The 507,705-nt window shown below is 38.8% G+C and overlaps 5 protein-coding genes, 2 long non-coding RNA genes, 1 other non-coding gene and 1 pseudogene across 11 annotated transcripts; 4 read left to right on the top strand and 5 right to left on the bottom strand.

The window, feature by feature from the left end:
- Positions 1-1,968: 1,968 nt before the first annotated feature.
- Positions 1,969-26,921, top strand: DPPA2 (developmental pluripotency associated 2). Its single transcript, XM_014344327.3, has 9 exons — positions 1,969-4,483; positions 6,204-6,249; positions 8,065-8,212; positions 11,428-11,588; positions 11,679-11,732; positions 12,463-12,724; positions 16,083-16,278; positions 20,651-20,715; positions 26,712-26,921. Exons 2-8 carry the CDS (start codon positions 6,217-6,219, stop codon positions 20,691-20,693), a joined length of 897 nt encoding a protein of 298 aa, XP_014199813.1. The 5' UTR covers positions 1,969-4,483; positions 6,204-6,216; the 3' UTR covers positions 20,694-20,715; positions 26,712-26,921.
- A 68,819-nt stretch (positions 26,922-95,740) lies between these two features.
- On the bottom strand, positions 95,741-95,839 carry LOC112439409 (U6 spliceosomal RNA; annotated as a pseudogene).
- A 33,810-nt stretch (positions 95,840-129,649) lies between these two features.
- LOC130541409 (uncharacterized) lies at positions 129,650-136,743 on the bottom strand. The gene is made up of 3 exons (XR_008955460.1): positions 136,613-136,743; positions 136,340-136,491; positions 129,650-131,892 (listed from the first exon to the last, which is right to left on the bottom strand). It is a non-coding gene; the product is annotated as an uncharacterized LOC130541409 (long non-coding RNA).
- A 25,750-nt stretch (positions 136,744-162,493) lies between these two features.
- On the bottom strand, positions 162,494-178,287 carry C2H3orf85 (chromosome 2 C3orf85 homolog). Its single transcript, XM_055110863.2, has 3 exons — positions 177,948-178,287; positions 166,481-166,614; positions 162,494-165,065 (listed from the first exon to the last, which is right to left on the bottom strand). Exons 1-3 carry the CDS (start codon positions 177,994-177,996, stop codon positions 164,976-164,978), a joined length of 273 nt encoding a protein of 90 aa, XP_054966838.2. The 5' UTR covers positions 177,997-178,287; the 3' UTR covers positions 162,494-164,975.
- Positions 178,288-194,562: 16,275 nt separating this feature from the next.
- Positions 194,563-354,413, top strand: MORC1 (MORC family CW-type zinc finger 1). 3 transcript variants are annotated; one of them, XM_055110262.1, is made up of 29 exons: positions 194,655-194,947; positions 198,489-198,542; positions 202,140-202,174; positions 208,986-209,054; positions 212,401-212,491; positions 213,444-213,552; positions 217,847-218,006; positions 219,372-219,477; positions 243,090-243,215; positions 249,603-249,682; positions 250,781-250,851; positions 252,969-253,033; positions 255,336-255,479; positions 257,940-258,094; positions 263,653-263,742; positions 277,252-277,380; positions 279,898-280,003; positions 284,833-284,971; positions 305,605-305,667; positions 307,378-307,623; positions 307,804-307,875; positions 312,035-312,136; positions 325,726-325,795; positions 327,892-327,958; positions 332,988-333,140; positions 341,260-341,332; positions 342,932-342,985; positions 349,053-349,247; positions 353,537-354,413. In XM_055110262.1, exons 1-29 carry the CDS (start codon positions 194,883-194,885, stop codon positions 353,690-353,692), a joined length of 3,045 nt encoding a protein of 1,014 aa, XP_054966237.1. In that variant the 5' UTR covers positions 194,655-194,882; the 3' UTR covers positions 353,693-354,413. The 3 variants fall into 3 exon arrangements, with proteins under 3 accessions (XP_003825115.2, XP_054966237.1, XP_054966238.1); XM_003825067.4 differs by lacking the exon at positions 263,653-263,742 and having other exon boundaries at positions 194,563-194,947; XM_055110263.1 differs by lacking the exons at positions 194,655-194,947; positions 198,489-198,542; positions 202,140-202,174; ... (3 more) ...; positions 217,847-218,006; positions 219,372-219,477 and adding an exon at positions 241,191-241,720.
- LOC130541342 (uncharacterized) lies at positions 202,583-213,727 on the bottom strand. The gene is made up of 3 exons (XR_008955386.1): positions 211,268-213,727; positions 203,074-203,159; positions 202,583-202,954 (listed from the first exon to the last, which is right to left on the bottom strand). It is a non-coding gene; the product is annotated as an uncharacterized LOC130541342 (long non-coding RNA).
- On the top strand, positions 293,598-293,805 carry LOC112439536 (small nucleolar RNA U3). Its single transcript, XR_004670918.1, has one exon. It is a non-coding gene; the product is annotated as a small nucleolar RNA U3 (small nucleolar RNA).
- Positions 354,414-358,624: 4,211 nt separating the features above from the next.
- On the top strand, positions 358,625-417,704 carry GUCA1C (guanylate cyclase activator 1C). 2 transcript variants are annotated; one of them, XM_034957060.3, is made up of 4 exons: positions 358,625-359,031; positions 399,600-399,749; positions 403,971-404,098; positions 411,964-412,072. In XM_034957060.3, exons 1-4 carry the CDS (start codon positions 358,828-358,830, stop codon positions 412,070-412,072), a joined length of 591 nt encoding a protein of 196 aa, XP_034812951.1. In that variant the 5' UTR covers positions 358,625-358,827. The 2 variants fall into 2 exon arrangements, with proteins under 2 accessions (XP_034812951.1, XP_003825114.1); XM_003825066.5 differs by having other exon boundaries at positions 358,638-359,031; positions 403,971-404,058; positions 411,964-417,704.
- A 46,925-nt stretch (positions 417,705-464,629) lies between these two features.
- On the bottom strand, positions 464,630-497,426 carry LOC100990994 (T-cell receptor-associated transmembrane adapter 1). The gene is made up of 6 exons (XM_003825064.4): positions 497,278-497,426; positions 489,443-489,553; positions 481,265-481,298; positions 473,127-473,188; positions 471,003-471,091; positions 464,630-466,629 (listed from the first exon to the last, which is right to left on the bottom strand). Exons 1-6 carry the CDS (start codon positions 497,282-497,284, stop codon positions 466,372-466,374), a joined length of 561 nt encoding a protein of 186 aa, XP_003825112.1. The 5' UTR covers positions 497,285-497,426; the 3' UTR covers positions 464,630-466,371.
- Positions 497,427-507,705: the final 10,279 nt, after the last annotated feature.

The following is a 507,705-nucleotide window of genomic DNA, read 5'->3' as shown; positions in this document are numbered from 1 at the left end:
TGGTGAAACCCGGTCTCTACTAAAATACAAAAACTAGCTGGGCATCATGGCGGGTGCCTGTAATCCCAGCTACTCGGGAGGCTGAGATGGGAGAGTCTCTTGAACCTGGGAGATGGTGGTTGCAGTGAGCTGAGATGGCGCCACTGCACTCCAGCCTGGGCAGCTGAGTGAGACTCCTTCTCAAAAAATAAAAATTAAAAAAAAAAAAAAGTAATGCATTTTTATTTCAGGACTATTGTCTATTATTGGAATAAATAAGAGAAAAAAAGTATTCAGAAAAGATTTTTTTTTTTTTTTTGAGACAGTCTCGCTCTGTCCCCCAGGCTGGAGTGCAGTGGCGCGATCTCGACTCACTGCAAGCTCCGCTTGCTGGGTTCACACCATTCTCCTGCCTCAGCCTCCTGAGTAGCTGGGACTACAGGCGCCCACCACCACACCCAGCTAATTTTTTGTATTTTTAGTAGAGACAGGGTTTCACCTTGTTAGCCAGGATGGTCTGGATCTCCTGACCTCGTGATCCGCCTGCCTCAGACTCCCAAAGTGCTGGGATTACAGGCGTGAGCCACCGTGCCCGGCCGAAAATATTTTTTTGAAGGTTGTTTTTAATAGTTCAGCCCCCTGTTAGTGGCTACTTTTAAGCTTTGAAGTATACGTACACTAATTCCCAAACTAAAATTGGTGCTATCTGTTTTAGAGTTATTTTAGGGGCCTAATTAAGAGCCTTCTATGAACTGGACACTCTACTGAGCCCCATGGGAATAAGGATGTGTCTGAGAACTTCAGAGTGCCACAGTCTGGTAGAAATAGTCACATCAGTCTGTGATAAGTATTTACACCAAATCCTTTACCAGCAGCAAAGAAACAGACATCTGCTATACAACAGAGTTGGGTGGGAAGGGGTAGAAATGTGGAGGTTCAGGCAATATTAATAACCCTAGCATTGGCCGGATGTGGTGGCTCACACCTGTGATCCCAGCACTTTGGGAGGCCGAGGCAGGCGGATCACCTGAGGTCGGGAGTACGAGACCAGCCTAGCCAGCATGGTGAAACCCCATCTCTACTAAAAATACAAAAATTAGTTGGGTGTGGTGGCAGGCACCTGTAATCCCAGCTACTCGGGAAGCTGAGGCAGGAGAATCGCTTGAACCCGGGAGGCAGAGGTTGCAGTGAGCGAAGATCACACCATTGCACTCCAGCCTGGGCAACAGAGCGAGACTCCGTCTCAAAAAAAAAAAAAAAAAAAAAAAATAGGCCAGGTGCAGTGGCTCAGGCTTGTAATCCCAGCACTTTGTGGGGCCGAGGTGGGAGGATGACGAGGTCAGGAGTTCGAGGCCAGCCTGGCCAACACAGTGAAACCCCATCTCTACCAAAAATACAAAAATTATCTGGGCATGGTGGCAGGCACCTGTAACCCCAGCTATTCGGGAGGCTGAGGCATGAGAATCACTTGAACCCGGGAGGTGGAGTTTGCAGTGAGCCGAGATCGTGCCACTGCACTCCACCCTGGGCGACAGAGCTAGACTCAGTCTTGAGAAAACAACAACAACAAAAACCTCTAGTATTGATTGAGCTTCTCTTCTGAACCAGAGTGCAAGGCTCTGAAAGGTGACTGAAACCTACCTGGCCATTGCTGTCATAGAACCTGCTAATTGAGGAGATGAAATTACCGTAAGATTCCAAATACATACAGAATTACAGATTCAAATGATTTTTTTTTGAAGGACTAGAATGACAGAATGACAAGAGGAATCTCTTTTAGGGTTACTCTTAAGAAATGCATTTAAGCTTAAAGAACGAGGCGTCAGATGAGTGAAGAGGGACAGAAATAATATTTTTCTTAAAAACTTAAAAGAGCAGGCTCAGTGTGGTGGCTCACACCTGTAATCCTTACACTTTGGGAGACCAACGCGGGAGACTGCTTGAGTCCAGGAGAGACCAGCTTGGGCAACATAGTGCGACCCCGTCTGTACAAAAAAATAAATTTAGACAGACACGGTGGCACATGCCTGTAGCCATGGCTACTCAAAAGGCTGAGGTGGGAGGATCTCTTGAGCCCAGCAGGTAAAGGCTGTAGTGAGCTGTGGTCGCACCACTGTACTCCAGCCTGGGCAACAGAAGCTAGAACAGACTGAAGGGTAAAACAAGAACTGGCAAAATTCAAATAGGAAACTATAGGAAATTCACACAATTATTTCAACAATAACAACAACAACGAATTGTAAGACGTAAGAAGTGGAAGCTGCGTGTGATGGCATGTGCCTGTTATCCCAGCTACTCAGGAGGCTGAGGCAGGAGGATTGCTTGAGCCCAGGAGTTCAAGCCCAGCCTGTGTAACATAGTGAGATCCTAAAATAAATAACTAAAAACAGATGGAGATAACTTAGGGTAAAGAAAAATTTAAGGCCTATTTCAATTTATCACAGACCTTGATTGGACGCTGATTCAAACAGATTGTTAAAAAAAAGAAAATGAGGGAAGAGAAAAATATATAAGATAAATGGAGTTTTTTTTTTTTTTTTGAGATCCACCACCTGGGTTCAAGCAATTCTCCTGCCTCAGCCCCCACCAGTAGCTGGAACTACAGGTGCGTGCCACCATGCCTGGCTAATTTTTGTATTTTTAGTACAGACAGGGTTTCTCCATGTTGGCCGGCTGGTCTCAAACTCCTGACATCAGGTAATCCACCTGCCTTGGCCTCCCAAAGTGCTGGGATTACAGGCGTGAGCCACGGTGCCCGGCCAGATAATTGGAGTTTTGAATACTGCTGGATATTTGAACATAACATATATTTGAATACTTTGATAATATTAAATAATGATTTTTTAAATTATGTTTAGATGTAAAAAGGATATCGTAGTTATAATAGGAACAAAGTATTTCCCCCCCCTGGATTTATTTATTTATTTATTGAGACAGCCTCACTGCAGCCTCGGGCTCCTGGGCTGAAGGGATCCTCTGACCTCAGCCCCCTGAGTAGCTAGGACCACAGGCATGTCTCACCACACCCACACGCCCAGTTATTTTATTTTTATTTTCATTTTAATTTTTTTGGTAACAATGAGATCTCACTATGTTGCTGAGGCTGGTCTCATACTCTTGGGCTCAAGTGTTCCTGCCACCTTGGCCTCCTGATGTGCTGAGATTACAGGTGTGAGCCATGGCACCGGCCTTTTCCCTGAATTTATGAACGAAATCATAGGCGATCTGGCACTTGTTTCAAAATAACCCATGGAGGATGAATGGACGGCAATTTAGATGAAACCAGACTGGCTGTAAGTAAATTACTATGACAAAAAGTAGACATACTTTTGTACATGTTTGAACCTTCCCATAATAAAACATTCTCAAAAAGCTGGGGAAAAAACCCCAGGAAAACAAATAAGATGTTTTTTTTTTTTTTTTTTTTTTTTTGGGGGGGGACAGAGTCTCTCTCTGTCGCCCAGGCTAGAGTGCAGTGGCGTGATCTTGGCTCACTGCAACCTCCACCTCCTGGGTTCAAGCGATTCTCGTGCCTCAGACTCCCGAGTAGCTAGGGAGTCTGTTCCCTGTTTGTATTGACTACTTCCACAACTGGTAAGCTCCTCCTCAAAAAGTGTAATCTTCTCTTGTTTCCCTAAGCTATTCCAATATAGATTCTTCCCATATATTTTCATAGATTTTCTTACTCTTTTTTTTTTTTTTTTTTGAGACGGAGTTTCGCTCTTGTTGCCCAGGCTGGAGTGCAATGGCGCAATCTCGGCTCACCGCAACCTCCGCCTCCCGGGTTCAAGCGATTGTTCTGCCTCAGTCTCCCTAGTAGCTGGGATTACACGCATGTGCCACCATGTCCGGCGAATTTTTGTATTTTTAGTAGAGACGGGGTTTCGCCATGTTAGCCAGACTGGTCTTGAACTCCTGACCTCAGGTGATCCGCCCGCCTCGGCCTCCCAAAGTGCTGGGATTACAGACGTGAGCCACCGCGCCCGGCCTAAGATGATTATATTGTAAAAAATGCAATGAAGAAAAGAAAACATGGTAATGAAATGGTCTTCCCACTCGAAATCCTGCCCCTACCTAAGGCATTAGGATCAACTCAGGCCATTAGGTCAGCTTTCCTCTAAATTGCCCATTAAAAGCACCAGGGGCCACACCCAACCGGGTAGGCGGAGTGCTTTCCTGGCTGCATCTTAGAGGGCTGCATTCAGGTTCCATCCTGGAAGGGAGGAGCCGGAATTCCGATCATTATCTGCCGCGGACTGCCTGTCTCCAAAGCCCTTTGTTTATGTCCTGATCTAGCTAAGGCTTCTAGACTTCAGGAGCTTAAGAATCGTCCGGAGGGCTGGGCGTGGCGGTGCAGGCCTGTAGTCCCACCCACTCCGAAGGCTGCGGAGGGAGGATCAACTTGAGTCTGGGAACTCAGCCAGGAATTCAAGACCAGCCTGGGCAACACAGTGAGGCCCCCTACCCACATCCTCTCCGTCCCCGCAATCCCCTTCCATCCCAGGTCTCATCTCTACAAAGAATTTAAATATTAGCGGGGCGTGGTGGCGCGGGCCTGTAATCCCAACTACTGGAGTGTGGGGGGAGGGGCGGGGGTGGGACGGCATGGGCTGTAGTGGGAAGATCGCTTGAGTCCAGGAGGTCGAGGCTGCAGTGAGCTATGATCGCGCCACCGCACTCCAGCCTGGGCGTCAGAGCCTGTCTTAAAAAAATAAAAAAAGAAAAAATTACCTGGAGGGCTCGTGGAAGCACAGATTCCTCAGTCCCTCAGCCTCACCCTCCAGGATCTGATTCAGGATGTCTTGGGTGGTGGGGTGGGGCCTCATAATTTATTTTTCCAATCAGTTCCTCAATAAACTGAAGCTGAGCTTTTTCAGACTACATTTTTTCTTTTGTAAATTTATTTATTTATTCATAGAGATGAGGTCTCACTATATTGCCCAGGCTGGTCTCGAACTTCTGGACTCAAGTGGTCCTCCTTCCTCGGCCTCCCAAAGGCCTCCCAAAGGATTACAGACATGAGCCACCGTGCCAGGTCCAGACAATATTTTGAATGTGTTAAATATACTAGTAACTTAAATGGATCATGGTCACCCTGGGTCCTGAGATTAATGGACCAAATCATTTTCCCAGGGACAGAAAAAGCCCATTGTAAAGGTACTTGGTTGTCCAGTGCTGCCATATTATTTGTGAATGAAATTTCCTTTAGTTGCTCTGGCTTCTTAGAGTGACTTATGAGAACATCTGCTTCATATTTTGCCACATTCCGTGTCCAACATTAGGCTCCAGCAATTCCTAAGTGCATCCGTTTCTTCTGCCTTCGTTACTCCACCACTTGCCTTGGTGTTTTGGCTCTTGTTGCTATTCTGAACAGCCAAATCCTTCTCCTCCAACCAGCTCAATATTATTGCAGGCTTAATATTTGTATTTAGAACTAGATCGAAGAGAGATTATGTTATCCAACCCCCACAATTTAAATCTGGAATCTTTCAGTGAGTAACATACCCACGTGCATAAATCAGGTATAAAATACCTGCGTAAAATGCTCTGAATCTTTTTTCCATTCCCTCCGTAATAAGTAATTTGTTACCAATATCGTCTTATAACTGTTTTAAAACATTCTGTTCATTCCATTGGAACTTGTCAACAAGCGTTTGTCATTTTCAGTTTTCTTTCAAGTTTCACCTATTTTTTTTTCTTCTTTCTTTCCTTCTTTCACTTGTTGAGACAGAGTCTCGCGAAGCTGGAGTGCAGTGGCGCGATCTCGGATCGCTGTAGCCTGCGCCTCGTGGGCTCAAGCAGTCCTCCCACCACCCCCTCCCGAGTAGGTGGGATTACAGGCGATCGCCGCAACGCCCGCCTAATTTTTGTGTTTTTTCGTAGAAATGGGGGTCTCGCCATGTTTCCCAGGCTGATCTCGAACTCCTGGACTCAATCGATCCGCCCCCCTGGGCCTCCCAAAGTGCTGGGATTACAGGCATGAGCCGTCGCACCCAGCCTAATTTTTTAAAAAACATTGTCATTGAATGGACAAGACAGGGTATAAAATTGATAAAATTATCCCATTACCAGAAAATGAGGGAGGGCAAAAAGAGGAGGAAAGGAAAACAAGAGCTCATCTGGGTAACAGGAAGTAGAAGGAGACATTTGCTTATAAAAGGAGAAAGCAGGTTAAGAGAAGTAAACTACCATATCCTTAACATTGCTGTCCTTGCCTTCCCCAGGGTGTTGCTGAAAATGTCAGATGCAAATTTGGATAGCAGCAAGAAGGTAAGTTTCATTCTAATAGAATTACTTTTCTCACAGTCGCTTTTCAGAGTCTTTCTAGGTCTCCCTTATGTTTCTCTTTTACCACAAATCTTCATTCCTGGATGTAAGAAATCTCCATCTTGAAACCTCCTCCTCTTTGCAAATAGATTGTTAGTTTTCTTTCATGTGATTGTGCTTTTATGTGCATTTGGGTGAGAGTAAAAAGAAGTAAAATTTTCTCCTCTTAGTCCAAAGGAAAATATTTCTTTGGTAGGAAAGATGAGAAGTGCTATAGCTGGACAAGATAAAAATGGTAAAAATAAATAAATAAAAATGGCATGGAGAATAATAATATTAGAGAAAAGATAATTAAAAATTAAAAATAATTTTTTTTTTTTTAAAGCAAAGGTAAAAAGAAAGTGAAGGCGGTAATGTGGATAAAGTCATAAAGTAAAGTGACCAATTGGTTACTTTCTTTCGGAGTAGGAAATATCTACTCCCAGTGGCCTTGGTATCAAATGAGTTTCAAGATTAGGCTTGGGTAGTCCTGGCTCTATGAGAAACTAGAGGAGGTGTCATAGTGTATTTACAGGCGTCACTGTACCCGTCCTCTGACTAAAGGACTGAATTGGCCAATATTAGCTATGTGATTATGGGGAAGTCACATAGCTGCTTTGAGCCCCTACTTTTCTCTGTAATAGAGTAGTATTCCCTAAATAATGTCAGTATTATTTTGAGGTAAACTAAGAGTAATGGGAAACTACTGAAGAGGTTAAATAGGAGACAGGAGTGTGGCATCAGCACTAGAAGAGAATATTGCAATAGGACTGGAATGGAGTTTATTCACCCTTGGATTTGAGAAGAAAAGCTAACTTCAGAACCATACCCAAGCCTGTGTTACTCTATGGCATTGCTCATTTAGTTTCCTCATTTGTAAAGCAGGAAAATTAATAAATTACTACAAGTATACTATGAGAATTAAATTAGAGAAATAACACCTAGCATAGTGCCTGTGTACTGTAGAGAACCAGTTAATGTTAGTTTCTTTCTATCTACCTGCTTTCCTACTTTATCTTTTATTCATCAGATCATAAAAACAACATTGAATGCCTACTCTGTGTAGACTGCTGTGTTTCTGTGAAAGCAACAGAGAGTAAAACAGATACACTCTCCTCAGGTCTTGGAGCTGAAATGAGCCCAGTGTGGCTGGAGCTCAGAAAGCTCAGAGGTCATGAGCTGGAGAGGCAGGCAGGGACCAGACTGTTGGAGAATTTGTAAGCTACACAGCTCTGTGAGCTAATTTGAGTTTTGTCATTAACCAGAATAACAATGACAAGCCATTGAATAATTTTCGACAAGCATGGAACAATCGGTGCAGAAATAGCAGAGTTACAGTGGATTTGGGGATAACAGGAGGTTATTGCTTGTGCTGTGAAATTTGATATGGGAATTGGGAATCTTGGGAATCATGTGATAGAAGATGGAAAGGCAGGAACACACTCCATACAGATTTAGGAGACTTAATGAAAGTATTTTGTGTTTTGGCTGATGAGGAGGAAGGCCCTGAGGGAAATAATTCTCTAAACCCGAGCCCTACCCTTCTGTTTTCTCTTTCATTAACACCTACATGTAAATTGGCTTTTGCCCGTTTTTTTCCATGTTTCCTTTATTTGATAAAGGGTCTGCTAATCAACATCACATTCTAGGAATCCCAGTAATTCTTTTCTCCATCCACCTACTGTCTTCTCAGTTCCTTATTCATGACTTTTGCCTTGAAAGCAAGCGGTTTAGTTGTACCGCATCAAATGAAAATCAGTGACTGACTTCTCTTTCCAGAATTTCTTGGAGGGGGAAGTAGATGATGAGGAAAGTGTGATTTTGACACTGGTGCCAGTTAAAGATGACGCAAATATGGAACAAATGGAACCAAGCGTTTCTTCAACTTCTGATGTCAAACTGGAGAAGCCTAAGAAATACAATCCAGGTATGAGGACAGGGATTGCTCAGTTAGTTACTCCTACAACTCTGGGAAGCCCAGGAAAAAGTAAGATTTGTCTTTCCTATTCTCTGACTATACAACACCCAGCTTAAATCTCACCTTGTTAATCTGTGTTAAGAAATTTTGCAAACTCTGATACTTCTCGCTTGCTAAGCCCAATGTACTGCCATACTTTGATTAATTAATTTATTTTTTGGAGATGGAGTCTCACTGTGTCACCCAGGTTGGAGTGCAGTGGCACAGTCTTGGCTCACTGCAACCTCCGCCTTCTGAGCTCAAGCGATTCTCCTGCCTCAGCCTTCCGAGTCGCAGGGATTACAGGCATGGGCCACCAAGCCTGGCTAATTTTTGTATTTTTAGTAGAGATGGGCTTTCACCATGTTGGCCAGGCTGGTCTCGAACTCCTGACCTCAAGTGATGTGCCTGCCTCAGTCTCCCAAAGTACAGGCATTAGCCACCACGCCTGGCCTGTACTGCCTTACTTTTAAGACACAAAATAAGCATGGGGAGTGCTTTGGACAGAGAGTGCTCTTCTGGACCAGCTCCACATGAGTTCAAATTCCCAACACATAAAGCTCAATCTCCTCTTCTATAAAAACGAGATGAATACATATTTGCCTCCTACGAAGATTAAATAATTTTGAAAAACATCTGGTATTTTGCTTAGCAAGTAATTACGAATAGCAGCTCTTAAAATCATGACCCTTTGTATCTGTGCTCAGTGTCTTAGTGCTTCCTAAAAAGCATCAAATAAGAGTTTTTTTTCTTTTTTTTTTAAATTTTTCTGGAGACGGAGTTTTGTTCTCGTTGCAAAGGCTGGAGTGCAATGGTGCAGTCTTGGCTCACTGCAACCTCCGCCTCCTGGGTTCAAGCGATTCTCCTGCCTCAGCCTCCCCAGTACCTGTAATTACAGGTGCCCACCACCACGCCCAGCTAATGTTTGTATTTTTAATAGAGATGGAGTTTTGCCACGCTGTCCAGGCTGGCCTCAAACTTCTGACCTCAGGTGATCCACCCAACTTGGCCTCCCAAAGTGCTGGGATTACAGGCGTAAGCCACTGCGACCGGCCCAAATAAGTATTTTCAGAAGGATTTTATCTTCTAGGCCAATAATGAGGATTTCAAGATGAAGTAAATAATGATGGGTTAGAGCTAAGCAGACTGAGGTGAAATGGGGAGCTGTAGAGAAAAATTATTCAGGCTGACAGAATGATGTGGACCATTGTTGATTGGGGATAGACAATGTGGTGGTTTCTTTGATTTCTATAGGAAGAGCTGATATTTTGTGGTCCAAAATCTAGACATTTTGGAGGATAAATCCAACATAATGTTCTATTCAGTTGGTTGTTGAGGGCAACAGAAAATAACAGGCTGCTATATGTAGCATAAAAGAAACGTGGATTTTAGAATCCAAACATAGGTTTGAGGCCGGACATGATGGCTTACACCTACAATCCCAGTGCTTTGGGAGGCCAAGGAGGGCTGATCACTTGAGGCCAGGGGTTCAAGACCAACCTGGCCAACATGGAGAAACCCTGTCTCTACAAAAAATACAAACATTATCCAGGCATGGTGGCACAAGCCTGTAGTCCCGGCTACTGAGGAGGCTGAGGCATGATAATCACTTGAACCTGGAAGGTGGAGGTTGCAGTGAGCCGAGATCACACCACTGCACTCCAGCCTAGGTGACAGAGCAAGACCCTGTCTCAAAACAAAACAAAGCAAGCTGGGTGCAGTGGTTCATGCCTGTAATCCCAGCACTTTGGGAGGCCAAGGAGGGCAGATCACAAGGTCAGGCGTTCGAGACCAGCCTGGCCAACATAGTGAAACACCGTCTCTACTTAAAATACAAAAATTAGCTGGGCATGGTGGCGCGTGCCTGTAGTCCCACCTACTCGGGAGGCTGAGGCAGGAGAATTGCTTGAACCCAGGAGGCGGAGGTTGCAGTGAGCTGAGATCGCGCCACTGCACTCCAGCCTGGGCAACAGAGCGAAACTCCGTCTCAAAAAAAAACAACAAAAAAAACCTACATAGGTTTGAGTCCCAGGTCTGCTATTATAATGGGCAAGTCTTTAAATACCTGAATCTCTTACCTCCTTTTTTTTTTTTTTTTTTTTTTTTTTGAGATAGAGTCTCACTGTATTGCCCAGGCTGGAGTGCTGTGGCGTGATCTCAGCTTACTGCCGCCTCTGCCTCCTGGGTTCAAGCAATTCTCCTGCCTCAGCCTCCTGAGTAGCTGGAGCTGAGATTGCAGGTGTGCACCCCCATGCCCAGGTAATTTTTCTTTTTTTTTTTTTTTTTTTGAGACGGAGTTTCACTCTTGTTGCCCAGGCTGGAGTGCAATGGCGCGATCTTGGCTCACCGCAACCTCCGCCTCCCGGGTTCAAGCGATTCTCCTGCCTCAGCCTCCCTAGTAGCTGGGATTACAGGCATGTGCCACCATGCCTGGCTAATTTTGAATTTTTTTTTTAGTAGAGACGGGGTTTCTCCATATTGGTCAGGCTGGTCTCAAACTCCCAGGTGATCCACCCACCTCGGCCTCCCAAAGTGCTGGGATTACAGGCATGAGCCACCATGCCTGGCCATATGCCCAGGTAATTTTTCTATTTTTAGTAGAGACGGGGTTTTACCATGTTGGCCGGGCTGGTCTCGATCTCCTGACCTCAAGTGATTTGGGCGAATTTGCCTCAGCCTCCCAAAGTTCTGGGATTATAGGTGTGAGCCACCGTGCCCGGCCTTGTTACCTCATTTTTAATATGAGAAATAAAAATTGATATGTGTATATGCAAATTGGGTTGTGAGAAATGTGAAAAGATCTTTGTAAAAATTTTTTTTTGAGACGAGACGGAGTCTTGTTCTGTCGCCCAGGCTGGAGTGCAGTGGCATGATCTCGGCTCACTGCAAACCCCACCTCCCGGGTTCATGCCATTCTCCTGCCTCAGCCTCCCAAGTAGCTGGGACTACAGGCGCCCGCCAGCACGCCCGGCTAAGTTTTTTGTATTTTTTTAGTAGAGACGGGGTTTCACCATGTTAGCCAGGATGGTCTCGATCTCTTGACCTCGTGATCTGCCTGCCTTGGCCTCCCAAAGTGCTGGGATTACAGGCGTGAGCCACCGTGCCCGGCCCTAGATCTTTGTAAAATTTTAAAATAATCTTGCCAACTTTAAATTATTACTACTTTGGTTCCATTCTTGTCTTAGGTCATCTACTTCAAACAAATGAGCAATTTACAGCTCCACAAAAAGCTAGATGCGAAATACCAGCCCTTCCCTTGCCGACCATTTTGCCTCCCATTAATAAGGTGTGTCGGGACACTTTGCGGGACTGGTGTCAACAACTCGGTTTGAGTACTAATGGCAAGGTTAGTACACTTGGGTGAATATCTGCTGCTGGGAATTATTATGGGAGTCTTTGTCAACTTTTAACTTAATCTCTCTCTTCATTTCCTAAGAAAATCGAAGTTTATCTGAGGCTTCATAGGCATGCTTACCCTGAACAACGGCAAGTGAGTAATGAGTGTGTTGATGGTGTGAAGGTGGGTTCTGATCATGATTCGTCTGGTCCCTACCGTCGCACCGTATCTATGTGTTGTACCTCTAAGGCAGGGTTTCTTCACTGTGGCATTATTGATATTTCGAAACAAATAATTTTTTGTTTGTTTTGGGGCCTGCCCTGTACATTGTAGGATGTTTTGCAGCATCCCCAGCCTCTACCAGCTGGATGTCAGTTGCAACCTTTCCTCCCCCCGCAGTTTCAACAACCCAAAATTTCTCCCAGTGGAGAATTTACAGTTTATGGGAACTAATATTCCGAAACCCTTCCCACATTGACATACATGTTCAGGTCAGTACAAAGTATAATAAAATTGGCCGGGTGTGGTGGCTCACGCCTGTAATCCCAGCACTTTGGGAGGCCGAGGTGGGTGGATTACCTGAGGTCGGGAGTTCGAGACCAGCCTGACCAACATGGAGAAACCCTGTCTTTACTAAAAATGCAAAATTAGCCGGACATGGTGGCACATGCCTATAATCCCAGCTACTAGGGAGGCTGAGGCAGGAGAATAGCTTGAACCTGGGAGGCGGAGGTTGTGGTGAGCCGAGATCGTGCCATTGCACTCCAGCCTGGGCAACAAGAGCGAGACTCCATCTCAAAAAAAAAAATAATAATAAAATTGACCCAAAATTCCTTACAGCCCTAGCGGTTTACTGAATACTCATCATGAATTTCACTTGCAGGATATGCCTGAAATGTCACAAGAGACTAGATTACAGCGATGTTCGAGGAAACGCAAGGCAGTGACCAAGAGAGCAAGGCTTCAGAGAAGTTATGAGATGAACGAGAGAGCAGAAGAGACCAATACAGTTGAAGTGATAACTTCAGCACCGGGAGCCATGTTGGCATCATGGGCAAGAATTGCTGCAAGAGCTGTTCAGCCTAAGGCTTTGAATTCATGTTCCATTCCTGTTTCTGTTGAGGCCTTTTTGATGCAAGCCTCTGGTAAGATCAACCTTAAAGTGTGAGTCCCACTCCAGAGGACAAGGTTAACTTTTATTAGTCCAAGACTGAAGCGTGGTCAAAGGGAAGGCATTTGCTAAAATATCTGAAGATTAGAAATTGGATTCACATGGGACATCTCTCTTCTATCTGTCATATTGATGGATAGTCATGTTGTGTCTGGATGGGTCTCTAAATCAGGTGACTGAGTAGTGGCCCTTTTCCATCACTAAGCATAACCTGATAATCTTGGACCACAGTCTGAGGTCTTCCCCTTTTCTTTCTCTCTTCCTTAAGGCATGTATGACATAGTGAATAAGAGGAATGTGTTGGTTCAAATTCTTGCTTTACCATTTCCTGGATATGTGACATTGGCAAGTTACTTACTTTAAGCCTTAGTATCCTGTTCTTTTTTTTTTTTTTTTTTTGAGATGGAGTTTCGCTCTTGTTGCCCAGGCTGGAGTGTAATGGCGTGATCTTGGCTCACTGCAACCTCTGCCTCCCAGGTTCAAGCAATTCTCCTGCCTCAGCCTCCTGAGTAGCTGGAATTACAGGCACCCACCACCACGCCCAGCTAATTTTTTGTATTTTTAGTAGAGACGGGGTTTCACTATGTTGGCCAGGCTAGTCTCGAACCCCTGACCTCAGACCATCCACCCACCTCGGCCTCCCAAAATGTTGGGATTACAGGCGTGAGCCACTGCTCCCGGCCAAGTATACTGTTATATAAAATGAAGATTTACATGTTTCATAGAATAGTAGTGGCTGAGCTTGGTGGCTCATGCCTGTATGCCTAGCACTTTGGGAGGCCGAGGTGGGAGGATTCTAGAGCTCCTGAGTTAGAGACCAGCCTGGGTAACATGGTGAAATACCCTGTCTACAAAAAATATGAAAAAAAGCCGGGCATGGTGGTGTGTGCCTGTAGTCCCAGCTACTCAGGAGGCTGGGGTGGGAGAGTGGCTTGAGCCCAGAAGGTAGAGGTTGCAGTGAGCTGAGATTGTGCTATGGCACTCTGGCCTGACAGACAGATCCAGACTCTGTCTTTAAAAAAAAAATCTTGGCCGGGCACAGTGGCTCACGCTTTTAATCCCAGCACTTTGAGAGGCCAAGGCACGTGAATCACCTGAGGTCACAGGTTCAAGCAATTCTCTTGCCTCAGTCTCCCGAGTAGCTGGGATTACAGTCATGCGCCACCATGCCTGGCTAATTTTGTATTTTTTTTTTTTAGTAGAGGCGAGATTTCTCCATGTTGGTCAGGCTGGTCTCGAACTCCCAACCTCAGGTGATCCACCTGCCTTGGCCTCCTAAAGTGCTGGGATTACAGGCGTGAGCTACCGCACCTGGGGCCCTCTAAGAAATCTTGAGGATAACTTAACTCCACTTTTCTCCAACTCCTGCTCTTCTTTTCTTGCTATTGCCTTTATTTCCAGGGTCTGCTATCTCAAGTCACCTTCCTTTTTGGCTTGAATCCTTTTTTTACTCCCCCATTTTCCCATTTCCAGAAGTATTCTAGATCCTATTTTATTCCAGCTAACTAGTATGGTAGGACACATTATTCATCATACAAGGAAACCAGGCAGAAGGAAGACCTGAAGTTGAAATTGGCATATCCTCTGCTCTTCAAGCTACATTCCTTTATGTGGGGACAGTGGGCACCTTTTAATAATTTGTGCAAAGGCATTGTCCAGCCATAAAGCTGTGTGCCTGGGGGCACTGCCTTCCCAAAGAGGACACCTCTTTCTAATTTTTAATAATATGCTGTATGAGTTACTATTATCCCACAGTGACTTATCATTTTATATTTCTCTTCATTCTGCAATTGTTAAGCATCTGCTGTGGTCCAGAGGTATGTCTAGCTGCTGGGTATATACTGTGCTAAACACACACATCTTCTCTTGTTTCACAGTCTAATCGGGGAGCTATCACACTACATGTACTGCTTATTTACAGATATGTAAATTCACTGTGACTGCTCCTTTCCCTCAATTTCAGACGTTCCATAAGTGTACCACTTATTTTCTTGCAAATATCCCGTCTCCTTAATTAAATTGTTCCTTACACTTTTAAACAGACGCTTGTCTGTTTCCTATAGCTGAGGCAGTACAATGTAGTGGTTAGGTAAATGGGCTGTAGGTCTTTCAGAATACTGACTTTCTCTCAATTTCAGACGTTCCATAAGTGTACTGCTTGTTTTCTTGCAAATATCACATCTCCCTACTTAAATTGTTCCTTACACCTTTTTTTTTTTTTTTTTTTTTTGAGACGGAGTTTCACTCTTGTTGCCCAGGCTGGAGTGCAATGGCATGATCTCAGCTCACTGCAACCTCTGCCTCCCAGGTTCAGGCGATTCTCCTGCCTCAGCCTCCTGAGTAGCTGGGATTACAGGCGCGTGCCACCACACCCAGCTAATTTTGTATTTTTAGTAGAGATAGGGTTTTGCCATGTTGGTCAGGCTGGTCTCGAACTCCTGACCTCAGGTGATCCACCCACCTAGGCCTCCCAAAGTGCTGGGATTACAGGCGTAAGCCACCACGCCCAGCCTGTTCCTTACACTTTTAAACAGACGCTTGTCTGTTTCCTATAGCTGAGGCAGTACAATGTAGTGGTTAGGTAAATGGACTGTAAGTCAGTCAGAATACCTGGATCCATGACTTGGCTCTGAGTAACTTATGATATTTAACACCATAAGCTTCGTTTATCTCACCTGTGAATAAGAAATAATAAGAAAAGCAAATAGAAGGTAAATATTAATAGTGTACTTAAGAGTAAATGTATTAATACACATAAATCACCTAGCAAAATATTGGACACAAAACAAGCATTTCAAAATGGCAACCATTATTTTTTATTTTATTTTATTTTATTATTATTAGTATTATTATTTTTTGAGACGGAGTTTTGCTCTTGTCACCCAGGCTGGAGTGCAGTGGTGTGATCTCAGCTCACCACAACCTCTGCCTTCCGGGTTCAAGCGATTCTCTTGCCTCAGCCTCCCGAGTAGCTGGGATTACAGGCATGCGCCGCCATGCCCAGCTAATTTTGCATTTTTAGTAGAGATGAGGTTTCTCCACATTGGTCAGGCTGGTCTCAAACTCCCCATCTTAGATGATCCTCCCGCCTCAACCTCCCAAAGTGCTGGGATTACAGGCGTGAGCCACCGCGCCTAGCCGGCAAATTACTATACTTTGTGTTATGTAACTTGTGAAATTAGATCATAGTGTCATGTGGTCTACGTTTTCATGCATCTCATTCAATTGATTTGTGAGCAGAATACAAGAGCAAATTCAAGAGTGACTTGCTGAGAGGTTGTGTTGGGGTGCTATCTTGATTTTTGCTGTCTATATTTGTTTTTCCTTTCCAGGCGTCAGGTGGTGTGTGGTCCATGGCAGACTTCTCTCGGCAGACACAAAGGGTTGGGTACGCCTGCAGTTTCATGCAGGTCAGGCCTGGGTGCCTACCACTCACAGGAGGATGATTTCTCTCTTCTTGTTACCTGCCTGCATTTTCCCATCCCCAGGCATCGAAGATAATATGTTATGCCCTGACTGTGCTAAGAGGTAACTCTTATGTATCTTGTTAAGCATGGCACACAGAAAAGTAGGTGTATAGATGGCTTTCTAAATAATTTAACAGTAGAAAGCAGAGGGCGAACATGCTGTCTTCTTTTTTTTTTTTTTTTTTTTTTTTTTTTGAGACGGAGTCTCGCTCTGTCGCCCAGGCTGGAGTGCAGTGGCGCGATCTCGGCTCACTGCAAGCTCCGCCTCCCGGGTTCACGCCATTCTCCTGCCTCAGCCTCCCGAGTAGCTGGGACTACAGGCGCCCGCTACCACGCCCGGCTAATTTTTTGTATTTTTAGTAGAGACGGGGTTTCACTGTGTTAGCCAGGATGGTCTCGATCTCCTGACCTCGTGATCCGCCCGCCTCGGCCTCCCAAAGTGCTGGGATTACAGGCGTGAGCCACCGCGCCCGGCCCTACATGCTGTCTTCTTAATTTGCCACATAGATCAGGCAAAAATAGGATGCAAGAAGAACTCACTAGTGAATTACAACTCAATAAATGTGGCTAGTTCTTTTTTGTTTTTGAGATGGAGTTTTGCTCTTCTCGCCCAGGCTGCAGTGCAGTGGCACGATCTCGGCTCACTGCAACCTCTGCCTCCTGGGTTCAAGCGATTCTCCTGCCTCAGCCTCCCGAGTCTCAGCTGGGATTACAGGCATGCACCACCACGCCCAGCTAATTTTTGTATTTTTAGTAGAGAAAGGGTTTCACCATGTTGGTCAGGCTGGTTTCAAACTCCTGACCTCATGATCCGCCCGCCTCGGCCTCCCAAAGTGCTGGGATAACAGGTGTGAGCCACCGTGCCCGGCTAATTTCTGTATTTTTAGTAGAGACAGGGTTTCAGTATGTTGGCCAGGCTGGTCTCAAGCTCCTGACCTCAGGACATCCACCCAACTCGGCCTCCCAAAGTACTGGTATTACGGGCATGAGCCACCGCGCTGTGCCTAAATGTGGCTAGTTCTTAGCCTTAACAAAGCATCTGACAAGTCAGGACCTGATTTCTGCCTTAATTTTAGAGACTTGTTCTAAAGGAAAAAAACACACATTTGAGTTTTTACTACATGTCAGATACTCACTTTGGAATGCAAAAACAAAATCCATCTAGCCTACTCAACTAAAAATGAGTAAGAAGGCCGGGCGCGGTGGCTCATGCCTGTAATCCCAGCAGTTTGGGAGGCCGAGGCGGGCGGATCACCTGAGGTTGGGAGTTCGAGACCAGCCTGACCAATATGGAGAAACCCCGTCTTTACTAAAAAATACAAAATTAGCTGAGCGTGTTGGCACATGCCTGTAATCCCAGCTACTCGGGAGACTGAGGCAGAAGAATCGCTGAACCCGGGAGGCAGAGGTTGCGGTGAGCCAAGATTGCGCCATTGCACTCCAGCCTGGGCAACAAGAGTGAAACTCCGTCTCAAAAAAAAAAAAAAAAAGAAAGAAAAGCTATGAAAATATATGGGAAGAATCTATACTGGAATAGCTTAGGGAAACTTAAGAGAAGATTACACGTTCTGAGGAAGAGCTTACCAGTTGTGGAAGTCGTCAGTACAAACACACGGAAATAAAGAATATGATGGCCAGCTGCAGTGGCTCACGCCTGTATTCCCAGCACTTGGGGAGGCTAAGGTGGACAGATCATCTGAGGTTAGGACTTCAAGACCAGCCTGGCCAACATGGTGAAACCCTGTCTCTACTAAAAACAAATAAAGAATATAATATACTTAGAAACTGCCAGTTAGTCAATGTGATTGAAGCTTATATTGACAAATGAGTTTGGGGAGTGGAGGAGCAAACCATGAAAGATTTTATGTCTACATTATCCTGTAAGTCATTATCTCCCAGTAACTTTTGGGACACAGACTTGTTTGAGAATATAATGATAACTATGTGCTCTCCAGGAAAATATACATGCACATAAACACTGCTTTAGACTATAGAATTCCCGATGTCCATCCATGAGTAAAAATTTCAGCTTTTGGTGATAAAATTGGGTGGAAGTGAGGTGAGAGAGGTGTGGAGATAAATTAAAGGCTTTTTTTTTTTTTGTAAGTGGGCTAAATCGGCTTACACCTGTAATCCCAGCACTTTGGGAGGCCGAGGCGGGCGGATCACGAGATCAGGAGTTTGAGACCAGCCTGACCAATATGATGAAACCCCGTCTCTAGTAAAAACACAAAAATTAGCTGGGCGTAGTGGCATGTGCCTGTAATCCCAGCTACTTGGGAGGCTGAGGCAGGAGAATCGTTTGAATACGGGAGGCGGAGGTTGCAGTGAGGCAAGATCGCACCACTGCTCTCCAGCTTGGGCAACAGGAGCGAAACTCCGTCTCAAAAACAAAAGAAAAAGAAAAGAAAGTGGGCTAAATCTTAGATGGGAGTATAAATAAGAGATTAGTAATTCAGGAAAGAGATAATTCATTACACTGACAAAGCATTTAAGGAGGAATGAGACAAATGTAAGATGTAGGAGTAAAGAGAGCAAGATGCTGTCTTAGAAGTGGAGGAAACATAGAAGTCCAATTCGGTGGAGAAGAATCTATGGTGTTTGGGACAAGTTCTAGAGTTCTGAGAGAAGTATGAGTTAGAGCTAAACATCTTTGGGAGTCATCAGCACATACATTGTGGATAAGAGTATGTAGGAAGGAACTGAGGGAGGAACCCTAAAGATAATCAGCGTATCAGTGGAAGGTGGACAGTGAAGACAGAACACAGTTAGAGGTTAGCAGATGAGTGAGTAAAGGGAGCAATGGACAGAGTCTTAGAAGGAAGAAATGGTTGGCAGCGAGATGGCCATGTAAGGTAATGATGAATGTGGTGCTCTTGGGACTGGCTGTTTAGGACACTGCTGATGGCCTTTTTGAAAGTAGATTGAGAGGATCAGTAGAAGCCAAAATATGATTTCAGTAACTTAGAGTAGAACATGTGCAGAACTAGAAGCAGGACATGTTGATCACCTTCATTAGCTGAGCCTGGCAGGAAGAGAGAGCAGTTAGTTGAGGCAGTAACCTCAAGGGAGGTTCCTTTCTTTTCGTCTCTCTCTCTGTCTGTCTCTTTCTCTTTTTTCCCTCCCTCATTGACTCTCGTCATTCTTCCCTTCTTCCCGTTTTTCTTCTTTCTTTCTCTCTTTTCCTTTTTAAAATTTTTTTTTTTTTAATTTGAGATGGAGTCTGGCTCTGTCACCCAGGCTGGAGTATAGTGGCATGATCTCTGCTCACTGCAACCTCTGCCTTCCAGGTTCAAGTGACTCTCCTGCCTCAGCCTCCGGAGTAGCTGGGATTACAGGCACGCACCACCACACCCAGCTAATTTTTGTATTTTTAGTGGAGATGGGGTTTCACCATGTTGGCCAGGCTGGTCTGGAACGCCTGACCTCAAGTGAACCACTCGCCTTGGCCTCCCAAAGTGCTAGGATTACAGGAGTGAGCCACCACACCCGGCCTTAAGTTTTTTTTTAATGAAAAAACCATAAGCATTTATGAATGGGGAGGAGCTGCATGAAGAGAGGGGAATGGAGAGTATAAAGATGAAGGAAGCCGGGCATGGTGGCTCACAACTGCAATCCTAGCACTTTGGGAGGCCAAGGTGGGCAGATGACTTGAGCTTAGGAGTTCAAGACTGGCCTGAGAAACATAGTGAAACCCTGTCTCTATAAAAAAAATTAGCCAGGTGTGGTGGCATGCACCTGTGGTCCCAACTACTGGGGAGGCTGAGGTGGGAGGATCACCTCAGCCCTGGAAGTCAAGGCTGCAGTGAACTGTGATAGTGCCCCTGCACTCCAGCCTGGGCAGCAGAGTGAGAACCTGTCTTAAAAAAAAAAAAAAAAAAGGATGTGAGATCCATTGCAGTATGTGGCATGTAAGCCCTGAGAGTAAGTGAACAACCCTTTTCCTTTATTTACTACATAAAGTCTTTTTGTGCACCATTCCTAGGTTTTAGGGCAAATGACTCAGGAACTCCAGAAGTGCATTCTTTTTTTTTTTTTTTTTTTTTTGAGACTGAGTCTCACTCTGTCACCCAGGCTGAAGTTCAGTGGCTTGATCTCGGCTCACTGCAACCTCTGCCTCCCATGCTCAAACAATTATCCGGTCTCAGCCTCCTGAGTAGCTGGGACTACAGGCCTGTGCCACCACGACCGGCTAATTTTTGTAATTTTAGCAGAGACAGGGTTTCACCATATTGGTCAGGCTGGTCTCAAACTCCTGACCTCAGGTGATCTGCCCTCCTCAGCCTCCCACAGTGCTAGGATTACAGGCGTGAGCCACCACACCCGGCCCAGAAGTGCATGCTTTATTTTATTGGTCATTTTAAAGGGATTGGTAAGGGATGGTTTGTCTTGCTGTAGCAATTTTTCACAGTTCTTTTCTACTTGCCTTACAGGAATAAGAAGATGATGAAAAGATTAATGACAGTAGAGAAGTAGCAGCAACCTGTTTGAATACAATGTAAGAGATCAGAATATGCCACCTCAAAATAAGTATTATTTTGATTTGAAGGCAATTGAAAAGAGTCACATACAAGAGAAACTCTCTGCCTTCCCACTATTTACTAAAAAACAGGACATAAATGTATCAAAGTCTCTTGTCTGCTGTCTACCAGGAAGTACAAATGGTGGCACGCCTGTAGATAACTTGCATCCCAATCATTGCTGTGCTGTGTCCTGACCATCTTTGGTATCTCCTGATGCCTTGAGTACTGACTTACTAAATAGTTAGCTGTACAGAATACAATTTGGTTTTGTTTTAATTAATGGACTCTTTTTTGAAAATGAAAACTTGAGTGAAAAGTATAGGGTTCCCATGTATTCCCATGTACACGGTGCTTCACACCCCCTCCATTTTCCTCTGTTAGTAACTTGCATTAGTGTGCTACATTTTTTACAATTGATGAGGCAGGGCTGGGCATGGTGGTAGTCACCTGTAGTCCCAGCTACCGGGGAGGCTAAGTCAGGAGGATCACTTGCACCCAAGAGGAGTTCAAGGTTGTAGTTCTCTGTGATCACACCTGTGAATTGCCACTGCACTCCAGCCTGGGCAACATAGTCTCTCAAAAAAAAAAAAACTAATGAGTCAATATTGATAATTATTCTTTTTTCTTTTTCTTTTTCTTTCTTTTTTTTTTTTTTTGAGATGGGGTCTCATTCTTGTCGCCCAGGCTGGAGTACAATGATGAGATCTCAGCTCACTGCAACTCCTGCCTCCCAGGTTCAAGCAATTCTCCTGCCTCCGCCTCCCAAGTAGCTGGGATTACAGGTGCACACCACCACGCACAGCTAAATTTTTATTTTATTTTTTTTGAGACAGAGTCTCACTCTGTTGCCCAGGCTGGAGTGCAGTGGCGTGATCTCAGCTCACTGCAACCTCCGCCTCCCACCTCCCGGGTTCAAGCAACTCTCCTGCTTCAGCCTCCCGAGTAGCTGGAATTACAGGCATGTGCCACCACACCCGGCTAATTTTTTTGTATTAGTAGAAACGGGGTTTTACCATATTGGCCAGGCTTGTCTCGAACTCCTAATCTTGGGATCCACCCGCTTCAGTTTCCCAGCTAATTTTTTTTAATTTTTGGTAGAGGACGGGTTTCACCGTGTTGCTCAGGTGAACAACCTGGTTCAAGACCGTTGAACTCCTGAGCTCAAGCAATCCACTCGCTTAGTCTTCCAAAGTGCAGGGATTACAGGCGTGAGCCACTGTGCCTGGCTATTTTATTATTATTATTATTATTATTATTTTTAGACAGAGTCATACTTTATCACCAGGCTGGAGTGCAGTGACACCGATCTCAGCTCACTGGAACCTCCGCCTCCCAGGTTCAAGCGATTCTCCTGCCTCAGCCTTTCGAGTAGCTGGGATTACAGGCACCCGCCACTATGCCCAGCTAATTTTTTGTATTTCTTTAGTAGAGATGGGGTTTCACCATGTTGGCCAGGCTGGTCTTGAGCTCCTGACCTCGTGATTCGCCCACCTTGGGCTCCCAAAGGGCTGGGATTACAGGTGTGAGCCACCGTGCCCGGCTATTTTATTATTTTTTTATAGAGATGGGGTCTCACCATGTTTCCCAGGCTAGTCAAACTTCTGGGCTCCAGCAGTCCTCCCACCTCAGGCTCCCTGAGTTCAGGGATTACAGGTGTGAGCCTCTACACCCAGCAGATACCTTATTATTAACTAAACTCTGTAGTTCATATTAGGTTTTATTATTCGTGTTGTACATTCTATGGTTTTGACAAATGTAAAATGACATTTATCCAACATAGTGTCATACAGAATAGTTTCACTACCTTAGAAATCCCTTGTGTTGCACCAATTCATCCCTCCCCGCAAGCCCATACACTGGAAACCATAGATCTTTTTGCTCAGTCACCCAGGCTGGAGTGCAATGGTGCAGTCATAGCTCATTGCAGCCTTGAACTCCTAGGCTCAAGGGATTCTCCTGGCCCAGCCTTCTGAGACACTGGGACTACAGGTATGTGCCACCGTACCCAGCTAGTTTTGTTTTTTAATTTTTAGTGGAGACGGGTCTCACTGTGTTGGCGAGATTGGTCTCAAACTTCTGGCCTCAAGCTGTCCTTCTGCCTTAGCCTCCCAAAGTGCTGGGATTACAGGCATAAGCCAGTGTGCCTGGCCCATGATAGCTTTGCCATTTCCAGAATGTTGTGTATACTTGGAATTATACAGTGTGTAGCCTTTTCATATCGGCTTTCAGATAGCAATATGTAGTGAAGATTCCTCCATGTGTTGTCATGGCCTGATAGCTCATTTCTGCCAAACTGTCTTTAAAAGTGGCTGTAGCATTTTGCATTCCTACCAGCAATGAATGAGAGTTCTTGTTGCACCATATCTTTCTTAGTATTTCATATTGTTTGGATTTTAGCCATTCTAATAGGCGTGGCACAGTATTTCAGTGCTTTTTTTTTTTTTGAGACAGACTCTCTCAGAGAGTGCAGTCACCCAGGCTGGAGTGCAGTGGCGTGATCTCAGTTCACTGCAACCTTTGCCTCCTGGGTTCAAGTGATGATCCTGCTTCTGCCTCCTGAGTAGCTGGGACCACAGACGCATGCTACCATGCCTGGCTAATTTTTGTATTTTTAGTAGAGATGAGGTCTCGCCATGTTGGCCAGACTGATCTAAAACTCCTGACCTCAGGTGATCTGCCCACCTTGGCCTCTGAAAGTGCTGGGATTACAGGCATGAGCCACTGTGCCCAGCCAGTATCACATTTTTTTAAATTTGGAATTCCTTAATGATATGAAGTAGAGCATTTTTTATATGTTTATTTCTCATCTGTGTATCTTCTTTGGTGTAGTGTCTTTTCAGGTCTTCTGCACAATTTTTATTTTTTAACTTACTATTTATTTTTTATTGAGAGAAGGTCTTGCTCTTTCACCCAGGCTGGAGTGCAGTGGTGCGATCATGGCTCACTGCAGCCTCGACCTTCTGGGCTCAAGCGAGATTCTCCCACCTCAGGCTCCTACTGGGACTACAGGTGCACATTACCATGCCTGGCTAATTTTTCTATTTTTTTTTTTGTAGAGATGGGGTTTTGCCATGTTGTCCAGGCCGGTCTCGAACTCCTGGCTCAAGTGATCCATCAGCCTCAGCCTCTCAAAGTGCTAGGATTTTGCTTGGCCTTTTTGCACATTTTTTAATTGGGTTGTTTTATTATTGAGTTTTAAGAGACCTTTGTATATTTTGAATAACAGTCCTCTATCAGATATATCTTTTGCAGATAATTTTCTCATTTCTTTCCTTCCTTTTTTTTTTTTTTTTTTTTTTGAGACAGAGATTTTGCTCTTGTTTTCCCGGCTGGAGTACAATGGCGCGATCTTGGCTCTCTGCAACCTCCACCTCCCGGGTTCAAACAATTCTCCTGTCTCAGCCTCCCAAGCAGCTGGGATTACAGGCATGTGCCACCACATCCAGCTAATTTTTGTATTTTTAGTAGAGACAGTGTTTCTCCATGTTGGTCAGGCTGGTCTCAAACTCCTGACCTCAGGTGATCCATCTGCCTCAGCCTCCCAAAGTTTTGGGATTAGAGGCGTGAGCCACCACGCCCAGCTTTGTTTCCTTCTTTTTAAATATCACTTTACTCTCTTCTTGTTTGTAAGGCTTACGAAGAGAAGTCCAATGTAATTCTTACCTTTGTTCCTTTACAGTTAAGATGTTTTTTTCTCTTACTTTAAGATTTTCTATTTGTCTTTGTTTTTCTGCAGTTTGAGTATGATATCCCTAGGTGTTGAATTTTTGGTGTTTATCCTACTTCCTGTCTCTGAGCTTCCTGGATCTCTGGTTTTGTATGTCATTAATTTTGGGATATTTTCAGTCATTGCTTCACAACTTTCTATTCTTTTCTCTCTTCTGGTATTTTCATTACATGTTGAAACCTTTTTGTAATTGCCTCGCAATTCTTGGATATTCAGTTCTTTTTAAAAAGATTTTTGATTTTGCTTTTCGGTTTTGGAGGTTTCTATTGACATTTCTTTAAGACCTCTGATTCTTTTGTTGGCAGTCCAGCTATAGATGAGTCCATGAAGGCAGTTTTCATTTCTGTTAGTATTTTCTTCTAATTTCTATCATTTTATTTTGATTCTTGGAATTTCCATCTTCCCACTTGCATTACTCGTCTGTTTTGTATCTTGTCCACTTTTTCTGTTAGAGCCCTTAGCATATTAATCAACACTGTTTTAAACTCTTGGTCTGGTAATTTCAACATCTCTGCCATATCTTAGTCTTGATCTGATGCTTCCTTTGTCTACAAATCATGCTTTTTGTCTCTTTCTGTATATATATGCTATTTGTCTCTCTATATATCTATATATAAATATAGATATTATATCTGTGTATATAGATATATACATATAAGTATATATTTATAAATCAGACTTGTATTGTATAAAAGAAAACCAGGGGCCTGGCGTGATGGCTTGCATCTGTAATCCCGGCACTTTGAGAGGCCAAGGTGGGTGGATCATTTGAGGTCAGGAGTTTGAGACCAGCCTGGCCAACATGGTGAAACCCCACCTCTACTAAAAATACAAAAATTAGCCTGGCATGGTGGCAGTCACCTGTATTTTTAGTAGAGATGATTGTACTTTTAGTAGAGACAAGGTTTCTCCATGTTGGCCAGGCTGGTCTCGAACTCCTGACCTCAGGCGATCTGCCTGCCTCAGCCTCCCAAAGTGCTGGGATTACAGGTGTGAGCCACCACACCTGGCCAATAATTTGTTCTTATTCCAAAAAGAAAATTATACAAATACCAAATGGAAACAATCTTAATTTTGTTACTTAAAATATTAATGTGAACAATTATTTAATTATTACAACAGATCAAATAATGGAGTTCTCAATTTGAATTGAATTTGGCAATAGCTTTCAAAACCTGACATTTGTATCAAAACTAATAAACAGTTTTTTGTTTTTTTGTTTGTTTTGAGATGGAGTTTCGCTCTTGTTGTCCAGGGTGGAGTACAGTGGTGCAATCTCGGCTCACAGCAACCTCCACTTCCTGGCTTCAAGCGATTCTCCGGCCTCAGCCTCTTAAGTAGCTGGGATTACAGGCACCCGCCACCATGCCTGACTAATTTTGTATTTTTAGTAGAGACAGGGTTTCACCGTATTGGCCAGGCTGCTCTTGAACTCCTGACCTCGTGATCCACCCACCTTGGCTTCCCAAAGTGCTGAGATTACAGGCATGAGCCGCCGCGCCCAGCTAATAAACAGTTTTTCTACAGAACCTTCTCAATGAAGGCTAATTTAGTAATTTATCCTCTTAGTTCTCAGCTCTGTGCAGAAAGGGAAGAAGGGCAGTTAAGGAAGATGTTATGGTCCAAGTAAGCACTTCAGCTCACCCTTTACACTTAACTGCTTAAATTTAGAACTCTGCGAGCTTGAGAATATGTGTGCTTGTGACTTGCAGTATATTCTGTGGAATTAAAACAAGGCTCTCCTGAACTCAGCCTATTGATGGCTAATGGCACAGTTGTCCATTAGGCAGACTGTTTTAGAATGAGCCCAAACTTACATGGAGAATAGAACAGAAAAATTTCCACATTATACGTCACATGGAAGCCATCCCAGTTGAGTGCTTAGTCAGGCTCTCAAAATGCTATAGCATCTGCCTTCTGAAAGTATCATTAATCAATGGTCTTCTAGTATAAACATGTCTTGCCTAAAGACTAGCCTGAAGACCAACACAGGATTGGAAAACATGGTGTCATTAGTCTTTGAAATAACTAAGAAGGGGTCCAATTCAGTAACCCAAAGGAAACCAATTCTGACTATACACTATTGTCTAGTATTTCCATCTGCCATTCTTTCTCTATTAAAAGTTACATTTGTTCCATTTCTTTTCCTATTGTAGTGCACAAAACACCCTAACTCTCTTGACCCCAAACTCTGGGTATAGCTCAAAGCGGCTCTTAAATATACCATTTCAAATTTGCTTCTAGGTACTAAAGGAGGGATGTACTTTCAGACCATGTAACCTATTACGAAGGAGTGGAAGAGGAGACAATTTGAATGAATCCTCATGATCTACAAAACAAAATCATAGTGACTAGGACTCCACAGTGAAGATGGTTGACTAGTGACACAGCCCCATCTAAAGAATCCCTTTCTGTATGTCTGAAAACCCATTAAAATAAAGTCACTGCAATTGGCCTTGTATTCATTCAGTGTGTGCTAAAGATCCGTCAGGAAATCTCTGATGTTACAAACTGACTGTGGTTGGGGACACAGACAAATGGGAAGCACTGCAGACAGGACAGATAAGGGAGAGGTGCCTGACTCGAGCAAGGAAGGGACAAGAGTAAATGGGTCTGTCTAGACATAACCCTAGAGACCAGGGTGAGAAGAAAAATGGTCTACATCTGTTAATGGTTTCTATGTGCCAGGGGCTGGGTTAGAAGTTGGTGAAAGAAAAATAGACATGGCCCCCACCCTTATATAATGTAAAGGATGGTAAGGAAGACTGATACTGTACGATGTACCTATGGAGATCCAAGATTTACAAAGAGACAAGGAGCCAACAAGAAGCAGTACTAGAGGGGTGCTTCTATCATTGTGTGGTAAGGGAAAGGCTTTTTTAAATAAAGTCACATCTGAACTCGAAAAAGGAGCCATTCAGAAAACAGATTCGGGGAGACTAACAATTTGCCTAAGCAAAGAGAACTAATACTTTCAGAATCCAGAATTTAAATCAAGTTGTCCTGATTCCAAAAAATCATAATTTGTCTTTAATTGTTCAATAGTTCCTAGAAAGCAAATTTCTTGAAGCCAGAGGCTATATATATAGAGAGAGAGAGAGACATGGATCTTGCTCCGTTGCCCAGGCTGGAGTGCAGTGACGCAGTCTCGGCTCACTGCAACTTCCGTCTCCCAGGTTCAAGCAATTCTCCTGTCTCAGCCTCCCGAGTAGCTGGGACTACGGGTGCCCACCACCACGCCCAGCTAATTTTTGTATTTTTAGTAGAAATGGGATTTCACCTTGTTGGTCAGGCTGGTCTCAAACTCCTGACCTCAAGTGATCCACCTGCCTTGGCCTCCCAAGATGTTGGGATTACAGGTGTGAGCCACCACGTCCAGGCCAGAGGCTATATTTTTACCACTCTATCTTAAATCTAACACATAGTAAGACATTTAATCAATTATTATTGAATTGATGTATTTGAAATATTTAGCTTTTTATAGATTAAAAAGTAGAACATTAAAGGCTATATAACAACTATGTTCTAGAAGAGATCTGCTTTCAAATCTTTGATGAACATACTAGACAATTTGGGTTAGGAAGAAAACGAATGAGGGTACAGGTAAGAGAATTAGAGATAAATTTTACATCATTAGGGTTACGTTGGAGATAATATATTACATAAAATAACAAACATTGAAAGAAAATCAAAATATGAGAACATTTTTCATGTTTTTTCGAAGATTGGGTGTATATGTGCATAATAAAATAATCTAATTCAAAATTCATGGGTTGTAGAAATGGTATACTGTTTCTCCTTGTCTCCTTCCTTCACGATATGAGGATTTAAGGTTTTTTTGTGTGTATCCCATCAAAGTATATGCATGTTTAGGAAAATTTATTTCAATCTTTCATTCTTATGAAAATGATGCAGTAAATAATATTGTATTTTTGCACTACCATGAGTCTATTTTTTTTTGAGACGGAGTTTCTCTCTTGTTCCCCAAGTTGGAGTGCGATGGCGTGATCTTGGCTCACCGTAACCTCTGCCTCCCGGGTTCAAGTGATTCTCCTGCCTCACCCTCCTGAGTAGCTGGGATTATAAGCATGCATCACTATGCCCAGCTAATTTTTGTATTTTTAGTAGAGACAGGGTCTCTCCATGTTAGTCAGGCTGGTCTCGAACACCTGACCTCAGGTGATCCACCTGCCTCGGCCTCCTAAAGTGCTGGGATTACAGGCATGAGCCACCGTGCCTGGCTGAGTCTATTCTTATTATAAATTCCTAGAAATGAAATTGCTAAGCAAAATATGGATATTAGTCATTGAAACTTTTTATGGCTAGGTGTGGTGGCTCACGCCTGTAATCCCAACATTTTGAGAGGCTGAGGTTGGAGGATTGCTTGAGGCCAAGGGTTCAATACCAGCCTGGGTAATGTAGCAAGACCCCAATCTCTACAAAAAATAAAAAAAATTAGCTGAGCATGGTAGTGTGTGCGCGTAGTCCCAGCTACTTGGGGGACTGAGGCAGGAAGATCACTTGTGCCCAGGAGATCAATGCTGCAGTGAGCCATGATCGCACCACTGCACTCCAACCTGAGCAACAGAGAGAAAAATTTTTGCCAAATTGCCCTCCATAGAGATTAGTTCAGTGTGTATTCCTATGCATCCCATGATGATTAAGAAGGCCTGTTTCTAGCCGGGTACTGTGGCTCATGCCTGTAATCCCAGCACTTTGGGAGGCTGAGGTGGGTGGATCACGAGGTCAGGAGTTCAAGAGCAGCCCGACCAACGTCGTGAAACCCCGTCTTTACTAAAAATACAAAAATTAGCCAGGCGTGGTGGTGCGCACCTGTAATCCCAGCTACTCAGGAGGCTGAGGCAGGAGAATCGCTTGAAACCAGGACGCGGAGGTTGCGGTGAGCCGAGAACGCGCCATTGCACTCCAGCCTGGGCAACAAAAGCGAAACTCTGTCTCAAAATAATAATAATAACAATAATTAATTTTAGTATCTAATAGGACTATTTTGCTTTACTGCTCCATTAAAAAAATATCTGGCCAGGCACGGTGGCTCACGCCTGTAATCCCAGCACTTTGGGAGGCCTAGGCGGGCGGATCACGAGGTCAGGGGATCGAGACCATCCTGGCTAACAAGGTGAAAGCCCGTCTCAACTAAAAATACAAAAAATTAGCCGGGCGAGATGGCGGGCGCCTGTAGTCTCAGCTACTTGGGAGGCTGAGGCAGGAGAATGGCATGAACCTCGGGGGGCGGAGCCTGCAGTGAGCTGAGATCACGCCACTGCACTCTAGCCTGGGGGACAGCGAGACTCGGTCTCAAAAAAAAAAAAAAAAAAAAAAAAAAAATCTTCCCCAGCTATTACTTAGTCCATTTTTACATATAAACTTTAAAATCAAATTGTTTACCCTCCCAGGAGAAAAAAAATTCTTTGGGAGTTCTTACTGGATCAACATCAAATTAATAGATAAACTTGGAGAGATTTGACATTTTTAGGTCTTGGAGTCTTCCTTCCAAGAATATGTTATACCTTCCCATGTTTTTCCAATTGTCATTTATGATTTTTAGAATTATTCTATGAATGTATTTATGTAAATTGTTACATTAAAAATTTTTTGCAGTATGTAGATATGTATATGTATGTATGTAAATATATATGCACACATATACATAGATATTTTTTCTTTTATAACTGGTTATTTTATTTCTTTTTTTTTTTTTCTTTTTGAGATGGAGTCTCGCTCTGTCACTCAGGCTGGAGTGCAGTGGCGCAATCTCGGCTCACTGCAACCTCTGCCTACTGGGTTCAAGCAATTCTCCTGACTCAGCCTCCTGAGTAGCTGGGATTACAGGCATGCACCATCATGCCTGGCTAATTTTTGTACTTTTAGTAGTGACGGGGTTTCACCATGTTGGTCAGGCTGGTCTTGAACTCCCGACCTCAGATGATCTGCCTGCCTCGGCCTCCCAAAGTGCTGCGATTACAGGCGTGAGCCACCGCGCCAGGCCTATTTCATTTTTTAGAGATGGGGTCTGGCTCTGTCACCCCCGCTGGAGTGCAATGGTGCAATCATAGCTCACTGTAGCCTGAACTCCTGGGCTCAAACAATCCTCCTGTCCCAGCCTCCCAAGTAGCTAGGACTACAGGAATACACCACTACACCCAGCTAATTTTTGTATTTTTCTTATACTGACGGGTTCTCACTTGTGTTTCCAAGGCTGGTCTCAGACTCCTTGCCTCAAATTCTTCTCAAAAGCAGAATCTGGTCTTGTCATTCTCCATCCCAATCCACCCCTCGCTAAAATCCTTCAAAGCTTTTCCATTTTTCTCAGCCAATGGGAACCCCCCTTTACAAGGCCCTTAAGGGCCTGGTCTTCATCTCCTGTATCTCCAGTATCTCATCCTGTTTCTTCTTTGCTCTCTAGCCTTCAGCTAAACTGGCTTTCTTTTTATTCCTTTGTATTAACCAGCCTTCTCTTTACTTCCAGTGGCTGAGTTAATGTAAAGGAATCTTTATATTAGGAAAAGGGTTAGGAAAGGAATCTTCCTAACCTTTTTGCTTAGTTAAAAGTTACTCATAGTTTAGATCTTAAACATCAGTTTCTCAGTGAAAGGATCACAGTCCACCAATTTTCTTAATCCATCCTTAGTGCTCTCCTGCCTCCCTCAAGAGGGTGAATAATAGATTGTTATTAATTAGAAAAAAGTAGATGACTGTTTGATTGAATTACTAATCACTTAAGTGGCTACTGAGTTTAGACTTTTTTTTGTTTTTTTGTGTTTTTTTTTTGAGACAGAGTCTCACTCTGTCGCCCAGGCTGGAGTGCAATGCCAGGATCTCGGCTCACTTCAACCTTGACCTCCGGAGTTCAAGCAATTTTTGTGCCTCAGCCTCCTGAGTAGCTGGGATTACAGGTGTGCACCACCACACCTAGCTAATTTTTGTATTTTTAGTAGAGACAGTGTTTCAGCATGTTGGCCAGGCTGGTCTCGAACTCCTGACCTCAGGTGATCCACCCACCTTGGCCTTCCAAAGTGCTGGGATTACAGGCATGAGCTACCACACTTCTCTAAGTTTAGGCTTAAAGTAAATAACTGACGTGGGTCAAAAGTTTAGCCACATTTAGCTTCAGAGAAAAATTCTCCCAGACCAAGATTGTTTACTTATTCTAAACTTAGTATTCTAGTTGGTTCTAGAAGAAAAAGATTATTAAGCATATTAATTTCTTTTACTACTGATGCCACAAACGTAGCAACTTAAAACAGATTTATTTTACAGTTCTAGAGGACAAAAGTTAGTTTTTTTTTTTTTAGACAGAGTCTTGCCCTGTCACCCAGGTTGGAGTGCAGTGGCATGATCTGGGCTCACTGCAACCTCTGCCGCCCAGGTTCAAGCAATTCTCGGCCTCAGCCTCCCGAGTAGCTGGGATTACAGGCGCCCACCACCACGTCTGGTTAATTTATTTTTATTTTTATTTTTATTTTTAGTAGAGACGGGGTTTCACCATGTTGGCCAGGCTGGTCTTGAACTCATGACCTCGTGATCCACCTGCCTCAGCCTTCCAAAGTGCTGGGATTACAGGCGGAGGACAAAAGTTCTAAATTTAAGGCATCAACAGGCTTCTTGAGGCTCTAAGGGAGCATGTGTTCTTGTGCCTTTTCAAGCTTCTAGAAACTGCCTTAATTCCTTGGTTTATGACCCCTTCCTTGCCTCACTCCAACTGCTGTTAGTCACATTGGCAAAGTTTATTTTGCCATGCAAGGCAACATATGCACAGGTCCAGAGATTAAGACATGAGACATCTTTGGGAGGCTATTATTTTGTCTTTCACACCAAAATAAAATCCTTGTCTTCAGACAACTCAAAGTCTGGGAGGATTTATACAGTTGAGCCTTCCTATTCCAAAAACATGAAATCTGAAATTCTTCCAAAATATGAAACTTTTGGGGCACCAACAATAATATTGAAAAGAAATGTTCAGCCACACGCGGTGGCTCACGCCTGTAATCCCAGCAATTTGGGAGGCCGAGGCGGGCGGATCACCTGAGGTCGGGAGTTTGAGACCAGCCTGACCAACATGGAGAATCCCCGTCTCTACTAAAAATACAAAAAAATTAGCCAGGCATGGTGGCACATACTAGTAATCTCAGCTAATTGGGAGGCTGAGGCAGGAGAATGGCTTGAACCCAGGAGGTGGAGGTTGCGGTGAGCCAAAATCGTGCCATTGCACTCCAGCCTGGGCAACAAGAGCGAAACTCGGTCTCAAAAAGAAAAGAAAAGAAATGTTCATTGGAGCATTTTGGATTAATATTTTTGGATTCAGGATGCTCAACCAGTAAGTATATAATGCGAATATTCCAAAATCAGAAAAAAAAATCCGAAATCAGAAACATTAATGGTCCTAAGTATTTCAAGTAAGGGATATTCAACTTGTATAATATGACAGCCATAGGTGATATGAGAATCCGCTGAAGGTATCAGGGTGTTTTTCGGGTACCAAAGTAAGAACGGAAATACCGCAGATGGGACATCCTGGAACCAAGTAGTGTTTTGGATGAGAAATTGAGGGTATTTTGTTACAGGGAACTGTGCACGCAAAGCATAAAAATGAGAGAGATGTGTTTGGCCAGGCGCGGTGGCTCACGCCTCTAATCCCGGCACTTTGGGAGGCAGAGGCGGGCGGATCATCTGAGGTCAGGAGTTCAAAATCAGCCTGGCCAACGTGCAGAAACCACGTCTTTACTAAAAATACAAAATTTAGCCAGGCGTTGTGGCAGGTGCCTGTAGTCCCAGCTACTCCTAGGCTGAGGCAGGAGAATTGCTTGAACCCAGGAGGTGGAGCTTGCATTGAGCCGAGATCGGCCACTGCACTCCAGCCTGGGGGACAGAGCGAAATTCCATCTCAAAAAAAAAAAAAAAAAAAGAGAGAGAGAGAAATGTGTTTATTTAAGTTCATTTCAGCAACTTTAATAAGACTAGAACCTGATATATAATGGTAATGGAAGAGTTAAAAAGATAATAATTTTTTTTTTTTTGAAGACTTTCACTGTTGTTGCCCAGGCTGGAGTGCAATGGTACGATCTTAGCTCACCACAACCTCCGCCTACTGGGTTCAAGCGATTCTCCTGCCTCAGCCTCTGGAGTAGCTGGGATTACAGGCATGCGCCACCATGCCCGGCTAATTTTGTGTTTTTAGTAGAGATGGGGTTTCTCCATGTTGGTCAGGCTGGTCTTGAACTCCCGACCTCAGGTGATCCACCCACCTTGGCCTCCCAAAGTGCTGGGATTACAGGTGTGAGCCACCGCGCCCAGCAAAAGATCATAATTTTTATGTGTGTGCTGATTTTTAAATTATTTCTGAGACCTAAACCATTTTGATAATCTGTTGAACTTTATACACCCTCTTGCCAGTTAAATGCAAATACATACTCTTGTATAAAATTTCAGGGGTCCACTGAGTTTTTGAAGAACTGCTATGTATGCATGACGATGAAATTTGGCTACAAGTGCTGCAGGGTTCGGTGATTACAAGGAGTGGACTTATTTGGTTTATATCCGAGAAGTAGACTAGGAGAAGATGAAAGAAAATCACTTAGGAGGTTATGTCGGAAATCCAAGTGAGGAATAATTTCGGGACTAAACTAAGGCGGTAGTAGAGGAGATAAAAATGTGACAAACAAGAGAACTTGAGAAGACAAAAAAAAAATCACTGGACTTCTGAAATATTGGATATGTAGTTGGAGGCGAATGTGGCCTTATTCTAGGCTTTTCTGGCTTAAGTGATGTAGGAAGTTGGTGTTACCACTCAGGAGATAGGAAATAGAGGCAGAAAGTCAGATTTGGTGAGAAAGTTACTGATTTAAGTTCAGATCTATTTGACGCAATTTGGTCTGGGACTCAAGAGAAAAATTCTGTTAGAGAACCTTCTGCATACACCAGCAAGTACTGGTAGCTGATACCTTTGTAATGGATGAGGTTACTTAGAGGGAACATACAGAGAAAAGGTTTTATTTTAAGACAAAAGTCCTAAAGATCCTTGTATTTTAGCTATTTTAGCTGGGCACAGTGGCTCATGCCTATAATCCTAGCACTTTGGGAAGCTGAGGCGGGCGGATCACCTGAGGTCAGGAGTTGGAGACCAGTCTGGCCAACATGGTGAAATCCTGTGTCTACTAAAAATACAAAAATTAGGCAGGCATGGTGGCGCACGCCTGCAATCCCAGCTACTCGGGAAGCTGAGAGGCAGGAGAACCGCTTGAACCTGGGAGTCAGAGGTTGCAGTGAGCTGAGATCGCACCACTGTACTCTAGCCTGCACAGCAACAGAGTGAGACTCTGTCCAAAAAAAAAATCCTGTATTTTAGAAGCAGGGGAGCATAGGAGACTGAAAATTATCACTTAGAAATAAGAAGTTGGAATTATGATCAATTGAAAATAGGTTTGCCGTAATCTTTTCAAGTGACTATAACAAAGTACTGTAGTCTGGGTGGCTTATAAACAACAGAAATTTATTTCTCACAGTTCCAGAGGCTGGAAGTTTGAGATCAGGGCCCCAGCATGGGGTCAGGGCCCTTTTCCAGGTTGCAGACAGCCAGCTTCTTTTATCTTCACATAGTAGAAAGAGAGTGAGCTAGCTCTCCAGTCTCTTCTTATAAGGGCACTAATCCCAATCATGAGGGCTTCACCCTCATGGCCTAATTACCTCCCAAAGGCCCCACCTCCAGATTGAGGATTAGATCTGGAGGTGGGGCTTCCATCACATTGGGGATTAGATTTCAGCATATGAACTTTGGAGGGACACAAACATTCAGTCCATATAGGTTGTTGAAGATGTAGAAAAGGGCACCATTTACAGGGTGGTGTGGAATGAGTTGCCTGAGTGAAGACTAAGAGAGGAATTCCTTCCCTTATTACATTGACTCTTCCTTCCCCACCCTCCACTCTCAGGTGGAGCTACACTGCTCAGAACTCTCAAGAGGGTTTCTTTATTTAACTGCCACTTTCAAGAAAAAGGGTTTCATGAAATAAACTCTCTAACTCTACTCTTTTTTTTTTTTTTTTTTTTTTTGAGACGGAGTCTTGTTCTTGTTGCCCAGGCTGGAGTGCAGTGGCACAATCTCAGCTCATCGCAACCTCTGCCTCCTGGGTTCAAGCGATTCTCCTGCCTCAGCCTCCCAAGTAGCTGGGATTACAGGCATGTGCCACCACACCCAGCTAATTTTGTACCTTTAGTAGAGACGGGGGTTTCTCCATGTTGGTCAGGCTGGTCTCGAACTCCCGACCTCAGGTGATCTGCCTGCCTCAGCCTCCCAAATTGCTGGGATTACAGGCGTGAGCCACTGCGCCTGGCCAACTCTACTCTTCCTTAGCAAAATTTTTAGCAAAATTGTCTCATAGGCCTCTGAGGTTGATGAAAAACCTCCAGTCAAGCAGATAAGCAAAAAACAGAATTGGTATAAACAGCCAAGAGCATTCCCTGATTGGTAAACCTTCCACTAAATAAACTCTAGGTCTGTTTGACCACAGTTGGGTCCCCAGTGACGGCTATGTCTTTGTCCTCACATACTCCTCTTCACAATCTTCCATTGTGCAGAGACCAAAGGAGAAAAGTAAATGATCTGTATAGGATTCTGAACTTCAGGATCCACCAGAAAATGTTGCTACTTTGAGAGTTGGTTTAAAGTCTCCAGAAGAGACTTTAAAAGAAAATGATTCAGAATACTTGATTTTCTCCACATGTCATTTTAAAAAGATGTAACTCCTATGCTTTTTGGCTCTGAAGTAAAAATAAATCAGCAGTCCCTCAAATTAAAATTTTCTTGCACATAGTGTTACATGAGGGGGCAAACAGAAGTTTTCTTCTATGCTGCTTCATTTCCTTTTTTCTTAGAAGAGATGAATTTAGGAGCTATCTCCTGTGAAGTGACACATGGCCTCATGACTATGAAGCTGAATTTCTAGAAGTAGAGAAACATGTTAGAAGAGAAAAAAATTCTAAAAATTTATATTTACACATTCTCTGGCACCGTCTGATCAAACAAAGTTTAAGCTACCTCTCAGTGGCCACGAAACAGGCCCCTTTAAGTTGGGCAGCTACACTTTATTTAATTTTATGTAAGATATAAGACATAATGCTTAACTGTCATACAAATAAACAGGATATATGTCTCCTTAACATAAGGCAAGATTGGAATTAAGGAAAATTTCTCTTTCCTTTAACCTATAAATTCTGTTCAGAACTGATAAACTTACATCCTCAGTTGAAGAAATAATGACATGTAGATGAATCATTTGTTCTTTCTTGTTTAACAAACAAGGAAATAAATTGATGACATTGGTGTGGGTGGATGTTTCATGTGGAAATAGCTTTTTTAGGTTCTATAGCTATCATAAGGCTCAGTGCCCAAAATTTGGCTATTTGATTGAATCCTCAATATTGAAGTTGAATCTTGAATGTATGTCTATTTTGGAAATGATAGGAGCAATTTTGGAGTGAAAAAGGGCCTGGTACAATGGAAGGCTGTAAGAGGAAACAAACTTGAATAAGTCAACTTAAGAGCTAGGGCTTTGAAGAAATATGGAGAATATATTGCTTGTAAATGTGATCCAGAAATTCAGACATAGCTGAGCCTACTGGGGAGCTGGCAATGAGCTAATCATTGTTAGTGCTCCTTATTCTCCTGGAAAGGAACTTAATAGAAGATGCTTGTGGTTTAAGGGAAATTTAACGCAGTATTATTCCTCTTAAATTATAAAACCAAAATACATCAAGTAGTGAATGTTAAATCACGTTACCACGGAATATAATGAGACCATTTAAAAAACTGAGATAATTCTACAGATATGAAAGCTATCTGGCACATATTAAGTGAAAGAGAAACTTTTAAAATATTTATAAGATTTACTTAGCTGTATTTTCTAAATGAATCTTTATGCACATTGCAGACTTTATTAGTTTGCTTTTGCTACCCAATGAACCACCCCAAAACAGAGCTATTTAAAACAGTCCCTGAATAGTTATCTTAGTCTTGGCTGTTTAGGATGGGGTTGGGTCATCCAGGATGGCCTCACTCATATGCTGGAGATGACAGGCTAGGTGGTCAAGGGGGAACCTCATTTGTAAATACAAAGGTTGGTTCCATGTCAGCTAGGCAATGGCCACATAAGTTTCATGACCCAGCAGACTAGCCCAAGCTCTTTCCCATGGTGGCCAGAGTTCCCTGAAGCAAGATAAGTCAAGTCTCAATGCACGTGCACTTTTCAACCCTCTACTTAAGTCACAATGTATATTGTCCAACTGACCAAAGCTAGTCACACAGCCAAGCACAGAGTCAGAGAGGGAGGTGGCTACCCAAGGGAGGGAGTTAGAGAGATGTGAACAAATTGACATTATCATTATAATCTACCACACAGAACTCATGTGCACTAATATCCAGTACAATGTTGAAAATGTCCTTTTCTTTGCTTTCATTGGTTAAACTCTGGATGTTTATTTATTTATATAAACTACAATTATTTTGTGTAATCAAAATGAGACTGCTGAGTCTAGACAAAGGAATCTTCATGCTACTTTTCTTTTTTTTTTTTTTTTTGAAACGGAGTCTTGCTCTTGTCTCCCAGGCTGGAGTGCATTGGCACGATCTCGGCTCACTGCAACCTCCGCCTCCCGGGTTCAAGTGATTTTCCTGCCTCAGCCTCGTGAGTAGCTGGGATTACAGGCACCCGCTACCACACCCAGCTAAGTTTTGTATTTTTAATAGAGACAGGGTTTCTCCATGTTGGCCAGGCTGGTCTTGAACTCCTGACTTTGTGATCCTCCCGCCTCAGCCTCCCAAAGTGCTGGGATTACAGGCGTGAGCCACCGCACCTGGCCCATGCTACTGTTATCCAAAGTCAAAGGCTGTTTGATATGGTTTGGATGTTTTTTTCCTCCCTCCAGATCTCATGTTGAAATGTGAACTCCAGTGTTGGAGGTGGTCCTAGTGGGAGGTATTTGGGTCATGGGGGCGTAGCCCCCACGAAGGGATTGGTGCTATCCTTGAAGTAATGAGTGAGTTCTCACTCTATGAGTCCACACAAGATCTAATTGTTTAAAAGAGGCTGGAACCTCCTCCCTCTCTCTCTTGCTGCCGCTCTCCATGGGATACTCTGGCTCACCATTTGCCTTCCACCATGATTGTAAGCTTCCCCTGGTGAGGCCACACCAGAAACTGAGCAGATGCTGGTGTCATGCTTGTACAGCCTGCAGAACTGTAAACTAAATAAACCTCAATTTTTTTTTTTCTTGGAGATGGAGTTTTGCTCTTGTTGCCCAGGCTGGAGTGCAATGGTGTGCTCTTGGCTCACCGCAACCTCTGCCTCCCAGGTTCAAGCGATTCTCCTCCTCAGCCTCCTGAGTAGCTGGAATTACAGGCAAGCACCACCATGCCCAGCTAATTTTTTGTACTTTTAGTAAAGGCGGGGTTTCTCCATGTTGGTCAGGCTGGTTGTGAACTCCTGACCTCAGGTAACCCACCTGCCTCGGCCTCCCAAAGTGCTGGGATTACAGGCGTGAGTCACCGTGCCCGACCTAACCTCATTTCTTTAGAAATTATCCAGTCTCAGATATTCCTTTATAGCAATGCAAAATGAACTAATACACTGTTTACCAGAAGACTAATGTGGAACTGAGAATAGGTACAACAAATATGATTTATCTTTATTTTTATTTTTTGAGTAAATGATTCATTCACACAGATCAAAACTTAAGTTACCAAAGGGTGAAAAACCTCCCACCTATATCTTATCCACCTGGTCTCTTCCTCCAAGAGAATCAATGTTAAGAGTCTCCCACATGGCCTTCTAGAGATGTTTTATGCATATGCATGCAAATATGTTTATGCATCCCCTTTCAAATATGACTTAGATCCCTTCCCAGTGTAGTTTCAACTCAGGATCTCCTGGAAATCAGGAGAAAGACGGCAAAGTGCCATGTGGTCTGTTTTTTGAAAAGTGTTACAAATGAACTAACAGGTAATTAAAAAAATTTTATTGACCCACAGATAAGTATGGTATCAGAGTTGTGATATTACTAATCTGTAATACTAAGTGGCTGGACACAGTGGCTCATGCCTGTAATCCTAGCACTTTGGGAGACTGAGGCGGGAGGATCACCTGAGGTCAGGAGTCTGAGACAAGCCTGGCCAACATGGCGAAACCCTGTCTCTACTAAAAATACAAAAATTAACTGGGTGGTGGCTCATGCCTGTAATCCCAGCTACTCAGGAGGCTGAGGCAGGAGAATCACTTGAACGCAGGTGGCAGAGGTCGCAGTGAGCTGAGACCGTGCCACTGCACTCCAGGCTGGGCTGCAGAGCAAGACTCCATCTTAAAAATAAATAAATAAATAAATAAATAAATAAATAAATAAATAAATACTAAGCATGCACTAATCAGAGAAGGAGATTAACAACTTGGAAATATACTGACCTTCTGCTATTTATTGTCTATTGTATGGGGGCAGATTAGTGACTATATGGCCAATACTATAAATTGTAGAACATTTCTTTTTTTTTTTTTTAAGAGATGGGATCTTGCTATGTTGACCAGGCTGGTCTGAAACTCCTGGCCTCAAGTGATCCTCCCATCTTGGCCTCCCAAAGTGCTGGGATTACAGGCATGAGCCACCACACCTGGCTATAAATTTTATAACATTTCTTGAAAGTGATTTTAGATATTTTTTTAAAGGAGGCTTTCTAAAAAATCCTCAGACACTTTTATGTTAGTAAAATGTATTTTCTGAATCTGTAACTATACCCACTATTCCATAAAGTTAAGGTTTATTCCTATATTTTAAAGTTGGAATTGTCTTTCAAGTGAAACAATGGTAGATGAGGTAAAAAAAAAAAAAAACACGGTTGTCTACTTGCTGCATTATATCTATTTATTCATTTTTATCACTGCATTTAAATGTGTTTTATTGGGACATCTCAAGAGCCTTTTCCAGCTTTGCTATTGGATTAAGATTGAGCGCGCTTAGCAGATAGTAGATATTCAGTCAACATTTCTTCAATGAAAGAATAAATAGCTTACACATAAAAAGCATGAGTGGTGTTTAAGAGGGGCTAGATTTCTCAGTCTTATTTTTTTCCCCACAGATATGACTAACAGTGAAAGAAGGAGGTATCATGAAGCTGAGCAATGAAATGTAGTGGTTCATAGAATTCCCACAGCTTACTAAATTTCAAAAAGACAAAACTCTTATTCCTTTTTTTCTTCAGCCTCTCTTATTTTATTTTTGAATGTTATTTATTTATGTATTTATGTTTTTGGGGACGGAGTTTCACTCTTGTTGATGAGGGTGGAGTGCAATGGCGCGATCTCGGCTCACTGCAACCACCACCTCCGGGGTTCAAGCGATTCTCCTGCCTCAGCCTCCTGAGTAGCTGGGATTACAGGTGCCCACAACCACACCGGGCTAATTTTTTGTATTTTTAGTAGAGACGGGGTTTCACCGTGTTGGCCAGGCTGGTCTCGAACTCCTGACGTCAGGTGATTCGCCTGCCTCAGCCTCCCAAAGTGCTGGGATTACAGGCGTGAGCCACTGACCCCGGTCTCAGCCTCCCTTATTTTAAAGGTATAGTGAAGAGAATACTGATGTTGCAGTTAAACAGAGCCATCGTCAAGTCCTGGCTTTATCACTTACCAGCTATGAGAAAGCAGGGGCGCTCCTCACGCTCCCTCAGCCTGTTTCCTCAACAGTGGTGTTTCTTATCAGATTGGGCCGTTGTTTTGTGAGAGAATGTCTATAAAACTTGCAGAAAACAGATCCTTAATAAATGGCAGCTATTATTGTGATTCTCAGTAGTTCTCAGTAAAACATGTAGAAAAGGAAAGACAAACTACACCAATGTAAGGCAGGAACCTTGAAAAGTTAGGAAGCGCTGATGGCAGGAACTGAGACAGTACTTTGTCTCATCTCTCCAGTAGTAATTTCCTCCAAAATGTCCTGACTGTCAAATAAATAATCTTCAGCATTTACCTCATTTAACTCTTCTACTTGAAACCTCTTTACCTCTTTCTGACAATGTCTTAATAGGAAGTTCATGTCTGTTCTTAATGTGATGCTATTCTTTTTTTCAGATTTCCCAATGCAAAATCTCTGCCCCCGCTGACACTGGTGAACTTGTTCTCATTCACATCTAGGCTTTACTTCCAGCTGTTCTTCCCACCTTGCCCTGTCCTCTCACTCACCTTTCCCTGCCCCATATCCCATAAAAGGATCAAATGGCAAAGCCCTCCCACAGAAGAGTTGAGAGCTACACTTCTTGTTTTCTGAATTATCGTATATGCCTTTTGTCGCAATTTAACTTTACATTAGAAGTATCACTTGTCTTTTCAATAAGAGTGTTTCAGCCGGGCACAGTGGTCACTCCTGTAATCCTAGCACTTTGGGAGGCCAAGGCGGGTGGATCACCTGACGTCAGGAGTTCAAGACCAGCCTGCCAACATGGTGAAACCCTGTCTCTACTAAAAGTACAAAAATTAGCTGGGCATGGTGGCGGGCACCTGTAATCCCAGTTACTGGGGAGGCTGAGGCAGGAGAATCACTTGAACTTGGGGGGCGGAAGTTGCAGTGAGCTGAGATCGTACTGTTGCAGTGAGCCGAGATCGTACCATTGCATTCTAGCCTGAACAACAAGAGTGAGACTCTGTCTCAAAAAAAAAAAAAAAAAAAAAAAAAGAGTGTTTCCTCAAGGCTGTATTTGTACTGTTATATTTCTTGGCATCCAACCAAGATGCTAGTATCTTTAATTCATGTTCCTTAGTGAATTCTACAAAAGGAATCTGTGGGTCCAATTACCCCTTCACTGATAATTTTAATAATGCATCTAAGGAATTAGGGCTTTCTTTTCCAAAAACCACATGGGTCTGTGGTTCCCTCAGCTATTTCCACCTTAAAGTACAATTTTCTCCACCATAAATAATTCTATTTTAGGAACACCCCCTGAAAGTAGGGCAAGTGGCTTTCAGTTATGTAAGCTACCTGAAATTTAGGGATAACATACTTTTTATATTCCAAATTTCCATCTACAAGCAAGGACAGGTTGCTTAAAGCAATGGTACAACCCCAATGTAAATTAATCGTGTTTTTTTCCCTTCCTAATCCTACGACCTGATGTCTCTTGACTTTTTAAGTAGAACTATTCAGACACATGGATTCCTATCCTTGTTTACTTTTTTTGGCTTGAAAAATTGGCTCAAGTAAAGCCAAGATTCCATTCTTACACTTCATTCTCTTAGTCCCCTAGGACTGTGTAGTCAATTAAGCTATGCTTCCAAGGATGCTAAATACTCATTAACATTATTAATCATTTCTAAAGTACTAGTGGTCTGATTTCCTCTGGGAAATGCTGTGTACTGCTTTCGAGTGTTTCTCATATCTGGTCTACTACAAAAGCCTTTCCTAGGGCCATATTCTTCAGCTCTGTTGTGAAATATGCCAAGGATAAAACTTTCTTGTTGATGGAATGACTTTGGGTTTTAGGTTCAGTCGTGTGGCTTCATAAATCACTAGAGACTTAATATCTGGATAAGGTTTCCTTTCAAGTGAAATTATTTAAATCACAACTGAACATTAAAATGTTCAATGACAAGAACTGGATTAAGTTTGAAAATGAGATACATATAATAAAAAAGATACACCATTGCCAATAGCAACAAACACTCATAGTCCTTCATATACATTAACTCATTTGATAGTCACAACCACTCTATGAGATAGGTATTATTATAACTTCTATTTTACTGAAAAGGAAGAGGAAGCTCAGAAAAGTTAAGTAATTTACCCCACGTCACCCAGCTATAAATGGCAGACCCACAATTCAAACACCCAGGCAACGTGGACCCGGAGTTATTTCTCTTAAACGCTATGCTACTATAAAGTGAGAATATCTGTGTGAGAGAAGTTGCTGAAATTAAGATACCTCTGCAACTTACGTGTGTACTATACGAAGGTAACATTGAGGCTATGGGCACGGCCCCATCTTTTGAGGAGACACTTTCAGTAGTTACCCATGAAACTGATTTAATTAGAAATCTGTTTTGTTAATGGCCCTGTCTGTGAAATCTCTGCCAATAAACACATTTGCATATGCCAGTTGAAATGCCATCTTACACTGTGTTAGGTGTAAGTTTCCAGTACTTACATTTAACTAGATGAGGCTGAATGATTATATGACTCCTACCGCTCCTCCACACTCAACATCAAATTAGCCCAAGTCTTCCCACTTCTCCCTTTAGAGCTCTAATTCAGGGCATGCAGACTTTTCTAGATAATTTGTTTTTGACACATCTAATTTATGTATTTGTCTTTTATATTAGTTTAGGAGACTATGGTAACTATACTAGCTTTTTGTAATTCATTGTCCCTTCTGTAGGGGAGTGTTTTAAGAATTATATTACACTATTATAATACCATGCAGCCATTTAAAAAGATTAAGGTAGATATAGACAACTAACTACGAGTGCTATTGCTACAACTGTTACCATTACCTTGCTGCTGCTAACACCTCCGCCTCCAATACTATTATTGTTACTAACAGCGGACACTTGTATGGCCTTTGCCTTGAGTTAGGGGATGTTCTAAACACTTCATGCTTATTAATTAATAGCTATCTCTGCAAGGATATGCAAGAAATGATCATTGTGGTTCCTCTGGAAAGGAAATCTTGGGCAACTGAAGTCTGGCCTAGGAACTTAGTTTTCATCGTATCCCTTTATATTTGTTTGAAATGAGCACACACATTGTATTGAATTTAATACTAAAATAATTTTAATGTAATAATTATTTTATTAATTTTAAAATAATATGACCATAAACGTTGAAGTAGGTAAATGGAAAATAAACAGCAAACAGTACATGAATACATGTGCACGGTGGCTGTAAATTTAACAGAAAAAAAAATATCATGGCTAATACTAAAATACACACTTCAAGTCTCCCTTCAAGAAAAGATTCACTAGTTTTTATTTCCACCAACAGTGTACCAGCATCCCCTTCCTCCACATCCTCCCCAGCATATGTTATTTTTTTGTCTGTTTGATGATAGCCATTTCAACTGGGGTGAGATGATATCTAATTGTGGTTTTGATTTGCATTTTCCTGATTAGTGATGTTGAGTATTTTTAATCTACCTGTTGGCCATTTGTATGTCTTCTTTTGAGAAATGTCGGGTGTGGGGGATGAGGAGAGGTAGGTCAATGCGTATAAAAATACAGTTAGAAGGAATAAGTTATAGGTTTGATAGCATGGAAGGGTGACAATAGTTAACAATAATTTATTGTATATTGTGAAATAGCTAGAAGATTTGGAATGTTTCCAACACAAAGGAATGATACATGTTTAAGGTGGTGGATATCTTAATTACCACCTTAATTTGATCATTCCACAGTTCATACATACATCAAAATATCACATGTACCACATAAATATGTACAATTATTTTGTATCAATTTTTAAAAAGGAAGAAAGAAAGGAATGGCTGCCCAGCTTCCAGAAGTGGTGAGTTGATAGCCTCCAGCGAGATATTCAAACCAAGGTCCTTCTCTTTTCCAAAAGTCTGAGCTAGGTGGTGGAACAATGGCCTGCCCAATCCCTTCCAGTGTGAAATTCCTTTAATCTTTGCTCCAGAACTCCGCACCGTGCTGGGGAGTTTGTCAGTTCCGCGTGGCAGTCTGACAGCTCCCCCTGCTGTTATGTGCTTGCGTTTTCTTTTCTTTTCTTTTCTTTTTTCTTTTCTCCTCTCTTCTTTTCTTTTTCCTTTCCTTTCCTTTCCTTTCCTTTCCTTTCCTTTCCTTTCCTTTCCTTTCCTTTCCTTTCCTTTCCTTTTCTTTTCTTTTTTTTTTCTTTTCTTTTCTTTTTTTTTTTCTTTTGAGACAGAGTCTCACTCTGTTGCTCAGGCTGGAGTGCAGCGGTGAAATCTCAACTCACTGCAACCTCCGCCTCCCGGGTTCAAGGGATTCTCCTGCCTCAGTCTCCCGAGTAGCTGGTACTACAGGCGTGCACCACCATGCTCGGCTAATTTTTGTATTTTTAGTAGAGACAGGGTTTCACCATGTTGGCCAGGCTGGTCTCAGACTCCTGACCCCAAGTGATCAGCCCACCTTGGCCTTCGCAAAGTGCTGGAATTACAGGCATGAGCCACCGCACCCAGCCTCAATATTTTAAATATCACTGCATATTAGGTTATTATTTAATATTTATGTTACTATGACTATGAAAATGCCATTTACAACACCACCATGTAGACAATTGTAGATATTTTTCCTTTCTTACACAAATTTCTGCTTTTCCTGAAGTTAAATTTTTCTTCTTTTTCTTAATTGGCAACATTTCTATGCCCGTGGGAAGTCAGTATAAAATGATGGTTTCAGGAAAGTCTCTGTTGATACCTGTGGAAATGGAGAGAAAAATATGAAAATAAAAATAAAAAGTTTCTGCAGTCAGATTGCCTGGCTTTGAGCCCTGTGATGCTTCTTAGTAGCTGTGTGATCTTGGGCTATCTAGTTAATCTGCCGTGCTTTTCTTTCCTTTTCTGTAAAATAGGTACAATAAATACATCTATTGCATAAGTTTCCTATGCAAAGTGTCTTAGAAGAGTATCTGCCTACATAATAGCACACCATAAATGTCAACCTCAAGCCTTCTGTCAGTTTGCCTGAGCCTCTAAATATGCTCACTCAACTGAGGGAGTCTGTCAATATGATCTTTGCAGAAGTATCTCCCAGAGTCTTCCAACGTGCCCCACACAGGAGTGTTTGTCCTCTCCTTTCTTTTTCTTTTCCTATCTTTTCTTTTTCTTTTCTTTCTTTCTTTTTTTTTTTGAGATAGGGTCTTGCTCTGTTGCCCAGGTGGGAGTAGAGTGGTAAGATCATGGTTCCCTGAAGCCTAGATCACCCGGGCTCAAGCAGTACCCCTGCCTCAAGCTCCCAAGTCGCTGGGACTACAGGCAAGCACCACCATGCCCAGCTAACATTTTTTGTTTTTGTTTTTTTGTGCAGATGGGGTTTTGCCACATTGCCTAGGCTGGTCTTGAACTCCTGGCCTCAAGTGATCCTCCTGCCTTGGCCTCCCAAAGAGCTGGGATTACAGGCGTGAACCACTGTGCCCGGCCTTGCCCTCTCCTCTTATCCAGGATTTCTCTTTATCTTTATCTTCCCTTGCTCCTGGTTTTGATCCCCTGACTTTTGGTACTACATGTCTTCCTCTTTCTCGGTTCATAACTGTATTTTAATCAAGCATATCTATAGCTTTTTGAAAAACAGCTTTCTGAGAAGTAATTTTTTTTTTAGAAATTGCATGTCTGAAAATATCTATATTCTATCCTCACACTGATTAATAATTTGGTTGGATATCGAATTCTGAAATAAAAATAATTTGTCTTCAGAATAATGAAGGCATTCTTTCATTGTGTTCTTGCTTCTATATTGCTGTAAAGAGGTCTAAAGGTGTTCTAATTCCTGATCCTTAACTATGACTTCCTCTCTTTGACCTCAATATTCTAAAATTTCTTTCTTTCTTCCTTTCCTTCTTTCTTTTTCTTTCTCCTTTCTTTCCTTCTTTCCCTCTCTCCTTCCCTTCCCTCCCCCTCCCCTCCTTTCCCCTCCCCTCCCCTTCACTTCCCTTTCCTTCCTTCTTCCTTACTTACTTCTCTCTCTCTCTTTCTTTTTTTGAGACAGGGTCACTCTGTCACCCAGGCTGGAGTACAGTGGTGCAATCATGGCTCACTGTAGCCTTGACCTCCTAGACTCAGGTGATCCTCCCACCTCAGCCTCCCTAGTAGTTGGGACTACAGGAATGCACCACCACGCCCAGCTAATTTTTGTATTTTTTTTGTAGAGATATGGTTTTGTTATGTCACCCAGGCTGGAATAATAAAATTTTATGATGATGTGTATTTACATTTAAAATGCGTTGTGGGTTTCTTTCTTCCAAAAATTATAACTCATTTTATGCAGCGTTCTGCTTCTTGCTTTTTTTTTTCTAAGTGTATCTTCAGATCTTAGCTTATCAGCTGGCCTCCTGGAAGATCTGCCTCACGAAGCACAATATGCAGAAATGGCAATGCACGTGTAGGACAAGCTCATCATAAATTATGGTGTTTTAAAAAAACTTTAAATAATAAAGTAATTAAACATATATTTAGTAAAAAAATGATAAAGATCTTCATTTGGGTATAAGTACATATTTCAAATAAACTTTTTGGTCATTTTAGGATTTTTGGCTGACATCAGGTTAGGCTTGATTTGATTGTCATTGTTTTTGTCTGGAATGTGACCAATAAAGAGCCTGCTTAAGGACTATGACTGGCCAGGTGTGGTGGCTCATTCCTGTATCCCAGCACCTTGGGAGGCTGAGTCAGGAGGATCGCTTGAACTCAGGAGTTCAAGACCAGCCTGGGCAACATAGTGAAACTTCATTTCTTCAAAAAATACAACAATTAGCTGGGTGTGGTGGTCTCAGCTACTTAAGGGGCTGATGTGGGAGGATCACTTGAGCCCAGGAGGAGGAGGTTACAGTGAGCTGAGACTTTGCCACTGCACTCCAGCCTGGGCGACAGAGCGAGACCCTGTCTCAAAAAAAAAAAAAAAAAAAGATTATAACTGCCCACTTTGCCTTTTGTGTTACTGGTCTCCTCTCCTTATATTTAAATTAACTTTTTTTTTTTTTTTTTTTGAGATGGAGACTTGCTCTGTTGCCCAGGCTAAAGTGCAATGGCACAATCTCTGCTCATTGCAACCTCTGCTTCCCGGCCTCAAGTGATTCTCCTGCCTCAGCCTCCTGAGTAGCTGGGATTATAGGCACCCGCCATCATGCCTGGCTAATTTTTGTAGAGACGGGGCTTCACCATGTTGGCCAGGCCGGTCTTGAACACTTGACCTCAGGTGATCTGCCAGCCTCGGCCTCCCAAAGTGCTGGGATTACAGGCGTGAACCACCATGCCTGGGCCTATTTGAATTATTTTAAATCTGCATTTCCCTTGAAGGAATCTTCTGAAGTCATTTGTCCACTTAGTTGCATTCATTTAACAAGACACACATAAACTAGAGAAAATTTCAATAATCTGAGAGTGCTGCTATTAATCTCATGAACTATTTTACATATGGATTGAGTATAGGTACCAATGTCAATCTGAATACTAAACTATTAGCATAGCTCCTTTAAAAAATAAAAATGTAAAGAAAAATTTTAATATGTTCACCTTATGTACCATTGAATTGTTTTTTATACCTCTAGGGGCAAACATCTCACTTTGAAAGCAGATACTTGGCCGGGCACAGTGGCTCATGCCTTTAATCTCTCCACTTTAGGAGGCCACTTTAGGAGAGTTGCTTGGGGCCAGGAGTTCAAGAGCAGCCTGGGCAACACTTAAAGACTCCATTTCTAAAAAAAAAAAAAAAAATTAGCTGGGTGTGGTGGCACATACCTGTAGTCCCAGCTACTTGGGAGGCTGAAGGAGGAAGATTGCTTGAGCCTAGGAGGTTGAGGCTGCTGTGAGACAGGGCGACAGAATGAGACCTAGTGTCAAAAAAAGAAAAAAGAAAAAAAAGAAAGAAAAAGAAAAAAGAGAGTAGATGCTCTAGAACATCTATTCTTTTGGCATGTCGTTATGATGGATTAAAAAAACCCACAATATCTTTGATAGGTACATGTTGTTATAGTGCGCCTGCTTTTTATCTTTTTATCTCAGACTGTTATATCTCTCAGATCTACAGACCTAACCAATTTATAGTTTATTATGCCTTTGTTTTTCTAGGGTAATTAAATACATGTAGTGAGTCTTATGGTACATAAGGCACTATGCTAGTACTATAGATGCATGTTTCTTAAACTTTCACATATATTCAAATCACTTGAGGATTTTGTTTTGTTTTGTTTTGAGCCAGAATCTCACTCTGTCACCCAGGCTGGAGTGCAGTGCCGTGATCTCAGCTCACTGCAACCTCCACCTCCCAGGTTCAAGGGATTCTTCTGCCTCCAGCCTCCCATGTAGCTGAGACTACAGGTGCCCACCACCACGCCCAGCTAATTTTTGTATTTTGATAGAGACGGGATTTCACCATGTTGACCAGGCTGGTCTTGAACTCCTGACCCCAAGTGATCGGCCCACCTTGGCCTCCCAAAGTGCTGGGATTACAGGTGTGAGACGCTGAGCCTGGCCTGAAGATTTTGTTTTTGAAATGGAGTCTTGCTCTGTCCCCAGGCTGGAGTGCAGTAGCATGATCTCGGCTCACTGCAAGCTCTGCCTCCTGGGTTCATGCCATTCTCCTGCCTCAGCCTCCGGAGTAGCTGGGACTACGGGTGCCCGCCACCACGCCCAGCTAATTTTTTGTATTTTTAGTAGAGAAGGGGTTTCACCGTGTTAGCCAGGATGGTCTGATCTGCCTGCCTCGGTTTCCCAAAGTGCTGAGATTACAGACGTGTGCCACCGTGCCCAGCCTGAAGATATTTTTTAATGCAGATCCTGATTCAGTATGGGAGGGGTGGGGCCTGTGATGCTGCATTTCTCATAAGCTCCTAGATGATGATGATGATGATGATGATGATGATGTTGGCCTATAAAGATGCTTTGAGTTGCACAGTTGGGGCACAAAGACATGCACAATCTGGTCTCTGCACATAAAGGATTTATCCTATACTCAGGGATGAGCATGAACATAAGTAAGAACCCCAGATTTATGAAATTGGGATATAGCTCTCCTTTTTTAGTGTCTATGCTCCCATTCTCCTCAAGGCCACCAAATTTTACCTACCCACTTGGACAGTTGCAACATGTGCTATATGTTTCAAAACTCCTTTTTACTCCCTGAGCATACTTTTCCTGAGGCCTTTGCTCTTTGAGAATTAATAGATTAATCTATTGTTTTAAAACATATTACTGTCTATCAATGTCTAATCCATTTCAGGTGTTATACTGAAATTTGTACCAGATGTCATTTAACAATGCAAGCCAAAGAGTCTCTCTTTTTCGTACATGCTGGAAAGAGGGTAGCAAGTTAGCCTTAGGATCTGGGACTCATCTACCATGCAGTTCCATGATTAAATACTCAGGAGATACATACCTAGCATAGCCCCGGAAAGTAAACATTTTTCTGAATGAGTAGGACTCTGGGCCTGATACACAAAGGAAAAATAAATCCAGAAAAGAACCTTGTTACCCCTGAAATGGACTCCTGAAAGGATTAACAATCAATGATAAATGTTCACTGTCCCCAAAGAGCTGAATATGTTGGGCTATTTTGAGCAAATCGTATTCATCACTGTTGACCCATAATAGCTATCCATCTATTATACTGACTGGTAAGGATCCGCACTGAGGAGGTCAGCTTTATAGCTTGCTTGGCTCCAAGTTACCACAGTGGCTGTTACACCTGTCGCTTTCACCAAGCAACTGTGTCTTCACCATAACTGCCAATGCACACGGACTCACCTCTTCTTCTTTTCAGCAGAAAAGAGAATACTGTGTAGTAACATGGTACTTCCTGTCCAGGTCTGCCTGTCACATTTAATAGAGTGATTAAAATATAGGCTTCTAACTCTAATTAATTATTGAACATTGATTGAGTAATGACTTTGTAAATGCACTCTGTTTGGCCTTCTGGGGAATCAAAGATGCCTAAGAGCTGGTTCCCACCTTCACAGAGCTCGTATTACAGTTGTTCTGAGAATACAAAATTTTTTGAAAAGTTCACTATGAGCCATTAAGCAAGTCTTCTTCCCCTTTTTGTTTCTGGTAGCTAGGAGAAGTGACTGGCATATAGTAGGTGACCGAAATGTGTTTGTAAAAGTGACTATGAAACAAGAAAGTAAGCAATAGTTTAGGCAATAATGAGCACTCACAAGACATAAAAAACTAATTTTAAAATGAACCCTGCAGACAATGATGCAGGAACAATGTTTCTCAAACTGGGGCCATAGGTTTCTTTCAAGAATATTTTTGATTTTATAAATGTATGAGATTCACATTTGAGGAATTTATCTCTGGTTTCATGTTTGTATGTATTTAGTCAACAATATAATTAAAATAATTTAATATTAGGGAATCCTCAGAAATATTGTCCTTTTAATAGAAAATTATTCAATGGCATATGAATTCTGTTTGAATTCTGTTTCAAACTAATTGAAAAATAGTTTAAAAATTATATTTGAATAAGAGTAATTTAAACAATTACTGAATATTTACTCTTAAGACAATAATTGATAATTTAAAGAAATTATTATTATTATTTTGAGACAAGGTCTCACGCTGTCACCCAGACTGAAGTGAAGTGGTGCGATCTCGGCTCACTGCAACCTCCACCTCCTGGGCTCAAGGGTTCCTCTCGCCTCAGCCCTCCAAGTAGCTGGGCCTACAGGCATGCATCATCACACCAGGCTAAGTTTTGTATTTTTTATAGAGATGGGGGTCTCACCAAGTTGCCCAGGCTGGTCTTGAACTCCTGAGGTCAAGCGATCCACTCGCCTTGGCCTCCCAAAGTGCTAGAGATTACAGGTGTAGCCACTGCACCTGGCCAAGAAATTATTACTGATTTTTTTAGGTGTGATTGTTGTCTTTTTAAAATAATTTTTATCTTTTTTTTTTTCAAGATGGGGTCTCCCTCTGTTGCTCGAGCTGGAGTGCAGGGGCACTATCAAAGCTCACTGGACCCTTGAACTTCTGAGCTCAAGCAACCCTCCCACTTAACTCCAAGTATTTGGGACTACAGGTGCTTGCCCCATGCCTGGCTAGTAGAATCCTTATTTAAAAAAAAAAAAAACATACTGAAATAGGTCTGAATGAGATGATATGATGTCAGCGATTTGTTCTGAAGTAAGATGTCTGCAATTCATTCTCAAGTAACAAGGAGTGTGTTATTAGTATGTGGAGATACAGATTGTGGTAGGCAGAATAGTGGCTCCCCAGAGATGTACATGCCCTAATCCCCAGAAATTAAAGTAGCAGATGGAATTAAGGGTGCTAATCACCTGACCTTAAAATTATGAGATTATCCTAGATTATCCAGGTGGGCACAATGTAATCACCAAAGTCCTTATATGTGGAAAAGGGTGGAAGAGTCAGAATCACAGTGATGCAATGTGAGAATGACTTCACTGGCTTTTGCTGCCTATGAAGATGGAAGAAAGCCACAAGCCAAGGAATGTGGGCAGCCTCTAGAATCTGGAATAGATGAGTAAATGGAATCCTCTCTTGAGCCTCAAGGAAGGAACTCAGTACTGCAGACACCTTGATTTTAGCCCGCTGAAACCCACTTACTAGAAATCATCAGTGAAACCAACTTGGCTTAGAGGGATTTTTTGGTTTGTTTTGGTAGAATATTTTTTAGTCCAAATTCAATTTATTTAATAGACAAAAGATCATTCAAATTTTATTTCTATTTCACTTTTATTAAGTTGTATTTTTCAGTAAATTTGTACCTTTTATATATGTTGTTAAATGTATTGGTACAAAGCTGATCATTACATTCTCTCATTATTTGTTTGATATTTATAGCCCCTCTTTTTATTCATAATATTGCCAATATGTATTTTTTTCTTATTTTAAGTCTGTCTTTAGGGATTTTTCTATTGTATTACTCTTTCTAAAGATTCAACTTTTATTGAGTTAATTTTCCTTATTGTCTATTTAATATTTTACTTGTTTCTGCTCTTATGACCGTCTATTTTCGGTTTAATTTGCTCTTCTTTCCATAGCTTCTTAACATAGAAACGTGGTCATTTTAAAAGCTTCTTTTCTAATACAAGATTTAAAACTTTAAGTTTTCCTCTAAACACTGCTTAGCTGTATCCTATAAATTTTGTTGTATTTTCATTATCTGTCTGCCTAGAACATAACATTTTCAAATTTCCTTTGTGTTTTTTTTGTCATTTGTTTATTTATAAATTTGGTGTTTAATTTCAAAATTTGGGGAGCTTTCTTAGTTAATTTATTGTAATTTATGTACAATTTAATTACGTTGTGTTCAGAGAAACTACTGTGTAATATTTCAATCTTTAAAAATGTGTTAACATTTACTATATGCAGAATCCATCATATGGTCTATTTTTGTGAAAATCTCATGTATTCTTTAAAATAATGTGTATCCTGAGGTTATTATAATGTTCTATATTATATATAATGTTCTATAAAACCACCTTGATCCATTAGGTCAAAGTGATTGAGATTGAAATCCAAATCTCTGAATTCTTACTGGACTTTTATTTAAATTATTCCATAAATTACTGGGACATGAGTTAAAATCTCTAGCTATTACTATAGATTTATTTCTCTCATCTGTTAATTTTGTTTCTTGTATTTTGAAGCTATGTAAATTTAAATGCATATGTATTTATGTGAATTATGCTTCCTGATGAATTGCCCCTATTATCATTATGAAATGTAACTTTTAATTCTGGAAATAGTCTTTGTCATGAAGTTTACTTTATATATCGATGTATATACTATTTTTAACATCATTTTAAATATGATTCCTCTGTTTGCTTTTAAAATACTTTTATTTTCAGTAGTTACTTAGTTATGCATACATAACATCACAGTCTTTCTGTAACTAATACATAACTCATACTAACTTACATATAATATAAAAACTATATAGCACTATATTTTCACTTACCCCATTAATTCTTCGTAGTATTACTGTCATATATATGTATGTGTATATATATATACACAAGTATATATGTGTGTGTGTATATATATATGTGTGTATATATATATATATATTTTGAGATGGAGTCTCGCTCTGCTGCCCAAGCTGGAGTGCAGTGGTGTGATCTCGACTCACTGCAGCCTCCTTCACCTCCCCGGTCAAGCAAGTCTCCTGCCTCAGCCTCCCTAGTAGCTGGGACTACAGGCACGCACCACCACAGCCAGCTAATTTTTTTGTATTTTTAGTAGAGATGGGGTTTTGCCATGTTGGCCAGACTGGTCTCAAACGCCTGACCTCAAGTGATCTACCTGCCTTGACCTTTGTCATATATTTTAAATATACATACATTATAATCCCTAAAATATAGTATTCTTATAAGTACATTAACAATATATTTTTGAAAAACAGCATTTACAGTACTCTTTTTATTATGAAACTAAGTTTCCATCTGGTGTCATTGCCCTTCAGTCTGACAAACTTCCATTAGTGTTTCTTGTAGGGCAGATATGCTTGTGATGAATTCTCTCAGTTTTGATGCTGTTTTCTTTGCTTGTTTTGCTATTGTGAATTCTCCAAATACATACTGAGCCCTAAATCTACTTAGACTTTGTGATTTAAAATTATACCAGTTTTTTTTTTCTTTTTTGAAACAGGGGTCTCACTCTGTGGCCCAGGCTGAATTACAGTGGCACAGTTCTAGCTCACTGCAACCTTAAACTCCTAGGGTCAAGAGAGCCTCCTCCTTCAGCTTCACAAGTAGCTGGGATCACAGGCACAAGCCACCATGCCTGGCTAATTTTTTTTATCATTTGTTGAGATGCGGCCTCACTCTGCCAAGGCAGGTCTCAAACTCCTGGGCTCGAGTGATTCTCCTACCTCAGCCTCCTGAAGTGCTTGGATCACAGGCGTGAGTGACTGTGCCTGGCCAACACAGTGATTTTCAAAAGGAATCAGTAAATAGCTATTGGTTTACGGCTAAAATGGCAGTAGGATTGGTTCGATGTTTTCATAATTTTGAAATTCCTCAAACAGGTTCATGTAAATAAGAGATAAGAAGAAACTTCAAATTGTGTGTATGCATATGTGTATGTTTGAGACAGAAAGAGGAAGAAAGAGAGAGAGACTATTTCTCAAATATGGATAGGTCAAAAAATATCCCAACAGCACCCTGTTAGCACTTTGTTTCTAGGTTAAGAAGGTTTTTTTTTTAATGACTAGATTTTTACAAATGTTTGGCTTTTGTTCCCTACTAGTCACTGTAGAAAATGTGCAAGGATGTAAGAGTCATAGCAATCACTATCAATGTTTTTGGCCTGATTAGTTCTTTTTTTAAGGCAGAAAGCCAAACCTGACACTATTTACTACTTTATCTTGACAGATATATTCCAGTTTGGGGTGAAATGCAAAAGGTTTATGATGTAGTTTTATGATACATCATCCCAAGCAAGCTGGCTGCTTGCCACTATAGAGAATTCTAGTTATGAGGAGTGACTGGTCTAAAATTATGGCCAATGAAATTATAGCCTAGATTTATCAGCATCCGATAATGATAGACACATATTTGTTTGTTTGTTTATAACAGTCTGCAATTTTAGAAGTATCTTGTATCTTTGACATTTCTTTTTTTTTTTTTTTTTTGAGACAGAATCTCACTCCGTCGCCCAGGCTGGAGTGCAGTGGCACTGTCACCTCATTGCAACCTCTGCCTCCTGGGTTCAAGCGATTCTCATGCCTCAGCCTTTCAAGCGGCTGGGATTACAGATGCCTGCCACCACACCTGGCTAATTTTTGTATTTTTAGTGGAAGTGAAGTTTCACCATGTGGGCCAGGCTATTATCGAACTCCTGACCTCAAGTGATCCACCTGCCTCAGCCTCCTAGAGTGCTGGGATTACAGGCGTGAGCCACTGGTATCTTGAATATTTTTTTCTCTTCATTTTTATGATCTTTGAATTATTTATTTTATTATTCTTTTTGGAGCAAATATGTTGAAACTCTGATTTAATTTTTAGATGATCCCGAGTGTTCAAATGGATGTGCCCTCTGACCTATGTATAAATTATATTACATGGTGACTAAAAATAGAACTAACTCCAAAAGTGACCTAAGATCTTATTTTTTTCCAGAGGTGGTTGTTTCTTCTCCTTCTCCTTCTCCTCCTCCTCCTCCTTCTTCTCCTCCTTCTCCTCCTTCTTCTCCTCCTCCTCCTTCTTCTCCTTCTTCTCCTCCTTCTCCTTCTTCTCCTCCTTCTCCTCCTTCTTCTCCTTCTTCTCCTTCTCCTCCTTCTTCTCCTTCCTTCCCTTCCTTCCCTTCCTTCCTCCTCTCCTCCTCCTCCTCCTTCTTCTTTTTTGTAATAACTCAGTCCTGAGGATTTTGGGATAAACCAAAACTGACTGGGTGAAGGAGGTGACAATTTTGTACTAAATAAATTCTACAGTATCCAGGGCAGATCAGTTGTTAGCAGGAACTTCTGAAAACTCAGATCATGTTTGTCAAACAACACATACTTAAGAGCATCTCCTTTTGCCTAACTCTGTGTCAAATGTCATAGAAATATAAAAATATCTGTAAGAAAAAGAGAGGACATACAATTATGCTGGAGAAAAAATACAACTGGTAAGAACAACTAAGTGCTAAATTTTATAGTAATATGCAAATTGTAGAGTTTCAATAAAGACTGTGGATTGGGATAATTGATGGGGTTTCACCAGTGGGAATGGGGAATCAACTGAAGGGCTTTTTAACTTTGGTTCTATTCTGGATGGGGTGACTATGAAGCAAGACAAACAAACAAACAACCAGATTTATTGGTAGAAATAATTTAGACAATCTAAGGAATGATCTAAGTAGGGTCAGCTTAAGCCTTCCAGGCCAAGACCAATATAGTTACAGGATAAATTTCAAGTTCTCATTTCTATTTTATTGTGACAAAAAAAGAAGGTGTCCAACAGGTTAAATTCTGGTCTACGCTGAGCTATTGTATTAGTTTTCTTTCTTTTTTTTTGAGACGGAGTCTTGCTCTGTCACCCAGGCTGGAGTGCAGTGGCGTGATCTCGGCTCACTGCAAACTCCGCCTCCTGGGTTCACGCCATTCTCCTGCCTCAGCCTCCCGAGTAGCTGGGACTACAGGCGCCCGCCACTACGCCCGGCTAATTTTTTTGTATTTTTAGTAGAGACAGGGTTTCACCGCGTTAACCAGGATGGTCTTGATCTCCTGACCTCGTGATCCGCCCGCCTCGGCCTCCCTAAGTGCTGGGATTACAGGCTTGAGCCACCGCGCCCGTCGTGTATTAGTTTTCTATTGCTATGTAACAGATTACTGCAAATTTGGCACCATAAGACAACATATATTCCACAGTTTCTCTGGGTCAGGAGCCTGGGCCCAGCTTAACTGGGTCCTCTGCTGAGTGTTTCAAAAAGCTGCAGTCAACATGTTGGCTAAACCACTGTCTTATCTGGAGGCTCAACTAGGAAATGATCTGCTTCTGAGCTCATTTAGGTTGTTGGCAGAATTCTGATCTTTGTGGCTGTATGACTGAGGCCCCAGGTTTTATTGGCTGTCAGACCCTAGAGGCCACTCATAATTTCCCACTACATGAACCTTTACATAGGCAGTTGCAATATGGGAGTTTGTTTCTTCAAGGTTAGAAGGTCTCAACTTTGGCCTGCTAGCAGTCATACATATATGACCTTATATATACTTCAGGTATGCTAAGCTATAGATAGATCTAGATAGACACTTAGAGTAACCTAATCATGGGAGTGTCATTGCATCACCTTTAGCATATTCTATTAATGAAAACTAAGTCACAGATTCTGCCTGCCCTCAAGGAAAGGAGATTAACTTATTAAGATGTCACCTTGGGCTTTGTCCACCTATCTACCAAATATTAAATTATGTATTTCTACCTTTTTTTTTTTGTACTAGTTAAGAATTCAGCACTTTAGTTGGTGATCTTAAATAATCTCTTTCTCCTCACTAGACCTCAGTGTTGGGAGACAATTCTCTATGTGTCTCTCATATTTTTGGGCATCTGGGCAAGAGGCTTTCACATCTTTGTTCTGTTTATATGCCTAATATCTCCTTCCAGGTCAGGTGACAGATTTGTTTCCTGACCAGGATGATAAATATAATTTTTTCCTTCCTGAGAAATATTAGGCAGGTTTGCTAGCATTCTCCCTATAAGATTGAGGGTTTCCTAAGCTGAGGGTATCTCAACTACTGTAACACAATTCTACTGCATGTGCAGTATCTATGTAGGCCCACATCCTCATCACCATATGGTACTTGGAAACAGAGGATATCAATATGAACATGAAGCTCATGTTGCCTGCTGTGGCCTGGGTAGTAAAGTCTTTTGTTTCTGACCCCGTGGTCTCATGTCTTCTACCAGCGCATACGAAACTGTAGACAGGGTAATGCATTAGCTTGCAGGCAGGGTAAAATCTCAGACCCTTCAAAATTCTTGACATTCAATTTTTGTCTACATAATTTAAGAGATTAAGGTGAGATGATTTCTCAGGTTCTTTTCATGTTTAATCTTTGATATTCTAACTGGCTCTGTCATTTTCATCATTGTTGCAGAAGAACTCAACCATTTTTGTACTTGACCTCCTTAAAAGATCTTTGACTAAACACTCCACAATAGTCTGATTATAGTCAAGATTATTTAAAACCACCTTTTACAAATGAGGAAACGAAATTTATTTTAATTTGCTGGTACTGCTAATATAATGTATTGGCCATTTGGGAAACAAATCTGTTAGCACACTGATTTAACTGGGAGTTAGGTGCTTATCCCTCAGCTCATGTTTTTGTTATAGTTTTTTGTGTGTATCGCAGCGTTATAAAATCCCATCCTCTGCATTTCTTTAAGTTGTGATTATATATAAGTGACTGAAATGTATATATGTATCTTTTGTTCAAACTTTTCCATTTTCACATTTTATCTTATCTTATTTTATTTTATTTTTGAGGCAGTCTCGCTCTGTGGCCCAGGCTGGAGTGCAGTGGTGCAATTTCTGTCTCCTGGATTCAAGTGATTCTTGTGCCTCAGCCTCCTGAGTAGCTGGGGTTACAGGCACGCACCACCACACTGGGCTAATTTTTGTATTTTTTTTTTTTTTTTGAGACAGAGTCTTACTCTGCCACCAGGCTGGAGTGCTATGGCACGATCTTGGCTCACTGCAACATCTGACTCCCTGGTTCAAGGGATTCTCTTGCCTCAGCCTCCTGAGTAGCTGGGATTACAGAGCTGGGATTACAGGCACGAGCCACCATGCCCGGCTAATTTTTTTTGTATTTTAGTAGAGATGGAGTTTCACTATGTTGGCCAGGATGGTCTCGATCTGACCTCGTGATCTGCCCGCCTTGGCCTCCCAAAGTGCTGGGATTACAGGCGTGAGCAACCGTGCCTGGCCCAATTTTTGTGTTTTTAGTAGAGACGAGGTTTCACCACATTGGCAAGGATGGTCTCAATCTTGAACTCCTGGCCTCAAGTGATCCACCCACCCTGGCATCCCAAAGTGCTGGGATTACACGCGTGAGCCACCGTGCCTGGCTCATTCTCACATTTTAAAACATTAAATCTTCTATTGTTAGTTACTATTTGTTAATTGACGTTTTTCATTGTATTATGAAAAAATAAAGTGATTTGGCAGGAGACAGAATTTCAGTAAACAGGGTTGGAAGCCTGAGAGAGCATCCTGAAATAAACTTATAAGGCAGGTAAAGTGGACAGATATGACAAGTAGGTTTTTCAAAGAGTTAGCAAAAGACCACACAACTGCCTGGTTTTGCTATTTTGCTGTTTTCTTGAGCTACAGTTGAAGGCAATAAACTCAAAAGTAATTTTATTTCATATACAAAATTTATAGAGACTTCAGACTTTATATTTTTCACAGAAAATTATATTTGGCTTAATCCTTTAAAACTCCAACATGGAAAAATTTGAACATTCTAACATCAGAATTGGTGCCACACATGAGCATTCCATTTGTGTGTGTGTGTGATAGGTCAAACAAAAGTGAAAATGTGCCCCTACCTCCACCTAAGGGGACAGGTTTTAGGCAAAATGTTATTTATTTGCAGCCACCCGTTCTCCTCCCTTCTCAGCCTCAAATGACAATGATGACAATTAAGAAGAGAGAGTTGATTGATGGTGACAACAATAGCCACAGCAACAGCTAATATTTATTGAGTCTTTAATGTGTATCAGGCATTGTTATACGTGCTTTACTAGTGAGGCTGGAGTGCAGTGGTGCAATCTTGGCTCACTGCAATCTCTGTCTCCTGGACTCAAGCACTCCCCCCACCTCGGCCCCAAAAGTAGCTGGGACTACAGGCATGAGCCTCTACGCCTGGCTAATTTTTGTATTTTTTTTTGTAGAGACAAGGTTTCACCATGTTGCCCAGGCTGGTCTCAAACTCCTGAGCTTAAGTGATCCACTTTGCCTCCATCTCCCAAAGTGCTAGGATTACAGATATGAGCCACCATGCCCGGCCTACTAGTGTGTCATTTAAGTCTTCAAACAGTTTATGGTTAAGTGTTACTATTAAGCCTATTTTAATGAAACTGTAGCAAACTTAGTTATGTCACTTGCCCAAGCTCAGATCATTTTTAAGTAGGGCCAGAACTTTATCCCAGGGATAAATAATATTTCAGTGGACTGAGAAGTTGAATTAGGAAAAATGAACCTAATTTTGATTTTGAGAAATCTATTGAATGTTCCACTCATAATTAATTTATAACAATGAACAAAATAAGGGAAAAAATCATCACTTAAAAGACAGATATATAGGGTTGAACAGAGAGTGACAAAGAGTGAGAGCTAGAAGATTCTTTGGGGGCCCCTCTTTCCTACATCTCAGCCTCTCCGGTTCTATCAGATGAGTCCTAGCAGCATTTTCCATGCTGCACTTTTTTGTGTGTATGATTTAACCACACATTCTTCATCAAATACCACGTCACTTCTCTGCTCCCTTTGCCAGACAATTCTCCAAAGAGCTACCTATGTTTTCTATCTCTGCTTCCCTGATTTCTTCTTTCAGCTCGCTTCAGTGAAGTTTCCTGCCCAATACGCCAAAGAAATTGCTTTTACCAAAGTCATCAATGATGTCTGTGTTGTTACCTTAAGTGCATACTTCTGGTTTTTATCTTACTATACCTCTCAATATCATCTAACAAAGTCGATTATCTTTTTCTTCACAAAACACTCCTCCATTTTTTGTAACATCACACTTGTCTGATTGGCCCTTTGTCACTGGCCCCTTTCTCAGTCTCTTTTACTGGCTTCTCTTGCATGAACAAACTCAAATCTAGTGTGATTTCTTCAACTTTGTCCCTAGCCAGTGCCTGGCCTTTGAGAGTATTCAATAAATATTTGCTGGATGTATGAATGAATCAATGGGTAGATGAATAAGTAAATTTGTGAATGAATGAAATTATATAGAAGCACATAGGTGATAAAGCTTAACTTTGCCAACAGCAATCAGAAAAGTTTTCCTTGAGAAGGTAAGAACTGACCTATCTTGAGACATGAGTCAAGATTTGTCTGGAGGCTAGGCATAGAGGCTCAGATTTATAACCCCAGCACTTTGGGAGGCCTGAGGGGGAGGAATGTTTGAGACCAGGAGTTCAAGACCTGCTGGGGCAACATAGTGAGATTCCTTCTGTAGAAAAAATTTTAAAAAATTCCCCAGGCATAACCAAGTGCTGTGGCTCACGCCTGTAATCCCAGCACTTTGGGAGGCCGAGGTGGGCAGATTACGAGGTCAGGAGATTGAGACCATCCCGGCTAACATAGTGAAACCCCGTCTCTACTAAAAATACAAAAAATTAGCTGGGCGTGGTGACACACGCCTGTAGTCCCAGCTACTCGGGAGGTTGAGGCAGGAGAATCGCTTGAACCTGGGAGGTGGAGGTTGCAGTGAACCAAGATTGCGCCACTCACTGCACTCTAGCCTGGGGTGACAGAGCGAGACTCTCTCTCAGAAAAAAAAAAAAAAAAAAAAAAAAAAAAAAAAAAAAAAAAATTACCCAGGCATGGTGGTGCCCATCCATAGTCCTAGCTACTAAAGAGGTTGAGGCAGTAGGATCGCTTGGGCCCAGGAATTGTGAGCCGTGATTATGCCATTGTACCCCAGCCTGGGTGACAGAGTCAGACCCTGTCTCTAAAATAAAAAAAAAAAAAAGATTTGTTTGGTGAACAAATAAGGCATTCCAGAAATGAATATTCTTAGAAAATTAACTTACAGCCTACCATTTCTTAGGAAGCTATGGGAGAATGTACCATTCCAGAAGGAGAAAACTGAGAAAGAGAAGAATGAGCTTCAGGATACCCAACACAAGTGAGAGAAAAGGGAATATCATGGAAGAATGATAGAGGGATGCTGTGATGATGGCTAGGCAGCAGGCCTAGAGTTGAGTAGTCCAGTTTTGGTGGGAAAGTCAGAGCACCACAAGGAAATGAAATTAGTATAATGCACTTCTACCAGTGACATTAAGTCTGCTAGATACCCAGAAACCCAGGTAATGTAGGTACATATTAAGTAAACTAAAAAGTTATACAAAAAGAAAAAAAGCATCATGGCTTAGGTTCGAAAGTATTTAACATAGTCATTATGATGCAATACTGAATATTTTATTAAAATTAAGTTTTATCTTTATAAGAAGGATGAAAGAAAGAGAAAAATCTGTACTTTGGGGAGGGATAAGCATGAAAGGAAGCTAAGTTCTCATGTTCTGCAGAGGAAATTTAATAAATGACTAAAATTTAAAAATTATCAATTAGCATTATAAATATATTAATTACAGATAAGGAGTTAAATCTTAAAATTAAAAGCCAGAATAGTTGGAAGTGGTTGCCCCTATGGAAGAGAAAGAAAAGGGGAGGGATCAATTGATTACTGCATTTCAGAATAAACCATGTAGAAATATTTTGCTTTAAAATATATGTTAAAAAGAATAAAATTAGGCAGAAGAGAGATAAAACAACATAATTAAACAATTCAGTTTTCAACATTCATTTCTGAGTGTGGTGCCAAAACTCTTGTTTCAATGTGGGAGAGTTTTAAAAAGGATTGGTGAAGAAGTTGAGGGCTTTGTATTTAATTCAACTTCATAAAAATAATCCTCTGTCAATTGATGTAATCTCAGAATTCCTTCTTAGAAGGTGAGGATGGGACCACAGGCAGACCTAACTGGCTGCCTATTATCTTTTAAGGAAATTACTTTCTAAGCTCCTATGCTCCTGAACAAGAAACAGCACACAAACCAGCGCTAGAGCAAAGGACAAAATTCCATGAACACTATGTTTTCTCCAGTCCAGAGCATGGGTCGCTATGCAACCGTTGACATTTCCTGACCACAACTAGACTTCTGGTATAATTCAGGAAGCTGGGTCATTATCCTAACCTTCAGAATGAGTAATAAAACATCTAATTTTCTAAATATGACATTGTTAGTCTTGGGTAAAGCTGGTTTCTCTGGCTTCTTGGTCTATTTTTAGTACTTTTTCTAAATTCAGAAAATGTGAAACTCTTCAAGACAAAAACTTTTGTCTGTGACACTGTAAATTATTTTATTAACAGATTCTGGGCAAATCCTATAATAATTCTAAAAATAACACTGAAAAATGTTACAAATAATTTTTGTACATATTTTACTTCACAGATGTAGATTCTTGCCCTTGGACTCCATTATTCTTTAAGTATTTTCCATGTTTCTAGACAACGTTTATGGTCCTTTGAACTCTTCTAAAGTAGAAATTTGTTTACAGCAAGAATAGAGTAGTATAAAAACAGGTTGCAATGTATTGCTTTCACAAGTGATACACTTATCAGGATGCTGCTCCAGCATCACAAAAGCTTATCAAAATGATTGTAAAATGTAATTTTAAATAATGTTTTGAACAACGTTGACCATATGTGATGGTTAATATTGAGTGTCAACCTGATTGGAGTGAGGATGCAAAGTATTGTTCCTGGGTGTGTGTGTGAGGGTGTTGCCAAAGGAGATTATCACTTTAGTCAGTGGACTAGGAGAGGCAGACCCACCCTCATTCTGGGTGGGCACCATCTAGTCAGCTGCCAGTGCAGCTAGGATAAACGTAGGCAGAGGAACATGGAAGGACTAGACTGGCTGAGTCTTCTGGCCTCCATCTTTCTCCTGTGCTGGATGCTTCCTGTCTTTGAAATTAGACTCCAAGTTCTTCAGCTTTTGGAATCTTGGACCTACACCAGTGGTTTATCAGGGGCTCTTGGGCCTTCGGCCACAGACTGAAGGCTGCACTGTTGGCTTCCCTACTTTTGAGGTTTTGGGACTTGGACTGGCTTCCTTGCTCCTCAACTTGCAGACGGCCTATTGTGGGACTTCACCTTGTGGACGTGTGAGTCAGTACTCCCTTTTTTGAGACGGAGTCTCCCTCTATTGCCCAGCCTGGAGTGCAGTGGCACAATCTCAGCTCACTGCAACCTCCGCCTCCTGGGTTCAAGCGATTCTCCTGCCTCAGCCTCCCGAGTAGCTGGGACTACAGGTGTGCACCACCACGCCCGGCTAGTTTTTTTGGTATTTTTAGTAGAGATGGGGTTTCACCATGTTGGCCAGCTGGTCAGTACTCCTTAATAAACTCCTTTCATATACACATCTATCCCATTAGTCCTCTCCCTCTAGAGAACCTGATTAATACATCACACCATTTAACAATTGCTCCCTGATTCTGTTTTAAAATATGAGCTGTGGATTTTGTTTTCTTTCTTTCTTTTCTTTTGGCTGGGGTTGGGGAGAGATGTTGGATGAGCTGTAGATTTTCTTATAAGATACTACTCAATATATATTTTTCAGTATAATGAGGTATTTGTTGTACTAGTTCCCTGACGCAGAGCCTGCAGATAAAAAGCTGTATCTGTAGCTGTCTGAGCAGCATGTGACTTAGTACCCAGTTTCAAAATGCCTGGGTTCAAATCCCATCTCTAATACTTGTAAACTCTGTGACCTCAGGCAAATTTCTTAACCTCTCTGTGACTCAGTTTTATCATTGTAAAATGGAGGGATTAAAAGTACTAATGTCATTATGCTGTTATGAGGATAAAAATTGGAACCGCAGCTGGCACATCGTAAGAATCATATGAATTTTAGCTTTATAAATTTAGTCATTATTATTGGAAAGTGGGGTTGATTTGTAGACATCTTTGACTCCCTTAGTCTCAGCTGTTGGGGGGAAGCAAAAGCTACCTCCCATGCTTCAACTTGCAAACATGCTGTAAGCTGCCAGTTTCTGCCTCAGTATATGCTCAGGCTTCTTTAGAATGTAGTTTCCTATGCAGCCCTCTGAAGGGAAAGCTGAGAAAATGTACACAGGAAAAGGGAAGTAGTAATCACTTTGACAAATTAATTAAAGTCAAATGTTAAAGAAAACCAAACACGTCGAGGCACGGTGGCTTACACCTGTAATCCTAGCACTTTGGGAGGCCAAGGCGGGTGGATCACCTGAGGTCAGGAGCTTGAGACCAGCCTGGCCAACATGGCAAAACCCCATCTCTACTAAAATTACAAAAATTAACTGGGCATGGTGGCGGGTGTCTGTAATCACAGCTACTCAAGAGGCTGAGGCAGGAGAATCACTTGAAGCTAGGGGGCAGAGAGTGTAGTGAGCCAAGATTGCGTTATTGCCCTCCAGACTGGGCAATAGAGCGAGACTCCCTCTCAAAAAAAAAAAAAAAAAAGAAGGAAACCAAGTACTTGATTCTTGCCTTCAAATTTGGAGACAAAAGATTTAGACACCCATATCATTCAGCTGCAAACATCAGAACACACAGCTAACGGTGGTTTAAGCAATAACGATCTTTGTTATCTTGTTTAATCAGCAGTCAGGAGGCAGGTAGTTCCCGGTTATGGGCAAAGGCTGAATGAACTCAACAACAAGATACAGGATGTTCTCTCTTTTGGCTTTGGCAAGTTTAATTATTCTGCAACACGGCTCCTGTAGCTTTAAGCATCATATCCCCAACCTTGGCATTCCAAGCAGGAATAAGGGGACAAGTTGGAGGAAAAAGGAGTTTCTTTCTTACTTGGGAGGAAAAGTTTTCCTAGAAACCTTCCGGTAAATTCTGTTTTAAATTTAATTGCAAGAAAAGGGTCCCATGGCCATGGCTAGCTTCATTGAAAATTGGGAAAGTAAATAGAAAAATGCAGTGGAATTGACATGATTGGCTTATTAGCAGTCAGGATTGATTAGGTGTGTCTGAACTCATCATCATCCCTAATAAAACTGGTGTTCTGCAGGTAAGGAGGGCAACAGCTGTCATGTGGGCAAATGACCTTTCTGTCACAGAGCCTGGAACAATTAGGGAACTATACACAGAAATTACACTGAAGTAGATATTCAATTGATAAAATGGGGAATAACCTTTAGGCAGCTGTATTAGTCTATTCTTGCATTGCTATAAAGAACTACCTGAGGCTGGGTAATTTATAAAGAAAAGGGTTTAATTGGCTCACAGTTCTGCAGGCTGTATAGGAGGCATGGCTGGGGAGGCCTCTGGAAATTTACAATCATGGCAAAAGGCAAAAAGGAAGGAGGCACGTCTTATATGGCCAGAGCAGGAGGAAGCAAGAGAAGCGGGAGTTACTACACACTTTTAAACGACCAGATCTCATGGGAACTCACTCAGTATCATGAGAACAGCAAGGGCGAAATCTGTCCCATGATCTAGTCACCTCCCATCAGGGCCCTGCTCCAACACTGGAGATTACAATTCGGCAGGAGATTTGGGTGGGGACCCAAATCCAAACCGTATCAGCAGCGTAGGAAACACAAAGGCAAACAGAATATTGTGGAATCACATGGAAGACAACGTGGAGCAAATAAGACTTGCATTTAGTCTTAAATAATTAAACTAGGCTACTGCTAGAGGATCCGGTCAAGCCTCAAATGTCCCTGTGCCTTCTGAACATTTGGATATGGTATTCTGTATTCTCAGTGAATGCTGCATCTTTCCACGCAGTAGAGTAAACCAGAATTCTGTGGTCATCCTTGACTGCTCCTTCATCTCCCACATCCAGTCAGTACCTACCTTCTCTCTCTCTCTCTTTTTGTTATTTTTTTAGAAGGGGTCCTGCAGTGTCACCCAGGCTGAGTGTAGTCATGCATTCGCAGCCTACTGCAGCCTCAACTTTCGGGTCTCAGGACATCCTTTCACCTCAATGTCCTGAGTAGCTGGGATCACAGGCACATGGCACCATACCCAGCTAATTAAAAAAATCTTTTGTAGAGGTGGTGGGTCTCACTATGTTGCCCAGGTTGGTCTCGAACTCCTAGGCTCAAGCAGTTCTCCCACCTTGGCCTCCCAAAATGCTGGGATTGTAGGCATGAGCCATTGTACCTAGCTGAGTACCTACCTTAAAAAAAGAGGCTTATGGCCGGGTGCGGTGGCTCACACCTGTAATCCCAGCACTCTGGAAGGCCGAGGCGGGCAGATCACAAGGTCAGGAGGTCGAGACCATCCCGGCTAACGTGGTGAAACCCCGTCCCTACTAAAAATAGAAAAAATTAGCCAGGCGTGGTGGTGGGTGCCTGTAGTCCCAGCTACTTGGGAGGCTGAGGCAGGAGAATTGTGTGAACCTATGAGGCGGAGCTTGCAGTGAGCCGAGATCGTGCCACTGGGCTCCAGCCTGGGCTACAGAGCAAGACTCCATCTCAAAAAAAAAAAAAAAAAAAAAAGGCTTATATCTTGTTTGCATTATAAGCTTCCCTGTTTGCACTGTTTTCCTCTTCAATATAACCTCCACGCTGCAGCCAGTGATACAACATAGTGATCATCCCCACTTACCTTCTTTCGACCATTCCTCAGGATCTCTCAGAGAAGGCCCAATACTTATGATCTTACCCTGTCTCATCTCTTTCTCCATCACCATTTATTCAGTCATACTAATCTACTAGCAGTTGCCCTGATGTCACAAGTGCTCTCACACTCCACCCTAGCTCATGCTGCTCTCTCTCTACACTGAATGTAGTTTATGATGAACTCCTATTTATTCAAGATTTATGTCATGTGTCATCTAATCCTTTAGATTGGGTTAGGCCTCTTTATTCCTTGCTTCCCTATTTCCAACCATAACTCTTAGCAAAATCCTTTATTAAAAAAGAGTTTTGTTGGCCGGGCACAGTGGCTCACCCCTGTAATCCCAGCATTTTGGGAGGCTGAGGCGTGTGGATCACCTGAGGTCAGGAGTTTGAGACCAGCCTGGCCAACATACTGAAACCCCATCTCTACTAAAAATACAAAAAATTAGCTGAGCATTGTGGTGGGCACCTGTAATCCCAGCTACTCAGGAGGCTGAGGCAGGAGAATCGCTTGAACCCGGGAGGCGGAGGTTGCAGTAAGCCGAGATTGTGCCATTTTACTCCAGCCTGGGCAACAAGAGTGAAACTCCATCTCAAAAAAAAAAAAAGTGTTATATGGACAATTTACTATGTTTCAGATATTAAATTAGATCTAATTAGTCTAATTAGATTCCATGCAACCTCTGACTTGAGAGGAGACTTTTATAGGCTATCTCATTTAATCTACATCACATTGCGCTGAAGAATTTTACAGACAAATTGTATGTAGCATGGGATGATTGCATTTGACACAAAAAGGCTAACTGGACTGTCAGAGATCCCTACAGCAAAAGGCCATGGGAATGTTTTTCCTGATACCATACACAGGCAACCACCATTTACTTTTCAAATCAAAAGTTGTGACATTCCTGCAGGCATAATTTCTGCAGGCTACTATACAAACAATTGTTGGTCACTCCCTACAAGGCTGTTTTTAGTTGATCTTTATATTTCAAAAGACCTCCCCTAACCCCTGATTGACTGCTGAACTTTACCATTAGTTATCTCTACCAGTAGTTGGAAGGTGCTCACTTACCATAAAACGTATATTTTAACACTCATTGTGCAACTCTGCCATAGTGTCCTGCAGCATCTCCAACATATCAATTTGCTTGCTGCTCACCATCCATTAAAAGTTCAAACTGCTCAAAAAAACATGGAATAATAATAATAATGGCAAAAAGAATGATCATGACAGAGTAAGCAAATAAATTGGCTGGGAACACATGATGTCACTTACTCTATGTGCTGGTTGATGGGTCACGAGAAAAATATATATAAATTTTACTGCTCAGTGGAGTAATAAATAGATTCTTCTCTCAAAAACATTACTTTTGAAACAAACAGCCTATAACAAACCAGCACTATATGCAACAGAACTAAATATTGTGCTTACAGGAGATATAACTGAGTCAAAGAGATTGGGAACTGACCCAAGGCCAATTTCCTAGGAATCTGTAGAGCCAGAATTTAACCCCAGGTCTGCCTTGCTCTGCAGTAGATGTTCTTTTGATTATACCACACTATCTTGATATAGCACGTAACACATGCTGTTGTAATTATTACTTTTTTTTTTAACCCTTTCTTCCCTTTGGAGTTGGATTGAGGAAATTTTAAATGTTAGTAACCATATGGAAACCCAAAGGTGCATTCTTTAACATCTGATCACTCTTGTTAAAATATATCTTAATATACATCATTATTACACCATATTTATGTTTTATTGCTATAGAATTAGAAAGACTATCTGGAGCTAGTCCAGGAAGTAGGACCATAGACAACAAGAGCAGAGGAGAGTTTCTGTGCAGGCCTGATAAAAAGGCTTAGTATTTTGGGCTACTTGACACCCGAGTTGTCAGTTATATCTTTCAGTTGTAATTGGCATATTGAACTGAACCAACTTACAGGATGTAATCCTAATTTATCTTCAATTAATTTATTAATTTACCTTCAATTGTCCCGTTAGATCCCTTTCCATGAATGAAATTTTGGTTGCATTACAATATTTCTGGCCACTTGCAGGTAATCCAGTTCAGAAATTAAATGTCTATTTCTATTTAACAGTACTCATTCCGAACTTCGTTTAAAATGAGGGTTCTCCTGTCTCTAGCTAGTTTGTTGTAGGCAGGAAGGCTAATGTCGGAAAGAGATACATTGTTGTCTGATTTTATCTTTTCTTATGTAATATCTCTACTCTTCCATTACTCAGCTACATAACTGGGGTTTTAGACCCCAGGTGGAGGGTGCTGAAGCAGGGTGAGGAAAGAAACAGCAGTAAAGAAAACAGAAAAGTTTTCATTACTGATTAATACTCTCAAAGCTTCAAGGCTAACCGTATGAATTTCTGGGATGAGTAGTTTTTGTTTTCGTCTTTTAAGTATTTTTGTATGTAACATACCATAAAATGTATCGTTTTAGGTATATAATTCAATGGTTTTTATGTTCATAGAGTTGTGCATCACTCCTATTTAATTCCAGAACATTCTCATCTTCCCCCAAAATAAACTCCATATGTGTTAGCAGCCATTCCTCATTATCCCCTCTCACAGCTCCAGGCAGCCATTCCTCTACTTTCTGTCTATGGATTTGCCTATTCTAGACATTTCATATAGATGGAATCATCCAGTATTTGTCTTTTTGTGTCTGGCTTCTTTCACTTAGCATAATGTTTTCAAGGTTTCAAGGTTTATCTATATCTAAGGCATGTATCAGAACATTCCTTTGTATTGCTGAATAATATTTCATTGTATGGATTTGCCACAGTGTTTATTCATTCATTCACTGATGGACATTCGGATTGTTTCCACTTTTGGGTTCTTATGAATAACAGGGCTATGAACATTTGTGTGCAAGTTTTTGTGTGGACATATATTTTCACTTCTGTTGGATATACTTCTTAATGTGGAATTGCTGGGTCATATGGTAACTTTGTGTTTAACTTTTTTTTTTTGAGATGGAGTCTTGCTCTGTTGCCAGGCTGGAGTGCAGTGGTGCGATTTTGGCTCACTGCAACCTCCACCTCCTGGGTTCGAGCGATTCTCATGCCTCAGCCTCCCGAGTAGATGGGATTACAAGCACACACCACCACACCCAGCTAATTTGTGTATTTTTAGTAGAGATGGGGTTTCACCATGTTGGCCAGGCTGGTCTCGAACTCCTGACCTCGTGATCCACCCACCTTGGCCTCCCAAAGTGCTGGGATTATAGGCGTGAGCCACCGCACCCAGCCTATGTTTAACATTTTGAAGAACTATCAGTCTGTGTGTAAATTCCATAAGCAATTACAATTTCATTAACAATTACAATTTTATTAGCAATGCATTAAAATTTTCATTTATTTACATCCTCACCAGTACTTGTCATTATATATGTATCAATATATATTTATTCATTTATTTTAGCCATCCTAGTGGATGTGAAATAGTTTTGATCTGCATTTCCGAAATGACTACTAATGTTGAGCATCATTTCACATGGTTGTTGGCCATTCATCTACCTTCTTTAGAGGACTGTCTATTCAGATCCTTTGCCTACTTTGAAATCAGATTGTCTTCTTCTTCTTGAGTTGTAAGAGTTCTTTATATACACTGAATACAAGTCCTTTATCAGGGATATGAGTTACAAATATTTTCTTCTATTTCTCCTCAAAGTTTTATTATGAAAAAATGCCAAACATTCCCAAAAAGTTGAAAAAATATTACAATAAACATCCACATACCCACCACCTAGGTTCCACAATGCTTGACATTTGCCATTTGCTTTTACTTCTTGTCTATTTGAAAGTGAAATGTGGACATTATGACACCTCATTGCTGCAGATTTCAGTGTGATTCTCCTAAAAAAAAGATTTTTTTTTTTTTGATGGAGTCTCACTCTGTTGCCCAGGCTGGAGTGCAGTGGTGTGATCTCAGCTCACTGCAAACTCCGCCTCCAGGGTTCAAATGATTCTTCTGCCTTAGCCTCCCAAGTAGTTGGGACTACAGGTGGGCACCACCATGCCCGGCTAATTTTTTCAATTTTTAGTAGAGACAGAGTTTCACCATATTGGCCAGGCTGATGTCAAACTCCTGACCTTGACCCTGTGATCTGCCCACCTCGGCCTCCCAAAGTGCTGGGATTACAGGCATGAGCCACCGCACCCGGCCAAAATAAGACGTTTTCTTTTTTATTTGTTAATTTTTTTTGAGATGGAGTTTCGCTCTTGTGCCCAGGCTGAAGTGCAATGGTGCGATCTTGGTTCACTGCAATCTCTGTCTCTCCGGTTCAAGTGATTCTCCTGCTTCAGCCTCCCGAGTACCGAGTAGCTGGGATTACAGGCACGTGCCACCACCCCAGCTAATTTTGTATTTTTAGTAGAGAAGGGGTTTCTCCATGTCAATCAGGCTGGTCTTGAACTCCCAACCTCAGGTGATTCATCCACCTTGGCCTCCCAAAGTGCTGGGATTACAGGCATGAGCCACCATGCCCAGCCAAGATGTTTTCTTACATAACTTTAATATAATGATCAAACATAAAAATTGAATATAAAGTTCAATCTATATTTATATTGCACAATTATTTCCAAAATGATTTTATTCTGAACCAGAACTCAATCAAGTTTCAGACATTGCACTTGGCGTTTATATCTATTTAATCTCTTTTAATCCAAGAATAGTCCCTTGTCATTTTTCTTGATATTAAATTTTCAAAAAGACTAGACCAGTTGTCTTCTAAAATTCCCCACAGTCTGGATTTGGCCAATTCTTTTCTTGTGTCATTTAACATCATCCTCTATTTCTTGAATTGGCTGTAAATTTGAAGTTAGTTCTGAAGGCTTTATTAAATTTTGGATAAACATTCTGAGCAAGAAGAGTTCATAAGTGATTGCTGAGTAATATGGCTTGGCTGTGTCCCCACTCAAATCTTGACTTGAATTGTATCTCCCAGAATTCCCACATGTTGTGGGAGGGACCCAGGGGGATGTAATTGCATCTTGGGGCCTGTCTTTCTTGTGCTGTTCTCATGATAGTGAATAAGTCTCACGATATCTGATGGGTTTATCAGGAGTTTCCACTTTTGCTTCTTTCTCATTTCCTCTTGCTGCTGCAATGTAAGAAGTGCCTTTCGCCTCCTGCCATGATTCTGAGGCCTCCCCAGCCGTGTGGAACTGTAAGTCCAATTAAACCTCTTTTTCTTCCCAGTCTTGGGTATTTTTTTTTTTGAGACGGAGTCTTGCTCTGTCACCCAGGCTGGAGTGCTGTGGTGTGACCTTGGCTCACTGCAACCTCCACTGCCCAGGTTCAAATGATTCTCCTGCCTCAGCCTCCTTAGTAGTTCAGATTACAGGTGTGTGCCACCACACCCAGCTAATTTTTGTATTTTTAGTAGAGACAAGATTTCACCACGTTGGCCAGGCTGGTCTTAAAGTCCTGACCTCAGGTGATCTGCCTGCCTTGGCCTCCCAAAGTGCTGGAATTACAGGTGTAAGCCACCACGCCCAGCCTTGGGTGTATCTTTATCAGCAGCGTAAACATGGACTAATACAGTAAATTTGTACCAGGCGTAGGGTGTTTCTGAAAAGATACCCACAAATGTGGAAGCAACTTTGGAACTGGATAACAGGCAGTGGTTGGAACAGTTTGGAGGGCTTAGAAGAAGACAAGAAAATGTGGGAAAGTTTGGAACCTCCTAGAGATTTGTTGAGTGGCTTTGACCAAAATACTGATAGTGATATGAACAATAAGGGCCAGGCTGAGGTGATCGCAGATGGAGATGAGGAACTTGTTGGAAACTGGAGCAAAGGTGACTCTTGTTATGTTTTAGCAAAGAGACTGGTGGCATTTTGCCCTTGCCTCAGAGATTTGTGGAACTTTGAACTTGAAAGAGATGATTTAGGGAATCTGGCTGAAGAAATTTCTAAGCAGAAAAGCATTCAAGAGGTGATTTGGATACTGTTAAAAGTGTTCTGTTGTAAAAGGGAAACAGTATAAAAGTTCAGAAAATTTGCAGCCTGATGATGTAGTAGAATAGAAAACCCAATTTTTTTGAGGAAAATTCAAGCTGGCTGCAGAAATTTGCATAAGTAGCAAAGAGCCTAATGTTAACCCCCAAAACCATGGGGAAAATGTCTCCAGGCATTCAGAGGGTCAGAAGACCTTCACAGCAGCCCCTCCCATCACAGACCCAGAGGCCCAGGAGGATAAAGTGGTTTCGTGGGCTGGACCCAGGGTCCCCATGCTGTGTGCAGCTAGGGACTTAGTGCCCTGTGTATCAGCCACTCCAGCCATGGCTGAAAGGAGCCAATGTACAGCTTAGGCTGTGGCTTCAGACGGTGGAAGCCCCAAGCCTTGGCATCTTCCATGTGGTGTTGAACCTGTGGGTACACAGAAGTCAAGAATTGAGGTTTAGGAAACTCTGCCTAGATTTCAGAAGATGTATGGAAATGCCTGGATACCCAGGCAAAAGTTCATGGCAGGGGTGGGGCCCTCATGGAGAACCTCTGACAGGGTAGCGTGGAAGGGAAATGTGGGGTCGGAGCCCCCACACAGAGTCCGTACTGGGGCACTGCCTAGCCACCTTCCTCCAGACCCCAGAATGGTAGATCCACTGACAGCTTGCACCATGAACCTGGAAAAGCCACACACACTTAACACCAGCCTGTGAAAGCAGCTGGGAGGGAGGCTGTACTCTGCAAAGCCATAGGGGCAGAGCTGCCCAAGATCATGGGAACCCACCTCTTGCATTAGTGTGACCTGGATGTAAGACCTGGAGTCAAAGGAGGTCATTTTGGAGCTTTAAAATTTGACAGCCCCGCTGGATTTCAGACTTGCATGGGTCCTGTAGCCCCTTTATTTTGGCCAATTTCTCCCATTTGGAAGAGCTGTATTTACCAAATGCCTATACCCCCATTGTATCCATGAAGTAACTGGCTTGCTTTTGATTTTACAGGCTCATAGGCAGAAGGGACTTGCCTTGTCTCAGATGAGACTTTGGACTGTGGACTTTTGGGTTAATGCTGAAACGAGTTAAGACTTTGGGGGACTGTTGGGAAGGCATGATTGGTTTTGAAATGTGAAGACATGAGATTCGAAGGGCCAGGGGTGGAATGATATGGTTTGGCTGTGTCCCCATTCCAATCTCAACCTGAACTGTATCTCCCAGAATTCCCATGTGTTGTGAGAGGGATCCAGGGGGAGGTGATTGAATCATGGGAGCCAGTCTTTCCTGTGCCAGTCTCATGATAGTGAATAAGTGTCTCATGATCTGATGGGTTTATCAGGAGTTCCCGCTTTTGCTTCTTTCTCATTTTCTTTTGCTACTGCAATGTAAGAAGTGCTTTTCACCTCCTGCCATGATTCTGAGGCCTCCCCAGCCATGTGGAACTGTAAGTCCAATTAAACCTCTTTTTCTTCCCAGTCTTGGGTATGTCTGATAATCAGCAGCATGAAGAGGGGACTAATACACTGAATATTTTATATTTCAACCCCTCAGAAATACATATTATTAGATGATGCTAAATTTAATCACTTGATTAAGGTAGTGATCTCTTCATTATAAAGGTGAATTTTTTCATTTTAATAGGCAAATAATCTGCAGGGTGCTGTATAAGTATACTGTTACCCAAAACCATTTTCCCTAAAGATTTTGGCAGTTATTAATGATTATTGCATGTATCAATTATTTTATGGTGAGTTACAGATTGAGGATTTTTTACTTTTTTTTTTTTTTTGAGATGGTGTCTTGCTTTGTCGCCCATGCCGGAGTGCAGTGGTGTGATCTCGGCTCACTACAACCTCCACCTCCCGGGTTCAAGTGATTCTCCCACCTCCGCCTCCCGAGTAGCTGGGATTACAGGCACCCACCATCACGCCTGGCTAATTTTTGTATTTTTGTAGAAATGGTGTTTTACCATGTTGGCCAGGCTGATCTTGAACTCCTGACCTCAGGTAACCTTGGCCTACCAAAGTGCTGGGATTATAGGCGTGAGCCACCGTGCCCAGACAACGATTTTTCTACTTTTATAATTATTCTACACTTCTTAGTTAGTAGTCTTCTGTAAAAAAGCGTTTTCCTTACACTTAAAAAGTCAGAGTGTGGGCCAGGCATGGTGGCTCAGACCTGTAATCCCAGTACTTTGGGAGGCCAAGGTGGGGGGATCACAAGGTCAGGAGTTTGAGACCAGTGTGGCCAACATAGATAGTGAAACCTGTCTCTACTAAAAATACAAAAATTAGCCAGGCATGGTGGCATGTGCCTGTAGTCCCAGCTACTCAGGAGGCTGAGGCAGGAGAATCGCTTGAACCTGGGAGGTGGAGGTTGCAGTGAGCCAAGACCACGCCATTGTACCCTAGACTGGTGACAGAGAGAGACTCCATCTCAAAAAAAAAAAAGGCAGGATGAATATCTAATTATTTTGGTTTAACTTTGAACTTTCAGAAAGAATGAGTTGGCAAAGTACTAAAGTAGATCTGCCATTCAATTCAGCAGTCCCACTACTTGACATCTACCCAAACGAAAAATAGTCATTATATCAAAAAGACACTTACATGTGTATGCTTATCACAGCACAATTCACAATTGCAAAGATATGCAACCAACCTAAGTGCCCATCACCTGATGGGTGGATAAAGAAAATGCGGTATATATATACTATGGTATACTACCCAGCCATAAAAAAGAATGAAATAATGTCTTTTGCAGCAACTTGGATAGAGCTGGACGCCATTATTCTAAGTGAGGTAACTCAGGATTGGAAAACCAAATACCACATGTGTTCACTTATAAGTGGAAGCTAAACTATGGGTAAGCAAAGGCACACAGAGTGATATAATAAATTTTAGGGACTCGGGAGAGGTGGAAGGGAGTGAGGGATAAAAAAGTACACATGTGTACAATGTACACTACTTGGGTGATAGGTACAGTAAAATCGCAGAGTACACCTCTATACAATTCATGCATATAACAAAAAACCACTTCTACCCCAAAAACTATTGAAATAAAAAATATACAAAATAAAAGAAAAAGAAAAAAATAGTTGGTATAATAATCACCACCAGTGGTTATAATTGAACTTCTCTCTTCTTCCTCTCTCTTTTTCTTTCTTTTTTAAAAATTTTTATATAGAGAAAGGGTCTCACTATGTCGCCCAGGCTGATTTTGAACTCCTGGGCTCAATCAATCCTCCTGCTTTGGCCTCCCAGAATGCTGGGTTTACAGGCATGAGCAACCACACCCGACCTTACTCTCTCTTTTTTTTCCTGCAATTAATTTCACCTATGCTTACTTATAGGTGAAATTATAGGCTCAAAATTTCCCAAATTTGGTATATAAGCCCTTCTCAAGCTGTATTCTTTTGAAATGAACTCATTGATATTTAAAGCCTCCTTTGTCTCTGGCATAAAATATCCAAGACTGATTTTATATGCTTCCTGCTCCAGACTTGAAATCCATTAATCTTGAAGAAGACCAGGTTCTTTTTAATGAGGAGTAACAGGTAGAAACCAATATTTGGGCATCAGTTGCTTTAGTTGTTACTAGGATGTCATTGCTTCCTAACTTTTTCATGTGCGTGTGTTTTTTTCTCCACAATCCAACATTCAGTATGATTACTTAATATCTGCCCAATCTTCGGAACACTCAAATCAATTGTTCCATACTCTAACTAAAAATACAGTTTAAAAATATTTACTGTCTCCTGTAAGGATTTTCTAAATTAAGAAAGGAAAAAAATGTACATTGTATATAATAAAATGCAATTAGTTTCAAATATGATTACATTTCTAGTTAGCAAAATGAATCTTTTTAATTGTTTCAGTACTTCTGTTAAAGCTACAAAGTTGTATTCAGTGTTGGAGGAAAGAATGGAAATCCTCATTGCTTTTTTAACTCCATACATGCTTATAATTTGGAGTTGTACAATTTTTCAGACTGTTGGTCACTTGTTCAGCAAGATACATGGCTCTGTAAGAGGCCATCGGAGACAGATAATGTTGAGAGCAGGCCTGGTGCTCAGATGCTCTGAGTCTCCTGGAGCTCACTGACTAATTTGGTGGTTTCATCAAGTTTCCTTCAGCTGAATACTTGAGCATGTTTAGTCAAAACTTTCACCTGGAGTGCTATTATTCCACTGCACTCCGTGCCATGAACCTGTCTTGATTATTCAGAGTCTAAACAACCTGGATCAATTTTGATAACCTCCATGTCTTTTGCTATGTCACATGTCCTATTCTGGCCTTCATCTTTAAGTGATGGCTTCTCCAACTCTTGGAAAATTCTAGAATGCCTTTTGCTTAGAACATTCACTAAATTATTTATACAGCATATGGGTAATCTTGGCATGTGGTCAAATATCATGGATACTAAGAGCACTTGAAAGAATGTTTTCTCTCATAAATCCAGAAGACTATGTCAAAATTACTCTTGTTGAGATTTGCAAAGATGGCATCAGTATGTGCTTTATAAAAACAGAATATCACTAGATTATCACTTTTTTTCCTGCTATCTTCTTGCACGTTATTCACTCCAGACTGAAATCCTTCAGTTTTCATTTCCTATCTTCACAGAGCAGTAGCCTCGTTCTCCCACTGCAAGATTAACAGAACAGAAAAGTCCCATCTGGTTCTTTTCCTTCAAACTCTTAAGTTTTCTGGCCGGTTTTCCTCCAAATTCCTTAACGATGTGTTCAATCTGCTCCTATTATTTTTCTAAATTATTGCTTCTAAATTTATCTTCAAGAATATCTTTGTCATTTTACATTAAATTAAATTAAATTAAATTTGCTTAGTTTGTTTTCCTTACTACAATTTTTAAAGGTATTGACATCAGTATCTTTATTATCTTGTATCCTCCCTGGTCTGCTGAGTGTTCTTTTATGTTTCTGCTTTTGAGTTCTTTGCAAGTTTGCCATGAAGTCTACCCTCTGCTTCAGGCTCTATATTCTTTGGCTAAGAGCTTTTATCTCTGTTTGCAATAGCATCTTGCAGCTTTATAATAAATGTTCTCTGATTTGTTGTAAACCAAACATTTAGTACACATTAATTTGAAGTTATCCTTTAGTTCTTCTGTAAGTCATTCTTGATCGTCTCTTGTTTGGTACTAAAATCCAGAGGGTATTTAATAATTATGGTGTAATTAGGAACAATAAAATCAGTCACAGGAAACGAACAGAAATAAACAGAAAATAGGGTCCTTTCTTTGCAATGTACTCATCTGTTAATTCAAAGCTTCTAGAAAGGGTTCTGTTCTCATTTCTCTGCGGAGGAGCTCCCAAGAGGTTTCTCAGGAGCATCAAGTCTCACAGGAGCCTGACACAAAAGGTCTCTCCAGGCTCGTTATGCACACACGCTTGTTCTCCTTTCTTTTTATGCCCCTGTGCTTCTCTCCACTCCTCCCCCACCCCTCTTCTTCCCCTGGAACTTGTTTTTTAGTTTTTTCTTTTTCATTCACCAGTATATTTGCAATTTTTTAATTAAATAGATAAATTTAATTTTACTTTGAAGCACTTCTTTTCTTTTCTTTTTCTTTTTTGTTTTTTGAGATGGAGTCCCACTCTGTCAACCAGGCTGAAGTGCGAAGGCACAGTCTCAGCTCACTGCAACCTCCAACTCCCGGGTTCAAGCAATTCTCTTGCTTCAGCCTCCCGAGTAGCTGGGATTACAGGTGACCGCTGCCATGCCCGGCTAATTTTTTTGTATTTTTAGTAGAGATGGGGTTTCGCCATGTTGGTCAGGCTGGTCTTGAACTCCTGACCTCAGGTGATCCATCTGCCTTGGCCTCCCAAAGTGCTGGGATTACAGGCGTAAGCCACCACGCCCGGCCTTCTTCTTTTTTTTTTTTTTTTTTAATTTATTTTTTACTTTAAGTACTGGGATACATATGCAAAACGTGCAGGTTTGTTACATAGGTATACGTGAGCCATGGTGGTTTGCTGCACCTATCAACCCATCACCTAGGTTTTAAGCTCTGCATGCATTAGGATTTGTTCTGATATGCTCCCTCCCCTCCCACTGCTGACAGGCCCTGGTGTGTGTTTTTCCCCTCCCTGTGTCCATATGTTCTCATTGTTCAACTCCCACTTATGAGTGAGAACTTGCAGTGTTTGGTTTTCTGTTCCTGTGTTAGTTTGTTGAGGATGATGGCTTCCAGCTTTATCCACGTCTCTGCAAAGGACATGATCTCATTCCTTTTTGTGGCTGCATAGTATTCCATGGTGTATATGTACCACATTTTCCTTATCCAGTCTATCATTGATGGGCATTTTATCATTGATGGGTTGGTTCCATGTCTTTGCTATTGTGAACAGTGCTGCAGTAAATATGTGTGCATGTATCTTTATAATAGAATGATTTATATTTCTTGGGGTATATATCCAGTAATGAGATTGCTGGGTCAAGTGGTATTTCTGGTTCTAGATCCTTAAGAAATTGCCACACTGTCTTCCACAATGGTTGAACTAATTTACATTCCCGCCAACAACGTAAAAGTGTACCTATTTCTGCAGCCTCACGAGCATCTGTTGTTTCTTGGCTGTTTAATAATTGCCATTCTGAGTGGTATGAGATGGTATCTCATTGTGGTTTTGATTCGAATTTCTGTAATGATTAGTGATGTTGAGCTTTTTTCATGTGTTTGTTGGCTGCATAAATGTCTTCTTTTGAGAAGTGTCTGTTCATATCCTTTGCCTACTTTTTGATGTTTTTTTTTTTTCTGTAAATTTGTTTAAGTTCCTTGTAAATTCTGGATATTAGGCTTTTGTCAGATGGGTAGATTGCAAAAATTTTCTCCCATTCTGTAGGTTGCCTGTTCACTCTGATGATAGTTTCTTTTGCTGTGCAGAAGCTCTTCAGTTTAATTAGATCCCATTCATCAATTTTAGCTTTTGTTGCAATTGCTTTTGGCAATTTTTTTTTTTTTTTTTTTTTTTTTTTGAGATGGAGTCTTGCTCTGTCCCCAGGCTTGAGTGCAGTGGCACGATCTCGGCTCACTGCAAGCTCCGCCTCCCGGGTTCATGCCGTTCTCCTGCCTCAGCCTCCCGAGTAGCTGGGACTGCAGGCGCCCGCCACCAAGCTCAGCTAATTTTTTGTATTTTTAGTAGAGATGGGGTTTCACTGTGTTAGCCAGGATGGTCTCAATCTCCTGACCTCATGAGCCACCCACTTCGGCCTCCCAAAGTGCTGGGATTATAGGCATGAGCCACCACACCCAGCCTGCTTTTGGCAATTTCATCATAAAATCTATGACCATGCCCATGTCTTGAACAGTATTGCCTAGATTTTCTTCTAGGGTTGTTATGGTTTTGGGTTTTACATTTAAGTCTTTAATCCACCTTGAGTTAATTTTTATATAAGGTGTAAGGAAGGGGTCCAGTTTCAGTTTTCTGCATATGACTAGCCAGTTTTCCCAGCACCATTTATTAAACAGGGACTCCTTTCCCCGTTGCTTGTTCTTGTCAGGTTTGTTGAAGAGCAGGTGGTTCTAGATGTGTGATCATATTCCTGAGGTCTCTGTTCCGTTTCATTGGTCTATATGTCTGTTTTTGTACCAGTACTATGCTGTTTTGGTTACTGTAGCCTTGTAGCATAGTTTGAAGTCAGGTAGTGTGACGCCAGCTTTGTTCTTTTTGCTTAGTATTGTCTTGGCTATGTGGGCTCTTTTTTGTTTCCATATGAATTTTAAAGCAGTTTTTTTTTCTAATTCTGTGAAGAATGTCAATGGTAGTTTGATGGGAATAGCATTGAATCTATAGACTACTTTGGTCAGTATGGCCATTTTCACAATATTGATTCCTCCTATCTATGAGTATGGAATCTTTTTCCATTTGTTTGTGTCCTCTCTTATTTCCTTGAGCGGTGGTTTGTAGTTCTCCTTGAAGAGGTCCTTCACATTCCTTGTTAGTTGTATTCCTAGGTATTTTATTATCTTTGCAGCAATTGTGAATGGGAATTCATTTATGATTTGGCTCTCTGCTTGCTTGTCTATTGTTGGTGTATAGGAATGCTTGTGAATTTTGCACATTGGTTTTGTATCCTGAAACTCTGCTGAAGTTGCTTATCAGCTTAAGGAGTTTTTGGGCTGAGACAATGGGGTTTTCTAAATATACAATCATGTCATCTGCAAACAGAGACAATTTGACTTCCTGTCTTTTTATTTGAATACCCTTTATTTCTTTCTCTTGCCTGATTGCCCTGGCCAGAACTTCCAATACTATGTTGAATAGGAGTGGTGAGAGAGGGCATCCTTGTTTTGTGCTGGTTTTCAAAGGGAATGCATCCAGCTTTTGCCCATTCAGTATGATATTGTCTGTGGTTTTGTCATAAATAGCTCTTATTATTTTGAAATATGTTCCATCAATACCTAGTATATTGAGACTTTTTAACATGAAGTGCTGTTGAATTTTTTTTTTTGAGATGGAGTCTTGCTCTGTTGCTAGAGTGCAGTGGCATGATCTCTGCTCACTGCAACCTCTGCCTCCCAAATTCAAGCGATCCCAGCCTCCCGAGTAGCTGGGATTACAGGCACCTGCCACCGTGCCTGGCTAATTTTTGTATTTTTAGTAGTTTCTAAACTAAATTAAACAAGGGGTTTCACCATCTTGGCCAGGCTGGTCTTGAACTCCTGACCTTGTGATCCACCTGCCTCAGCCTCCCAAAGTGCTGGGGTTACAGGCATGAGCCACTGTGCCTGGCCAGGGATGTTGAATTTTTCAAAGGCCTTTTCTGCATCTATTGAGATAATCATGTAGTTTTTGTCATTGGTTATATTTATGTGATGGATTACGCTTATTGATTTGCGTTATGTTGAACCAGCTTTGTATCCTGTGCTGCTGGATTCGGTTTGCCAGTATTTTGAGGATTTTTGCATTGATGTTCCTCAGGGATATTGGCCTGAAGTTTTCTTTTTTTGTTGTGTTCTGCCAGATTTTGGTATCAGGATAGTGTTGGCCTCATAAAATGAGTTAGAGAGGAGTCCCTTCTTTTCAATTGTTTGGAATAGTTTCTGAAGGAATGGTACCAGCTCCTCTTTGTACCTCTGGTAGAATTCGGCTGTGAATCCGTCTGGTCCTAGGCTTTTTTGGTTGGTAGGCTATTACTGCCTCAATTTCAGAACTTATTATTGGTCTATTCAGGAATTCAACTTCTTCCTGGTTTAGTTTTGGGAGGATGTACATGTCCAGGAGTGTATCCATTTGTTCTAGATTTTCTAGTTTCTATTTCTATTTGTGTAGAGGTGTTTACAGCATTCTCTGATGGTAGTTTGTGTTTCTGTGGGGTCAGTGGTGACATGCCCATTATCATTTCTTATTGGGTCTATTTGATTCTTCTCTCTTTTCTCTATTAGTCTAGCTAGTGGTCTATTTTATTAATTTTTTCAAAAATCCAGCTGCTTGATTCATTGATTTTTTTGGAAGATTTTTTTTGTCTCTATATCTTTCAGTTCTGCTCTGATCTTAGTTATTTCTTGTCTTCTCCTAGCTTTTGGATTTTTTCTTTTTTTTTTTTTGTTGCTCTTGCTCCTCAAGTTCTTTTAATTGTGATGCTAGGGTGTTGATTTGAGATCTTTCTAGCTTTCTGATGTGGGCATTTAGTGCTATAAGTTTCCCTCTTAACACTGCTTTAGCTGTGTTCCAGAGATTCTGATATATTGTCTCTTTGTTCTTATTGGTTTCAAAGAACTTCTTGATTTCTGCTTTAATTTCATTATTTACCCAGGAGTCATTCAGGAGCAGGTTGTTCAATTTCCATGTAGTTGTGTGGTTTTGAATGAGTTTCTTAATCCTGAGTTCTGATTTGATTGCATTGTGGTCTGAGAGACTGTTTGTTATGATTTCAGTTCTTTAGCATTTGCTGAGGAGTGTTGTACTTCCAATTATGTGGCCAATTTTAGAGGAAGTGCCATGTGGCACTGAGAAGAATGTATATTCTGTTGTTTTGGGGTGGAGAGTTCTGTAGATATCTATTAGGTCCATTTGATCCAGAGCTGAGTTCAAGTCCTGAATATCCTTATTAATTTTCTGTCTCATTGATCTGTCTAATAAATATTGACAGTGGGGTGTTAAAGTCTCCTACTATTATTGTGTGGGAGGTGAAGTCTCTACAGATCTCTAAGAACTTGTTTTATGAATCTAGGTGCTCCTATATTGGTTGCACATATATTTAGGATAGTTAGTTCTTCTTGTTGAATTGATCCCATTACCATTTTGTAATGCCCTTCTTTGTCTTTTTTGATCATTATTGGTTTAAAGTCTGTTTTGTCGGAGACTAGGTTTGCAACCCCTGCTTTTTTCTGCTTTACATTTGCTTGGTAAATTTTCCTCCATTCCTTTATTTTGAGCCTGTATGTGTTTTTGCATGTGAGATGGGTCTCTTGAATACAGCACACTGATAAGTCTCAACTCTATCCAACTGGCCAGTCTGTGTCTTTTAATTGGGGCATTTAGCCCATTTACATTTAAGGTTAATATTGTTATGTGTGAATTCGTTACTGTCATCATGATGCTAGCTGTTTATTTTGCACACTAGTTGATGCCGTTTCTTCATAGTGTCATTGGTCTTTATATTTTCATGTGTTTTGCAGTGACTAGTACCAGTTTTTCCTTTCCATATTTATTGCTTCCTTCAGGGGCTCTTGCAAGGCAGGAATGGTGGTGACAAATTCCCTTAGTATTTGCTTGTCTGAAAATGATTTTTTTTTTTTTTTTTTTGAGACAGAGTTTCGCTCTTGTTGCCCAGGCTGGAGTGCAATGGTGTGATCTCAGCTCACTGCAACCTCCGCCTCCTGGGTTCAAGCAATTCTCTTGCCTCAGCCTCCCAGGTAGCTGGGATTACAGGCATGAGTCACCATGCCCGGACACGAAAAAGATTTTATTTTGCCTTCACTTATGAAGCTTAGTTTGGGCAGATATGAAATTCTGGGTTGAAAATTCTTTTCTTTAAGAATGTTGAATATTGGCCCTCACTCTCTTCTGACTTGTAGGGTTTCTGCCAAGAGATCTGCTGTTAGTCTGATGGGCTTCATTTTGTAGGTGACCTGGCCTTTCTCTCTTTGTGCCCTTAACATTTTTTCCTTCATTTTGACCTTGGAGAATCTGATGATTGTGTCTTGGGGTTGATCTTCTCGTGGAGTATCTTAGTGGGTTCTCTGTATTTCCTGAATTTGAATGTTGGCCTGTCTTGCTAGCTTGGGGAAATTCTCCTGCATAATATCTTGAAGTGTGTTTTCCAACTTCGTTCCATTCTCCCCATCTCTTTCAGGTACTCCAATCAGATGTAGGTTCAGTCTTTTTACATAGTCCCTTATTTCTCAGAGGTTTTGTTCATTTCTTTTCATTCTTTTTTCTCTAATCTTATCTGCCTGCCTTATTTCAGCATGATAGTCTCCTATATCTGATATTCTTTCTTCCACTTGATCGATTCGGCTATTGATGCTTGTATATGCTTCATGAAGTTCTCGTGCTGCGTTTCTCAGCTCCATCAGGTCATTTATGTTCCTCTATAAACTGGTTATTCTAGTTATCATCTCCTCTAATGTTTTATTGAGGTTCTTATCTTCTTTGCATTGGGTTAGAACATACTCCTTTACCTCAGCAAAATTTGTTTTACTCACCTTTTGAAGCCTACTTCCGTCAATTTGTCCATCTCATCCTCTGTCCAATTCTGCGCTCTTGCTGGAGAGGTGTTGCGATCATTTGGAGAAGAGGCACTCTGGCCTTTTGGGTTTTCAGCGTTTTTTTTGATTGATTCTTTTTCATCTTCATGAGTTTTTCTAGTTTTGATCTTTGAGACTGCTGACCCTTGGATGCAGTTTTTGTGGGGACTATTTTTCTTGTTGATGCTGTTCTTGTTGCTTTCAGTTTGTTTGTTTGTTTTTCTTTCAGTAGTCAGTTCCCTCTTCTGTGGGGCTGCTGCAGTTTGCTGACGGTTCACTTTGGGCCCTATTCATCTGATTCGCTCCTCCCTCTGGAAATGTCACTCAAGGAGGCTGGAGAACAGCAAAGATGGGTGCCTGCTCCTTCCTCTGGGATCCCTGACCTCGAGGGGCACTGACCTGATGCCAATAGGAATGCTCTTGTATAGGATATCTGACAGCTCCTGTTGGGGGGTCTCACCCAGTTGGGTGGCATGGGAAGCAAGACCTGGTTAAGGAGGCACTTTGGCTATCCCTTGGTGGAGGAGGTGTACTGTGCCGGGGAGGGAGTGGGGGGAACCCGCTTGTCTGGGCTGACTGGATTACTTTTTGTAAGTCTGCTCGTCTGTGGAGACTTAAGCCACCCCTCCTCCTTAGGGGTTCAGGCCTAGGGAGTTCAGAGTTCTGTCCCTGAGCCCCTGGGTAGAATTGGAGTTCCTGCAGGGAGGCCCTGCAGCAGCAGTGCTGGCTGCCGCCCCTCCCCTAAGGAGCTCAGATGGCTTAGACTACAGACAGCTGCAGCAGTGGTCATGGCTGCCCCTCCCACTGTGAACTCAGCAGGCTTACTTAGGTCGATTTTAACCCAATGGCTGTTGAGAATCTGCATGCTTCCATTGAGACTCAAGGCCCTGGTGGCCTGGGCTCCCGAGTGGGATCTTCCGATCTGTGGGTTGCAGTTTTCTGGAAAAAAAAGGGTTTCCCAGGCAGGCTAGCGTGCTTACCCATTGCTTCCCTTGGCTGGGGGAGCCCCTGACCCGTGTGGCTCTCAGGTAAGTCGCTGCACCATACTGTTCTTCCTTCCTCTCCGTGGGTCACGCCAGCTGCCTAGTCAGTCCTAATGACAGAACCTGGGTACCTCAGTTGCAGGTGCAGAATCCGCATGCTGTTTCAGATCTTTTGGATGGCAGCCTCCGATTCCCGCTGCTTCTATTCAGCCATCTTGAACCCACCCCTGAAGCATTTATTTTCCTTTTTTTTTTTTTTTGTCCTATCCGGGTGTGTGTCATGATTACTTTTTGTCATTAAAAAATTGAATCATGTCCTGAGCCGCCAATGTGTCTTCTTTTTCTCAAGAGTTCAGCAACCCCCTCACCCCCATGTTCCAAGACAGAGGGATATATATTTTAATTATGACCTCCTGGCTGGGTGCAGTGGCTCACGTCTGTAATCCCAGCCCTTTGGGAGGCCGAGGCAGGTGGATCACTTGAAGCCAGGAGTTTGAGACCAGCCTGGCCAACATGGCGAAACCCTGTCTCTACTGAAAATACAAAAATTAGCGGGGCGTGGTGGCACACGCCTGTAATCCCAGCTACTCAGGAGGCTGAGGCAGGAGAATTGCTTGAACCTGAGAGGCAGAGGTTGCAGTGAGCTGAGATCTCGCCACTGCACTCCAGCCTGGGTGACAGAGTGAGACTCTGTCTCAAAACAAAATAAAACAAACAAAAATTATGACCTCATGGCAACATTTCCAATTCTAATTTACTAATACAGATTTTTTCCTTAACTTGCTTAATTTTATAGTTGTATACCCTTTTCTCTTACATTGTAAAGCTTAATTTCTAATTACATGAACAAATTTTATTATTTGCTCTATCTTTCAAAATATAGAACGTTGTTTCAAAATTGCAATACCAGTATTCCTACCAGTAACAAATCTGTTGAGTGAAGTTGAAGGTTTATTTCCTTACTTCATCTTTAGGCTATATCCTTGGGATGAAATGTCAGAGCACCCACCCCCCTATTTTTTTTCAAAATGACTTGGGATAATTATTTCTCTTTGTGGTTAGTTCACCAATTTGACATAATTAGATGCATTCACTTTACTTTATTTTCAATTGTAGGATGTGCTTTTTAACTGTGATTGATCTTGTGAATATATAAAATCTTCACATATGTAAAAAATCAGAAATATAGTAAAAGGTATTCTCAGAAAAGTCTTATTTTCATCCTTATCTTCTACACTTCAATCTCCACATCCTTTTTTGTAAGCATTTTTAGTTTGGATTATTTGTCTAACACTTGCTTTTTGTTCCCTTCAAAATTGGGCAAATAGTATGGATTCTTATTCTCTTTTCTTTCTTACACCAACAAAATGGCATTATATACATTGCTTTGCATCTTTAGCAAAGATGTAAAACTTACTCTTTGTTTTTCTTCTAAATTTTATTTGGACAATTTCAATCATATATAGAAGTAGAATAGCTTTATGAGCCTCAATGTGCTTTTCATTCAGCTTCAAGCATTATCAATTAATGGCCAGTTTCGTTTTTTTCAATCTCCCCAAACTCATCCCCATATTCTTTTAAAGCCCAAGGCAACCACTATTCTACTTTCTGTCTCTAACTACCTAATGTAAGTGCAATTATACAGTATTTGTCTTTTTGTGACTGGCTTATTTCATTTAGTGTAATGTTGTCAAGGTTAATTTATGTTATAACACATGTCAAAATTTCCTCCTTTTTAAGGCTGAATAATACTCCACTGTATGTACATACCACATTTTGCTTATCGATTCATCTCACAGTATTCACTTTGGTTGTTCCATTATTTTAGATATTTTGAATAATGCTACTATGAACATGGGTATACAAATACTCCTGTGAAACCTTGCTTTCAATTCTTTTGCATATATACCCAGACGTGGAATTGCCACATCATATGGTAATTTTATTTTTAATCTTTTCAAGAACCACCATGTTTTCCACAGTTGCTGTACCATTTTATATTGAAATGGGATAGGTCCCTTGACCCTTTCATGGGACTCATGAAAGGGTTGGCTCGTTTACTCAGCCCACAGCTCTCAAGCCCTTGTGGGAAGGGGAGCATGCAGATGAGTGAGCGCAGAGGCCAGGACAAGCACTCTGGGCAACCTGCTGGAGCAGAACTCTGTGCGGGCCCGAGGCAGCATCTAGGGGTTGCCCATGACTCCTGGAGCCCCAGAGAGCATGAGTTACAGTGTGCTCTCTTAGTTTTGCCATCCATGGATGGCTTTGAATGTTAGACAACTCAGTGGAGGGTGGAGAGTCAGTATGACAGCCTCTTGCACCTGCACCCAGGTCCTTGTCTGGTATCTAGGAGGAATCAGATTACATGAACAAATTGAAGATGATAAATGCAGAGAATTTTACTGAGCAGTGGAAGTGGCTCTCAGCAGGATGGGGAGCTGGAAAGTGGGTGGAGCAGGAAGGTGGTCTTCCCCTGGAGTTCAGCTGTCTGCCGCCAAACTTTTCTCTGAGGCCCACCATCAAGCTGCTTCTCACCAATGTCAAGCTGCTTCTTCTCTTCTCTACTTCCCTGCCATGTTGCTCTGCCACTCCACCGGTGGGGCGTGGGGTTTTTATGGGTACAGGATGCGGGATGGGGCAGGCCAAGGTGGTTTTGGAAAAGGCAACATTCATTTGGGAAAACAGGAATGCACGTTCTCACTTTGGGCCAAGGGTCCAGGCTTGAGGGTAGAGCCCTCACCAGGGATCCCATCCTTTTCTACCTGGTATTTCCCTGCCTCTTGTCCGTATCAGTATTACCACCAACTGTGTACAGGTATCCCATTTTTTCCACATCCAGCCAACATTTATTTTCTACTTTTTGCTTTTGGAAAGTAGTCAACATAATGAACATGAAGTGGCATTTTATTGTAATTTTGAATTGTATTTATCTAACGATTAGTGATGCTAAGCATCTTTTAATGTGCTCATTGGCTTTCTAAAAATTTTTTATTTTTATCTTTTTAGACAGAGTCTCACTCAGTCTGTTGCCACAAGGCTGGAGGGCAGTGGTGTGATCTCTGCTCACTGCAACCTCCATCTCTCGGGTTTAATCGATTCTCCCACCTCAGCCTCCTGAGTAGTTGGGACCACAGGCACCCACCAAAACGCCCATCTAATTTTTGTATTTTTAGTAGAGATGGTGTTTCACTATGCTGGCCAGGCTGGTCTTGAACTCCTGACCTCAAGTGATCCACCCACCTCGGCCTCCCAAAGTGCTGGGATTACAGGCATGAGCCACTATGCCCAGCTTCACTGGGCACATTGATAGGCATTTGTATGTCTTTGGAAAAATGCCTATTCAAGTCCTTTGTCTATTTTTGAATTAGATTGGTTGTTTTATTGTTGTTGAGTTTTAGGGGTTCACCGTATATTCTGGATATCAGTACCTTATCAGGCACCTGAGTTGCAAATATTTTCTGTCATCCTATGGGTTGTCTATTTATTCTGTTGGTAGTATCTTCTGATGCACAAATTTAAAAAAATTTCATGAGGTGCAGTTTGTCTATTTTTTCTTTTGTTGCCTGTGCAAGAAAATAAACTGCCAAATCCACTGTTGTGAAGCTTTGCCCTACGCTCCAGCCCCATATTATTTTATTTTATTGTTTTGAGAGGGAGTCTTGCTGTGTCACCCAAGCTGGAGTGCAATGGTGCTATCTCAGCTCACTGCAAACTCCGCCTCCTGGATTCAAGAGATTCTCCTGCCTCAGCCTCCTGAATAGCTGAAATTACAGGTGACTGCCACCATGCCCAACTAATTTTTGTATTTTAGTAGTGATCTGCCCACCTTGGCCTCCTAAAGTGCTGGGATTACAGGCATGAGCCACTGCATCCACCTCCCATATTTTTTTTTGAAGTAAATCTCATATGTATCATTTCTATTTCATTTATAAATAGGTCAGCAAAACTCTAAAATTTAAGAATTCCTTTTCAATATTTAATGTTTATCTATCTATCCATCTATCTACCATCTATCTACCTAAAAACCACAATACCTTTATCAAACTTAGACATTAATCATTTCTTAATATGATAAAACCTCTAGCAAACATTCAAATGTCTAATTATACAGCTGACTCTGTTTGGGTACTTTAGAGTCCCTGTCACTGAAGCTCTCTCAACTGCAGTCCTTAAAATAGGGAAATACATCTGTGCTTTGATGGTGGATTCCTCCTTCCTCCAGCAACATGGAATCTGGTGAAGCCCTTAGTATCTCTTTGCTGAGGTCTGTTAGCCCCATGAGAGACCTCACTAACAGATTCTAAGATAATCCCACACTGGCTTTTGTACACACAACCAACATCAAGTCCATAGGGAACACCCATGGACCCTTTGCTCTGGAAATTCTGAGATTTTAGGCTATCCAATGTCATATTCCCTCCTTTGGCTTCTCCTCTAGACAGTGCCTCTCTCACCCCTCAGATTTCTTGGGTGACAGCATTATTCCCTAGGGCCCCCCATACTGTAGGGACACATTATATGCTCTCCAAGTGGTTCCTATGAGCCCTCTCACTAGGCTTGAAATGAGAGTACCAGTTTATGCCTTTTATGTAAGTGAGAGGTATAGAAATATCTGCACAGACCTTATTCTGAGTTGTAGAGATGGCCTGTTTCACAGCTGTCTCTGCTGTCTGATGGCTCTTGGCTTCGTCCTCAGAAGAGATTTCCATTTTAACATCCTTTTACATACTCAACCACCCATTTGGGCAATTCAAATCTTGTTTGAGTTGAATGAACTGATATCTTTATTTTTCACAGTGGCACACAAAGGTGGCCAAATCTGAAGACTGATAAGTGTTACATTTTCTTAAATATTGCATTCTTCAACTTCTGGTTTGTGAATCCTATGAATTTGCAAATCAAGCACTTAGCATGCATTAAAGTATCTGTTAGGTGGTTTGACACTTCATTTTGCAATTCCAGCCAACTTCTCTCTTTCAAGGGAGCCTGGAGCCTGGCTGCAGTTTGTCCAGGCTTGTGGAAACTTCAGTTCTCCCATCATGTGCCTCATTCTTACACATGGAGTTTCTGATCTCAGTTTGATAGCGTTTTATGTTTGATGGAGAGGAGCACTTCCATATTTTGCCTTCTTGCATCTAAATATAAATATTTTATTTTATAAGATTATGATTACTTTCTGCAAAAATGGCTCCCAAGTGCATTGGTTACTGTTATTTCTAGGTAATTTGTGAGGTCTCCACATGGACAGGTCAAGTCACTGGTTAGTTTTACATTCTTGTGGTATAAAGTTTAGTTTCCACAGTATATTTCTACAAGTGCTTACTAGCATTATCATCAGCTTTCTTTTCCATTCATAGAAACACTCTGAAATGTGCATTTTCTGTAATGAGAATTAGTGGTTGCTTAGAAGAATTTTTGCCTTCAGGCAAAAGCTTTTAACAGATAACCCATATGGCAAGAAAGTGCATGAAAAGAGAACTGGATTAGGACTCAGGAGACCTGAGCTAAAGTTAAAGAATGCTTATAAGAAACTATAAAGCAATGCTATTATTCTAATTTTTAATGCTATTTTTAAGAGTTAAAAATATTTTCTGCATAAGCATATTCTTTTCCAGAGTGCTCCAATGTATGTATTATTGATAATTAGTACAAAGAAATAATCCCATAATTTGCCTAAGGCTTTGTAGTTTCAAAGTACTTTCATAGCTATAAAAGCCTAGAAAGTTAAAAAGTCTAATCTTTTTTTAAGAGAAAAAATGTTTATAGATCACATCAACTTAGTGGAACATTCTCCTTTTTTAAAGAATGAAAAAATAGCTAGTCATGGTGGCACTCTTCTGTAATCCCGGCTACTTAGGAGGCTGAGGCAAGAGGATTGCTTGAGCCCAGGAGTTCAAGACTAGCTCGGGCAATATACCAAGATCTCATTTAAAAGAAAAAAGTCCAATACAATATTATAGAGATATACTACATAAAAATGAAAATTATCTGTAGCTATTTTATTAACCATTGCTTATAATTTGGTATTAATTTCCACAGTATTTATTTTTCCAAACATGTATTTGTAGTGTTTTTCTCTTTTTTAAACTAAGAAAGAACCATATTATCCAAGCTGTTTTACACCTTTTGTTCCATATATCAATTGGTCTTGAATGTCTTCCCATGTTTACATTATGTCAAATTGACTTCATCTTGTAAATTCCTGTACAATATGTCATTCAGTCAATCATTTGTTGATAGATTTTTAGATTGTTCCCAATATGTCCATAATATGAATAATACTGCAAGAATATTACCAGACACATATCTTTGGATCTTCTGCATGTACATCTGAAAAATAAATTCCTGTTTAGGATAGCTGTGTCAAAAACTAAGAACATTTTCAACTTTAAGATGTATTTCCAAATTGTCTTCCAAAAAAGGATGTATCAGTTTTCCTTTCACCAACAATGAATAAACAGAGTTAGACAAACTAATGTTCTTAACATCTATTTCCACATGGGTAAAATGAGTGGGCTGGGCTCTATGCATTTATATTCTAATTTCTTGATTGTTTCCTAAGGGCAGGTACTATGATTTGCTCAACATTAAATTCTTAGTGGGCAGAACATGGCTGGGCACATAGTAGGTCACCAATAAATATCTGCTAAATGAACTTATCTGTAAATTATTCCCAATCTCATATAGGGATATGCATCAATGGTAATGGTAATGTCAATGAAATCTCTTAGTTTTCTTTCATGGATTGCTAAATCTGAAGTAGCATGAACTGCTGGCAATTGGTAATCAGGATAGCTCCTAATTTTCTAAATTTCTTGTTTAGTCTTTTTCAATTTGATAATATAGTAGGTCGAAAATAAAACTGTGCCCTAATTCTTTCATAAAGGTAGGCAAGTGATCAAGAAACTCCTTTTCTGCACTATAGTGAAGAGGTAAATAAATTCCTTATTCCAGAAGATCTTCAGGCTGCCGCACCTCCCTCTCATTAAACATTTTTCCAGACACTTATTACAACTTTTTTTTTTTTTTGGAGACAGGGTTTCACTCAGTCACCCAGGCTGGAGTGCCGTGGCATGACCATGGCTCACTGCAGCCTTGACTTCCTGGGCTCAGGTGATTCTCCCACTTCAGCCTCCTCAGTAGCTGGGCCCACAGGGGTGCACCACCAAGCCTGGCTAATTTTTGTATTTTTTATAGAGATGGGGTTTCACCATGTTGCTCAGGCTGGTCTTGAACTTCTGGCTTCAAGCAATCCTCTCATCTTGGCTTCCCAAAGTGCTGGCATTACAGGGGTGAGCCACAGCACCTGGCCACTTATTACAAAGATTTTAATAGAATGTCCTCTGTTCTTAGTGACAGTTTTACGTTTTCATACCTATTCCTCTCCAAAGTAACTATAATGTCTTGGCTTTTCCTGAGAATTTCTAAGAGTATATGGTAGAAATACAAGCCAGCAATTATATTTTCTTAGCTGAACATGGGAAAAATTGTAAGAAGGGAACGTTGTGCTGAATTGCTAGGTCAGATCAGTAATGGTAAAAAGATTTTATGAGTTGGAGCTAAATATAAAGTATTTTCTTCCACTTTCAACTTTTCTCCTACCAGTGGATAAAATACAGTACATTGGGAAATGTATGACACCGGGATCAGGTAGGCTTGGGTTCAAAATATTGGTTCTGCCACTCAGCAGCTCTGAGTCAGAGTATGTCCATTTCCTCACCTATAAAATGGAGAAAATTATGCTACCTACTAATGAAGATTTTTATGAAAATCCATCCTGTTCCTCCTTGAGATCTCAATGTAGTCATCATCTCCTCTAAGAAAGTATTCTTGACTCCTTTCTCCCACAAGGTAAAGTAAAATGTCTTTTGTCTGTGCAAATTGCCACCACTCCCCACCTACTTCCCACTCCACATCAGAATTCTATGCTATCACTGCATTTCTTATTGTATTAAAATTGCATCTGTATATGCCTGTCACTCCTACTAGACTGTGAGAAATTTATAACGCATATCTCTAACACTTAATAGGGAACCTGCCTATCAAAAGTATAGTCTTAGTAAATGTTTGTTGAGTGAATGAATGACATATTTCAAGTGATTGCACCATACTTAAAACATTGGAAACATCAAACAATGTGTTCTTTTTTGACTTCTATCATAAATAGGGGCCTGAAAGTTTTAGTAAAAACATTTATCTCTTGCCCATGATGCTGTAGCTAAGAAATATAAGGTTAGAACTGTTTTTTTGATTCATTCTAGGTAATTAGATACACTGATGGGCATGGTTCATGGAAGAAGTTAAGATTTAACAAACGATGAATAATGGGATGAAAATTTCTTCGAACCTTTAGCCATAGCTTATGCACATGCATCCAGAAGGAAAATTAATTGTTTGACCCTTTGTTCATATTTTTTTGTAAATATAAAACTTGGCAGTGTTGATTTAGATCATCAAAGCAATGTATTGGTGATCTTTCGCATTTGTCTCAGCTGCCTTTTTTCATTGCATTACAAATGATGTTAATTCTGTGCTTAATTATGCTCAACATAGTTTATAGGCAATCCAGTGTTTATCAGTTGGACACAGCAAAAATTCTGTTGTTTTCTTTCCATCTTCCTTCTGCTTATCATTTGTTGATTTTTGAAAGCAGCTGAAGTTGTTCCATGTGAATGGAAACAATTATAAGGCTGTACAATCTTCTCTACAGAGAAATGCATTTCTCTCTAGAAACCATCTTATCAACTACAATCTTTGCTTTTTAAATAATTGATATATATTCTCATGCAAACTTTTAACCTGATCTTTGCTGTCCTCTCAGATCAAAAGAAATCTCCACTCAGATTATAGAAAAAAAACCCTTTCCACCTACTCAGGATTTTCCAAAAGCCTGTGTATTTCATCCACTGAAATAGAGCCTCCATCTATCCAAATTGACTACTATAGCCAGTCAGACATGTATTGATGTTTTAAGGAAATGATAAATGTTTGAGATGAGGGATATGCTAATTACCCTGATCTGATCACTATACATCATATCATTATGTATAAGTATTGTCAATTAAAAATTTTTTTTGTTTTATTTATTTTTACTGTTTTTTTAAATGGAATGTTTCATGAATCTCCATGTCATCCTTGTGTAGGGGCCATGATAATCTCTGTATTGTTCTGAGAGTGACAGAAGGCAGCCAAATGCCTAGGCAGAAAGGGGAGGGTCCCCAGTGAAACCCCACCTCCAAGCTGAAGACAGCTTAAAGCCTGAAAGCCAAGCTACAAGTTAAATCCTCAGACTGGATTGAGAACTTGTCTTCCTGTTTGGCATGCTTTCCTCTGATTGATCCCCACCCTTCACCTATTTAATGTATATCTACCCTTTCCTAATTGGTTTTCTACACTGTCATGCCCATCTTTGAGTGGTGTCTTTGCTTTAACCTTTTTTGCATACTCACAAACCAATCAGCATGCACTTCCCATCCTCTGCCTATAAAGACCCCAGACTCAGTTGGTAGAGGAGAAGACAGCCTAACTTCAGAGAAGAGACAATCTAACTTTGGGAACCACGACCCACCGTTTTCATCCCCTATCCGGCTCCCCTCTCTGCTGAGAGTTGTTTTCATTGCTCAGTAAAATTCTCCGCCTTCACCATCCTCTAAAAATCCATGTGACCTCATGCTTCTTGGACTCTGGACAAGAACTTGGGACCCACCGAGTATGGGCACCCAGAAAGGCTGTCATACTGGCCCTTTGCCCTCGCCAGCAGAGGGCAGCCATCCTCCGCAGTGAGGCAAGTGGCCAAATGAGCTGCTAAGACACAGCTGTTGTTGGACTGTGGATGGTGGAACTAAAAGAGCGCTGTAACACCTCCTCTGGGACTTCAGGGTTGAAAGCACCTTCACCTGGGTGCCTGCATTCCCCTTGAGGCAACACGCTTAGTCTGGCCGCGGGTTCCACACAGAGCTTGCTCCTGTGTCAGCACCCAGAGCAGCCGGCCAGATCCCACACTCACTCGCTTACGTGCTCCCTTCTGCAAGGGGCTGAGCGTGGTGGGCCAAATACAGGGGAATGTCCCTGCCGTGAGTCTAAGGAAGGGGTCAAGAAAAATCCTGCATCAGTTCCAATTTTAGTGTATGTGCTGCCGAAGTGAGCAAGAGAAAAAGTTGTTTAAAAAGTTCATGTTAATATAATGATTGGATATTTGTATCTTAGGTTCTCATATTTTCTTTTTTCTTTTTTTCAGATGGAGTTTCACTTTGTCACCCAGGCTGGAGTGCAGTGGCGTGATCTTGGCTCACTGTGACCTCTGCCTCGCAGGTTCAAGCGATTCTCCTGCCTCAGCCTCCTTAGTAGCTGGGATTACAGGCGCCCGCCACCATGCCCAGCTAATTTTTGTATTTTTAGTGGAGTTAGGGTTTCACCATGTTGGCCAGTCTGGTCTCAAACTCCTGACCTCAGGTTATCTGCCTGCCTCGGCCTCCCAAAGTGCTGGGATTACAGGGATGAGCCACAGCGCCCAGCCAGGTTCTTGTATTTTCAATTATTATGTGTATCTTAGAAGTTGAAAAGGGAGTACTTTTGTTTAATATTTACTTTATTATTTGATTTTTTAATTGTCATTTTAAATTTAAATTCAGGGGGTATATGTACAGGTTTGTTACAGGGTATATTGTGCAGTGCTGAGGTTTGGTCTTTTACTGATTCCATCACCCAGATAGTGAACATAGAACCCAAAAGGAAGTTTTTCAGCCCACCCCCCTCCTCCTTTTGGAGTCTTCATTGTTTATTGTTCTTATCTTTATGTCTGTGTGAACCCAAGATTTAGCTCCCACTTGTAAGTAAGAACATGTGATATTTGGTTTTCTGTTTCTGCATTAGTTCGCTTAGGATAATGGCCTCCAGCTGCATCCATGTTGCTGCAAAGGACATTATTCAATTTTTTTATGGCTGTATAGTAGTCCATGGTGTATATGTACCACATTTTTAAAATCCAATCCTAGGTTAATTCCATGTCTTTGCTCTTGCAAATAGTGCTGCAATGAACATATGATAGCATTTGTCTTTTGGGTAGAATGATTTATCTTCCTTTGGTATATACCCAGTAATGGAATTGCTGAGTGGAAATGGTAGTTCTATTTTTAGTTCTTTGAGAAATCTCCAGACTGCTTTCCAGAGTGGCTGAACTAATTTACATTCCCACTAAGCATTCCCTTTTCTGCACAACCTTGTCAACATCTGTTGTTTTTGGACTTTTTTTTTCTCTGTACATAGGGATGACTTTTTAATAATAGCCCTTCTGACTGGTGTAAGATGGTATGTCATTGTGCTTTTAATTTGCATCTCTCTATTATTAGTGATGATGAACATATTTTCATGTTTGTTGGCTGCTAGTTGTCTTTTTTTGAGAAGTGTCTGTTTATGTCCTTTGCCCACGTTTTAATGGGATTGTTTGCTTTTTTCTTGTTGATTTAAGTTCCTTATAGATTCTGAATATTAGATCATATTTGGATGCATAGTTTGCAAATATTTTCTCCCATTCCCTAGATTGTCTGTTTGTTCTGTTGATCATTTCTTTTTGCTGTGCAGAAGCTCTTTAGTTTAATTAAGTCCCATTTGTCTATTTTTGATTTTGATGCATTTGCTTTTGGGTTCCTCATCATAAATTTTTTGCCTAGGCCAGTGTCTAGAAGAATATTTCCTAGATTTTCCTCTAGAACTTTTGTAGTTTGAGGTCTTACATTTAAGTCGTTAATGCATCTTGAGTTAATTTTTGTATATGGTAATAGGTAGGGGTCCAATTTCATTCTTCTGCATATGGTTAACCAGTTTTCCCAACAACATTTATTGAATAAAGTGTACTTTCCTCATGGTTCATTTTTGTCAACTTTGTTGAAGATGAGCTGGTGTAGGTGTGCAGCTTTATTTCAGGGGTCTCTAAAATGTTTCATTGGTCTATGAGCTTTTGGTTAGTATTCACTTTAAAAGGATCATTTCAGTGGGCTTGACCATAAGAGATAAATGCATTAAAAAAAATTTTTTTTTTCAGTGTAGGATCAAAACTACAATTGGAATATAAGTGTAAGTATTGAAAAGCAATGAAGTTATGTGATTTTCTTTCTAAGAGTTCTAAGATCAAAATATTTATGAAAAACATTTTTGGTGGCTATCACGAGTTTTTAAAGATTAACATAATTTCTGAGAGTAGTTTTGCAGGTAAAATTTAGGTCATTATAAAACATGAGTTATGCTCTAAAATTAATAGTTATATTTATCAAGTGACAATTCTGTGTCAATTGTTTTACGTACATTACAATTATCTCATTTATTCCTTAGAGAAAAAACAAACATTTAAAAGTTGAGTGCAGTGGCTCATGCCTGTAATCCCAGCACTTTGGAAGGCCAAAGTAGGTGGATTGCTTGAACTCAGGAGCTCAAGACCAGCATGGGCAACACGATGAAACCCCATCACTACCAAAAATACAAAAAATTAGCCAGGCATGGTGGCATGTGCCTGTGTTCCCAGCTACTCAGGAGGCTGAGGTGGGAGGACTGCTTGAGCCCAGGAGGCGGAGGTTGCAGCGAGCCAAGATTGTGCCACTGCATTCCAGCCTGGGTGACAGAGTGAGACGCCATCTCAAAAAAAAAAAAGAAAAAAGATGACCTGAAAGTTTGTAATTTCGTTTAGATTTAGTAGGTGGAAGGTGCAGGATTGGAAGCCGTGAAAAAATGCTCATCACTGGTCATCATGCCACATTTTAAAGGTTGCAAAATCTCTAACCAGAAAATTATAACCAGAAGTTTATAAAATCTGTCCTCTAACCCCTTAACACCACCTCCCCCAAGTCCTTAAAGACAGTCCAGTCCTCAAAAACCAGATTCTTTCAATTTCTCTAGGGTTAAAATTGCTTTTTTTCTGTAGACAAAGGAAGCAGGATCAGGAGGGAGGACCAGATGAGAAGAGAGTTTGGGCACTTAATTGTTACCACTTTGAGCAACATACTTTGAACTCTCTGAATCCTCAGTTGCTCATCTGTAGAGTGTGTATTTAATGGTATGTAGGCTCACGGGATCTGTGGCAAGGCCTAAATGAGGTCTTGGCTTGGTTCCATAAACACATATGGAACCTTTAGCAGACTCCCTGGCATGTAGTAAGTGCTCAATAAATGGCAGTTATTACTACTCTTCAGGGTCTGGGGCTCCTCCTTGAAATAATTTCTAATAATAACAATAATAATCATGGTTAGTATTTACTGAGCACTGACTGTGTACCAGAGGCTCTTCCAAACACTTTTTTTAAACTAGAAATCAACTTTATTATTTATTTATTTATTTATTATTATTATACTTTAAGTTCTAGGGTACATGTGCACAACGTGCAAGTTTGTTACATATGTATACATGTGCCATGTTGGTTTGCTGCACCCATTAACTCGTCATTTACATTAGGTATTTCTCCTAATGCTATCCCTCCCCTTGCCCCCCACCCCATGACAGGCCCCCATGTGTGATGTTCCCCGCCCTGTGTCCAAGTGTTCTCATTGTTCAATTCCCACCTGTGAGTGAGAACATGTGGTGTTTGATTTTCCATCCTTGTGATAGTTTGTTCAGAATGGTGGTTTCTAGCTTCATCCATGTCCCTGCAAAGGACATGAACTCATCCTTTTTTTATGGCTGCAGTGTATTCCATGGTGTATATGTGCCACATTTTCTTTATCTAGTCTATCACTGACAGACATTTGGGTTGATTCCAAGTTTTTGCTATTGTGAATAGTGCCGCAATAAACATACGTGTGCATGTGTCTTTATAGGATTTTATTTCTCCTTCACTTATGAAGCTTAGTTTGGCTGGATATGAAATTCTGGGTTGAAAATTCTTTTCTTTAAGAATGTTGGATATTGGCCCCCACTCTCTTCTGGCTTGTAGAGTTTCTGCTGAGAGATCCGCTGTTGGTCTGATGGGCTTCCCTTTGTGGGTAACCCAACCTTTCTCTCTGGCTGCCCTTAACATTTTTTCCTTCATTTCAACCTTGATGAATCTGACAATTATATGTCTTGGGGTTGCTTTTCTCGAGGAGTATTTTTGTGGTGTTCTCTGTATTTCCTGAATTTGAATGTTGGCCTGCCTTGCTAGGTTGGGGAAGTTCTCCTGGATAATATCCTGAAGAGTGTTTTCCAACTTGGTTCCATTCTCCCCATCACTTTCAGGTATACCAATCAAATGTAGATTTGGTCTTTTCATGTAGTCCCATATTTCTTGGAGGCTTTGTTCATTTCTTTTTACTCTTTTTTCTCTGAACTTGTCTCCTCATTTTATTTCATTCATGTGATCTTCAATCACTGATACCCTTTCTTCCACTTGATCAAATTGGCTATTGAATTTTGTGCATGTGTCACATAGTTCTCGTGCCATGATTTTCAGCTCCATCAGGTCATTTAAAGTCTTCTCTACACTGTTTATTCTAGTTAGCCATTCGTCTAATCTTTTTTCAAGGTTTTTAGCTTCCTTGCGATGGGTTCAAACATCCTCCTTTAGCTCGGAGAAGTATGTTATTACCGACTTTCTGAAGCCTACTTCTGTGAACTCATCAAAGTCATTCTCCATCCAGCTTTGTTCCATTGCTGGCAAGGAGATGCAATCCTTTGGAGGAGAAGAGGTGCTCTGGTTTTTAGAATTTTCAGCTTTTCTGCTCTGGTTTCTCCCCATCTTTGTGGTTTTATTTATCTTTGGTCTTTAATGCTGGTGACCTACAGGTGGTTTTGGTGTGGATGTCCTTTTTGTTGATGTTGATTCTATTCCTTTCTGTTTGTTAGTTCTCCTTCTGAGAGTCAGGTCCCTCAGCTGCAGGTCTGTTGGAGTTTGCTGGAGGTCCATTCCAGACCCCTGTTTGCCTGGGTATCACCAGCAGATGCTGCAGAACAGCAAATATTGCAGAACAGCATATATTGCTGCCTGATCCTTCCTCTGGAAGCTTTGTCTCAGAGGGGCATCTGCCTGTATGAGGTGTCGGCCCCTACTGGGAGGTGTCTCCCAATTAGGCTACATGGGGGTCAGGGACTCACTTGAGGAGGCAGTCTGTCTGTTCCCAGAGCTCAAACGCCATGCTGGGAGAACCACTGCTTTCTTCAGAGATGTCAGACAGGAAGGTTTAAGTCTGCAGAAGTTTCTGCTGCCTTTTGTTCAGCTATGCCCTGCCCTGAGAGGTGGGGTCTACAGAGGCAGCAGACCTTGCAGAGCTGTGGTGGGCTCCACCCAGTTCAGGCTTCACCAGCCGCTTTGTTTACCTACTCAAGCCTCAGCAATGGCAGACACCCCTCCCCCTGCCAGGCTGCTGTCTCACAGGTTGATCTCAGACTGCTGCACTAGCAGTGAGCAAGCCTCCATGGGCGTGGGACCTGCTGAGCCAGGTGCGGGATATAATCTCCTGGTGTGCCATTTGCTAAGACTGTTGGAAAAGTGCAGTATTTGGGCGGGAGTGTCCTGATTTTCCAGGTGCAGTCTGTCACAGCTTCCTTTGGCTAGGAAAGGGCAATCCCCCAACCCCTTGCCCTTCCTGGGTGAGGTGATGCCCTGCCCTGCTTCAGCTCACCCTCCATGGGCTGCACCCACTCTCCAACCAGTCCCATTGAGATGAACCAGGTACCTCAGTTGGAAATGCGGAAATCACCATCTTCTGTGTTGATCACGCTGGGAGCTGCAGACTGGAGCTCTTCCTATTAGGCCATCTCTAATTGTTTCAAAATGGAAGCATATGGTTGGGCTGGTTGTTGAGTCTCAAATAAATAGTTTCTTTTAGCCCAAACACTTTCTAAAAAAATTTTATATATTTTTTGAGACAGAGTCTTTCTCTTTCACCCAGGCTGGAGTGCAGTGATGCAATCTTGACTCGCTGCCACCTCGCTTAGTTCCTTAGCTAAGGAGCTAAGACTCACTCCTTAGCCTCTTGAGTAACTGGGACCACAGGTGTGCACCACCTCATCCAGCCTAATCTTTGTATTTTTAGTAGAGATGGGGTTTTGCCATGTTGGCCAGGCTGGTCTCAAACTCCTGGCCTCATGTGATCTGCCTGCCTCGGCCTCCCAAAGTGCTACAATTACAGGTGTGAGCCACCATGCCTAGTCTCTTCCAAACACTTTAAATGCATGTGTTTGCTTAATCCTTGAAACAACCCAAGTGGTAGTTTGTGTTTATCATCTCTCTTTTGTAAGTGACAAGATTGATATCCCGGATATGCTTACCCAAGAGCATCCCTTTACTAAGTAGAAAAGATGAGATTCAAGCTCAGAAAGTTTGGCTTCGAAACACATGCTTTTACCCTTTCCATTGTCCCAATGCTGTTTTAACCTTCCCTGGAACACTTCTGTCCTTTTTTAAAAAATTTTCTTTTCTGTGAACTCTGCAGAGAAGTATTTTGTCCTTTTTTGGCATCCATTCAACACCAAGCCCATTGCTGGACTCAATATTGACTGCAGAGAACACCGGATCATTTAATGATTATTTGATGTGATAATTGGTTGGTTGATTAATAATTTCCAATATAGTGAGTGATCAACAAACACTGGATAAGCAGTTATGAGATGCTAGCCATGTGGCCCAGCATTGCAGCAACAAAGATAAGGTTAACAGACAATTACAGTACCGTGTGATGAGCCCATAGACAGACATGTTCTGAGGGCAATATAAGTACTTAACTATGCCTCTGGAAGGAGACTGCCAGGTACTTGTACCAAAGTTAGTCTGTTTATACTTGCCCTTTCTCTGATGGCTGGACAGATGCAGAACATGCAAGGTAATGGTAATCAGGAAATAAGCAGCTACTATGAAAGCCAGGCAAGTAGAAAGCACTCTGCATGGATGAGCTGGAACATAGTATAGGGATCCCCAGGAACTGTTGAGGACATGGCAGGCCTGACAGGCCAACCTTAGGTACAAAGATTCTAAAAAGATTTTAATTTAAGCCACCTGAGGCAGTCTTATAATTTGTTTGTTTTTTCTTTATCCAACAAGTACTTATTAAATATCTACCATATTCCAGTCCCAGCCAAACATTGTGCTAGGGATACAATGATAAGCAAAAAATAAACATGACTCCATCTCCAATGGATTTTAGTCTAGCCAAAAGACAGATATTAATCAAATAATTATGTAACAGTGAATGCCAAGTCTCAATAACAATTTGATACTAAGAACGGTTTCTTTACTCATTCAGTATGCAAAAGATGTGAGTTCATGTATTGCTAATATTTATGCACCAGGCTCCATCCAATGTGCCCAGTGTACAAAGACGTCGAACATGGATTGTTATGTTAAGGCAGTTCTTCCCTCTTTTTCAAATCATGGTATGCTTAGCGGATGTGTTTTTGCACAATGGGATAAATGGATGAATGTGCTTGTGGTCAGAGGCATCTGATTCACTGTCTGGCTACCCCAGGAGCTGAGAATAAATGAGAGAAATCAATATCCTTCCATGCCTACATTTAATTGTAGCTCATTAGTTAAGGGTCTCTTAATGTGTTCCATAATCTAGTGGGAGGAGGAAGATATACAGACGAATCACTATGGAGTAAGTAAATGCTATAGCAGATATACCAAAAAAATACTGTGAGGACACAAAGAAGAGAGAAATGATTCCTAACTTGGAGATGTCAAGAAAGTCTTCAGAGAAGAAGGGACATTGAAGCTGGATTCTGACAGTTTTTGTCAGTCACAGAGGATCAAAAGGCGTTCCAGGGCAAGAGACCGGCATGCACAAAGATGTGGAGTTATAAAAGACATTACATGTTCAAGCAGCTGCTATGCTCTGTAAATTCAGTATCTGAGGAATGGAATGTGATAGGAAGAGAATGGTAACAAGATATAGGTAGAATCCATATTTTGAAGCTCCTTTTATGCATATGTTTTTAAAGGGCTTCATCTTCTCTTTCCTAATGTCTCTTTCATTTATTCATTCATTTCTTTTCTTCAGACAAATATTTATCGAGTGATTGTTATGTGCTAAACACTATTCTTGCAGCTAGTATTAGAATAAATACCTTGAAAAACATTAGTGCACTACTCTGTTATATTATCCAGCAAGAAATAATGTGAATCTCAAAGAGTGTATTACTGATCCAAGATCACATGGACCGCTGGTTGGAAGTCATTGTTCTGAAGCTCAGGTTTTTTGACTTCCAGTGCTTTATTGACTCATGTGTCGGCTGCAGAAATGTGCCGCTCAAATTTCCTTTAAGAGAAGCTGCTATGAGGAGCGTAGTTGATGACAGCCTCTGGATGCCACCCTTTTAGATCCACTTGGTGTTCATGAAAAAACCACACTTTCTTCCCCTGCTTTGCGCCCCGAGACAATGACTGACCATTGGTGAGGATAATAGTATTGGCTTATTCCAGGAATGGGGAAATTGATTCAACATTAGCAACTCTGTTGATATAATTCACCTATGAGAAGAACAAATAAGAGAAATAATATAATCATATATCTAATATAATATAAATCATAATATAACAAGCACTGAAAAAAACTCAATCAATTAAAGACTTTATGGACACATTTTAAACTAATAGTCACTTTTTAAAAGCCAGCATTATGTTTAATTAAAACACACTGGGAGCACATTAAATATGATGCTAGCTTTTAGATGGTGACTATTAGCTTAAAATGGGTTTATGTTGTTCCATTAATGTCAAGAAAAAGCCAGAGTGTCTACTATCTCTACTATTTTATTAACATAGTCCTGACTATACTTGCCAATGCAATTAGAAAAAAGAAATGAGTTATATATATGCTTGAAAAAGGAAAGTAAAATTGTTTTTGCAAATGTTATACTTGCTTACATGGAATACACAAAAGAATAAACTAAAAAATTATAGCAAACAGTAGGGGAATTCATAACTACTTGAATACAATAATAAAGAGTAATCAACAGCTTTCATAGGTACAGACAATAACCGATTAGAAGATATAATGAAAAAAATCATCACATTTACAATAGCAACAAAAATTAATTTCTAGAAATAAATGTAACAAGAAGTGTATGAAATCTACACAAATGAATGGAAAACATACATTTTCTTAAATACAGAGATTCAATATTATAAACATGTCAGTTCTTCCTAATTTAAGTAATAAGCTTAATTCTCTTACTGTACCAATAAATACAGTAAGAGTATTTATTGTTTATCTATGCATTTGTTTTTGGAACTGGAAGTGTTGATTCATACAGAAAATTTTAAAACATCAAGAAAATTCTTGAAAAAGAGGAGTAGCAAGTTAATTACCCACCCAAATGTTAAAATATAGCACTACTGTAATTACATTAATATAATAACAATTACATTAATTTTTGCATGAATTGACAGGCAGATAAATGGAATAAACAAGAAAGTCTGTAAGTAGATCCAAATGTGTATCAGATGTTAATATATGGCAAGAATGGGATAGAAAGTCAGGGGGTAAGCAATGTAATGGCAATTACTCTTGCACCAAACTAATAATAAATGGTATTGGGACAACTGGATAGCTATCTGGAAAATAAAATTAATTTTGGATCCTTACCTCATTACTTACAACAAAATTCCATATTTTTCCAAGATGTACAAAGAAAACTTAAAATATAAGTATACTAGGAAAATACTATATATGTATACACATAGGTGTGTGGGTATGTGTGTGTTCGTATGTGTGTGTATTGGGAAGACTTTTCTAAGGTTAATCCAAAACGAAGAAATCATAAATGAAAAAGTTGATTAATTTGGCCACATATAATTACAATAAAATTGTCATGGCATTAAAATACCTTAAGCAAAGACAAATTAGACATGACAAACCAGGAAAATATATTTGTTTGCACCTCATGACATAGAACAAAGGGTATGTTCCTCAGCATATACAAATAAATATGTAAGAAAAAGACCAATAATCCAATAAAAAATGAACACAGTATAAAATAGTTTGCATTAAAGTAAATATAGATGGGTCTGAACATAAGCAAAGGTATTTACTTTATACATAATAAAAATTAAAACTATACTGAGGTGCCATTTTCCCTTGTCAATTTGGCAAAGAAAAAAGAAATTTGATAGCATACTGCATTGAAAGAGTGTAAGGAAATAGCATCTTATACACTGCCTTTGGGGATACAATTTGGTGTAAACTCTGTAAGAGGCTATCTAACAATATTTATCATAATTACAAATGCACATACCCATTGATCTTGCAATTCTACTACAGGAGTTTACCTACTTATATACTCAACACACCTTAAATGACAAACTTAAAAGTATATTCATCATAGCATTGCTTGGAGTAGCAAAAAGATTGAAGGCAGCAGAAATATTAATATTAGAGAACTGGTTAAATAAAAAAAGAAAAATAAATAAATAATGTACAGGCATGGCATGAGAAACTATGCAACCTTCATAAAGAATAAAGCTACTCTATATGTATTGATTTGGGACAATATCCAATATGCAATGTTAAAAGAGTAAAGAATATTGTATATAATACTCTTTTTTTTGTTCTACACACACATAATTTCATATGCATAGAATATCTATAAAGTGGTAAAGGTGGTTACTTTAGGGAAGGAAACTAGGAAACTAAAGACAGGAGAGATTAAAAAAACTAAATTTTGAATCTACAAATTTTTATTTTTATTTATCACTGTGATATATTACATATATACAATTCTCACTACAACACTAAGAATGCCGTTCAGTTCAGCTCATATTTTCTTTGTAAAAAGACTTTCTCAATGAAGGAAGCAGTATGTTCATTCACATCTGGCACAGCTCCTTATCCTGTCACAGATTGCTAACAGTTTGCTGACTGGCTGCTTTCAGTAGTGGTAGTGAGGCTGTTTCTGAAGCAGGGAATATATGCCTATACTTATGGGACTCTGGTGACTTGACCTGTATTTGTGATGCTGGGGTGAAAAACTAGAGTAATAGGAGTGTGAGAGTAGGAATTGTGGTAGGTGGTGGGCACAGCTGGTAGACTTTGTGGAAAGGTAAAACTTGCTAGCAACTTTTAACCTTTTTACTTAGCTTGGATGAAGAAAGGCATTCTGAATGTCACTTTGTATTCTGCAGAAGTATAAAATCATAACAGAAAGTTAACCAGAGCTTAGAGTTCTCTCTGAGGAAGCAAAATGGCTAAGAAAACACAGCAGTAATTTAATGTTTATAAAGACTGGACTGAAATAACTACAGTATATCAAAAGCAAATAACTGCTGAGGAAATTGGCATATTTTAATTTGGTTCAGACTGTATTTTACATGTTCTGGGCGTACTGTGATGTATGAGTTTGTATGTAGAGCTTAAATGTATAATTAATATGGCTTTAAAGCTAGTTCTATCCACATGATTAAAATTTATCATGGTATTAGCTTTCAGACAGAGACTTTTTCACAAGTTATAGTCAATGCTATAAATTAGATCTTTTCTGATGAACTCTGAACAAAGGACTATAATTTATCTCAATGGTATTTTGTTATAGGCATTTTAATTGCTGTGGCAGGTGAAAAACACCATTCAATATTTTGACCAAACTTTTTTTAATGAAATTATTTGCTTCCAGTACCATTGGTTTAAAGAATATTCTGTTTTATTGAAGATGAACTAAAAGTCTTTATTTATACATATGACTCAACCTCACCTTGAATACTAGGCAAATCTACTTAGTGGGGAGTTTATTCCATAAAGAAGACCAGGAATCTTTTAACATTTGTAAAGGGGTTGACAGGTTGGTCCTTGCAAGTGTAAATCAAAAAGGAGAAATTCCCAATTTCTTTTTCAGTGGTCTATAAGTGAAGAACTGGGAATTGATTGCTGGCAAATAAATTATGGGTGTGGCACATTTCTTACTTTCCAATTCTTTTTTTCTGATCACATAAGTAATATATGCTTTAAAAAATCAAGTTATAGAAATGTGCAATTTCAAAAAGAAACTTTAACAATAATTTCTCTAAGAGATAACTACTATTAACAATTTGGCATACATTCTTCCAGAAATTTTCTACACAAAATACTTTTTTTCCCTCTTAAGACTGTGGGTCTGATGCCAACAATGTCTGAATTTTTCCTCCTCTGCCTGCTGTATTTTATCACATTTGCCCACCCCCCACAGTTTCAATTACTTTGTTGGAATGATATATTATGCAAATGTATCCAAAAGTCCCAGTTCCTGGGCCTACGGACAGATTTCATGCCAATGCATCTGTGCCTAAGAGCGGATTTTAGATTTGTGCCTGTGCCCAAGTAAGGACTGGGTGCCAGCTTGTCAAAGCTTAGCTGAGTACAGACCACCATGCCATGAGTTAGGCTGCTTCTGGTGGTTCCATTTCCTCCAACCCAGACGGAAGTATCTGGTTGAGTACAGTGCTGGAGGGCGGTGTCTTTATTACACTTCCCCACATTTGGTTCAGTGGATTAAGCAAGGTTTCTTACTTCGATTTCACCCTTGTCAAAATGATTATCAAGCTTATTCCATCTTGGGTTGTATGTTTCCCAGCTTCTAATGGATGATTTTTATGGTTTAGTATTTGACCACCAATTCAGTAGACACTAGTGAGAGGCTTTAAAAAATGTCTTAGAAAACAATCTTTATTCAATGTGATAGGTCATTTGGAGTAAATACCCATGTATAGAGGGACTGAAATTAACAGTCTAAATGCCCAGCTGCATTTAGTGTGTGATTGAGTTTTAACACATCAAATAGATTTACAAAAGCCTAATAAAAAATTCCACGGATATTAGAATACTAATTCTGAGAAACCCTGGGTTAGAATGCATCAGAAGCTCTTAAATACCTTATTGAATTTTGTCAACTTGCTCACTCTTCTTAGTATACCATATTCACAGTAGAAAAACAGTGTGTGCATAGTCAAAGAGGCCAAATCTATCCTTCTAAATTATCTTTCAAAGCCGTCTAATATTTCTTCTTCAGAAAGGATTGAGACAGGAAGTTTAAAAAGCCAGCTTTCGGCTAGGTGTGGTGGCTCATGCCTGTAATCCCAGCACTTTGGGAAGCCAAGGCAGGTGGATCACTTGAGGCCATGAATTCAAGACCAGCCTGGCCAGCATGGTGAAACCTCGTGTCTACTACAAAGACAAAAAATTAGCTGGGAGTGGTGGGGCATGCCTGTAATGCCAGCTACTGGGGAGGCTGAGGCAGGAGAATTGCCTGAACCCGGGAGGTGGAGGTTGCACTGAGCCAAGATTGTGCCACTGCACTCCAGCCTGGGCGACAGAGCAAGACTCCGTCTCAAAAAATAAAAATAAAAAAAAAAAGCCAGCTTTTCCTATTTTCATGTTGGAAACATCTCGGGTGTCAAAGACAATGTGAAATTTGGTGTATATCTATATGCATACATATAGAAAACTTACATAGATATACTACCATTTATGAGAGACTTATTTTGCAACAAACACTTTGTTAAGTGTTCATGTGGATTATATTGTAAACTATAAGCACCTCTTAAGCTCATCAGTATTCACAAAGTAATGGTGAAGCTCATATAACATCCCCATTTTCAAAAAGAAATAAGCAAAAGAATATCTCTGTTTTTTTCAAACAGAATAGAGGCAGGAAGATGACATAACATGTTGTGATGAATTTCTGAAAAATCTCTGTATCGCTTCCAAGACTAAACTTGCTATGAAGCTTCCAGAAGCAGAGTCTAGATTTGCGTCTGAACCTCCTGCCTGTCATTGAAATATTTGCCTGATGACACTTTCAGGGGTCTTGAAATTTAGAGCTGGAAAGAACTTAAAAATTATTGTCCTTCTTATTTTACTAATGAGGAAATAGAAGATGTGAGTCACTTGCTCATTTACTTATTTATTCTTTCTATTGCCAGTCACTAAAAACAGGCTACGGGCTTGATTCTTTATTATGTCTTGTGATTAAAAGCAAATAAGGTGACTTAGTCTAGTGCCCAGAATTTTAGAGTTGTTTATTTTAGTTGGAAAGGGCATGGAAGAAGCACTGGATCTATTGTCATAGGATTAGTGTGAACCCTGACTCCACTTATGAGTATAATCCATTAATTCACCATTAATTTTTTGAGCCCCTACTATGCATCAGGCATAAAGACACAGTAAATAAGGCCTCTGATCTTACCCAGTTTGCAGACCACTGGGAGAGACATTTGAAAAGGAAGCAAGCAAAAGAAATGAACGTTCCAAATGAAATGAAAATTACAAACTGTGGTAACAAACAGGGTTAGGTGAGAGAAGGCTAGAGGGTGGGTTCCAGTGAGAAGGTTTCTCTGAGAAGATGTCACTGAAGAATGCAGAGACAAAATGATGAGAAGGGGCAAGATAAGACTGGAATAGGAACTGGTGTCCAGGGTGTGACTGTGAAAAGTACAGTGACCGGCGCAGGCAGAGCAAAAGGCCACGGCAAGGAGTTGAAATTATATATACATTATACAAAAAATAAAATTATATATTACATAAAATTATATATTTTATATATATTTATATTTGAAACAGAGTCTCTCTCTGCACCTAGACTGGAGTGCAGTGACTTGATGATCTTGACTCACTGCAACCCAGGTTCAAGCGATTCTCCTTCCTTGGCCTCCCAAGCAGCTGAGATTACAGGTGCCTGCCACCATGCCCAGCTAATTTTTGTATTTTTAGTGGAGATGGGGGTTTCACCATGTTGGCCAGGCTGGTCTCGAACTCCTGGCCTCAAATGTGCACCTTGATCTCCCAAAATGCTGGGACTACAGGCATGAGCCACCATGCCCTGCTTGAAATTATATTTGAAAAGCAGTGAGAAACCATTAAGGGGTGCTTAGCAATGGAAGTAACATTATGAATTTTTAAAAAGACTTCTAAAGTGACATTATGAATTTTAATTTTTTTTTAATGGAGTCTGGCTCTGTCGCCCAGGCTGGAGTGCAGTGGTGCAATCTCAGCTCACTGCAACCTCTGCCTCCTGGGTTCAAGCGATTCTCCTGCCTCAGCCTCCCGAGTAGCTGGGATTACAGGTGCCCACCACCATACCCGGCTAATTTTTGTATTTTTAGTAAAGATCGGGTTTTGCCAAGTTGGCCAGGCTGGTCTCAAACTCCTGACCTCAGGTGATCCACCTGCCTCAACCTCCCAAAGTGCTGGGATTACAGGTGTGAGCCACTGGAATTTTTAAAATTTTTATGTTGATTAAAGAATGTATTAGAAGGGAGCAAGTGAAAAAGTGGAACGTGCAGTAAGCAGGTTCTTTGCAGTAGTCCAGGTGAGAGATTACAAGTGGGTAACTGTGGCAGTGGTAAAGAGCAGCCTATGGACTGAGCTATTTTGGGGAACCATACACCAAGACTTGCTCACGGATTGAATGTGGGAAATTGGAGAGGTTATCATGAATGATAACCAGGTATCTGGCTTTAAAACTGAATGGATGAGAGTGCCGATGTATTTACTGATAGGTTGAAAACTAAGGGAGGATGGAGACTGATTAGCCTCTGTAGAAGTCTTATGCATTAAAAACATTGCATTGCCTCCTTTCTTTAAAAATAAGATGAAATGAAAACAATACTAAATTATAATGTAAACATAAAGATGTCTAATCAAGTCCTACTTGATTACTTATGACTACTTATGTGGTGTTATTTTAAAACATTAAATATTATTTCCTTAAAAAATTATTAGAAGATGAGTTTCCCCTATTTTGTTGTGCTTTATGCCCAAGTTTGGCCTTCTCATTCAATTTTCCCAAGTCCTGGGAAAAGCCAATAGTTGTATTTTGGTATGTTGTGTTTGAGATGCATGTAAAACTGCTAAGAAATGTCAAGGTGGACCGTAGGGGCACAGAAGGTGGAATAGATATATTAAGTAGGGAAATGTGAACAAATAGATGGTTTTAAAAGCTACATAAATGGATGTGATCATCCAAAGAAAATGGGTGAAGAGCCAGGTAGAATGTAACATTCAGATGAAGAAGAGAAAAAGGAGAGTGAAATGGAGTGGCCAGACTAGGAGAAGATGATGTCAGGGAAGCTAAGGGGAGAATAATTCAAGAATAGGATAGTGTACAGCTGTGCCAGTGCTTCCGTGTGGTCAATTCAGATGATGTCAGAGAACTGGATGTCGTTATTGACCTTAGGATGACAGAGTTTCAGGTTATGGTTGAGACTGAAGTTGACTGAGAGTTAATGGGAGATGAAGAAATTGAAATGATGTATATAGAAACATTTTGAAAACTGGTTGTAAAGGAGAAAAGAGAATTGGGTTAATAAGTGGAAGGGATTGTTGGGTCAGAGGGTGTTTTATTTGATTTTATTTTTAAGGATGAATGGTAATGGTGCATATTTGCATAAGAGGAAAGACCCAATAGGAAAGAAAGTTTGGTTGATGCAGAAGAGAAAAGGCATAACTTCAGGAGTAAAGTTCTTGAAAAGGTGAGAAGGAATGTGATTCAGAGCAGAAAGGTCAAAGAAGATGAGGAAATTCCTGTCTGATGCTTAAGTATAGGGAGAACATGTATCTTTAAAACATTCATCTTTGTACTCACCTGAGCCAACCTCCTGGTATGAAAACTTTTTCTTAATCAGAACATACAGATTGCCTTGAGAAATCATAATTTTATAGTATGAATAAAATACTGGCAAGTAGTAAAGTATTCAAAGGGAAGACTTGAAGAAAAAGGATACAGAATTTATGCCAGAAAGATGCACCTGGAAAGTCGATGATGTGCCTGATCTACTCCATCTTCCTGGGGGAAGCCAGGAAAGTACTGAAGCCTGAGAGGAGGTCTGAGGGTAAGAGACCAAAGAGAAGACCTCAGAGAATCACACAGAAGAGGGGCAGGTTAGCATTAGGAGACTGCTGAACGCCCTCTAGTAGCCAGCATCAAAGAGTTTTGTGGAAGCTTAGACAATACCTACTTACAACAATAGCTCACAGTTATTTAACACTTGCAGGCATTTGTTTACATGCTCTTCACAAAATAATCAATTCAGGTTGTTTAATTCCAAAAACCATTTGCAATAGAAAGTTATTTCTCCATTATTTGGATGAGGAAACTGAAGTATAGTATTTAGGTAACTTTCCCAAAGTCATGCAGCTATAAAGTGGGGTCAGATATTCAAGTTTAAGCAGTCCGGCTCCAGAGCCTCATGCTAATCACTATGGCAAATGGCTAGAGAATAGTTTTCAACAGTAGGGGTAATCACTGCATGGCTGGAGAGTTGTTGCTGGCTGCTGACTGGCAGCTCAGTTGGAAGCTGTTCAACCAGGAGCCTCGGTTCCTGCTCACATAGGTCTCCTGGGAATACTGGTGCTTCCTCACAGCATTGTGGATGGGTTACAAGAGCGAGTGTTCCAAGAGGCCTAAGTGAAAGTATATAACAAGCTTCTTGTGACCCAGTCTCACTTCTGCCATAGCAAATTTGTCAAGTGATTGAAGCCAGTCCACATTCAAGGAAAGTGGAACTAGACTTCACCTCTCAATGGGATGAGTAGCAAAGAAATCATGGCTGTCTTTATTTTGCCACAGCCAGCTTTTTGAATTTTGTAATGTGCTGTTATTTTTTTCTAATTTTAATTAAATAGTCTCCTTCACATCTAATTTTGCATATGTAATTTTGTATTATTTCTCTTATAGAAAGCCCTCAAATTATATAAGGTTGAAGCTCTAATGGGAAATGTTGATGTCATCTCACAAGTCAGAGGTAAACAGCTTTGAGCCTGCATGACTTAAGTTCAGAGAATTACTCTTGCTTTTATTAATTTTTTAAATTTTAGACTTGAATTTTTCCCCGTGGCTCTGGGATCATTTAGGAGATAGATAATCTAGTATTGTATGCACTGTTCTGGGAGGCCTGTGGAGTGTGTCATTACTTAGGAGAATAAATTCCAATCTTTTAGAAAGGCAAGCCAGTGGTGTTAGCAGCAGGCAGACCTCGCATTTTTTTTTTTAAATGGAATCTTGCTCTGTCACCCAGGCTGAAGTGCAGTGGCACCATCTCGGCTCACTGCAACCTCCGCCTCCTGGGTTCAAGCAATTCTCCTGGCTCAGCCTCCTGAGTAGCTGGGATTACAGGCGCCTGCCACCATGCCCAGCTAATTTTTGTATTTGTAGTACAGACAGGGTTTCACCATGTTGACCAGGCTGGTCTCAAATTCCTGACCTCGTGATCTGCCCGCCTCGGCCTCCCAAAGTGCTGGGATTACAGGCATGAGCCACCACGCCTGGCCAACCTTGCATATTTAGATGTGTTTTTCTACTCATGTTTATTTTCTGCTACCTAAAAAAAGAGAATGGACACATTGGCCAAACAGAGACATATGACATACCCTTGATTTTCTAAACAGAGTTGCATCCATGGTATCTACCAAATTAAAGCAAAATGTTTGGATTTTGATTTCTCAGTACCCAACAAGGGGAAGGAGAGACTAGGAGAACAACTTTTAAGATACGAACAATTTTTCTCCTTCCTTGAATGAAAACTATATTATGTTCAGATTGACAACAAAGAACAGAACTAAAATGATCCACACACTTTCCAGGAGCATTCTAGATAGGTTGTAAGGTCAAAAACGAAATACATATGAGAGCATATTAAGGAGTCATTAGCATCATTATACCCAAATTCTAGAGCCTTAGGTATGGCCCATCATAGTGGTATAAAAACAATCTGGCAAACTATCATTACATGGACTATTGCATTCTGAATACGCGCACCAAAATGGACTAGCAACCTGTCCCAGAAGTTCAAGCCATCTTGGACTGACTGCCAAGGAGACATTGGAAATCACTTCTGGACTTGAGGAGTAAGAATGATTAAACATATACGGCTAAAGGAGATCAAGAAAAAAATTGACTTCATCTGCCCTGTATGTGAGAAAGGGGTGGAATATTAATTTGAAAAACTGCCCAAACATATTTCCAGGGCCTCTGCCAGTTTTCAGTGTTTAATGGAGAAGGTAATTGGGGGATATGAATTACCTAGAGGCATTTATCTATTTAGATGACATAATCATTTTTGGCAGGATTCTGGGAAAGCCAGAGCAAAGACTTAAAGTTAGCAAGGGCAGGGTTGATGATGTCCCTTGGTAAGTACAAATGCTGACAAACCTTCATGAACTATGATATAAAGACACAGCGCAGAATAAATACTGTTTCTGGAAAAAAAAACCTGTTAGCCCAAATGACACCAACTTTAAAAGCTTCTCTGAGGTGAGTGATGAACAGAGTGGAGTATGAAGGGTATTCTCTAAAAGCTAAGCCATTAACAACTTCACAGATTGCCTTATCAAGAGAGGACTAAGGCCAGCAAGGGCACAAGACACCAGCTGAGGGCCATGTGGCCTCTCCAACTTTTCAGGGATTGCTGCTTGAAAGCCTGAAACCAGGCAGTGAAAGGCAGTTGGGGAAACTTAACTTGGCCTTCACAAACCCTGCTATGCCTTTGTTACCCGTATGGATGTCAAAATCGAGGTCTGGGAGCTGTTATGTCCAGTCAAAGAAGGGAAACAAGCCAGTGGTATTCACCAGCCATTGTCTGTTGGATTGCAACCTCATATACTACTCACACCTTGGTAATTTCACCTAAGACAAACCATTACTGACAAATTTCAGGGACATGTAAATGAGGTGGCTTTGAGGTATGAATGAATAGCAATATACTTAAATTCATGCTCATCCAGACCTAACCAGACACCATGGTGAGTGGTTGACCTAGCTGACATATTTAGTGTTTATTATAAATCAGGCCTCAGCATCAACATATGTGGCTGCACATCCCTAAAGATTCTTTATATATGACGGTAAGAGCATTGCTCAAAAGGAGTCAAAGCAATTTATGATTCGTAAGTCCTCTTGAAGGACTTATGGCCAAAATTTTGGTGTTCCTTGTAATACAAATGGTATATTTTCCTGGTTTTCATTTACTTGCTCTTTAAAAATATGTTTATTATTACAGATATAGTATGTGTGTGATGTAGAAAACTAATATAGGCAGGAGAAAAATAAAACTTTACATTCCCTCCACCTGGATATCCTCTTTGTAATACCTTAGTGCCTTTCCTTTTAGAGCTTTCTCTATGCACGTAATATGTACATATATAGACTCATACATATGTGTAATATATATATACAAAATACTCTTATACTGTTAGTACCTGCTTTATATATATGTGTAGAAATAATTTCAAACTTACAGAAAAGTTGCAAAAATAAAAATAGTACAAATAACACTCATATACCTTTTTCCCAGATTCATCAATTATTAACATTTAACTCCATTTGCTTTATCATTTGTGATATCTGTCTAGATTTTTTTCCCTCGAAACCATTCAAGGGTAAACTTTATATATCATGGCACTTTGCCCTTCTTTTTTAATGTTTTAATTTTTTATTAAAAAAAATTTTTGTAGAGACTGGGTCTCACTATACTGTCCAGGCTGGTCTTGAACTCCTGGCTTCAAGCAATCCTCCTGTCTCAGCCTCCAAAAGTGTTCGGATTACAGGCGTGAGCCACTGCATTCAGCCCCTTAAATACTTCCACTGCATGGCTAGGTTTTCTTCTAGGGTTTTTATCCATTGTGGAAGACAGTGTGGCAATTCCTCAAGGATCTAGAACCAGAAATATCATTTGACCCAGCAATCTCATTACTGGGTATATACCCAAAGGATTATAAATCATTCTGTTATAAAGACACATGCACACGTATGTTTATTGCAGCACTATTTACAGTAGCAAAGACTTGGAACCAACCCAAATGCCCATGAATGATAGATTGGATTAAGAAAATGTGGTACATGTAAACCATGGAATACTATACAGCCATAAAAAAGATGAGTTCATGTCCTTTGCAGGGACATGGATGAAGCTGGAAACCATCATTCTCAGCAAACTAACACAGGAACGGAAAACCAAACACTGCATGTTCTCACTCATAAGTGGGAGTTGAACAATGAGAACACATGGACACAGGGAGAGGAACAACACACACCAGGGCCTGTCAGGGGGTGGGGGCTAGGGGAGGGAGAACATTAGGACAAATACCTAATGTAGATGATGGTTGATGGGTGCAGCACACCACCATGGCACGTGTAAAGTTATGTAACAAACCTGCATGTTCTGCACTGTATCCCAGAACTTAAAGTATATATATATATAATATATATACAATAATATGTATATATACATACATATATAAATTATTATATATAATAATATATATACATACATATATAAAACTTCCACTGTGTTCAGCTCCTTAAATACTTCTGAGGGTACTTTCTAAGACTCCCTGTTTTTAAGAGGCCTAGATAGTAGGTAACTTGGATTACCGGAGGAAGGAAAATACTTTAGATTTCATCTAGAATTGAGATAAGATGCTAGATGACATTAAGTTCAAAAGTAAGCCTTGCATTCACTGCATCCAGCAAAAAGCCTGCCTCTGCTGACTGCTTCCTTGGTCTACTCAAAGCAGGGTAGTCCATGGAAACTGTTGTGCATGGATTTTTCTGACCTTGGATGCTGGTACTTATAATCTGATCTAGTTACCTGGGTTTTTTTTTTTTTTTTAACCTGCTATTTTATCTGAGAAAAGATGTTATAAACATGAGTATTTAAAGTCCAGGGGGTTCCAACTTCCCTTCTTAAAAACTAAATTATTTTCCAGCCTCTAGACAAGGTGTGATCTAGAAAGCTTGCTTGAAAATAAAGAGGAAAGGCAGATTTACTTTGGGCGGTGAAAGAAGGAAAAAAGAGGAGAAAGGAAGGAAGAAAGAGGAGTAAGAAAGGGAGGAAGGTCATGAGATACAAAGCATATACAGTACATATAATTTCTAATTTTTCTGGAATGAACAGCGTGCTTTATACTCTAATTTCAAATGGTGTGACTTCCCAAAAAGGCAGTTTCACAAAAGTAAATTAATAATTCTTGAGCCAAATGGAAATGGCTTTGATTACTGTGCTCCTTCTCATTTCTGATAGTGCCAATAATCAGAAGCTACAGAATAAAAGAAGGCTTAGATTCTCCAGCTATAGACAATAAGGGTGAGGACAATGCCACACATCAATTAAGATCTCATGGTAAATCAATAATAAAACTAGGAATTAAACATTCATGTTCTAACTTCCAGTGTTAGAGTCACTAATTTACACTGTTCTGCTTCTACTGAGCACTGATTATTTTAAATATAGAGAAGTTCTACTCTTTTACAATGCTAAGCACACTACTTATTGTGTTGTATTCATGGTATCGCTGGTGGTAGAAATGAAAAAGCCCAATTAGGTCATCTTGTCCTCTTCCTGGGGACGGGACTATGTCTATTCAATTGCAATGACTCAGCTGATGAAAATTTCATTGTGGGCTGAGAACTCATTGCAGAACTCAGCCTGCAGTAGAAATCAGGCTGAATGGGATGATGGGTTTATTAAAAAAAAAAAAAAATCAAAGCAGAATAAGATGGAGACCAGGAAAGCAGCAGAGGGGTAGGTGACTTGCAGCATCACAGCGCTGTGAGTGACTGTTAGAGCTCATCATTCACTGTGGACAAACCTAATGAATTTAGTCTAAGCACACCTGGAAAATATTGCATATCTTCCTTAGAAAGGCTTTTTAACAGCTGAGTTCCTGACCTTCCCTGAAGTCAGTTTTCTTTAGTTTTATTCTCATAGCTAAATTTAAAATCAGTACAGAAATAAAAAAGTCTGGTAGAGAATGGGTTTTTCTTTAAAACATGGGACATTTTAGCTCCCTGATATCTCAGCAGCTTTCCATGACTTCATCTTCTGCTTTGTAACTTGGCAAATCATTAGAAACGACTTTATTATTGTCCCATCCAATCTGATGGAGACCCCTTAGGCTTCACATCTCAGCTTCTTATTTTGTTACCTCTTTAACTCTCTCAACTCCCCTGTCCACTCCCTTCTCTCTGTGGCAACTACATTGGCCTGCTTCCTGTTTTTCAAACGGCCTACGGAATTTCCTGCCCCAGTGCCTTTGTACCGGCTTGGATTGCTCTTCCTCAAATATAGGCCTCACATCCTTAGGCCACTTCTTTCAGGTCCTTACTCATCTTCTTGGTGAGGCCCTTCTGGAAACCTTATTTAAAGTTTTAATCTTCCTCTTTAATATGCACAATCAGGAGCACTCATTCTATTTTACAGAAGAAGGTGTTGCCCCATAAAAAAGATAATTAAAAAATATCTAATATATACAATCCCTTTTTCCTGTGCTATTTTTCTCTCCTTAGTACTTACCACATTCCAACCCAGAATTTACATTTAAATTATTACCCATTTCTGCTCCTCTGTGCTAGACTATAACAAGCTCCATGAGGGTAGAAATATTTATCTTTCTACTTTCTGTTCCTTTTTTGGGATCCATAAGACTGGCTGACATTCAATAAATATTAAATAAAGGAATGTATGGGTAAAGTTAGCTTTTGAGGAGAGGAGTATATCAGGGCTCCCATAGCTTGAAGGACTTTTTTAACATCAACTCAATGAATTCCCATACCTCACCTTCACCACTCTCTTATTATACTTAAGATGAGAAAACCCTTGCGGAGCAATTCAATTTGAAATCTCAAGCTTTAACAACAACAACAAAAATGCTACCTAAAAGAACAAATTCTTATTGAGGATGCTAGGACCTTGATTTGGGGGCATGGGTATGGTAAAAGAGGCAGTTCAACTCCCAAAATTTGGGCAAAAGAAAAAGTAATCTCTACAATCTGAGATTTTATAACTAGAAACCTTTCTAGATATTTATTTCAGATTCTAATAATTGGCACAGTGATGTAAGTATGAGGATAATCTATTAATTTTCCTGACATCTATTTACATAGTGTAATTTTCACCCAGCCACGTTGACTGAGTTAATTCATATTCTTTCCTAGGAGCTTCAGGCTCTGGAAAATAGACCGAATGTATCTGTCGGCCTCTTTTCCCTTCAAGTTGTATGAATCCATTGCCTATTTACTAAAATAAAAAGGAAATGTATAGACTTTTAACAAAAGGAGAGGATCAAGTATAAATTTGTTGAATAGTTCCTCAGATGTTTTATGTGAGAGCTTGCGTCCTGGTACGTGGAGTTGAATCAACAGCTTCTGTTCCTTGAGATGTCACCACACAGAACCATGGGAATTTAACTGTTTTGTGAAATGGATATATATATATATATAAAATAAATATATAATATAATATACTATATACTATATATGGATATATAATACAATATGTATTATAATTTGTACACTTATATATTTATAAATTTATACTTATAAATTATAATTTATATATTGTATATATTTATAAAATATATAATATAATACATATATTTATATATTATATAATATGTTTATATTTTATAAATATACATTTATATAATATATATATTTTACTTTTTTATTATTATACTTTAAGTTTTAGGGTACATGTGCACAACGTGCAGGTTAGTTACATATGTACACATGTGCCATGTTGGTGTGCTGCACCCAGTAACTCGTCATTTAACATTAGGTATATCTCCTAATGCTATCCCTCCCCCCACTCCCACCCCGCAACAGGCCCCAGTTATAATATATATTATATATGTTTTATATTTTATAAATATATATATTTATAAAAGAGGTAGGGACTTCTGAGTTCAACTTTTCCTATTTACCACTACTACAAGTGAGACTCATGGGGGTTAAGTGACTTGTGTAAGGTCACAAGATAAATAGTTAATTGTAGGACTTCACTAGAACCTGCCTCCTGACCCATTTCTCCAACCGTGTCTTTGTTTTAGCTAATGCTATGACCATCCGCCCAAGCTGGAATCATGAACTCCATCCTCCTTATCCACTGGGAGGTCAGTTCTGCCCTAGAACTGTTACCGAATAGAGTTGCCCAGGTTCTCGGCCTGTTGAACAAATAATTGAACAAAATGCACAACGTAACAAAAGAATGAAGCAACCAAAGCCAACGCAGCAGAAGAAGGGAGTAATGAAAGCACAGATGTATTGAAGACAACTCACTGACTGGGACTGGCCTCCAGCAAGCTGCACAAGAGCCTCTCCAGTTAGGATTTTTATAAAGCCAAAAGAACTTGGCAACACCCCTAGGTGCCCTTTAGAGGCCTCCAATTGGTTACACCCTATGAAGGATTGGCCTGCAACCAATCAGAGGCTGAAGTAGAAATATCTGTCTTGTCACAGGATTGAAGATATGGCCTGTACGCGGCCCAGTCTTGCCTAGAACTGGCTGCACCTGCTGTTCCTTTGCTTATGACCCAACCTTTGGCTACCCTAATTCCTTATTCTCCTGCCTCAGAACTATCTTCTGATCTGTCCATGTCTTTTACTCCTTTGTCATTTTTTGGTTGGACTCTAGCAACAATCTACTGAATGATTTCCTTGCTCCATGTTTCTCTTATTTCTAACCCACTCTCCTTCTATACAGTTTCCAAAGAAACAATAATGATCACATCCCTTTTGTTTGTAAAGACATCCAAATCCTTCAATATGGATCCAAAACCCTAATTAATCTCCTTTCAGAATACCTATTCATCTTTATTTTTACCATACTCCTTGTCCAACCCCAATCTAATATTATGAGCTTTATGTCATTCTTCAAACATGTCATGCTGTTTAAGTCTCTGTGTCATTAGATTTCTTTCTTTCTTTTTTATTTTTTCTTTTGTGAGATGGAGTCTCACTCTGTCACCCAGGCTGGAGTGCAGTGGTGTGACCTCAACCCACTGCAACCTCCGCCTCCCAGGTTCAAGCAATTCTCCTGCCTCAGCCTCCCAAGTTGCTGGGACTACAAGTATCTGCCACCACACCCGGCTAATTTTTGTATTATTAGTAGAGACGGGTTTCAACATGTTGGCCATGCTGGTCTCAAACTCCTGACCTCAGGTGATCCGCCTGCCTTGGCCTCCCAAAGTGCTGGGATTACAGACGTGAGCCACCGCGCCCAACCAAGCCACTGCGCCCGGCATCTATGTCATTAGATTTCGATTTTCTTTTTTTTGTTGTTGTTGGTTTGTTTTTGTTTGTTTGTTTGTTTTGAGACGGAGTTTCGTTCTTGTAGCCCAGGCTGGAGTGCAATGGCATGATCTCAGCTAACTGCAACCTCCGCCTCCCAGGTTCAAGCGATTCTCCTGCCTCAGCCTCCTGAGTAGCTGGAATTACAGGCATGGGCCACCACACCCGGCTAATTTTGTATTTTTAGTAGAGATGGGGTTTCTGCATGTTGGTCAGCTGGTCTCGAACTCCCGACATCAGGTGATCCGCTAGCCTTGGCCTCCCAAAGTGCTGGGATTACAGGCGTGAACCACTGCGACCGGCCTCGATTTGTATATATATGTAATGAAAAAAGTTACCTGTGTCTCATACAAGATACAAATTTAAATTTCTCTTACATAAAAAAAGCCAAGAATGAGGCAGTCCAAGGATGGTGTGGCAGCCCCACAGGTATCAAGGCCCCAGACTCCTATTTCTCTGTTTTACCACCCCCAGCACATGACTTAAGTACACCCCATAATTTAAGTACACCTCATAATTCAAGGTGGCTTCTAGGACTTCAGCCATCACATTTGAGTTCCAGGCTGAAAGCAAAAATAAGAAAAATATTCATTCCTTCCCCTTTAAGAAGACTTCTTGGAAGTCTCACATATTTACTCACATCTCACTGGCCAGAAATTAGTCACATTATTATTAGTCAGAATGTAGATTTTTAACTGGGTATGCTGTCCCCCTTCCCCCAAAATAGGGTTTTTGATAGAAAGAAGTCTTACTCACAGTTTTAAGGGCCAGCTCAAATGCTTTCATGCTTTTCTAACTTTTCCATGCAGAGGAGGTTCCCCTCATGCTTACCAAACATTTAGTTTTCATTATCGATGGATGGATGGATGGATGTATAGATAGGTAGATAGATGATAGATAATCAATAATCAACAGATAAATTCAGGTACAAACACACACACATGCACACACACATACACACACACATATATATATATATAAACACTTCAGTTTTCCTTATCAAAGGAGGAGCTCCTTATAAATAGAGATCATGGCTTACTCAACTTTTTATCTTGGCACTGAGCATGGAATAGGCCTTCATAAATGTTTGTTGAATAAATGCATTGATGCTTAAATAAATAAACCAGCCAGGCGCAGTGGCTCACACCTGTAAACCCAGCACTTTGGGAGGCCGAGGCGGGTGGATCACGAGGTCAGGAGTTCAAGGTCAGCCTGGCCAAGATCGTGAAACCCCGTCTCTACTAAAACTACAAAAATTAGCTAGGGGTGGTGGCGGGGGCCTGTAATCCCAGCTACTCCGGAGGCTGAGGCAGGAGAATAGCTTGAACCTGGGTGGCAGAGGTTGCAGTGAGCCGAGATCACACCACTGTACTCCAGCCTGGGCGACAGAGCAAGACTCTGTCTCAAAATAAATAAATAAATAAATAAATAAAAATAAATAAATAAATAAATAAACTATGGGTTTTGAGACCCTTTAATGAATTGCAGTTTACGTACATGATAAAATTTGGGCTTTATTTTTGTGTTAGTGGTGAAGACCTTGTTAACCCAAAATATCAGAGACAGGTCTCAGGCAATTTAGGAAGTTTATTTTGCCAAAGTTAAGGATGCACGCCTGTGACACAGCCTCAAGAGGTCCTAAGGACATGTGCCCAAGGTGGTCAGGGCACAGCTTGCTTTTATACATTTTAGGGAGACATGAGACATCAATCAATATATGTACGATGTACATTGGTTCTGTCTAGAAAGGCGGGACAACTTGAAGTGGGAGAGGGGTTTCCAGGTCATAGGTGAGAGACAGATCGTTGCATTCTTTTGAGTTTCTGAGTAGCCTTTCAGGCAATCAGACATGCATTTATCTCAGTGAGTAGAAGGATGACTTTGAATAGAATGGGAGGCAGGTTTGCCTTAAGCAGTTCCCAGCTTGATTTTTCCCTTTAGTGTAGTGATTTTGGTGTCCCAAGATTTATTTTCCTTTCACAACCTGAAGTAGGCTAAATCCTCCAGTCAGTGTCTCTGCAGGCTATTGTTCTGGCGGTTCCCTGCTTTAACACAACCAAAGGGGTGACCGAGGTCCAAAATTCAGCCCTTGCTCTACCCTACATGTCCTATTCCTTGGAGAGGGGCTGCGTCGGTCTGGAGAGCACACTTTTTCTATTTGCCCAGAGTCATTTGCGGCACTTGCCCGCGGTGGTATCTAAAAGGCTGCTGAGGTTCTTAACCAGGGAGTGATGGTCTGCCTGACTGAACGGTGGGCTACAGAGCTGCAGGAAAGCACAGAAAATGCAGACAGCACACTGACCTTCAGAAGCAGGAGACTTAGTTGATTATCCCACCTTTTCCTCTCTTTTTCCCTTTTGCCTTCGCTCACCCACCCCTTTGTTGATATTTCAACTTCCAGAACACAGAGTCTCCCAAACGTTTAAGAACTGGAGTTTAGGCCGGGCATGGTGGCTCACGCCTGTAATCCCAGCACTTTGGGAGGCCGTGGCGGGTGGATTGCTTGAGGTCATGAGTTTGAGACCAGCCTGGCCAACATGGCAAAACCCCGTCTCTACTAAAACACAAACATTAGCTGGGTGTGGTGGCAGGTTCTTGTAATCCCAGCAACTTGGGAGCCTGAGGCAGGAGAATCATTTGAACCCGGGAGGCTGAGGTTGCAATGAGCCGGGATCGTGCCATTGCACTCCAGCCTGGGTAACAGAGCAAGACTCCGTCTCAAAAAAAAAAAAAAAAAGAACTGGGGTTTATAATCTTCATTTGGAGAAGCCAGAAATTTAAGTCAAAAAGGAATGCATCTGAAGATACATGGAGTAACTGAACTTAGGCTACAAATGATTCCTTACAGAACTGATACTTAACTCAGGGGCATAGAGGACATCTGGAGAACTTGGGACAGAGAGGCAAATGCAGAGGAATGGAGGATCTCATACAGTGGCATGTTGTTCTGCCTGCACTCCTGAGAGAAGAAAGGGCTTTCTGCATTATTCTATGCCTGCGTGGGTGGCATTCACACCACTGTGAGTCCTGTTGTATTAGTGGGGTTGTTGAGTCCTGTGGGCTCCTGATCCCAGAAAGCTGCCCCCTCCAGTAAGGGTATTGTGTGTATCCTATTAGCTATGATGCTTGGGATTGTTTTCTCATCAACACCTGAAGAGCTTCCACAGCCCTTCCCTGGGCCCTGAATGTGCAAAATGTGACAATCAGAGTTATTTATTACCAGCACCTTCCTCTCCAGGCGGCGGATCAATTTTCTTTTCTCCAGATGGCTGTCATAGGCCAGCCAGAGAGAGGACTGGGCTGGCCATCTGCTTCCTGTTGCCTTTTCAAGCTGGCTAGCCACTCAGTGAGGCTGGCAAAGCCCAAGGCACCAGCTGTCAGTCTAGGCTGCCCCTGCTTGGCCTTGCACCTTGTCACACTAGGCACCGTAGCACAGGGGCCATGCTGAAATCAGTGTTTGACACTCACGAGGCAGGATGCTTTCCTTCCAAACCATGCCAGCCAGCTTCTCTGATGGCAAACAGAAAAGATGCCTGCCCTGGAACTTCCTCTAAGAATGAGCTTCCACTGACTTAATATTTGACTAAGTGGGATGACTCTGGGGAGGGGAAAGGCAGTGCTTGTGGTCAACAGACAGAACAGAATGTGACATAATTCCGAATTCCATACAAGTAAAATGATTTAATCAGAATTTCCAATTCACTCTCCCATTGTGTTTTTTTCTATTCTTTCTAATTAGATGTTTATTTACTTACAATGACAAATTAACTATGTGCATATTGAAGAAAATCTGTAAATTTTTTAAAATCACCTATAATTCCATTACCCATAGAGATAACTGCTATTTATTTTTTTTCAAATATCTCTTCAGTCTTTTTTTCCTCCTAAAAAAGTTGAGATCATACTATTTTGATTTTGTGGCTTAATATTGCAATACAAAATATTTTAAGCTTTAGCAAATAAAAATAATAAATTTCTATAAAATATTTTTGATGACTAATATTACAATGCATGGTATCTTAATTCACTTAACTATTTGCTAATTGTTGGACATTAAGGATTTTTTTTTACAACTTTTTACTATTTCACATCATTCTATAATGAACATCTGTGCATAAAACTTATTTAGATCATGTCCTTAGAGTCATTTTCCTAATGTAGAATGACTGCACAGATTTTAAAAACAATTTACTATTTCGCCAAATTGCTCAAAAAAAAATCAGGAGTGCCAATTTCATAGTTCCTTCAACAATGAGTCCTTCCTTCCTCTTTCAATCCCTCCCTCCCTTCCTCCATCCTTCCTTCCTTCCCTTCTTCCTTCCTCTCTCCCTTCCTGTCTTTCCTTCTTTTCTTTTTGAAATTTCTGTAGATTTGGTGCATTTTCCCATCTCAAAAGCACAAAAGCTAAAGGGTACATGTGGGGATAGGCACTAAGCCGGGTACCCTATACTAGACATTTGTTTCTGCCAAGGTCCAAGCAACGGATCCAGGAGTATAATCTGAGCACTGATTCAGCAGTAGGGATGTGTGATGATGAATCTCTGTGTTCCTGAAAGGGATCCACTGTGCTCAGAGCCCCAGAGCATGCTCCCCTTTGAATAATGCTCATCTCCATTAACCAACTCTATGGGGAGTCACTGATGGCCCTAGGTCTTTAATGGCTTCTTCCGGAGGCCAGGTGGTCCCACCTACAGAGAACAGCACAAGTGCTCTACAGAGTGGTGAGGCTGCAAGCGCCAAGTTGGGTATGGCAGTTGGCTCTCAGAATAGAGCTTCAGCAGGAGAGCCTGGAGTCCTGCTAGGAGGCTGGGCTGCTTCCACAGGCTCTGTGGTGAGAGGCCAGCACAACGCCTTCCGTGCACTTGAGTTAGTGGTCTGAAGCACCCAGTGGTGGTGATGTATAATCATGTTATAGCCTTGTTATACCATCCATCACAGCCTCAGTTCTTTTTCTTTAGTTGTACCATTGCTGAGCCCTCACAGTTTCCCACTGATTAGTATAGCTTTTCCACCAACAACCCTCTCTTCCCCTCCTCTTTGACAAATCAAATCATGCCAAATTCTTGGGCCACCTCCAACCTCCACTCCTTCAAGTAATGTATCCCAGCATTTCTGGACTGCATTTGTCTCTCTCTTTTCTATATTTCCATAGTTTAAAAATTATTACTGATGCAAAACATTTTGGTATTTGATCACTTACCACATTGTATTTTCTCCAAATTTGTCTATATAGGCAAATCTTGTGGCCTCAACAATGTCACAGTTTTTTAAAAGAGAGATTTGAGTCTTTGTATTATAACTCTAGTCTGTATCTTTCCCTTGAGTTCCAGACTCATGACAAACTATCTAGTTGATATCACTCCATGGGCATTACACAACTCAAATTTTGACCTACTCAAACTTGGATCTGTTACAGTATTCCCTATTCAGACTGACATCCTTATTACCTCCCTACATCTCCACCAATTACTAATCTAAAATTTATATTTATTAGATGTGTCCTGATCTAACTGGTCCATTCATATCCATTTTGGATCTCATCCAGTTCTATACTACAACTAAAGTGACCTTGACAAAATCTAAATTTGATCATGTCATGTTCTACTCCCCTACACAGCGTATTTTAAATTTGTTAATGGCTTCTCTTCTTTTGAAAAAATTTTATTGTAGTAAAATATATATAACATAAAACTTGTCAATTTAACAATTTTTAAGTGTATAATATAGTGGCATTAAGTACATTTATATTGTGCAGCCTTCACCACTATCTAATTCCAAAACTTTTTCATTATCCCAAACGGGAGCTCTATAAATATTAAGCAATATCTTCTTATTTCCCCCTCCTCCCTATCCTCTGCTAACCTCTAGTCTACTCTCTGTCTCTTTTAATCTGCCTATTCTAGGTTTGGTATTTAAATCATACATTTGTCCTTTTTTTTTTTTGGTCTGGCTTCTTTCCCTTAGCATAATGTTTCCAAAGTTTATATGTTGTAACATGTATTAGAACTTCATTTCTTTTTATGTCTGAATAATATTTCATTAGATGAACATACCACATTTTACTTCTCTTTTATTTACTATTAAAAAGCAAACTTTCTTTTGTTTGTTTTTTTGAGACAGAATTTCACTCTCGTCGCCCAGGCTGGAGTGCAATGGTGTGATCACAGCTCACTGTAACCTCTGCCTCCCAGGTTCAAGTGATTCTCCTGTTTCAGCCTCCCAAGTAGCTGGGATTACCAGCGCCTGCCACCATGTCTGGCTAATTTTTGTATTTTTAGTAGAGACGGAGTTTCACCATGTTGGCCAGGCTGGTCTCAAACTCCTAACCTCCGGTGATCTGCCCACCTTGGCCTCCCAAAGTGCTGGGATTACAGGTGTGAGCCACCGCGCCTGGCCACAAACTTCTTAAATTGGCCTATACGTTTCTGCATGGTCTGGCCCCTTCACCTCTCATTCCCAGCATCCTCTGCTCCCTGAGCCCTCGCTCTCTCTTCTTTGGAGACTTCATGCTTACATGGTTCCTTCCTGCATCAATGCCTTGGCACAGGCTGTTTTAATTGCCAGTGACCCTCTCCCCTCCTGCATTTCACCAGTTAACTCGTTAACTCTTCCCACCCTTCAGATCTTCACTTAAGTGTTTTTTTTCTCAAGGAAGCCTTTTCTGACCTCCCTGAGTTCTTGCTCTTATTATAGGATCTCAAAACAACACATATTTATACTTAGTTGTTCTTATAAAAGTTCACATTGACATGTATTTGTCTTCTCCAGAAGATTTTAAGTTACAAGTAGACAGGTTTATGATTTGGTGTTTTGTTTTGTCTTGATTTGTTTTTTAAAGACAGGATCTCATTATGTTGCCCACACTAGAGTGTAGAGGCTATTTACAAGCATGATCATAGTCCACTGCAGCCTCATACTCCTGGGCTCAAGTAATCCTCCTGCTTCAGCTTCCTGAAGAGCTGAAATTACAGACTTACATGACCATGCCTGGCCAATGAGGGATTAATGTGAGTGGCACTTGGTGGATGCTCAATGAGGGTTTATTAAAGCTATAGAGACTGTTCATAGGAATATATTTTTTTCCCTGTATCCATCATAGATCTTATAATAGTCCTTGGCATATATCATAGATTCATTAAAATGTGTTCACCTCAAGCTTCAAATTAGCCAAGTTCCATTTTATGCTGAAATAACAGTATGTTGAATTTCAAAACAAGAAAAACACAAAGTTTTTAGAATGTAAGAGGCAATAACAACCCCAAAATCTTGAGAGACAGTTGTGACTTCATATCCACTGTGTGAAATATCCTGTGTAGTGATTAAGACCATGTGTTGCTCAAGAGGTTAAATACCAAGTTACTGTATGACCCAGCAATTCCATTCCTAGTTATATACCCAAAAGCAATGAAAGCCTGTACATGAATGTTCACAGAAGCATTATTTATAACAGGAAAAGGTGAAAACAATGCAAATGTTCTTCAACTGATTAATGGGTAAATAAAATGTGGTGTATCCAGACAACCAAATATCATTTGATAAAAAAGAAATGGAATGCTGATACATGCTACAACATGGATGAATCAAAGACCACATATTGTATAATTCCATTCATCTGAAAGGTTCAGAAGAGCTAATTCAATAGAGATAGAAAGTAGATTAGTTGTTTCTTGGGTTTGGGGAGCTGAAGAAAAATGGAGAGTGATTGACAATGGGTATGGAGCTTATTTTGGAGTGATGAAAATGTTCTAAAATTGTAGTGATGGTCGCACAACTTCACAAATATGCTAAAAATAATTAAATTATACACTTTAAAATGCATATTATAGTGTATACGACAGGGTTTTGTTTTGTTTTATTTTAAAAAAACTGATGATGAGCTCCAAAGCCAGATTGTCTGGGTTCATCTCAAGACCCCTTCATTTCCTAATTATGTGGCCTTGAGCAGGTTACTTAATCTCGCTGCCTTTCAGATAATAATGATGCCTACCCGGTAAGGTTATGGTGAGAATTAAACTCGTCAATATGCATAAAAGGTTTAGGTAACCACTTAACAAAAAGTTCAATAAATATAAACTTTTATTAATGTTGTTTTCTTGTTCTAGAGGGATTCATCTGCAGGTTCCTAGATCTTCCAACACGTGCATCTGTTTTGACCTACAGTGCCTTGGGGGATGGTTCATACGCTAGTGATCGCTTTTCTATAGTTTATCTTGTTGATAGCCAGTCTACTGTTCTCCCCTCTCTTAGCAGAAATTTCTCCTTTCTTCTGATTTTAATCTGTAAAATAGATTTCTCCTATTGCTACTACCCTCATCTATGAAGGTGTAGACTGCTGAAGGAAATTTCTCTTTTCTCAGGGCTGGTTCTCTTTACACAAGAGTGCCCAGCAACCCAAGTGATGGGTATCCAGAGATAACCCTAAGGGCTGAATCGTGTGCATGGAGAGAAGGGATGGACAACGATTAGGAAACTGCTGTCTAATCATGAAATAAGTATCCCTGAGTCAGAGTATGTTCCACCTGCATCCAACCTTTGCTAGTCTCTTGGCCATCCAGGACAAGTTGGGTAAAGACTGAATAAACTTAGATGAAGATCCACTATTATGCCCATGATGCTATTAGCTAGACATTTTCAGACATGAAACACTCTCTCTCTTTAGAACTTACTTATTACAAGATGCAATCTGTCGTATTCATTTTCTTGTACTATTTAAACATCTTTTTTTTCTGGGAAAAATTTAAGCTTGATCACAATTCTTAATGAGCACCCCTAGATTCAATTCTTCTGTTATAAACGTAGATTGTCTTGCTTGTCCTTTTTGTTGTTGTTGTTGTTGTTTTTCTGGTCATATGCTCTTTCCTTTCTTCTTTCATTCAGTGAATGAATATTAATTGAGTGCTTCTTACATGCCAGATACTGTTTTAAGACAAATTCCTTGTCAGCTTGAAGTTTACGTAATAGTTGGGAGAAGTCAGGGAATAAGTATAGGCTGGGCATGGTGGCTCATGCCTGTAGTCCCAGAACTTTGGGAGGCCGAGGCAGGTGGATCACCTTAGGTCAGGAGTTCAAGGCCAGCCTGGTGAACATGGTGAAACCCCATCTCTACTAAAAATTCAAATATTATCTGGGCGTGGTGGTGGGTGCCTGTAATCCCATCTATTCAGGAGGCTGAGGTGGGAGAATCACTTGAACCTGGGAGGCAGACGTTGCAGTGAGCCGAGATCACACCACTGTACTCCAGCCTGGGCGACAGAACAAGACTCTGTCTCAAAAAAAAAAAAAAAAAAAAAAAAAAAAAGAGTAAGTACATAAGCAAGTATATTGGTGTTATGTCAAATGGAAATACATGCTATGAGGGAAAAAAAAAAAAAACTAAAACAAGCCAGGAGAATTGGGAGTGCTGGTGAATATTATTTAATGTACAAATTTCAGGAAAGGACTCATGGATAAGGTGACATTTGAGCAGAGACGTGGAGGAAGCGAGGGAGGCAGCCTCTTGGGTACCTGATGAGAGAGAGGCTGAGTTGGGGGTGTGCTTGGCATGTTTGAAGAGCAGCAAGGGGGTTGCTGTGGCTGGAGCCCACTAAGCAAGCAGGAGAGAGGTAGAAGAGAGAGGTCAGAGAACTAACAGAACCAGATCATGCAGGGCCTTGAAGGAAACTGCGTAAAGGTTAGATTTTACTCTAAAGGGAAGGAAAGCCATGAGAGAATTTTGAAGAGCGTATTGAGACATTCAACTTAGATTTTTTTTTTTTTTGAGTCTCACTCTTGTCTCCCAGGCTGTAGTGCAACGGCGTGATCTTGGCTCGGTGAAACCTCCGCCTCCTGGGTTCATGCAATGCTCCCACCTCAGCCATCCAAATAGATGGGATTACAGGCACCCGCCACTATGCCTGGATAATTTTGTATTTTTAGCAGAGATGGGGTTTCATCATGTTGGCCAGGCTGGTCTCAAACTCCTGACCTCAGGTGATCTGCCTGCCTCAGTCTCCCAACGTGCTAGGATTACAGGTGTGAGCCACTGCACCCAGCCAATCTAATTTCAATTTCTAAAAGGCTCTTTACAGCTATTTTGTTGACAGGGAGACAAGGGTGAGAATCAAGGAGCCCAGTTTTTGTAATCCTGGAACATCCCAATTTTAATAACAGTGTAGGTGACAGAAAGTACTTAGGTTCTGGATATGTTTGGAGTGTAAAGCTAGCAGAATTTGCTGATAGATTTGAAGTGCAATGTGTGAGAAAGAGGAGTCAAGAATGACTTAAATGAAAAATAAAAACAAAACTACCAAACTACGTCTCTATTTCCAGAGTGGCTGTATCATTTTGCATGTGCACCAGCAATGTATGAATGATCCACTTTCTTCACATTCTTGCCAGCATTTTGTGTTATCACTATTTTTTATTTTAGCTATTCTGATAGGTATGTAGTAATATTTCACTGTGGTTTTAATTAGCATTTTCCTAAGAAAAGAAACTAGAGCAAACAAACAGCAAGAAAAAAAGAATGACTGAACCAAGGATTCTTTTCAGGTTGATGAAAATCTTCTGCAATCAGATAGTGGTGATGGTTGCACAAAACCCACTGAATTGTATACTTAAAAAGAGTGAATTTTGTGGCATGTGAATTTTATCTCAATTAAAAAGTAATGAATACTGCACTGTCTTTGTTTTGAAGAGCTGGAAAAATCTATTGGCAATTACCAACGTGGGAAAAATGGGTGGAAGGAAGCAGGTTTTTGTGGAATGGGGGAAGAGAACAGGAATAGTGAATATATTACTTTTGAGATGCCTAACAGATAACCATGTGAAAATGTTTAGTGTGAGTTGGATATAAGAGTCCCAAAACCCAGAGAAATCTCCAATTTGGAGAAAGAAATTTAGACATTGTCAGAATATAGATAATATTTAAAGCTACAGGCCAGGCTAAAGTCACCTGAGAGAGAATGTAAACAGAGAAGAGAAGCACTTAGCTTGAGCACGGCAACATTTAGCGGTCAGAAAGATTTGAAAATCAGCAAAAGATACTGAAAATGAGGAGCCAGTGAGGTGGGAAGAGAACTTGATGTCCCAAATATCAAGTAAAGAACATATTTTATGAAGCAGAAGTGGCCAATTCTGCCTAATGCTGCTGATGAGTCAAGTAAAATAAGAATCGAGAACTGACCACTGGATTTTACAAATTGTTGATCATGACAAGAACAGTTTTGGTGGTATTGGGGGCAAAAAAAAAAAAAAAAAAAAAAATTGGAGCGTTCATAAATAAATGGGAGGCGAGGATGAGAATTAATGGGTGCAGAGAAATAGCGGAGGGAGAGGGAGAAGAATGTGAGACCAAGAGAAGGTTCTTTTCCTTTTCTTTTGAGGTGGGAGAAATATAGCACATTTATAGGCTGATGAGAAACAAGTAGAGGGAGTGAAAATTGATGATGCAGAAGTGAAAGGAGAGAATGGCTGTAGTGATATTCTTTTTTTTTTATAGCGATATTCTTTTTTTTTTTTTGAGACGGAGTCTTGCTCTGTCACCCAGGCTGGAGTGCAGTGGCACCATCTTGGCTCACTGCAAGCTCCGCCTCCCGGGTTCACGCCATTCTCCTGCCTCAGCCTCCTGAGTAGCTGGGACTACAGGTGCCCACCACCACGCCCGGCTAATTTTTTGTATTTTAAGTAGAGACGGGGTTTCACCATGTTAGCCAGGATGGCCTCGATCTCCTGATCTCGTGATCTGCCCACCTGGGCCTCCCAAAGTGCTGGCACTACAGGCATGAGCCACCGCGCCAGGCCTTTATAGCGATATTCTTGAATACACATGAAGAGGATGGAATCCAGTGATAAGTGGAGGGCTGTCCTCAGATAGGAGTCCAGGTAGTTTATATCTTGAATAACTGGCGGAATGTGAGTATATAGGAGCATGGGTACAAGTAGGGTAGCAGATATGATTGAGAGTATGTAGTTTTCTTCTTATCATTTTATTTTTTTTTAGGGAAATAGGAACCAAAGCCACTGGCCAAGAATGAGGGTGGAGGAGGAGATATTGAAAGTTTGTCAAAGGAGAAGATATTAAATGCTCGCCTAAAGAAATGAAAGAAGGAGATTCTGGAAATGTAGTGGCCTTTCCTTGGCAGTGCCGTGGGCCCATGTGAGAGATTTCTGGTCATGAATTTACAGTGAGATCTGTCAGCATAGCTGTGTTTTGCTTTTTTCCCCAACCATAGCACAGGTGCAGGCATAGAGTAAACAGAGAGCTGGAGTAATCAGAATTGAGGATTTTTTTCAGACAAGTTAGAGGAAGAAAGTGTGTGTTGGGAGGGAGTTGTAGGTGTCTACAAGGAAGTGTTACAACAATGGACCATGACTTCTAAGCCCCGTAAAGACGGAAGAAAGGACCTGAGGGGAGTGAAGAACAGTGAGTAACGATGAAGGCACTGGATTGTAGAACCAGGTGGAGTCCATGAATTTTCGGAATTGGAGTGCTAGAGGTAGTGAGCCAGAAAAACAAGGAAGCACAAGTCTGCAATGTATAATAGCACGCCAACTCTGCTTCATGCAAAGATGTTTAAATCCAGCAGTACAGAATGGCTTGGTAAAAACTCAAGGCATGTTAAAATATCATTCACATGAACTCAAGTGGTGATAGTCAAAGTTGTGAATAAAAAAATCCTTTCACACATTTTATAAAAACAGGTAACAACAATTGAATGTATGTTGTCATTGCTCTGGGGCAAGAAAACAGCAGTCGTCTGTTTATGACTAAAATTGTCAGTGCTCAAAATGTTCCAAGAGTCAATATTTAATTAATAAATTGCCACACTCATTTAACAGATGTAACATATGAGAGAATGAGGTATAGAATGAAGAATTAATGAACCCCTATTTAGGAAAACATGGGAATTAATACACACACCCACACCCAACCAACCACACACACATACACACCCTGGTAATCAAAACTATAAACTGAAGAAATTAAGAAGATTGAAGAGCAGTCACTAAAAATATGCCTGTGTCAGAGTATCCAAAGAACACAGCTTACATAGAGCACTGGACTTTCCTGTGGTTTAAATCTTGAGTACAAAAAAATGTTTGACACCTAGTAAGTATTAAACAAATATTTGTTTGATTAAATTAAATGAATGAATAAATAAATGAATGATGATGATTTGTCATCTCTCTATCATGACATTTGTGTATAACAAAATCTTTTCCATTTTGTCCCACGCAGGTTCAATTTCTGGTTGGTAATTGGCAATGATGGAATGACTGTCCAGAGTAAAGAAGCCTCTCTTTGTTCTTGTGCCATGATTTCTCAGCCAGGCAGTGCTTGCAGTTCACTGGACTGATCATTTTCTTTCACACTCTGTGCCTTTGCAAATATTATTCTTTTGTCTGAAAATTGCCTGCTCCCAACCCTTCATTATCATCCCTACTAACTCTCACCCACCCTCCCCAGCTTGTTGACTTGGAAACTCCTTCTTTTTTTACCAGCTGCAATTCAAGCAACACCTCCTCTGGGAAGCCTTTTCAACTCTGCCTTAGTCTTTTTTGGCCCTAGTTTTTGCATCTCTCCAGATTCACTGGGCTTTATCTGCTTTCTGGGTCACTTGTTCAGTGAAGAACCCCTACCCCATCACCACCACAACTCTTAACCCTACCACCCTTCTTAGCCCTTTCCAGATGAGGGCTGTGCTTTAGCATGGCTCCTTCATACTCACCATGATGGGACTGCAAAGACCCTGGTGTCTGGGGCCTGAACCCACTGGGCCCCTGAAGTTCAGCTTCCTGCAGCATTCCCAGAATCTGAGGAAGCACCGTGAACTGAGGTCTGGGCTCTGACTTCCCTGATCCTGGAGCCAGGTCATCCAATCTGTAAATGTAAAGGATGGAATTATTTTTACCAATGAGGAACAGGTAGACTCTTATGCCTTTCTCCTCATGCCCTATCCCCACCCTTTACAGACTGTGGAAGCACACAGATTTCTACTTACAGACTGTTCTGAAGCACATAGATTTCTACACGACTGACTGGAGACATCTAGAGTGATCAACACCTCAGCTGTGTTTTGTAATCAATGTGCCACCTTTGCTTCCCCCTGTACTCTCATTCTTGCTGCTCAATAACACCAGAACTCTGCTCCAGGTTCTCATTTCTATGCAAGTGTAGAAATCCTCTACAATCTCCTAGCAACACAGGCATACCCCTACCCTAGCTTGAAATAACCTGAGTCATGATTGTTGGTTTACTTTAACAGAGATTCTTGATTGCAGAGGAACTTTTTTTCAGTGGTCTCATTACTTAGCACCATGTTGGGAACATAGTAGGTGACTCAATCAACAGTTTTTAATTAATTAATGGCTTTAACATTAAATAATTATAGAACACATTTAAAACAAAAAGAGCTCTTAGACATTTTTGCCTTAATTCTCTGTGTGATATGGAGAAACAGCCTGAGGCCAGGAGAATTAAGGTACTTTCCAGAGTCATGCAGCTATTGAGTAGCCAGACTGGAGATGGCATATTGGTTTCCTGATCACACAGCACTATTCTCTTTTAGAAAACTGTTATTTCCATTTATGTGAGTGGAAAACAACATCAGGATCAATCTGGCAAACCCCTGGGAACTGTGTTTCTCCAGGCCATCTTTAAGCCTTTAGATTAAAATATAAAATTGGGTAACACTAACAATAGAAGACAGTGTTCCTTTGCTTCTGTCCCCATCCTCTACAAAATCCCTGCTGCCTTTTTTCCTGGATGTCTCCAGGTGGTGTCTCACAGGTGATTGCAAACACAGTCCTGCCAGCTCCCATATGGCACCTGTCATGACATTCCTTTTCTTCTTCAATTTCTAGCTCAGTGCCCACAGCCAGAGCTTCCCAGGCTGCCTGTCCACGGGTGTGGCACATCTGCAGAGCCTCAGGTGGCTCCTGCTACTGCTCACCCCACAAGCCCTGACTGCTAATATCAGCCCAGGGCCCTGTTTCCTTCCCTAGTATTCCTGTGGGCTGGTTAGCTTGTTACTCAAGAGCCACCGTGTGGAGTCCATGCTCCTATAGTAGCCTAAAATGAGGAAACTGCCCTTCATTAACCCAACTCTAGCTTGTTCCAAAACATGGAGCACAGAACATCGCTGCCTGTAACCCCTGGAATGGCACAAGGTTATCTATTTATTTATCCTTTAATCACAGCTGGAGGCCTCAGATATGAATATTCAGGATTGGTGAAAGAACTCAACAATTTGACTGAGTGTCATAATTGTGGCACAGGGAGGAAGGAAGGACAGCATACCAAGCCCTTAATCACACGCTACCCAGATACCAGCATAAGGCCCGACATTCTAGAACAGGAGTCAGCTCATGGCCTACTTTTCTTTGGCCGGTAAGCTAAGAATGGTTTTTACATCTTTAAATAGTTGTGAAAACAAAACGAAAAACAAAGAAAATGCCAGAGACCTATGTGACATGCAAGCCTAAAATACTTACTGTCAGGCCTCTGAGCCCAAGCTAAGCCATCATATCCCCTGTGACCTGCAGGTAAACATCCAGATGGCCGGTTTCTGCCTTAACTGATGACATTCCGCCACAAAAGAAGTGAAAATGGCCTGTTCCTGCCTTAACTGATGACATTATCTTGTGAAATTCTTTCTCCTGGCTCAAAAGCTCCCCTACTGAGCACCTTGTGACCCCCCACTCCTGCCCCCCCAGAGAACAACCCCCCTTTTCCCTTTACCTACCCAAATCCTATAAAACAGCCCCACCCCTATCTCCCTTCGCTGACTCTCTTTTCAGACTCAGCCCACCTGCACCCAGGTGATTAAAAGCTTTATTGCTCACACAAAGCCTGTTTGGTGGTCTCTTCACACGGACGCACATAAAACTTACTATCAAATTCTTTAGAAAAAGAGCTTGTATTCTCATTGTTCAATTCCCACCTATGAGTGAGAACATATGGTGTTTGGTTTTTTGCCCTTGCGATAGTTTGCTGAGAATGATGGTTTCCAGCTCCATCCATGTCCCTACAAAGGACATGAACCCATCATTTTTTATGGCTGCATAGTATTCCATAGTGTATATGTGACACAGGAAGGGGAACATCACACACTGGGGCCTGTTGTAAGGTGGGGGGAGGGGGAAGGGTTAGCATTTGGAGATATACCTAATGTTAAATGACGAGTTAATGGGTGCAGCACACCAACATGGCACATGTATACATATGTAACTAACCTGCACATTGTGCACATGTACCCTAAAACTTAAAGTATAATTAAAAAAAAAAAAAAAAGAAAAAGAGCTTGTGTACTCTTGTCCTAGAGGGCAAACAAAATGCCTCTATTGGAAATGTGACAATGCGTAATACGAACCATGTAATTGTAAATTATAAATGAGTTCCATTGGCTTTGCACCTGTATTAAAATCTTGAATTTTTCATCATGATGGGCACCAAGAGCACAGAGAAGTGAGTGCACTTTCTTGATGACTTGTCACTTCCGTGTCAGACAGCAGTTCTGCCTTCAGACATCGTGGCCTTGTGCCACCTCTGGTCTTAGTGCCTGACCCTGCACCAGAGAAAGAGTCCGTCCTCTCACATCTGTCTCATTATTCCCATTCTTCTAGACAATTGGGAGCACTTCATATGAGTCTTCCTTTAGGAATTTTCCTTTAGGATAAGGAGCGCCCTCCTCCCAGAATACAGATCCACAGGCTTGTCTATAAATAGACTCCTGGGAGTCTTGGGCCACCAGTTCTGCAGCTATGCCAAGAAATGAGTGAATCTTAAGATGAACACAGCTCAGACACAAACTGAGGCCCCCACCACACATAAAATTCAATTTGATTTCTGATTAACTTGATCTTGATTTGGTTTAGAGTAAACCAAAAGTATAAATATTTGCCTCCTATTCGATGCAAACAGATTTTCTTCCAGCCCTGATGTAAATGTAAATTTCAATAATAATTTGTTAGAAATGGGAGAATGATTACTTTTAGTTTATATTTTCTTTTCCTTTGAAATATAAATTTCTGTGCCATTTTCAGCTGGTTGTCTTCTAGCTCATCATTGGCAGATAAAGGTTTCATATGCCAGTAAAAAATCTAGGGTGCCAGAAATACAACAAAAATTTTACTATGTGCTATTGGTTTTTTTTTTTATTAATTTGAGCTTCTCATTCCATTTCTGTTTTCCAAGTATCAATTAAAAACAACAACAAAGTAATATCTACTTTTAACTTAGAAGGAAAAAGCAGCTTCAGCATTAATTCAAACTCCTCTTTTTGATTGATACTAGTATTTTATTGGTACTAGATTAAACTAGATTAAATGAATTATGAAACTAATGTCAAAATATGCTTAAATTTATTTACGTATTCACTTCCCTTTCCTTTTTTGTAAGTAGAATGGGAAAAGGGGTTTCCACAAAAAGTGGCACCTGACTCCTGTCTGTTAGTTAACACCTGTGGAATAGTCTTTAATTAGCCAATTTCCTCTCTAAGCCTCAGTTTCTTTTCTTGTACAGCATCAGTTTATTATTTATTGATTCCTTCCACAGATGTTCTGAAGGGAGAATGAGATAATGTCTACAGGGTGTTTTATGTTTCTTGGATGAAAGGTTCTTTGTAGCATTTAAGGACAAGTTTCCCGGAAGAATACAAGGATTCACCTGAGATCGTACTGGAACTGCTGCTGAGAATGCAGACTAGGAAAATGAACCTGCCTAAGTGGTTGATGACTGTAAACAACCCAAAGCTTTGTACTATTTGATTTTTGGTTCAGACATCTCTGTAGCTATTCTTCAACCATCAACCTATTTTAAATCTTAGGTGAAAGAGGAGATTTGATTTTTTAAAATAGAATACTGTTTTAATCAGTTGTCAAGTATCCATACAATGGAATAGTGTATAAATTTTTTTTCCTGTTTTAAATTTGTCAACATATATTTTAACTTCTAGGGTACCTGTGTGGGATGTGCTGGTTTGTTACATAGATAAACGTGTGTCATGGTGGTTTGCTGCACAGATCAACCCATCAGCTATGTATTAAGCCCAGCACCCATTAGCTGTTCTTCCTGATGCTCTCTCTCTCCATCTCCACCCGACAGGCCCCAGTGTGTGTTGTTCCTCACCATGTGTCTGTAAGTTCTCTTCATTCAGCTCCCATTTATAAGTGAGAACATGTGGTGTTTGGTTTTCTGTTCATGCATTAGTTCACTGAGGATAATGGCTTCCAGCTCCATCCATGTCCCTGCAAAGGACACGACCTTGTACCTTTTTATGGCTGCATAGTATTCCATGGTATACTATGCGCCACATTTTCTTTATCCAGTTCTATCATTAATGGGCAATTGGGTTGATTCCATGTCTTTGCTATTGTGAATAGCGCTGCAATGAACAGACACATGCATGTGTCTTTATAATAGAAGGATTTATATTCCTTTGGGTATATATTCAGTAATGGGATTGCTGGGTCAAATGGTATTTCTGTTTCTAGATCTTTGAGGAATCACCACACTGTCTTCCACAATGTTGAACTAATTTACATTCCCACCAACAGTGTAAAAGTGTGAGGAGATTTGATTTGCTAGAACCTCGATACCACATATTTAGAATCAAAACATTTGGCAAAAACAGTACCAGTATCTTCCTGCCAGCTTCTCAGAGACTTACTTTCAACTCTTTTCCATTCTGGCCTGTGGTGGAGCTACTCTTATTTAAGCACAATTAAATCTAAATAAATCAAACAAAAGAGAATGAGAATGATAGGGTGTTTTCAGAAACAAGCAAGCAAACAAAACCTATAGTAGAAGTTCTGTGGAATGACTCTCTGGATTAACCAACGTTCACATTCATATGTAAGATTTTCCAAATGATGCCCATGGCCTGCTGAATACTCGCTGCTGTCTAATATGCTGCCATACTTTTTCCTCCAACTGAGCAGTATGTTTACCAAGATTCTGTTGTGTTTACCCTCAAACGGGATTAGGCTAGTGGTACCTGTTATTACAGTGATCTAATTTAATTATATTTTGCCGACACTTATTAAAATATGTTTGAAAGAAAATTATTCTTTCTAATAAAAATTATGAGCCCTCAGGAAAGGAATATGCAAGTGTTAGATTCGATGTGAGTGAGGTAACTATAAAAGATTGGGGTAAAATCACCAAAATTTGGGGAGAATTTTGCACTCAAATTGCTGAAGAATATCTTTGAATTCTTGCTCTATTTTAGAAAAAACTAAAATGATAGAGCTAAATTATAGGTATGTTTTGAGAAAAAAATAATACAAAACTCCAATCAATCAAACCATAATTAAAGGAAATACCAGTAAAGGAATAAGGAAAGATATAAGTCATTAGAGGTAGACAGTGTAATGTGATTGTATCATAAAAACATGATGCTGAATGAAAAAGACTAAGAAATTGAATAAGAATTTTAACACCATACCATGTGTATGTTTACATTTATATACACAAAACAAAAAATACACATTTTTAAGAACTCAAACAAAACCATGCACATTAAACATTGTCTTTGGAGAAGAAAAGGGTTGGGAGTGGAAAAAAGATAAAAGATAAATCGACATATAAACAAATAAACAAGAGGTGGCCCTTCCCTGTTGATATGTCATGATTGGAGAAGTGTGACTAACTCATCCTTCTTTAACAGGTTCTTCTCCCACCCCTCCCAAAGAGGGTATAAGAGCCTAAGAACCTAGATAAGTAATGACAGCATTCAAGGGAAGGAACAAAACTTAACAACTGGGTAAGCAGATGCATCAGTGGTAATCACCTTAATCAATCAGAAAAAATTGAAACATCAGTGCTTGTAATGGGGGAAAAATAAGAAGTAAGCTGATTCTTACTGCCAAACTCCCACAGACAAGGAACACTAGATACATCTGGAGGCATGTGTGCATGTATGACTGGAAATGGGATTGACTGAAGTTCTGCTCAAGAAATAGTTAAAACTTTGGATGCCCTCTCCTAACCCATGCAGTCAGGCAGCCTACCCATCTCACTGTTAAAAGAGCTGGAGTGGGCCGGGTGCGGTGGCTCATGCCTGTAATCCCAGCACTTTGGGAGGCCAAGGCAGGTGGATCACAAGGTCAAGAGATTGAGACCATTCTGGCCAACATGGTGAAACCCTGTCTCTACTAAAAATACAAAAATTAGCTGGGCATGGTGGCAGGCGCCTGTAGTCCCAGGTACTCGGGAGGCTAAGGCAGGAGAATCACTTGAACTCGAGAGCCGGAGGTTGCAGTGAGCCAAGATTGCGCCACTGCACCCCAGCCTGGTGACAGAGCAAGATTCTGTCTCAAAAAAAAAAAAAAAGAGCTGGAGTCGGGGACCAGATGATGATTGATTGGAGTGGGAAAAGGAAATCCTCAAAAACAGTGAACAGCAAAACCAGTACATATTGAATGGTGCGACTCTTCAGCTCCTCCTTCCCACTTGTATCCCAGAATGGTATCAACTAGGTCTATACCTATCCCTCGCCTCCCGATGTGGGACATTTGAGAATCTGCCAAGCCAAGAGAAAAGACTTCTGGATAGTGACACCTGGGAATCTCTCAGAGAAATGACTGATGCCCTGCTCTATCACCTACAGTGAGCAAGCCCTTCCAGAAACAAAGAGCTTTCAGCTACCTTCCTGGCAGCTCATTAGTGCATGTGAATGGGCAGTTAAGGATCACAGAAACAAGAAGTCACTTTTGAACAGTAATTTTGCATTATAAGAATTGATTCCAGATTATTTGCTGTTTTGAATAATTCATGCCTTTGTCCTTTTTCAGTTGTCTAAGATTTTGTCTATCATCCTTAGGTGAACAAGGACCTAAGCAAATCTTTATCACATTCCCTAATATTACAATGTCCTACATCCAGCTGGCTAAAAAGATCTCACAAGTGTTCTCTCCAAGAGTGCTCCCAGAACTTACATGTGGAGACAAAATGGATTTTCCTGACTGCAGATCTGCAGCCGTTGGCCTGCATTAATCACATTGCCATCAGCTGGGTACCTTGTGTAGTAATGTGGGACTTTAGTTGGACTGAAAGGAAAAGAAGGAACAGTTCTATTTGGCTCAGGCATGTCTTGACTGGGATATAAGTCAGAGTATCTGTCATCTGCTGTTCTGAGTGTGTATGCCTGTGTGTGCATGACTCTGTGTGTGTGTGTGTCCGTACCTATGTATGTGTGCACACATACCCATGCTCCACCACAAACCGGGAATGCTTGTTAAGCTTTTTCGAAGACATGCATCAGGCTGCTAAGACACTTTGCCTTTTCTCCCTGAGAAATCAGGAATTTGGCAAGGCAGTCGAAACCCTAGAGGAGATGCCCTGTTTGCTGAAATCAGAGCCATCTATGTGACTGTCCAGCAGGAGACTACCAGTTTTGTCATCAGTGAACATTTTGGTTGATGAATTAAAGCCTGGGTACAATATCTAGAGAGCATCTCTAGCTCTACTACAGGAGAACAAGAGAGATTCGGGTGTGTGTCGGGGGAGAAATGCTTGAAGAAGAACTTTCTTACCGTTGCTTTGGCTTCTCCCATTAATCTTCCTTCGTGCCCAAGATGCCCTTGTGCACTGTTATCGCTGAGAGTGGAAGCTGGAAGTCCATCTGCAGGATGATTGAATTATCACATTTTCCTCTCCTTGCCTCCTATGGAAAGTACAAAGACAAATGTTCCTTCTACAGACTAAGACAAAAGTACTCCTGAGATTCATTAACCATGTCTTTTATTTTCCAAGTTCTGATGCTTTGATAGCTGGAGCCTTGCTAACCCCAGAGGGACTCCCCTCCCAGGGCTAGCGAATTCCTAGAGAGAGTAAATACTGGAGATAGTAAATAACTTGGCCTGAGCATGGCTTTCAAATGCAAACCAACTAATCCAGAGCTCATACTTCCAGCTACCTCTCTTATTGGCGTCTCATACTCCAGGCCGCTCTCCACATGCCCTTATTATCCCAGGGCCAGGTATCAGACAACTAGGCACAGCCTCTATGCCCCAGAGCCAGCTAAAATCATTCATGCTAGCCAATCCTAAGCCTGCTTACTCCTTCCCCATTCCTCCTCATGAAAACCACATTAAAGGCTCTTGCCTTTGGGTTCCCCTCTCACTCTGCCTCCTAACTGACCCTGGTGCTTCTCCATTCATAGTCCCATAGCATAGCGTGCCTCCCCATCTTGGGAATTACAATGTACAAACAACCTTTTCAAATGGCAATCATGTCTTGCTATGTTGGCCTTACCATGCCTATATAATGATGAAACCAATGAAAACAGGGAAAGCCTGTTACAGTGACTGGAAAATCACAAGAGGTGAGGGTTTTATGGGTGGATAGAATCTATACGAGTAGAGAGAGAACAAAAGAGAGTTCCAGAGAGGAAGAATGTTGTGGACCAGGTTACTGGCAGAAGTGACTGCTAGGGTTGTTATGAAACACAGGTAGAGCAATTTTGTTGGCGTACGGGCACCACAGAAGCAAGATTGAAAAATAAGGATGGAGAGGTTCAGACTGCACTTGGGTACAAGTTTGGGACTAATAACTTTGGACATTGAATGATCCATTTGAGCAAGAGAAGTTATTAAGGCAATGTTTCCAAATGAATCTTAAGTAGTAGTTAGATATTTTGGAGGAAGAAGGAATTGGAATGAGTTGCATTTTGAAGTAGGGCATTGCTGTGACTGAACACACTCAAGTGTAGGCTGCATTACCACTTAGTTGGAGATGGTGTATTGCAGGTAAGCAAATCACTTGGGAGATCTTGTTAAAATACAGAGTCTGATTCAGCAGGTTTGAGATGAGGCCTGAGCTCATTTCAAACAAGCTGATGCTGCTGGTCCTCAACTACACCGTAAGTTGCAAGAAAATAGATGACCTCTATATTCACTTACAACCTGCATTTCCTTGATTTTACTACCTAGCATGCTGAGAAAACAGCTGAAAATTTTCACTTCATATCAGCTTGAGCCATTCTGCTTGTTCCCACTGGTGAAACTGTAAATTTTAAAATGCCAAGTCAAACCATGCGAAAGGGATTACACACAGCTCCTTGCCTTGCAATTACCCCATCACACACTGAGTTAATGTGGGCAAAGAGAAAATATGCGTAAGATTCTGAAAAGGTTGGAACTCAACTTAAGTTAGGGATAAAAAAGAAAACTTTGGGGCTGGGCGCAGTGACTCATGCCAGTAATTCCAACATTTTGGGAGACTGAAGCAGGCAGATTGCTTGAGCCCAGGAGTTTGAGACCAGCCTGGCCAACACAGCAAGACCTTGTCTCTGTAAAAAAAGAAAAAAAAACAAACAAAAAACTTTGGAATCTCTAGAAAGATATAAAGGAAAGGATTGTGGAAAGAATTATGAGTTAGTTGTATTTTATTCAAGAATATAGTTTGGCTTTCTCAGTAAATATAAAACTTGATCTCACCATATATTTTCTAGTTCCCATGAAGCTGCATGCGAACAAAATTTTATCTCAAATCAGTTTTTTTCTTTTTCTTTTTCCTTTTCCTTTTTTCTTTTTCTTTTTTTTTTTTTTTGAGATGAGGTCTTGCCCTGTCACCTAGGCTGGAGTGCAGTGGTGCAATCTCAGCTCACTGCAACCTCTTCCTCCCGGGTTCAAGCGATTATCCTGCCTCAGCCTCCTGAATAGCTGGGATTACAGGTGTGCTCCATGACGCTTGGATAATTTTTGTATTTTTAGTAGAGATGGGGTTTCACCATGTTGGCCAGGCTGGTCCCGAACTCCTGACCTCAGGTGATCTGCCCACCTCAGCCTCCCAAAGTTCTGGGATTACAGGCATGAGCCACTGAGTCCAGCCTCAAATCAGTTTTTTTCTAACAGCTTCTTTTAGACCCTAAAGATATGGCCATACAGAAAATACTTCACCAGAAGGAACTTAAAAATATTCAAGAATCTTAAACTTTCCCTCTAAGGAGTTTTCTGCCTAGGTAGCTTTTTGTGTGCTTTTAATTCTTTGACATGATCTTTTTTTTAAAGTTAGTTAAAAAGTTTTGTTTTAATTTTCATTTGAACCACTCATCAAAAGCACTTATATGTTGTTTTATCTGTCGGAAAGGTATAAAGTTGATCTTATAGAGAAACTGAGATGAAAGCTGATGGGGAACAGGGTTACTTTAAATATGAAATATTAGAAAAGGGTAATAATAAGCTAAAACATGGTGAAGCTGACTTGTTTCAAAATAAAAGTGACATTGAATTTTAAGAATAGGAGTAGGTCCTGAGATTTTTGTTTATAAAAATTACTTTTTTTTAACAGAATAATGGAATCTAATAAATGGAAATGGACAATATTCTTTGAAATCATGTATTCCATTACCTTCATTTTATAAATGAGGAAACCAAGGCTCAGAATGTCTAGGTCTGTCCTTCCTTCCTTCATCCCTCCCTCCTTCCTTCCTTCCTTCCTCCATCCCTCCCTCCTTCCCTCCCTGTCTCTCCCTCCCTCCCTCTCTCCCTCCCTCCCTCCTTCCCTCCCTCCCTCTCTCCCTCTCTCCCTCTCTCTCTGTCTTTTTTTTTTTTTTTTTTTGAGACAGAGTCTTGCTCTGTTGCCCAGGCTGGAGTGCAGTGCCACCATCACAGCTCACTGCAGCCTTGACCTCCTGGGCTCAAGTGATCCTCCTACCTGAGCTTCCCGAGTAGCTGGGACTACAGGTGCATACCACCACACCTGGCTAATTTTTGTAGAGACAAATGAGGTTTTGTCATGTTGCCCAGGCTCATCTTGAATTCCAAGGCTTAAAAGATAAGCCCATTTCAGCCTCCCAAAGTGCTGGAATTATAGGTGTGAGCTACCGCACCCAGCCTTAGGTGATTTTCTTATGACAACTTAGTACACTAATGGCAGGGTTAGGGATGCAGTGCTCTCTATGTAGTCCTAAGCTATTTCAATAACACCAACAACACCATACTAACACATTTTGGGTAATAATAACATTACCATTTCTGAGATTAGATATTATTCCTCAATATGTCCTATCATTTTACAGGAGATACATGAGTGATAGCTTCGTGTGTTCAGAAAAGATAGGGAGGAAGAAGCACTTTAGTTTTTCCACAAAGAATTAGATAGCAAATGAGTAGGCAGAAGGATGTAGTAGAGCACATTAGGACCCAGAGGTGACACTGTTAGCTAAAGCATGAAGGCAGAAGTAGCAGGAAATAATCCTGGGACCTGGGAATATTGACTAGCTGGGAGTATTAGACAACAAAATAGAGGAGAGGATGGGCCAGCTATTAAAGATGTAGGAGAGCAAGTCAGATATTTCAACTTGGCGCTACCAAAATAGAGGGCCAGAAACAGATGTGCTGGGAAACAGCTTAAATCAGCTTGTGAGAGCCAATTACAGTATGTTCTTCTCGTCCCAACTTGGAGTTCAGTAATATTACATTGGTAATTGAAACTGCCCATGGTAGCAGCATTTACTCCATGGAAATCAGCAAATACCACAAACTGAAGATTTTTTTGCTTTCTGGACAGCCAATTTACCAGCATATCCAAATAAAGTGATCTATGTTCCTCCAGTAGCTAGACTAGACATACAGGAGGATGGAGAAATTGAGAGAAGGGTTGGGGAGATGCGAACGTCTACCACCCCATCCAATGAGAAGTTTTAAAGGAATGTTCTCACATCCAATTTTCACAGCAAATCCTTAGTACATGTCCTGGTTCCTTAATTTGTAAAATCCAAAGTTTCTGACTTCCAACTCCTTCAGTCTGAAACCACACATAACACTTTTGAATTTTTCAGACCCAAACTCAATCTACAATGCTTTAGGTAAGAAGAGAACGAGCATCTCCATTAGAAAAGGAGTAAGCCAAGAGGAAGAGAGTCGAAACACTTAACATAATTTTGTTACATTAAAGTCTAACTTACATCTGCAGCCTAAAGCAAGGTAAGATTTGCATCTGAAAATCACCGTTATTTACTCCAGTCTTGTAGAAGGCTATCAGCATACTTCCTACCGTGATTTTCATTACTACCATCCGCACATCACCACACCAGCAGCAATAGCAATGTCATTTATCGAGCAGTTATCCTAAGCCAGGCCCTATGCTTGTCATTCAATCATGTTTACTATATGGTTTACTAATAACGCTTACTATGTGTCAGGCTTGTGCTTAATTAGTGGTACTTAGGTTTCTTGGTCGTGAGATCCCTTTACATTCTTAGACATTATTTAAGGAGTCAGTGAGTTTTGATTGATTGACTGATTGGTTTAAGTGACAGGGTCTTGCTCTGTAGCTCAGGCTGGAGTGCAGTGGCATGATTATAGCTCACTACAACCTTAAACTCTTGGGATCAACTGATTCTCTCACCTCAGCCTCCTGAGTGGCTGGGATTACAGGCACTTGCCAGCATGCCGGGCTCCAGCATGATTATGGGGGTTACAGCCACTGATATGTATTGTATTAGAAATTGAAAACGACTTTTTTTTTTTTTTTTTTTGAGACTGAGTCTCACTCTGTTGCCCAGGCTGGAGTGCAGTGGTATGATCTTGGCTTGCTGCAACTTCCACCTCCCAGGTTCAAGCGATTCTCCTGCCTCAGGCTTCTGAGTAGCTGGGACCACAGGTGCACGCCACCATGCCTGGCTAATTTTTGTATTTTTAGTAAAGAGGGGGTTTCACCATGTTAACCAGGGTGGTCTCGAACTCCTGACCTCAAATGATCGCCTGCCTCGGCCTCCCAAAGTGCTGAGGCATGAACCACCACACCAAGCCAAAAGCGGTTATTTTAAAAAAGTATTTATTAATTCATTCAATGATAATATAAAACCATTACATGTTAATATAATTAACATTTTTCATGTAACTGAAATATATTTTCCAAAACAAAAGAAAATAGAATTATGACATAGTTTTACAATCTGGCAAATCTCTTTATGGTCTACTTTAATAGAAAGCCCCTGGATTCCCTTATGTGCTTCTGCATGTATCTGTTGCAAGCAGTTTTTGGAAAACTCTACACTCATGAGAAAGAGTGAAAAAGGCAAATAACATCTTGGTATTTTTACCAAAATAGTTTTGACCTGACGGAACCCCTTTCAGCATCTTGTGGGTCTCCAGGAGCCTCCAGACCATACTTTATTTATTTATTTATTTATTTCTTCTAAAGCATTATTTTTTTATTTGGATAAACTACAGAAAATAAAGACTATTAAAATTTTTTTAATATGAAAAAAGAGTAAGAGAAAAGATAGGAAAAGAAAAGAAAGACTGTCCAGGATCCCTTCCCATTTATTTTGTTATTATTATTATTATTATTTTATTTTATTATTATGATACTTTAAGTTTTAGGGTACCTGTGCACAATGTGCAGGTTAGTTACATATGTATACATGTGCCATGCTGGTGTGCTGCACCCATTAACTCGTCATTTAGCATTAGGTATATCTCCTAATGCTATCCCTCCCCCATCCCCCCACCCCACAACAGTCCCCAAAGTGTGATGTTCCCCTTCCTGTGTCCATGTGTTCTCATTGTTCAATTCCCACCTATGAGTGAGAACATGTGGTGTTTGGTTTTTTGTCCTGGCGATAGTTTACTGAGAATGATGATTTCCAGTTTCATCCATGTCCCTACAAAGGACATGAACTCATCATTTTTTATGGCTGCATAGTATTTCATGGTTATATGTGCCACATTTTCTTAATCCAGTCTATCATTGTTGGACACTTGGGTTGGTTCCAAGTCTTTGCTATTGTGAATAGTGCTGCAATAAACATACGTGAGCATGTGCCTTTATAGCAGCATGATTTATAGTCCTTTGGGTATATACCCAGTAATGGGATGGCTGGGTCAAATGGTATTTCTAGTTCTAGATCCCTGAGGAATCGCCACACTGACTTCCACAATGGTTGAACTAGTTTACAGTCCCACCAACAGTGTAAAAGTGTTCCTATTTCTCCACATCCTCTCCAGCACCTGTTGTTTCCTGACTTTTTAATGATTGCCATTCTAACTGGGGTGAGATGGTATCTCATTGTGGTTTTGATTTGCATTTCTCTGATGGCCAGTGATGGTGAGCATTTTTTTCATGTGTTTTTTGGCTGCATAAATGTCTTCTTTTGAGAAGTGTCTGTTCATATCCTTTGCCCACTTTTTGATGGGTTTGTTTGTTTTTTTCTTGTAAATTTGTTTGAGTTCATTGTAGATTCTGGATATTAGCCCTTTGTCAGATGAGTAGGTTGCGAAAATTTTCTCCCATTTTGTAGGTTGCCTGTTGACTCTGATGGTAGTTTCTTTTGCTGTGCAGAAGCTCTTTCGTTTAATTAGATCCCTATTTGTCAATTTTGGCTTTTGTTGCCATTGCTTGTGGTGTTTTAGACATGAAGTTCTTGCCCATGCCTATGTCCTGAATGGTAATGCCTAGGTTTTCTTCTAGGGTTTTTATGGTTTTAGGTCTAACATTTAAGTCTTTAATCCATCTTGAATTAATTTTTGTATAAGGTGTAAGGAAGGGATCCAGTTTCAGCTTTCTACATATGGCTAGCCAGTTTTCCCAGCACCATTTACTAAATAGGGAATCCTTTCCCCATTGCTTGTTTTTCTCAGGTTTCAGACCATACTTTAATAAGCTACATATTTAGGCGTGAAATCAATCTCTCCTATCCTCACAGAACTGACCTTGTCAGACTGTCTTTTACATGCCTTATGTCATTCCAGGCCACCACAACCCTATGAGATAGGTACTTTTATTGCCTCCATTTTCCACATAAGGAAACTGTGGAACAGAGAGGAACAAAGAACTATAGAACACAGAGGTATTATTGGCAGAACTCAGTGGTGAAGCTGAGGCTCAATCCAGGTGTGTCTGATGATAGAGATGATGCATATAAAGTACCACACAAAAAATAAAGTTTGTAATGAACTTTTTTTTTTTGAAATGGGGTCTGACTGTGTTGCCCAGGCTGGAGTGCAGTGGCATGATCTCAGCTCACTGCAACTTCTGCCTCCTGGGCTCAAGTGAACCTCCCCGCTCAGTCCCTCAAGTAGCTGAAACTACAGGGGTGAGCCACCATGCCAGCTAATTTTTGTAATTTTTGTAGAGACAGGGTTTCACTATGTTGCCCAGGCTGGTCTTGAACTCCTGAGGACAAGCCATCCACCCAACTGGGCCTCCCAAAGTGCTGGGATTACAGGCATGAGCCACTGTGCCTGGCCCATTACCTACTTTTTAAAGTTCCACTGAGACAGAAAAGTTTGATCATCTTTTGAAGAGGTCCTTTATGAAACAACTTCTAATCCAGCTGCTACTACTGTTCTTCTGCCACAACTGAAATGATCCCATCCCAAGGCAGGCCTCACTGTTTTGGAATGATGGCAAATGGTAGGGATGGCGGATGCACTGTGAGAATTTCGGAGTGAAAGAGAAAAATGTGTATGGAAGATCTGGCCAGGATATTGCAGTCTTTGATACGAGTCCAAAAGTGTTGGGGGAGGAAAAGTAAAAGGTTAGTTGGTGTTAACCTGGGAGGCGGAGCTTGCAGTGAGCCGAGATTGAGCCACTGCACTCCAGCCTGGGCAACAGAGCGTGACTCCATCTCAGAAAAAAAAAAAAAAAAGGTTGGTTGGTGTTTCCAGTCAGCCAGAAATGTGAGCTGCTGCCACAGCCTGCAGGATTTGCTGCTTCCCCAAAGACTCCCTCCTCCCTGCACAGATGTAGTGGCACAAATTAATAGCTTTTCTCTGATATGCTGAGATCAGCCAGCAGATCTGAGGGCTACCTATCACTGTACTTATGGGAGATAATGGATTACAGCTATCATTATTATCAGATCATCCAGGGATAGAACAGACATTAACTGTGACATCATCATAATTTATTGAAGAAAAATTTCTCAGAGGTTCTTTTTTTTTTTTTTTTTTTTTTTTTGAGACGGATTCTCGCTCTGTGGCACAGGTTGGAGTGCAGTGGCGCGGTCTCGGCTTACTGCAAACTCCATCTCCTGGGTTCACGCCATTCTCCTACCTCAGCCTCCAGAGTAGCTGGGACTACAGGCACCTGCCACCACGCCTGGCTAATTTTTTTTGTATTTTAGTAGAGAAGGGGTTTTACCACGTTAGCCAGGATGGTCTCGATCTCCTGACCTCATGATCCACCCACCTCGGCCTCCCAAAGTGCTCAGAGTTTTGTAAATAAAACTCTTTATATATAATCTTTACTTTCTACTACCTTGTACCATGTATATGAGCTTCTTAGTATAGCTGCTATAGAATTCTTTCAAAAATTACAGCATCTTGAAAGATATCCAAAGATCACCTGGCTTTTTTCCAGAATTGAAATACTACAGTAAAAAGAGCATGAGCTTTGGAGTCATAGAGATCAAGGTTTAAGTGGTGGTTCTGCCAGTGATGAATTGTATGGTCTCAGGTAAATGACTATCCTTTCTGAGCTTCAGTTTTCCCATTTGGAAATTGAAGAAGACAAAGTTGTCCTCATAGGAACATTATGAGGCTTAGATGAGACTCTTAAAAAAAAAGGGCACAGTCAAAGACATACGTTAAAAAGATTTTACTTCTCTTTTCCCCTCTATGTACAGTGACCATGCAATTTATCACTGGGAATGGAAGACTTCTGAGAACAAAGGGAGGCTCAGTTAATAATTACACCTGGACAACAGACATAAACTGGATCATCCTGGGCAAATCAAGTGCATGATCATGTTATCTCTGAGTAAAACATTCTGGTAGGCAAGCGGTGCTGGCACTGCTATAGTTATGTAATGTCAAAGTGTTGCTTTCTCTCTGTCATTAAAAAAATAAGACTTTACTTTTATAAGTTTTAAATTTACAGAAAAATTGAGCAGAGTTCTCATATGACATTATTCCTACAAACATAGCTTCTCCTATTAACATTTTGCATTAGTGTAATACATTGGTAACAATTAATGAACCAATGCAGATATGTTATTAACTAAAGTCTTTTTCACATGAAAATCTTCAGTTAGGAAGTAAGTCCATAACTTCCCAAATACAATGTCTGTGTTTGTGCATAATGTTTTCTGAATAGGAAATGGGATGAAGGGAGGATAGAACACGAAATCAAGTGCTTAAAACCAAACACGTCATCTCTAGACTTTGAGAGTCTATCAGATTTTCCTGCTGCCATCTCTCTTTTCAAAACCCTCATTACTCACGTCACCCACACTTGAAAGTTTGATGGCGTCTTTTACTTTCTTACTGCTTAAGTATAAGCCGTCATCACGTAGCAATGTTTTGTTTTGTTTATACCGTTGTAAAATTAGAGCAAGAGAGAAAAAGACTGCTTGAATATCTTTCCAAATGTAACTTTGTATGACACTGCCAGACTGGAACATATACAACTGAATCTTTAAGTTTCTAAAGAAATTATTCGGCCAGGCTTGGTGTCTCACGCCTGTAATCCCAGCACTTTGGGAGGCCGAGGCGGGTGGATCACAAGATCAGGAGTTGGAGACCATCCTGGCTAACACAGTGAAACCCCATCTCTACTAAAAAAACACAAAAAATTAGCCAGGCATGGTGGCGGGCACCTGCAGTCCCAGCTACCCGGGAGGCTGAGGCAGGAGAATGGCGTGAACCCGGGAGGCGGAGCTTGCAGTGGGCTGAGATCGTGCTGCTGCACACCAGCCTGGGCAAAAGAGCAAGACTCCGTCTCAAAAAAAAAAAAAAGAAAAAAAAAAGAAAAAGAAAAGAAATTATTATAGCAGTGGACTTTATGTAACTTGTGCTTCAAGAGTGAAAAAAAAAAAAAAAACTCTTAAGAAGGCTGCTTGGTATGTTGCCAAAAGTCTTCCCCACTTGCTAGAGGAAAGAATATTATCTCCAGTGTCAACTACTATAATACACATTACCTAGATAAAGAGATGGATTTTCTATTAGCAATTTTCTATAAATGATTTGGCATTCATTAGTTCATCGGATTAACCAGCTAAAACCTTGGAAGATAGAAAAAAAACTTGCTTCCCAGCCTCCCACTTGGCCTCCCTCCAAGCAATCTTCTTTGACAATGACACCAGCGATATAGAGTATTTAGACTGCAAAGCTAATCAAGTTACTTCTCCATGTAAAATCATTCAACATTTCTTGTTATGTATTTCTTATTATTTCTAAACAGTTGTTAGTGATTTGGCTCCAACTCACTTTTTTCAGCCTCTCACATCCTTGGCCTCCTCCAAGAGCACCATCGTATCATCATTCTGTGGTGACCCTGCTCTCTATTGCACATGCTGGAAAGTCTCTCTGATTGTCACCCAATAATTTTCTTACTTATCTTCAAGCAACTTAAGCTGTGCCTCCTCTCTAAAGCTTATACCAGTTATAAAAATTTAGTTTATTTATTTATTTATTTAACAATAATTTCTACCAGCAGTCACTCTAGGGGCTGGGGATGCTACTGTGATCAACGTAGCTCAAGTTCTGATTCTCAAGAAGATTACAGAGTAGCACAGGGGAAATGAGGTGGAAGGGAGGCTTTTCATGGACTAGATATGTAAAAGTAAGTAAATTATCAATTAATAAACAAGAGAATTTCCTATAGTGCTATACAAAATAACAAGAAACAAAAAAGCAGCCCAGCACAGTGGCTCATGTCTGTAATCCAGAACTTCGAGTGCCCAAGGTGGGAGGCCAGAAGTTTGAGACCAGCCTGGGCAACACAATGAGACCCTGTCTTTACAAAAAATAAATAAAATTAGCTGAGGCTGCTGTGAGCTGTGATTGCGGTACTGCACTCGAGCCTGGGTGACAGAGTGAGACGCTGTCTCAAAGGAAAATGAAAGAAATTTAAAAATGGCAACATAATAGAGAGAAAGTAGGGGAAGGTTAAGGATGATAGGGAGAATAACAGCCCCCAAAGATGTCCACATCCTAATCCCAGAAACCTGTGAATATGTTCCGTTATATGGCAAAAAGGATTTTGCCGATATGATTAAAGTGAAGAAGCTTAAAATAGGCAGATTATGCTAGATTATTCAGGTGGGTTTAACCTAATCACAAGTCCTTTAAAATGGAGAACTTTTCCTAGCTTTTGTCAGAGAGAGAGGAGTCGGGAGAGAAAGAGAGAATGGTGGTGATGGAAGAGGCAGAGAAGATGATGGGAAGGGGCCACAAGCCAAGGAATGCAGTGTCTTAGAAATGTCACCCCAAAATATGCCTCCTTGTTATAAAAATTATTGCTGAGCTAAAGGCAATTAAGAAGCAGCAGTGGAGGAATTCTCCTCTCTCTTTCCTCCCCCTTTTCTGCTTACAGGATATAAATTCTCCTTTACTAGAGACAATGCTTATTAGAGGGGACCAGAGGAATCAACAAACCTTACTCCATTAGTGTCTTCCCATACATTTATGTTGCCATGGTTTCCACCTTTGGAAGCCTAAAACCACTTTCCTTTATCCTGTCTTTTCTCTATAGATTTATTTTTCTTTGTTAAAGATGCCAAATAAGCCAGAGTTCTAAGCCACTGCCTTGAGTTACAGTAGTTTCTCCTTATCCACAGTTTTGCTTTTCATGGTTTCAGTTACCTGCTGTCAACTGTAATGAAAAAATAACTGACTATAGACCAGGCGTGGTGGCTCACGCCTGTAATCTCAACACTTTGGGAGGCCGAGGCTGGCAGATCACTTAAGGCCAGGGTTTCGAGACCAGCCTGGCCAACATGGTGAAATCCCACCTCTACTAAAATTACCAAAATTAGCCGGGTGTGGTAGTGTGTGCCTGTAATCTCAGCTACTCAGGCAGCTGAGATAGGAGAATCACTTGAACCTGGGAGGCAGAGGTTGCAGTGACCCGAGATTGTGCCATTGCACTCCAGCCTGAGCAAAAGGGTGTGGTCTCAAAAAAAAAAAAAAAAACCAAAAAGGCTGAGTGTGGTAGTACAATAAGATATTTTGAGAGAGAGAGAGACAGAGATTGAGATCACAGTCATATAACTTTTATTAGGATATATTATTATAATTGTCTTATTTTATTATTAGTTATTGGTGTTAATCTCTTACTCTTCCCTAATGTACTATTATAGGTATATATGTATAGGAAAGAACAGCATATGCAGGTGACATGATTTGGCTCTGTGTCCTCACCCAAATCTCATGCTGAATTGTAATCTCTAATGTTGAGGTAGGGACCTGGTGAGAGGTGATTGGATCATGGGGATGGATTTCCCCTCTACTGTTCTCATAATAGTGAGTTCTCACAAGATCTGGTTGTTCAAAAGTATGTAGCACTTCCCCCCTCACTCTCTGTCTTCTGCTGCCATGTGAAGAGGTGTTTGCCTCCCCTTCACCTTCTGCCATGATTGTAAGTTCCCTGAGGCCTCCCCAGCCATGCTTCCTGTACAGCTGGTGGAACTGTGAGGCAATTAAACCTCTTTTCTTTATAAATTATGCAGTCTCAAGTAGTTCTTTATAGCAGTGTGAGAATGCACTAATACAGTAGGTATTTGCTACACTAATTCACTACACTAATTCAGTACTGATAGTACACTAATTCAGTACTATCCACAGTTTGAGGCATCTAGAGGGGGTCTTGGAACATATCACTTGCAGATAAGAAAGGACCACTGTACTTTTCATTGAGGTTTGTCCTGTGTGATATGCCCTGTATTTTAAAATAAATTGTTTTTCTCTTGATGATGTCTCTTTTATTATAAGGGTCTGTCCCAACTACAAACTTTTGAGGGATGAAGAAAATTATATTTTCTTCCTGACACTGAAAAAGGCAAGGAAACTGATTTCTCTCAAGATTGTCTAGAAAGAAACACAGTCCCACTGACACCTTGATCCTAACCCAGTGAGGCTAATGTCAGCCTTATAACCTAAAGGTCTATACAATTATAAATTAAGGGCCAGGCATGGTGGCTCATGTTTGTAATCCTAGCACTTCATGAGATGGAGGTGGAGGACTGCTTGAGGCCAGGAGTTCAAGACAAATCTGGCCAACACAGCAAGATCACGTCCCTAAAATAAAAAAAAGTTTTAAAAAAGGATTATAAATTCAAGTTGTTGTGGGCCACTGAACTTGAGGTAATTTGTTAGAGCAGCAAGAATAAAGTGATACAGTAAGCTACTTAATACCAGATAGTAAGGATGCTATCCTTGAAGAGGAATACTTGAGCTGAGACCTGGATGATGGAGAGAAATCAACCTTTTAAATTTCACAGGGAAGAAGAGTCCAGGAAGAGGGAAGCGTCAGTTGCTGACAGTGGAGCAGCCTTGATGTGCTGTAAAATCATAGTGGAGGCCAATGCTCTGGAACATGTCAGTGAGTGAGAGAGAGGGGAGAAGACTGCAGGATGAGATCAGAGCTCCAGGCAGGCACCCAGCCATCGAGAACGCTTTGCGGACAGGACTTCTGTTGTGGCACTTTACCTCGTTGTAGTGTGCACAGACAGTAGCTCCTCACTTCACTGCATATCTGGAGATCCTTACCAGCAGGAACTGGTCTCATTCATCTTTGATGCCCTGCACAAAGCAGCTGTAGCGCCTCAAACATAGCAAGCCCACAAATGTACAACTGGTGGGGATGATGTGTGAGATTCTTTAGAAAAACAGAACAATAGCAAGACTAATCTCGGTTGCTTTGGGATTATTGACTACTGGGAGCTCCTTGAATTTTAAAATGTAAATGTTCATCATTTGGGTAATTATTTTACGGCACATTCAGGGGAAATGATCTGTGATAGTATGTGAATCAGAGAAATTGAGGTGATCAAAAAAATTGTTAGCCATGAGTGTGGTGGCTCATGCTTCTAATACCAGGGTTTTGGGAGGCCAAGGAAGGGGGATCGCTTGAGCTCAGGAGTCTGAGACCAGTCTGGGCAACATAGCAAGACCTTGTCTCTACAAAATAGAAATAAAAAAATCAGGTGGGTGTGGTGGCATGCGACTGTAGTCCCAGCTACACAGAAAGCTGAGGCGGGAGGAAGGCTTGAGCCCAGGAGTTTGAGGCTTGTGGTGAACTGCGATCACGCTACTGCTCTCCAGCCTGGGTGATGGGGTGAGATCCTGTTTCTAAAAAAACAAAAAATTAAAAAAAAATTTAAAAAAATTGTTGACTGGGGTCCCCAGTAGGAATTTCCTCAACACTGCTACCATAATCATGTACAGATGTAACTTTAACAATAGCAGCCCTTAGGTGTTTATAAGACCTAAACAGACTTCTGCCTCCAGAGGCTACATTCTTAAATACCAGGCTATACTCCCTCCATATTCTTTCCCCAAGTGGGGCACAACCCAAAGTTAAACATTAAAACTCTCAGGAAAAATGCCAGAGAATTCCTGTCTGGTCTTTAAAGGTAGTTAAAAGTTCAACTATACTACAGGTCTGGCTACTTTTTTCTCTGTATAGTTACTGCCTGGATTAAAGATCACCAGAGTACCTCTTCAAAAATATACTTTTAATGGGGCAAAAGAATGGAGCTAAGAAGGCATATCTTTCCTCAACTTGTCTGTTAAAAAATAGCTAGCTTGTTTTCTACTGTTATGATCAGAAAGAGAAAGTGCAGCTGCTTTTGTCACTGATGGATGGAGTAAAATATTTTAAATTTAAATAACTTATTTCATTTTTACATTTGAACTGCCTTCTAAGACAGTTCCAATTTGTGATGTAATCTCCAAATATTTATTTTTTGTCTCTAATTTGAAGTAGTCCGGCACTATCTCTGATTTAGATGGGTAGTTTGTATATCTAACCAGTCAATGCTAAATTACTTTCAATAAAATTCATTCAGACTGCCACTGTCATTGAAGATAACAGTGTGAGATATATATTTTTTCTGCCTGATTCAATTGCCTGAGATATTTGAGATCAATCTGAAGAAAGTAAATGGAATAAGTAAAATCCACACAGGAAAATAAATACCTTCATTTTTAATTTGTTATGTGTACAGTGGTTCTCATCCATTAGTTATTCTATTTAAATTATAATGAATTGGCACAAAAGTGGATATCTTTTGAGACTGGCTCTGCTGTGTGGATGAAACTGAAGAAGCAGAAATGAAAAAATACTATTGAGTTCTTATTCAGTTCTCTTACTGACTCACTGGACAGCAATGTGGATAAATTACATCACATCGTATTTGTTTGTCCTGTCACTGACATAAAAGGGTAAGAGCAAAATCTTGTGACTATGGCTTCCTGATAGGCACCATCCTCATCAGTACCCATTTATTCATCAAACACTTACTGCACACCAAACATTGTCCTAGATATCGTTGGAGTTGCAAATATAAATCTCAGTTAAATGCTAACCTTAAAACTGTTCCTTGCTATCCACAGAGGATTGCAAGGACCCCCACCCCCGCCACAGACACCAAAATCTGCAGATGTGTTCAAGTCCCTTATATAAAATGGCATAGTATTTGCATATAATGTATGCACATCCTCCTGTATACTTTAAATCATCTCTAGATTACTTATAATACCTAATACAATGGAAATGCTATGTAAATAGGTGTTATAGGGTACGGGTTTTAACATTCGTATTATTTTTAGTTGTCTTATTGTTATTTTTAAAAATATTTTTGATCCACAGTTGGTTGAATTGGTGGATGCAGAACCTGCCAATATGGAAGGCCAACTGCACTGCAATAATATAATGGTATACTTTTTTTTTTTTTTTTTTTTGAGATGGAGTCTTGCCTTGTCACCCAGGCTGGAGTGCAGTGGCATGATCTCGGCTCACTGCAAGCTCCGCCTCCTGGGTTCATGCCATTCTCCTGCCTCAGCCTCCCGATAATGGTATACTTATATACAACAGTGATAGTGATGAATGTAGGTAAGTGCACTGTAAACTTCTATAAATAAAAGTTGTAATTATAGCAATTTTATATGCTATAATTACATATGCATATGTTACTCTTCTGCATTCTTTGAAACCTAAATCTAAATCCACCTCCTCAGTGAAACCTTCCCTGAATCCCCCAGGCTGAGTAAGTTGTCTATCCTCTGTGTACATATAAATTTGTAACTTGAATCAATGTAGCTTTCCTCTGTATAAATGCAGTGGATATTTTTCTCTCTTACTAAATTAGAAGCTCTACGGAGAAGAAACTGTGTCTTAGTCCTCTTTGTACCTTCACCATACGTAGGCAAAGGAAAGATGGCAGTCGTGTTTGTTAAATGAGTGGATAAATGAATCAATAAATGATACAAGGTAGAAAGAGTATTTGAGGGGAGTAGATGAAATAATTTAAAAAGGCCAGGTTTGGGGGAGCTTTGAGTTATGGATAACAGAATTCTGGAATACATTGCGAAAAACCAAAAAGAGCATAGACTTTTATGTGACCTTAGGAAAGCTAATAGTAACAGCTAACTTTTATTGAGTGCTTAGTTCCATGCCAGGCACTGTTCTACCTCATCTTATTTATTCCTCACAATAAGTAGATCCAATTATTCCTATATTATTCAAGACGAAGCTGAGCACAGAGAAGTGTCAATAAGACTCCGCAGCCAGCCAAAGTGAAACCATGATTGAAGTCTAGACATCTCTTTTTGAGAAAGAGCCTCACTCTATCGCCCAAGCTGGAAGCAGTGGTGCTATCTCAGCTCACTGCAACCACCACCTCCCAGGTTCAAGCGATTCTCATGCCTCAGCCACCCAAGTAGCTGGAATTACGGGTGCAGTCCACCATGTCTGGCTCATTTTTTTTTTTATTTTTAGCAGAGATGGGGTTTTACCATGTTGGCCACGCTGGTCTCGAACTCCTGGCCTCAAGTGATCCACCCACCTTTGCCTCTGAAAGTGCTGGGATTACAGGAGTGAGCCACTGTGCCTGGCCAGAAGTCTAGACATTCTTAATTGCTGTTACAGAGCTGCCTCCAATTAGCTCTATTTAGACAATTTAAGCTTTAATTTTCATCGCCCTAAAATGGGATCTGTAGGACCTACCTTATCAGATTGTTATAATTCAATGGTAAAGGGTATAACGGTTTCGTATAGTGCACAGCAGAATATATATCTCAATAAATGTTTACTTCCTCTTTTTTAATCAGTCGAAGGTTTTGAAAAGTGGTTGAATAGGATACATAACAAGATTAGCACCATGCTTTTCATATCATCAAAGGAAGACTTGGAATTGTTTCCCCGTATTAATATGGCATTGAAATGTCCACTGGGAAAGCATGTGAATCAACATTACATGAATTCTAGAGGGTAGGATGTTCAAGAGACGTAAAAAGGGTCAGCCTGATCCTTGGCATATATGTTGACTTGTTCTACAGAAAATGCAGGAAAGCTTAGGCAGAAGAGTGCTTATGTAGGGTCAGACCAGTGAGCCTCAAATTTGGACAGAAGCCTCTGGGAGTCTGGATTTAGTAGGATTATCCTTACCTGTCATTTCCAGTTACATAGTGGGCCTCTGTATTAAGCAGGTGAAGAAGGCAAACCAAAAGAGTTCCCTTTAAACTTCACAATGAAAACCTGCTTCAGAAGAGTTCAGAGTCACCACAGTATTTACATTTGTAATCCTCCAGTACAATATGTAAACATGGTCGAATATTAAATGAATGCTTCTGTGAGGGTATTTTTGGATAAGATTTATATTAAATTGGTTGGCTTTGGGTTAAGGAGATTACCCTGTATAATAGGAATGAGACTTATTTAATCAGTTGAAGTCTTGGAAGGAACAAAGGACTGACCTATCGTAAGGAAGAGGGAATTCTTCCAGCAGACTGCGTTAGGTGTTAAATGCAGCATGGGCTCTTCCCCAGTCTAAAGTCTGCCTGCCCACCCTGAAGACTTTGGACTTGCCTGCCTCCATAATCACGAGCCAATCCCTAAAATAAATCTCTTTCTCTTTACAGTCAGTCCTCTATTTACTATGGTTCAACTTACAATTTTTCAACTTAATTATGGTGCGAAAGTGATACACATTCAATAGAAACCATACTTTGAATTTAGATCTTTTCCCAGGCTAGCAATATGTGGTACAGCACTCTCTCCTGATGCTGGGTAGCAGCAGCCAGCCATGACTCCCAATCAGCCACACAAACACAGTACTCTATAGTAGACCGTGTTGCCAGATGATTTTGCCCAACTGTAAGCCCAGGTAAGTGCACTGAGTATGTTTAAGCATGTTTGGTATGTTTTCACACTGCAATAAAGAGACTGGATAATTTATAAAGAAAAGAGGTTTAATTGACTGGCTTCCACAGGTTGTACAGAAAGCACGGCTGGGAAGTTCCCAGGAAACTTACAATCATGGCAGAAGGGTGAAGAGGAAGCAGGCAAATCTTCACACGGTGGCAGGAGAGAGCGAGGTAAGGGGAGATGCTACATACTTTTAAATAACCAGATCTTGTGAGAACTCTGTCACAAGACAGCACTAGGGAAATAGCACTAAACCATTAGAAACCACCCCCATGATCACCACACCTCCCACCAGGCCCTGCCACCAACACTGGGAATTACAATTTTTTTTATTTTTATTTTTGAGACGGAGTTTCGCTCTTGTTGCCCAGGCTGGAGTGCAATGGCACAATCTTGGCTCACCACAACCTCTGCCTTCCGGGTTCAAGTAATTCTTCTGCCTCAGCCTCCCAAGTAGCTGGGATTACAGGCATGTGCCACTACGCCCGGCTAATTTTGTATTTTTAGTAGAGACAGGGTTTCTCCATGTTGGTCAGGCTGGTCTCGAACTCCCGACCTCAGGTGATTTGCCTGCCTCAGCCTCTCAAAGTGCTGGGATTACAGGTGTGAGCCACCATGCCCGGCCATGGGAATTACAATTTAACATGAGATTTGGGTGGGAACACAGAGCCAAACCACATCAGTGGGCTAGGCAAAGCTATGAGGTTGGGTAGGTCAGGTATATTAAATGCACTTTTGACTTATGATATTTTCAGCGTGTGACGGGTTTATTGGGATGTAACGCCATCGTAAGTTGAGGAGCATCTCTATATATACATATCCTATTGGTTCTGTTTCTCTGGAGAACCCTAATACAGAGACATTCTCAATTTTTTATTAAATAATTAAAGAATGAAACTTTGTGTTAGTAAAACGTATATTATTGTTAAAACACTGAAGATATATTTATGTACACTCTCAAACTTATTTCCCACTGCAAAACTAAATGATTCATCATCTTTGTTTTGTTTGTTCAGATGTAATTTAAAAATCTATGTTCATATTTATTGGAAATGGATAGCAGTTAACTTAATAAGTTATAAATTAGCCTTAAATTTCTCACTGAAAACACCTCTAGGCCATAGGATGGGAAATGTGGAATACTGAGCAGCTGTCAGTGTCCTTTTGGAGAAGAAATTGCTGAGACCAAAGTCCTTCCAGTCAACTTCTTGGCATTTGGTTTTTCTGATTTACTTGCCACTCAAAAAGTGCTTAAGATTGTTTTAAGACCACATAAGATCAACTAAGGTCTTAGGGAAATGTTTCCATTTACCTTAAAAGGTAAAAATAAATTGTTTGAGAGAACAACTAAAATAGAGAATAGAGAATGGAGATAAATAGACTTCTGAGGACAAAAATTCCATTTACCTGTGATTTTGGGGGGCAATCTTGGCAATTAGTTGTATCATCTCAATGCTTCTCAAACTGAGGTGGTAATCCATGAATATTAGGAAAGTTATAGGATAAATGCAGTCCACTTTTCCCTATGGCCAATTTTTCAGTTTTAATTGAAAAAATTATAAAATGTGCCTGGCCAGTGAGTCAAAACTGTTATTTCACATTAAAACAAACATCAATAAATTGTGGAACAGAATGCAAAGCTTACAAAAATTTTACAAAACTTAGAAGAAATTTGCACTTACAAGTGAATGACTTCCATTGAGTTCCTAGCCACTATCTACTTGTTATATTAAAGTAAGGCTGTATTCTCCACTCAGCAGTACACTTTTGATGAAAAACGTTTCAAAATCATGGTTTTAAAATCGACTGACTTAAGAATGCGACAAGCACTGAAGAAGAGAGAAGAGGATCAGCTCTATTTGAGAGCTCCCTGTCCTTCTTTGAATTAAAAAACTCTCTCAAAGAAGAGGCAATAGAGAGTAAAAGCTATGAACAGAGTGGTTTAATGAAACTACTTTTTTTTTGTTTTTGTTTTTGCTTTCCTTTTCCCATAAATGCCATCATTTTGGTAAATGTTATTACTACAGCCTTTTTTTTTTTTAGTTCTTTTTTTGAGAACTACCATTTATTGAGAATGTCTTATTCCAGGTTTCTACATGGGTTTTCATAACTACTGTTTTCAACAACTTTGAGACAGGCATAATAAATAATGTAGTAAACAGCATGGATATACCCTCAGATCTCTAAAACCCATGGTTTTGGCACAATGCCATTCCAACCTCCGCCATCTTCATCCTCCTGCTTCAACCAGGAAAACATATTTACTGGGCAGTAGACATGTCAAAGGTGAAGGTATTCATATCCAAATAATACTGTGCTGTTGTTTTCAAAGCAATCCATGTTTCACGAGCCTTCAAGAAAAGGAAACACAAGTCATGATCTCTGAGTGTGTAGAACACATCTTGCATCAGTTATTCTGATTATCATACAGATATTCCTAAAAGATGAGAAAAATATAATGGAAGAATTATACCAAATAGACTTTGGTTTTCATACTTTTAATTATCTGTTTATTTCAATACTCAGATATTTTACAGTATTTGTGGGGCCACAGTATAAACCAATGTAGCAGAGTCTTGCTACATTACATAGTGTCTGTCAGTTGGTACAAATCTGGTCTACAAGTAGAGGCAGGAGTGTACCTGAAAATGTCAACATTCTATAAAGAAGACACAGTCTACCAGCCTACTTAATCACTTAATTGACCAAATAAACAAATGTCTTGTTTTAATAATGCTAAATAATGCCTATTGGACAAAAACAGCCATAAAACTGGATGCATTATTCAGTTAGTAGTTTTCATCAGCAAGTGCAAAACAAGCAGATCCTGGTAGACCGGTTAAGACCCAGTCATGTGGAGTACGGACAAGATCAAGGCCCCATGAAAACAAGGACATTCAACTTTTTATGACTTTATACAATCCTCATGCCTGATGATAAACAGATCCTGAGACATGTGGAAAGAAAGAAAGAATAAGTGAAAGAATTCATTCATTCATTATACAACTTTGTTTCCTAAATTGCTAAATTGTAAGAGGGAGATCATGAATAATTGAAATCCTCAGATAATTCAGCAATTTCATTTGGCCTGGAGTTTTAATGTCTTCTATCAGAAAAGTAAATATAGAATAAAAAAGGCCAATGCAAGTTTCTTCTTTGTTTCTTTTGCAGCGAGAATGCAAATGAATAGGAAAATGTACAAAAGGCAAGCAAAAGGAGGAACAACATTAAAGCCTTGAATAATTATCACCGGGGATATTTAGCTACTGAACAACTGAAAGTGAACTAAAGTCCGACCACTATCCATTCATCAATCTACACATACATGTAATAATTTATTAAGCTTTGACTATATAACAATCATTTTGCTAGTTCCCGAGAATAATTACCTTGAAGGATAAGATACAGACCCTACCTTTATAGTCTAGGTAGGTAGGTTGGGTACACAAAACAAGTAATTCCAATTGACATTTTGAGAGCTATTTACTTGTGAAAGAGCATGCAAAAAGGGAGAGAAGGAAAGACAAATGTCGCCCTGAGAAGAAGGGAAAGGCTTCAGAGGGACATTTGAGTCTAGTCTTTAAGCAAGAGGCAGAGTTTACTAGGCAAAAACCACTTCATGGGGAAGAAAAAGCAGATATAGTTCAGAGTGTCTAAAGATGAATAATCAGGGCTAGGCTAGTCATGTGTTAATTAGTGGTCAGCTAATGCAATGACTATTTAAAAAGATAAATGGTGAAGGACCATTTGTTTCTAATACAAATACCTGCTTAGCCAGTGTGTTTCCCCACACATCTGAACTGTGATCTGGGTCCCAGTAATCCTGCAAATTTACATGTCTTTTGAGACGTAGGAACTGGTTTGCAGGGTCCTCCAACAAAAATGGCGCTCCCAATGCTCCTGCAATTTAGAGTCCAAGAGCACAGCATCTTTTAGAGCAATAGTTTACATCTTAATGTTTCCTCTTCAAGAGACCCAGCTGTGATCTTTGGTAGGCTGGGGGCCTGAGGAGGAAACTCTGGAAAAGCTAAGCTGTGAGTGAGACAGCTACTCCTTGGCCCTTTGTCACCACTGTATGCTAACCACTCAGTTTGACCTGTATTTACTTCACCTTGAAAGCCAGTGCTATGTGGTGGATGGAGCAGGATATCAGAGCTTCCATACATGCATGTGGGCCTCCACACCTGGATTCGAATTCCAGCCCTATCACTTTTCGGGGAAAGTTGCTTGATTTCTTTGCACTTTAGTTTTCTTGCATGTTAAGGGGTATAATAATGCACACACACTTGCTGTAAGGACTGGATAAATTGATGACTATAAACTATCTGGCTCAAACTAGGCAGTCAACAATCTTATTCTTCCTTTCCTAGCCCTCCAAAATAGAACTGATCTTTCCGTTTGAACTAGGCTGCTCCCAAACCTGACACTGTGGTTTAAATTGTTGGCATTGATCAATTCACCATCAAATTTTGCAACTCCTTCCTTGTTGCAACTTGGAAACTTCCTTGTTTGCACCTTGTATTTTGCAACTCCTTCCTACTCCAGGATTAAGAAGAAAAAAGAGATGATAATTTTTAAAAATCCAGACTTTTTAAAGATCTTGAGATTTTAACAGTCTGTGTTGTATTTTCATTCTCAAGTAAAACACAATTGCTTTCAGAATTATAACTTGAACCAATACAAAGGAAGAACACATTCTCTCCTGACCTATATGTGACAACAATACAATCTGTTCATTGTGATAAAGAAGCATTTATTACAACATCTAATTGTGAGTAATGTTACATTAGGCACTTAACAACCTCATTATTAGCAGTCCTCTGTTGACAACCTTCTGTATAAACCTGGGTTATAGCAAGCTATACGGTATAAAAATTCCCTTCTATGGGGCTCTCTGTTTATTTGGGATCCAGGGTCAAAGATAAAAGACAAGACGAGGCAACACAAGATTTGATTGCACTAAAGGAATTTAGAAGATGTTGTTATTGAGCACTAAGACACTGGGGTACAAGTAGGCGTTTCCTCAGTCAAGGAAGTTGTTTCACCTGCTCCTTGAGGGAAAAATTGGATTTAGCAGGATGAGAGAAGGAGAAACATTTAAAAAAAAATTTAAGCCAGAGGAATGATGTGTTTCAGTATCTTAAAACAATAGTCAGAGTTGGCTAGATAGAAGAGTTTTATATAAAAAAAAATTAGTTAACATTTAAACTTAGGAGGTGTTAGTGACAGATGCCAGAATTAATACTGTTCTGCTGCTAGCTAATCCAATTTAGTATAATCCAACCAGCAAGTTTGTGGAAACCATCTTTTAAGGTGGCTCCCAAAAATTACTACTTCTTGTTATTCATATTCTTGTATAGTAGTCCCCTCTTTTATTTAATAGGGCTGACGTACATAACCATAAGCTACTGTGGAATGACTGTGTGCAATTTTTGTGGCTAGGATATAAAAGACGTTACAGCTTCTGCCTTGCCCCTCTTTTGGACCACTTGCTCTAAGAAAAGTCAGCTGCCATGTTGTGAGGGCACTCAAGCAGCCCTGAGGGAGAAGACCACATGACAAGGAAATGATGCCTCCCACTAATAGCCAGGTAAGCGAGCCATCTGGGAACCTGACGTTTTTGCTCCAGTCAAGCCTTCAGATGACTGCAGCCCCCATTGACATCTTTACTGCATCATCATAATAAATTCAGAGCCACAACCACTGAGCCAAGCCACTCCCAGATTCATGACCCTGCAACTACAATAATATGTTAGTTGTTTTAAGCTGTTAAGGTTTGGAAAAATTAGTTATGCAGTAGTAGATAACTTATAGAATGCATTATACACACTTATTGATGTCAAGGTAAATAGCTAATCACAAGGGTTGAGACTAAGTTGAGGCAAGTGAGACACCTAGGATAAAAGGAACTCACTTTCAGGGTCATACAAATTTTGTACCATAAGTTCCTCACTTCTCTCACCCTAGTCCTTGCTCTGATTATCATCATTGCATGGAAAGATAAACAAAAATAACTCTTGCTAATCACTACTGCATGCAAAGATAGACAACAAATAACCCTTACCATTAAAGAATTCACATTATAGTCAGAGTTCATATATAATTAGAAGAAGACATATTTGATCAGACCATCCATAGTTGGAGCAATTTTGATACTGTCATGGACACCTCACAGAGAAATTTGTTTTGAGTTGAGCTTCAAAGATTTGTTACACTTCAACAATGAGGATGAAGGGAGTAGAAGCAAAGCGCATGTATTCTAGGCTGAAGGAGACTGGAGAGTTAAAGAATGGAGGAGCAAAGGAAGATTCAGGGTTGGTGACTTTCATTTTACCAATATGATTGAAAGGTAGGGTTGTGGTATAGATGTGGTCAGAGATAACACTGGAAAGGTAAGTTGGAGCTCGATTCTGAATGATTTTAACTGTCATACCAAAGGGTTTGGGCTTTACTCTAAATAATTAATAATCATTTCTGAATAAGAAAATGATAGGAAGGACCAGATTTACTTTTTAAAAAAATTGTTTGTATTATGGTAAAATATGCATAACATAAAACATACCACTTGAACCAGTTCTGAGTGTTCAATTCAGTGGTATTAAGTACATCTACATTGTTTTGTAACCATCACCACTATCCATCTCCAGGACTATTTCATTGTCTCAAACAGAAACTCTTACTCTTTAAACAACTCCCCATTAATCCCTCCCCAACCCCTGGTAACTACTATTCTACTTTCTTTTCCTATGAATTTGCCTGTTCTAGGCACCACATGTAAGTGGAATCATAGAGTATTTGTTCTTTTCTGTCTGGCTTATTTCACATGGCATAATACCATCAAAGTTCTTCCACATTGTGACATCAGTATTTCATTCCTTTTTTAAGACTGAGTAATACTTTATGTATTTAATATATATGTATATATACCACATTTTATTTATTCATTCACAGATTTACTCTGAAAGATCCTTTTGTCAGTGGTGTAAGGACAGATAATAAAAGGAAGAGAAGAGTGAGGGACACGAGATCAGAGGCTATTCAATAGTCCAGATGAGAGATAAGAAGGGCCTGAATCTGGTGAATGTGGGATGGGAAAACAGGATTGATTTGAGGAAGACAGGAGGAAGGAACCCGCATTCATTTGGGCTGACCAGTGTGGACTAACCAGCTTTGATTTTTTCCTTTTAGATGAAATGCACTAATGGGTCACTTTTCAGATTTCTGATTATTCTCTTTGAAGAAAAGGTGTGTGTTACAGTGTTACATATTTTATGTGCTATTATTCTGTTAATAAATAGGTGTTTTTTTCAAAACAAAATTAGTGGCTGTGCAAAATAGATCCAATTCCATCAATAAACAATAAATAGCTCTAAGTAAATGATGCTTAGGATATGACTTATAGCTACATAGTGAATCTGTAGTAATTGCTTAAGATAGTGTTACTCGGAATTATATAAAAGTAAAACCAGAATTCTGTACCATAGTCATCCTGGTGCATTATACAATCACTAAGAAAAAAATGCTATTGCATAAATCTTGGCAGAGAAGCATGCTTTAAAATATATACAATAGCTATTTTAAGCTCTAATAATTCTGTCTTTTGTAAGTCTTTTACCTTTTTGTTCATGGAAAATGTTTTACCGATACAATCTCCTTCTCCTCCCTAGGACAAACCACCTACCTCAGCATTATAAGCCCGACAGGCATCCAATAAATCTTAATTGATGATGATGATAACACCACCCATGAGAGAGACAGAAACTAGTATTTATTATCCTACTTTACAAATTGAGAAAATTGACATGCAGAGATGAAATGACTCACTCAAGGTCATATAGTAAGTCAGTGGCAGGGCTGGAAATAAAAATGCAAGTAATATAGAAGGGCAGGCTATTATCCTCTCTGCTTGAGAAATTTCTCCTCCCTTTTTCATTCTGCGTGATCAACCTTGAAAGTTAGTGAGAGCAAGACCAGGGTTTTGTGTTTGTGAACCTATCTAATATTGCTGGGGTTTGAAAACTGAACCCTGAGTTTTATTGCTTTGTTGAGTTTTAAATGAGTTTTTTAAAAAAATGTAGGCAATATCAACCAGGTTAATGCCTTTCTTAAACTTCATGATCATCAGCTATGAAAAATATCCTTCTCTCTTTATTTACAACTCCCTACACATGCCCCTTTTTTCACCCACATCATAGTCAGCTTTAATAGGATCTGTAAATGTTTTGTCTAAACATTTCTTAAATATCCTCTGCAGAAAATTCTGTAAGGTAGAAACAAGGCAAACACTTCAGAGTATAAAGCAAACACTATTTGGGATCACAGCTCTCCTTACACAAGCCAAGAAGGATCAGAGACCCAGAGTCTTTTCTTGGCCTCGCCAGTGACCAGCTAGGTCATTGAGCCACTTCTTATTCCTGCACTTCCATTTTTTGTTCTGTGAAACAAGTCTGGATTACACAACCACTAAGGTCTTTTCCAGCTCTAATATTTTGATCTGGAATGTATTAATAACAAATAGGTCATTAATCAAAAACTACTTTCTATGCATGGTATCGTGTTATCGGAAGCACAGAGAATATGCTAAGTGGGCACAGTTCCTACTACTTTCAAGGAACTTACTGAAAAATTTAGCACTGCGACAGTCAGAAATAAGTGAAAGAAAGATCAAAGTAGACTTACCCAATAATTAAAACAAAACAGATAAAAATGTATTCATATTATGAACAAAGTGGGGAGTACCCATCGCAGGCTAATGAGCAGTATGAGCATAATGAAAACTGCATCATTAGAAATGAAAGTCTCTATGTTACTAGCACCCACAGAAAGCTGAAAAAAACTCTTTAAACATAATGGTGGGGAAAAGACAATATTCTATACCCTATACACATAACCTTGAAATGATACTTGTGGTAGGAACCTATATATCTAAAAGATCAGAAAGCCTAAGGTAAAATAAGATACAGAATTAAAGGACAGAGTCTGCTGGCAGATTTCTCTTTTCCCTGATGTAGAGGAAGCTCATTTAGGGTAAGCCTAGGCCCCTCTTCACCCCTATGTGTGCTCTGCTCCTGGGAAGGGGCAGTGCTTCAGTTAATTTGTAAATCCAAGAAGTTTAACTTGACCATGTCCAGCTTAGCTCTTTCTTCTTCTCTTGAGAGTAAACTGCCCTCCTAGGGCATGCTTCCTGTTCTGGTTCTGCAACCTGCAATTGGTTATAATTTGCCAAATTTGGGAGTCCAGTCATCAGGCCCTTTATGTACTTATACTAAGCTACATTTTCCAAATTAGCCCTTCTCAGGAATAAAGGAAATCGATTGCCTTCCATAATCTTATTTCTTTATTTCTCAACTTGATCAAAACTGGACAAAGAAGAAGGGTGCTATTTGTTGGAGGGTGGTGAAGAAAGAGTAGCTTAACCCAATAGTCTGTTGCTCAAAGCCTCACTAAAAAAGGAGGGAGAAAAAAAAAAAAACACAGCACATGCCAGGGCACTCCGGTGGGAGCTTGTCATTCCCAGATAGGCACAACCGAATTATTTCCCACATGTAACCTTCAATGTCTGTATGTTTTTGAAATAAATGCAATGAGATTCAGTGGGGTCAGAAGACATAAAATATCTGGGCAGATCCATAGGAGAGGTCTACTGCTAGCTATTTCCCTTAGGGTCTAGGTAATACTGATATCTGGGGTATTACCTGATACCTGCTACTAGAGATGGACAGTAAGCAGTGCAGTCTTGCTTAAAGTTCAAAGATATTTACGTATGGGATGGTGAAAGTAAAGCACTTAGCACTCAGCATAAGTACCTAATAATATTTATTGTTTACTATTTTTATTGAACTGCTGAGTCTCAGTCCTTGCCTTTAAAATATTTATTTTTAAAGAAAAGATGAAATAACTGCCCAGAAAATTATGGACACACACAAATTAAGTACTGAAATAAAGTATAAATGGTCACTAGGAGTAAAGTACAAAAGAGGATCTGGAGAAAAGGATATATAAATGTCTTAGTAATTGTGTAAAAATTTCAAAGATTTCTGTAAATGTAGGAGGAGTTACACGATTTAGTGAGAGACTAAAATACTCATGTTTACGTTCATATTTTCTAAAACTTGAATATTCTCTTTGTTAAGTAATTTTTTTTTCTTTTTGAGTGTAGTCTTGCTTTGTTGCCCAGACTAGAGTGCAGTGGCACGATCTTGGCTCACTGCAACCTCTGCCTCTGGGGTTGAAGTGATTCTTGTGCCTCAGCATCCCGAGTAGCTGGGATTACAGGCATGCACCACCACGCCCGGCTAATTTTTGTATTTTTAGTAGAGATGGGGTTTGCCATGCTGGCCAGGCTGGTCTTGAACTCCTGACCTCAAGTGATCTGCCTGCCTCTGCCTCCGAAAGTGCTAGGATTACAGGCATGAGCCACCACGCCCCACTAAGTAAGTAATTTTTATACACAATGGCATAGCTATTTTATTTCTTTCCCCATTACCTTTGGTCACTGACCCAAAAATGTGTAGTGGAAGACAGAAGAGTTGTGTTTAGTAGAACATATTCCCTCACTTTGCTTGAACTTGGATAAAAATTGGTGAGAAAAGGAGAGAGAGAGACAGATAATGGAAGAGAAGCAATTTGGGTTATGAGAGAAAAATGTGAAGAAGAAAAAGAGGAGAATAGAAGAAAAGAGATGGAGAGAGAAATCAAGAAAAAAATCAAAGGAAAGATAGAAAAATGAAGCGGGTTTACAAAAGACAAAAGGTGAAAAGCCACAGGGCAGATAAAGGAAGTAACACAACAGAAGGCAAAGAGGGTGAAAGGAAACTGGAAAAAATGGAGAGGGGTGCTGAATTGCTGACCGGCTCTCATATCCTAGTGTCCTGTTCAGAGGTCTAACAGGGGCCGGGTGGGGTGGCTCACACCTATAATCCCAGCACTTTGGGAAGCCAAGGTAGGTGGATCACCTGAGGTCAGGAGTTTGAGACCAGAATGGGCAACATGGTGAAACCCCGTTTCTACTAAAAATACAAAAATTAGCCAGGCATGGTGGTGCATGCCTGTAATCCCAGCTACTCAGGAGGCTGAGCCAGGAGAATCGCTTGCACCTGAGAGGTAGAGGTTGCAGTGAACTGAGATCACACCACTCCACTCCAGCCTGAGCGACAGAGAGAGACTCCGTCTCAAAAAACAAAAACAAAAACAAAACAAACAAACAACAGCAACAAAAAAACAAAAGTCTAACAGGATGCTTTTTAACTGACCTTTTAACTCAGTAACTTCCACTTTACTGGCATTACAATTGCTGACATATTGAGTATTTTGGAAAGTAAACAGGAAGTGGTGTCACTTGGGTTTAACTTAAATCTGTTCTAACCTGCTCTTAACACACATACACAATGTTGGCACTCACTCTTATGGCCACAGAATTTCCTTGGACATGTTTTTGGAGCTGGTGGTTCTTTTATTACTTTTAATCTTGTAGACATGGAAATTCATAATTCATGAAAGGCAGCATTGTATTTGATTCAATAGTGACTCTTTCTGGGTCATTGCCTACATGTGTTGATGGGATCCCCATCTCCATATACATATGACAGATGATGCCATATGTGTAGGAAAACAGTTTTTCTACAGCACCCAGACTGCTCAATGAATCTAGTCATAAGCAATGACATTGAGACAACCGAGTATAAAGGGGTCCCGGGAGAACCTCCGACCAGCCTGGTCACTGGGAGAAGGGGTGGACCCACGGAAGCTCAGGCCGTTTGCAGCGGGGAGGGGCCTGGCCCTTCCTATTCCTGTGTAGGAACCTGGGATTCAATCTGTGAAATGAGGGCCTGTTAACAGGAACCATTCTCCCACTTTGCTGTGTTGTTTTACCGTTTTCCTTTTCGTCCAATAAATTCCGTCCCCTTCACCCTTCAAAGTGTCTGCAAACCTAATCTTTCCTGGTCACATGACAAGAACCTGGATTTTCCTACAACAACATTTTTTTTTCCAACCAAATTATTTTCCAGTTTATTCTCATTATGTGTCTTCTTGAGAGTATCAATCAGTCATAAGCCCAAGTGAGTAGGTAAAATTAAGAACAAAATCTTTTAAAATAAACCAAAACTGTGTCAGAGAATACAGAATCTCTAAGGAATTGGAGGGCTGCAGGGATGACTGAAAAGGGCTAGTCTTCCTATGGTAGAGAAGAAAGCAAAAAGAAAGGGATTGGGGATGCTGACAGGGTTGTGTGTTAGAATATGTGAGCTTAAAAGCTCTTGTCAAAAAACAAAGCAAATCAAAAATCTTTCAAGACAAACTGGCATTGGTTACTAACTGTGGAGTGAAAAATAAGAGGTGGAACTACCAGAGGAAAAACAGACCAAAGGCAGCTTATTATTATCCCTGTCTAAAACCAGAAGACATACTTGCACTTTATGGACAGATCTGATCACAGGTCAACAATATGGGCATGGACCCCCAAATCGTTTCGTGTATGGGTCAACTCCAGCTGCCAAATCCAATCAGGAGAACATGATTGCTGAGGGAAAATAAATCTATTTTTCATTTTAGCAGAACAATGAAAGCAATCCTTTAAAAAAATACAGAAATGAGAAACAACAAAAAAAACCCAGTATAAATCTTAATAGCATTCAAAAGTTGGTTCACTTAGAAAAACACTTTTCAAATATGTTTTTTTTCCATATTTCCATATTTCCTTTGTATGTGATATAAAGCTGTTTGGTTTTAATAAATGCCCTGTTGCTACTCTTCACCATTAGTACAACTAGGAACTGTCACTGAAAGTCATTGGTGGTGTCCTGGTTCTGCTCAATTTTGTCAGGTAAGGTCACCCAGCTTCTTAACTCCTGGTCGTTTCTTGTGGAAGCAACGGCTATGATACTGCCTCCACCACTTTTTCAAGAGGAGGTCTTGCTCTGTGAGCTGCTGCTAGCCCATGTCAGTCACTGCAGTGCCAGAGGGGAGAGTTTGTGTAGCAGAAAGAAGAGTTTTGTTCTCATAAGTGGTAGATGTAGGATTAGGACATGAATGCAGCTTCTACCATTGATTGACTGTGTAGCTTGGTCACTTGAATTCCCTAAGCCCTCAGTTCCCTCTTTCTGTAAAATGAGTTCAGAGTGGTCATGAGAACTGACTAAGATAGCTTATGCAAAGCCCCTGACACATAAAAGGAATTTAAATTAGTAGCATTAATATTTGCTGATTTCATTATAGAAGAAGGCAATTAAAAAATTTTTTCTTTATCTCTCCTTCATTTCTGAAAGAAGGCAATTCTTGACCTAAATGTTCAAGACAGGTTTATATGCTTATTTTTTAAATCAAGTCACAACACTTGAACTTCTAATTCTCTGACTAGAGAATCAGCTCCAATGCGTATAAGTTACTGTTTTGAAAATAATCAATAACTTGTCAACTCTGCCCATAAATTTAATTACTTGGATAAGACCTTTCATTGTTTTTGGCCTCAGCATTCCCATCAGGAAAATAGATAAATGAGACCTTCTCCCTACCTCCCTTAAATCAAATTCTAAAGAAAAGTAATTTGTTGGACGACTAAGCTATAATAGAGAAAACTTAAAAAACATGAAAATAAACTTTAAAAAAATAGTGGTTTTCTTATAATAAGCAGAAGGGCTTCAGAGAAGTACAGATGAATAGGCTGTATTCTTAAAAGAAAATGTGGAGGAAAAGAAGCAAAGAAAGTTCATTCAAGCTACTACTTTCTTCTGTAGAGCTACATGATGTAGAAACTGTCAGCTAAACCAGTTATTGTAATGAATGAATCCAGTTCTGAAGACGTCAGTCTCCTCAATCTGCAAGCAGTGAAGCCTTCTTTCCTGAGATCTGAAGGGCTAATCCAGCAGTGTGCATACACCTCTGTCCTTAGTTTCTAGGTCTCAACTTGCTATTTCATAAACTTCAACTAGATAACTTTATTATTTTTTTTTAGAGTCAAGTCAATCAAACCAGTTGTCTTTATAGGTAGACATATTTGTATCTCAGTTGGAGTTGAAGTAAATTCAAACTTGTTTCTTAAGAAAGTCTTTGAAGCCTCTTTAAAAATTTTGCAGAACCATTTCCTTTGTCAAATATTTTTGACCCTGCAGCATTCATAGGTGAATGTGGACCAGCCGGCATTGCTTTAGCCTTGCAGGCATCCACCACCGCTACCCCCTCTAAAGTCAACTGCACGGATCAGTGGTCAAAGCAAAGCATTACACCGGTGAGTTATAACCAGCTAATGTCTTTAAATTACAATGTGCTCTGAGACACTCACTTAAACTGAGCCAGCCTCACTTTCTTCATCTGGCAATGTGGGCTGTAATTGTGTATGATTGTATATGCTTTGGTTATAACTGCTTAATAATAACTTGGCTAAAAATGTTTCAATCACATATTTAAACATGACCCAACAGCAAATTGCAATATTTATGATTAAAACTCATTATTAAAATTATTTCTATGTTTAGGAATTGAAGGCTTATTTTATACATATATATATATATACACACACACACATATATACATCTATCTAGCTGTGTGTGGGAAGGGCTTCAGGAAAAATATAATTTTTGTGCATGAGTCTCAAGATTTTCATAGAAGCAAAAGTTTATTCTAATTTAAGCATCTGCATCAGAAATATTTATAAATTATAGAGATTTAACTGTGAAGATAATTTATATCTTTGTAAGTATTTTCAGTTTTTGTTACAAGCAAAACAAATGACCTCTCAGTTCAATTTTGATAGAAGCCACTGAGTTACCGGGTCAGTTTGGCAGCAAATCGCCTGGCCTCTGGTGCCTTCCTTGATCTGCCTTTAAAGCACCACTTTGAGCTACAGCTTGCCCTAAAGGTTAATAAATTCATGTTCCCAAAGTACTTTGAGGTCTTCATATAATGGTACTATGTAAGTATTATACTTCTGAAAGATATTTTAAAATTTTCTTTGTTCAAGGACACAACAGCACTTCTTTGGAGGCAGCAATTAGACTTCTTAGCAACAGTATCATGTTAATATATAATTAGAAATAAAATGATCACACACACACACACACACAGTTAACATTAACATGTTCAAAACCACAGCCTTCTACAATAGTTTGGTTTCCCCAGTGCTATAGAATAGGCCTATGGATAAAAACGTGTTTGTTCATTTCTTTAAGAAGACAAAAGGTATTATCAACCTGATGGCTGTAGGAGACATGATCAATAAAAAAGAAATAGGCTCTTACCGATAAGCAATGTTGAACACAGGACTACTTGAAGCGTTTTATAGGCCATGATCCTATTTTGGGAAAAAAAAAAAAGATTTATTTACTTTAATTTAGCTGGAAAAAGCTTTAGGGTATATCAGGTACTTTTCAGAAGTATAAAGCATTTGTTGCATACCTGGAAGCCCTGTGAGCTGAGACACAGAGAGAGGCTGAGGTGGCTTTTTTATACACCTCTTGCCTTTTTACCCTTTGGACTTTTTGAACTGGCTTTTTACAGGCTGTTCTTATGTGGGTAATTTATTTATTTACTAATTTTACCGTCTACATAGATTAACGTAATGTTAAAAAAAGGTAGAAAAACTGGATCACTCACATATTGCTGGTGGAAATGTAAAATTTTCCAGTCACTTTGTAAAACAGTTTGGTGGTTTCTTAAAAATTCAAGCTTGCAATTACTGTCCAACCCAGCAATTACACTACTGGGCCTTTGTTTCAGAGAAATAAAAACTTAACGTTAAGAAATAATCTGTAGAAGAATGTTCATAACAGCTTTATTAGCAACAGGCAAAGACTAAAAACAAGCCAGATGTCATTCAACAACTGAATGTTAAAGAGTGATGTATCTATACCGTGGATTACTACCAGCAGTCATAATAATAACTATTAAAAATAATAATTATTGGCTGGGTGTGGTGGCTTACACCTATAATCCCAGCACTTTGGGAGGCCAAGGTGGATCACCTGAGGTCAGGAGTTCGAGACTGGCCTGGCCAACATGGTGAAACCTGGTCTCTACTAAAAATACAAAAATTAGCCAGATGTGGTGGCATGCGCCTGTAGTCCCAGCTACTTGGGAGGCTGAGGCTGGAGAATAGCTTGAACCTGGGAGGCAGAGGATGCGGTGAGCTGAGATCATGCCACTGCACTACAGCCTGGGCGACAGAGCGAGACTCCATCTCAAAAAAAAAAAAAGTTTAATTAAAAACAAGGAATGTTTTACTGCATTGTAAAATGTGTTTGTTTCCAAAAACAGTACATAATCAATACAACCAGAACAGTACTTTCATTTTTCAAACAATTGCCCTTTTCAGTGCCTTGATTAATCGACTGAGTTCATCATCATACAATTTATTCTTAATGACAAATTATGCCTGTGTGCCAGTTTCATTAAGATTATGCAATCTGTAATGAATTGGTATGGATCTATAAAAGTGGTAGAAAACAACTTTGTTGATGACTATCTTTAAATTGTAAACGGTGTTTAGAAACCTACCTGGGAGTTATGCCTCCATTTAATGATAAATGAAAGGTTTTAGAAGACAGCTAACTAGAAACACACACTGCAAAATCTTGGAAGCTTAAGCCATGTGTCCACCTATACAAGGTTTTGGAGATGCAATAGCTGTTGCCACAATTCTGTAAGTCTCCATTATTTTTTACTTTGTAAAGAGGTATAAATTTTTAGTTGTGTGATAAACTAGAATAATATCAAGAAAATAATAGGAAAATACTTTTTTTTCTTTTTTCTTTTCTTTTTTTTTTTTTAATTTTGCTTTAAGTTCTGGGACACATGTGCAGAACATGCAGGTTTGTTACATAGGTATACATGTGCCATGGTGGTTTGCTGTACCCATCAACCCATCATCCAGGTTTTAAGCCCCGCATGCATTATTAGGTATTTGTCCTAATGCTCTCCCTTCCTTTTCCCCCCGACCCGCTGACAGGCTCTGGTGTGTGTATTCCCCTCCCTATGTCCATGTGTTTTCATTGTTCAACTTCCACTTATGAGTGAGAACAAATACTTTTGTTTTTCAAACTGCGAGATCATGGCACCAAAAGAGAAATTTATCTTTCTTTTCTCTACTTTTATCATTCTTCAACCTATAGGCCTAAAGTGAAGTTTGTCTGGAGGAGGAATGGGAGAGGGGCTTTGCTTCCTATCTCTTTTACCTTATTTCTCTCAATGGGTCATCAGTCAATTATTTTGGATGGGTTAGATAATGCAAGTGTAAAATAATAACAGCTATTCCATAAATTTTTACATACATTTTCTCATTTAATACAGCAATTCTATGGAGACAGTATTATCAAGTTTCATAATTTGTCCAAGGTGTGTTCAGAAATAACAGGGTAAAGCTTTACAGCAGAAGTAGAGATGTGGTTCACACACAAGAGCATGAGCCAGTAAAATGAGACAAATTAGGTAAGTGTGGCCCCAACTGGGCCCAGAGGTGAATGTGGCCTGGGCAACTCAGTTTTATCGGGAAGGTGAAGATATAATACAATATCCTTCATGGGCCAGAAACTGTTATCCTTCCTGGTGAATGAAGCCTTCTCAGATCCCCCAATTCAGATTTGGCTGCTTTTTCTTACATCTGCATACCTTTAATCGTTAGGCCATGTTTTCCCACACGATGGTTATGTAGGTACATTTCAGTATTTCCGGGTAGATTATGTGTTTCCTGAAGGCTGGTACTACCTTTTACTCCTGTTTGTGTGCCTTCAGTGCCTAGCACAGTGCTGGTCATATAATAGTTCTCAGTAAACATTACTGAACTTAATTGAATTAACTGATTCAAATTAAATTGAATTAATTGGAGTCAGTATTTTCCTGCACTGGCCTATCAGTTTACAGTCTTTTCTAACTGGCTACAGAAAACAAATAGAATATTGTAGTTTTGTTTTGATGTTGATGCTTGGGTTTTCAATAGTTTTCCCCAGAACTTGTCTCTTCTTATGATCTATGAAAGAAAAAAGCTGAAATCCATGAAAATTGGCAATCTTAATTATAAAGATATAGAAATGCTCTTTGAAATCAAATTGGAATATCTTTGAAAAATAGAAAGATCAAGTGGGAAGAATTAATGAAGCTTGTCAACGGAGTCTGTTTACAACTCTGATGCTTTATACTTAGAAATCATTACTTTAATATGATATGACAGACCTTGGTAAGCTCCCATATTACATATCAACGAAAAATAAATGTTAGAAGACAAACATGTGAAATCAGATCTGCTATCATTTAAAAAATTTTAAAGAAGAAAAAAGAAAGGTTAAAAAAAAAACAAAAACCTTTTGGCCGGGCACGGTGGCTTATGCCTATAATCCTAGCACTTTGGGAGGCTGAGGCAGGTGGGTCACTTGAAGTCAGGAGTATGAGACCAGCCTGGCCAACATGGTGAAACCCTGTTTCTACTAAAAATACAAAAATTAGCCGGGCATGGTGGCACGCACCTGTAGTCCCAGCTACTCAGGAGGCTGAGACAGGAGAATTGCTTGAACTAGGGAGGCGGAGGTTGCAGTGAGCCGAGATTGCGCCACTGCACTACAGCCTGGGTGACAGAGCAAGACTCCGTCTCCAAAAAAAAAAAAAAAAAAAAAAAAAAGAAAAAGAAAAAGAAAAACTAAAAAAAAAACCCAAACAAAAAAACCTTTACACTATCAAGAAGCAAGCCGAACTTAGTTTCTGTTCTGAGTCATGCCAGCAAGGCAATCCAACTCTACAAACCACAAAGCTTTGGAAAATGTAATGCTCATTTACAAAATTCTGATAAGAAGGAATGAGGGCATAGTACAGCTTGGTATGATTCAATGTCATCACTGGCATCAGTAAAAGGTGGAGAGCCAGCCAATGTGTTGGGGGAGGAGAAGATATTAACTCTTAACTAAACATTGAAATGAACTTTCAACTACAGTCAACTTATTGGAAGTGAGCAGGTGATAGCACTTATTTATATGAAGTTATTTGAGACTCTCAAATAATTGCTACATGAGAACAAAGTTTTACTATAGTACCTGTTAAGGGAATCATTTTTAACTGATTTGACAGGTTTACTATAATTTGTATTGTTAGTATAATGTGTCATCATTATCAGGTCAAACCTCTCAGGGGGGCCATTTGTTTCCTAGGACTGAGAGAATATCCTGGTATTTAAGCAGAGAATGACCTAGCAACCACATCCTAAGAATGAATGACGGTTTCTGTAAAGTCTTGAGCTACCCGCAGAAAATAGCTCTTTAGCAAGGCACAAGATAACAAGATTCAGACCTAGTTGGTGTAATTAAAAACTCCTTTTCAATTATTGTGTAGAATATGGTTCTGTCTTGGAAGCTGAAACATTTGTTTTCATTTTTTTCTCAATTTAAGAATAAAATCAGGCCTTGCTGAGGACACAGATGAAGTATATTCCCTATTTAATCTTTCCACTCAACTCAAGTACACTATACTTCTTCTCGTATCTACTGAGGCTTTAATGCTGCTGTCATCAGGACATGAGGGCATATATTCACCATATATTAACAGTAGGAGCCAAATTAACTTGGAGAAATTAGCTAAAAGGTTAGAGAAATGTATTCTGCCCTTGTATTCATTTTAATGTGGTTACTGCAGGCTTTAAAATTTGGTACAGCCTAGCCTGGGCGACAGAGTGAGACTCCATCTGAAAAAAAAAAAATTTGCTACAGCCTGAGATAACTTAGGCTTAATGTTTGGAAATGTAGCTTAAGGACTTGAATAAGTAGTTGTAGGTAGCTCAGGATCTTTCAAAGACTGACTGATCCTACCTGCATTGAGGAAGAGGAGAGCTCCCCATTATATGGGGCTTAATTTTCGTCTTAAGATCAAAGGTCATATTGGATCTTGGATCTTAAAATGACCAATCTTGGATCTTCAGATGATCCAATATGAACTTGGATCTGAAGATGACAATTAAGCTCATGTTGTCCAAGGTCTCTTTCTTTTCACTCTTTTCCATTTATTTCCTAATTTGTATATGCACCAAAGAGCAACGTTAAAAGACAGAAAATTGAGAATTTAGTTTTATCCTTCAGTTGTTATTCATTTATTCAACAACTATTTATCAGACACTTTCTAGGCTCTAAGTACATTTCAAAATCCATGTATTTGAACATATTCCATGTGCACTGTTCCAAGTACTAGCATTACAAACAGACATCAAAATTGTTCCTTGTGTGGGAGAAGATAGTTTCAGGGAATGTTTCCCAGTGAGGTGAGTTGGATTTTCCCATGAGGACAAATTGAGTGGGGGGAGGAAGAAAAATCCAGGAAAACAGAGCCTGAGGAAAGGTCAGGGGACTTGAATGGACACTATGCATCAGCAAGGCATCATTTGGGGCCATCACAGTACATTTATGAATACTCTTCAGGCCTACTTTAAAAACTTTCTGTTACTGATGTTCAATAATTTCAGTGGTTTCTGTTGGTTGTCACTATAAACAAGTTGGAGTCATTTAAAGATGTGTCATTAATACAAATGTATACAGTCTAGCAATTTAAGTAAAACGCCAATCTGCTATATGGTATGGTATTAGAGTCACACAGCTTCGTGATTAAGCTTTGCGGTAATGCATGCCAAGGCATTTTTCTCATTACACTCTGAATAATTGATAGTTGACAATATGTGACATTTATTGAGCATCAGCAATGTGCTAGCTCGCTTACAGAGCACAGAACTATCAAGGGACCTTGCCCAATTGGCTCACTATCAAAACACAGTCTGTCATTTCCTAAGTCTTCCATGCTTCACTAAACTAAAAGAAAAAAAAAAGCGTTTCTGGAGATTCACTGTAGAATTGAACAAGGCCAGATTTTCTCTGCAGGTAGCTCTGTGGACATTAATATTAGTTCCATAGGGATTCAATCTGTTCCCATGGTTCTGGTAATCACAGAAGATAAACTTGATAATCTAGCGTAGATTTGAGGTAAAGGCTGTTCTAGGATTTATGATACTTTTTCTGCTGCAACCTGTAATTGAGCCCTCAGCAGTGTGACTTTCTCAGGATCAAAACTAAGTACATGTGTTTCAGTCCAGCACATGTAAAACCAACAGTTGGATTCACCAGGGAAAGGCTTAGCTTTGAAGGATTTAAAGTATTCCTTGAAATTCCTGGGTCCTTGAGGAAAAAATCAGAGACTTGATACAGCAAAGGGATATGGAGGAAGGTGTATGGCAATTAAATGCCATGAGTGGGTAGGGGAATAGGAGAGAGTAAACAGAATTCTGAGTCCTGGCTTGGAAGGTGTAAGAGGTTAAAAGGAGAACATGAGGGATGCCACAATGGATGAATAAGAATAGCAGAAATTACTTCTTATGCATGATTGTTGGGTAGCTGTATTAGTTTTCTAGGGCTGCCGTAACTAAATGCTACTGCCTGGGTGGTTTAAGTAATGGAAATTTATTTCTTACAGTTCTAGAGATTGGAAGTCCAAGAAGGTGTTGGCAGTTTGAATTCCTCTGAAGTCTCCATTTTGGCTCTTTTCCGGCCACTCTCTTGCTACCTCCTCACATGGTCATCCTTCTGTGCACATACGTATCTCTGGTGTCTGTGTCTTAATCTCCTTTTCTTAGAAAGACACCAGTCCAGATTGGATTAGCACCCATCCCAACAACCTTATTTTTAATTAATTACCTCAGTAAAAGCCTTATCTCCAACTACAGTCACAATCTGAGGTACTGAGGGTTAGGGCTTTAACATATGAATTTCGGGGGAGGCAACACAATTCAGTCCATGACAGTAGCAAAGACAAAACCCTTCAAATGTGGGCAGTTTTGTTACTACCAACTTCTGATTTTCCATAAAGAAAAGGACTTTTTTTTTTTTTTTTTTTTTCCTGAGATGGAGTCTCAGCTCTGTCGCCCAGGCTAGAATCCAGTGGCGCAATCTCAGCTCACCTGGGTTCAAACGATTCTTCCGCCTCAGCCTCCTGAGTAGCTGGCATTACAGGCGCACGCCATCATGCCCGGCTAATTTTTGTAGAGATGGGGTTTCACCATTTTGGCCATGCTGGTCTTGAACCCCTGACCTCATGTGATCCACTCGCCTCGGCCTCCCAAAGTGCTGGGATTACAGGTGTGAGCCACTGTGCCCAGACAAAAAAAGAGTTTTTGGAAAGCTGATAGAGAATATCAGAAGGAACAGCCCCAGTAGAACGGGTCCACTGATGAATTGTTTTTTCTTTCTTTTCCTTCTTGAATAGAAGAGAGGTTTGAGAAAGACAAGAAATGCTATTCTACAATCTTCCCTCTCCATCTCCCGATTCCATTTCCTTCCTAGTAATTCAAAATTGTTAAATTATTTGTATCTCTGGGCCAACATGTTAAAGCTAATGTGAAATTTTAGTTCTCACTCCCACTGAGGTCACCCAACAGGTTGATGGGTTAATTTCTTTTTCATGGAAAGAAGATGTACCAGAGCAGATGGAAATGGGCAAGAGTGAGTTGGGGAGATTGCCAGGGGCTTCCTATATCCATGGCAGGCCTTGGCTCCATTTTTTGGAGGTTCCTCAGGTAGAATTAATGACTTTCTCATGAGTCTTAAATCCAGATTATTTAATTTATTCTGGTCATGTAATAGGCATTAAATGACTTAGCATAATCATTTTTCTTTGTTATCAGTTGTAATATATGTTTCTCAAGCAAGCCTGAGAATATTATCCTTTGGAACTAGAAAATCAAATTTAGTGCATGTTCCAAGTATCTCAAAACTATTATTATCCCCATACCAAGGGTTCCTAGGAGGAATTTTGTAGAAATTCCACTTTTAATAGAGGTATAATGGTTACAGAGTCTGGCCTTTTTGATGTTCCAGTATTAGTAGGATGCTGTATTTTCCACTGTTACCATCAGATTTTCTTCTCAAGAGTAGTAAGCCCATATGGTTTGGCTGTGTCCTCACCCAAATCTCATCTTGAATTGTAGCTCCCATAATCCCCACCTGTCATGGGAGGGGCTTGGTGAGAGGTAATTGAATCACGGGAGTGGGTTTTTCTCAGGTTGCTCTCATGATAGGGAATAAGTTTCATGAAATCTGATGGTTTTATAAAAGGCAGTTCCCCCGAACACACTCTCTCTTCCCTGCTGCCATATAAGATGTGCCTTTGCTCCTCCTTGGCCTCCTCCCATGATTGTGAGATCTTCCCAACCATGTGGAACTGTGAGTCCATTAAACCTCTTTCCTTTATGAATTACCCAATCTTGGGTATTTCTTCATAGCAGTATAAGAACGGACTAGTACCTAAGCCTTTGGTTACTCTAGATGAGAACTATGATGCTATAAAGACAAGAGCTTTGGGTGAAGAGTATAGACATATAGTCCTGAAAAGGAAAATGAAAAAAAGGAAAAGAAACTACAAACCTAGAAAGAATAAACGACATTAGCACCCAATCTTAGATAATTAAACAAAAATATTTAATGATCTGATTGAGATACAGGTATAAAGATGAGACTATGGCAGAGGTTGGGGTATGTCTGTGCACCAGAGGCAGGTGAAAGACACAAGAGGGGGTAGGTATATGACCAACTATATACAATTTTGTCATACACCTAGCTGTCTTGAATAAAGTTTGTAATGTTTCAAACAGTCCCATGAACTCCTTGGCATATGGTATGCATCTTTCTGGGAGAAAATTTTGCCAGTGGGAAATTAATTATAATAAATATTCATTATCTCTGGTATTTTTGAAGACTTTTATCTGTAAGGGTTGGATATATGAAAAAAGAAAATATCACTTTTGGAGTGGTTGCTTTCGGAGTGATGATATCCACTCCAACTATCACTCTTCATTAGTGACAGGCTACCTAGAGATGGGGGCCCCCTTAGAAGATGAGGTGATTCACTTTGGCAGGGAGTGACATTCTAAATAGAGACAACCCATCTACTAGTTTGATAGTAACTGATTAGAGGGTAGAGAGTGCTTCTTCCAGGAGTAGGGGAAGGACAAGTGAGTGATTTCAAGACAAATAGATACTCCCATGCTTCCCCCACCAAAAAAAAAAAAGAGAGACTGAAAGATGCTTGTTACAGAGAATGATGCAAAGGCAGGAAGCCACTGTGGAAGGGATTCAGACTCAGAACGAACAACTCACTCTCCTTCCCAACCTCTCTACACAAAAAGGTGTGGAATTTGGAAACCTGAGAGATGTCATGGAGTTTCAATCCCCATATACACATGGCATATCAAAGCCGGTTGGCATTTTTTATTGATTCAATGTTTTCCAGTGGCATTTCACATTATCAGTCAGAAGACCCACAAAGATGCTCCATCATTAACCTTCATACCAGGATAAAGTCTAAGAGTCAGTCCCCTTATCTGAACAGGAATTCAGTCCCCATTCAAGCTAGGAATATCCAGCAAATGCCTCTCAGCCAGAAGAGCAGGATAATATCAGTGTTTCACAATTTGGAACCTTGAAACTAGTGCTTTTACAATCAGCCAGCATTCAGCAATTCTCCTCCACCACACCCTATCATTTTTTCCCAGGGCTATCTGTACAATGAAAGGTATTATGCCTTGTTGAAGAAATTTCAGGCTACAAATAAAGGGATGGCGGAGTACTGGGCTGATGGTAGAGAGTCCCTGACATCACATTATAGGCTTATTTCTTTTAACAGGTTGGGCTTTTTAAAAATTATTACTTTATGGTCATATAATTATTATGGTGAAACAAAAATAATGAACATCCAATGATAAAATAAATAAAACAAAAAATTATTCTAAAAGTGTGCAGTTTTGGTTATACACAAATGCTGTGCCTATTTTAAAATGCTTTTATTACAACTGTGAAAGTTGTCAGAATTAAAATAGTCACTAGTGTTAAAACAAAAACAAAAAACCTGACAAAATTGCCGGGGAAGGCCAGGCAGAGAGGGTTCTCATGCTTGTATGTCTGATAACAAAACTATCATAGAAGACTTTGCAAAAATCATAACCTTGTATAAAGGCCATCGTGACCTCACACAAAAAATACTTTTGCAAGAACGTCTGCCCAGCAACTGCTCCTCTAACCTTGGACGGGAATCACCTTTGCGTTGTTGATCTTTGTAGCCAAGGATAATTATTTCAAAACAATTATGTTATCCTTTTCATTTTTTCTTTAAAAAATCTTTGACTTCCTTTACCTCCCTGAATATGCACATAGTTTACTATGGCATGCATATTCCTATTGCAATGCTCTATTCCCTAATAGATATCTTTTTCTTTTAGAGGGCCTCTCTCTGTTATTTAGGTTGACACGACTTTTTTTTTTTTTTGTTGAGATGAAGTCTCGCTCTATCACCCAGGGTGGAGTGCAACGGTGTGATCTCGGCTCACTGCAACCTCCGCCTCCTGGGTTCAAGCGATTCTCCTGCCTCAGCCTCCCGAGTAGCTGGGACTACAGGTGCGTCCCACCATGCCTGGCTAATTTTTGTATTTTTAGTAGAGACGGGGTTTCACCATATTGGCCAGGCTGGTCTCAAACTCCTGACCTTGTGATCCACCCACCTCAACCTCCCAAAGTTCTGGGATTACAGGCGTGAGCCACCGTGCCCAGCAGAGATGCCATTTTAAAGCTTACTTCAAATGACAGAAGTCTGGCAATTTGATGTGGGAGGGATATGACACTAGTACAAGGAAAATCAGACAGTCAACAAATTGTCAATTAGAAACAAAAAGTTTTGAGTGTCTAAAATATACCAGGCATTTTCTGCATGTTGTTTTTGTATGATATGAGAGGAAGATAATATAATGATCAGTAAGTAAGTTCCTCAGACTGACATTTGTCTATTGGAGAAAATACAAGACAATTTGATTCACTTCAAAAGTCTGCAATTTGAGTTAGATAAGAAATTTTAAGAGGCAGTTCTTTTTGCGACAGCAGGAAAAGTGTGCTTACCTCTTCCTTTGAATTACCAGTGATTCATTGCATGTCTGTAAGTGCTGTGCTCAAAGGTCAAGGTACAAGTCTTCCTTACATGTGTGAGGTTTTTTTCCACCTTTGAACTTCTTAAAAGGCTTTTATTACAGCGCGCCCCAAAGATCAATGTGTCTTGTTTTATCACTTTGCATTCTAATAATGCACCAAAGTTGGCTATTTGCCAGGGTTTTTTTTAAAAGGTTTTGCTGAAAGAAGATAAAACAAGTTTGAGAGGAATTTCTATGTGCTACTTTCTCTTCATTTTCCATGGACAAATCCCAGCAAATACAATTATAGAAAACCCTGTCTTGTCTTTTCAGATTGAGACTGGTGTGTAATTCTTGGAAGCCAACTGAGTTGACAGCTTTAATTCAGAAATTGGACAATAGCATCTAAATGGGGGTTCTGTGCAGAAAATTTTCTTTATACATTTTTTTGGTCAGTCTTAAAAGGTATTAAGTAATACCTATAGACTTTGCATGTCCCCTTCTGTTTACCTATGTGTGTTTCTCTCCTTCCTGGTATTTTTAACTGGCTCCTTTTATCCCCATGAGCTAGCTCCTCAGACTCTGATTTTAGAGGCACACAAGTTTCACAAACTTCACCAGTTATTTTCCATAACAAAAAGTGTATTTTATTGAAAAAATGACAACCCATTGTTAGCTAATTCCATTGAAGATAGGAAAACCATATATTTATTTAAACTTCATTGACAATTTTTCTCTACTTTGATATGCTATTTAGTGCTAAATCCTACTTTGACAAAAATGAACTCATTTTCTTCCACCTCTCAACCTGGTAATTTTTTGTGACTTGCCCAGTACTATCAACAACAATGCCATCGGCCCAGGATTTAAGACTTAAAAGCATGAACTGACTTTTGGCCCCTATTTCTTTTCTGCTTTTCTCAGATACCAGAAGTAGTAAATTAAGCCACCAAAACATATTTTCTCCATGCATTTCCTATCTGTTGATCTCATTTAGAAAAGCCTGCTCCTAAGTTTTCCTAATCAAGACCTTACATTCACACCACTCTAGTTCTTATCTCCATTATCTCTTCTTCACTTTACTTCAAGTCGTTTAGGGATGACCTTTCCAGCTAAATAAGTTATCAGGGCATCCGATTCACTTTTTCTTTGTTTAATATCAAGATTCTCCCCAGCTCAAGAGTTCTGTTTCTTACTTTCTATTGCAACACTCTTCTAACTGGCTTCTCTGCTTCTAGTCTTGAACTCCTCCAGTCTAGTCTCCACATGCATCCAGAATGATCCTTATGAGGACTAAATTCATTCATGGTACTCCACTGCTGGAGGCTTGGGTCTGGTTTCCCAAGCCTCATTTCAAGATACATTTCAAGATACATTTCAAATTTTTCTGCATGTCATTCAGGACTCACCATGATCTGAGTTCCACTTCCTTTCAAGTTCCATCTAAACTTCCATTTCCTCTTCTCCTGCCCCACTTTGCACAAAACACTCCAGACATAATGAGCTACTTACTGAATGCCCAGGCAGCTTCATACTTTTTCTTTTTTAAACTGGGCAGTCTACATAGAATGCCAATCCTGATTCTTTTTCCTGGCAAATGTAAGTTCATCTTTCAAGGCATTGTTCAAATTTCATTGCTTCTTTGAGATCTTTCCTAACCCGCCTCCCTCCTTGGAGACCAGCCTTCTCTCAGAGAACCTCTAAGACCTTACTGCTCTAATTGATGCCTTAAAAGCCTATTAATGCAGTAGAAATTCCCTCTGTCTCTGTGTACTTTCTCTTCAGTCTGTTTTGTAAGAGAGGATGAAAAACTAGAAACTACATTTAGATGTTTTAGCAACCAAGGCTCTGGTTGTGAAAAAGGATTCTACCAACTAGACTATGTTCTATAAATCAGAAGTCAGATGCTTTTCTTCCTCTCTTTCTCTCTCTCTCTGTCTCTCTGTCTCCCTGTCTCTGTCTCTGTCTCTTTTTTAATACTTTGCTGCTAGCATGCAGAACATGGGATGTGAGGGTTTAGAGACAATGGCCAGGCGCAGCATTCTACCATCTGGAAGCCATCCCCATAGGTAACTGGAGACAACAAAGCCGTGGCATCAGCAGATGCTGCCCTATGCTCTGCAGCTTTACGAAGTTTGCCTGAATTCAATTGTCCAGTGGTGAGCCCCTGATTTTGGCCCTTCTATTCCTCCCAGAAGTTTTATAAATATCCATTTCCCTATATTATATTTCGTTGTGCTTGAAGTACCTGGAATGGTTTCTGTTTCCTAGATTGAAACCTGATACATTTGCCTCTATTAAACTATAACTTTTTTGAATGCAAGAACAGGTGTTTTTCTTTCTACCCTCTTGGGATGACCACAGAGCTGGCTTTCGCCAAATAGATGGCTGATTCACTAGATGAGCCAATAATGACTCTAAATGATGTATCACAGTAAACATAAACCTGTTTACTGACACGCAAATCCCTGAAACACAAACCCATCTTTCACGGCTCTCCTTCTTTACCTGGCCAACCTTGTCCCTTCTTGTGCTTCAGTCTAGTGATTCTAGTTATTATATTCCATACACGTATGTCCTGCCCCTTCCTCTATCTTTTTGTTCCAATGGCTGCTCCCGTCTGCAGTGTCTTCCTTCCTTTCTGCCAATTCACATTTACCACTTCTGTCAAGAAAAAACATAAATATCACTCTTTATAATAAATATTCTTTTGCTGATGCCCAACCATGAAAAGAATGTTTACTTCTGGTGCTTTCTGGCATTATGCTTTGCTACTCTATACCAGTTAAAATAGCTTTGGTTCCAAGTAAAAGAAAAGCTAACTCTAATTACTTAAACAAATAAGGATTAAACTTCAGTTTTGTTTTGCAACAAAAAATCCGGAGGTGAGAGATTGCTGGTTTTGGTTTAGTAATTCGAGAAGGTTTGTAGCAGCTTCAAGTGATTTTCTTGACTTTTTCCTCAAGGATGCCAATGACACCCAAAGATCCAGGTATCGTGCTTGTATTCAAGGCAGACACACAGGAGGGAGATAGAGCCAGGCCTGCCCGTGCCTTTTAATAGGAAAGCAAAAGCCTTTCTAGAAACCACTTAGCATACTTTTACATCTATCTTATTTCTGAAGACTGGGTCAAATGGTCATCCCTCACTACAGAAGAGTACAGGAAAGCAAGCTTTCAGCTGTGAGATGGAAATAAGACAGTTGGAAATGGCTATTGGGTTACCCAAACCAAAGTGACTACCCTATTTACTAAATCTTCTAATACCATCACTACTATTTGGGCAAATTCATGACCTCGTATTTTTCTACAATTTTCAGACGTGCTTACCACTGTGCTGCATACCTGGGCATAAAGATTTCCAGTAATATAAATAACTTAGATTAATGCAATGAAAACTCTACCATTGTCTAACATGGAGTAGATTGAGAGAGATAAAAACACACTAATCAGATTGTCTCACATGAATGCAATAAAATAAGAAGAGTGTCTTAGTTCACTTTACGTTGCTAATAACAGAATACCTAAAACTGAGTAATTTATAAAGAAAAGCAATTTATTTCTTATAGTTATAGAGGCTCACAAGTTCAAAGTCAAGGGGACATATCTTGTAGGGGTCTTCTTACTGGTGGAAACTCTCTGCAGCGTCCCCAGGTGGCCCAGGACATCACATAATGAGAGGGGGCTGAATGTGCTAGTTTAGGTCCCTCTTCATCTTCTCATAAAGCCACCAGTCCCACTCACATGATAACTCATTAATCTATGAATGAATTAATCCATTCATGAGGGCAGAGCTCTCATGACCCGATCACCTCTTAAAGGTCCCACCTCTCAAAACTACCACATTGAAGATTAAATTTTGACATGAGTTTTGGAGGAGACAAATATGGAAGCCAAAGCAAAGAGTGTGAGAAGTTTTCAGATGTATTTTCCTATTGCCAATTGAGGGTCCTTGGCCTCTTTTAATATCATCAATTTAATAGCATTTGCTTTCTGTGTTTATTATAGTATGCCAATGTCACTTCTAAATTCTAGTTCTTAAGAAATGGCAAACCATTGTGGATGGTCGGTAGGTTCAAAACATCAGTTTTTTATCCTTATGAAATTTGTCTTGAGTTCAATATGTTTGTGAAGAGCAATGAAACGCTGGTTCACATAATAGCTGTTTAAATGAGAGGGAAAGTGTAGTCTGAAAGATTTGAGCCATTATTTGTGACTACAATATGAATTTTACAAATCTGAAATGTTAAGTTAGGAAGAGCTGAAGAGTCTTTTATCCCAAACAGGCTTTCCTTAATATCAGTACCAATCATTAGATGATCAAATGGCATTCTCATTTTAAATTTCCCCTCCCTGCCACTCCCCCAGTATTTTTTTTTTACCATGAAATAATGTTAAAATGAATCTTCAGGCAGGGTTGAGGGATATGGCTGAAATAAGCAATCACAAAAGTACTCCTTGTGGAGAAACAAGGTTTGCCTTTATGATGGCAGAGTGGCTAAACAGTGTTGAAATGGGGAGGCGGGGAATGGCTTTTGGTGGATTCTGTGCAGTGACTTTCAGGCCTCTTTTTAAGCACAATCTAATGGGTTCTCTCTGTCCCTGTCATCCAGGCTAACCAGTACTTTCTGGTGCTTTGGGGCTGGCCACTTACTGTAGGAAGTCTCTGCTCAGATTATAAGAAAGAGTGCTTCTGCAATAATCACACCCTTCCCTCTGATAAAAATTAGATATTACAGCCTTTACTAATTATAGGCTGGTGGCTCCGGTGCCCTTCCGATAGTAAATTGCTTTGAGATAGCAGCTGGAAATTGGGTAGTAAAATAAATCCAGGAGAGACTTGTCAAGCTTTTCTTGCTCATAAAATGAAAATAAAATGTCGTATTTGTGAAGTTCTATAGAAGGAAAAATTGGAAAGATCGCTCAAGTTGCTTAGTAAAGAGAATTTTGCTGTCAAAACATCACCACATCAGCCACTGTTAAAACAAAAATGCAATCAGGAAAATTACTTGAAATGTTTATGTTTACTTCCAGTTTTGAAATTAGAACATCATGTTCCTTCGGGTTGCCATTCAAATTCTCTCTTCCTCTCCTGATTCCCATAAATGTAGTAGTTGATAAACTCCTCTCTTTGGAAGTAGAATGACTACTCCAAAACTATTTTTTTTTTCTTTTCTGAGAGCTTCACTGCCTGTATGATGCCTGGAAATTACAAACACATCTAGTTCAAGTTCTTTATTTAATAGATGTTTGTTTCTGACTTTATGACTATCATGTAAAATCTTTGCTGAGTATTATTGAACTACCTTGGTTTCCAAGTCAAAAGACATTGAATCAGCTTGGGTTTTGGTGACTTAAGAACTCAGGGCTTTGTGAGTAGAGAAACACCATTTATTTACACAGCTGTTCTACCCATCTGCGCAGTTCTTCCTCATATTTATCTACCCGCCCCAACCCCGCACCCCGACCTTCTACCTGCCTAGTTCTATCTTTTGGAGCAATACCGAATATCTAGGCATTGAGCCAGGCCAGCAAGTGCAATAGTCGCATGTCAGCTGACAGGTAAAAAAGGTTAGTGATCCATTCAGGTGGGGGCAGCTATTCTCACCTAGGGACAAGCCACTATATTAAAGTCCAAATTCTGTTCTGATTGCCTTTAGTTATTCCTTTTGTTTTCTCTCTGGCTTGTCACTTTTGTTTTTCATTTTTTCCTCCAAATAGAAAAAACATGATCAACTCAAGAGACACAGGAAGGTAAGTGCTAGGATTACAGGACAGAGTACTCTTACCTCTGGTTCTATGTAACACAATGGACAAGCAAAGAGAACTACCCACTCACCTTCCCCGCACTGTCCTGCCTTGCCGCCCACGTTCCCCCACCATCTTGTGTGAATGTGTAATCATTTCGAATCAAATTTTAATCCCAGTTTTGGGCTCCATTTTCCAGCTGGGGAGTGATTGAGAGGAGCAGGGTGGGGAACAACCGTCTGAAAAAGTTACATAAACCTCAATTCCAGGAGACTCTAGCTCAGATGCGTCATTCTCAAATTGTGGCTCCAAGACCAAGCAACAAACCTCGCGAGACTACTGAGTCGACGACGCAGGGGGAGCTTCGCGGTCCCGCCGCAAGGGGGAGCACGTGTTTGCTGAACCCGCCCTCTGCGCGTGAGCGTGGGCGTGGGCGTGGGCGCGGGCGCGGGCGCGGGCGCAGGCGAACGGCTGCCGGTCAGGTGTCCTTGTCCCCTTGAGTTGCGCGCGTCGTGTTCGAGGGCATGGACGACAGGTACCCTGCGCTTCAGCGGGCCCAGCTGCGCCTGGATTTCATCCACGCCAACTCGTGAGTGCCGAGGTGGGGTCGGGGTCGGGGAGGGTCTCTGCGCCCGCCATGAAGAAAGGTTTTGCCCGTCCCCTGAGGAATACTCAGCAAGTGAACTTGATTTATGGATTTATTTATTTATTTGAGCTGTATAGGCTTTTTTAAAACGATGAAAGCATAATAAAGATATATTCTGGGCCAGGCTGAACCCTTTAGGTGCTCTTCAGTGAACACCAAGTGGTTGGAAGGCCCTGCATTTATCATTTAACACAACTGTTTAATTGTTGGTCAGCAGAACTGTGATTCTACCAATCCTGCCTAACCTTGGTCTGCCTAACACACTGACAATTTAAACATGAAAGTTGCCCTTCAAACAGAGTAATTTGCATATATTGATTTCAAACTCTATGGCCTCCTGAGTCTTTTCAAAAATGTAACCTCTCTAAGGATAGGAATCTCACCTCTTAGTTATTTGGTCATTTCTTCTTCTCTGCCATGGCTGTCTGCCTTTTAGAGCTTCTCAGGTGTCATTTCAGATAGTCAGATTGCAGAGGGGAATGACAGAGGTTTTTTTCTCTCATCTGCCATTTCCCATACAGCAAATTATAGCAGTTAGTGCTATTTAATTCACAGTGGAACGTCCGGGTTTTTCTTTATGTTTCTTTTTTTTTTTTTTGACATCTTTTGGTAATTTGGATTTACTAAATATAGGAACAGATATCAGGGATGTACCAAATTTGAAACCACAGAAATGGAGGTATAAAGAAAGCCAGGGAAGGCCACCTTGCTCTGTGGGACAGACTGTATAATTTTAACATAGCAGAGTTAAACAGGCAATATTCAGCAGATACTCAGTTTTCATCTCTCTTTAGAGAATGATGTCAAGCTGGAAAAGGTGGAACAAAAAGTTAAAAGGTAGCTGAGGTGGAAGGCAAATGAAGAAATAATAGTTTCGAGTGAGTTTAAGAAAAATGCTCAGGGCAGTGCTGGAAGGACTGTGAATTTTATCTCAGAAAAATTCCTCAGCCTCAGTTTTATATGGATTTTGTGGCTACTGCTTCACAACCTCCATTCCCCCAAACCACCCTGTGGTAGCCACTTCCCCAGTCCCATTTTCAACTGGTGGTGTAGTAACTTAACAAGTGACAGTGACATGGAGTAACAACAAAATTAGATACAAATGGAAGACTTCTCAGCTCCTCCAGCTAGATTGGTTGGTTGGATTTGGAGACAGGGTCTTGCTCTGTGGCCCAGGCTGGGATGCAGTGATATGATCATAGTTCTCTGTAGCCTTGAACTCCAGGGCTCAAGTGATCCTCCAGCCTCAGCCTTCCGAGTAGCTGGGACTACACGCATGCACCCCTATGCCCGGCTAATTCTTTTTTTAAAAAAATTTTTAGTAGAGATGGGGTCTGGCTATGTTGCTCAGGCTGGCCTTGAACTCCTGAGCTCAAGTGATCCTCCCACTTTGGCCTCCCGGAGTGCTGGGATTACAGTCATGAGCCACTGAGCTCAGCCCAGGTAGATTTTGTTTGAGACTTCCTACTGCAAAAGGAGTGATTTTTAAATTTCTCCCTTTACCTCTATGTCCAATCCAGAGTGCATGCTTTCTCTAAATATGTTTCAAATCATCCATTTCTCTCTGTCTCCACTGCCACTGACTTTAGTCCAAGCCACCACTGTCCCTTGTCCAGACTACTCCAGACAGCCTCTTAACTGGGTTCTTTGCTTCCCATTCTGGCTGCTAGATGGTCCATTTTCCTGGAAAGCTGCCAGAGTGAGCTTTTTAAAATGTAAACCAACTTACGCCCCTTTTCTTAAAACACTACAGTGGTTTCCAGTTGTATGTCAGCCAAGTACAAGCTCTTCTCTGTGGGCTAGGAAGCCCTGCATGACCCAGCCATGCCCTCATTTCAACCTGTTCTCCCCATTTTACCGTAAGCGGAGCTCACTGGTCTCCTTAGCTCTTTTTCTGCTTCGAGGGTCTTTGTATCTCTTGCTCTTGGTAAAAAGTTTCTACCGTACTCTGCAAGGGAGTGAATTCTCTCATCCTTCAGGACTCAGTTTAAATACCTTTTACCAAGAGGTGCTTTCCCTACCACCATGCCCCTCCTCACCAGTTACTCTTTCCCATCACTACTACGAAGTTAGCACTCAGTCAAAATCTGTAATATCATCTTCATAAGTTTGTTTACTTGTGTGTTTTCCGTGTACCCCACCAGCTTGAGCTCCAGGACATCCAAGACCCTGCCTGTACACATTGGCACATGGTAGGCAGTCAGTGACAATCTCTTGAATGAGCTAGTGCAGAAATTCATATGACATTTTTGGTCAGAATTACTGCAGTTGCTTTTCTAAAGGATTGTTTATGTATTGAATTTTTGTATATTGAATCATGTACTTTAAATTTCCTAGAAGGGCTTGTGATTTAAAGTCCTGATTTTGTAAAGCATATCGTATTTCTCTTTTACACTATTTTACATTTTTATAATGGCTTTCTTTTGGGTGAAGGACATCTTTTTGTAACAATAACATTTTAGTAGTTTTTTTTCTTAATTACAAAATTTAAAGCTTACTTGACTCATGAGACTTTTAATCATCCTCTGTGTTTGAAACTCCAAAATGTGGGGATATATTCTCTCTCTCTCTCTCTGTGTGTGTGTGTGTGTGTTTTAAAAATACATTTTAAACTAAAGTGTTGTCCTGTGGCCTGAGGTTGCAGATGATGCTTTCTCTTGTATAGAAGAGCAGATGTATTTTTGATAAATGAGGCTCTCTTGCTTCTGTTACCTGTTTACTAAATATAGAAAGAAAATTGCATGCTGAATATTCCCTTAATGCTGTGATAAGGTTGCTGATTGAAATACGCCTCATCAGGACATGAGAAGCAAGCATGGGAGCCTTAAGCTAGTGTGATTCCACCCTCAGATAACTGTGCAACCTCCAAACTGTTGTAAATACTGAAGGCTGTCTGGAGCATTCTGTTACCGAGGACCTGGCATTCGAGGGTACAGGAGAAAGTGACCTGAGGCCATTTTTAAGGTTATGTAAGGAGCAGGCTTTTCAGCGGTGGAAAGATTCCGCGGAAAAATACAGATTGGTGAGGCACGCAAGGGCTTCCTGCCAGTTCCTTTGCCTGCACATGGAGCCTTATGGCCTTTTAGTAGGCAAGGATTTTGATCAGTATTCTTCAGAAATATCTTGTCTTTAAATAATACAATTTTAATGAAAAATCCTCTGGGAAAAACCTCACTTGAAAACATGCTTATAAAGTAATATTAGAAGGTCAAAGTTTATTTCAATGATAGATACTAAGGCCCTTAAATTTTTATTTTATTAGAAGTGGACAGGATATTTTGGCAAAAGTGTTTTTAACCCTCGCTTCATAATGGAGGGTATCTAGTTCCGAATCTTGACCGTGCTGAGAGAGTTGTTTCTAGAGTAACTTCTTAATTCACTAGATGTCTGGAACTGGAGAACGTTTGTCTGCAAGAATCTTAAAGCTTTTACATTGATTACACACCTTGTTTAACTGTTTGTTTTCTCTTTATTTCTTCATCAGCACCACTCACAGTTTCCTTTTTGGAGCACTGGCTGAATTGCTGGACAATGCAAGGTAAGGTTTATCAGTGAACAACAGTTACTGAGGGAATTTCATGACATAACTCTTGTCTAATTACATGGGAAGATAAAAAGATCATGTCATATTTTCCCATCTGGAATGTTTTGTGACTTGATTTCCTATAAAATCAAGGTGTTCTAGGAAAAAGGATAGTTGAGAGAAATAATTATTCACCTTTATTTAATTTTAATTTATGATCAAACTTGAAGTCTGTTTTTATGTTAATAACCATTTAATAGTACATATTCATTTAGATATTTTTTGAATTATATGTCAGTGTATACTTGTCTTGAGAATTTACACATGTATTTGGGCATTTATTGAAGTCTGCGTAGAAGCAAATTGTATAGTTAAGAAAATAGCTAACTTGTTGATCTCTTACTATATATCAGACATACATAAACACTTTATATATGAGCATTATGTCATGCATCCTTATATCTACACTCTGAGATGGGAATTAATATCCTAGTTCTACATGTGTGGAAATTGATGCATAGAGAGATTAGATGATTTATTCAAAGTCACATAATTCATATTTGGCAGAGCTGGCATTCAAATTTGGGCAGTCTGGCTGCAGAACCTCACTGTCGTATTTTACTGTCTCTAATAAATGTATTAATGATTAAGGAACCCGTTAGACAGTTTAAGTTCTGCTCAGTAGTGTATTTGTGGGAGCTTGTGAGGGGCTTCATTTTTTTTTTTTCCAGTTAAATTGAATAAAGCATTTGACATGTTTTATATTGGTATTCCCTATAACAGAAGATTTTTTCCTACCTTTTGCTTAGAAAGCAAAATCCATCCAGGAAGTAATATGCAGTTGTTAGATCAAGGATCTCAGTAGGAGCCTAAATTCCCTGCCACTGGTTGATAACAGTATTTTAGCTTTTTTTTGCATTTGTTCCCCATTTTTTGCCTTAGATGGGAGATGACCCTTCTGAGAGTGTGACCACAAAGTGTAGTCAATTAACCAGCCATCCAGAAATTCCTGCCCGGCACTAAGTAGAAAGTCGTTATCTCCTCCTTTTAGGAAACTCTCTCTGTTGAGCTAATGGAATCATAAAAAGGGAGGGAAGTAGAGAAAAAGAATAAAGTCTTGTTCAGAGCCATGAACTCAGCTTGGAAGGAGCTAATAAGGATGAAGCCAAGAAAGATAAACACTTTTGATTAGCTTCCCTAAAGGAGCTTAGGGTTGCTACTGTTGCTGCTGCTCAAAGCTTGGAAGCAAGGCTCCTCCTATGTCATCGGTCCTGCCTCCTACTGAATGGGCCCACTTTCAGCAACTTGACATCTGCAAGTCTGAAAGAACACATTTGTCTATTTTTCCAACTGTCTTTTCTCCTTTGAAGTTGTTTCTTTCATTCATTCAACAAAGGAGGACAAGTAAAATCAGAATGTGGAAGAAGTAGAAAAAAAGAAACATTTTATGTAGTAGAGGTTGATTGGGAAAGAAAGATTGACTTCAGACTCAGGGGACTGAGAGAAATGTGATCGATAAACTAATTCTTAGAGCAGCATTTGTAAGCTGGCAGCCCCTTGACCAGGTCCAGCCTGTCTTATGTGTGTTTGGCTCATAGTGAAAGTTTGCACAGTGTTTATAAAGAAAAGGAAGGGAGAAAAAAGGAATTGTTTATAAGGTTTAAGATATTGGAGATACCAAATAAAAAATTTGGGCCCTCTGCCTTCCTTGAAAGATTAGGAGAAGTAGCAACCTCAAGGCCACATTCCTCCACGGGATCAGGGGCTGGAGGTGAGTAGCAGGTGCTCTCTTGGGACCAGCCCGTGCCTTCAGCTTTGCCTCATTTCCAGTTTTCCCCCGTGGACAGCCTCAACCCTTCAGTCCCTCTTTCTTCATGGACGTTTGAGTTTTCCACCATTGCTTAGATGCTAGTATTTGACATCAAAAGAAGCTATTTAACAGACTTAAGATACTCAGTTGATCTTATGAAGGAGAACTTTATAAAGTCCCCATGTTATTCTAAGAAATTCTTTTATATCATTGTATTCAATATTTTAATGATTTCCTGTAGTTTTAAAAATTAGAACTGAAAGATATTAAAAGAATATTGTAGAGAGAGAAGAAGAATATGTGGTGATATAGGAAGGATTTGTTAGGGTCCTCTTCCTAATACAATAGCTCTTCAGAAAGGAAGTATCCTGGGCTAAAGAACAAAGATTATTATAAAATGTCTTAATATATGATAAAGGTGAATTATTTTATGCCTTAATCCGTGGAAGTGCTGCATGAAAAAACTACCTCTTTAAAAACTTACATTTCAGTACAGTGGCATTTATTAAACATTTATTGTGTACATGGTACTTTGTATAATGCATGATTATATAATGGAGATATTGATACCTATGTGTTATGGAACTATGGTAAGGATCGGAAGAGAATTTTCAAAAATACACCATTCAGTGCTTACTTGATACATGGGAGGTGCTCAAGAAATGGCAGTGGTAACTCCAGAGTGTCTATATAGGGAGGGCTGAGAAGCAGCAATTGGCTAGAGGAAGGAGCTATATGGAACTAACTTCTAGGCCTGTGGAGCAAGTACAGTGTACCTACTCAGATTTGTCTGGGAGTTTTGGGTTTAGAACTGATGGAACTTTTGAGAGACGCTCAGGTTTCCCCACCAGAGTTACGTAGTTGCTGTTGTTGCACTGAGCTTCCTTTTAGACTCCTCCCTGCCTTAACTTACCTTCTTCCTCATCAGCTAAGTTTTCCTTGCCTATGCCTTCCTCCTTTCTCTCACACCCTCGATATTGAAGCCAGAGTCTTCTGGCCCTTTCTTCTTTTATATTAAAAATTTTACTTCTAAAAATAATTGTAAAAAAATACAAAAATAATATCTGTGAATTTTAGAAAATGGAGAATTTTTTTTAAAACAGTCTTCATCAGTACTCTCATCATCTAGAAGAGGAGTCAGCATCCTTTTCTGTAAAAGACCAGATGGCAAATATTTTCACCTCTGTGGGATATGGGGTCTCCTTTGAAACTACTCAACTCTGCCACTGTAGTGCTGAGGCAACCTTAGATACTATGTAATGAATGGGCATGATTGTGTTCCAATAACACTTTATTTACAAACAGTTGATGGGCCATTTTGGTCCGTGGCTATAGTTTTCCAACCTCTAACAAAGAGAAAACTCCTATTAACATTTTGATTTCTTTCCTTCCATGTATGTTCTTTAAAATGTCTTCTTATAGTACACTATTACCTAGTAATTTGATTTTTCTTTTTTTTTTGAACTAAAATATGAAAAACATTCCATGACTTCTGGATTATTTGCCAGCCAGCTTTTTTTGTTGTTTTTTTTTTAAAATTATATCCATTTTGTTAGTTTTTTGTGTAATTCCCACTAAATTCCATCTCTTCTTTCACATTTCTGAGTTGCAGTCTTTTTCATATTCTCAAATTATGACTAATCATAGGTCTTATGATATAATAGCACAGTGAAACGTTTTAGAAATTGATTTTGAAGCAATTTAAGTGGATTTTTGTATTGTTTGATATCTGACAATAGGTTATACCTTATGTAAGCAATTCATTTCATATTGAAGAAATAATATTTTTGTATTGTTTCCAGAGATGCAGGGGCTGAAAGACTTGATGTCTTTTCAGGTGAGCAGATTTGCTTTCTTCTTTTATTTTCTTCTAATGGAAAGACTGTAGTTACTTTGCTTGTATTTTATTTCATGAAATAAAACCACATTCTATAGAATTTTAATGTAATCTAAGTGCTTTGTGGGTACAGTGACCCTGTGGGGAGCCAGGGTGAGGAGAGTATACTCTGAGAGTCAAATTGTGTGCTAAAGGACCCATTTACAAAATTAGGTCTTCCAGAGTTTTGTGAATGTATCAGAGTGATTTGGAGCACTCAATTTGCCTGCCATGAGAAACAGTTTTATTTTTAAAAAGTATATTAAATTAACGGTTATTCATAATTAAGCATACATCATTCCCAACTTAGTAGTTTCAAAGTGTGTACGTGAATGTGCGGTATGAGGGCTAGAAAATCCAAACCAAATCTGTTTTCTTTGCTGACTTTATTCGTAGTCATCAAGTATTTATTGCACTCACTAGTTATCTCATTAGACTATGATGCTAATGAAGTTAGGTTCTGTGATCCAGCTCTGTAGAGTAATGCCCAGGTAGTCACGCGGCATCCCTACCACATTTCTGTCAGCTGTTCTGCAATATTGGCTACTGGTCACGGGTGAGAGGATATGCTCCATGATCTAAATCCATATCTCTGTTTAAAAAGCACCTCAGTTAACTGAGTGTTCTGAGTCAGAGGAGTGCTTACGCTTCATGAGAGAGATAGACGTGGACCTCTTGAGATAACTGAGGAAACAATAAATGACACTGTTCATCTCCTTCTCCTCTCCAGGTCCTGAAAAACTTGAGAAATAGAAAAAGAGTCAGCCTTTATTGCTGATAAATGTTAGGCTGGAGTATGTAGCTTAGTGTGAGAGAGCAAATGGACTTGCAGGTCAGACCCCGGGATCACGTGGACTCACCCGCCCCGTGGAGTTGGGCTTCCTCTGAAACTCTTCTGCCCTGGGACAAGGGATCAGGACTCACGCTCTCTGCAGGCAGCTCTCTCCTAGGAGGAAAATGCAGGGTCAGAACTGAGCCTCCCCAGTTTATTCTTCCCTAAGTGACCAGTAGGTGAGTGAGCTAACCTCCACAGGGGAAAAGTGAGTGAAGGCACAGAATAGGGCCTTTCTAGTGAGAAAAAGTCATCTTCCCTTCCATATCCAATAGAGTAAAATAAGATGAACACTCTTGCGTAGGAGAGACTCAGAGTATGGTGGGAACACAGAGAAAGAAGAAATTATGCCTCATATTAAGGGGCTAGAGCTTGAAATATGAATGTGATTTTTGTCAGATACTCCAGGAAGAAAAGAATATTCTTGTCTAGGTAATAATTATGAGAAAACAAATGGAGATAGGCTAGTTCACAGATTCATTAATTTATTCAGTAATAATTTGTTGTCTGTTATTCTAGGTACTGGGGATAGTGCACTGAGAAAAATGTTGAGGTCTGTGTTCCCCTGGAACATATATCCTAATGGGGAGAGATAGACAATACAGAAATGAACAAATATGTAATATACAAGGCAATGATAAGTGCTAAAAGGGAAAAAAATAAAGCAGGATAAGAGAACAGAGAGCCATAGAAGGGGTATACAGCTTTTCATGGGTGGTCTAAGAGGGTTTCTTTAAATAGCTAACACACAAGCAAAGACCTGAATGATGAAAGGGAGGGAGCCACACAGATGTCTGGTGAAAAAGCACTCAGGGAACAATGCTGAGGCTCGGTTGACTCGCACTAAGTGTCAGAACCAAATGAATGAGCATCTTCAATACCATACCAAGGTTTTTTCTGCAGTCGGTGGACCACTGAAGAACTTTGAGCAGTGTCAGTTTTCTAAGTAGACATGTGGTCTTTTTTTTTTTTTTTTTTTTTTTTTTTTTGAGACGGAGTCTCGCTCTGTCGCCCAGGCTGGAGTGCAGTGGCGCGAGCTCGGCTCACTGCAAGCTCTGCCTCCCGGGTTCACACCATTCTCCTGCCTCAGCCTACCGAGTAGCTGGGACTACACGTGCCCGCCACATGCCCGGCTAATTTTTTTTTGTATTTTTAGTAGAGCCGGGGTTTCACCATGTTAGCCAGGATGGTCTTGATCTCCTGACCTTGTGATCCGCCTGCCTCGGCCTCGCAAAGTGCTGGGATTACAGGCTTGAGCCACCGCGCCTGGCTGAGCTCTTTTCTTTTTTAAAGAAAGATACTCATTCCAGAAATACCTTACAAGAGAGTCTGGAGAAGTATGAAAGCAAGGATAGCAGGGAGGTATGGCTATGGGAATTACCTAGGCAAGATTTCATGAGAATTATAATAGGGCAGTAGTACTAGAAATGGAGGAGGAGAGACAGATGTAAGCTGCATTTCATTCAGACCACATGCACAATTGATGGAGGATTGAGAAGACTTATCCATAGTCACAAAATATAACAAATGTAATCAGAATCCATGCATTATGTTCTTTGGGGTTTGTGACTGGAGACCAGCAGGGAATGAGAGTGTTTATTTCACCCTACTTTAAGTACTCAGTTTATCTTCATAAACAAACAAAATAAGATCTTGACCAAGTTGAGATTAAAGTGGCACTTCTTCTTTTTTTTCGAGATGGAGTCTCACTCTGTTGCCCAGGCTGGAGTGCAGTGGCACCATCTCGGCTCATTGCAACCTCCGCTTCCCAGGTTCAAGCAATTCTCCTGCCTCTGCCTTTCCAGTAGCTGGGATTACAGGCACACACCCGGCTAAGTTTTGTATTTTTAGTAGAGACGGGATTTCATCATGTTGGCCAGGCTGGTCTCAAACTCCTGACCTCAAGTGATTCCCTCTGCCTCAGCCTCCCAAAGTGCTGGGATTACTGGCATGAGCCACCAGGCATGGCTGGCACTTACTTCTTTTTTGTGTTTATGTATATTTTGTGAAAAACTGAACTTATAGTTCAGTTTAGCTTAAAATTACCTATTCATGTTTTTATTGATTTACCTGTTCATTTTTTTATTGAGGCAAGCCATCTTATGGCTATCAACCTAGCAAACTGATTTTCTTAAAAGAATGGATAAAAAAAGCAGGGACAATGCTTATGCATCAATACATAGGATTATTCTGGGGATACAAAGTTAATCTAAGATTGGACTAGTTTTCAGATTATTTACTGTGGCCTTGAATTATTGTCAATCTTAAATTTCTATCAACTAATTAATTTGAAGGCTATAAAATTCAAATGAAATATGTTTCCCGTGGTGTTTTATACGTTTGTGTGTATTAGTTCCAGTAAACATGGACATGCATTCGGTACTTTTTTTTAGTGCTTACTAAATGCCAGGCACTGGGCTAGGTGCTGCGTTTACACTCTTAAGAAATTGGCATTTTAGTGTGGAGCCCATGAAAAATGTAGTATGTAGCTGTACTTTGGTGGGTAGAGGGTCCATAGCTTTCCTTATATCTCTGAGGTAACTGTGTTCCAAAAAAGTGTAGGAACCATTGGTCCAAAAGACAAATAGATACACGAACAGGTATTTTAATATACTACAAAGGTACAAAAACAGAGATAAAGGGGTCATTAATTATGGGCACTAATGACATGGAAGGATTAGGAAAGGCTTCCTAAAAGAAGTCTGATATGAACTAATTGAAAGAGAAAATAGGCTTTTGCCTGGTGAGTGAAGCGTGGAAAGGGTGGAAGGGCATTATGTGCAGCAACTGGAATATGGAGAGAATGTAGAAAAAATGTTTGAGATGTTTAAGATTTGTTCAAGGGGAGTGTTTGTGCAGGAGTGGAAGGTGGCAGTATGGGCAGGTGAGGGAAAGACAAGAAATGAGCTTGGAGAGTTATCCAGATGGCCCGGTCATGGAGGGCAAACAAGATTTGTTAGGTGGTTGGATTTTATCCTGAGAGCATTGGGAAGCTATGGAGAGGTTTTAAGCAGGAGAGCAGTGAAATGCACGACTGACGGAAGACTGGCTGCACCCCGTGACTGTAGGGAGAGCAAGAAGGTAGGGCGCTGTTGTGATCCAGAAAGGAGATGGTGTCTGTATCCCCAGGCAGTATACTGGGGATAGAGAAAGTGGTCAAATGGGAGTCATTAAGGCAGTGAAATTGAGAGGACTAGATGGTTGCCCGTGTGAGGGGTGAGGAGATGGAGAACATAATGATGATCCGAGGTTTTGACTTGCGCAGCTGAAGCCTAGGGGCAGGGTGATGCCATTTATTGAACAGGAAACAAGGAGGAGGAGAAAGTCTAACGTGAGAGGAGGTGTTTGTTTTGTTTTGGACACGCGTAATTAACAGGTGATAAAATATACCTGAAATTCATAGTTTTAAGGAATTGAAATAAACAAGGCCAGGTTTCAGAGTGGATAATGGGGGATTATTAAATTTTGAGGCTATACTTGTTTGTCTCTAATTCCTAATATGGATTTACAAAAAAAGGAGATACTGTAGTATATGTGTACTGGGAATCTTTGGTCTTTCCCAGCCGTTTACTGAAGGAATACCCTTCTTTCTGCAAGCTCCTTCCAGGAGAAATATTTACAAAGAAGTGCAAATCAGCTGTGGCTACCATGCAGAGCTGCCCGAGGCTGAACCTGGTTTTGCATCAGGTGATTCCCAATCCTGGATGAACATTAGAATAACTGAGGGAAATTTTACGAGAAAATACCAATTTCTGAACCCTATCCAAGACCAGTTACATTAGAATATCTCTAGTTGATTTCAATGTGCAACCAAGATTGAGAGCTACTGCCTTATGCAGAGAACTCAACAGAGTTGGATTCCCCTCATTAAACAGTGAGGAAATATCAGCCTTCGAGGGAGGACTAAACAGAACAAGTACCTTAAAGGGGGAGAGGAGGAATGTCCTGACACAGAAGTTGAGGTAAGCAGACCATAGGACTAGGTAGAGAGAAGGAACTGGGAAAATGAAATGGTAGTCCGGATCCTAAAAGTTTACAGACAAAGAAGTAAATTGGAGAGAAGGGGGGAATAGAAGTGGGCACATCACCATGAAATTATAAACCCAGAAAGATTAAGTATGTATTCATGGGCTATCTTGAAACTTACTTACTTTTTAAAATATTAATTCTAGGTGACTTTTTTTTTTTTTTGAGACAGGGTCTCTCTCTGTTGCCCAGGCTGGAGTGCAGTGGTGTGATCATAGCTTACTGCAAACTTGAAGTCCTAGGCTCAAGTGATCCTCCTGTTCCAGCCTCCCAAGTGGCCAAGACTAGAGGCATGTACCACCATGCCTGGCTATTTTTTTTTGAGATGGAGTTTCGCTCTGTCGCCCAGGCTGGAGTGCAGTGGTGCGATCTGGGCTCACTGCAACCTCCGCCTCCCGGGTTCAAGAGATTCTCCTGCCTTAGCCTCCAGAGTAGCTGGGACTACAGGCACGCGCCACCACACCCAGCTAATTTTTGTATTTTTAGTAGAGACAGGGTTTCACCATGTTGGCCAGGATGGTCTCAATCTCTCGACCTCGTGATCCGCCCACCTTGGCCTCCCGAAGTGCTGGGATTACAGGCATGAGCCACCGTGCCCAGCCTATTTTTTTATTTTTAATTTTTAGTGGCCATAAGGTCTCACTATGTTGGCCAGGCTGGTCTTGAACTCCTGGGCTCAAGCCATCTCCCTCCTTGGCCTCCCAAAGTGCTGGGATTACAGGCGTGAGCTACCACATCCAGTCTCTAAGTGACTTTTGAACAGAGAAGTTGACTTAATAAATGTGCTGGAAATGAATCTATGGGGACAGAAAGCATATCAGTGATTGCTTGAGGGTAAGGTGAGGGTGATGGGACATGGAAGGGTCCTAAGGGAGGATTTACAAAGGGTCAGGAGGAAACATTTGAGGTGTGGATATGTTCGCTGCTGTGACTGTGGTTATGATTTCATACGTGTGTGTGTGTGTGTTAAAATTTGTCAAATTGTGCACTTTAAACATGTGCAGTTTATTGTGCATAAATTATTCCTGAATAACACCGTCATTTAAGAAAGAGAAATGTGCTAGAACTCCTATGTCCAACTACTGAAATTATTTTCAGGGCCAGTTTACAAACTGGGCCCTAAAATTAGTCTCATTAGTTTTAGTTACAGCTTTAACTTTATTTATTTATTTTAGAGACAGTCTTACTACCTTGGGCAGGCTGGTCTTGAACCCCTGGCCTCAAGTGATCCTCTTGCCTTAGCCTCCCAAAGTTCTGCGATTACAGGCATGAGTCACCACACCCAGCCTACCTCCAACATTTTTGTAAACCAAAGATTATGTTATGTAATTTAATGATATCTTCAAATCATCAAAATTGATTTCAAATAACTTAGCCATTTTCAAAAATTAAGTGCGTCTTGAAGAGGTAAGTATTTGCTCCCATGAAGACGCACTCACAAATGGCTCTTATGAGAATTAACTACTTAGAAGGGAGCCTGATGGATTTAATAATAATGGCCTAGATTTATTTTATAATTGTGCTTTGGTGGAAGGGCACAAAGGTTGGTCAGTTTGAGCAAAGGATCCTGGGGTCACTTCACCATTTACCTTTTTCCCTCCCCACAGAGAGGAAATGCCTGACATTTAAAGGACTAGTCCAGTTGCAGAGCAGAACATGTCCTGCTGTATACATAATTTTTTCACATGTAGATGTTTTGTGTTAATTTAAAGCCTTTATGTTGCATGATTATTTTTCCCCTGCAGTTTCTTGTGAAGCTGTAGCCAAGACTCCACTCTAGGCTCCATCTTTGTGCCATAACTCTGTCACTCTGTGGCTGCATTGGAGGAAGACGAATAATTATTCTAGCAGCATGACTTTCTGACTAACAAATTAAGCCCGGTATTTATTAGTAATAACTGCTTTCTCTTACAGTGGATAATGAAAAACTGCAGGGGGGATTCATGTTGTGTTTCCTGGATGATGGATGTGGCATGAGCCCTGGTAAGTTAATTATCTAGATACGTAACTGGCTGTTAAAGGAAACAGTCTGAAAACCTACAAAATAAATAAAAATAAATTGAGCTATCTATGCAAAAACAGGTATGGAGCTATTAAGGAAAATAAGCCCCAGACTTTTTGTTGAACTTTTTAGGTTTAAGTATCCCAGCTGGCAGAGTAAATTTATTGTAACCATCTAAACCAAGACAAAAAGTAAATGTATATTAATATTGTCAGAAAAATGAAAGGCAAATGTTACTGATTGTAAGAAATAAGCATCTGGGAATGAATGGAAAACAAATAGTCACTGAATAGACTCTGAGATTGTTTTTAGCTCATCCTTTAGGTATTGCTTGTGAGAGCCCCAGGCAGTTTCCTGTGCCTGTAGGCTATTTTTAATTTTGCTTAACCTTGAGGTAGAGGTTTCCTCTCCTTGTTTTTAGCCTTGTTTTTTCCTCTGCATTTTGAAAGCTTTACTTGCTTCAAATGAATGTTCCCATCATAAAGAATGCATCTACAATATATTTCATGACTTATCTTTGTGTATTCAAGGTTAGCACAAAGCCAGCACATTATGGGTATACAGTGTCTGCGTGCTGTGAAATTGAAATGTGATTCCATCTGAGGGCATTGGGTTGTTTTAGATATTGTATTTCTGAATTCTTTAAACATGGTGTGTTCCACAAGCCAGGGTTTTTGACCACTAGATTTAAAAAATGGTGAGAGTTCAAGTAATATGGAACTGCCATGGTCAGTTCCACAATTGAGGAAAGGATGCATCAGTATGCTCAAATATTGATTTGCTGATAGAAGCTGAAGATATGAGTTATGGCAAATATCTTATTTCAGCTCTGAAGTTTCCCCTTGGTCTGAATAGTTGAAGAGTATTAGCAAGTTTAGAAAGACTGTTTCACCCAGTTTTGTTCTGACTTCGGATAATTTTGATTTTTCCAGGTCATTTTGATTAAAAGTATTCTTGGTCTTTTATTGTTTAAATGAGAAAGAAGAGTTTGTAACAACAACAGAAAAAACCCATGCTGAAAAAAGTAATTTTTCACTTCTAGCCTGAATATTAAGTTCATTTTTTTGAATTCCTAAAATAAATGACAGAATATATGTGATATATTCTAAGGGAATTCCTTATGAAAAGAAGCAACTCTTTTTATATGGGTCATGAACAAAATGTTTGAAACACAGACAAGTGACGGATATTCAGACCTTCAGAAGGAACTCACACTTCAGTTACATAGTAGCATCAAGTAGTAATAAAGTAGAAGGAAGATGACTAAAAGTAGAATCTATCCATTGTTCAAACGGAGCTAGATCAATCTTGACCCATAGAAAATGACTACAGTACTTTCCGGGTTTTTAAAAAATTCTCTAGTCTTGCCCCTTTATAGTCCATTCCCCACACAGCATCCTGAGTGATTTTCTTTCTTTTAATGTACATTTTCCTGCTGAAAATGTACATTAATATCATTTTCCTGCTGAAAACCCTCAGTGGTTTTCCATTACTTAATACAATTTGTACTCTCAGCATCTCTTCCAAGACCTTACATTATTTGGCCCTATGCACCTCTTTGGCCTTTTCTTGTTCTTCCCACTTCCTCCCTTAGAACACTCCACCCACACATGGCTGACCCCTCATCATTTGAATCCATCTCATGTTAACCATCTGCCAGTGGCCTTCCCTGATCATTCTGTCTGCAGGCCACATTCCTGTTAATTCTCTATCGCATTACCCTGGTTTTGTTTTCTTCACTTAATACTCAGTCAGAAATGATCTTATTTATTAGTTTACTTTCAATCTGTTTCTCCTACCATGACATAATGTTGTCCAAGGCAGGAGCCATGCCTGGCCTGTTCAGTGGTTTATTCCCATGCTCAGAACCTGGTAACCATGCATGTGAGTTTATGTAGTGTGTAATAAACACGTGGGATTTGGTTCAGAGCTATACCATGTCTGTACCAAGACTTAGAACTTTGGGTTATAATCCTAGCTGTACCCTCTATCAGCTCTGTGACCTTGGGCAGGTTTTTAAAACTCCTTAGACTTACATTTGCTCATCTGTGACATGCAGGTCATAGTAATAATACCTTTCTTGTTTTGTTATAAATATTAAATAAGCTGTGCGTGTAAGTATACAACATAGTACCTAGCATATACTAAACAATCAATAAGTGTTAGCTAAGATTGTCATTATGGATATCCTTACCTAATGCCTAACCCCTCATAGGAACACATCATAGGAGGTCCAGTTAGTTTCAGAGAAGCAGAATGTTTGGTGGCTTTTACACACCTCATACCATGTGCCACTGAACTATAGCATGTCTGTACCCAGACTGACACAGGGTCCTCAGGACAATTCTTCAGCATGTATTCAGGTAGGCCAACAAGAAGAACATTCTTGGTTCTGGAGGTTGGTATTAATATATTCTGAAGTCCGGAGGATTACTGTCTAGAATTCCAGAATACCTGGAGAGGTCGGGAGAATGACTTGGAACGTCTGAAATGATTAGCCTTCGTTCCCAGGTAGTATCAGAGCAGAGGTCATCCTGCCCCTCTTAGTCTCACATGGGCCTGGTTAAGGGCTAAATTCGTGGGGAAATTACTAGTGGTACAAGTAATTATAACACTTGTAATTTGGTAACACCCACCAAGTGCCAAGTTTTGTGTTCAGGATTTCACAAATACATCATCTCATTTCATTTGTTTCATTTATCTTCATCAGCAACACTGTGATATAAGTATTACGTAGTTCCCTCTTACAGCACATGGAAATTAAGGCTCAGACTTTTAAACTCTACCTAAGGCCACATGGTTAGGTCTGTCTCATCTCTTTCAGTATACAGTTGTTTCTTAGTATCTGTAGGGAATGGATTCCAGGACCTTTCTAGGATACCAAAAGCTGTGGAAAGAAGATGGCACGGTATTTCCGTATAACCTATATATATCCTCCTGTATACTTTAAATCTTTTCCAGGTTCCTTATAATACCCAATGCAGTGTAAATGCTATTAAATAGTTGTTATACTTTGTTGTTTAGAGACTAATGACCAAAAAAAAAAGTCTGTACGTGGTCAGTCCAGACGCAATTTTTTTTTTCTGAATATTTTCAGTCCAAGATTAGTTGAGTCCATGAATGTGGAGCCTGCCGTACCTTGGGCTGACTGTAATACCATTAAGACCCTTGTCAGAGACTATGGATTCTGATGAAAATCCTTGTCTCTGGGCTGACCCAAGAGCTATGGGTTTGTCCTGATGTTCTGAGGAATGTGAGATCCTGACAGCTGGGCCTCAGGCCAGTGTCAGTCTTCTTAACCACCTTAAAAGTCACTGTCAATTACAGAGGAAGCTTCAGACATCATTTACTTTGGACGATCCAAAAAACGGCTGTCAACCTTGAAGTTCATAGGGCAATACGGCAATGGTCTTAAAAGGTGAGAATTTTTTTTCCCTTAAGACATATATTATTGATACTGGGAACACTGTTTATAAAGCAATTTACACAGAATGATGCAGGCATGTAAAGCTTTAAAAAATATATAAACTTGAGGCAGGGGTGACCTACTTTGTGTTGGAATCTCCATATACAAAACTGACTTTTTTTTTTTGAGACAGATTCTCACTCTGTCACCCTGGCTGGAGTGCAGTGGTGCGATCTTGGCTCACTGCAACCTCCGCCTCCTGGGTTCAAGTGATTCTCCTGCCTCAGCCTCCTGGGCAGCTGGGATTACAGGCATGAGCCACCATGCTCAGCTAATTTTTGTATTTTTGTAGGGACAGAGTTTCACCATGTTGGCCAGGCTAGTCTCGAACTCCTGACCTCAAGTAATCAGCCCGCCTCGGCCTCCCAAAGTGCTGGAATTACAGGCATGAGCCACCACGCCCGGCCCATAACTGACTTTTATCTTTACGACATTTTAAGTTAATTCTCCCAAATAATAAAATTAATCCTCTTTCAAAGATTCCTGAAGCGGTACGCCTGTACTTTAGTGCTTTGTTGCATCTCTACGTTCTGTTGTTTCCCAAAGCATATTTTAACCTAGGTGCTGTGTCTGCAGCTCTTTGTTTTAGTATGCTGCATTGAAAGGTCAGGACATGAGGCTCACTTGTACGGCTCCTACCTGAGACAGATGATTGTTCTTTTGAGCCCTGAGTGGACCCTTTCCCCTGCAGCCAAACCTCAAGCAAGAGTGTGGAGCTGGCTTAGTTCAAATTCTTCTGCTTTACTTTGAAAAAAAAAAAAAATTGTGCCCTCTTGATGACGGGTCAGCAGAACAGAGTGTTGGAAAGAACATCCTGTTACAGTACACAGTGATAACAGCCTGCCTGTTTCTTCCTTTTTAGTATTTGAGGTGTAAAACATGATGTTCTTCATTTTTAATATAGTGGGTCCATGAGAATTGGAAAAGACTTTATCCTTTTTACGAAGAAGGAAGAAACGATGACCTGTGTGTTTTTTTCTCAGACATTCTGTGAAGAAGAAAGTCTTAGTGAGGTAAGAGTTGAAGTTTTCCTTCTGTTCCCATAGCAATGATGTTGCTTTCATTTACTCTCTCAGGAGGTGAAGTCTTGTCATGGGTTCTTTCTGATATGATTTAGAAACTTAGGAATATGTTTGGGAAATGGAGAGAAGGTATCAAGACATTCTGGGGACATCAAAGACCTGTCCTCTTGACCCTTTCCTGAGAACTTCATTTTCATTATCCATGTGCTCAAATCTCCCAAAGTAAGAGGCTCCCTTAGACATGATGAGCTTTTTAGAAGAAACCTGCAAAATCTTTCCACCATATATGCCATAAATTGATTATCATTTTAAAAATAAATAAAATATTGGAGTCAAAGACTTGGAATACAAAATGTAAAGAAATTAATGCAAAATAGACTTAAAACTGTAACTCTGGTGACCATAATTTCAACTCCATTTGCTGATCCAGAGGCATTTTATTAATTACCAGTGCCTGAGTTTTATTATTATGGCTATCAGTTATAATTCAATATAACAAATACATGTTGAGGAACTACTCTCTGCCTAGTACTGGATAGACTCTATGAAGGTAGAAAAGAAGCAGAAGGTCACATGGCCATCTAAGAGTCTTCAGCTTTATCACAAAATAAGGTAGACACATATGAATTGGATAAAAAAGTGAGGGTATTTAAAAAGAATGCTCCTCAATGAGTCTGTGTGGCTACTGTTACCAGATTATCAAAAGCAATGATATGGATGGAGAGATAGAGGGCCTTGAGTGCCCAATGAGGGTTTTATGGAGAGAGTACAACTTGCAGCCGGAAAAGCTGGTACTGGAGATTAATGGCCTCAGCAAGTCTCAGACCTGGAGATGCATATGGAGTTTGGATGGACGGTGTAGGACTGTGAGACTGCCAGTGGGTGGAGCTGGGTGACAGGAGCAGTCTGCAGGTAAAAAGGAGTAAGCCGTGTGGGAGCCTGACCTGAGGAAAAGTGATGCTGTAAGCATTTATGTTGCATGTTATGTGTGTAAAGGGCATGGAAAATTGGGCTAACCCTTAATTATAGCTTTCTTAAAATGGGCCATTCCCTTTTTTAAAAAAAACTAAAAACAGCAACCACTTCCCATTTCTACTTCCACAGAGACAACCTCTTACAACAATATTAACAAGTTCTAGCTGGGCACGGTGGAGTGCATCTGTAGTCCCAGCTACTCAGGAGGCTGAAGAGGGAGGATCACTTGAGCCCAGTAGTTTGAGGCCAGCCTGAGCAACATAGTGAGACCCTGTCTCAAAAAAATAAAATAAAAATAAAAATAAAAATAAATGGCCTGTTCTTTTGATATTTACCTATGTATCTCTAAATAGCATGCCTGTATTGCTACTTCTTGATTTTATCTAGGCATTATCTATTAACCTCCCACTATAAAAGAGGATTTACCTACCTTTTTTCTCTGCTTCTATCATATAATCATAGTCTTCTCATCCCCCACCCTCAACATAGCTTTATTGTAATTTTAGCTATGACAATATTCAGTGTTTACTTTATAAGACTTTATAAACACTGTTCAAATTATACCAAGTCATCAACTATTATTTTTCCTTTTCATGTACAACTTATTTCCCCTAAAATTAATCATTGACTGCTTAGTTTTTTATGTGTATTACTGTCACTGAATATTTGCTTGGTTTTCTGTGTTCGTGTCACTGTGTTAACCCCAGTCTCAAAGTGCTGTCCTCTCAGTCCCATCTTCCTGATGAAGTCTGCTCAGGGCTTTCTCCTGTGCTGCAGCTCACACTCCTGCTTCCATGGTGGTGTTCAGCTGCCATCCTGGGATCTGCCTTTGCCCTCGTCTTGGTGATTCCCTTCCCCTCTCTTCTGTGTCATCTCTGAGATCCTAGATCTCACGTCTTCTTCCATAGCTTGCTCTCTCTCCTTGGTACAGCATGTTCTCCAGTGACTTCTTGAGCAAAGGAACATAGGGGGGCAAAATATCTGGAGACCTCACATGCATTAAAAGGTTTTTATTCCACCCTAACACTTAATGGTAGTTGGGCTTGATACTATTTCTAGGTTGGAATTTATTTTCTTTCAGGATTTCGAAGGTTTTGCTTCATTATCTAGTTTCTAGTGTTGTTATTGAGCAGTCTCAAGCCATTTAATTACTTAATCTTATATGTGACCCATTCGTTTTTTGTTTGTTTGTTTGCTTGCCTTTACTCTTTGAAGGTCAAAAGAATCTTCTTTGTCTCAGTATTCTGATTTCAGTGTTTTGCCTTTGCGTGGTCTATTTACACCCATTGTGCTGGTCACTTGTTGGGTCTTTTTGATTTGGAAACTCATATTCTTCAATTCTGGGATAGTTTCTTGTAATAGCTGATGATTTTCTTCTATTCATATTCTCTTTTCTATCCTTTTGTAACTCCTGTTTTTTAGCTATTGTATTCTGGAAGTGGTTCTCTAATTTTCTTAGCCTTTCCTTCCTGTTTTCTGAGTTTTACATTTTTGCTTTATTTTCTGGGAGATGTTCTAATATTTATTTTTGAACCCTTTTGTTACCAGAAAGGGGTCTGATCCCAGACCCTGAGAGAGAGTTCTTGGACCTCGTGCAAGAAGGAATTCAGGGCGAGTTCATAGAGTGAAGTGAAAGCAGTTTATTAAGAAAAAAGTAGAGGAATAAGAGAATGATTACTCCATAGGCAGAGCAGTGGCCTGGGCTGTTCAACTGAGTATACTTATAGTTACTTCTTGATTATATATGCTAAACTAGGGGTTGATTATTCATGAGTTTTCCAGGAATAGGGTGGGCAATTCCAGGAAGTGAGGTTTCCTCCCATTTTTAGACCATATAGGGCAACTTCCTGACATTCCCATGGCACTTGTAAACTGTCATGGCACTGGTAGGGGTGCCTTTTAGCGTGCTGATACATTATAATTAGCATATAATGAGCAGTGAGGATGACCAGAGGTCACCATCTTGGTTTTGGTGGGATTTGGCCAGCTTCTTAGTGAAGCTGGGTCAGCAGGGTCTTTGTGACCTGTATCTTGTGCCCACCTCCTATCCCATCCTGTGACTAAGAATGCCTAACATGAACATGCAGCCCAGTAGGTCTCAGCCTTATTTGACCCAGCCCCTGTTCAAGATGGAGTCACTCTGATTCAAACACCTCTGACACTTTCACTGAATTTTTTTCTGTAATCATATTCTTAATTTCCAAGAAGTCTTTCTTATTCTCTGAATGTTTCTTTTTCAAAAAATCTCGTTCTTGTTTCATGGATACAGTATTTTCTCTTATAACTCTGAAGACATTAACAATAATTGATTTTTGCCTTGTTGAAATTTTCATCTTTTTATGGTTTCTGTTTTCACTGAGTTACTTTGTTTATAATTATTTGTTCTCTATTATCATATTAGAGGCTTTTCTTAGATGGCCGTTACTCCTAAATACTTTAAAGATAAGTCCAGTAAAATGACGAGTGCAAGCTCTGAGACTGTGAGTGGGGCCTGGCTGCTATGATTGTCACGATAATGTGATCTAACTGAGCTTTTTTTTTTTATTGGGGAATCCTTAATGTAATTGTCTTTGTGTCTTTCCTTCTGGGTTGGTCAGATTTTTCAAGGAAGACTCCTAGTCTTCTGCCTACAGACCTACCTGTCAGCTTCTGGGAGACAAATGGGAACGAGATCTGAAGATCTCAGCATCTGCTAAGTATACTTTCACTCGGTCTATCTAATCTTAGTAAGGTGCCCCCAAGAGCAGTGCCTGGTATGTCTTCCAGTCTAGAAATCCATTGTTCTACTCTTTCCAGAGGGTAAATATCCAGACCCTGGGGGTTGAGGAGGAGCTGTTGCTGATGGGGATCTAAATGCTACTTATAGTTCTCTTCTCCCCCTACCCCAACTCTAGAGTTAACTCCTGCCATCAGTCCCTGAGAATTACAGTGTAGGAATTCTGAATTGCAAATCAGGCTGGCTCTTCTTTCTGGCTTGGGCTTTAGGTTGCTTTTCTTGCGTGTGCTGTCATCTGCTTTTCAACTTTTAAAATGCTGATTCTGTTTTTCCTCTGCCATTCTACCCTTCAAGAGGGAGTTGAAGTACACTCCATCTGTTCCCATATTCCATAATGGAGTATTTTAAAATACAATCCTGTCTATACACATTTGTTATTTGTCTCTTATACAACTAGATTATAGGAGGAAAATGAACTTTTAACTTAGTGTTTTGTAATTTGTCTAGATGAAGAGTGGAATGAAATAGATAAGACAAAAGAATAATGTTTTTTTGTGTATTTCATAATAAATTGATGTGTTTTTTTTTAAATAGGTTGTAGTTCCAATGCCCTCGTGGTTAATAAGAACCAGAGAATCTGTCACAGATGATCCCCAGAAATTTGCAATGGAATTATCTATAATTTATAAATACTCCCCATTTAAAACTGAAGCAGAATTGATGCAGCAGTTTGATGTGATCTATGGAAAATGTGGTAAGATCATCAAAACTCTGACAATTTGATGGAAGTATTTGTTTTCAGTGTCTTATCAAAGACACTGTACATGTTTTCATTTTTTTTGTTCTTATAATCTCATGTGGATTCACACTGGGGACAGTCATTTATTTTATCCATATGAGCTTTGTCTTAAGAGCATCCAAACAAATTACTGTAAATCCCTGACACTGGGAGAAGGATGTGTACTTGCATGAGCTTGGTGAAACTGGGTAAGAAGAGGATGATACAGGCTATGACCACAGGGACTCCACAGTCGCTGCACTAGATAGCAAAGTTAGGAGACACTTATTGCATCATTTGAGATAGAGTGATAACAGGTATGTAAGAGAGTTAGCAACTTATAAAATAACGAATTAATGTCTCTGTGGCAAAGAGTTAGCAAAAGCATTGCAGACATTCTTCTCCAGATTAACAGATCTTTTCCCCATTCTTTCCACCTCCACCAACTTTCTGTTCAACACGTCGAATGCACTGTGTCTACTGACACAGTTGATCCAGGATTTAGACACAGCCATTTAGCCCATGTTCTTAGCTACTATACTATTCTCCCTTGTGTTTAAGAACTACCAAAAAGTATAATTAGTTGTCCTCTTAATTTCTCTAATGATCCTGTTTGACTTTGTATCATAATCAACTGGAAATAATTTGGACTTTTTTTGTTAATCATGCCTTGGAGCAGGGGTCAGCAAATTATGGTCTCGGGTCAAATGTGGCCCCATAACTGTTCTTGTAAATAAAGATTTATTGGAACGCAACCACACTCATTCATTTATGTATTCTCCATTGCTGCTTTCATGCTTCAGTGGCAGAGCTGCATTGTGAATAGTAGCAACAGAGACCGTATGGCCTGCAAAGCCTAAAATATTTACTATCTGGCCCTTTATGGAAAAAATTTACCAACACCTGCTATAGTGTATGAAAACAATATTTCTTATTTGTACAATGTTTAAAAACCCTTCTTTGTTTTTATGTGTGTTAAATTCAGTACTACCAATGAGAGCTTTACCTATAACACAAGCTTGGCTCAGGCTCTCAACAAATTTCATAATGCAAATTATGAAAAGAGTGCCAAAGTTTAAAAATCCACATTGAAAGACTTGTAATGAATTGAATAGTAATAAGAGGCACCATACTGTAGAAACTCAGCACTCTTTGGCAGGGAGTGAAACTTGCTAGAAGACATATCTTGGCTTAGCCAAAGAGTTAGCCAAACATACTATTTACTGAAGTACAAAAGAAAATTTTATAGCAGACTCAGTTCCATAGATGAAATGATAGCACAATGACTAGCATTTAGTGTATTTAAAATACTGACAAGTCAAACATCTATTTTTCTACCAGGTACTTTGCTGGTTATTTATAACTTGAAGCTTCTGCTTAATGGAGAACCAGAGTTGGATGTTAAAACTGACAAAGAAGATATACTGATGGCTGGAGCTCTGGAGGAGTATGTGTGTGTTTGACAGAATGTTTTTCAACAATGGTGGTGAGCTAGAGTTAGGAGCCCTGCATCCTGCCTCCAGGTCTGAGGTCACTGGGCTTTAGCACTGGGAAAATTCATCTTACCCTAGTTACCAGTAAAGTTGGGCTAGGTCAGTGGTTTCCAAACTTTAAGCTTCAGAGTGCCCTGGGATGTTTCTTGAGAAGTACAGGGTCTGGGGCCTCATCTTGACCTACTGAGTCAGAATGTCCAGATACCAAGCCTAGGAATCAGTCTTTTTCAAATGTTCCCCAGATGATTCAGAGGTGCCAGCATATTTAGGGACCACTGGAATATAAGACTTCTAAAGCTTTCTAATACCTTGACTCCTAATTTGTAGATATTAAAACTGAAAAAAACCTGCAGAGTTTATTATTCATTACAGATCATTAAAAATGGACAGACATCAGGATAGTGTGAAGCAAAAAGGAATATGACCAAGTGGCAATTTAATCATTATTTTCTGTATGAAAAAGAGTGGAGAAAGAATGAAATAGCGACAAAAGCTAGGTTTCTCTAAAATAACAGTGTTACTTACAACTTAGCTCGAGCCTGCAGTTTTTTAGTCTCAGAATACTACAGCTAGAAGAGATTGTAAAGGTAATTTAATCCAGTGCGATTTATTTTGTATTTCAGTGTTGTACAATAGAAATATAATGAGAGCCACAACGAGGGACATATTTAATCTTAAATTTTCTAGTAGCCATGTTAAGAAAAGTAAAAAGAATAGGTGAAATTAATTTTAATAATGATTTTAATCCAATATATCTAAAATATTGTCATTTAAATTTCAATATGAAAAATATTGATGATATTTTGTATTCTTTTTTTTAATCCAAAGTCTTTGAATCCAGTGTGTGTGTTGCAACATACAGCACATATGAATTTGGACTAATGCCCAATAGCCACAGGTGGCCAGTAGCTACCATATGTTTTTAGACTAAGGTGTTAAGACCCAAGTAGACGTGTCAGGTTACAGAGAACTTCTTTTGCTTTTCCCAATGAGGTGAAATTTAGAAATTTCTTTCCACAGTTAGCAAATAACTATTTGATAACACACTTTTAGATTACCTTCTCTCCTTATTGCTGATGTATGTTTTTTCTCATATTCCAACATGTGGAATTCCTAATATACACATAAATGGAGGGATTTTTTTTCTTTTGGAAAAAAATATTCAGCCTAATGGCTGTTACACAAATGCTGGGAACCCCTGTGCCAGCATTAATATGCCAGTGTCAGAAAGGAGTCCCAGAATTTTCAGCATCTCTATTACTATCTTCCCCTTTTCCTGCTGCCTCTGCCCTTCTAGTTGCCAGCTGGTTCCAAAACCGATATTTCATGCTATTTAAAAGCATTTTGAAACAGTTATCTGTCAGAGTGCCTTGGCATTTCCACACTGGCATTAGAAAACAATACATTGTTAGAGGGATAATTTGACAGCTACGTCTTTGGAAAGATGTTCTTGCTGTTCCCAGATTGTGTAATGAAGCCAGAGCTTCTCTAGCCGTTTAGGCAGTTAATTACAAAATAAAGAAAATGAATCAGACCTAAAACATGTACACTTTCACTTTGGCACATAGATCACACTGGATTTTCTAATTTGTTTTTCAGCAAAAAATTTTTTTTAGTTTAATCACAAGAAAAGCCTTTAAAGACAGGGCTAGGATTTTATAAGGAAGAATCACTGTAAAGAGGATTCATAGTTTCTGAACTGAGGACGCGATACATTTCATGGCCTCTGACACGAGTACTGTGATGGTGCCAAGAAGGGATAGCATCACCACCTCCTCGGGGATAGCAGTGCCTCTGTAGTTTTTTTCTGTAAAAGATTTGCCCTTAATTCCACTTCATTGTTGATTTTGACCTACTGTCTCCTCCCCATCACTCCCAAGCTCCCTTTAAACTTAGAACATACTTTTTATTTATTTATTTATTTATTTATTTTTTTAGATGGAGTCTCACCCTGTTGCCCAGGCTGGAGTGCAGTGGTGCCATCTTGGCTCACTGCAACCTCTGCCTTCTGGGTTCAAGCGATTCTCATCCCTCAGCCTCCCAAGTAGCTGGGATTACAGGCATGTGCCACCTTGCCCAGCTAATTTTTTGTATTTTTAGTAGAGACGGAGTTTCACCATGTTGGCCAGGCTGGTCTTGAACTCCTGACTTCAGGTGATCTGCCCCCCCAGCCTGCCAAAGTGCTGGGATTACAGGCATGAGCCACTGCACCTGGCCAACATACATGTATTTTTAACTTGTTAAAAAATGGTACATAGTTTACCACACAAGGTTATGGATAATGGTGTGGTCCCATGGGTTCTAACATTAATATCCAATTACTCTTCAGTAAGAGACTAGAAAAGACATAAATTCTTAGTCCTAAAGGATTAGTTCTGGTCCAAGGTGGGTCTTTTTTCTGAGTCCTCTTTCATTTATGGCTTCTGATATTTGAACCTCTAATCTGGTGCAGTTTATAATATAACACATTTTTTACCATTTCTTTTCCTGGTGATTATTGTATCCCCTTATCTCTACTGGGTAGGATTGTACAGCTGTCCAAAACAATTTTCAAATCTTGAAACTATGTAATTTTCAGGTTTGGTCTTAGATATTAGAGTCCTGCTGATTCTGAAAATAATTTAATTTTCTGTATAGGAATGTGAAAATTCAAACTTTCAAGCTGTATTGGCCTCAGGGAAGAGGTGTTTTGGCATTATTTATTTAACATAGTTCTTGTGAACATTTGACATCGTGTTTTTTTTTTTTTTTTTTGAGACGGAGTTTTGCTCTTGTTGCCCAGGCTGGAGTTCAGTGGTGCAGTCTCGGCTCACTGCAACTTCTGCCTCCTGGGTTCAAACGATTCTCCCACCCCAGCCTCCCAAGTAGCTGGGATTACAGGCATGTGCCACCACTCCAGGCTAATTGTTTTGTATTTTTAGTAGAGATGGGGTTTCACCATGTTGGTTAGGCTGGTCTTGAACTCCTAACCTCAGGTGATCCACCCACCTCGGCCTCCCAAAGTGCTGAGATTACAGGTGTGAGTCACTGCGCCCGGCTTTGACAACAGTTTTAAACATAGGATTCAAAACCTTTTATCATTCTGCTTTGGGCTGAGGCACTAACAGCAGTAATCAGACCAGTGGCAGGGTTTTCTTTCAAGATGACAATCACGTCAAGAGAATTTCAGTAGAAGTGATGTTCAAGCACATGAACAGTGGTGGCCTGTGGTTTGGCAATATCAGTTTAAAGGTAACCTGTTTCCACTTAAATTAAAAAAAAATTTCCAATAGATAGCAGTCATCAGAATTTCAGAATGCACATGATACACAAGTCTGCGTTTTATTTGTGAAATATTAAATTGAATTTTGAAATTGTGAATATGACTTACAGAGAGTGCCAGGGAATCATACATAGGTTCCAGGGCTATATGCAGAAAGTGAGTTGAATTTGCAGGGTAAGAATTATCTTAAATTTATATGTCGCTGTAAACTTAGGCAGTGTTTTCTGAAAGGGAAGAAGATACAAAAAATAACTTTGTAAAAAATCAAAAGAAAATCAAGAGTTTGAAACAAAGGGTAGGGGTAATGACAAGAATACTGAACAGTGAAGCAAATGAAAGTGGGCTAATGACAGAAAACAAGATGTTTCTTCAGGGCTGGGCTAGGTGTGTTTACTAATTTATGTTGTGGTAATTTTTTGGAACTCTGGACCCAAATCCCACATCTCAAACTTTTGTAGATGTTTTCTTCCATTAAATTGCATTTTTTCTCTTTAAATAGTCCATTTGTGCAAAACAAAATCCTTAGTTAATTCTTTCCCTCTGTCTTATTGGTGGCTTTTAGTAAGCTTCATTTACAGTCATACAGATGATTAAAGTTTAGAGTCATTTTCAGAAGTCCTTCATTGAGTGGGTACAGAAGTTAACAGGCTAGTGGAGAGTTTTAAAATGAGTCACTGCCCATCATGACCTCCTATGTGGTTAGTATGGATTCTCATCTGTGAAATCTACAGGACTGTAATTCTACTTTGGCATTCCTTACATAGAGATCTTATTTCATTCATAGGACATAGACCTCTTTATGTGGATACCAGGATGGAATCTTAATATGGATTTTAAAATTACGTGTAAGATATGCCACTGAATTGGATCCAAGCATTACTTTTCTTTTAGACTTTTATTTTAGGTTCAGGGGTACACACGTAGGTTTGTTATGTAGGTAAACTCATGTCACAGAGGTTTGTTTTACAGATTATTTCATCACTCAGATATTAAGCCCAATAGCCAACAGTTACCTTTTCTGCTCCTTTCCCTCCTCCCACCCTCCACGCTCAAGACCCCAGTGTCTATTGTTTCCTTCAGTGTGTCCATGTGTTCTCATTATTTAGCTTGCACTTGTAAGTGAGAACCTGCAGTATTTAGTTTTCTGTTCCTGTGTTAGTTTGCTAAAAATAACAGCCTCCAGCTCTATCCATATTCCTGCAAAAGACATGATCTCGTTCTTTTATATGGCAGCATAGTATTCCATGGTATATGTACCACATTTTCTTTATCCAATCTGTCATTTATGGACATTTAGGTTCCATATCTTTGCTATTGTGATACAGTAAATAGTGCTACAGTGAGCATTTGCATGCATGTGTCTTCATGACAGAATGCTTTATATTATTCTGGGTATATACCCAGTAATGGGGTTCCTGGGTTGAACGGTAGTTCTACTTTTTAGCTGTTTGAGGAATTGCCATAGTACTTTCCACAATGGTTGAACTAGTACACTCCCACTAACAGTGTATAAGTATTCCCTTTTCTCTGTAGCCTCTCCAACATTTGTAATTTTTCAACATTTTAATAATCGCCATTCTGACTGGTGTGAGATGGTAGGTTTTGATTTGCATTTCTCTAATGATCAGTGATATTGAGGTTTTTAAAATATGCTTGTTGGCTGTATGTATGTTTTCTTTTGAAAAATATCTGTTCATGTCCTTTGCCCATTTTTTAATGGGTTGTTTCTTTTTCTCTTGTAAGTTTAAGTTTCTTACAGATGCTCGATATTAGACCTTTGTCAGATGCATAGTTTGCAAATACTTTCTCCCATCCTGTAGGTTGTCTCTTTACTTTGTTGATAGTTTCTTTTGCTGTGCAGAAGCTCTTAAGTTTAATTAGATCCCACTTGTCAATTTTTGCTTTTGTTGTAATAGCTTTTGGTATCTTGTCATGAAATCTGTGCCTGTTCCTATGTCCAGGATGGTATTACCTAGGTTGTCTTCCAGGGTTTTTATAGTTTTGGGTTTTACATTTAAGTCTTTAATTCGTCCTGAGTTAATTTTTGTATGTGGTATAAGGAAGGGGTCCCGCTTCAATCTTCTGCATATGGCTAGCCAGTTATCCCAGCACCATTTATTGAAGAGGGAGTCTTTTCCCATTGCTTCTTTTTGTCAGCTTTGTTGATGATCAGATGGTTGTAGGTGTGCAGCCTTATTTCTGGGCTCTCTTTTCTGTTTCATTGATCTATGTGTCTGTTTTTGTACCAGTACCATGCTGTTTTGGTTACTGTACCCCTTTAGTATAATTTGAAGTCGGGTAATGTGATGCCTCCAGCTTTGTTCTTTTTGCTTAGGATTGCTTTGGCTAGTCAGGCTCTTTTTTTGGTTCTGTATGAATTTTAAGATAATTTTTTCTAGTTCTGTGAAGAATGTCATTGGTAGTTTGACAGGAATAGCATTGAATCTGTAAATTGCTTTGGGCAGTAAGGTCGTTTTAATGATATTGATTCTTCCTATACAGGAGCATGTGATGTTTTTCCATTTGTTTGTGTCTTCTCTGATTTATTTGAGCAGTGTTTTGTAATTCTCCTTGTGGAAATCTTTCACCTCCCTGTTTAGGCATATTTCTAGGTATTTTATTATTTTTGTGGCAATTGTGAATGAGATTGCCTTCCTGATTTGGCTCTTGGCTTGGCTGTTGTTAATGTATAGGAATATTAGTGACTTTTGTACATTGATTTTGTATCTGCAACTTTGCTAAAGTTGTTTATTAGCCGAAGGAGCTTTTGGGCTGAGACTGTGGGGTTTTCTAGATATAGAGTCATGTCGTTTGCAAACACACGTAGTTTGGCTTCCTCTCTTCTATTTGGATGCCTCTTATTTCTTTCTCTTGCCTGATTGCCAAGCAATAGTTTTCTTTACTTCTCATATACCTCACTGTCCCTTGTTGTTTGCCAGGTGGTTCAGCACCTGTTCAAGAGGCATTAATTTGGGGGGCAGAGGATGGAGTGGGAATGAAGGGAGGAGCTTCAATTAGTATTACAAATATTAACTCATTGAAAAATATTTAAACTTTCATAAACAGGTAAAGCAATGTAAAAGTGCGTCCTTATTCTCCACCTCAGCTCCCCCAGTCTCTCTTCTACTGTAGAAATTATTTTGCTACTTGGGATTTAAATCTATCTTCTAGATATTTATTATCTGTCACTTTATATTAGATTTAACTTACCATTTTTAAAATTTTGAAATAATTTGACTTTTCAAAGTTTTAAAGATAATACAGAAAATTCCCATGTATCTTTCATCCAGATTTCCCAAATGTTGATATTTTACCAACATCTGAAAAATTAGAAATTTGAAACATGTCTGTCCCAAGCATTTCAGATAAGGGATGGTCCACCTGTACATCAGTACTTCTCTGTTGATGGGCATTCAGGTTGATTTTAATTTTTCACTTTTGGGAACAATGTCAGTCTTTGTACTTAAATTGTTAGACATTTAGACAAGTATTTATTTACTGTTGATTCTCAGAAATACTATTACTGGGTTAAGTGGTTGTAATTTCCTCAATGGTGGCATTTTGCAAAACCAAGGTACAATATGATAACCAGGACGTGAACCAGGGCATTAACACAATCCATCAGGTTTGATAGAAATCCACCAATGCATCTCTACAAATATCCCCTATATTACCCTTTATAATTATACACACCTCCTTCTTTCTCCATCAACTCGACTTAAAAAATAACTTTAAAAGAGTATATTGGTAAATAATAGATATACATATTTTCAGGGTATATGATACATTCATATAATGTGTAAAGTTAAAATAGAGGTAATTGGGATATTCATCCCCTTAAATATTTCTTTTCTTTATGCTGCAAACATTCTAATTATTCTCTTCTAGCTATTTTGAATAGTACCACAGATGATTGTTAACTATAGTTACCCTATTGATCTGTTGAACAGTAGGTCTTATTTCTTCTATTTAACTGTGTATTTCATCCCATTAAATCAACCTTTCTTCATCCCCATCCTATTACCTTGCCTCTGGTAACTACCAGTCTACTCTCTATCTTAATGAGATCCACTTTTTAAGCTCCTACATATGAATGAGAACATGTTGTATTAGTCATTCTGTGCTTGGCTTATTTCACTTAACGTAATGACCTCCAATTCCATCCATGTTGCTACAGTGACAGGATTTCATACTTTTTTATGGCTGAGTAGTATTCTGTTGTGTATATGTACAACATTTCTTTATGCATTCATCCACTATGGGCACTTAGGTTGATTCCGTATTTTGGCTATGTTGAATAGTGCTGCAGTAAACATGGGAATACAGATATCTCTTTGATAGATTCAGTTTCTTTCCAGTAATGGAATTGCTGGATCATATAGTAGTTCTATTTTTAGTTTTTTGAGGAGGCTTCATACCATTCTCCAAAATGGCTGTACTAACTTACATTCCTACCAACAGCATCCGAGGGTTCCCCTTTCTCCACATCCTCACCAGTATCCGTTATTCCCTGTCTTTGGATAAAAGCCATTTTAATTGGGGTGAGATGATATCTCATTGTGGTTTTGGTTTACATTTCTGTGATGATTAGTGATGTTGAGCATTTTTCCATATACCTTTGGCTATTTGTATGTTGTCTTTTGAGAAATGTCTATTCGGGTCTTTTGCCCATTTTAAAATAAGATTATTTGGTATTTTGCCATTGAGTTGTTTGAGCTTCTTATATATTCTGGATATTAATCTTCTGTCAGGTGGATAGTTTGCAAATATTTTCTCCTATTCTGCAGGTTGTCTCATCACTTTGTTGACTATCTTCTTTGCTTTGCAGAAACTTTTTAGCTTGATGTAATGCCATTTGTCTATTTTTGTTTTAATTACCTTTGCTTTTGAGTTCTTACACACACACAGACACATAGACAGACAGACACACACACACAGACACATACACAGACAGACAGACAGACAGATAGACACACACACACCCCTTTGCCCAGATCAATTTCCTGGAGAGTTTCCCCAATGTTTTCTAGCTAGCTTTCTAGTAGTTTCATAGTTTTTGGTCTTACATTTAAGTCTTTAATTCATTTTGATTTGATGTTTGTATATGGTGAGAGATAGGGGTCTAGTTTCATTCTTCTGCATATGTATATTCAATGTTCTCAGCACCGTTTGTTGAAGAAACTGTCCTTTCCCCTTTGCACATTTTTGATGGTTTTGTCAAAAATGAGTTGGCTATAAATGCGTGGATTTATATCTGGGTTGTGTCTTCTTCTGTTCCATTGTTCTGTGTCTGTTTTTGTGCCAGTACCATGCTGATTTGGTTACTATAATTTCGTAGTGTATTTTGGAGTCATGTAGTGTGACGTTCTTTGTTTTTTTTTGATCAGGATTGCTTTGGCTATTCAGTGTCTTCTGTGGTTCCATATAAATTTTAGGATTGTTCTTCTATTTCTGTGAAGAATACCACTGGTATTTTGATATTCTGTTGAATGTGTAAATTGCTTTGGGTGGTATTTAATATTCAACAACATTAATTCTTCCAATTCATGAGTGAGGAATATCTCCATTATGTTTCGAATTCTCTTCAGTTTCTTTCATCAGTATTTTATAATTTTCTTTGTATAGATCTTTCACTTCTTTGGTTAAATTGACTTCTAGGTGTTTTATATTCTTTGTAGCTATTATAAATGGGATTGCTTTCTTGATTTCTTTTTTAGATTGTTTGCTGGTGGCATATAGAAATGCTACTAATTGTATGCAGCTTTTGTATTCTTCCACTTTACTGAATTAATTTATCAGTTCTAACAGTTTGCTGGTGGTGTCTTTAGTTTTTTGTAAATATAAGGTCACATCATTCTGAAACAAGGCTATTTTGACTTCTTTCTTTCTGGTTTGAATGCCCCATATTTCTTTCTCTTGGCTAATTGCTATGGCCAGAACTTTCAGTATTATGAATAAAAGTGGTGACAGTGGGTGTCCCTGTCTTATTTCAGATCTTAGAGGAAAGGCTGTCAATTTCTCCTCATTCAGTATAATGTTAACTATGTGTTTATCATACATAGTTTTTATTATTTTGAGGTATATTACTTCTTTACACAGTTTATTAAGGGTTTTTATCATAAAGGGATGTGGAATTTTCTTGAATGATTTTTCATCATCAATTGAAATGATCCTAGGGTTTTCTCCTTGATTCTGTTAATGTGATGTTTCATGTTTATTTATTTGCATATGTTCAAGCATCCTTCCATCCCTGGGATGAATCTCATTTGATAAAGATGAATAATCTTTTTAATGTGTTGATGAATTCGATTTGCTTGTATTTTGTTGAGGATTTTTACATCTGTGTTCGTCGGTGACATTGGCCTGTAGTTTTCCTTTTTGGTTGTATTTGTCTGGTTTTGGTATCAGGGCAATGCTGGCCTTGTGGAATGAGTTTGAAAGAATTCCTTCCTCTTCAGTTTTTTTGAAGAGTTTGAGTAGAATTGGTATTAGTTCTTCTTTAAATGTTTGGTACAATTCAGCAGTGAAGACATCAGGTCCTGGGATTTTCTTTGATGGGCACCTTCTTATTACAGGCGTGAGCCACTGTGCCCAGCACTATATGACTATCTCTTAACAGGTTGCTGTAGATATTATTGTTTTTGATAGATTTGTCTTTTGGGTTTCATACTAGCATAATGAGTAGATTGTGCACCACAATTATAGTATTCTGGGTTTGTTCATGTAATTAATTTTACCAGTGGATCTTGTATCTCGAAAAGGTTTTTTTTTTTTTCTTTACCTTAGTATTTTGTTTTTTTCAGATTGAAAAAATACCTTTAGCATTTCTTGTAAGATGGGTCTGGTGGTGATGAATTTTGTTTGTCTAGGAAATGCTTTATCTGTCTTTTATATTTGAAGGATAGCTTTGCTGGATGCAGTATTCTTGAATAGCAGCATTTTTTTCAGCACTTTGAAAATATTGTTTCACTGTCTACTGTCCTGTATGGTTTCCATTGAAAAGTATATTGCTAGACGAATTGGAGCTCCTTTATGTGTTACTTGCTTCTTTCCTCTTGCTGCTTTTAGGATTCTCTCTTTGTCTTTGACTGTTGAGAGTTTGATTCTTATATGCGTTGGGGTAGTCTTATTTGGGTTGGATCTGTTTGGTGTTTTCTGAGCTTCCATACCTGGATATTTGTCTCTTTCTCAAGTTTGGGAAAATTTTCTGTTATTATTTCTTTGAGTAAGCTTTCTACCCCTTGCTCTTGCTTTATTCCCTCTTGAACACCAGTAATTCTTAGATTGGTCTTTTGAGGTAATTTTCTGTATCTTGTAGGCAATCTTTGTTTCTTTCATTTTTTTTTACTTTTTGCTCCTCTGTGTATTTTCAAATAAACTATCTTTGAGCTCACAGATTATTTCCTCTACTTGATCTATTCTGTTGTGCAGAGCCTTGAATTAATTTTTTAGTTCAGTAAGTATATTTCTCAGTTCCAAGATTTGTTTGATTTTTAAGTTATTTCAATCACTTTATTAAATTTCTTTAGTTACTGAATTACTTTTTTGTGTTACTTTGGAGACCACTGAGTTTCCTTAAAACTATTATTTTTAATTCTTTATCCGAGAGCTCACATATTGCTTTTTCACTAGGGTTAGTCACTGATTCCTTGCTTTGTTTGGGCAGGTCCTGCTTCTCTGTTTGCTGTTGTTTCTTGTGGATGTACATCTATGTCTTTGCACTGAAGGATTAATGACCTCTCCCAGTCTTCTCTGTCTGGTTTTTGTTTTGTTTTGTTTTCACTGGGTATGTTTACTTGAAGATTATTCATAATTTACCTGTTTTTTTTTTTTTTTAATTGTTCTCCTAGGTTGCTGCCTTCTTTTCGGCACTAGGTGGTGCTATAACCCAGGTTGGCCTTGGCTCTAGTAAATCATCAGAGCACTGCCCTGTCCTAAATAGGGAAGGTCCTAAGGGGGATTTCCCAGCAGTGTGGGAAGGTTGGCTGGGGGTTTGTGCCCAAGGGACCTGTGGAACATACTTCCTGCAGTGTGATGCTGCTGAACGGCCACTTGATTTGTCTGAGTTACCTAGCACAGTTTCCAGGGCTGAGGACCGTAGTTTCCTACTGTCCTCAAGGATGTATCTCCCTCCAGACACTTGTGAGGCTTCTCGTGGATTGAAGCAGGGACAGATCTCCTGTTGGGGAACCCAGGATAGTGGGGAAGCTGGTTGTTCACCTTGCTCTCACTTTTTCTGGTATAGAAACTGTGAGTCAGGAGGAAATTTTCTGCGTATTAGAAGATGGGCAGATTGGGGGAAAGATCATCATGGGTATGAAAGTTCAATTCTTGGCTGGGCGCAGTGGCTCACGCCTGTAATCCCAGCACTTTGGGAGGCCGAGGCAGGCAGATCACGAGGTCAGGAGTTCGAGACCAGCCTGGCCAACATACTGAAACCCTGTCTCTAGTAAATATACAAAACTTAGCCGGGCGTGGTGGCACATGCCTGTAGTCCTAGCTATTCAGAGGCTGAGGTGGGAGAATCACTTGAACCTGGGAGGTGGAGGTTGCAGTGAGCCAAGTCCGTGCCACTGCACTCCAGCCTGGGTGACAGAGTGAGACTCTGTCTCAAAAAAAAAAAAAAAAAAAAAAAAGGTTTAATTCTTGTACCATCTGCTAAGAATTTTTTCATTTCACTATGCTCTGGAAACTTTCCCATCCTGATATTTGAGTTCTGTGGTATTGCTGGTATTAATTTTGGCACTGTCTATTTGTTTTTGGTTTTCTGTTGTGGGGAATGTGAAGCCAGCTTGCTTCTACTTCTGCACCACCATTTTGGAAGCAGAAGTCTCTCAACTTGACTTTCAGCATTGTTATTTGTCTTATAAAATTTTTCAATTTTTTTGAGCTTGTATCTGTCAACATTTTTCTTTGTTTTTCTTATTTTGTAATTTTCAGCTCAAAAATGCTTTCCTTAACCATGATTTAGATGTATTCTCTTATAATTTACTCTAAGAATCTTAGTTTATTTCTTTATAGTCTTTTAATCTATCTTGATTGTTTTTGAATATGGTGCAAAGTGTGTGTACATGGAGGGTGAAGGATTAATTTAATATTGTTCTAATCTATATTTATGAAATAGTTCAGCCTTTTCCACTTATGTGAAATAAATCAGTACTATAAACTAAATTTTTATCATACATGGTTCTGTTTCTGGATGAACTATTCCTTTTCGCTGGTATATTTTTAACTTCCTGCCCCATTAGAACTTAATTGCTACGGCCTTTATAATGTATTTTAATATTTAGAAGGGCAAATACCAAGCCTTTCTTTCACTGTTCTTTTAAAAATCATTATTTGCTATTCTTGCAAATATTCTTTATCTGAATTTTAAAAATCAGCTTTTCAAGTTTTATTATAAAAATGCTCTTGGGATTTTGATTGGTAGTTCCTTGAATTTATAATTAAATGGGAGAGAACTGGCACACTTATACGTTGGTTCTTATTCCAATCTTCTTTTATATAATTGAGTGGAGTTTTATAACATCATAGTATATCATAGTAATTAAATACAAGAGTTTGAAGGACTGTCTGTGTTCAGTTTATAGTTCTATAAGCTGTATTATTATGGTGATAGTTTGGCTGTGACCCCACCCAGATCTCATCTTGAAATCCCATATGTTGTGGGAGGAACCTGGTGGGAGGTAATTGAATTATGGGGGCAAGTCTTTGCTGTGGTGTTCTTGTGATAGTGAGTAAGTCCAACGAGATGTGATGGTTTTAAAAAGAGGAATTCCCCTGCATAAACTCTCTCTCTCTTTACCTGCTGCCATCCATGTAAGACGTGACTTGCTCCTCCTTGCCTTCTGCCATGATTGTGAGGCTTCCCCAGCCATGTGGAACTGTAAGTCCAATTAAACCTCTTTCTTTTGTAAATTGCCCAGTCTCAGGTATGTCTTTATCAGCAGTGTGAAAATGGACTAATACATGATATGGGAAAGGAATTCAGCCTCACAGGACCTCAGCTTATTTATCTGAAAATAATGATGATAAAAATAATAGTATTATATCCAGGGGTTGTTGAGAAGATTAAGTGATTTATGACATGAAAAGTGCTTAGGACACTACCTGACACATAATATGTACTCAATGATTGTTAGCTGTTATTACTTCTTCATATAGTTCTAGTATATTTCTTGTTAGGTATATTTTTGGGTATTTTATGACTCTTCTTGGTATTCATATAAGATTTTTTTCCTCCATTGCTTTTCTAATTATTCATTTGTTAAAAACCATTGATGTTTGCCTGTTGATTTTATATCTGACCACTTACTGAACTCTTTTATTCTAATAGTTTTCATTAGATTTTCTGTATAGTCTTATCATCTGCAAATAAGGACAGCTTTGTGATTTTGTGTCTTCCATTGCTCATCCTTTTTCTTTTTTCTTAATTTGGTTGGCTAGTTAAATAGAAGTGGTAATAGCAGGTATGCTTCTTTGCTTTGTTTTTGTCTTAATGGCATTTTTTATGTTTGACTATTATATGTGATATTTATTCTAGTTACTATTCTTTTTAATCAATGGCTTTTGTGAAATTGAGAAATGTATTTTCAGTTTATAGAGTACATTTTATTTATTTTTTGTGTGAGGAAATGTGATTCTTATTCTTTTCTGCATAATAGCTGTATTCTACAGGTTTCAATTTTAATGCTTTTTGACATCTGTTGAAGTGATTTAGTTTTGTTTTTCTCCTTTAAAGTAGTGTTTTATTATAATAGAGTTTATGATGCTGAGTGATATTTGCATTCCTCAGATAAACCCAACAAGATCATGATGTATTATTCTTTTACATGACTGTGTTCATTTTGTTGATCCTTTAAATTTTTTGCTTTTATGTTTGCACATGAGACTGGCTGTAACTGTGCTTTTATTATCATTTCCTTATTTAGTATTGATTGGTATATAGATTATGGTAGCCTCATAGAATGAGTTGGGAATTTCTTCCCCCATTTCTATTATTTGGAAGAGTTTATGTAAAGTGAGTCTTTTGTCTGCCCATAGATTTTTTAGAACTTCCTTGAAAATCTGGTTGCCTTATTACTTTATTTCTTTTATTACTTTTTAATGGTGCTAAGACTGTTATTCTATTCAGATTTTGGAATTTTGGGGCTTAAATTTGTCATTTATAATTTCTTATAAAAACATTCATTTTATTTATATTTTCCAGTTTGTTGACATGGAGTTTTTATAAAACTTATGTTTTCCTCTGATAGATTTTGTTCACTTTTTCTTCTTATATCATGTATTCTGCCATCTCTCTTTCTTGGCCAAAGAAATTTATTTCAATTGACTTTAAAAATAAAACAGTTTTGGATTTTTAAAATTAAGTCTGCTGGGATTACTTTTATTTTACATTTCTTTATTTTCTTATATCTTTTTTGGATTTGTTTATTTTTCTTTTTCTACTTCCTTGAGGTATGTGTTTTATTCATTGACTTTAAATTCCATTTTCTAATCTAAACAATAAGGTTCTTATTTCTCCTCTGCATTATATAATAGCTGTATTCTACAGGTTTCAAAATATAGAACTCTTACTGTTGTTTATTTCTGAATAGCTTATAATTTTATTTTGATTTCCTCTTATTCAAGAGTTGCTTTTTAAAAATGTTTTAAATCTACTAGTGCATATGTTTGCTTTTTGGAGAGAGGAGTCAGATATCTTTTTATTGTTGCTCTAATTGTATGGTGGTCAGAGAATCTAGCCTGTATTATATCTGCTCTTTGAAATCTGTTCAGATTTTCTTATGGGCTTATGTCTTAAACATTTTTTTAAAAGTGAATCTCTGATAGGGACAGAGCTGTATCCATTTCATTTGCATACATATTTTAATTAAGTATTCAAATCTTCCATGTCTTTTTTTCTTCTTCATTGCTTGGTTTCTGAGAGCAGTATGTTAGAATCTTCTACAATATTTATTGCTATGTACATACATTTTGTATTTCTACTAGTTTTTGTTATCTGTTTTCTGAGTCATTAGATTGTGACTTATGTGTAATCTTAAGTGAAGCTCTTATTAATACATAATGCCTGTCTGTGTCTGTTATTTCCCCCACTTCGTTTCTTTTTTGTCTAATATTAATCTCTCTATACTTGCTTTTTCTTGGTTAACATTTTCCTACTGTGTATTTTGCCACCACTTTCTTTCCAGCAGTGATATTTTGATTTTGATTTGTCTGTTACAAACAGCATATAACTAGATCTTTTTTTGCTTATTCTAACTGCTTCTGTCTTTTAGCTAATTCACGCTTACTGTGACATCTGCTATGGCTGGACTTGCTCTGCCTGCTTATACGTTGTATTTGCCTTGCTTCTTTTGTTGTTATTTAAGCTTTCTTATTTTTAAATTTATTTTATTCTGCTTTATTTTTTCTCTCCCCACTTTTTAATAATAATTGAGTTGTGGTTTTTTTCCCAAAAGGAAAAGTTTATTTTTTTTCTATTCTAATGATTTGCAAATTAGTTCCTCCATTATATACTTTCAGTGGATTAGTTTTACATTTTTAATAAACATGTCTAAACTTATGATTTTATTATCAAACTGTAGAGTTAATTAGTATGTATTTCATTTCACAAATAAGGTATGGTCTTAGTATGTATTTATCTTTCTTCCTTTCCAGTTCCACCTTTTAAAATTATTTTTTGTAGGATTTTAATTACACATTTTTATTACATCAGACATGAAGAATTATTTAGACTAAATTAGAAGATTTGTTTTTTGTGTGTTTGTTTACTACTATATCTTCCATCCTGTATCTTTTTTCTTGGATTTATTAGTCAATTTGCTTTATTATATCCCGAAATGATTCTTTCAGAGTCTGTTGGAAGCTTTGTATCTCTACAAGTGTCTTTATTTTTCCCTTCCACTTCAATATTTGTTTAAATGGTTATAGAAATATTGGTTCAAAAATAGTTTCCCTTAGAACTATTTGCTTCTTTGACTTCTTGAATACATGTTGTTGATCAGAAGTCTGATAGAAATGTGATTACCAAATTATTGTAAATTACTTATTTTTTTCCTCTGGAGAACTTTCAGGATTTTCTCTTAACTTTTTTCTTTTTTTAATACTTTAAGTTCTGGGATACATGTGCAGAACTTGCAGGTTTGTTACATAGGTATACACATGCCATGGTGGTTTGCTGCACCCATCAACCTGTCATCTACATTACGTATTTCTCCTAATGCTATCCCTCCCCTAGCCCCCGATCCCCCGCCAGGCCCTGGTGTGTGATGTTCCCCTCCCTGTGTCCATGCGTTCTCATTGTCCAACTCCCACTTATGAGTGAGAACATGTGGTATTTGGTTTTCTGTTCCTGTGTTAGTTTGCTGAGGATGATGGTTTCCAGCTTCATCCATGTCCCTGCAAAGGACATGAACTCATGCTTTCTTATGGCTGCATAGTATTCCATGGTGTATATGTGCCACATTTTCTTTATCCAGTCTGTCACTGATAAGCATTTGGGTTTGTTCCAAGTCTTTGCTGTTGTGAATAGTGCTGCAATAAACATATGTGTGCACGTGTCTTTATAGTAGTATAATTTATAATTATTTGGGTGTATACCCAGTAATGGGATTGCTGGGTCAAATGGTATCTCTGGTTCTAGATTCTTGAGGAATTGCCACACTGTCTTCCACAATGGTTGAACTAATTTACACTCTCACCAACAGTGTAAAAGTGTTCCTATTTCTCCCCATCCCCTCCAGTATCTGTTTCCTGACTTTTTAATGATTGCCATTTTACCTGGCGTGAGATGGTATCTCTTTGTGGTTTTGATTTGCATTTCTCTAATGACCAGTGATGATGAGCTTTTTTTCATACGTTTGTTGGCCACATAAATGTCTTCTTTTGAGAAGTGTCTGTTCATATCTTTTGCCCACTTTTTGATGGGGTTGTTTTTTTCTTGTAAATTTGTTTCAGTTCCTTGTAGATTCTGGATAGTAGCCCTTTGTCAGATGGATAGATTGCAAAAATTTCCCCCCATTCTGTAGGTTGCCTGTTCACTCTGATGATAGTTTCTTTTGCTGTGCAGAAAATCTTTAGTTTAATTAGATCCCATTTGTCAATTTTGGCTTTTGTCGCCATTGCTTTTGGTGTTTTCATTCCATGCTCATGGATAGGAAGAATCAATATCATGAAAATGGCCATACTGCCCAATGTAATTTATAGATTCAGTGCTATCCCCATCAAGCTACCATTGACTTTCTTCACAGAATAAAAAAAAACTATTTTAAATTCCATGTGGAACTAAAAAAAGAGCCCATATAGCCAAGACAATCCTAAGCAAAAAGAACAATGGAGGCATCATGCTACCTGACTTCAAACTATACTACAAGGCTACAGTAACCAAAACAGCATGGTGCTGGTACCAAAACAGATATATAGACCAGTGGAACAGAACAGAGGCCTCAGGAATAATGTCACACATCTACAACCATCTGATCTTTGACAAACCTGACAAAAATAGGCAATGTGGAAAGGATTCCCTATTTAATAAATGGTGTTGGGAAAATTGGCTAGCCATATGCAGAAAACTGAAACTGGACCCCTTTCTTACACCTTATACAAAAAGTAAGATGGATTAAAGACTTAAACATAAGACCTAAAACCATAAAAACTCTAGAGGAAAACCTAGGCAATACCATTCAGGACGTAGGCATGGGCAAATATTTTCTCTTAACTTTTAATAATTCCCATTGTGTGTCTGTCAGTGGGTCATATAGTTTTCTTATTCTTCACACTATTAATAGTCTTCCTTGAATTTCAGCAGGAGAATAATATGTATTCTTAGTCTACTAGCATGATTCTGTAAATGTCTTCATTTTTCCAAAAGGATATTCTTTTACATAATGGCATGATCTATCAGCAGAGACATTAGGTGTAATTGAATGGCTGGGAGATATTGATTGTCTACTGCCATATGACTTATTTTGTACAGTGACGTATGTATAGAACTAGAAAACATGGACATCAGATCTTTGAATTCAGTTCTGTAGGAGCAAATTGAAGAGACCAGAACTCAAGGTTGATATGCCATCGAGTGACTTGAGTTCTGTTGGGAGAGCTTTAATTCTAGTGGCAAGTTATCTTCAGTCTCCAAAATTCTGTGTTCCCATCTATAAAATAAGGCTATAACATCATCTACTTCATATGGAAGCTGTTTAAATAGAACAGGCACAGTACCAGGCACATGGAAAAATCTCTGTACATTTTAGTAATCCCCACAATTCCCCTCATTCTACTTTTTCCTACAACACCTCTTTCTAGCTTACTATCATGCTGTGGAAAGTAAGTCAGTGTCTGGTACATAGCAAATAAAAAATGAATTACATTCAAGTAAATTGATTTGAATGTCAATGTCTAGATAATTTTCTAAGGACATGACAAATGCTTTCACTGTAAGGTGTTTAGACTCTCGATGTCAGTTCCATTGTCCTTCATCCTTGAAGATCATTGGAGATCTTCATTAGGGTGAGAGAGGGAATTTAAAATATTTTGTAAAGTACTTCTGTTACCTTTGAAATCTCTTTCAAGTTCTAAACTGTGAAGGCCAGATCACCCCTTATATCATCTTTCTTGATTCCTTTTTTGGAGGTCAGGACCATGTGTCCATTTCACCCTGTCTCTTTTGCATATTATTTTTGTGTGCTCATGTTGCTTTCAGTGACTTAACTATCTTCAAAACGTTACAAATATTAATAACTCAACTTTGTAAGAAACTAGAAAAAAGCACACCCCTAGTAAAAAAGGCATGCCATGCAATTGGCTGTCATCAAAGGGGCTTGCCACATCCCTGAAATCCGCCATGGCTCGGGATCGATCTCAGGCAGCTAGAAAAACCCATCCAAAAAACAGCTCTGAGAGTGATGATATAATACAGAGTAATGCAGTTGAAATTTTGTGCTAGGTAATGTTTTAAAATTAGGTGCCACGTTGCCAGCATGTTTCTAAATTGACAGTCATTGGGCAGCATTCCATGTCTCTACTTTTTATGTCTTAACTGAGCTGCCCAGGAACACATCAAAAGTTATAGCTTCAAATTGTTCTAATATGCTGCTTGCCATACTGGGGTTGTCACAAAAGAAACACTTTCATTACTTTGTGTAGCTTATAACTTTTTTTAAAAAATTACCTCTTCGAGTTGACATTTCTCATAGGTTTAATCTACCCTAATATTGAATTTGGTTACCCCCTTCAAAGTTCAGAATTTAAACTAGTTAAAAATCTTTATGCACTTGTTTATATTCAAGATAATACAAACTCTGTTAATTTCAACTTCAAAAAGTCTTCAGAGATTTTGTAAGGACTTGAGTAATTTAGAAAACAATTTTGGTTATGTAATATTTTCATGAATAAAAATATGGCACTTCTGAGATATTGCAAAAGGGACCTAATTTAGTCTGCAGTTTAGAGTCATTTTCTCAATCCAGGAAAAGTAGCCCAGTTGTTGGGCTAGATAGGGGTCTGTTGTCTGTGTGTCCAGTGTGAATAATGGAGGAGTTGTATTTCTCAGCTCGTGTCTAGGTCCAAACACCTGTGAGAGACTGTTCTCCTCCCCTCTTTGTGGCAACCTGCCTTACATACTACCCTGTCCGCTAGGTCAGGTAGGCAGTGGTGTCCAAACCTGGCAGAATCAAAGGAATCACCTGGGTAGCTTTAAAAACCTCACGTTTCCAGACTCCAGCCACAGAGAATCTGAATCAGCAGATAAGGAGCTATGGCCTTGGCCACAGAACATTAGTTTCTGGCTCCTTCACTGCCCTTAACACAGTTTGATGACTGCAACACATTGATCCACCCATGATGCATGGCACATGGAGCAGCATTTAAAACAGCAGCAGAATACTGTGGACAGATTGGGAGAAGAAAGAGGCCACACAGAAAGCACAGCCACAGGTAGGGGCTAAATTAGAGACTGTTAAGAATACCCAGTGCTGAGCAGGGGACAAAAGCATTGATTCTACTCCATGCCCTCCTATTATATCCACAGACTATGAAGCCAGTTTCTGCCTTGAAATACTCTCCTCTTTCCCCACATCTGTCCTGTGACTGTGTTTGTGTGTGTGTGTGTGTGTGTGTGTGTGTGTGTGTGTTGAGGGAGATTGTTCTGTCTCTTCCGTTCTTCAGTTTCTTATCGTAGCCAGTTACATAGAAAATGAGAGAGAAAGATAGAGATATGGACACTTCTGACAAAGTGTAAGGAGACAGGAAACAAAGGTATTTAGAAGGAAACAGGAAGAAATACTCTTGAAGAATACATGGAAACAGTTCCTGGTGAGTGTGGAGTAATAGTATTTTTTCCTTTCATCTTCTGAAGATATCCTGACTATTTAGCATGTTTTTATCTCCCTTTCCTAAGTGGACGGCTTTATTTGTAAAGAGCGGTAGCATTGCCATTGAAGATAATCCTTCATACATAAGGAACCTCTGTTGTTTATTCCAAATTAAGCCAGGGAAGTCCTGAATGATTGTCATTTATTCAACATATTTTTATTGATGACAGCGCTAGCTGCATGGATTTCACAGCCAGTTGGGGATGCAGATGCATAGACAGAGGATGACAGCACTGAGTGGCAGGTGCCTTGACGGCGGGAAGTACAGAAGGAGGGGAGCACAAAGGAGAGCACTTCATCTCTCTCGGGGCTGAGGGAAGGCTTCGAAAGGAAGTGCAGTTTCAAGTTGTATACCGCAGGGTGAAAAGGGGTGCGCCAAGCAAGAGTGGCTGAAGAACTGAGTATGCCAGCCTTGGGGATAAGAAAGCATGATTGCATGGCTAGAGAACTGAGAGTGGTCCTAAATGGCCAGGCTGAAGACAAGAGATGAGGCTGGAGAATTAAGCGGGGGTCAGACCATGAAGGATCTTATGCATCACATTAAAAAGTTTGACGTTTATAATGACGTGGTCCATTTCACTTACAGGTTTTATATTTAGCCCTCTTTGTCTTCTTTGTATTAAAAGCATCACAAATAAGAGGTAGTACCCTTCTTTTTGTCACAAATAAACAGGAACTTCTAAAAGTAGGCATGTGAGAGAAAAGGGTTAGCATAGCAGATGTCTATTCTTAGAAAGGCTTGCTTGCAAAATTGGTCTGTGGCCAGCTTGTGGGAACTTGCCTGGTAAACAGTTTCCTACAATGACATAAAACCTTTCCTAGCTGATAACAGTGGCTTGCTGTGTCTAGATATGCAAACCATATGGCTTATATGCAAACCACCTCTCCTTCTGGGACTCTGGAACTTCGCTACATGCTGGGCTGAAGGTGCCTGTGTGGCTAGCTTCCCAATAAAAACCTTGGATGCTAAGTCTCTAATAAGCTATCCTAGATGGAAACATCACACACATGTTGCTGCATTTTTATAGCTTTGAGAAAATTATGCTGTATGTGAACTTTCATGAGAAGGAGAGAATGTAGGAAAGCTAGCAGACAGATTCCTCCAGACTCCACCTATTTTTTTTCCCTTGTCAGCCACTGTGTGTCCTCACTGCAGCACTGTGATGTCGAAGGCATGAGTACAATTGTGTGCTAAGGCCCATGAGTCCTTCCAGTGAATCTCCTAACATAGGGGAGACCTTGAAGATCCCCAACATGCATACTATGAATATTTACCTATAACTAGTTACTGAATGAGTGAATAAATTGAGCTATTAAAAGGTAGAAGTATTAGTGTTCATGTATATATATACACACATATATGTGTGTGTGTATATATATGTTTAGCTGGTTTTATCTCTCACCATATTTCTCAAATTCTCAAAGTTGGCTCTGAATTACTTTTGACTTTTTTACCTTCAAATGATAAAGACGTATCAGTTTTGAAGAGAGTCAGAAGAGCTACAAGAGCAATTTAACATCAGGAGATCCAGAAAGGATTTAAACAATGGCAAGCGTCCCAAGGTAACTTCTTTCCGTTTCTTTTATCAGGTGAGGACATACTTAATTGTGCAGTTCTGGGTATACTAAAAGCAGCCACATTATTGTATTTGTAGTGCAACACTCGAATACAGACAGCCTATCTTGTTACATTAAAAAATACACTAGTATTAATATTTAGGGAATAAGAGTGATGGACTAGATACTAATATGTAATTTATACTGGGAAAATTCTGCTCAAGACTTATTTAAGAGAATTTCCTTTGGAACAATTAAGATGAATTCCTGACTTTTTAATGAGCTTCAGATCCTGCCTGAAGGAACTTAAAACCAACCAGGCAATTCTTGAATTTCTTATGGCTTCATCTTCATTTTTGAAAATTCCTTGGAGCTCTGCCTGTCTTACTGAGTTACTGGCAATAATGTTAACCTGTTGAGTAGTTCCCCTTTAGACGGGCTTCACATTTTTTTTTCCCCATGATCTTTGTCTTATTCTGGACTGAGATACAAGTGTAAAAATGATGGGTTTACTGCTTTCTGCTTTCCATTTGACCTTGTGGAGTAGCCTTTTCTGTGACCGAGTAGTAAAGAGCATCGCTTCTTCAGCATGGCTGGGCTTGTTGTGGATCTTTATTTCCTGTCTTATTGGAGAGGATTTACAGTTCATAAACGGACTTTAATATAGAAGTTCCCTGGAGTTATAAGTATACAATGACATGATGATTTCCCAAAATGCAGCTTTACAAGGGTAGTTTTCTTCATAGGCTATTTATGTTGGTTTTGCTTCCGTTTTATTGCCTTCCAATTCTTTATTTTTCTCTTTTCTCCTTTTTCATTATCATGGGGTCAGATGCTTCCCCTTAGCTGGCCATAAATACTTATTTTAATACTTATTGCATTTATGGAATGAAGTTTCATGTTTCTTGTTCATAATTTTAAAAGCAAATGAAACATTTTTACTGTATTTCTCTGTTTATAAGGACTTAATGGAAATGCTTTTTATTCATGTGAGCCTAGATTCTTTTTGTTATGTTTGAACGAGGGATTGTTTTGTTGATTTGACTTGACTTTGTTCTCCTAGGTCAACAGCTTTAATGGAAAGTATATTTTAGATTGCTGTTATAAGTCTACTTAGAATAAGTTGGTTGCCAACAAAAGTTCAGTTCTAACCAAAGTGTGGGTGATTTGTGTTGGGCCTTGTGTTTAGAGGCCTCCTTAATGAAGTGAGTGTTGTGATATTTGCTGGTGTTTGTGGTGTCATTAGTTTTAGAAGAAAAGTTCTTGAAGCTTCTTGTAGTAACAATAATAACCTGATAGTCTGATGTTATTTCTTCTCAAAGAGATGTAGTTGTTGTGTCCTCTGTATTGTGACATTTTGTATTTTCTATTTCAGTTTCCCAGCGAGGTGGTCATTCAGAGCCTACACATCTGTTCTGTATTTTAACCCATGGATGAGAATATTCATTCAAGCCAAGAGAGTTAAAACTAAACATCTTTGCTATTGCCTCTACAGACCCAGGTAACTCATCTTTCTTCAGTTATCTTCACAGAGTTTTTATTTATAAAATTGATATGCTCCCCAAAGTTGTCAAAGTGAGGACATTGACTTTGATAGTAAGATTTTTACATTGTAAACAAAATTTAAACCACATCCGGGAAGGTATGCTAAAGAGTAATTGGATGTGAACAAATATTTGGCAGTAATAGAAACATACTGCAGTGAGCATGCTAAGTTAGATCATTACCCCGAGTAGAAATTTGTTTTTTACTTCAGTGAATTTTAGGTGCTTTGACAGTGATTAGTTCCACTAAATGATCACAGTTCACGTATATCTTCTGTTTACACAATACATTTGAACTATTAAACCATATATATATACATGTTTATATTATACATATAGAATGAATATATTTATAAATATGTATCTGGTTGATTTATATTTTGTATGTTTTTTTACTTTAACATAAATGTTTTCAAGGTTTTGTTGTTGTTGTTTTGAGACAGAGTCTCTCTTGTCACCCAGGCTGGAGTGCAGTGGCACAATCTTGGTTCACTGCAACCTCTGCCTCCCTGGTTCATGTGATTCTCCTGTCTCAGCCTCCCCCGTAGCTGGGATTACAGGCGTGCACCACCATGCCTGGCTAATTTTTGTATTTTTAGTAGAGACGAGGTTTCACCATGTTGACCAGGCTGGTCTCAAACTCCTGACCTCAAGTGATCCACCTGCCTTGGCCTCCCAAAGTGCTGGGATTGCAGGCGTGAGCCACTGCACCTGGCCACCCACCAGGCCCGGCCTTTAAGTTTATATTTACATATTATAATATCCATTTTTTCCAACCATGCATGCCATCAGAATGGTCATTTTCTCGATGTGGTTTCTGGGTAGTCTTTCATTTACACACCAAACATTTATCAGATTTTTCTGTGAGTTTGAGATTAGAGGAAAAGAAGTTATTTGAAGAAGATACTTGCACATGCATGTTTATAGAACCACAATTCACAATGGCAAAATCATGGAACCAACCCAAATGCCCATCAGTCAACAGGTGGATAAAGACACTGTGGTATATATATACACACAATGGAATGCTACTCAGCAGTAAAAAGGAGTGAATTAACAGCATTTGCAATGACCTAGATGAGATTGGAGACTATTATTCTAAGTGAAGTAACTCAGGAATGGAAAATCAAATATCTTATGTTCTCACTGATATGTGGGAGCTAAGCTATGAGGACACAAAGGCATAAGAATGATACAATGGACTTTGGGGACTTGAGGGGGAAGAGTGGGAGATGGGCAAGGAATTAAAGACAACATATTGTGCAGTGTATACTGTTTGAGTGATGGATGCACCAGGATCTCACAGATTACCACTAAAGAACTTCCTCATGTAACCGAACACCACCTGTACCCCAATAACTTATGGAAAAATAGAAAAAAGATAAGATTAATTCTTGTTTTGAGGACCTTGATATCTATTGGGAGAAACATTTAATTTGTGTACACTGCCTATATATGTGCCTTTTTGCCTGAACTATTTCATTTGATTTCTGCAGTAACACTGTGTGTTAGGTTATCATCACCATTTTAGAGATAAGGAAATGTTAAAACTAGGAAAGAATTCAAACCTTCTGGCTCTAAATTCTTTACCAATCCAAATTCAATGTTTCTTCTCCTATACCACATTAACTCTTTATTATATGTCTACATTTGTCATCTTGTCTTATTTTCATGAAACTGCAGTTGCTGTCCTGAGTAGGGCCTTGCTATCACTCATAAAGATATTAATACTAAAAATTATAGATCTCTGCATCGTACTCCCTGACCATGCACCAATGGATTTCGCAAAAGCTTTACTTTTGATCTCTAATTATACTGCCCATCATCTTTTGAAAATAAAATATACCAATCCTGAGACTTTCCCTATAAATCAGTCCATTCATTTCCTAATAAATATCAAAGCAATGTTTCCTTTTCATCAGTCTCATTCTTCTGGGAAGCGCCAAGTGTCTCCTGGATCAATCAATATAGCCGATCTTTTCAAATTAAATTTCTCTCAGTGAGTTTGGGTAAAAAATAGTTTAAGTCCATGGAAAATGTGGATTTGTCTCTATTTTCTGAGGGAGTTTTAGTAAATTGAGTGTAATCTACCTAAATTACTTATATCCAGTGATGGCTGCTTCCCATTCGAGTATATTGCAACGGGAGGGACTCCCACCCAAGATGTGTACAAATTTGTCTCTGGAGGAGTCTAGATCATAGAATAAATTATTACTTTGGAAAAAATTTCTAGGTGATTTCTCAGGTCTCTTAAATATTTTATAAGTCTATAATTCTTGGAGTCTTAAAATATTGTTTATATAATAAAGACAAGTTATTATATGGTTGTGTTACTTGATTTTAGGCAACAAACATTCTTCATTAACATTGCTTAACCATAGACCCATAATGCTGAAAGGAGTCCAAATGAGTTGGGATGGGTGTTACCGTGCATTCATAGGAACTGCATGGTCCTTTTTAAGTTATTCAGGGACATTAACGCTATGTTCTCTTGTTGAATACTCTGCAACACTATGTTTCTGAAACAGAATTCGTTATTTAGGGATGCTTTCCATATGCTAACACCCCACCCACCCATCAGACTAGTAATTTTTGAACAGTGATTCTTTTGTACACCATGCATGTTATGTGTCCATTTTTGAATTTTTACAATGCTGAATTATTTAATCTTTTATTACAGTATGATAATTGGAAGCGAAATGTGGATTAGCCAAATCTGGATTTGAATTTAGGTTTTGTCATTTACTAGTTGTGGACCTTTGGCAATTACTTGAGTCTTACTCTTCTCCACTGTGAATTGGGAATTCCTCTGCCACTGAGGTTATTATGAGGGCTAAAATAAAACAGTGTTTTATGTTAAACATAAAAACAGCAAGGTTTCTGAAAAGTTTGTGAACCAATAGTAGTTGTTATTATACAAATGCGTAAGAGCAAGTGGATGGAATGACCACTATGTGCAAGGCTGTCTTGTAGGCATTGGACATTTGGCAAAAGCAAAAAGAGAAAATTCCTGGGCTGGGTGCAGTGGCTCACGCCTGTATCCCAGCACTCTAGGAGGCCGAGGCAGGCAGATCACCTGAGGTCAGGAGTTTGAGACCAGCCTGGCCAAGAAGGTGAAACCCCATCTCTACTAAAAATACAAAAACATAGCCAGGCGTGGTGGCATGCACCTGTAATCCCAGCTATTCCAGAGGCTGAGGCAGGAGAATCACTTGAACCCAGGAGGTGGAGGTTGCAGTGAACTGAGATCATGCCACTGCACTCCAGCCTGGGCGACTGAGTGAAACTCTGTCTCAGAAAAAAAAAAAAAAGAAAAAAAGAGAAAATTCCTGCCCTCATGGAGCTTACATTCTAGTGGGGGAGGAAAAACAACATGTAAATTAAAATGGATGATAAAATATCAGGTAATTCTTTTTTTTAAATTTCAACTTTTAGATACAGGAGGTACATGTGCAGGTTTTTTACATGGGTATATTGTGTGATGCTGACGTTTGGGGTATGGATCCTGTCACCCAGCTAGTGAGCATGGTACCCAATAGGGATCATTTCTACCCATGCCCCCATCCCTGCCTCCCTCTCCCCCGTCTTGTATTCCCCAGTGTCTGTTGTTCTCATGTTTATGTCCATGTGTGCTCAGTGTTTAGCTCCCACTTATAAATGAGGTACTTGTTTTTCTGTTTCTGTGTTAATTTACTTAAGATGATAGTCTTCACTGCATTATGTCACTGCAAAGAACATGATTTTATTCTTTTTTATGGCTGTGTAGTATTCTATAGTGTATATGTACCACTTTTTAAAAAATCCAATCCACCATTGATGGGCACCTAGACCAATTCCATGTCTTTGCGATTGTGAATAATGTGTCAATAAACATATGAGTGTGTGTGTCTTTTGGGGCAAGTTAGTTCCTCTTAACAAAGGCCATTGCATAGGTCCACCTGAGTATTTTCATGACATAATGGCTGACTTCTATCAGAGTGAGCAATTCAAGAGAACAAAGTAGAACTTGCAACTTTTTAGAACCCATCTTTAAAAGTGACAGACCATCACTTTTGCCATGCCACAGGTCAGCCTAGATTTGACCAGTGTTGGGGCGTGGGGGCACCACACATAGGCATTAATACCAGGAGGAAAAAAAAACACAGGAGATATCTTGGATGGTGGGTAGCACAGTGAGTTATGCAATAATTTTGTGGGAAGATGGTTCTAGAAGGAGGGGACAGTAAGTGCAAAGACAGGAATCAAAGGCTAGTCTATCTAGAACACAGAAAACAGATCGAAGTAGATTGGGCAGATCAGGTAAGGCCTGAAGCAACATGACAAGAAGTGGCTGTATTGAGAATGGAATGACTTGAGCAGAGGAGTGGCATTACTTGACCTATGTTTTTAAAAGATTATTCTAGCTGTTGAGTGGAGAATTGATTTCATGGGACAAGAAGAAAGGAGGGAAGTTGAGGTAGGATAGATACTATTACTGTATTCTAGGAGAGAAATGAGCTTGAACAAAGGTGGTAATAGTGGAAGGGATGAAAAGTGTCTGGATTACAGATATGTTGTGAAGGTAAAGCCAGCAAGACTTGCCAGTGGATTGGATATGGGGTGGAGAGAAAACGAGGAGTCCAGAAGGCCTTCTGAGTTTTTATCCTGAACAAAATCTTCGGAATGATAGGGGAGGTGCAAGTGTAGAGGTAGGAGGAATGGTGGCTGGAGTTCTCTTCATATCATAGTAGGCACACTAAATTTGGGAGGTCTATTCGACGTCCACATCTCTACCTATCAATATTATACGAACCAGAAAATTATTGATCCTGCCTAATTACATGTTGTAAAGAATAATTAAGGATTAGAATTATTTTTACAATATAACTAAACCAGGTAAACTCTAATAACTTAAATAATAATGATTGAATACTCCAATGCAGTTATGATTTACAACTGGGGGCTAATTTTTTCTGTGTTAATAAAAGTTCAGAACTGTAGTTTACTTGAAGTGTGTTTTTTTTTTCAACTTATATTTTAAAATACTATATTTGATTTTGGCCAGAGTATTTTGAACAGATGTTTTAAGTGTGAAAATTAAAGTCAATGAAAGTTTAAATTTCTGCAAGTTGTTCTGATCAAACCAGTCACCCAAAATGCTGTATTAAGTCATGCCCTATACTTCTGCAGCACAAAGCCTTGAAAGGTACTTAGTGTTTCTTCATATTTTTATTTCTCTTGATGGAGAAGGGTTCTATTTTCCTCATAAAATTAATAAAAATTTATACAATACAGAATTAGATATGGGAAAAAATCAAATAACCAAAAGCCCCTTTTACCAGTTGTGATTCATTCTGTGCTATAGCAATCTATAATGTTCCCCAAAGCAGAATCTCTGTTAGAAGTTTAATAAATATCTTTCCAGATTGTTTTCTATACATTATATATATGTACACACGCATGCATGCACACACAGGTTTTTTTAAACATAAAATTATGTACAACTTATTTTCTCTTACAGTTAAATCTTGGAGACTTTGTCATTGTTAACTATATTGCATAGCACTATGATTTATTTAAGTTTTCTTATTGATGTACATTTAGGGTTTACATAGCTTTGAGGATTCTCAAACCAAATATTATTCTAGAATTTTTCTCTCTATGATGATTTAAACCAATGTTTAAAAGCCCGGTTCCAGGAATTTTCTATAACAGGTGCACATACTTTCAACTGTATTCAGAGAACCTCAGGTTCTGTAGAAATTTTCTCACCTATGCTTTGTTCTCTTTGAGTTTATGGATATATATATGTATGTATATATTTTTTCCTTTATTGTTCTAGAGCATCTTTGCCATCACTAAAACAATGGACCTTGAAAACAGGTTTCTCAATCAGTAAAGCAGAAAATGTGCTTTTAGTAATTTAAAATGATACATGAATGTGTGTTTCTGAGCATCGCAGTTAGAGATAATTGTTTTGGGACTAGGAGAAGTAGTTTATCCAGTGTCGATTATAATCTGAGTAAGAGGGCTATGCATATTAACCAGAAACTTTGATAAGGGAACAACTTCATAAAATTTTTTAAAGAAAATTATCCTATTTTAGATGTCTAAGTGAACATTTGTGTGGGCGATTTTCTTATCGCTCTCATGAAGTTTCCTTAAAAAAACAACATTTCTAGTAGTGAAAGGCAAGGAAATTCACTTAGGTATAAAGTTTGCTAATTTACCAGCTGGATGCAACTCACTCGATGAATCTTTCTTAATAATTATGTATCTCTGGAGCATATAGTCTTACTAAAGAATATTGTCTTATGTATTTTAAAATGATAATCTGACTTATGTTCTTTTTTCTTTCTTTCCAGAAAGTATCTTTATGTCACATCTTCTTTTAAAGGAGCATTTAAAGATGAAGTTAAAAAGGCAGAAGAAGCAGTAAAGATTGGTATGCGATTACCTGTAGCCTACATCATTGTTGTTCAGTCATTCAGCAAATGTTAATTGTGCACTTATTCTGAGACATACATTGCTCTAGGCATTGTAGGAGCTACTACAATTAATTAAATGTAGTTTCTGTCTCTGTGGAACTTCAAAACACATTCTTTCCATCTCTGAGTTTGTTTACTCATGATATTAATTATTATTATAAGTATGATCCTGAACACACTTCAAACTAGATTGATATTTGTTAGAAACCTTGTTTGTCTGTCTGGGCATGGTGGCTCACACCTATAATTCAAGCACTTTGGGAGGACAAGATGGGAGAATTACTTGAGGCCAAGAGTTCAAGACCAGCCTGGGCAACATAGCGAGACTGTGTCTCTATTTTAAAAAATAAAATAAACTAAGAAACCCTGCTTGTCATAGCACTGTGTTAGGTCATTTTAGATCCCTGCACTGCATCCGCTTTAAGAAGGATGTTCTCAAGGCAGGCGGATCACGAGGTCAGGAGATCGATACCATCCTGGCTAACACGGTGAAACCCTGTCTCTACTAAAAATACAAAAAATTAGCCGGGCGTGGTGGCGGGCGCCTGTAGTCCCAGCTACTCAGGAGGCTGAGGCAGGAGAATGGAGTGAACCTGGGAGGTGGAGTTTGCAGTGAGCTGAGGTCGCGCCACTGCACTCCAGCCTGGGTGATAGAGCGAGACTCTGTCTCAAAAAAAAAAAAAAAGAAAAAAAGAAGGAGGTTCTACTTATTCACTCCTCCTACTGCAGGAACAAAACTCTCTTCCCTAATATCTGGGAGTGAGTAGTAGCTCTATATCCATATTTTGTGGATTTTAAAGCATTTTCTGTCAGCTAAAAACTCATGACTTCTGAATTTATATTTGTATATTTATGTCCTATAAATTGTCATACCTAAATGAAACCCCAATAGAAGGAAAATTTAACATGTGTAAGTTATAAGAGGAACATAGGGTTTTCTCAGATCATGGTCTGTATGCCATTTTCATTGGTCATGCTACATGTATAGAAAATACTCACTTAAAATTGCTTGAAATAATTTTGCTGTGTTATAACTATTTGGCTTCTACTTCCAGCTGAATCCATATTGAAAGAAGCACAAATCAAAGTAAACCAGTGTGACAGAACCTCTTTATCTCCTGCCAAGGTACGACATGTAAAGAGAGTAGTCTTATTAAATGGCAAATTGTGTCATTTGCTTTTTCCTGTGCATAGTTGTCTCTTATCATCTACTTCCTAAACTTTTAAGCACAGATAAGCTCAGAAGATTAAGTTGATTTTAACTCAGGTAAACAGAATAGATGAGTTCAGAGAAAGGAGAGGAAACTCAGCAGGTGGGGGCAAGGCTGAGGCAGAGAGAAAAGATGAACAGAACATGGGGTGAATTTGAAATGGTGGGGAAGAGCATCACAACCCGTTTCTTTAAAATGGAAAGGAAAGTAACAGGAGAAAGGGAAAAAATAATGAAAAGCCAGCAGAAGAAAAAACTAGCCTATCGAGTCTCCTTGAAAATATCTATTCAAATTAGAGCTCCCTGTGGACCTAAATAAATGGGGAAAGCAAGGAAAGGTCTAACAAGCAATCCTTCTTTCTAGTGCTAGGAATTATATACTGTAATTATGAATATTAATAAGAATGCTTCCAGCTTACAAAGCTCTTTTATTATGAGTTGCTCCACACAGTTCATAAACATTCTTTGTAATTCTTAACAATATGCCCATGAGTAAGATAAGTTAAAAAGAACTATTATTAATTATAATGCATTGCAACTAAGAGAAAAAGAATATTGCTACAAGACATGTAAGTTTGCTAACTTTTACCAAAAATATGGTATGAAGCTTTAAATGATGGTGAATGATTAAGCAACATATTTATTTGCTTACATACAAAGGGATAAGTAGGAATATGGAGGTAAAATGCCTTACTTCACCTTCTCTTCATCCTCTTCTACAGACTGAATATATGAATCCTTTCAGTGATTTTGCCATTTGACTTTCCAGGACCAAGGCTGTGTCTGATAAAGACCTTTCATATCTAAGGTCCTGAGTAAGGGATGACATCAAAGAGTAGCTTGTGGTAATGCCCCAAAGTTAATTCTATCCATGGCTTGCCCCAAATTCTCTTAGTTTTTTCTTTTCATTTTTTTTAAAATTAAGGGTAAACCTATCTTATTGTTATTGATCATTGATTTTTAATAGTTTAAGCTTTTTAAAATTTTGTTTTTAAGAAATCATTTCCCTTTGCTTTGTATGTTTGAGAGTCCAGAAAAAGACTAATGGGTCAGGACCTTGCTTCCTTTTTGCCTTCTGCTGTTTCTTCTCCCTGCCTCTGTTCTGTGCTCTGGGGGCACTGCCAGGCAGGGTGGGGAAGTCCTTGACCAATTTGTCCGGTTGTTCTGATGCACTCTGGTTTCTTTAAGGCAGAGAAGAGAGCAAAGTAGAATGACCTGAACTTTTGACGTCTTAAATTCTTCTGGGAAGATGAATTTTAAATGGAATACTTGCCAACCATTTTCCACTTTCTTTTACTTGAAATTCAGTGAAAATAGTGTTCATTCAGTGGTATACCATACATCAAGAGAGATACCCACCTTTCACCTCAGGTGAATGAAGCATGTTAAGAGGCTATTCTTATGCCTGAGAACAACAATAATGAATTATTCCTCTTCTGCTTGGTTAGAGGGAGCATACCAGATTTAGAGTAGTGAATGAGTTGGTATATCAAATCAAAAGTTTAATAAGAAAGGTAACTGGGCATGGGGTATCCTATAAAGGGAAAGTTTGAGAAATATTAGAGGTATCCAGAATTCGATATGAAGGAGATATTTTCTGTTGGCTACTAACAAAATTTCTCAATTATCTTTTTTTTTTTTCCTGCAAAAACACTTCGTGGTCACATAATTGAGCATTTATTGTTCTCACAAACAAAAGTCAGAGCCTGGGTACACTAAATAACTCACCCAAGTTTTCATGTAGTTTTTGTCAAAGCCTTTGTGTCATTATAGAGAATAAACTTTCTTTCTCTAAAAGGCAGAGAGGATATCTGGATATGTACAAAAGAGAATAGTGGGTTAGGATTTGGTTTATCTTCTAAAGTATTGGACCTGAATAATTTATCAAGTATTGAGAATCTATGATGGTAGAATTGCATTAGGTAATGTGAGCTATTGTTACCCTTGAAACATTTGGATAATAGGATAATATCAACTTGCTTTTTGTTAATTCAGTGGCATTATGTTCTCTCCCAACCAATGCACTTCTCCAGGATGTATTACAGAGAGCTTTGGAAGATGTAGAAGCAAAGCAAAAGAATCTTAAAGAGAAACAAAGGTAAGACACAAGGTTTTCTGTTTGCAGGAATCCTCTGTACTCTGTTAAAACAAATTCTGGTTTCTAAGTAGGTAGATTTAGTGGTTATTGTGACAATTTTTTTCAGCTTGTGACATCTTATAATCTGAAACCTAATATAGTCAAGTTCCCACAACCAAGATAAGCAATGTAAAACATTGATAAAGTATATATTTGCACGTACACGTGTGTCTACATAATGTTAAAACTTCCAAAAAAAAGTGAAAAATTAGTTCAGCATTTAATTGGGCTAGATGAAAATATCTGGATGAGGAAGTGAACTGCCCAGAGGAACAGCTGATAACTCACTTTCCTTCTGTGTCATTTGCCATTTAAATTCTGGAGAGTTGGTTCCAGTTTCTTCCCTTTGTCTAGTAGCTTAAAATTTAAGATAGGAAATGATGTTTCACGTGAATGTATTCCTTATATATCGCTAAAAATGAAAATAGGAAGGATATGTTAACAAAACCAAATATTTACATTTGTAAGATGAACTTGCTCTCCAACTCAAATGCTGAAGAAGTTAAACTTAAAATAATCACTGCTGCCCACATAAGATCGGACTTTGAAAGCTGTGATACCTTTGTGAAACTATTTTTAAGGGAAATATGATTAGTTCTTAACATTATTTTTCGTGAACCATGCACTGACATTCAACCATAACTTTCCTCAAAACTTAAATTTTAAATGTAAATTTTGCATTTATCAAAATAAATAAATGTGAAATGTTACTTATGCATTTACTAGAAAAATGTAAATAAATGTCATAGAAATTGTAATTTAAAAACAAAGCCCTCTCTAAGGTCTTTAGAAATAAAAACCTTCTTGAAACAAGTTCACTGTATGAGATGGTTCATACAGTGAAATGTTTGAAAAGTGACCAATCAACACTTTATTAATAATAATGCCAGTTGCCATGAACTTGTTTTAATGGCAAAATGCTGGGTTTTTTTAATAGAAGAATATCAGTATATCCTTTAATATTGTAGAGTGACTATGTCGTATCCTGTAATACCCTATTTAGGTATCCCTTATACAGTCAGTACTTTTGTTGAATATTTGGGATCTCATTACTGAGTAGTGATTTTTGAGAAAAAGTTTGATTCCTATATATTTAACCTTAGATATACATGTGTTTAATAAATATATAGTATATTAACTCATGTCTTATGTTCTATATATATATATCATATCCACATGGAAGGACTGATAGAACTTTATCATTGTTCTTTAATGATAGATGCATTTAATTAGTCCAATAAGTATATTATGTCAATTATAATAGCACATGGTCATAAGCCTGAAAACAAAAGGCCAAGTTTGTGGAGAGAGGGGAGCTACAGGGTAAGTGCAGGAGAATTATTTTTGGTGTCATTCTTGATTGGGTAAAGAAAATAATGATTGTTATATACCTAATCTGTTCCAGGCTTATATTTAACATTATTTCTTTTAGTTCTTATGACATCACAAGTGGCTAGGTAGGTATTCCTCCCATTTTTCAAATGAGACAGAAAGTTTAAGAGGCACCATCCATGGTCACATGGTTATTACAAAGACAGGCTTGTATTTGAAACCAGATGTGCCTCTCACATCCAGGCATTTTCATAGCTTCCAGCAGCCTCTGATATTACAGGTGTTTATATCATAACTCCTTACCATAGCTGTTTTTATCACATTTTGGTATTTCTCAATTTCTATTTTACACTTTTAATAGAAAACTCACACAAAACATAATATAGAAGGTCAGTCAGAAAAACAGGAGCTCATCTCCGTTGCCCTTGTAAACTTGCTTTATTATAATAACTTATTTACCTTGTATTTTGGAAAAGGTTAGAGAGGAAGCCAGAGAATATCTTTTGGCACATTCCAATCTATGTAGGATATCTGGAGACTTGAGAACATGCTGAAATTTAGAAATCACATCTACTGTTAGAAATACCTAAAATTTAAAATAGTCATCATTTTGTAAAAAATGCTGCAATGTACCTATACAACCCGTTAATATTTCAGAACTCTTTTAGCATTTTCTAGTTCTTGTAAATTTAAATTGGCAGATGTGTTTTTGAATCAGTAAATGCTTTTGTTTGACTGGCATGGTTACTGGCATCATGTTTATGCAGAATACTTGGCTATACAGAGACAACTGAGTGTGCCTACCAGGTTTTGCAAAATATTTGGATATATGCCTTTGACATTAACCTTCTAGTTTAATTATTAGCAGTTTCCTAAACTGTGTATGTTTATTTAATAAACAACTTTTTAAACTTTCTAAATATAACTCTAGAGAATTAAAAACAGCAAGAACGCTCTCCCTGTTCTATGGAGTGAACGTAGAAAACCAAAGCCAAGCTGGAATGTTCATTTACAGTAATAACCGTTTGATCAAAATGCATGAAAAAGTGGGCTCACAGTTGAAACTGAAGTCCTTGTAAGTATGTTTTTGCTTTCAGAGATATAAGCAGAGAAAGGGATGTTACAGTAAGATTCTGTCTGTGGAGTGAGATGAGTGACTAATCACAATGGGAGCAAGTGTCATAGTCTCTGTTCACCCTTCCTGTCGAAGTGCAGGCATTAATCTGCCTCATTTATAGTATCAGTGAATCTGCATGCATGCTCTAAGGAAAAAGCACACTTTGGGAAATTTTTTTCAATGCATTTATTGAACAACTTGATGTGGGGCCATTCCTTGTGCCACCTCTTTGGCGTAAATTTTTAATGCTTTACCAATTTAAAAATAATACGAGCTTATTAAATACATTTTAGAAGAGAAGGAAAAGAAAAATCCATAGTCTTGTAAAGCAACCCTACATGTATGAGTTCATGCCAGTTAGCTTCATGATCATATGTTATTAAAACTCTCTAGCCTATTTGGATTTTAGAGTAATACATTCTTGTGCTTTCCCAATGGTCTGAAACTTCTCAAGCTGCTTTCATCAATGATGTAGAGTCCTGAAGAGACACACAGAAAAGGACAGGGTCAGACAAGGTAATCATGACCAATAGAATGGGTCAGGGAGCATTTACTATCTTGCTTCCTCACTCTCAAGGAATTAGTAATTCATTCACTGTTTATTTAACAAGCACCTATAGTGCAGCATTGTATGCCAGGCACTATACTAAGCTCTGCTGATAAATGCTCCTTTTGCTAAGGAATGTATAGTCCAGTGAAAAGGACAACCATATAAATGCATATTTTTTATATTATATGAAAATAACAAGAATGATCTTATAAAACCTAGATTATGGCTGGGCTCGGTGGCTCACACCTGTAATCCCAGCACATTGGGAGCCCGAGGTGGGCGGATCACGAGGTCAGAAGATCAAGACCATCCTGGCTAGCACGGTGAAACCCCGTCTCTACTAGAAATACAGAAAATTAGCCAGGTGTGGTGGCGGGCACCTGTGGTCTCAGCTACTCGGGAGGCTGAGGCAGGAGAATGGCATGAACCCGGGAGGCAGAGCTTGCAGTGAGCCGAGATTGTGCCACTGCACTCCAGCCTGGGTGACAGAGCGAGACTCTGTCTCAAAAAATAAATAAATAAATAAAACCTAGATTAGTTGGATTTCTTGCTTAAATCCCAGTGCACTCAGAATAGAACTGCTTGCCATGGGCTTCCAGTTATCTGGCCTCTGATTGGCTGTGGGACCTCACCCCCTACTAATACCCTACCCTCTCTGCATTTCCTGTTTCTCAGACCTCCTAAACTCACTTCTGCATTGAGACCTTGGGACATGCCATTTCCTTGGCCTTGAATCTTCTGTTCTCAGATTTTCTTACTGCTGGCCCTAACATGCCATTGAGCCATGAGCCTGAAGTATTCTCCACAGGAAGGTCTTCCTTGACTGTCTAATTAAAACTGGTCCATTTCCTTCCCCACCACCTGTCACTCTTCACATATCACAGCACCTGCATTATGTTCCTAACCCCACTTATCACCATCTGAAATGATCTTGTATATTTATCTGTTTATTAGCTTCATGCCTGCCACCCTTCTGTAAAAGAGAAACTTCAAAGCCAGGGGGAACCTGTATTTCTGGTTCTCACCATATTCTTAGTTCCTGGAACAGGGCTTGGTGCTGAGCTTGAACGAATGAATGAATGTTATGTTAGAGGTGAGCATCCAGTGCAAAAAGAGCATTTAGGAGGGGCAGTAAAGCAAACTGGAGAAGTCAATTTAGGCCTTCTAGAAGAATGAAGCCCAAATTTAGACTTAGAGAATGAATAGTGAAAGGAAAGCAAGGTGGAAGAGTGAAGTGGTAAGAAAACACGATAGGCAGGGACCCCAAATTGTGAGGCTTTGACACATGTGCCGTGCAAAAGGCAGTGGGGAGCCCTAAAGGCTTAGACAATTGTATGCTCTTTGCCAAAGCAGGTTATGTCACCAACCAGATTTACAGTGAGATCCTCATGGATAAGCCAACTCTGTGATTCCTTCATAGAATTCACTGAGCACCCCAAGGACCTCTGCAATGAAGAGGAGAAATCCAATCTGATAGATGAAATGCAGAGAAAGAAAGGGGTTCTCTGGCCACTGTCATTTAGAAGATTATACCCTTTATTGCAGTAAGGCACCATGGTTTTTAATGTCAAAAGGCCTTGCCTTCCCACCCACCCTCACTCTCCATGTAAGGCGATAGATTTGTAGAACGAGTCGTATTAACTCAGTAACATTGTGCTAAAGTGATTTTTTTATTATGGGACCAAACATGTTGGGATCACCACAGACTTATGATAACATAATTAGCTAACTTGTTAAACTTTGACATGGTCCAGATCAAGAGAATGAATTTATTTTTGAAAAAAAAAATGATTTCAAATGACCAGAATATATTTGATTTTTTTCTTTAGCCAAATTTTCAAAATTTAAATATGCATATATTTTCTCAGACTTGGTGCAGGCGTGGTTGGAATTGTTAATATACCCTTGGAGGTCATGGAACCATCCCATAATAAACAGGAATTTCTCAATGTCCAAGAGTATAATCATCTACTAAAAGTCATGGGACAGTACTTGGTCCAGTACTGTAAGGACACCGGCATCAGTGAGTATTCAATAGTCATAGTAGGAGATACTTACAGAGGGATTACTTTCTGTGATTTCTTTAAGCTGACATGATTATCTGAATTCAGATTACCAGCAACTGAAAACTCTGACAGGGAGCTCCTGCTTTAAAAACAGGAGTGAGAAGGGAGCCCATTTCAGAATCTTTCCCAGACTATCGTGAAAAACAAAGCAGCAGATTAGAAATTGCAAGGGAATGGCAATCAGAGAACAGAGTGAGGTGGCAGCTGACCATGGAGGAAGGAAGCAGAAGATTGCTCCAAATAGACTGAGAAACCCTGCTCTGGGCACTGGGACTCCACTGTGTGAGAGCACATAGTCCCATGCAGACCTTAGTAGCTCTTATAATGTTGTTATGTCATACCATGGAGTAAAAACTACTGACCCTGGGTAATTGTAGATATGTTAAACTTTTTTTTTTTTTTTTTTTTTTTTTTTGAGATGGAGTCTTGTTCTGTTGCCCAGGCTGGAGTGCAGTGATGCAATCTCGGCTCACTGCAACCTCTATCTCCCTGGTTCAAGCAGTTCTCTGCCTCAGCCTCCCGAGTGGCTGGGATTACAGGCACCTGCCACCACGCCCGGCTAATTTTTGTATTTTTAGTAGAGACAGAGTTTTACCATCTTGGCCAGGCTGGTCTTGAACTCCTGACCTCGTGATCCACCCTCCTCGGCCTCCCAAAGTGCTGGGATTACAGGCCTGAGCCACCACGCCTGGGCAGATATGTTAGACTTTGTTTTGCATAGTTAAAAATTCTTGAGTATGTTAATTCCAGAAAGATTTCAATTAAAAATTTCTAAAATAAATACATCTGGAAACTTAAAAAGATAAACTTTAGTTATCTGAAAAATGTGATTTATTTAGATCACCTCACTCCTCAGAGACACCTGAACAATGAGATTATGTGCTGTGTATTAATTAAACTTCTTTTTGTTTTTCAACATATATTTTAGAATCAAGGTGTACATGTGCAAGGTTGTTACAGAGGTATATTTTGTGATGCTGAGGTTTGGGATATGACTAAACTTGTCACCCTGGTATTGAGCATAGTACCCAATAGGTAGTTTTTCAGCCCTTGTCTCCCTTCCTCTCCTCTTTTATATTCCTCAGTGTCTATTGTTTCCATCTTTATGTTCATGTTTACCCAGTGTTTAGCTCCCACTTATAAGTGAGAATATGTGGTATTTGGTTTTTTTTTTCTGCATTAGTTTGCTTAGGATAACGGCCTCTAGCTGCATCCATGTTGCTGCAAAGGACACAATTTCATTCTTTTTTATGGCTGTGTAGTATTCCATGGCATATGTGTGCCACATTTTCTTTATCCAGTCCACTGTTGTTGGACACCTGGGTTGATTCCGTGTCTTTGCTATTGGAAATAACACTGTAATGAACATACATGTGGGTGCATGTGTCCTTTCGGTAGAACAACTGAGTTTCCTTTGAGTATATACCCAGTAATAGGATTGCTGGGTTGAATGGTAGTTGAAATCTTAGTTTTTAAAGAAATCTCCAGACTGGTTTCCATAGTGGCGAGACAAATTTACATTCCCACCAACATTGTGTAAGTGTCCCTTTCTCTCCACAGCCTGACCAACATTTTTTTTTTTTTTTAAATTTATAACAAAAGCCATTCTGACTGGTGTGAGATGGTATTTCATTGTGGTTTTGATTTGCATTTCTCTGGTGATTTGTGATGTGGACCATTTTTTTTCATGTTTGTTGGCTGCATGTATGTCTTCTTCTGAGAAGTATCTGTTTGTGTTCTTTGCTCACTTTTTAATGGGGTTATCTTTTGCTTGTTGATTTCTTTAAGTTCCTTATAGATTCTGGGTATTAGATCTTTGTCAGAGGAATAGTTTGTGAATATTTTCTCCCATTCTATAGGTCATCTGTAAATAAACTTACTTTTAAATTAGGCAGACATAGGGCTCCATTTATGTCAAGAAATAGGATATCATGTATTCAATGATTTGGGTGAAGTATATGTAATTCATGTACATTAAAAATATGTCTCTACCCTTGAGTCAACTTAAAATCTTCACTTGAAGTTGTAATTTTAGAATATTTTCTTTCCATTTGTATCCATCCTGCCGTACCTAAAACTTTCTCACCAGCAAAACGGAAAAGCGTAGGAACTCAGTGGGAAATTATGAAAGGGGGAATGAGGTTGAGGGGACAGATTTCCTGCCGAAGCTGAGTTTTCATGTCATGGTCTAAAACATACTCAGAGTGTGTTCTGTGCACTAATATTATCAACATCACCTGGAACTTGTTAGAAATGCAGAATCCCAGGCCCCACCTGAGACCCACTGAATTAAAATCTGCATTTTTACAAGATCTCCAGGTGATTTATATTCACAATCAAATTTGAGAAGCACTGCTCTGAAGAGTATACCTATGTAATTTTTCCTGGGATAGGCATATCTTTTTTCACATGTATTTTTTTTTCAGAGACATGTATGAAGTTATGCTAAACATGAGAATCATTACATTGTTTGGCAGGGTTTGCTTAAAGCTGTAGAAAACGTGTAAGATATAAATATCAACATAAACATAGTGAGGTTTAACTCAAACATCTACTCTCTGGTCTTTAACTGCTAGTATGACATGGTACAAAAGGAAAACATTAAGCATTTGAAAATCATGAACCTCCCCATACTCCTGTTGTCTTCACTGTAATCCCTTCCTTGTCTTCATCCTTAGAAGAAAGAATTAAGTCTTCAGAAAGAGGTAGGCATTAGATTTAAAGGTCATAAAAATTATTTCCATCTAGGTCACACTTAGGAGAGTCATACTCAGTCCTCTTTGTGGGTGGAGCTCTCTCGAAGCCCCTTTGCTTGGTGTGTGGGTACCCTCCCAACAGTTGTACTCCCAACTACAGGGTATCATTTGCTAGCCCCCACTCCTTACCTAATTCCCTGTCCTTATCTAATTGTTTCTCACCTTCTACCTAATTGTTTCTATCTACCTGTTTCTTAACCTTTTCAACAGATATAATAGGGTTTGAAATAAATATATTTGTGTTTTTATTATTATTGTTTGATAACATATTGTTTTAATGATTCCATAGTTATCTATGAATTGATAGAGGGCTAGAGGATACTGTCACAAAAGATGTTCCTCTAGAAGGAAGGTAGAGAGTAGAGGAAGGATAGCAGGCATGTGTATTTGTTCATATATATTTCACTTCATCCTCAAACTTCATTATCAAACTAAATCAAGTAATCAAGGTCAGAATTGGTAGTTTTAGTAATTTGTAAGGAGATTGACCTTCAAGGTCTTTGCTCATTAACTCCCACAGGAATAACCAAAGTTATATAATTTTGACTATCTGAAAACCAGTATTACAGGGCACACAGTTTTAATGAAAAGTATTTAGGTAGATTTTTTTGCCTTGTAAATAAAAGATGCAGTCTTAATATTTGCTGAAAGTCTGATGTGTTTTTAGGGAAAATTGGGTCCTTGTAAAAATCGAATCAGCAAAAAGAGAAATGGAGAGGTAATGACTTTGTGTCATTTGTCAAATCTACATTTACTTTTGGCCCAGCTGATGCTAACAATCTCAGAAATATTTTCCTTGTCTCTAAGCCTGACCTCACCTCACTGTCTGCTACTATGTTTTCTGAAGCTTTATACAGCCTTACAATAAAATAGAAATATTAATCATCAGCTTTGGGGAGTAGGGAGAGAAGGAGAAATAAAAAGTGGGGAGAAACAAATGAAATTTGGGTTTGAACAGGAGCAATTATGAAAAATTTATTATTAAACTTTTCCAAAATGGATCAGAATTGAGCTGATGTTTCCCAGAGGAATTCAAATCATAGTTCTTCAGTTGGCAAAGAGGGTAAAATTCATTTAGCCTAGTCACCTTTAATCCGCTCACTCTCACTGCCGTTTTAAGACTGAATGCAAGCCACCCGTGAAAGGAAAACTGCTCCCTCTTGAGGCAGCCCATGAATTTGCACAACACTATTAAAAAATACATAAATCTTCATATTAAATCCAAATCCATATCTCATGGGTTCTTTCATTCAACTATGCTAGGCACAAGTGTTCTAGGACCAACAAATCAGACATGGTCTGTCTTCTCTGAGAACTTACAGTCTAGGGTGGTGCTATGGTCTGAATGTTTATGTCTCCCCTGCAAATTCATGTGTTGAAAATCTGACCCCCAGGATGATGGTATTAGCAACTGGGACTTTACGGGGGTGATGAGGTCATGAGAGCAGAGCCTTCGTGATTGGCATTAGTGTATTTATAAAGGAGGTCCAAGAGAGACCCCTCATCCCCTTCTCCATGTGATGTTCAAGTGAGAGACAGCCATCTAAGTGAGAGACAGCCATCTAAGAACCAGGAAGCAAGCCCTCACCAGACTCAGAATCTGGCCGTGCCTTGATCTCGGACTTCCCAGTCTCCAAAACTGTGAGAAATAAATGTGTTATTTATAAGCCACTTAGTCTATAGTATTTTGTTAAAAGCAACTGAATGGACTAAGACACAGGCTAACACGATTTGACAATTAGAAATAGGATTAGTGCCCAACAGAGAAGAATGAAAACTGCAGAAGCCAGTGGCCAGGAGCCCACAGTCTGTAGGCCAGGGAAGGCCTCCCTGAGGAAGTGATATTCCTAAAGGTTGGGGAGGGGTTAGCTGGGTCTCCTGAGTTCTTCCTGCTTGGGCCCCAGGAGGATAGGCCTAAAGCTTTTCCAAATGGCAGCCCCCCAGGTATTTGAAGACAAGATTATGTCTCTCTTCAGTCTTTGTTTAATCTTGACTAACACTTCCAAGTTCAAGAATAGTAATTATTCTTCATTTGACATGGTATTAAATATATTTACCGTCCTAGTATTGTATTTTAAAGTGTATCATCTAGAAACAAAATGTGCCAGATGAAACCTGAACAGCCTTGACTGAAATGGGATCCTCATCTTTCTTTTGAGTTGTTGGAATCTTATTGGTACACCTAATAATATGTGAACTCTCAGTAAACACATTATTGACCCTCAGTGTCCCCCTTACCATTAAAGTTTTTAACAAAAATATTAATATGTGTTCTGTAAAGCCATACCTCTCTTTTCTTATTCTTTCCAGTAAGTGGTTTTGAGCCCTAGTGTAGAATCATACATTTATCCCTAGTAAAGTTTATCGCCTTATTAGGCCTCATTCTTTCAGGTTGTAATTACCTTTTTTTGGAATCTAATGCTAACTTCTAACTAATGTGTTATATTCCCAGATTTACGTAAAGTCTGGCTAGTATTTTCTCTATGACTTCATGTAAACCCTGTTGCATAGGACAGGAAAATCAGACCCTGGCCTTCTATCAATGATCTCCACTGAGTAAAAGTGGGTACCTTGGGACATGTTTTCCTGATTATGCTATCACCTAACCCTTGTCAATTACCCAGTTTGTGCATAATTTTGAAAGTGAGAAATAAAATTTGTTACATGAATATTTTCTTTAAAACATAGACAATGCTGTAGTACCTGGATATAGCTAGTTGCTCACAACAGAATTTTGTTTTCCATATGATGCAATTTAGTCTCTAAGATCTCAGAAAGGGACTACCAGGAAAATGAATATAACAACTTTGCTAAGGATACACGTCGAGTGAGGAGGCAAATATTAAAAGGTGAGAATATGAGACAAGTTTATTTGAAGATGTAGTCTGAGAAACAGTTCATATCTTTTTAATTCATTTTTTGAAGTTAAAGATTTTATGTATGTACCCGTTTTACTTAAAAATATTATCAATATTATATTTTATATTATTTTTAAATTTATTATGGTGTTATAGGCTGAATTGTATTCCTTTCAAATTCATAAGTTGAAGCCCTAGCTCCCAGTAGCTCAGGCTGTATTTGGAGATAGGGCCTTTAAGAAATAGTTAATTTAAAATGGAGTTGTTCGGGTGGGCCCTAATGCAGTCTGACTAGTGTCCTCATAAGAAGAGGAAATTCAGACACAAAGAGACATACCAGGGATAGGTGCACACAAAGAAAAAAACATGTGAGGACACAGGGAGAAGGTGACCATCTGTAAGCAAAGTAGGGAAGCCTCAGAAGAAACCAAGCCTGCCAATACCTTGATCTTGGGCTTCCAGCCTCCAGAATAGTGAGAAAATAAATAAACTTCTGTTGTTTAAGCCGCCCAATCTGTGGTATTTTTTCACGGCAGCCCTAGCAAACTAATACATATGGGAGATTTCAAAATTAGAATTAAAGAGAATATTATAATGAAACTCTATAAACCCATCAGCCAGCCTCAGTGATCAACTTGTAGGTGAACTGGTTTCATCTGTAGCCCAACTATTCCCCCACAACTGGATTATGAAGGCAGTCTCAGACCCTGTATAATTATATCCCTAAGTATTTTAGCATTCATTTCTAAAAGTAAGTACTGTTTAAAAACCACAGTACAAATATCATTACCTGAAAGTTATTACCTTCTTAATATAATAAAATATCCAGTCTGTTGTTCATATTTCTGATTATCTCCTGTCATAAACTGCAAGGTTCTTTCTCTATCGCTCTCTCACATTCTCTCCCTCTTCCACTCCCCTCCTCTCTGTTCTTCCTTAAGTTTATTTGTAAGAAAACCAGATTGGTTGTCTTATAGTTATCACACAGTCTAGATTTTGCTCACTGCATTACTAGGAGTAGTTCAACAGGTTCTTCCATTGTGTTCATTTTTATTTAAATTGGTAGACTAGCAGCTTGCCCATTCAGATGTGGCTTTTTTGTCAAGATGTTTCATAGGTGGTCGTGTGTTCTTCCATTGTGAGGCTGATTGTCTCTCTTTTAATGATATTAGCAGTTAATGATCAATGCTTAGATTCCTTAGGAGTTCAAAAAATTATATTCTCATTCTATTATGTTTTCTTCATCAGCTCTAATACTCCTATAAGGAAAAACTGTCTTTCATCTACTACTTGGTTACCCTTGTTGGTATTTTTACTGTTTAACAGAAGCAACTGAACTCTATACTGCTAAAAAATTGCTTTGGATAAAAGCTTGATGTGAAAAGAGTAAGAGACAATTAAAAGATTAAAATATGATGTAGACATTTTGCCTAATTGATTTACATGACATAAATATGTACTCTGTTTAAAATAATTACTTCATGTCAGCTCCCAGCAAATAAAAAGATGGTTCAGGAGTTCATCAAATTGACTGTTGGAAAAAAAAAAAACACATTCTTAGATTTAATTCATTTACATTGCTTTCAGCTGGTAATTGAAATTACTACCATTGACAGCACTTATGCTTCTTTTTCTTTCTGACTGTACCTGTATTATCATGATAATGACATTTTTTACATCTACAATGAAGTTTTTTGCTAAAATATCTCCGAGGATCTCACCCGTATTGCAAATAAAATACTAAAAAGTTTAGGACCCTTATTCTTTCTGGAATTCAATAAAATTTGATTCTTATAGTTTGATTTTTCCCTGCCATACCTAAAGGAAGACCTCAAAACTCTCCTCATCAGCCTGCTTAAGAAGAGTAAGTTATATTTAATGACTCTGAATTTAAAACTGCAATCAGAAACCTAATGTACAATATGAGGACTGTAGGTAATACAGTTGTACTGTGTATGGGAGTTTGTGGTTTGGTAAACGTTCACTTCCCTGTAATAAAGCAGCTCACAGTGCATCTTTGAAGTAACATGCTGAGATTCATCTTTTAAACGTGTACATGTAAACTCTTTGCATTATGGCTTTAAACACAATGGTAAGGAATGTCTTTGAAAATCATGTTTTAAACACTTGCTTATGAAGTTCACAGTTTGCTAAATGGTTCATTTCACTATAATAAAGCAGCTCACAATGCATCTTTGAAGAAAAAGAAAGTACTGTATATGGGACTTAACTGAGTAGGTTTTAGCTGCTCTTGCTACAAAAACAAGAAAAATGGGTAGCTGTGTGAGATGGATATATTAATTTATTTCACTCTAGTAACCCTTTTACTATCTGTATGTATCCTATAACACATGTCGTATAATTTAAATACACGCAATAAAGTTTATTTTAAAATATTCCTCTAATCCATTAAAAATAAAATAATGTAGACAGAATTAAGCTTACATTGTATTAATAAAAATCAAATATGGGTCTTTAGGCTTTTAGGAGCATTAGTTTAGTCAGTAGGCTTCATGTATATCTTGAGTAAGGAGAGTTCTAGTAGAAAGGTAGTCTAACCCAGGTATTGGGGACACATACAGAGCTGACTAGGCTATTGCCCATGATAACACAGAATTCCTTAGGAATACACTTTAGATTTGATTTTTATGTCTAGTTTTGATTTCCACATTTTAGAGGGAAACTGGAATATATCCAAAGGAGAGCAGTGACAATGACTAAATAAAAATATAACCTAAAAAAAGAAGGTCAAAATTATTTCTTCTTGAAGAAAGAACCAGGAGAAACATAATTTTCCCCAGTGTTGTTTTTGAAGATTTGCCGTAATGAGGCCTGTAGCCCTCTCCCTTCTAGTCTCCATGCACAGCATCATGTGGTTCCCAACTGGGAGCCAAAATGCCCTAGGGGATCTCAGAGTATACCAGGGAGTCCATGAATTCCTAAGTCTACAAATAATTGTCTAAGATGGCGTTATGCCTCATACATCTATATGCTATAGATTTTTATATGTATAGAGATGTAGTTGTGGGTAGTAAAATATAAAATTACTCAAAGTGTTATTAAATTCATAATTTGTTTATTTTTTGTCATCATATATTTTCTTAGGTTGAGGGTGGGGGTTCTAAAAGTTTCTTGCAGCATACGGAGGTCCTCACACTTAAGAAGGTGGGTAACCAGTGATACGGAACTAGAGAAAATGATGTTACATGGCCATGTCAAATGAGGAAGTTGACATTTGGAGTGAATTGGGCCAGCTGCAGACTACTGGAGTTTTGCAGGGGAGCGTACTGTGCTTACAGTAGAGTGGAGAAGTGAAAATGTTCTGACAGCAGCTGCCACATAACTTTTGCCACTGACTGGACTCATAACATGAGACTAGCACAACCGCATGCCACCATACCCAGGAGCCAAGAGAAAGGGAAGAAGGACTGTAGCATCTTCACCACCACTGAATATATCTTGCCTTGCTTTTTTTCACTTCAAGTAGACCACCTTGGGAAGTGAAAAACAAACAGGGATAGCAAATAGGCCTCAATTACCCTTGCACCACACACTAAATCATCATGGCAATTCTTCCTGATAAACGGCAGTTGGCCTCATGGTTCTTCTCAAGAGTGTACCAGGCATCATTACCAACTGATTGGAGTTGACATTATCAATTGAAACCAGTTTGCCATCCCTAATCCAGAGCTTTCATTAAGAACAAAGATGATAAGCGATCCCACCTTGGACCAGATCAGGAAGGGTCTGATGCCTGGCTGTTACATTAGCTTTAAATGAGAGGGGTAATGACAAACAGGACAGTATTCAACAGAGGAGGAAGAGTGATTTAACTGTTCCCTGAGAAAAGGTATGAAATGTCGATCTCAGGAGATCTTTAGAATATAATCATCTATTTAGATGCAGAACCACCTGAAAGCGGGAACGGATTTAACGTTCTCCAGGTATACCATTTTTCTGGTGCTTTGAGTTTATAAACTGTTTCAGGCCTCCTTATTTTGATGGAGACCATCAAAGCTTTGCTGTGGTAGTTTACTATTGAATTTGATTGAGTCTCTCCTAGGCTGATTCCCTGAATGTCATTGTATGTTCTATGAACAGATACAAAACTGACATCTAAGAGGATGTTGTATTTCTTTTCTTTTTTTTTTTTTTTGAGACAGAGTCTCACTCTGTTGCCTAGGCTGGAGTGCAGTGGCATGATCTTGGCTCACTGCAACCTCCACCTCCTGGGTTCAAGCAATTCTCCTGCCTCAGCCTCCCAAGTAGCTGGGATTACAGATGCCCGCCACCACACCTGGCTAATTTTTTGTGTTTTAGTAGAGATGGAGTTTCACCATGTTGGTCAGGCTGGTCTTGAACTCCTGACCTTGAATGATCCGCTCACCTCAGCTTCCCAAAGTGCTGGGATTACAGGCATGAGCCACCGTGCCCCACACATTTCTCTTATTTTTAAGAGGCAAAATATGTGTCAGCTGCTCTTGTAGTTACTGGTTTTTGGCAAATTTTCAGTAAATTATTGCAGTATTTCCTTTTTTTTTTTTTTTTGAGGTGGAGTCTCGCTCTGTTGCCCAGGCTGGAGTGCAGTGGCACGATCTCGGCTCACTGCAAGCTCTGCCTCCTGGGTTCACGCCATTCTCTTGCCTCAACCTCCCAAGTAGCTGGGACTACAGGTGCCCGCCACCATGCCTGGCTAATTTTTTTAATTTTTAGTAGAGATGGGGTTTCACTGTGTTAGCCAGGATGGTCTGGATCTCCTGACCTCGCGATCTGCCCGCCTCAGCCTCCCAAAGTGCTGGGATTACAAGTATTTCCCTTTTTTTGTTTCCCGGGTGCTTGGTTTAAAGAGGCTCCTGAACAATTCATTAGATTAATTTAAATATTAGGAATCTACTGAATAAAGTATTCCATACATAGCTGGCAGTAAATTAACCTTTCAGTTTTTTTCTCACAGATACTTCTTCTAGAAATTGAGAATTTAATTCTGTGTGCATTAATCCCAGATTATCCTATTAATTTAATGAACTTATTGGTTCTTCATACAAAAGTCTTAAGATATGTACTCTTTTATAATTTTGAAAATTAGCTGTGTGCTTTCAGCCATCTACTCTTTGTAGTAGTAAACTGAATTTTTTAATCAACCTATCCTGAGGATGTTAAAATAATTTATAATTTTGGAGTTAATGAATTTGGGGTTATCTGCATGGCTCTTTTTATAGGTGGATAGAAATATTTTGGTTAATGTTTTTTGGAAGAGACATTATTCCACTTTCATTTTATTTCAGACAACATATTAATGAGGCATTTTGTCAAGAATAGCAGCAACGTTGGTTGAGGGCTTGTTAGGTGCAGGATGCCGACCTACAAGTTGAAGACATGCAGAATTATAAAGCACACTTCCTCCTTTGGAAAAGTGCAGTGCTCATGGAGAAGTAACTTTTAAAGAGGAAAAATACGTGACAACAGCAAACTTAAATTTCTGCAGGGCTCTTTTGTGTTTTTTTTTCTTTTTTTTTCATTATGATGAAATACATATAACATGAAATTTACCATCTTAACCACTTTTAAGTGTACAGTTGAGTAACGTTAAGGACACTTAAATGCTGTACAACTGTCACCACCATCCATCTCTAAAACTCTTTTCATCTTGCACAACTAAAATGCTATACCCATGAAACAATAGCTCCCAATTCCCTGCTTTTCCATCCTCTGACAACCACCATTCTACTTTCTGTCTCTATGATTTTGACTACTCTAAGTACCTCATGTAAGTGGAACAATACAGTATTTATCCTTTTGTGACTGGCTTATTTCACTTAGCATAATGTCCTCAATGTTCATCCATGTTATAGCATATGTCAAATTCCCTTCATTTTTAAGGCTGAATAATATTCTATTATACACACACACACCCCACACATTTTGCTTATCCATTCATCTGTGGATAGACACTTGAGTTGCTTCCATGTTTTAGCTATTGTGAATAATGTTACTATGAAGATGGGTATACACATTTCTCTTCAAGGCCCTGTGTTTTTTAAAAGCAATTTTCAAGTACATAACATATTGTTATTAATTATAGTCACAATGATGTACAATAGATCTTCTGAACTTATTTATCCTGCCTAACTAAAATTGTGTATCCTTTTACCAACATCTCCCCAACCCCCTCCCCCAGCCTCTGGTAACCATCATTCTACTCTGTGCTTCTATGAGTTTGACTTTTTAAGATTTAACATATAAATGAAATATACAGTATTTGTCTTTCAGTGCCTGGCTTATTTCACTTAACGTAATGTTCACCAGGTTCATTCATGGCTTTGCAAATGACATTTCCTTCTTTTAAAAGGCTAAATAGTATTCCATTGTATAGGTACCACATGTTCTGAAACCCTCTATCTATTGATGGACATGTAGATTGATCCCATATCTTAGCTATTTATAAATAGTGCTGCAATGAATATGGGTGTGCAGGTATCTCTTTAACATACTGATTTCATTTCCTTTGGATAAATATACAGAAGAGGACATGCTGGATCATACAGTAGTTCTATTTTTAATTTTTGAAGGAAACTCCATATTATTTTTCATAATGGCTACACTAATTCATATTCTTGCCACCAGTGTTAGGGTTTGTTTCTATCCGCATCCTTGCCAACACTTACCTTTCATGTCTTTGGTAACAGTCATTCTAACAGGTATGAGGTGATATCTCCCTGTGGTTTTAATTTGTATTTCCCGGGTGCTTAGTCAAATGGAGCATTTAAAAAATATATATGTGTTGGCCACTTATATGTCTTCTTTTGAAAATTGAGACCCTGCTTTAAGTTCTTTTGTGTATATACCCAGCAGTGGAATTGCCAGATCACATGGTAATACTATTTTTAATTTTTTGAGGAACTACCATATTCTTTTCCACAGTGGCCACACCATTTTACTTCCCACCGACTGGGTTCTTTCCCACAAAATAATCCTAATCCTAATGAGTAGGATTCTAATGAGTATAAAGTGGTATCTCATTGCAGTTTATTTGAATAGTCTCTCCCTTTCTTTCTCTCATTTCTTCTAGGGTTTCCATAAGGTGTATAATGGCTTACTTGATGATGTCTAGTTCTTAGGCTCTGTTCACTTTTATTCAATTTTTTTTTTTTTTGAGATGGAGTCTCACTCTGTTGCCCAGGCTGGAGTGTAGTGGCACAATCTCAGCTCACTGCAACCTCTACCTCCTGGGTTCAAGCAATTCTCATGCTTTGAGATAGAGTCTTACTCTGTCACCAGGCTGGAGTGCAATGGCACGATCTCAGCTCATTGCAACCTCCGCCTTCTGGTTCAAGTAGTTCTCCTGCCTCAGCCTCCTGAGTTGCTGGGATTACAGGTATGCGCCACCACACCCAGCTAACTTTTGTATTTTTAGTAGAGACGTGGTTTCACCATGTTAGCCAGGATGGTCTTGATCTCTTGACCTCATGATCCGCCCTCCTTGGCCTCCGAAAGTGCTGGGATTACAGGCTTGAGCCATGGCGACCGGCCTAATTTTTTTGCATTTTTAGTAGAGACGGGGTTTACCATGTTGGCCAGGCTGGTTTTGAACTCCTGACCTCAGGTGATCCGCCCACCTTGGCCTCCCAAAGTGCTAGAATTACAGGTGTGAGCCACTGTGCCTGGCCACTTTTATTCAATTTTTTTTTGTTGTTGTTCATTAGACTTAGTTTTCATTATTCTGTATTAAAGTTCACTTCTGTGTTCAGATTTTCTCTTCTGCTTTCTCTTTTTTTTCTTTTTTTTTGAGATGGAGTCTTTGTCTGTCGCCCAGGCTGGAGTGCAGTGGCATGATCTCGGCTCACTGCAAGCTCTGCCTCCCAGATTCACGCCATTTTCCTGCTTCAGCCTCCTGAGTAGCTGGGACTACAGGCACCCACCACCACGCCTGGCTATTTTTTTGTATTTTTAGTAGAGACGGGGTTTCACCATGTTGGCCAGGATGGTCTTGATCTCTTGACCTTGTGATCCACCCACCTTGGCCTCCCAAAGTGCTGGGATTACAGGCGTGAGCCACCACACCTGGTGGCTCTTCTCTTCTGCTTTCTCAAATCTGACTCTGTATCCCTCTAGTGATTTTTAAATTTCAGTTATAGTATTTTTTCAGCTCCATAATTTCTTTTTATTTTCTTTTTAAGTTCTATATTTCTTTATGATATTTACATTTTGTTCATACATCATTTTCTTGACTTTTTCACATTTCTTTCTTTCTTTTTTTTTTTTTTTCTGAGACAGAGTTTTACTCTGTCAGCCAGTCTGGAGTGCAGTGGCACAATCTGTGCTCACTGCAACCTCTGCCTCCCAGTTTCAAGAGATTCTCATGCCTCAGCCAGCCAGGTAGTTGGGATTACAGGTGTGTGCCACCACACCTGGCTAATTTTTGTATTTTTAGTAGAGACGGGGTTTCACCATGTTGATCAGGCTGATCTCAAACTCCTGACCCCAGGTAATCCACCTGCCTCAGCTTCCCACAGTGCTGGGATTACAGGCATGAGCCACTGTGCCTGGCCTTCTTTTTCCTTCCTTCCTTCCTTCCTTCCTTCCTTGCTTCCTTCCTTTCTTTCTTTCTTCTTTCAGTTCTTTGAGTGTCTTTGAGACAGTCATTTTAAGGTCTTTGTCTAGTAGATCTGCCATCAGGTGTTTTTCAGGCACAATTTCTGTTGATTCATTCTTTTGCTTGGAATGTGCCATACTTTCCTGTTTCTATGTATGACTTGTGATTTTTTTTTTGCCGAAAACTGGACATTTGAATCTAACAGTGTTGTATTTCCGGAAATCAGAGTCTCTTCCTTCTCTAAGACTTACTGTTTTTTTTTTGTTGTTGTTGTTTAAATTGTTGTAGGCTCTCTCTGTGCAGATCACCCCGAGCTATACACTTAAGGTTTTCTTGGGTTTTTCTGAGCCTGAGCCTGTGCCTTTGCCTGGACACGTGCAGTGACTTCTTAATTTCCTCTCTACATGTAGCAGCTTTTGGATGCACTAGTCTTCAATGTCTGGTTTCCATAAGGTGAAAAGGAGATAAAGGAAAGGAGGAAAAAAAAGACACCAGTCCCTTAAATCTCCTGGAATTCACTCCAGCTAGAAGGGGAGGGACTTGCAACCATGAGGGAGAGGCATAACAAAAATGGCCTTCACCTCTTCATCTATACTTCTGTGATCATAGCCAGTAATCAGTGATCAGAGCAGGAGTCCCCATTATTTGGAGGACAGGGTCTTTTTTTCTCCCCACCCTAATTTCAGCAAGCTGTGTGAAAGATCTTCCAGGAACATGGAGTGTAGGATGGGTAGCTACTACTGGCTGAGAGCTGAAATGACGGAAATTAACTGCAATTTAATATCCATCCCTTCCCCTGAAAGTTGTAAGCCTTCAGTAGACTCCAGAGTTCCCAAATAGTTACATGAGATTCTGCCAGTGCAGTTTTTGTCTAGGTGGTGAAACAGACTTCTGATGCTTCCTGCTCTATCTTCTTCCCAGAATCCTCCAAGTTTTATAGTTTTTAGTGTGCCTTCACATTTATTCTTTGTGATAAATTTGCAAGGCAGGTTACTGCAGTCACTCACTTGATAGATGAGAAAGTTTAGTGGCTTGCCCACAACTATACAACTAATATGTAACAGAGCCAGCACTCAAATCCATGTTTCTTTTAATCTACAGCACCCTCTGCTTTGATATAGTAAATACTAAATAGTTAATGTAGAAATCAGAGAAGCAGGCGGGGCATGGTGGCTCACGCCTGTAATCCTAGCACTTTGGGAGGCTGAGGCAGGTGGATCACTTCAGGTCAGGAGTTCAAGACCAACCTGGCCAACATGGTGAAGTCCATCTCTACTAAAAATACAAAAATTAGCCAGGCACTATGGTGCACACCTGTAATCCCAGCTATTCAGGAGGCTGAGTCACGAGAATTGCTTGAACCCAGGAGGCAGAGGTTGCAGTGAGCCAAGATCACACCACTGCACTTCAGCCTGCATGAAGGAGTGAGACTCTGTCTTAACCAAAAAAGAGCCTGTATAGCCAAGACAATCCTAAGCAAAAAGAACAAAGCTGGAGGCATCGCACTACCTGACTTCAAACTATACTACAAGGCTACAGTAACCAAAACAGCATGGTACTTGTACCAAAACAGGTATATAGACCAATGGAACAGAACAGAGTCCTCAGAAATAACACCACACATCTGCAACCATCTGGTCTTTGACAAACCTGACAAAAACAAGAAATGGGGAAAGGATTCCCTATTTAATAAATAGTGCTGGGAAAACTGGCTAGCCATATGAAGAAAGCCGAAACTGGATCCCTTCCTTACACCTTTACAAAAATTAACTCAAGATGGATTAAAGACTTAAATGTAAGACCTAAAACCATAAAAACCCTAGAAGAAAACCTAGGCAATACCATTCAGGACATAGGCATGGACAAAGGCTTCATGACTAAAACACAAAAAGCAATGGCAACAAAAGCCAAAATAGACAAATGGGATCTAATTAAACTGAAGAGCTTCAGCACAGCAAAAGAAACTACCATCAGAGTGAACAGGCAACCTGCAGAATGGGAGAAAATGTTTGCAATCTACCCATCTGGCAAAGGACTAATATCAGAATCTACAAAGAATTTAAACAAATTTACAAAAAAAAAAAAACACCCATCAACAAGTGGGCAAAGGATATGAACAGACATTTCTCAAAAGAAGACATTTATGCAGCCAACAGACACATGAAAAAATGCTCATCGTCACTGCTCATCAGAGAAATGCAAATCAGAACCACAGTGAGATACCATCTCACGCCAGTTATAATGGTGATCATTAAAAAGTCATGAAACAACACACACTGGAGAGGATGTGGAGAAATAGGAATGCTTTTACACTGTTGGTGGGAGTGTAAATTAGTTCAACCATTGTGGAAGACAGTGTGGCAATTCCTCAAGGATCTAGGGCTAGAAATACCATTTGACCCAGCAATCCCATTACTGGGTATATACCCAAAGGATTAGAAATCATGCTGCTATAAAGACACATGCACACGTATGTTTATTGAGGAGCTATTCACAATAGCAAAGACTTGGAACCAACCCAAATGTCTATCAATGATAGACTAGATAAAGAAAATGTGGCGCATATACACCATGGAATACTATGCTGCCATAAAAAAGGATGAGTTCATGTCCTTTGCAGGGACATGGATGAAGCCAGAAACTATCATTCCGAGCAAACTATAACAAGGACAGAAAACCAAACACCTCATGTTCTCACTCATAGGTGGGAATTGAACAATGAGAACACTTGGACACAGGGAGGGGAACATCACACACCATGGCCTGTCAGGGGGTGGGGGAGCTGGGAGAGAGACAGCATTAGGAGAAATACCTAATGTAAATGACGAGTTGATGGGTGCAGCAAACCAACATGGCACATGTATGCCTACGTAACAAACCTGCACGTTGTGCACATGTACCCTAGAACTTAAAGTATAATTAAAAACACACACACACACAGAAAGAAATCAGAGAAGCAAAACCTCATCAACCCTTCTAGATACCAGGGAGTAGTACATCAGGATCTGGTGTAGAGAGAAGAAGAGTGTGAGATGAACCAAGACAGTTCCACTGTTAACAAGTCCATGTGACGCTACCCTCAAAGGCTAAGGAAGCTGAGAGGCCGAAGAAAGAGGCTGACAAATCCAGTTTCTTAGAAAGAAACATTTAATAGGGTCTTAGGAACAAAAGCTATGTCTTAGGCTGTGGTGAGATAAGAATGGTGGATCCCTGTGCCATTAACCCCCAGACCCAGGACTTAAAAACCATAGGGAAAGAATGTGTAGGACAATTGAAGTCAACCCCTCAGTGAATTGTAAGAATGCAATGTGAATCTACCTAATTCCAGGTTTTATGGTCAAGGGTTGTTTTGACCTAAGGGAAGGATTTACAGTAACAGTAGATAAAGTAGAAATTTTAGAGGCATTTCCAGAACGGGTTAATCATAAGTCAACACGGCAGATTAGTATTTAAGATGGAATTGCTTGATTCTCCACAAAAACCAAATACTGGGCCAAGAGAAGAAACTGAAAGTCTGAATTAAAAGCCCCAAAAGCCAAATCCAAAGGAAAATTTGGAGCAAGAGCAGCTGGGGATTTTGTAAAGAGACAAGAGGGCAGACCTGGGAATTTGTGAGGTCTGCTTAGCCCAGCCCAACTGTGAAGACCCTTTTGAAAGCTGAGTTCTTTCTCTGCTGATCTCTAAGCCCCATAGCACCCTGAGCCAAAATTTTAACAGGAATAATAAGGTGTTAGGTCATTTATTTGCATTTTTCATGGATTACATAGCCGTATGTTAAGGTTGTTGTAAGGCTGGTACCATGGTTAGTGGTTATCATATTGGACAAAACAGTCAAACATGGATTCTTTTTTTTTTCTTTAAATTTTATATGCACATGTACAGATATTCAAAGTGCTAAGAAAAATAAAAAGTGAAAAGTAAAAGTATTTTCCCTTGCCTTCCTCTCCACCTCTCTTTCTGCTCTAAAGATATCCACTATTAAAACTTTCTTTTGTATCCATTCAGGAAAATGTGCATCCCAATTTTATATGGACAGGCTTTTCATACATTACATAAAATGATTACACTAGGGATACTCTTTGATATATATATATTTTTAAAAAATTAAAACTATAACTTGGAGATCTTGATGCAACACTACATTTAGCTCTACTTCCTCCGTTTTAAAGGTTTCCCACTGTTCCATTTTTGGGGAACAGAATTTGTCAGTTCTTTATTCATATGCTTTTACATTATCTCCAACTTTTTACTAGTCGAGCAATGCTATAATATACATGGCAACTTATGTATGTGTGTAAGGATAATTCCTAACAGTATATTGCTGGATCAAAGAATAAGAACAAAACGACTCTCTAACAGTCCTCCTTGATGAGTGGTGTTTCCAAGCAAGGAGGAAATACACAATTTGGGGATAGGATAGTGCATAAACAATAAAGACTGGAGAGAAAAGGAACCAGAGATAAAATAAAGATAAAAAACCCCACCTCTGTCTGTGAGATAAGAAAGATAAATATTTATATCAATAATTTTAAGAGTGCCCTTTAAAGTTTAATCAGTACAGTGTTTCCTGGGAATGCTTAAGAACAATGCTTTAAATGTCAATATGTTTTATTGCATAAACACATAACTTTTAAAATACATGCTATTGTCTTTATTTTTATTATAAAGATGTTGCAGATTTACTGCATATAATTTGGAAAATGTAAAAAGACTAAAGCAGAAAATAGTTTTCACTCATCATATCACTATTCAGAGACAACCAATATTGATATTTTAATCTCTTATTTCTGTATATGTATTAATACTTACACAGTTGAGATCATATTGTATATACAAACTTCCCTTTGCCAATTGTTTTGATTTTAATGATTTTTTTCATTGTTCTTTGCCTGCTTTTTTTTTTAAAGATAATAGAAATTTAACATTGTTTTGCAATGAATTTGGATACCAGAATGACATCGACGTGGAGAAACCTTTAAATTCTATTCAATATCAAAGAAGACAAGCCATGGGTATCCCATTCATCATACAATGTGGTGAGTGTTGAAGTCCATTCTAATTACCAAATATGAAGGGTTCTTAAATATGCAAGTCATTGTGTTAAGAAATGAGGGATGAGGGAGACAAAGGTAAGACATCTTGCTTTCCAGGAGTTTACAGTCTAGAAGAAAGTTATAAGTGTGAAAATAATTGTAATACAGGGAAAAATAAGGTAAGTGATATAATAGAGACAAATAATTATTTGAGGGTTCAAAGAAAAGGATGGGGGAGTAGAGGCAAGATTCTATGATGGAGTAGCATTTGTGATAGTCTTTAAAATAGTTTCAGGCCAGGCATGGTGGCTCATGCCTATAATCCTAGCACTTTGGGAGGCTGAGATGGGTAGATTGCTTGAGCTCAGGAGTTCGATACCAGCCTATGCAACATGGCAAAACCCCACCCCTACAAAAAATACAAAAATTAGCCAGGCATGGTAGTGCACACCTGTGGTCGCAGCTACTTGAGAGGCTGAAGTGGGAGGATTGCTTGAGCCTGGGAGGTTGAGGCTGTGGTGAGCTGTGATTGTGCCTCTGCACTCCACCCTGGGCAACACAGTGAGTCCCTGTCTCAAAAAAATTAATTAATTAATTAAAATAGAATTTTGATAGGCAGAGATGAAGAGTAGAGAAATGTGAGTTAATATCAGGTGTACACTTCAGCTAAAATGTTTGTGAAAGAGTAATAGAAAGAGCCATCTTTCTATTTTTAATATGTAACACTATTTAATACATAGTAGGAATTTAGTGACTGACAACTGAATCACTGAACAATGAATAAATAATAAGACAAAAGTATTAGGTTGGGTAAAGATGTTAGAGATTCTTGAATGTCAGGATAAGGTTTTACTTTGATAAGCAAGCAGGAGGTATTGGAATTTTTTCCATAGGAGGATAATTACATTCAGCACTTACTGATATGTTTTCTAGCCACTACACAAAGGGGCAGGGAGTTAAAGACAGTCTCTAATATCTGTAACTAACAGCTCAGTAGAGAAAAACAGACGAGCAAACAAAAAAGCAGCCTATAGTGTGTAAAACTCTGTAGAAGTATTTATACAGCTCTCGGGGAGCACCTCCCCAGCCTTTTGCCTAGGAGTATTCTAAGGAAGACTTGACTGGTCAGAGGTAACTTGTAGTTAAAGTTGTTCTGGCAGCTCAGTGAAGGATGACTTGGTGAAGGGCTAGAACAGGACACTTTTGTTGTAATCTAGGATCCAGGTGACGAATTATAAATGTCTGAATGAAGGTGTGGCAGTGAGAGTTAAAAGAATCATACATGACAGTTACTTAGAAGGTATAATTGAGGAAATTGATGACAGTATGTGACAGCCTGTCACATGCTAATAATAATGGATAACAGTTACTGTGATTTTGATTTGTACCAGGTACTGTTAGAATCCAATCTCCAGTACCCAAGAGCTATACGAAATTGGGCAAATTGTTTAACTTCTTTAAGTCTCAGTTTCTCCTTTTATGAAATGAGATTAGTACTTGTAGCTACATTATAGAGTTTTAAGAATAATGTGAATTAATAAAGTTTACTAAGTGCTAAGGATAGTGTCTAGCAGTGTTGGTTTTTATGATGATGATGAGGAGGAGGATGTCATTTCATTCTCAGTAACTTTTACATAAGTACTAATATAATATTAATCTTTTAATAGATAATGATACTGAAATATAAGAAGTTAAATAATTTGTCCAAGATCATAGAGGTGGTAAGAGGTGGAGCTGTTCAAGTTCTTAACCTTTGTGTGTACTGACTCTCTCTGCCTTAGATGAAAGGGACAAATGTTAACCTACGAGCCGTTAGCAGTGTGTCTGGAGGGAATTCAGGATTAAATCTAAGTGTAGCCTGGAGAGGGAAGTGTGCCTTCGTCCTAAAGGCAAGGAAGGACTGTTTTGGAAAGTGGGTGAAGAAATCAGAAACTATAGACTGGAGAGGGGAATAAGAACAGAAGAAAGTACAGAAGAAAATGTGTATATGGTTCAAAAAACTAACTTCCCTTCCTTCCTTCCTTCCTTCCTTCCTTCCTTCCTTCCTTCCTTCCTTCCTTCTTTCTTGCTTTCCTTCTTTCTTTCTTTCAGTTTAATTTTATACTAGTTGAGACCATGGTTTTCCTTCTTACGTTAATCATGTAGTTGGAGACAGAAAGTGGTATTGTCAGCAGATGGGTAGTAGGTCAGAGAAAATGGGAGAGTCAAGTCACTGAAATTATTAATTTGGTTTTAGAAGAGGTGAAGTGGATGTATTATTTAAGGTACTTTTGGCTGAAAGTAGCAGAAACTAACTGGAGGGAACTGAGACAATAATAATAATAACTTGTTGGTGGGGTCTTGAAGTAGCTCATAGAACCCTAGAATAGATGTGTCATCAAGAATAATGGTATATGATGAAGGATTCAGTTGTCTTTGGATTGAGAGATACCTCATACTTTTGGTATGTGCAAACTGACATCTTACTATGATAGATTCATTTCTGATCTCTTTTCTGTGTCATTTTGTTTTGATTGTCAGATCTTTGTCTTAAATGGAGAGTCTTGCCTTCCTCTACTAATTATCAGGAAAAAGAATTTTTTGACATTTGGATTTGTGCTAATAATCCCAACCGCTTGGAAAACAGGTATTTTTGATTATTTTCTAAAATTCTTTATTCATTTTTAATTTCTGAAGTTCATATGTATGAACCTTGAAAATGTCAATCTATAATATAGATTTTAGCTTAGTATCTGGTATCTCTTCAAATTCTTTCTAATGCCCTGCTACCTGTGCAAAGATTATTTCATTGGTGTGCTTTTCCATCAAGTAATAGAGATCTGGGTGTAACTCTCTGAAGACGTTGGGGTGAGCAGCTCTGCACTTCCACCCATGGGAGACCACAACCTGGTACTTAAGAGTTCTTCCTTCCAGTTCATTTTCATACAACATATGTCCTTATTGTACAGGAGTGTTACTCAGAGAGTGTCTCCAGGGGCATTAAACTGTTAGACCGTATGCTTTTTCTGCTTAAATCGTATATTGATTTCATTGCTTTACACTCTTGGAGGAAAAAGTTCAGACTAAAACAGGAAAAAGACTGATTAAATATTGAAGGATGTCAATGTTATTACAAGCCCTTTTAGACTAATATTTTCCCCCATAGGGAAAATGGTTAGTATTCCCCTTTAACAAAGGCACCCCTAAGTCAAGCATTGCTTTTCCATGCAGTCTGTTCTAAGTCCTTTGAGCTGGATACGTGAATCAATATTTTTAATATAGACATTAGGGTAATAACTCCTGTTTGGTTATTTTTTTATCTAGCTCTGAAAAAGAAGAGCAAAAAGATAAAAGAAAAAGAAAACATTTGGAAACTGCTGCTAAAACCCCTTTCATCTAGAGTCCTCAGGTTATTTATATTTAGAGACTGAAGAAAAATGTCAGAGGTGGCAAAGGGTCTTAGATTTCTCATGGCCCAGGTTTTTTCGTATCCCTTTCTTGTTTTGCAATGCAACCTTGTTTTTCCCAAATAAAAACTTGTCACAGAACCCAAAAATAAAGTAGATAAATGCAAAACTGTCCTGATTGAATTAGAGGCTGGAAACCAAAGGTATCCACTTTTTATTTCTGTTCCCTACTCTGCAGAAAGGCTAGAGCTCCAGGGACCGTGATTATAAAACACTGATCTATTCTTCTTTATTTTGGAAAAATGAGAATTAAAACCCAAATCCAGGCTAAGAAACCTATGTATGAAGCCACTGGCCAAGATCTTCTGTTTCCTAACCTGCGTTCATCCCCAACTTCGGACTTAAATATCTCCCAAATTAGGAACAAAGTGTTGGCTTAGTTTCAATATTAAGAATAGTTAATCATATGAACTTACCATGAACTAAGAACTTTCATATAGTCTAGGATTGTATTTAGAGTTCAGACTCTGGAGACAGACTGCCTGGGTTTGACTCCTGGTTCTATTAGCTGTGAAATCTCAGAAATTACATAACCTCCCTTTAACTAAGCTTCCCATACACTGGAATGTGGTATAATTATAGGATCTTTATGCATCTTCTCTGGATCTAGCTAAGCCCCATAGTTAGGACAATCTGCTGAAAGTCCCTGGTCACTAGAGGCCCTTGATCCCAGAATTTAGGCTACTTCCCAGATGTAACCCTATCCCTAGGATTTCTTAGACCAGTCTTGGGCACTCTCAGACCTACGGAACTGGGAAGCTGTCCTCTGCAGTTTCCCTTACCTTCAACTTACTGTTGTCCCTGCATTGGCACAGACTCACCCCCTTCTGAAAAGTAACAGTACCATCTCAGAGCATTGTAAAATTGGTTTCAAAGCTGTATTAATTCTGTCTCTCTTTAAAAATTTAATTTTTAATTTGTATGAGTACATGATATGTATATATATTTGTGAGTATATGAGATATTTTGATAAGGCATATAGTATGTAATAATCACATCGGGGTAAATAGAGGTATTCATCACTTCAAGCATTTATCATTTCTTTGTGTTAGAACATTTCAAATAATACTTTTAGTTATAAAATGTCTAATAAGCTATTGCTGATTGTAGTCACCTTGTGCTATCAAATACAAGATCTTATTGATTTAATTCTGTCTCTTTTACACATAAGAACAGTGCCACTTGTGATGAGTGGCTAGATAAATTTAGCCATGTTGACAGAAAACTGATGGACCTTAAAGGTCTAAAATGCAAAAAAGTTTTCTTATATTTATAATTTTCTTAAGTCCTTGATTCTTTAAATATACTGACATGATATTAACCATCTGTGTTTTATTTTCACTGAAAAGATTGTGACAAAAATATGCTTAAAGTGGCAGCAAGAAATTTAGGGGAGATGTAAAGCAAAATTGATTAAAAGGGCAGTTAATTGAGATTTGGCACTTCCTTCATCGGAGTTCCTTAACGGTGATGTAGATATGATGATTCCCAGGGAGGGGGAAGAAATTATTCTGATGAACTTGCTCAGTTCTTTGATTCAAAATGGTAGGATGGGCCATCTATACCTTGAGAATATGCTTCAAAATACATTATTGCTAGGCAAAACCCCTGACATATGTGCCATTGGACTTGGATAGAATCACTTAAAATAAGTGTATTAAAGTGATGACAAGTATAATTATTTGTTAGGGAATAGTCTATGAGTAGCGGGACAGAGTAATGGGGTGAAAAGTGTCATTGTCTATATTTACAGAAGATACGGTTTCTTGTCAGTAGTTATTTGCCAATTGTCAGCAAGGCCATTACCAACAGACAGCATTTGAATGAACAATGTGTAACTAGAACTTGGGCTGGAAACATAGTAGTAACTTTCTCTTACTTTGCAATTATATATGCTCATTCCATTTTTATAAAAGGCCTATGAACTTTCCCCATTTCTCAGAGAAGAAAATAGAGAGGCTAAGAAAGGATTAGTGACTTGCCCAGAATTCTTCACTACAGCTGAAACTGGAAGCCAAGTTTCTGATGCAAAACCTGTACTCTTCCTGCCTTATCACATTGTCTGTTGGAAGGCATCCTTTTCCATTTCAGGAAGCCTAGTTTCATTCAGATACTTTTTAGTGGACAAAGTACATCTTACAAATGGTAGTATTCAGTAATACCCGGAGAGGGTAAGGTGGAGCCATTCTTTTTTCAAACCACGGGAGCCTGGTTTTGTTTTCCACTTCAAGCACAGAGGGAGGCTATACATTTTTGACACAGTATCTGAGAAATAGCCATCAGTTTGCTTCCATTACATTCATACCATGCACTTATCTGCATTGAAAATAGGGATTACCAGCAGAGAAAAAATGATGCCTATTACTTGGCTGAACCAAAAATGTCTGAATTTTGAAAAGGATGTTAAAAAATATTTATGGGTTGTATTGCATATTAAAGTGTAATTCATTTCCAAACATCTTTAAATGAAGACAGTTGAATGAATTGCATTCTAATAAAATGCTTGAGGTTTCTTCCTTCTGAATAAAAACTTAATGTTGTCACAGGTTCTTTTCTGAAATGAAATAGAAGCCTATATAGATGCCACCCCACAGATGTCTTCAAATCAACACTGTGGGTTGCTGTGTATGTAGAAGTTGTCCCTAGAATTTGTTTACTTAACACCTTTCTTTGAAAATAACGATAATAACAAACACCATATGTGGGTGGAATTAAGTGTTTTTTCACAGTAGTACCTGAATTTGATTGTAGTTCCTAACTCTTCTCTGTTGGTATGGGGCGAGAAAAATATATGCTGCAGCCCTGAAAAACAGAGAAGTGGTGGGTCTCATCTGCCTCCCTTTTCCCTCACTGTTTCAGATGGGAGAAAGTCCTCTCTCGATCCTCAGCCTCCTCCTCCCTTGCCTGGCCTAACACCCATGTATTTTCTGTGGACTTTGTCCCTCCTCTTTTTGGTAGCTCAGTGGAACTCCTCCCCTCCCTACCCCCAATCAATAATAGAAAACTCTGTGACCTAGAGTGGGCTCGAAGAACTGACCTCAGCGTCTTACGACACTACTGCATGTTCCTTCCCCTCCATGCCCTGAATCAAAGCTATGCCCAGTGGGAGCTGAACTTCTTGTTTGTATCAAGCCTTGATACCAAAGTGAACAAAATAATATCTTATTTTTTCAGCAGTTTGGCTGACTCAGTTCCCCAGTACATAACCACAAAAACAAAAGTAAGAAAAGGAAAAATGGCTTCAAACCTTCCAAACCATATGCTTTGAGGGTTATTAGTATTTTTTTGTAATTATAACAAGGGATGTGCTCATCCATAGCCTGTTTATTGTTCATTTACAAATCATACTACATTATTATGTATTTACTAACCCACAAGTTATTAGAACAGCATATCTGTAAGGCTGGAAAGCAGATACTCTTACGACAGCAGAGCACTTGGGCAGGATGCTGCCATCAGGACCAGTGGGCGATTTGGGGAAGGGGCTTTAACGCATCTCATTACCTCCCAAGGCTATTGCTGAATCCTACATCACATCACGGGTAGTCACGGGTCTTCACAGTGATCCTGGGTCATCAAACAGATAATCCGTATGTTTCAGAGGCATAATTATTTGCTATATTTTAAAGAGACATATATATTTCTCTACCTTTTTGGGGGGGGGGAATGGCAGTGATGAGATAAGCTCAGTGATCTAAAATAATTTTTGCAAAAGGCCTCATTTTATGATAATGTAGAATAAGTGAAGCATTAGCAATATAATTGACGCTTTCCCATCCTTGTTAATATATGCTACTGTCCACATTTTTTATTAGGCTGTTTTCCATGCAAATTGGAGATGTAAGGTTATTTGTTATCGAAAGCCACGAATACAATGCTTTTCCTTTCTATTTGAATTTTGGATATATGACATAAAGAGTAACTCCTTGTAGAAGTAAATCGTCTTTTACAGACAGTAAGTAGTTTTATATTTCTCCTGATGTTAATCTTGTACTTGTTGATTCTGAAGTTGTCATCACATAGAACGTCTACCTTCCATCCCACTGGGCACCATGAGCACAATATCACCATCAAAAAATGAGAAAGAGAAGCAACTTAGAGAGTCGGTCATAAAGTATCAAAATAGACTGGCAGAACAGCAGCCACAGGTGAGTTGTGATTAATTCCTCCCTAATTCTACTGTGACTCTTTAACTGTTGGTTTCATATGTGCAAATTGACTAAAGTGGTTTACACAATAAAATGTGTATAATCTTTTTCCTGTCCTTTTTGACATCTTTTAATTTTGGATCTAAGACCTGTTCTAGAGGGTGAGTTTTGTAAAAAAAAAAAAAAATACTGTATATGTGATATCTAAGCCCACCTATATAACAATGCATGTGAGAAATAGGGACATTTATTTCTACTCCACAGCTGCACATAGAACCTTATAGAGTCAGTCAGCATGTCCAAGGTCATGTGGTCAAGGCGCAACACAAATTTGTGTAACTCCAAAGGTTAGGCTGTTTTTATTTCATTCTTCCCTGAGGGAGGGTTTTAAGGTAAAGAGTTCTTTTAAAAAACATTAACCTATTAACTTAGAAAGTCAAAGCATATTTAATTGTTAAGAAAATTCAATAAATAAAACATTACTATCAATCAACATAGGTAACCATGACAATTTCGAGTGTAAGAAAATGTGGCATGTAGAAAAATTATTTTATTTTCTTGACTAATAATTAAATCTCTATAGATTTAGCACATAAATTCATCATTTTTTAAATGTGAAGCCTATTGGCTTCCTCAAATAGCACTTGTAGCATATGTCCAAATGTGTGGACACCTCTATAGATGTCAGGAAATAAAATGCTTATTAAAATAGAAAATTCAATGATGAAGTGGGATTTAAGCTCCCCAGCTGTAGCAGCTTATAGTAAGTGTTTTCCTGGGCTCATAGAAGATTACTCTTTTACCTCACTTAGCTTGCTAGGGTTCTGCAGTGCAAGTCAGATACCACTTGAGATTACAACCAAAGAAACCAGAGCTTTCCTTTTTACCCTGGAGTCTTAGGGTCTCTCTTGGAAAGATACTGAGAGTCACTTTGGAAGCACATTCTCCTAAGCACTCCCCACCTCCAAAAAGTAGCTCAACTTTCTACAGTTTTTAAGGCCTTTAGTCATGGTTTCTTGTCAGACAAAAGTCAGAAATAAAGGTTTCACAGACTTTTAATAAATAATTAGGTACATTCAGATCTTTTTGTTATGAAATATTTTAATTTTGTTTCTTATTTACCACACTTGGTAGCCTTGTGATGGCATTCAGCACATTATGAATTGATTGCATCTTTATTGCCATCTCTGGACATTGTTTTTCTTTTCTATAGCAGTGATAGCCAACCCCAGTATACTAATAATGCCAATCATCAAGACTTAATTAGCTTGTTGTTTGTTTAGGATTGGATGTTGTGTTCATCATTGAGGTAGAGAATCTGATGGCAGCTGGTGGAATAGCAGATTTGGGCCAACAGTTCTGTTTATTCTTTTTTCTTGGTAGTTGATTTTTTTTCATAAGATTTAAGCCAAGGTTATAGATCCAGTTTGTTTCAAATGTAAACAAAGAAATTTAGCAGTACTTATATAGAAATTCACTGCCAGTACTTCAAAGGACATAAGAATCCACTCCATCCTCCTTTTTCCTTTTGCAAAAGGAAGATTTTACAAAATCTTTTTGTGAAAAGATTCCTAACATCTTTTACATACTTTCTAGTACTCAGGGCTTGTAACTGACCCTGCTTTTGTGGTAACCAAGGAAACCTTTGGGTTGTGGTTCACTGAACCAAAGGCAACCAGTTAATTTTGAGGTGATCATTGAGCACATACTTGCCCTCAGGTCTGTCCCAGGCTGGGAATTACGGGAAATACAGAGTATCTGTAATACCAAAATGTAAGTTCTGTGAGAGCAGGGGTAGTGTTGGTTTTACTTACTGTGAATCTGTGTTAACCAAAACAGTGCCTGGCATATACCAGGTACTCAATAGGTAGTTGAATCAATAAGTAAAACATGCCATCAGATATTATACAGTCTTTTTGTGGACCAAGTCTAACAGCTATTTAAAAATGAGCAACCACTATAAAGTAATATTAATTCACATGTGTTTTCTTATTGTAACTGACACTGCAATAGAAGTTTACTGAAGGAGATAGTGAGGGCAGCTTCAATCAAAGAAAGTTATATAGGGGTGTTGGGCATGGTGGCTCACACCTGTAATCTCAGCACTTTGGGAGGCTGAGATGGGCAGATCACTTGAGGTCAGGAGTTTGAGACCAGCCTGGCCAACATGGTGAAACATCATCTCTACAGAAAATACAAAAAAATTAGCTGGGTGTGATGGCTCACGCCTGTAATCCCAGCTACTTCAGAGGCTGAGGTGGGAGAATCCTTTGAACCTGGGAGGCAGAAGTTGCAGTGAACCCACGTCACTGCATTCCAGCCTGGGGGAAAGATGAGACTGTCTCAAAAAAAAAAAAAAAAGAAAAAAGAAAAAAGAAAAAGAAACCAAAGAAAGTTATATAGGGGAAGCGATACTTGTATCTTGAAGTCTATTTAGGATAAATAGAGGGAAAAGCATAGAGCATTTCAGGTGAGAAAAACAACCTAAAGGAACACTTGGAGATGAACACTGATTTGTTCTTTCATGGAACCAGTCACTTAAATTACATGTTAAGCTTTCATATTTTAAAAATTAAACTCAGTATTTGTGTGGCATCTCTCTTTTAAAAATGGTGTGACTTGTTATAACGATGCAACTCCCATATAGTTATAATATGGTAATTACTGAACAGAAGACCTCTGAAAGATGACCTCGATTCCTCCTTTCACAAAAATAATCCATGAACATGTTCAGAAACTATGTTTTGGTGATATTTATCTGATGTCAAAACTAAGACTAAAAACCATGCAATGTTCAGTGTAAATTTCCTGTCCTCCTTCTAAAACCCTTTAGAAGAAGTTTTGGAATGTGAGATAAGACAGGATGGGGAAGCTAGAAAAACAGGCCATCATTGGCCCCATTCAGTTTCAGGTGTAGGCTAGACATAACTGAAAAAATCAAGAACTGGCTAGTTTATTACTATGATTCACTGTATGTCTATTGTTGGTGTCCATTCACCCATTCAGTATCACAGAATCATACAATATATGCCATGTAATTATTATTTGCCCACCTCCTATTTTCTCTTCCTCCATCCCACTCCCAATGACCACTTATCCATTGACCAGACCTGTGTAGTGAATATAAAAATGACCTAAACCTGCACACCCTATCTCTTAACTCTCTTTCATTTCAGCTTTAATGATAGCAGGCATCTTGATCTGGAAAATGAAGGGTTGACCAGGTAAATCAAAAATCTTTCTGGATTTTAGGTTCTATGGGTATCTAATGATTAGATGGTAAGAGAGTTATCCTAATTATTAGATGTTGTCCCATAGGAGAAAATGAAGTAGCTAGATCTAAAGGTATCGTTTCCACATGGTATCTTATTTAATTCCTACAACATTCCAGCTAGTTATATCTATTTTAAAAGAGGAAAGTGAAATCCAAATAAGTTAAAAATAATTTTAATCAAAGCACATAACTTTAAATGGTGAAGTTGGAATTTATTTCCTTTTTGCCCAATTCCAGCACCATATTTCTCGCAGTCTTATAGGAAAAATACAGACAAAAAGGACATAAGAACATTTACAGTAGCAACAAACTTATATATTGCAAATCATATTTGTTAAGGGAAATACCTAAGTTCAGTAAACCTAATAGGAGAGCTCAAATTCAAGATCTGTCACCTGTGGTGCATTTTATAGACTAAAGGGGTTGTCCTCCATGTAATTGATAAGCTATGTCAACAAGCCAAGATCCTTGTTATAAATTGTGCTTCTGAATACAACCCATCCCCATCTTTATCCTTCTGAATAGATGAATAAGTAATCTGTTTCTAACTACTTTCAGCTTCATTCCACATTGCCTGCTGTTTTCTATACCGAGTGACAAGTGCCACCTGCTGGCCAAGTGATGAAACTTTTATTTCCATTGTTTCACTGGATTGCTCAGTTGTAATTGGCATTTTAGCTGGATAATTGTTATTTTTTGGTAAACCTGGGCAATAATTTAAAAACCATAATGTTATAAAATAAATTTCTTTGTATTTCAGGACCTCTCCATTCTCAAATTTGCCTCTTTCTCAGATTTAACTTAAAATTTCTCTTCTACCTTCTATTGTATGACAAGGATGATTGTGTCATTATCATGCACACAGAATCTAGTTTTAGTTACACTTTATTCAGGATTTTATGGTACCATCTAAAATCCACTTAATACCCTCAGTCATTAAAAGACAGATCATACCTTTCTCCCTGAATTAAGCTACCCTATATTTACCCCTTTATACCTAAGTAATGTTAATGAGTAGTGTATTTGCATAATCAATATATTTCTGCAATGTGTGATGAATTGCTTATGTGTCCCCTAGGTCTTTCTGAATTAATCTTTTGCATTTACTATACATTTCTTGGCCTACAGTCCAGGCTGTCTATAATCTGACACTAGTTGCCTTTCTATTAATATAATAGCATTCGTTTCTTTCACTCTGTATGGTGCTCCTACTGAGCTTCTCCATATTTCTTACAAGTGTTCACTTCCATGTGGCTCTGCAGGCCTTTGTTTCTGCATTCTTGTCTGGAGCAGCCTCTGGTCCTTCTCCAGTCCTTCAAGATCCAAAACTATTGCCAATCCCTGTATGATTTACCTACTTAGAAAAGTATCTCCTTCATTTCATTTACCTACTTAGAAAACTATCTCCTTCATTTACCTACTTAGAAAAGTATCTTTCATTTACCTACTTAGAAAGGTACCTCCTTCCTTTAGTTCTCTTTGTCCCATGTGGTTTTTCTTAGAGCATGTTTTACTTCTACCTGCTATTATAGTCACTTTGTGTCTAATATTATAGTTACTTATGTGTCTCATCTCTCTGCCATATCAGACTATATGCTTTTTGAAATAAAGGACTATTTCTCTTCATCTTTGCATTCCCAATAGTACCTAGGCCTGCAGCTTTCATGTAATAGGTATTTAGCAAACAATGAAGGATGGAAAGAATAATTTGATTTATGCAGAATTCCTGAAAGGTGAATATTTTATATTTGATTGGATTGGTTGACTCTACATAGGTTAGGCTTACCAACTTCTGCATATATTACTGAAGACCAAAATGTTCTTATACCTGGTCGCAATAAACTGTTGTATTTGGATTGGAGTACAGAGACTGCATTTGGATTTCATTTGTCATGTTCATAGTCATCCCATCAAATATATAGCATTTATAAGACTTCATGCCTGGTGAGAAGAAACTCCAGCAATAGAATTCTGTTCTTTTTCAGTGCTCATGTGGACACACATACACACAGAAATGAAATAGTATAATCTGGCAATTCCCACATTGGTTGTTTTAGCAGTAAATGCAGAACAAAGAAGGCTTGCCAAACTTTTAGCTGTGTTTTTCAGATTGAATGGCATATCTGAGTACAGCTTTGTATGAAGAATGTGAATGCATTTTTCCATGTAGAACTTAATCTTTTTAATGTGTCATTATTGTGTAGGCTGCTGAGGTTTCAAATCTCTATAACTATAGTGACAGATGCCATAGAAAATATACTTACTCTTCAAGAGTGCTTTTCAGCCTCCTTATATAAACTGTCATGATCTAAAATTTGTGACACCTAAAGGCCCTTGTCTAACAAGAGGCTATTCTAGTTATTGTAGATGAAATATTTTATTTTATTACTCTTACTACAAAGATCTCATTTCTCTATGGTGATGTATTGCTTTTCAAAGAGGGATAATGCATGATATATTCACACTTGTGGGTCCTATGCCCTGTGTTCATGGCATACCAAATGAGACATTAAACAAATTGCCTTATGATTAACTAGTGTACAAGTCCTTTGAAGGCAGGTATCATCTGTTGCTTTCTTCTGTGTACCTCCTACTACCACACCTGGTGCAATGCTGGGCACAGTAGATGTCTAACAGGAGTTCAACTCCTTAACTTGCACTGCTTCTCCAAATTATTTTCTTACTGGTCCTTTTTGGAGAAGCTGACATCATACTTCCTGATGGAACAGCATTTGTGGTTTACTAAACAGACCCAGACAGCACTAATGATTAAAGGGCATCAGAACAGCCTGGCATTGTGGCATAGCGTGGTGCAGGGAACTCAGGACATTCTCAGCTCCTGGCTTCATAAGCAACTTTATTTTGCCATGGGGTTGACACTGAGGAATGCCATCCATTGTTGTCTACTCCTGGGTTTCACAGAAGTGACCAAATGCTGTCGTCAAAGGCCAAGAGGAGTTTGAGTCCAGAGGGAACACATTTTTCTTCCCAGAAGGACAGCAATAGCTTTGACAGTTGCAGGCAGTCTTGCCACATTACATCCCTCTGTTTGCATGCTAGTCAGTGATTCCTGTTCACATCAGCAGAGATGGAGAGAGGAGTAGAGGTTCAGATGTGTTGCCTGAAATGATTTTCACTGCAGGGAATACTAATTTGGGTTTTAATGCAAATACACCTATTTGATCTCTACCCTACAAAAACTCCTTAAGCATCTAAACTCTAGGTACGACCAGTCCCCAGTTAGTGTGCATGTTAATCAGGGACTATCAGAGGCTGCCTGGTGTCTGGGGTACACCTCAGGGTCTGTTCCCTGACTGTGCTCAGAGTAAGATACAAGTCTTTGGCTTCCTTCCGCAGCAGGCTGCTCGCTGCTCCCCTCTCAAGGAAGTCTGTGCCTCCACGCCTGTACCCTCTGGGCACCAGCCTACCTGAGTCTTCCTCTCTCAGCTTGAATCCTGTTTTTCAATTTGCTTGACCCAATTTCCTTCTTACTTAGGACCTAACTTTACATTTTGAATTCAGTTTGGGGAATTGTGTTTCATGACTGTTGTTCTGATTTTGAACTTAAACCTTGTATCTTGTACCCCTGATTCAACCTCATTCAATCCTTGTCCCCTGACCATATTTGTGATCTGAATCTGCTCCCTTCCTCTGTCTCAATTCCTGGAGGCTGGAGTAAAATTCATACCTAATCTTTTTTTTTTTTTTTTGAGCAGAGTCTCACTCTGTCGCCCAGGCTGGAGTGCAGTGGCGCAAACTCGGCTCACTGCAAGCTCTGCCCCCGGGTTCACACCATTCTCCTGCCTCAGCCTCCCAAGTAGCTGGGACCACAGGCACCTGCCACCACGCCCGGCTAATTTTTTGTATTTTTAGTAGAGACGGGGTTTCACCGTGTTAGCCAGGATGGTCTCGATCTCCTGACCTCATGATCCACCCGCCTCGGCCTCCCGAAGTGCTGGGATTACAGGCTCATACTTAATCTTAACTGGGGTCTATTTTTTACCTTGTACTTTACCAACATGTGATTTAACCTCTCCACTCCTTCAGTTAGTCTTCCCCCACCAAGTCCAGCATTCTAACCAGGGTGTAAGGTCTCCTGACACATCAGGGATTTGCATCGAGTCCTGAAGAACTAACTGACGTTAGTCCATGAACTTTGCTTCACAAGGGTCTAGAATAACTTTTCCTCCACTTGGCGGGACCCCCCTTGTAGGCACAAGCCAAGACCACTAGAAATAATTTCTGGCATTTGAAAATAAAATGAAGTATTACTTAAAATGCTTCTGAACTAGTTTTGTTTTGTTTTGTTTTGTTTTGTTTTGTTTGAGCCTGAGGTTCATACAATTTTGGGGATCCCTTTTAAAACAGAAAATACCAAACTATAAATATGAAGTTAGGACAGCGCCATGGAAGAGGCTTGTGTAAGGGAGGGATGTTGCCACTTAAGCTACATATACTTCATGGTTCACCCACCATTTGTTTTTGCATGTATTATACCATGTGGTCACTGCAGGGTTTTTTTGTAATAAAGAGGAATTACATATTTTTCATATTTCCAATTCCCTTCTCTCCAATCTCTCCCCCAAGATTTCCATAATTATATATACTTTTGGTGAATTCTAAAACTACCTAATTCCTGTAACTGTACATAGATGAAGAAACCTAACGAGAAGGATGAATGGAGGGGTGAAATGATAATAACACTTAGAATGTGCCTCTATCAGCAGTGCTGTAAATTCACTGACATTTAATCCTTATTACAATGCTATGATTGTTATGATTCCTATTTTGTGGATGAGGAAACTGAGTCACAGAGAAATAATCTGCCAAAGATGGAGTTAGGAAACTGCAGAACCATGATTTTAGCCAACGCAGACTGGTTCCAGACCCCTCATTCTATTACTAAATTATATTGCCCTTCTGGCCAACGTGACGTAAACAATGTAAGAATAGGGGTAAATCTGAAATGTAGGATTGATTCTTAGTTCAAAGCTGTTCAAACGACTCTGCTTTTCTATTTTCAGTTTGGCTCAGTAGCTCTTCTGTGTAAGAGAAGTTGAGAAATTAACTGCTAATTGTAAACATAATTTCTTTTTCTGAGTAGCTCTGTCTATAGTGGGCAGGTTTGGAAGGCAAAGTGACTTTGGAAAGCTTTACAGAAGGGGGAATGCTTAGGAGTTCTTTGAAGAAGGAGATGCAAGCAGCAGGATGTGGTGGAGAGCATTGGCCTGGTGTTAGGATCCCTGCCTTCAGGTCCCAGCTCTGTTGTTCATAAGCCAAGTGACCTCAGGCCTGTCTGGTGTCTGTAGTCCTTGATCTGAGTACCACCAGGCCGGTGAAAAGAAGAAGATTAAGACTGTATTTTCAGGGATCATGTCTATAGGTCATTTCTAGAGAAGCTTCTCTGAACATTTAGGGCACAGGAAACCACGAGGAGGCGCAGCATTCTCTCCTGAGCATGGAACCGGTGTTGCTTCACTGCAACTGGCCGTTCATTTGCTCTTGGTGATCATTCCTCTCTTCCTTTGGGAGAGGAATAGGGAGAGGACACAGTCGAGGAGTTCCTGTTTTAACAAATAAAAAAGGTGGAGGTGAGGAATTAAGCTAGATGTTTGCAAAGACCCATTCAAATTTTAGAACCCGTGAATATCAGTTGCCAATCTTCTATCACAAGCAGTTATGTTTGAAATATCTATATTTACTAATACCATTTTGAATATAAACATGATATTTCTGGAGCAGAGCAAAGTATTATATATAACACAAGGAATCACCCTTTGCTCTGGTTTTTACCCCTGGAGCAATGGATCGGGTGAGAGTCAGATCAGATGATATCTTACAATTTGTACTACAGGCAAAGAACTCCTAAGAAAATGTATCTGGACATTTCTGTAGGAGAGTGGCAACCACCCTCTCCACATTCTTTTGCTCTTTGGGAAGGGCCCTGAGTTGTAACTCTTACCCTTTGGAATATAAACAGATCTCTGGGGGTAGGGGAAGATGAGACTAGTTTCTCCAGCTTTACAATTCTGGTCTTGTCTCTGTGGTCCCAGATTTTATTCCTCCCTTAAAATGTAAACACATATTTCCAGGGAGGTAAATGTCTCTGGAGGCAAATCTCTTCACATGCCCTCTCCACTAATAATCAGTTGCAGATTAAATTCTAAGATTTGTTCTTTTAGTCCAGGTCCCAAGTGAAGTAAATTTAATCAGAAAATCCTAACTGTACAGAAACATAAAAGTATTTTCTCTATAGTCCCACAAAGAATTGATAGAAAATCAGAAAGGAGCATTCTTTACTTTCCAGGGCTGTGAGTCTAAGATTATGGGACTGTCTGTTTGAAAACAACATCACAATTTTATAGAAATATTCACTCCTGAGATCTACACCAGATGGACTAAACAAGAATCTCTAGATCTGGTGCTTTGGAATCTCCATTTCTGCTGCTTCCCAGATGTATGCACCACCAATTTTCACTTCTTTATTCCTGGTTTAAGGATTCTTCAGTTTTTCTACTTCCAGAGACAGTTCATCTTATGCAGCTCTCACTGATTCAGTCTGTGATTTGCGGGACTTTCTGAACTCATAAAGAAATGTAATAGTCTTGCTGGGAGAAGTTATAAGTGTCATTTAAAAATGAATACTGATGTTTTCAAGCTTTCTAGGGTAATGATTCTTCTTTGAAATCTGAAAAGATGATGATGATAAAAAAAGATGCTATCATTGGTAAACAACTACTCATTAAGTAACTCAGATTTTGAAGTAGGTTAACTGTGTTATTCAGATTTCTATTTTACAAAAATTCAATCAAAGATGTAAGAATGCATTCCTCAAAAAAAGTACATATGTGATTTTAAAAAAATGTATTTTTAAAACTATAGGCCAGCCCCAAAACTGATGCTGAAAATCTTCACCTATTAGTTGAAATGTATCTATTAGTGGAAATCTCCATCTCTAATTAGAACCAGAAGGAAAACTTTTAGGGGAACTATTTACATTTTTCATTTAGGTCAACTTCATTTAGTACACTTAACATGTGCAAATTTAGTGCACTAATTTTATGTATATCGCTCTTTCCACAGAAGATGCTTCAAAAGATAAACCAAAAGTATCCTACTTTTTGTCTTAATGCTTTAGAAAACTTTCTCCTGATCTTGTGTTTTACTATTTTGCTTTGACTTTTTCACTTCAATTCCATTAGATTATTAAATTAAGTATGCAAGTATTTCCTTTATATCTATTATGATCTAAGCATTGTGCTAAGTCCATTGGGCCTTATAACAGAAAGGCGATTGCCAAGCTCAGCAAGATAAGTTTCAGAGGGAAAGCCAGGTGGGATGAGGGGAAGTGGTGAATGGAAAGTAAACAAATAGATGCCGTGGGTAATAAGCTGTCTTAGAAAGTTTTGTATTAAAGGAGCAAAGAAACATGGGGTTACAGCTAGAGCATTAGGTAGGGTTGAGGTAAATTCATGGTTAGGAGAGATTAGACAATGTTTCTGGAGTAAGAGGGAAAAGCCAGTAAAATTGAAGAAATATAGCACACAGGTGTGATGGGACCTTTTCCTTTTTTCTTTCTTGTCTTTTTTCTTTTTTTGAGATGGAGTTTCGCTCCGTCACCCAGTCTGGAATGCAGTGGTGCGATCTCAGCTCACTGCAACCTCCGCCTCCCAGGATTCAAGCGATTCTCCTGCTTCAGCTTCCCCAGTAGCTGGGATTACAGGCGCCCGCCACCATGCCTGGTTAATTTTTGTATTTTTTAGTAGAGACGGGGTTTCACCATGTTGATCAGGCTGGTCTTGAACTCCTGACCTCAAGTCATCTGCGCACCTCGGCCTCCCAAAGTGCTGGCATTACAGGCATGAGCCACTGCGCCCGGCCTGGGACCTTTTTCATGTAGAGAGTCCAGCAAGGACAGGAAGTAAGGATTATGAGGACCCAGGTGCAGGGTTTAAGTTAGGGCAGGAAGAGGGACATTTTTTCCTCTGAGACTGTGGAAAAGAAGGGTGTTCACACACACCTAAAAATCTTAATTTTTTTTTCCTTCCTATAAAGAGGAGTCAGGGTCATCTGAGTGAAAGAGGCAGGCTTTATATGGAGGGTACAGTAAAGATTTGGAACAATCTTTGTGGAGATGGATACAGAAGCTAGTTAGGGACAAGTGAAAAGATTGTCCAGAAGAGTATGAGAATTATGCATATTTCTTGTAGTGTGGATTCAGTGGTTATATATAGTTTAAGCATCACTGATCTGAAAATTTGAAATTCAAAATAATCCAAAATTTAAAATTTTTTCAGTGTGATACAACACTACAAGAGGAAAATTCATCTGGTTTATGTGACAGGTTGCAGTCAAAACAGTCAAAACGTTGTTTCATGCACAAAAGTATTTAAAATATTGTATAAAATTACCTTGAGACTGTGTGTATAAGGTGTATATGAAACATAAATGGTTTTCATGTTCAGACTTGGGTTCCCTAGATAACTAATTATATATATGCAAATATTCCAAAATTCAAAAAGTCCCAAATCTGATTCCCAGACAGACTGTCCTGGGAATCACTTCTGTTCCCAGGCATTTTGGATAAGAGATACTCAACTTGCACAAATTTTAGCAGCTTGGAATTTCTGCGAAGATGGAAAATGATGTCATTGATCCAAGATTGAGGATTATGAGGATGGCGTGGCAGAGCATAGCTGATGTGATGGACTGTTTTTCTCAGGCAGAATTGGGAATGGAAGGGAAGTCAAGAGGGGTATAGTAAATTCAGAGAAAGAACTGTGGGAAAAGAAGTTTCTATGCATATGAAGAACATTGATAATAATCCTGAAAGAATTAGAAGAACTATAAATTATAAAGAAGAGAAAAGCATTTCAGAGGTAGATAAGTTTTAAGAGATGAAAAGACTGACCAGTGTAAGTTCCTCAAAGTGACTGAATTTCAGCTACCCCTGGAGTTACAAAGTGAAAGTAGCATGTGATAGAATTAAAGAAGATGAGCAGAACTCAGATGGGTGGGAGGAATAGACCCAACATTCTTAAGGATATGGTGCACTTTACTAAAGATACAGTTAAAATGTAACCCACTCATTGACTATGGTATAATCTTCTAGGTATAGATCTAAGGTAGAAAAGGTGCTCAGTGCAGCTGTCTTTGAATTCTTCCCCTATCTCCTGCTGTGTTCTTCCAATTGTGAGTGAATTTTTGCCTTTACCCTGTTACCGGAGGTCATTACTGTGTCTGTTCTTGCTTCTGTACTACCTTAAAACGTTTCATTTGGGGCTGGGTGTGGTGGCTCCCGCCTGTAATCCTAGCACTTTGGGAGGTAAAGGAGGGCGGATCACTTGAGGTCAGGAGTTCAAAACCTGGCTAACATGGTGAAACCCCGTCTCTACTAAAAATACGAACAAATTAGCTGGGCGTGGTGACAGGTGCCTGTAACCCCAACTACTCGGGAGGCTGAGGCAGGAGAATCGCTTGAACCCAGGAGGCAGAGGTTGCCGTGAGCCGAGATTACGCCACTGCACTCCAGCCTGGGTGACAGAGTGAGACTCTGTCTCAAAAAACAAACAAGTTTTATTTGACATAATTATTAATGTCTTTCTACTCAAAATGTAGTTGAGACACCTTTGCTGTGTTTTTCTATAATATCTTAAGTTCTTTTGTAGAAGCAACTTTGATGTTAAAATGAAAGAGTATAATTTATAGAACTTATAAAATTTTTGTTTTCTCAAAATTCTGTTTAGTGATGTGATTAATAGTTCAGGTCAAAATCCATTACAATAAAACTAGCACAAAATAATTATCTTCAAGCTAGCACCTAAAATATTACAAACCCAAATAATTTAAGAGAATCATACATTGTGAAATCCATTTTGCTGTATCAGGAACAAGACTCATCCCAGAGTGATGCAAACACTGGAAGAGAGTATACACTGGAATTTAATATAAAGCATCTGAATGGTGTAATAAGCTCCCACAAGTAGTGGAGAAATAACCACCTTTTGAATGTAGAGTAGACTTGTGGTATTGTTTTGGCTATGAAAGAGATGAGCAGTGGGCTCTAGAAGCATCTGTTTATCCTGCCAATCATCAACATTTTGTTGAGAACCTATAATACTCAAAATCTTGTATGAGGTACTACAGATAAAAACAAATAATTGGGAGTTTACAATTTATTGAAAGAGATCCACATGTCAACATGTAACTATTAGACATTGTGATATGTACAATGATAAAGGTAGGTAAAGTGTTATAGGGGACTTTTGGTATAAATATGGCTATATAGACTTAGCATTTCCCCATTTTCTGAAAGTCTTCTAAGAGCAACACAGAAAATGGAAGACAAAAATGCAAACTGAAATTTTAGTCAAACTAGGAAACTGTCTTAGTCTCTTTTGTGATACTATAACAAAATACCAAAGATTGGGTAATTTATAAAGAAAAGAAATTTATTTCTCACAGTTCTAGAGGCTGGGAAATTCAATATCAAGGTGCCAGTATCTTGTCAGGGCCTTCTTGCTGTGTAATCCCATGGCGGAAAGCAAGAGAGGGAAAGAAGGCAAGAGAGAGAGAGATTGAACCTGCAGTCTCAAATCCTGTAATAATTGGCATTAATCCATTCATGAGAATGGAATCCTCATAACCTAAACACCTCCCTTTAGGCCCCACCTCCCAAAACTGTTGCATTGCAGATTAAGTTTCCAGTACATGCTTTTGGGGGGACACATTCAAGCCATAGCATAGATGTATATCAACATATTTCTCAGGGCTGCTCAAAGCAATCAAGATGATGCAGGAGCTCCACAGGAAGAATAGAAGAGAAATCTAAGGAAGAGCCCAGCGGTAGCATATCAAAAGAATCCATACAAATACACTTACTGAAGAAGGATACATCTAGAGATGGAAAAGCTATAGCCGTTATCTGCAATAGCCAGCAGGCAACAGGAACCCTACTGGACCAACTTTGATTCACAGAAGTAGAAAATGTGAAATGCACATGAAAGGACTCAAATAAGTCACAATTTGCAGAAGCAGTATTTTTTGTAGAGATCAGAGGAAAAGAAGCTAGGCTTGTGAAAAATAACTTGCCTAGAAATTTGCCCTCCACTTAACGCTTTCTATAGAAAGCTCTGGCAAAGAGCTGGTCCTGGAAAATCCAACTTTTATAATGACATGTTTAAAAAAACAAACTAGTATAGCATCTAAACAGATACACTAAAAAAACAAAGATTCCAGTAAAATGTCAATAAGAAACCATATAATTATATAACATAAATAAAATACTGCAAGAAAAACGTTAAAGAATTCTAGCAAAATATAAATAACAAAAAAGAAGCAACTATAGCCATTCCTGATAAAATTTTCAGAAAATCAGGAATAGAAGAAAACTCTCTCAACTGATAAAGGGCATCTACAAAACACTTGCAGCTAAAATCTTGCTTATTAGTGAAAGAATCAGTGTTCTCCCACTAAGGTCAGGAATGAGGCAAGGGAGTTTCACTCTCACCCCTCCAGTTCCACATTGTACAGGAGGTTCTAGATGGTGTGAAAAGAGAGAAAAAGAAAAGGCACTCAGATTGCAGAAGAAGAGGTAAAAGTTTTTTTTCTTTCAAGATTTGATAGTTTATGTAGAAAACATAATATTTACAGAAAGTTACTAGAACTACTGAAATGAGCTTTAGCAAGGTTGCAGGACACAAAATCAATATATAAAAATTAACTTTTTCTATATATTAGCAGCAAACAGTTGGAAGTTGAAATTGAAAAATACCATTTCCAATAGCATTAAAATATATGAACTACTTACAGATAACTTTGACGAAATACATGTAAGACCTGTACACTGAAAGCTGTAGAACACTGCTGAAAACATTAAATAAAACACATAAATGAAGAGAGATTCCATGTCATGAGTTTGAAGAGTCAACATTGCTAAGATGTCTATTCTCCCCAGTTGGCATCAATTAAAATTCAAACAAGTATTTTGATAGATACTAAAAACTGATTCTAAAATTTGTATGGCATGCAAAGAATTTAGAAAAAATAACCTTAAAAAAGAACAAAGATGGAGGAATCATACTACCTAATTTTAATACTCATAATAAAACTGTAATTAAGTCAGTGTGGTATTGGTGTAAAAAGAGACAAATATAGCAATGAAATGGAATAGAGAGTTTAGAAATAGACCCACATGTATATAGCCAGCTGATTTTCAACTAAGGGACCAAGACATTTTAATGAGAGAATAAGAATCTTTTCAACAAATGGAACCAAAACATTTGGATAGCCATATATCCCCCAAAATAACAAACATTGATTCTTACCTCCTGTCATATACAACATTATTTTGAAATAGATCATAGGGCTAAATGTAAAAGTTAACCTTCTAGAAGAAAATATAGGAATAAATTTTAGTGACCTGATATTTGGCATATATTTCTAAAAAATGACACATAATGCATGATCTATAAAAAGAAAATTTTTTAAATTGTACCTCATCAAAATTAATGACTTTTGTTCTTCAAAAGACATTGTTAAGAAATTGAAAAATCAAGCTACAGACTGTGAGAAAATATTTGCGAAATAATACCTGACAGTGGACTTGTATCTGGAGTATGGAGAGAACTTTTAAAACTCGGCTGGGTTCAGTGGCTCACGTCTGTAATCCTAGCACTTTGGGAGGCCAAGGTGGGCGGATCATCTGAGGTCGGGAGTTCAAGACCAGCCTGACCAACATGGAGAAACCCCGTCTCTGCTAAAAATACAAAATTAGCCAGGCGTGGTGGTGCATGCCTGTAATCGTAGCTACTCTGGAGGCTGAAGCAGGAGAATTGCTTGAACCTGGGAGGCGGAGGTTGCGGTGAGCTCAGATTGTGCCATTGCACTTCAGCCTGGGCAGCAAGAGCGAAACTCCATCTCAAAAACAAAAACAAAAACAAAAACAAAACAAAAAAACAATAATAAGACAATGCAGTTAAAAAATAGACACATTTAAGCAGGTACTTAATCAAAGGAGACATGCAGATAGCCAATAAACACATGAAAAGTCAATTTCATTAATCATTAAGGGAACTGCACATTAAAAGCACAATGAGATAACCACTACACACTCACTACGATGGATAAAGTTAAAATGATTACGCTATGTTGACCTAGGATAGAGAGCAACCATTGAAAATGCAAAATGGTAAAGTGACATAGGAAAACAGTTTGGCAGGGTTTTTTTTGTTTTGGTTTTTGTTTTTTGAGATGTGGTCTCACTGTGTTGCCCATGCTGGAGTGCAGTGGCGCAATTATAGCTCACAGCAGTCTCAAACTCCTGGCCTCAAGCGATCCTCCTGCCTTGGCCTCCCAAAGGGTTGGGATTATAGGAGTAAGCCTAGTTTGGCAGTTTTTAAAAAGTTAAAGATATACCTATCATATGACCCAGATATTCCACTCCTAGGTATTAGTCAAGAGAAATGTAAGCATATATCCACTTCAAAACTTGTACATGTGTGCTTATACTAAGTAGCTTTGTAATTGCCAAAACCTGGAAGCCATCCAGATGACCATCAAAAGGCGAAAGGACAAATTATGGCATGTCCATTCAGTGGAAAATTACTTAGTAACAGGAAGGAGTGCACTCTTGATTCACACAGCAATATGGATGAGTTTTTAAATAATTATTCTAAGTGAAAGAAGTCAAGATTACATACTGTGTGATTTCACTTAATATAAAACTCCAGAAGATACAGCTAATTGACAGCAAGAGAAAGCAGATCAGTGGTTGGTTAGGGATGGGGCAGGGTTGGAAGAGGTGGTGGGGAGACAAGGAAACTTTTGGGGATGATCAGTATGTTAATTATCTTGATTATTATACATATATCAAAATCTTTCAAATTATATACTTGAATTTTGTGCTGTTATTTGTTCGTCAACTATATCTCACTAAAGCTGTAAATTAGAAAAAAGAAAAATTAAAATGCACATCAGAAGGAAATTAAACATACACATTTATACATACATTTTTAAAAACCCAATGAAAAAAGTCATTTTTATGAAAGAAGATTCTGAAACAAATATAAGGATTTATGAAGAGATGCTGAGACTGTACAAGACAATGAAATAAAACATAATTTGCAGAACTTAAACAGAAGAAATGAAATCATACAATTGGAAAAAACACAAGGCAAATTGTCATTTTGGTAAGCATAGTTGGGATATAGAGCAAAGGTCACAAACTATTACCTATGGGCCAAATCTAGTCCTGTTCATTTATGGCCCACAAGCTGAAAATGACTTTTACATTTGTAGATGGTAAAGAGAGAAAGAGGGAGAGGAGAGAGAGAGAAAAGAATACACAACAGAGACTGTATGTGACCTGCAAAACTATTTACTATCTAGCCTTTTACAGAAAAAGCTTGCTGTCCCCTGGTATAGAAGATAAAAGTAAAAAGCAAATAAAATAATAGAAATTAGGAAAGAATTGCTTACAATTAGTTACACAGAAAATGATCATGAATGATAGAAGTAAGAAGGAGACACAATATTTGCACAATTTGAATACCCAGGGAAAACAGAGTAATGGAAGAACACATTTTTAAAGGTATAAATCAGGCACACTTTTCAGGAAAATGGTAAAACTTGAAGCTACGTGTTTGAAATGGTATGCTCCACAATAGGGAAAAACTGTCCCCAGAATAGTCAACAGTAATACATATATTATAATAAAATTACTCGACTGTAAAAAAAAATATAGATTCCTTTGACCAACAGGTATAAACATCAAGTCACCTATAGGGACAAAACAGTTCACTTTGGCTTCAAACTTCTCTAAAAAAAATCAGCTTCAGGTGATGAAGTAAAAACTGTAAGATCCTCATGGAAAGGAAGTGTAAACCAAGACTTTTATATTCACCAAATTACTCTTCACATAAAAAGCCTACAGGTAAATAGATTTAAAAGTAGGAAAGGGCCAGGCGTGGTGGCTCACGCCTGTAATCCCAGCACTTTGGGAGGCTGAGGTGGGCGGATCATGGGGTCAAGAGATGGAGACCATCCTGGCCAACATGGTGAAACCCTGTCTCTACTAAAAATACAAAAATTAGCTGGGCGTGGTGGCATGCACCTGTAGTCCCAGCTACTTGGGAGGCTGAGGCAGGAGGATCACTCGAACCCAGGAAGTGGAGGTTGCAGTGAGCAGAGATTGCGCCACTGCACTCCAGCCTGGTGACAGAGCAAGACTCTGTCTCAAAAAAAAAAAAAAACAACAACAAAAAACGTAAAAATAGGAAAGAACTCAGGAAATATTCTCATGGTCTCTTTTTGAGGAAACTACTAGGGATCAAACTTCAACCAGCAAGAGATGTCTGAAAATTCTACATCAAAGGACTGGATGTAAGCATTGACTGTATTTAATTAAAGCAAAAAGCCTAAAACAAATGTGACATTAGACACCAAACCGAATGTAAATACCCTGGCAATGTAAAAATAATTCGGCTAACCAAAAAGGAAAGTCAAGGGTGATAGAAGGGGAAAAGTAGTTTGACGTTTGCCTCAACGGTAGTAGGAGACCAAGAGGTGTCATTTATTTGATTTTAGCATACTTCTTAGTACTAAGGTAAACACTGAGAAGGATCACGCTATTGATAAATATCAGGGGAAGAAAACGGAGAAGAAAAAATAAACAAATTTTGCCACTGTTCAGAGTAGGAAATACATAGATCCTGTCTAAAGACAGAGAAAGCTAAAAATATTATATATAGTTATCATCATAATGGAGGTCACCAGAAAAAAAGAAAATACAATGTATCATTAAAAACTTAAATTATAAAAGTAAAGGATAAAATAAAATGATTGAACTAATGTCAAACATGTATATGACATCAATAAAGCAATAATTACAAGTGATACATGAAAAAAGAGACAATCATACTAGTAATAGGAAACTTTAACTTACTCTCAGCTCAGGGATACCTAAACAATCAATAATAACAATAACAATATACATATAGTTTTATATATATATATATACTCTGCACTCTCAAAATAGAGTATGTGAGTATGTATTTCTCTTCAAGTACCCTTGGAATAATCGTATATACTAGGCCTATATGCTAGGCCACCAAAAAGCCTGGTGGAGAAATTTAGCAGTGTCTATCCAAATTATAAATGCATGTACCTGTTGACCCAGAAATGTCACTTTTGGAAATGATTATATGGACATATTCACCCAAATGTGAAATTACCTATTTACGAGGTTGTTTGTATAGTAAAAGATTGAGAAGATCCAAATGTCTGTCAACAGACCTGGTTAAATACACTTTTTTACAACAATACACTGGAATATAACACAGCTGTAAAAGAATAAGAAGCTCTTTATATACTAAGGAGAAAAACCTCTAGGATATATCCTTAGATGAAAAGGCACGATTCAACAATTCAGACCATGTGTATAATATGCTACCATATTTCCCTACCACAAAAAGTGGGAAAAATTTGTATATATATGTATATACACACACACACATATATGTGCTTATATATGCTATATAAACACATCTCCAGAAAGATTAAGCAAGACAGTGGTATCAGTGGTCACATATTAATGGAATATGAATTAGACAAGTGGAGAATGAAGTAGTAAAGAGGCTTCATTTTAATATACTTCTAAACGTGTTGTCATATGTGACTATATTACCTCCATAAACATGTGAAGAGAAACAATGCCATGACGGCATAGAAGATAAAGCAATTAGTTCTCCCTTGGGGAATTGGAGGAGACCTTCAGGATAGATAATTTAACTGAGACTTGAAGGGTGAGTGGAATTTGACAAATGGACAAGGTTGGGAAAGTCATTTCAGGCCAAAGTATGGAAACATGAAAATAAGCCTGAGGAATAGTAAATGTGATTGGGTATTGAGTGCGTTAAGGACACAGTCGAGGCCAGTTTACCCTCAAGAGTCCATTGAAGCTGACACCTAGAGCTCTGAACTAGATAGTGCTACTGCCTAAGGTCAGAATTCCTTCCAGACCCTGTACTCTGTAGGTGGGGAACAGAGTCTTGAGAGAAAAGAGACAAGGGCTGTGGAGGCTGGAAACGAGACCCAGTTCAACAGGGCAGTGCCTTGTTCATAAGACATTTGATCCATAATGCTTCCACAAACCATTGGATTTTCTTGCACTGTCTTGTCACTACTGATCAGAACATTACTACAGGATATCTAAACTTAAATGCACTCCTTGAACAATTATTCATGAGGGTTTGCTATCTTGACCCTTCTTTAAGAAATGGAGAATGCTGAATTATTACCCTATGCCAGTTGAAGGTTATTTTTACTTACATTTGCCTTAATGGTTTGCTTTCCCATAAAGCCTCAATTTATACCAGTGGACGAAATCACTGTCACTTCCACCTGCCTAACTTCAGCACATAAGGTGAGTAATTAATGTAGGATTAAGCAATTTGTGTCATTTTAACCATGTGAAGGAGAAGCCTTATCAAGGGCCAACTGTCATCATGGTTTATGAGGTTCACATAGTGAAGCACTAATAGATTTTAACTGCCATTTTATTCTTGTTAGAGTGATACATGTTTATTAGGGATAAGTTAGAAAATGAAATATAAATAAAATTTAAATCACCCATTATCTTACTTCCTGCACATAAAAACCTTTTTAAATAATGTATTTCTTTCCAATACTTTCTAGGGATATATACATATATATTTTTTGTCTACGGATGTGAATTTGCCTAGAAATATGTTGTATATATAGTTCCTATATCATTTCTTGTGTTTGCTAAATGTCATGTTATGTTATATTCCTCAAATGTCTGTTCTTATGTAGAATTTAAAATTTAGAGAGGAACATTTTTGAGCCTTTAGTTAGAGCTTCTCAGTTATATCAGTCACACACAAAAATATGGAACTCTATAATTTTAATTATTCACATTTCTTAACAGGCAGACGATGGGATTTATAAACTCAGACAACCTTTAAATAAATAGATTTCTGATACACATAATGTATTTTGTATCTTTGGCATTTCTTTACTGTTCACTTTAAATATTGGAACAGTTGTTTCCATGCTATCTTCTTAGTTTGTGTGTGTGTTTTTTAAATTTGCACCTTCTGCTACTATATCAAGGAATCAGAGACCAATGAACCCAGAAATAAGTTGGAGCTGGTATAGTCTTATAATCCAACTCCCTCCTTTTATAGTAATTTATCTAAGATCACCACATACCTGAATTGCAGAACCAGACTTAGAACCTACCCGTTTTGTAATAAATTATCACCAGAGTCTGAGAGCAAGATGAAGAAAGGGATTCTTCTGGAGTGGAGAGCAGTAAAAATCACCTGCAAGTAATTTGCCATGGGAAATAGATTGTAACATGTCATCGTAAGTCCTCTGTAATAATAACATTGTCTCATGCCTTGAGATTTGACTTAGCCATGAACAAACTAGTATACACAACTGTATCATAACTTTACAAAATGTTGGTGGTTTATGTGAAGGAAAATGAGAGCTAAAGAGTTTCGTTGAGCCCTCAGCACTGTTGCGGAGAGGGTTACTTGACTAGTGGACACTAATACTATGGAGGATAATGATATGCTTAGGATAACTAGAGTGTCACTTGGTGGTCTGCCCTCAACTCCTGTCCTTCTAATAGTTATTTTTGGTTTCTTACAAAAGAGAGTAGGCTCTAACAAGCAGGCATATGTATTCTAGATCTCTTAGCAAATACATCTTTCATTGGCTGCAGTAGGAGCTAGCAAGGGGCAGGAAGCAGAATGTGAATGTGGGTAGGGATGACGACCAGCCTTGTTTGCAGCGGGGAGCCAAAGGCAAGCGAACCTCTATTGGGGGAAAGTCAGAATGCACAGTATGTTCTCAATTGCTGGGCTTTTTATTCCTCAAAATCAGATTTCTTGACCCAGCACAACTTTGCAGCTATTTATGAATCAAATTCTTAATGAGCCATTGTGGCATTATACATTTGCTAAAGTTGTTTCTAAGCTTTTGATTTTAAAACTTTTAAGTAGTAATAAGAAATACCTATTATAATGAGGTTATGAGAGAAGTGGTGATTAATTATAAATAGGCTATCTACCAAAAAATAAAAACATGTTCTTTGTTATTTAAGGAAAATACCAAAACCCAGAAAATCAGGCTTTTGGGCGATGACTTGAAGCATGAATCTCTTTCATCCTTTGAGCTTTCAGCGAGCCATAGAGGACAGAAAAGAAACATAGAAGAGACAGACTCTGATGTAGAGTATATTTCAGAAACAAAAATTATGAAAACGTCTATGGAGGAGAAAATGAACTCTCAACAGCAGAGAATTCCAGTAGCTCTGCCAGAAAATGTCAAACTAGCTGAGAGATCCCAGGTATTATTATTGTTTCTTATTCACAAAACAATTCACTCATTCTGGAAATAGCATTCAGTCAAGGTTTTGCTTCATTTTCACATTTTAAGACACTTTAATTATAAAATATACATTGCAATCTGTGTTTCCTGGACAAGGTCCCAATTTCTAATTTTTTTTCTGTATTCTCTGTTTTGAAAGAGAAGTCAGATTGCTAATATTACCACTGTCTGGAGAGCTCAGCCAACTGAAGGGTGCCTGAAGAATGCCCAGGTGGGAAAAGGCTTTTAAATTTGTATTTAAGGGAGAAATATTCATATAGGATAAACCTTTAATCTTTAAGTTTTGCATTCAATGCTTTATAGGAAAAATGCTTAACTAAATCATACATATTGTTACCCTGTAATCAAGGTTCTGAAAAAACTGGGATATAATGTTAATGTATTACTAAGTGTTGAGAGTCATGTTAACAAATGCACCACTCTAGAATTTTCATGTGTCCAAATGAGTTTACTTCTTTGAAAAGAATCACAACACATTTATTCTTACAGAGTTGCCATTATTTAATTCTTTTTTTTTGAGAATTTGCCCTCAGATTCAGCTTATAACAATATTAATGCCTACGATTGAATGGGCATTTACCCTGTGCTAGGTGCAGTGCTGAATGATTATAGACATCATCTCAACAACTTTCATTTTATATCTTTTTAAGCCAAAATTTACTGCCTAGTTTATCTACCTTGTCCATCACATTTGACTTCTAATGCCCTTTTACTATTTCCACAAATTAAATTCGACCTTAAAGAGTAGATACTGTTCACCATAGAAAATATTCAAATGAACTGCTATAGGCTCTGAAAGCCATAAACTTATTTAATTAGCAAATATCTGCTGAGTTCTGCCTAGTGTAAGACAGTGGGTAGTCATGGTGGGAGTGTAGTCATGGAGGGAGGCAAGATATTTTATGCATGATCTTTTCAAAAGGAATTATTCTTATTCTTATTCTTATTTTTATTTTTTTTGAGATGGAGTCTCGCTCTGTCGCCCAGGCTGGAGTGCAGTGGCATGATCTCAGCTCACTGCAAGCTTCAAAGGGAATTATTTTGAATAGTAGTTACATTATAGAAATCTCTCACACATTCCTTTATAATATCTTCGGCAAATGGTATACAGACTCTCTGAAAATCTTTAGTAAAAATCCTTACCTCCTAAGGAAGCCTTTCCTTAATACCATTTTTGGGCTGCTCATCCTCTTAAAAGTATTTCAAGTCCATTTTCCTATGATTTTGAAATTTTTGCCCAAATCTTTTCTTGAGACTATATGAGCCAAGCTGAATCTGTTTACAACCTACAGAATTTCAGGTTTTTTGTTGATTTGAATTATGTATTGCACTTGAATGTAAAGTTTTATATATTCAGATATTCAACCCTTGCTGTGTTCGAACTCCTGCATGTTATCACTTTATAATCATATCTCTTTTAACTTGGAATTCCAGAAAAACTCATTACCTGTGCAATTTCAAGATTTAGGATTTGTCAGTTTATTGTATAGATATGTTGCATGCTCTAAAAACATACAGTCCATTGAGAAGTTGGGAGTGTGTCCAAGTATTAGAGCAAAACATTTTAGACATTAAATACAGGGACTCAGTATGCATGCGTGTGTGTGTGTGTGTGCATAAACATATAATATGTAAAGCTATGTGAAGCAATATACACACACTTCATGTAGATATATATACACATATATGTATACATATACCAATGTAAACATAGATGTGTCTGTGTGTGTGTGTGTGTATATATATATATATATATATATATATATATAATTTTACTATGTGCCATTCAGTATGCCAGTCACAGGAGATTTGGTAATAAAACCACATATGGTTTTTGCCACCATCAAACTTACAGTCTAGTGATAGAGACAGACGCCCAATAATTACAGAGACAAACGTCAACTGCTACTATGGCAGTTTTTATGACACAGTAGCATGACTGTTTATAATAAGGGTTTTTCACTCTGATAGGACAGGAACATCTTCCCAGAAAATATGGTAACTAGCCTTTTAGGATTGAAATGTAATTACATTGGTAAAAGGGGAGGAAAAATACTTCTAAGCAATGAGAACAGCATTTGCTAAAGAGGGAATATGGTGAATACAAAGAACTTTAAAAAGACAAGTAATCTATGGCAGGGAAAAGAGATGGAAATGGACTGTGGTGTGAAGGAGTAGGGCAGGTACTATAGGCCAGTCATAAGGGGTTTTGCATTTATCCTATAAGTAATGGGAAACCATTGAAGAGTTTCAAGCAGGGAAGTGACATGACCAGAGTTTTCTTTAGTAAAGATTGCTTTGGCCGAGTATAGAAGAAAGGTTAGTAGAGAGCAGAGTTGTTGGGAAAGACAGTCTCAGGGGTATAGCCTTTTAGCTTCCACTTTGCTGCATAAGAATGGACCTTGAGCCTGGGACTCTTTCTTACCAAGAGATAAAGAGCACACATGGCCTATGCTGGGTTTTTTGCCTTGTGCGGAAATATCTTTCTCTGTTGCAAGCCCAGTGTATGCTCTTCTATACTGCTTAAATGCGTGTGTCACATGAAACCTTGGTCAACCCCACTGCTATATCTGTCTTCCTTGGAGAGGGAACACAGCATCTGTCTCCTGTAGCATGAGAAGGGTGCATGTAGCCAATTGCCCAACATTGGCTGATGGGGGAGGCTGCTGGGCCATGGGGGACTGATACACACTTCTGAGGCTGATCTTGCTTTGTCTCTTCTCTATGTGAGTAAAGCATCGTTCCATCTAGTGCCTGACTGCGTTGTGTTTTCTTTGGCAACTCCAGTAACCAAGATACTATGGGCAGAAGTTATGAGACTCCTCCTCTGGAACTGATAACCAGTACATGGTATTTCTGTTTCACAGATAATGCTTAACAAAAGTGAATGTGGGCAGAGCAGTTAGGAGACTTGACCATGCTCTGATGGAGAGATCACAGTGGTGTAGGCTAGGATGATGGTGATGGAGGAGGTAACACTGCCCTTTCCTGGAGGCAGTCTTTATTGGATATAGAGGATCATGTAGAGGAAAATGGCAGAATGACTACAGAATTTTGAGTTCTTTCACCAGGTTGAATGGTGATTCCATTAATTGAAATTGGGGATTGTAGAAGGTGACTGGGCTTGTGGAGAACAGCATGAGTTCAGCTTACATAATTTGAGACTTCCAAGAGGATGTGCCAAGTGAAAAGTCATATACATGAGTCTGGATTTCAGAGGTGAGGTTTAAATAGGAGACAGTCTTGTGAGGTATTTACATACCTAAGGATGAGTGAGGTTGAATGGGTAAGAAGAAAAGAAGGACTAGACAGAAGCTTGAGGAATTTTAGCATTTTGTGGCTAGCTACGAGAGTATAGATGTGCACAGAGATTGTGAAGGAATTGCCAGAGCAGTAAGAGAAGAAACCAGGAATTTATTATTTCATTAAAGCCAAAACGGGGGAAAAGGGTGATTTGAAGAGAGACTGTCACGAAGGCTAAATTCTGTTGAGAAGCCAACTCAGCTGGCCAAAGGCCTAAAAATTGTCTGTTGACTTAATGATTTAGAGGTAAGAGGGATGATCTCAGGAGTATTTTTGTTGTTGGAGTAGAAAGGGTAGAAACAAGATTATAGATTCGTGCAAAAGTAATTGCTGTTTTTGCCATTAAAAGTAATGAATTTACTGCTAAGTAGAAGATGAAGAAATGGTGACAGATTGCATATCAGCTCTTAGAAAGATAAGCTAATTTCCCAGGCGTGGTGGTGGGCACCTGTAATCTCAGCTGTTCTAGAGACTGAGGTAGGATAATTGCTTGAAACTGGAAGGTGGAGGTTGCAGTGAGCCAAGATCACACCACTGCATTCCAGCCTGGGTGAAAGAGCGAAACTCCATCTCAAAAAAAAAATAAAAATAAAAAGAAAGATAAGCTAATTTCACTCCAGAAGACATTATATATTTAAGAAAATCTAGAAAACCCAATTTTCTCCTGGATAAATCAGGAGATTGTGAAATTCTTTATAAGCACTTGAAAAATGAATTTAATCAGGTTTTAAACTGTAATTGAAACAACGTTTGATTACTCGAGGATTATTTGTGGTAAATTTCTAATATCCTGTCCAATAAACACACTAGGCATTACCACTAACAGAGAAGGTGCAGGAAATATAATTAATTTTAATATTAACCTAAGCAGCATGGAATTAGGAAGGCAGATATGCTCTAAGTCTTATCAAGCGCTTATCATACACAAAGATCGGAAATTGAATTTTCGCTATATATCCTACAAAAGTCTGCAGTAAGTAGAGGCAGAATGAAGAGTGAAGGTAGTTTAGTATGTACCATTGATTGCCACTAATCCTTGTATTTTTTTTGTTAATTCCTTGTTATAGGCCGCTTCTTGGGAAATGAAAAGGAAGCAGAGTCTGAACTTTGTAGAGGAATGTAAGGTATTGACTGAAGATGAGAACACGAGTGATTCAGATATAATCCTGGTGAGATAAACTATACACTAAATGACACCTTGACATTTTCATATTCACAAAGATTAGAGGGATCTGTTAGTGTCTCAAAGTAGTGGAAACATTTAGTTGGATAACCTAGTTTTGAGATGAAGAAATAAGGCTCAGAAAAGTTTAAGTTACTTGCTCAAGGCTACATAAACTAGTAGGGATATATCTGGAACTTACACATCTCCACCCCTAGTCCACGGTCCCTTTCTGTTTTAGTTATCTGGGTAAGAAAGCCTTAATATATATGTAAATAGGCAAAAATATACAAAAGTTATATATATAACTTGAAGGTCATTGTGAAAACTCATTCCCAAATCCGAAGAATATGAACCTTTCCGTAATTTGTAATTTGGACTCTCACCAGAAGGTTTAATTCTGAATTGACTTAAATTAGGCAGAGAACAGTGTATTCAAGGATTATGGGCATGCTCCCCATTTTCTCCTTTAAATAATATGTTCGTATTTCTAACTTGATAGTTGATATCAAAGAATACAAATCTGGGCTCTTGTAGAATCGAGTTGCTTTGCCTTCACTGAACCAAGTGTAAAAAGCCCTTGGTGTTTAGGAGGAAATGATTCAAGGACTGACTATATAAGAAATGCTTCATCTGTGAAGCCATGGTGTTCATTATGTTATATAGTGTCCTTTCTGTTAAAAAAACTCACTGAAAGTAATTTACACATTAGAATTTAATGTCAGGGAAAAAATCTATTTGGTATTTTCTTTTATCTGAATATAAATTTTATTACTCATTATAGTTTCATTTTTACCTTGATTGCCAAGAAGCTTATAGCTAAACTTTAACCCGCGTAAGAGTAACTACAGTAGCCTAGGTGGTTCTATTATTGACATGATAAGTGAGAGTATTTAGGAAAGGACCTGGCCTTTTTGGACGTGTCTTTAGGGTAAGGTCCCTCAAAATGCTATATAGATTTGTGGATTAGGTTTAAATTGCACTTGTGCCAATGAGAGACGTATCATTTCTTCTGACTTTAGCTTAACTTATGATAATGTCCTTCACCAGAAAGTTATTGTCACAAAGTACATGATGTAACTATAATGAAGGTTTTATTTAAAAATTTTTTCATTTTGGAAAATTTTAAACATAGTGCAACCAACTCCTGTGTGCCCATTTTCCAGCTCCAGTGTTTACCAACTCACGGCCAGCCTTGTTTCATCCATATCCCCTCCCTGCCCCCATTATTCCCAGACATCATATGATTTCATGCATAAATTGTAATTATTTGAAGTAGCCCTTTGAAGGGGTGTTAAAAAGGTGCAGACATAATTTGTGAATGGGAACAGAAATAGCCCCACTATTAACAATAAAGAACAACTAAATGAAAAAAGTAAACACCAAAGTATTTTCAAAAGGAAAAGGGTCAAAATTTAATCGGAGGCTAGAAAGAAAGACAGAACTGCAACTGGTATTGTAAATAATGCCGCCTCTCTTGATCTCTTCAAAGCAAAATGTAATATAATTGTACCTGTGAATATTACTGTTCACCATTTGCTTTTCAGAAGTTTCAAAGTCTGTGTGAGTTTTTCATGGAGCCCTTACTTTGTCACCTCTCTCAGCTTTGCACACAGCTTTTGGCAAGTGCCTTTTCAGGAATTAGAGATGATGTTTATATTTAAAATATTGTCTTTTTAGGTAATAGTTCTCAAGTTCTTACATTACTTGTGTGTAGCTATGTGGTATGATTTATTAGTGTCTCTGTGATCCTAGCAGGATGTCTGTTTTCATACTCATGGTGTCTAATTAACTTGGATAAACACGTATTATCCAGAGATGCACATTAATTTCTGTTTGGCTGTAGTTGCAATAATTCAAGTAGGAAATAATTGCTCCTCAAAGTTGTCTGTCTGTACTTTCTTAAACCTAGAAATTAAAAAAAGATCATCCCATCCCCCGTGCTCCTTCCTAATTATCTTCTAATTATAGCATGTGTCTATGTGCACGTGTGAGTGTATGTGCCCCTGTGTCTATTAAATTTCAAGAAGGAAGGCACTCAGTGCTAATGGTGGTGCAGGAGGTTGTCACTTAAGGAAGAATAATTAGCTACCACAAAAGACTCCCTCCCCTGACCCCCAAAGGTGGTATTTATTATTTTGGCAAGTTTACTGGTTGTGGGACCTAGGGTCTTATTTTTAGGTGTAAGAAACTAAGAAATATGGTATATTCAGCACACCAAAGAAACTTCATCTCACTTGGATGACTTCACATTATCCAAATTCATGAAACTGTGGTATTATAGCATAATATCAGTTCAGTCATTTAAAAGATAAATACAGCTTCAGTTCAACTGGAAGGCACATATTGACTTAAGCTATGCATTCTGTCCCGTTATGCCCATCTGCATGGGCTGGCCAATTATAATCTGACAGTTGCTGGTGAGCTAGGTGCCTGAATATTTAAAAGGCGTCCAGCTAAGACAGCCTGCTGTGTCCACCTCCCCAAGAGACATGACAGAGATGATGTTACCAATGCAACTATAATACTAAAAGAGCACTGACTCAGGGAACCTTTGCCCTATGCCTGCCTGTGCTCCTATAACTGTACTTTTTTTCAGGCTTTTGGGACAATAACTCCATTCTGACTGGCAGATTTGTTTTTGCTATGTTAATAAAATCAATAAATGTCTATCAGTCTGCCTTTTGAAAGGATTTTTTTTTCATATTAAGGCACTTTATTTTTCTCTGTTCCATGTTTCAGGCAACATCTCACTCTGGTTCTTGTACTAATAGTTATGCAATTTCTAGTGAAATGAAAAAAAAAGTATTTGTTACTTTCCAGATTCATATTTAACCCTACCATTGCTGATTATTTTAGCCATCTGATCATTCATTCTCCAAAATTACCTCACTGATGTGGCTCACTGTTATGTTTTATTTATTTTCCTAACTTCCCTCCCTACCCCCACTGAGCCCCTCAATTCTTGATTGAATGCTCTTCTTATTGTTTTTATTCTAAGGCCTGTGGTCTGTTGAAGCAATTTTTTATTTTTTTATTTTACCTTTTAAATTTTTTTGAGACAGAGTCTCCCTGTGTCACCCAGGCTGGAGTGCAGTGGCACAATCTCCACTCACTGTAAGCGATTCTCTTGCCTCAGCCTCCCGAGTAGCTGGAATTACATGCACCACCACATCCAGCTAATTTTTGTATTTTTAATAGAGACAGGGTTTTTCCATCTTGGCAAGGCTGGCCCAAACTCCTGGCCTCAAGTGATCCACCCACCTTGGCCTCCCAAAGTGGTGGGATTACAGGCATGAGCCCCATGCCCAGCCTTGTTGAAGCAATTTTTAAAAACCACATTCTTCTTGTTTCCTCTTTTCCCAGTGGGACAATCCTTATTTTCTGATCATTTCTAATGTCTGGCATTTCGTTCTGCACCATGCCTCCCATTTAACATGCTCCAAGTCATTCATGTGGTGTGGAGCTTCATTTGTCCCATCTCTAGTTACTTCTGCTCATATTCTTTGTTGGTATTGCTTCCACAGCATTTTTTTTTTTTTTTTTTTTTTTTTTTTTTGAGACAGAGTCTTGCTCTGTCACCCAGGCTAGAGTGCAGTGGCGCGATCTTGGCTCACTGCAAGCTCTGCCTCCCAGGTTCACGCCATTCTCCTGCCTCAGCCTCCCGAGTAGCTGGGACTACAGGCACCCGCCACCATGCCCGGCTAATTTTTTTTATTTTTAGTAGACACAGGGTTTCTCCATGTTAGCCAGGATGGTCTCCATCTCCTCAACTCATGATCCGCCCGCCTCAGCCTCCCAGAGTGCTGGGATTACAGGCATGAGCCACTACTCCTGGCCGCATTTTTTGTTTTTGATATTAGTTTGTGCTTGGCCTTTTAGCCAGTGTGAGCCATTCATTTTCAAAGTCCATGCAATGAGCATGTTCTTGGCAAGACCTTGCACATCATTTGGAGCTTTAGAAGTTTCCAACTGGGATTTGGTTAAAGCTCCAGGCATTTTCTGGAGATTAAAAAACTGCCAGGAAAATAATGAGGAGTTTTTCTTTAAAAAATCTTAATCCTTTTCCAAATGCTCTAGATAGCCTTTCAGTTGGACCTTCGGAGATATTTGGTATGGGACTCTGCATTTCAGCAAACTTCTTATTTTTCATAATCTTGTTAGCACAGCTACAGCTCTCTCCACCATTTTAGGGTAACTAGGGTGGTTCATATTTATTATCTCTGACCCTATAAAGCTGAATTGTCCAGAAATTCTAGTTGTGTGTGTGTGTGTGTGTGCACGCACGCGCACATGTGCACAGGCATGTGTATTGTGGTAGCGTCAGTCTTTTCTCTTTCTGTGTGGCCATGATGAAATTCAGGTACTGTTCTTCCATCATCTCATCTCACCTCTTCATAACCTGAGAGGCAAGTATTCTTTTCACCCCTATTTTACAGATGGGAAAAATTAAACTTGCTAAAGGTCACACTGCCAGGAAGTAGGCACCTTGAGCCCCAGCTGTTTGACTTTGCTCCTCCTTTTGTAATCACTCCCCATATGACATCTCCCTTTACCTCCCACCTTCGTAACTGTCCCCTACATGAATTCAATCACCCCATTCCACTTGGGTCAGTTGAAGTACATAAATACACTTTACTCAGGCATGAGAGTTTCAAGGTCCACCTGTATATTGCACTGGCTAACATTCAGCATTTTGGCTTGTGTTTCCAAAGTTTTTTAGATGGGCATCTCCAGCCAAGTGTCTCGAATCAATTTTAAAAGACCAATCCATCATCCATGCCTTGCCCAGCCTAAGCTCTCTTTAGCCCATTTCCCTCCATATTCACCCTAAATCTGACCTAAACAATGTATTAATAGTTCTTTTCTTCTAAGACCCAGCTTTTGTCCTTCTAGTCAAGCTAGAGTCCAGTCATAGTCATGAGGCTCATCTTCTTGGGGTCTCCACTAATTCCTGGCTTCTAAAAAAAGAAAGTATTTTTCTTGTCCAAGATTATCACTCTAGTAATATGGTTGTGGTCATAACTTTACCACCAACCCCTTCCATGAGCTGTTGTTGCTTTACCTTTGGCCTCCAGAAAATCTTATTATTTTCTGTCTTCCATGCTCAAAACACATGTCCTGCCCTGTTTTTTAATGAATAGTGGGTATTCTGAAGTGTGTTCTGTCTCAGGCATTTCCAAACCCATGTGTAAAGTTCAAATTTGTCCCAGTTAATCCCGGATGGGAAGGAAGTGGAATTTTTTTAAAATCACACCTTTTATAGGTATGCTAGCCTTTGTCAGGAGAATCAGTGTCTGAGTAGGTGTTGCTATAGTTCTGCTGTTATTGGAAGAACAGTGTCCTGTGGTACTGCTGTAATTAAGGGTTTGTTTAGATATAGTTACAAACTCCTGTGCACTGCTGTGTGATAAACTGGCAGTTCAACTTTACTCCAGGCAAACTCCATACCACCCTGGATCTGGGAATGGATCTGGTATTTTCCATGCCCCTCAAAAGTGATGCACTCTGATCAGCTGTTACTATACAATGCTTCATAAAAACGATAAAAGTACAAATGAAACAATGAGATTAGATAATCTTACATCCTATCAAAGAAGTAAACAGCTCATCCAAATTACATCACCAGGTGAGAGGTAAGAAGTAACCACACAGACTAAACATCCTAGGGGATCTATTCTGAAAGGTGACTGGGAAGAATAGGTTGGCAGACCACAATAGATGGCCAGGAAAGCAAATGATCAATTTGAAATGAGCCGCAAAACTGAGGAACACCAGGGGAATAAAATTACCGATGCCAGCAGTTAGAGAGGGTGAATAGCAATAATGTGCTGAGGCTCAAGACAGAGCGATAAAAGTACTGACTTTATTAAAAAAAAGGCATGTACATGCCTTTTTTTCATCTTGGAGGAACACACTCTCCAAACCGACATTGTAGAAATTTTCTAATTCTAACATGAAGCAACATATACCTTTCTCATAAATATTGGTGTTTGTTGTTCATTCATATTTTATAATAATAATCTTTCAGTTACTATTCTGAATGTCAGAGGCAAACCCAGATTTGCTAAGACATGAAAGAATATGTATGGTGTGGTTATAGTAAGGTTAGAATAGACCTTCTATTTAATAACCAGGAACCATACAATTTTTTTTATTGACTGACTGGCCCTTTTGTCTCTGTGGTCATTTAGGTCTTCTTTTGGCTTGCAGCTGGCCTCAAGAGCAGACTGACAGAGGGATGTGTTTCATTTTCCCAATCTATAGACATTTTTAAGCACGTGTTGGTCAGAACACCGCTGACAAAAGTATTTCAGGAGTTTGGCAATGAAACCTTGTATTTATTATGAAACATGTATCCTCTGGTGTCTAGAACAGAGCACTTTCTGAGGCTCAAGAAAGATACATAGCAATGAGTAGATGGAACCATCTTCCTGTCTCAGAACTGAGCCAAGTCATTTACCAGTTGTACCTGGTCAGCTCTTTGGGGAAGCCTTCAAAAGAGGCAGATTCCAGCTTAGAAAAAACATCAGTGCACTCTGAATCCCTAAGATCATTACCAGGGCCTTCATGGTATGTTATAAAAAGTGGAGAACATCTAGAAGAGCTGATGAGTTGCTACCGTGTCTAGGTTTATGTTTTATGGTGGCCAAAACAAATGAAAAACAACTATAAGTACTGTGTTTGGCATCAGTACTACATGATAGCGAATCATAACAATGAGACTGAAAAGGTGACAAAGTAACCTAAAAGCAGATAAAAAAGAAAAACAAAAACTTGCAAAATTAGTCCCTAAATCAAATGCATTCACCCTAGATACACATCATTTTTCTGACTCCCAACAGAATGCCTTTTTAAAATAGAAAACTGTACGGGTAGTACAATAACATAATTTCAGATTACTGAAGTTGCCTTAATTTCAAAAGCGGGTGATTTCTCATCAGCTTTGATGATGCTACCATTCCTGGTTGATGATGCTACCATTATATATGAATCTGTATAATGCTATGATCATTGCTAATAATACTAGACATTTCATGGGAAGCCCTCTTACAAGATGCAAACCAGAGCTGCCCTAAGGGCTTTGAAGGAAAGATCATCTATACTCATCCTCCACAGGATTGTTCATCAGTTCTCCAGCAAACGTACAGAGAGACACAAAAACAATGTGTGATATAGTCCCTGATCTAAGGAAAAACCTTGTGGATGACTTATAAGGAATCTAAATATTCAAGTGCTAAAGTCTGAACTACCAGCAACCACGAGCCAATTAATCAAAACAAATTTATTGAACAATACTATGTTAGACATTTTTGAGGGACACCAAAAAAGTCAAGTATCTGATTGTTGTGCTGAAGGAACAAAAAAATTGGTTAAGACAGTTTTACAACACCATGAGGTAGTATTATGTTATGGAAAGGATACAGGCTGTACACTCTGACAGGCTGACCCAGGCTCAAATTCAGACCTCCATGAGGTTTGTCAGTTGTGTCAAATTTTGATATTCTGTTTTCTTGTATATAAAATGAGAGTAATAATGCCATCTATTCTCAAGGTTGTTATGAGAATTATATTCATGATAGAATGAAAATAATTATTTGCATTATAAAAAGTATTTTTAAAAGCCACCTTCTGTAATTCTGAAGAAGACAAACTCAGCCTTTATTGGGTGAGCTAGGAGAATGAAAATTGACAAAGTAAAATTTCTTTGTGGAAAAAAAGAGAGAGCTTAAAGAGTGAGCTTATGTGGAAGATAGAAGAGGAGAGGGGCACTGCCAAAAGTGAAAATACCGGGAGCTGTAGAACTGGAGAAGCTGCAGGTGTGCAGAGAGAGATGAGGCAGTTAGCAGATGAAGAAGTTAATATTATTTAGTTGATACAATTTTTTGCTACATGTAATCATTTCCTCCATTTTCCAATATAATCTTTAGTAAAATCTGTAAGTTTATCAAAGCTTTATAGAGTTGGATTTGTTTTTGGAAGATGGAGTCACGTTTTGAGTTTTGCTTAGAAGGATCAAGTAAGAATCCAAGGCTGCTGTAGGGTCCAGTCTTATCTGGGTCATATAGATAAAATGCTTGACTTGACAGTAGTAAGAGTAAATAAACTGTATGCAACTTACTGTTAATAGTTATTCAGAGGAAGGAAGAATATGTGCTGGAGTAATAACAAAAAAGATGTTTTGGAAAGAGTAGGATGTATACTTGTCTTTAAAAGTTGTGGATACAACTTTTAAGAAAGGAAGAGAAGAGAGAAGCCATTCCAGGTAGAACATTTACATGGCAGAGATGTGGAAGCAAGAGTGTATATGGTAATTTTAGGGAACTCTGAAGAGAACATTTTGATTATAACAAGAGATATTTGTTAAGAAATACTAAAATTGTGTCTGGATAACTTAGAATCACATTGAAAAGAGCTTTGAAAGACAGATAAAGAGTTTGTGATTGAGATAGTAGCATGCAGGGCCTAGGGATGGTTTTAAGAAGGAACACTTAATCATGGATATTTTGTTTAAAAAAATTAATCAGATTGGGATAATGGCTTGGACTGTAAAAAGGAGAAACTAAAGACCAACAAAAACACGTAGGATGGATGCTTCCTGAAAATCTTAGTATAGAAAGACAAGAAAAACTTAAGCAATTTTAAAAGAAGGGTAGTACAGCTTGGTAAGAAATATGGAAAACTAAATAATGAAAGCAGTTCTGAGATGGCAATCTGGAACAAAAACGGTACTGTGAATAGAATGAAGAGCATTGACGGGGAATCTGACCAAGTGGTCAAAGATAGGACTGGATAGGACTGAGGATTTGAAGTTTCAGCAAGACATTCACGTGTGTCATGAGATCAGTTGGAAATAACTGGAGCAAAGGTGAAAAGTTAGGGTTGATGATGCCGATGAAGCCGTTGTTTGCATAAAGTGTGACAGCTTAACTCCAGAAATTTTAATAGGTTCCTTGAGAAGTTGAGAGTAGACAGAAAAAGGATGAACTACCCAGAGAGAGTTGAGACATAGAAGGCTATGAAGATCAAGAGAGGAAAGAATTCCAAGAGATATCTTCATGCTTCCTTAACTGAGTAAATGATACCACCATTCACTGCTACTCTGGCCAAAACCTGGGAATCATCCTGAATTTCTCTCCTCCTTTCTCATCCTGCACTCAACCCACCAGGCAATCTTGCTGAATCAACCTTTAAACATAGAACATATTCTACCACCTCCATAGCTACCACCTTGGCCAACACACTGACATCTCTTACCTGGACTACAACGGTACTCCTATAAATCATCTTACTGTTTCTCTTGGCCTCCACAGTGTAAAAATCTGAGTATATCATCCAGAATATGTCATATTATGTCATTCTCCTACTCAGAACACTTCCATGGCTTCTGCTCATACTTAGAACAAAACTCAGTGACTTTGCTGTGGCCCTCAAGGCCCTAGATGTCCTGGCCTGATGTCTTTTGAGGCTACAGACCCCACTGCTCATTCCTTCTCTTAGTCTACTGTAGCCACCCTGACCATTGTTGGCCTCCAGTACCCTAAGGAATATTAAATAAATAAAAGTGTAAATATGTAATATAATATCAGGTCATATAAATTCTGTGAAGAAAAATAATACAGTTGAGAGAGAGAGAGAGAGAGAAAGAGAGAAACATAAACCTAAGCCTTTTCCTTTGTCGTTCACATACCTGGACTCCACTACCCACACCACCCCCATCACCACTGTCAGCAGCACACATGTATTTTCATGACTTGATTTTTTTTTACTTTCTTTTATTCTGTGACTATCTTGAGCATCAGTTACTGTCCTAAACAATGGGGATCCAGCAGGGGTAAAAACAGACGATCCTCCCTGCCTTTGTGGAGCTTCCATTCTAGTGGGGGGATCATTCAATAGACAAGATGAATAAGTAAATATGGTGTATGGTAGATAATGACAAGTATTAGGGAGAAAAAGAAAGCATGGGAAGGGAATAGGAAGTATCTGTGTTGCATGTGATGAACAGGAGTTGCAATTTTAGGTAGAGTGACCGCAGATGGCCCCACTGAGTGGATGCTTAGGAAAGACTAGGAAAAAGCTGGGGGAACAAACAAGTCTATAAAACAACAAGCCAAAGACGTGAGAGGAGTGTGCCTGGCATATTTGTAAAAGAGCTTCTGAAGAGCCAGATGGAGATGTGAGATGACGACAGAGAGGTGGGGGGGTCAGATTATGCGGGAACTTACATCACTCTCTCTCACCTGTGTTATTTTTCTTCACAGAACTTCCATTACCTGACAGTATATTATTTATATTTTTATTTATTGAATGTAGAAAATATGTTCCATAAAGGTAGGTATATTAGTCGATTTTCATACTGCTATGAAGAAATACCTGAGACTGGATAATTTATAAAGAAAGAGATTCCACATGGCTGGGGAGGCCTCCAATCATGGTGGAAGGCAGAGGAGAAAAGGCATGTCTTACATGGCAGCAGGCAAGAGAGCATGTGTAGGGGAACTGCCCTTTATAAAACCATCAGATCTCATGAGACTTACTGTCACAAGAACAGCCAGGAAAAACCCGCCCCCATGATTCAATTACCTCCCACCAGGTCCCTCCCATGACAGGTGGGGATTATGGGAGCTACAATTCAAGATGAGATTTGGGTGGGGACACAGCCAAACCATATCAGCAGGACTTTGAACTTTTCGCCGTGGTAGTATCTGGCCCACACTAGAAACCCAATGTTAGTGAATAAATTACTGACTGAAGGGGAGGGCCTGGAACATAATGTTAACTGTGGACGAGTGCAAACAGAAGGGGTCTTTGAAGTTGGCAGAAAGGTATTTACTGGTCTTATAGTCCTTATGGCTCCTTCATAATAATAAGTGCTTGAAGTAGGTGTGGAGGGGTAAAGGAGTAGAAGTAAATAAATCAGATAAAGTGATATCACTCAGTTTTTAAGTTTCCTTAACAGCAATGAAATTAAATAGGTGTTGCACAGCTGCCTGTGGCGTGTTCTTTTTTCCTCTGACTTATTTATGATTTATTTATCTTCTTAAGTAGATACTTTACAAAATTGAGCATGCAGTATTATGTTGATCCATCACATCCCTTGGAGAACTGACAAATCCCATCCTGCTCATTGTTAACATAATTTTAATTAAGATGTCTTAAACTCTATGTTAAGACTTAGCTATAATCTCATTTACTTTGTATGAGGTGTTGTCTATTTCATGATATAGGTAAAAATCTCAGGCAAGAGATTTCCTCCAGCTTCAGAATATGAGACACAGTTAAGCCTAAGTGACTGAAGAACATTTCTATAAGGAAACCAATTAATGTAAATGAAAGACCTTTGTAAGTAAGATCAAATATACAAATAACATAATCGAAAAAACAACTGTCTGTTTTCTTGTCTCATCTTGAAAAAATTCAGACCCTCAACTATATTGTAATAGAAGGCACCATCCTATAAAATCAGATTTACACAATGTTATTTCAAAGAAAATACTGTAGGCTTTAAATCATTTATCCAAAAATCTTTTAAACATTAGAATAAAGATAATACAGCAAAGGAAAATAAAAGAAATTTTTCATGTTATAGAGATGGCAGAGCTTTGTACAAGTAACATTTTTGGGGAAAGAAGGCATATCTGATCCTAGGAAAAACAGCCCTTTAGAGCTCAAAGCAGAGAACTAAACAATAGAATACAAACATAATTAATTTCATGAGGCTGTATTAATAACACCAACAACAAAATTTCTCTTCTGGAAGTGCTGTCATTTTCATTAACCTTGGATACTTTCATCTTGTCTGATTTCATCATAAAAGAAAGTTACCAAAGAAAATTAACACATTTTGTTATAATCATCATGGATTATAACAAAGTGCTTATAGGAAAAGACATTAAATAGTTCCTCTCATAAGCTTATCTTGTGGTTCCTATTAGCTGTTGTTGATAATAGTCTATGCTGCTTATAAACTGGTCTGAAAAATCTTTAGTCTGAAGTTGGAGACACTTAATATCATGTAGATTTTCCTTATATATCAGTGCATCAGAAGAAAACTTTAAATTTTATGTTAATCAGAAGTAAATAAAACATACACTTTAAGGTCACTTTCAAGATTTTTTTCAAAATGAATCTTTAAAAATATGCATGTTTATTATTTCCTGGGGCAGGAACTTATTTACAGTTTAAGTACAAAAATTTTTTGAAATAGACAAAAGTAGCTTAGAAGTAGTCTTATTTATTTTCCCCTTATCCATAAGGCTTTTCTTGCTCTTGATTTAGGTGAAATGGAAAATGGCAATGATAGACAGCTACACAGTTATTTTGTTGCTAGGCTACACATGTGCCCATTTAACCTGCTTCCTGAGAGAGCACAGTTTCCAGAATGCTACGTAAAAATACTCCTTTGTTTCCTGGGAGGGGAAAAAAAAGAGAGTTGACATCCTCTCTAGACTACATTTGTTTAGCAGGTTAGAGAGGGCATGAAAGATGAAAGATATATCCACAATGAGCAAACTTCAAAAAACCTGACAGCTCCCTATCTTACATGAGGTAACAGATGGGAACATGGATGCGTGCGTATCAGTGCGTGTTCAGGGGTCTTCAGAACAAGGAGCAGACAGTAGCTTTTGCCTTCTGCTTGCTTTCTTCATTTTCTTTCTTTCATAACTGCCTGTTCCTCCAGCTTCTCACAGTTTTACAAAATACATAGAGGGAGCATTCTGGGTGTCTTTCCCCGAAGGCATAAACAGACACATTCTCTCTCTCTCTCTCTCATCTAAGGTATATTCCCAAAGTGTAAGTCAGCTTTATGTGAGCCTTGTAAAATGGATCTTAACAGGATTCCCAAAGTGATGATATACCTGGCTTATTAATGGTGCACTCCACCCCTCAAATGTCCCCCATCCACTCCCACCCTCTCAGCCTCCCAATCGCACACCAGCACATATCCATCCTCTCTCTCCAGGTGCCAGTAACCCTCCTGGCTCCAACAATCAACACACTAAGGCTCTGCAGCCCCTTTCAGGCAACTGGCCTGGGATTCTGTCAGAAGATGAGATATCCCATCCCCCAGTATTCCAGGTCAACTCCCTTTCCCCATCTTCTTATCTATTATGCTTTGGGACTACAGGCCCCAGCCCCAAACTCTTCAAAGTTTTCATTGCAGGGATGCTGAACTCCTACTCTGTCTGCTTTGCAGCAACCAGAGGTACCCTAAGCTTCCTCAAAACGATAGAGGCTCAATGGTTATTGCTGGTGAATCAAATACTTGACCCATTTGTTGTAGACATTGTTACGTCAATGTGTAATATCAATTTTTAAAATATCTGCACAAATATTAGTAGAAATACAAAAATCCCTTTAAAGAAATCAAATGAGTAAACATGACTATGATAATGCAATCATCCTTGAGATTTATGTGATTATCGTTTTGTACATGTACCATTTGTTCCCTTTATAAAAAGTGCATAGCTTTACTGCTGCTAACATTATGATTTCTTTTCTGCTGGGGACACTGCTTTTCAAGGTCTTTTGTCAAGTTTATAATACGTCCTATGTTTTTGTACAGTTTTAAATAAAGAGCTTGTTTTTCAGGTTTCAGATAAAAGCAACACTGATGTTTCATTGAAACAAGAAAAAAAGGAAATTCCTCTTTTAAACCAAGGTAAAAAAAATCAGCTCATGTATATATATATATTAGCTATAATGTTTGAGACATTTTCAGTATGGCTTGACAGCATGATATATAGATCAGAAGTTTGTCAGCAACTTGGATTTTAAAAAATTAAGTTTGTTGTTCTAGAAGTGAGAGGAGTAGAGAGAGGGTGAGCTGCCAACCTTGTGTGTTTTGACGGGACAGAGAGACACTTTCTGGCTGAGGACAGTGTCCCCAGCACTGCCACACTGCCTGAAATTTCCATAGACTTACGCCACCCTCTGTCTTGAATTCTCCTTCTAATTTTGATTAGAATTGATATCAGGTCAATAATTTTCAAAATCTGTTTTGAAAATTATGATGATGACGGTCCCCGTTTTTTCATCTTTTAGTAACTTTCTGCTTTTCATGATTCTTCTGAGGTTCCTAAAAGTAGTTCAACAAACACGTTTATTAGTTTTTTCATGCCCAGGGGATGTAATGTGTCTCAGGTAAAAGACTGGAACTTATTTAAGGCATGAAGTTTCCATCTGATAGTATTCAATCCAGTAATAATTTCTTGGATAGAGAAGCTGAAAACAAACTGGATTCAAAATATTTTATTTTCTTAGTGTTCATTATTATTACTGTAATTTTTAGTACGCATTCTAATGTTATTATGCCATTATCTTTTAATTTTGATATTATACCATTGGACCCAAGAAACACATCCATTATTTTCATTGTCTTCATCTTCTTTTGAAATAAGTTTTAAAGATCTTAGTCTTCTTAGTCTCAGCTCATTTGGTTTCATCATTCTCAATCCTTTTCTTTATCAATCCATGCCATGGTTTTATGTTCTCTTTTGGTGGCACGTTTTTCCTTCCTTCATACTTTGTTGCTTAGGTAACCTAATCAGCTATTCATTCACAACTTTATGTTTGAACCCATTAGTGAGGTCCCTAAGAAATTACACTTTTTCTTTTTCATCTTAATTACAATAATTTGCAATTCCACCATCAGGATTTCTTTTGTAAGGGTGTCTTAATTTTAAAGCCAATCTTTTATAGACAGTTCAAACTACTACTGTGACTTCAAGTATGGTTCTGTTGGATTTCCAAATTGTACTAGAAAAATTGCTAATACAATTTTATCCTAAAATTAATATTTAATTTTAAATACTCATCCTAGGTTTGGCAGGAACAAATTGTGAAATGTTTTCAAATTACTATTATTTTGAATTAGTTAGCTGTTGGGTTAAAAATTTTCACTTTGCATTGCAAGTCAGTGAGTAAAACCAATGGTGCTTACAGCATGGTTGGAAAACATCTGTCCATTCATTCTTTTTCCTTAAAAGGGTCAGGCAGATCCTCAGCCGTTTACCCACCATCTAGAACTTTGCTTGTTGATGTCCTCTTCTACTTAGCCTTCAATAACCCTAAACTTCTTGGTAAAGGTTTACTTGGTGGAACAAGATATCTGGACAGTTATAATAAAGACTTCTACATGGAAGAAGGACACATTGACTCATTGCTTATACTGTCCCCAAGACACTCTTAAAACAATCCAAGTGGATCATAGAATTTCTGCTTTGCTGTGAGCTGGAAATAAATCACCAAGCTCTGTGAACCTATAATTCTGAGGTCCTCTGAGTGAGAAGACCAACTAAATGACTCTAGGTCTCTTCCTGCTTTAAAGTTCACTTTCCTACTGGAGACACATTTTTCATCGGGATCTGTCAGAATGTCTTTGAACCTGAACCCCAAATAGGAGAGAGTGGGATATTAGGGGAAGATGGTTGTCTTGGTAGAGGCTGTTGAAAGCAGGGAATCAACAGTTCTGATCATACTCCAGGCTCTGGTAAAAAATGTCCATTTAAAAATTACCAAAAAAAAGCTACAGTCTCTTGGATAACTATATATACTACATAAACTTTATTTTAAAACATTATAAACTACCTTAAGAACATATTATAAATCTCGTTACAACTGGTACAGTTTTATAAATGGATGTTTCAATACAAATCCATATTATACAGAGGTAGTTAATGAACCGCTAACATTTCTTTTGGTTCAGTTTATTGTGTGATCATCCAAATGCGATTGTTTGTCTATGTTCTTTTGAAGAAAAACAGGAGCTGTGCAATGATGTTCTAGCAATGAAAAGAAGCTCTTCATTACCTAGCTGGAAAAGGTGAGTGTACTACAATTATACAAATTCCAAGTGAGTGCAATTATACTGCTGAAAAGTAATTATCAATGTTTAAATACAAGAAGAAAGGAAATAATAGCAACAAAAGCAATCAAGAATGGAACCAAATTTTACAACAGAGATGTGAAAGAATTAGCAATACACCTTACCCCCAAACCTTTTCATTTCTTTCGTGAAGAACTGGAAATAATGAAATGGAGCTGGCTTAACTTCCTACCCACAGCAAGTAACCAATTCAAATTACTTTAATGTAGTCAAAGAACTGAAAATGTCACACATATATAAGGTATGATTATGAAATCATTAACTGATTTATTTTTCTCTGTGGTTATCTTATTGTCATACATACATATAATTATAATCATTGTGTGCTAGAATTTTTTTGACATGAGAATTTTATCACTTTTAAAATGAAATCAGCTGAATGTTTTGGATATCCAATAGAATTAAAAGAATATTTTAAAGGAAGCAAACTCTTATCCTCTGTACAAACCCATCTAAGCTGCTTTCCAGGCATTCAGACCCAGTTTCTCTGAATCCAAATCCTGTGCTCTTTGCATAGGAGCACACTGAATTAAGAGCAAGAAAAAACAGAGAGGGGCTATTTTCCTGCACTTGCTGACAGGGTAGTGAGTCAATCCAGCACTCAAACCTCATCACTTCACTCTTCCACTCCAAAGCCTTTTCAGCCCCTACTACTTTTAAGGTAAGTCACAAACTCCTTAGCATGGCACAGATCCTCTTCTCTCATGCCTCTACTTTTAGCCCCCACTTTGCTTCCCAAAGGTTCTAAATTACTAGTAGTTCTCTTTTATTACATCTTCTCATCCCCCCTTTGTCTGTACCACTTCCTTTACTTGAATGCCCTCAGCAACTCATATGCCAGTGTCAGTTACCCTTTCATTTAAGTCTCAGTTCAAGTGTTCCCTTCTTTAGGGTCTTCTTGACTCTCCTCACCAAACTCAGGTATTCACAGAGTCACTGTTGCAATGATGAGATTATATTGTAATTTGTTCCATAGTTATTTGTTAAATTCTGTGTTCTGACATGCAGTGGTGAGCAGTGATCACAGTCAAGTGAAGTTATCTGTTTGAATCTCTGTCTTCCCATTGCATACAGGTTCCTAAAGGATAGAGGCCTTCTTGTCTTCTTCATAATTCTAAGCTTTTGAAAGGTCTTCTCTGACAACTCCTTCTAAAGTAGCCCATCTCATTTCTGACAAGTCACACTTTTATCATCCTGTTTTATTTTTTTCAAAGCGTGTATTACTATTTTAAAGTATCTCCTTTACCACCTATTTCTTTTTACCATTTTTTAATTTTAGCTTGCTTATTTTCTCTATTTTTCACTAGATGCCAATGCACTCCATGAGAGTAGGGACTGTCTTGCTTATCCCTGTGTCTCTGATATCCAGAATGACACTGACTCATACTTGGCACTCAGTAATATTTGTTGATTAAATAAGTGATGCAACTTTTTTTCCCCAGTGCTGTTGCCAGGTCTTCTCATGGCCAATACTTTGACTTAGAATTATTTATGAAAATTTGCTTTACAATTTAAGAATCATCCAAAAACTAAAACACATTTGTGTGTATGCAAGTGTGTGTATGCATGTATATATTATTTCTTGTAATACTTTTTGGTCTTTATGAGATTTTTTTTTGTAATCACTGTTGACTTGTAAATACAATATGAATGTTAGAAACAATCCACGAAAAACAATCTTTTTTTTTGCATTTAAAAAAACCAAAACCAGTATATTCCTTTATGTGAATTTCACGAAGAAGCAAAAATAATCCATGGAGATAGAAATCAGAATGGTGATTGCCAAAGTGGGAATGGGGTGAGGATTGACTGGAAAGGGGCCTTAACGACTTTTTGGGCTGGTGAAAATGTCCCATAACTTGATCTGGGTGATCGTTTCTTTCTTTCTTCTTCTTCTTTTTTTTTTTTTTTTTATACTTTCAGTTCTAGGGTACATGTGCACACCGTGTGGGTTTGTTACATAGGTATACATGTGCCATGTTGGTTTGCTGCACCCATTAACTCGTCATTTATGTTAGGTATTTCTCCTAATGCTATCCCTCCCCCTGCCCTTCCATCCCACGACAGGTCCCCGTGTGTGATGTTCCCCACCCTGTGTCCAAGTGTTCTCATTGTTCGATTCCCACCTATGAGTGAGAACATGCAGTGTTTTTTTTGCTATTGTGAATAGTGCCACAATAAACATACGTGTGCATTGTGTCTTTATAGTAGCATGTTTTATAATCCTTTGAGTATATACCCAGTAATGGGATTGCTGGGTCAAATGGTATTTCTAGTTCTAGATCCTTGAGGAATTGTCACACTGTCTTCCACAATAGTTGAACTAGTTAACACTCCCACCAACAGTGTAAAAGCATTCCTGTTTCTCCACATCCTCTCCAGCATGTTGTTTCCTGACTTTTTAATGATCGCCATTCTAACTGGTGTGAGATGGTATCTCATTGTGGTTTTGATTTGCATTTCTCTGGTGACCAGTGATGATGAGCGTCTTTTCATGTGTCTGTTGGCTGCATAAATGTCTTCTTTTGAGAAGTGTCTGTTCATATCCTTCACCCACTTTTCGATGGGGTTGTTTATTTCTTGTACATTTGTTTGAGTTCTTTGTAGATTCTGGATATTAGCCCTTTGTCAGATGGATAGATTGCAAAAATTTTCTCCCATTCTGTAGGTTGCCTGTTCACTCTGATGGTAGTTTCTTTTGCTGTGCAGAAGCTCTTTAGTTTAATTAGATCCCACTTGTCTATTTTGGCTTTTGTTGCCATTGCTTTTGGTGTTTTAGTCATGAAGTCCTTGTCCATGCCTATGTCCTGAATGGTATTGCCTAGGTTTTCTTCTAGGGAAAAACAATCTTAATGGAAGAAACTTATCAAATGCATTACTAATGATGGTGATGATAAAGATGATCATAACAACAAAAATAGGTATTATTTACTGACCACTTACACTAAACATTGAGCTACATTCTTTGTATATCCTCAGTACAACTCTATAAGGTAGGCCCTATTATTATTCAACAGAACAAGAAACAGAGGTTTAGAGAGGAATCTCCTGTGCTCTAGTATAGTACTTTTTACCCTTCAACCTCAATGCCAACATGAATGAATCTTTAACATCCCTAAAATGGTTAAAGAAAAAGGCTTCTTTAATAAAGTGTCAGCATAAAGAAGGTTATAACTAATGAGCATTCAGACATTGTGTAAATTAACAGGCAATTAAGCATTAGTTTATATAATGTTCTTAATCTTAAAAAAATCAGCAAAGTTAGACAGTATAATTAATGCCAAAGAGCTGTTGACAGTAGAAGCACATTCCGTTTGATATAAACTGTTATCCAATTTTAAAAGATCCTCATCTTATAAACATGTAAAATTCTCTAGAGCTGTGATCTTAATTTATGGACATCAGCATGAAAGGATTACAAAAAAAAATGTTTTTATTACTTGACAAACAAAACCCTTCATGATCTGACCTCTACCTGCCCTCCCCAGCTCCATTTCCCATGTCGTACTGCCCCCAGACTCTTGTACTTTTTTTCCCCTATGGTACTGAAAGCTTTAGTCTCATCAACAAACTATACATCCTTACCGTGAGTTATTTTTCATGCTGCAGCCATGTATCTTTTTAAAATCTGCATCAGATCACCTTGTTCCCATGCCTGAAAACTTCCAATGGTAGTGCCCACTCTGCTTCAAAGAAACTCTAGTTCCCTCCCCATGCCCACGATGCCCTGCAATCCCAACACTGACCTTTCTCATCTCATCTCTTTCCATCTGCTTCCTGCTCACTCCAGCCCAGTAGCTCTGAACATTCTTCTTCCTCTTCCAGATCATGACTAAGTATTTCTCTCAATTTACTTTGTTCTTTTTCTGTTTTATTCTATGCTTTTCTCTCAGGCTAAAATAAACTTTAGTTTAAAAGTCTCTTGCATTCTTAGTTAAGTGATTTTTTCTGGTAGTATTGTAACCACATCACAGGTTCACTTGCCCACTGCTTGCAGAGTCTAATTAACAAGAGCTAGGTCTGGTGTAAAGAAAGTGACTTTTTATTCCAAAGCTAGCTTAGGGGAAGAAGTATGGGCTTCCTGCCTTAAGGGTACCACTTCACCTTTGCAGCAGAAAGTGGACACTTTTAAAGGGGGCCTATCATGAATGGCACCTCAGGGGAGGAGGTGAGCAGGTGTGTGGGTCCCCATGCTAGCTTGGTGCCTTATCTACTGGGCAGTTGAGTTAGCATTTCATGGGCAGAAATAGGTTGTAAAGGTGGCTGAAAACTCTCTAGGTGGGAGAGAGTTTCGTAGTGGGACTTTGGATTGTAAATCAACTGTTATCTCTGGAGGCAGTCCCCTGGTGGCTGAAAGTTCCACTCTGGAGCTTCTAAGCATAAAGTTACATGAACTTGCCCTCTAGGGAGTTTCTGGTGAAGGGGAGGTAAAAGGTTATAATTGTATTTCTAAAGGACTATGTAGGTAAGTGGTGAATGGGGAAATGGAGAAAAGAGAAAATAAAAAATAATAGTAACTCATTTTCTTTTTCCTAGAAAAATGGGGCTACTTGGTTACAGTATGTTTTAATTTGTTGCTTTTTAAGTATATCCATTGTAGATTTTTGCCATATGGTTACCATGAGGCTTACAAAAAATATTGTATAGTTGTTTAACAGGTTTAAAAAGTCTCTTTCATCAAGTGAAAGACAAGTGGTATATGACTACTGTTAAAAATAAATGATCACCAATTCCATTTAATTGTTACTACCTAAAAACTTTGAAAAAAATATGTGACTGGAATAAATATAAATTCTTCTAATTAAGAATTTGTTTCATGTAACTACAGTGGTGGCAGTTTTCGGCATTACACGTATGTTCTTGTTCTCATTTGTTGTGTATGAACATTTCACTCATTTTTGTATATTAGTGTTTCTGAAATTATTAATACCTAACATGATTTCTACTTTGAAATGACAAACCTCAGCTTGCTCAATGTGCCGATGGAAGATGTGAATCTAAGTTCTGGACACATAGCCAGAGTTTCTGTGAGTGGCAGTTGTAAAGTTGCTTCTTCGCCAGCGTCTTCTCAAAGCACACCTGTCAAGGAAACAGTGAGAAAACTGAAGTCTAAATTAAGGTAAAGATATTTACTCACATATTTCCACATGCTTTGTTTAACTTTCTAAGCAGTGACAACTCCTGTTGTTTTCCCTACTGAGTTTTAATGATACTGAATAAATTCAGTAGAGTGACATTATGACTTGTCTCCTAACTATGCTGATTTAGATATACTATGGGTTAAATATCCCTTATAATAGAACTGGTAACTGCCTGTTGTTACATAGTCTGGCAGTATGGTGGACATTAGTCGTTTCTTGAATGTAATAAATAATTTTTACTGAATTTTCTTTCTTTTTTCCCCAACAAAGGCTCTTATGACATTGTATGGCCTTTTAAAAACTCTGGTTTTTTTTTGGTTTGTTTTAGTTTTGGATACTGAACTTATTGAGGGAAATTGAGTTTTACTTGTTTTGTTCTGTGTAGAATGTTAACATTTGTGGACATGGTATTTGAGGAATTTAAATGTCTGGGTCTCATTTCTCAAAGGATGGAGACAAGGAGAGGAAGAAGTTCATGATTCAGGGTTTTTCCAAATAGAGACTGATAATAAATGGGGGCCTTAAAATCAAGTCAAAGAAGTCTGTATACAGACTTGTGCTCTAAAATAGGTGCCATATGGGAGGGTGGGAGGTGGGGCTGGTAGCACCACTAAATTAATGTACCTCATTGGTTTTGTTGGGATCCACAGACTTTTGTTGGGTTTTAAGGGTCTTGTGTGGGGTGAGATGCTCGGGCCAGGGAAAACAAACAACATGCCCTACCTGGAATGGTATTTTTCCTTAGGATAGCTACTTAATTTTTTCATCAGTGATTGACATGATCTTCCTGAAGATGAGAGTTCTCAAACAGTAGAAGCAGGTAGGAAGAAAGAGAAAGGTGGAGGAGAACACGTACATAGGGACTGTAGCCTCTACTAAGGCCCAGGCTGTGGTCCTGTTTATGAGAGGAGACTGCTAACCCCAGTAGACTTGAACCCAATTCCACAGATGCCATGGGTGTAGTGAAAGTCTTTGTAGCAGCATCCAGAGTGCAGGGCTGTGATTACTACATGGGCATGAAGACCCCACCTGCTGTCTCATGCCTAACACTAGTCCTGCCCCAGGAGGGAGGAAGCACTCCTGGTTACATGTGGAAGGACCTTGTAGAGGGATCTATTTTCACTACTGACACTAGGGATCCAGAGACAAGTTGTTGATGGAGCAATGAATACAGACTGCTACATTCCAGAACACCAAGTTCTGACCACCAAATATCCCTTTCTGTCTGGTTGGCAGTCTTCCACTAGCCTGGAAATGGGACAAAAGCAGGCCAGACCTCAGCATGGTTCAGGCATTATAAGGTTGAAAAAGGCCTTGGCCGGGCGCAGTGGCTCACGCCTGTAATCCCAGCACTTTGGGAGGCCGAGGCGGGCGGATCATGAGGTCAGGAGATCGAGACCATCCTGGCTAACACGGTGAAACCCCATCTCTACTAAAAATACAAAAAATTAGCCAGTCAGGGTGGCAGGCGCCTGTAGTCCCAGCTACTAGGGAGGCTGAGGCAGGAGAATGGCATGAACCCGGGAGGCGGAGCTTGCAGTGAACTGAGATCGTGCCACTGCACTCCAGCCTGGGCGACAGAGCAAGACTCCATTTCAAAAAAAAGCCGCTTATCCAATGATCTAGATAGATGTCAGTATTATACTGCTGTAGCTTACAGTATAATCCCTAAAGAATGGGATTCTCTAACTAGTTTCCCACCCTCTGCCTGTATTTTTCTAGAAGTGGTATTTAAGGTCCTCAGCTTTGAAGTTGGATTGCTGTAAATTTGAACCCTGATATGTTACTGGTCCTAAAATTCAGGCCTATTGGTTGGTCACTAAAGCATAGTAGTATACAGTAAATTTTATATGCATGTGCCTGTATATATTTGAATAAATATGAGTATCATTAAAAATGTATAGATATGACCACATATTCAATTATTTGGACATTGCTGCAAGTGAATCAGGCCTTCTTAATAATAGTAGCTATCACACCAGGCACCGTGGCTCATGCCTATTATCCCAGTACTTTGGGAGGCCAAGGTGGGAGGATTGCTTGAACAAGGAGTTCGAGATCAGCCTGGGCAACATAGCAAGACCCTGTCTCCATAAAAATAATAGTAACAATAATAGCTATAACAATAATAGCTATCAGGTTTGAACCTTTATTATATTTCAGGCATCTACCCACTTACTTTTTATAAATTAGTTTCTATTCTCACAAATTCATGAGAATGGTGTTATTTTTAAATATTGTGTATGGATGAGGAGACTGAAACTTGGAGGAACTAACACATTACAAGTCTCATGGACAATTACACAAATACGAAGGATGGGGCTGGGGTTTAAGGCAAGGCTTTCTGATTTGGAATCCCATGCTCTTAATCATATATAGCATATACCCTCTCGTCACACTAGGAGACCTAGAGAGACCTGTCTGAGTGTGTTGCAGCAGAGTTTGGATGCATAGCTACTTAAATTTCTTTTTCAGATAGATCAACTTTCTTTTTCAAATTCATTATTTTCCTGATTTTTTTTCTTGGCTAATTTTTATTTGTCTAAGTGTAACATTTCTATTAATTTCAGTGAGTTACATGTGATTAAAAAGGGGATAATCTGATTGAGTGTACTAAGACTTTAAATTGCATCCACTTCTATCATTAGGCATCACTAGAAAATTAAAATTTCCCAGAAACTCTAATGAACAGGCAGACTCTTTATTGCTTAGAATCATCATACTGTTACCAACTGAGCACTCTGAAAGCTGAATGCGCTAATATATCAGCTCTATTCTGTACCAGCTTAGATTTTGTGTGGTGATTATTTTATTAAAAATATTCTATGATAAAAAAATTTGGACAGGACACAGGATTTAACTAAAACAAAATGAGCTCCTTGTCATACCAGTTTTCTCTTTTGCTTTCAGCAACATGTAGTATGTTTTCTCAAATTTCACCAGTGAAAACAGATTTCTTGTTTTCTTTGTTAGGTATTTTGTAGTTTTTCTTGTTGTTGTTTTTGTAGTATTATTTGCTATTTTATATCTGGTCCACATGTAATTTCTTGAATTTACTAGACTTTAAGTTTTTCAAGGCATGAAGATTGTGGTCAGCTGTGTACAATGTAAAGGGTATAAAGTATAAAGAAATACTCAGAATTGTTTACCATATTTACCTTTCTTGTCACATGATAAAAAAGAGTAGTAGTTAGAGACCTTTGAAGTATAAAGGGTGTTCCCTCCATTTGGGTCACTTTGGACGTGACATCATCCTTATCCGTTTCCACAATGCCAAGGTAGTGTCTGGCCATCTCTGTGTAATTAATGCTAACAATTAATTAAAAATATAGTTTTTACTGTACATACTCATTACCTAATTATGCTCAGTCAGGCATTTTCCTGTCTTATATTACTTCTTGCTTTTTGTGTATTAGTTTGTTGACTTCCCAAATAAAGTAACATCTTTGAAAACAGATTGAATTGTCAACAGTATGTCTAACATATATCAGCATATATTTAAATAATACTTTTAATTTAATTGAAAGGGATTCATGTAAAAAGCAGTAAATAGTATTACTGGATGTTAAAATACTTTTAAATATTGGAGTGCAACTGAGTGGTGTTATGTTAGTGGTACATAAGCTGAACTGGTTCCAGACTATTAAATTTTATCAGATGATCCTAAACATTGGAGTAGTATTACATTTCAAATCTCTTTCAATAATAATAATAATAGCAATAATATTAGTAATAATACATATTTGTTATGCACTTACTATATGCTAGGCACAGTCCTAAGGGCTTTGCATATGATAGCTCAGTCATCTTACAACAATCCTATAAATAGATATTTTTATTATCACCATTTTGCAGATGAGAAAACTGAGACATGTAGAGGATAAGTAATTTGCCTAGCATTATATAACACTTAAGTGACAGAGCTTGGATTTGAACCCTGGCAATCTGACCTCACAGTCCTTGCTCTTAACTGTTGAAATGTAATGCGTTGTTTTGGTTTATTGTTGTGTATGTAAACTTGATAAGGCAGACTCCATTTATTTCATCTGTATAAAATATAAACATGCTTTTTGTTATCTTAGATTTTTAAAATACCAAAAAAAAAGTTTTAAAAAGAAAGTAACTTTTTAACATTTCTGCCAGTTGTTAAAGGAAAAGGCCATGAAAATACATATACTAGCAGTTGAGGTCTCCCCAAAAACATTATTACAACTGTGCCATTTCCATTTCATACTAGTCTTTTACTGAGTTGAGGAAGACAGTTTTGGTCAACCTCCAGTAGGAGGCTTGCTCTTCTCCTTAGCTAGGACTAAGCTAATTAACTAGGTTATTGTTTAAAAGAACAGCTGGATGACCAGGTAACTCTATGGACTCCTGCCCATGTCTACCATGTTTAGAAAGAGTAGAGTTGTATCAACATGAGTCAAAGATTTTTCTTAGTAAAAATTATTTTGTTGAGAAAGGAATATGACTATGGAGTGAAATGGAAATGGCCCTTAGCTGGAACTTTTCAAAGCTTGGCCATGATTTATAGAGATGGTGTTGATTTAGTGGTTCAGCTCACTTAACTGAACTCTATAAAAACTTTGAATTCAAACTTGCAGATATAGATGTGGATTCCACAGAAATTCATCTGAGATGGGCTTCATAGCCAAGATTCTGAATGAAAGTAACAACTTTGGAAGAGATCTTTAAGATATTTATTTCTTGAATTCTTGAGAAGAAAGACAATGTTAAACAAAGACAAATTTCTGATTTTATTATCAACTCTGGGCGTAAAATTCTGAGTAAATGCTTCAAGAGAAGGACTATTCCTGTTCCTAAGTGGGACAAAAGTCCCATTGAAATGGCAGCACTTGGTTCAGGAGTTGCCCCAAGTGCATCTACTTGATGCAGTGGATACTAGTGAATGAATCCAGGTTTATTCCTATAATTTTGTGCTTCGTGTCTCCTGGTCCACCTTTAAATGTACTTTATGGATTCCTGGCTCACTGTGTCTGTTCTAGGGGAAATCTCAAGTTTGAGGATAGAGAGAGGTTTGATAAGATGTACCCTCAAGAACAAAGAAAGTATTGCTGAAGAATATCATTCAAGAAAGGGACTCAAGACAATAAAACTGAAGTAATTTTTAAAGAGTTCTTAAGCATCTACAATCAGACCCTACGTATGTGATTTTTGGTATCCTATAGGTTTTTACAGAATCTAATTGCTTTCCTGAATTAATTTTACAGGAAAATGGAAAGGCCTGTGTGTTTGTGTTTAGAGACTGCAAGTTGCTGGGTGATTTGTCTTCCTCTCTAGTCAGTCTTACAGACCAGAATCTCCAAGGGAGAAGCTATTTAGGAGCAATCCGATGTGGAAGAGAGTAAAAGGCTCAATACCAGGGAGTCCAGGAGGGAGACAGACACTGAAGGAGGGTCCAGGGAACTTGCTTGGGCCTGGTGGGTGAGTGGGGGTGTCTGTAATAGCCAGGAAATCAGAGAAAATAGGAATAATTCATCAATCAAAGAGTTTCCATAAAGATTACATGAAACTATGTGTAGAAAATGATAGCAGTGCTTAGCACAATTCTAGTACTTTATAAAGAATAGTTGGATTGGCCGGGTGCGGTGGCTCACGACTGTAATCCCAGAACTTTGGGAGGCCAAGGTGGGTGGATCACTTAAGCTCAGGAGTTTGAGACCAGCCTGAGCAACATGACAAAACCCCATCTCTAAAAAAAAAAAAAAACAAAAATGAGCTGGGTGTGGTGGCGTGCGCCTATAATCCCAGCTACTCAGGTGGCTGAGTTGGGAGGATTGCTTGAGCCCGGGAGGCGGAGGATGCAGTGAGCTGAGATCACGCACTACTGCATTCCAGCCTCAGCAACAGAGTGAGACTCAGTCTAAAAAAACAAAACAAAACAAAACAAAGCAAACAAAAAACCCAAAAAACAAACAAAAAAACACCAAGAAAAAATACTTGAATCTGACCAACTTTTTGGTCAGATTTTTTCCCAAAGAAAAATACAAAATTCTCTGGTGTATGGTGCAGGTGGCCTGGAATACTTCCTTCACATGCCCCCATCTGCTACACCTGGCTAACTCCCACTCTTCCTTTATGGCTACTGAAATATGAGTTAGAACCCCTTCTTCTGGTCTCCATGGTGCACCTTTGTCATTGTCCTCCAAGCATTTATCACATGGTATTGGAATAGCTTGCTTTCTTGTCTCTATTGCCCCACTAGGCCAAATCAGTTCAGTAAGATTGTATTGGGTTCCTGGCATGGGGGCATGATGCCAGGCTCTGTGGGGCACTGAAGGTCAAAGGTGTTTTAGTAGAGGTTTAAAGAATGTCTGTGGAATTAATGAGTTGAGAAAATGCAAAATGGCAAAAGGTACTGTGATTTCAGTAAACATGAAATCGTGTTTAAAGATATCTATTATGTGTCTAATTTTAGAAATAATAGTACATGTGTAAGACAGTATTCAGACTATAGATGATGTTTGCTATAGATTTTGAAATAGAGATGCCACAGATTGAAAGTAATCGAGAACTAATCCAGAACTTTTTCTCACCCCAATTTTCTCCTTTGGTTTCTCCTGTTCCCTAGTAAATGCTGCCATCTAATATTTATTTGTCTAAGAGCGTATTCTTAGGGGATTTCTGATTTGCTCTAAATTTAAAGGCAAAAGAATTTATACTCACAATGGAAAGAACCAATGCTCTGAAAAGGTTTCAAGCCTGTGGTGGGGAAAGGGAGCCTGAATTTGAGGAGAAGCAAGGTTTAGTTTGTGTAAAAGGTCTCTCAACCTTCCTGCTCCAACAAAACGGCCATAATGTTGACCCAGGTGTTCTTTCCCAGGAACTCCTGTTGCAACTTTTCTTTTCATATGATTTCTTCTCATCTCATATACCTGGAAGCTGCCCCACCTTTTTAAAATCCCGTTCCTACCCCATTTATCTTCTTGCTAGCCAGACAAATAACTCTAAGGAGTGTTGTATGTCATATTTAATGTTTGGGCAATGCCAAGAATTTTCAGCTTTTTGGTTTGAATCTCCTTGAAATTATAAATGTGTATTAATACAAATAATATACTTAAAGTGTGAGGAATGTAAATTGTGGAAGAAAGAGCTGTTTTCTCTTTGGTATACTGTGTTATTTTACAACTGGAAAAATTTTGCAAATCCCTTAGATAATATACATGAGGCTCTTGGAATACATCAGCATTAGAATACTATACACTTTTAAGATGTGCTGGCTGTAAATTTCTAGATCTCATATTCTCCCAGGAATGAAATATGTGTCATATAGGTGATTAATCCTAGAAAAGCTGTCACAGTAGAAGGATGGGTGCTATTGTCTTTTGACAAAATGAAGCACCTGTCAGAACAATGGCCACCACTGTTTAGAAAGAGCAGGGTCCATGTATGATTTCTAAGAGTAGTCTTGGAGTCCCTTATGCAAAAATTACTCTGGAGACTTAAACTCTTTGGTTTTTCTCAGGAAAAAAGTCAGTAAGTCTGTAGTCAGCCTAGTTTCTTCCAGGAAATTTGCAATGCTGAGTTCTCTGCAGAAGAGAACACTCAACTAGGTACAGGCCTTTCCTGGACTGGTTGTTTATGGATTGCGAGGCATTGTGAGGTTGGCTGGTTTCTTTTCTTTTTTTTTCTGCTCCCTGCCTCCCTCCCTCCCTCCCTTCCTTCCTTCCTTCCTCTTTCAGTAACCTTTTTATTTTGAGATAAATGTATGTTCACATTAAGTTGGAAGAAATAATGCTGAGAGATCCCCTGTACCCTTCACCTAGCTTCTTGCAAAACTCTGGAACTGAATCACAATCAGGATATTGACATTGATGCAGTCAAGATACAGACCAGTTCCTTCGCCAGAATGGTCCCTCCTATTGCCTTTTTATAGCCACACCCACCTTCCTCTCCCCAGTCTATGCTTTCTGAAGAACACTTTGATGTCAGTGATAAAAACAAAATGTTTGGGGGGAACTAATGTTCATCTTTGCCAGGATATTTAATACCCAGGAGACAAACCCAGTTCTGACAGTTGAGTACTACCTTTGTTATCCTAGTATATTCCCATATCTGCTGTGCTTGTATTCCTAGGGAGATTCTTCTGTATTTTTTTCCTGAGTATCAGCTACCATCAGAATTGGAAGAACCTGCATTAAGTTGTGAGGTAAGCTGGTTTTTTTTGGAACTGTGAGGGAATGATAGAATAGCCTGAATCTCAGTGAAGAAAAATGTAAAGTGTTTCCAATAAGAGGACCTAGAGTGGCTTAAGTGAATAAAGATGAGCATCTTTTTACCAAATGGTGATTCATAATTAAAGCTATATTTGAAATCATTGTGGCTGTGAGTTAAATAAGGTGGAAAATATCTTACAGATAGTTGCAGAGATGAAAAGAAACAGGACATAGTCCCTGACTTCTCTCTCCCCCACCAAAAACAGAGTTTCTGTTCCTTAGATACATCTCCTCAGCTGCTTCTTATGAGCAGCTGAGCTGAGGATTGGGTAGGTCAGGCACATTAGGTATCCAAAGCACTAATCTTACCGAAATCACCAAGACATCACTGAGATAGATGAAGAAAATTGTGTTTACCAAATCTCCTCTCAGGAACAGTACCAGATGTGATTGGAAAGAAAACTTTGAACAGCTGCTTGGGGTGCAAAGAGTAAGCCTCACATCTATTGGCTATGCTTAAGTAACAGCGAGTAGTCTACAAAGGGCTCCCGCAGGGCTGTGGTGAAGTTGAGTGAGGTGCCCATGCCTGACAAGCTGCTCAGCAGAAGTGGAGGGAAGAGCTGCCTAGTGCAGGAGGGTGGGAGGCCTTTTCTCCACCTCCATGCTCAGTGTTGCCTGTGGAGATGATGGATACACTTGGTATTGGTGAAAATAGCACAAATTATGAATGCAACAGAGGGACTATATGAGTCTGATCTTGGGCACAATCCCTAATTTTCTAGTCTGTAATCATTGTTCCTGCCTCTTTACCCTCTACTCTCACCTAATCCTCTCCCGTGGGGCTTCTGATTCCACAGCTGAACTATGTTCTTGTCAGGGCCACCAGTGACCTCTTGATAAGTGCAGTGTCACTCTTACCTGACCTGTCAGAGGCCTTCAACCTAGGTGACCACTTTCACCTTCTTGAAGCACCTTCTTTGTGTAGCTCCTGTGACTGCACACTGCCCATTTTATTTTTTATTTATTTTTATTTTTATTTTTTTTGCTTTCCTCCCTCCCATCTTCTTTGTGGCAGCTCCTGTTGTATGCGGTTTCTCAATGTTGGCATGTCTGAAGGCTCATTCCTGGGCCACTTTCTTTTCTCTATTAAATGCTGTTTCTAGGTAACCTCATCTAATTTCTAACTTTAAAATATTAATACTACCCCCTACATGCCAGTGACTTCCCCATCTGTTTCTCTGACACTCCCTTCCAAGAAACCCAGACTCCAGCTGCGCTCTTGACATCTCCCTTTGAATATTTATTATTTTATCGCTTAATTTTCCTTCACCTTGAGTTTTGTATCTGCACAATTTTTTAACTGTGCTGTATTCATTTATGTAAGCTGACTTAATCCTTTTTTGGAAGGAAGCAAAGTATAATTTAGTTAATTAATTTAATTAGACCCAGACTTAAAAGGCCCATAGTACCAATGTTGGCCAGTTCTAGGCTTTGATGCTTTTTATACTCAATGCTTGTGTGATATAACTCTGCTGTAGACAGCACATTCTCTAAAAGCTAATATCCTGTTCTATTATCATTTATGAAAACAGCTGGAGCAGTGCCCAGAGCAGATGAACAAAAAGCTGAAAATGTGTTTCAACCAGGTAAGCTTCCTTTCAGTATCACCATTTATATTCTAAATGATCCTGTGTTTGAAAGGATAAATAATGTACATTTCCAAATGTTAGGTTTGAAAGGAAATCAAATTTGCATTCACTTATCGAGACTTAGATTAATGTATAGCTTATCAGGTGTCATAAAGCAACATATTTTTGAATTTTAAAATACTAACATTTCTATAACATAAAGCTATGAAACACTTGGAGTAGGACTGTATCTTGAATAGGAAACAGGACATTCTGAGCTTTTAAGAAATATTTTCACCGAATCCTCAAAATGCTAGACTGAAGCAGAAATTTTAAAGTTTTAAATTATTTCCAACAATTTGATATCGCTCTGAGTTTTTTAAGTACCTTATCAATAGTTTTTAAGTTAGTGATTTTTCCATTCTAAAAGTAGACATAAAAGTAATTAATGCTAATATAAGAAGTAAAAGCAATTTTTAAAAATTCATCCATAGCCTCAAGCCATTCCAAGATCACTGATATTAATATTTTTGTGTATTTCCTTACAACTTTTCTCTTCCTCTGGGTAGATTTTTTTTTAACAGTTATCAAATAATGCTGTGTATCTAGTCGTTAAGGATTTCCTGGGGGAGAAAGAGTCCAGAGTGCCCTTCAGTTCTACTACAGAAGTATCTCAAAAAATCATATGCCCTCAAATCCCTAATTTTACACTTAATTAAAAAAAAAAAAAAAAAAACGCTGGTACTCCAAGATGTGAACTTGGCCAAGCTGATGTAGGGGATGAATGTTGGAGCCAGGATGGCCATGAAGATTCCCAGATTCATCGCACAGGCCAGAGTAGTCAAGAACTTTGACACCAGGATCAATACTGAAATGTTGGGTCTCTGTTGACACTTTACCTGTGCTTTCTTACCTAATCACTAGCTCCATCATTAGTGCATCCATTAGCATCTTCTTCTGTATGCTTATGTTTACGGCCATCTTTGGAAAGCTCTCATAACATGAAAATCTATAAAGATTGAGAGGTGACTGGCCCTTCCTGGAGTTGTGCAAAGAATGACTCTAAGCAGAGACACTGCCTCATAGTTTTTATAGGTAATGGAGTACCTTTGCATTTGATCTTAGCCAAAAGGCCAAGAAGCAATTATAATGGAAGACATCTGAATATTCTTGTTTTATAAGTGAAAAAGAATGGTGAAGTAAATTCCCAAAAGACATACAACTAGGCAAACTTGACAAGTAGAACCTAAACCATATTCCTTCTTACAAAGACTGTATCACACAGTATTTAAAGTTCAGACTGGGCCTAAATTTAACAATCCTTGTTCATACGTTTGCCTTTGATGTTTCTATCAACTGGACGGTGATAAACAACTGGAAATAAAAGGGGAGGTGTAATTATTGGTCTCCCATTACTGTTCAACTGAAAAGTGAATTTATTTTTTGAATAACATTTTGCTGTAAAAGCAGTAACTGAACATTTTCAGTTTGAAGAGTTACTTGTCAACATTTCCTAACAAGAATAAAAGACAAAGTTTACTTTCGATATATTTTGATGCTGTTCTACCACTAATATTATTTTCATCAATAATGTAAAACTGGGATTGATTGATTGAGAGCCACTAGAGCCAGGCACTGAACTAGGTCTTTTCTATATTAACTCATTTATCCTCACAACTTTGGTAGGTAGGTACCACTATCTCTTTTAGTAATGAGGAAATAGAGATTCAGAAAGATAATACACCAGTGTCATGATCAGATTCAGAATTGGAACCCTGATTTTTCCCACTCCAAAGTTGTTTTCATTCTACTTTTTTTCAACTTTTTTTTGCCTACCCCCTCTATTTTCGTGTCACTTGTTTTTGTCTTGAAATAGGATCTTGCTACATTGCCCAGGCTGGTCTTGAACTCATGGGTTCCAGCAGTCCTCCTGGCTTAGCCTTAAAGTGGCTAGGATTACAGGCTTGTACCACCACACCTGGCTATTTCATCTTATTCTCATCCAGACTTGAATACTTCATCTTTGTGATAGAGGTCACATGTATTACTTGCAATAAGTATATTACAACTTCTCAGCCTGTTGGTGTAGAAAAATGATTTTTAAGTTACTAGAGACCTGACATTACATCATGAGACATATATGGAGGAGATGCTGACAGTAATATATTTCTGTGGGGTATGTGTGGTAGATGGGTTGGCGTATTGGCCCACCAGGAATTCATTGTCCCAACTGAAAGTCTGTGGCAGTCAGCTTGAGGAGCTCATCTGTAAGGCTCCTGGATCTTCCTGTAGCTCTCCATTTACTGGTTAGGGGACTCTGATTTGAATGCACTGTAAAACTTCGAAATTTGCTAAGAATTATACTGTCATACAGCTGTTTATCCAAGCTTATATATACCGTTTTATATCTGTTTCTAAATATTTTTTCCAATGTCTACACCATTAGTAATGGAGCCAGAGTGAATAAGACACGTGTTTACTCAGGGTGAACAGAGTTAGCATAGATGATGAGCAGTATCCCCTTAACATGCAGGACAAGTCGGATTAAAAAAATCAAAGCGAGATAAACAGTCAGGAGACCAGCAGTTCCTACTGAAATGAGATCTTGTAAGCAAAACACAGAACAACTTGATTTAAGGTGTGTGCATTTAATAAAGAGAGCCACATCAAAGCACAGGAGAAACTTACATAAGTCACCGGCTTCTTTGGTCACAACAGTGGTTTTCATAACTACTATTGTAGTAGTAGATGATTCATAATAGCATTGGTGGTCCTTCATCACCTGACTCAAACCATTATCTTTTATTCTTTCCTCACAGGCCTCTGTTCCATCTAAAATGAGTGCCCCAGAGTTATTCCAACTTACTTACACTGGTCTACCTCTGAGCCTTTCCCCTCCTGATATTCCCCAAAATACTCCTATCGACTCTCCCAATACACAGTGGGCCTCTTGAAATCCTTCCCCATTGAGCTTGCTCAATATAATGTTTTATGTGAAGACTCTCAGTTTCTCCATGTGAAATTAATCTTGACCTCTCTGTGTTCTGGGAGAACCTTAAAACTTTGTTTTAGCATTAGTTAACATTTCTATCTTATAATAGTTTATTATATTTCATTTTCTCCTCAGTTAGATGATAGAATCCTTGAAGTTAATAATCCTGTCATCAAACTCTGTATTCTAGCAGCATGCAACCAGTGCCTTTGAATGCATCTGGATCTTAATAGTTACGTGTTGAATCAAAGTTGATTGTTTCTGCTTTAGTGACTGCCAACATAAACACTTAAATGAATATTCCTGTTTGTATGGTACAAAATCTATAGATGTTATAGGCCTTCCTTACTTTGCACAAACTCATTAGGATTTTGGAGCTGCAAAACTGCTAGAGCTCCTACTCTTTGAATTCAAGGCAGAAAATTAAAATCTCAGTTAAATATCCTTTCTTTCAAATCCTAATTCCATTCTGAATTAACGTAGTTCGGAAAGACTTTGGTTTTTGATCTGCAGATACTTCTACAAGAGTGGGTTTAACCAGCAGAACTAAGCCTCTCATCTTGTTACAATTATTTTCTCACCTTAATTAAAATGTTAACACACAAAAAAGCTAGTACAACTAGATGTCCTTTTACACTGAGCTTGAAAAGTTGTCAAAAGTGTTACCTTTCATAGAACCTTCCTGGTAGAGGTTAGCAGAACCTCCTGGAGAGAAAGGCAAGAGAATAAACCAAGAAGCTGGCCTGTAGAATTTGATAAAAACGTAGTTTACTGGTTACTAAAAGGTAAACTTTCAGAGACTGAATATGACTTTGTAGTGTACTGTATAAACATTCTTGGTCTCATCTTGTATTAATAGTGTCGAGGCTTTTTGTTTTTGCTTTTTTCTTTCAATTTCAAAATAATTATAGATTCATAGGAAGTTGCAAAAATAGTACAGAGAGGTCCTGTGTACTCATCACCCGGTTTCCCCCAATGCATAATTATGCATAATTATGGTACAATATCAAAACCAGGAAATTGAATTTGGTAAAATGTGTGTGTATAGTTGTATGTCATTTTATCATACATGGAAGTTTGTATAACCATTACCGAAATGAGGATGCAGAATTCTCATTACTGAAATCAGGATGCAGAATTCTCATTACCATAAGTATCTCCCTTATGCTACCTTTTTATAGTCATATCCACTCAGGCCTTCCACAATTACCTCTAACTCCTGGCATCCACTAATCTGTTCTCCATCTCTATTTCTTTGTCTTTTCAGGAATGCTGTAGAAATGGAATCATATGTATGTGTCATTTGACAATTGCTTTATTTATTCAGCGTCACTTCGGGTCCATTTAAGTGTGTCAATAGCAGGTTCCTTTTGATGGCTGATGAGCAATACTATTGTTTTTTCAAATAATGTTTCCATAATGTTTGCCATTTTTGATATTTATCTTTGATTTGTTTTGGTTTATTTTATTGTGGCTTTTATTTTTATGAAAAAAGTGTTTTCTGACTATTATTCAGCATGGCAAAAGCTATAAAATTCTGGAGTTCTGAAAACTGTAATTAAGTGGCTAGTGACAGGTGAATTGTATGTAACACTGTCCTCCTTATTCCAGCTGAGTTAAGTTATTCCTTCTACTCCACCTTCAGGCAGTAGATATCTCTCCCTGGGTTTGCCTGCAGCCTCTATAGGAAGCATCTATGAGGCTTCCTGGTGGAGGTGGTGGTTACCTTAGTTGTAAGTCATCAACTTGTTAGGTTGAATTAAAGATGTTCAAAAGTGGATTCCCTTCCAGGATCTTTAAATGTAGCCTGGATTTCAAGGCAGGATTTACCCATGTGTTTGAAATTCCCTTGCTGTGAGTGCTGCATTATCTGCTGTCCTGAATCCCTGCTATTTAGTGCCTTTTTTGGGGGCACAAGGTCCTTACGTTCCATAAGATTTATTTGCACACTTGTATTATCTCATGCTGTGAACTAGAGAGTTCTTGAGGGCAAAGACTGTACTTTATATATCTCCACATCATCTATGATTAAATGCAGTGCTTTCGAGTTAGGAACTAGTTAGTGAATATTTATTAAACAGAATTTCCTATATGTAGGGATTTTTGTTTGCTTGTTTAAAGGATTTTGTAGAAAAAGGGGAAACTCGTGAGGTCAGTGAATGCTAAAGGAGATGATGTGGATGTCAGAGAAGGGTCTGCACATAGTCAACGTAGTGGAGGGTCTGAAAAGGGAAGGGTAGGCCCAAAAGACAAATGAGGCTACCTTGCAACTTTCTTGGCAACCCAGTCATGTTAGAATGCAGAAATCTCCTTATTACATAAACATCAAAATGCTTATCAAAGTGGGATTTGCCGTGTATCTCTTTTCTCAGAATATCACTTGGCCTTCTAGAAATGTTTATACAAGCAATTAATGTCATTCTGAAACTGAAGCATTTGGCCTCTCCATTACCTCTTTCTACTTCATGAGTGCCTCAGGCACAGCATGAAATTTTGGAGAACAACCAAGATTCTTCAATTAATGAGGGTCATATACATAACTACCTGTACATTTTGTATCACGATAAGGAACCCGAAGAGAGTGAGAACAGGAATTCCTCTTTCTGTAGTTTCTGTGCTTTCTAGATGCTACAGCCTTGCCTTACAAGTAACACTACATCATCTGCCAGACAGCCCCAAGTGGTGGGCCATTCTGTCATTGCCTGTGAATTACTGGTGCTGTGGAGAGAGTCACAGGCACCTGCTCACTTTGTGCCTTAAATAATCTGGTGATCACCATTGGGAGAACAGATTCAACCTTTATGAGGTTTCTTCTTCATTCCAGAGCAAAGGTCTCCAAGCTCACTGTCATGTGTCCCTTTCCTCCTTATAATTACAATTATTGAAATATTATACATTTTTCTCTTCTCTCTTAGTCTTCTATCAGAGTGTATGTAAGTTCCTTAAGGGTATCAATATTTCCTAAATTTAGACCACCTACAAAGTTGACACTTGGTACATGTAGGCAGAGTTGGAATATGAAATTGTCTAGTGATATTAGGGGGAAAGTAATATTTTAAAAACATGCTAAAACTGTTTTTAAAACATTCCCAGATACAGAATACTTACATGGTCCAATATGAAAAAAAAATAAAGAGGAAATTGCAGTCCATTATCTATGAGTCAAATACAAGAGGAATACGTAATGAAATCTCTCTGGGGCAATATGAAAATAAAAGAAAAATCTCTGAGGATAAGCTGAAGAATCTTCGTATAAAACTGGCACTATTGTTGCAGAAACTCCAACTGGTGAGTGAAAAAGTTGTATTTGAGCAGTAGGAGTAGACTCTATGGAACGAGAACTCAGCTAACTTCTCCTAACATTGTCATTCACTTACTGACCTGGACAAGTCACTTAAGTCAGCCCTTACTCTCTGCATAAGGATTTTGAAATCATAAATAAATGAACTGTGAAGGCATATATTAGAACATTTAGAAACTCTGTGTTCTTTCATATCTTTTTTTTTTTTTTTTGAGATGGAGTCTTGCTGTGTTGCCAGGCTGAAGTGCAGTGGCGCGACCCTGGCTCACTGCAACCTCCGCCTCCTGGGTTCAGGTGATTCCTCCTGCCTCAGCCTTCCGAGTAGCTGGAACTACAGGCACACATTCTTTTGTATCTTAATTCAGAATCTTTCCTTGTGCTGTTGGTATAGCATTATCATCCTTGGTGTCCCCTTAATAACATGTGACCAGTAGGTAATTTTTTCAGTTTTTTCAGACAGCGAAATATTTTACTTTACTTTTATTTTAATGCATAAATAAAAATAAACCCTCTTAATCTTAGAGGACAGTTTGGGAGAAGTCAGGAAACATCATGTAAGTATGGATTACTGTCAGTTTTGTTTGTATGTTTTAATGTATAAAGAATTGAGTTATGTGATAGGTTGAACTGATGAGGAAGAGCCCATCTTCTATAGCACATGGAAATGCTGCATAAAATACAACAAAACTGAAAATATATGTAGTCAGGATTGAAGGTCTTCCTGTGGATTCTAGAAGTAAATTGAGAAATCCAAGCCAGAACAGTGAGCCTAGGGAGCCTGTGGCATGTTGTCCTCAAATATAGGCCCTGAGTGCTGGAACAGGAGACAGAGCCTTCCTGGGCCATGCAAGGTGAGGGGACAAGAACTGAGACCCCTGTGGAGGATTGGCTAGAGGATTGCCTTGCCCTTGAAAAGGCTAGGGAGAGACAAGAAACTCGCCATACATACATCTGTATAATGTGTGAAGAACATGGACCTTGAAGCCAGGCTGCCTGGGTTTCATTCCTGGTTGTGAACATTTAAACGTGGGAGTCCCTTCCCACTTCAAAAAAAATTTTAATTTATCTGAAATTTATCTTATATTAAGTACAAAACAAAATGCAGGAAAGCCTTTTTTTTTTAAATTTGCTTAATTTAAGTATATTGCCAAAAGAGAAGTCCCTGTCCCCTTTGATGGTCTAGGCAACAGTTAAAATGTTATGTTATTAAAATTTAGAAAGATGTTTAATGCTAATTTTTATATAAAGGTAATTGTATTTGCGCTTCTATCAACAATACCACTTCAGCCAATTTGTCTAGTTTATTTATTGCTATGACAGTAGGATTTCAGTAGAGCTCCTTGTGGTTCTTGTGGCTGTGAAGGATGCCAAATGTTTTCATGTGTTAAAAGTCTGGTATGGAGCCTAGCACATGGTAGTGTTTCAGTGACGATTATTGTTTCACTAACAAGTAAACTAGAAAGACCAAAGAAATTCTGTATCCTAGAAATTGAATACCACTTCCTGACTATTAAATAAGTTTATAAAATAATTGGCTTTCATAATAGCAAATCCACGTTTGGCTAAGAAAAACTGAAAGAATAATCATTTACTACTCCTTCTCTGCCAAACCTCTAGGTTCTTAAGCAGCAGCCAGAGTAACCATACTAATTTAATTTGCTGTATTCACAAAGTTTGGTAGGCAGGTGAAAGGCTTCAGCCAGCAGAGTATGAAACTCTTTTGCCTAATCTCAGTGGAGAGGTACTCAAAGGGCTCCTGCCCAAATGTATTACTCTCATCGCCCCACATGAAATTTCTTTTCACAGTTTCTGATTGCCAGAGCCACTGCAGTAGAGTACAGCAGAGAATCGAGATGAGGGACCCAGAGCAGATAGAGATGGGGCAGGCACATGAAGAAGCCGAGTGTGGAAATAATGTAGCATCCTGGAAGAAGTTTATTCCACCAGGCAGAGGATAATAGCCAAAAGATGAGATTATATCTAACAGGACGAGAAGTGCTTTGTGTCAGGGTCACAGGGCATTCTTCAGGGTCAGCGAATATTTGGAAGTCAAGGTAAATATCAACATCATTGTAATCCATCTGTAGGAGCAGTGTCCCAGTCACAAAGCTGGAACTCAGTAAAATTCAGCCTTGTTAGAGCAAATCTGTGGTAGAGGGAGTAAAGTTGAAGCATATTTTATGGAACCAGAGAAAAGATGCAGAGGCGAGGTTAATGGTGCTAGACACTTAGTGCTAGGATTGTTTCTGAAAGACCCTTCCTAAAAATCCTCTTATCTATCCGTTCAGTTGGAGAGTTAGTTGATCCCATAGTTGGGCCCAAGGGAATGAGATTTAGATCAGTCAGCCAAGAGGGAACATTCAAGGAGACCTCAGTTTATGGAAAAACGGGATTAAAAGTTAAAAGTCAAAATGTAAACTTTATTTCTCAACATAATCTCCATCAAGGTCAAGACACTTTTGTAAGCAATGGCAGCAGCCTTTTAGTCCATCTCTAAAGATTTAAGAGTCCTTGGAATTTAACCATGTCAATGCAGTCTTTTTTACATTATTAAAGAAAAATGGATGCCCTTTACAGATTTTTTTTTAAGATTTTTAAAAAGAAGTCAGAAGGAGTCAGATTAGGACTATAAGATGTATGCCTAATGATTTCCTGTCAAAACTGTCACAAAATGGCCCTTGTCTGATGAGAGGAATAAGCAGGAACATTGTCTTGGTGGAAGAGGACTGTCTGATGAAGCTTTCCCAGGCATTTTTCTGTGAAAGCTTTGGCTAACTTTCTCAAAACACCATCATAATAAGCTGATGTTATTGTTCTTTGGCCCTCAAAAAAGTCAACAAGCAAAATGCCCTGAGTATCCCAAAAAATTGTTGTCATGACCTTTGCTCTTGACCGACCACTGTTGCTTTGACTGGACCACTTCCACCTCTAGGTAGCCATTGCTTTGTCTTCAGGATCATACTTGCAAAGCCATGTTTCATCTCCTGTTACAGTTTTTTGAAGAAATCCTTCAGGATCGTGATCCCATTTGTCTAAAATCTCCATTGAAAGCTTTGCTCTTGTCTGCAGCTGATCTAGACACAATGGTTTTGGCACCCATTGAGTGGAAAGTTTGCTCAAGTTTAATTTTTCAGTCAGAATTGTGTTAACTGAACCACTTGAGATGTCTGTGGTGTTGGCGATTGTTTCTGCTATTAAGCATCATCCATCCTCTCCAGTTAGAGCATGAACAAGATTAACTTTTTCCTTGCAAAGGGAGGTGGACAGTCTGACATTGCTAGCTTCCTCTTCAACATCATCTCATCTGTTCTTAAGTTATCCAATTGTTAACTGCTGATTTCTCTCTTTTTAAAAAATTACTTGCCATAGTCCTATAGCCCCCTCAGTCTAATCTCATCCTTCTCTGTTATAGGCTCTCCATTGGGGACATTGTCCCCATAAACTTTTCATGAAGCATGAATGATTTTACCATTCTTCCACCCAAGCCTCACCATAAATTTGATATATGTTCTTGCTTCAATTGCAGCAGAATTCATGTTGCTCTGATAGGGGCTGCTTTCAAACTGATATCTTACCCTTTTAGTGCTTCAGACTAGATCCTGGTCAAATATGTCATAACAACTTAGTGTGAGTTGATTTTTGTTCAAAATTTTTGAAATCCATGCCTACATAGTTTTTTCATAATATGCATTTTCCATGAACTTTTTGAAGACCCAGCTCATACGTCTAACTGTTCCATGGATCAAGAAGTCCAGGAAAGGAGAGCATGAAATCGCCTCAGTAGGGAGCTGAGTAAAAGAGCGAAGGGGAGGATAAACAGGAGACAGACCAGGGTAGTAAGCCAAGAGCTGAGGGAAAAGACGCTGCAATGGAAATAGAGGAAACAAAGAAGACAAAATTTGGCTACTTGTCTGTTTTTGCCTACAAGGCTAAAGATTCATTAATTTTAAAAATAGGAGATTACAGTCTATAACAAAGAAGGATGAGATTAGACTGAGGGGGCTTTAGGAATATAGCAAGTAATTTTTTAAAAGAGAAAAAAAGTTGTACTAACTTCCACTACAGAATAAAAAAATGAACCAAGTTTCTAACCACTTGTTAGCATAAAATGACATTAAATGAGAAAACCTTTTGAAAGGTTGAAAGCATGATTCAAATGTAAGGTGGCTTTTGTTGCAGCATGAGTCATAGGGAAGACTGTTAGGAGGCTGCCCAAATTACAGGAATAAGCTCTGCAGCTTCTTTCCCTGGTGTGACTGTTGCTTCTCTTTTCCAGGGTGGTCCAGAAGGTGACCTGGAGCAGATTGACACTTATTTAGAAGCTTTGCTTAAAGAAGATAATCTTCTCTTCCAGAACAATTTAAATAAAGTAACTATAGATGCAAGACATAGACTCCCTTTAGAAAAAAATGAAACGACTTCTGAAAATTAAGTCAGAGATGGTATTACCTTTTAAAAAATGCTAATAAGAAAATTGGAAGATTCATTTAAAAATTTTTCTTTTTTGTTGTTGTTACTGTAAAGTCTATTCTGTTTAACAATAAGAAATAAGAAATAATTTTTTTCAAATAAGAAAATTGTGTACTCTAGAAATGGAGACCGATTTACAATTTATATATTCCCTAATCCTATTATCTAAATCTTCCTTTTCTTTCAGAAATATTAATAATATCTAGAGTTCTCTAATTTTCATGTGAGCTACTGAAAAAAATGGAAATGTCACTCAAGCTTAACTTTTGTTATCCTTAAAAGATTGTTATTGTAATTTTGTTATTCCTTAAAAACATTTAAAAGCAGATTTTTTCAAAATCGATATGCGAAGGACTACAGAATCACCTCCTCTTGAAGATATTGAAAAAGAAAGACATTATGCCCTTTCTCCACTATAGCCAACACTCAGTCAAGCAGAAAATACAAATCCCCCCAAAACTTTGAGACATAGCTTATATAATTTTATTATTTAGTCATAGTAAAAGAATAAATCTCCTAAGCATAATATGTATACATATTACACATATGTAAAAATTGTTGTTTTACATTTACATATACGTAAAGAAGTATGTTTTTACACTTTTCTTGATAAGTGTTTTTTTTTGTTTAGAAATGTCTGAAACTTTAGACAAAAGCAATAAAACATTTAATATTCATTTGTGAAACTGTGTAATTTTAATTTATGTATATGCACATAGCAAAAGCCTGGAACATGGGAAATGGAATATGGTAAACTATTTCATTTTTGTCTTTAGCCACTTAAGTACTCTTCTCAAGAGACATGTTTTTACCAGTTCCTCGTAAATCTGTCCCCAATCAATATCTGTAAAACCATATATATCATGATATAGCTATAGATATGGGTGTAATAGCATCCAAAAGATGCTGCTGTTGCTTTTTTCCACTCAATATACCTTCAAGATCATTCCATATTGAGACCAGTACATGTAATAATACATATGTATAGAGAGCTAATGAGATAACCTCTCATTATCTTCAACTGCTCCTTATTATTTTATTCAATGGAAATACTAAATCTGTTTAACCATTTCCTTATCAATGCATGTTTAGGTTTTTATTGTTCTTTTGGATTTACATACGCACAACATTTGAATATCCTTATAAATTTGTTCATTTCACACATGTACAATTATGTCTGTCAAATGTCTCAGCAAACAAATTGCTGGATCAAAGGGTATATACATTTATTATGAATAGATATTGCCTAATAGCACTTTGAAAAAATTTTTTTAGTCTACACTCCTACAGCAGTGTATGAGTTTTTTTCCTCACACCTTCACCTACCTGGTGGATTACCAGACTTTCTTATCTTGCTGATCAAACAGGTGAAAAGTGGTATATCCTTGTAATTTGAACATACATTTCTTATACTTTGAGTGTGATTGAGCATCTTTTCATATGTTTAAAAGTCATTCAGATTTTTAAATTGGACTTTGTCAATTTTTCTAGTTGGTGGTGGGTATTTTTCTTATTGATTTGTAAGAACTATCTTCGCATTAGGGATATTTTCTAACAAACTTTTTATTTTTGTTTTTATGGTGTTTTGAGTCATCTGGGATTTTTTTAAAGATTACGATTTAATTTCCTTTTGTTTATGGCTTCTATGGTCATATTTAGAGAGGACTCTCCTATTCTAAAATTATAAAACAATTTTGCTTTGTTTTCTTATAGTGATTTATATTGTTAAACCTATGATTCATCTAAAATTTATTTTGGTGTAAGAAGTAAGTTAGAAATCCTTTGTGTTTATATATGTGTGTATGTGCATTTCCACATAGCCATAGCTTTGTCCCAGAATTATTAATTGATAATCAGTTCTTTCCTACTCTCTTACCATACCACCTTTATTGCATATTAAATTCTTATTTGTAATTGAGTCTAGTTAAAAAAGAATCTATTTATTTTTCATTGAGTGCTTCATCTTTTCTCATGCCAGATTCATGGTGTTTTTGGTAGGGCTATTTAATAATTTTATTTTTCAAAATTTTTTGTGTATTTTTTTATGCTTGATTCTCAGAATTACATTTTGTAGCCACCAATATCCCTCAAATTCTATTTTTTTTTAGATGGGGGTTTGTGGTGATAATACAGATTAATATAGGGAGAACTGATATGTTTTTAAATATTAAGTCTTTCTACCCAAGACCAAGATATGCCTTTGCATATCCTCAAGTCTTCATTGGAACCCTACAGTACCATTTTAAAATTTTCTTCAAATACATCTTGCACATTCCTAGTTATATTTATTGCAGTTAGATTTATTTTTTAGCCTATCATGAATGAAGGCTTTTTCCCATGATCTTATGACTGGCTAATGGTCTATACAGCAAGACTCCTGATTTTTTAATACAATATTGTATTCAATATAAAAATTCTCATTTTACAAATAATTTTAAAGTTTTTTTCTGCATCAGCAAATGATCATTATGCAGGTTTTCTTTTTGTTTCTTTTCTCTTTTTTTTTTTTGAGACAGAGTTTCACTCCTGTTGCCCAGGCTGGAGTACAATGGCACGATCTCCGCTCACAGCAACCTCCGTCTCCCGGGTTCAAGCGATTCTCCTGTCTCAGCCTCCCGAGTAGCTGGGATTACAGGTGCCGTGCCACCATGCTTGGCTAATTGTGCATTTTTAGTAGAGACTGGGTTTCGCCATGTTGGTCAGGCTGCTCTCAAACTCCTGACCTCAGGTGATCTGCCCACCTCGGCCTCCCAAAGTGCTGGGATTACAGGTGTGAGCCACTGCGCTTGGCCAATTTTCTTTAAAGTAGAATTTATATGAAGAAACAGTTTCTGGATCTCAGGTCCTTATATTCTTGATCCATCCAAAGTTTTCCTTCCTCAAAGGATTTTCTTGCCTCCTTGAAAACTTTTACTACCTTCCTCTGCCATCATCTGTATCCATTTCTTCTTTAATTTAAAAATTAGTGATTAATAAATGTTAATGGTGATAAAAAGTCAGCGCCTCTGAGCATCCTCTGGCAGACATTTAGAAACAGTCTTAAAGGGGACTTCCCCAAAGAATGCTTTTTGAAAATTCTAGCAGGATATTTCTCTAATTCCTAGCTGAATAATCCCGAGGCTGAGTCCTCACTGTCTCCCCTTTGTCCTTTTTACTGTCCAAAAAAGAGTATCATTCACTTTAATGGTTTCAAGTAATTCTTTCAAATGGGTGAGTTTTACATTCTATGACCTTATTTTCACCTTTTTTTTTTTTTTTTTTTTTTAGACAGAGTCTCATTGTCGCCCAGGCTGGAGTGCAGTGGCACAATCTCAGCTCACTTGCAACCTCTGCCTCCAGGATTCAACTGATTCTCTTGCCTCAGCCTCCCAAGTAGCTGGGATTACAGGCGTGCACCACTATGCCCGGCTAATTTTTGTATTTTTAGTAGAAATGGGATTTCACCAGTTGCCCAAGCTGGTCTCGAACTCCTGTCCTCAAGGGATCCACCCACCTTGGCCTCCCAAAGTGCTAAGATTTCACGCATGAGCCACTGTGCCCAGCCCTTTTATTTAACTCTAATTATGACATCGAAATGTCCCATTGAGAGTCTACATTGATATGTTTGAAACAAAATTAACCGTATTCACCGTAACCAACACCACTTCTGGTCAAGGCAGTTCATTTAGGCCATGATGGCTACTTCTTAGGAATCAAGGGTTTTATAATAAACAGGTAATCAGTCAGGACTAAGGAATAGGGACAAAGACAGAGACCAGATATATGAGCTGGGCCAAAATGAAAATAAAAGAAAGAATTGAGTGAGGTTAGAAAAGAGAACTGTAGGCCAGGTGTGGTGACTTGTGCCTGTAATCCCAGCACTTTGGGAGGCTGAGACGGATCATGAGGTCAGGAGATCGAGACCATCCTGGCTAACACGGTGAAACCCCATCTCTACTAAAAATACAAAAAATTAGCTGGGCATGGTGGCAGGCGCCTGTAGTCCCAGCTACTCGGGAGGCTGAGGCAGGAGAATGGTGTGAACCCGGGAGGTGGAGCTTGCAGTGAGCTGAGATCATGCTACTGCACTCCAGCCTGAGGGACAGAGCGAGACTCCATCTCAAAAAAAAAAAAAAAAAAAAGGAGAACTATAATTTAGGGGTAACAGAATTATATTCTACCTGGGGTTTTCTGGTTCTAAGTATGGTTGGTACCAAAATGGGTTGAGGACCACACAAAGCATTCATTTCCACTACTGGACCTTGGATACAGTTCTTAGGTCCATTGACCCTGTTCTTAAGTTCATTGGCAAATGGGGCTGGGTTAGGACAAGATTAGCCAGATTAGAAAACTGGAGTGAGATAAAAGCTGGCAGGCCAATGGCATGTGTAGATACTTGAGAGACCAGAAAAAGGTAAGAACAGAGGGTGGGGGAGAGAAAGGAAGAACACTGCCAGAAGACACAGCCCAATATGTTCCTTTATCTGACTACTACATCTGAAGTTCTTCTTACTACTATTTAATTCTCTCTACCTATTTTTCTCTCTTATACATAGACTTCTTTTTAATAATACTCAATGTATGATTTTTTCATGTAAAATGTTATCTAAATATATCTTCACAATACTCAGGTATGAAAAGGCAGAAACTTTTATTACTGTTTTACAGATGAGGAAACAGACGAGAATGTAAGTAATGTTTCAATATAGTTAATAAGTGGTAGAACAAAGCATAGAATCTAGGCTTCCTGATTGCAACTCAAAGTTCCTGCCATTAGACCCACTGTACCACTCAATAATGTAGGCAAAATTTATGGCTAACAATATAACAAGGATCACTCTCTCTAAAATATTGCGTGTTCCCTTCACAAAAAACTATGTCTCTGCATGACTGTAAGCATGTTAGTTACCAAGTGCCAAGTGACCTTGGTTTTAAAACTGGGCAGATAAGTTAATCTCACTGGCTTTCTATTCTTATTTAGCTTGTTGCTGTAAGAGGTTTAGAGTAGCTTTCTGAGGGCATATGTTAGCCTTCAGTTTTAGTGAGGAGTAAGGGACTAAATCCAGCAAAAACTTACGTGAAAACAACCTGAGGAAAAGCTGTAGACTGTGAGTCAAGATGGGGAATGGCAAATCTATAGCTGGTGATCAGAAAGCAGTTCCTACACAAGAGACCCATGTGTGGTACAGAACATTTATGATGGAATATCCATCCGGCCTGCAAACACTACATGAATTTAAGACACTTTTGGGTCTGCAAGGTCTGAATCAGAAGGCCAATAAACATATTGATCAAGTTTATAATACCTTTGACACGAACAAGGTAAGATCTTTCATTTTTCATTTCATTTGAAAATGCTGTGGTTCTGCACTCTTTCCTTTTTTTTTTTTTTTTTTCCTGTAAAATAGCCTTAAGTAAAATGTGTTCATCCCACTGAATGGAGAGGTCTTCAGGCAACTCACAGCTTGTAGGTAAGTGAGTCATTAAATACTTTTAGTACTGACGGCATGAAAATAATTGGGAACTAGCCTCTCCCACCCTAGAAAGTGTTCTGCATGTAGGGAGTTATTTTAAAACCAAATTAAATCTCGGCATGGAATTCTAATGCTATCATTTAAATAAATCTAATAAGTACAGATTGATTTACAAAGACTGTTTTCGAAGTATTTAATGCATTGGTGACATTTTATAGAAAAGCAAATTACAGGACTCTGCTTTTAAAAGTGTGATTGCATCTAGATTGGCAGATATAATCAATACAAATTAGCCAACATGTTGTCTGTACTCAAATCAAAAGTTAAACTGCTTCATATTACTTTTTTCCCCATAGTTTACCAATTTAGTTTGGGGAAAATGGAAGCTTAACAGTTTTAAATTCAGACAAATTTTTGTTTCTAAAGATTGTTACTCAACTTTTATCTTGAATTTACTCATTCCTGAGGAGCTGTAGTGCATTTAATTTCATTTCTTGAAAAAATACAAAGAGAAGAGAAAAGAATATATGGAATTGAAAAAAAAAGAGAGACAAAAAAGCAACAACCTGAAATATCAGGCTCAGGTTCTGCCTGCTTTTACTTGTTTATTTTGGTTATTTTACTGTAGATTTGTATGTTTCAAAATGTGTAGATATTGACTAGAATAAAAAGGAACAGAGAAAATGCTAATAGAAAATAATGACTTTAGAAGGCCATCCAACTGATAATAGAAGAGAAAGAAGGGGAGGTAAATTGAGTAAAATTAAAAAAAAAACTGGTTGTTTGATAGGATGTGTAGAATTTAGCAAAATACTTTAAACCAAGAAGCAGGTGACTTAAAAGGAGGTAACAGGCAGGAACTTGGGAAGATTAAACCTGTGCAAAATTAACAGCTGTTTTAATCCTTGTAGCAATGTCAGGAACAGATTTCTTTAGGACATTATGGTATGGTCTTTTGTGCTTTGTTACCAAATATGAGTTAAGCACTGCCTGTTTAGCATGACAGTGCTTTCCTCCTCATCAATTTTACTTAGTGTCAATGCAAGCAAAAGGCGATCTTCAAGGAGCTGACAAATCAGTGGGAAAATGTGGCAGATTCCGCTTTTGTTATTAATCCTGGAAGTGTGTTCCAGATACTATAAGCATGATGCCACGTTGTCTTTATTTGCCTCTCCCTGTGTATGTCTCTCTCAGCTCTCAATCTCAGTTTTCTCTTTCTTTCTCTCTGTCGTTCTCTGTGCTTCACTCTTTGTATGGCTGCTATAAGCAGCCCAATATCAGGATGAAAGTCTGTTGCTCTAGACAGCAGCTTCTTAGGCTCTAAGTACTCCTGAGAGGTTAGAAAATGAGCTATCGAGTTTTACAGTTATTATCCAAAGGCGTTGATGTCATATCCCATGCCAGCAGTTAGGTTGCTAGCCCAGTATTTGTGAACGCATTGTACATGTCAGTGGTTCACATGCAAGAGTGGGAACATGTGGAAAGGAGTCCTGGGTGGAAGCAAGGATCTGCTGTCAGATGAAGCCCACTGTCAAGGAAGCAGGGACAATGTCCAAACAGGTGTGTGTGTCCTTGGTGTGAGAGCCTTCTCAGTGTCCACCACAGGAATGGCCCGACCCATCCCAGGAGCTTAATTTAGATGGCTTGGAAGTTCCGCTGCTATTCATCAAAGAGATTTTATGTTTGCTTAGGAAGGAAGTGAGCCTAAGCAGTAATGACAAATGCCACAAAAGGTGTGGGGATCTCAATATAAAATCAGGTGGTAAAATGACAAGGGTAAGGATTGTTCATTATCAAGTGATACTAAGAAATGATGTGCAATTATGCACAGGAAAAGTCATATATTTAATTAGATGAATTGATAAAACTAGCAACTGTGCAGCATCCCCAAAGATTTACTATTTCTATGCAGCTTCTCTGCAGTTTTCTTTTTTTCTTTGTGTTTTTATAAGTTCAACTTTATTTTTTAAATTTTATTTTTAAAATGAATTTTATTGTGTATGTCTAAGGTATGCAACATGATGTTATGAGATACATATGGATAGGAAAAAGGGTTACTGTAATGAAGCAAATTAACATCCATCATCTCACATAGTTACCTATTTTTTGGTCTTTGTGGCAAGAGCAGTAAAATCTACTCATTTAGCATGAGTTGCATATAAGTATAATTTTATTACTGTAGTCCTCATGGTGTGTGATGAATCTCCAGACTTGTTCCTCCTACATATCTGCTACTTTTATCCTCTGACCTACATCTCCCCATTTCCTCTTCTCCCACCCCACTCCTCGTAACCACTCTATTTGATTTTTTTTTTTAGATTCCACATGTAAATGAGATCATGCAATATTTTTCTTTTTCTTTTATGTGCTATAGATGGAAATTATTTTAAAATGCATTTCATACTTTTCTACCTCCTCAAAGTGCTGGTAAAGCACTTTCTTAATATATCAGGGTCATTATTATGAACAGCAGTTGTTACATTCTGTGTAATATCATGAGACACCCATTCCCATTGAAGTTTCTGGAGCTGTTTCCTAATGTTAAAAACCCTGAAAATTTGTGCTTTTATCATTCTGTTTGCTTTTTCCTGTTGTTCTGTCTTTTCTCCTGCTGTCAACCTCACATTTCACAGCTTTCTTATTGTTATAATATTAATGAGCTTTTGATCTCTTTTTAATGTGCCATTTCTAACCTGGCTTTGGATTGTATTCAAGCTAAGCAAGCCTATTAGGATAGTGCTTAAAATAAAAGTAAATACATTCTGAGATTTAAAGCATAAAATTTATAATAATATTTTTTGCTAATCACACAGCATGGTGGATTTCTCCTTGGCATTCAATAACAATAACACTTTCTGAGTGTCAAGGATGTGGGGAAAAGAGAGACCTTACACACTGTTGGTGGGAATATAAACTAGTACAGCTACTATGGAAAACAGTATGCAGGTCCCTCACAAAATTAAAAATAGAACTACCATATGAACCAGAAATCTCACTTCTGGGTATATATCCAAAGGAAATGAAAACAGTATGTTGAAAGGTTATCTGCACTCCATGTTTATTGCAGCACTATTCACAACAGGCAAGATATGGAATCAACCCAAGTATTACCCATCAGCAAATGAATGGATTAAGAAACTGTGCCATGTATATGCAATGGAATACTATTCAGCCTTAAAAAAACACAGAAATCCTGTCATTTCCAGCAACATAGATGAACCTGGGGGACATGCTTGGTGAAATAAGCCAGACACAGAAAGACAAGTAATGCATAATCAACCTCACTGATATGTGGAGCCTAAGAAAGTCAAGCTCATAGAAGCAGAGAGTAGAATGGCTCTTGCCAAGGACTGGGGGTGATGGGGAAGAGGAGTAATAGGGAGATGTTTGTCAAAGGGTACAAAGTTTTAGTTATGCAGGATGAGTAAGTTCTGGGCATCTTGTATAGCATGGTGACTATGGTTAATAAAATATTTCATACTTGAAAATTTCTAAGAAAGAAAATCTTGGATGTTCTCACCACAAAAAAAGATAAGTATGTGATAAGGTGATGGATATAGAAATTAGCTTCTTTTAATCATCTCACATTGAATACACATAAAAATAACATATTGTATACCATAAATATATATAATTTTTATTTGTCAACTATTCCTTAATAAAGCTGGAAAACAAAACCCACTTTTTGAGTGGTTATGATGTGCCTGACACTGCTCTAGGTGCACTGAATAGATGAATACATTCAACCGTCACAATGGTAATGGAACCTATTTTATAGGAATGGCTATGGCCTTAGCACCTCAGACCTTTGGGGAATGTAATTGACCAATGCCCTAGATGCTTCACTTTAGAATTCAAATTATGCTTGCCCTGAGTCCATGCTGCCTGGGCTTAGACTACCACCAGTGATTGAGTGCAGCAAAAATACTAAGGCCGGGTTATTCCTAACAGACAGGAGAGTCCTCTGTCTACAGGCTTTGGCTCAGGGATTCCCTGGCAGCTTTGCTGGACCTTCAGTTGCAGGAGTGCCTAGGACACTTCTCCCAACCTTCCCTTCCTCTCTTCTTCACCTGGATCAGATTGACACCATGGTCTGACAGCTGGCTCAACTGTTACAGACTCCCTCCCTGTTTCCTTCCACACATGGATTTCTCCAAGTAAACTCCTTAAATTGAGCTGAATAGGTCTACTATCCTATTAATAAGACTCACAGAAAAAGGGGCCAGAGAAAATAGGAGATTATAACAACAAAATCAGAAAAATTGGCCACTGCAGTGGCTCATGCCTGTAATCCCAGCACTTTGGGAGGCCGAGGCAGGCAAATCAGTTGAGGTCAGGAGTTCGAGACCGGCCTGGCCAGCATGATGAAATCCCGTCTCTATTGAAAATACAAAAATTAGCCAGGCGTGGTGGTGGGCACCTGTAATCCCAGCTGCTCGGGAGGCTGAGACAAGAGAATTGCTTGAACCTGGGAGGCGAAAGTTGCAGAGAGTTGAGGTCGTGCCCTTGTACTCCAGCCTGGGTGACAGAGTGAGACTCCATCTCAGGAAAAAAAAAAAAAAAAATTCCCAGATCTGTTAGACACAAGTTTCACAAGGCCCAGCACAATATGCAGAAAGACATCAACCTACAGCATATTCTGAGAAATTTTATAAGAAGCGTAAAGAGAAAATCCTAAAGTCTTTCAAGAAAGGAAAGAAAACAGAAATAGAAACCAAAATAGCATTGAGCTTCTTAACACCAACACCAGAAGCTAAAAGTGGAAAAAAAACCTTCCAAAATTCTGAGAGGAAATTATCGAGCCAAATCAAACATGAAGAGAGAATAAAGACATGCAAAGACTAGAAAATTTATTTCACACTTACTTTTTTTTAGGAAGCTCTGGAGTAGGTGCTCCATCAAAAATGAGGGTTTATTAGTCTGTTCTCACACTGCCATAAAGAACTACATGAGACTGGGTAATTTATAAAGAAAAGAGGTTTAATTGGCTTACAGTTCTGCAGGCTGCACAGGAGACATGGCTGGGGAGGCCTCGGGAAACTTACAATCATGATAGAAGGGTGAAGCACGTCTTTACATGGTGGCGGGAGAGAGAGGGCGAAGGGGAAAGTGCTACACACTTTTAAACAACCAGATCTCGTGAGAACTCACTATTATGAGAACAGCAAGGGGAGAACCGCCCCCATGATCCAATCACCTCCCACCAGGTCCCTCTCCCAACATTGAAGATTACAATTCAACATGAGATTTGGGTGGGGACACAGAGCCAAACCATATCAGAGGACATGTATCAACAAACAGGGAAAGAGGAATCCAACATAGGAAATCACGTGAGGGCAGTCTGAGGATCATAGAACAGGAAAGTCCAAATCAACAGCTATATGCAGAAAGCCCAATGAGCTGCTAATCCCGTTTGAGAAGGAAGAAGGGGGACCCTGGGAGGAAGACCTTAAAAAATGACATTGATGAATCAGCTACTATGTTTGAGGATTTCAAAAGCAATATTGATTTTTTAATATTTAACAAATCTGATGCTATATTTGACTGAAAGTAACAAGGCAAAGTACAAGGAAAACTACCAAAATTTAAAATGAAATACCTTAAACATTTTTATTATGAAAATTTTCCACATATAAAAGTAGAATAGCTCTCATAGACCCATCACCCAGCTTCAGCAATTATAAAAATTTTGCCATTTTTGTTTCATCTGTCCTCCTACATGTTTTCTGGATTTTTTAAAAGAAAAAATACTCCAACATTATGTAATTTTATCCTAAAAACATTTATTATTCATCTATACCAATAAGGACATTTTTAAACCATAAGTACTATGCCATTAGCATACCTAAAAATAACAGTAATTCCATCTTAAACTTTAAATAGACAAACTTTAAATAATGGTATATATTTATGGGGTATAATGCTATGGTATGATACACAGTTGACCCTTGAACAACACAGGTTTGAACTGTGAGGGTCCACTTACAGATTTTCTTCCTTCTCTGCCACCCCTGAGACAGCAAAACCAACCCCTCCTCTTCCTCCTCCTCCTCAGCCTACTCAAACGTGAGGATATCCTGATGAGGATGAAGACCTTTATGATGATCCACTTCTACTTAAAGAATAGTAAATATATTTTCTCTTCCTTATTATTTTCTTCATAACATTTTATTTTCTCTAGCTTACTTTATTGTTAGAATGCATTATACAGTATACATAACATAGAAACAGTGTGTTAATCAACTGTTTCTGTTATTAGTAAGGCTTCCAAGCAATAGCAGGCTATTAGTAGTTAATACATTGTGAAATGATTAACTCAAGCTAATTAAAATATACATCATCTCACATACTTATCATTTCTTTGTGGTGAGAACATTTAAAATCTATTAGTGATTTTGAAATACACATTATTATTAACTAATAATTGCTAATATAATCTAATACCCAGTCTGTGGACCAATTTTCGATTGTTTCAAGCATACCTTTTTTTTTTTTTTTCAGATTCTTGATTTGAGCTAGGATCCAAACAAGGTGCTCGTGTTGCAGTTGTGGTTATGACTCTCAAGTCTTCATTTTTTTTTCTGTAATAGTTCTCTAATCGTCTTCTTCGTTTTTCATGCCAATGATTCGTTAGGGAAAGTGAGTCATTGGTTCTGTAGAATATCCCGCATTGTAAATGTATCTGATTGTCCTCTTGTGTCATCTAACTTGCTTTTGATTCTTCATATTACCTATAAACCGGTATTTAGCTATAGAAACTTAAATAGATTCAGATTTGTTTGGCAAGAATACTTTACAGGCACATAATTATTGGTTGTCTTACTTTAGTGAATTGTCTGCTAGGTTCAGGTGGTGTCAGGCTGATTACAATGAGGCAATTACTAACTCCATGTATAACAAGGAAGTCAATAATTTTGGTATGCCACGGCTATGCAGAGAACAAAATGTACCATAGGCTGTGCACGGTGGCTCACGCCTGTAATCCCAATACTCTTGAAAGGCCAAGAAAGCGAGCAGATGGCTTGAGTGCAGGAGTTCGAGACCAGCATGGGCAACATAGCAAAACCTTGTCTCTAAAAAAAACGCACAAAAAAAGTAGCTGGGCACAGTGGCTCACATCTATAGTCTCAGATACTTAGGAGGCTGAGGTGGGAGGATCGCTTGAGTCTGGAGCGGTTGAGACTGCAGTGAGCAGTGATTGCACCATTGCACTCTAGCCTGAGTGACAGAGACCCTGTTTCAAAAAACAAATTACCACAATCATTAAAATGAAACTCTTTTAGATTAACTACAGTTAAGGGAATATGGTGGGAGAACAGTAGTGTGCTGGCGAATCCTTCATTAGCTCAGAGGGTTCAAGGGCAGGTAACTCTGGTGACATTTGCTGATTTCCATAGAGTAAATACTCGCGCGGTGGCCAATTTTGAAACTAATGACTGTTTAATACTTGGCTTATACAATTTAACAATCAGCTCACACTGGCAGATGAAATACGCTCCAGCATATCATTGGGTTATATGAGGGTCATAAAATTAAATACTTCTCTTTTAGTATAACAGGAAGCCAATGTCTAAAATTAATAAATCAAGATATAAGAATAAGCATCTTGATTACAAACGTTAAGACTAGGAAAAACCCCACAAGTTCAGTGTTTTTAATTATAGGCCTTTTAATTGTATTTAATTTTAAATATGTACATGTTCTACGTACATGCTTAAAAACAGGATGCTTTAAAAATTTAAAGATAGCACAGAAGACAGCAAATCTAACTAGGTGAGGTCAGTGATGGAAACTGCTCCTCTCAAAATTAAGATCTGTCTCTGGGAAAGACTTGGCAACACAAGTTCCTTAGTTTCTACAACTGGGAATCGTCCATTCCATTATTAAAATTCTACCGACTTCAAAGCCGATGTCCTAGACTGGCGCAAACGTGTCAAAATATAAAGTCTCCATGATGAGTACAAAATGAAAGTATGTGGCTCTTGTGGTCAGTGTTACACCTAAACCAGGTGAGATGATGGGACTTGAAGTTAGGTGGGCTCCAAAGACCAGCCACAGCAACTACCACTGCCAACGCAAAACCTGGTGACAGCCTAGTGAGCCTTTGAGGGCCAGGTGCGGGCCAGCACAGATATAACAGAAACTGTAGATTTTTGTTGCTGGCCATTGGTTCCTGAAAGGCAGTGAAAGTGGGCAGGGGCTGCACTATTCTCACCTAAGCATCCGTAGGCTTCACTTGGAGATTGATACAAAACACCCAATTCTCGGGAAAGTACTTGCTGTTCTGGGAATGCACCTGCACTCGGGCTCTGCTCCTAGGGAGTGCACAAAGTGGAACTTCCTTCTGCTGTACTGACATCCATGCAGAGGCTGAGGATGAAGGAGCACCTGGCCCTGCACTCATCCTGTGCTCTGCACTTTAGGCATGCTGCCTTCTTTCTCACCCTCCGTTTACTCCTCTCCAAGTCTCCTTTCTCTTTTTAAGTGGTGCATCAATTCATCCTCATGAAACAACAGTACAGAAATATGAAGAATAAGAGGATTATTGACCCCCTCAAATCCCACATTTCCCCAGAACAGGCACCTATTATAGCATGATGGCATACAGGAGATAGCAAACATATTTACTGAGTGATTAAATAAAATAATAGATGTTGTGCTGAACCCCTATTAACCTTCATAATGAAGGCACCAGGTTCAAGAGGCCAAACAAGCTGCCCAGAGCCAGCAAATGAGACACGGGGTTGCATTAGGGGCTTATATACGAGAGAGAGCCCAGTGGCAGGGGCTGCACAACATAACTGCATGGCCCAGTGGTGGCGGGCTGGGCAGGAAAACTGCAGTCACTTACAAACAGCATGCAGTTGCTATAGTGTTTTCAGTTAAGACCCTCCCTTTAATGACCTCCACCTGGCAACCTTCATTTAACCTAAAATTCAGGGCCTCAATCACCTGTGACCCATGTTCCACAGGACGGGACAGGGGCTTAGATGTTCCTCATAGACAAGAAACAAATCTCTGGGTTGGCCACTCCCAGATTCTCTAGCTCAGAACACATTCAGGTGCATCTGCCAGACAGGGTCATCCTCAGGTTTCCCTTGAAATTATTCCTATCAGGTGTGTTTACCCTGCAGGAAACAACTTAAGTAGGCTCACTTTTACATATGCACTTCTTTCCTTTCCATTCCTCTCTTTCCCTCCTTTTTTTCCCCATATATATTCTAAAGGAGGCCACCATATCTTCCACGTTGTAACTTAGTGCTTAATTGGAGTAATTATCTCAAGAAGAAGTTTAAAATATATTTCTTTTCTTTATATGTTTATTTTTTATTTGGATTTCTTGTTTTGTCCACAGACTTTATATGCTTATTTTAAATTTGGTTTATCATTATATTTATTTATTTAATTAAAAATTTTTTCTATAAGTTATTGGGGTATAGGTGGAGTGACCTGGATGAGATTGGAGACTATTATTCTAAGTGAAGTAACTCAGGAATGGAAAACTAAACATCATATGTTCTCAGTAATATGTGGGAGCTAAGCTATGAGGACACAAAGACTTAAGAATCATACAATGGACTTTGGGGACTTGTGGGGAAAAGTGAGGGGGGCGCGAGGGATAACAGACTAAAATGTATTTCTTATTTGTGTATCTGGTAAGAATTTCAGCTTCCATACTCAGGCATTCAAGAAATGTTACTGTTGTTTTCTACTAAATTTATATTTTGAGTCCTCCTTTACGAAGGAGGGCTCTCCCGCCACTCTCCAGGATTGCATGTAAACCCCAAATGTGCATCCAAACCTCAAGGTGTTGGGGGAGAATCTGTCTACACCAGTATTTGTGGAGATAGTCCCCCTCCTTATCTCCTGATTCATGCAGAGGGCTGTTGTTTCTTCACGGCTATGCCTCCTAAGTCAGATTCTCCCTCAGCTACTTTATACTCCAAGGCCTCTTAGTCTGGGTCAGGCTTCTCTGGCCACATACACCTACAGCCTTTTCTCCCAATCTACGCTAGGTGCAGGGGAACTTGGTGTATCTCTACCCAGGAGGTGAATCACGGGTGCTTCTGCTCTTACAATTGCCAAACGTGGTGTTTCTATTATCTGTCATCCAACCATTCTTGGCTCTCACATATCAGCGCCCCCCCTCCCCCTCGATACCTGGCAACTCTCTCTTCCTTCCCTTATTCCACACCTTCCCAGCCTATGGAATCTTCATGTAGTTTAGGAGTAGAGTGGAGAAACTAGAAAAACTCTCTCTAATTATGCATTCTTCTAAATCTTTTGTTTATGGCATAAACTTTATGCTCTGAATCCTAAATGGCTTCAACCTTTGAAACTTGAGAGCTAAGAATGAACTCTTGATTCCTGCTTGATTTTCTGCTACAGTGACCTATCTCTTAGGCAATGAATGTCTTTATGAATGTGGGGAGAGCTGGATGACAGGAGGGATTACCAGGAGCAAACTCACATAGTTACCATCTGTATTATTATCTCACTGCACTTGCAAATATTTACTAAGCACCTGGAGGCATGGAGGAGGGAAGGATGCCACAAAGATGGATAATAATTAGTCTTTGTCCTAAATTGACTTTACAATCTAGTGGGGCAGATAGGCACATCCTCAGAAAATAAAAAGAAGTAAATAAAGAATCAAAGCTTGAGAGAGGTTTCCCTCACATTGTACTAACTCTGTGGTTCCAAGGTTCCAAATGGACCCATGGTGTTAAGGGCTGCTTTTAAACCTGGTAATATGGTGAAGGGTCCCCTAGGGGAATTCTTCAATCCCATCCCAGCAGGGCAGATAAGAATAGAAAAATTACATTCAAATATTAGGGTTGTGTGGGGCTAGGGGTGTGTGAATAGGTAGAAAACATGATTTTCTGTTCCCTCGAATAATTTATAACCTAGTTGAGGAAAAAAGTTATATTGAGATTATATAACCAATGAATAAAACAAGACAGTATAAGCAGGACTGACTGTGTGATCCAAGGTTCATTTGCTGGGATCAGAAGATGCAGCAGAGGTTGAGCGATGGACTTAGTTAGGAAAGGCTTTCTGGAGAAGTTGAGGCATTTGGGGATCTTGAAAGAAGTGAAAAACTTTGATTATTACTCATAAAGGCTAACACTCAACACTTCTGTGCCAGTCACCCTTTTATGCATTTTATGTTTATTATTTCATAGAATCCTTACAACAATATTATAGAGTAGATACTATTTTTCTCATCTGCATTTACACATGAGGAACCTGAGGCACAGAGAAGTTAAGTAACTTGCCAGAAACTACACATCAGGATTAGAATGCTGACTGCACCCTTGAATTGGTGTGTTATTCCACCTTTAACAAAGGAGTTGAGAATTGTAATGGAAAAAACAGCTCTAATTAGAGCAGGAGGGAAGAGGGAGATGGCATTTGGGGGTCTAGTTGAGACAGAGGGTTACAGCTAGAGCATAACTGGCCACAGACTCTAGGTGTCTCAACTAGAACTTTTGCTCCATATGGGTAACCAAACAGTCGTCAGGACTACACTTACATCCTAGCTGAGAAATGAGACACTCAGAGCACTGAGATGCTTGGAGAGTCTCAGAGCAGAAAGTCAGCCTTTGATGATACCTCCAGCTTCTGGTCCAACTTCTTGTTGCTGTAATAGGTGTGAAGGTAAATAAATGGCCCTCAGGGCCACACCTAGGCATCTGGGTTTTATCCAAATAGAGTGTCATTGTTGACCCTTAAACTAGGCCAAAACTCCTCTAAGAATACTCACTTGTCAGATGCAGGAAGGCAGGGATGAGCCCATTTCCAAAGGGCAAAACTGGACTAATAGAAGTCTGATTTTTGGTGGCAGGGGAATGAAATGGAGGAGGGAAACGGGTCTAAAAGACTTGTCAAAAGTCTTTGCCTCTTTTGGGACTCCAAAGATCTTACAGAGGGAGGTAAAATGGTTTCTCTAAATGTATGGGTTTGGAACTCAAACCACAAATGGAGTGCCAGTTTAAGCCAGAAGAACAGTTGTCAGCATTAGGTTCATGCAAACTCCAGGATAAAACAAAACACCCAGAAAATCCTTAGGTTGTTATTTTCAGTTAGCAGCTTCAGCCAAAGCCTGGACATCAGGACTGAGGGGATGATGAGTGAATTCTTAGAAACAGGGCAGAGGTTTATCCTGGACAGGAAGAGGAATGAGAAGTAGCGGGGCTGTGGGATTTGAATAATGATTATTACAGTGGATGTGATGATGGTTTACCTACAAATCTGTTCATAAACCACATCTTAGCTTTAATGTAGCAGAAGTCCTTGCTGGTTTTGTTTTTTTTTTAAAATGAGCCCCTTAGGGAATCTCTTTATGATATGAATCACAGCCCAGCAACAGGAGAGTGGAGGCAGCACCTTGGGAAGAATCAGAATGTCTGGCCTCCTGTCCCCACTCTGACCCTTACTTGGGGTATGTAATCTTGGACAAGACCATTAACCTCTCTGTGTCTCAAATCGTTCATTTCCAAAACTGGGACAAGACCTATGCTGCCTGCATTATCGTTGAGCTCATGTGAAATAATGCAGTTGAAAACACTTTGAAAAAATGTGCAATCCAGTCCACAAATGAATGGAATGTTTGTCTGTAAAATGCAGATAACTCTGACCTCAGCCCTCACAGGTTTGATAACAGTGCAGATTTAACAGTACTTCTTATCAAGCTTGTATTTCCAAACGAAAGGTGTTTCTACAGGTGCAGGAGTTGCTTTCCTGCCATTTCTTGTTTTTAATTTTTCTTAATGCTTTGGACATTTATTCGTGCTGTTTTGGGCAACATTTGCCCCTTGCAATGGCTGCCAATCATGGCATGAAATTCATTAAATGAGAATCATCTTAGTATTTTGACTATCGTCTTACTATAACCCAGGACTCATGCTTGGGAGCCCCAGCTCTACTTGAAATTCAGAAGTGACCTTTGGTTATCTGCTCTCTAGCTTCTTTGTATAGGAGCCCTTAAAAATTGGAGCAGGCAACATGCCTTTTAACTTGTGTCATAATCACTGCTGTTCATTAACCCGTGGCTACCCTGCAACCTATAACACTGTACTGGGTTTTCTGGCCTACAAAGTGACCACAATTAACTGTTTATATTCATAAGATACATTTACTGGAAGCAAATGATCTTATATTACATTGTAAATCATTAAGTTGCAATCTCTTAAGGGTTCGGAGCTACTAGCATGGAAGCTCTCAGGAAGCATTTGTTGTGATAATAAAGTACATCATATTTGTTTGGCACTTCATAATTTACAAAGAATTTTCATATATACTATCAAGCACAACATTTTGGTTAAGCTTCTCACAGAATTTTACCTGTTAAAGACATCAGCTTTACCCACTGACATACATTTAAATGTAAGCTGTTGTAATTCATGTATTTTAACAGAATCTATTGAAATTGTGGTTCTTAATTCTGGCTATATATGAGAAGCACCTAGAGACATTATTAAAAATACCAGTGGCTGTGTTTCTAACTCAGAACAACTAAATCAAAACAATGTTTTGTTTTTTAAGCTGCCTGATGATTCTAATATGTAGCCACACATGAGGATCACTGCTATCCAAGAGAGACCGCAGTCTAAGTGACAGAAAACTAAGGGGCCGTCTATATGTGTGCCATGGGTACATAAAGAAAGGGGATTCTGAGTCCAAAACTACTAATTCAGAAGCAGTTCTTCTGACTTTTAGTTACAGTCCCGGTTAAAAAAAAAAAGTCAGCCTTGGCCGGGCGCGGTGGCTCATGCCTGTAATCCCAACACTTTGGGAGGCTGAGGCTGGTGGATCACCTGAGGTCAGGAGTTTGAGATCAACCTGGCCAACATGGTGAAACCCTGTCTCTACTAAAAATACAAAAATGAGCCGGGCATGGTGGTGGGCGCCTGTAATCCCAGCGACTCGGGTGGCTGAGGCAGGAGAATAGCTTGAACCCGGGAGGCGGAGGTTGCAGTGAGAGCGTGCCACTGCATTCCCACCTGGGTGACAGAGCAAGATTCCGTCTCAAAAAAAAAAAAAAAAAAAAAAAGCCTTGAAGCAAGTAATATATTAACAGTTATATAACCATCCATCCCACCATCAAATTCCGCCATTTTCTACATTCTCAACTCACCTCTTCTATTCATTAAGGAGCAAGGATCCAGGCTCTTAAAAGGGAAATGAAACACTTGTAGGAGAAAGGCTGATTGAATAAGGGTGAAGCTGGGTTTTATTTTATCTGTTGCAATATCAGTTTAGGAAGACAGATGCTTATAAGAGGAAGCCCATAATGTCTACCTGAGGAATTTCCTTGCAAAAGGCTACTGTGACTGTAGTCCTAGGTCTGCAGTAATTAACTATAGTATTCAGAAGTGGTCAAACTTGGACAATTGTCTTGCCTTCCCCAAACCCACATGAGATGACTTCTGATTCACAGTGGACCTGCTAAGCTGGCTGCATTCTAGGGGCAGATGGCTAGGGCTTTCTGATATCCAGAAAACCTATTAATAATCAAGAGCTCATTTGGTAAATATTATGAGAAGTCATTTGTCTCAGAACCCCTTGAATTATTACAGTCATGGTCAAGTCAAGAACAACAGTGTGTGATCTCAGATCTGCATAAAGATCACATTATATAACCAATTTCCAAACCAGCAGTATATTTCTGATCTCACAGAGGCAAGCCTCTCATCAGGACGTTCCAGCAATTCCATGTTTCATAGAGACTGTGTTTGCTGTTAGTATTAGTATCTGTGGGTGAAAATAGGCTAGGTCATAAATCCTGTACACAACATTTCCCTTACAGATTTTTAAAATTCACAAAAGGTATTAATATATATTTAACCTGAAAGGACCTTATATTGCCTATTTTTAAAGTTCCTAAAATGTAAATTAAATGTCACTGACAATTATTGATCAACTGTGTAATGTGCTTATGCTAGCCGTCTGGGTTTCCTTACTTCTGACCATCTGAGTAATCATTTTCAGAGACATTTCAATCATATGTTGCTACCAACTCACCACAGCTGGTAAAATGTCATTGAAAAGTGTCATATGTTAAAGAAAGCATGCAAATGTCTTCAGGTTATGGGGCTGTGAAAATTCATGAATTTTTCACAGATAGTGATGCTATGAAAAATAACTGAAAGTTAATGCTGTGTGGGGAATCAGTTTTGATCTGAGTCTATAGTTCAGTGAATTTTTGTTGGAGCTGGATTGTTTTCCTAAATTAGAGAGTACATAGAATAAATGGGTTTATCCCTAGTTGCTGTAATAACAACAATTTCTATTTCTGTGTTTTTTGTTTTTTTTTTTAGACAGAGTCTCACTCTATCAGAGTGCAGTGGTGCGATCTCGGCTCACTGCAACCTCCGCCTCCCGGGTTCAAGCAATTCTCTGCCTTAGCCTCCCGAGTAGCTGGAATTGCAGGCGCCTGCCACCACGGCCCGCTAAGTTTTGTATTTTTAGTAGAGACGGGGTTTCACCATCTTTGTCAGGCTGGTCTTGGACTCCTGACCTCATGATCCACCCTCCTCGGCCTCCCAAAGTGCTGGGATTACAGGCTTGAGCCACCGCGTTCCCCTCCTTCTGTAGTCTTAATATTACTAGAACTCTAGATGCTATGGTTCTTAGTTAACACTGTGTAGAGCCTTATTAGAACTCTTTGTTAACACTGTGTAGGCCTCATGTGTGCAAAGCACAATGCCTGGTCTTATATGGATAGCAAGTATTACATCAACACCAGTAATTATAATTGTCATCATGATAACGTTTATTATGTTATTATTATTAGTTCAGTCTGTTTCCCATCTAAAATCAAAGGACTGTTTCTAGAACTAAAATTCTTAAGATTTGAAGCAATGAAATCAAGCCAAGTTCCCTTAATGACATTACTCAATTTATAACTTCATAGCTCTATTATTGGGACAAAACCCCAAAGCAGATGTCTCTGAAATATACTAAGATAACATTTTAGTATCTGTTTCTGGAGTTACGCAAGCAAACAGAGAGGGAGCAACGGTGGGACCATACTGGGCATATCAGATGGTATCTGCAGTGAAATTTCACCCAGGGATTGCACAGGGTGGGGAGAATGGAAGAATTAGTCGGGCCTATAATGCAGCTACGAGGCCCCCTGGATGGCAGGTGGGTGGAGAGATGCTGAATCAAAGCAAAGACAGACTGCACAGCAAAAGCCAGCTGTGGATTCCTGGCCGAGAGTGTGGGTGAAGATTAACAACAAGGTCAGTTGAGGCTGGACAAGGATGAACACGTCAGGCCTTGGAAGGGCATTTGGGAACATTTCCTGGGTACACTGTAGGCTGGGGGAGACTATTGTCTATGGGGTGCTGAAAGTTAAACTTACGGGCGGGTGGCAGAGGGCTAAGGATTCCAAAATGGACACAAGAAATGTTCATGAAATACACCAGGAAGCAGAGGAGGATAAAAAGAGAATGAGCCAGATGGCACTGAAGGCGAGGTGTGGGAGGGCCCTAGAAGTGGTGGCCCCAAGAGCTGTCTGGGCTCAAAGTCTCCAGGAGGCTGAGCAGATTATTGTACCCAGGCCAGACTTCCCTTGAGCTAGTATGAAAAGAACATAGGCTCCAAGGTGCAGCATCTTCATCTCCAAGCACCTCTGAATTTCCTTACTTTATACAGTTCTATCTACTACCAAGTAGCTCACACACAGGAATCCAGAATAGCGCACTGCACTGAACGTGTCCCATCTACTCAAGTCTGTGACGCCTCTCCTAGAAAGAGAATTTAATTGTAATGAATTCTGAGGGTAACAGTGGGTGGTACCAAAAACCAAGGCCTTTAAGAGTATGGCTGACTGGGTTTAAATCCTGCATTTACCCCGTCCTCATTTTTGTTACTTTAATTCATTTATTTAACTCCTCTGAAAATCAGTTTTATTCTCTGTAAAGTAAGAATAATAAGATGACCTACAAAATTGCTGTTAGAATTAGAAATAATGCATTGAAAGTGACTAACACAGTGCCCAGGACATAGGCTTTTTTCTTTCTTTTTTTTTGAAAAATTAATGGTAGCTTTTATACTTAGCAATAAATAATAAAATAATATTTTCACATGTACATAAGCCTTTTTTTTCGAGACAGGGTCTCACTCTGTCACCCAGGCTGGAGTGCAGTGTTGAGATCACAGCTCATCTCAACCTCCAACTCCCGGGCTCAGGTGATCCTCTCACTTCAACCTGAATAGCTGGGACTACAGGTGCACACCACAACACCTGGTTTATTTTTGTATTTTTTGTAGAGACGGGGCTTCATCATGTTGCCCAGGCTGGTTTCAAACTCCTGGGCTCAAGCGATTCACCTGTCTTAGTTGCCCAAAGTGGTGGGATTACAAGCATAAGCCGCCACACCCCACCTCATATAAGCCTTATAATTTAACTTTGTACCTGCCTACAAATTGATCATATCCTGAAAACACCTGTGATTTCTGGGAGCTCATGAACATTGCCTGAAGACCATATATTCCACTTCTGGTTTTCTGTTGGACAGAAGCACTACAAGCTCTCATTTTCCTTATTTTGATTATTTCCTTATTTCGACTTCTAAAGTTTCATCTATTTAATGGTAGAAAGGAAAAAAATTAACCATATATTCGTACATACATATTTTTTATTTTATTTTATTTTATTATACTTTAAGTTTTAGGGTACATGTGCACATTGTGCAGGTTAGTTACATATGTATACATGTGCCATGCTGGTGCGCTGCACCCACTAACTCGTCATCTAGCATTAGGTATATCTCCCAATGCTATCCCTCCCCCCTCCCCCCTCCCCACCACAGTCCCCAGAGTGTGATATTCCCCTTCCTGTGTCCATGTGATCTCATTGTTCAATTCCCACCTATGAGTGAGAATATGCGGTGTTTGGTTTTTTGTTCTTGTGATAGTTTACTGAGAATGATGGTTTCCAGTTTCATCCATGTCCCTACAAAGGACATGAACTCATCATTTTTTATGGCTGCATAGTATTCCATGGTGTATATGTGCCACATTTTCTTAATCCAGTCTATCATTGTTGGACATTTGGGTTGGTTCCAAGTCTTTGCTATTGTGAATAATGCCGCAATCAACATACGTGTGCATGTGTCTTTATAGCAGCATGATTTATAGTCCTTTGGGTATATACCCAGTAATGGGATGGCTGGGTCAAATGGTATTTCTAGTTCTAGATCCCTGAGGAATCGCCACACTGACTTCCACAATGGTTGAACTAGTTTACAGTCCCACCAACAGTGTAAAAGTGTTCCTATTTCTCCACATTCTCTCCAGCACCTGTTGTTTCCTGACTTTTTAATGATTGCCATTCTAACTGGTGTGAGATGATATCTCATAGTGGTTTTGATTTGCATTTCTCTGATGGCCAGTGATGATGAGCATTTTTTCATGTGTTTTTTGGCTGCATAAATGTCTTCTTTTGAGAAGTGTCTGTTCATGTCCCTCACCCACTTTTTGATGGGTTTGTTTGTTTTTTTCTTGTAAATTTGTTTGAGTTCATTGTAGATTCTGGATATTAGCCCTTTGTCAGATGAGTAGGATGCGAAAATTTTCTCCCATGTTGTAGGTTGCCTGTTCACTCTGATGGTAGTTTCTTTTGCTGTGCAGAAGCTCTTTAGTTTAATTAGATCCCATTTGTCAATTTTGGCTTTTGTTGCCATTGCTTTTGGTGTTTTGGACATGAAGTCCTTGCCCACGCCTATGTCCTGAATGGTAATGCCTAGGTTTTCTTCTAGGGTTTTTATGGTTTGAGGTCTAACGTTTAAATCTTTAATCCATCTTGAATTGATTTTTGTATAAGGTGTAAGGAAGGGATCCAGTTTCAGCTGTCTACATATGGCTAGCCAGTTTTCCCAGCACCATTTATTAAATAGGGAATCCTTTCCCCATTGCTTGTTTTTCTCAGGTTTGTCAAAGATCAGATAGTTGTAGGTAAGTGGCGTTATTTCTGAGGGCTCTGTTCTGTTCCATTGATCTATATCTCTGTTTTGGTACCAGTACCATGCTGTTTTGGTTACTGTAGTCTTGTAGTATAGTTTGAAGTCAGGTAGTGTGATGCCTCCAGCTTTGTTCTTTTGGCTTAGGATTGACTTGGCGATGCGGGCTCTTTTTTGGTTCCATATGAACTTTAAAGTAGTTTTTTCCAATTCTGTGAAGAAAGTCATTGGTAGCTTAATGGGGATGGCATTGAATCTGTAAATTACCTTGGGCAGTATGGCCATTTTCACAATATTGATTCTTCCTACCCATGAGCATGGAATGTTCTTCCATTTGTTTGTATCCTCTTTTATTTCCTTGAGCAGTGGTTTGTAGTTCTCCTTGAAGAGGTCCTTCACATCCCTTGTAAGTTGGATTCCTAGGTATTTTATTCTCTTTGAAGCAATTGTGAATGGGAGTTCACTCATGATTTGGCTCTCTGTTTGTCTGTTGTTGGTGTATAGGAATGCTTGTGATTTTTGTACATTGATTTTGTATCCTGAGACTTTGCTGAAGTTGCTTATCAGCTTAAGGAGATTTTGGGCTGAGATGATGGGGTTTTCTAGATAAACAATCATGTCGTCTGCAAACAGGGACAATTTGACTTCCTCTTTTCCTAATTGAATACCCTTTATTTCCTTCTCCTGCCTGATTGCCCTGGCCAGAACTTCCAACACTATGTTGAATAGGAGTGGTGAGAGAGGGCATCCCTGTCTTGTGCCAGTTTTCAAAGGGAATGCTTCCAGTTTTTGCCCATTCAGTATGATATTGGCTGTGGGTTTGTCATAGATAGCTCTTATTATTTTGAAATACGTCTCATCAATACCTAATTTATTGAGAGTTTTTAGCATGAAGGGTTGTTGAATTTTGTCAAAGGCTTTTTCTGCATCTATTGAGATAATCATGTGGTTTTTGTCTTTGGCTCTGTTTATATGCTGGATTACATTTATTGATTTGCGTATATTGAACCAGCCTTGCATCCCAGGGATGAAGCCCACTTGATCATGGTGGATAAGCTTTTTGATGTGCTGCTGGATTCGGTTTGCCAGTATTTTATTGAGGATTTTTGCATCAATGTTCATCAAGGATATTGGTCTAAAATTCTCTTTTTTGGTTGTGTCTCTGCCCAGCTTGGTATCAGAATGATGCTGGCCTCATAAAATGAGTTCGGGAGGATTCCCTCTTTTTCTATTGATTGGAATAGTTTCAGAAGGAATGGTACCAGTTCCTCCTTGTACCTCTGGTAGAATTCGGCTGTGAATCCATCTGGTCCTGGACTCTTTTTGGTTGGTAAACTATTGATTATTGCCACAATTTCAGCTCCTGTTATTGGTCTATTCAGAGATTCAACTTCTTCCTGGTTTAGTCTTGGGAGAGTGTATGTGTCGAGGAATGTATCCATTTCTTCTAGATTTTCTAGTTTATTTGCATAGAGGTGTTTGTAGTAGTCTCTGATGGTAGTTTGTATTTCTGTGGGATCGGTGGTGATATCCCCTTTATCATTTTTTATTGTGTCTATTTGATTCTTCTCTCTTTTTTTCTTTATTAGTCTTGCTAGCGGTCTATCAATTTTGTTGATCCTTTCAAAGAACCAGCTCCTGGATTCATTAATTTTTTGAAGGGTTTTTTGTGTCTCTATTTCCTTCAGTTCTGCTCTGATTTTAGTTATTTCTTGCCTTCTGCTAGCTTTTGAATGTGTTTGCTCTTGCTTTTCTAGTTCTTTTAATTGTGATGTTAGGGTGTCAATTTTGGATCTTTCCTGCTTTCTCTTGTGGGCATTTAGTGCTATAAATTTCCCTCTACACACTGCTTTGAATGCGTCCCAGAGATTCTGGTATGTTGTGTCTTTGTTCTCATTGGTTTCAAAGAACATCTTTATTTCTGCCTTCATTTCGTTATGTACTCAGTAGTCATTCAGGAGCAGGTTGTTCAGTTTCCATGTAGTTGAGCGGCTTTGAGTGAGATTCTTAATCCTGAGTTCTAGTTTGATTGCACTGTGGTCTGAGAGATAGTTTGTTATAATTTCTGTTATTTTACATTTGCTGAGGAGAGCTTTACTTCCAAGTATGTGGTCAATTTTGGAATAGGTGTGGTGTGGCGCTGAAAAAAATGTATATTCTGTTGATTTGGGGTGGAGAGTTCTGTAGATGTCTATTAGGTCCGCTTGGTGCAGAGCTGAGTTCAATTCCTGGGTATCCTTGTTGACTTTCTGTCTTGTTGATCTGTCTAATGTTGACAGTGGGGTGTTAAAGTCTCCCATTATTAATGTGTGGGAGTCTAAGTCTCTTTGTAGGTCACTCAGGACTTGCTTTATGAATCTGGGTGCTCCTGTATTGGGTGCATATATATTTAGGATAGTTAGCTCCTCTTGTTGAATTGATCCCTTTACCATTATGTAATGGCCTTCTTTGTCTCTTTTGATCTTTGTTGGTTTAAAGTCTGTTTTATCAGAGACTAGGATTGCAACCCCTGCCTTTTTTTGTTTTCCATTTGCTTGGTAGATCTTCCTCCATCCTTTTATTTTGAGCCTATGTGTGTCTCTGCACGTGAGATGGGTTTCCTGAATACAGCACACTGATGGGTCTTGACTCTTTATCCAACTTGCCAGTCTGTGTCTTTTAATTGGAGAATTTAGTCAATTTACATTTAAAGTTAATATTGTTATGTGTGAATTTGATCCTGTCATTACGATGTTAGCTGGTGATTTTGCTCGTTAGTTGATGCAGTTTCTTCCTAGTCTCGATGGTCTTTACATTTTGTCATGATTTTGCAGTGGCTGGTACCTGTTGTTCCTTTCCATGTTTAGCGCTTCCTTCAGGAGCTCTTTTAGGGCAGGCCTGGTGGTGACAAAATCGGTCAGCACTTGCTTGTCTGTAAAGTATTTTATTTCTCCTTCACTTATGAAGCTTAGTTTGGCTGGATATGAAATTCTGGGTTGAAAATTCTTTTCTTTAAGAATGTTGAATATTGGCCCCCACTCTCTTCTTGCTTGTAGGGTTTCTGCCGAGAGATCCGCTGTTAGTCTGATGGGCTTCCCTTTGAGGGTAACCCGACCTTTCTCTCTGGCTGCCCTTAACATTTTTTCCTTCATTTCAACTTTGGTGAATCTGACAATTATGTGTCTTGGAGTTGCTCTTCTCGAGGAGTATCTTTGTGGCGTTCTCTGTATTTCCTGAATCTGAACGTTGGCCTGCCTTGCTAGATTGGGGAAGTTCTCCTGGATAATATCCTGCAGAGTGTTTTCCAACTTGGTTCCATTCTCCGCATCACTTTCAGGTACACCAATCAGACGTAGATTTGGTCTTTTCACATAGTCCCATATTTCTTGGAGGCTTTGCTCATTTCTTTTTATTCTTTTTTCTCTAAACTTCCCTTCTCGCTTCATTTCATTCATTTCATCTTCCATTGCTGATACCCTTTCTTCCAGTTGATCGCATTGGCTCCTGAGGCTTCTGCATTCTTCACGTAGTTCTCGAGCCTTGGTTTTCAGCTCCATCAGCTCCTTTAAGCACTTCTCTGTATTGGTTATTCTAGTTATACATTCGTCTAAATTTTTTTCAAAGTTTTCAACTTCTTTGCCTTTGGTTTGAATATCCTCCCGTAGCTCAGAGTAATTTGATCGTCTGAAGCCTTCTTCTCTCAGCTCGTCAAAATCATTCTCCATCCAGCTTTGTTCCGTTGCTGGTGAGGAACTGCATTGCTTTGGAGGAGGAGAGGCGCTCTGCGTTTTAGAGTTTCCAGTTTTTCTGTTCTGTTTTTTCCCCATCTTTGTGGTTTTATCTACTTTTGGTCTTTGATGCTGGTGATGTACAGATGGTTTTCGGTGTGGATGTCCTTTCTGCTTGTTAGTTTTCCTTCTAACAGACAGGACCCTCAGCTGCAGGTCTGTTGGAATACCCTGCCGTGTGAGGTGTCAGTGTGCCCCTGCTGGGGGGTGCCTCCCAGTTAGGCTGCTCGGGGGTCAGGGGTCAGGGACCCACTTGAGGAGGCAGTCGGCCTGTTCTCAGATCTCCAGCTGTGTGCTGGGAGAACCACTGCTCTCTTCAAAGCTGTCAGACAGGGACATTTAAGTCTGCAGAGGTTACTGCTGTCTTTTTGTTTGTCTGTGCCCTGCCCCCAGAGGTGGAGCCTACAGAGGCAGGCAGGCCTCCTTGAGCTGTGGTGGGCTCCACCCAGTTCGAGCTTCCAGGCTGCTTTGTTTACCTAAGCAAGCCTGGGCAATGGCGGGCGCCCCTCCCCCAGCCTTGCTGCCGCCTTGCAGTTTGATCTCGGACTGCTGTGCTAGCAATCAGCGAGACTCCGTGGGCGTAGGACCCTCCGAGCCAGGTGTGGGATACAGTCTCGTGGTGCGCCGTTTTTTAAGCCGGTCTGAAAAGCGCAATATTCGGGTGGGAGTGACCCGATTTTCCAGGTGCGTCCGTCACCCCTTTCTTTGACTCGGAAAGGGAACTCCCTGACCCCTTGCGCTTCCCAGGTGAGGCAATGCCTCGCCCTGCTTCGGCTCGCGCATGGTGCGCGCACCCACTGGCCTGCGCCCACTGTCTGGCACTCCCTAGTGAGATGAACCCGGTACCTCAGATGGAAATGCAGAAATCACCCGTCTTCTGCGTCGCTCACGCTGGGAGCTGTTCCTATTCGGCCATCTTGGCTCCTCCTCCCATACATATTTTTATGCTTTCTTTTTTTGTTGTTTTTGTTTTTTTTGAGATGGAGTCTTGCCCTGTTGCCCAGGCTGGAGTGCAGTGGCGCAATCTTGGCTCACTGTAACCTCTGCCTCCCAGGTTCAAGCGATTCTCCTGCCTCAGCCTCCCAAGTAGCTGGGACTACAGGTGCATGCCACCATGCCTAGCTAATTTTTTTTTTTCTATTTTCAGTAGAGACGTGGTTTCACCACTTTAGCCAGGATGGTCTCCATTTCCTAACCTCATGATCTGCCTTCCTCAGCCTCCCAAAGTGCTGGGATTACAGGCATGAGCCACCGCACCCGGCCTTTATGCTTTCTTTATAGATATAAAAATGTGCTTATATTTTTTATTTTTTATTTTTTTTTCAATTTTCATTTTAAATTCAGGAGTACAGGTTTGTTATCTGGGTATTTTGCATGATGCTGAGGTTTTGAATACTACTGATCCCATCATCCAGATAGTGATTATAGTACCCAATAGGTAGTTTTTCAACCCCTGCTCCCTTCCTCTCCTTCCCCAACCAGTAGTGCCCAGTTTCTATTGTTGCCATGTTTATGTCCATGAGTACCCAACGTTTAGCTCCTACTTAAAAGCAAGAACAGGCCAGGTGTGGTGACTCATGCCTGTAATCCCAGCACTTTGGGAGGCCGAGGCGGGCGGATCACGAGGTCAGGAGATCGAGACCGTCCTGGCTAACACGGTGAAACCCCGTCTCTACTAAAAATACAAAAAATTAGCCGGGCGTGGTGGCGGGCACCTGTAGTCCCAGCTACTTGGGAGGCTGAGGCAGGAGAATGGCGTGAACCCGGGAGGCTGAGCTTGCAGTGAGCTGAGATAGCGCCACTGCACTCAGGCCTGGGTGATAGAGGGAGACTCAGTCTCAAAAAAAAAAAAAAAAAAAAAAAAAAAAAGATCAAGAACATAAGTGAGAATATGTGGTATTTGCTTTTCTGTCCCTGTGTTAATTTCCTTAGGATAGTGGCCTCCAGCTTCATCCATGTTGCTGCAAAAGACATGATTTTGTTCTGTTTTTCGGCTGCATAGTATTTCATGGTGTACATGCACCACATTTTCTTTATCCAGTCCACTGTTGATGGGCACCTAGGTTGATTCCTTGTCTTTGCTATTGTGAGTAGTGCTGTGGTGAACTTACAAGTGCATACGTCTTTTTGGTAGAATGATTTGTTTTCTTTTAGGATATATACCCAGTAATGGGATTGCTGGGTCAAATGGTAGCTCTGTTTTAAGTTGTTTGAGAAATCTCCAAACTGCTTTCTGTAGTGGCTGAACTAATTTACATCCCCACCAACAGTATATAAACGTTCCTTCTTCTCTGCAGCCTCGGCGGGATCTATTGTTTTTTGACTTTTTAAAAATTATATTTTAAGTCCTGGTATACATGTGCAAAGCATGCAGGTTTGTTACATAGGTATACATGTGGCATGGTGGTTGTCTGCATCCATCAACCCGTCATCTAGGTTTTCAGCCCTGAATGCATTATGTATTTGTCCTAATGCTTTCCCTCCCCTTGCCACCCACCCCCCAGCAGGCCCTGGTGTGTGATGTTCCCCTCCCTGTGACCATGTGTTCTCATTGTTCAGCTCCCACTTATGAGTGAGAACATGCAGTGTTTGGTTTTCTGTTCCTGTGTTAGTTTGCTGAAGATGATGGTTTCCAGATTCATCCATGTCCCTGCAAAGGACATGAGCTCATTTTTTATGGCTGTATAGTATTCCATGGTGTATATGTACAACGTTTTCTTTATCCCATCTATTATTGATGGGCATTTGGGTTGGTTCCAAGTCTTTGCTATTGTGAATAGTGCTGCAGTAAACATGAGTGTGCATGTGTCTTTATAGTATAATGATTTATAATCCTTTGGGTATATACCCAGTAATGGGATTGCTGGGTCAAATTGTAGCTCTGTTTTAAGGTCTTTGAGAAATCTCCAAACTGCTTTCCGTAGTGGCTGAACTAATTTACATTCCCACCAACAGTATATAAATGTTCCTTCTTCTCTGCAGCCTCACCAGCCTCTACTGTTTTTTAACTTTTTAATAATAGGCATTCTGACTGGTATGAGATGATATCTCACTGTGGTTTTGATTTGCATTTCTCTGAAGATTAGTGATGTTGACCTTCCATAGGTTTTAGGAACCAGAAGAAACCTTAAATTTGAAGTCTCCATATAGTTTTTATTTCTTTCCTCTCTCCCTTATGAAACGATTCACAATGTATAATGGAGCCAAACTCCCTTAGGGGCCTGAGAAGCTGTTATGCTTTCATATCCTGACACCTCCTCCCTTAGCCCCCCATTAAACTTTTCCCTGGAATCCACTCCAGAACATGATGTATACATCAATAAACATGTTGGGGTTAAAATTATTTTATATTTTATATGCATGCTTCCAAACTCTCCTTTCCTGAGCCTCACTAGAATTGGTAGAATGGGTTCTGGCTTTGCGAGCTCTTAATTTCTTCTCCTTCCTCAGTTTCAAAGGGGGATTCTGCCATTGCCAAATAGATTCTTTACAATTTTGTGATGTAGAATTATAAGAAAAATTGGTGGAGTAAAAGGATAAAATGTTCTCATGCTAGGGCTGGCAGTGAAAGATTAGGAAATGGAAGAGTATGACATATGTGGAGAAGCAGATGAGAGAGGAAGGGGGTGTTGTGAAGAAATCCTTAAAATTTCTTGCAACTCATATGTATTCCAGAAATGCAAGCAAATGCCTTCCATTATTTTGAAATTAATGTTTGATTGCTGGACTTCTTCTTCTTTTTTTTTTTTTTTTTGAGATTTTTTTTTTTTTTTTCCTTGTGGCCCAGGCTGGAGTGCAATGGCGTGATCTCGGCTCACTGCAACATCTGCCTCCCAGCTTCAAGCCATTTCTCCTGCCTCAGCTTCCCAAGTAGCTGGGATTACAGGCATGCGCCGCCACGCCCGGCTAATTCTGTATGTTTAGTAGAGATGGGCTTTCTCCATGTTGGTCAGGCTGGTCTTGAACTCCCAACTTCAGGTGATCCACCCGCCTCAGCCTCCCAAAGTGCTGGGATTACAGGCGTGAGCCACTGTGCCCGGCCTGCTGGACTTTATTGTTATAGCATATATCATTTTGAGACTGAGCCATATGGGTCATAATTTTTCAAATTAGTTTTAATAAGGTTACATAAATTTACATTGGAATAAATCACAACTACAGTAGCCACTTGGAGAGATGGCTAGATGATAAAATTGCCTACAGAGAAAGGTGTGGATTAGAAAAACAGCTTAGGTCCATGGTTCTCCAATCTTAGGATATATAAGACTTATCTGGGGAGCATTTTAAAATGCAGACTCTTGGACTATATCCCAAGGAGCTTTGATGCTGTTTTTTTTTTTTTTTTTTTTGGTGGGAGGTCTAGGAATCTGCATGTTTCATTATCCCCCATATGATTCTCATGCAAGGAATTTATGAACCCCACTCAGGCTCAGGCCAATAAGAATTCGTCATTTCCAAACAGTTCTGTGTGTCAGGGGACTCCTGAAGTTCAGCTACGGAAACGTGAGCTTAAGAGTGTTCCCGGCCGGGCGCGGTGGCTCAAGCCTGCAATCCCAGCACTTTGGGAGGCCGAGGTGGGCGGATCACGAGGTCAGGAGATCGAGACCATCCTGGCTAACACGGTGAAACCCCGTCTCTACTAAAAATACAAAAAATTACCTGGGCGTGGTGGTGGGCGCCTGTAGTCCCAGTTACTCGGGAGGCTGAGCAGGAGAATGGCATGGACTCGGGAGGCCAGATTGCACCACTGCACTCCAGCCTGGGTGACAGAGCGAGACTGTCTCAAAAAAAAAAAAAAAAAAAAAAAAGGAAGAAAAAAAACTGTTTCCTTGGATCACCCCAAAGAGAACCTTTGGGCTTTCTCTATTGCATCCTTCTTAGTCACATTTGCAGGGACATCTCCTCACCTTTGCAGTGATAATTATCCCCCTCTCCAGCCCTTGAAATCCATAGATTAACTGAAAACAATAATTTTTTTCCTCCTGATTCATAGAATAAGTATGTACCCTAAACCCCCTCCAACACTAACACAAGCCATTAAATCACATTTGCCAAAGTCATTTCACCAATGCAAATTTCTACAAAATCTTAACAGAAAGATAATGGAACAGAAGAATTGGCTGTAAATTGTAAAGATTAACTTGCCTGGGTGCATGACAGAATACTGAAATGAAAACACAAAATGTTTTGCTTACAAAAGTTTTTGAAAGAGGATGCCCTTGTCTAAGTAGAAAGGTTTGATTAACCAGGTTGTTCATTTAAAAACCATACAGTGAAAATATTTATGTGCATCTCATGGTAAGGGCTTGCCCAGAGCTCTTAAAGCCTGAATTGAAAGATATTAGGACCACCCATGTACTGTACCTAAAAATAAAATATCAAATGTTCTAAGGGCAACATTGCTCTATTTAGCCTTTTGCCATTCATCATGCAGGTGACATTGAAAAATGCAGTCACTGAAGTGGAACTTGTAAAGTGAAACAGACCATCATCAAATAAAAGGCTTTTATGGAAACTCTGGAGGATCAACTTAATAACAAGCCAGGCTTGCAGGGAGGATGCTCTTGTGACTCTTTGGTAAATTCACACAATAACTGTCCGGGAGACTGCTGAATTGATTGGTCAACCCTAAAGACCCTGGAGGAAGGCCTGGGAGTAAATGTACCTCTGGTTGGATACTGTCCATTCAGCTTATTTCATCCACACTTCCAGACCTGTTTCTGAAAAATAATGGTCATGTCCTGCCGAATCTGGAGATACGATACCTCGTTGTCATCTTAAATAAATTTCAACCCTATAATAACATATTTCACTTGTCTCAGTCATAGCTCTGCTAGGGATTAATAAAGTGAAGTGGCAGTGAGCAGTAGGAAAGGCAAGCAGCGAAAAGATAAAATCAGTTAGGTTTTGTGTATTTGAACAAATTTCTTTTAGGAGACCCATTCAAATAGAATCCTATCTGTTAGAAGAAATCTTATCTCTTGTAAGAAGTATCAGAGTTAGTGATGGGGTAAAGAGGTCTAAGTTGTAAAACACAAAAATCTAATACTAAATGTAGTAAAATGACTTTGAAATGTTTTCTTATCACTTTCTGACTGTAAAAGTAAAACATCCACAGTGTAGAAAATAAAAGTATAATAAGTTTAGAAAACAATGCTACAGTGATTACCGTATTAGCTTCCAACATCTGAAATATTGTGGTAATCTTATTTTTAAAAACTTTTAAAAAGCCAAATAGCCTTTGCTTCCCAATTCAGAACTATTGGTTGCTTTTCTTATAGACTTCGTGAAACTATTCACAAAAGCTTGAGACTCAGTCAAACATGTAACACTTTACAGACTGATAAATCTAACGCTCTTTATTTCCGGGGAGCAGTGGTTTACTTTATGTCACATCCCGGTTTTGTAAACAGGCCCTGGCATCACAAATACTCCAGGAAGACTACAGCCTGCAGCATGTTTTCTTGTGCTGGATATGCCACCGTTAGCATCAGAACTCACATGGGAAAATAGAAAAGAATGAGTCACATGCCTCCCTAGAGCTGGCCACCTTTCCTAAAACAGTTGAACATTTACGTATGCCAGGTTTGAAGCATACGATTCTAAAGAGTGACACAGATTGTTGCTGTTTCAACTGAAAATGTTTTACCAATAAAAAAAACAGGATAAGGGACACTATCTAAACTTGCAGTCCTTAAATAATCTTCTCCAAGACTGATGAATACGACAAAATCTTTATAGAAAAAGAGCCTCATTAATTTTGATTCATACCTAAAACTGTGCACTTAAACCCTAACCTGGAATTTAGCAGTCCAAAAATATCAACCAGTTCCTATTAAAAGGAATATAAAATTTGTCTGCTTGATATGTTTTCCTTCTATTAAAAATTGGTACTTTGTCTTCAGAAGAGGACAAAATCTGAAGAAATTCAGAAGAAGAAAGGCATTGAAGAAGTTCAGTGGTGAGGATTCAGCCTTCTATCATGGCATTTTATGTTTGTTTCTTTGGCGTAAGAAGTAAACATTCTCTCTAAAAAGGTAGTTAATCTCAACTTGATAAAGAATATCTACAAAAACTTGACAGTAAGCCTTATACTTAATGGTAAGAAAGTAGGAGCTTTCCCACTAAGATCAGAAACAAGGCAAGGATGTCCCCTCTCGTCACTGCTTTTCAACATTTTACTGGAAGTCCTAGCTACTGCATTAAGACAAGAAAAGGATATAAAATTTAAACTGTTTGGGAAGGAGAAAATAAAACTGTCTTTGCAAATAACGTGATATTCAACTTCGGAAGACTCAAAAGAATTGACCACAAAACCAAAACCAAAAACAAAAACAAAAAACAAAAAACAAACCTCCTAGAACTAATACGAGATTTTAGCAAGGTTTCAGACACAAAGTTTTTTATACAAAAGTCATCAGTCATCACTTTCCTATATACCAGCAATAAATAAGTGGAGTTAACATATTACCATTTACATTGGCACCCTCAAATGAAATTATTAGGTATAAATCTAACAAAATCTGTACAAAATCTATATGAGGAAAACTACAAAACTCTGATAAAAGAAATCAAAGAACTAAATAAAAGGAGAGAGATTCTATATTCATGGAAAGGGAGACTTAGTATTGTCAAGGTGTCACTTCTTCCCAAATTGATCCCAATAGATTCAATGAAATTCAAATCAAAATCCTAGCAAGTTACTTTGTAAATATTGACAAATTGATTCTAATGTTATATGGAGAGGCAGAAGACCCAGAATCGCCAATATAATATTGAAGGAGAAGAACAAATTTGGGGGACTGAAACTACCTGACTTCAAGACTTACCATAAATGTATAGTAATTGAGACAATGTGGTATTTCTGAAAGAATAGTTACATCAATCAATATGATGGAATAGAGGGCCAGAAATAGACCCACATATATCTAGTCAACTAATCATTGACAAAGAAACAAAGGCAATACCTTGGAGAAAAGACAGTCTTTTCAACAAATGGTGCTGAAACAATGAAACATCCACGTGCAAAGAAAAGCATCTAGACAAAGACCTTACATCTTTCACAAAAATTTACTCAAAATGAATCAGAGACCTAAATATAAAATGCAAAACTATGAAACTCCTAAAATATAACTTAGGAGAAAATCTAGATGACATTGGGTTTGGTAATGATGTTTTCGATACAATGCTAAAGGCATAACTCATGAAAAATAATAAGCTGGAGTTTATCAAAATTAAAAACTTCTGCTCTGCAAAAGACATTTTCAGAGAATGAAAAGACAAGCCACCAACTGGGAGAAAATATTTGCAAAAAACATAGCTGATGAAGGGTCGTTATCCAGAATACAAAAAGAACTCCTAAAACTCAACAATAAGAAGACAATCTGGATTAGGATGGTGGAGAGGGGCAGGACTAGCTTGCAGCTCCTGCTCAGATGGATGGAGCAGTGTGTGGAGACTCACATCATGGACTTTTGCTCCAAGAACTACCACAGGTACATACCAGGAAAGTTGAGAGAATCCACAGACCCTTTGAAAGAACTAGATCACCGCTGCAGTCTCCCTGAGATGCTGAAAAACTGTGGTGGTATCCACGACTGCAAAGCCTGAAGACAGATCACAAGACTCTTTGCAGATACTCCCCAGTACCAGCCTGGAGCACAGTAGCTCCACTAGGTGACTAGACCCAGAAGAGCAAAAATAATTACTACAGTTTGGCTCTCAGGAAGCTCCATTCCTAGGGGAAGGGGGAGAACATCACATCAAGGGAGCATCCCATGGGACAAAAGAATCTGAACAGCAGCCTTGAATCTCAGATCTTCCCTCTGTTATAGTCTACCCAAATGAGAAGGAACCAGAAAAACAATTCTGATATTATGACAAAAGAAGACTCCAAGATCATACCAGCTCACCAGCAATGGATTCAAAACAAGACAAAATCTCTGAACTGCAAAATAGAATTCAGAAGGTCGATTATTAAGCTAATCAAGGAATCACCAGAGGAAGGCGAAGACCAACTTAAAGATACAGGATGTGAAAGGAAAAGGAAAATTCTTCAGTCAAATAGATAGCGTAAATAAAAAACAATCACAACTTCTGGAAATCAAGGACCCAGTTAGAGAAATGCAAAATACACTAGAAAGTCTCAGCAATAGAATCAAATAAGCATAAGAAAGAACTTTAGAGCTCAAAGACAAGGCTTTCGAATTAACCCAATCAATCAGAGACAAAAAAAAAAAAAAAAGAATTAAAAAAATGAACAGAACCTCCAAGAAGTTTGGGACTATGTTAAATGTCGAAACCTAAGAATAATTGGGTTCCTGAGGAAGAAGAGAAATCTAAAAGTTTAGAAAACATATTTGAGGGAATAGTAAAGTGAAACTTCCTCAGCCTTGCTGGAGATTTAGATATCCAAATACAAGAGGCTCAAAGATCACCTGGGAAATTCTTCACAAAAAGATCATTGCCTAGGCACATAGTCATCAGGTTATCTAAAGTCAAGACAAATGAAAGAATCTTAAGAGCTGTGAGGCAAAAGCATCAGGCAACCTATAAAGGAAAATCTATCAGATTAACAGCAGATTTCTCAGCAGAAACCCTACAAGCTAGAAGGGATTGGGGTCCTATTTTTGGCCTCCTTAAACAAAGCAATTATCAGCCAAGAATTTTGTATCCAGTGAAACCGAGCTTCATAAATGAAGGAAAGATACAGTCATTTACAGACAAATAAATACTGAGAGAATTCTCCAGTACCAAGCCAGCACTACAAGAACTGCTAAAAGGAGCTCTAAATCTTGAAACAAATCCTCAAAATAAACCAAAATAGAACCTCCTTAAAGCATAAATCTCACAGGACCTATATAACAATAACACAATGAAAAAAAAAAAACAGGCCAGGCATAGTGGCTCATGCCTGTAATCCCAGCACTTTGGGAGGCAGAGGCAGAGAGATCGTGAGGTCAGGAGATCGAGACCATCCTAGCTAACATGGTGAAACCTCGTCTCTACTAAAAATACCAAAAATTAGCCGGGCATAGTGGCATGCACCTGTAGTCCCAGCTACTCAGGAGGCTGAGGCAGGAGAATGGTGTGAACGCGGGAGGCAGAGCTTGCAGTAAGCTGAGATTACGCCACTGCACTCCAGCCTGGGGGACAGAGCGAGACTCCGTCTCAAAAAAAACCAGACCTTCAGGCAACAAATAGCACAATCAATAGAATAATACCTCACATCTGAATACTAACATTGAATATAAATGGCCTAAATGCTCCACTTAAAAGATGCAGAATGGCAGAATAAATAGGACTTCACCAAACAACTATCTGCTGCCTTCAAGAGACTCACCTAACAAATAAGGACTCACATAAACTTAAGGTAAGGGGGTGGAAAAAGACATTCCAAGCAAATGAACACCAAAAGCGAGCAGGAGTAGCTGTTCTTATATCAGACAAAACAAACTTTAAAGTAACAGCAGTTAAAAAAGACAAAGGGGAACATTATATAGTAATAAATGGACTAGTCCAACAGGAAAATATCACAATTCTAAATATATATTCACCTAACACTGGAGTTCCCCAATTTTTTTTTTTTTTTTGAGATGGAGTCTTGCTCTGTCACCCAGGCTGGAGTGCAATGGCACGATCTCAGCTCACTGCAACATCTGCCTCCTGGGTTCAAACGATTCTCCTGCCTCAGCCTCCTGTGTAGCTGGGATTACAGGCATCTGCCACCATGCCTGGCTAATTTTTGTATTTTTAGTAGAGACAGGGTTTCACCATGTTGGTCAGTCTGGTCTCAAACTCTTGATCTCAGGTGATCCACTTGCCTCAGCCTCCCAAAGTGCTGGGATTACAGGCGTGAGCCACTATGCCCAGCCTGGAGCTCCCAAATCTATAAACAATTATTACTAGACCTAAGAAATGAAATATTGTCAGATGAGTAGGTTGCGAAAATTTTCTCCCATTTTGTAGGTTGCCTGTTCACTCTGATGGTAGTTTCTTTTGCTGTGCAGAAGTTCTTTAGTTTAATTAGATCCCATTTGTCAATTTTGTCTTTTGTTGCCATTGCTTTTGGTGTTTTGGACATGAAGTCCTTGCCCATGCCTATGTCCTGAATGGTAATGCCTAGGTTTTCTTCTAGGGTTTTTATGGTTTTAGGTCTAACGTTTAAGTCTTTAATCCATCTTGAATTTATTTTTGTATAAGGTGTAAGGAAGGGATCCAGTTTCAGCTGTCTACATATGGCTAGCCAGTTTTCCCAGCACCATTTATTAAATAGGGAATCCTCTCCCCATTGCTTGTTTTTCTCAGGTTTGTCAAAGATCAGATAGTTGTAGATATGCAGCGTTATTTCTGAGGGCTGTGTTCTGTTCCATTGATCTATATCTCTGTTTTGGTACCAGTACCATGCTGTTTTGGTTACTGTAGCCTTGTAGTATAGTTTGAAGTCAGGTAGTGTGATGCCTCCAGCTTTGTTCTTTTGGCTTAGGATTGCCTTGGCGATGCGGGCTCTTTTTTGGTTCCATATGAACTTTAAAGTAGTTTTTTCCAATTCTGTGAAGAAAGTCATTGGTAGCTTTATGGGGATGGCATCTGACAAAGGACTAATATCCAGAATCTACAATGAACTCAAACAAATTTACAAGAAAAAAACAAACAACCCCATCAAAAAGTGGATGAAGGACATGAACAGACACTTCTCAAAAGAAGACATTTATGCAGCCAAAAAACACATGAAAAAATGCTCATCATCACTGGACATCAGAGAAATGCAAATCAAAACCATAGTGAGATACCATCTCACACCAGTTAGAATGGCAATCATTAAAAAGTCAGGAAACAACAGGTGCTGGAGAGGATGTGGAGAAATAGGAACACTTTTACACTGTTGGTCGAGTGTAAACTAGTTCAACCATTGTGGAAGTCAGTGTGGCGATTCCTCAGGGATCTAGAACTGGAAATACCATTTGACCCAGCCATCCCATTACTGGGTATATACACAAATGACTATAAATCATGCTGCTATAAAGACACATGCACACGTATGTTTATTGCGGCATTATTCACAATAGCAAAGACTTGGAACCACCCAAATGTCCAACAATGATAGACTGGATTAAGAAAATGTGGCACATATAGACCATGGAATACTATACAGCCATAAAAAATGATGAGTTCATGTCGTTTGTAGGGACATGGATGAAATTGGAAATCATCATTCTCAGTAAACTATCGCAAGAACAAAAAACCAAACACTGCATATTCTCACTCATAGGTGGGAATTGAACAATGAGATCACATGGACACAGGAAGGGGAATATCACACTCTGGGGACTGTGGTGGGGTGGGGGGAGTGGGGAGGAATAGCATCGGGAGATATACCTAATGCTAGATGACGAGTTAGCAGGTGCAGCGCACCAGCATGGCACATGTATACATATGTAACTAACCTGCACAATGTGCACATGTACCCTAAAACTTAAAGTATAATAAAAAAAAATTAAAAAAAAAAAAGAAATGAAATAGATGGCAACACAAAAATAGTGGAGGACTTTAATACTCCACTGATACCACTACACAGGTCATTAAGACAGAAAGTCAACAAAGAAACAATGGACTTGAACTATACCCTAGAACAAATGGACTTAACACATATTTACAGAGCATTCTACCCAACACCTATAGAATATGCATTCTATTCATCAGCACATGCGACATTCTCCAAGATAGACCATATGGTAGGCCACAATACAAGTCTCAGTAAATTTGAGAAAATTGAAATTATATCAAGTACTCTCTCAGACTGCAGTGGAATAAAATTGGAAATCAACTCCAAAAGGAACCCTCAAAACCATGCAAATACATGGAAATTAAACAACCTGCTTCAGAATGATTGTTGGGTCAACAATGAGATTAAGATGGAAATTTTAAAATTCCTTGAACTGAATGATAATAGTGACACAAGCTATCAAAACCTCTGTGATACAGCAAAAATGGTGCTAAGAGGAAAGTTTATAGCATTAAATGCCTACATCAAAAAGTCTGAAAGAGCACAAATAAGGTCACACCTCACGGAACTGGATAAACATGAATAATCTAAACCTAAACCCAGCAGAAGAAAATAAATAATGAAGATCAGAGCAGAACTAAATGAAATTGAAACAAAAAAAAATACAAAAGATATATGAAACAAAAAGCTGGTTCTTTGAAAAGATAAATAAAATTGACAGGCCATTAACTAGATTAACCAAGAAAAGAAGAGAGAAGATCCAAATAAGCTCAATTAGAAATGAAACAGGAGATATTACAACCGATACCACAGAAATACAAAAGATCATTCAAGGCTGCTATGAACACCTTTATGTGCATAAAATAGAAAACCTGGAGGAAATGGATAAAGTCCTGGAAATACACAAACCTCCTAGATTAAATCAGGAAGATATTGAATCTATGAACAGACTAATAACAAGCAGCAAGATTGAAATGGTAACAAAAAAATTGCCAACAAAAAAGTCCAGGATTCACAGCTGAATTATATTAGACAGTCAAAAAAGAATTGGTACCAATCCTATTGACACTATTCCAAAAGCTAGAGAAAGAGGGAATCCTCCCTAAATCCTTCTATTAAGCCAGTATCACCCTAATACCAAAATCAGGAAGGACCTAACAGAAAAAAGAAAACCACAGACCAATAACCCTGATGATCAAAGATGCAAAAACCCTCAATAAAATACTAGCAAACCGAATCCAACAGCATATCAAAAAAATAATGCACCAAGATCAAGTGGGTTTTATATTAGGGATGCAGGGATGGTTTAACATACATAAGTTAATAAATGTAATACACCACATAAACAGAATTTAAAAAATCACATGATCATGTCAATAGACACAGAAAAAGCATTTGACAAAATCTAGCATCCCTTTATGATTAAAACCCTCAGCAAAATTGGCATAGAAGGGACATACCTTAAGGTAATAAAAGTAATCTGTGACAAACCCACAGCCAACATCATACTGAATGGGTAAAAGTTGAAAGCATTTCCCCTGAGAATAAGACAAGATGCCCACTTTCACCACTTCTGTTCAACTTAGTACTGGAAGTCCTACCCAGAGCAATAAGACAAGAGAAAGAAATAAAGGGAATCCAAATCAGTAAAGAGAAAGTCAAATTGTTGCTGCTTGCTGATGATGTGATCATATACCTAAAGAACTCTAAAGACTCCTCCAAAAAGCTCCTAGAACTGATAAATGAATTCAGCAAAAGTTAAGGATACAAAATTAATGTACACAAACCAGTAGCTCTTCTATACACCAACAGCGATCAAGCTGAGAATCAAGTTAAGAGCTCAACCCCTTTCACAATAGCTGCAAAAAGTTAAATACTTAGGAATATACCTAACCAAGGTGTCGAAACACCTCTACGAGGAAAACTACAAAACACTGCTGAAAGAAATCATTGATGACACAAACAAATGAAAACACACCCCATGCTCATGGGTGAGTAGAATCAATATTGTGAAAATGACCATAGTACCAAAAGCAATCTTCAAATTAAATGCAACTCCCATCAAAATACCACCATTTTTCACAGAGCTAGAAAAAAAATTCTAAAATTCATATGGAACCAAAAAAAGCCTGCATAGCTAAATCAAGACGAAGCAGAAAGAACAAATATAGAGACATCATATTTCCAACTTCAAATTATACTATAAGGCCATAGTCAACCAAACAGCATGGCACTGGTATAAAAACAGGCACATAGACAAATTGAACAGAGTAGAGAACCCAGAAATAAAGCCAAATACTTACAGCCAACTGATCTTTGACAAAGCAAACAAAAACATAAAGTGGGGGAAAGAGCACCCTATTCAACAAATGGTGCTGGGATAATTGGCAAGCCACATGTAGAAGAATAAATCTAGATCCTTGTCTCAACTCAAGATGGATCAAAGACTTAAATCAAAGATCCGAAACCATAAAGATTCTAGAAGATAACACTAGAAAAACCCTTCTAGACCTTGGCTTAGGCAAAGACTTCATGATCAAGAATCCAAAAGCAAATGCAACAAAAACAAAAATAAATACATAGGAATCAAACTAAAAAGCTTCTGCACAGCGAAAGAAATAATCAGCAGAGTTTACAGACAACCCATAGAGTGGGAGAAAATATCACAATCTGTACATTCGACGAAGGACTAATAGCGAGAATCTACAAAGAACTCAAACAAATTAGCAAGAAAAAACCAAACAAACCCACCAAAAAGTGGGTTAATAAAAAAGAATGAGTTCATGTCCTTTGCAGGGACATGGATGAAGCTGGAAACCATCATTCTTAGCAAACTAACACAGGAACAGAAAACCAAACACCTCATGTTCTCACTCATAAGTGGGAGTTGAACAATGAGAACACATGGACACAGGGAGGGGCCTGTCGGGGGGCAGGGGGCTAGGGGAGGGATAGCATTAGGAGAAATACCTAATGTAGATGACGGGTTGATGGGTGCAGCAAACCACCATGGCACGTGTATACCTGTGCAAGAAACCTGCACCTTCTGCACATGTATCCCAGAATTTAAAGTATAATAATAATAAAAAAGTGGGCTAAGGACATGAATAGACAATTCTCAAAAGAAGATATACACATGGCCAACAAGCATATGGAAAAATGTTTAAAATCACTAATTATCAGGGAAATGTAAATCAAAACCACAATGCAGTATCACCTTACTCCTGCAAGAATGGCCATAATCAAAAAATCAAAAAAACAACAAATGTTGGTGTGGATGCAGAGAAAAGGGAACACTTTTACACTGCTGGTGGGAATGTAAACTAGTACAACTACTGTGTGAAACAGTGTGGAGATTCCTTAAAAACTAAACATAGACCTACTGTTTGATCCAGCAATCCCACTACTAGGTATCTACCCAGAGAAAAAGAAGTCATTATATGAAAAAGATACTTGCACATGCATGTGTATGGCAGCACAATTTGCAAATGCAAAAACATGGAACCAGCCTAAATGCCTGTCATTCAATGAGTGGATAAAGAAAATTATCCATATGTGTGTGTGTGTGTGTGTGTGTGTGTGTGTGTGTGTGTGTGTGTGTATGTGTGTGTGTATACACCATGGAATACTACTCAGCCATAAAAAGTAATGAAACAATGGCATTCACAGCAACCTGGATAAAAGTAGAGACTATTATTCTAAGTGAAGTAACTCAGAAATGGAAAAACCAAACAATGTCTGTTCTCACTCATATGTGGGAGTTAAGCTATGAGGATGCAAAGGTATAAGAATGATTCATTGGACTTTGGGGAAAGGGTAGGGGGTGGCGAGGGATAAAAGACTACACATTGGGTACAGTGTTCACTGCTCAGGTGATGGGTGCACCAAAATCTCAGAAATCACCACTAAAAGATGTATTCATGTAACCAAATGCCCCCTGATCCCCAAAAACCTATTGAAATAAAAAAATTGAAAAAAGGAAAACAATCTGATTAAGAAATAGGCCAAATATTTCACCAAAGAAGAAATACAGGTGGTAAACAAGCACACAAAAAGGTGTTCAACATCATATATTATTAGGGTATTGCAAGTTAAAACAAGGAGATACCACTACACACCTATTAGAATGGCCAAAATCCAGAACACTAAAAACACCAAATGCCAGTGAGGATGTGGTGCAACAGGAGCTCTCATTCAGTGCTGGTAGAAATGTAAAATGGTTCAACTACTTTGAAAGATAGTTTGGCAGTTTCTTAAAAACTAAACATACTCCTACATATCATCAAAATCCCCTGATATTTGTCCAAAGGGGTTAAAAACTTAAGTCCACAAGAAATCTGCACATAGAAATTTATAGCAACTTTATTTATAATTGCCAAAATCTGGAAGCAACCAAAACGTCCTGCAGGACGTGAATGGATAAATAAACTGAGGTACATCCAGACAATGGAGTATTATTTAGTGCTGAAAAGAAATGAGCTATCAAACCCTGGAAAGACATGGAGGAAATTTAAATGCATATTACTAAGTGAAAGATGCCAACCTGAAAAAGCTACATACTATATACTACATACTATATAATTTTAACCATATGACTTTCTAGAAAGGTAAAGCTATGGAGACCGTAAAAAGATTAATGGTTGCCAGGAGTTAGGGAAGATTAAATAGGCACAGCACAGAGGAATTTTAGGATAGCAAAACTACTCTATGCAATCCTATAATGGTGTGTACATGGCATTATATATCTAGACTTGCAGAATGTAAAATACAAAGAGTGGACACTAATGTAAACTATGGACTTTGGGTGATGATGATGTGTCAGTGTAGGTTCAGCAACTGTAACAAATGTACTATTCTGGTGGGAGGCTATGCATGTGTGGGGACAGGGAGTATATAGGAAACCTCTGTAGCTTCCATTCAATTTTGCTGTGAGCCTAAAACTACACTAAAAAATAATGCCTATTTACTTAAGGCGCTTAATTGTAAAATTAAAGTCACTTGTGTCTATAAACATTTTGTTAAATGAAACACTAGGGAAAAGTTTTATGCTGAAATCTTATGGATTGATTTAAGTTATACTAAAGTCCCTGCTCACGAATGCTGAGTTCTCAAATGAAAAACAATTATTCTTCTTAAATATTTATTTCTCTTTTCATCTTACTTTCCATAGGATGGATTTATTGACTTTTTGGAGTTTATTGCTGCTGTAAATCTAATCGTGCAAGAAAAAATGGAGCAAAAATTAAAATGGTATTTTAAGCTGTATGATGCTGATGGAAATGGTTCTATTGACAAAAATGAACTACTGGACATGTTCATGGTAAGTGAAGTAGTAAAGTATCCTTTTCAGGCCGCTATATAGTTAACCCAATTTCCCTTCCTATGGAGTAGGTAACAGCTGTCTATGGGGTTGGCTATTTTGGTGATATACATTTTGAATTGCTGAAGTAATATAAGCTTTACTTAACCTATTGATTACTGAATGGGCAACAGCAAATCAGCTTTTTCTTCTTGGTGCAGTCCACCCTGACATTCACAAATTTAACAGAGCATTGCGATGAAGAAATGAAACAAATATGATATTGTAAAGCAACTTATCTTTTTCTGTGCCTCAGTGCAGAATGCCTTGTGAGGAATAGCTAAACTATGAGATGGTTTATATATATTTAACAAGAGACATGGACTAAGAATGAAGGTATGTGAGGAGTAATCTTTCTGGGAGCTATACTGAAGTATTTCTAATAGTTGGTTCAGGGATCTCAGATCTTTTCCATATCTAAAGTTCAATAAGTGCCTTTATAAGCCACTATACCACCACCCCAATGGAGGAGGAGATAGTTATTATCATGGTATGAAACAATAAAGATCCCAGAGTAAAAAAATGGTTAAGCAGGACACTATACCTAAATGAAGATAAGAGGTGTAATTAATATTATGAATTCAAGACATTGAATTTGTAACGCAGACTCAAAGAGCATTAGAATTAGATGTCTTAGAAATGATCTGGTCCAAATTCTTTGTTTCATAGATGAAGGAGCTGAGTTACAAATAAAATACGTAGTAGAAATATTAGCAAAAATGCCAGAAAAATAAGTGAGTAGAACTACTTTTATAATTAAACTTCTCAACAAATGTTCAAAGCAGATAAAAATGTAAAACTAAATAAGCGAATGTAGAGTTAACCAACATATGGAAAGAATTCAAGGGTAGGATAATACCGATATTGCTAATGTTTTAATTTCACATAGATCATTCACACACAAAAAATGTGCTAGGATTCACTTGGCAAGTGAACAATTTAGAAATTCTGCCTATACCTTATATATTGCAACACAAAATTAGAAATCAAATATTCTATAGAGAATACACAACCCCGTGTAAATTTTAAAATATTCTCTTAAATACTCAGCTTTTTCTAAAAACAATGAAAATGTAAATACAGCATACAGATCTTAGGATGCCACCAAAGCATTTCTTAATGCTTAATGCATTAAGCCCTTAAAGTTAAGGGCTAAACTTAGAAAGGGAAAAAAAAGAACATAGGAAAATTGAAATAATAAAAGCACAGAACAGAAATTTAATAATTAGATACCATTCATCTCTAATTAAATTAATCAGTACTAAAAACAATAATAGCAAATTCTGGTAAGAGCATGGTAAGGAATGCACCTTACACACTGTGGAGAGGGTGTAAGTGGAGAAAACATTCCGGGAAATGTGGTAATCTGCGTCAAGAGGCTAAAAGCTGATCTTTGTTTTAGAGTTAGCATTACTTATTTTGAGTCAGGAAAAACAATTATTAAGGATAAAAGTCCTGTGATTTACATCACAGAATCTCTTAAGATAGCAAAAAATTTTAAAAAACTGAAAGAGGAAAATGTTTAAATAAATTAATGCAATGGAATATATACTTATTGAGAAATTGGTAGCCTAGGAACATACTTTCTATATAACGGGCAAGTGAAAAAAATCAGCAAGGTAAATACAAAGTGTATAATCTAAGTTCTCTCTACATACAATACAGAGGCTAAAATGGAATTCAGCCCAGGCGTTAAGAGATTGCAAGGAAGTACCACAGTATAGGCAGGCTCTACAAAGGAGATAGTTACAGCTTAATCTCACTTCAAGGGTATAAAGCAGTCAAGAGAAAGGTTTTTAAGGATTTTTGAGGGAAATTTGTTTAGTAGGACCCCCCAAGTCAATAACATGGGGATGTTAGGAAACCATTAAGATGTGGTTGTATCCTGCAATTTGAGGACCACAGCAGTGAGTGTCTGAGTCATGAGTGAGAAGTCTAAAGAAGCAAACAGCGGCAGCAAGAGTGCACATTTTGGAAGTATCTGCCTTCCTAGGATTTGTTGGGACAAAGGATGCTAGGGTGTTTTCCATAGATCAGGCATGGAACACTGTGAGAGGAAGCTGGCATAGAGCTGTGTTAGATCTTACCCTGCAGGGCCACTGGAAGAGGTGAAGAAAACTCAAAGCTGCAGGTAGACCTAGAGCACTGTCTATTCAGGGGACATTTCACAATGTCTGGAGACATTTTGGTGAGTTGGAGAGTAGAGAGGGCGTAGGGCTGTTGCCATCTATTGCTCAGAGACCAGGGATGCTGCTAAGTATTCAACGGTGCACAGGACAGCCCTGAACAAGAAAGAATTGCCTAGTCTAAAAATGGCAATTGTGCGGATTTTAAGAGTTTTTTTTATTTTTTTGAGACGGAGTCTCGCTCTGTCGCCCAGGCTGGAGTGCAATGGCACGATCTCGGCTCACTGCAACCTCCACCTCCTGGATTCAAGCGATTCTCCCGCCTCAGCCTCCTGAGTAGCTGGGATTACAGGCGCCCGCCACCACGCCTGGCTAATTTTTGTATTTTTAGTAGAAACGGGGTTTCACCATATTGGCCAGGCTGGTCTATGAACTCCTGACCTCGTGATCCGCCCACCTCAGCCTCCCAAAGTGCTGGGACCAAAGGTATGAGTCACCGTGCCCGGCTGCAGATTTTAAGAAATTCTAAGCGGGAAAGGGACCAGCTGGAATCAAGATGCATGATTCATGCCTACAGAATTGCAGGAGAGAGAGTCAACACCTCTCAGGCCAGGGAACACTGAAATTAGCTAATGGGGACAGTACTTGCCAGTGAGAACTCCTGCTTCCCTTTCTCTCCTGCGTCCTCCTGCTCCCACATAGGGAGTACTCAGAGACTGCGATTAGGAAACTAGGGAAGAAAGAGTGCATATAGTAAATGAGGAAGGAAAGAAGAAGAAGAAGAAAAAAAAGCTTCTTGCCTATCCCCTGATCCTGCTGCTTCTATTAAAAAAAGAAGGAAAACGGAGCAAGCTGACGACTCCCTCCAAAAATATTATCCCCTCAGTGCTCCTCCACTTTCCAATCAGTATTTCACTTTCACTTATATGACCTGAAGATTGGTGATGAACAAATCAAGATCTCACAATTTTTTGTCATGACTTTTTATGTGGGCTAATATCACTTCAGAATGTGGGGATACTGGATACTTGGCCACATTTTCTAGGCTTTTGAAGCCTCTGACCAAACACTGAGAAATCCTTAAAATTTTCTTCAAATGTGATGCTATATGTATGTAACTGTTACTTTAAATATTGTCCTATATTTAACCATGAGATCCATCAGACTTAAACTTGCTAAAGCCAAGACTGGTTAATAATAATAATAAAAAGCTACCGTCATTTATTATGATTAATCCTGGAACTCAAGGTTGGTAATGCTTGGGAAGAAGCAAGAGAGAGAGAGTCATATTTATGATTGTGTCCTCTAATTGAAATATGTTGCTAGAAGTTTTTCTAAAGATTCCTTCATGTTCAATCAAGATAGTTTTGTTCAAATTCCCAAATGAATAATCCTCTTTCATTTTATTATGAAGTTCTATGTCAAGTCTGGGTCATTTAATTTAATCACCTTGGAGTTAGGGGAGGCTGGCTACATCTTCCCTCTAGGAAGGCTGGAAATGTCATTTGCCCCCTGGGCCCTGATAGTATGTGGGAGAAATTCAGCGCCCTTCTAAGGTGTATATATTTGTCTCCCCAGTCAATCATTCCACAAAAGGGCACAAAGAACCAGGGGTGCCAGCGGTGGAAGCCGGAGAGGAAGCTTGAGACTCTTACAGCATTGTGGTCATCCTTTTACTTTCATCCATAAGACCCAAATCAATCTGTCTGAAATTGAGAGCAATATCAGTTTTCTGGGTCTGGAATTCTTATGACCATGACCACTACAATATTTTCTCCAATGGGCTCATTGCATCTGTTGTGATCTAATATGTTGAATGGATCCCTGTATGCTGTATAAAATAGGGCTTCAGTCTTTATTCAGTTCATTTAATTTCCAAGTCTCATTACCCAGAACTGACATACAATCTTTTCTTTTTATTTACTTTTAACAACTGGTACAGGTTGGATAGCAACTGACAACACATCCCCAAATTCTGTCACATCGGAGCAGAAATGTTGCAAAACGTATTTGCTTCCAGAAAAGTTGACCTATTTCATTTAATGTCTTTTTGCAGGCGGTACAAGCCCTCAATGGCCAGCAAACTCTGAGTCCTGAAGAATTCATCAACTTGGTGTTCCATAAGATCGATATAAACAATGATGGTAATGGAGCTACTCTCTACTGGATCACTTTTCCTACAAAGTAGGAGATGGTGGTAGTGGGGAGTGTTATTTAGACAAAAGCAGGAACCATTCAAGAGAACCCTAGTTGTGACTTAGGCTTCATAATGGGACCAATCCAATGCTCTCAGTATGATTCAATTGAGTAAATATTTATTGATCATATTCATTTCCAATGTGTGGTGCTTGACATGTTGGGATATATAAAGAGTAAAGGTGAGACGAGCAAATAAATCAGAATAATATAGGATGAAGTACCTTCTGCTGTTTGCTCTGAGACACATTCTATTAATCAGTTCCTCTCCACTGGAGAGGAAAACTCTCCAGTAATAGAAAACTTGAGCTTATAAATAAACTCAAGTTTTCCCTACTGTAGAAAACTTTCATTTATGCTATCTTCTTCTACTATCAGGCTTTTTTCTTCCTTTGGACTAAACATTTCTGGAGAAGAGTCCATACTTGCCTCCATTTCTGCTTTTTCTACCTTTTCTATCTACATTTCTGCTCTGATTATTTCTCCATCTGCTCTTTCTACTCTGTAATCTGGGTTCCTGTTTAGCTCAGAGGAGGTACCTTTCTTCTTCAGAGGTAGGAGTGAAGAGAAAAGACACAGACAGCCCAAGAGAAATGAGTGCTTCTACCATATAGCTTTGATATCAGCAAACAGGTAGGTGAGCATAAAGACTTGAGATTGAGGCAGAAGATCTAGGAATGGTCCTTGAAAAACAGAAAATTTGACATTGTTAAAAATATAGGATATTAGTAAAAGGTTTAAGAAAACGGATAAGAGGCATTGGCATGCCAATCACAGTTGTCATCATTCCAAAACTCCTTCCAAAGGCATCAACCTGCCCACCATGCATCACTTCTTCTGGTGGACACGAGAGGGCGGTAGAGACACATGTTCCCATGTTGAGTGTGACAGGTTGTACTAGTAAAATGTGGCAGCTCAGCGTGGCAGGATGGGATGGTGAGGCCGGGAGGAAGCTCAAATGCAGCCACTGCTGCAAAAAAGCCAAACGACTGGACAAGAGTATACTGCTCAAGAAAGCAATTTGAAGATACATCAGTTGCATCAATCTTCTTCTCTTAAGCACCTCGGTGTAGATCTGCCTCTCCTGAATCTCAATTCAGTATGCTCACTTACTAGTATACTGACATCAAATAATGAAACATGTCAGTACATGTGAAAGCTTGTAAGAAACAGAGTCAGACTACCCAGAGTAGATAAGGAGGCTACGTGCAGCCAGGAAAGGACCAGAGAAATGGAGAGTGGAGGGTCTGATGGGGACAATGAAGACTTTATTTGGAATATGCAACTGAAAATGGTGGTCATCGAACTGGAGAAATGCTGTAGATTTTATTCTGTTTCACTTTGTTTTTAATCTTAGAGGTGCTGCAGGATGGCAGGGATTGGAGTAGAGTAAATCATCCATTTCAGCCTGGGGCTGAAAGCACTGATGTAGAAGAATGAGTACTCCGGAAGTAGATGGGACATCACAAAGTTTTAAGACTTGGTTTATACAGTGACTTTCAAAAGGGCAGGTCAAGAATGTTTGATAATATCCATGAACACTGCTTCTACTGCTAGGAATGAGGGGAATAGGAAAGTGACCTTCCTCGGAGAAGTACGAAGATTTTGGTATTCTTAGGAAAAAACTAAGATTCTATTAGTTTGAGGACACAGATAGTGTATTCGAGAAAACATGAATATGATTCAGGACTTTTTGTTTACTATCCAAGAAGGTTCCCCAAGGGCAAAGTATAAGGAATCGATAAAATGGGGACTGTGATTAGAAGAGAACTTGAAATAGAAAGGGCTGGGTTAAAAGAGATGTGAATTCAGAAAAGAGAAATTGTGCCTGGGCAATAGCTGAGGTTACCTGAAGTTAGAGAGATGAGCTCTTTCACCTACAACAATAAGTCAACGACAGAAAAAAGGGGATGAATTATGGTTTCTAGAATAGTTTATAAAACTAAATACACTAATTGTTTCCTCTTATAAAAACTTGTATTATTATTATTATTTAAGATGGAGTCTCGCTTTGTCACCCAGGCTGGAGTGCAGTGGTGTGATCTCGGCTCACTGCAACCTCCGCCTCCTGGGTTCAAGCAATTCTTCTGCCTCAATCTCCCAAGTAGCTGGGACTACAGGCTCCCCCCACCATGCCCAGCTAATTTTTGTATTTTTAGTAGAGACGGGGTTTCACCATATTGGCCAGGCTGGTCTCGAACTCCTGACCTTGTGATCCACCCTCCTCAACCTCCCAAAGTGCTGGGATTACAGGTGTGAGCCACCGTGCCCAGCCCCAAAAACTTGTATTTTAAGTAAAAAAAATATACACACATCCACATCTATATACACTTTGGAGTACCTATGAATCACTATTTCTTAGCAAATGCATATACAGAACTAAAACTGATAGAACTTGCTTTTGTATAAAAATTATTGACATTTGTTACATCGTTTCATCACGAGACAGCTGGATCATTCCATACATCAAGAAAAAGATGCGAACAAATGTGCTGGTGAACAGAGACAGCCCAGTGTAATCAAAGACAAGGAAGAAAAAGTGATGAAGACATAAAAGGTTGATATTTGCAGAAGTACAAAAGGATTTGGCCAGTATTTGACAGAGAAGAATAATATGAAGTGCTTCATTTACAAATAAAGGGGGAATTAGCACCACAGAGGAGAATGTCTATTCACATTTGTAAAAGCTAAACTCTGTATACCTCAAATATAATTTTTTATTGTTCATTATCATTGTTATCAAAACATCAGCATTGATAGAAATAGAGATGCTCAATTAAGTATACCAAAATGCTGTTGACTGTACACTGACATATATATATATATTTATTTCTCAAAATAAAAAGCAAGCACATCATTATGCCGATAATATAATGAATATTGAAACCAAAAGTAAAGATGAGCACAGCACACAAAGATACAACTAAAAAGACTTTAGGTACGCATATGAAAATCCCAATTTGATTGTTAATTGTTTGCAAAAGAATGGTCAACATCACATCTGTTGTGACAGAAAAATACACAACAGTTGTGAAATATTCTAAACATAATTCTCATAATAGCAAATCAAAGTTAGAAGGTTAAGCAAAATAAAGGTACAGGATTAATGCTAGATTTATAACAAGATGAAGAGCTATGAGCTCCACAAAGGCCAGAACCATTTCTGTTTTGTTTACTTTGATATTTCCTATGCTGGCACACAGTAGGTGCTCTATAAATAACTGTGAAATGAAAGAGTGTCTGCTAAGAAGATGTCATATAAGAAATAAAGAAAAGATTAAATCAAGAAACAATATGCAATTCTATCTATAGGAAGAAAGGTATCTAGAATTTTTTTTTGGAAATTAACAAATATATGCATATATGTTAAAAACTTCATAAAATATAAACCTGGATCAGTTAGCAGGAGTTAATTACCTTTGGGAAATCAGACCAGGTGCCAGAAAGAGGTTAAAGGGGAATTTTTTTCTTTTCATTACATCTTTCTGTATTGCTCAATTTTTTTAATCATGAGGACATATTATTGTCATAATTTAACAAATTAGTTTTATTTTTATATTACGAACAAAAGCATCAGGAAAGAGAGCTTGAAGAGACAGAGGCAGAAAATTGAAGCTAAACATTCAATATTATTCAAAAATGAAAACAGAGAAGACAAGAAGACAAGTCAGGAAAAATGATTAAGTGTGGAATTCTGCAGGCTTTACCACCAGGAGAATAGCAATCCATATTCTACCATGCTCTATTTAGGCATCATTCTTGACATGATTTAGGGAGATTTATCGATGTTCACAACATCAAGTGCAGAAAGTGCCTCGGTAAGTCTCACATAGAGCCAACTAAGGCACAGGGGTAAGGGAGACTTAAGTGGCTCTTAATAACAAACGGTGAAGGTGAAAAGAGGCCAAACAGGAAATGAAAAGGGTGATTATTATTATTATTATTATTATTATTATTATTATTGAGACGGAGTCTCTCTCTGTCACCAGGCTGGAGTGCAATGGCACTACTCGGCTCAGTGCAACCTCCGCCTCCCGGGTTCAAGTGATTCTCCTGCCTCAGCCTCCCAAGTAGCTGGGATTACAGTCACCCGCCACTACGCCCGGCTAATTTTTGTATTTTTAGTAGAAACGGGGTTTCACCATATTGGCCAGGCTGGTCTCAATCTCCTGACCTCAGGCGATCCGCCCGCCTCGGCCTCCCAAAGTTCAGGGATTACAGGCATGAGACACCATGCCCGGCCAAAAAGGGTGATTATTGAGCAGATATTTTGGGTAAAAAGAACAAAGGACATAAATAAATGTTATTGATTAACTAACAAGAAAGACCAGTGCTTTAGACTGGAATATTGTGAAAAGCCACGAGGGTCACATTGAATCAAACTGGGAAACCGAGAATTACCAGGAGATAAGAGGGAACTGAGTTTCCACGTAGAGGAAAAGAAACTACTGCATGCTAAAGCTCTCCTGTAAAATGTTGCTAAATGCTTCTAGTGCCACCTTGCTAATAAACACAATTCTGTGACATTCAAAATCTTCACCAGCATCCTCCCTTGACAACTTGGTTATTCTTATCTCCTGAATCTTCTCCACCCTATCTTTGCTACTGTTCCAGCCCCAGCTCAATATTTTATGAAGTTATAATGAAAAGAAATTAAAATTTAAAAAATCCTCTACACAGGCTGATTTCTTTTAAAACCAGGATGACTTCTTTAGACCAGAAATGCTAATGTAGGCATGCACAGTAAATTCTGCTTTTTTGAGGGGGTGGGGGTGAAGGAGAATGTTTTGTTTTGTTATAAAAGATTATTTAAGATGTAAATGGGAAGAAATGCACGATTTAGGAATATCAACAGGTAACCGGATTGCAAAAACAGGACTAATTAAACATTCCTGGGTAGCTATTCTATTACTAATGAAACTCCTGAAATTGGTAGTGAGTGATGAAAGGGCACCAGTGATACTGACCTTCAGGGTCCCCAGACATACAGAATGCACCCACCAATACAACAAATAGCCCTAAACAACGTAGATTCCAATTACATATATTTCAACTTATAAAAATAAAATCGTGAAGTTTCCTAATAATGTCCTACAAAAATTGAAATGTGTCGGCCGGGTGCGGTGGCTCATGCCTGTAATCCCAGCACTTTGGGAGGCCGAGGTGGGTGGATCACGAGGTCAGGAGATCGAGACCATCCTGGCTAACATGGTGAAACCGCGTCTCTACCAAAAATTACAAAAAATTAGCCAGGTGTGGTGGTGGGCGCCTGTAGTCCCAGCTACTCGGGAGGCTGAGACAGGAGAATGATGTGAACCCGGGAGGCGGAGCTTGCAGTCAGCCGAGATAGCCCCACTGCACTCCAGCCTGGGAGACAGAGGGAGACTCCGTCTCAAAAAAAAGAAGAAAAAAAAAAAAGAAAAAAATTGAAATGTGTCTGTATATATAAAACAAAGTAATAAAAACTCAGTAATGACTTCAGATTACTTCTAAGTCCCATGATCTCCCTGCTCTAACATCTCTCACAGGCATTGGCTTTTTGCTGGTAGAATCTTTGCCTTTTTTTTTTCAGACAGTCTCGCTGTGTCACCCAGGCTGGAGTGCAGTGGCACGATCTCGGCTCACTGCAACCTCCGCCTCCCGGGTTCACGCGAATCTCCTGCCTCAGCCTCCCAAGTAGGTGGGACTACAGGCGCCCTCCACCACGCTCGGCTACTTTTTTGTATTTTTAATAGAGATGGGGTTCCACTATGTTGGCCAGACTGGTCTGGAACTCCTGACCTCGTGATCCGCCCACCTTGGTCTCCCAAAGTGCTGGGTTTACAGGCGTGAGCCACCGCTCACGGCCTTGCTGGTAGATTCTTTAGTGGGAAGCTTCTGGACCTCCACAGGTGACTCTTTCTAGGGAAATACGGAAGCCCATTCTTTTAATTTGTTGGGGCGTAAATCCACAGTCAAATCAAAGCAGAATAGGAAGCAATGTTAAAGAACATCAGATAAAGGAAGGCAATTAGTCAGTGTGTGCCTTCTGAGCACCTACCATATTCATAGCACTGTCGTCGGCTATAGTGGCGGTAGCTGTGTGGTAATAGAAATGGTAATTGTGGTTAGGGCTTAATAAACATGATGAATAAATGAATGAATGTTGAGTGCTGGAGGGAAACTGAAGAAAATTTCAAAAGAAGTAGTTTAGATATGGTAAACATGTTACTATAGGTAGAGTTTGATGATTTGGAACAGAGATTTTTTTTTATGGTAAGTTGTTAGGTAACATGAAAAAAGTTAATAAGCAGAATTCACAAGTGTTTTGAAGAAAGTGAAAAAACAGCAGTGAATGCTTCCATCTTTTCTCTCTTTTCCATGTCAGTAACCTGTATTGCTTTTCAGCTGAGACCACTACTATATCCCGGTTCTTTCAGATGCTGCCTCTTCTATAGCCAGTAGTTATAGCAGAGAAGTTTGATAACTAAACAGTCAAAACTGTCTCCAGCTCCACTTCCACTTCTCTCTTGGTCATGCTGAGCCCCGATAAATTTGAAAAGTCTTTGGGGTTGGGAATTTGCCAGCTGTGATTTTCTTTTGCAAAGGGCGGTTATTCTGTGATTGTTTGAGGTTCCCTACCCCGCTGCCACTGACCCATGGGACTCTCCCCTGCCACACACATACCACTTTTAAAAATTTGCAATCTTCTCTACTCCCTATGGTTTATTCTACGATTGTACCTTTTCTGTGACACACATGGGGCCCTACTCCTGACTGCTGTTAACTAAGGTTTTTCACAGACCTTTCTTTGGCATAAGCAAAACATAAAGAACACAGATTAGATTTTTCTCTTAAAAAATGCATTTTAGCATTTTGCATTGAAACCAAAAGGGAGGTGTCTTACGAATATATGATGATTCATGCTTTTTGACATTTGAATCAATATTGTGGTATTTTAGATATTTGTCTTCTCCATTAAAAAGTATAGGTACAGCCTAACACCTGACTTCAGTCCCTGTTGACTTCTTTCCTTGAATGTACTTTCTCCAGTTCTTGAATGCACTCCGTCCGTCTTTGGCTGATCTATCCATCCACAAACCTCCCCTGGGTACAGTCTCTTTGAGATCAATAACTGCATCTGTACCCTTCAACTTGAACACACTCATAATCCCAACCCAAATGATTTATATCAACAGAGAATTCCCCCCCCAAAAATGTTTGAAAGTCATCTTGTGGGGTGAAGGTAGTAGAAAAACATGGCAGCCAGGACACATGGATATAAGGTGATAAATTTACAGCAGTGGGCTGGCCAGCACAGACCTAAGGCATAAGTCAAGGTAATAAGATTAGGACTCAAAAACCAGAAAAGGAGAAGAGACCTAATGAGCAAAAATAACCTGTGGAATGAACACATGTTGAAGCTTTCTCACAGCTTTAGACAGTCCCAAGAATTATTTCTTCAGAGAGAAGAATATTGAAAATAGCCTTGTGAGTAGTCATTTTGTCTTGATCTTAAAAATCTCCAATCTGTCATGCTCCTAAGACTTGGTCATATCTTCAAGATTAAAAGTCCAAAAACCAATACTGTGCAGAGATATAATTGCATATGTGCTCTTATTTCATCTGGGGCATTACCTGATGTTTTCAACTAAACGTAAAAATAGTTTCATTATCTTTATTTTCATTGGCAACACCACCAGTGAATGCTTTTTTTTTTTTTTTTTTTTTAAATGAAGATCTTCAAAGATCTTAGAGTCTGGTTGAGGGGAAAGGATATCAAAAGAATATCAATAAACATACCAGTGAGTATATCATTTGTGCCAGTGAGTGGTATAGACAAAGCCTCTTATTAACTGTTTATTATTTTCCAGGGGAATTGACTTTAGAAGAATTTATCAATGGCATGGCAAAAGATCAGGATCTCCTGGAGATTGTTTACAAGAGCTTCGACTTCTCCAATGTGCTGAGAGTAATCTGTAATGGGAAGCAGCCAGACATGGAGACAGACTCCTCCAAATCTCCTGACAAGGCTGGTCTAGGGAAGGTGAAAATGAAGTAGCTGTGAGAATACCTGTCCCAGCTATCAATGAGCACAACATTTCAGTAGAGAAGAAATAGAATCTTCCCCATGTACATGCTGTTGATTTCAGGTCTTTGTTATAATTCATATAGGCTTGTGAATATAGCACTTATTTTAATCCAGTAGAGACTTGCATAAAGATCCTAAACAGATGCATTGTTGCTTTTCTGTGCTGTCTCTGCAGATTAAAACGTAATGATTACACTAAAGGATTGTCTCCATACCTATCTGTTCAAATTAGAACTCTCATATGTGTTTCCTTGTGCACTTAATCTACACCTTGAAATAGATCTGGATTATCCATTGGAAAGTGTCTCCACAGTTTAGCATTCTTAGATTAAACATCCATGTGGTAAATGTGTTTGCTGCCTCTTTGCTCCTGTTGCATCTGTATATTATAAATGACTGAGTTCTGGCTTATCTGAGAAACTTTTTTTTCTGCACTTATTTCTTATTTGTGAATGCTGTCTTGCATTAGTAATGATGCTCTGCTTCAAAAGAAAAATCTTAAGCTATGTAGTAAGAGGGAAAAACTTCAGGCTGGGCAGTGAGAATGTTTTCATATGATTCGTTATAAATTTGCATCCAGTTGTGCGTGAAAATGAGATGTATCATCTGTAATTATTATGCCAGTTGGAGGTTTGATCAGAACAGCAGACAGCCAGGCTATGCAACAACAAGCACTTGACATTTTAAACAGTCCTGACATTATAGCTCTGACATTTCATTTTTTATATCCTTTCCAGAAAATGAAATGATGAATGGGATTTCTTGATGGGTTAGAACTTTTTAAGGCTTGAGTTCTATATCACAGGCCCATTAGTATGTCTGTCAACGACTGGCTTTCTTGTAGAAACACAGTGGAGGTTTCTAAGACCAGATGTGAACCATCTTTATGTCAAAAGCTTCATAATTAGGCTTTCATATTCAAATTTGGGTTAAAAACACACAACTGGAAGACTACAAAGACAGAGTTGGACTATCCATTTCTCCCTCACAGCTGTCCGAGCAGATCAGTGCAGAAACGGAGGCAAGGAGGAAATAAATGGCAGTAGAAATGAAGTATAAATGGAGGTCGAGAAAAAGTTATAGATGAACATTTAGATGAACATATAGATGGAGGTAGAAATGTCCTCGGAATTTTTTTCCAAAAGATTTCGAGGAGATTCACAAAGATGTATGCAATGCAAGATAAAATGTTGAAATAAAATTATCACAGATAATATAAGGAAAATTATTGTAGCTGTGGTGACACAAAGTTTACTCATTTGCAAAAGGTGGGTTACTCTTTGGACTCTGAGCCTCCTAGAAGTGAAAAGGGAAACATCATTATAAGAGCCAGAATATCAGCAAGGTAAACAATCCCACGAAGTTGTTGTGTTGCCAGATGACATTGTGCCTTAAACTGTCCAATGTTCCATGTATTGTTAAGATTTGCAAATGCAAGCTATAAGGATAATGCTAAACAGAACTCATTTTCCTTGTAGCTTAATCTTTCTGAAGGTATCTGAACCTATTTAGGGAAAAGGCAGCAGTTTCAAAGCAGAAGCTATTGCTTCCCAAGTTCATCCCGTCTTGGCTTTCGCTTTCAGAATTCCCACCCAATGCTTCCCTCCCTGGCCTGGCTATTTTCACTACTGGCGGCGCCATTCTCACTCCAGGCATTGTATTGTATTCATGGATCCTTTCAACTCAGTGGACTCTGTAGCCTCAACATCCTCCCCTCCACCCATCTTTCATGGGCACTCAGGGCCCTTCTGTTCCTCTGCCCCAGGACTCAACCACCTCCGCACACCCCACTCAGAGGAAAGAGAAGGAGATGATGGGAGAGTGCAAGGAGGAAGTTGGGACACTGGCAGGAACAGCAGACCGCAAGTTGGAATACAAGAGAAGGGCTTGGGAGTCAGGCAAGCCTGGGTCTGAATCAAGTTCTATTAGTATGTTCTAATAGCATGTACTTTGTGACTCTGGGGAAACGACATAACTTCTTTGAGTCTCGGCTACCAGAATTAAATGGGGATAACAGCAACATCACTGGACTATTAGGATTAAATAAGTTCACTCAACAAAATTCCAGAGTAAGTGCTCGGTGCACGTAGAAAAAGAAGCAGGTGGGTTCCCCACCTTCAACAGGATTGACCCTTCAGTGAGGCAAGATCCAGTCAAGGAAACACATGGAGACCACACTTACATTAACAGAGAGAGTTTAATATAAGGAATTGATTTAAAAGGCATTGGAAGACTGGAAATGCAAAGAAAGGACACTGAAATAACACAGAACTAGTAATGGCAGGAAGCAGCTACCATCCTAGGCTAGGGGAGCAAAAGGAAGAGGTTGGGGTTATTAGAACACAGAAGCTTGAAAGAGGAGAGCTGGGACCCAGTTTTCCATGGAAGGAACACAGGGTGCTTCAGAGGACTGTAGGAAAAGCATTGCAATCAATGATCACTGCTACGACAGGGCTGTTGCTGAGGCAAGGCTGACAGGAGCGGGAGGGATCAGGTCGTTCTACCTCCTCTTGCCTAGCAGTTTCTCTCTAGCACCCGCTATGGGCTGAGCCTACCAGGGAAACAGCTGGCAAAGGAGAATTGTCAGTAGGACTCCACCCCAGCATCACAGAGCCTATTATAGAAGGATGGGCTTGGAGCTGAGAGTTCATGACTTAATTACCAGCACAGATGGGATGGGTAGGAAGAGCCAAAGGGACACCGTCCAGACACCATCACCATCATAGGTAGCATATTAAGAGCATCCAAGCTCAGCTTTAGCCTGGGCCCTGCCTCCCACTGTCTGTTTTGAACCCTGTAGTTTCCCTTTGACTTCCCCAGGCTCCCGTCACTCTGCTGCCTCATGCCTTGATCCTCTCTCTCAGCATATAGTCCGTTTGGCATCATGACTGGTTTGTGTAGTTTGCCCAGATCTGGTTTCGGTTTTTCCCGAGATGCTGCCTCTTAGATTTCTAAGTTCTGTTCTGTGCGCTGTCTCCAAAGCTCACTCCCGGTCTTCTGCCTCCCAAACTGACCCCCCAGGTTCATAGCAGAGAAGTGAAAGGGGTACTCACTTCCCTTTCCAAAGAATAGCTTTGTCCTATCTGTGTGTCCTCTCTTGGTGTCACATAGCACACCCTGGTAGGTTGCTTAGGAAAACTTGTTGAGGCCAGACACGGTGGCTCACATCTCTATTCCCAGCACTTTGGGAGGCTGAGGCAGGAGAATCGCTTGAGCCCATAAGTTCAAGAACAGCCTGGGCAACATGGCAAAACCCCATCTCTGCAAAAAATACAAAAATTAGCCAGGTGTGGTGGCGTGCACCTGTGGTCCCAGCTACTTGGGAGGCTGAGGTGGGAGGATCTCTTAAGCCTGGGAGATTGAGGCTGCAGTGAGTCGTGATCATGCCACTGCACTCCAGCCTGCATGATAGAGTAAAACCCTGTCTCAAACAAAAACAAAACCAAAAAACACTGGTTGGTGGATTAGGAGAATGTGAAGATGCTAACTGTTCATTATAAGAAAACAAATCATAAAACAATATCTATGTGATAGTTTTTTCTGAGGGTGGTCCAAAGAAGGAGATAAGTCAGAAATTCAGGAGCAAAATAATTTTAGGGCTAAGTGCAGTGGCTCACGCCTGTAATCCCAGCACTTTGGGAGGCCGAGGTGGGCGGATCACGAGGTCAGGAGTTCGAGACCAGCCTGGCCAACATAGTGAAACCCTATCTCTACTAAAAAACAAAAATTGGCCGGGCGTAGTGGTGCATGCCTGCAATCCCAGCTACTCGGGAGGCTGAGGCAGGAGAATCACTTGTATCTGGGAGGCGGAGGTTGTGGTGAGCCAAGATTGCACCACTGCACTCCAGCCTGGACAACAGAGCAAGACTCCATGTAAAAAAAAAAAAAAAAATTAGGTTAAGTTCATGGTTAGGTGAGGTGAGGGGAAAAGAAAGAGAGACAGAGACTGTGGGGGAAAGCCATATTCTTTCCCTCAACTCTCCTTAAAGTCATCTCTACCAAAGTCCTGCTCCTTCTCCATTATTTTCTCTGCAATTTAACAACATGATGCTGAGTCCAAAGGAATAGTCCTAATCTACATATCAAGTCATGGTATTTTAATAAACCGAATATTTTAAAATAAATGTCTTCCTCTTTCAGATGATAAGCCTTAAGTAGAGCCTACTGTCCAGTGACTTTTTAAAAAACTTTTGTTCAGTTTTATTGTATTTAATTGGAATTACATGAGTTTTCCTTCTTATGGCTATACAGTAACTTTTTTTTTTTTTCTTTTGAGACGGAGTCTCGCTGTCTCCCAGGCTGGAGTGCAGTGGCGTGATCTTGGCTCACTGCAAGCTCCGCCTCCCGGGTTCACGCCATTCTCCTGCCTCAGTCTCCCAAGTAGCTGGGACTACAGGCGCCCGCCACCACATCCGGCTAATTTTTTGTATTTTTAGTAGAGACGGGGTTTCACCATGTTAGCCAGGATGGTCTGGATCTCCTGACCTCGTGATCTGCCCACCTCGGCCTCCCAAAGTGCTGGGATTACAGGAGCCACCGCACCCGGCCGCGATACAGTAACATTTCAAGTAAGGGATTCCATGATATGTGGGCCAAGTGTCTGAAGAACCTCAAGAACCTTAATTAATTTCTGAGACTCCCATTGACCAAAGAGTAGTGGCCAAACCAGAATGACATCACTGTTTAAGAAGAATCTAGATCTTCCTACTACTTTCCTGTTTTTTTTTTTACCACAATTTTTGATGCTTCGAAGTAAAGAGATATTATTTTATTTTACTTTTTCATTAAAGAAATATTTACTGAGTGCTTTCCAGGTGCATGGCACTGTACTAGGCCAGGGATAAAGCAGTAAATCAGACATATATTGTCCTTGCCATCATAGTGGGTAAGAGACATCAGTGAGTTACATGATTGAATAATTCATTGTAATTGTAGTTCAATGCTAAAAGCTGACATACAAGGGGTTATGAGGGCATATAACTGGAATCTAACCTGTATTAACAGTCAAGGAGAGTTTCCTGGGGAAAGTAACATTTTTTTTTTTTTTTTACTATTTTTTTAAGAGACATTATTTTAAAAAGAGAGAAAGATGAAGAGAAAGACACTAAAGCTTGTAATAATTTTTGCCTTATAAAAATGACAGAAAAAATTTTAAATATTAGGCTAACAGCATGTTACTCAAGTTTTTCTGTACAACTGAAGATGCACCAGGAAGCAGATGCCCCGATTCTTTGGCCCAAAATATGGAGATAAAGAGAGAAGGAAACAGATGAGTTGCAGCTGGTCCAGGAGGAGGACGGCACTGATCTGATTTCCCTCCCTTCCCCACACTGCAGCAGCCAATCAGCAGCTGCTCCTTCAGTGAAGCCTGGGTTCTCCAGGCATGAACAGAGAACATTTTAGCTAGAGAAGTGTTTGTTTAAAGCAGAAGAGTAGATAGGAAATGGCTTAGGTGTAGCAAATGTTTCCCTCATTTTTCTTTCCAAAATGTGTTGGTGTAAAAGTTATTGGGGAAATAACTGAGAAAATGTGGTTTGTTTAACACTGAAAGCATGACTAAGAGGCAAATGAAGAGACCTACAAGCTCTGCTCCCCCTCCCCCATTTATATTAGAATAACCTTTAGAAATGAAAATGAAATACAGAAAAGTCCTGACATTTAAAACCAAGGTAGGGCCGGGCGCGGTGGCTCACGCCTATAATCCCAGCACTTTGGGAGGCTGAGGCGGGCAGATCACGAGATCAGGAGATCGAGACCATCCTGGCTAACACGGTGAAACCCCGTTTCTACTAAAAATACAAAAAATTAGCCTTGCGCGGTGGTGGGCGCCTGTAGTCCCAGCTACATGGGAGGCTGAGGCAGGAGAATGGCGCGAACCCGGGAGGCGGAGCTTGCAGTGAGCTGAGATCGCGCCACTGCACTCCAGCCTGGGCGACAGAGCAAGAATCTGTCTCAAAACAACAACAACAACAACAACACCACCACCACCACCACCACCACCACCACCACCACCACCACCACCACCACCCCCCAAGGTAGGGTCCTGTGCTTGCTGAAGAAATTTAAATCATTAAAATTGGGTGGACAGGGAATAGCTTTTTCAGTACTCAGTATTTGTTTCTGGGGACAGCTGCAGGTAGGCAAAATTGAATGTTGAAATTAAACCCCGAGAATACCAAGTTTTTTTCAGCAGAATGGCACACAATGTTGAGAAAAGTATTTAGAGAGGCAGAATGGCTTGGTGGAGACTGCACTGGAGTGAGCGTCAGATCTGGATTCTAGTGACCTTTGACAAGTCACTTTACGTCTGAGTCTTGGTCTTCTCCGCTCTTGAAATAAGAGAAACAATTGCTGAGTTTCCTTCCACCTCTAATATTGTATCATTCCATGAGACTTTCACAATGCAGGAAATGATGGCTTTAGCACCTCAAAAGGATTAATTGTTTAGAAACAAAATTGAGGAAAAATTTTTTTACATTTGATTTAAATGGCAAGCCCAGATTTCTTTGGACTGTTCTGGCCACTGAGTCTGATTGCTGCCTATGGACTCTACGTCACGGGCGATTTACTTTTTTCCTACACCTAATTCTGAGTGCTCTTCATCAAGCACAGAATGGCAGGCCAGTGATAGGCTGTCTACATAAAAGTTACCTGGAAATCTTTCAACATGAAAGAAAATGTGTATCTCTGATAGTCATGGTTGGTTGTAATGCGTGACCAGGTGTGGAAACCATAACTTCTCACATCTCTTTGAGCGTCCCATCCCCATGGTTGCCATGGAAATGGCCAGAGTCCATCCACATTCTATCTCCTAGCATTGACCTTTAAAGTACCTTGGGGCCATGGAGTCCTGCATATTTCCTTTGTAAAATATAAGAAAAAGGTCACAGGCTTCCATGCATGCAGATCTCGTCTCCACCACTCGCTAACTCTATCACCCTGGGTAAGTCATTGTACCTATTTTACCTTGATAAACCAGAGTTTCCACACCCACGAAATGAGATTTCAGGTATCTGGTTGGGTTACTGTGTGGATGACATGAGCTAACACACATAAATGTCTAGCATGGTGCCCGGCCCTCATCATGTATCAGTGCATTCTGGCACCTCCAACTTTTAGAATCTTTAAGGCCTCAGGTACATGAAGCTAAGGTTGCTTCTTAGGGAATATTCCCAGTCTGACCTAGAGGAAGGCTATATACTTGTCCAAGACACTTTAATATCTTGGCTCTTGAGTCACATTTAATTGGCCATTCCAATGAGGTCTAAGAATATAACCATCTATAAACAATTATCTCTGGACGGACAAAATCTATCAAATACCAACAGGACTTTTTTTTGACTGGCCCTCAAACTTTACCATCATTGGTATAAAGATTATACCAATCTTTAAGATTTTTCCCCATGCTCTTAGAATGACCCTGAGCCCTCACCTGTTTTCATGGAAAAGTCTTACAATTAGATGGCATGGTTGGCCTCTATTCCACACATGAATATTACTCCAGCATAGATGTTTATTTCTTCCAACCATACACTTCACATTTCTGTAATAACTTACACTTTTAAGGAGCATTTTAAGAAACGTAACATCAAAATTGATAGCAATTCATTAAGATAATTTTGATATACATGTAGCTATTATGACTATCATTTAATACCTATTATTCAGATCGGTATATATGAGAAAATTAAATTGAAATATGTCTAGAATTTGAACCCTTTCTGTACCATGCTACTATCTCTTACCCTACCGGCCTGTGCTAGGCTGTCACTATGTCTCATCTGGATTATTCTAGCGATTTCCTAACTAATCTCCCCACTTCAATCCTTGTCCCTCCACAGTCTATTCTCAATAGAGCAGCCAGAGTGATCCAATTAAAGCAGGAGGCACACTGACTTGATCTTTACAAATTATATGAATATATCAAATTATTACATGTACCCCCAAACTATGTACATCTATTATGCATAAATTTAAAAAAGAAAAAATAATCTTACCTATAGATAAAACGTATATTGGCACAGGAAAATGTTCATGAGTGGTTGCTGAGTGAAAAAAAATTATGCTATAATAAAAATACATATTATTGTTTTAAAAAAGCATAAGGCAGATCCTGATTTAAAACTCTCATGTAGCTCCTATTTTCATTCAAGATAAAAGCCAAAGTTCTCAGAGTGGCCTTTAGGGCTTTGCATAATCTACCTGCTCTTCTCCCCTTATTTTTCTCGCTTCATTTGCTGCTACTCTTGCCCTCATTCACTCCACTTCAGCCACAGAGGCCACTTCTAAACCACTCCAAGCACAGCCCTCCTCAGGGACTTGGCTCTTGCTCTCCTCTGCCTGGGATATTTACCTCCAGAATATCAACACGACTTTTTCTTTCACCTCCATCAAGCTTTTGCTCCATTGAAGCTTTTGCTAAATTGTAACCTTCTCAATGAGGCCTTTCCTGACCACCTTTCTAAATTGCAAAAGTCCATTTCCTTCACCCTCACACCCTCTATGCTCCTACCCTACTTAATTTTAGAAGTAATGTTAGAAGGTAGTGTTTGCTATCTTCTAACCTACTATGCCATTGTTTATTTTGTTTATTCTTTGTTTGTCTTCTCTGGAATATGAATTCTACAAGGCAAAGATTTTTGGCTCTTCAGTTTATTAACAGATACTCAGCACTTAAGACGCGGCCTAGTGCATAGTAGGCACTTAACAAATATGTGGAATGAACAGAGGAAATACAAACCTTGTCAATAATTACACACCTTAAAAGTGACAGAGCTAACAAAACTCAATTTCTTTCATACTATGAAAGAAATTCAGAGTCTTTCATACTATGTGTCCCTTCATTAGATCGCAGAAGTCATAATGGGGAAAATAGTCTTTTCTGTTATCCTTCAAATTAATTTCCATGGGATCTCATATCATCCAACTGATGCTGCCATTTAAAAAATATTTTTGAAATTGGCTTTTAAGCAATTGCTTGATCACACAAGAAAATCATAATGTTATCATCATATGATCACCCAGCTGCTGATGGTTTTGGTTTTTGATCTGTAGTTTTCTTACCACAGTAACATTTGTTTATCTGTACTCTGGTCACCTGACTTGATCACTAATTGTTTCTGGCTTTTTCCAGAATTCAAAATATATCCTGAAAAAATAGAATGATGTACCACCACTAAATGCAAAACGGTTCTCAAAATATAAATAGATTTTTTAAATACTTAAAAACACAAAACTATGTAATCAAAAAATTAAAAAGAAAAGAATAAGTTAAATTCGTTTGTACAAGTATGACAAACACATCTAACATATTTAAAATACAAAACCTCAGACAAATTTACAAGAACAACACGAAGATTCCAAAGATGGGGAAACTATCAGGATAGAAAATTTGCAAAGGAGAAAATACACTGACTACTAAACATACAAAAAATATTTTAGGGTCACAGATGATAAGAAAAAAACCCACGAATTAAAACAAAACTTAGAAAACAATTTTATATGTCAAATTTAAAGTTGCTTTGAAAATCAATCTGATGGTAACATTCGGAGAAGGAGGTTGACAGGTTTGTACTGTTTTTACAACTTTTTTGTAAGTCTGAAATTGGTTTAAAGGTTAAAAAAATGCTCTGTTCAGTTTTATTGATCTATTTGTCTATTCCTGCATCAATACCATATTCTGTAAATTACTATAACATTACAATAAGTGTTGATATCTGATATCTGCTTTCTTTTTTCTTCTTGCAATTTCCTTGGCTATACCTGACCCTTGGTATTTTTATGTAAAATGTAAAGTCAGCTTGCCAGTTTTCACAAAACCACTGCTGGGATTGTCTATGAGAATAACATTGAATTTATAGGTCAGTTAGGGGAAAGAAAAGTGAAAGACAAAAATGTAAAAGTGAAAGAGAAAAAATGTGAGCTGTAACAATAGCACACCGAGTGTATCTTCCTCTTTTATCTCTGTGAGCTCCTCTCCTAGGTCTTGTAAAAAGAGTAAAGCTGGACCTGACCAGAGCTTGGATCTCTCCAGATTTACTGTCTGGTCTAATTGGTATACAGTTTATTTTTCTATGTGGAGGATTCTTTTCTGATAAATATTAAACTGGTATGAAAGATAAAGCTCTTGGCCGGGTGCGGTGGCTCACACCTGTAATCCTAGCACTTTGGGAGGCCGAGGTGGGTGGATTGCCTGAGCTCAGGAGTTCAAGACCAGCCTGGGCAACATGGTAAAACCCCGTTTCTACCAAAATAATAATAATAAAAAAATCAGTCAGGCATGGTGGTGGGCACCTGTAGTCCCAGCTACTCGGGAGGGGGAGAATCGCTTGAACCCGGGAGGCGGAGCTTGCAGTGAGCCTAGATCGAGTTGTTGCATTCCAGTCCTATTTTAGCAGGTGTTTATGTCATGATTTCAGGTAAATTGATGACTTTGCTTACATCAGCTTAGGAGTGGAGGATAAGAATTACTTTCAGTAGAACAGTCAACAGCAGAATCCTAGCTTGACATAGCTTCAGCAAAAAGGAAAATATCCTCACACATGTAACTTAAACATCCAGACAGCTGGATACAAGGGCTCAAATGACGATGTTATCAGCTCTCTGGATCTCTCATCTTTGTTTCTCTCTCTGTACTCTGGCCTCATACTCTTCTTCAGTGTCCTCTCTAAGGCTGAGATAGATGGCCACAAATGAATCTAACCCAATTCTCCATCCCCAAGGAAAACAGTCCCTTCCTCCCACCCGCTCCACCAACACCCATGTATCAAATCTGAGGGAAGCCTGTGCTGCTTGAGACTATTGTCTGTATCAGCCACTGTGCCTAGGAAGGTGGAGGGTATGTCTAGCTTTGCTCACACACACACACCTTCTTTGTCTTGGTGTATATTGTGGGATGGGGGCAGGCTGCATGGGGAGCCATCCTCAACCTCACCTGAATCTCAGAAATGGGTTTCCTACAGCAGAGAGGAGTTCTGTTTCCAGAAGGCAGAGAGCTGGACAGGCAAGATTAGCACATGGTGCTAAAGTTACAAAAGTACTGAGCCTCATTTCACATCACATATGGTACAAAGCTAAGTGAATGACAAAGTAAAGCAAAGCATCTTTTGTTAAATACTGTAGAAACAAACTATTATAGAATTAATGCAAATTTTAAGCATTGTCTGAAATTTTTTTTAAATTTAAGCATGGTCTAAAATACTGTAGAAGTCCTTTCCTATTAGGACTTTACCCCTAGATTTATTGAGGTAAAATTGATGAATTAAAATTGTACATGTTTAAGAGATACAACATGATGATTTTTTTGATGAATTAAAATTGTACATGTTTAAGAGATACAACATGATGATTTTATATGTGTATACATTGTGAAATGATTACCACAATTAAGTTAATTAACACAACCATCACCTCACATGTGTCTGTGGTGAGAACACTCTTTTTTTTTTTTTTTTTTTTTGAGACGGAGTCTCGCTCTGTCATGCAGGCTGGAGTGCAGTGGTGCGACCTCGGCTCACTGCAAGCTCTGCCTCCCAGGTTCAAGCCATTCTCCTGCCTCAGCCTCCCCAGTAGGGGGTACTACAGGCGCCGGCCACCACACCCAGCTAGTTTTTTTAAAAAATATTTTTAGTAGAGAAGGGGTTTCACCGTGTTAGCCAGGATGGTCTCGATCTCCTGACTTTGTGATCTGCCTGCCTCAGCCTCCCAAAGTGCTGGGATTACAGGCGTGAGCCACCGTGCTGGGCCAAGAACACTTTTTTAGCAATTTTTGAGCATACAATATAGTATTATTAATTATAGTTGCCATGCTGTACAATAGATCCCCGGAATCTATTCATTTTATAAGTTTGTGCCCTTTGACAAACATCTTCTAATTCCCCTGACCCCACAGCCCCTGGCAACCACTACTGTACTCTGCTTCTCTGAGTTGGACTCTTTTAGATTCCAAGTACAAATGAGATAATGCAGTTTTGGTCTTTTTGTGTCTGGCTTATTTCACTTTGCATAAAGCCCTCAAGGTTCATTCACATTTTCTCATATAGAAGTATTTCTTCCATTTTCATGGCTGAATAATATTTCTTTAAGTATATATGTACTTAAAGAATTAATACTTAAAGAAATATTATTTAAGAAATTTTCTTATCCATTTTCTTTATCCATTCATTCATCCATGAGCATTTCTCTAAGTACTCAGGACTATTCCTATTGCTAACATGATCCCCATAAGACTTTGGCACGTTCCCACTGCCAGCTGGAGAATGTACCCCCAATCACCTACTAATAACCACTGCTCCAGGCACTGGGTGAACCCTCCCAATTTCCCTTCATCACTTCAGTGACCACAATCCTGGCTGCTCATTAGAATCTCTCGGGAAGCTTTACAAAATCCCGAAGATCGGGTTATACCTGAGGCCATGTGAATCAGAATCTCTGGGATTGAGACCCAGACTTCAGCAATTTTTAAAGGTCTTTGGGTGATTCCAATCTGCAGCCAAGATTGGGTACCTGATCCAGTGGATGGCAGCCTATATGCTGACTCATCCTAGACAATCCTTGCTTTCCTACTGGAGTGATAAAACATAGAGGACTAAGATTGAATAATGACCTGAGAGGGAATGGACCAGAAAGTATTACAGCTCTGTCTGCATTGGTTTTAGGCCATGAATCCCAAACAAGAAGCTGATGGGCCAGACCCAATCATTTATGGTACCCACAGCATATTTTAACAATTAAAAAAAATCACATGATTTTTAAATCTTGTCTTGAAATTTAAAGATGGAGGCAATACTGGGCAGCAACTAGTGAGCTGCTGTTGAGTAACAACAACCTTCTTGAGGCAGAAAATGGATTTTCCGGTTTGTCATAGTTTTGTCACTCTCTTTTAACACAGATATAAAGATGCACTGATGCAGATATAATTGAGATGTAGGTATAGATAGAGCCACTATGGCTATCACAGGGACATAAAGGAGATGCTGACAGATCTCAATGATTCTCTTCTCCACGTAGGCAAACTTAACACCTTGAGGCAGAATTCATTCAATGCAATTATTTAATTCAACAACCACAAATAATAGCATGTACAGTACATTCCAATTTACAGAGAACGTTCACACTCATTTTTCATCTGATCTTCATAGAAGTTACATGCAGAAGGCTTTATTATGCTTCCTACTTCACAGATGAAAAAATTGAGGCTCAGATGATTTCAAGAGATTTTAGGTCATTAAGTCCCCAAATCAGGACTTGAATATATGCTTTTTATCTTAAATCCCATACTCTCAATTACAACATGTACTCCTCCCCAAAGAACAATAACAGCTTGAAAGGCATGTTGAAAAGATGTCATGGGTAATGGAGCTAGAAAACTCTAGGATCTCTGGGTGCTGATTACATGCATAAGGCATCCTCAGACCATACCTAGCGCAAGCTAAAACCGGTTACAGCTGCCTGCCTGCTATAAAGCAGGGCCTTAAACTCACGATTAATTTGGCTAAGGGCCAAACAAGCACCATAGGTACCGTAAACATTAATTTGTACTTTACTTATCCAGAAATTTTGAAAAATTTAAACCTTTCTAAACTGAAGTTCACTTTGAAACTTATACAACTCCATAATATTTACCAAACATATGGCAAAATATAATTTGCTAGGGATTCAGAAAGGAAATTGACAAAATATTTTGATTCCTTGACTCTTGAATTTCATATACAGGATTTAGAGAGAAACTCTATTTCAGAAATAACTATCTATCTAGATTGACAGTTTCTGATTTGTCACTATTTTCTCCTTATTGAAGGTAAATAACTTGGCATTGTGCCTGGATATGTAGTGTAAATGAACAGTACATTTTAGTTCTTATAATTATTACAATTATCCTTCCAATCTTTTTTACAGCTGACTTTTTATTTGGTGTGTCCTTGCCATGGTTTCTTGCACTTAGTATACATTTTTAGTTACATTGAATAAATGTTTGTTACATTGAACCAAGATAAACAACTTTGTAAATTTTGATGTACAAATTCCAAAAAGATCCTTGGTGGAGATTTTGATAAATTCTGCACTCTAGAATATGCAAAATGTTTTTAGAATAATGTGATGATACCTATTAAAAGTTAAACAATTAGTTTATTAATTTCAAATCTCTTTTTAATAGTGAAGTACTATAGCAAATATTTACTGATTAATGCAATTTAATAATCACTAATTTATTAGTCTGTAAATTGGGCTTTCCTCTCATTCAGTCTGGTTTCTCTCAGTTGATCCAGTGAAACTTTACTGTAAAAAAGTTACTTTTATAATTGTAATTATCATAGTAACAAATTTTAAGACATTATCAACTAAAACTTGAGGAAAAAAAATTGATGAAATTCCAGAATTTAATTTTATATTATATGTTTAAAACATCATGATATCAGAGGGAAAGATAAATGTCAAATGCACGATTCCTAAAACTCAGTAAGAAAAAGACAAGCAACTATGTGGAAAAATGCATAAAGTTTGGAAACAGAATTATCTCACAAACATATGAAAAGACATTTAGCCTCACTGGTAATCAGAAAAATACAAAATAAAGCAATAATTGTTTTATTGTCAGACTAGAAAAAAAACAAAGGAATAATATCAAAGTTGGTATCTAGGATGGATGAGGGCGAAGAAGAGTCCTCATTCACTGCTGTGGAAATATCATAATCTCTCAGGTCACTGGTTAAAACTAAATATGTGCATACCCTATCAGCCTGGGTTTCCTCCTTTTTAAATCTACTCTAGAGAAACATTCACACATATGCTTAAGGAGACATATACAAGGATACGTATTGCGGCTTTGTAAGAGGGAAAGTTGAAAACAAATTGTCTATCAATTTGGAACAGGTAAGTAAACAGATACACTTGCATTAGTTGGGGATTAGTTCCTGTTGTACACAATAGATAATTCAATTTGGAGTGTTCTGACCAAATGCATTATTTTTTTTCACACTGCAGAATTTAGAGGTAGTTGGTCCAGGGCTGGTGTAGCAAATTCAAAATATCATCCAAGTGTCAGGCTCCTTCTGTCTTTCCGATCTGCTGCCTGTAAGTGTTGCTCCCAACCGCATGGTCACAGGGGGCTCCTGACCCCTCTCTCTGAGCGTCACAACTGTGTTTCAGAAGGAAGGAGGAAGGGACGGGACATTGTGACAGCAGAGTCGGTGGCATTTGAAAAGCTTTTCTAAAAGCCTCACATAGTGACCTCCACTTCCAGATTTGGGCCAGAACTGTGTCATGTATCACCCTAGCTACAGGAGAGCATGTAGCATTTTATGTGGGCATGTGGTGATTCTAAATAAAATCTGGAGGAAGGAGGAAGGGTAGAATAGATCCTGGATTGGCAAACAGCTATTCCTTCAACAATACTCATAAACGGAATATTGTTAGGGATGTGCCAGATCCAAAAGAATCAAACTAGATAGATCTCTGAGACATGATGAATGAAAAAACCTATTGTATAATGCCATTTATACACTCACACCCATGCATATAGACACAGAGAACAGGAAACTAATACAGAGGGAAAGGTCTGGAAGGATGCACACCAAATCCTAAGAATGATGAATTGTGGGAGTAAAAGTTGTGAATCTCTAGTTTATTGATAATTCAGGATGAAGTGGACATGGAGATATGTTGTCCAGATCCCCTTTTAAGGAAGGACTTGCTGCCAGTCACAATGTTTTCAGCAGACAACCTCCAACTGCCATCCCCTTCTGCGGTTGCTTCAGGTGCAAAGCTGCCTCACTCAAGGTTATGGCCCTGGATGGCAGGAGTGGGTGGCCCACATTCACCAACTAACTGATCAATGGCAGAGTATAAAGGCCCAGCTATTTTGGATCAATATTGAGCACTCTAATGGCCATTTATCTCCAGAGCCACCCAGTGGAATCAGCTGAGGCTGTTCAGCCTGCATTGTGGCTAATTTTCCCCTTTCCCCTGTTTCCTTCTCTTCGCTTTCCACAGATGTTGTTCAAGAGTCCTTCATAGCAAACATTCTGCACACCCAAGTCTGTCTCGGAATCTACTTCCCAAAGAACCCAACCTGTGAGAGTGTTCGTTCTGTTGTAAAGTGATATGTGTGTTCCTGAAACACCAAATATTTTGTATAATTGCACACTAAAAATAGCCAGGCTTATGAAAAAGATAGGATTGGGACAAACTATTCAAAATCTATCTGACTGTATAAGTGGAGAACCAATAAAATCAACTTTAACAGTTAATCTCCAACCACAATCAGTAGATCCCTACAGCCTTAAACCCTGATTCCTGTTTTCTTCATCAGGGCATCCTCAGGGCATTTGCTTCCAGTAGAGACCAGCTTCGTCAAAATTAAAAAGAAGGAGCAGCTTTTTTTAATCAATCACTTTTTTTTAAACCCAGGGGAAAATATTTCCTTCACAACTGCTTCGTCTGCACTCATGGCTTCACCAGATAGCTTACAGGTATGGAAATCGAGGCAGACCAGTTACTACTTGGACTAAAGGAAGGCACTCCTGCAGGATTTCCTCTTTTTTCTGTCAAGGTCTTCATATGTTGCTAAGACTTTCTCTTTAATTACAAGAAAGCTTGTTGTGATCACTTCAAAATACTAGTAAGATACAAAAATTTCATGTAGGAATCAACGCAGCTTCTGTGCTATACTGACATCAATCCTTGATTATCATTACAAACACAAGACTTGAAAGAGACAAGACTGATGTGTTATTTTTATTTTATTTTATTTTATTTTGAGATGGAGTCTCGCTCTGTCCCCCAGGCTGGAGTGCAGTGGCACAATCTCAGCTCATTGCAACCTCTGCCTCCTCAATTCAAGCGATTCTCCTGCCTCAGCCTCCCAAGTGTCTGTAACTACAGGCACCTGCCACCAAGCCCGGCTAATTTTTTGTATTTTCAGTAGAGACGGGGTTTCACCATGTTAACCCAGATGGTCTCTATCTCCTGACCACGTGATCCACCCACCTCAGCCTCCCAAAGTGCTGGGATTACAGGTGTAAACCACCGCACCCAGCCTATATATATATATATATATATTTTAAAGGAGACTCCATTTGTGTATTATTTCTATTAACATTTAAATAATGGAAGAGGAATACTGAAGAGAGGCAAACCAAGTATAAGAATGATAATTTGGTATAAGCTTGGAATAACAGAGTCACAGCACATTTTTTTCAAGTTCCTGGACCTCTCTGGACACTAATCCCTATAAAGTATTATTTTTTGTCCATTTATTGTTATTTGTAGGTTTACTGATCTGCCATCATCTAAGTTCGTCTTACCTACTGCTATGGTATGAATGTGTTCCCTCCAAAATTCAGGTGTTGCCAATGTGATAGTATTAAGAGGTTGGGCCTCTTAAGTATCAAGAGCTGATTAGGCTATGAAGGCTGTTCCCTTATTAGTGGGATTGAGGCCCTTATAAAAGTAGCTTCACATTGTTTTTAGCTGTCAGGAGGCTTTTGCCTTCTGCACATGTGGCTGCAGCGAGGAAGCTGTCACTTGACCAGGTGCCAGTGCCTTGATCTTGGACTTGCCAGTCTGCAGAACTGTGAGTGAATAAATTTCTGTTTTTTCATAGAGTACCCAGTCTGTAGTGTTCTGTTATAGTAGCGCAACACTGTTCTTCTACCCTCAGTTCATTTAAGGAATAACTGTGTACCAGGCAGAGCGAGGGTGCCGTTCTCACTTGACTTCCCCAAATTGTTTTCTGGTATCCCAGATTGCAAAACATGTTGAAAGGCAATAGTTTGGTGCAGTAGAAATACATTAGGGTCAAACTAAATGTGGACCAAAGAGATGTGTGTACTGCTTCGGTGATGTGTTTTAGTTGAAATAGTTCTGACAGACAGGCTTAAAGGCAGGGGACAGCTTGCCAATGTTCTCTGAGTCAAAGTGACTACCGTCAGGTTTACAAAAAATCATGTGTAGTCTATGTTACTCTAGCGAGAAGTTTATTAGGTTTGAGATGCCTGTGAGAATTGGGCTATGACTTTGGTGGAAACTGTGTAAGACAAACAACATCCTTGCTGATTCTTGACACGCCGGTGACGTTTTCCTGGAGAATCTAGGTTGTTTGGGCTCAGGGTTTTTGTTTTCACTTACTTCTACATATCTATATTTTAAATGTATTTTATTCTCAGATAAATAGTTTTTCTTCTCCAAAGGGGAATAGATTTTTGTTTTAGATGGTAAACAAAGTTCTGATTTAGCACACCTGTCTCATATTGATAGGTGTCTCAAAAAGAAAGTCTACATGAAAACCCACCACTGCATATTGCTACAAACTCTGAGGAATAGATAAATATAACTCTCAGCCCACACAGTCCGGCTGGAGGGGCCATAACATCATCTTTCTAAAAATGAATATAAATTCTATTTTCAGGTTACCACTCTTCTGGGTAATGAAAATGTAATCTCAATTTAGGAGCTCTTTCCCATCCTCCTCTTTTCATCTGTCTAGGAAACTTATCAAATGGCAATATATAGGAAGGTGGGACCTGGTCTTTATTGCCATATATCCCGCTGACTTCTGTTGTAATCAGTGATCATATCAAAATATATTTTTTAAATGTCTAAAAGTGAAAATGGCACAGGCAAAGACAATCAAAATGGATGTCTGCAGTAACTAACTAGCACAAGCAAACAAGCACATACTGAAGTTCTTGTTCTTCTGGTCTGCAACTATTGGTCCACCCAAGCTACAGTTACATCTCTTTGCCCCTATAGAAAAACCTTTTCAAGTTTCTGTGCCATGTGCAAGTGCTTCTCAGATGCTTTAAATGCAGTATGCTACTCCTATTCTACTTTTGGCCATGGAAACTGTCTTCTCTACTCCTCTGCTCCTTAGGACATAGGTAAAATTATGATCCTTGCATCTTCCTAGAGATAGCCAAGAATCTGGTTGTGCAGGGAGCCAGTGAGTTACCCTGGTCTTCAGTTCCTCATGCTTATCAAGGTTTAAATTGGATTTGGACCAGGTTAGAGAAGGGAGTCAGGGACCAGAAATGGTCAGAGTACAGATAATTTTCAGACATACATCTCAGCTTCTAACTTTGTTTCCAACTCTCTCCTCCTTTTCTGATCCAAAGACTTTTTCTATAATAGAGGGGACTGTAGACTGTGTCTCCAAATATATCTCCCCAAATCTATTGTTTAGGGTGAAATTTTTATGGTCTGGGTCCTTTGAGGCTCTTAGGCCTTGGCTTTTGACAACCAAGAGTCTTTTTTTTTTTTTTTTTTTTTGCTGTTGTTTCATACCCACTCAGGCAACAAAATGCTGCTGACTAAACAAAAGAATGTTCACTGCATAATAAGGAATACAAGGAATGGCAAATGTATGGCTACTCTATATTTCAATATTTATTTTCCATATCTGCTTCAGGCACCTGACCCATCTGTCAAGACTATACACAAACATCTCAAGCACAAAAACAGTCTTCCTCTTTGAAAGCTTGCCCAGTCTTCAGATTGCTCTATTAGAAAGTTATTTGTTAGCCAGGTGCAGTGATGCATGCCTGTGGTCCCAGCTACTCGGGAGGCTGAGGTGGGAGGATCGCTTGAGCCCAGGAGGTTGAGGCTGCAGTGAGCTATGATTGCACCACTGCACTCCAGCCTGAGTGACAGAGCGAAACCCTGTTTCAGGAAAAGAAAAAAAAAAAAAAACAAGAGAGAGAGTTATTTGTTATAATGATCTGAAATCTATCTAACTTCCACAGGGGCAGACCTTTTTCCCGAGAATATTAAAATAAAGAGAAAGGGAAACAGTCAGTCACTCTTACAGTATCACTTCCCTCCAGGTCTCTCTTCAAATAGCCTCTTCTGTTTATCACCTTACCAACCCAAAGGCAGAACCCAAACCAGTATGTAGAATGCAAAGTTAACTTTTTGGAATCACAGTTTTCTGTAGCTCTTTTGTCATCCAAATTCCTGCCTAAGACTTTCAATTAGCAGTGTGGGCAACCAACTCTTAATCAGTATGCCTTATTTCCCAGTGACAAGACCAATGGCATGTGTTTGAGGGAGGTAATATATTGGTCAGTGGAATTTGGAACCCTCCACAGGCCATGTGAGGGTCTACAAGGCTCTACGTAGTCTGGCTTTTTCCTTATCTCCAGCCTCAACTCATACAACATTTCCCCTGTGCTTTCTCCACCCCAGACACTCACCCTTTTTTCCATTTGTCTTTGCTATGCTTCCTCTTAACATAGGGCATTTGCTCTGCTATACCTACCTTCAGAAATAACTTTTTCCCTCTTTGTCTGGTATTTCTCATCTTCAGACTTTAGCTCAAATAGCATAGCCTTGGAAATTTTCTCAATTTCGCTCCCAAGATCCTTTGTCTTTATTTTTCTAGAGTTACTGGTTTACATTTCTATGATTATTCATTTCCCCTATTCTAACAGTTTGCAGAGAGCTGGCAATTGGTAGGCACTGCACAAAAAATTGTTGAATAAATGAACTGAGAGATCGTACCTATATGTAAAGCTAGATCCAAGCCTACTTGTTGAGCAGGCCCTCTCCACTCTCTCTTACCTGTTTTCATCTCTGCATGCTTCCTTTTCCTCTTTAATTGCAGTGCCTGCTTCCAGCAGGCACTAGAATCAAATAAATGGATAAATGTGCCTAGTTTTCTTTTTTCTTCGAAAGGCCAATTACAGTCTGTGGTGATGATTATCCCACAGAGTCACCAGACCTTGTTTAATGAGCAACATGAATCTGCAGGGACATGCTGTTTCCCAGAATTGGGGTCAAAGGTTGCAAAGATGGGCTGCAAAAAACCGACAAAAGCCAGTGACAGTTTTTTATTTTTTCCCAAATGCCATTTATTCTGCCTAGTGATATTTACAGTGTATCCTGTCGTTGTAATAACACACCAATTAATGGGGAAAATGGCAGCTCATTACCCTATGAAATAGTAGAATTTTCAAATTGGCTGGATGCTCTCAAAAGCTTGTAATTTGTAATCACAAACTCTGCTCTTATTCTCTGTTCATATTCTCTGTTTAAAATGTAGCTTACCTTCAGATTAGATGTCATTATAAATCCTTTGACATACAACTTCCCTTTAGATGTAGCTCATTTAGATTGTGTAAAACATTACTAAAATTTCATTTTTCATGAAAATCAGATATGCTAATTTGAATATCTAAGGCAGACTTAAATTCTTAAGGACATTTTTTTTTTTTGAGACGGAGTTTCACTCTGTCGCCCAGGCTGGAGTGCAGTGGCACAATCTCGGCTCACTGCAAGCTCTGCCTCCCAGGTTCAGGCCATTCTCTTGCCTCAGCCTCCCGAACAGCTGGGACTACAGGCGTCCGCCACCACACCCGGCTAATTTTTTGTATTTTGTTAGTAGGGATGGGGTTTCACTGTGTTAGCCAGGATGGTCTCGATCTCCTGACCTCATGATCTGCCTGCCTCAGCCTCCCAAAGTGCTGGGATTACAGGCGTGAACCACTGCACCCGGCCAGGAAATTTTTATAAGTGGTGATGCTTTCTCAGTTTTCTTAGGGTTTCTTAGAAACCCTACCAAGGGCTAATATTTAGGAAATATTATTCATTCTGACCATTTGCTTCTTTTGAAAGATATTACTATACATTCCAGTGGTACAATTTTAAATGATAGTACATTATTTTAATCACACACACAAAAAAGCCACACCCACCCCCACCAAAACATTTAGGAAGGTAAAACGGTGACAATTTGGATGTGAACAGCTTACTATCTAACCAACCCAGTTTTCATTTCCCACAGCTATAATGGAAGCTGCTAAAGCTAAGGAAGGCCAGGTGTGATGGTGCACACCTATAATCCCAGCACTTTGGGAGGCTGAGGCAGGTGGATCACTTGAGCCCAGGAGCTTGAAATCAGCCAAGCAACATAGTGAAACCTTGTCTCTACCAAAAAAAATTTAAAAATTAGCTGGGATTGGTGGCTGCACCTGTGGTTACAACTGCTAAGAAGGCTGAAGTAGGATCGCTTGAGCCTGAGAGGTCGAGGCTGCAGTTAGCCATGGATGCGCCATTGCAGTCCAGCGTAGGTTACAGTGAGACCCTGTCTGATAAAAAAGCTAAGGAGTAAGACACATTTATAGGGAGATGATTTAAAGTAAGCTAAAAAGTACAATAGTTTATTTGAAATTGAACAAAAATAAATGAGGCAGGTATTTTGCTTATGATGCAGACATTTTGTTTATAATGTAATCTACATTACCAAGAATCCACACACAAGTATGGATATGGAAAACTAATCTGCTAACAATTCAATTACAGAAAAAAGAATTTAAAAGGCAAAAAAAAGTCACCATCTAAAGCATTGATCCCTTTAATCTTTTTTCAACACTGTCCATTTGAGGGGGAAAAGCTTTCTTTGGTCTTAACATTTTTACTTTGCAAAAAAAAGTATGAAATGTACTATATAAAGAAGATATGGGGATTTGTTCAATGATTCTGTTCAGTGATAATTTAAGAAGGATACTATTGAAAGCAAGCAGTTTGACTTCAAAATTTTATTTCTGCTATTTGGAATTTTCCTGAAATAATCTAAAAAGGTAGATTGTGACTCAACCATAAGTTTTGAGGACCTGAACCCCACATTCCTTTTTTAAAATTAGCCCTTTAATTTTAGTACGTGGTAGGTTATGACAGGTAATCAAGATTAAGACCAGAAGTAGGAGAGTGGGTTTTTGGAGATAGGGGACGGTGGAAAGTTTTGAGGAGACGCTGATAATCAAGATAATTGCATATGAAATGTAGTTCCTACATAGGAACCTTACATTGCTATTCTTTTTCCTGTTGATTGCTCAGAAATTCTGTTTTGAAAAAAAAATGTAAAATTTGTGCATTAGCAGTGAATGTCCAACATAATTAACATATTACAAATAGTTCAATGATCTCTCTTTGTAAAATAATTGGTGACTATACAAATAAAAATATATAGCTTTCTACACTGCCTTCAGTTCTAAGTTAGCAAATGCATATTTTATCTTTAGGGCAAGATCGTCCGTTAAAACATCTATTCTCTGCTTACTTTCTGTTTTGAAAATTGTTTAGTATTTTCAACTTCATCCTTTTAGGCAAAAACACATTTCAACAAAGCTAGTGTGGTCACAGCTAGCATACCTGTATAGTGATCGAATAACAATTTAAAATCCTAAGGTCATATTAAATGAGAAAAATAGAATGTGTTACTTGTTTTGGATCCTAGAACATTAAAATGCAGGTACGATGGTAGAAGATCAGTTGTATTTTCCTCTGTGACTTATTGGGCTCACTAGAAAAAATTGTAAGGAAAATCCAATTAATGGCCATGTAGCTCAAAGAAAAGGAAGTCCCTAACTAAATCCAGGTTATATAAACTAGAGTGCAAAGTTATTTTCTACAATTGCATTGTTTCCAATTGAGTGGATACCAAGTGTTCTTTTTCTTTCATTTTAGAAAAATCATTTCTAATAGAAATAGGAGAAGTAGAAGCAGCAGCAGCTACAACCCTAGGTACAGCTGAATATCCCTTAACCTTATAAACAAAAATGGAGTGGGAAAGATGCTTCGAGATCAGTCTAACCATAGGCCCCAATGAGCTAACTGCCTAGTGCATTCCGTAGGCTGAAAGATAAGTCTATGAGGCTTTTTCCTGCTAGGGCAGTGGTAATGATGAAGTGAGCAGAGACAGAAAGAGTCATTTATTAATGCATTCTTCAATTCATCAAGCATCTATTGTATATGGTAGACTTATATGCACCGGACTCTGGGATAGACCATATGGAGACAAAGTTAATAAAGCCAGACATGGACCATGTCCTTTTGGAGTTTACAAGCCAGAGGAGTTGTTAATCAAGTAAATTACATTATGAGTATAAAATTGCAACTCTGAACAAGCACTAGGAAAGGGCCAGACCAATTCAGCTCAAGGTTTTACAAACAATGTTAGTTCAGTTATTAATTCAGTGAACATGGAGGACATTATCTGGCCACTTTCAGAATATGTTTGAGATCTTGGAAAGGGTACATTTCAGTGCCTTTCCCTGTTTTTGCAAAGGCGTTGTTGTTGAATTGGTGCAAAAGCACAAGGGGGAAGGATTATGTAGGTTTTTCATTACCTGGAAGAAAACAAATATTTTTGAAAGAAAAAATATTTAATTCGATTTTAAATTAATTATAATTACTTGCCAATGTTGGTAATAGCACAACTTCAATCTTGGACTCAGATTGGTTAGCACCACTTTGTTTATTTTTCCATACTGATTTTCATGTATTTGCTTTTTTTAAAAATTAAACTTTTTATTTTCTGATAATTATAGATTAACATGTAATTATAAGAAATATACAGAGATCTTTCACTCATTTCCTCTAATGGTGACAGCTATCAAAACCACAGTAAAATATCACAATAGGTACTATATTACATTGACATTGACACAGTCAAGCTACAGAATATTTCCATCACCACAAGGATCTCGTGTTGCCCTTTTACAATCCCACCCACTTCCTTCCTGCCTCCACCTCCTCAACACCTGATGACCACTAAACTGTTCTCCATTTCTTTTCTTTTCTTTTTCTTTTTCTTTTTTTTTTATTTTGAGACGGAGTCTCACTCTGTTGCCCAGACTAGAGTGCAGTGGCACAATCTCGGCTCACTGCAACCTCCAATTCCCTGGTCAAGCGATTCTCCTGCTCAGCCTCCTGTGTAGCTGGGATTACAGGCACGCGCCACTATGCCCAGCTAATTTTTGTATTTTTAGTAGAGATGAGGTTTCACCATGTTGGCCAGGATGGTCTCGATCTCCTGACATCGTGATCCGTCTGCCTCGGCCTCCCAAGGTGCTGGGATTATAGGTGTGAGTCACAGCGCCCGGCCTAACTGTTCTCCATTTCTATAATTTTGTCATTTAAAGAATGATATATAAATAGAATTATACAATATGTAACGTTTTGGAACTTGCTTTTAAAACCCAGCATAATTCTCTGGAGATTCATTCATGTTGCATGTATCATTAGTCAGTTCCTTTCTATTGCTGAGTTAGTATTCCATGATATGAGTATACCATAGTTTGCTTAACTAGTCACCAGTGAAGGACATATGGGTTGTTTCTGGTTTGGGGTGACTATGAACAATGCTGCTATAAAAATTCAGGTATAGGTGTGAGATAAATGCTCAGAAGAAATTGCTGGGTTATATGGTAATTGCATGCTTCCTTTTTCAACAAATTGCCTTACTATTTTCCAAAGAGACTACCATTTTACATTCCCACCAGTACAGTGTGAATGATTCAGTTTCTCTACATCTCCACTAGCATTTGGTGTTGTCACTATTTTTTATTTTAGCCATTCTTATAGCTATGTAGTGATAACTCTTTGTAGTTTAAAAAAAAATTTTTTTTATTTTTTGGAGATGATGTCTCACTATCTTGCCCAGGCTGGTCTTCAACTCCTGAGCTCAAGGGATCCTCCTATGTCAGCCTCCTGAGTAGCTGAGACTACAGGCATGCACTATTGCACCTGCCTCTCTCTGTGGTTTTTAATTTGTGTTTTCCTAATGTCTAATGATGTTGAACACCTTTCAGTGTGCTTATTTGCAATCTGTATAACCTGTTTAGTGAAATATCTGTTCATGTCTTTTGCCCATTTTCCAATGGAATTTTTTTAACTGTTGAATTTTGAGGGTTCATTATATATTTTTAGATACTAGTCTTTTGTGAGATATGTGTTTTGCAAATATTTTCTTTCCATCTGTAGTTTATCTTTTCATCCTCTTAACAGGGTCTGGGTCTTTCACAGACTAAAGTTTTAAATTTGATAACAATTTTTCCATTTTTTTCTTTTATAGGTAGTGATTTTGATGTGAAGTCTAAGAAGTCTTTGACTAGTGCTAGAGCCCAATTTTTTTTCCATTTTATAGTTTTGCATTTTACATTTATGTCTGTAATCTATGTTGAGTTAATTTTTATATAAGATATAGGTCTTAGATTAATGCTTATTTTTTCATCTGTGGATGTCCAATTGCTCCAGCATCTTTAGTTGTAAAGGCTCTTTTCTTTATTGAAATACATTTGCAACTTTGTGATGAATCAGCTGGGCATATTTCTTGTGAGTCTGTTTCTGAATTCTCTATTCTGTTCCATTGATATGTATGTGTCTGTTCTTCTGACAATACTACACAATCTTGATTATCTTAGCTATATAATAAGTATTGAAATTGGGTAGACTGATTACTTTCGCTTTATTTCTCTTTTTCAAAATTGTTTTAGCTATATCTAGTTGCCTTGGCTGTCCACATAAATTTTAGAATAAATTTATTTATATCTTTAAAAAAATCTTTCAGAGATTTTGGTTTCCCTCATGAATATAGATGTGAAACCTCAGTAATATATTAGCAAATCAAATTCAGCAATATATTATGAGAATTATACACCACCAGCAAATGTAGTTTATTCCAGGGATGGAAGGTAGGTCTAATATTTGAAAATCAATCATATTAAAAGATCAAAGAGGAAAAATCACGTGATCATATCAATTGATGCAGAGAAGGCATTTGACAAAATTCAATACCCATTCAAGCTATGAATGTCTTTGGGTTTATCCTGCTTTTGGTTCAGTCAGCTTCCTTTTTTTTTTTTTTTTTTGAGACGGAGTCTCGCTCTGTTGCCCAGGCTGGAGTGCAGTGGCGTGATCTCAGCTCACTGCAAGCTGCGCCTTCCGGGTTCACGTCATTCTCCTGCCTCAGCCTCCCGAGTAGCTGGGACTACAGGCGCCCACCACCACGCCCGGCTATTTTGTATTTTTAGTAGAGATGGGGTTTCACCATGTTAGTCAGGATGGTCTCGATCTGCTGACCTCGTGATCCGCCCACCTCAGCCTCCCAAAGTGCTGGGATTACAGGCGTGAACCACAGCCCCCCGCCAGTCAGTTTCTTTTAATGTGCAGGTTTATGTCTCTTGCTGAATTTGGGGAATTTCTAGCTATGATTTCTTTGAATACCATTTCAGTCCCATTCTTTTTCTCCTCTCTTTTGGAAACACCAATGACATACATATTAGATCTGTTATAATCCCACATATTCCCAAGGCTCTGTTTATTTCATTCAGTCAGTCTGCTTTCCTCTCTTTTGTTCACACTGGGTAACTTTCATTGCTCAGTCTCCCAGTTCACTGATTCTCCTGTCCTCTCCATTCTGCTCTTGAGCCCATCCACTGAGGTGTTCATTTTGGTGGTTGTTCTAAAATTTCCCTTTGGTTCTTCTTCATATCTTTTATTTCCTTGCTGAGGCTTTCTAGTTCATCATTCCTCTCAAGCATGTTCGTAATTGCTCATCTATGTATTTTTGTTATGGCTGCTTTAAAATCTCTTTCAGATCATTGTTGCATCTTGGTTCTCTTGGTGTTAGCATTCATTGATTGTCTTTTGCCATTCAGTTGAAATCATCCTGGTTCTTAGTATTACTATGATGTGATGGTATTTTTTTTTTTTTTTTTTTTTTTTTTTGAGACAGAGTCTTGCTCTTTCGCCCAGGCCGGAGTGCAGTGGCGCTATCTGGGCTCACTGCAAGCTCTGCCTGCCGGGTTCACGCCATTCTCCTGCCTCAGCCTCCCGAGTAGCTGGGACTACAGGCACCCGCCGCCGCGCCCGGTTAATTTTTTGTATTTTTAGTAGAGACGGGGTTTCACCGTGTTAGCCAGGATGGTCTCGATCTCCTGACCTCGTGATCCGCCCGCCTCGACCTCCCAAAGTGCTGGGATTACAGGCGTGAGCCACCGCGCCCGGCTGATAGTATTTTTAAAAATTGAAACCTGGACATTTTTGTCTTATGTTAAGGAGACTCAATCATATTTAGACTATTTTAACTGGTTTTTCTAAGAGCTCTGACAAGTGTAGAGGGGCACTGCCTTGTTACCGCTAGGTGGAAGCAGAAGTCTAGGTTCCCTACCCAGCTTCCTGAGGACAGGTGGGAAGTCCTTGTTACTGCTAGATTGGGGGAGAGTTTCTGCTGCTGATGGGGTCTTCACTGACACTAGCGTGGGATGGTCTCATTGCTGCTGGTGACACTGAGTGTCCTGACTCTCCACTAAGTTTCTTCTGACGTCTTCTTCCCCATGTGGTAAGAGGAAGGGTGCCTCATTACAGCTGGGTAAGAAGTCCAGGGTCCTCCAGTGATCTCTGCAGATACCACCATGGGATAAATGGTGGGGCCTTGTTATCAGGATGGGTGGTTTTGGGATGAAAATCCTGCCTCGCTACTTGGACTTTGTTAACACTGCCCTGGTGGGAATTTTGGAATGCCTCATTGCAGTTTATTGAGTGAGGAAGTGTAAGTTCCCACAGTGAGTTTGTCTGCATGGGTGGGAGGGAGGCCACAGTTTTCTTCATGCTGTTTGAATGGAATAGAGAGGTTATAACTAAAAGTTTTCTGTCTCGCTAGGCTTCCCTATCCTGGTCCTTTTAGAGAGAGAAGGCTTTTCTGTCCGTGCTCATTGGCATTTTCAGGTCTCTGGCTTCTTCAGTTCCCAGTAAGGAATATATGATACAGGAAGGGAAACCGGGGAACTCACTGCTTTCTTGTTTTCTGGGTCTCTAGGGCCCTAGCTGGTCGGCTGTTTCTCTCCATATAATGTCCAGAGTTTTCTTACATATAATGTCCGGAGTTTTACTTGTATTTAACAGAGGGAGTAGGGATAAGTACTTCTACTCAGTCCTTCCAGAAGCAGAAGTCAGTCAATTAATTTTTCTGATTAATGCATTTTTATTCCACATGTAGTCTCTTCTTGAGTTCAGTAAATAAGAATCTAAATAATTCGCAAAGGAACATGGACATACCCAAAATATATGCCCAGAATCCAAACACTATTCACCTTCATCACAGTCTCTACTGTGGTCCAAACCACGACCGTCTCTCATCTGAATTATTGGAATGATCTCATGACTGCTTGCCCCTACCCCCTACTTTCTATATTTATTACAGAATCCATAGGGATCCTATTAAAACATGAGTCTGATCACTGCTGAAAATTTTCCCATGTGTTCCCCAACCACCCTCAGGGTAAAAGCAGAAATCTGTACAATGGCTTACAAGGCCCTACAAATTCTTCACCCACCCTTTTGACCTCACTTCCTCCTATTCTGCCCCTCACTCAATCTGATGCAACCATGGTGTTCCTCTCACATGTGGGGCTTATCCCCACCTCAGGATCTTTGCATTAGTTCTTTCCTTTGTCTGCAACACTCTTGCCCCATATATATCCTCGTGGATAGCTCCTTCACTTCTTGCAGATCTTTGTTCAAATGTGTAACCTTCCCAGGCCTTTCCTTACCATCTTGGTTAATGCTGCAACCATCTGTCACTTTCTCTACCCTCCATGTTCCTCTTCTTGCTTTATATTCTCTGTAGCAATTTCCTCTTCTAATATATCATGCAATTTACTATTTTAGTTTGTTTACTTTTCGCCTCTTTCCATTAAAATATAAACCCATGCAGGGTATGGTATGTTGTCTATTTTATTGCTGTGTTGTCCACGTTAAAAACAGTGCCTGACATATAGGAAGTGCTCAATAAATATCTGCTGAATGAATAAATGACCTTCCAAGCTTCGTTGAGGTAGAAAATTTTCATGATGCAGCAATAGCTCTGGTGGTCTGACTGACAGCAGCTGTGATGATGACAAAAGATGAACTCTATTACATGTTCCTTTGGAAGCATTTATACATGGATCCCTGTCTTAATATTCTACTGTATTTCTTAGGTATTCTTTGTCCCTCTGCTTCCCCCTGTCTTTCTCAGTCCAAACCTACTACCAACTATGTGGTTTTCTCAATAATCTCTAGATTAAAAAAAAAAAGAATCTGACTCATCCAGTGAATTGACAAAGCTCCTATAACATCACATTGTAGGTCAGTGGCCATGGAATCCCTTGGCTCAGTCTTGGGTCGTGTGGTATAGTAAATGGCTACCTCTGCTTGATAAATTGCCTAGGGCAGTTCTCTCAGCAACAGCAAGAGGACAAGGCAGAGGCCCAAGAATGAATCGATTCTTTTCTAATGTGCTTAGACAACTCAGACAACTCTGTAGATTTGTAAAATTTTAGATTTAAAAATAAAATCCTCAAATCTTTCTATTAACGGTTACATCTGTATCCAAGCTACTCAGCCAGCATCTTAGAAAACAAAAACATAATCATAGCTAAACATTTACCAAAAATGACCCCTGACTTTTTAGACATTCTGGCTAGGAAAAGATTTAGCTCCTTGAAAAACTTAAGAATCTATGCAACAAGTAGCAAATAGTTTAACTCAACTTTTATTTTTGAAATGAAATTGAATTTTAATATAGAACAAGTAGAAGGGCTTTCCTCTTGCGTTTAATGTTTTGTCAGAAAAGTGACAAAGCCCTTTTCTTTGAAGCCTATCCTAGTGGGACCCCACAAGACCCTTGAGAGTTCTTGGGGTGTAGGGAGAATTCTGTGTCTCAGATATTATGGCTCCACTACAGAGCTTTTCTGAGATCTCTTGGAAATATACAAAAACAAAAATGTCAGAATCAACTGCTGCTGCCCAGCATGACAGGTAAGAGACAGCAGTGCAGAATTGGTGTAAATTGTGAATTTTTGGTAGGAATTCTTTTCCTAGCCATACTCAGGGAAAAACTGCCTTTAACATGCAGAATGAATGTAATTAGACTCATTGTATAATCTACCATTTTTTATGTAAAATGACAAATACATTATAAACAAACTGTTCCATGACAAGCAACTTACAAAACATGAAAAAATAATATTAAGCATATTTTTCCCTAGGAAGTGTCTATCATATCCAACAGCTGTTTGTCATTATGTTGTTTGGTGGGCTTTTTTCTCTTGTATCTACAGATGAAAGGAAAAAGCTATTATGAATGAAGTGTGATAAAATTACTAAATCTGAAAGAACCAGTGGAATGATTTCATATGAGTATATTTAATTTTGGAGAAATGAGACCAATTTGAAATTTCAGTTGAGCCTTTTGTTTTCACTTTTCTTTAGAATCGTTTCTTTTTTCCTATTGAACATGAGGTATTGATTAAGCAAGCTTTTATTTACTTTTCATTGAAGCCCTCCAAAAGTAGAGCTGAAGAGTTTGCCTTTCACTGGTGACATAAGTAATGCTATTAAGCAAAATGCACATAGAAATAACTAAGATCTTCCTGTTTTTCCACCTTATGGAACATCCCTTTATAATTGAATAAGCTTTTAATTCTCCTGATTAGAGTGCAACATTACCCAGATTGAAAGGTGGTAGATTAAATAGTAGCGTGTCTAAATTAGATGAATTATCTGCTGATTAGAATAGAATGACAAGTGATTACCATGCTTTTTTCATCTTCATTTGCCCAATTATCTTTACTTCTTTAATTATCAGGGGTAGAAAATGAGGACAATAAAATTTTCAAGACAGAAATTTGTATCATTTTAGTGCAGCTAACATTGACAAACAGCAGCCAAGTAAAATAATCAGGACACAATGTCAACACTTAAAAAGTCAATTTTGTGATATTGCTTTCTTAATATTTAGTGTACTTAGTGTCAGCCATTTGAGCCATAGTGAATCTGGTGCAATCATTAAACAAAAGTCTTAAGAGGGAAAGTTGCCCTTTCTCCCTTCCCTCTGGCCCTAATAACACTTTAGGGCTATAAATTTCTGAAAAATAAAACACCAACTCGCCTAGCAGCCAGCATCCGAGAACAATGTAGCTCTGCCAACCACTGCTAATGAAGGACCTGAGGCTTTTCTGACTTAATTCAGCAATGCAGAGTAGATGGAATTGCACTGATTTGAATCTTCTTGAGGGCAGAGACTCATGCATTCCTCTTTATAACCCCAGTGTCTAAAACTATGCTGCCACATTGTAGGCAAACAATTAAATATGGCAAAAGCAAATACATGTGGTGTGAGAAAGGTAATTCTTTCCTATGTTATAATACTTGGTCTTTTCCCATAATATCTTCCCTACATCAAGAAAGGTTTACTTGATGTAAATGCTCCAGTGTAAAATTGGAGGCTAAAAAGCAGGGCAGTGGCAACAAAGCACAAGCATGGCTTATTTCTGCAAAGAGATGCCTGTGCATTTGGGTGGGTATTTCTAAGTAGACTGTATGGTCTAAATATGGGTCTTTGTAGGCAGTAACAGGTAACAATGACAGGATCCTAAATAAAGTACTAACCCCTCTGACTCTTAAGTTTCTTATTTGCATACTCCAAAGGAGGACTGGCCTTCAAATACGATAATGTGAAATCAAGCAATTATTGAAAACATTAATTCACCACTGTAGTATAGTAGATATGAATTATTCAACACTCTACTACAAGAAATTTTACATTGCTTTATTTGTGTAAATCAAATTAATTCTCATGTCATGGCCCCACTTCTCAAGGTTGCATGAAATTCAATTATGAAAGTGTTTTAGGAGGTCCTCTACCTCCTTAGAAGTAGTCTTTCATGTTGCCCAGAAAATGAGCTTCCTGTCCCCATCTTTGCTCCTTCTGCATTTTGCTGTTGATCTGGTTCTCACGGGAGTCCTCTGCAAGGTTCTTCCACAGTGGCTTTTGGCTCTTCTCTCAAAGTGTCTGTGCTTGGAAGTCTCCCTCCACGGATGTTTCATAGCACAGCTAACCTCCAATGTGGCATAGCAAGTGTAAGTGGGGCATGTATCTCTGTCCCTTGAAGATACGCCCTAAACACTCATTATCTTCTCATGCTTGAAAAAGTTATATATTCTCTCTCTCTCTTTCTCTCCTGCCTACTTGCCTCTTTCCCTTTCTCTTTCTCCATGTCAAGATTTGCTCTTTTGACTCCCAGCATCAACTTCTCCCTTTTTGCCCACCTATAATTAAACTCCCAAAGAAACAATTGAAGACAGAGAAATGTCCTGGGGTAAGAGAGCAGGGACTTGAAGTTTTCATTTTTAACTCAGAGGGTAAATGCTTTAAGCAAGCCCCCTTGAGACAGAGGAACTTGGAAGTACATGCCTGCCTTCAAGGTACAAGGAAGTAAATATACCTCCAATTCTACTAAAAGAACAACACCTGACATGAACATTTTAATAAGTTTTGTATGCACATAGGTACGGTTACTGCTTATGCTTTCGATGAAAAGCACTTCTTGGTTGGATTTCACCAATGGAATCCAATTGTCCCGCCATATAGAAGGTGCTCAAAGTAGTATGACCTTCCTTGTAAATTCACTGTGACTCAGAGCCTATCCCTTGTCTGTGCAGATTCAGGGCTTGGATGCTGAATCGTGCTATGGAAGTCAACAAGATTGTAATTAAAAGGTCAAAATGCCCACCAATTAACTGAAAATTAGAAATAAAGTGGCAACTAAACCAGATACTTATTTGAACATGATCAGTAAATTCTCTCCCGGTAGACAATATCTGTACAGGAGACCACATGATGCCATCACTTGACGAGATTGAAGTCAGATCAGAGTGAGTGCACTGTATGTCTTAGCCTGATACATCAGTTTCAGCAACAGAGAAATGGAAACACCAGAACTTGGGCCTGCGTCGGGAAATTGTCTCTAAAATGGTTTTGGGGGTCATGCTCCATAATTTTTCCTTCTTTTTTCTAGGCTTTGTGCTAATCTATATCTGCCTCCTTTTTGACTGACATTTTGTATATATGCTAGGACTTCTAATCTAGTTGGTAAATTTCCCCTAGGCTGGGAGTCATCTATTACACATATTGTGAAAACTTTCATGTATTTAAGAAGACGTCAAGCTGAGTACAATGGCCAACTATGTACCCACCACTTAGTTTGAGAAATAAAACTAAGATAGTCACAGCCCCCTGTCTTGTGTGCACACTGTCTGATGCATTCCCCTCCTTCCTTCCTTCCCTCTCTCTCAGAGGTAAACATCATCCAGAATCTGGTGTTATCATTTTCTTTCATTTCTGTGTATTTTTACTACTTAGGTATGTGTTTCTAAACAATACATAGTGCAGTGTCATTTTTTTTAAATTTTACATAAATATTCTATGTGCACTTCTGGCAGCTTTCCTTTTTCTCAATATCATTATATTTGTAATATATATCCATATTAATACATGTGGCTTTAGTTTATTCATTTTCATTGCTGTGCAGTATTCCAGTATAAGAATAAAATGAGATATTTTTATTTCCAAAGAAAAAGAGAGCCAGACACTTATTAAAGGTAGCAAGACAGATATTTTATTCTTACTGCTGCTGTAGGGGAGAGAGACTCCAGTATAAATCCTAGCTTAACTCCAACTAAGAGGAAGATGACTGAGGTTTTTAAGGGGAAAACAGATAAAGAATAAAAAAGGATTGTTGGGAAGTGCAAAAGGGGAACAAAAAAAAGGACTAAGGGGGGTATGTGAAAATGGAAAATTATAGAAGGGGAATTAGGTGAAGAATTGCTGAAAATGGTTTGGCAAGATGGGTTGAATAATATACATTTTGCAGTTTGGCATTATTGCATTTTCTTTTTATGGGATGGAGTTTTGCTCTGTCACCCAGGCTGGAGTGCAGTGGTGCGATCTCGGCTCACTGTAACCTCCACCTCCGGGGTTCAAGCTATTCTCCTGCCTCAGCCTCCCGAGTAGCTGGGATTACAAGTGTGTGCCACCACACCTGGCTAATTTTTTGTATTTTTAGTAGAGACGGGGTTTCACCATGTTAGCCAGGATGGTCTCGGTCTCCTGACCTCATGATCCACCCACCTTGGCCTCCCAAAGTGCTGGGATTACAGGAGGGAGCCAAGCCACTGCGCCAGACCGTTGCATTTTCTTTAGCAAAGACTTAGCTTGGGAGCTGGGGCTGCCTTTAGAAGGTGGCCTGGTGTGGTGAGAGCAGGCTAGAGTTTACTCTCTTAGCACAGTGTTTAGGCAAGGGCTCTGTGCCTTGTAAGAGTTTACAGCTGACCATATTCACTGTCCTGTTGTAGGACATTTAGGATGTTACCCATTTATTCATCTTTATAAACACTGCTGCTGCAAACATTCTCACACAAATCTTGTTTACACATCTGGGATTTTCTCTAGGATATGAACCTAGCAGTGTTATTGCTCTATAAAAGAACATGCATCCCTTCAACAGACATTTTCAAGTGGACATTGTCAAATAATTTGTCAAAGTATAAGTAATAAAGTACAAACTCACCAGTGGCAATATGCATGCCAACTCTTCCACATTCCAGACAAAATGGATTTTGTCAGATGTTAACATTTTTGCTGTTGCCAAATGTGTATGTAATGTACCTTATTACTTTTTAGTGTCTGAAATGTACCTTACTACTTTTTCAGTGTCTGAAATGTACCTTATTACTTTTCCCTGATTATTAGTGAGGTTCGCCATCTTTCCATATGGCCATTAGGGTTTGTATGTATGATAACCTGTCCATAGTTTTTGTGCATTTTTTTGGCACGTGGTTTATCTGTTCCTTACTGATGTTTAAGAATGTTTCAGATATCCGGCCTGGCGTGGTGGCTCCGCCTGTAATCCCAGCACTTTGGGAGGCCGAGGCGGTTGGATCACGAGGTCAGGAGATCGAGACCATCCTGGCTAACATGGTGAAACCCTGTCTCTACTAAAAATACAAAAAAATTAGCCAGGCGTGGTGGCAGGTGCCTGTAGTCCCAGCTACTCGGGAGGCTGAGGCAGGAGAATGGCGTGAACCCGGGAGTCGGAGCTTGCAGTGAGCTGAGATCGTGCCACTGCACTCCAGTCTGGGCAACAGAGCAAGACTCTGTCTTAAAAAAAAAAAAAAAGAATGTTTCAGATATCCTCCATTCTAATCCCCTATTGGTTATATGAGTTGCAAATATCTTTTCTCAGTCTGAAGCTTGTCTTTTAATTTTTAAATGATATGTCTTGATAAATGGAAGATTTATTGTTCGTTGGCCATAATGTCTTTTTTGCCATTTTCCTATTGAGTTATTTGCCTCTTCCTTATTAGTTCAAACAGGTTATTTAAATATTCTGGATTCTATTCCAGTATGTAACTTGTCTTTTCATTCTCTTTACCCTTTCTTTGAAGAAGGATTTTTAATTTTACTGAGTTTATCTAGCTTTTCCTTTATTGTTTGTGATTTTTATACCTTGTTTTAAAAATCTTCCCCAAATCTCAATGACACAGAGATATTCTTTTACATTTTCCTCTAAAAATTGTAAATTTTTGTCTTTCACAGTTACAACCTTAATCATAATTGTTGTGTTTCATGTGAAAAAGGAATGGTTTTTGTTTTGTTTTGTTTATCCAGATGGCTATGCAGTTGTGCCAATACAGCTTATTTAATAGGCCATAATGTCACCACCCATCTACAGTGCCACCTCAGTGACCCAATGTTACTCTGGATTTCTTCTGGGCTCTCTATTCTGTGCTACTGGTCTATTTATCACTGCGTGAACACAATAGTGTCCCAACAAACCCAATGTTGACAACTTTACACTTCTCCTTCAAGAGTTATTTTAGCTATTCTTGGCCCTCTACACTTTCAAATAAATTTTAGAATCAGTCTTTCAGCCTTCATTAAAAAGCATGTTGGGATTTAGATTGGAATTACATTGAGACTACAAATTTGGGAAAAAAATGATATCTTCACAACATTGCATTTTTTTGTTGTTCACAAACATGGTACTTTTCTCCATTTATTTAGATCAACTTTAATGTTTTTCAGCAGAGTTTTGCACATCTTTGCTAGATTTACATCAAGGCACCATTTATTTATTTCTAAATGTTAACTATTTTAAGTTGCACCCTTTATTATCGTGTAAAAATGAAATCACTTTTGCATACTGATTTTTATGTATGACATCCCTATAAACTCTCTAATTCTAATATTTCTGTAATTTCTTTGGGATTTTTGAAATACATTATATTATATAGGTAGTCATAATTCTTTTTCAATTTATTTTCCTGATAAGAAGCCACAGAGACATGCCAAATAAAAGCAATAATAACAGGCATCCCTCTCTTGCTATTGATTTGAAGGCTTATGCATTTAGTATTTATATATGATGTTTGTGGTAGGGTTTTGGATAGTTTTTTGCTCTTGTTAAGTAAGATGTTTTTTAGACTCAGTTTCCTGGGAGGTTTTTTGTTTGGTTGGTTGTTTTTTAATAAATAAATGTTGACTTTTCTCTATTGCATTTCTTCATCTATTGAGATCTTTAATGTACTCAAATTATTTATGCCTCTGGAATGCAAACTTGTCAAGATGTTTTAAATATATTTTAGTAATGGTTTTACTAATGTTTTGTTTGGAGTTTTTTATACCTATATTCTTGAGTGGCTTTGAGTATTTTCCAATCTTAAACCATTGTTGTCATCTGTTTTTGTTATCAAGATTATCATAACCTCATAAAACGAATTGAGAATTTTCTTTTTCTATTCTTTGACTGAAAATTCATGTTCCAGCCCTCTCAAGATTCACCCATTCTCTTGATTTTGTGTGTGTGTGTGCGGGTGCACGTGTGCACTGATTTTCTTTATACAAATATAAGTAAGTACAAATATATGCATATTTTTCTTCCTCCACCCCTGCCATCCGTATGCAAAAGGCAGCATACATTATACATTGTTCTGCACTATGGTTTTCTTACTTTTTTTTTTTTGAGACAGAGTCTCGCTCTGTCGCCAGGCTGGAGTGCAGTGTCGTGATATCTGCTCACTGCAACCTCCGACTCCCTGGTTCAAGCGATTCTGTTGCCTCAGCCTCCTGAGTAGCCGGGATTACAGGCACATGCCACCAGGCCCAGTTAATTTTTGTATTTTTAACAGAGACAGGGTTTCCCCATATTGGCCAGGATGGTCTTGTTCTCCCGACCTTGTGATCCGCCCGCCTCGGCCTCCCAAAGTGTTGGGATTACAGGCGTGAGCCACTGCGCCAGGACGCTTTTCTTACATTTTTAACATATATCCCAGAGAGCTTTTTACATCAGTCTATAGAGTTTATCTTTATTCTTCTTTGTAGTTTTGTAATATTCCATGTGGCAGTTATAGCAAAATTCATTTAAGCAGATTTCTATTGTCGTCAAACTTTTGCTATTATAAATAATACTGCATGTATGCTGGTAAAATATCATTTAATATATATCCTGCTGTATCTATAGAATGGATTCTTAAAAATGAGAGTGCTATGTCAAAGAATAAAACATTTATAATTTTTGTAAATATGGCAAATTGCCCTTCAGAGTATGTGCTATACTACACTCTATACCCATAGTGTAGGAGCATGCCTGTTCTCTGCAGGAAAGTTTTACACTGAGACCATTTTTTAATGGTTGTAGAATCTTTTCATTTTTCTGTTTCTTCTTGAGTTTATTTTGGTAGTTTATACTTTTCTGGGAATTTATCTATGTCATCTAAATGTTCACCCATTTTTGCATGAAGTTAATATTCTTATTTTCTTTTTTAAGTTTTGCAGTACTTGCAGACATGGCCCCATTTCTCATCCTTAATATTGTTTACTTGTGACTTCTCTCTACTCTTGATCCATCTATCTAGATGGCATTTCTCAACCTTGACATTTTGGGTCTGAGGCTTCTTTCTTGTAGGGGGCTGTCTTGTGCATTGTAGGATGTTTAGCAGCATTTCTGGCTTCTATTTACTAGATGCCACTAGCATCCCCACCACAGGTTGTGCCTGTATACACAAAATGTCTCCAGACGTTACCAAATATCTCCTAGGAAAGAGGAACAGGGAGGGCATTGGGGAGCAAAATTGCCCTCCGTTGCACATTACTATTCTAGACGTTTGGCAGTATGATCAGTGTTTTTAAAGAATTAATTTGTTTTGTTAATTCTATTTCTTCTTTTTTCTTTAATTAATCGTTGCTCTTTTTCTGTTTTTGGTGTTTGTTTGTTTGTTGTTGTTGTTGCTGTTGTTGTTGTTGTTACAGGGTCTCACTCTGTCGTCCAGGCTGGAATGCAGTGGTGGATCACAGCTCACTGCAGCCTCGACCTCCCAGGCTCAAGTGGTCCTCCCACCTCCGTCTCCCAAATAGCTGGGACTATAGGTGTGTGCCACAATGCCTGGCTAATTTTTTTTTTTTTTTTGAGACCTCATTCCAGCCTGCTGCCCAGGCTAGAGTGAGGTGGCACAGTCTTGGCTCACTGCAACCTCCACCTGCTGTGTTCAAGTGATTCTCATGCCTCAGCCTCCTGAGTAGCTGGGATTACAGGTGCCTGCCACTGCGCCCACCTAATTTTTATATTTTTAGTAGAGATGGAGTTTCACCATGTTCGCCAGGCTGGTCTCAAACTCCTTACCTCAGGTGATCTGCCTGCCTTGGTCTCCCAAAGTGCTGGGATTAGAGGTGTGGGCCACTGTGCCCGGCCTGCCTGGCTAATTTTTGAGACAGAGTCTCGTTCTGTCGCCCAGGCTGGAGCGCAGTGGCACGATCTTGGCTCACTGCAAGCTCCGCCTCCCAGGTTCATGCCATTCTCCTGCCGCAGCCTCCGGAGCAGCTGGGACTACAGGCGCCCGCCACTACGCCCGGCTAATTTTTTTGTATTTTTAGTAGAGACGGAGTTTCACGATATTAGCCAGGATGGTCTCGATCTCCGACCTCGTGATCCACCCACCGGGGCCTCCCAAAGTGCTGGGATTACAGGCGTGAGCCACCGCGCCCGGCTCTGCCTGGCTAATTTTTAAAAAAATTTTGTAGAAGTGGGATCTCACTCTGTTGCCTAGGCTGCTCTCAAACTCCTAGACTCCTGATCCTCCCGCCTCAGCCTCCCAAAGTGTTGGGATTACAGGTGTAAGCCACCAAACCCAGCCAGTTTTTCTTTTTCTAATTTGGCTTATTGATGTTTATTTCCTAACTTTTTATGATTAGTATTCAATAAATCAATGTTCACCTTTGATTTCCTAATATATACACTTAAGGCTACATATTTTCCTCTAAGTATCACTTAACTATAATCTACAAGTAAGTGATATTTCAGTTTCATTTTAAATTTCAGCTTTCAGGTTTTTTTACTAATGGGTATTTAGAAGTGTATGTTTGTTTGTTTATTTATTTATTTATTTATTTATTTATTTATGTTTGAAACGGAGTCTCGCTCTGTGGCCCAGGCTGGAGTGCAGTGGCACGATCTCGGCTCAAGGCAAGCTCTGCCTCCCGAGTTCACGCCATTCTCCTGCCTCAGCCTCCTGAGTAGCTAGGACCACAGGCGCCCACTACCACGCCCGGCTAATTTTTTTTTTTTTTTTTTTTTTTGTATTTTTAGTAGAGACGGGGTTTCACCGTGTTAGCCAGGATGGTCTCGATCTCCTGACCTCATGATCCATCCGCCCATCTCGGCCTCCCAAAGTGCTGGGATTACAGGCGTGAGCCACGGCGCCCAGCCAGAAATGTATTTTTATAATTCCCAAATATATGGGCTTTTACTTACCTTTTAGAAACTGATTTCTAATTTAATGTAATTGTAAAGGAACATGTTTGCTTAATTCTGATTCTTCGATGTATAGTGAGACTTAGTTTATGGCTTACAATGTAGTCGATAATATTCATAAATGTTCCATATATTCTTGAAAATGATGTTCGGTTACTTAATATAGTCTTCTGTATAAGTCCATTATCTCAGTTCTTCTCAAACTTTCTTGTGTCATGTCATGCTAAAGTAAATGAATGAAGCTGCCTGAAGTCAGATGAGACTGACCTGTAAGGTTGAAGACACCCAGACCACTTTTAGCTATCCTTATGATGAAGAAAATTAAGATCTGAATCAACTTCTAACCCTTTTACAGTATAACAGTTTGCCAGAGCCCAGCACAGCAACTTATAAGTTTTACATTGTGTCAATATTATTAACTGTATTTTTCAACTCTTCCAAACTTTTATCAATTTCTTTGTTTATAAATCTATTAATTATAAAGTTGTGTTGGAGTCTCGTTATTCTTATGGTTTCTCTTTGTAGTTCTGTAAATTTCAGATTTATATATGGTATTAGGTGCATATAATCAGGATTGTTATATATTCTTAATAAATGTTAACTTTATTAATGGCAATGACCCTCTTTATCTCTAGTATTGCTTTTGTTTACATATCAATTTTGGCTGATAATATAGCCACAACAGTTTTCTTTTAGGTTATTTGGTTAGCATATTTTTCTTCACTTTTTATTTTCAACTTTTGTATCCTATGTTTTAGGTGTATTGCTTCTAGTTAGTGCATAGGTGGATCTTTTTCTCCATTTTCAAAATATTCGTCTTTTAAATTGAGAGCTTAATCTAGTAACATTGGCTGAGACTGTTGATATATTTGGGATAATTTCTACCATCTTATTTTGTATCTTCGATTTTTGTCACTTTTCTCTTTTTGTCTCCCTTTCTTCTTTTGGGAGAAATTGCAGTTTTTTGCTTTTACTTATTTGGGGGGTTTTCTCCCTCTCTCTTTCTTCCTCCCACTTACTTGGAAGTTTTACATTCTGTTTCTTTCAATAATAATCTAACAAATTTAACAATCACATTTAAATTAGTGCAAAGATAGTAAATATCTTTTTTTTTTTTTCTTGAGATGGAGTCTTGCTCTGTTGCCCGAGCTGGAGTGCAGTGGCACAGTCTCGGTTCACTGCAACCTCTGCCTCCTGGGTTCAAGCGATTCTCCTGCCTCAGCCTCCTAAGTAGCTGGGACTACAGGCACCTGCCACCAAGCCTAGGTAATTTTTTTATTTTTAGTAGAGATGGGGTTTCACTATGTTGGCCATGCTGGTCTCGAACTCCTGACCTCGTGATCTGCCCGCCTCGGCCTCCCAAAGTGCTGAGAGTAAAGGCATGAGCCACCACGCCTGGCCGATAGTAAGTATCTTTATACTCATTTTGAACAATATAAAACATTTTAAATACTTTGATTATCTCCTCCAGATAAATATGTTATTTTGTTCTAAGTTTTTAATCCAAAAATTGAAAAATTTTATAGTGCAATTTAATGGTTTCTTTTTCCAATTTATGTCTAAGTTTAACATTTTCTTTACTATATTTCTTATTGCAACTCAGACTTTCTGAAATCAATTTTCTTCTTCCTGAAATCTCTTCATAAAGTTCTTTTAAATAGTTCTATTCATTGTAAATTCTGTTATTTTTTATTTTTCTGAAAATGTCCAACAATTTTTGGAAAATATTTCAGTTGGTGCAAAAGTAATTGGGGTTTTTGACATTCCTTTTAATGGCAAAACTGCAATTACTTTTGCACCAACCTAATAGTTTAGCTGGATGGACAATTCTAACTTCAGGGGTATTTTATCTCAGCATTTTAAGGATTTTACTCTGTATTATCCGTTTTCATGCTGCTGATAAAGACATACCTGAGACTGGGCAATTTACAAAAGAAAGAGGTTTAATTAAACTTACAGTTCCACGCGTCTGGGGAAGCCTCACAATCATGGCGGAAGGCAAGGAGGAGTAAGTCACATCTCACATGGACGGCACCAGGCAGAGAGAAGCACTTGTGTAGGGAAATTTCCCTTTTTATAACCATCAAATCTTGTGAGACTTATTCAATATCACAAGAACAGCACAGGAAAGACCTGCGCCCATGATTCAGATTCAATTACCTCCCACTGGGTCCCTCCAACAACGCGTGGAAATTCAAGATGAGATTTGGGTGGGGACACAGCCAAACCATATCAAATTCCATTATCTTTCTGGCTTGTATTGCTGCATTTGAGGAGTCAACTGTCAGAATAATAACTTCTTTATAATGACCTTTTTTCTCTGGCTACTTTAAGATCATCTCTTAGTCTTTGGTGTTCTGCAAATTCAGTATAAAGCATCTAGATATGGATTCATTGCACTTCCTAAATCTGCTAATTGATTTAATATCATTTCTGGAAAATTTTCAGGTATTTCAAATATTGCAAATTTTCCATTTTTATTCTCTTCAAGAACGTCAGTTACCTCTACATAAAGCTTCTTACTCTCTCTTTCAAGTATCTTAACATTTTTCATGTTTGTCATCTCTTTATACTTCATACTGAGTCATTTCTTCAGTTACTATCAATCACTAGCTATTTTAACTTATTTAACATCAAATGTTTTATATATTTCAAATAGCAAATATCTATATTTCTTTTCTAAAAATTCTTTTTTCAAACTTGATTGGTCAATTTTGTTAATATGTTTTCTTCTCTTCATCTTTCCAATGCCCTAATTTATTATTTTAAAATGTAAAGAGTTATATTATGACACGTATATAATTCCAATATTTTGGAGGGTCTGGTGAGAATTTTGCTTGTTTGTTTGTTTGTTTTTTGAAATGGAGTCTCACTCTGTCGCCTAGGCTGGAGTGCAGTGGCGCTATCTTCGCTCACTGCCGCTATCTCCGCTCACTGCAAGCTCCACCTCCCGGGTTCAGGCCATTCTCCTGCCTCAGCCTCCCGAGTAGCTGGGACTACAGGCGCCTGCCACCACGCCCGGCTAATTTTTTTGTATTTTTAGTAGAGACGTGGTTTCACCCTGTTAACCAGGATGGTCTCGATCTCCTGACCTCGTGATCCGCCCGCCTTGGCCTCCCAAAGTGCTGGGATTACAGGCGTGAGGCACCGTGCCCGGCCGAGAATTTTTAACACAGATAAATGAAATAAAGCCCTAATTCAGATGTTTATAATTTATCTGAGATTCAAAAATGGCTCTGACACATTGTTAAAAGTGCTAAGTAGAGGACCAGGTCGTGTGATTTTGGAATATATAGTAAGGACAACGAATTTACATAATGCCATTGAAGGGGCAGGTCAAAGGAGGCTTAATGAAGGTTGTGATGTTTAAGCTAAATCTCAAGGATGGGGAAGATTATCTTAGGCAGGGAAAGTTGAATCACAGAGCCTTGAAAATGCATGGTATGCTTAGGAAGCAGTAGTCAAGTGTGGTTGGTATATAGGAGATGCTGTGAATGAATACAATTTGAAAGATGTTTGGGGACTGGGCAAAGAAGACATAAGATGCTAGTTAAATAGTTTTGATAGAGATGAGACAGCCAAGGGTCCCCGGCGAAACCTCGCCCTCAAGCCTAAAACGGCCTGAAGGCTGAAAAACCAGACTGCTGGTCCCAGATGAAGCTGCCCTCTCCTGACTGAATACTGCCCACCTGCGCACTGGGAGGACAGGGTGGAGCCTCGGGAAGTTCGTGCCATTGGCAGGGGGAGGAGCCTGGCCTCTTCAGTTCCTGGTTGGTGACCTGGAATTCAATCTGTGAGGTGGAAAACCTGCTAGCAGGACTCTCTCTCACTTTGCTAAGAGTTATTTTTCCTTTTTCCTTTTCACCCAATAATTTCTACTCCTCACCCTTCTATGTGTCTGTGAGCCTAATCCTTCCTGGTCATGTGACAAGAACCCGGTTTTAGCTGAACTAAGGAGAAAGTTCTGCAACAGTTTGGCCTTTCACATCTAAATAAATGCTTATCAAATGGTGATTCAAGGGTCATATTACATAAGAATCACCAGGCTGTTAATGCGTAGATTTCTAGGCTCCAATAGAAAACTTATGAGTCAGAATCACTGAAGTATATGACTCACATATGTGTGCTTTATAAAATCCCCTGGTGATTTTTTACTTCTCATTGAAGTTTGAGAACAATTGATCTAAGCAATGAAAATCAATAAGGGTTTTTTAAAAGAGGAGGGAAATAATCTGAGCTATGTCTTAGACACACTCTGAGAGTAAGCAGAAGACTTGGGGAAGAGAGATAAATCACAAGTCTATTGTAGTAAGTCAGGTGAAAGATGCCATGAGCCTGGATGAGGGAAAAAGAAAAATGAAATGGGATACAGTAACAAAATCCACAGGCCTTTGTCCCTTAATTGGGTAAGAGGCAAGGGTGAGGGCTGAGTAAACTGCCCCAAGTGATTTTGGTTTTATTCTCCCATCTCTCTGCTCAGTCTCTTGGTTCTGGCTTCATCCTCAGAGTAGTAACAAGATGACTGCAGCAGTTCTGGGTGTCATATCAGATGCAAAAGTGCTCAGATAGGTGATGAGAAACCATTTCTTCCTGAGGCTCTGTTACAATACCCTTGAACTAATTATGCCCCACCTTGATTTCCTTTTCTCACCTGGGGAACGGCTCGATTTCCTGTGAGACACGTGGCTGAATGAGGGTGGGGAGAGTGCATATGCAAAACCGGGGACTGTTGTTGATAGCCTCAAACACCGACTGGGTGCTGGGTTGGCCATTACACTGGAATAGTGACTAGCACATAGTGGGCTTACACAAATTTTTGTAGGAAGAATGCCTTACAGGGTCATTTTGAAAATAACAGCTCCTTGCATTTTGCCTACTTCTCCATTTTACTACCTCAGTTGCCCCTTCTTATAATAGCTTGTTAGGTAGATTTAAATAGATATTGTTCCCGATAAATTAGCGAGACTCTTCATCTCTGTGTTAAAAAAAAGTTGCAGTCATAGGCTTTAACTTTTCCATTATGCCTGTCAGAAAAAAAGAAAGTGCCAGTGATTATTTTTTTGTATGACCTAGTAATCTTTCAAGCATTTATATTGTTTAAAAACACTGAGGTGGCCGGGTATGGTGACTCACACTTGTAATCCCAGCAGTTTGGGAGGCTGAGGTGGGTGGATCATTTGAGGTCAGGAGTTCGAGACCAGCCTGACCAACATGGTGAAACCCCATCTCTACTAGAAATACAAAAAAAATTAGCAGGGCGTGGTGGAGGATGTCTGTAGCCCCAGCTACTTGGGAGGCTGAGGCAGGAGAATCGCTTGAACCTGGGAGGTGGAGGTTGCAGTGAGCTGAGATTGTGCCAGTGCACCCCAGCCTGAGTGACAGAGCGATACTCCATCTCAAAAACAAACAAACAAACAAACACTGAGGTGTCAATTATAATATTACAAGGGCAAGTAAGATAACCAATCAGAATTGCACGTTTCTTCTGGTTATTATCACAGGGCATTGCAACAAACTTTAAAGTCTTCAAAGTCTTAGAAGAATCTCTTCTAACCATACTTCCAAGGACAAATTTATATTAACAGAAAATAGAAGAAGTTGGCAACAGTTGTGAATATTCACACAAGTCTCCTTGTTGCACAGAAGAAAGATTGATATTCTTGTGAATGTTCTTAATTTAATACCTTATCACATCAGACTATTTGAATTTATTTTATGATGCAGAAAGCTCTATCTCGTAACTTCAGGAGAGAGGGGACATCTCTTCATCTTTTTTAGCCACCTACTGTTGATTGTGAAGACTTGCATTTTTCAAGGCTAGGCTTAGGAACTTCATTACTTAGCATAAGAAGTGAAAAGCAGGCCTAAGACTTCATTTTTATTTGCAGAAATGGAATAAAGGATGAATAGGATTTTACTTAGTGAGAGAAGGAATGTGTGGCATTAATCTACCACATTCTGATTTTGCTAATGAGGAATATGCTAATGTCACAAGAGTGGCAAAATTGACAAGAAGATGTCAACAAGCACAAGAAAAGGTCTTTCTTTCTTAAGGTAATCAAAGGTTTAGAAACTTAGAGAGCAGGGGACACTGCAGCACTTCTGTCCAGAGAAACAAGTTTCCCTGCTCTCCTAAATCCCCTGCAACAAGAGGCTGCAGCTCCTGCCTCCCAATTAGAATCTGACTGTTCCACTTCTTTGTTCTTTTTCCCAAACCAGTATTTAGCATTAAACTCTGCAGACGGCTTTATTTGTCTATTGCTGGAACCTTGTCTTCTAAGGCCTGCTGAGGTTGAATAAATTAGATCAAACTGATACTAACTTGGTAATTGATACCAAGTTAGCGACAGTAAGTAATATTGCCCTTAACAATTTGATAGTAGGATTTAGACAGCAAGATGAAGTGTAAATAGCCAAGGGATGGTTGGTCTTTTAAAAATAGGTTAATATTTATTTAAAATATCTGCATATGTCTTATCCATTTTCTAATTGATCTCCTTAAGTTACAATTTTTTTCTTTCAACTATTTCTTCTGAACTTGTGAATATAGTAACCAATAATTGTATACAAATTTAATTTCTCATAGTTACAGATAAAATATCCTAAATTTTAATGGAGAGGAAACAATTTAATGCATATGTGAGAATTTTTCATATTAATCTTACAGGAAACTGGCTTTTGTTTTATCTCTACAAATGTTCTGAGTGGTTTGGAGCAGATTCGGTACATGGAAAAATATTTGGTTGGTGCAAAAGTAATTGTGGTCTTTCTATTACTTTTTTTTTTTTTTTTTTTTGAGATGGAGTCTCGCTCTGTTACCCAGGTTGGAGTGCAGTGGCACAGTCTTAACTCACTACAACCTCTGCCTCCCATGTTCAAGTGATTCTCCTGCCTCAGTCTCCTGAGTAGCTGCGATTACAGGCGCGTGCCACCATGCCTGCCTAATTTTTGTATTTTTAGTAGAGACGGGGTTTCACCATGTTGGTCAGGCTGGTCTCGAACTCCTGACCTCGTGATCCGCCTGCCTCGGTCCCCCAAAGTGCTGGGATTATAGGTGTGAGCCGCCGCACCTGGCCTGTCCATTACTTTTAATGGCAAAGACCACAATTACTTTTGCACCAACCTAATACCAGTGAATTTCATTCTGCCAACCCCACTTCACCCCAAATGACATCATTTTAGTACTCCTTACTACCTCTTTAAAAGAAGTTAAGTGAAAAATGAAATCAAGATATTTTGGGGTATATTAGTTAGATTAGGTCCACCTGTGAATAACAGAAATCTCAAAACAACAATGGCTTAAATAAAACAGAAATTTATCTCTCACATTAAAGAAGGCTGGAGATAGGTGGTCTAAGGCTGGGATGCTGTTCCATGTGTTAGGAATTTAGCTCTTTTTATCCTATTGCTCTGTCATCCTCAGCCCATGCAGTCTATCCTGTGATCAAATGTTCCTATTCAGACTTCAGCCACCACATCTTTATTCCAGCTACAGGTAATGAGGAGTCAAAGAAAGGCAGCACAAGCTACAGAGGGAACATTGTTCCAGCAGCCGTGCATCTGGTATTAAAGTGAAAAATGTGCCAAAGTTAAACAAGCAAGAGAGACTTTATTCAAGACTATTGCAATACAGGAGAGAGGTTGAACTCAACTCAGCCTCTGAGTTCAGGGTGAAACAAAAGGCTGGAGAGTTTTTAAGAGCTGGGGTGGGGGTAACGGTAGACCACCTGTGCTTAATTCTGACCTGTCTCCATGACAGAAGGTAGGCTTTTGCCCTCCCACAGACTGGAGGATAAAGGCATTATCTTCCTTCAGAAATTACATTTCAAAGAGATGGTTTTCAGGTTTTTGAGAGAGACATTTCTGGGGGTAATCAAATAGGTAAAAGCTTTTTGAGGAGACATACACACTTGAAAGGGAGCCAAAAAAGAATTTGCAATGATGAGTTTGTTTTTTAAGTAAATAGGAAAACGGACAGGAAGAAATCTGTCTGAAGTTTAGTTAACTTGAGAAGTTAATGCTGTCTTGATCACCAGTTAAAAGTAAAGATTCTGTACTTAGGAAAAATGGGAGAATGGAAATTGGAGAAAAACTGATTTGCCCCAGTTTGCTTAAGTTTTTTTTCTCTCTCAATACTTTGTAGAAAGACTAAAAAGTAGAGTATTTAATTTAAAAATTAATTTTTCAAATGGTAGAATTTTTGGGTACCACTACTGCTTGTGTGGTTAAAAAAAAAAAAAGACAAAATAGAAAAGCAAAGGATGTGGGAGACTCTTCCATTGTTCTAATAATTCATCCTGTAAAGTTAACTTGGGTTTGTAAAATAGAGGCATTGTTAACTGACCTCTACCTATATGAGCCATTTTCCCTTCCTTCTATCAACATACTGAATCCTGACCCAGCACAATAAACACCATGGCCAGTAGGCTATTCTTATAACCTCCTGAGTCTCTCCCACCACCAAAACTGTGTTTCCCAGGAGTGCATGGTGTTTGTTCCTGCACTTGATTATTTTGGCTGTACTTGTAATTACATAAGATAATTAATTGTTATGTGTCCTAATGAAATATGGGTGTGGAGGGAACTTTTCCTGTGATAGTTAAGTTCACTGATTCCAAAGAATCAATAAACAGAATTGCTAAAAAAAAATTACTGACAATTTAGGTAAGGGTGAAATAACTCTTAAAGTCTCAGAAGAAAAACCAAAAATCTTGAGGGATGCTGCAGTTAGAGTTTATTAGAAATGTTTTCAAGTTCTTATTTCACTTAAAAACAAAACTAAAACTGGGACCGTAGACAGTGTTTTATGGACAATGATATTTATACAAGAAAAATGACATGGAACTTCAATCATAGACCTACTCAAGGTAAGGCCTTGGCCCTATATCAAAAGTTAATGACTAAATGTTTATACATTTTAAATTTAAATGTTTATGGTACTTTAAAAATTTATTCTTCACTTGACCCAATTTTTCCAGTTAATTTACCAACTATGTTCTTAATCAATGCAGATGGAAGAAATAAACCTACTTAATTCTCAAGTGTCATGATGGATACTGACATCTTAAAAGACTTGTCCATTACATCAGAGGTGGCCAAGAACACTATTGATTGAGATTCTTTTTCCATTCTCCTCCATTTTGGTCTAAATAACAAATGTTTCCCTGATTCCAAATGAGATAACTTTCATCCCCTACAGAAAAAATTAGACAAAAGGGGGCACAAAATTATGTTTTAGCTTCAATATTGGGATTTATTTATTTTTGTTTTTGTAAGTTGGTTTTGGGTTCTGTCTTTTATGGAGAGTGAATATGAGGTCACTGCAGGGAAAACCTCTTTTTTTTATATACAAAACTGAAAAAGAAAAGCTAAGTCATTTTAAAGCAAGTGGCATTAATAAAATACTTCCCTGTAAAAACACTTTAATATGAAAATATTGTGGTAGATGTAAGTCTTGGTGTTTATTGAAAGCGACAGCCTGTCATTTAAGGGGATTTATTGTTGGATTTTTCCTAAATTAGGAGGGCTGTTAGCGTGTACAAGCTGCCATAAATCGTCATTATTTTTAAGAATTGTTTTCAATTTGTTTTAGTTAGCCTCTTTTGATTTTAAATAACAGAAATGCGAGCACAGCACTTAAAATAAAGAGATTACTATTATTAAATAGATAGGATGCAGGGATAATTAAGAAATAGGGCCCAAGAGCACTTAAACCCAACTCTAGAAATCAGCTATTCTACAGAGCAAGTTCTACACTTAGACTACTTATATTCAAATCCTGAGTCTACAGTTTATTTGTGTGACATCAGGCAAGTTACTTTTTATCAGTCTTGGTTTCTTCATCTTTAAGGTTAGCATCTATCTTTTAGGGTGTTATGTGATTAAATTAAGTATGCAGGTAAGCACTTATCACAGTGTCTTACACTTAGCAAGTTCTCAATAAATATGACTTATCATTGTCATGATTGTTATATGATTAGTCTGATTAGTTATGGAGCTTTGAACTCCAGTCTCTGCCATCTTACTCTTAGTTTCTTCCCCTTGTAATTGTACCCTGCTTTTCAAAGCCCCAATTCTATCTATGGTTTTTTTTATTGTTGTTGTTCTGATCACTATCCAGTCTCTTGTATCTAGGTTGGTTCAAAGATGAATCTACTGTCTTCTTCCTATAATGTATTCCAACTAATACATGAAGAAGGAATAACAGGACTAGCATATCATTTTGCAAGCTCCTAATGAAACAAATGATCTTGCCAGGCGTCAGCCAACTATGGCCCCTAGGCTACATCTGGCCTGCTTGATTTTGTAAAAAAAGTTTTATTGAAACTGAAAAAAAGGAGAATCCACTGTCGTGATTCAGGTACCCACCCTTGATGCATGACTTCCTAGGTAGTAGAAGCTGTGAGTGGGTGCAGAAGAGCCCTTCAGAAGAGGTTAAAGAATGGCAAATAGCATTTAGAAGTGTACCTCTGTTGAATTTATATTCTGTCTTGTTCCTTTCTGTCAATGCTCTGTTTTTCTGTGTTAATATAAATTGTCTGTTCTGTTAATCAAATGACAAAACCTCAGAGGAAGATTTAAAGCGTATGTCTAAACTATCACCCTCCCTTTACTCTGCTAGAAATAAGCCATTTAATACCAAAAGGAAATGAGTTATCCCTCCTATTTTTGAGATTTGAGTTGAACTTATTGGACCTTTAAAACATTGTCAGTGAAAATCTCAAGACTTGGAATTCATATGTTTTCTAGTCATGATTTTTCTTTTTCTTTTCCTCCGTACATATTTTTTTTTTCCAGTTGAAATGTTAAGGCTTATAATGATACAGGCTGAGGATCCATAATCTGAAAATCCAAAATCCAAAATGTTCCAAAATGGAAAACTTTTTGAGTGCCATGACTCCACAAGTGGAAAATTCCACACCTGACATTATGTGATGAATGCACAAAATTATTTACAAATATTACATAAATGGCCCTCAAGCTACGTGTATATAAACGTAAATGAATTTTCTGTCTAGGCTTAAGTCCCATCTCTAAGATACTTCACTACATATGAATAAATATTCCAAAATCTAAAAATCAGAAACACTTCTGTTTCAAAATACAGGATATTCATCCTGTATTCCTTCTGGAACATAAGCCCTGAAAACTGCCAAAGGTGATGTATATATAGTCCCTAATAATTACATGATGATCAGTAATTCATAGCCTACTCACATTTCAAATAGTCCTGCTTAGCTTATCGAATTACACTAAATTACACTAAAAATATACTATAGAATTACAGTAAAGTGGTAAGAATGCCTTGGATTTCTGCTTCTGATGAAGATAGAATAACATCCTAGATTTACCCTACTACCTGAACATGCTCTGCCAGCTGAAACAACTAAACTCCAGACAAAGTAGATGAAACAGTGTTACTTGACATACTGTTTCAGGCAATGAAGGACAACGGTCGGTCCCTGAAAGATGGGAAACAAATGAGGTAAACCTTCCTATCATCCTATCTTATTGCCTGGAGAAAAGTTTCAGGCCTTGGAGCAGGTAGAGGAAACCTAGGTAAAAGTCCATTGATCTCTTGAATTGAGGAGATGGAGCTCCAGGTCAAGAGAAGTCAAAAAGGCAGAGTACTGGAGAGAAGAGAGCTGCATGTAGAGAAAACTCTGGAGATATGTGAAGAGTCGCCGTCAAGTATTCAGTTAAGTACTGGTCAGTGCACGCAAGTGACAAAACTACCCGAACTTGGGGAAAAACACACCTGAAAATAATAAAGAAAACAGTGCCCATGACTCACACATGGCTGGGAATAGTGTCGATTATCAACAGCCAAAGTGGAAAATGTCCTAATTCATGAACGGTGGTACTAAGTACTAACGAGGTTCTTTCCTCACTAATAAACTAAATTTAACTTAGTCTAAAAGCTGCTCTGGCTCAATCTAACAAAATTTAAAAGCAAGATTCTAAATGATCAAATTGTGTTCAAGTAACTTGATAGTTTTCAGTTAGCTATGTAACTGAAAACAAACTATCAAGTTAGTTTTCAGCTACATAGCTCAAAAACATTTATAAGAATGCAAAAATATGTATCGCCAAACAAAGGAAATTGTACAGTATTTTCTGCCTAATTAAAAATCATCAGGCATTTAAAGAGGCAGAAAAATATAACCCACAATGAGAAAAATAAATCACTTGAAACTCACTCAGAATGACAGATAACAGAATTAGTAGATTTTAAGAAGCATTAAAACAGTTGTTACAACTGTATCCATAGGTTGAAGATGTTAGATGAGAGATTAAGTATGTTAGAGACATGAAATATGGGGGACAAAAGACCCAAACTAAATTTATAGAAATAAAAACTAAGTTATCTAAGTCCTGTCTAGGATTATGGCAGATTAGATCATTTAGAAAAAAAAGATTCATGAACTTGAAGATGTAGCAAGAAAAACTATCCAAAATGAAATACAAAAAAGAATGAAATAAAATAAACAGATAAGTGAAATGTGGGACCATTTGCAAGTAATTGAAAAACTTGAAAATGCGGAGGGTCACAGAAAAAAAAATATTGGTCATTTCCCTCCACCCAAATTTGATGAAAATATAAATACATAGATCTAAGAAGCTCCACAAATTCCAAACACAAGACACTTGAAAAATAACCATACCTTGGCATATTATAATCAAATTAGAACCAGTAATAAGGAAAGTCTTAACAATCAGAAAAATAACGTGTATCACACTTAAGGACACAGACAAGTATTATAGTATGTGTTTCTGATGAAACAGAGAAGACAGTGAAGCAGTATTTTTTAATTATTGAAAGAAACATTGTCATCTCAACCTTGCTTTTTGCATCAATAAATTGTTTTTGAAAAGTCATTAAAATTATTTAAATAAACTGTGATTTGGTTATCAGTGGGGTGCTAAGCAGACATTAAAATTACAATATATGCATATTTATATATAGTTAAATATAACAGTGAAAATAAATCCACAATATATTGTTGAGTGGAAAGAAAGTTTAAGTAATGTGTACAAAAGAAACCACATTTTTGGTTAAAAATAAAAAGAAACAACTGATGTACATACATAAGCATGCCCAGAAAAATATTTAGAAGGATATATAGAAAGTTTCTCCAAGTGATTATCTCTGGCTAGTAGAATTCCTAAACTCTTTTTGATATTTGTTTGTTGTAAGGAGCATGCATTAATTTGACAATTTCTGAAATAGTAAAGCTATCTTTGGGAAAAATACTTTGTAAGAAAATTATATTACTTCTCTTAGTAATGCATTTTAATGTTTCCTATACCTTTCAATCAGAAATTTATTTCAATTATGGGCTATTGCCCATTGGTGAGAAAGGAGAATTAAAAAAAAACTCATTGGCTTTTATTTTTCTTCTAATGTGTTCCAGAATACATTCATGCTTAAATTTTTATATTTCCCTAAGTATTAGGTATTGTGAATTTGTAATCTTGTTATCAGGCTCAATTTTCAAGCTGGGTCTTATTAATTTTTAGTATATGTGCTGCCGAGGTGAGCACATTAATTTTTTACATTTTAGTAGTAAAGCATTTTTTAAGTTATTTGAAATACTGATTTTCATGGCCTTACATTTGGCATGCATAAGTGTAAGCTGTGAATAAGAGGTAAGCCACCATCCCGTCAACAAATGATCAGGTCATCACCCTGCTGCCAAGTCCTTCTGTGTCCTCTGCGCATCTTGTTTTCTTAGAAGCCATCTTCAATAGGAGCCAAATCATTGAACTAGATCATGGTCCAGCTAGTTTATAGGTTCTCTCTTAGCACGGATCAATCCAAAGAGTCTGATGGGATCATCATGAATGTTTTCCTCTACTGCCTGGCTTTCTGGGGAGAAACTGTCTACTAAGGTGGTCTTAGAAACGCTGGCATCTATTGCATGTAGTTGCTCATCTCCAACCTTGTCTGAGAAATGAGTATTCTGTTTCCTGGGCTTTCTACGCTTCCCCTTAACGCTGTGATCAAGTGAGGCGTAGCACATCTGTGTTTCATTGGTTGCCTAAAAGAAAGGGATGTTAATTTTTCATTGTTAGTCTGTTCTTTAGCTTGACTTCTGGAAATTTCTGTGGCGTATGAAAACCAAGTAACTTGTTTTCTAGGCCTCACCTACCTTGTTTTGCCAAATTTGTCAGTACAAAAAACAAAAACAAAAAACAGAACAGAAAACTATAGTCAGCCAACACTCTTGAGTTGAAAAAGTGCTTAGATGAAACTTTTTCCTAGATTTTTATTTCTTTATTATACTCTAACAGTACATGAACATTTTAGGTTGATTCTTACCTGCCTCTACCTCCACCTCCACCTAAGGTAGTTCTGGCCCTGTGTCGCTCTTACCAAGTAACTATACTCCAGTTTATTAAAGTAGGAATAAGCATGATAGGAAGGAGTTTACCAAATCACAAGGGTCTACTTTACATGTACCTAACAATTGGTCATTTAATGGTACCACAAAAGTCCCAGTTTTTCTACATTTTTAAGATTCAGAAGTATAAAGATAACAATATTCACTTACATGATAGATATCTGGCAAATAACTAAATTTCTTATCTTTCCCTATTATTTTCTTATCTGCCTTCCCCAGTTCCCTTTTGAGCTCATTTTGGATTGGCCTTGGAGATATCCATTCACATCCAAGAGGGCCCAGTGGGCTTCTCCGGACTAGACCTGGGTCAATGCTAAAGAAAGACAGGAAACTAGGCTATCTAGGGGAAGCAACATGCTAAAGGCAAGACCTTGAATTTGGCATTGGAAAGACTATGACTGAATCCCAGCTCTGCCATACAGTGATCATGGGATCTTGGTCAGGTTTTTAAAAATATTCTGAACCTCAATTTTCTTGCCTAGAAAATGCAAATCATCATAGTGTTGTTATGGTTAGTACATAGAGATAATGTATATGAAAGTTATAACTACTGTTCAAAAGTAAGGTAGCACTGTAATTATGAAAAGTTGTAGACTAAAACTTTAAGACAGCCATTGAACAAACCAAAGATTTATGTATTAAGCATTACTCTTTAAGACTAGGCCAAAATTGTATTGATTTGCAGGGACAGGGTGAAGAAATAACATTTGGATTAACAACATTTCTAATGCATAAGTAAGCATCTCCCCGTTGGCACTTGTTTTCATGTTAATAGTGAAACATTTTATATTCTCTGCCAGATAGAAAAGATGGTTCTATTTATACCCTCTGCTGTGTGTGTGTGTGTGTGTGTGTGTGTGTGTGTGTGTGCGCGTGCGCGTGTGTTTTTTGAGATGGACTTTCGCTCTTGTCACCCAGGCTGGAGTGCAGTGGTGCGATCTCAGCTCACTGCAACCTCTGCCTCCCAGGTTCAAGCGATTCTCCTGCCTCAGCCTCCCAAGTAGCTGGGATTATCGGTGCCCACCACCACGCCTGGCTAATTTTTGTATTTTTAGTAGAGACGGAGTTTCGCCACGTTGGCCAGGCTGGTCTTGAACACTTGATCTCAGGTGATCTGCCCGCCTTGGCCTCCCAAAGTGCTGGGATTATAGGCGTGAGCCACCACACCTGGCTGTGTGGTTTTTTTTTTTTGTTGTTGTTGTTGTTGTGTCTAGCTTTTTATTCTTAAAATCCTCATTTCTGGAAAAATTGTAATAGCTGCCTAACTGGATCCATGCTCTAGTTTCTTCCCACTGCCATATACTGTTGTCAAGTTATTTCTAATTTAATCTCAACCTGTTTTCTTCATTTATAACTGAAGGCATTCCAAATAATGCATGTGTGGTCAACACTTGGTCAACTTTATCAAGTGCTGCAGAGTTAAAGAATGTGAGTCCTAAGAAAGGACCACAAATTGTATGTTTAATAGTCACTGGAGACTTCCACACTGCAGTGTTAGTTAAGTGCATGGGTGGAAAACACATAGCCAGGGAAATGAATGTGTATCTATACAAAGAAATCAAAACAATAGAGGAAGAAGCTAAGAATCAGTTTAGAAATTAGAAGGAAAAACAGTTCAAGTAAGGTGTTTTTTTTTTTTAATATTGGAGGGATTTTCACATATTGGTAGGCAAATATTAATGAGTCATTAAAAAAATGGAAACTTGAGAAAAGTTCAATAATTGAAAGTACAAGATCCTGAAATAATTAGGCGAAAGGGTCAAGATCATGAATAAGAGCATTGGCTTTGGAAAGGAGACAGGATGCTTCTGACATAGGAGGAAAAGATTGATTAGAGATTTGGATATGAAGAGAAGAGGAGCAAGCTCACACTTGTATTTTTCAAATGTTTTGGGATTTGGGGACTCTTGTGAACTCACTTTATTACTAGGCTTTCTGATTAACTCTTCCTAGTTAATAGAAGACTGAGATACTAAAATTACAATTTCTGAACTGTACACATCATTTTCAAAGGCCAAGGAGCCTATTTACATTTTTTCCAACGAAGAAACACTTTGTCTATCAAGCTTTATGCATAATATCCTAGTTCCTTATGCTTTCGTGGTTGACCAAAGTAACAAAGTAGGTATTGTAGTAGCAAACTAGGTAGTGTTTTTTTATGATAATAATCACTGTAGTGAAATAAAATTGAGCAAATACGAAGATATTACCTCTAATTTGTGAAACTAAATTTATGAGAATAGTATAATAGAAAAGACTAATTTTCTTAGAAGTACCTTTAAATACACAATTTATAAAAGAGCAGGCTTTTAAAGACATTTTAAGGCTTTGCATAATTTTCACTTGAGTGAAAGCCAGATGCAGGTCAAATAAAGCTACCCTGTACAAATCATGTGTATTAAATAGTAACTTCTATTCAGAATTCTCAGTACTTTTACAACTAAAGTGCTGTGAATCTCTACACTTCAGATAATGTATTTTAACCTTCTTTGAGAGGTTTTCTTTTTATTATCATGGATTTAGCAAATCATATTATATCATGCAGGTTTTCCATATGTTTATCTAAAATATATTTTATAATTAACTAAACATTATATGGCAGATTTGGTGAGTATATTTTTCCCAAATCCTATTACATCTTGGTTTCTTAGTTAAAAAATATTCAGCTGGGCACGATGGCTCACGCCTGTAATTCCAGCACTTTGGGAGGCCGAGGTGGGTGGATCACTGCGGTCGGGAGTTTGCGACCAGCCTAACCAACATGGTGAAACCCCGCCTCTACTAAAAATACAAAAATTAGCTGGGCATGGTGGCAGGCACCTGTAATCCCAGCTACTTGGGAGGCTGAGGTAGGAGAATCGCTTGAACCCGGCAGGCAGAGGTTGCAGTGAGTGGAGATTGTGCCATTGCACTCCAGCCTGGGCGACAAAGAGCAAAACTCTGTCTCAAAAAAAAAAGTTTAAAAGTTTGATTTCTTAGGGGATTTATCTAAAGAAAAAGAGTAAAATTCTACCTCACTGGGAAATTTTCAAGATGTGAGCCATTTTAGGAAAGAGAATGTTCTGTAAGATAGGACTAAGTTTGGATTCTGTCTACTTACTTAGTACCTAAGTGTTCTAGGGCAAGTTTTCATCCTTTGTGAGCATTTGTAAAATGGGAATGATAGTGCTGCCTCCCTCATAGGAATCTAAGGAGATAATGCACATAAAGCACATAGTACAAGACCAACACGTAACAATTGCTTAGGAAATGCTGGCTCTATTACCATTTCTAGGCAGTAACAAGACAGGATCTGAGAGGAGAAGAAAAACTATTTTAATTGAAATGTATAGCATTTCAGGAGCATGTAGGCTAAAAATTTCTAATGGCTTTTAATAAAGTTAGAACTAAAACTGAAGAGGTTGAACAGATTGTGGTAGGAAAAAGAGAAACTATCCATTTCTTCCTGTATTTTTATGTTTCTCCTTAGGTTTTTGTCCTGCTTACCTCCACATAAACTGTGTGTATATTTTGCAATCTCTTGCCATAAGACCACAGCCACAGGACTTGTATTAAAATTGAAAGTCATCTGCCTTTTAAAATAGGGATATGATGTTTTGTATCTAGCTAATTTATCTTATAACTAAAGGTCTCCCTCTCCCTACCCCAGCTCTGTATTTTGAATTCCTGACATTTAGGTCTTGTGAGCATTATCCATGTGTCACCTTCTATATTATATTATCTCTGTGATATACACAAAATTTTCAATCAGAAAGAAAAAGCTTAATAGATTACTTAGGAAGAATTCCATTATTCCCTTAAAATCTATTGCCTTTGTGATTGTGTACAATTTTGACTCTTTGAATATGGTTTGAGTTCTGTTTACATGACCCTGAGTTAGAGCTCATGTCCCAGAACTTGACATCTGATTGATTGCAAAATTTCTAACAGGCTATTTCAGATGTGTATCATAATGTACTACTCTTATGCCCTTGAAATGTGCAAATGTGGAAACAGAAAACAAAACTCACCTGTGCAGATGGGGTGGCTTCCTGCATCTTATTTACAGATTTCTCTGGTCGGGCTTTCATTTGTTCATAGCAATTTTCATCCATTGGTTCTTGGGAATTAAAAAGATTGTGATTCACAATAGAAAATTTAAAAATACTAGTATGATTAAAAATACATGATCCAAACAACATTTGGCTGTAAATATAAACTGCCCAAGAATTACTTAACTAGTCTTTTTGGTGGAGATAGAAAGAGGTAAGGAAGCCCAAACTGTTACCTGCAGATCAGGCGGTGAAGTCTCTTGAGCTAAAGGTTAGTAAGATAAAAATAAATCCTTGGAATAAGAACTAGATCATATGAATTTTCTTGTACCACTGCAGGACATGACAGTCTTAAGCTACCATTTGGATGTTATAGAGATCTCACAAGTTAAGGGATTGCCAGTATTCTTTATTTAAGATAGACTGCAAATGGTGCATGGTGCCACAAAGCACAGTGCACATACATCAGTGATTACAATTTTGAAATTTGTTCTTTGAGTAAGGAGTTTTGCTCAGGGACATTTTAAGTCCCACATCTTAATTTTGAAAAAGAGGGTTTATATTATGACTTTTGTCCCATCAATCAGTGGTGGACATCTCAGCCAGACTGCCTAAGGGTCTGGGGCTGCACAATGCTGGTCCTTAGTATTTGGGGCTTTTGTACAGTGTCCAGCAGCCAGCAGATCTGTACTCATTTCATCCTATGGGGACATGCCTTTTGAATCATCCATACCTTTCTTCCCCCAGATATGTCCATTTAAAAGGAAGAAGAAAGTGAAGTAGTGACTCATAGGATGGCCAGTAACCTGACAGAAGTGTGGATTGTACCAGTTTGACCCTCAGAGAGAGAAAGATATATTTACTATAAGAAAAGCGACTTAATAATCATTGAGCTCTTTCTGAAAAGCAACACAGAGAAAGGGTATGTAGAGTGGTGTTTCTCAAATCATGGTCCATGGAAAATCTGCATCAGAATCACCTGGGATGTTAAGTAGCAGATCTCTAAGCCTTAGCCTGGACCTGCTAAATCAGAATGTGTGCAAGCGGCACCTGGGCTCACTTAAGTATGGAAGTAGCAGGTATAATGGGTTTGGAGCCATCAGAATACATAAGAATTTGAGTAGTTGAGTATTATAGGTGACTAACATGATTCTCCAAAGTGAAATGGGGACAAATTATTTTGAATAATATATTTCCAAAAAATAATTTTTGATTCCTTAGAGCATTAGAGGACACTCTACAATGAAAGGAAAGATAAAAATAAATTCTTGAATCACGCAAAAGAAAATTCCCACATTTCTAACTTTAAGATGATTCCATACTGTTTTAATATATAGATTTTTAGATAAATTTCCTACATTACTGGATGTCTCTGTGTTCAAAACTTGGAGTTCAACAGCATTTAACCCCCAAGTCTCCTCTGATGTATTGAATGAGTACTTGCAGGGAAAGGGTGGTAGCTTCTATCATCAGAACTCTAGGATCAGACCAAGGTTATCTGTTTGGAGAAATTTAGGGATGTTTCATTTTTAGGTGTCTGGGATGACACAAGTGATAAGGGATGCTGGGAACTGAAGAGCACTTATTACATAAGAACAAAATAAATATATAAACCACTCAGCAACAATTTAGTTCCTCTTTCTCCCACCTGCCATCAATCCAGCCCTACATTCTCTATTTAAAATATGAGAAACCAAAGAAACTGTTCATCGTTCCATGCTATTCACTGTACATTTGCTTTTGTATATTGAGCACAAAGCACTGTTTCTGTGGACCACTTTCTGTCCTAGAAATAGCTTTATTTCATAGAATTCGGTGTGTGTCGAAATTCATGGTAATAGTCTTCCTGTATTCTCATTACTACTAGAGTGAAATGAAGAGAATATAGAAAAACAGGATGTTGATTTAGAGTGGCTATTGTAATACAACTTACAATATGCAGCTTTGGAAATGTAGCCTAATTAATGTACTAAAAGTTCTTGAATTGATGGTTATCACTGGGATAGCTAAGTGTGATTTGATTTTTTTAAAGCGCCACTTAAATTATTTTGTGAAACCAACTGGGACTTACTTATTTATAAATTTAATTTATGGAAAACTTACCTGAAATCATATCATCTAAGTTACCATAAATTGGTGTGTCTTCAATATAATACTCATCAACCCTATAACAAGGAAAAATAATTTACCTTATTAGATTCCACTTTTCACATAATTCATAACTGACTTCTCAGCTAAATTCAATATTAAGTGAACTATTGCCTATTCTTGGTTACCCCCAGCCAACCACAGTAGGTGTGTTCTTGTGCAAGTGAGTGAACACGTGCATGCATGTGTGTATGTGTATCTGTGTTCCGTGTGAATTTAAAAAGTTGGTTTTTGGATCTTCTTACAGGGAATCATGATAGCAAATACTTATTCAATAGTAACTGTATATTAGGTGCTACATCGAGTATATTTCCTATGTTTGTTCATTTAATTCTCTCAATTCCAACATAGGTACTATATCATCCTCCTTATGCAGATAAGAAATCTGAGGCACAGAGAGGTTATATGACTTGCTCAAGATTACGACTAATAAATAGCAGAGTTAGAATTAGAACCCAGGTAATCCATGCTCTTTATTGTACAATGTACTGCCTCTTTACTCACCCAGAATATCAGTCCAAACAGTCTCTTAAAACCATGTTTTCTGAGTATTACAGACTGAGGTTAGCAGATGCAATAAAATGATTGATCACCTATTATGTCCAGATGGTGAGTTAGGTGTTTTACATACATTGTATCAAAAACTCACAAAGAAAATTCTCCAAAAGTAGTAGTATTCTTCCCTGCTTTACAGGGGAGAACCCTGAGATTCAGATAGATTAATTTATTTTCCCTAGGCTGATCTCAACTATCAGCAACAACTACCAGTTGTGAAACCTTTTCTCTATGCAAGTGCTCATTCAACCCTCAGGACAATCATATGAGATGCATATTTTTATCCCTATTGTGCATATAAGGTATTTGCAGCTCATAGAGGTTAATGACATTGTCCACAGATACACAGTCAGTAACTGGCAGTGCTAGGATTGTACAGCAAGTTTAGTTGTAAAGCCCCGTGCTCAGTCCACATCATGAGGAAGTTATTCAGTGGGTGATACAATTCAAAGGCTGTGGGGAAACAGTCTAGAGACTATACAGGGACTACAGTTTTATGACTCCCCCACCCCCAGGTCAAGAGAACTGACAAGAATACACAGCTATTTGCTCTTGCTTGCTGATTAAAGTTCCTTCCAGCCTCACGTGCGTAATGCTATTAGGATTACAGTATACATCCTACCATTGTCACTAGACTGTCATTCTACCAATGTCATCCTACCATTGATGATGGCCCTAGTGACCAGATTTCACAATGGCAGTCTGGGAACTGAGGAACTTATCAGGTGGTGAGAGTCGCATTTCATAAAATAGTACCGACTGCTTTAACTTTGAGATTACATGTCACTGAGAGCTGGAGGGAATTTCATCAAAAGAAAAAAAAAAGGACTCTTATCTCAAGGCATAACACCTGTATTACTCTCTATGCCACTGAAAAAAGACACAGTATATGTAAATAGTATGTAGGTATTAAAAAAATAACAGTTCAAATGATACCTGTATGAAATGGCTTGAAAAGCCCAGATATGGGCAAACACTTCACTCATCTGATAACAAAGGAACTCATCTGTAACCTTTTTTCCATCCAGTAATTCAATACAGCTTAATATTGGGATATCAAGTAGTCCCTGCTCATGATTTTTCTCCATGCCAATAATATAATAGCAAAAACTGAAGAATTTTTAATAAGACAATCCATCCATTTTCCTAGCCCACATAGATGGCAGATCCAACTTGCAAATGATAAATCATGTCCAAAAAATGAGTATTGTTTTATTCCCTATGAATGAAAATAAGATGTGATTTATAATGCAGTGTCCTGTGTCTACAGGCCCATCTCAAATGATTAATCATCTCAAATAAACTATTATTCAGGAGCAATTGCCTAACAAACAAATTTAAAAATATATTCTTGGCAATGCCAAATAGCTCCAGCCTGTTGTAAATGTGTAATAAACCTCAGGAGCAAATGTTTGGCAGTATTTTATGTGGATGATTAATTACTTTTAAAAATAAATTAATAATTGAACTCATATCTGAGAGGCTAGTGTACCTCTGAGTTTTCAGCCAGACCAGACTCTCCATTGTTCTGAACATGCCTGAAATAATTCTCTAACCAGTAAGTACATTTACTGACACTCCAAAATTAAGAAAAATATATTAATTATATCTATTACTATGGTGCTTTGTGCTTTCATATATATATACATGTATTTCTTTTTTTTTTTTTTTTTTTTGAGACAGAGTCTCTCTCTGTCACCCAGGCTGGAGTGCAGTGGAGCAATCTCGGCTCACTGCAAGCTCCGCCTCCCAGATTCACGTCATTCTGCTGCCTCAGCCTCCCGAGTAGCTGGGACTACAGGTGCCCGCCACCACACCCAGCTAATTTTTTGTATTTTTAGTAGAGACGGGGTTTCACCGTGTTAGCCAGGATAGTCTCGATTTTCTGACCTCATTATCTGCCCACCTCGGCCTCCCAAAGTGCTGGGATTATAGGCGTGAGCCACTGTGCCTGGCCACATTTATATTTTTTCTAGTTCCTATTTTTTACATTTATATTTATATTTATTATTTATTAGGTCTTTTATTTAAAAAATTCCTCAAGTAGTTTGTGATCAAAGTCCATTTAAATAACTAAATTCAAATTAAAAAATAATCTGGCATGAACCCAGGAGGCAGAGAAGGCAGTGAGCCGGAATTGCACCACTGCACTCCAACCTGGGAGTCAGAGCGAGACTCCGTCTCAAAAAAAAAAAAAAAAAAAAAAAAATCACTACTTCTACCTGATCACCTTGGACTTAAATTCTCTAAGTTTAGATTGTCTTACTTAAAAAATGAGATTAAACTAGTTGATTTCTATTGTTCTTTTCAGTTCCCAAGTTCTAGAATACAAGTGCAGGATTCCAACATCCAAATAAAATTGAAAGACTTTTTTACAAAACGAAATAAATCTATTTTAAGGGCCTGAGAAGTTGCCAGAGATGGGAAAGGACAAGCTTTGGGATCTATCAGAAGTTGGTTTTGGTAATTGCTAACCTGATTTGCTTCATAGTTGTTACTCTGAATAGGCAAAGATGTAAGCTTGGGCTCCGTAAGTGTGTAAATGTTTAAAGCCATGAGAGAGGATGACATTATTTATGGAATGAGGCCCTGGGAACTGTGATGTTTAAGATTCAGAAACCAGCAAAGGAGAAGGGGCTGCTGGTAAGAGAAGAAGAAAACCAAAGAGGGAGGTGGCTCAGAGCCCAGAGAATCAAGTGTTTCAAGTAGAGAGTGTCAGGGTGTCAAATGCTGCAGAGGGACTCAGCAAGCTGAAACCGAGATTTGATCATGGTAACCTTGACAAGAGTAGAGTCAGTGTATTAGTGAGGACATATGGAATAGAGTAGGTTCAAGAAAGAAGAGGAAAAGAGGAAGAAAAGCCAGCAAATATGGACAGAATATAGAGGGAACTTTCAAGTTTTCTTGTAAAAGAGAAAAGAGCAATGAAGAGGTAGCTGTAAGGCAATCTAGTTTTGTTGTTGTTGTTTTGTTTATTTTTGTTTTTGTTTTTTTGAGACGGAGTCTTGCTCTGTCACCATGTTGGAGTGCAGTGGTGTGATCTTGGCTCACTGCAACCTCCACCTCCCGGGTTCAAGTGATTCTCCTGCCTCAGCCTCCCAAGTAGCTGGGACTACAGGCGCATGACGCCATGCCCAGCAAATTTTTGTATTTTTAATGGAGACAGAGTTTTACTATGTTGGCCAGGATTATCTCAATCTCTTGACCTGGTGATCTGCCTGCCTCGGCCTCCCAAAGTGCTGAGATTACAGGCGTGAGCCACCACGCCCGGCTGGCAATCTAGTTTTAAGGAGATGGTTGGTTTTTTAAAGGTATAAACAATACAGTCTGTTTATATATTGGTGGGAATGATACAAAGGGGACAGAAAAAGTAACAATGCAGAATCACAAAGGAAAAGTTGACAGAGTGATGCATATATGCTTATTACATTTTCGCTTTCTCTGGCATGGGCTGTGGTATGAGTGTAGATGTCTTGAACTTGGCGCAGGAGGGCACCAAATAGAGAACCCTGATCCAGAGGAAGAATATAAATCCTAGCACTATTTTGTGTGACTGAGGCTGAGAAGTGAATCCAGCAGTGTTGTCTCTGAAGTGATGGTTAATGGATGCTCATAGCCATGATATCTAACACTAAATTCTCATTCTGTTGATTAGTGTTCACGTGCCTCTCTAATATGCTCATTTCTTTGTAAAGTCTGTTAAGCACAATGAGCTCACATTGCCAGTGCTTTAGAGCACTTGAAAAGAAGGGTCTTTTGCCAAAGTTTGGCGGAAAGGATACTGGAAAGAACTGCCAGCATGACAATTTCTAAAATGATGGAGAATCCAAGAGCAGTGACGGAGCTAGAGATGACAAGGGGGCAGCCAAGAATAAGGTTTGGGGAACCCCGAGATTCTCAGAATTGCTTAGGAAAGGGACCAGACTTCTTGCAGTTATATGGGGTTGGGGCTTGGGTTATGATTATTTGTACATTGAAACAAACAGGAGGCTGGAAGACGTAGAGACACTTTGGTTACACATGTGGTACTGGGTCTAGTGAAGGCCCCACCTGCATAGCCACTTGGAAGTCTGAGATGTCAGGGAAGGGGACCCAAGAGTTCTCTTGTCATAAGGATTCTCAACCTTGAGAATGGGTCAAGAGGACAGATGAGACTAGTTATATTTAGGTAGCATAGTTAGCAAAGAAAGGAAATACAGAAGATCCCCACCCTGCAGAGCTCCAGAAATTCAAGAAATCACCGGAAAGTAGAAGAGTAGCTGAGCTGAATTAATGTTTTATGATAAAAGCACCTCCAGTGTCCCCCAGAAGCAGTTCATGAAAATCTGCTGGAAATGCATCCTAAGCTTTTTGAGAGAGACTCTGAAAACTGAGGAGTCATGATAAGCTTAATGTAATTGTAAACCTGAACTGCTTTCTTGAATTAGGGTGTGAACATACTGCAAGTGGGCAGGAATTTTCAGAGGCATTAATTTTTATTCAATAAAACAGCAGCTTTTTAGTCAACTACCCTCTGTAAATAAAGTATTATATTATAAACCTTATTCTTCATATGATAAAACCAAATTTCACCAATGCTCATTTCCCCAAGACTACGAATCCACTAATTGCAAGTCTGTTTAAAATTCAGAATTGCCTGGATCTCAAATCCATGATAGTCTCACAGTATTATCCTCCTAACACAAACCAAAAGGCAAGAATTATGTTTTAAATGAGAAATAAAGTGACCTAAGAATAAATAGCAGAAAGTGTGTATTTGATTTTCTGCTTGATTTAGGTGCTATGGTTTCCTTAAAGTGATCATGTTTCTGACATACTGTTGCAGGAAGGGCAGGGAATGGGGAAACAGAGAAATAAGATGAGAGAAGCAATTCCTTTCCCTTCCAGCATAAGCCAGTATTGAATAGGAGTGGGGAGAGAGTGCAACAGAGAACCCAGTGCGATAGAAGTTTATTTCCTTTCTCTATGGCCACAAACCATGTTGGAACTGAAGAGGCATCAGTAACGCAAGCCCCACCCAAGAAACATAGACCTTATTTTCACTTGTCCTGTTTTAATGTTTAATGGATTCAGATAGTTTTTAGTTCGCTTGCTGGTTTGTTTGTGGAGCTTCCATGCCCCTTTACAAAAGAGATTTTTGTTCCCAAACCACATAAGCAAGAGAAATAGACAAAATATAAGGTATATACATAAACTTGTGAATTAAAATATCAACGCTTTTTTATAGAAAAAAATCTGCATTGTATATTCAAATTTTGCCTAACTGGAGATTTGTTACAATAGACAATAGATTATTTTATAAATCCTTAAGGGAAAGATTCATGCCTTTCCATCTTTGTATCTTTGTTGTTGCAGGACAGTTCTCTGGGTGACTTTGCACCCAACTGGTCCTTCTTTTCTCACTTCTAATTTTTAAGAATAACTGTAGAATGTGCTGGAAATGCAACCTTCAGGGATAAAGAAGAATCAGCTGGAACAGCCTAGGTTTTATTCTAGTCTCTCACAGAAACAGGATATCCTTCAGTGCTTTAGCCCAGCATATCATGTTGCCCCTTAGGGGTAAACCCAAAGGTAGGCTGCTTTCTGGAGTCCTTCAGCTGCAGTGCAGGTGGGGAACAGGAAGATGAGTTTCCATCCACCTTGGACAGCTTTTCTGAGGCTTGGGGAACTATCTCTGAATGAATCTTAGACTTTGGTTGTCCTTTGCTGAGTAAGTAATAAGCTCACTTTATGTAACTCATTGTTTGTGTGTTTTGTCTCACCAGACTCAGGAAAGTAGTAAATGTGCATCCCAAGACACAGTGGGCTGAAGTGCTCAGACTCCTATTCCTGGTGGTTGGCATAGTAATGATCTTTGCTATCCTATATCCTCCCTTGGGATTGGTAAGCAGCAAACTTATTTTGCTATTGTCTAGCACAGTGCCTGTTTGTTGAGTGAATATTTATTGAATGAATAAATGTTATAAAAGCTTTTTTTTTTTTTTTACATTTGCCCTACAGCTAAAAGCCTGATTGCTTTGAGGCAGGTATTTTACCAATTTTCCCTCTCATTGCTCCCATCCTAATCCCTAAACCATCAACCTAATTTAGCTAAATAGTCAAATCACAAGACTTTCTATCACATTGCATCTTAATTGCCCTTCAAATTACAAGTATTAAATAGATCATTAAAGAGATTAGCTCTTACTGTGTGATTATATAGGATTTTCATCATTATGTGTTGTAAAAAGAAACCAAAAGAGCAGTAAGCAAATCATTCTTGATATAAACTAATGACTTGAAAAGTATCTAATGTTAAATAATTCAATGTTAAGAGTAGTCATAAAAACAGATTTTGTGTGTGACGGGGTATGCCTGCAGCCCAGATCTTATACTTGCTCAAGAAATTTTCACATGGAAAAAGAATTTTTTTTTTAAAAAGACCTTAAAGAGACCAAAAAGGCTTATGTTCTTATCCTACCCAGTGAGAAAGCTCTGTGTTTTTCAAAGACCTTTCAGTCTACCATTTCAGAAAGGTCTTGAAGAGCCCTCTAGGAAATTCTCTTTATTTAGATTTTTTTTTTTACCCCTAAAACAGAAATCTCCAATACATTGACACATCTGGGTCAGAATATTCTATCCAAAAAAAGTAAAATTTCTTTACTACGATTTATGCCATAAATATTTTTTTAAAAAAATGTATACTACTATACAAATTTCTTTGCAAATAGCTCAATAACTATTAAAGAGAATAAGTGATATCTATAACAGCATATTCTTTCAGAGTATCTGTTCATCACGTTTCCCTATTGATTGACATTAACTCTACAAACAGCATAGCGCTACTGTGTATACACATCTTTTTTTTTTTTTTTTTTTCCTTGAGACAGAGTCTCACTCTGTCATCCAGCTGGAGTGCAGTGGTGCCATCTCGGCTCACTGCAACCTCCGCCTCCCGGGTTCAAGTGATTCTCCTGCCTCAGCCTCCTGAGTAGCTGGGACTACAGGCATGTGCCGCCACGCCCAGCTAATTTTTTTTGTTTTGTTTTGTTTTTTTTCTAGAGACAGGGTTTCACCATGTTAGCCAGGATGGCCTCCATCTCCTGACCTCGTGATCTGCCCGCCTCAGCCTCCCAAAGTGCTGGGATTACAGGCATGAACCACCGTGCCTGGCCCGTGTATACATATCTTAAATTGTATTAGGTTGCCAGATTGTTTTCTACTATGGATTTTGAAGTGTAGCACAATTCTGTATCTAAGCTGGATCATAATCTAGGATATCTGCCTCTGAAATTAATGATAATTCTATAGTTATCAGGTTAGAATCTCATTTTATCCTTCAACCAGCTTTCTTGTTGACTCACAGTGTGCAAATAACTAGGACAGATAATAATGTTATAGCTTCTAATCTTTAGATGAGAGCAAAAGTAATTAAAACTCACTTCTCATTTCATTTTAACCTAAGTACAATATCCATGAGCCAAATCTTTAAACAATATAGCATTGTTACTTTTGCTTATTAGTTGGGAATCATGATCCATGACTGAATCACAACATACCTGGTGTGGTCACTGGAGTAGCTGTACATTTTATCTGAAAGATATTCAAAATAGACAAGTTAAAAGAAATGTTGACATACCTTTGTTAAATATTCTAAAGTGTGTTCTGAGGGGAGTTTAGCCTCAATGTCAATTAATATATTTGACCAAGGCTCTCAGGGCACCTCTGATTGAAGTAGGGTTAAAGGTCTCCTCTTGGGCCAATCAGACTTGCCTTTTACCAAATTACCAAGAAAGAAAGATTTATATGATTTGAAGAGAAACCAGAGCAACTTTCTTGGTAATTTGGGGTGGAAACAGTGCAGCTTGGAGACGATGTACAGCCTGGATGCATTGCGGTTTTATGCACAGAAACACTAAGCAGAGAGAGCTGGAACCTTCCTTCCTGCCTCCCTTGTGGCTCCAGTCCACTGCAGGGCATGACTGTACTTTCTGCCTTTGGGTTCCATGAAACACCTCTGCATTCTTATAAGTTTTTATCTTTGCCCATGTGGTTTGAATAGGCTTTTCTTTGTTACCAAAAATGAAAAAAACCAATAGGAGACTTTTCTTTTATCAATATCTATCTATCTATCTATCTATCTATCTATCTATCTATCTATCTCTATCTATCTATCTATCTACTTTTAACATTTCTTGGCATGAGTAACAACGTAAAAATGATATTAATAAAGCTGCTCTGATCATGACTTCATTTCATCCACATTGTACAAAGGAGAGGGAAGGAGAAATGAGCGTGCTAGGAAGAAGAGACCTGGAAAAAGTTGGAACACAGGCTCTAAAATTAACCAAAACAGTAGAACAGCTTCTAAGAAAAAAAAAGTTATTTTTGGTCTGCCAGGACAAGACTTACCAGAGATGTGTTGTAGGACAACAAAACCACAGAAAAAAACTATGTGATGAATCTCAGTAAGCAACTCACTGTTAAACCTTGAATGAGGCAGTTCAAAGCCAAATAAAAGTATTTTTACTTCTAGGTCAAATATAAGAATTCAAAAGCTATTTAACAAATGTAGTTTTAAGAATTTTTTTTAATTGAAGGCAATAGATTCATGATGAATTATTGAAAAAAAGTAAGGGATAATCAGGGTACAGTCTTAACATCAATGTTATAGAAAATTCTGTATTATCCATTCATCAGTAAATTTTCTTTACTGTTGAACTAGATGCACACATACAGCACAATGTTTATTATATTTGAATGGCTTATTTTTCAACCTGGCATTAAATAAAAGCCAAAACCTTGCAAAAAAGTTATTAATGTAAAAATAAAGACCACTATTATCTAACTCTCTGACAATAATCACGAGAAAATAGTGACCAAATGACTATTTTTCAACTTGAACATGTGAAAACACTCTATATTAGTAAGGAACTAGCAATAACATTTTCAAATAATTCAGTAAGTCACCAAACAACTACAAAACTTATTTTAGTTAAATTTATGTGTAACAAAGTTGAGTTATTCTCCAGAGAGGTTATTAACTGTTAAAGACACATTAGTGGAACAATTTATGAAAGTAATCATACTGGAGGATGAAACGGACATGTCACATGTCAATGTGTTTGGAAGAATTCTGTGAAGGACTAAATGAGGGAAGATTTTGCGGAGCATATGCACTAAGCTGCTATGGGACCAAAAGTGATGAATGTATTCCATTTGGAATATGTCAGAAACATACTTCTAGTCCAGAGGAAATGTTCTACCATGAACTGCATGTAAAAGATGCAGTTATTTTCAACTACTTTCATATTAGTCTTGTGAATACAAGTGCACACAAATGTTGGGAGAAGCCTAGAGAGGCTAAAACATATTGCATAGTAGCCACAAGTTCAGCAAAATCAAAAAACCTGAGAAATGTAAATAATGTCAAGAAGCATATAAAGAAAAAATAGTTAATATAGACCAGGAAATTGTAAACTGATAAATACGACATGACATAAAGTATATGTTGATTTCCTTCTATGTGAAGAAAATGTTTGCACTCAGGCCACTAATTATTTTGCAGATTTGCCTGGAATTAAAGTAGATGCATAAGAATTTAGTCAAATGGTAGCCTGATGTATAATGGAACAAATCCAGGGTTAAGAATCAGAAGATATGGATTTGGTACCAGTTTTGCAATGCATTTGCCCTGTGACAACACGCAAATTGCTTTAAAGCTCTGGTGCTCAATTTATCCATGAAGTAGGGACAATAATGCCTACATCACAGAGTACATGTCAGAGGTAAATGAAATATTTTCTGTAAAAACATTTTTTAATGACAAAGTTTGTTATTAATATTATACATACATTCTAAATACATGTTATATAACAAGCCAGAAATTAATTGCACTCATTTGAGTCAGGAAGTTTCAATGAACGAGTTAGTTGAAAACACACTGGTATTATTAAGACGGTATGATATTTTAAAGTTAAAAGATATATAAGTAATGCTTGATTTGAAATGAAATTACTAAAATCTCACTCTTGACAAAAGGATAGTCACCAGCTGAGCATTAATTTGAAAGAAAAGGAAAAAAATCAGCAAAAAAATTGAAAACAAAAGTGAAGAGTGTCATTGCTTAATAAGAATAAGAAAAAGTAGGTATGGAGTAAAAATAATTGCCCAAACAGGCTAATGTTTTTAAAACATAATGTGGATTTTTCAGATGGAGGTGCTTGAAGTATGAACGGTGGTGCCTAGAAAGAATACTAGTGTAACACATAAAAACTAACTCTGGCCGGGCGCGGTGGCTCATGCCTGTAATCCCAGCACTTTGGGAGGCCAAGGTGGGCAGATCACGAGGTCGGGAGATCGGGACTATCCTGGCCAAAATGGTGAAACCCCATCTCTACTAAAATACAAAAAATTAGCTGGGCATGGTGGCATGCGCCTGTAGTCCCAGCTACTCGGGAGGCTGAGGCAGGGGAATCGCTTGAATCCAGGAGGCAGAGGTTGTAGTGAGCTGAGATCGTGCCACTGCACTCCAGCCTGGGCGACAGAGCAAGACTTTCTCAAAAAAATAAATAAATAAATAAATACAAACAAACAACTAACTCTATAGAATGGGAATGTGCTGAATGTATTATCAATAGGGGAATAAAAGAAAAAAAAAGACAAAAACTGTGTGGGAAAAAGGAAATAGAAGCAACTATATAAAGGATACAATATAATAATGTGATGTTTAGATGGAAGGAAAAGGACTAAACCAATTTGGGGGGAAAATAAAGAAAACAAGTAATGGTTAAAGGGAGCACCTGAAATGGGATGTAAGAAGTTCAAGGGCACCCCATTCCATGCTACTTTTAGGATGTAAATGTATAATCTGCAGCTGAGCCATCAGTACTTGGGTAATTTTGTTTTGAAGTCCTCCCTAGAAGAAGGTTATAATCTCTTTAAATGAGCCGTAGTAAAAAGTTCAGAGGTTACAGCTAAGAATAAAAGCCAGCAAGCTCAGGCTTCTGAAAAGTTTGCTCTGTTATGAAGGCTCAAAAGTTTATTTAAAAATAAGTGGCATGACTTAATTTAAAAGCTGCCTGGTGATTTCAATGACATTTAGCAAAATAAAAAAAGTGTATGCTTTGCTATAAAGCAATGAAATGTGCAAGACTGTGCGTGGGAAGAACTAGGTGAGCTCTCATAATCCTCTCCTGTGATTCAGATGCAAACACTTGTGGTCAGGTTTGTAGTTGAGAGGGTGTGATGCAAATATATTTGCTTTTATGTTTTTCCTCTTAGAGTGTTAACCCTCCTATGTACAAGAATAGACAACGGCACATAGTTTAAACTCCATAATGAAATTTCTCTGATACATGTTAAATGTGAAGATGCCATAATTTCCTACTGATAGGACTTTGATGTATGACCAAACCATACGCTTGTTTATCCTTCTTTCCAAACCAGAGAGGAAGAGTTAAACAAAGAATAGTTTTTGGATTTAAAGAAGGAAAAAGTTAATGCACTCCTATCAGAAAAAGAAATAAATATAATCCTCCTAAAGAACAGATTTGAACAAAGAATCACATAAAAAATGAAGGATTTATTTTAGGGAGAATGAGAGAACTCCATTTCAAAGCTTCTACCTAGCTGCTACAGAAAACATCAAGGGGAGGCTTATCTGGTCTATCTGATTGAATGTGCAGATATTGTATTGTTGCTGAAATGGAGATTTTCTTTTGAACGCTATTTATTACACCAGCAAAACTTATTCACTGACTAACCAAGGTGGAGTCAGATCTTGCAAATTTCTCAGCCACAAAGAGTAACACAAAGATGCAAACATAAAAAGTTATATGAGGCCAGATACAGGGGCATTTCATTCACAGCCCAAGTGGCAGAAAAGCCAGTTGATACAATAGAATCTCTTTTATTATAGTTTGTTTGTCCCAGAGAAATAAGGCAGGAAGTCTTCTTCAGGAAGATTGGAAGGAACTGAACTGTTTGCAGAGCAGTTCTGAAATATATTTGAAATCTCTGGGTTAGAAACAAAGATAGTTCTATTTGTTCATATGGGATGGAAAGAAAGGCAGACCTATTACTAATACTTGGGAAAAGATGTTAGGAGAAGTTGGGGCAGAGAGAAAGGGTGGAGGTGGGATAAGAACAAAGGACATTCTTAGCGTTGATGAATACATCAATTGCACACCAATAAAATGCAAGTTCCAGTGTATGCTCCACCTAATGAGGGTACATTACTGCTCAAATAAAAGGTTTTGTGATAAGCTAATGTTTAGAATCAATTCCATAAAACTCTACAGAAAACTCTCTGAAATGGACCTGAATGTGACATACATGACCACAACATTTAGTGCTAAAGCTCAGGGTATTGTACAGATGTGTTAAATAATATAGAGATGAGGAAAGTGAAGTTGGAGCTGGAGAGGACTTAGAGGGGCATAGGGATGGTGGGAGCAGCAAAGTAGCCAGAGAAACCAATGTTCACCAAAATAACAGATGTGAAAATTACATGGGATGACATATAGCCATAGTAGATCCTTAATAATTATTTGTGGAAAGAAGGAAGGAAACAACACGGCCACTAGGTATGGTGATGGGCTGTACCAGATCTAGGACTGACCTACTAAGTCCCCAGCACTATGCAAAGATGTGTGTGTGTGTGTGTGTGTGTGTGTGTGTGTGTGTGTGTGTAATTCTTACAAGAACCCTAGGGTCTAGATGGTATTTTCCACATCTTATAGATAAGGAAACTGAAACTCAGAGAAATTATGTTACTTGTACAAGATCTTCCAGCTAAATATTGAAGGCAGAGTTCTAATTTACATCAGGTCTACTTCAAAGGTATACTATTAAAAACAATTGAGAGAAGCAAAATTTATTTAAAAAATACATCAATAAATGCAATTTATTGTTCACTGTTTTCTTAAAAATGTTCTTTCCATTACACTACTTTTAGGTAATAGAGCTGCTTATGACATGCTTGGGGCAGTAAGGGTTTGCACAATTGAAAAGGAAAAAATCTGTCCTGAAATAACAAAATGAAAACGTGGGTTTTTTTTGTTTTGTTTTGTTTTTGACAGAGTCTTGCTCTTTTACCCAGGCTGGAGTGCAGTGGCGCTATTTCAGCTCATGGCAACCTCTGCCTCCTGGGTTTAAGCGATTCTCCTGCCTCAGCCTCCCGAGTAGCTGGGATTACAGGCATGCGCCACTATGCCCAGATAATTTTTGTAATTTTAGTAGAGATGGAGTTTCTCCATGTTGACCAGGCTGGTCTCGAACTCCTGACCTCAGGCGATCCACCCACCTCTGCCTCCCAAAGCACTGGGATTACAGGCACTGCTTTTTAAACTACCAAACACGATGCTTTTTAAAGTAAGGCTACTGTCTTTCTGCAGTGGTCAACTTACCATAGTAAGCAACTACACAAAGGAGTTTGCATGGAGGCAAAAAGGTATGGATGTGGGTAAATAAATCCCAATGCACAAACTACCAAAAATGAGAATTGTAAAACCTATTTACAATGAGTTGTAAAAGACTAGTACAGCTGAATACTTCTGGGGCAGAAGTACTACATTAGTGAAATTATACCAGTCCTGATCTTGATGATGTTGATAAAAAGCAGTTCTTAACATCCATAATTCATGCAATCATAGGACTGAAAAAATTGACTATTAAGGTTGAAAGTAAATAGGTCACATTTGCTAGATAAATTTTAAGTTAGACAATTGAGCTCAAGGTAAGCATGTCAGTGTCTACCTGTTACCTGGCCCCTCAGCAATCTTAAAAGGATTATCAATGGAATCAATGAAAGAGTGAGGTACTAATTCAGGTTACTGTTCTTGTCTTGGTTGTCACCTTAAATTATTTACTCTCTGTAGAACTCAATTCACATTTTTTTTTGTAATTCTGGCTATATATTATCTGGATTTATAAGATATCTTAATAAAGAAGTTAAAATAGCCAATTCGATATATAAAGCAAAGTGCTACTCTGAGCTCATTTTTATCTATAAAAGAGGGAAACTGTAGAAGATGTTTGATGATGGGTCATTTATACATCTGACTTATATAGTTTATGTTTATTTGAAAATATATTGGATTTTTAAAAGATTACTGAAAGCATTGCTAATGAAAAAGATTGCTTGTCATAAATTTCACCTTAGCCATAGAATTGATATAATAGAGATCCAAAAAGAGTGTTGGGTTTCTGGCTGAGGACAACTGGTCAACAATGTCAAGGAAGGATGTACTTCCTTCTTTTCAAACCTTCTTTTTCAAACCTTTTGGGACAGAGAATTAGAAAAACTGGACACTTATCATTGATTTTGCTATTGAATAGATGTGTGGCTTCAGCTAGACCACTCCATTTTCGAGTACCTCTCATCTTATTTTCAAACCTGCATGACAATAATCCCTTCTTCATATTTTATATTAGTATTATCAGTGCTTAAGATATTTCTAAGTGAAGCAAGGACATTTGCTGCAATCTGACCATTGTTCTAAATTAGCTCTATGACATTTTTCTTGGACACATGTGTCTAAGTTAATTTTGTTAACTTAGTTTTATTTCATTTCCTCTGTTAAAAGGAAATGCATTTATCCTTTCTTTTCTTTTATTACCACTTAAATGTCCTGCCCTTAAGGGTTTCTTGGTATTTAAACACCTTCCAGGCTGGGCGTGGTTGCTCACACCTGTAATCTCAGTGTTTTGGGAGGCCAAGGCAGGAGGATGGCTTGAGAACAAGAGTACAGGATCAGCCTGGGCAACATAGTGAGACTCCCATCTCTACAAAAAATTTCTGAAAATTAGCTGGATGTGTTTGTGCATGCCTGTAATCCTAGCTACTTGAGGGGCTGAGGCAAGAGGATTGTTTGAGCACAGAAGTTTGAGGCTGCAGTGAGTTATAATCATGCCACTGCATTCCAGCCTGGGCGACAGAGCAAGATCCTGTCTCAAAAAAAAAAAAAAAAAAAAAAAGATACCTTCCAGCAATAGTTGAACTTTCATTCTCCCATCCATCCATATGTATTCAACATGTAATGGATTCAACATGGATCCATGCATATTCAACATGAATTGGATGCCTACAGCATACAAAGGCTGTGCCAGCTGCTGGACTTCAGGCCATTTCAGTTGTGGCATATGCAGATTGAAAGCCACATGGTTAAAACTTATGCCCAGCATGTTGAAAAAGCAAAGCTGACAGTGGCAGATACTCTTGACCTCTCCTAGACTCTGGGAGTGTTTGACAGCAAGCCCATGGTTCAATCTATTCCTTTTCCAGTCGTCTTCTGACCCCGCTCCTTTGTGTTGCATGTGAGAATGCCTGACTGATCCTGAGAAGATTAGGTTGGCTTGAATGGAATCTTAAAGAGCTAGACTTCCCTTTGTTTATTATGTATCAGAGAGAACCTTGATGGCTGCCCCAGCATAGACTACAATTTCATAGGTGTTTCAACTGGAGGAGGAAAAACGTATTTACCAGGATAATCCCTTCCCACTCTACACCCTAAAGAAGAGTTCCTAAATTGGATAACTATTTCACATTTCTAATATGATTGCATTCTTAAATAAGAGAACCCTTTGGGCGAGAAAAATTAGCAAATAGATTTTCTATAGATAAAAATATCCTGTTGAATGACATTTCATAAAATTGTCTGCTTCCATAGGTTTTCCAGCGACTCCATAGTCTCCATTCAAGCAGGTACCATGTGAAATTTGTCAAAATGTCTTACCTTGTCGTTGCTTTTCCACATAGTGGGAAATATTGAAGATCAGTGATATAACCAAAGCCAAGCCCAACAATGCTAGAAGTCCCCAGAGGAAAAAAGGGCACCCAGAGATTCCTGGAAATTAAAATAAACATACACATAATATAACAGCTGCTTACCCATTTGTTTTGGTCTGGCTATTGCCACAGTTAAAGCTGTTGCATTTATTCATAATGAAGTACACATTCTCTACCGGGAAACTAATTAATATTCATAACTTTTTTCAGTTTTCAAAGTGGGTGTTGGTGTTAAGTTGCTGAATTCAGCATGGGCAAAAGGATTCAAGTTTCTCACATTCTGAGTGTTTATGAAATAAACGACTTTTTTGTGTAGCTATTAAAAGGTGACACGTGGTGACTGATAAAAAACTTTTGTTCAAAAATCAACAACATTCAAATTACCAAGAATTCTAGTTTGCTATACTTTTCACCTTTCTTTAATCCTCAGACTGTAATCATACACGCTTTCCTTATTTACAGAAAATGGCCTGTTCTCTTCCATTGATCTCAGTAGTATAGAATACGATGTGTTGGGATAAAACAATAATTCTGGAGCCCAGTTTTGTTAAGATTGGCCACAGGGAGCTTTTCTCATACTATGTAGAGCCCCATGAATGTAAAGTGGAAAGTTAATTACACTTCTCTTTCCCCTAGGCCTACACAGGGTCAGGATAATCAGTATTACCATCTTCCACCTCCACATCTTGTCCCAGTAGAAGGTCTTCAAGGGCAATGACACACATGGAGAGGTCATCTCCTGTAACAATGCCTCCTGGAATACCTCCTGAAGGACCTACCTGAGGCTATTTTACAGTTAACTTTTTTTATAAGTAGAAGAAGTACTCTAAGGTAATGATAAAAGCATAGTATAGTAAATACATAAACCACTAATATAGTCATTTATTATCATTACCAAATATTCTATACATAATTGTATTGCTCTACTTTTCTACAACGGACAGCACAGTAGGTTTGTTTACACCAGCATCACCATAAACATATGAGTAATGCATTGCACTATGACATCCCAACAGTTATGAAGTCACTAAATGATAAAAGTTTTTCAGCCCCATTATAATCTTATGGGACCACCATAATATATGTGGTCAATCATCGACCAAAACGTTGTGTGTGTGTGTGTGTGTGTGTGTGTGTGTGTTTTGAGATGGAGTCTTGCTCTTTCGCCCAGGCTGAAGTGCAGTGGCATGATCTCGGCTCACTACAACCTCCACCTCCCAGGTTCAGGCAATTCTGCTGTCTCAGCCTCCCAAGTAGCTGGGATTACAGGTGTGCACCACCACGCCTGGCTAATTTTTGAGTTTTTAGTAGAGACAGGGTTTCACCATGCTGGCCAGGCTGGTCTCAAACTCCTGACCTCAAGTGATCTACCCACCTCGGCCTCCCAAAGTGCTGGGATTACAGGTGCGAGACACTGAGCCCAGCCAGACCAAAACATTGTTACATAGCACATGACTGTACATTGTACAGTGACAATTATATAATATAACATAATATAGTATAGAACAGCTTCCCTACAAACTCATTTTACAGTTAATTTATTATAGAGTTGACCAGGGAGTCACATTGGTTAAAATTAAGCATTTAATGGATGCAGTCATCATTTACCCTTGGCCAAATTGGACTTGTAACCCTGCTTTAGAAATAGTCCAAGCTATAATTATTGCATCCAATTTCTATAGTATATACTTTGGGACCTTGATCATTCACTCATCAGATGCTGAAGGGATGAGAAGTTGATTTCAGAAAGATTATTTTGACCTTGCCTGTGTGAAACTACTTGGATCTACCCATGAATGGAAGTAAAATAGACTTTGATGACTTTCTATTCTGGACATGTCCCAGTTATGTTTTCAAAATTTCTTAAGGGAATGTCAAGACTGCTTCCATCTCGCCGACCATTAAAGCATACAATCTGCCCTAAAATGGCAACAGAGAGTTGAACTTCATGTTGTAGTCAGAAAATAAAATCTAAAATTCTCTGTTGTTCTTTCTTATTTGCTTCAATTTTCCACATTTGGGCCTTTGTTCTCAGGACAAAATAAAACATGTTTTAAGACAAAGAAGCCATATGAAACTCTTCATTGAATACATTAATTTCAAGGATACTATGAACTGGAAGACATTATTTAATACATCACATGGTGTCTCAAATATAAAGGCCTGGGGATTTCCTTAAGAACTGGTACATTTTTGCTATTATATCCCATGTGAATATTGTACTTAATCATCTGTCTGTCTTTGATACACAATCTAAGCAAATCTCAAGGGCTTTATGATACTCATTTTTGTGAACTAATCATATCCCTTTCTCCTTATTTTCCCTTCACCTTGACTTATTTGGTTATCTTTTATACTGTTACACTTATTTCTAATACCCCTTTTTCTGGAGGAGGGGTAAATAAATACATGGAAAATAATAATAAATCTCTAGCACTTATGACCCTCGGGAACACTAATAAAAATCGATCTCCTTTCTACTTAGCATTTTTTTTTCTTTCCACTTGCCACAGCATGTAGTATTTAGTATATACTCAATACATAGTTATGGTTTGAGTAAATAAAATGTAGTACAATATAACCAATCATACTTCAAGGAAATAAACAGAAAGCCCTAATCTTATTTTAGCTATAAATCATCCAATCATTTGGACAAAATTATATTTCAAATAGAAGTTTTGCTTTCTCCTTTCCAATTAAAGAGAGAATTGAAATAGTTGTGTTAGTCCATTAATTGCTATAAGAAGACAATTTGACTCTCAGCTACAAAGAAACAACCTAATCAATATCACAAGCCTATATGCTACACTAAAAGTTTTTAGGAAAGTCCTAATAATTTTCATGAAATATGTCAGAAACACTAAGGCAAGAATTTGGGTCACACTGTACATTTCTTTAGGGTTGTGTTTTGTCGTTTACTGTTAGAGTAAATTTGCCCCACATAACCACTTGGAGGCTTTTTAAAACACAATCTAAGTTCTAATATTGGGGAGTAGTTTAGGTATGTGTGATGCAGTTTCACATGGTCTCTGGTTTCCTCTGCTTTTAGGGTCTGTAATTCCTGACACTTCTGTTTTCCAAGTTTTTAAAAATAATATATAAATTTTAAACAGGAAGATTTTTATTTGGAGGCTTTGTATTTTATGACATTCTTAATATCTTTCACAATTTTTTGCTTGCCAACAATAAATACCCCCATTTTGAAAAACAATGCACACACATGAGAAGGGTAGATATTAAGTAGATAATGATGGAAATTTGCAACTTGAATTCAGGTCTGTATAAACGTACACACACACACACACACACACACATACACACATACTTTATACCTCCCCTTACCCAGTAATTCTAAATATGCAGTATAAATATCTCCATATTCCTGTGGGTATCTACTTAGTACAGACAGTGCCTCTTAGAATATTGGATGCACAAAGTGCTTAAAATTTTTTACCCAACAAGTGTAACCTTTAGTATCAATATTCATTAATTGTAATTACTTTCATTTATATAGCTTTGATCAATTTTAAAAAACTCCCACACAATTTGAATTCAGCTATTTACACTGTTAAAAAGCCGAAGGCCTCGAGAAATTATCAGAGAGGAATGGCAGCTAGGAAAATCATGATTTAAGTTTCTCTCCAGCTTCCAACTACCAGGGGCTAATAGTGGTGGGTTTAATTATAAAACCTCTGACTCCCTTAAAGCCAACAGTAATTGGCAGGCACTGTCTTTGAAATTCACAATTGCATGTGCTCTGGAAGGAAACCCAGCTAAGCAAATATAATGTCTTTCTGCTGGCAGATTTGATTTACACAGAAGCCTTTACTTAAACAATTAGCAATAGAAAAAGCAATAAATATAATGCCTTAATTGTTTTTACTTCAGGCTATCTTTAACTGAGACAAGTGTATGAGTTTATAGTATATTACAGCATATAGCTTCTCTTAATGGCTTTCCTTGGCTTGTAAACTCTATCAGAGCAATGAACGTCTTTTTGCATTCCATGAATGTGTATATTTATTTTAGGCACCCAGAAATCTCAATAGCAGTATTATGATCCCCATGAGTCTACTTATAAAATGAGTTTTTCTTACCATGGTGGTGGTTGGTGCTAAATAAGGCACATTCTTGATGATTTTTTGAACGTGACACATGATCACTACACGCACAAACCCAACCACTACCCATCATCCCACAATAAAAGACATTTGAATCATGGATATTAGCACAGGAGGGGGCTCTCAAATCAGTTCCAGGCTTTCAAGTAAAATACCATGCTGTTTTTAATGCAAATCTGAAATCCACTGACCTTATGTGTCTATTATGAACAGGGGGTTATTTGAGAAGTAAATGGTGTGTGTTGGGGAGTGGGCTGTAATGGGGAAAGAGAAAATAGTAATATTAGCTTTGGATACCTATTTTCAAACTGTGGAAAAGGGAATGAGAGTAGTCACCAGTTGTGTGGCTGGTTGTGTGCAAATCACTGAATCTCACTAAGACAATTGTAAAACTGGATTTCATATCTTCATCTGTGTTACATTAAGGCTACCTCTTCCTAGCACATCATGATTCCCCTCAATCAATACTTTACTTAATTTAATTGAAGAAAGTATAAATATGAGAGTGAGGTGGAGGACAGAAGAGAGTAAATTATGATTCCTCCAATGCTAGACTCTTCATTGCTTCTACAATTAAACTTTACCTGAGATTGGTAAACCTCAGAAATTCTACTGAGATTAAAGTGCTGCTGTAGATGAACTTGTCTTTCTCTGTATTTAGTGACTTCATTTATATGTATACTTATTGTTTCTTATTTGAGAAGAACCTTAGTAAGATCCTCTGAAGATGGCATGGTTGTATGGCAACTTTCATCCAATAAAATACTTTATGATGTTTCTTTTAATATTTCAAGAAGGCCTATTAATTTTGTCATCTCTTCCCTTTAATTCAGGAATGCTGAGAAGATTAAGTGTAATCAAAAATGTCTGGGAAAGTGCCCAATAATGATTTCTCTGATTCACTAGCAACTTGGGGACATTTATTTCTTGGAACTATGATCTTTAATTGACTATCTTTCCTGGATTGACTTTCCTTAAAAACACTGCCCAATTCATAATATTACCTAAATTAAATGGAGAAACATTGTCTTTGACCCATCTGAGTTTAAAAGATAATTTACACGTTAGTCCCACCTAGTCTCTAAAAGAAAGGATTTCATTGTCCTCAAAAGGTGATGAGGCTCAAGAGAAGATAAAACTGAGTAAAGACAATGAGACCCCTTTTTTTAAAAAAAATGAAGATGAGTAAACTAAATTGTGAATCATTATTTAAATTAATGATAGACCAAAGGACTTGTTTTCACTATTTGATTCCATTAATATTGATTTTATGTAAATGCAGAAAAACAGCAGGAATTATGATACCAGAACATTATGGATGATGCAGTGACTACAGGCGTATAGGTAGGAAAAAAGAAAATACTTGAGTTTTTGTTTTCATACGTAGTTTTACTTAACTAGAAATAATTATTCCTTTGTGTGTGTTCAAATTTATTTTATTTTTTATTTTACCTATCTAAATATAAAAAATACTATCATCTGATTCTCTTCCTTCATGTGAAATTTTGTTTTGTTTTGACTTTTAATACCTGTGAGGTTTTTAAATACTTTGTCTTTGCATCTCTTCTGTGAAATTGTAAAAGTTCTCAACTGTTGATGTAGGAGCTCCTGTATTAAACCCAAAGGGGAAGTCTGAACTACAAAATGCGATGGAGGAAATGTTACCATATCTGTTCTAAATTTAGAATTAATTAGTCCTGAAAACAGAGGAATGTCATATTCACTGTCTTTGGTCTTCCCATGCTTTCTGAGTTCCCCATCATCATCAGCTCATGGAATTATACTTAGTAATGCTATGTTCATTTCTTGCAGGGCACTAGAAAAATTGGGACACTTGTTTTTGTTCTTTGCTAAAGTATGAACTGGGAAAGATAAGGAGAGGTATGAAAATTGTATGCCAGCTTATGGTCCCTGTGTGATTTATGTAATCAATTGGTTTTAAGATCCATCAAACAGAACAATGGAAGCCAATTCACAGAAATTATAATATATGCAATCTTTACTCCATAGCTGGCCTATACAAATTGGTATTAAAAGTACAAAGCATAATAAGTAAGCAAAAGAGGTAATAAGACTATCACAAATGATAGCTATAAACAGTTTAAAAATCCATGCAAAAATGTTCAACCTCATTATAATCAAAGTAATGCATATTGAACAATGAGTTAGCATGTTGTGCTTATGAGATTAGTGACGATTTTTTAAAGGAGATCAGCCTGTGAAGGAGAAGCACTGCTAGAATGAGAGGGAATTGGCATCACTCTTGGAAAAGCAATTTGGCAATAATGAGACTTAAAATGCCATAATCTCTTAATAATTTCAGTTCTAGAAAGTTTTCTGAAAAAAATAACCCTTACTACAGAAAAAGCTATAGAGTTGTTCATCTTTCTGTCATGTAAAAATATTTTTAAAAACTGTATACAACAGGGCTGGGCGCAGTGGCTCACGCCTGTAATCTCAGCACTTTGGGAGGCCAAGGCGGGCGGATCACGAGGTCAAGAGATCGAGACCATCCTGGCCAACATAATGAAACCCTGTCTCTATTAGAAATACAAAAATTAGCCAGGCGTGGTGGCACGTGCCTGTAGTCCCAGATACTCAGGAGGTTGAGGCAGGAGAATCGCTTGAACCTGGGAGGCAGAGGTTGCAGTGAGCCAAGATTGCGCCACTGCACTCCTGCCTGGCAACAAAGAGAGACTCTGTCTCAAAAACAAACAAACAAAAAAAACTGTATACAACATAAATGTTCAGCAATAAACAAATGACTAAACTATAACTGAATAGATGTGATTTTTGTGCATTCATTTAAAATGATTATGCAGAAGTTATATTAAAAAGGGACATGGTTATGTTAGTGAAAAAAGCTGGATATATTATGCACATTATTATTTCAGTTATGAAAAGCAAACTATATAGAATGTATATAAATAAAATTTGAAAGGAAATACAACATATTTTGTGTTTTTAAGGTGATGGAAAATACGTATGAATTTTTAATATATATATTTCACAGTTCTCCCACATTACATAATATGCATGTTTCCTTTTGCAACAAAAAGATGTTTATTTAATAAATTAACAGTACATAAAATAATACAGGAGGAATGAACCATCAACATGGATTCATAACAGTGAGTCAATATGGATCCAACCCTTTCACAACAGCGAGTGAATATGGATCTAACCCTCATGATTAATCGCACAGCAATTGAATTTTCACTGGCCTTTTCAAAATTGTTGTCTCTCTGAATGTTGACAATTGCATTGCTTTCTAGAAAATACTATAGTGCCTAATCTCTGAGGAATTAGAATTACACTTATCCTGTTTAATAGCTAAACTAAAGAGGAATACACATAGTCAACAAAAGCTTCTTTAAAAATAACAAGTACTTCACATGGCATAATTATCAGTGAACACTTACTGAACAGCTGTAATTAGATTTACATTCTAAAATGCTGTCCACATTTTTCTTTCAAAAGAAAAATGTCAACTTATACTCATTAACATGTTTCAAAATATATTTTAATTACACTAAAAGTTATCCGACATTTTTAAAATAACTACTTTCTAAATACTAAGGTTCTTCTCGTTAGGACTTAGAAATTATTAAGTGAATTTTTAGACACACAAATGGAACACAAAATTTAAAATGCCACTTACCTGACATGCTTCTTTTTTTCAGAGAAATCTTTATCTAGCCATAAGACAAATACATGGATTAAAAATCCTCCTACAAACTTTTTTCCTAGGTGATGTTGCTCGGTTATGTTAAAAGCAGCATGACAGTAAAACTTATCTTTATCTGTGCCTCAGATTCTTTTCTCTTCTGTTTCTTAAAATCTTTTGTGTGTACTTTGTTTCAGTTACAAACAGGAAATGTGGTGAAGGAGTTGTCTTGAGTTTTGATCTGAAAACAGTCGACTTAAATTGTGTAACGTGGGAAGAAAAATCCCACACACCTTTGTAATCTGACATTTGAATTTTTATCAATACCTGAGTCTAATTGAAAAATAAATAAATAAAGGTATGAATTAAACCAGGAGGGATCTTCCTATCTCTGGAGAGAATCCAGTCATCTCTTCACAAGTAAATTCACATGGAAACAAAATAAGATACACTAAACTGATGAGTAAATAGTAAGCAACCCCTGGGTGTGCTCAGCTGTTGTATTTTCTTGAGCCATGATGGAGGACAGGGAGTTAATATTTTTTGAGCACTTAGTATGTATCAGTTGCCTTCTATACCTCATCTTAATGCGAGGCTAGATGCCTGCCTTATTTCCTGACAATCCTCACCTTGTCAGTATGAGTTTCTCTGTCCAATCTAGAGCCACCTGACAACAAGCTCCTGTTCTCAACCACCATCCCAGAGTCTTAATAGCAGCAGTTCTTACATGTTGGTGTACATAAGTATGCTATAAGATGCTAGTTTAAAATCCTGGGCCCGTCTAAATTAGACTATTTAGGGTGAAGCACTAGAATCTGCATTTTAACAAGCAGATTTTCTGAGTGCATTTTAAATTACATATATTGTATATGATAAGATATTTTAATATAGATGTTCTGGACAATGCTTTTGGAAACTCATATAAGGAATAGAATCTATATTATTCATTATTAAAATTTCATAACTAGAATTAAGCACACTGGCACATCGTAAGTCTCAATAATTGAGACTTACTCTCAGTGACTGAACAAACAAAACCATGGGTGTCTTGTGCTTTCTTTGTCTTCCATTATAGAAAATAACTCCCTAGTAAGCAAAATACAGTGCATCTTATCCTTTGGACAAAGCTGGCTAAACACTAACAAATTTTTCCACTTCAATCACTTCCCCCCAAAATATTTTTTGGTGAATCGTTGACTCAGAGGCTGTAAAACTGAAAGAGACCTTGGAGATTCTCTGGTCTAAGCTTCTTTAAAAGGGATTTTTAAAGTATGTTCCATAGAACACTCGGCCTTTAAGAAACGCAGAAGACAAATGTTTTTTCAACAAATATCTTTGGAAAAACTATATAGCTTTATTTTTACCTCCGTAGATGCATATTAAAGGCTTAGGTAAGTCCTGCGAAAAGGAAACCCAAATAATATTTTTATCAGAGTTTTTCTAAACTTATTTGGCCAGAGGACTCTTTGTTCAGCCGCTAACCATTAGCAGAGTGACAGGTTTTATGAAGCAGGCCTGGATGCTGACAGAACAAGACTTCAGGGAACAGCAGCCTCAGGTTCATGTAGGGATCGGAGGACAACAAAGAATCAGAAGGTTTCATCCTAGAATTAGATGGAACGTAGGGAGGAAGACTGCTGAAAAGTTGAATCCCAGACATTCAGGAAGATTCGGGCACCTGATAAATCAGTTTGAGAGGAGAGGGCCTAGTTATGGCCTTGAGGAGTTGAGCTTTGGTCCTGAAAGAGGGTAACGTAAGAAAAGTAGAAGTCCTAGGCTCAAGAAAGGACTACAGAGGTTACCTAAGCAAGACCTTGGAATATGGGCAAAGTAGATGCCCACAACTCGAGCATACAGAGGACATTGGAAAGAGAAAGGGTTTCAGGACTGGAAATTTTGGTGCTAGCATTCCTTTGTTAGAACAAAATTATCGCAGAGGATGGGGAAAGAAGGAAGGAAGATGCTTTCATCCCAGCTGATCCATAAAGTGCAATTCCAGAAAAAACGGTGTTTAATTATTATTGGCTGTGAATGGAGAGAAGGTCAACTCAGCAAGAATGACTCAGGCAAAAATGCAGGAACTCTGTGGTTTGCTCAGAAGAAGTATCTCTCAGAGCAGCCCAACAGGAAGAGAGACCCAAAGCAAATCCACCTGTTGGGAGAGCAGCTGTCTAAGGGCTTCCCTGCCTCAAGGGTATGACTTTACCCATACAGCTGCAGGAAGCTGGGGAAGGCAAGAGCAGAAGAGACATTAGGAAGGATATGTCCTGCTTCAGAAAGAGCCTGAAGTACCTGTTGAGTGATTACCTTATGGCTTAAAAGGGTTAATGTACATCCTATGCATGATTGACATCTCTAAATGGTAAAAACTTAGGCTAATAAATCTGAACCACTTCACAGTTTCTAATTATTACAATATTTTTGAAAAGTGATCTTCATTACAAGGTTCCATTCCATAGATTTAAATAATCTACGGAGATATAACAAGATTGTCCAAGGTCACACAGGAAGTCCGTGCCTGCACATTAGTTAGCTCCATAGATGTTTGAAATTTGCCAGGAAAAAAAAAATAGCTTTTCATTAAATATAGATGGCTGAGCACATGGAAACATTATCAGAATATAAAAAAGCATATGGATATTTATTTGTTATAAAATATATTAGAAAGTGCATTCAGAGATTTGAATGATGGCTTCATGAGCCATGTTTAAATCATAAATAAACATGAGGCCTCTGTAGTACTTTTTAATGAGATGGGTTATCAAAATGGAATTTCAAAGAAAGCTAGACTAAGCAGAAATGTCTCGACAAGCTTAAAGCAGTTAGAGATGTTGTAGGAAATTTTGGGGGGAGGTTTTGATGGGCACCTGCCAAGAAATAAAAATATTAAGGCCAACAAAATTGATGTTTTGTTGCCAAAAGAAAATGAAAAACATGTCAAAATGGCAGCTGCCATTCAGAGTTTCAGAAAAATGGGTCAGAGTGTAGAAAGAGGCCCAGTTTTTCAAACTTCTTTTTTGATGATCATCTATCATTTTTATAATTAATTTTTATCACTATAATGTATTTTCTTATATCTGCGTGTGTGTGTATATATGTATATATGTATACATATATAGAGATATATATATACACACATATATATTCATATATATATATAGAGAGAGAGAGAGAGAAAGAGAAAGAGAGAGGGTTTCCAAGCTGTTGAATAGATATTGTATTTACAAATGTATTTAGCTATTGTTTAAATTACTTACAATAACGTGCACTAGTGTTATAATTGGAATAAAAGCTGTGCCCTTATTTTAAAGGCTCTTTATAATATCTGTTTTATTGAAACACTACTTACTTCTCTGTAATTTTTATTTATTCCGGTGAATTGCTGTTTAGTCATACTGAAGCTAGTACAAAGTAAGCAAACAGCTTGATGAGAGAAAGGAGTGGAGGGGCCACCTGTGCTATCAATTATGCTATTTTCAACAGCGAAATTATTCAAAATTGATTATGAGGTTGCAATTGATTCTGATTAGGCTATATTAGTATTTATATTTTCATTGAGTTTAGACTATAAGGTCCTCCAGAAAGCATGACTATTCAGACAAAAAAGGTAAAAGCAAATTAAAAGCAATAGAACAATGCATAGACTTAGCATCAGATTTTTCTCTTTTTATTACAAGTATCATGCCTTACAGAACAAGAAGTCTTAAAAATTAAACACTAAAAATATCCTTTATTTTTAAAGCATTTTACAAGATTACTGTTATAAAGCATATGTTTTAGAAAACACAGGATCAGGCAACTTTTTCTTCCTGTTGAACTGGCTCTTACCTTCTGGCCTCCTCTGACATTTAGGGCCTGGATTACTTGAGGACACCATGATAATATCAACTGTAACAACTGAATGTCAATTTTTATCGTTGGAGATAGTTTTCTTAAGATTAAAAAAGAATGAGTCCTTACAACTCAAATGCCCTAGGACACAATTAGCATCCTCAGAATAGCTTACACAATGAGTTTAGCTCTAGTGAGTCCTCTACCAAATGAGATATGTGATAGATTAATTTTGATTAAAATAAGAGACTTGGTGCTAAACTATTTTTAGGAGAAGGGAAATTTTAGTTGAAGGACCCCAGGGAATAGGAGCATTGAGTGGAAGCAGGAACACTAAGAAGTGAGGCACCAGTCAGGGTTCTGGCCGGCAACAGACACTAACAGTCAAAGGGGTGGTAGAATGAGTTAAATGAAGAGAATACATGTACAACGGTGCAGGCAGGGCTAGCAGGAAGCACAAGGGAAAGTGAAGCACCTCTGGGTTAACAATAGAGGGAGCCAATGACCACCCCTGGGCTTGAAAGTCTTGAAGGAGTTATCAGTAACTGGAAACCAGTAAGTAGCCATGGAAGAGCTGCTGACAGGAGCTATGGCTTTCAGAAAAACAAAAACAAAAACAAAAGTGAAACAACAACAACAAAAACCAGCCATTGCCATGTTACAACCTGGCAAGAGAACTGTGAGAAAAAAAAAAATCTCAGTTTTGCCCTCCTCTGCCTTCCATTCTTCCACCCATTTTCCTCATTGGCCAAACCCAACAGTCAGAGGAAAAGGCAGCCTTGATGATGCAGCCCATAGAAGTTGTCCTTGCAAGGCTCAAAGGTGGGTAAAGAAGAAGAGAGAGTGGACTTGGAGTGATAAACATGTGAGTAAGATGTGCAGAGAATGAGCGTAAGTTTAGATAATTACCATCTGTTCTGCCTAACATGGAATTCAAAATGTTATAGGTACACTCATTTTCCAGAGCACAGAAGCGTAAATAAGAGCAACTTATTTTTATATATTGAACTAGATTCATCAGGACAATTTTACTGATCTTAGAAGAATACCTGAGATGTCTTAATTAACATTCAGTTGGTTCTGCATAGTAGAACAAAGCTAAGAATAAAATTTGTCCATAGATTGTACAAAAATTCTGGTAGAAGGGATATAATAATGAAAACTATATACAAAAATTTCCCAGTGTTTGAATTTTTAAAGTAAGAAGACTCAGAGACAGAGAGAATGAAAAAACAATAAGGTCAATATTGTAAATGGTTAGTATTTGATGAATCTAAATTAAAGGTTTATGAGAATATTTTGTACTATTCTTGCAATTGTTTTGAAAACTCTGAATTATGTCAAAATGAAAGTTTTTGAATATATGTAAATTACTTAGAACAGTGTCTGGTACCTGTGAAATGCTCAGTAAGTGCTAGATGCTAATGTTGTCCGTATTACCATGATAACAAAATCAGATAAAGGCATTACAAGACAAGATAGCTACAGACAAATTTTTCCTCATAAACACAGATAGCAAAAATTTTGAACAAAATTTTGGCAAGTCAAATCTACCAATGCAATGAAAGGATAATATATAGTGACTGAGTGAGGTTTATCCCAGGAATAAAAAGGTGGTCCAATATTAGAAAATCAATCAATGTAAGTTACAAGATTAACAGACTAAAAAATGAACAAACAAAAAACATGTAATCATCTTAATAGTAGGAAAATGATTTGGCAAAATCCCAGTATGTGTTCCTGACTAAATAAAAATTAAACTCTGAGAAAACTAGGAATAGAGACTTCCTCAAAATAATTCAGAGTATTTACAAAAAAAACCCTACAACTCACATCATCTTTTTTTTTGTCATGTATTACAATTTTTATTTGACATTGTTCTAGAATTTACAACCAATGCATAAGATATGAAACAGAAATGTTGTATACAATAGACAGAAAATAATTTTCAGAAAAAGATAATTTGCTTCGAAAGTGCAAATGATTTAATTAAAATTATTAAAAAATAATCAAAGGATCGATATATAAGATGGATTTCAAGAACTTCCTTTTATATTAGACATGACTAATGAGGAAATAGCATGGAAAATATTCCATCCACTAGATAAATAACTATTAATGGAAATATTGCAAGAGTGATGAAATGTCTAAGTGATTATTTTTAGTTGGTAATTGTTGATAAATTTTATTTCTTCTGTAGTTTTTATTATTTTATATTTTCTATATTGATCAAGTATAGCTTTTAGAATAAAAAGGCAATAAAACATTTAATCAAGCATTACTTTGTGTACACCTATACTCTTAGCTACTGGGGAGGCTGAGGTGGGAGGATGGCTAGTACCAAAGAGGTGGAGGCTGCAGTGAGCTATGATTGCAACACTGCACTCCAGCCTGGGTTGAGCTATGATTGCAACACTGCACTCCAGCCTGGGTGACAGAGCAACACCCTCTCTCTAAAAAAAACAAACAAAATATTACCTTAGTAAGAAGTGACTTTGGGGACCTCCTCAGTTCACACTTGTAGTCTGCAAGCCATATTGTGAGAACCCCAGCTCTTAACTTCTTTTTTTATTTTATTATTTATTTATTTATTTATTTTTTAATTTTATTATTATTATACTTTAAGTTTTAGGGTACATGTGCACAACGTGCAGGTTTGTTACATATGTATACATGTGCCATGTTGGTGTGCTGTACCCATTAACTCGTCATTTAGCAATAGGTATATCTCCTAATGCTATCCCTCCCTGCTCCGCCCACCCCATGACAGGCCCTGGTGTGTGATGTTCCCCTTCCTGTGTCCATGTGTTCTCATTGTTCAATTCTCACCTATGAGTGAGAACATGCGGTGTTTGGTTTTTTGTCCTTGCGATAGTTTGCTGAGAATGATGGTTTCCAGTTTCATCCATGTCCCTACAAAGGACATGCACTCTTCATTTTCTATGGCTGCATAGTATTCCATGGTGTATATGTGCCACATTTTCTTAATCCAGTCTATCGTTGTTGGACATTTAGGTTGATTCCAAGTCTTTGCTATTGTGAATAGTGCTGCTATAAACATACGTGTGCATGTATCTTTATAGCAGCATGATTTATAATCCTTTGGGTATATACCCAGTAACGGGATGGCTGGGTCAAATGGTATTTCTAGTTCTAGATCCCTGAGGAATTGCCACACTGACTTCCACAATGGTTGAACTAGTTTACAGTCCCACCAACAGTGTAAAAGTGTTCCTATTTCTCCACATCCTCTCCAGCACCTGTTGTTTCCTGACTTTTTAATGATCGCCATTCTAACTGGTGCGAGATGGTATCTCATTGTGGTTTTGATTTGCATTTCTCTGATGGCCAGTGATGATGAGCATTTTTTCATGTGTTTTTTGGCTGCATAAATGTCTTCTTTTGAGAAGTGCCTGTTCATATCCTTCGCCCTTGTTTGTTTTTTTCTTGTAAATTTCTTTGAGTTCATTGTAGATTCTGGATATTACTCACATCATCTTTAATTGTGAAATACCAAATGTTTTCCCCCTAAAATAGGTACAAGGCAAGAATATTCACCCTCACCACTTTAATTCAGTATTGTACTGGAAGTTCTAGCCTAATCAATAAGTAAAGAAATTAAATGCATATGAATTAGAAATGAAGAAAAACTGGCTTACAGATGACATGATTCTAGGGAATCTAAAAAATACCTGCTAGAACTAATTGCCAGGTATAGCATAGTGTCAGGATACAATAATAATATACAAAAATACTGATTTTATTTTTAATACTGTCAACAAACAATCAGAAATTGAAATTAAATTAGAACAGAAATGAGATCAGTAAGTTTGGGGGATAGAGATTGACTACAAAAGAACACAAGGAAACTTTTGGGGGAAAATTTTAAAAGGTGAATTTTTACTGTCTCTAAAGTATACCTCAATAAATCTCACTTTTAAAATGCTAAGAAAAAAAAATCAATGAGTCCATTTCGGTAAACCAACTAGCAAACAACTGAATAAATGAAAAGAGAAAATTATTTCTTAGAATGGAATGCCAACTAAAAATTGAAAAAGGAATGCTAGAGTTAGAAAATCTACCATTTTACAACTATCAAATTAGTAACTGATCCAGAAAGAGATTGTCATTAGATGCTAAAGTAATATGTGAATAATCAATAAGCAAAGAGATATTTATCTAGTATCAAAATGTCTTCCTACAAATTATTTATTAATTAAAAAATCCATTAACTTCATGCTAGAGAAATCTAACAGATGTAACCTTAACTAAGTATCAAAGTTAGTGTTATCAATAATGGGGCAAACCAAAATCACTCATCTCCTGATACAGTACATTGGCGAGTATTTTTCTGGTATTCTTGTGAAAATTGCCAAACTTTAAGCAATCATGAAGTATCAGACATGTCCAAACTGAAAGGCATAATACAAAAATAACTGACTCACATCCCTCAAAAACATCAAGATCAAGAATGATTAAATGTTCCAGATTAAAGCGAACTAAGGAGACACAACAAGTAAAGGTAAAGCATAATCTTACATTGGATCCTGGGCTGTGGGGAAAAATAGCTATATAGAACATTATTGGGACACTTGCCAAACTTTTAATACAGACAAGTAGATAACAATGTTATATCAATGTTAAATTTTCTTATTTTGATAATAGTATAATGGTTATGAAATAAAAAGTATTTGATCTTAGGAAATATATACTAAGGATTGAGAGATTAAGGAGTACAATTTCTGAAATTTACAATCAACTTCAAAATACGTGCAAAGAAAGGAGGAAGAGAGAGCAAATGATATATTCATCCCAAAGCAAAGGGGTGAAAATGCTAATGATTGGTGTATTTGGATAAAGGGTATATGCAACAACTTTGTGCTATCAATTTATGTGCTGTGGTTTAACTACAGTTCAAAAGAAAAGTTACAATGTTAAGCTATTAACTTACTTTATTTTTATTTATATTTTTTTGAGACAGGGTTTCATTGTGTTGCCCAGTCTGTTCTCAAGCTCTTGTCTTCAAGTGATCATCCTGCCTCAGCCTCCCCAAGTGCAGGTATTACCGTTGTGAGCGACCACTCCCAGCCAACTGTTAATAATTAAAAGACAATTAAATCAGCAAATCTAGCACCCAACTCAATAAGTTATAGACCTATAAAATCTAAAGAAAATTAATATATTAATTGGTCAAGATAAAAGCAATAATAAATTAGAAAACAATAAAAAATTCCTACTAATAAATAGATCTAAAGACCTAATTTTTGAGACCTCAGCATTGAAATAGATAAATTATTGGCTACTCAAGTATAGTTACAATGGAGAAAGTACAGATATGCAATACAAGAAATGAGAATGGGAAAATAACGTAGAAAGGAAACTGACAGGATTATAAGTGTACATTGTTTAACTCCAGGCAAATATATTTGAAGACCTAGTTGATAGATAAGATTTCCTAGAAAAATATAAATAATCAAAACTGACCCCATAAGAAGACATGTAAACAGGAAAATTCTCATGAAATTGAGTAAATATTATAGTAAGGATCTACTCATTAAAATGTGACAACTCTTCACTATTGGGAGTCTTTTTAGTGTTTCGATACTGAACATAATGCCAATTTGGCTCAAGGCAGAGGTTCAGTATAGATGTATATTTGGACAAACATTTAATTATAGAGACAACAGGTATGTAGAAAAGATATCACTATTATCATGTTAAAGAAATAATCTTCAAATATTCTATATTTTTAATCAAAATTATATTATACATATAATTTCATATATAAGTCAAATAGAAGGAGAACGATCTTTTTCTGGTAATAGTGGCATGAATAGATTATAGAATTTCCCTTTGCAGAAAACAAGTATAAAACTGGGGGAAAATATCTTAAACAACTATCTGGAAATTGATCAAAGGCAAACAACAGATTGTAAAATGTTTATTCTTGGAATATTGCTGCAGTTTCAGGTAAGAATGCAGTAGTACATGGCCTTCTATCCTGGGCTGCTCACATCCTCTCTCTCCTACTTTGTCCTTTATCCTACATTGCTTGGTAGGGTGGCATCCCTGATTTGGAGTCTGGCAAGAGTAACACGTGAAAACCCATACATTACTGGCTAAAAGTGGCAGTCTCCATTAGGAATGAATGGTCAAAGACCATAATTTTGCTTGTTCAAAGTTGCAGATCTGGTTTTGGAGGAAAGGCTCACCAGACACAAATTTAATGGTAAGAGACTTAGCAGGCCTTAGGTAAGCTATCCACGCATCCCTGTCTATCTGCTAAACTATGCATGTTGTGGAAGAAACCCAAGAAGGCCCATGGAAGAAAGAAAGCCATGGCAGACATGAAAGCTGGCCACAACTTTGAATGTTTTCTTTCAGTCCACACATAGCTCAGAAGACAATGGATGGGGAAGGCTTGGGGAATTGAGGTGTCTGCTGACCACTAAACTATACAGACACAGGGGTTGCCACAATGAAGCAAGACTAAGAAATAAGTTTAAAAATTCTCAGTGGAAGCACTGTTGGCCTCACTTTGTAGGGAAAAGAAATTATGTAGTTTTAAGTTGAAGCAAGTTACTAAAACAA

Source organism: Pan paniscus, chromosome 2 (assembly GCF_029289425.2).
Source record: "Pan paniscus chromosome 2, NHGRI_mPanPan1-v2.0_pri, whole genome shotgun sequence".
Taxonomy (NCBI): domain Eukaryota; kingdom Metazoa; phylum Chordata; class Mammalia; order Primates; family Hominidae; genus Pan; species Pan paniscus.
The sequence above is the reverse complement of the archived record's forward strand: the minus strand, read 5'-3'. Positions and strand labels throughout refer to the sequence as shown.

Bases quoted from the DNA above. Each gene is read 5' to 3' on its own strand.
- DPPA2 (XM_014344327.3), top strand. From the start codon at position 6,217: ATGTCAGATGCAAATTTGGATAGCAGCAAGAAG. The intron at 8,213-11,427 runs GTATGAGGACAG...TTCTTGTCTTAG, and splicing joins GCCTAAGAAATACAATCCAG to GTCATCTACTTCAAACAAAT. The intron at 11,589-11,678 runs GTTAGTACACTT...TCATTTCCTAAG, and splicing joins GTTTGAGTACTAATGGCAAG to AAAATCGAAGTTTATCTGAG.
- C2H3orf85 (XM_055110863.2), bottom strand. From the start codon at position 177,996: ATGGCCTATAAAACGCTTCAAGTAGTCCTGTGTTCAACATTGCTTATC. The intron at 166,615-177,947 runs GTAAGAGCCTAT...TCTAAATTGCAG, and splicing joins GTGTTCAACATTGCTTATCG to GAGCATTGGGAGCGCCATTT. The intron at 165,066-166,480 runs GTATTTGTATTA...CTTTTCTTGAAG, and splicing joins GAAACACACTGGCTAAGCAG to GCTCGTGAAACATGGATTGC.
- MORC1 (XM_055110262.1), top strand. From the start codon at position 194,883: ATGGACGACAGGTACCCTGCGCTTCAGCGGGCCCAGCTGCGCCTGGAT. The intron at 243,216-249,602 runs GTAACTCATCTT...CTTTCTTTCCAG, and splicing joins TATTGCCTCTACAGACCCAG to AAAGTATCTTTATGTCACAT. The intron at 307,876-312,034 runs GTGGGAAAAGGC...TCCTTGTTATAG, and splicing joins GGTGCCTGAAGAATGCCCAG to GCCGCTTCTTGGGAAATGAA.
- GUCA1C (XM_003825066.5), top strand. From the start codon at position 358,828: ATGGGGAATGGCAAATCTATAGCTGGTGATCAGAAAGCAGTTCCTACA. The intron at 359,032-399,599 runs GTAAGATCTTTC...TACTTTCCATAG, and splicing joins ATACCTTTGACACGAACAAG to GATGGATTTATTGACTTTTT. The intron at 404,059-411,963 runs GTAATGGAGCTA...ATTATTTTCCAG, and splicing joins GATCGATATAAACAATGATG to GGGAATTGACTTTAGAAGAA.
- LOC100990994 (XM_003825064.4), bottom strand. The intron at 481,299-489,442 runs GTAAGACATTTT...AATATCTTTCAG, and splicing joins TGTGGAAAAGCAACGACAAG to ATAAAATGTACAGCTACTCC. The intron at 466,630-471,002 runs GTGAGTTTTGTT...CCTTTCTTTTAG, and splicing joins AAGCCACCCCATCTGCACAG to GCAACCAATGAAACACAGAT.